This window comes from Phaenicophaeus curvirostris, chromosome 1 (assembly GCF_032191515.1).
Source record: "Phaenicophaeus curvirostris isolate KB17595 chromosome 1, BPBGC_Pcur_1.0, whole genome shotgun sequence".
Taxonomy (NCBI): domain Eukaryota; kingdom Metazoa; phylum Chordata; class Aves; order Cuculiformes; family Cuculidae; genus Phaenicophaeus; species Phaenicophaeus curvirostris.
Window position 1 is genome coordinate 10284866 of NC_091392.1, and position 528137 is coordinate 10813002.

Sequence of the window (528137 nt, forward strand, 5' to 3'; positions counted from 1 at the left end):
TTACAGCACATAAAGTAGAATATAAAATTGCAACAAAGAAAAGTTCCAAATATCCAGAGTTTGCATACATTAGAAAATAAAGCAAGAATAGGTCTGGAACAAAAATAGGAGTCTTTTTTAATATCAAAACCTCAAATTTATGTTGAAAGTATCAAATCAAACCCTGTAGTTACTGCCCCTTTCTGTACCAGTGCTGAAGTAGAATGTATGGATGGTTCCTCTCCCATAACTTAACATTGGCTCATTTTGATTCATTCATCATGCCATAACATGATTTATTGTCTCTTACTGTGTCTCTGATATACTGCTATTTCATCAAGCTTTTGATGCAGCCCATCATTCAAAATGTTCCAGGCAACAGAAGCTTCAGTATATACACATGCATTCTTTATAGTGGTTCTGTATCATATTTAATGCTGCAGGTATATTGCTTATCCAGGTAACTCTGTTATCTAAGAGCCATTCATCTCTTTCCTTTCCTTTTCTCTCTTCATCAATAAGTTAAAAATAGGGTTGGCTTTGATGTGCAACATTAATTTGCAGGAACTGATTTGAAGACCACAAACTAAACCTGTCATCTCCCACCTGCAGCTTTGTCAAATGTGAGGTGGTCTAATTTGCCAAGTTTTCTAGACATGTCAGGAACAGCTGCTACTCATTTATGACTTATAAATTGGCTTTAATCAAAGCAATATGGACTCTCAGGGATAGCACCAAAGGGAAGTAAAGGCTGAACTCACTATGGCCTTATTTATTAGTGTTAGGTTAATAGATTTTTGAAAAATAATATCTGGCTGCTGCAGTTGGAAAGGTTGGTAGGATTAGATCTAAGTACAGTAAGAGCTGTACAATAAATATTTGGTCTTGAAGGAAAGTCAGCAAAGATGTAGCTTCTGAAAGATAAATGCTGCAATGGTAAATGCCAAACATTGGGACAATGCTAACAAAGAGATTTAATATCCGATATCTGTAGGAGAGGAGCTAGACAATGAAAGCATTGAGATTATGCACAGATTTTTCGTCACATAGTAATTTAAGAGAGATAGAAAGGATCAAGAATGTTGATACAAAGAAGATTAAGAATTTGTAAGAACTGCAAGTTTGTTTAGCAATACAATGTTTCTAATAAGCTTTAATAACAAACAATGTCTCCAAGGTGGACCTAAAGACAGAATAACAGGCAATAGCTCTCATGAAAAATATTATCTTCATTTTCCTTGGAAAATTTCAACACAAATCTCTATTTGTATTTTAATGTCTTTATTTCTGTTAATACTTCTGTTTTCAGTGGAAAATATCAGCTGGCAAGCTAAATGACTGATCAAACCAGAAAGAAAAGGCTTTGCTTCTCTGGCAAAAACAATGAAAAATTTTAAGAAGATCAGTTTCCATGAAGGTACAGCTCTTGCTATTGAAAGCAACTGCCAAAACTTATGTATGAAGGGCATATGGAATGACACATGTCAGCATCTCACAACTCAGCAACTGGCTGTAGGCAAAAATGGTGATAAGAGGATAAGGGCAAACTGTGCTATGATGGCAAAAGTTTCTATCTAAAGTCTTACATGAGCAGGTTTAAAAAAAATTGAGAAACCTGGCTGATGGTTGGACTCGATGATCCTGGGGGTCTTTTCCCACCTAGTGATTCTGTGACTCTGTGATCTAATTACGATTGAATTAACAGTTAGATAGAGGTCAATTTCATTATCAAAAAAAGAGCCATAGTGCATCTAGCTGGCTGCTTGTACGTAGGTAATGGTTTATTTACATGAATGACCACAGTGTTCAGGGAATCACAGGCTAATCACAACAGGATTGCTTTGTGCCCACGAAACGGTAATAAGCAGCTATTCTCATAGTCAGTAGTCCAACTTGCAGCAGTCATGGAGAGGGCACAGCACAACAGCACATGTTGATGGGTCATCTCCAACGCTAGCATGGTAGGTTCTTTGCCCGAATAGATGAATTGAGGATACGACATTGACAAAACTGAACCAGAAGTGTGCACTAGATGTTATACATGGATAGAATCATCAACCAATTTAAAGACACCTCGTATTGGTTTTGTGTATTCTACCAGTGATGGAAGTTAGCTAGCCAATAGGCATCAGGTTAAATGCACATGGAAAAAGGGACCTGACCCAACAACTTTGATCTTGAGCTGCTGCTGTATACTTTTGGAACAACTTTACACTGTTTGATCACTATTACTTTGTTACTTGCAAATAATAAAAGAATGTAAGTGATGAATCCAGGATTAAAATACATCAGGAAATGTTGATTATGGGGCTAAACACACTTTTGAATTAAGCATGGAAACACTAGCATTTGATTGAGGTGCTAGGAGACGCAAGAATGCAGAAAAGAAAGACCACAGAAAGCTAGAAAAGGACCAGTAGAAGGATAAGAACTTTTCTATAGCCCCATGGTATTTGCAGACTGAGTACTTTTTCCAGGTCACCCTCAGAATTTAGATGGTTACAATTCTTTAAATAAAAGAAATATGAATAAAACATGAAAACAGATTTTTCAGCCATATCCTGTGTGGTTAAATGTTTTCCTTTCTGGTGGAAGTGTTCCCACTGTTAACTTGAGGAAGTCAAGTCCTTCCTGTACTGTATTTCAGTGATTTTACCATAACTGATGACATTACTCTGGCTCAACTCCAAGACTACTCTGTACACGTGCTACAGTATCTGTGCACAGTCTGGCCTTCTCCACTAGTTTTCAGGAGATTTTTCTTTAGTCTATCCTTAAAGACTATTACCTGCTTTTTTCTTTGTTCTCCTCACCATCCTTACAGATTTCTTCCCAAGCACCTTCACTATCCACTTTACTTATTGCTCTTTTGCTCTCAGTGCCAAACAGCCACAGACTTCTACCCAAAGACTCCATTCCTCAAAACAACACCACACTTTTATAAATATACCTCCAACTAGTGATCTATTTTCTGTCATACAAGCAGGAGAAGCTGGGAATAAAGTGCACTTTAGACCTAGAATCTGCACATGTCAAAGGTTCAGTTCACCCTGCAATGTTTTATACCAAAAATGGAAATACTTGCTAAATTTAACTTTGAGCTCTGGATGAGAATGCAGACTCATGGCTTCAAAATGCTGGAAGGAAAAGGTTTGTTTATTTTCTTGGAGTGTAAAATATTCTAGATAATTTGTTTTTTGAAAACTGCTGTTAAGGCAAGTTAGAAGTAACAAAGCTATCCTGTAGAGGAGTTTCTCAGCATGGCACAATTTTCAAACAAATTTTAACCTTCTGCATCTGATGTATCAACAATAATTCATTAGAGCAATAAACTTATACCTATCATTTTGAATATCACTTCTGGCAGGGTTCTGTTCTGGGAGGTGAGGTTATGGGATGTAAAGTAGACATGCTCACCTGCAAGTCTGGCAGGGATCAATCCTGTTTCCATAGACCCCAGACCTGGAGAAAAAATATCTCTTCCTTTTATTCTGTTCTCATTTCATGTATAGTAGAGAATTACACCTGCTCCTTTCAACACTAAATATTTTTATTTGAATGGTGCCAGTGTCTGTGGACTTTTCTAAGTACATCTGAGCTGATATGAGCCTGAGATTTATGCTTTGTTCACCACTGATCTTAGACAATCTGTTCTCTCAAAGTCGGATAGCATTATTATTTACCTTTTAGAGCCTCTGTTCAGTGCTAAATATATCCTACCAGACAGGCCACCATAAAGACTGAATATGGAAAAAAAATGTTACAGCTGCCCAGGTAGTGAAAGCTTTGTGCAGATATGTCCTGATAAATGGACTAAATGAAAGGGCACGTTTTTTCTTAAACTTTTTCTCACAGTAAGCAGGAATTTAGAACAGGCCCAGTACCAACTATTTTCTTTGTCTATACAGTGATCACTTATTTCATGTGTGGTCAATGCAGTAATTTTATGAATCACTTAGACTTGTTTTGATAAAGTATAGTTGAAAGAATTAACTTCTCTGAATTATCCACTGCTTCTAATCTCACATGATGGCACTTGAATTGTCGTATCGTATAAAGAGTAAAAACTGTCAGGAAGCACTTCACTATTTATTTTAATATTTTTCATGGCACAAAGACATTCTGCACATACTTTAAACTCTGGAAGTATCAACAGGGCACTACTGGACAAAGAATATATAAGTAACATTTTGCTCTTCATTTGAGCTGGATTAGGAAGTTGTATGCCCTTTTGCTGTCTAGAGAGCAGATCTGAGGCTTTGTGCACTAGCCCCATCTTGCCATAATATCTTCACATATCTGTGTCACACGTATATACTGTATCTGTATTCTCCCATCTCTAAAGCAGATATGGCAATAGTTTTCAGGAACACTGTAAGACAGGACTAACGGATATTATGAAAGTGCCTTTAAAGTCACAGAACAAATATTCTCTTTCAAAACATTATTCTTCTCTAAAATCCTTTTATTTGTCAGCAAAGAAGGTGTCTTCTTATCTTTCACAAAAACTGCCTCTCTGCAGGCAGTTCATCCCCTGAGCAATGTGGAGAATCCATGGTAGTCAGTGAGAATGTTGCAGCCAGAGCCTGTCTCAGACCAGTGAGCTGCTCTGAGCTGAGGTTCTTACCTTTGGCCGCTGCCTGAATTACAGTCCTTGCTGCCTTGCTATGGTGTCTATGATTCAATTTGGGCCATGGATCTGTGCCTTTGGCAGTGAGCTGACATCTCAGCTCAACTCAGGTCATTCCATCCCTAAGGAGATGCCCAAGGTCCAGGGCTAGTGCTGCCCTGCCTGCTTCTTTGCCTGCCCTGCTCCTGCCTGCCAGGGATGACCCTGGCTTCTAGGTCCTGCTTGTGCCCTGGAAAGCTCCAGCCAGCCTTAGCTCCTCCCAGATGGGCCAACTATGTGATCAGAACAGGTTTCTCAGGGTTATATCTACTGAGGCCTCATAAACCCCCAAGGGTGGAGACTTCACAGCCTCTCTAGACAGCTTGAGCCACTGTCTTCACATGGAAGAAGTTTCTTAACACCTCTTCTTTAACGTATGCCTCTTGTGAAGAGTAGCTCCATCTTCACGCTAAGCTCCTTGTACGTATGGGAGGGTTGCATCTGTCTGTTCTCCAGAATGAATATGCTTCAACCCTCAGTATTTCCTCATAGGGCAGATATTCCAACCATTTCAGTGTCCCCTTGATAAATTCACTCCAGTTTGTTTAACATCTGTCCTGATTTGGGGTCCGAAACTGGATGCAGTATATAGATGAGGTCTAACAAGTGGAGAATAAAAACCTTCCTTGATCTACTTGTTCACACAGCTCAAGGCACTCTTGCCCTTCTCGGCTGCCGGGATGCACTAATGTCTTATGTGCAGGTTGCTGTCTACCAAGACCCCCAAGCTCTTCTCCACAAAGCTGTATCTAGTCAAGCAGCCTCCAGCCCGCATTGCTGCAGGCGCCTGTCCAGGTACCTCTGAATGGCAGCCCTGTTTTCAAGCATGCTTACTAGTGTCCCCCCAACCCCTGAAATTAGACATCCTCTTCAGACTTGCTCAAAGCACACTTCATCACTCCAAGTCACTGATAAAGATATTAAACAGCTTTTATCTCAGGGTAGATGTTTGTACACCACCCAGAACGCGCATGAACACCACACAGACTGTCTCAACCCTCAAACCTTGTAGCTGCTATAATCTACTGAGTTAAAGACTGTAGCTTCCTGTTGAAAAATTTCTGGAACTGAAGCTCTCAATTATTTCACACATCTTCTAGGCATTATTTGTCAACCCCCCCCCAACACAAAAAATAGCAGACCTCAGAACACAGTCCTGGTCTTTCATTCCATGACACTCCAATATCTTAATTAGAAATGTGAAAGCAGAAATTCCTCTAATTCAGGAGGCTTTAAGTCAAGCTTTTTTGAGATCTATTTTCCTCCTGTTCAGAATGTCAAAATTCATCATTAGATGATTAAAGCAGAAGTCTTGTAAAACTCATAATTTCTGCACAGGCATCTAGAAATAAATGCCTGAAGTGAGAAGTGATTTTAGTGCTGAAGGATCATGCAAAAACCTTGTGAAAACTGCCAGCACTTCACGTAGTAGGATGGAAATCTGGAAAACAAACAAACAAACAAAAAAAAAGCAACAAAAACCAACCAGAAAACAACCTCCTCCAATTTCATTATCTTTTTCTATTTACTGGGAAAAGAAAAGTTTTATCAAGCCTAATGAATTGACTCTACCTCTATATTACTGGTAGAAAAACACCACCCAGCACAAAAAGGAGTCAGTGGTGCTGTTTAACAGAAGAACATCTAGACATTCATTGCCTAATGCAACTCTCATTGAAGTCCGTGAGGAAATTCTTTTAGTGAGCAGGATCATTCATATGTCTTTTTTTTTTTTAGCAGATTAGTGGGTGTTTATGTGAAGGCCCTGTAGGCATTAATTAATCTGTATTCATATAGCAAATTCTGAGCTCAAAAATCCCTCGCACTCTCTTCCACTGGCTATTCAGAAATTTCCCTTGGCAAGCACAGGACTGATAGCATCCATATTTTTTCAGACATTAAAATTCCAGTGTTTATTTGAAAAATATTGCCTTTTATCTATGTGATTCAATTTATTAACTAACTATAAACCAAATATAATGTAGTTTTAAGGTGATAGACAGAAATCTCAGAGCTTCTGGTCCTGAAAACAGTTTTGCTGAGAAATCCCAGGAAGGAATTTAGCAAGACTGTTCAACTTCACAGTTACAGTTGCAGATCATGTGGGCAGAAGAGAAACAGTCAAAAATTATATGACTAATATGCTACTGCTACTTCTCAGGAAATGTTGAGCAGGAAGTGACGCAGATAAAGAAGAAATTTACAAAATAAAAGTAATCAAAACTCAGTTGCTGCACCCTCATGTCCTCCAAAGAGAAGCCTCTGGACTTTTCTTTACTAGCACCTTGCTCATTGTCTATTCATACAGTAGCACTTCTGCAGACTGCCTGCTTTATGTAAACAATATGTCAGCATGTTCAGGGCTATGTGTTTTGTACACACCAGAGGATGTGTCCTGGTTTCTCACAAAGCTCTATTTGCAAGATCATTGTTTGCATGATACGTGGTTTGAGTCTTGAGATAAGCCTATAGACTGTCTTTAGGACAGGGCAGAAGAACATGCTACCTGGAGACTGAGGGGAATATAGACTGTTGGAGATCATTCCTCTTACTTCACTCAAGGACCACAATAAGAGAAAAGAGGTAGAAATCTTCCTTTCACCCAGCACGTAAAACAGATGGGCAGAGAATTTTATATATATATACACATATAAAGTGTATCAAGGTGCTTTCTTCCCAGAAGCTGAGAATCTAAATTGTTATTTACATGGGAGGCAGGAAGGGTGGTATGGGAAGGAGAAGGAGAGAAAACCTTATCAGTACTCCCTTTTACTTCCTTTTATCTGTGCTTAGTAAATCTAATCCTGCTGGCTGATCCTCTTGTTCAGATTATTGAACTGAGAACTTTCTTGTCTATAGGATGTCTGTACACGGTTCCTTTCTGTTCAATACAGATTTTCAAAGCAAATGCAAATGTTACAGCAAGTGAGATTATTATTGCTAACTACTAACCTTAGCCTGCCTTTGCAGGCCCACCTTGTAGGAGGCAGAATGGGATGGTTCATTGCTAGAGCCTTAATAATCCAAGTAAGTGGTGAATGAAAAATGAGATGGGGATAGAGAAAGCCTAATCAAATTAGAGTAGAAAAGAGCTACAAGTAGCAGTATAATGATGGAAGAGCTGCTACATGAGAGGACAGTAAGATCTTGGCTTATTTAACATAGTAAAGAAAAAGCTGAGAGTAGTTTTGATTGTTTCCTAAAAATACACAGGCATGGTGAGGTAAGTGAGAAAAGGAGAATAAATATCATCAAGGGAGAAGAGTTTTACATTCTAACCAATTCCAATACAGGAATAAACGTATACACTGTCAAAGAATAAATTCAGGGTGACATATCTTAAAATTATAATGGCAAAGTCCTGAAATCACAGAACAATCTAAAAAAATCTTCAGCGATAATAAGACAGGGATGTGGATGGCCTGACTGACAGGAACAAATGTTCCTTTAGTCCTTCTGGGTATGACCCATAGAGCTTCGGGGCTCTTGACATGATAGGTCCCAGTAAAACTTAAATGGAACTTAAGGGAAATTTTATCACACATTTATCCTAAATTTCCACCAGAACAGTTCCTCAGGAAACAAAAGCTGTTTGTAGGCATACCTGGAACAAACATAACCCGAATTGCCAAAAAAGCAAGGAGTGAGATTAAAAAGTCCATTGAAGCATTGATATTTCCTTCTTTAGTACCCTGGAACTGTGTTGCAGTTAATGAAGCAAGAGCCAGGGTTCCTGGGCATCCATTTTGAGTACGTCATAGAAGACATTTTCAAACAAAAAGCAAAACTGTAGGCTACCTGAAGAATTTAGAAGATCAAAGCATGTTGGAAGATTTGTTGTGAGTCACCTGTTCACTTCCAAGTGATCCAAAAACGTCTTAAAATGGCTTCAGCCCTCTGATCATTTTTTTAGCCCTTCTCTGGGCCCATTCCAACAGTTTCCTACCCTTCTTATGCCGGGGATTCCAGAACTGAACACACTACTCCAGGTGAGACCTCATGAGAGCAGAACAGAGAATCAACTCCTGTGACCTGACGGCCACACTTCTTTTGATGCAGCCCAGGATATGGTTGGCTTTCTGGGCTGTGAGTGTACATTGCCAGCTCATGTCGAGCTTCTCATCAATCAGCACTCCCAAGTCCTTCTCCACACATGAATCAATGCCCTCAATCACATCATCCCCCATCCTGTACTGAAATCGTGGATTGCCCTGGCCCAAGTGTAGGACCTTACTCTTGGCGTTGTTGAACCTCATGAGGTTCACACAGGCCCACTTCTCCAGCCTGTCCAGGTCCCTCTGGATGACATCCCATCTTTCTGGTGTGACAGCTGTACCACTCAGCTTGGTGTCATTTGCAAACCTGCTGAGGGTGCATTAGATCTCACTGTTGATATCATTCACAAAACTATTAAGCAACACTGGTCCCAGTATGGACCTCTGAGGGACACCACTTGTCACAGATCTCCATCTGGACATCAAGTGGTTGACCTATACTCTCTGGCCAGACAGACTGCGTACAACCATAATGTAATGTTTAGAATATCACTATGTCAAGGGAATATTTATTTTCAAACCAGTGCTACAGCCTAAGACCATGATTGTCAATAAATAGAAATTCCCACAACCATTCTTCTTCTTACATCCTTAGAAGAAAGTACAGTGACACACACACATTGGCACATCTTTTCTAACCATACCTGTGCATGCTCTTAGCCTTGAAAAAATATGTGGTGATTAGAATTAATTAAAGAAGGCTTACATTTTCCATTAACTCATATCTGAAAATACCTCATTTCTACAGCACAGTAGAAGTAAAAGAGAAGGAGAAGCAGAGCATCAGGGAAGTGTATATCATGAGACAGAAGACACGATGTTATTTGTTCAAGTATTTACACTGTAAGTCACTTGTATTATGACAGTAACTGACCCTTGTTAACAGAAAAGTGTGGGGTAACTCTGGAGCTGATAGAGCTTTTGTAAAAAATATAACTCATTTAGATTTCAGTTGTTATGAATTACATGTGTCTCTGAAGAAATATAATGATCCTTTAAAAACTTAAAGTAGTTACTCATGTATTTTATCCATATTAAAATGTATGTAATCTAAAATACTTAATCATTGATATAAAAAGGTGGCAGGTAGTTCTGTTTTCAAGCTACAGTCTTTGATTGAAGTTGTAAGGCCTTCTCATGGGCACAAATCTTTTTGACCTGTACGTGATAATTATTTTGGTTTCTCATATATTGAATAAAAACTGGACTTAGTTCAAGTTTTGGAAGCCTCGGGCACTGTTTTTCATTTGCCAGCTTCTGTCTATTATATATTAGAAACAAATGAAGGGCTCTGGGATATAGGTGTACTTGGTTGTGCGATATATGCGTACTTGAGTCTACTGCGTCTTTGCAGAGGGCACTGTACTTGGAAGAGGTCAAAAAATTTGGAGTGATAATGTATTTTATACCAGACCACTGATACTAACAACCCTATTTCCCATTGTGCTATTAATTTTATGTTAAGATAAGAAGGTCTCTTCTCAACTCGATATGGTTTCAAGTATGGTTTCAAGTCTAATAAAGAATAAAATATATTACAGTCTACATGATACACATGAACCCTATGGCTTAATATTGCTCACATATGCAATCAAGTAAATCCCTAGGAATTCATCGTGTATCTCCTTTTTCCAAGAAAGAGTTTCTAATCCCAGTTGATTACATTTGGGAAGAATCTACTTTCCACACCAGGTTTCCTCAACACGTCATTTTCACAACCTTTAAAAGAAAGTTCTCTGGACAAGCGGTTATGACAAGGGGTTGCAACAAGGGGTTGCAACAAGGGGTTGCAACAAGGAAGAGAGATCCTAAATATGCCTTTCCACTACAGTTTAAATTACATGAGCGGAGAAATGTTTGTACGGACATCAATGTCACATGTGCCAGTTGTCTGATTTATTCCCCCTCAGAGGAATGTACTGGCGCCTGTGTGCATAGTAACACCTTGCCAGCTGGCCAGGAGGTGACATCAGCTGTCCTTTCAGACAGATGAATTTCACAGTGTGCATAGCTGTCTGCCAAAGGACAGACTTTCCAGGAGAAGCAGAGGGAAAAAGCACTTTGTGTATTTCTGAAGTGGTTTTTACTTATATGATTGTGGAATTAACTTCATTGGACCAGCTTGTCACCAAAGCCATATTCTGACACTGCAGTAAGTTACTTGGATTGCACACTATAAAACATAGCAGTTCACATAGGAATTTACATTCTTTCTGGTGTTGCTGAGTGGAGTCTATTTTTCTCAGTGTCGATGTAACACTGTATGGGCAATATGATCTTACTTAATCTCCTTTTTTATAACCCTAGATCGCTCAGCCAAAATAAATATCCCTACCTTTAGGCAACTAAATTAAATAGCTAGGTTTTAAAGCCTATGTAAATGGACTGAGCACTCATAATTCTAATTGATAGTCATCCACTTGTGAAAATAAGCAACAAGGCCTCAGCTGGCTTTAGGGGACAGAGATCTGTTAAAACCATGACAGTTCACACATCAGTACCAGCCAAGACCCTGGCAATGCTGAGATGCTGGTTCTTAATGCTTTCTGTAATAGAATCCAAAATGGGGTTTGGAACTTCAGTCTATGACAGTTTGAGGATCTTATGCAATTTAATTATAAAATGAGAGAATTCACATTCCTAATCTGTTTGCAGAGTGAAAATGCACACTCCAGCATGTAAGTAAAAGAATGGCAAGAATGATATTTAGCTGAGGGTGAAACAAGCTGAATCACTAGGTAAAGAAAACTATTGGGTGAAACGCTTGCACAAGGTTGTAAGGCTGCCAAGCTAGAAATATAACAATAGCATTCTGATATAGTGAGTGGTGGTAGCGTTTTAAAAGAGCCTGGGAAGTGTTAATATAATTGCATCAATTCATCCCTTGATTGTTTTTCAGAAATGAATTAGCAGTGATTTTTTTTAAATTTTATTTTATTTATAGTCTTATTAATTATCTCCACAGATTTTCAGTTTGTTCTGTCCATAAAACCTGTGTAGTTTCGCATGGAGCCTTTTACAAGGCTGGCCAAATTGTTTGAATATAAGAAAAACCTGTCTGTGTTTTTTAAACGATAGATACGTCTGTAAGTGTGCATTCTCATTGTTCATTCTCTTTACTCCTCATGCCCTTTAACTTACATATTTAATATACTTGTATTTCAGCTAAGTGAATTAAAAGCAGGATTAAAGCTAGTGAATAGTTTTCTCTAGCTCATGTGAGAATATCTGGCACTTCTTAAGAAATATACCTGCATTCTCCAGGGAAAGAGGAGCTTGTTTTCACGGGCATAAAAGTAGCACAACAGCTGGACAGTGGTCCAAGCTGTAGTGTGTCCAGTCCTAGCAAATTTGAATCTTCTCTTTTTATGGTAGAGTAGCAAAGGAGCTGCTGGATTTTTTTCTCTGATATCTATGTCATAGGTAAAAGACGAAATGCAGTGGGCTGCTGTTAGATCTCCATCATTGAAGAGGAAGTAGTTCAGACATACACAGGGTGTGACTTCAAATGTATAAATGATGTCATACTTCTGCAGTTATATCGAATTAAGCTTTTGTTCAAGATTCATCCTTATTGTCTCTCTCCGGAGAAGATCAGTTCTATGTCTGAGATATGCCAGTGGTTTGAGCTGGTGCACCTTCAATTCAAAGTCATCTGGCTTAGTCTGAGTCACCACCAGAGGATTTTTAAAAATATGTGAGTGGGCTTGTCATTGGGAATGAGCAAAATTCACAGTAGAGAGCAAACGTGGTTTGCTTTGAAAATTCAGGTGAACAGCTGGGACAGTACAGTCTTAAATCACCACAACTACATATGCAAGAACACATTATTCATGCCCAGACCTCAAGTTCCCATAATACGACCATCTATTGCTTACCCCTATTAGAATCAGACTGTGTTCATTCTGGTTGAAGTTGTAAGGGCTACTCACAAAAGCAATCTTTTCTATACACTTTAGTGTTTGTGAGTGTTGAATTTTGAATTTTCAAAACTGTTTTCTAGCTTTAATTAGAAATATAAATTTGTGTTACGCTTCACAGATGGATGCTAGCAACATGAGTTTCTGTCATTTTCCCCTTCATGTAAAATATTGATGTCAGGCTCTGGGATGCAAAGTAGCAAAACACTGATTGCAGAAGCCATACAGATCTCATTTGGATTCCCAAAGGGATCTGACCCATCCTAGCAAGTACACTTCAGACTGATTATGTAGCTGTCAATTACATTGCTGTTCTGTGCACTGAGATTACTTGAACTGTATTCTTTATTGCAATGAAAATAAATCCACTGCAGTGGATTGTTTTTCCCCTCCGCTAAACAAATGCATATTGAACATGCACAAGTAATCTTAAACAGTGAATCTTTTTGTTCAGTTTTGTCAGTGGCATATCCAGTAAATGTCCAAAGTTCCAAGCTGGAAACAAAGGTACAGCTCTAATTCTTCTTTGTGAGGTGGTGACTGTGACATTATATAAACTTGGCTTTATGAGTTATGAGATGCAATAGTCATTCTGTATATATTATAGAATTGCATGACATTAACAGCCTTGGTCTCCATGACAATACCAACAGAAGATGCTGGATTAACAGCATCTATGAAGAATAGGATTTAAATAAATATCACAATACTTTTGAGCCTTATTTACTGAGCGAAAGATTTTAATAAGTAAGAAGCAACCAAATTATTCTTTTCCTTCTTTATCTAACCAGCCAGACAATTTTCTCAAAGATTGACTTTTTGCTACCTGCATGTAGAAGTCAAGGCTAACTACATACTCGTGGGTGATGGGTCACATCTGACCAAATGGATTTAGTGAACCCTGGATTCTCTTTACGAAAAATTGATAGTCCAAAATGTATGCCTGTAGCCATAAGCACCCGACTATATCACACTCTCCAAATTTCTGTTTTTCGTTTTTGATTGCAAAGACAGCCTCGGGTGACCAGGTCAAACATCAACAAGTACTATAAAGGTAGGAAACAGGACTGTTAGCCACACAGGTAGGCACAAGCTTTGTTGGGCAGCCCCTCTCTGGATGCCGTATGCTCATATTGGCGTGGTGCTTGTTTCACCACTAACAAGGTGCATCCTGAATGGGTTTATATTTATGTCATCAAATGGACATGTGTGTATTTGTACACTGGGACTTGTATGGAGTTCATTAGCACCATTACTATACAAACAAGAAATAGCAATCATTTCACAGCCGGATCATTTCTCAGACGCTTTCTTTGTCCTGGAATTTCAGTTCTTCTTTCTGGATCAACTCTTCCCTTTCCCTTTCAGGACCACAGGTTCTCTGAAAAACAAAATGTAACCTCTGTAACAAAAAAATAATCTAAAGTCAAATAGAGCCATACAGGATGATCAGTGAAGAGAGGATGATATAGTTTAACATAAAGAAGTTTGAAAGGAGCCATTCAGATTATTTTAGGCTAATTGTTGATGTTTACACTTTAATAAATAAAATGCCTAATTCTAGCCTTTATTTTTATCTAAATGGACTGGTCACTGGGAGCACGATCTGGTACTGCCACTCCCTCAGTTACCTCACCTATTCATATTTGCCAAATGAGGCAACTGTAATTTGGGGGTAGTTTTAAACTCCTATTATTAACTAGTATCTGAGCTTTTTTTAATCTTTAACATTTATACTGTCTCAGTTCTCTCATTATCCTCTGTAAGACAAAAGTGCTGCTATTCTGCCCATTTTGCCATGCCAACTTGAGCAGAAATTACAGGGTTTGCACCATGTAACTCCTACGTGGGATTTGTCTTATTACTTCTTAGCCCTCTTGCCTCATCTTTCACAAGATATGATACCAAAAAGACCTCAGACTATAAGACCCAGATTTTAAGACTTCGTCTTTCCATAAGCATGCTATTAATCAGAAAATTTTATATTCTGTTTTGCTCTCATCCCCCTTGGACATCCAAATACTGCCTGATTGCAAACAAATATATTCTATATGAACCTTTTTTTCTAAAGATCCATAATATGAGAGTTACTTGAATGCTCTAGCTCCACATATTTTTATCAGCCAAGATGACTAGATTTGTCAGTGTCTGTGCTGTGTATCTTGAGTAGCTAAATGCTAAATTCATTCCTACTAGACACAGAATAAGTGGTCGTTCTTCTGCGTGCCTCCTAGTTTATGCTCCTAGAGGAATTTAATCTGCTACAAGATGACAGTGGTGTGGTCACCAAAGGAATCCTTTGTCTAATAGTTCACTAGTTCAAAAATCAATTTTGGTTAATACCACACTGGAGTTTCTGATGACCCTTTTTGTTTCACTTTGGATAACGTTTTAAAAATTGGTTACTTAATTGGAGTTCTGATTCTAGCACAGAATTATTGAAATGTAGAATATCTCCCATTTTGAATATGTGTGTTTTATGATTTTTTCAGTCTCTGTTTATTAGATATCAGCTATTTTGATGAAAGGAATTCTAATAATTTTAGAAAAATAGTAGGTGTAATTTACTCAGTAGTTGTTTCATTTACACCAAACATAAAACAAATACGTGGAGATAGTTTTTGTTCAGGAATAATGCATTTGAGGCACAACTATCATTTCAAAGCAGTCCTAGAGCATTTTTAGGAAATCTTATTCCTGTATTTCATTAAACAAATAAAGCCTTTTCAGAAAGTATAATTGCAACCATTTTGTATTAATAATGGCATTAATAAAGATGAAGGCTGAACTTATTCTCAAATGATCATCCTCAGTACATACCCTCAATGTAGTGTCTATAACAATCCTTTTGCCTTTAGAAAAAATGCAAAGCGCAAAGCCCTTTCCCATCTCTCAGCTGATAACAAACTCTTAAACGTGTCTTGGAGGTCTCTCTGATCTCAAAACAAAGATAAGGGCTTGCTTATAGCAAACAATGCTGAAATATGTGGTAGTATCCCGTAAACCAAAGAGACAAGGAAGAGTTTTCTCAGATGTGGGATAAGTGGAATAATTCCAACAAAAAGTGAACTCAATATAATTTTCAAATCAAAATCACCGTTTTCATGTTTCATCAGCTGTGTGTTCTAGGAAGCCAATCAAAAGAGTCAACTTGACAATAGAATGCCAGGCAGTTGCAGAAAAAGATAAAAATCCATTACAAAAGGAAGTAAAATCAGGTTTGGAGTTTTGTTTGCTGTGTTTTGTTTTGTTTTTTTAACAAAGGCATAGAATATGTAAAACATTTTGATCAGCCCACTTTTTAATGAAGAACTGAGATATTTCCATTTTATTGCCATAGCTCTGTAAAACATCTTTCACAAATGATTGTGATTTTTATTTCAACAATGAATACCTGACATATTGCATCAAAATATTACCATTTCCAGAAGAACATTTTTCAGTGCTTCTTTTTTTTTTTTTTTTGAGAAAACTAACATTTTCCAGAGGCTTCTTTTCTATTCACAGTTTTTAAACTACCACAGGACAATTACAGTTACATTTCTCAAATTTTTGCTTATGAGCTGAAGGATATCCTGTAGCGGCTGTTCATTCAACTTCATCTAAAGTACAACACATGCTACATAACACAGAGCAAAAATTAAGGCTACGCTACCAACATCCAAACAATTTACCAACTCTCCAGTGCATCAACTAAGGAATTTAGGTGTTCTTAAATCTTTAGGAAATAATCCCATTCCCCAGTTACTACAACATCAAAGCTTTCTTGGGCTCAGTTATTGCAGAAACACTAAGATGTGGAACTAGCTCTCCAGCTGCCTTGAATATGTATTATGCCAGTCTCCCCCAGCTTCTCAAATACAAACAAACCAATGACCCTCTCACAGCTCTCCCCTGTGCAAGAGTAGGTAGGGTCATAGGCTGCTTAGCAAAGTAAGGAGCCTTCTACATTAAACTCCTGTCTCCAAGCAGACTTAAAAGTGAGTCACCTACTTCAGGAACTACATAAAATATGCTGAAAGACATAAATAATTCACACAGCTCCCAGAATTAGATTCTTTACTGGTCTCTCTTACAGAGAAAAGAATTCATCCTGCTGAGCAGCATCCCCAACCTGGGCTTAGAATTTGGAGTTTTTACTTTTTCTGATGGTCATTGATGAGCAAGCAGATACTTGTCACTTATCTAATATAAACATAAGCTGAAAAATTAGACCTTTCCAATTTTATTCTGAAGCAGAAATGGAAAAATGAAATAAAAATATAGGAGTCTGTATCTGCAGTGAATGTGTTCAAGATTATACTCAAAATGAAAAATCCATTGTCTGTATTCAAATGTGTGAAAATCAACCAATATTTCAAAATCTGAATGAAAAAAAATACTCTTAAATGCACAGGTAAGCCACTGGAGACAAGAGAGGTTCTGAGCTGACACCCCTACCCCTGCAGCTTTACATTTGCTCTCTCTCTTCTTATCCCCTTTTCCTTATCCCAAAATCTTTTTGTCAGTCCCTTATCCAACACTCCCTTGTGATCACTGGATCTTTTCATTGCTTTTAGGAGCATCAGATTGAGTGCTTTATGTTTTCCTGACCTCATCCCTCCTTCTTACTGCTGCAGTGCTTTTGCACTGTTGAAGTGCAGCTTTTACTGTATCAGTTTCAATTCCAACAACTGATGTCAGCAACCTGAGTTTCAGCAGGAAATATGAATGTATCATGCAGTGTTTATATATAACTATTCCCTAAAGCTGCAATAAAGTAAAAATCTCCATTACCTACAGCAAACTTATGTACATTTATATTTTTAGAACTAGCAGGATTAAATTAGTGGAGAACCTCACACTTCTTTATGTTAATATCTCAGAATTGTACAGGAATAAGAATTTGATGTGAAGATATTATTATTTGCGTCTAGCTTTTCTGGGGACTCTTACCTATTTTCTCCCAAATGTCAGACTCAAATCCAAAGCAACACAGCAGAATACTGCAACAATCACTCACATCAAGGAGTTTAAATATTAGAAGAAGCAGGATCTACTCTTAGGCTTCTCCATGGTTAGTAGAATCTGTCAAAATTGTGGGTGCCTATTTTTCAGTAAAGACTGCATTTTATAGTGGAAATGCAACAGATATCAGGATGATAATGAAACACGTTACTCAAGAATATGAAAAAAAACTTGATAAATGCATAATGATATTTTCAATGTTTTCAGAAATTAACTACTATATTTTCAAATTGTCACAGGCCTAAATACTCCATAATCTAATAGCCTGACTGTGCAAGTAGTTCTGTGCATGTGATTTATTACAGTACTTTCATGAATACAGTTATGCAGCTTTGAATGCTAAAGTTGAAATAGATATTTAAATAATATTTGAACTTACACTTGTAGGAAGTATTTTCAAGGAAATCACAACTTCAGTGTCCAGTAGAAATGCAAAGTCTTTGATGCCTACAAGGTTTATCCTCTAAATAAAATTTTAATTAAAAAAATTCTTCATCATAAAATACACTTACTTTCTTCAGTTAAACTAGAAAAAAAAATGTGTTGTTTCTACAATACAAGTTGCTGTGACTTAATTATTCTACTAGATGAGAGAAACGTGTTTGACACATGTGCTAGGCAAAGCTTTGGATAATGCATTCATGCATAAAAACTGGATGTATCCCTTGAGAACAAATGCATCATTCTGTCCCATTCTTGTTAAAAAAAAAAAAAGCCATAGATTTTACTGTGGTCTAATTAACAGAAACAACAGCAGCACTTACAGAAATTGAACATTTCAGCACCTGCTTATCTGGGGGAAACCAGTGAGAATGGGTGCATTGCTTCTTAAAATTTAAGGAGTAGACAAAGATGACAAAAAGAACCTAATCCAACGTCAGAGTGAGGATTGAATTCATCAGTCTATAGATCAGGCTCAAGGAGAATGAATCACAGAATAGAACCATAGAAATGGTTAGGTTCATCAAGTTTTATCTGTTTATGTCATCAAGTTCAACCCCTAACCTAACACTGCCAAGTTCACCAATAAACCAGGTTCCTAAGCATCACATCTACCCGTCTTTTAAGTACCTTCGGGGACGGTGACTCCACCACTTCCCTGGGCAGCCTGTCCCAATTCTTGACAACCCTTTCAGTGAAGCAATTTATCCTAATATCCAGTTTAAACTTCCCTGGTACAACTTGAGGCCATTTCTTCTTCTCTTATCACTTGCTATTTGGGAGAAGGGACCAACACCCACCTCTCTACAGTCTCCTTTAGGTAGTTGTAAAGGGCAATAAGATCTCTCTTCAGCATCCTTTTCTCCAAACTAAACAACTCCAGTTCCCTCAACTGCTCCTCATAAGGCTTATGGTCCAGACCCTTCACCAGATTTATTACTTGTCTTTGGACATGCGAATCAAGGAAGCACAAATGCATACAATGCTTCAGCACCATTCAAGTCTATAAGTGATATGTGCAGCACTTCATGCAGAAAGTAACACTCTGTTCCAAATATTCAGGAAAACTTATTTTGGTGTCATATTACAATCTACTTTTCGTCTCCCAACAATAATGAACAAGTTATTCAACTAGCTAAGGATGAGTTAGGATGAACTGGAAATGTTATAAGAATAAATTATCATCACATGACATTGTCAGTTTATAGTTTCAAAAACATCTTTTAAGGTACTTCAGAGATTCTGCTCACAAATATGGTTGAAGTTAGGTAGCACACAGGGGTGTGCATGTTAATTTCAGCACCTTTCTGGGCCTCAGGGGTTCCTGCAGTAAGGCTGCAACAGAATGTTTTTTTTCAGCCACTCAAATTTCAAAGTTCTCCCCAGATCAGAACAAGTGCTTTAAAGAACCTTTTGAAAGAATTAGTGATCTTCTAAATTGGAGTTGCAGAAATCTGCAGTGATTCCCATGTCATGTAAAACAGCAGAAGAGCTAGAACACATTCAGGTGAAGAAGACTGAGCTCCTTTCTTCCAGGATAATTTACATTATTTTGCATGAAGAGCTAGGCTTTGGGGGACTGTTTGTTTGTTTTAAAAAGTAGGTAATCCCAGGAACACACCAGCACCTTTACTTACCAGACTGACTCAGGGAACACTACAATCACTTCTCTAGTATTTTTTTATCCTGCTTCTGGAGCTAATCATACCATACTGGAGGAGTTCTGTTAATGGGGCCTAGTTGGATGCTCACTTTTGTTCACATCCTGCAAGATTCTATGGGTCACCATGTGAGTATGCCATTTACCAAGGAAGAAAACCCAATGGAGAGTGATGTTATTCAGGACTTTGAGTCAAGGTTTTTAATTTGCACGTTTATGCAGCAGAAACCATCGGGACTGGCTTATGTCCATACAAACAGAAATTCCCTACAGCTGAGAACAGTGATTCTCGATCTTCCTGGGCTGTTTGTTGTTTTCTCTCTCCGTGGATTTGTGTTGCACTCTGAGAACATCCTAAAGTCTTCCTAGTGGCCTCTTGTGAGGAATGAAGAGGTTGGGAGTGCCATGGGAGTACAAGCATCTGCATCACATCACTAGACATCTCTGGAGAAATAAATCCACAGATAGGTCGACCACACAGGTACACCTGCCCCCCAGCCCTGGTCTGACTGCTTAATTAACAGCCAGCTCCAGCACAAGGAGACTCAGACGTGTGTCACTCCCAGTGATCAATTATGTCTTCGTTAAACAATCCACCCACCAGATGCTTCCATTTAGTATTTCAATGAGCTGGAAACATGCAGCTCCAGAGCAGTGTTTACCTTGGTTGATTCAGTGGAAGCTATCTCAGAGCAAAATATGGACTGATTTCTCTTTCAAGTTGCAGGACTAGAAAGAGAACTTTCAAAGGTCTCTCTCCCCATCATGAATGCACCTTAGCAAAGCATGCAGCATTCACACAACAGATATAAATAATAATATAGTTTACTCTTCAGGATTATTTTGCATTGACAGAGTTCAACTGCAGTATTTTTCTTTGTTTGCTTGAGAGATTGATGTATAGACACATTCAGGTGAAAAAGACAAAGAGAATTTCTAAGAAAACTGCAACAAGAGTTTACTTGTTCTTTTTTCCATTGCCCACTAATGAATGCCTTCTGCTCATTGTAGGTATGACTACACTGGTATATTCTTTTCATATATTTCCAATTTCCCTGAATCCATTCTAAGCAAAAGGCACTGGAACTAGGTTTGTCAGAGCAAAACTGCCCCTTGGAGCTAGCAAAGCTTTGACATTATTCTAGGATGTGCCAAGTGCACTCATTTACTCAGAGCTTATTCTTGGATACTTCTTTCTCTTGGGAGCAACTATACATCAAACACATGCTTTACAAAAATCTCTACTCATGGTTCTATGACAGATTCATTTTTGATATCTGTAAGGTACAACTTCTAAAGTAGGATTTCATGTACTGACAGATTTTACTAATTTCCTGGAGCATATCTATGGTTGTGAACAATTACTTAACTAGGACTGGGTGCAGTAAAAAAAAGCATACAGTTACACATACATTAGACCCTCTTCCCCTCTGAGAGGATTTTATTGGTGTGGTCTAACCTGGCAGACCAAGTTGAAGAGCCTCAGTGAAGACACTTAGGTGGACTAGAAACAGAGTAAGAACAGTTCAAGAACTATATTTATGTCAGAGGTTGCCTCTTTTTACTTGAATCAAGATACAGCCCCACATTTTCTTGTGATACCGGAGTGAGATCAGACTATTCAGCAAAAATCTGTATAAATTTATGCTTTTAAAGGTAAAAATAGAGAAGGGATGGAAATAGCATATCCATTTTCCAGGAAGTCATTTATTGATTTTGCTGAAGAAAATTTGAATGTGTACACAAGGTTCTGCTCATATCATCTTTAATAAAGAAAATCTGAACTAGCTGTGTCTGCATATGCGCTTCTCCTCCAAAAGCAAGTACTCGCCACATCTTTAACCTGAACTGAGCATTGTGTTTGCCTGTTCATTAAAGTAATATATAATAAAACAACTATGAAATAGTGGCAAAAATGAGCAACAACCAGAATCTCCTCACTAAACTCTCCAAAATGTTTGGATGCACATATAATGTATATTAGTAGTAAGCAAGTAGCTGCAAGAGTTCCCAATTAGTTCAGGCCCCCTCATTGTGCTGATTATTGTATGAACATCAACAGGAAACATTCCTTGTCTTGAAACGACTACAAGCAACGCACACTGGGGCTTGCAGAAAGCAGTATGGAAGAAGGATGCTGAACCTGAGGGCAACTAATTGGAATGCAAGATTGCAAAAACTATTGGCTGAACATTCAGCTGGAAGCTTTAAAGTTTTGTTTTTATTCCATAAAACAAGTGGACAAGGGATACAAATGAATCACTTACAGCCTGTCTATTTAAGCACTCTCATTAAGCATGGGTATCATGGTGAAGATGGATCGTAAGACAGACACAAAAGGAGACTAGGATAATGGTTGTGTTTAATGACTTGATTGTAAAGGCACAGACTCTAATAAAGCACAAGCTAATAAGCTCTCTCTATTAGAGAGCTTAACGTGACAGAAAGGCATGGTGTTGACAGAATTTTTTAACCAGATTATATAAATTACATGAGTTGGTAGAGAGAGCCATGGCCAGTACTCTGCATTAAATATTATATGAAGTACTTGTATTACCTGAGCTGGAAAATCCATCATAGTAATCATAAAAGCATTGCATACGCTTTATTTCTGTGGTTAAGCTATTAGAAAGGGAAAGAAACAGCGATAAACAAGAGTTCTGTTAAAAAATACATACAGTGTCTGTGCTCTGTGACCACTCCTGTGCTGCTACTGTTCTGATTATCTTTCTCAGTACATCAGGAGCTCTGAGCAGAGCCTACCACTCCTGAATCATCCTTTCTGACAGGCAGGAGTTGTGTGAGAGGAGATAGACTTATCATTACAAAGTCAATGACCCGAATTTTCCCAAGACTTCTAGTGAAAACAAAACATGGTAATGAAAATCTTTGGCTAGTTAGTCACAGCTCACCATTTTTTCTATAACTCCGCTAATGAGTAACCAGCAATTGATCTGGGAGAACACTTGCATCCTTTCTCCAATGCAAATTTTGCCTGGGAGAAGGAGAGCTTTTGCAGTCGGGGGGGAAAAAAAAAAAAAAGAAAAGGAAATAAAAGAATAGTTGCTGGCAAAAGCAGAGCTTTATAGTGCATCTGCAAGCAAGAGACTGGCCTGACATCTGCTGTCTTTTTAGCACAGTAATTAATAAAAGAACTTGCTGTATTATTTCAGCTTCTGCATCCTATGAGACACTTGCTATTTCTGAGATTCAAAATATTGTATGAGTCACCTTCATAAATACACAGTATAATGCCTAATGACTTTCATCACATTTCAAAGGCTACTTTTTTTTTATTTTCCAAAGGCAAGCTTCAATAAGGCACAAGAGGTTATGAGTCACTCAGGTTCAAGTTAGGACACTGATCTAAGCCTAGCCTAGAAAATACCTTGAGTGCAAATACTAGCCCCAGTAAGGTAAGTTAAAAAAAAAGAAACACACACACACAAAGACAAGGAGGAGAAGAAAAGAGAAGTAGAAGCAGAAAAAAAGAGATTAAGAAGAAATACAGTTTTAGAAAATTCCCATTTCAAAACTGTTCTTAATTAAACTACTATGGCTTGGAAAAAATAAATAAATAAATCTTTATATAATTGCCACTACTAGAGAATTAGAAAAAAAATAGAAAACAGTACTTGTTAAAAGCAAGCTGATTTCCATGGCAGGAAAAAACTTCCCCCACCTCCATCTTGCCACTGCTGGGAGATCTTCATCACTGTCCCCCTCCCACAAAACTTCATCCTCTCCCCCTCATTGTCTCCTCTTCCTCACTCCTCACCTGCTAGTGATGGCAGATGGTAATGAAGGTCTGGGGCAGGCTGTGAGGAGTAGGTGTATTATGGAGGGAATGTCCTCCAGGATAAGCTGCTGGAGGCAGGGAAATTATCCAAGGTTTCTGTCATCACAGGGCAGCAGTACAGCTACCACTGTTACCCTCACTCCTCCCAGGATTCTTGATGGGAAGTGTTCTGCAAAGTGTCTTACTGCAAACAGGCCTGCTGAAGACAGAAAACAGAATAAATGTAGCAGCGAGAAGTGATCACTCCATCTTTCCTCATTGTGCATCTGACAGATTCGTATATACCTGACATGACAGTTGACTGCAACTTGCAGAGACCCACAGCCGAGGGGAGGGGGGAGGGAGGACAAAGTGGGATAAATAATGGTACATGCACAATAACAAGGCAGTGTTGTGGAAATCTGTCTAGAAATACATACTCCTGATAATAGCAGCAAAGCAAGACCTTATCTTATTTTGTACAACACTGGAGTTAACATATTCTGCTAGATGAGAAATAGACCAGTTCCTTTCTGCACGAGCAGAGGTGCCCCTCCATCTGCATAATAGCTGTGCGCAGCTTGGGATCACTTGATCTTCCGGACCCCCCTCTTCTACTCAGCTGGGCTGTTATCATCCTCTGTTATTACCTTCATATTTCCCCTGGTTATTATCAGCATGTTACCTTTGTCTTCATGTCGACTATCTACCTGGTAATTTTCTCCTTTCCAGCTGGCTTCCCTGTTTCCTAGGTAAGAAAACTAATGTTCTTTGCTCCAAAGTGAATGTCCTGTTCATTATTCTTAATGTACTGTGACACAGCAACACTGAATATCAAAAAACTCCAGTAAATTCTCATCTATTTCTCAGTTGTATAGAACAATTAAGCAAAGAGTACAAATAGCAACCTGTCTTTTATAGTCCCTAATGAATTTAGGTTTGACTATGCTTATATTTCACAATTGCTCAGACCTGCAATATGAACAAACATGTGAGTAAACTGTTTAATATTGTGCGTTATGATGTGCCAGAGACCACTTCCATTGTACCATGTTCTTGATGGTGACCCACATAAATCACTTCTCATAGCCAAACAGGTTGAAGTAGAACATGGTTAGTGAAAAGAAGCTGAAGTGAAAGCTGTAGTGAAAAGATTGCTGAAAAGAAGCTCCTTACTAAATTGCTATCATCTGTCTATATCTATGAGGACAATGGACTGGCAGGGTAGTGGGCTCTTGCCATGTGCTTGTCACTGACCTATCCTGTGCTCTCAGTCAAGTCACTGCCTTGATGTTACAATCTGAATATCCTGCTTTCCCCAGAGTGCTACTGAAAACTGCAGTCAGCAGCATCTCAAAAAAAACCCAAAACATACACTAAAAACAAACCACAAAAAACACTAGCCTGGTCTAGAAGTTACTGAGTGTTTCATCATGCTTGACCACCACACTGAGATACGCTCTAATAAGCCAGTCTTCTGGTCTTTCAGTTAAGTAAATATTAAATCTCCTCTTGTCCTTTCAAATTTACCATCACCACAGTCTTTCACCTTTTTTATAATAGCATCAAAATCTGTAGACTTCAGCAAAGACAAAGAAACAGTAGCCAGCATTTCTTGTGATTAGAAACTTAAAGTTCTGCAGACCTTAGCAAAGTGGAAGTCAATCCACCGCAAAAGTCAGAACATGCGAAAATCAAGTTACGAAAAACTCAGATGGAAATCCAAACGTGGAATATGCACCTAAAACCAGTAGGTAAAACTAATAACTAAAGCAGTAATTAAACCAACATTACTTACCTTGCTTCTTCATTTAAAAACTACAAAATTCTAAGTATTTAGATGAAAATGTTGTTGTCAATTTCCATTTAAAAAGAATATATAAGGAGAGCTTAATGGCTTGTTTGTTAAAGTCATTTTGCACTCATGGTTAATTAATTACACAAGGACTTCCACTGAGAATCAGGAGGTTCTAAATAATATAATAATAACTTGCATAACCGATTACTGTAAAATAAAACTGGATTATCCAACATGACCTGTCTGGCTTTGTTATTCATAATTTTAAATCCCCTTTAATTAAATCCTCAGGGTACTACATTCGACTTAACAATATCCATGACCTTCTTTGTAACACAAATGTAGTAGCCATAGTGGGTCAGGAACAGATTTTGGTTCCACAACTGGGTGACTCATTCATCACAAAGAGGTTTGGACTCTCATCATACTTATATATAAGCCCTTTCCTCAGCTGGTGTAAATAGGCTATTGTAAATTGACTGTAATTGCACTATAGCTTTGCAACACTGCTCTTTATTTCTAAGCAACAGAGAACAGAAGAAAGTGTACATGCATTTCTTGGCTCACTAATGAAGATGAGGTTTATTCTAAGAAAGATATATCACCTTTTTCCCCCATACCTTTTCTTATAGGGATTCTGGGGAGAGTTTGTTTCATTGTGGGTTTGGGGTTTGGCTTTGCTTTTTTTGCTAATTAATGTAGTGTTTTCCAGAACAGCATCAAGACCATATGAAAATTTGTCATCTAAAGGGCATGACAATAAACATATCAAAGCACGAAGTGATTTTTCTACAGTGTTAGCAATCTACCCACACATGCTATAATAGTCTTTCCCTTTTTCTCATTTTTTTTCTGTTTATTTTTAAACCAGCTTAACTGTCTTTTCTACACAATTAAGACCTGAAACTATGTTGTCTTCTTATTGTTTGACTCTGTGTATAATGTATGTAGTTGTTGCATTAAACACAGATTTTCTCCAACTATAAGTACCCAGAACTTAAGTGAAGACATACACACACATATGCTTAAGAGCCATCACAGAAAGGTTTCATCTTAAACACTTGGGGCTCAATATTGCATTACAGGTAGTTTGCAATTTCAGTAGATAGATAGATGTGTCTTCCATACAATCCATAGGTCAGATTCTCAGCAGGGTGAATTCATCAGAGTCTTCCAGGTGACACTGCTGAACTTTGGAAGACATCTAAAATGTACTTCAGTTAGTACAGGGGAAAGGTATCGCCCACCAGAGGAACAGATTGAACTCTATCTATTCTACACTAACCTGAAATATTAAAAAAAAACTAGGCAGAACCAAGTAACGATGAGAGCATGTAAGAAGTCTGATTATGGAGATCTTATTACTCATTTTTCTTTGTCATTGCCATTCAAAGGATGCCTACAGAAGTTTAAATAATAACTTAAGGCCCCAACACTAAAAGAACTATCAGAATTATATAAAAAGGTACTGAGATTTTTTATTTATCTGCTGTTTTCATGTGAGTTGAGAGTGTGGAAGAGAATCACTGACAAAGGCATATCAGGAAATCTTGACCTCTGCACTGGGCAGGGACACAAAACATTTATTACCACACAGCTGACATTCCATTCAGAGTTTCTACCTATTTGTGGACTGTCTCTTCAAATAAAATTTTTTGTAATCAAAAATTAGCAATTAGTGAACTCAATTTAAAGCATTTCCACTCACAAGGCTGCTTGTTTCTCTTTCTGTACCTCTAAGCAATCTACTTTATTAAACAATCTTAGTCTTTACTATTCTCTTAGCAAATTCCATTGTCTAAAGAATATAGACTCAGAATATGTTCTGCCATATATTGCTTCTGTCATAATAGAAAAAGGTAATCCTTTTGCCTCTTCCTTTAAAAACCAAGCCATAAAAGATCTCATTCTTTAGTGAACTTAGCTCGTTTGAGACTGAAGATACAGAACTAGGCAAAACTGCAGTTAACTGTTATCTACTGCTGTGGACTGTGTGGGAATTCATGCTGCAACTATGAAATATCAAATACAAGACAGAAATCCACAAGGAGAAAAAAAACTATACTAAAAAAAGGTCAGGTTCCATAGCAGATGTGGTTTTATTGTTTTCAGATTCAGTCCTTTATGTTAATGTAAGTACTGTGAGCACATCTTGTAATCAGCTCATAGGGTGAGCAGTTTGTTTCATTATATTAGATCCTATTTTCATGCTCAGCACATTGATGAGGAAATGAACAAAGCACAGAGCACTGATTTCTAATTCTTGATTTCCAGTGGGATGTTGTTCAGAAATTTTAAATCAGGAGCCACTGAACCACCCTATTTCTAGTTGTTACAAATATCTGTTTGATCATCAAGTAGAAAATACTACATATCTTAACGAAGATGAGATTTCTCACTTTTTTCTGTGTCTGCATCATTAATCTTTCTCTGGGTAATACTTACCTTTGTTGGGCTGGTGAACCACAAGCAAAACACAAGAACATCCCAGAACAGAAAAAAAAACCAAACCCACAAACATAACACAAAAAAATTGCAATCGAATGACAGGCACCCTACTTTATTATCTGAAGTTCATAAAATATCATAGATACTTAGACCCACTCACCATCCAAGTTCTATATACAGATAATTTAAGTGGAATCTTCTTTCTTTACATTAGTGTTTGATTCATTGGATATTTTAACAAATAAATTAGAACAGAAAGTACTTCAATTGTCCTGGTGTGTTACAGCTATTATAAGCATCAGCTGAATAACTCTTCAACCACAGACAATCTCTGAGTCTTCTTTAAAGAAAGTCTCAGGTAGGTACTCAGACACAGCTTTCACAAACCATTTTCATGATAAGTCAGTGGCCCCTCCTATTTCACAGAGTCTTTTTTTCCAGTTGTGCCTCCTTGCATCACTAGATGTAAAATATTGCTCCTTCTAAGTACTTAGAGCAACCCCAGGGTCATTGGGCACTGGCACAGGCTGCCCAGGGAGGTGGTTGAGTCACCTTGCCTGGAGGTGTTTAAGGCACAGGTGGACGAGGTGCTGAGGGGCATGGTTTAGTGTTTGATAGGAATGGTTGGACTCGATGATCTGGTGGGTGTCTTCCAACCTGGTTATTCTATGATTCTATGATTCTAATAGTGAGCTCTGTCCCCAGATAGTTTACTAGCAGGAACTAGTTTCATACACAAAAATACTACAGTGATATCTCCAAAATTTAGCTGCAAATTATAATCTCTGCTGCCCTCTATATATTTAGTCTTTTGGCTGAAAATACATGAATGAATTATGATAGAAAAAAATATACATAATTCATCAAGAATATCATTAAAAATGTGTCCTTCCACTGGAGATTTTCCAATTACTTTACAAAGATATTAGTGACTACAATTAAAAAAATTTCATTGCTGTTATTGTACATATATGAAATGAAGAGAATAAATTTCATAGCTACAATGTCAGTTGCAGAACCAGCAGTAGACCCCCTACTACCTGTGTCTTAGACCTTGCTCTTTAGCATCAAGATTATTTTTGGAGTCTTAAATAATTAATGTTGCAATAATTCCCTTGTTTAAGGTCACATTGCAGATTTTACCACAAGCTACTATATATGTGTAAGGGACAAAGACAATATGACAATATTCTATGAAGGATAGTAGAAAAATAGCAGATATATCAATAACTAATAATAATAATCTCTGAGAAATAAATATCAAATATTAGTAACAGTATGAATCAGGTATGTTTTCCAGAATAGCATTTAGGTTAGATAATGTAACTTAGTTTAAGCTGATGATGGATATATGCTAGTACATACCAGCTAACAAAGGCAAAACAAGAAAAAGAAAGAGAATACCATATTAATTTTATGCTTTAATATATTTATAAATTTATTAAGATGTTTTAAGCCAGGCATATTCAGGGCCTTTTAGTTTTATTTGTTGGGTTGCAATGGTGACACAAGGAGTCTAAATACAGAAAAGCCCATAGATGCAATGAAGTTTCAAATTCTTGCTCTCTAAAGTACTTATGTAGTTGTCATCATCACGGCTCATAATAATTGCCTATATACAATCACAAGTGCTTGGGGTTTACCAGGAGCCAAACAAGCAGATGGATAATTCTTTGTATATATGTCTACATAGTTTTACTCTTCCTGCATACCACTGATCATCCTCCCTCCATCTGCAGACTGTCTCTTCAGCTGTACGTTTGTCCTTTTTTAAGCCCATAGCAAGCTTTTACAAATAGGAGAACAGAAGTGGAGGATGAAATACAAAGATGTTCTACATCTCTGTATGCACTTTACCCAGCTTTAATGGGCATGACACTGGATATATATACACATATTATCATATTAGTCTATTCTTTAATTAATGCTTAAGTCCCAGCTCAAACATCCACCCCAATGACTGCATTTTGGCATGCATTGAAATTCAGCTTTGGAATGTGACAATTGGCATCCTGATAAGGATACATGGTTGAAAGGGAATACATGCATGTAAGAATGCTCATATCAGGTCAGACCAACTGGGGTGTACTCTAGTAACCTGATTCTAACAACAAGCACAAGTCTGGAGGAAACAACACAAACTAGAAGGGTAACAATTTTTATTTCTCCTTATCATTGCCCTGTTCTGCAGATATTTCTGTTTCAGAGATTTGCTAAGCCAGACGAGGGGCTTATGTGTTTGGTAAGCCTCAACAGATTTCTTCTACATAAACTTAACTAGTGTCCCCTTGAGTCCATAGACATTTTTAGTAAGCAAAACAGACTTCAACAAGAACTTGCTCATGTCTCCTGTCTTGTATAAGCAACTACCGCCTCTCTCTTGTCTTGAAGTAAAAAGAGGTGGGTTCTGTGAGTTTCATTTCACTCTTTGTTGTTCTTCAACTGGAAGAGACTGTGAACAATTTGATCTCCACCCACTGTCTTGATGTCACTCATAATTTTTAAAATTTCTAGCACATCCTTCCCCCATGTCATCTCTTTTCCAGGCAGAAGTCTCTGAGCATACGCAAGGGATCCCTATATGAAAGCTGTTACAGAGCTTTAATTCTTGCCACCTTTCTCTGCACTTTTACCATATCTGCTTCATGCATTTGAGATGAAATGCTCAGGACTACATAGAATATTCTAGGATATGGGTAAACCTATGACTTTATATAGTGGAACAGTGATCTCTTTTTTGCTCTCTATTACTTTCTTAATAATTCCTAGCATTTGCTTTATGATGGCTACTGAGCACCATCTGACATTTCAGCGAAAATCTCTTTCTCAGCAACAAAAACTTATTCCTGAGTGGCAACAGTTATCTCAGCGCACTTTGTTTGTATAGGAAAGTAGGATTGTCTTTTCTTCTTCTCATCATATTACATTTAACAATGCTGAATTTCATCTGCCTTTCTTTTATTTTTTGCTCCTTCACTTATCTCATACAACTCTTCTGCAATTTTTCATGGTCAGATCTCACACTAGCCTGAATAATTTAATATTATTATCCAACTTTCTGACATCACTCCTCACACGACTGTGCAGGTCAGTAATAACCATATTAAGTGAAAAATCCACTGCACATATCCCTCTGGAATTTAACTGCTAACCTCTGTTCACTGGGAGAATGGACAATTTACTCTTACTCCTTTCTGTTGCTTACCTCATAACCAATTATTTATCTATGTTACAAACTTTTTATTTCTTATGAATGGCTGCTTTACACGTAAATCAAAATAGATTGTACCAACCAGATCAGCTTTATCCATATGCCTGCTGACCCTTTCAAAGATCACCAATAAATTTTCAAGATAGTAGTACCCTTTGCAAAAGCCTTGCTGATTTTTCCAAGGTAAAGTGCAGCTATTCACAGGTTGACTAATTCTACTTTTAGTAAGAGCTTCTCTGAATTTACCCACTATAGAGAACATATTTATAGGCCAGTAACTCTGAAAACATGTTCCAGTTTTATTTTTTTCAACTAGTGTTATATTGCCACACCCTAGCCTTCCATAAAACAGTTTTAAATTAAAGGTTAGGTATCAGTGTTAGTAATTCAGCTACTTCATCTCTGGGTTTCTTTGGAAACTAAATAAATATTCCCTGCTCCTAGCAGCCTGATACTCTTGATTTTCACAGTTAATTCCATAACCTCTGCTACAGTCATTTGTGTCTTCAATAGATACTCTGGCAGGTCTTGTGCAAAGAAGAAAAAGAATGATGAACTTTACATGCAGATGTAAGAGTCAGATAAGAAAAGAGAGGAATTACAATTCAGTAGTTTTCTAAAAGGCAGAAAGCTCAAATGGGCTTAATTTCTCTTTTCAGCTAGAAAGCTAAGAAGTTTGGCTTTTCTATTCAGTTCAGATACTTACTGGTGATATAACCACAATTTTTCCATCCAATTAAGATATCTGTATCTGATGTAGCATGATGTAAGCCAACATGTTTTTCATCAAGGATCTTTTTGGCATTTCAAGCTTAAGATCTTTTTGCTTTAATTCCCCTTCTGTAGTTACCAGGTATATAAGCAGATATATCTAGTTAAGAAACATATTTTGTGTTCCATACAATAACTAGAACTTGCTTTTAACATTGCCTCACCCTTTAAAATATATTATCTTATTATAAAATGCTGCTGCTAAATTCTACTTGTGCCCCTTATGCAAGAGAACATATCACATTCTTACATAAATAATAAATCTAGAAAATGAGAACTTACTAGGAAAATAATAAAGACGTTAAAACTTTATGTTATATGGCAACATTAAAAATATGGAAAGATAATAGCACGCACATGCAGCCTACAGAAGTACCTTTTTAACCTTCTTGCAGTAATCATTTGTATGCTCTCCTGTCACAGAGTTGTTTAAAAGACAGGTGGATGAGGTGCTGAAGGGCATGGTTTGGTGGCTGATGGGAATGATTGGACTCGATGATCCAGTGGGTCTTTTCAAGCCTGGTGATTCTATGATTCTATGAAAGTGGCTTAAGGCAGTGTGCAACGTCACACTTTTAGTAGGCTAAGTGCTCAGCCGGTCAGTTTTACAGCTCAACTGAGATATCTTAATTCACTCAGTTGCAGTAACCCAATCATATTTATATGCTTTGAAAGAGGAAAACTGTTTCTCCGATGACAAGAATATAGTTTGTAATTGTTTCTACTCCAGACTCTAATATATTAGAAAACAAGCAAAGGCTTTTCTCTTAAGGCCAGACTGCTTTGTCATCCGATGTTCTGCAAAGTGGAAGATGGACAACACATGGTGTAAGCCCATGTGTTGTTATAGCAGTCTATGTTACTTGTTAGTGCATAGCTTTCCACACTCTGAGTTCACCTCTCATAATTTTTATCCTATCAAACTATAAACTGATTAGGCTCCATCACTACGACAAGCTGTACATTTCGCATCTCTCAGCTATTCGCTAATAATCATCTATTCTTACTTCGCATCCATAAGTCAGTATGAGTAATACATGACTTCAGCTGTCTTGCACATCACAGTGATTTGGCCATTGCCAACATGTGACAGTCTGCATTTTGATCATGTGGCTGAACCAATATATCTTTTTTTTTTCTAAGCACTGATATTATAAATTTTCAGTTAAACCACATGTAATAAAAATTTTGATTTTGAAGACCATATTCAGACTCATAGCCTCTTGTTCTTTATGGTTTCATAAGCTTCACAAAAACAAATTGAAAACTGAAGAATTGTTCTCATGAGTTAATGTAGTTTTACCTCCTCTATTATAATAACTAGATTTAAAAAGAAGTTATGTGAGTATGCTTTTTCTTATAAGATAATTTAAAAGAATTTATTTGGCTTATCATAGTGTATACACAATTTACAAGCACATATATGAATTTATAAAGGCAATCCCTACAACATGTTACTTATAAACAGGAAAAAATAAGGCTATGATTCCAAATCGGGAACCCTTTCACTCTGCATTGGCCACCTGATTCCTCACTGACAAAGCAAGACTAAGAAAAATGACTTTTCTATTTATATCAACAGGGATAACAATGGAACTGGAATGTTACTTTTGTTTATACAAAAAAGACTTCAGAAAAAGCCAAATTGGCTTGCTTTCCAGATTGCATTTGTTTTACTTTTCAAACAGAAAATAATCTGGAGAAGTTTTTCAGTAAGTTAAATCTATTTTTAATTTTTTTAATGAGTAAACGCAGAATAGTGGGTTGTCACGAAGTTCCACCACTCTCCCACCCCACAACTAGCTATGTTTAGTTAATTCTGCTTTTTCATAGACAAGTAAGACAATTTAACCTTAAGACCTTGTACATGCTTTGAAACATATTGAGCACCCTTAAAAAACCACCTCATGCAACCTGGTATTTTAAATATTGTTTGCATCTTGCAGTTTTAAATAGAACTTTTCAAAATGTTGCTCACTAATGCTGACTCAATCAATAAACACAACACTAATTTTCATTTGGAGGGCCTTATGCTTTGAAGAAAGGCATCATAAGAAAGAGAAAATATTGGCCCTCCTTGGAAGTGTTCAAGGATAGGTTGGATAGGGCCTTGAGAAGCCTGACCTAGTGGGAGGCAGCAGGGAGTTTGGAACTAGATGATCTTTAAGGTCCCTTCCAAGCCCAAAAATTATATGATTCTATGATTCTAGAAAGTGATTAAATAAACCAAGAATAACCCCCTCATTAGGTAAGCCAACAATCTGTATCCTAGGACGTAAAGTCTCCAAAAAAGACAAGGAAAAAACAAAAAGACAGTCATTATTTTCATTCTGGAATTTCACCAGTCTCTTCCAGCCCCTGAAGGAGACCTGGGAAGAACAAATGCTGTTTTCTGTTTGCTCTACAACTTTTAGTTGATTTCCAGAGAAACCGCAAAAACTGAAAACATTTTAAAACCTCATAAATACATAATATATTATTTTCCTTTTTTTCTCATTTTTCTTGCTAAGTGAGAGACACATTAGCCTTTATATTTTAAGGTGTTAAAATATGGTTGTATACATTCACCTGCAATTGCATCTTTAAGAGCCCCTGCAGGGAAAATTATGACAGAAATGTTCACTAATTCCAACAGTTTCATTAAAGTACAAACCAAAACACATTCTGTAGAAGATATTCAAAATTGTCACTTATAACTTTTGATACAAAACAAGTAAAGTTGGATATTTATTGAGAATTGTCTCCTATAAACCCTACAATTCGGTTCACAGAAGCAGGCAAAAAACTCCTGGGTGAAAAAGATGCCTGAAAAAGAAGGCTCATAATGCTTTCTAAGCTGTGATTCAGTCATTAAGTGATAGTATGGTTTCCATAATAGAATTTAAAATATTTGGGTAAGATGTCTAATTAACTCAGGAAAAATCATTATATTTGGTTTATGTTCAAAAGAAAATCATTCTTCTCAGCACTCATAAAGATTATGTTTTGTATACATTATTTTTGTTTAAGCACCCTTTTAATTACAGAGAATAAATTGTTAATTAGCTAATTTGATCTTGATTACATTGCTGTATTGTTTATTTTTACTTAAATATTAACAATGTCTTCTCAGTGGTAATAGTTACAATTGATTTAATATTGGTAGTGTTCAAGTGAATCCAAAAAGGGGAGATAATTTTATGCATGTCAGTAAATTTCAAGTAAGCTATGTGGACCAAGATGGTTTAATAATCTGTAGAGGTGAATTGGTCCTCTACCAAACCCAAGATTTTAAAGTTTAGAGTTTTAGGCAATAATTTGCTTCTTTTTATTATAGTGTCTCAAGAAGATAGTATTGAAGCAGCCACAGTGTCTACATAATATAAAACTAGGAAGAGAGTGATGTTTTGTTAGAAATTAATGATGTCCAAGTTAACCCTAGTCAGAATGTCAGAATGTTGCATTTCCAGAGCCTGATTCTGCACTGTAATCCGAATACAACACTTGGTGCTTTTCAGAACCCATAGAAGCATACAGCAACCTGGGTGCATCACAGACAATTTCAGGATCTGCAGTCAGATTTTTATCTAAACTTATCCTTTATATGCTACTCAACCACATACAGCAAAAGATAGGGGTAGGGTTATTGCAGCCAGGAAAAAAGGGATATTTTTTTTTTCACCAGTGATAAATAAGAAAACATTGTCCAACCTTATTACTTCAGTACATGGAACCTCATGAGCCAGTCAGTAGTCACAGAATCACAGAATCACTAGGTTGGAAAAGACCCACAAGATCATCGAGTCCAACCGTTCCTATCAACCACTAAAGCATGACCCTCAGCACCTCATCCACCTGTCTTTTAAATAACTCCAATTCCCATGCTACGTGTTTTCTTTTACATCCCGTGTGTGCTAATGAGAGATTAACAAGCCACCTAGGTAGAAGTGGGAGTTTGAAAGCAAATTACACACTATGAATTTTCCCAAATTGTCAAAATAAGAAAAGTGACTGTGCTAAATAACTCAGCGCAGATATGCTGTAGAAAATAAATGATTAATACACTTCAGTGCTTTTATTTGCCTCCTTGTGGCATGGTGATGTGGCTGCTCCACACTGTGAAGCAAAGAAGTATGGGTACAACACAGGCAAGCCTACACAAATGTTCCAAATCAGTATTTTATTTTAAGGTAAACTTCCATTCCTCTGCTTAACAATTATTCTTGGTTCATAGATCATGCTGGTAAGAGTGCCAGAGGTTTTTTTTCTCATTATTTTCTATCAGAGTAATATATTGAAGGAAAATGGATGGATGGCTTTGTCTGTAGAAAATTATAGAAATTTGAGAATAAGTAAGCAAGTAGTATATTTCTAAGTATGCATCGCAAGTCCCTGGTTCTTTAATACCAAGTTCTGGAGAGAGATTTTATGAATCAAATACTTTGGCTTTATGTTTGACCTACAGCCTTCCTGGCTCACCAACAGTCACCCTGGGGAAGCAGAAAAAGAAACATGGGGAGGGAAATACATTTCTAAGATAATGTAGCCCATTTCTAAGCTAATGTCAATTTTAGTTATGATCTGAAAAGCCGAGGTGAAACTGTCAAGAGTCTTTGGGGGAAGTAAGAAAAGATTTTAGGAAGCAAATATTTATTATTGATTTTGTAAAATTATAATTTTCTAGGTCTGCCCTTTTATAAAAAAAAACCCTCAAAACAACAAACAAACAAATAAAAAAAGCCCTAAAAACCCCACACCCCTTCCCCCCCAAAAAACCCAACCTAAGTGTTTCAAGCTTTCAACCCCCCCAAATAATTTTGTAGATGCATTTTACTGATCTCTATTCATATATCTGTGCAGTACAAGTGAATGTCTTTGTCAGTGGAAAATTTTCTATGACCTGGATGGAGAGTGACTTCAGTTCAGTGACAATACTGCTGTAGAAATCCTAACTGTTATGATTCACTTCTCTAAAACTAACACATAAGTCAACATTTGCTATTGATCTTTGTAGCACTAGAAGTTCCCATGACACTGCCCTTTTGAAAGACAGAAAAAAGAGACTTGAAAGGCAGAAAAGTCAGACCACTCACTTTCCATATAGAGGTGATAGTCTAACCCATTACCCAGATAATGCAAATATGTATTCTATTTAGGCATGGTTCATGCTTTAAAGTAGCTCACTTGCATGTAGGTTCAGGAAGCATTTAGTAAATTTGGGGGAACTAAGTAAACAGCAATAAGGATTTCTCTTCAATCTTAACACATCAAGGGGTGGAAATGTTCCAAATGTAGCCTTGAACCTCAGTGGGATGTATTGGAGGAAGAGTGATGAGCTTCCACACTGCAATTTTAATTAGTAGGAAATCAAAGTTGTATATCAGATGTGGGATTTTTTTCTCTAAATCAAAAGGATGTAGCAAAGCGATCAGCTTTGTTTTAGATGAGGAAAGGACCTTCCCTGAGGAATTAATGATCTAAGAATGCATTTGAAAATAACCATGACAGCAGCAGAAAAAAAAATATCTTTGAGCTTACAGCTTTCTCCTGTGCTGACTTGCTGAAAGGTGAAAAGGAGGCATAAAGAATATTTCCATACAGTTTGCAGGCTGATAGCAATGTTGTATGTTTGATGATCTTCTCTAAGGAGAAAAAAAAGAGGACATCTTTTATAATGACTTTCAAATTTTTTACCAGACAAATATCATAAGTGACCACTTATGATCCCACTTAACTGAAACACTGCATTAAAAGAAAGTTCTTAGATTAGAAGCTTGGTTTTTTCATTATTTATAAACTTCAAAAACATAGATCTGCCTTGATGGGGTCAACTTATAATCAAGCAAGAAACATATGATTTATGCCTAATATGTAATCAAGTTAGAAAGAATACAGAGAAATATAAAGATCTTCAAAACCAACAGTAAATATGAGATTAAAAGTAGTAAAGTGAAATATAATCATTCATTTTCTTTACTCAATAAATAAAAATTAGTATTTTCCATTGTTAGTTGTCTCTGTGACTAAGAAATGTCAAATATTGACATAGATCATAATTTCATTCAAATGGACCCCTCCCTGACATTTCTGAGGGAAATTCAGTGATGCCTGTTGCTGGTTTTGCCATTGGGAAAACGGTACCATATCTCATGAGAAACATTAAAATAGTTAAAGATTGGAAAAAAAATTGCAATGTTTTCAGTTTGAAAGAGATTATGTAGGTACCTTCTGTAGACTGGAAATTTCTTTAGACAGAATGTCCAGCTTAGAATGATATCACATACCCCTGAGCTCACCTGCCTTTGCCCCAGTGAAGTAAGGAAGTGGTTCCAGTAATGCCAGAAGCATTATTAGAATAGGTAGAACAGTTATGCCATTAGCATGCTTTTATGGACACCTGTCTTTACATAGACATCTGACAAGATGATTAAAATATGGTTGCCCAGAATGAAGCATCACATCTCCTACTCACTCAGGAGTGTACAAAGCAATTAGCATTCACTAATGACTATAAAATCAAGAAAATATGTTCCTTTTTTGAGCCTCAGGCTAAATTTACTTATTCATTGTCTGAGACACAATCTGAAGAAGTCTCCAACATTGACACAGACATTTAAAATACTTTGCTAGAGGCTAATTTTTAAATAACTGATTGACTAATTAGTATCATCAAAGTGTGGAACTGTACATCACCTTTGGTATTTACCTAGCTCCATGAATAAAACTCCTTATATGTTGTGACAGAACCTTCAGTGTTTGTGCTTGAGGTGCTCTTGACTTTTTTTGGGTGAATGCAGAGGCCATTTTTCAAAACTGGTCAAAATTCTGTGTAAAAGGACCATAACAGATGTAGTCTGCAGACTGCTTAGGTCTCATTGGTTAAATGGTTGCGTTCCTTCACTCTACTGAGCACAATAAGAGTTGTTCCACTCCGACCTAAACCCTTGTCAACATGTGGAAATTATCCTTTAGAAAAGAGAGGTGTACATACAATTTTTACCACCGTTCTCTCTACACCAAACACCTCTTTTCTTCTGTCATCACCTTATCTCACTTCCTTCCTATTTTTTTTATTCTCCCTGCCTCTGTTTATTTTTGTCTTAAGCTGTTTTCTCTTGGAAAGCTGTATTTGACTTCTCTGCTCTGCCAACTGTTTCTAGTAAGGCAAAAATAAACCAATAAGAAGTTAGGGTCAAACAAGACAAAACAAATAATCCATAGTCAGTGCTTCAGCATGTCTGAGAAATAGGAATGACTCCACAGCTTTAATTCCTAGCAGGCTGTTAGATCTGTAGTGCTTCTGTGCTACACAAACAGTGTAACAGGGAATTTCCCTTCCCGTTCTCAGACTTTCAAATCTTTTTACCCTTTCTACCTGGGGAGAGGAAAGCACAGCCTAGAGGAGGCAGACCATATTCTGCCTTCTTTTTTTTGTTTCCCCTTCTGGCAGTTCAAAAGTCTGTCTGCTAAATTTTGCCTCTAGGCCTTCAGTCAACTAAATTCTGCCTTGCATTATTGGGATGCAATGAAAAGACTTACTCTGTTGACTCCTGTCTCACATTGGCATAGAATTTTCTAGTTGCAAGAAAATAGTACTGCTTTTGTAAGATTAAAAAAACACCAAAAAAACCAAAAAAAACCCCAACCCTTGTGCCCAAGTCTGGATTGTAAAAGCTAGAGTAGCCTGGCAAAAAAAAAATAAATTTGGCAGATGCTTTAAGTTTAAGTCCTGAAAACAACACTTCTAAGACTCATTTATTCATCAGCAAATTTCAAGAGAAGAATGCAGTTAAATGTCTTCATACAGGAAGACTAAACACCACAAGGGAAAAGGTTTCAAACTTTCTATATTTTATGCTGAATTAAAGTGATACATCAAATTAATATAATCAATTAGTATAACTAAATAGTCCAAGGATTTTCAACACCTTTATTAGCTTGGTATATGAGTATCTCACAGTCTTAAATGCACCATCTTTCCAGTGCTGCTGTGCGAGAGCAAAGTATTATTAATTCCATTTCACAGATGGGAAAGTGAAGCTTTCAGTGCTGAGATTATGCTTGCCTGTGTGTTGACATTCAAGCATGGCATAGTCCATGGGTAATTGATCATATAACAAAAAACAGATGCTTTGGAGCTGATCTTTGGTCTCACCTCTACTAAAGAGTAACAGAAATGAAACAGCAGGAGTAAGTAGCAGAAATGATGTCTCCTTTCTAAGACTAGCATAGAAATACCATAAAACTTTAAATAGAATTTCTCAGTTAACCCTTGCTCTGCACATCCACAAGTAATTTATACTAGTCAGAATAGAAAATAACCTGAACCAGAATAATACCTTATTATGCCCACTTTACACTAGTGTAACTGAAGACAGAAGTCAGAAGGTGAAAGCAAATTCATCCCCCTGTATATGTTATATTATTTTCCATACTTGTATTCTAATGGCTTTCACATTTTGTAAGTTCACAGTGATCAGGCTCACAAAAAACCCTGACATGTAGTTTGCCCTACAAAGTCATATTCCAAATAAATTGGGCTGAAGGGTTTTTTTTAGTGAAATTTGGGTCACAGTATTTTATTGATTTTCCAACAGACAGCCTAGGGAAATCAATGGGCAACTCTGCTCCATAATCAATGGTACTATCTGGCCATTAGCTGTTATTACAAGAGAGATCCAAACATCTGATAGACATAGATAATAGTGCACACATCTCATTACAGCTGTGCAGCTCAAACCACAAAAGTGATGGCAACCTTACCTCTGCACAGAAACACTACTAACAGAAAAAATAATGGCAGAATAAAATGTTGCTATCACACTATCTTTTAAAGATGTCACATAATTAGAAAGCAGATCAACAGTGCTTTCTGTAAAGATTAAGCATCAATAAAGAGTCACACCAAAATCTGCATCATTTAGAACTAGTCATTGCTGTGGAAAACCTTACCCATCTGGGTCCATTAAACTACAATTCTAAAAACTTAATTTTTGCACTTTCTTCTTTCAGTTAATACTAAGATATAGAGATAATAGAGTTCAGTCACCTTACGAACAATGTTGATTCACTGGATAGACTTTGAAGTCATAATTTCCAGAGTCAAATGTGTGTTTTCAGGACTAGTAATATTTTCAGCTTTGCTGCTTCCCTTTATCTGTGCTGAGTTTTGAATTGTCCAGACACCTTTTGATCAAGATTTTAAAAAAAAAAATAATAAGGTAAAAAAAAAAGGAGCGCATGTGTGTGCCACAGTGACTTCAAGTAGAAACACAGGTAATTCAGCTTGTGTGGAAGATAGAGACTTCCTGCACAAAATTTTGGTTTTAATGGTCTATAGGCCAAGACTTTATGAGTAGCTCTCTAAAGCATTTAGACACCTGCTGGAATTGAAGTAAGATGTTTAAATCTATCCGTATCTCAGCTGTCTTTATTCTATATTGCATGAACTTCTGCATGGCTATGGCTGGGTGTCACTGTGTCACTTATAAAAATAGCTGTGGTTATTGTCAGAATTTTACTTAGTCAATGCTTTCAGGTTTTGCTGATTTGTTAATGCTTTTCACTACAGTTCTAACAGCTTTAGGTGTCCACAAACCCACCAGATCACTAAAATTGTGGGCCTGGCTGAACAGATATATGACGAGCTGATTCTAGGATTGTATGAGATGGGAGAGATTTAAGTCCTACCCATTGCCTACATTCAAACATTCAGATGGTACATTTAAGAAAACTAAACACTTTGTTGGTATCTACATTTCTTCCCTTGACCATACACCAATCCATTAAAGTACTGAGAGACCCATGAGCTATTTTAAAACTCCTAATAGAATTCACAAGTAAAGGCTATCACAGTTGGCACACAGCAAGAAAGAAACATCAGTGACTCACATCCGATCTTGTACAATAGACTGTAAAGCGATAGCAACATGCCATTTGTACTCAAAAGAGCAGCAGTTTGAGCAAACAAGATCTACCAAGGAGCATAGGAGAAAATTCATGGATTATTTGATTTCTGCTTTCTCGAAGACTGCCAGGAGCAGTGGTCCTAGGTGTGCTACACTAAATCCTGGGTTTTAGTCAGAATTATGTACTCTCAAGAAGAAGGATTGCAATTTTGGCCTTGGAGGTAATTGCCCTAACATTCTCATTCTCTGTTCCAGTAGATAATTATTTTCCTAATAATAATTAGATTATGAAAATTGGAAGAGCTCCTCTAAACTGAAGAATTAGATCCCTGTTTGGTCAAAAGTGCAAAACATAAAAAAAGGTAAAAGAAAAAAAATCCTATAGATATGCCAATCTCATTTTCAACAGTTTAATTTTCCAGGTACATAGGTACCATCTTTCAAGTCCCCACATATACCTAAGAACAGACTGTTCACTTCTAAGCTGTGTGATCGGAGGCTGGTCACCACATATCCAGAGGCCTGATGCAGCTTAGAGGAACAATGGCAGGGCAAACAAGGCACACCAAATAGGTTACTCTGAGGGCTATTCAAGGAGGAAATTTAGACCATCATCCTTGGTGTGGAACCCAACAAAGTGGTTCAAACAAAAGGAACTCCCTCACAAGAATAACTATCAGAATGAAGAAAGTTGTTGTCTATTGGGAAATAGAACTCCTTATGGGTAGTAGGGGAAGAACATTTGGAGGATGTGTGAAATTTCTATTGTAAGGTATTTTAAGGGGATTATGGGAATATGCAAGACTTGTTATGGGATGTTAAGGGGAAGTATCAAAGGTAAAGAAAGGTAAAGGTCAGGGTGGATTGACGGGGAACAAGAATGAGGAAGTAGAGCAGAAATGAGATAAAGGACCTGGCTGAGGGCAAATATGTTGCTGGTCTGTAGGTTCGTGTGGCCTATCCCTGTGTGTGATCACCACATAGGATTATTAAATCCTATTCCAATTTTCAGTATGATCTCACATGTAGCTCTGTGTGCGAGTGTGTTTGCCAGCAAGTGAAGACAGGACTGCAGATTACAGTAGCCAGTAGATCTGGATGTTAGCAACTGGAGTGACCTGAGTGTATGTTCACCTAAGGAATTACAACACTGACTGTGTGAGTGTAATTTGCTATCAAAATTCAAGCCGGAGTATCCATAGCTCTGGATCAGCTGCTGGATAGACCTATTTTTGTTTGTGTCCCAGTGGCTGGAGGGGGGCTGCAGACATTTGAGGGCCAGGTGTCGGGGCCAGCTATTGGGTTAGAGTTGAGTTTCTAAGGCCAGTTACAGAAGGATCCATATCATCTTCATATATATGGATTTCATGCTTCATGTGCAACATGTGAGCATGGCCCTTGGAAATAAAAGCTCAGTCTCTCTACTAGTTGGACCAAGAGAAAAGGAGACACACCAAACCTCTGTCCATCAGGGTACCAGATTCACATGTCTCAGACAAACTAATTTCCTGTTTGCTATTCATTTTGCCTTGAAAGCCTTAACAGTTTCCTCTAACCTCTCCTCTTTTTTCCAGGGCACGGCTCTATGAAGCTTCACACTTCCTTTAGTCTCTTCTCTTCTGCTTTGCAGAACAACTTTGTCTCCAGAAGTGAGGACCAAAAAGATCCTCTTCATAGATATACTATGAACGCTGGTGCTGTAGTACTGTTGGGATATCCTTTATTGAGATCATTGTTCCACCGAATGAGTCCCTTAGAAGCCCTTTTTGGAAGTGACGCAACTGTAAATAAGCTACTTTAAAGACACAAAATTAGATAACATATCCTTTAAACCAAAATATATTTCCAGGCTTGTCACCGTGAGCACAAAATATGATGCAAGTGTTAACTGCTAGTCATAAATCTGTATAATACATCTGATTTATTTGCACCTGTGATGAAAAATAATCACAGCACCAACCTCAGACAGCATCTTAGCTCATGAAAGTCAGTTATTTCTATTTATGCAGGTGTGATAATTTAGATTATCTAATGTTTGACCCACCAAGACAGCTTTGGACTTACAATTGAATTTCTCACAATACTACTCAAGATCTGTTAGTTGTACAGCATCACTTATAAGGCTATTTATCAATTGTTTGAAAAAGTTGAGGGCTGGAAGCAATATTATGCTCATGCAGTTTGTCATTCTGCATGGCAAAAGGAAGCAGTATGATTTTTCCCCCAAAATGTGGTTTATTGAACTGGAACTTAAGTGCATAATTTAAAGATGTATTTAGTCTTTATTTTGAAAAGAAAGTCAAGTGATAAAGAATTTATGAATTTATGGTGAATTTATGAAAAAAATGACAATTTCTTCCAAAGTTTGACTTTCAACTCCATGAAAAATGTATAATGTTTTCAGTTTATATAACTATATTTAACATGTAGCCTTCTTCCCAAATAAGTAAATACTACTTGATATAGCTGAATAAATGTCATGTATGTTTTGCTCATTAACTGTATTGTGCATGTTAGAGACCAGGTAATGAATCTATCTGAGAATGTGTCTCCTTAGGAAGAAAATCTCATCAGTTCTCTGAATAAAAGACCAAAGTAGGACTTTCATTAATGTCTTTTTAACTATTTTCTAATTAGCAGTTATGGTGCTTTCCTATGATTTTTCAAAAGCTAATACACAGATGTAACAAAATGTTTTTAAAAAGGGATGACAGTTCTCTAGAAATAAAATCCTCTTGTGTTATAAATAACATCCTGAGAAAAAATTGCCAGCTGACTTTTTTAATGCTTATTTTCTACAGGAGAGATGATGACAGCTATATTCACTCCAAGGAGACCAAATCAGTATAGAACTCACACTCCTTTTTCATGCTGGTCCTTTTCCTTATATCTTTGAGTTCGTCAGACTACCGCAGATAATTATTAGTGTATATTATGTGCTAGGTTGACTGAGGAAGATTAAAATGCCTGTTACAGGATTGCTAAGCCAATACGCTGTATATGAAGGGTGAGGGAATAACTTTTACAATTGACTCAGTTAGCCCTTCTTTGAATTAGTGTGCTCTTGAGAGCTGAAAATTAACGCAAACACATGTGCAGAGCCTCCTTTGAACATGCGAGCAAGCTTGGCAACTGATAATTGTGGCCTCTGAAACAGAGGGTAGATGCCCTTTACATAATTGGCCCCACGAGAGAAACAGCAAAATGTAGCTTGAGGGTTTACCTCTGGGAATAAAAAAACTATCCGCATTGAGGGGTTGACTCTTAGGAATAGATAAATGAATAAATAAATAAATAAACAAATGTATATCCCAGGCCAGTCTAAATCTTTCCTAATTCAGTTTTATAAAAGGTTAGACAATTTTGGAAATAAATAATGTAAAGAAGAAAATAGCCACAGTACTGAATTTCAGGGATATTTTGCCTTATTTCAGCTAGAGTTTTGAACAATCTGTTCCTTTGTTTCCCCCCTACTCAACAACCATTTGTGGGTTCTTAGCAAATACTGTATTAAACATTTTCTAACAAGAGCAGAAAATTTATCTACTGCTAAGCCAGATTTACCATGAGAATACAGTTCTAGGAATGTGTATATCCATAGGCCAGGCATGAAGAAGACCTTGGGTATATGAATAGAATTTGCATCTCATTAACCATCTAAATCCAAAATTCTTATCCAGAAAAACAAAACAGGTAGTGCTTATTATCTTCCTGGTATACAATGAAATTAAACTGGCTGCTTTATTTTGTCTCAATGATTTCATTAGTATCTTCAATACGTAACCAGAGCTGTGCTGTGAACAGCCAGGGAAATAGGTCCTATCCAAATCAATCTAACTAAAATCTAAGTGAAATAAACTTTCAGTTCTCTAAAGGGTCAGACCTAGTAAATATGTTTGGATGACCACCACAGACACTAAATGAAACATTTTTACTATTAAAGTAATAGTAGGTGGCCATGGTACGCAACGAGCCATAGTATTTTATTGCTAAAAATGCACAACGTTGAGGAGCTGTGCCCACGATGGTGTAACCCTTGTAGTGTCCCTAACATGAACCATGGATGAAACTGTCAGGATCTAGGAGGGTAAGAGAATTTTGCCTTATGGACACAAGTCACTTTGCATCACTTTCCAGCAGGTTGACAGGACAGAATCTGTCCTATTTGGTTTGTCACAACTGTTGTAATGACAATATCAAAGGAAATACAAGTCATAGCAACCAGAGACACCTTCATTCAAATTGGAGCAAGATGAATCAGTGGTGCAAACAATCTGTATTAGGTATTTATTGGACATCAGTGTCTCAGACTCCTGTCTGTCTTCAGCTGATGAGATTCAAATGCTTGTAATTTACATCTCCCAAAGTCTTAAGCACCATATGGCTTCACTGTGTCACCTTCCACCCCTCCTGCTGAAATTTGATCTATTGACTATCAAAGAAAGAAAGAGTCATAGAAGCAGAATGGAAATAGAAAGTAAAAAAAAAAAAAAAGACAGAAGGGAAAAGAAACAACTCCACCCTCTGCAGATAGCCTAATGTAGTCTTTAGGTCAGCAGAACAGTCCTGAACTCTAGTAACTGTTCCCATCACTGTTTGTACATTTTATATTAGACAGTCTTTGGGTAAAAGTAAAAATAATTCTGAGGGCAGGAATCTGGAATTCAGGCTTCCCATCACCTCCCTGATAAATATCTTAGCAACCAGGCTGATTTATTTTTAAAATTACTCCACTCCATAACTGGAGTAGAATACTTTGTATACTATGTACTCCTACAATATTCTCTTGGTCAAACAGCATGAACTATTAATTATGTCAATTCACTTCTCACATTTTTTCCTTCCCCAGGCAAGTAACCACAATTGAGGCTCCTCGTGTGGTCCTCAATAAACAAAGAACCATAGAATCATGACAAAATAGAATGGTTAGGGTTGGAAGGGACCTTCAAGATCATCTAGGTCTAACCCCCCCACCCTGGGCAGGGACACTTTCCACTGGATGAGTTTGCTCAATGCCTCATCCAAATTGGCCTTGAACACATCCAGGGATAGGGCACCCACAGCTTCTCTGGGCAAACTGCTCCAGTGCCTCACCACCCTCACAGGAAAAAAAGTCTTCCTAATACCTAATCTAAATCTACCTTTTTTCAGTTTAAAACCATTATCCCTCATCCTATCACTGCATTCCCTGAAACACATCCCCTTCCCAGCAATCCTGGAGGTCCCATTTAAGTACTGGAAGGCTGCTATAAGGTCTCCCCCGAGCCTTCTCTTCTTTAGATTAAACAAACCCAACTTTCTTAGCCTGTCTTCATAAGGGAGGTGCTCCAGCCCTCTGATCATCCTTGTGGCACTCCTTTGGACTCTAACAGATCTAAATCCTTCCTGTCCTGAGGAGTCCAGAATTGAATGCAGTACTCCAGGTGAGGCTCATGAGAGCAGAATAGGGGAAGAATCACCTCCGTCAACCTGCTGGTCACACTTCTTTTGATGCAGCTCAGGATACAGCTGGCTTTCTGGGCTGCAAGTGCACATTGCTGGTTGAAGTTGAGCTTCTCATCCATCAACATTCCTTAGAATATCATGCGCACTATAGTGTGTAGAACTAGCAAACTGTTTTAACGATGGGGTCTGTTACAACAATTTACTGAAGTGAAAAGCAGTTTAATTAAAGAAGGAGAAGAATACCATTAGGGGAAAAAAATATTAAAAACATCGACAATGTTTTACTGAAGGAAACCTTGCATATTCATTGTGCGTCCATGAAGATGAAGACATCAGGCTACATGCTTTTTTGAGTATGCTTTTCATCCTGTTTAAATATGCTTCTCAATTAGTCCTTGCATTCAGGCTAAAATGAAAAAAATTTACAAGCAAACTTACTCCACCTGCCAAACAGACCACTGCAAAGATGTTCTGATACACAGTGGCCTGTTCACCTACTTCTTCTCTCTAGTTCACTTAAGAAATTATTTTCCCTCTTTTCCTCCCCATAATGCTCTTCTTCTAATATCTTTTTATTTTATGTAATGTCCCTCCCTTGTTCATCTGTGGTGGTTCTGAATGCTGATGAGTTCACTTCTGATTTAGCATTTTGTGAGGTCAATTTGTGAGAAGACTAGAGCAGACATTATATTTTGAATCCCAGATTAATTAAAGAAGTCTTAAACAAGGACTCAAGGTCAGTTACTGGGTTAGAGAAAAAAGAAAATATCGGTTCAAAAACTTCCAATAAGCAAATGGCATTAGGATGAAGGTGCTGACAAAAAGGCTGCAGACAGTTCAGACACCCTGTAATTTAAGGAGAATAATTTTAGTGCTCATTAATGTTTGCAAGGTGCATACAGATTGAGGTGACAGGGGTGTCACATTAGTACCTATGAGCAGACACTTCACAGATATTGCCTAAATGCAGGCTTGGTGAGAATCACAACCAATGAAATGAAATTATTTAATGAAATCATTTATTTATTCTCTATTTAAAACAACACACAGTAGTGATTTTCAACTGCTGGTCATATTCATTAGTCATATAACTTCTTTTTTTTCAGTTTGGATTTTAACAGTGTGCTACTCTGCTTTACAAATATTCTGCTTCTTTCAATTTTGTCTCAGACTCTTTCAATCTCAGTACATGAAATACGTCTCCAACCATATGTACTTACCATGAAAAAATAAACTGAAATTATTTTGAGGACTCCTTTCACAGTATGTACATCTTACATATACTGAAACTATCCCAGCAAAAACCATTCCTCTTGATGTCAAAGAGGCTTATTTTCTTGTATTCATGGTCATATTGTTATGCTAATGAATTACTTTTCAACACAATCAATTATTGATAGCTTGGGAGCACATCATCTGTCAAGAATAGGGGTTATCTCAGTATGATAATGTCTAAAGAAGCCTGCACTTCAGCAAAGAAATAGCATTCCTGTAAAAGCCATGTATGTGCAAAACTGGACCTTTCTGCATGCGCAAGGGAAGTCTAGTGTGGTGTGGTACTTAGAAAGGTACAAGCACAATACCCCGTATATGCTTACCTAATACACAAATGGTCCTGATTTAATATTCCTTCATGTAGAAGACTGAAACATCTTCCCTAAAAATACTTTGCACCATCACCCCATCACCCCATTGAGCATACTTCTGTCTCTGACTTCTCCTTTTGAGGCTGTTCTGTTTTACTTGAAGTACTTATTTCCTGCATCCTGCTGAAAATGACCACACAGTACAATCATCATGGGAGATAGATGCCCGTGTTCTTGCCTCTCTATCCATCTTTCCATGCACTTCCTAGTAAGCATCCTTCTTCCAGAGACAGCCTGATCCAGACTCAAATTTAGAGTCTAAATCAGGCTTGTACAAAGCTCCATATGTCTTTTACAATTTGAGGCGATGTAAGATAACAGAGTAAAATCCAGCCTAGAATGCCCCATAGAAATTCAAATAATCTCCAGAAAGATGTGATTTAGTTATATCTTCTTAGGTAGTGGGGAACAAGAAAATGTCTTTTATATCCTGATTAAGTCATCTGTTGACTTTATAACTGGATAAAAAAAGTCTCATGAATAGGAATCAGTGATTTCTACATGTAGTGGCCAGCATCTAAGTCACAACAACAATCACTTCAGATATGCCCCTGTCAAACTGAAATTGCTCAGACTAATGGAGACTGCTGCAGTCATTTACTTAATTTTATTGATTCTTATTGTCATTGCCAATTTGAAGCAGTCTCCACCACATTCTCACAAAGTACAAGATCTGAGACCTGTCCTGGGAAACAAATAATGGACACCTCACTTTGCTCCAAACCTCATTTGACTGAAAGAAATCAGAAGAACTTGAGTTAACTTGGACTTGAAATTTGGAAGAGAATGGAGAAGAATAAAGAAAAATCCTCTCAATATTAAAAAATAAATTTAAAATCATGGTTTGGTAGAGTTACACATTTCCTTTGATTGAATTTAAAAAGTTTTGTTGTGAGTACTTTTAACAGAAATAAAAGAGACAGTGAGGAAGTATCCTATTTTATTGAAAAAGGACAGCATTTAAGATATTCATAGCAGAACTTCAGATCAGTTCCTTTGTGTGAATGAGGAGCTTGAAATTCACAACCTCTGTGTACTTGTGCAAGCATTCAGAGCAGAGTGGGCAGCTCCAGCTGTAGCAACTTCAGCTGGCAAAGGGAATGGAACTCCCAAAAACCTTTTTTCATGTTCTCAGTCAAAGATAAAATCATGGGGTCATTCTCTCTCTTGCTCTTTGTCAGTGAATATTTTTGTATTTTACACTTAGGAGTACTTCAGAGAGACCTGTTTTGCTCTGCTGCACAGCCTGACAAAGGGAGGATAGGGAACTTGTCTCAGAATTTCATGATGATTGCCTATCTACTTTGCTCAAACCAAGGCTTCCCAGTGCAGGAACAGTGTTCTAACTATCAGGCAAGAGTCAAAGCTGTCATATCTCCTCTTTAATGAGTATCTAAAATACCATGTTCAGTGCTTCCAGACAAACAAACTGTCACGGAATGTCATTATAATAATGTCATGAATGCATTTACATGCCAATGTATATATTCAGATGGTGCCTATCCTACGGGAAAAAAGCACTAATCCACAGTTGCTGCCACTTGAGCTGTAAGGACATTTGCATTAACTGTTACCTTTTTTTCTCACTGACATGCTAATAATTCATTTCATGAGGTTGATCATTGTGCTGAGCAGTAAAAGTGATATGGTCTGGCCAGTTGGTATGTTTTTAGCCTCACCTATGAGCTTAATAAAGCCATTGTTTATTTATAGCTATGATGGATGAAAAATATTAAAAGTCTTTGTCTGGATCCTGGAATGTCATTCTTCTGATTGCTATGGGGAGTTGAGGGAGACAGCTTACACAAAGCGGCTACTAAGATGTGCATAAAATACTTCTTCACAACTACAGAATGTTCCCATGCAAAACCTTGCTGTTGAATCAGCAGCTGTTCATATACCGTGTTAGCTGAATACACAACAGAATAACAATTCACATTTCAGCTCAGTTTCCCACATCGCTGTTTTCCAATGCAGACTACACATCAACTATCCAGAAGAATAAGAGCCTTTTCTGGCATGTCGGCATGTCACGCTTTTGGGAGTTCCCAGCAACCCAGAGACTACAGTTGCTGGTTTTGCCTTTTTCAGTTTTCATTTTTATTCATTTCAAGGGCATTGCAAGACTCATGCATTTTCCTTCAGCAGCTGAACTACTGTAAATGTTATGAAGAATTTAATAACAGAGTCTGCTAGGAAAACACAAAGCATTCACTCAAAAACCACCAACCAAGTATTGTATTACAGACTGCCAGTGCTATCATCTACATCATAGATCAAATGTTAAGAATGATCAAAGTTGGACTCATCAAATCTCCCTGCGTATGCTACACCATGACTGAACAATGGATTATCCTCTGACATTAAATAGCAAGAAAGAAATAAAAAAATAAATCTCACATGAGGTCATGTCCTGAGGTGGTTTTATTTTTTTTGGGGGGGGGAGGGGCAGGGTTGTTTTGGTTTGGGGTTTTGTTGTGTGTGTGTGTGATTTTGCTCCAGCAAAGAAACATTGTTTCAAACATAGTTTGAAAGAAGTAGGGATAGCAATAAAAATTAGGAAAGTAAACCTCAACAGTGAACTCCAAAGTTTTATTTTTATGGAATCCACTTGTGGCAAAGATCAAAATGAGAATCTTGAGTTATTTCTCCCTTTCTAGCTGCACTACTGTATGCAGACTTTTGACACTGAGGGCACATCAACAGGTTATAGCATTGAATTATTGAGGAATCTGGACACAAACCTTTGATTCCTGGATGACTTCCACTTCTGTTTACACCTACTTTTATGTTTCACTCTTGAAAACTTTGATTCCCCCTTGCATGATTATAAAGAGGTTGTTTTAGTGCTGTTTACTGGAGTTCTTCTGAGATCTAGTTAACCTGAGATGCATGTAAACTGTACTAAAATCAACGGACCTATCCACTATCTTTGAATCGGAATCTTTTATTCTGAACTTGTGGACAGTGAACGTAAGCATTATCTAATAGCCCATAGGTATGTTTTGCACTTATCAGCTCTTTGAGATTGTCATTAACAGAGTTTGTTTCTCTTAGCAAACAGACCCAATGGAGGACTTTTAATCCTCTTTCCCTAAGCAGAAACAATCAGTTGTCTCATTGCGCCTCCTATCCCATATGCATACCTAGCTTCATACGAATGAAAATGGTTATGCCACTACTAGACTGAGTTCATTGAACACTCACCATAAAAGCATTCTCCAGGGAATCCAAAAAAGAGTTATCCAGTATTGCTGCTAGGTTATGTTTTTGTTGAACTGAAAAAGAAATGAGGGCTTTGATCAGAACATTCCAAGAACTCCAGATTTTTGGTAGAGAAGGCTATGCATTCATCTTTTAAATCTTAGTTGCTTTACACAATACTATATCTGCTTCATCTTAAGAATCACTGTCTGAAGTGAAGAAGAGTGTTGGAAATTACAGCTGAAAGTGTGAAGAAAGAGGCATTCAATAGTTTTAAATGTCTGTATTAATCATGTTGAAAAAGAGCCTGAGAATGGGTCCCTGCTCAAGAAAGATGATGAGACATGGAGTAAAGTATCTGTTTTCTAAATATCTGCTTTGCCAAAGTTTAGAAGAACTACTCAAAGTGCAAAAGCAGAGCTATTATGTGGAGAAAAGAAGAGAAATGGGTATTTTTCTACACTAACACTCTGAATAAGCCCACTCATTCTTTGGAAGCAGTGGGAGAGTGGGAGACACTCAAAAGCAGGGTGGTCATGTAAATGTGAACTTGTATTAAAATAGCAGTTATCATGAAGATTTTCTTATGTTTCTTAATAAACACAATTTTTAAAAACGTTAAAAGCAATCTCACAGCTGGGTGCAATTCTGAGCAGTTTAGTCACATGAACAGACTTGAGCACACTGAAAGTCACAACTGGTTCTTGGTCTTTTCTTAATGTACACATCTCATTAGCCAAAGAGGACTATTCAGAATCAATTAAGCTGTGGCATTTACCTTACACACACTGCTAATGCGCTGATGTATTATAATGTATAGATGCTATAATTCAAAAAACAAAGGAATGGTTCCAGGCCAAGGAACATATGTAGCATAATGGAGAGCAAGTGAAAACACAAGGAAAGATTGACTTAGGGAAGAAAAATGCCATAGAGAGGGATAATTTTTATTTACTTGAATTTAAAAATTATTTCTGAGAGAATAAATTAGATGGATTCAAATTATTTACAAGAATTGAGAACCCTGCACAGAGCTGGGGAAAAAAATAATCCTTTGTAATTCTAGGAGCAAAAAGTTTGTTTCTGGTGGTTTGTCTATAGATTTCAATTACTTTTTCCTTAGGATTGTTTTCCATCCTTTCTTGTTGAAGGATTTTCCCAGGCAGTCAACATGAGGCCAGGGAATTAAAAGCTGGGGCTTATACTTCGCTTTGCTGACTGCCCCTGAGCACATCCCTTCACCCTTCTAGCCTGCTTCCCATCACGCTTTTCTTGAGGAGGCTGTAAGCTGTCCTGGAGAACAATGAACTCACAGCATCCAGACAGTGCCTAGCACATTCATGTTGGAGCACACAGATACAATTAAAATACAAATAATAATACACCTTTCTTCCCAGCCAGGAGGGTTTTATCATGAGGTGCTATGTTACAAACCACTAAAAGCCTCTTTCACATTTATTTTTTTCTTATTCCTGAATTAAACTGATTGTTAGGAATTGATTTCATTTTAACATACTAAAAAGAAATGATATTTGTGTAACATTTCATAAGCATGTATTATCAATAAATGAAACAGTGCGGCTAAATACTTTTTTGGGGGTAGTTGTTTAAAAATTAAATTAAACCATACTGGTTGTCCAGCTGCTGTAGGAAATGAAACTGCATCTATCATCTGCACAAAAGGAGGCAAAACCTACCTACCACTGTATTCCCCCGAAAGCAAGACTCACAGACTGATTGAGAACAAAATATGGATGTCAGATGGTTAGCCCCTCAGGCTGTCTGGCAACCTGCTTGCTGCTCAGAAAGAGGTAACAGCTGCTTCATGCAAGACTAATAAGGATGACAGAAAAGCCTATGCTGGATGCACAGCTCCACACCTGAAGAAAATAGGCAAGGTAGTCTGTATTTGAACATCAGGAAACAAGTGAGTCCTAGTAGTGAGTTTGGAAGCAAGTACTGGGTGGCCCTCATTTAAGGAGAAGCAAGAAAGATCCAGTTCCCTCAGTTAGGGGAAGGATGCTTTCTTGGGCAGATAATTTCAGTTACTGGATCAGTCAGAAACAGCATCTATGAAAGACAGATGAGTGGACCAGGAGTAAATGCAACCTATGGCAAATATGTTGGATTATTTTGTAAGAAAAACACAATTATGACAATATTACAAAAAAACTGCATTTTTTTCACAGAATTCTTAACTGCACTAAAGCATAACTGAAAAAAAATCCTTGTAGGTCTGAGACTGGAAATAAACAAAAGCAAGCTTTGGCTTTTTTTTTCAATACAAAATGCTTTTCATTATGACACTTTTTAAAAGGAGAAGGCTTGATAACAAAATGTTTCAGTTCTTGTCAAATGTAATGCTTTGTTTAAGCTAGAGTGGTTTTAAAAAAACAAAACTCTTTTGATTCACCAAGAAGCTAAAGTAAATCTTGGCTTCAATTCAAAAGGTGCTTTGTTTTTCTCATTTTCAGAACTTTCAAGAAAAAAAAGAATCCCTTATTCACACAGCTGTAGCAAGGCAGAGGGAGAGAAGTGGGTAGCTGATGAAACAAGCTGAAGCCTTTCTCAAGAGATGCTGTAGCTGATGAACTTCAAGGTCTATTATGCTATAGCTGTTTCCTTTGTCCTTCCTTATAAAACAAAGGATTGTCCTAGTTTCACTTCTTTTTGCTCCCCCTGCACAAAACCCAGCCGATCCTAAACATGGGGAAATGGTAACAGACCCATATAAACCAAGTACTGTCTTGGGCCAACCCTGACAGAAGCCCTAAGATGTATTTAGACACAGCTTTAAGTAGATGCTCATGCTCGTAGGAAGTTAATAATTTACAAGCTGAGATAAAATTATGGAATATCAAATCATCATTAAAAAAAAATCATTATAGATCAGGTCTGAAATATAAGACTTAATCCAGATGCGAAGATATAACTTTTCATTTTCTTTTCCATGACTTTTACTTGCTTTCTATTATTGGTGTCCATTTTCTCAGTAAAATTTAAATCAGCATAAAGAGTCGTTTCACACCTGGGACGAGACATCTAGAAATAGAAGTTTTAACATACAGACATTCTACTGCAGGCTTCTTCCCCAACCTCTGGGGAGCTGAAACACTCCCTTCAGCTTCCAGCCTTTAAGGCAGACATGGTATTGCACTTTTTTCCCATCCTTTTTCTGCCTTGCGTACTCAGGTTTGGAAGTTGCTTGCAGTAGGCACTATTACAGAAAGTTTCACACCATCAGCTCCAGAGGGTTCCTCAACTGCCTCTAAGAAATGCAATAACAAATGCCTAGATCAGACCGAAACCAGGGCTTAAGCTCCTTGTAAATGTTTACGCTCAGGCGTTTAAATAAAAGCAAGCCTCTAAATCCTTGACAGTTCACCCACAGCTGATAGGATGTGTAGAAATGGTTAAAATAATTTTCTAAATTCAGGTTATAAAAAGATATTCAATGAAACTCTGTCAAAATCTCATAAAAATAGGGGAGTGTCTTAAATGTCAAAAAGTGTTTAAATGCAAATGAATGTCTGATTCACATATAAATGAACAAGATAATTTAGGAAATCAAAATGACCTCCCTCCTCCATTGCCCTATTGATTATGTGCCTGTAACACTTCAGTGAATAGGATACCACCCAGTTCTTTGATGAGGCTTTTCGCTCATTATGGATATTCTGAGATATCTTCCAACTGCCAACATGTGTGTTTCAAATATGCAAGGTCTGTGATGCCTAAAGGGCAAGTTTGTTATCTATGCAGGTAATGAATGTAGCTGTGACTGCAGTTATATTAGATTCTGGAAAAAATCAGCATTATTATCCAAGTGGTATGACACATACTTCTTTTATTGAAAGCTTTCAACACCTTTTTAAATTATTTAATGAAGAGAGAAAAGAAAATCTGACAAATGTTAGCAAGAGCGCAAAAGTAAAAATATACCATCCTTGATTTAAAATAGCTGTAAATTATTATAGAATCATAGAAGAGTTACGGTTGGAAGGGACCTTAAAGATCATCTAGTTCCAATCCACCTGACATGGGCAGGGACATCCCACTAGATCAGGTTACCCAAGGCCCCATCCAACCTGGCCTTGAACACCTCCAGGGATGGGGCAGCTACAACTTCCCTGGGCAACCTGTTCCTGTATCCTGCTATTCACATCGATACTTTTTTAAGGAAATTTCATGTTTATGAGTATCCTTGTTATTATACCTGAGCAAAGGGTCTTCTACTACTAACTCCCTGTCTGGGAGAACAGGGAAACTGGGGAACTCTCCTGTAGGCTTTATGGAAGAAAAGATTCACCCGGAAAATTGTTCCAAAAGCATTATTGCAAACAACTCCACAAGTACTACAATTTCCAGCCACCAAGCCCGTAGGTATTTATGAAAATCGCTTTCTTTTGCATCTTGCAAAAGTTTTGGATATACATATTTTTCAATGATAAAGTCATTCTCTCAAGGCCAATTTAGTGTGCGTCTGTCTTTCCAGTCCAAGCTTATTTAGCTCTCTGGCTACACCACGTGTCAGTTGCTTTAGAGGGAAAAACACAGGTCTGTAAAGCCCTCAACTCTGCCGAAGATTCCTTCTATCGATGAAGATGGAAGCTCTGAGGTTCAGCTCCGCAATGGAGCACTACGATCTTGCACGCTGTCATGCTTTTTTTCTGTGTTGTAAAACATGCAGCACACACATATTGCATTGTCACAGATGCTGTTGAGAAATGCTAGTCTGGCAAGAGCTGTGTGGGGACCACTGTCAATGATATCAATAACATAGGCATTGACGGTTCTTCCCTTCTCTTTCAGAGACACGTTATCTGGCCTTCCTAGTTGCATTCTATCATCTTACAGAAAAGCCAACTTTTCCCACTCATGCAAGTAGATAAACTAAAAACGATAAAATCAGAAAGGTTAAACATCTGGATAACCACTTACATAGATGTAGTCATATTATACTCAGAAGTTTCCAGAGTCATGACTATAATCAGCTGTAACAATAATACAAGTTCAAAAATCACAGGATCACAGGCCATGACTGAAAGAATGGGGAACTTAAGAAAAATTATGCTAGTTATCATCACATTTTAGGGGCACTGAAGCTTCAAGTCCATATAAAATTTATCCTATAGATTCAATGAATATACAATTCTCAAAAATCACAGCTTCAGATAGGCCACCTATGGATAGATACTTGCACTGAACTTACAAACGTTTTCAGCCCTGATATGCAAATTTGAATTACTAATTTTTAAAACATTTTCCTTTTAAACTTGTGAAAAATTAAACCATTTGAAATAAAGTTCTTTTTCCTAGCTTAATTTTATACTTTGAAATAAAACTAAAGCTCAAGCTTTTAATATTTCATTGTTGGCATTTGAAATGTTTTATTTACAGTCCCATGCTGGTTCGGATTGGGATAGAGTTAATTTTCTTCACAGTAGTTAGTATGGGGTAATGTTTTTTGATTTGTGCTGGGAACAGCCTTGAAAATAGAGAGATAGTTTTCATTATTGCTGAGCAGTGCTTACACAGTTTCAAGGCCTTTTCTGCTTCTCGCACCACCCTGCCAGCAAGTAGGCTACGAGCACACAAGAAGTTGGGAGGGAACATGGCAGGCACAACTGATCCCAACTGAGTCAAGGGATATTCTAGACCATATGATGTGCAGCTCATTATATAAACTTGGGGAAGAAGAAAGAAGGGGGGAGATGTCTGGAGTATGTAGTTTGTCTTCCCAAGTAACCGTTACATATGATGGTGACCTGCTTTCCTAGAGGTGGCTGAAAATCTTCCTGCTGATAGGAAACTAATGAATAAATTCCCTAGTTTGCTTTGGTTACATACATGACTTTAGCTCTACCTATTAAACTAATTTTTATCTCAACTCACAAGTTTTCTTATTTCTAGCTTTGTGATGCTCTCCCCCATTCAACTGGGGAGGAATAAGCAAGTGGTGCTTAGTTGTTGGCTCAAATTAAACTATGACAAGTCTTTTTTGTAAAGAAAATATTTTTATTTCAGTTAGGTGAAATAAAAATATTTCCCAATACTTTTGACTGTAGATGGTGAATCAAAAATAAACTATCGTCTAAACCACTTTCTGACTAACTATGGGATTTGACTGATAGACTTTTTCTTCTCTAAACTTCCTCTGTAGATGAAACCGCCGCAGATGTTTCATTTGCTCAGCAAACCCTTGCAACTTTGATTCCTTTCTGTTCTGAGGGTACAGTTTTCAACATCAAGATATTTTTATATATATTCTAATGCATCCAGCAGTCTGGCACAAAAAAGACAGCATGTTTATGCTAGGTCAGTGAAGGAGAGAATCATCAAGGATACTGCAGTTCTGATAACTGCTGCAGAGCAATTCAAAATTCCCAGGTAACACCATAAGGAGACAAACCTATCAATACAAATCAAATTCTTCAGAAATGTGTGACCAGCCAAAACATCATGCCCTCACTCTTTCCACAGGAAAGTCAGGAAAGAAGTGGTTTTCTACTGTTTTCATCTCTGATACATTGTTGTGCTAAAGCATAGGATTTATGGGATTATAAAAACAAACACTGACAAAAACTTTTGCCATGTCCCCTTAAAGTGAACGAATAAGATAAGAGCAATCTTTTCTCTAGAGCCCAAATCTTCATTTTTGGCACTCCATCCTAAGAAAGAAGTGAATACAGAATACAAATATTGCAGAGAAGATCATCAGTTATGAATTTTCATCCTAGAGAAAAACACTTTGGCCATTGTATCAGACAGGTACCTGGCTTACCATTCCTAAAATATTAGCATAATGTAGTACATCATATACAAGAATTATAACAGCAGGTATCAGAGAGAAGTGAAGTTACTTTTCAGTGTTAAGTACACACAGATCTGCCTGGATGCTTTCTTCTGGTCATAGGTTCTGCAGTCGATCTATTTGAATATCCCCTGAAATTATACAACAGTCACACTTAGCAGTCAGAACTACAAAAGTGAAGTTTTAGAAATGGAGAATATTTGACAGCGTTAGTTTTTTTTACCTTCCTTATTTCTTCTGTAGTTCTATGCTATTTTAAAGATTAATCCTTTAAACAAAAACTTCGGTTTTTCCTCCTTTTGCAAAATGATTAAAATGTGTTATTAAAAATTACAAAGAAATCACCTTTCTATTTCTGAAAATCAAAAACCTGAACCTCAGCAATAATTACTCATTGAACTGCATGTGCCACAAAATTCTAAAGTGAGTGAACATATGGTTGTAGGATAAATCAACACAGAAGTAGTATAAATAACACCACCAAGTCATTAGGTAAATAGGGAGGAAGGGAAGATAACATTGCATGAAATAATTGGTGACAGGATAGCATTTGTGAAAAGAGTTTATATTTAATGATGTTTCTATGGGGTAACTGAGGGTAACATATGATGCTAGTGATGTGTATATATTTGGGTGCATTTTTTCTAATTAAGTAAAATGGCCTTCGAAGTAACAGTGAGAGATGATGAGAGTTAATGCTGCTCCTTAGGTTCAAACTAGAGTTGTGGCTCTCCTCATAGAGTTTAGGACTACCCAAGGCATGGAGAAGGTTAATGCGTTGTCCTCCTCATGCCCCTTACATCATCCTTTCCCTCTGCATCCAAGCAAAAGGCCCACAGGACTGTAAAGAAAGAGGCAGCTTGTTAATACATTGCTGTAGTCACTCAGGACATCTAAGACCATAAAATCATAGAACTATGCAGCAGACTGATATTATAATTGACATAGTTGCCCTTACACAAGTGCATTGCTTCAGGATTCTGGATGCACTGAATTTGGGGGAATTCAGGAGCTGGGCAATGTATTGCTTAAGTATTGGATGATATTACAGTGAAAGGATCCTGAAGCATTAGAATATATCAAGCAATTTTGATAGTAACCCTCTTGAATTTTAATTTGGTACATGGTCAACTATGACTGCCAGCTCTGAGAGGGAGTAGGGGAAAGGACTGATATCAGTAGAAAGGGTGTTGCTTAGAACTGCTTCTTTGGAGATACAAACAGCATGAAACGGATGGAAGCATCTCCAGGGAAAAATAACATTCCCTAGTGAAATCTAACAGAAATAGCTTGTACCATGTCACAAAGTGATCTGCGACAGTGCACAAAGAGTATTTCTATGCAGAAAATTACTGAGAAGCAGTATGAGCAGGAGACATGTTACAAGATCAACATGACAAAGTGAGCAATTAGGCTTTCATGAAACAGAAGACAGAATTTTTCTTCACCCTGTCATCAGCAATCAGGGCCAAGGGTGATGTGTATGACCTTACACAGGCTGATCACAACAGGCTATGCTGGGTCAGGACCTATTGAGTTGCTTCCTCAGTGCAGGTGATGGAGTTCATTCCAAATGTAGCTACTCTGAGGCATTAAACAAATAAAACATAGTATGCATTAAATTGGAATTATTAATGTTACAAAGGTCACAGTGTCAAGCATTCAAAAAGCTGCCTCTGCAGCCTTAATCCAGTCCCCATTGTGTGTTTTTTCTATCTTCTCATGACCCTCCCCCATCTCTTTATGCCTTATGGTAAATTTTGTTCACATCATCACAACAGTGAGACAAGAGTTTGTAGACAGTGCTATGTATAGATTATGGCATTTCTCATATAGGTACTGTGCTCAACATTTATTTTATCATCATGGTTTAAAACATGGCCACAGGGTATATTTACTGGAAAACATGAACTTCTTAGACATAAACCCTGTCTCTTTGACTCAGACTGATGCAATATAACTTCAAATGTCTTGACGAGGCACTCACATTAGGAGTATATGTTGTTTATGGTAACGGAGAAATTAACTCTTGCAACATGGAGATGGTAAGTAGTGACTTGCCATCTGCCTCTGAAGCCAGAGAGTCCCTTCCCTAATGAGATAAATAAACAGGAAAAAATTATGCCTAAACTCCAATTAAAACAATCTGAAATCCACTGAGAAGGTCAGTCTCTTTAATAGAAAGACCTAACTAAAATGAGCACAGGTATCATACCTTCCCTGTCAAACTTTAGTTTTGCTGTGACTAGCACTGATATAAAAGTTGACAGATATTTGCTGCTATCAGGAAACTCAACTAAAACAACCTAGAAATAACCCTAGTGATAATTTAATTACATTCTCTGGGAAGGGCACTGTCCTCAGATCAGATTTTCTCAAATTGCAGTGCTAACAAATTTCTATTGTTAAGCCTTTCCTAACACAATCAGTGTTTAAACAGGAAAAATGTTAGCAAAAACTAAAGGCACTGACAGAGGTAGCAACTAAAATTCACTAAATCACCACTGTTTCAACACTTGACTAGGTTCCTGACTGGGTTTTGCACTTCTCTGGGCATTATGTATATAAGATACCAGTTGCATTTCTCTGACATTCTTAGGCCAAATGCCTTATCTGTAAAATTTTCCCAGGGTTGAACTGCGGCCATCTGTACACCGCTGAACTCTTACATCAGGCCATGTTTTGTGCGTGGGAATAAGTTTAGTCCGTCTGGTAACTGAAACAACCTTTAACTATGTGTAGCCCCTGAATGCCCATAAATGTTGGCTGAGAATAACCTATAGGTAGGAATATTTCATTACAATAATTATGTAACAAAACAAAACCCAAAACCACAGCGAACTGAAAAGCCAAGAGAGGGGAACATGTTTATGGTTATATATCAAAACTTCTTTGTCAAGAGATTTTACTGAGTATCTAATTAAACCACCTTTTCTTCTATTTTTTTCCAGTATTTAATTATCAGGCTGGCAGAGTAGAGCTTAGAAACCTCAGGACCTTATCTTCCATTCAGGGGAGATTTCTACTTCCTCCAGCGTAACCAAAGGCTCTAGGAGTTTGGCACCTAACCTCGAGAAGTTCATCAATGCCAAATGTAAGGTCCTGCACCAGATTGAGGAAGTCCTCAATAGCAATACACGCTGGGGGATGAAAAGATTAAGAACAGCCCTGCTGAGAAAGACCTGGGAGATACTGATGAAAAAATGAATATGAATGGGTAATGGGCACTTGGAGCCCAAAAGTACAACCATATCCTGGGCTGCATGAAAAGAAGTGTAGACAGCAGGTCGAGGGAAGTGATTCTGCCCCTCTACTCTGCTCCAGTTAGACCCCACCTGGAGTATTGCATCCAGCTCTGGAGCTGTCAGCGCAGGAAAGGCATGAACCTGTTGGAGCTGGTTCAGAGGAGGATCACTTCATAAAAGTGATCAGAGGGATGAAACGCCTCTCCTACGAAGAAAGGCTGAGAGAGTTGGAGTTGCTCAGCCTGGAGTATGGAAGGCTTCAAGAAGACCTTCTTGCAGCCTTACAATATGTAAAGGGAGTTTCTAAGAAAGATGGAGAAAGTCTTTTTACCAGGACCTGTAGTGAGGTTTTAAACTGAAAGAGGGCAGATTTAGATTGGACATAAGGAAGAAAGTCAATACTATGAGGGTGGTGAAACAGTGGAACATGTTGCCCAAAGAAGTTGTAGGTGCCTCATCCCTGGAAGAGTTCAAGGTCAGGTTGGATGGGGCTTTGAGCAACCTCATCTAGTGAAAGATGTCCCTGCCCATGGCAGAGGGGTTGGACTAGATGACCTATACATTTCCCTTCCAACCAAAGAATTCTATGGTAATTAAAAATAAATAAATTGTTCAATATATACAAATTCTAGCTCTGTAAATACAGCTCTCTGTGGCGTTCTTAATGAGTTTTCCCTTACAGCTATCAACCTTTGTCTATTCTACCATACTTGGAAACATCTGTTATTTATTTCAGGTTTTATAAGTACTCACTTGGTGACCATTAGGGTGGATGTTGTACAAACAAAACCAAAAAAAGAATATTGTATCTAAATAGAAGAAACTGATAACAGTTTCAAGACATTTTTAATGAAACAAATCGAATTTTAAAACTGTATTTTTTCAATGTCCCTGTGAAATAATATGTTATAATATTTGCTATCATAGCATTGCACTATCCTATGATTGCTAGGCATCACGATAAAACTTCAAGTACAATAAAGACATGAAATTTCAACTACAATAGCTTTTTTTTCTATTTTAAATTTTACATAGAAAATAAGCTCTGAAACCGATAAATGTTGCATGGAATTTCCACAAAATAAAATTCTTTTGCTTGTGGGAATATACATACCCATGATTATTTCTTTCCAAATTTTACCCTGTATTATTCCTTTTTCCCTTGGGCAAGTGAGTCAAGCAGTCAAAGACAGAAAAAAAAAATCCAGTGTAGCAGCAAATAAGAGAAATAAAATAGAAAAAAAGATAAAACAATAAGGAAAAGCAAATTATCAGCCACCCACCTGCCTTTGTGGTTCTGCAACTGTGTAAATTACAGATTATATTTCAGTGCTTCCTGGTCTACTTTTTTCCTTTGCCCTTGGGTTTGGAAAAAGACACACTTCCCTCTCCTAATTTTCTCCTTGGTTCCTCCAAAATGAGCAAATGACTAATAAAGCCATGTGCCCATGATGTGACATACAAGGCAGGAGCAGCGCGCTGATGAACAGTGCAGCTCTTGGAGTCATCTCGCATCCACCCAGAGATGGGCTCACCTATCATATTCAGCCCTGCCAGGAGCTACAGCAAGGCCAATGCACAGATGTCATCCAATTTTTTTTATAGGTACTGTGCCCTGAAGACTTATCATCATAAAAAATGTTACAACCTGAACAATAACATACTTCTTATTGGAGTGAAAACCTGTAGTAAAAGGTTTTTGATAGCATAATAGTAACTTAACATCCTTCTGTATTTTATTTGGGGTTTTGCTTTTTATTTTCTTTTTTTCTCTGTTCATTTTTTTCCTCCTTTTTAATTGTTCTACTTAAATAGAAATATTGTTGTTAATTTGGTAGTTATGTAAGTCTTCAGTTAAATCAGTTGAATTTTATTTCAGCTGTTGTAAAAATAGAGCACGGAGTGGGGTATTGAAATCAAATGTTGCACATGTTCTAAAATCTAATGCTCCATTTTTTTCCAGCAAAAATTACAGAACACTCAACAAATTCAATCCAATTGTGATAACTACTTCAGTATTTCATTTGCATTTCTCAGCAGTGTTAGAATTTTACATGGAAAATCAAAACACTGTTTAGCTGGCTCTAACTTACTGCTTTATTTATGTGGAACATTTTGAAGTACTCCATTCTTCTTTGGAACAGATAAGAAAACTCTTTCTGAAGGGAAATGTCTAAGTCCTCATTGCTCTCCTGATAGGAAACTTTTCTCTGACAGCGGCTGAGTTACTAATAGTTTATAACTCATGGTGTCCTCAGAGTAAGCGTGCAATTCTTCTCTGATCATCTGATCGCGGCAAAGCAAAGGCAACTGCTCATCCTTATCTGGTCTTATATAAATTCACATATTATTTTTAAAACAAGATAGAAAATGTGTCTGATATTACTGAATGTAACATTCTGACTTCCAATTGAATGAATGTCAGTTTATAACTGAATCTTAGCAACTTTTGCTTGTATAGCCCAGGAGCTGACTTAGCATGTGAGTGCACCAAGCAACTAGCTTGCCCAAAACCAGTATTACATGTAATTTCTCTATTTTAAAGTCAAATTGTTTAAATTTTTTACTAGAAGAAAACAGGGTAGAAGGGCTAACCAACTAATGTTAGAGAACATTTTGTCCTATTGACTCAGTAAAAAAAAAAAGAAGTAGGCGTCCATATTTCCTTGGCTTTTCTGAGCTCCTGAAAAATGTATCTGTTTGAGAAGGTGATGGACAAAAGCTTTATCTGTCTGTTTTTAATAAAGTATCAGAAAATATTAAGAAAAAATGAGGATTTGATATCTCTGTGTTTGATGTAAGAGGGCAGAGGACTTCTGGGTTCTGTTGGCTTCATATGACCTGGCATACTTAAACACAGAGCAGAAAGATCTCAACATTTTCAATGGGCAATTAAATTGAATAGTGAATTACTGATACAATTATATAATAATGATACCAGAGAAAAAATTATGCTTGCATCAATCCAAGAAGTAATATTAATATGCATTCTGCCTGCCTATTCCAATGCTCTGCTTGTAAATATTTTTAATCTGTTACATGTTGATGACAGAGAATCCTGCAACAGAGTTGCTTTTTACAGCATTGAGAAAGAAATTGTATTTCATCTGCTTTGGTGCAAGGCTTTGCTAAAAAAAGAGAAAAAAAAAAAAAAGAAATTAATGAAATTAATGAGATCAAGAATCCAAACAATATAATACAGAAGAAGGAGAAAGGCAATGAGGAAGCAGAAGAAAACACCAAGAGGGTGAACTAGCACAATAGAAAAGAATATAAACACAAAAAATGGAGGGTAGTCAGTTAACAGCAAATGTGAGCTCTCTGATAAAACAGAAATTATATTTAATTTCTACTGTCTGGAGAAGCTTAGTAAAGTAATCTATTAGAGAAGAATGCTTTTATTCATGTTAAAGGAAATGGGTACTCACTGTGGAAATAAAAATGAAGTGAGAAACCGGTCTGGGCAAAGGGGCAATTGTAGTACTGTTTCTGTTTCATGAGCTAGAAACACAACTTCTTTTTTTGCCCCTCACTGTTCAGTTAGTCCTGATCTCCCTCTTCAAATGTATCAATCTATCTATGACTAATTAGTGCCTATTTGTCCTCGTGCCAGCGCTATTCATTAGCTAACATGTTTTCTGCCATTTCTGTTCACTCTTACATTTTCAGAGAGTGGTCAGACTCCTTAATTGCCCCTAGCTCATTAAAGCAAAGTACATTTAATCCTAGGAACCCTTCTTAGCCCCTGCTTCAGTTGGAATTTACTTGTTTAATATGGTTGACCAGAAGTGTATTCCACAGTTAGGATGGAGTCCCACTGGCTGTATCTCCATAGGAATGGAAGCAACAAGGTTCAAACTCCCAGTTTTTTACATTCAGCCCAAATGCAAGTGCTTTATAAAACACCGTTGAACAGAAACAGATTACTAAATTATTTTTCGTTACTTTGCATCTACATAACACTAATGGATCATAGTCATCCTTTAATTAACTAAAATGTCCAGCAATTTTTCTTCGTATTAGTCCCTAAAGTCATGACAGTCCTACTCTGTTTCATCCTATATGATGTTTAATCCTTCCATATAAAGGTAATACCTTTGTGCATCATTAAACTTTAACAGAACATATCATAGGACAAGATTGCTAATGAAAATATTAGATGGAATAAGTCTCTAATATTTAAGATAATTGTCTAACCAACACTTCACTTTTTTTTCTTTTAAGTCTACTCTATCCATTTTAAAATTCTTGTACTAATCCCTGACTTCTCTATTTAGCTAATAATTTTCCTTGTGGAATTGTATCAGATGGTTTGTAGAAGTACAAATAGATTAAATAAATTTCATTTCCCTTGTCCAGAAAATCAAAGGAAAATATCAGCTTAATCCAGCACAAGTCTTTGGTAAACCCATGTTGTATTCTATCACATTTTTTCTATGTCTTTAATTACCTTCAAAATCTCTTCTGAAGCATTTTATAAAGCTGAGGTCAGAAACATGAAAGAAAGTGGAGGTTTTTTGTTTGTTTGAAAGGCTACATCATAGCTATGTCACCTTTTTCCTTAAACCTCATTGTGTAATGCCCCTGCTCCTTTCTTAAAGAAAGCGGTTAAACTTCTGGTTCTTGTTTTGATTTCAGACTGATTTTTGGCAATTTTTATTTTATTCTAAAATTTATTGACCTCAGGAACACAGCCTTTTCTGAGCATGTTTTTGTAACTCCTAGCATCCTCTTTTCATAATGCAGAATCTGACAGAAATTCATTCTATTGTCTGCAGTTGGCAGGAGGTTCGTGGCCTTGATTATTTGCATCTTCATTCTCTTAGCTGAATACAAACAGAAGGAAACTTTATTGCTTGGGAATGTGGACCATTGAGTACTTAGCGTACATAAGGCTGCAACTGCCTTTCTAGATCTGCTCTCATCTCTACACTGTAATTTCCACAGAACATTTAATAAATTTAAAGGCTTCATTCTTGATGCCCAGAACATTCTATGCATGGTATAGTTCAAGGGTATCTAAAGAACACTTAAATATCTGGAATGAAGTCCAAGGGCAGCAAATCCATTTCTTAAACATATATATAAAATATTCTTACTAGGAGCACCAGGGCAAGATACAACCTCCTATCTCCCCCCAGCAAATTCTTCAGCTCATTTTCATTTCTCCTCCCCAAACCTCAACAGAAGTCCACTTTCTTCCTATCAGCCCTATCTCCCAAAATTCCCCTCTCTTGAATTATCCCACTCTTCTTGCCGTGTTAAAACTGCACTGCTACTCTGTGTTTATTTCTCCTTATTTAAAAATTCACATTCTTGTTCACCTGCTAAAAAGCCACTTTACTTCCACACCAAAATTTCATGTGACCTGTATGACTGAAAAGCCTGAGGCTCGGCCTGTATCTTCATTTTCTGGCTGCAGAGTAAGGTATGCTTGGCTTTATTATATATTGGCAAAATTAAATGGATAAAACGACATATAAAAAAAGAAAAGAAGAAAGTATATATAATAAGAACACATATTCTTCACATCATTAAATCCTCCATTGAAAAATCAGCCAAGTGCCATGATGAGGAATAAAACATTTGAGTTTGTATAAAAAGTAATAGACTTGACCTCTCTCTCCTACACACAGGCAGTTACACTTGCAGCAAAAGGCATTACTAAAGCAGTGTTTCCATAGACAGTGACTCTGCAACAAATCCTGAGATGATGCTGAACAAAGAATTGTGCCGGCACAGGATCCTATTGAAATGACAACATATCCCACAGTGCTCCCTTAAAAGTTCAATAAAGCAAAATCTTTATACCTACAGGTTTCAGACAGTAGGTTCAATATCAGAACTAATAAACTATCACTTGTGTTTTAAATATATTAAATATTTTGCTATCAACAATTTACTACTGCTGGTTGTTTCCTCAGTATTGTGGCCAATGTGTGCCAGGTTTCACTCTGCAAAGTCAGAGCCTCACCCAACTTCTAGTACTCTGCTTCTCAGTACTAATAATATCTCCTAGCTGGTTTTGATGTGTAAGCTGAAATGATCTATAACTACAGGCTATCAGTCTGTAATGTTGCTGTACTGGAGGCAGCCTTTAATAGAATAAAATTACAATAACATTAACACGCAAACTCTCTGCAACTCCATTAACACTATGGAGTTATTAAAAAAGTGTTTCTAAAAATCTTCCTTGTTAAATATCTTTCACCAAATGAAATAATATTGGAAAACTAGATGAAACATGAAATGGATAGATGATATTATAGTAACACAGGGTAGAACAATAATGGGCTTGAATTTTTCACGGTTTCCATTACAGCCTTGGTATTTAGGGGTCACAGTTGAGCCACTGTAGATTGTATTGGAATGAAACTATAATTCAAAAATTTCTGGGTTACCAAGAGTTTTGCAAAGCAATTTTTGAAGTACTAGGGGAAGAAAATTGAATTTTTTTCCCTCCTGGCTGTATATATTCTTCTTCCATTCCTTTTGGCTGCTTTGGAAAAAATAGGATTTTTTAAAAATACATAATGTTCTTTGTGAAAACTTCTACATTTCTGGGTATTTTGTTTGAAACATTGGAGATTTTTCCAGTTTGAGAAAAAAATAGCTACAAGCAGATGCACTAGCTATTTCAAAATACTCCCTCCCGCTCCACCAGCAGAAAACTGTACTGTTGATTGCCACTGCTTAATATTGTCCCCCACACATTTAGAAAGCCGCGATTTCTAGAGTGAAATATCCAGGACAGTTCACTGACATGAGGCTTGGCAACCAGATTGCTAGCCTGACTGTAATCACCTTTTGAGTTATAGAGCTTGTAAATCACATATCAGAACATAGGAACACATCAATTAATGTTCTGCTGGAAACAAATCAAGGACAAGCCTACAGTGTGACATTCTGCCAGTTTTATTTTGAAAAGACGTGGGGGAAAAGTTGGAATGTTTGGTCACAGCCTTATTTACCCAATCTGTCTTATATACTATTGCATAATCCTACCACAATATTAATATGTAAATTGACACTCAAATAAAAGCCATGCTTTCCTCACTGATTTTCAGCAGAGCTTCTGTTACAAAGAAAACTACTTAGCACTTATATTCCTTTTTCATCCTCAAAGCTGTTTTAGTATGTTTTAATTAATCCTTTTCCTTTTGTTTTTTTTTTGACCCTGTATTAGGTTTTCAGCCTCCTTTACCCATGTACTCTCATCTCAAGGTTATGTCCTCCTTTCAATGTTTCCCTGAGACTTTTTGTCTTTCTGAAATCATCTCCTTCTCATCATTTTATGCCTAGAAAGCAGACCTCAGGAGACTGGCCAGAAGAAAAGGCTAAACAAGGGCAGAAGTAATTTCTAAGGTCAAAAAGAAACAAATGAACTCTATTTCCAGGGAACAGAGAACAGTGGTACCATCTACTGCTGTTGCTGCTTTTTCTTAGTAGGCACCACAGTCTGGTCTCAGGCAGTCACTGGGGCGGTGGCAAGGTGACTTCTTTTCAAGACATTATGCAAGATGTGGTTCAGCCAGCCTCAAGGGTAGTGCATGTGGAGCAGTAGCCTCTCATGGAGATGAGCTTTCTCTCCTCAAAGAGGATTTCTGTTGCAGTGTTGTGTGGGAGGCAAACATGCTTAGGTCCGACAGGAATTTCCCAGCTCACTGGGAAAGCACAGATCTGTGTTATAAAAGGAAAATTCTCAATCCAGATTTATCCTCTTAAACATTGAGACTGCCTTGTTTTTTGTAACAGGTTCTATTTTTATATGTTCAATTATTTTCTCATGCCCTGGATTATTGTTATGTACCATTTGCTTTAGGTACATGTTTTGATGACCATTTTAAATACTGGACTACGAATACATACAGGAAGCAGAGCTACCACCTACCTTTCTGAAGAAGATTGGTCACAAACTGGGTACCACTTCTGACCTACTTGAACTCTAAATCCAGAATTTTAGCAATGCACAGGACAAATGCTTGCCTGCTTCAAAAGGTTATATTCCACCCCCAGAGCACAGACAACCATGTGTGGGGTTTGACAATGGGCTTCGCTCTGTAAAAGAAAGAAGAGACTTCTTGTGGTACTAATGGAGTCGGTCATCTTTATTTCAAAGGGGTGAAAGACTTCCTGTACTCAAGGGAGGGAGGACTGGACATTTAAAGGCAGATTTTCTGTCATGGCTATTGATGGAAATACAGATTAGATTGCTATAACTTTCATATGGAATTCTAAGAGTTATAATATCAGAAATGATCCCCACATCTGCTTACATGGAAAGAGTGTCAGTACTTTCCCAAAGCGAAAGGGATTTTTTTTTTAAGATAATATGGGTATTGCCAATAATCTTATTTTTTCTGTTTTCATTTTTTAAGTTTAATTATTTTTAAGAATCTGTGTTTTAAAACGTAAACAAATACCTGAGAAGTCCTTTGAAAAGGAAGTATTTGTTATTTCAGTGTATGATTTTGGAATATCAAAACAATTCTCACCTTTTTTCTCATAATAGCTTCAAGTTGCAAATAATTAGTAATTTATTATATCAGTATTGACCATTTTTCATTTTATTTTCAAATATGAGAGTAAATATTAAATGATTCATATCTACCTAGACAATTTCAGAATACTTCTTAACCAGCAGCAAATGTTGTCTGAAGACAGAATTTAGAGATGACTCAAAGATAATAACAGGTACTTAATGTGTTAGCTGATAACACTTTGCTCTTGTAAATGTGCTGGGTAGTGGATACAAAATGCTGCATTTAAATCTTTGGAGACACAGTGACGTGGTTAATTTAAAATTCACATAACATATCAAATCTATTATAAGTTTTATTTTTTTCAAGTAACAGAGATCTGTGGTTTCAAACCTTGCAGTTTTAAACCAGTGCTGCTGAAAGTGTGTATAACGCTAGTAAATCTGTGATGCTGGAAACAGACATAGCTCCACATTTACTTGCACTGCATAGACTCTGACTTTATGGGACTTACTAGACTATACCAAAAAGTATAATCTAAGCTTGAATTTAAAGGGATCAAGTGAGAGTGGATTATTAACTTAAATAACTGGTTAATTAAGTCCCTTGGTATCTTCTGAAAACATCCACATTCATCTGTGTCATTACATTTTGTTTATCTTGCTTTGCCTAGGGTTTGGGGATTATATTATTATGATGATGATGATGATGATGATGATGATGGGTGTTGTTATTTTTGTTATTTTACTTTTGGTTAGATTGCTTTTGTAGTTCTTTAAAAAGCAAAACAAAACAAAACAACTGCTCAGCTTACTTCTCTTCACACCTTCTTTAAATTCTTATAGTTACTATGGAAACAGATATTAAACTGGGAGTGGCAGTAATTAATAACATCTGCAAGTGCAGTCTGAAGTCTACAGCTTAATTAATCCCAGCATTTGGAGTGGATTGTACAGAGCTGTCCTTATTGCTTTGCATGGAACTGCAGACTGTGTAGAGGCGACTACAACAAGGGGCCTTAACACTATTGTACTGATTTGTGAAATAGTTTGGACAATAGAGGGGGTATTAACTCGTATGAATAAATGACATCATTATTATATAGTTAATGAGGTATGATTCTGGAAAGGATTAGACCCTGTGGGAAATAAGGCTGTATGCAGGAATAAAAGCTAAGTACAGGAATGGGGCTGAATGCAGGGATAAATAGGACTGGGTGCTTTCCTGCATCTCCCCAACAGACACACCCCTTGCCATGGGCTGGCTATAAGGCCTTCAACAGAATGGAATGCATCAAGGGAACATCAGCATCTGAAGTGGGGGATGAGGTGTCTGGGAACAGGCACATCAAACTCTTACTACCAGCAAGGCCCTACCAAGGACAGGAGCCTAATTATTTTCTAAGAAAATGGATTGCAGCTGCTGCTCTGACTACTCAGCCTACAGACGACCTGTTCTCATTATTATAATATCATTATAATACTAAAACACACCTCCACAGCCTCCTCCCTGCCTCTGAGGCAAACTGCTCCCATGGCCACACCTACTGCGCTTGCACAGCTGAGTTTTGGCACGCAAAGCAAGAATTCCTTCTCCACCAATCAGTAATTAAGATAGTGACCACATTCACTCAAACTTCATTCTAAACTCCACCCCTAGGTGCAGGCTACTATAAACAGTTTAAACAAAGGAAAAGTTTTGGGGCAAGTGGGCGTGGAGAAAATAAAAATGTCACCAAAACGTTAGGGACCAGCCGACAGGCTGAACCCTATCTCTTCCCTTCCCCCCGCCCCTCATTGGATTCCATTGGGGTAAGCACTTTGCATCTTAACATCAAGCTAATTAACATCAAGCTAATTATTAGTATCTCTCTCTGGACTTTTAACCCTATCTATGCTTTATCTTTACTTGCGTCTGATAGTTATTGTTATGCATATATCATTGCTTGTCATATGCCTGTATGTGTTTGGGTGTTGGGCCATAAATAGGGTTGTTCAATGTATTTTCGCAGACAGTACCCTCTCCGCAGCTACTACCAAACCTTCTTAAGTCATGACCTGTTATTTTTAATAAAATTGACTTGTTTGTACAAGTCTCTGCAGTCTCTCATAACTGTTTAGAGGGATGTAAAGGGGAGCCTTTGATTCAGAACAGAGCAAGCTGGATATTATTATTATTTTTCCTTGCTTTATTGCTCTTGTTAATTACTGCATATGTAGCAAGCTAGATAATATTATATTAATTATCATTGTGTGATTATTATATTATCATTGGGCACTGGAACAGGCTGCCCAGGGAGGTGGTTGAGTCACCTTCCCTGGAGGTGTTTAAGACACGGGTGGACGAGGTGCTAAGGGGCATGGTTTAGTGTTTGATAGGAATGGTTGGACTCGATGATCCGGTGGGTCTCTTTCAACCTGGTGATTCTATGATTAGTTATTCTCACAGGCTGAGCATCTTACCATTGCGACATTGTCAGGTTGGAGAACTCTGGGTAGCAGGCTGGGTAATACGTATTTTTGATCCGGTGACACTGTTAGGCAAAGAGTTAAACAGATTGGTAAGCTCTGCTTTGAAGTCTTTAACATATTTTCAAATTTACCTGCTCATGACATTCATCACGTTGTCCCTCAACATGTCACAGACCCACATAGAAATTGTGGGCATATGTAAAAAAATTACTTTACACTTTCAGACAACACACAACCACTTGCCAAAATGATAGCAGAAGCTTGGAATGAAATGTTTAAATGTAGTTCTTCACTTTAATTAGAAACTTGGGTTGATCTAATGTGCAACTTTACCTACAGCTGCTTCGATCCTTTGACTTTTCGCTTTAAAACTTAATAGGAATTTTTTTAAGAACTGCCAATTAAAGTTTTTTAATAAATCATGAAAGAGATGAGAGAACCTACCTGCCCTAAGGCTTTATCAGAGAAGAACTATTATAAATATTTATTTATTATTTTATTATTTCTTAAGGGTACTTGGCATAAAATCTACTACCTATCCCACTAGCTTCTTGCATTATAATCGATGAATATACAAAAGATTTGAATTTATCTTAAATTATTTTTACAATTGCCGTAAAATGTGTAGCAGATACCATATTATCAGACTGAGGTATATTGAATTATATGGGAGAGAGTTCTGCCTTTAACCTCCATACAAGTAGTGGATCTTGTCCTCCTATACTAGAAGATATGTGGGCTCCATTATATGATCTATTCTAATAATCTCTCCTTAGGGGTAAAGTATACTAGATGAGGGTCTGATCACACGTAATTGGTCCACTTGGCTTCTGATCCAGCAGAGCAAAGTCTTGGCAAAGTTATGCCAGTCTATAGTGTTCTTCCCTGACATATTCAAAGACTTTCTGAATATGCATCTTTTTTATCATTACGATTCCTGATTTGCCATCTTGAAACTAAAATAAGCAAACATGAGCAGATCAGTATGTGTGGATCAAACCACTTTCTGTGTTCTGCTTCATACTCCTTCTCTTCATGGTCTTTCCCACTTACCTGTATTTCATTTTCAGCACTGTTATCCTTCTCCTTATTATCTACCTTTCCTATATCATTTTTTTCCTCATCATTTTCCTGTTTTCTTCTTTCACTTTACTTTTCTCAACCTCACTCTTTCCTTTCCTATGCAAAACTTTTATCTTCCTTTTATAGTATAGAAATTTACTAGTTTGTCTCCATTTCCACATGCGTACCCTTCCTTCTTGATTTGCACTTTCCTGTTCTTAACTCTTACTTTCCCTCTTTTATCTTTCATTCTGACTTTTTTTTTTTTCACCTCTTATCTGCCTCATGTTCTTTCTGAGTTATTTTGGTATTCACTAATAGCTTGTATGGCAGATGAAATAGGAGACTGATATTGAGCTGCTGGAGCACATCCAGAGGAGGGCAAGAAGTTTGGTGAACGGTCTGGAGCACAAGTTTTATGAAGAGCAGCTGAGGGAATTGAGATTGTTTAGCCTGGAGAAGAGGATTCTTAGGGCCAACCTTATTGCTCTCTACAACTACTAAAAAAGGAGGTTTTAGGGAGGTGGATGCTGGTCTCTTCAACCAAGTTACAAGTGATAAGATCATAGAATTATAGAATCACCAGGTTAGAAAAGGCCTCTTGGATCATCGAGTCCAAACATTCCTATCTGCCACTAAAGCGTGTCCCTGAGCACCTCGTCTACCGGTCTTTTAAATACCTCCAATGATGGTGACTCAACCACCTCCCTGGGCAGCTTGTTCCAGTGCCTGATGACCCTTTCTGTGAAAAATTTCTTTCTGATATCTAGCCTGAACCTCCCCTGGCGTGGCTTGAGGCCATTCCCTCTTGTCAAATGATGAGAGGAAGTGGCCTGAAGTTGCACCAGGGGAGGCTTGGACTGGATTGGATAATAGAAAAAAAAATTCTTTACTGAAATAGTGGTGAAGCATTGGAATAGGATGCCCAGGGAAGTGGTGGAGTCACCATCCCTGGAGGTGTTCAAAACATATGCAGATGTGGTGCATGGTGCCACAAAGCCTTGCATAGATGTACCAGGATCAATGACAATTGAATAAACTGCATTGTGCATCCTCCTTACACAGGTGAAGTTTTATATTCCTGGAACTTTGTTTTAAGACAGTTTTATTTGGTATTCACAGAGAGATTATTTATTATGCTTGTCTCCAAGTTTTGATATTAAACAATCCTAAATATATTGAGCAGGTTAAAAAAGAAGCAGCTAAAAAAGCCCTTTCAGTGTGAAAATGCACCCACCCCTGGTCTCATCACTAGAACTAGGGTTAATGTTTTCCTCATTATATGACAAGATATGACAATAATAAGAAAAAAAAACCACCTTAATTTAATTTAATGATATAGGAAATTTTTTGCTACTAGATTCAGCATGCTTACTCAAATGTGAATAAAAGCAAGGCTGAGAATAAAACACTATTGACTACCTTGCTGCTGGGTGTAGCTCTCAAAGGTTTTAGAGTATAAAATCATATCAAATTCAAATATGTAAAACAATTCAGCTCACTTGCAATGGGCTGGATCTTGCATTTCCATCTGGTGCAGACTTCAATAAGAGGGCTTTTTGCCCCTGAAATTAGAAATTGAGATCAGGCTGCCTGTATTCTCTAATCAGTCCCCTGCAAGAAAACAGAATAAGAATTATTCAGTAACATTACCCACTCTTGCCCTGTGTAACACACAGATATAAAGAAGATACCACACACCAGAAACAAAATGATATTTTGGTATTGCTGTGGCATTGATTAAGACCTTGTCAGACTTTTTACAGTATTTCAGCAAGCATATTTTGGATGAACTGAATGACATCTGGGGTTCTATCTAGCAAAGCAGTTGTCATCCCAGCCACAGGAGTGAAGTGTACTCATCACTCTATAGATTAGGGTTGGCAAGAATAACAGCCACTACTGATTTATTGAATATAACAAAAAAAAAAAAAGAAGACACTTAAGACTTGGTCATTGCATGTTATATATTCACAGAAGTGCTACAATCATTGTAGACATAAGTCTTACACTGCCACTGTTTTCCAAATGTTTTATGACAATGCTGATTACTGAAGAATGAATTTATATAAAAGCATATTAATAAAATTTTTAATCTGGTTCTAAATGTAATATCTGTGTTTTTAAGAGAAGTGGTTTAGAGACAGAAGACTCAGCTCTTTGTCTCTTCTATTGGATTTTCAGCAATGTAAAACATTTAAGAAAATGTAAATAACATCTAGAAACTGAAATTAAGAAGAAAGGCTTGATCATGAATTGTCACTGATATACTGAACTGAGAAAAAACCTTTGATGCAAAATAAACTTAGTATTTTTGCAATAGTTTTTATTTCTGATGTACAAACACCACAGTCAACTGAAAGGTTCCTAGCAGTTTCAGTAAAATCGTAAAATAGAATAGAATCATAAAATAATTCAAGTTGGAAAAGACCTTTAGGATCATCAAGTCCAACTGCAAAACCAACACGGCCAAGTGCATCAAGAGGTGCAAAGCAACAATCCCTCTCATTATATCCATCCTTGTTACACCTGTGCTCCTTCACAGAAAAGTCTTGGTCAGATATGACAGGCAATAAATTCAGAATGAAGTGAAATAAGAATGAAGAAAGATTTACTTTTGTGCTTTATCATTCAAGTGAGGTCTTGAAAAAGAAGTCTTGTCACCTGTAACAGTTCTTTAGGAACCTCAACACAGATAAATTATAAGAATATCTGGAGTACAACATTACTGTGAAATAAAACCACCTATTTAAAATATTGTTTGAAATGTGACTGCATAGGGAAATAGTACAAGTATCAATGTAGAGAACTTGATTGCTCAGGAGATTTTAATGGCCTTTTAAAATTTCATGATGAAACTACATTTGTGCTTCTTTTTTTCTGGATTATGGAATGATGAAGAAATATCTGGAAACTTAATTCTGCTAGCATTATGTTTTAAGTCAACCACACTTTCCCATCAAATTTAACGGGAACTCAGTTGAGCAAAAGTACTCATATACACACATCTTCACAGGATGAGGTCAGCATGTCTAGACATTTTGCATCTTTATTAGATACCTGGCATATAACTGCATTTTAAAGTCGTAAATAATTAGGTGAAACAAAAGGGTGAGTAATTATTAAATAACATATTACTCCTGGAGTAAATCCTGCATTCTTTTCTTCCCTGTGCTTCAGGGTGGCATTGGCTTCCTAAGTTTTAGATTCAAAAAAAGGCAAAAATTCAAACCCCATCTTCAAGCCTCACTTAATTTTGAAGGAAAACTGTGATTTGAGTCCAGCTTTTCTCAAAATTGGGCTCTGCTCCAAGCTTGCTTGTAAATCCTGTAAAGCTTGCAGGCTGAATTTGACTTCTGTATGACAAATCTGAGTCTTCCATGAATGCCACACAGGCAGCTTTTGCTAAGCTCCATTTTCCAGCCTTGCCTGCTCCTCAGCACCTCAAGCAGTTTGCTTGGAGCTAACCTGTGTAGTTCCTCTCCATGCTGCAGATGCCTGTAGACAATTTTTCTCTTCTCCTTCATCCCTGAGTTTCAGTAGACTCCACAGGCACTCACTTGCACCTAAGTGGCGTTCATTGCTGGATTGATTTGCAGAGAGTCTTATTAAACAGTTGTAAATGGCACCATAGATTTGATGCTTCAAATATTGCTCTATTGAAAAATAGCAGTATTTTTTCTATAATTTTATTCAAATTTCAGCTATCGTTACAACGTATTAGTACTGCTGAAACATGCACAATCTAGATCTTACTGTACTAGGTGGGATGTCAACCCATGCATGCATTGCACTGTTGTATTACCCCATGTGTTATTGTTGTTAGAATTATCAGTCACAATATTTATTGCCCTAAGGAGCTCTATAAATAATGGATGCAGCATCAGAAATGCAGCCTTACAGAAAATTGTACTAATCATGAAAAAACATTCCTGTATAAGCCACCACTATTTATTTATTATTTTATGCTACTACCCTTCCATCTTTCTTTTCCTCCTGTATGTTATACTGAAACAATATGTCTGAGAGTGGTGGTGTTTATTTTCACCTACTGAAGCCATTTCTCATGCGGGTTTGCACAGTGATTTGCATCATCTCTTGCCCTCACCAGTGTGCATGTCCTTCTCTGCTTTTCTGCTTCACTGGGAGCAGAGAGCACCTCCTTGCTTGCCCATGCCTTAGTAAGCAGCTGTGTGAGGCTTGGAGGAAGCACAACTGAGAATCAAACACAGTCACTTTCCTGTTAAGCAGAGATTATGTGGTTGGATGCTGCATCCTTCAGTTAGGGAAGGACCCAGGTGGGTCATTTCCAACTTTTATTCCCAGCAGGAAGGAAGGAAGGAGCTGGGAGGGATCTGCCTGTCTCCAACTCTCTCCTTTCCTTCTCTCCCTTCAAGAGACCCCACCCCTCCTGCCTCCTCCTCTTCTTTCTGCTCTGCGATCAGGGGTGTTGCTGGAGTGTTAATCAATCACTGTGTTGCCCATTGCAAGGCTGTAGGTGTTTTGGGACACAACTAACAGAAGAACACCTAGTTTGTGGACCTCAGCAGAGTTTAGGCATGAACTTGTGCTGATCTTCAGAGTCCTATCAAGGAGCAGATCCAGTGTTTTTTAGAAATGTTCATGTTCACAATTGAACTGACATCCTCTTAATACTGGCTAATACTACTAATAAACTGTGTGGGGCCTCAAGAGTGAGGGTATGTCTTATACTACACTCTAAGAAGTGCATGTGCCACAGCCTTGTGCAACCTAAGCTACTCCACATTGCCAGCCTCTTTCCTCTGCGTATTTCTCAAAATTTTTACTACACTCCCCAACGTTTTCTCTGCACCCCGGGATCTCGTCTCAGTGCATCCTGTGTGAACTTTGTCACTCTAGTTACCCTTCGCACCTTGCAGCAGAAGCCAGCAGTGCCTCCACATCCCTGTAAAAACCAAAGTCGCTCAGAGTAGCAGCTGTAACTGGGTATCCAAACGGTGACCACTTGATGTGACAAAATCGTAAAGCCTATGGAGACATAAAAAAGCTGAGCTATAGATACTCTTCAGATTGCTTGAGTCTAGAGGCTGCAGTTTCATTGCAGAAACTGCTATTTTGGACTTGCATCCAAGCCCTGAATCCTACATACCCACATGTAGGTGGATAGGTGAAGACAACTGGGAGTTCTTCCCACTCGCTCCAGAGTGCCAGCTCCAATCCAGAAACAATGTAGATGAGTGACTGCCTGCTTTACAGATTGTAACCGAAATATTGTGCTGGCTTGGAGCCCAGACAACGTGAGCACTCAATTCTTCATCGGCAGATCTCAACTTTGGTCCTTTTGTCATCTTTAAAATAGAGATGAGTTAGTAGAAATCACTGTGAGTTAATACGTTCAAGATGATGTGACCCTTAAAAGCAAAGGATGTGAAAACAATGCAAATACTGGGTCTACTCTTTCATTTTCACCTGTTGGACTAACTAAACATATAAAGATATAATTAGATAATTACATTTAAATAAAATATAAATACATATACAAAGAAAAAAGCAAACAAACACAAATAACAGCCCAGAGATAATAAAGAAAATAAAAATTGTCGCTGAACTTTTAACAGCTTTAGTAAATAAGCTAAGAAACATTTCCCTGGATTGTTTTCTCCGTTCGTTCAGAGAACATAAGAGTCGCCACAGAGACAGATCTACGCGGACACGGGTAAAATAAAGGACGGGAGAGGAAATTCGTCCTGGGAATTTTCGAAGCGATCTGATATCTGGGTTACGGACGCGGCTGGGAAGGGAGCCCGAGGAGCCCCCGGCAGCCCCCCGGGACGCGCTGCGGGGAGCGGCTCCAGCCCCGCATCCCCGGGGCGGGTTCGGCCGCGCGGAGCGTCCTCCCTCGCTCGGCAGCAGCAGGAGCCTCGTTTACACACGCGTATATAAATATATCGCTATGAATGCAGCCCAGGCTGGTGGCACACGGGCTCTGCGAGGCTGCTGCTTCAAAGGGAGGATGGCGGGGGGGAGGGGGGAGAGAAGGAGGAATTAAAATAAGGCACGAAGCCCGTTTTAAAAATAGCGAGCGGCGCGGGGCGGTGCCGGCCCGGGGAGTTCCTCGCTGCCTTGTAAGGAGCGCGGCAGCCCCGGCGCCCGCCCCGAGCGTCCCCGCCGCCCGCAGCGAGGGATCTGCCCGTCTCCAACTCTCTCCTTTCCTTCTCTCCCTTCAAGAGTCCCCACCCCGCCTGCCGCCGCCTCCTCCTCCTCTTTCTGCTCTGCAATCAGGGGAATAAATCAGGGAAGGGCACACGCGGAGATCTGTTACAAAAGTAGCCCTGATGGCGGCGGATCAGATGAAGCCGGAGCTGATGCCGGAGTAGCGAGAGAGTAGAGTCTTTCTCTCTCCGCTATTTCTCCTCTTCCCCCTCTCCACCCACCGATCTCCATCGTTTCTCCTCCTCCTCCCCACCCTCGGCCGCGCTCCCTCTCTCCGCGCATCTCCGGGCAGCGCCTCCTGCGAGGGGGCGGGCGAGGGGGAGCCGAGGAGCCTTTAAAAACCAGCATCTCCCCCCCCCCCCCCCGCCCAACCCCGCGCACCATCGCCGAATTTATTATTATTGCCGTCTCGCCGACTTCGGGAAAAGGGGCGAATCGATCTTCGATCAGGAAGATGGCTGCTGGCTGGCTGCTGCTCTTCAGCCTGACACTTTTCCACTCGTTGGTGATGAACCGCTCCTCGGAGGGACCTTTCCCTTCGGCCACGACGTGAGTCCCCGCGGGGCCCGGGGTGGGGGGCGCGACCGGGGCCGGGGCGGAGATTATCATACAAAGGGGAATAAAGTGCGTCCAGTGGCGGCGATGGGAAAGAAACCAGCGGGATTTCGGCTGCTTTGGCTCGGGAAAGAGCCGGGGGAGCAGAAGGTCCCCGCTGGGCGGCTGGCAGGAGCGGGGCAGGGGGCCCGGCGGGTGCAGCTCGGAGGCGAAGGTTTCGCCTTCCAGCCCCGCTCCGGAGCGGATCCAGCTCCCAATCCACCCCCGGCGGTGCAGCCGTGCCGAGAGGAAAGTTTCGAGTTACGCAGAGCCCGCCCCCTCCTCCCACGAAGGTTATTCCAGCCTGGCTGGAGTTTTAACACGATGTTTTGTTTTGGTTTTTTTTCTTACATACATCAAACTCGCAATTCTATTCAAAACGCCTCAGAAGGCAGATTTTGTTGCCTTTCTGCAAACAGGCTTTGAGTTCTGAGCGCTGGAGCTTGCTCCTGCCTTGTTGCGGTGCTCCCCGTGAATGTTTTGACAGGCGCAGGGGCTGTTCCGAGGCCGGTACTTCTCAAAAATCCCTTTCCCAGGAGCTGGTGGAGCTCTCGGTGCAAGCGGCTTTATGTTTCGTGCGGCCCGAAGATGGTAACATCTAAATCGCGGCAGACTTCTGAGTGTTTCCCCGAGCAGGGCGAACATCCCATAATAAAAGCGTGCAATAAAGGTGAAAATAAGCCAATACATAATATTTGAGATTCGCCCACAGACTGGGGCAAAGAACCGCAACAAAACGCTGTGGTCATTGCCGTGTTTTCTTCCCTTTTCTTCTTTCTTACCTATTTATTTATATATTCTTCAGCGTCTGTTTTGTTTTGGTTTTTTGTTTGTTTATTTTTTTTTCGGATACACTTATTTTAGTCCCTGAATCTGGGTTAAAGCTACCAGGAGGTAACTTTTAAGTGGATGACTCACTTTAATGCATTTTACATAAGAAAAAAACAGTGCTAATGGTACTCTTCTCTTTTGTTTAACGCTGGAAAGAATTTATTGCCCTCCATCCTGTGCAGAAGAATGAGTTTACAGCAATTACCAGCAATGCGTTTTCACCAATTAGTACTGCTGGTAGGTTGTTATAATTGGATTCAGTACTGAGTATCGCTTCAATTATGAAAGACTCAAAGGGATGCTCGCGCTGTTAAATTAAAGAAAGGAATACAAAGATAAGTGTAAAATATACACTTAATTTCTTCTAAGTTGAATAAATACAGCCTTTCCTTGAAGTGAAGATTATCTTTTAAAATATTCTTGTATGCTAGTTTATAAGGACCTGCTACGTAGAAGCGAGAGTGACAAAATACAAAGCCAGGACTTTTAAATCCCTGCTTTTTTTTGTGTATGAGCTCCTGTATTTACTGCTTCTAATTGAGCTGATAAGTTTCTCGTACACAACTAATTACAGTCCATCTTCTACATAGATTTTCCTAGTTTTAAAAGACAAATATGGAACCTAGTGAAATTAAGAGAATATTGTTTAAAGAGAATGCTGTATCATTTCAAACAGAGGTCCAGGTTGCTTTTTAGCATAGCATTATCTGATAGTTCCTTAAAACTGTCTTTGTCCCTCTGTCCATGTTAGCTAATTCCCTTCTGAATTTACCTTTACTGTCAGTCATGATACTAGCAATTGTCATCAGAAAAACGTACTATATATTATAACTTTTACTATAACTATGCTTACAATTAAGTTATTCAGAATATGATGTTAGTCAATAGTATTGCCAGGTTCTACACAATCTACTTACAGTTTGCTTTCCTTTTTCTCATTACTATTCCATTGAAGTATTATAGAATCATTCTATAGCACTTGTCCAGCCTTCATAGTGTTGTTTCCCCTGTGAAATTAAATCAAAGTGCAAATAAGGCTTAGTTCATGTAGCAGACAGCACAATAGATTGATGCAGGGAGAGTTGCTTTGCAAAGTAACAATGTAACAGGTGAAAGAGAAAACAATATTTGGATTCTTTTTTAAGACTTGACAGCTGTATTTTATTTCCTACTATATGTTACAAATGGGGAAGAACAAAGAGAAGTGACGCAAATGCCCTTAATGTGGAAGATTTTATATTTTAAGAATACTAAAAATAGGAAAAACACACATGTGAAGAGACTAAAAGAAAGAAAGGATATTAATAATTGAGAACTGAAAGTTTGCTCATATTATGTCATTAGCTACCTGCTCTCTCTCCATTATTTTCGCTCTCTCTCTTAGCTTGTAAGTTGGTCTGAGGAAGCAGTATTTCGCAGCTGTTGTATGAAAAATGTGCATAGTCAGGGCTATATAGTTCATGATTTCATCAACAACTCATTATTGGAAGATCACTTCTTCAGTCATCTGTTCCTTCTGCATCAGTAAATATTTTAACATCTGCTTTTATTAAAACATTGAGAAGTCCTCATCAGCACTACGGTAGTATACAAATACGAAATACTTTTAGCAAAAAATGCTGAAGGTTTCAGCATTGCCTTTTTCATAGAACCTCAGTCATTTGATTAGTTTTGCTTCTCTGACAAGGCAAAAAGGCTCTGATATATTTATCCAGCAATGTATGGAGAATTTCAAGTGGAAGATTGTACTGTATGAAAAAGGAGCCTTAAATTTTCATTGTAAAACTGAGCAGGTGGTCTAACAGCATTCGTTGCTTCCTGCGTTGGAATATTTCACCGCAAATATTGGAAGACTTCTCTTTAATGAACTATTTAAGTATGGTGGTAATTATGTTTTGATCTTAAGCTCTAAGGCTTAGCTACTGATCAAAACCTACTAATTCTCATTAAAACGTATCATTTACATTGAGTCATGTATTAGCAGTCTATTATATGTTGGTATGGGATATCATGCTCTTATATTTGGAGTTGTTATATTAATAGCTTCAATTATACATGCAGCACAGCAGATATGTTGGGCTTATGTGATGATATTGTTACATGTAGTACTCCTGCCACTATAACCACACTACTGCTAACACAGTACGCAAAGCACTTCTTTCTTTGTTACCATAAATGTTTATTTATCATCTGTATCTATACAGATTTGAGAGAAATCCCCAATTTTAAGTAAATGTGATTTGTTTTTTTCCTGGTAAAGGTAGCATAATACTCCCTTTATTTCTCTTCTTTTATCTATATTGCATCAAACCAGGTAGTCTTGAGTTTAAATCTATGTTTTAATTCTGAAGTATACTTTTGACACAGAAGTGTTGGTATTTTTACTGATAGTGAGTAATGTACGCTGTAAAGAGGTATCTACTGATTTCTGTTAATAAACCTGTATTATTAAAAAAAGAAAAAACAACAAAATAAACCAGATATTTTAATATTAATAAATCTGCAGATGGAGCCTTTCAGTATAAACGGGACTGTTTCTGTAATTACATCACTCTGGATATAGCTTAATGGCTGTTTTTATTTAATTTTCTCTAATTTTCCACCTCCACTGATTTTTTTTCCTTTATCTTTTATCCTTTTTTCCACATCAGTCACCTGTTATGTGTGCAGAGATTAAATTATACATTACATTTAATACGGCTCTGCTGCTTAGATAAACTGGTGTAAAACATCTGAGGATGAAAATAATATACAGAGGAGAAAAACAATATGCATATGAACACATATGTATAAATGTATGTTGACAGGGAATTTTTAGGAAAGAAGTTGTGTGTTCTCATTTTTTATTTGCATGAATCATCCTTACTGTTTCCGTGTCATTAGGACAAGTCAGGGAAGTCTATGTGAGTCATATCAATTAGGGCTTACACAACTAGGACATTCGTGTTTTGGTTTCTGCACATGGACCTAACAAGTATAGGTCTTGCTGAGTATGTAGCTGGGCTTGGTACACAGCATTGTTTTCTATATAAAATCTGTGACCAAATGTGAATAGAAGATATTTATAATGCATTCTTTTCATGTTTCCACTGTCAGATTTAGGGATTTTGTCACCTCTCATGTACATATAATCTCATTTTTAGCATAAAATCTGTGATAGGAGAATGCCAATTATGTTGCTGATGTTAATTAGAAAAGACAGATGTGTTCACGGATTGTGAAACATCAGGCCTCTCTTTTGAAAATGATATTTAAAAATCTCTTTTAAAAATTTCATTATTAGGAAAAAGAAAATCTGGTGAAGTGTAACTTCATGTCAGTGAATTGGAAGGAAAGCCAAAAGATATAATCTACTCAGAATCAGGGAAGTGCAATATCACCTCTTAGTATTTTCTTAGGAACTTGTCTGAATACTGAGCATTACGCAAGTTGTGCAAACCCACCAGTGTTTTAAAAATTATTTCTCCAATTCACTCTTCTGGTAGAAACATACTTAAAGTTAAGTGTGAAACAGCTTGTTGATTGGTGTTGGTTTCTTTTTCTGAGTGTCTCAGTACATGTCACGGTGATAAATGCAGATTATTTGGATCCACAAAGCATTTTCCTTTTTTCATATTTTATGATGTAAATTGTGAATGGGTATTTTTTTTATTCTGTTTATTGTCTTTTGTTTCGTATTAGATGATTATGCTGGGATGTCAAAATTAAGAAATTCTATAGATGTACATTTTATTAGAGTATGAAAATGTAGCTGAAAAAGTCAAAATAGATACTGATAATAAGAGATGAAATTTCATTGAAATAAATCAGCATTGTAGAGGTTCTTGCCATCTTTCTTTTTGCAGTGATGCTATTTTCAGAACTGCATTGCTCATACCCTGCAAAATGATATTATCCAAGAATTCAGCTGCTAGAAAGAGAGCTGGAGCTTGGCAGCACATTAGTCTGAAATGTATTCATTGTTAAATAGAAGGCCTGTTGTTCAGATCTTAAAAATATTTATCTAGCAGAGCATTTTAAACTAATGGAAGCAGGATCAAATTATTATTACTTTAATCTTTTGTAACAAAGAAACAAAATACACTACAGCTGCCCGCTGATAACTGTGATCTTACATACTTGTGCCTTTATTCTTCCCTTCTGCAAGAATCCTTTACAGACAGTATTATCTTCTAGACCAATGCTTGACTTAAACCTCTGCAAGAAAGGGGTAGCAGTTTAGAAGCATTGTATTAGTTTAAGAGAAAAATGACTCACTCTGTTGTTGAACATAGTAGGAGCAGAATTGGGCCCCAGACTGTTTTGTACTTCTTTGTAGCGATATGTGAGCCTTTGATTCCTGTGTACTTTGGATGTATGTGCTGCTTATGAAGACCTTAGTGAGAAAAGCTGATATTATGGACTACAGAAAATGTTGTTATCTAATGCCTTGATAAAATATCTACTTTAACAGAAGAAAAGATTTACCACATCGTAACAATGGAATAAAATTGTTGTACCATAGCTATAATTTGGTAAGGCCAGGTGCCATCCTCTATTTATGTCTTTTATGAATGCTGAATCAGACTTCTTGAAACAAAAAAGCTTGGTGTCCTTGGTGACCAGGTAAAACATATCTAGCGCTTTGAAAATACGCAGAACCTAGATATGAAATAACTGTATCTCTGCTCCCACTCCTGGGCAGTGCCTGTGCATTAAGTCTTAGATCATTCTTGGCTCTTTCTTGCATCAGCTTTTTCATTCCATCTGCAGCTGCTGAAAGATAGGTATCAATGAATACTTAAATGATTTGCATTTGAGATTGCAGCTCTGAATTATTTCTCTTGTTGCATCTATTAAATAGTCTGATCCAACTCAGCTTTTTTCAAACGTATTTTGGTTAACTATCTGTTCAAAGTATCAGACCAAGAACTGTGTTTTGCATCGGTTGTTCCATTGCTAACTATAGCAAATTGGTCATTGCCAATTAAGAGTGTTGTGATTCATGTTTCTCTCATTTTCAGTTGTAAAGGAGAACTACAATCAATATTGTTTGTAGCATATGATTTTTATGTCAAGCAAGTGATGCAGGAGTGGCTTATGTTTAAGGTGTAAATATCTGACACTCATAGTGAAGTCACTCTCAGCTGAATTTATACTTCAGTGATGTTCATGGGCTGGATATTCTTAATTTAGGGCTAGATTATGCTGCTGGAAGTAAAAAGTCTCATTGTTACTCTCAGAAAAAAATTCTATGTAAGAGTGAAGTTTTTCAAATGATGCCTTTTGCACTCTTTAATAGCTAAAAAATAATGGCGAATGCCTGCAGCCTTCCAGCTCAAGAGGGATTTGTCTTTTTGTTTTCTGGTGTTTTTGAAAATATTTTTTTGCTTACCCAGCTTCTAAGCAAACTCAGTGTTTCCTGCCTTCCTTTTTTCCCAGACTTAATAAATTTCCAGAATGAAATGTAAAATATTGTCCCTCTTTCACAAGCACACTGCAACAAGAATATGGCTCACCCTTTAGTAATGTTACACTAATGATGTTAGGAAAAGTACCTGTTTTTTTGCTAATGTCTTTCCTTTTAACACCTTTGTCTACACACCAACCGCAAACCAGTGACAAAGTGCTGAATTTCTGTTCCTTGTATAATTATTGCTATTTATTTACAAAGATTCAAACAGTTTATAAAAAAGATTGACATTATTTTGCATCAACAAATCAGCAAGCTTTTGCAGTTAATTACAGTAATTCAAAATCAGATTTTTTTAAGTCTGAGGCAAGCCTAAAATACCCATAAAATATGCATGTGATGTTATAATATTGCTGACTGTTATAAAAAATGTTTTATCGGATTTTTCCCACTATTTTTAGGTTACATTCTCACTCCTTCCCATTTGAGAGTTGGTCAGGACAAGAACTGTAGTCTAACTTTGTAAGAGAATTTCTGCATAGAGATTAAAACATTTTTCATTTTTGAGATTTCCTCTGTTTCTCCAGAGCCATGAATGTGGACCCAGGGTTGCAGGAAGAAAAGACATTTTTTTAAGAATATGTCTCGTGATCATACAGGAAAAAGTTTTTGCATAGCAGTGATTTATATGGAGGTGTATATTGGATCAGTAGTTCTTTTCTCAGCCCTCATGCTTCTAAAGCTTCATTTGAAGCCGATGAGCAAAGACTCTCAAATGTATCCACTGTATTAAATTCTGATTCACTTTTGACCTGATTTGTGAAGTAAATAAGAACACAAAGGAATTGCTGAGTCCACACTCTATAATTTTGTTGTAATAAGATGGTAAAGTACATTAGTTTTCTTTTAAAGGACAAAAGCTAAACTTTTGTTCATCTAAACAACTTTCTAACTCAAGTGCTCCTGTTTCCTCTGTGCAGTTCCCCACTAGACAGGCCTGAAAGCTTAAAATGATCTTCTGCAATACAATCTCTCCCTCCTTACCTTTAGTGGATTTTTATTATATTTTGCTTTGCATGGACTAAATCTTCTTTCAAGTAGGCATAAAAATAAAGTTTTAAAATTTCCCAGGGTAAGGGTGGCAGGACTAACATCTACATCAAGGCATGCCGTTTTTCTGAATTGTCACTTTTAATATTGTGCTGCATTTTTCTTTCTTCACTAAGGTAGTCTTAAACAAACCACTAAAAGGGAAGGTTTCTTCATTGTTGGAATGAGTAGAAATTTGCTATGCCTGGCCTGTATTAACTCTTGCTTAGAAATTCAAACCTTTTCCATATGAGGAAACTGAGTCACAGGAGCTGTTCTGTTGAAGGTTATGAAGTGAAACATTTTGCACTCTGAGCGAGAAGAATCATGTTTGTCGATACCTCAGGAAGGAGGAGAGTAATGAAAGAGAGATGACAAAAAGTATGAATTATAATATTATGGTTCCTTCCTCCACTCTTACCAGTGAGTAACTTACTCCAGCCCAAGCAGATACAGTATCTCGTCAGACTAGTCAAAATGGAGAGGGGTAAATTCAACAGTCCATTAAAAGGCAAGTTTTGATTTATCATATTACAATAAAATATAATACACAGTATACCATTCTTCAGTAAGTATTTAGAATAGTTTGCGAAGAAATTATTGAATGTCTATATTTTCTGTTAGTGTCACACGTGATTTTATTCTTTTAACATAGGGATTTAACAAGTCCATTAGATTTTTTTTTCAAAGATAGGTTAAAGTGAAGAGAGATACATGTAGGGATGCATGGCAAAGGAAGATGGAACTCAAGTAAGAAAGCAAGAAGCTTGCTTTCTTGCACCATCATCTTCTGTGGAAAGTTATTCTTCGTTAGGATGCATGCAGCTGTGTGTGTATTTTCCAACGCAACCAGTATTTCTTGGTCTGAAATTTCTCTCATAAATTAATTCAGTATCACTGATTTTGTAAGAAAAGAAAAAGGGTAGAAATAGAAAAGGTGATAGGCTTTTAAAATTTACTTTTATTTAATCAGAAATATTCTGATTTTGTTTTCTATTATGTGTGTCTGAATTGTATCTTGGCCGACTCTGTCATTGCATGTCTGTATTATCTGCTGCCCTTTATCTGCCTCACATTATTTAAGTTCTGTACCTTAGTTTTCTACACTGATTTCTCTCAGTAGAGTAGGAAACTGAACTATCTTACCATTTAGTCAGGCAGGGGCTTATTGTTAAGATTAATTTGTTAGCTAATGTCTCTGAAGCCCTCTGCAGTTGCAAGGTGTTGCTAGGCTGTTAAACCTTGTTTATTAAGATGTGTATTTGCTATATTACCACCTTACCTCAGAAACTTGCATGACCAAACCTTTCCTCAATGGTTAATACTTCTGGTTTACCTGGTTCTCGACGTGGGGGGTTTTTTTTAGAATCCTTATAGAAAAGTACTGTCAGATGTACTTCTGCTAACTTGAGCTCGGGGGAGTTAGAAGAAGTTAATCCTCATGATCTGTACTTCTTGGATGTACACAGATCGTAAAACATAAGCCTAACATCATTTTTAGAAACTAACAGGAGTCAGCAAATTCTACAGACAGTATCGTGAAAAGAAGCCAGCATGGCTGACTCATGCCAATGCTGCACGCTAGTTGCACTGCTTTGCCACATTGCAAATCATTGTTCTCACTGCTGAAATCACTTGGAGCCCGGCATATCTGGAATTTGTACTGTGAATATTTTGTACTTTGTAAAAACAGAGGTAATAGGTGGGTGCAATACCAGCCAAGGGCTTATGACACTTGAGTTCATTAACCTGATCTGCTGCCTGCTTCTTTTGCAGCACGGGCTACTGCTGGTTTTATTCCTGCTGTTCCATTTCAGTAATGGGAACGACACCCCAGTTGTCATCTTGCTTGAATAAATCTATTGCATATGGCAAGGTGTCCTTCTGTAAGAAAGATGGTCATGAAAGTACATAATTAGTGTTATTTAGGTGGTCTGGAATCAATGTATTTCTATTTATGGACTAGTAACATTCCTAAAATGATCATTAGTAATCACTAATTACCTGATAATCACCAAGACTGTTAGATTTCAAGCAGAAGCATAGTAACATAATTTACGTTGCAATTGCTTTGACTTGCCACAAATAATAGGAGTACAATTGTAGTCCTTACCTTTTTTAAAAAAAAAATTATTATTTACCAGGCCACTTTTCTTGCCTTAGCATGTTCTTGGATTAGACTTTTATCTTCTCTTAATATATTTTAGATTATGTGGGCAGATACATAAGGTAGGAGAGGCTCGCTAATAGGTTCAGGAACACGTCTTAAGAAGATTTCACTATACTGTATACATGGCAAAAAGCTTTGTGGTAGCTGAAAGCAGAATCTGGTCCTTAGAGTCACTTTTAACTAATTAGAAACACATGAAGGATTAATTAGTTTGTTACATGACTAAGAGTATGTCTCAGGATATACTCTAAGTGTCTTTGGAAATGATTAGGTACCCAATTTCATCCTTCTTTACACCAGTGTAATTTCAGCGAAATGATTACCAGTCCTGTATCATTTAAATTCGGAGTGCAAGGAGGAATCCACATAAAATAATTTCTGATTAAACATGTACAGGTTTCATCACAATGGAATGAGTCATCACTGTCAAGGCCTGATTGTAAAAATTACATAAAATAAAATGTAATACATGATCATATTAGGCTATACAGTGGGGAATAGTAAGATATCACAAAGAAACCATGCGTGTTATCAGATGTGGTCATTTGTCTTCCTTTTAAATGATAAGCTCTGACACCACTTCATTGTCCGTGCCCCACTGAGCAAGTGTCCGTATAAAAAAATAATTTCTTAATGTGCCAGAAGGCATTGAAAAATGTTCTCCAGATTAAAGAGAAAAATAATTTTATCTAAGTATAGAATTGTAAGGAAGAAATACTTTCCTTTTAAAAATACTGCAGTGTAGTAGTATACAGGTTAACTGTAAGTGGCTTTCACAAATTTAGTTTTTTGTTCTTAAGCAATTCTAGAGCTCAGCACTGAAATTCGGAATGATGGGAATGATTGAAGTAATTTATTTTAACCTGTCATTATGCACAGTCACATAATTTGTTCACCTTCTGGTATGAAATCTTGATTTTTCAGGTAATTAGGTTTAAAATCAGCAAGAAATTTACAGTCAAACTTTATAATTTTTTTTTTCAGCAAAGCTGAGTTTCTTCTGAAAGATTATGTTGGTAGTTTATGGGTAAATGAAGTGCAATTCTGCTGTAATAGCTTCTTTGCTATTAGAAGCACTTGGCCTGTATCTTTACTCATCTGCTACGTAAATGTTCCCAGCATAGATACATTCAAAATTAGGATTAAAAGCGGCTATCACTTCCTTGCATGGATAGTGAGAGAGAAAATTAAGAAATGGCCATAAAGAATATTATAGTGGATGTACAGAACAACACTTTGCTTGCGGATGTTTTACTGATAGTTGTTTTTCCTTTCATAACTCTGTTTATTTATAGAATAAAATACTTTTATGGACTACAAGGTAGTTTTGCACAAACATTCTCAGTTATTCTAGTTGATATCAATGTTTCTGTGAACACTTTTTGTTCACTAGTGATACTTTCAGCTTTGCAAGCACAGGTTAAACATCAGTGATTAAGTATTTTGTTCTGTGTGCCTAATTACCCAGGGTTCTATTGCTTTTTAGTGGCTAGTATTCTTCTCTACAGTTGTCCCATTACTCTTTGTAAGAATAATCTGTTTATAGAGTAAAGTCCTGATCAGTCTTTAAATGTCTAAGTTAAAGGTAAGTTATCCATTTGTAAAGCTAAACACTTGAAAACTAGGAAATGCAAGATATTGAAATTGCATTATGTCCTTAAATTATTTTCCTTATACACCTTCATTGTAATCACATCTTCAGTTACAAAATCTACCATTACTTTTTCTGCTAGGAACACACTGAGGATTTAAATAGATACACAAGGGTAGAATTATGTTTACATGGGCTCATATATTAAAATGCAGATGAGTTCTTATTTTGGCTATTTGACTTTGCAGCTTTTATGATTTTGACTTAACAGTTTTTTCTACAGCTAATTATTTAAAATGCAATTCCAATACAAGACCAACATGACAGGTGGATTTTGTAGATAATGTCTGTAAAGCTGCAAAGGACATATCTTGTGTCAGGCAATGAAAATCTATTGATGACTTCAACTACATTGAGAAATTGCTGAAGCATCTACCTCTAAGAACTGAAAGTAGGGTCTGAGCCAAAAGGTATTTTTTGAACCCAAAAGCTGTATGATTATAATCTGTGGAAAGAGGTGGTTTTGAGGTATGTTTGGATGTTTCCTATTGCTAGGACATTGTTTCACTGCAGAAGGAGAAATCGCTGGCTGATCCTGTGGTTTTAATGCTATGCAACTTCAAAAATTGGTACAGCACTTCACTGGGCAGGAATTTCCTAGCTGGGATTTTTGCTGAATATTAACAAATAGGGAATGTCAGCGGAAATACCACAGAAATACTAACTATTCTACTTACCTTCATGGGTAAGAAAGTTAAGCTTCTTGTGTGTCTAACTCTGTATTTAATCTTGTGGGGATTTTAGGAGTAGCCATTTCCAAATTTAGGAGATCTCATCAAAACATGAAATTTTAGATTCCTGATGGACCAGATCCGAATTTCATATACTGACGTTTGATGATGTGTATTTGGATAGAACTTACTCAAGCCTTTCTTAATGGCCAAATCAATAACCTGCAAACCAGGAAACATCTACAAAATGACTCCTTCAAAGACTGCTTAAAATAAACTAGGTCTTCATTGCTTGCAATGAAACATCTCTACAATATCTGTAAAGTAATAAAATAAACCTGGTTGGTTTTTTTTTTCAAACTTGCAGTATTGTATGTGTTTTAGTCCAGTGTCCTTAAACAAATCTATGCCATTCAAATATAGACTGTATAAAGTACAGAGTTTTGTTTGTTATTGTGAAACGGAGCATCTAATTCAACAATAACTTAGATTGATTACAGTTAGTGATTTTATTCCTATGTGATTTTACATGGACACATACCCTCCATGTGACATTACTTTCACCTGGGAAAATTGGATAATGAACTAATGAAGGCTTTCTTGGCTGATAATGCTGTCTATTTTCAGAATGGAGCAATTACACAATTTTTTAGCACTCAATGTCTATCTAAACAAAATCAATGCAAAAAATAAGAGCTCTGAGAGTGAAATGATGCTGAAATGATACAGTAAAAAATTCTCAGGAGCTTTTAAAACCGGGAGTTTAACGGCCACCAGATTTTTCTCTCAACTGAAGTAATTCACCACTATTTGTCTGCCTCTGTACAAAGTAATTCCTTAACATTGTTATGCTTAGGTTTTTTAGAAGAAAAAAAAAAAAAGCTCATTCTGTGCATCTCAAAACTAGACATGGTTTGAATTCACGTGGTCTCAAAGTTGTAAGCTCAGCCTGGATTAAGGCCTCCAAGCTATTTATTTACAAAAATAAAACAGGAGTTGCAGTTTTTCTTTCATCTGTGGATTCTTCAAAAAGGCATAGAGGACTGTTTGGACAGAGCTTTCAATGTAATATGCTGTGTAAGTGCTGTTTTTTGCTGTTGCATACTGGACCAAATTAAGTCTGAATTCAAATAGCTATTAGAATTATGGTAAAGATGAATGCCTGTTCAGGCTATAAGCTGCTTTGCAGACTTTAACCTGCAAATTATGGTAAGGAAAATTCAGATTAAATACACACAATGCCTTGATAGTACAATTAGGTAGCTTGTGGATTCTTTATACGTTTTCGTGGTGCTTCTGAACTGTTAAGCTTCCAAATTACTATCAAAGAGAAACTCAAAAGAGCAAAAGTTCTCTCCTGTATTACTTGGGAGCTGGACAGTACTTTTTGCATTGTTCTGCTGTTTTCTTTCCGACTGTTATATTACTAAAAACAACAAACAAACTTTTAATATTTAAGTTCACTTGAAGGTAGAAATATGAAGTGTTGCCGTATGATTCTCAATAAAACATTTCTACCGTAGACTTTAACTTCTAGATTTTTGGATCAAGTATTGCTTTAGCTAATTAGTCTGAAGGAATTATCACAAAATTACTCTGATAAAACATGCAAGGTCAGGTTGGATGAGGCTCTGAGCAACCTGATCTAGTTGAAGATGTCCCTGCTCACTGCAAGCGGGGTTGGACCAGATGAACTTTAAAAGTCCCTTTCACCCTAAACAATTCTATGGTTCTATGGTTCTGTGGTTCTATGGTTCTGTGTTTTCTTACTTGATTTTCGAAGACTTCCTTCAGTAGAAGATTTGTGCATAGTTTTAAAGGCTTCTGTATATGACATCTTGTTTGCCCACTCAGTCCAAAGAAGTACTGTGATGATGACTAATGCCAACTTTTGTCTTAGGTCACATCTTTTAATGAAATTAAGCTTCACCTTTTTTGTTACCATACTGTGGGGCAAAATAATGCTAAAGCTGCATGGAAACAGTTTATCATCTCTGACTTTTGTGTCTATAATTTCTAATAGCTCTAAATTTATTTTATAGAATTCAGTTTAACGTATGTGAATGATGCAGTGTCTCAGATCGGGTGACTGAGGGTTCCTCTATACAGACCTCAAACAGCAGCAGTGCATCCATCATATATGTATGTCTCTGTTCTTATTAGCATAGTACTTGGAAGCTCCAATCAAGAAACAAAATCATATTATTATAGATTCTGTACGACAGCAGCTTACGAGATAGAGATCCTTAAACAGAAAGTTTGGCATGGAATCAACATCTTTAGTAATGATAAACCAATATAGTTTGTATCTCCTGAGGCTTTTCTCTGATAATATCTGTTGAGGAACAAATAATGGCAGGGGTAATATTATGTATACTAATGTGTGTTCACCTGTAGCACGATACAGGACAGCCAAATCACTTTTTATGACTTTTATTCCCCTATATGTTCATTTTTGTTACCAGTGTAGAACAGACATACTTATAATGCAGGCAGATATTAGATGTTTATACCATTTAGTCCCCAAGAGAGAGGTACAACCTCTGCCATAGGTGACACTACACATAGAAAAGAACAGTAGTTTGCCAAATACTCAGTACAAAGCTCTTAGTCTTTTGCAAATACGCGTTGTCACCTTTTAGGACTTCATATGACTTCCTTACCATTCTTATCCTGCAGATGTTTTCACGTGTGAATATTTCTGTACTGTCCACTTGTGCTACAAGTAATAAAAAATATTTATAGGGTTGGGCACAGCTAGTTTGTTATAGGAATTAGATTAATTAATTTATTACAGTACATCTAGGATGGTCCTGTTCTGTCTTCAGACTATGGTGAGTTGAAGAGAGTTATATTGCTGTATCTCAACTTCAATGAATTTTTGGCAGATGTTCAGTTTGGAAACACTGGGGTTGCATTAGTTTTGATGGCAGTAGTGTGTGATACATTTTAACTGTTGTTACACACTTTGCCCTATTTCTATGTGCTAACATTGTTATTGGTTCTGTATGGCAGTATTATACTTACCCGTTACAATGTATGGTAATAACTAATAGGATATTCTGAAACTGCACAATTAAAAATGATTGAATATTAATTGACATGACATCCAAAGAAAAAAACGCTATAAGCTTTTCAAAAATCTAAACTATACTTCAAACCTAAATGTATGAAGTCCTTCTATAAACTGCTAGTAACTGTGTGACCTTAGGCACATCACCTGCTTGTCATTGCCTTGGCTAATCAGTACCACTCTGCACATCACTACCATTCTGCACGGAGCCGAGCACGACCACTTGCTCTGGATATGATTTCCAGTGAGTATTTAATCATCTAATCCTCTGTCTTTTAAACTATGGAGGAAATGGATGGATGTAGATTGCAAAATTCATGTTGGCGTCAGTGCAGCTGTAATTTTGCCCTGTACAGTGTGATGTAATTTCTGGGAAATTAAGATGCATGGAACTACTGCAGGCGCTTTTTGATCATTTACAAATTTTCTCCACGTGCCTTTAGCTGTTATTAATTTGCCTCTTGCCTCGGTATAATTAAAGCTAATACCTGCATAAACATTACTTACGTACACTCAGCAGATGAGTGTAAATAGCGACTAGTTAAAACTAGCAGGTAGGCAAATAATTAGGGTAACTTTTGATAAAATTTAGAAGTATTTGTACAGTTGCTGTCTGTGCTGCATGTCCAAGTTGAAACATACACAGTTACGAGTATTTAGATCTTTAATGAGCATTTTCTCTCACCCAAATGTGCACACCATTATTTTCTTAACAAGTGAATAAACATTTCATTTGCTGTTGATGGGGAAAAAAAGGCATTTTTGTTTGTTTTTGGAGGAGGTAATACTCACTGAAACTTAAATTAAGCTTGGCCAATAATAGGATCATAGAATCACCAGGTTGGAAAAGACCTCCAGGATCATCGAGTCCAACTGTTCCTGTCTGCCTCTAAACCATGTCCCTGAGCACCTCGTCTGTCTGTGATTCAACCACCTCCCTGGGCAGCTTGTTCCAGTGCCTGATGACCCTTTCTGTGAAAAATTTCTTTCTGATATCCAGTCTGAACCTCCCCTGGTGCAGCTTGAGTCCATTCCCTCTTGTCCTGTCCCCTGTCACTTGGGAGATGAGGCCAGCATCCACCTCTCTACAACCTCCTTTCAGGTAGTTGTAGAGAGCAGTAAGGTCTCCCTTCAGCCTCCTCAAGGCTAAACAACCGAAGCTCTCTCAGCTGCTCCTCGTAAGACTTGTTCTCCAGCCCCTTCACTAGCTTTATTGCTCTTCTCTGGACTTGCACCAGAGCCTCAACATCCTTCTTGTGGTGAAGGGCCCGGAACTAAACACAGTATTCAGGGTGCACCCTCACCAGTACAGTGGCAGAATAACCTCCCTGGACCTGCTGGGCATGCTGCTTCTGATAGAAGCCAAGACGCCATTGGCCTTCTTGGCCACCTGGGCACACTGCTGGCTCTTGTTCAGTTGACTGTCAATCAACGCTCCCAGGTCCTTCTCTTCCAGGCAGCTCTCTAGCCTCTCTTCCCCTAGTCTGCAGCGCTGTGCAGGGTTGTTGAGCTCCAAGTGCAGGACCTGGCATTTGGCCTTGTTGAACCTCATGCCACCGGTCTTGAACACTGAGGTGTACTTAAAAGGCCATTTGGTTTCCTTTTCTGAAAAAGAATGCAGGGAATCAGGTGGTGAATTAGATTGTGTTTAAAATATTACTTTGAATGTTGTGATATGAGTCAGGGAAGGTGAAATTCAGTTTCTTTGTTTAGGAATTGCCATGTAGCATTTAGAAAGTTGTATGTGTGTAAATTTGAATCGCATGATTTTCCTTACTTCCTTAGCAGTGTTGTTTCTTTATCTGTAGCCTGTAGCTACCCAAATATTTCTGCTTACTGGGAGATCAAAAATTTGAAAGGAGTGGTTGCCCTAAATGGGAGCAAGGCAGCATCCATGTGTTGAAAACAAACTTCTGTTACAGCTGGATGCCCCTCCATTTGAAATGCAGTACTCTGTCTGTTGCTCTAATTAAAACAAAGAAAGGGATCTGAAGCCTTTACAATAGGATTGTTTTATTAATTGGTCATATAGTGTTGTTTAAATAAACCTTTGTGATTTTACTTTTGTTACTATCTACGCATCATAAGTATAGAAAGAAGTGCTGTCAGAATAGCAAAAGGAGAGCAGCCTGGGTGCAGACAGGTGCCAATCAAAGCCAGAAAGCCCATTTCCAGTGACATTAGTAAGCACAGGGATTAATTTTGCTGGAGTTCACTTTGGAATGGAAATGCTGAGGCAAAGGCCTTGTGCTTTTAATGAAGGAGCTTGTCAGGGAAAGGGATTCACCTGGGGAGCACAGGTTTGGCACAGTTGGATTGCATCCAGCTTTGAGTATTGCTGTGGCTTCCTGTGGGAAGCCAGAGTTGCTGATAACTAATGAGGTCTGTACCCTGTTCGCAGCGCTCAATGACAGCATGTCACAGAGCAGTGGGGTAATATAAATAATAAGATTTTCCTCTGTTTTCTTTATTGCTCTTTATTGCTTTTATTTTTAGCTGCTTGCTACAAGAGATGAGTCTCTGGATTTGCTTGCTCTGGCGCGCACACTTTCTTTCTTGCTGGCTGTCTCTCTCTGTCTCTTGACAGGTGTAAGGAGGATCCCAAATATAGAAGCCACCCATCAGTTGGCTTCAGCAATCAGCAAGCACTGATTTAGCATTTCTCTTATCCAACTAAGGTTCAGAAGGATGTTTCTTTTAAAAGTGTATAATTTATTCAATTGAAGGTTTTCTTTAAGGTTATTTGCAAGCAATATAGTGTGAAGAATACCATAAGCAAACATGTCTCAGAAATGGTAGTTGTCAGGAATTTTTCTTGTGATGGAAAGAAAAGAAAAATGCATTTTAAAGAACTCTCATGTTTTAGCAGTTTTGCTAATGGTGCAGTATATTGTGGGAGAAAACACTGACACCAGGTATAAGTGCTATCTCTAGTTTTTAGATGAAGGAACACACTTTCTGACATAAATAACTGTACACCTTCCTATGAATTTTCCCTCAGGAGAAAAGACAACTGCAAGCGTGCAGATTAGCTGGGGGTTACTTTGCTATACTCAGAAATCAGGTGCGTGGTAAGAAATACAGTTGTCCTGGTACTGGATGTTTATAGTGCTCAATGAAAGTATTTTTAAGGCTGAATAGTATTTTTCATGATGTACATTCGTTTATGCTTCTATTGAGGTCAGCACAATACTGATTCTTAAAAATGAATTGGCCAAATTTAATATATTACCATTGCAAACATTTCTAATTAGGATATTTGAAAAAAAGAAAAAAAGAGCTGCATCACTACATTAAAGACAAACCACACTTTTTGTGTTAGTCTATTGGCAGATATCTCAAATTCTTTCTCTTCTTTGTCACCAGTTGCCATTACTATTTGTTGAAATTTTTCAGTCTGCAGACAAGAGAAGGAGATCCTAAACTTCAGTATTTGTGGAAAGTGAGTTGCACGTGATGAAGGACCTTTTTGATACTAATTTGCTTTTGTGTTTTGTGATTGTAATACATTTCTAAGATACTAAATTTTGTCTTAAACAGAGAAATGCAAATGAACTCGGTGCCCTTATGTGGCTCACAAAGGCAGTAGTACTTTTTTCATGATAGTTGTAGTGATTACATATGGCCTGTCTGGTTGTGGAAAATTCTATAGCAAAATATAGCATGGGTTTGTTATTCTTATGTAAGATTTAATTTTGGTAACATGTTCTCCTTCTTCCCAGCCATGAGAAAAAAAAAAAAAATGTTCCTACATTTCTTTTTTTTACTGTTTTTTTAAATTGTTATGATTTATTGCAAGTTTCTGCCAGGTCTGAGATGTCGGCTTAGGTGGTTGATGGAGTGATTCAAACCCGCAGAAAGAACTAAGAGGGCTGCTAGGTAAAAATAACAGGACCGGCCCTGAGAAAAGGAAAAAGCAGTTTAAGCTAGAAGTAGTTTCCAAGAAAAGGTAGCATTCTCGGGTGTGGAACAGGAGATACAGGGATAGGTCTAACTTTCCTAAGCCAAATAGTCTCAAGCTTTATACCTCAAAATCCAAACGGCATCTAATGCACCTTCTGGGCAGAAGCTCTTCTGTACTTCACAGATTAAAACTTGAACCTGCTGAAGCCTACTAATTTTGGTTATGAGCTTGAGGTTTTGGGTTCAAGGGAAACTGAATATTCTTCAGTGTGAACTCTTGTGATCTGGGTGCAACTTACCAAAGGAGCAAACCAGAACTGCCATAAGCTGATAATGCTGAATACAGTGGGAAGAACATTTCTGTTTAATTTATTTTACTAACATGGTGTTTATTAGATAGAAGAGGTGGTAATCTCCTCTCACAAGCATTGTCCTTTAGTCACAGTATACAGGAGTGGTGTTGTGGCTTTGTGATTACAGTTCTTCTTTGCCTTGTATCCATGACAGAATACATGTACTCTGCTTTCACTTTTGTGTTTTCATAGTCTAGATACATTTCTAAATAGAACAAAAAGTTGAGTAAGGTGATTTTCCCATTAGTGTCCACAGGCATCAAATCAGGTCCATATTTGGAGTATGTGAAAATATTTCCTTTTTTTTGTATCTTAAGTCATAAAGCTATATGAATCAAAACATAGAATTTATTCAGCACAACTCATACTAAAACAAGTCCTAGCAAAAGATAAGAAAAAAATGCATTTAGATTGTGAGAGCTTGGAAACTATCTTCCTAATAAAAACCTTTGTTTGTCTACCTGCCTATCGATTGATCTTTTGGTCTCTCTATGCATCTGATCTGTCTGTGTAGTTTGGGATAGGAAATAGCACCTGTAAGTGGATTAAGGATGTAAGAAGGTTACTGAGAGGATGAAAGAGTACTTTGTGAGAAGAATTACTGAGATTGTTAATGAAAATAGAATGTCATGTTATATGCTTGGTAATTTTGTGCTTGAAGTAGAAATACATGGAACAAAAAGAATCTTTGTGAATCTGTAGCACTAAGTAGGTGTGGTTTGCAATGTTGATATATATATTTTTATATATATATATGTGTGTGTTTGTCCAACTAAAGAGAGAAGGAACTCCAGAAGTAGAGTTCATAATCACTTATGCTGAAATAGTTTCTGAAATGATACTCATTTTTTATACACACATTTTAGGTACAAGGTAGGTTTTGCCTGCCCTCTCCATGCTAGTAGTTAGAGCCTGCAAGAGTGGGCAGGTTGGATGGTGCACAAATCTCAGGCATTTTTTAGAGAGCAGAGTACAGATAGGAAGTATAAAACTTGGAAAAAGCACTGTTAGTTCTGATTTTCCCACAGAGAGAAGGAGCCCTTCACTGTTTTCAAAACAGAGTTGTGACTAACAGCTAGTTGTATAAATAGTGGAGAACATGTATCTTATGTGATATATAAGAATTATCCTCTCAAAGTGTACAGTAGTCCCTTAAGCAAACAAAGTATTTACTTTTCAAAGGGCTAGATTTTAAAAGCTTTTATTTACTCTCACTCAATAGTACTTATATTACTAGAATTTGGATTTAAGTAGTTTCAGACCTTGTGGGGGACATGAAGTGTTTTATTTGTTGGAGTGAAAGTAATATATGTCCTCATTTTTGAATTCTAGTCACTGCTTTTAAAGGTAAAAATGGATAAAATCTTCTTATGAGGTGTTATTCCCATACTCTTAGTGCAGCAATGTTTTGGGTTTGTATTCTCTGACATAGGATTCTTCATGGTAAGAGTTACATAGAAGAGATCAAATTCAGTGCTGTCAAAGTAAAGGTTCAGAAAACAGATGGGCAGGATGGCGGTTTTGGGAAGCAAGGAAGAACTGTGATCCTTATGTCTGAGTGCAAACCTACGCTGTGGCAATTACATAGTATCATCTTTTCTGTTATTTCTGGCTTAGGATTTACTGGATCTCAGAACCTTTAGGTCAGACATATGCCTCATGTTTTCCTTTCCTTCAGGAATAAAAAGTTGATTCTTAAAGATGCATATTTCTAAATGTTTCTCTTTGTGTTGAAGATTGAGACTACTTTAGATGTTATGAAAATTATTATTTAATTAAAAAGAAACCTACCCCATGTCTCATCTGATACCTCTTTTAGTTTTTTTTCTAAAGCTGTTGCTATTACATGATAGCAGTTTCCATGAAACTGTATCTATTCCAAGCTAAAACTGGATTAACTCTATAACAAAACAAAGATCCAGTATGTCAGGAAAACTGGTCCTGCAAATTAAAACTCTCGTCCCTCTCAAGAGAAAATGACAAACAACTGTATGGATGTAGACTATTTGTGTATGATTTTTGCAAGTGGCCTGAGCTTTGAGAACTTTTCTCCAAGTTTATATAGAACATGTAGCCTGATCCTGTGATAGAGTTGTGTGTTTGCACTTTTTCATACTTTTCACCAAACAGTGGTCAGAGTGCAGGATCTGCCCAAATACCCCTTATTGTGGCAAAGAGTGGCTACAGCTATGACATCCTGCTCCCAGGGCTTTGAAGAACCAGTACTGCCAGGATAGAAGGAGCCAGCGGTCTGGAAGACATATGATGCAAAAGGCCAGGCAGGTCTGTTATAGGTTCATAACTTTATCCCATGAGTCTTCATTCATGTAGGCCATGTAATCTCAAATGTAGCATAAATTCTGGCCTCCCCAGGCAAAACCTTCCAAGAAAGACTACCTTGACTGTTTTTCAGGGAAGACTTTACTAGAAATGCAGGCATCATTTGTAACTGACACCTGCTTGCTCCTGTTCTGGGGAAACTAATGTGTGTAACATACGATGTTAAACTGAAGTGTGAACAATGGGGCAGCTGTAAACCCATCAGCTATAGATAGAAATGCAGGACAAACTGAAATATATGTGTAGTAGCTTTATGGGTTCTGCTTGCATGACTGAAAGGCAGCTGAGAACCCCAGAGGAAAGTGCTTCTAAGTCCTGAGTAGCCATGCACCTTAAACCATTTATAGCCTTTATAGTGATTGCCCTGCTTGCAAACTTCTCTAACCACAGTCATCCTATTTGTAGTTCAAGAATTAATCCTGCGGCTGAAGAACAGGAGCAGCAAATCCTCAAGCAGCGTGATCCTCTTAAAGGAAAAGTATCTGTGCCAGAGTTGAGCTCTGCAAAGTGCCTAGTGGGGCTCTTACTGAGAGATTCCCACCTCGGCTTCTCCAAACATGTCTTGTTTACATACCTTGTAGTAGGGACTAAGTAACCACAGGAATGGGATGGGGGGAATAAAAAGGACGTTTGCTAAGAGAGTGTTGCCACTTGGCAGCCTAAAAGCTTGATGGGTCCTGGTTTTGCTAGTAGGCTTTTTAAACAGAGATTTGTAAGATCTTATGAATCACGTGCTCAAACTAATCTTGTGTTGTTTAATTAAGGAATGTAATCTAGATTTCTGAAATTGCTAGGAATGTAATAATAAAAATAAAAGTAACTTCTGTATTTTCACTATTTATATGCTTTTTTTTTCATATTAGGTAGTCAGTTCTTAACACTAGTCACGCAGCAACATAAAATAACGCTTCTTGGCTATGTTTTTTTTGTTGGATGTGTTCCCCCCGTGTGATTATGTTGCAGCAGGCAACAGACAGTTAAGGTGTTTTTCCCAGCTTTACAGCTAGTCTAAGGACTGCAGCCCTTACAATCCAGAACTGTGTAACTCCCAAAGGACAGCTGAAAAAGGGTGAAAGACAGCACAGCTTTGTGTTCACTGCACTTTATGTGCTAGCTTTTGGTGCTGCATATCCAACTTTTTAAAGAGATGTCAGACATTTTTCTATTCCTAGTTCCAGGAAAAGCCCCAAAGAGGATCTCTTCTTGTGTTGGTGCAGTGTGGTTTAAGGTGACATGCCAAAACATACCACTTTATGAACAGTCAAAAAAACATTTTCAATGGTTTTCATCAGGAAACTTTTTCTGCTTGTCAAAGTGTCAACCTGATGACTAGAAGGACTGAAATATGTACTGGAGCCTGTAGTATGGGCAGGGCTTGGGCTTACTTCCTCAGTCAGCCATTTCCATCCATACTTTCTAGTGCTGATAAAAATATTAATTTTAGGGGCCCCCATCCCCACTGTAATTCTTGATTCTTTCAAGAGCAGAGTGTCAGTCTTGGATGACGTGAAATTGATGTTAGTGTTGCTGGAGAGCAATCCCAGCTCAACTTTGCGAAGCAGCTGCAGTCTCTGACATATACGTGGCAACTTTTGAAGGATGGCTAGAGGCACTCTATAGTACTCACTGGAGGATGTCAATAGCGGTCTCTCCTTTTCTTTTTCCTTCTTTTTAATGTGCTCTGTCACCTCTAGTAGATGCAATCTAACGCTGTCCAGCCAGACTGGGATTCTGCTACTGCAGTAGTCACTCTGTTCCTCCCCATGCTGCTCCCTTCTCCTGCACAAGGGATGTAAACTAATGAAGGTGTGAAATGGGGGAACCTTGACTGTGTCCTCAGTGCATTTGCAGTACAGCTTAACCAGTAAAGGAAGCCGGCAGATATGATTCATTACTGAACTAGCATGTAACGTAAAGTTGAATTTCTGAGCTACTGCTCTCACCCAGCTCTGACATTAGGGATCATGACAAAAAGCCAGTGCACTTCTTTGCACTGTCAGGACATATTTCTCCTCCCTGTCTGTGAGGAAGAGGTAATGGCAACAGCCTAAATCTGCAGAGATGCAAGACCTAAGTGCTTCCTCTGAAGCCTTAGAGTGGCACTTAATTTCCTTGAGTCTCTCTTCTGAACTGCAGGGAGTTGTCATCTTTTATGACACAGGGATGATGAATTAATTTCACATCATAATGCACTGAGATTTTAAAGTAGTAGGCTCTATGTAAATGTTTTGTAGACTAGTATCTGAATATATAAAAATATTTACCTTCGCCAACTCCATTAAAATTAACTTTAAAAAAAGTTCATGACAAAGTATATTTATATGATGCAAACTTTCCTTTGTATCGAGGAAAATTAGTTGCCTTTGCAGGAACAGTGTGATTCAGGTGTTACTAAACATAGGCATTCCCATACCAGCTGCCACATTTACTCTGAAACCTCTCTTTGTCTTCCACCAACTGGAAAGATTAAGCACCTTTTCTCTGCAGATAAATAAAAGTGAGAGGAAGCACTCTGCTCCATTTACACTGGAAGACAGTTCATCATAAAACTAGTGTTCTGGTACCTAGTTCTGGATTTATTCACTCACAGCTTGTCATCTTCCTCAGATGTGCAGTGGTCTTGGCCATTCTTCTCAGATTGTGCTGCTGCTCCTGAACTCATGACAGTCTCATGGATCAAGACTGTGTGGCTATGAAGTCTAGTTGATAGAATATGGAGACTGATTTTAAAAAAAATATGTTGTAAATAAAATGAAATTAGTGGCAAACTATTAAGATGGCAACTCATCTGATCTACTTGCAGTTTGAGCCTGGATTTACATACGATAACATTTATCTTAAAAGTAAAATCCCATGCCAAAAATCTGGCAGGAGCTTTATCAGAGTAAAATCCTGCCTCAGCCTGAGCAGCACAGTAGACTATTTGAAGACGTAATGGTTACACAGTAGCATTCAGATTTTTTGTAACTAAAGAGATTTCTTTAATATTAATAATTTTTTTTATGTACATTCATTTTCTTTTTCTGGATTTATAAAGTTATCCTGAGGGGCATCTTTATTACACAGATTTTAATAGTCAAAAAGACTTTACAAATTGTAGAGATTACTGTTGCACATGTCTGAAAGATGAATGTCCTAAAAGGCTGTTCAGAAACAAATTCTAAGAAATGGGAAAAAGAGAGGAAGTAAGGAAAGGGGATAGCATCGCATTGTCACAGTTGTGGATGCATACAAGTGAATTCTGATTGTGTACTTGGAGAATGTCAAAGTAATGATAAAACAGGATAAAAAACAACAAACAGGAGAGTACAGGGCCTGCAGTATCCAAACTTAAAACAAATGACATCCTACAAAACTAAATGCAAATTCCAGCTTGGTTGATTTTAGTGTTGTGAGGTGTATCTTTAAGACTGTGGGTTAATGGAAAAGATGACTACTTTTTTTTTATCAGCCAAGATCCGTGTCCCCAACCTCAGAACATTTGAACTTTATTATCCCTAAGCAGTTGTCAAACTGTCACCTTTGCATATCCCCAAGGAAGCATAACCAAGCATTAGTTAGTTAGACTTCCGCAGTCTGTAAATGTGCAGGTCCAGACAGCATATATTTTAGAGCTCTAAAGGGACAACCTCTGAATCTGTGAAATTATCTACTGTAAGTCGTATGTGTCAGAAGAAATATTTGATACTTGGAAGGGAAAAAAAGAAAAAAACAACTAAAAAGTAGAACAGAGACAGACCCAGGGAAATGCCAACCGATTGCTTTGTTCTAGCCAAAATATATAAACAGTGTCAGGAGTTATTACAGAACATATCAGATCACATTATGGAATTAACTAGAAATACTGTTAAACAAATATTTTTTTCATTAAATCTTGTAATTTTTAGCAAAAGAAAGTTTAAGAGGGAACTGATATAAAAATGCGTAATAAAAGCCTAAAATTATCTATTTAAGCAGCATCAGGGTACTGTGAGCATTCAGGCTGTAGCAAGTGAACAAACTTGGAAAAAGATCTTTACAATGTTTGTATTGTTAATTCATTAAGAAGACATTCCTTGGATGGGAGAAGGTAAAAGAATTTATAAAAATGTTTTGAGAGAAGAGCTGTTTAGAAACTGTTGAGAGGCAAAAAAAGGGCAGCTGATACGAGGCAGAAGAGTAGCCTCAGTATAGGGAACACCACTCTCTCTGAGAAAGAAAGAGAAGAAAGTCTCTCAAATGAAAAGAAATATTTATATCCGCATCTCTGCATTTTTCCAAAGCAATTCCGTGCTTCTATATTTCTGGTTAGGTTTTTGTAAAAGTAGCTATTCAACAAGTTGGGAAAATCAGTCTGCTTTGCCACATCTTGTGTATCTGTGCAAAATAATTAGACACTTTATAAAAGTCTTGTTCATCTAACCTACAAATTTAAGGAATTGAATGTAGACTTGTAGATACCTTCCAATGTAGTGCATGTGATTTCTGTCTGCAGCATCTTAGGAAGGTCATGAGTATGAAAGAACCAGAGAAAATATGAGGATTTATTTTTAAATAACTAAAAATTGGAGTGTAAGCCATCGGAAGAGTTTAAAAAGGTTAAGTGTACATAGTTAAGAGGAGAGAATATGATCATGGAGACGTCATATGCACCTTTGAGGTAATGATGTAGATAAGGGAAGATGTTTATGGAATTCCAGAACTGGTAAAAATGAGTGATGTAAACTAAGGAATGGTGGGAAGGGAGAAAAAGTGTAAGTATTTACAAAGAGCCTTTAGATCACAAGAGGGAATCGAGAATGAAATAGATAGCCACTGGCAAGACTAATTTGTAAAGGCTTGCATATTATGTAAAATAAATCCAGCAACCATCATCACCTTTATTATTGCATCAGTATTTTACTTATCCCAGATCTGCCAAATACAAAGTAGTTTCTGGTCATCTCTCATAATGCATCTGGAGAACTCCGAACAGGTGCCTTGTTAAAAGGTCTGCTTCACCAACAGAGCCAGTGAAGGCAATTCTCTTCTTCTGCTATTCTTGAACAGTGTTGGCCTTGAACCCAGGTCACTAAGACTCCTCTGTGCACAGAGGGGTGATGGGGACTGTTTTGTTGTCCTTTATAGCCCACAGGAGAGGGTTGGGAAAGAGAAAGATTATCACAAGGTTTCTGAAGTATTTCACAGAATGTAACAAACAAACAAACCCTCTTTTCCTCTTTTTAGGTCTATTTCAAATATGCAAGGAATTGGGCAATCGGAATGGACTGAATGAATAGATAGTATGGATCCAAAGCATGAGCTTTTGAACTAGCTCGTGATCATACATGCTGTTTAAATGATGCCAGTCATAGCCCTGGTGCAAGCTAACTCCCAGACAATGCCCAAGCTTACTTCTGAGCACAGGAAAATAAATGTTCTGCTCTAAATGAACATGCTGGAATTGGTCCCTCCTTTGGGAAGAGCAAGAGAACTGAGGTACATGGATGCAGCCTGTGTTGACACTTGCTGTCAGAGCCAGATAATGGTCCTTTGCCTGTATGCTTTAGGAGTACATCTGTTCCTCTACCCTGTGTTCTCAGGAGAGAGTTTAGATCCTGACGGTGTTAGGAAGCATCTACGTTTCATAGCTGTAAGAGTGTTATTGCAGTTTAATAACAAAAGCCCTCAAAGGTGAATAGATAGCTTTTTGCTCTTCTCTGGCCATGGCAGTCTGCTGAGGGCCAAATGCTGGGGTTTTGACTCTGCTTTTATTTGGAATATGCTCAGGGAAAACTTCAGTTCAAAGGAGTAGTTGCAGAAGGGACCGAAAAAAAAAAAGTAAAACTCTATTACTTTATCTGTATTCAAGCAAAGCTTTACAGCTGGCCCTTCCACCTTTGCCAGCTTGTTCTACTGTAAAAGTACTTTCTATTCTGTTTAGTCCGTGATGATAATTATCGCCAGCACCTTTTAAAATTTCTGAGTGTCTTCTCTGTTGTCTATTTTCCTGAGAGAGGCTCTCTCTGTAAACATCTTAAATGGCCAGTGTTTCTTATTCCTCTTCCTGTTTAAATATAACCTTCTCATTTGCTCTGATTCATCAGCAAACTTGACAGCTGTTAGCCTGACAATGTGCTGAGAGGTTTGCTTGGTACTTGGGGAAATATTGCCTTGAGGTTTTCTTGAACTCCCTTAATCCACCTGTACTGTCTTTGGGTTTGTATCTTGTAAGCTGTTTGTGAAATGGGACACTGGCCACAACACAAAGCTGTCATAACTACATGCAGAGGACAGCAATATGACTCAGGTCCACAAATGTAACTTCGTCACAAGACAAAAATGGTAACAACAGTAGCATACGTGTACAGGTGACAATTTTGTGCTTGTGCCATGTCTTCCGCGTGAGCTCAACAGCGTAAGAGCCAGTTGTAGGTGAAGATTTGTGCATGTATTTCATAACAGAGACTATACTATCATCACAATGACCCTATAATAACTTTCTTGGAGAATGAGATGAAATTTGTTTATGGTGTATTTATGGTGAGATGATGAAATGTGGCAAAGTATATTCTATGTGCAGCAGATACATGTCCTAGAGTTTGTAATCCAATGACCTTGCTTTTTTCCTTTCCTGGAAAAATGATATAGAACTTAAAATAGGAGTACCAGCAGGCTATTAAGACTTGCAACAGGTAGTATAGTGACCTAAACCATAGATAAGCGTGATCACCTATTTCGATGTTCTGGTTAATGTCACACATCACATACTAATTTCTACAGTCACCACCGACCTCTTCTCCTGCTCTGGGACTACATATCATTAGAGAATTTCCTGACCCATTGAAGGAGAGAATAAAGCAAAGGACTCAAACTCAAAGGATGAAGAGAGCAGTGATTAGCCACATGAAGTAGGCATTTTATTTCCATTCATCCTCTTTAAGGAACAGTTTTTCAAGCCAGTCTTGTGTTGAAGAGGCTGAAAGATAATGTGCCAATAATCTTACCCGATTGTTCTTCAGGCTGTTGGAGCCTGAACACCACAATGTCCCTATTTATCCCCTCTTTTATTTCTGTCTGTATTTTATTAGCAGGTTTTCATTTTTCTGTTGCTCAGATTAACAGAAGGTTCTTGCATATGTCCTTTTCAGAAAGATGATACAGTATCGTTTGCAGTGTTTTAGGATTCAGAAACATCTAGCTTGTGAATGTGTCCTGATTTTGACCACAGAGTCCTATAGAAGAGATGCATTGAATATATAAGACACAATGCTTTATGTGTTAGACTCCCCCAGAAAAGAACTGTTTATTCTGGGAATTAGAAATCATGGTAACAACTGAAACTTCTCCAGCCAGAAAGGAATAATTTCCATTTCATGATGTGGAATTACAGAGTATAAATAACCAGAAGCAATATATTTTTTATTTTCTAATAATGTAATGCAATCTGTATATTTTGTAGTAACTGTACAGTAGTTAAACTGTTAACAGTAAATTGAAAAAAATAAGTTGTTATCCAAAGAATTTGATACTTGCTTTGTCCAGATCCCTCCCAATTCAGTTTTCAGGTTTCTTTCCATAGCTAAAAAAAAAAGGAAAAAGTAAAAATAACAAGGACTGTCAGCCCAAGATGATATTTGAAGGTGAGCAGTTACCTAATTAAAAAAGCTAAATGGGAAAAGGACATTTTGTCAAACTTCTCAAAAATATTAAACTACTTTTAAAAGTGATGCATGTTACTTTACATTGCATATAGTAGATAATAACTGGAGAGGACAAATAAGAAAACAATGAGACTGTAAAGGAATTAATAGAAACTTTTAAAAGAAAGTATAAAAGTTTGAAACAACATTTTTTTTCAATGTTATTCGAAGCTACAACATTCTATTTTTCATACTTCCTCATGGTCTTTACTGAATAAGTATTATTTGTATACTAAAAGCTTGGAGCAAATTTTTAAATCAAACCTGCAGTTAAAAATTTCTCTCTGCAAAGGCTTTTGAGAAATTAGTCTCTCAATATTGCATTTTTTTTACAATGTGCTAATCAATTTTTTTTGTGGCATTTTCCCAAACAAACTGATTTGTCGCTTGTAGAAAAATTCCTGTGTGACACTGGTTAAAAGCAGAAAATTTCAGAGCTGTTCCCTGTGTGTAGTGGAGAAGCACATTATTCTTCTGAATGTGATCAGGATGGAACATTTGGCTGTATCATATGGCATGGAGGTATATTATCCCTGGGAAACACAACCCCGTTAGTCCTTGTGCTAAATCCCTGCTTGATTCCACCCAGCACTAGTGATAAGTGGGAGACCTGCATTAACTCCATCAGTCCTGTACCAGTGTGGATGCCACTAGAAATAGGGTTTCTCTCAACAGATGGGCTAAGGAGTGAGCAGCATTGCAATTCGAATGTCCTTTTGCCTTTAGAAATGATTTCTCAGGCTACAGGATGTGGGATGTTGGCAGGTCACATTGTTAGAGAGTTGTGGTGTCACTCTTTGCCAATAAAGAGGCTGTATGTTTCTGAGCAGGTTGAACAACAAGCCCTTTGCAATTGATGCCTGAAAGACAAAACTAACTGAATAGAGGTTGATGTTCACACTTATTCTCCTGTGCTAGGTAAAACATTGGCAGAAATTCTGGAAAGAAGGAAACAAATCATAATATTCTTAAAGTTTTATCATTCCTCCATCAGTAATATTTCAGTCTCAGGGCTCTGGCTTATTGAGAGAGTTGAATACTACTCTGCTTGAAGGTGAGCGTCTGTGCCAGGCGATGTGCTTGAAGATCAGATTCTTAAATATGATCTTTAAAAAAAGATTTACACCTCTTTTGCAGCATTGAAAATCTCTAAATCTCCTCTCTCTGCTGCTGCCTGAAGCCTAAATATCAACAAGTACAGCGCAAATGACATATGGTGAAATTCCAATAGAGTAATTTGTTAGCAGAGTGGTTATCTTGCTTTGAGATGCAGGTTTCTGGCAGGATACTTTATTTTTTCTTTTTTTCATTTTTTTTTTCTTCTCCCTTTGTACTCTAGCGTACTAACCAGAAAAACTGCTGAGTTTCTACCTAACACCAAGAATAGATAAAATATCCTTACTAAAAAAAGGCATCACTTCCCAAGATTGATAACACTTGTAAGAATTAAAAAAACCTATAAGCCTGAAAGCCAAACTCTGCTTTCAGCTAAGCTTTTGCAAGCATCAGCACTTCGGTTTGGATGTTGTTTGTTTGGTTTTTTTTCCTAGCTGCTTCACATCTACCTCACTGCTGGTATCTGTTAGCTTGATTCTTTTTGTCTTGTTAGATGTCCAAATTCCTCTGCTGAGAGGGTGAAATGATGCAAGACAATTGTATTGCAAGAGCCACTCCGGTATTCACCTGTAAGGATACAGTCTGTCAGTAGGGATTGCATGTCCATGCTTGACACACAGCAACGTTGTTTTGCACCCAAAGTGTAAAAAACTGATGGAAACATGAGAGTTTTGCATTTCACTGAGGTTTTCCTTAGGCTATGAATCTGAACATGGGCAAATACAAGCTCACTTTGCTGGAACGCTGAGCTATCTGGCAGCCAGAGCCTACATAGTTGTTTATGCCACAGTGTTATGCAGGCTAATAGGCCATGGAGGAAAAGGGCAGGCTGTAGGAGCCCTGCTAACAGAGGGTTTTGGGTGGAAATGGCTCTCCTCCAGCCAGGTGGAAGCAGGCGCAGAAAACAGAAGGTACATACTTTTACTGATGATTCGTTGCTGCAGAGACAAACTTTCTACTCCTTGTTTTTATAGCCAGAGGGTATGGTCCACAGGTTCTTATATATTACTGCGAAGGAAACAATTAATTACAATAAAATTTAGTACTTGGTGCTGTAGCACATTGTACAACTCCAGAGCCCCCATGCATCTAAGTAGGCAACCTTCCTGTACCACACCTTTTCTGCTTCATTTTCTGAATCTGATAATTTTACAAGGTGTCAGTCTTTTTCTCATTACTTTCCTGACACAGAGATTAAGCAAGTTCTTCATGTTCTTACGTTCTTCACATAAAAATCAGGTATGGCTTCTTCTCACTATTAGTTGTGGGAGAAGCTGATAATGCTTAGAGTCCCTGCCATGATTTAAAGGACTTTCCTGGCCATGGAATGTCCTTTTTTGTTTTCAGGAGGCAAATTAAGAATAATAGTAATAAATTATAGTTTTGAGTTTTTCCCTGCCTGCCAAAACTTTATTAGCTGTAATAGAATTTAAATCTATTCTAGCTCTTGGAAGCACCACTCTTAATTTCTTTTATAGATATCAATTTTGTAATAGCATGTTAGAGATTGCTGTCATGATTTTTTTTTATAGCACAAATAATTTTGTGTGCTTCAGCACCTTTGCACAGGTAGTCCTTTTAAGTATATTGGAGATCCTTCCTTTTCTTCATTAAGCTGGTGTATCACAGCTCAAAATATGCTCCAGGGTGACACTGTTGTTAATCAGAATAATCTGTATCCACATAAGGAAATGCAGATTGAAACAGTAGCAAAAATCTGTGCTCCAGTTTGCATTGCAGTGCTCCCACGCCTACTGTGTATTTAATCATTGCATTGGATTCCTAATGCCTTGAGTGGAAATTGGGGATGGGATCCGTGAGAAATATGCAGTGGTTAGGTGATGGGTAGATATGGGCACTGCACATAAGAGGAGTAGAAATTTGGCCATTTTTATTAGCTTATGCAGGGAAGCTGATGCTGCCATACTTGCTCTTCTTTGCTCTATTAATTGTAGATAAAATCAGCAGTTCTGCGATCAGTTCCACATGGGAAGGTGCAAGTTAATTTTTCTTGTTACCTTTTGTGGTTTTCATGCAGGCTTTCACACGAGGCTTATTATATAGAAGACTTTGTAGGATTAAGGACTAAGTTAAGTACAGAGAAATATTAAAATGGATTTTTAATACTGCAATATACTTCCCCCCCCCAGATTCATATCCTCTGACAGGGTGATACCTTAAAAGGTACATCTGTGTAAATCCCCCTCCACACATGTTCAAGTGGGTTTGTTTACAGCAGTGGTTCTACACACATTACAAAGAAGTAAAGACGTTAATTCACTAAATACCCTTTAATGCAATAGCCGAGAAAAACTCTTATATTAAAAGTAGTTAGAGAGTTAGGAATAGTGGAACTATATCCATTAAATACAAATATTTCTAAACTATTTCCAAGATAACTATTAATTTCAGCTGTGTAAATGTTACATTTTTCTGTTAATGCTAAAACATATTTGGAATAATCATTTGATGTACATGAATCATTGCAAAAGACTTCTGTGTAAAGTTATGGTTTTGTGTATATACAGATATTTACATATATGCACATAGGCTCCTATTTAAAGAACTAGGTGATCTGGTTAAAACTGCTGTGAAAATAATAACATTTCTTGTCTGTGTTTTTTGTTACTGTAAGTTAAAATTTTTCAAGTAATTCATTATTTTTTTTCTACATATAATTGCATTACATTTAAGACACCTTCAAAAAAAAAGCAACTAAGAAGTGTTTTTATAATCTTCTAGTTAGTCAGTGGTCTACTGAATTCCTGTGGCCAGTGGCCAGTGTGCTACATGATCACTCAAGTACAGATGTGATCCATCACTATAAATTATCATAAAGTGCATACAAGCCATCACCTAACTGTCTTACTTATGTACAAGAGACTGTCCTACATGACACATTTTCACCTGCAGGACCAGTTTTTGCTGAATGTAGTAATATAACTTATCAACGTACAATTTGGCTAATTCTGCAGCAGAAAACACGTAGGAGAACATCTAGCTAGATTTCACCCCTAGGGATGTTGATTAGTGCAGTGAAAGGTCCAAAACAGTCCAGGTACAGCAGGAGCTTCCTAAGGGAATCTTCGGGATTAGCCAAAATTCCCAGTTGGAAAGCTCATGCAGCAGTTAGTGACTTTGCTGTGGATGTGGCTGGGATTCAGTCATTCACCCTGGCTGAAGTAAGACCTTTGACTCAGATCAGTCCACGGTCTGGGCTGGCCCATTTGTGGTATTAATGGCCCAAGTACAGTGGATCTGCAGAAAGGTACAGCCCTGATGCCCAGTTACACCACAGCTGTAACTCTTGGAACTGATTTGGAACTTACTCTGTATCCCACTCATACTGTGAGCACCATCACTCTTGCACACGCTGTCGGTAGTGGTGAAGCTGCAGTTGGATTACAGCACACATTTCAAGCCTCTCAGTTCAAGGAGGATATTGAGGAAAAAAAAGGAGTCAAAAGATAACATATTTTCCATGCATACGGGCTGATTAAAAGAACAAATCGGCCACGTATATAAATACCTACATAAATAAACTTTTCATAGTGCTTATTTTCATAGTGCTTGATGCCTTGACAAAGTAGGCAATACACCCTCATCCCCAGTTATTGCGTGAGTACTCAGATCTACATGGCAATTCTGGCTCTAGAGACAAACCTTTTTGATATTCTTGCCAATAGTTGAATGCATTTTGATTTACTTATTATTTGATGGAATGATTGCAGTGAAAGGTTCCATTATGAAAATGAGTGATAAAGGGATAAAATAAGCATAACAATCAAAACTTTATGTTGCGAAGTATTTTCCAGTGGTCTCAGTTTAAAAAAATCGAAGTCCTTCATAAATGAAGAAGGGATAGCGTTGGTCTTGTGACAGTGAGAGGGGGAATACAAATACTGCAAAATCTACTAAGTTTAGATGTAGATTCTGGTGTGTTTAGTATTTTTAGTTCAGATTAAGAGTGTACACATTAGATTAATGTTGCAGAGTGGTCTCAGTGCACACAAATTTCATTCCAGGTGAAAATCAAGTGGAAGTTGTGTTTCAAGAGCACAACTATCATTCTTTAACTGCACACAGGCTTTCAGTCCTCAGAACCAAGCTACACTCAGTCCAAAGTAAAATGCCCCAAGTGCACTTGGTTTGGGCATTTTGTTCACAGCAAAACTACTTTACTCCCCAGATTTGCTCCTGATGTGCCTCAATGCTTGCTAATATGAACATAGCTTCTGTTTCAGTGATGTTATTCAGAACATTTTTTAACACCAGTGTTTCCCTTGGGAAAATTCTAAAATTACTGACATCAGTAAACATTTTGAAAGTGGGGAAAAAGCCCAGTAAGGTTTTATATCCTTTCCTCCTGTTACCCATTTACTTTGTATTTCTTTGAAATTTTTATGATTTGAAGAGATTTATCGTTTCATAGCAGACACATGCTTTTTGTAGAGGTGCAGGTCCACAGTAAAGGAGGAAAAAAGCAGGTCCTGTGAAGTCTTTTCTTTCATTACTTCATTATTCCATTCCCCTGTCCATTCCTAAAGTATCAATTTCTCATTGTGGTACTGAAACTGCAGCTCATCCAATTCCCCCAAAGAATTTCCAGTATAAGCTGCAATTACTGTTGTTCAGATCCTTCCGGCATGTCATGCTTCATATTTACAGATACCATTACTCTGTGCTGTAAAGTATTCATTCTGATGCAAGGAATTCTGGCTGTTTAGTGGTAACATCCAAAGGCCATGATGAACGTTTTTGGTATGTGCTGTGATTTTCCTCTGCTGCTTCCTATTAAATGGTACAATTTTAATGTGTTTTTGTCACTGGTTAAAGTGGCTTTTTACTTAAAGTAATTGATTATGGAAGTAATTGTGGTCATGAAGATGGTAGATAACCAATACAAGTGGACAGTCACTGAAAATATTTTATAGCTGTTCAGCATCTTTTGGAAACAGAGTTGTGTGAAAAAAGATACACTACAGACAACACAGAAGTGATATGCTTCCTTTCAGCAACTTTCCTTTCAGCGGCTGTGTTGTGTTTCTCCATTACTTTTCTTTTTGTTATTCTTCCTCCTTTCACTTTGTTTAAAGTAGTTTTTTTTTAGGGAGGATGAAAATGGTCAGGTTTTGCCTGGAGCACATGTGTAAATTTGCTTTAACCTTTTCAAAATGATTTTTTAAAAAATAAAAATAACACCTTGTAATACCTACTGGTTACTCCTTTTTTTTTTTTTCTGTTTAGATAGGCTTCACTGAGTTCAGTGAAAAGAAAAGTATCATTTAAGTCCTTAAACTGTGAAATTATTTGCAGTAAGAGTTTTACTGGATTAATAGAATTTGGCTGAAAAGAACATGTCATAGCATCCATTTTTTCTTTGCTTAAGGCTAAAGCAGTGTTACATTAGTCTGAAAAATACTAAATCTACTATATGCATGTCTCTTAAGTAATGGGAGCTTGACTGTATGGATGATTAAGCAGTTAAACACTTTAATGTTGAGTAGGCTGTGCGTAGTCATAGAAGTTACTATCAAAGGACTAATATGAGTCTGCACAAACTACCTGTAACAGAAGCTGTGCAGACCAAGAGGCATCTAAATAGGCAGTTGAGAATCCATAGCATAAATAAAAGGTGCTGTTTGCTATTATCTGGAGCTTGAGAGTATGCTTATCATATGACTAAAACAATGAAGTAAATGGTATGTATGTGATATAAGATGAGAACTACTGTAAGAATACATGAGCTAATGCACAAGGAACTCAATAAATGGATATAAACTGCAGCCATAGTTTGTATTCTTTGGATTCAAACAACAAGACAGCTGACCTCAGCACTTTGCCAATCATCAGGCTTGCTAGCATCACACCATGAATAAAAGCAGCCCTGTATGAGAAATCCAGTATTCAATCTTCTCACTGTGCAAGGTGAGTAATTATTAGGAGGAGCTCGAGCTCTGGAGGAATCTGTTGTGACCAGTCAATGAGACCCTCTGGCCTGGGGTGCCTAAAGATGACATGGCACCTGAGGAAGTTAGAGAGCTGGTTGTCTCTGAGTGAATATTGTTGCTTGTTGGGAGTGGCAAGCTTGGAAAGGAAAGACTAGAGTCTTGCTTCATCCTTTATGAGATAGCTTTAGAAATAAGTAATGGCTTGCTGTTTGACTATAGCCACGTACAGAGCTGTTTGTTGGCTTTTCCTTGGAAATCTAAATGCCTTGTGGGTTAATATCAATTCTTCACAATGGAAAACTAGTAGGATTTGGTTTCAATATTGCCATGACACTTTTACTCTGGAAGCTGCTAGAACCAATCAACTTAGACCTGCACAATTGTACTACAAAGTAATGTAGAATGAGATACCCATTTTACTGCATCAAGTAAGTACTGAGGGCTTGAGTGGATGTGGGGAGGTACAACTGGTCTGGGTGGTTTTGCTTTCTATTGCTCTCTGAATTTTCGGGGGTCAGAGAGGTCAGAGGTTTGCAGGGCAAAGCTGTTTCTGCTCACACTTCCTTGTTTAAAAGTCTAGTAAACCAGTGACAAAGATGATGATTCTTTTCATGGTTCTGCCATGATTTCCTTTATGATTTGGCAGGTCACTTGTAATTCATTTAGCCTTTCAGGAAATGCTGATTTTGAGCTTGTAGTGTTGACAAAAGCCCAATAAACATAACAAAGAGGGTGGTCCCTTTTACTTGTCCAGATGACTGATAACAAATAAAAGGTCAGCTTCACATTTTATAGGTCACTTCCTTTTTTCTTGTGGAAACAAAATCAATCTGCTCACTTTCCCTCCCCAAGACCGGGACCAATGGACTGTGTGAATGATGACTCCTCATGTGTTGACATACTATTTGGATTGGCATTTGAAAGGAAATGGTAAAAGTCGAAAGTCGATGTGGTAAATATGCACTTGCTAAGGGATACAAGATTTTAAGTAGAGCAAGAAAGAGATAATTTCAAAGTATCCCATCAGAATTGGAGAAGAGAGAATTCAGCAATCTTACCATGACAGAAAATAATAACAGGTTTTGCAGCTTACTTGTCCAGAACATGCTACTTGATTGTGTATTTAGCAGTTGTCAAGAATATGGTAACTGAGCTGCCAATACCTTGCTTGTATAGGAAAGCTGATAGCCATCAGATACATTTTCAGTATCTCATTATGTTATATACTATGAAAGAGAGTGTGTATGGAGGCAATCCCTATGTTTTGCCATTGTTTATGTATGTAGACCTTTTATCTCAACTGACATTATATACTTAGGGTGTAGATATCCAAATCTGACACCATCATTAAGAATTTCATTACTTTTGTGCATAAATCTCTTGCTGTCTTCTTTGACCTTTTCATGGTACATCATTATTTTGCCTCCATTTTATTTCATTTGACCAAGAACTGCGTTTAGCTGTCTCAATAAAGGATTTCTACAGAGCTGAAGAACATGGCAATAGATCTGTATTGAGTGTGCATTAATTCTTCTCCCATTGTCTGATACGAGTGCTGTTTCTGTACTGGAAATGAAGAGAAGCTAGTGTTTTATGATAAGTGCTTGTCACAAACCACAGTTTAGATATGTCTGATTTTGTGTTTGCAGTGTGAAAGTAACTTATTCAGAGAAACAGAGAAACTGTAAAACATTTATGCAAAATTAGAAATTTAACTTGAGTAGAAATGTCAACATTTTTCTCCCCAAATAGTCTTTGGTGAAAGTACTTTCCTCTCAGTAGCCTATATAAATCAAAATATTAAGTTGATTAAATATTGAACACAGATTCTAAACTTTCATTAAAGTGGTCTGTTACCTTTGTAAGACAGAAAGCTATCTCATCCCTCTTATCTGAAGTATCATCAGTTGTACTTCGGGCAGCAGATCTCACATACCACTGCAGTCTCATATTTTAAATGCAGAGATTACGTTTCAGTGACATGCTTAGAAGGGGTATGAATGGATCAAATTGTGATTGTGCTACTTTGTTGTGCACTAAGGGCCTTTTAAACATCAGTTGATCTCAGAATGCTTTCCAGATAGCCTTCAGCAATCAAGAGTGCTAGTAGAAATTGCTGATTCTGTAAGGGTGAGTGTTCAGATGTCTCTGTCTTTGTTTACCTTCTTCTTTAATTGAACTGATCCAGTGGTTGTATATGTGGTAGACTGGCCCATTCTCAAACTGCCTCTTGAGTATGGGAGGGGGGTTTTGCCGAGAGAAGCAGTTTGACAGTTTAGCAGAGGATTGATGGCTTTTTTTTTTTTTTCAAAACAGCCATGGGGATTTAGACAACTGTGAATGCTCCTGTACCCCTGATGTAGTTCTTACATGCAGGTCAGGCACTTTATTTCCCCATGCATTCAATGGTAAAAGGTAAAAACGTCCAGTGAGGCCATTTAGAAAACCTACAGTGAAAACCTAAAGCAGTTCACAAATAACCCTCAGATTGTCATTAATGTAACAGAAGTTGAGTACACGGATCCTTTAGGCACTAAAAAATATGTCTCAGCCTTGTACAAGGAAGACATTCAGAGACTTTGTACTCCCAGGCACAAAGCACTGCATAATGTTGCAGAAAGGATACAGGCTCTGTCTGTGGAGTTAATCTGGTAACAAAACAGTAAAGGTGTATGAGTCAAAAAAGCCAGTCACGATTATTGCCAGACGAACATATTCTGGCTCTTTGTGCCTAAAGCACATGCCTGCAACTGCTGCTTAACTTTTGGACAGCAAAACCAGTGAAGGGGATTGTTGTGATCACTACCTGCCAAAACAGGGCTAATGTTTAAAGGACCATTGTAAGCTCTCTCAGATAACCCAGATAAATTCTAGGTAGATTAAAATGATTCAGAATACTACGTTTAAACACATTTCAAATCACACTCTTCAATTTGAGGCCTGATTCGTGATTTCTGAATAAAATCCTTCAACAGCCTCTTACATAAATAAGAAATTATTGAATATCATTGAGGGCAGGAAATGCAAATATTTGTGTCCAATAAAGACTCAATGAAACTTCTTGGCACATGAAGATGGCTCGAAGGGTGCCGATCAGGTTGTGACCATTCAAATCACACTTAAAAATCTTGTCCTGTTTGGATCCCATCTGTTATGATCATCTAATACAATGCCTGTAATCCACAGAGAAAGAAAATCTAGGACCTTCCAGTGCACTTCTGAAGCATTAATCAATAACTAGGATGAAAAGGATGAACAATGAGACAGGCATTACATTTAAAGCTGGCTTCATGGTCACAGTATAATGAATCAGTTTTTGTCCAAAGAAGACTCTGACCTTTATTTTGTGCAATCCAACTAGAATCTTTGACAAAATTTAGATGATAGAGTAGTGCTTGTTGCAGGCAATTTTATTTGATTTACACATGTTGTGTAAAGTGTTTCAGGTGTTACCAATTTATTAGAACTACTGTGTGAAAGAGTACTGTGTGAAATAAGGAAATGGCATGCACCTTATGCTGCGGAGTTTGTTTTAACAGGCATGCAATGGAACACGTAAGAAAGAACTTTGATATAGAATCTACTAGCCTCTTCCATTTTCTACTTGATCTGATTTTTTTTCTATTTATTTAGGGTTTGGGGATTTTTTGGGGGGATTTGGTTTATTTTTGAAAGACTTAAATAGCCTTTAAATAGACACTAGATGTTTCTCTTACAGGGCAGAAGAGCAAGGTGGTGTCTGATGAGCGTTGAGTTCAAAGCGCAGGTAGCATGTCAGCTGAGCACAGAGCTTTTTCTGTAGTGTTTTAACATGCCAGATGTGGACAAAACTTAGAACAAAAGTATGAAAAATATGTTTATGAAGAAGAAAATTGCACAGACTGTGTCACTTACTGAATGAGTGCCTGGCAAAGGTATGACATAACTGTTTCAGAACTATCTTTATTGTGAACATGAGAGCACAAGTGCACTAAAGTTTTTGCCTTCCCTTCCATCTGGGGAGTGTTACATATTCAGAGCTGTTGAAGCATTCAATGTATCCTTGGAATCTGGTATGTTGTCACAGCAAAATTGTATTACAGTCATGACAGTGAGGAGAAATGCAGAAACTGCACCTAGTTTAAAAGGCACCTTCATCTTTCTCTAATGATATCGACAACCTTTTCACTGAGCAATTTGGAAACGGCCTAAGGTAGCATTCTATACATAAAATAAATTTTTAAAGAAGTTGAAATGCTCTTGTTCACAGAGATTTATCTAAATTAAACAATTAAATCTTTAGGTTGTGTTTTTGCAGTGTAAGAGCTACCCCTTTATTCCCACATTCTGTCTCTGCCAGCTCTTTCTGTTTTCTACTTACTGACACTCACCCAGGCCTAAATAAAAGCAGTGTGACCTTCCAGAGTTAACATTTTCCCTGCTTCCCTGACTCTTTTTTAATTTTCCTCTTTTCTGTTGCCTGAATACTTCATATTTGTGCCTTTTAAATACACTTTAGTTGCCTCTGATAGCAGAGCTTGGAACAAAGGCATCTCTTTACATGTCACAGTGCAGATCACAGTACTGGGAGAGAAATCCTGAGGTGGAGTGTGGTTGTGCTCTTTGCATCATCAGATTCAAATTGCTGGGGTTTTTTTTGCATTTGAATATTCTTCTTTTTCTTTTCTTTACTTTTTTTTTTTTTTAATCAACCCTTTTCCAGATCAGTATCGGTGAACATGCAGTTGTTTATTAAATTGCTGGTAGCACACTCTCTTCAGAACAGCTGTCACCACTGCCCTGGATTAACACTTTTCTTAATTAAATACTGTTTATGCCTCTGTAGTTTAAAAATCTAGTTCTTTATACTGGGAAATGGAAACGGAGGAGGAGGAGCTGGAGAAGGAAATGGAATGTACTCTTGTGATTTATCTATTTTGCATAACACAGAGGGGTATTACTTTAGCGATTGACTTTTTTCCTTTGCTTACTGTAATGACTGCTAGAGATACTGATTTAATCAACCAGCCATGCAAGTGCAATGATTGTGAATCAGATCGTTGTGAAGCAAACAAATGTTTCACAGTAAATTGCCAAGGGATACCAGCCACCCTGCACTGTTTTTACTCAAACAGATTGTCTTTTAAGCAGCTGCGTCATAAAAAGCCTTCACTATGTATGGAACTTTAATCAAAATGTCACTAAAGCCCACATTCTGATATGCTTCATTTGAAACACATCCAATGTTCTTATTTATTAAATTGTCCGGCATCGACTCCAGCCACCATTAACCCTAGTAAGCAAAGATGGATGAGGGAGTGACAAAAAGCTTGTGTCACAGCTGAGATCAGTTGTGTGTGTGTGATGTCTTGATCTATTTGTACCTCCCTCTTGGGGACCATTGCACAATTAAGTTCACCCATTTCAAACACAGCCCTTTCTGTACACTCTGATTTGATAGGAGAATGGGTAATTCCTGGTAATGACTACTACATCTGTTCAATTATATTGCATTGTATTGATGCTTAATGAGAGAATGTATTGAAATTGGGAAGGGGACAAGTGCAAGAGGGGAAGTTTGGCTCTCCAGTAAATGTCAGAGACTCTTCCTTAATAGCCTGTCTTTTTAATGTGCATTGAATGCACTGACAAGCATTGTGTCCTCCTGACCTTAGCGCGTTTATGCCAGCCTGAGAAAGGAGAGCGAAGCCTCTTTGAGAAGGTTTTGTCTTAAAGCTGAATTACATTTAATGCTATCCTTGGTCAGCTTTACTGTGAAATGACCCATACAGCCTTTTGGCCCTACGTGCACAGTTGGAAATCATTTCTGTGCCTGAGCTTTCTGAATCAAACACTTGTAGTCTCATCAAGCAGCCTTTCAAAAGTGAAGCCCAAACGTCGCGAGCATGTACTCTTTATTTTTCTAAGGTTTATGTAAGTAATTTGTGAGCTATTGGTAAGAGTTCTTTTTGTTTTAAAGAATGAGACTTTTATGTCACTCCAATAATGACATTCAGCACTATCCTTCAATCTCCCATTTCTGAAGATTTAAGAAAAATACTGTATATCACTATTGGAGAGTTACAGAAATATAAGACCTGCACATCTGATCATGACTGACCTGGCCTGTGAAGCCTTACAGTAGCCATTTCAAAAGGTTAATTTTGTTAAGTGGAAGATTGAAGTATGATTTTGCTTGCTGCTGTTTTTTTATAAGGTAATTGCATTGATTTTTTTTTCTTTTTCCTGGTAGTTTACAGGATGCTAGCACTTCCGATATACAGGTGGTCTGTCTGACACCCTTGAGAAACTTAGATGTGATTTTAATATAGCTAAAGTCCATCAAAATGTGCTTGTACAGACGCTGTCCTACTCCTGTGATAAGGAGTCCTGACCTCCCCTAGGCTTACTAATGTACAAGATGTTCATAGAGTTTGATCTCATATTGCATTGGACAGTTTTCAAAACTCTTTTCAAGACAGAAAACTACACTGTATATGGGAACAGACTGATAACCTCCTGAAGAGGAGGAAAAGAATGCACTGATTATTTCCTCATATACTGTTATCCTTTTCAAATAGTCATTAATATGCATTTGCATCCCAGGAATCACAACATGCCAGCTGCGCCTTTAGCAAAAACTCAGTGTAATTCAGCGTGACTTTATGAAATGGAAAGAATTTAAAGACAGCATGGCTGTGCTAATTTTGATGCTAATTTCTGTAGAAACTTAATATTCTGTGTCAGTCTTTTGCCTGTACAATAATCTTTGCTTTGCATCTTTTACGTCTTTTGTCGAGGTATTTTACTTTTGGTTTTAAATGACAGCACAGAATGCAGATAGTGCCTGTCTTTCAGAAGATGGAGTCTATTTGGGTCTTTCAAAAAAATGTCTCTTCATTATTATAAATGCCACAGCAGTGGCATGTTAGGGAGGTGACAGCTTTATGCTGTGGAAGTCAGGCTTTGAAAGGAAGAATGTATTTGCAAATGAAACAGCTGATTAATTTGGATGTGCAGCTTTCAATTAATATTCTTTGGAGTACATTGTACAACAAAAATTTCTTAAAGTATATAATAATTTGAAAAAATCATAAATTAGAAGAACAGCATTACATTGATCTAGTACAGTTGGAGGCAGGGATTTTTCTGTCTTAGCCTGTGTGGGTTTATCAGAATGTGGTATTCTGCTATCTGATAAAATAGATGTTTTATTTATGAATCCTTGTCATTATTAAACAAGAGGGATCAACATCACATAAAACTGCATTTTAAAGGAGGCTACAACATTTAAAGCTTGGTAGTAAACAGCTCATAGTTCTTTAAAAAAAACCTACACTTTTTTCATCAACCTCTGTTGTTTTTTTCAGTGCTTAAATGACTACAGAATATTTTAAAAATTAGTTTAATATTAAATGACCATTGTAAATAATATTTTTAATAATTTATTATTATTATTATTATTATTGCGTGGCATTATAAGGAAGACTCATCTTCTACAATCAAGCACTGTATTCCAGAGCACATAAACAGTTGCTTATTTTTAGCATCCCTCTATTTTTACACTTAACTTTTATGTTTACGCAAGTGGCAAACCCAGAAAAAGCAGACTTGTTGTACAGGATCTGCATGCAGACGCCCAGTTCAGCTGTGTACTAAAATTATATGACTAGTACCACTTGCATAGGTAGGATTATTCACCTGCTCATGTATTTTGCTGTAGTAAAGCCTCTGGTGCAGCACAATGAAGTGCTGGTGCTAGTGTCAGCCCTGTGTGTTGGACTTCCTGCTGCTACAACCAAAACCCACATCAGACACTCAGATAAATATAGAGAAGTGAGCAACTGAGCTCCCTGCTGATGCAATGTCATTGCCTTAGCTCATCTTACCTAATACATTCTGAGAGTAAAGTATTTAATACCCGTTTTTCACATGAGAAAAGTCCAAACCACACCGACCCCTATGATGTTTTTATATTGTTGCTGATTTATATATTGGTTCCCTAAAAGACAGTGAGATGCACTGATTTAAGATCAGACCCATGTGTTGCTAAACTGAAGGGGAGTTTTGCTGTTCATTTTCTCAGAAGTGTAGGTGGGGACAAAATGAGACAGACACCTGATCAGTTCTCCGAAAGATTATATTTGCGTTCCTGTTAAATATATACATTCGATGCTGGATAACCAAAGCAGGTTGCTCTGTATACAGTCAATGATAGATTATCTAAAAGAGAAGAAGCTAAAGAAAGAAAGCCTAAAGTTTTAATTTTTATCTGAAGCACTATGTAAGTTACATTACTTAAATAAGGTTTTTTTTCAGTCTGAGGTCTGACCCTGTATTTCTTTGTCAGGCTGAGGCAGGCTTTGAATTCAGTGTGATCTTACCATCTCATGGTACAGTAATATTATGCTACTGCGTTAGTTAACATTATGTAGTCTCTGTTTTCACACAGTTATACTTAGATGTGATGGTTTCTTCAGGCATGCTATGAAAATAGGCAAATGTCTTACCACAAACAAGAGATCAAACTAATTGCGTGCTTCAAGGATATAAATGTATGTGTGTTGTGATCGTGTCCTGTATAGTTTATTCAGTATGGAAAGCACACATATTGAGTCCATATGTGTAGATTCTGCATTCTAGATGCAAGAAAAGATGATAATGCAATGTTGATGGCACAAATTGGGTGGCTCAGATGAGATTCTCACTGAGTTGAAGTGGTGCACATACGTGTGGATGCACATGCATAAGTAAGTTTCTGAATATGTTCTTGGTTTGTACAAAACACTGCCTTCTATCATTTAATCTCTTCTTTACTGGTATCCAATATGCCATATTTTAATTTTCTTATACTTTTTTTCTAAGGCTAAAATGTAATGCTTTTTAGTTTGATGAAAAAGTAATTTTGATATAAATTATGGTTAAAATATGAGTGTGATATGTTAAATACAACTGATAAAGTATTTTTTTGCCTGAAACGCCTTAGCAAAATTGTGCAGTTAAGCACTTTGTAAAGTTCCATTACATTGAGATTTACTTTTCAATCATTTTTTAAGACATGGTTTTTATCCTCCAAAGGCATTATACCATTAACAGACTTACTGTATTATATAAAACCATCAAAAATTAGAAGCATTTACATGTTACTTTGCATAGGGACCAGCTTTTAATCCAGGTTCTGGAATACAGTACTGGAATAACTGTAGTGATGTATGTGAGATTCAGTTTTGATCTCCTTTTTACCAGTTTTAATGTATAATTGTAATGGAACTGTGTGTGTACTAGACTAATGGACTTAGTCCAGACTAAATTGTACACATTTTATATCCCAGTTATCAGAGCTGAAGCACAGAGGATGAGAGGCACCTTACTTATTCTGGGGGAACTCCCTTGAAGGCAAATACAATATCTAGTATGGATTAGAAACAAATTAGAGATTCTTCATTTCAAATTTATATTCCTTAGCTACAGGAATGATCACTAGATTTTGAGTGTTTGATTGTTTTTAAACGCTAAGCATTAAATGGTATTAGATGTATATCTGATTGTAAAAGCCTTTAGTGAAACACATCTGAGGACTACTGACAGTTGTTTAAGCTAAATTTGTTATGTCTTCTTTGTTAAACTGTTTTAGCTCTATAATCTTTGATAATTAACACATAATAATTTTCAAGGAGTTCACTTTACAGCTTATAGTGATTTTGCAGCTGAATTTATTAGTCAGACTTACATTAAAGATTGAGCTTAAATTATTGAATGATATTTTGTGCAACAGTAATTTCCATTAGAGGATATTTGTCATGTTATTTGCTAGGAAGCTTTAGACTCCAAAAGAACACTTCTGGCAGAGTGAGAGGAAATATTTGTGGAGCAGAAGCTTTAATTATGAAGATGCATGGCTAAACACCTGTCAGCCACTTGGTTTATGTGGAATAAGCTTATAAGATAATACGACAATGCTCTGATCCTGAGTCTTTAAATTGAACACCATATTTAAGGAATTACTTGGCCATTCCTGGTTAATGTCTGGATATTTTTGAATCTCTACCGTATGCTTATTGAATTGGGAAGTGCAGTTACAGATAAAGAACCGAAGTATGAGGAGTGGATATTTCAATGAGAGTGACAGTAGTGGATGGGTCCAGCTGTTGGGTCAGAGGGTGCTCGTCTGTCCTTGAAACCTTCTGATGGAGATATTTAGGCAAGGATTTGTTAGAAGGTGAAATGCAAAAGGTTGTGGAATGGTGAAAGCAAAACAGCCATTCAAATAGTCCTGTGCTCCAGAGCTAAAAAAGGGATATCAGGACGAAGGAGATAGTTGGGGCTAGCAGTACTGAGTGAGGAGGGTTTCTGCTTTTCTTCGCCCTGGGGCAAACATTGAACAGCTTGTGATTGACTGTTTCTATCCCGGAAATGTCAGGGGAACTCAAGAAAGAAAGAAGAAAGCCATGTATTAGGACATAAACAGTCACTGAAGTGTGACAGATCTGCCCTTCATGTGCTATGTGCCATTGGCTTGACCTGACTTCATCCTGGAAGTCAGTGGTGGAACTGACCGGCTCAGGAGGCTGTTCTCTCTCCTTCTGTCTGTATCACTGTAGCATCACTGGCTTCCTAGTGCCCCATTTATCTGTGGTACAGAGGGATTCCTTGAAAGAGCAGTTGGTAGAGTAGTCATTAATGAATGCTCCTGCATGGTTGTTCTGTGAAGGCTATGATAGAGAGAAAATGTTTGTATGGAGAAAAGGAGCATTTGAAAAAAAAAATTGGAAATTCATAATAGCTTGTGTGAATGCATTGCTTAAACAGGTGAAATAAGAACTTAAAAATCCTGTCTAAATATTAAAATACCTGCTACTAAAAATCAGAGTATCCTGAAGAGTTTTTGTGTACATTAACCCTTTGTACAGAATGACAGATATGACACAGAAATTATGTCTTACTCCCCAAATGTTTCAATTTGATAAATGTAAAATAATTATTCCAAGCAAGGATTTCATGTTTCGAAAATGGGAAAGAACAGAGTCCCTCTGGCCTTGGGGATTGAGTCTGTATGGAAAGTCCTTGCAGACTGCATGGCCAGCACCTTGCCACTTTTGGGCAGGTGAGACATTGAAAGAGGACAAGAGTCAAAGTACTGTTTTTCCTTCTTGCCAACAGAAGAAATATCTTTGCCTGTGGAGTAGATGATGCATTTTATGCATCCATTTTCATGTGCACAGATAGCATAGCTTCCTTATTTTCCTCACTCAGTGCAGTAATTAAATGCCATGAATTAATCTGTGCTTTGCTTTTATTACACAAAAGATCTTCCAAACATTTATACAGAATTGTGTGATATATTTTTCAACAGATAGCTGGCAATGGATATACACGCCTGTATCATTATCACATTGGAATAAAGTGGGATCTCCCAACACTTGCAGCACACTCCCTTTTTCACTTAAATTTCTGATTCCTTAAACTTCCTTGCAAATTGCTTTTTCCTATATGTAGCTTTATGCTATACTTGTAAGCTGTCATACCTTCACATAGTCCATTAGCAAATTTCCAAAAAAACAGAAGGAGGAGCCCTGGGCTGTACATCACCCCGGGGCATTTATAACTGTAGACGTTATAGAGTGAGGTGAATATTTGTCTAGATGATGAATTTAAAACTTGTCCACTCTGTAGCAGCTAACTGTATGGTTGCATATCCTATAGTAAGAGACAGACAACTCACAAATGCTTATACAGATTACTTTTCCTTAATTTGTTTTTACATCACATCTAAATTATATAACCCTCTTTTATTCCTTTTCTGGTTATGCAATGGAAATTCAAGAGCTTTGTCTGAGAACCATGAGATTTTAGTGATCTTTGCATCAGTCGCTTCATATCTAACCCTTCTCTTTCCCTAATTTAGATTCAGTGGGATTTTAGCATACTAAGACAATTTGTTCAGTGTTTAAAAAGAAACCTTCCTTTATTACTCCTTCTGGTCTGGTTCTCTTTAAATCTATGCATCTACCCACATACATGAAATGCAAGTACTGTGAGCTTGATAGGTCATCAGAATATACAGTGATATTGACACTCAGTAGTTTTGCAGTAGGAGGTATAAATGTAGCAACACTGGTAATTTCTGTGTAGAAGGTTAGTAGTTCTAGTGTAACATATGTTCTTTCACATGCCTTCTCTAAATTAGAATAACAGTTTCTGTTTCTCCTTTAGTGTTGCCTAAAAGGGACAAAGAATGGTTGCTTTTGTGATAATTCTGTAGACTTTCACCCCTCCCTCACTCTCAGCAAATCTTCTAAAAAGCATCGGATCCTGAAAGTGAAGATTTTTCTGAGCATGGAAATAGAATGTGATTAGCTTGAAAAAATATAGCAAGGCTTTCTCTCTCACTGTTTCTGAGTCTAATCTCATTTATCTTCATTTTTCAAACACCACTTTTCTATTGAATTAGAAGCAATGTCTTATGTATTTTTTTCTTTTTTTATAATCTAAGAAATACTGACTTTGAAAACACTTCTTCCTCTTGCTCCTTATAACATTCATTACTTAGACTGTTGTTAATTTGTATGCAAGAACTATTCAAAACTTGAGTAAAATTTAATCTTAACTGAGGCGAGCTGGATGTGGGTCTCCAACATACCAAGTGACTTCAGTTGGCAGAGTTAAATTCAACACTTGCGCCTTTAGATTATAAGACATTATTAAAGCAGAAGTTAGCTAATGGACCTTAAATTAGCCTGAGTGGTCTACAAAGCTATGGCATGTGATTAAATGAATCTGTTTTCCTTAAAAATTAGAATAAAAGTGTGTCAGTTTCTGCAGGAAAAAGGGTATAGCCAGGGTGCCCTACATCTAGATCTTCTGAGTTCTTTCACCCTTGTAATTGAGCCATACTTTCGTATGCAGGGATAGCTTGATATACAGGTTTAATGTAGAAATAGCATTTAATGAAATTAGAAAGATTTCTTAGGCTGGCACATGCTATAATAAGTTCGACTTGGAGTGTGACTAGAGGTGTACCTGTGAAAATTCTCTGATTTTAGGAAATACAATGGTCTTACTTTAAAAATAGCACCAAAAAAAGGTAAAAGAAAAAGAAGGGAAAAGGGGAAAAAAAGCTTTCTGTGCTGACAAAATAGCTGTTATAGCATAACATATTGGCTGATAGTGTAATGTGGATGGATGGATAGCTCTGTAGTGTTCCGGCTGTTTCTTCATCAATCTGATCACAGCCCAGGCGACAACAGCAGGGTTGTACCTTCTAATTCCGCAGTAAATGACCCGTGTCTGTGTGTCTTTAATCAGATAGTCCCCTTCATCATTCAAATCACTTAGAAGTTGCTATGGAAAGGCATGTGCGCAGTCCTTTCGTGTAGTCGTTGCTTGGTATGGGGAAACCTGTGTGTGCAAGAAGGGATTTAAAATCAATTGTACTGCAAAATGTAATCACCTTTCAGCGGAACATCCATTGCGATGTTCATGCCGAACTATGATGATAGGAACAAACTAACCTTTTGTACAGGCTTTCTTTTGGTGCCCTTTGCAGAAAAAAAAAAAAAAAAAAAAGACTACTGCTTCTTTAAGTCATGGGAGCTCACGTTTGCTGTGACAGCTTTCCAATTGTTAAATATACTCTGACCATGAACAGCTGTCAGACAGATATTGCACTACAGGCTTCAGTTAAAAGGAGCACCAGACAAGGGTTTCAGTGCCTAAAGGCTCTTGTTTCATTTTTTAAAGATACACTTAAAGAAAAAAAAATACAAGAAAATATGGTTCTTTAACTGAAAAAAAAGTTGCATTTTAAACATTCTTCCAGTTTTTCCTATGAATGTTATAGAATGTGATTGTGTCCATTTCTGAAAAGCAGTCTACAAGGAGTGTGAAATGTCTGAAATGTACACTTCTGTCTGGTGGCAAGAAGCAAGAATTGACATGCAGAAATACTGATGTTAGACCGTATAAAAATGCTAATGATGTTATTTGAATTCTTGTGGGAGGGCAAGAATAATTATACTGAGCTTCCTTAGAGTTGTAGAATGCCATTTTAGCATTTGTACTTTTGGTAGTAATCTAGAAAAGCCCTTCCAAAGTTGTTACTTTTTATTGTGTTGGACCTTTCTGTATTAGCTGTTTGTTGTACAGCCAGGTAAGAAAGGGGCAGTTTCCACTACAGAAGGTCTAGTAGGCTAAGATGCATATGCAATAAAATAATCTTTTAAGGTAAATATACAGTCAATATTGGAAGAAGCATCAATATTTACAATTACGTTATAGCTGGAGGCGGATATTGCCATTAAATTAGGATGAAGGTGGACTTCTTCCTATTTTAGTTTAGAAACTGATATTGTCTACCCTGACGTGGCTGAAAGTCAAGCATGTAGCCTGGCTACACTGGAGAACCTGGATTAGAAATCAAAGTTGTTTAGGGCTCTACTAAAGGCAATGTGGGACATAGGTAGTTCAGTTGGCCAGGCTGAGGATAGAACGGGTCTGTCTTTTTTCCATTGACTGAAGCAGAAACCTAGTTCCATTACAAATTAAAATAAAAAAGAGAAAACAAAAGCTAGTCTGGGTGACTAACTTCAAAAGGCAAGTTGTGGGCTCATTGTCTAAAGGCAGAAATTGTAGACAATATATAAGAAGAATTTATTAAAAAATCAAGAATATTTTTGCTAGTTAAAGAGGGAAAAGATCCATCTTTCATTTGCAAGTAGAGCTGTAATAAGTAATTAATATTTTTAAGTTTAACTTCTTCTAAAATTTCAAGTTTAATTTTTTTCTTACCTTTCCAGTTTCCTTTTAGGACAGAGAGGCATGTATCCGGTAAAAATACAAAGCAGTGAGAAATGAACAAAGTCAATTTAAAAATCAATCCTCCCTGATTTTTTATATCTACTCCACTGAGAAATAACACCCAGAGTTTTTATAACTGAAATGGATCATTAAAAAATCTTAGTATGTTCGATTATTTATGTTTTTAAAAACACTTTTGGGTAAAGAGTTTTACTTTTTCACCTTTCATATACTTCATTCTTTCACACAGAAAAATAGAAACTGTTCAAAAATGGAAGGATAATATTTTTTTTTGTTTTGTTCTTACTTGTGCTTATGAGTTAACACTTTTTCTCACAGATACACGTAATGGGTTTAGCGCCATGTTGAACATAAAATACTGTTACAAGTGATTTTTAACAAACTGATTTCCACAGAGAATTGAATGTTTATGTAAGAGCTTTGTGGAGATTTAAACCAGGAGGTTAATTTATTTTACATTAGATTTTCAAAAGCAAAGTATAGAAGGGGAGGTTTGGGAACATTAAAGCAGCACTGGAATCAGTTGTAATAGTCATTGAAAATGTAGCTGGTCCCTAAATCCCAACATAAATCACTTTCATGTGGCCATGTTAGAGATATAGGATGTGAGTGAGCAAAGAAATAAAGCAGTAAGAATACTCTTGGTGATACAGTGGAAAAGGAGAAAGCAAATATAGGTCTTGACTCTGTTGACCTGTTGCACCTATTAGCCTCTCTTCAGCCTCCATGGAAAAGCATCAACACTAACCTCAGAGTTCTAATTGTTATTTGGCTTGGAGATAAGTAACAAAGTGACTCAAATGGTGCAGCAAACACTGATGAAGGAATGACAAAATAGCCTGAACATTGGTCAAATTACACTAAGGGTAAGAATCATCAAGAAAAACCTAGGGAAAAGGCTGCTCAGTTACAGTGGATAAAAGAAGCCTTCGGACACCTGTTAAAATATGTCCTTCTGGAGGTCTCTCCATGAGTGTGCTTTGTTTTGTAAGCATGTAATGAGGTGTTAAGCCCTGCAGCAGAGGGTTCTGTCAGGGCCCTGACAAACTTATGGAGTCTCCAGTCTTCTTACTCATTCTGCTACCCCTCTCTGACTTTTCCCTGGACTTGTGAAGAGAGTGAGGGATATACCAAGTTAAGAGGTAGGACTATTTTGAGGTAAATCCTCTTTTCATGTCACAGTATAGAGTAGATACCTCTGGAAATGATATATCAGTAAGATTTCCATTGAAGATGCTTGCTCAAGCCCTTCTTCCAATATGCACTCCTGTAGTTTCCCTTCTCTCTTGCTACAAGAAAAGATTTACTCAAACTAATTTATCAGCAATTTATTACTAATTAGCTATGAGATGACTGAATTCTTAACAACCGTTCTAGTATTTCTTGGACCTTTCTAAGTGTCAATGGCTTTGTCCCTGTTAGCATTTTTTACATTCCATTTTGCACTTTTTTTTTACAACTTTCACGATTCTCTGTGCATCTTTTTTTCCTCATGGAGAATCTGGAACCCTCCTATCAAGAGTTTTTACAAAGATGCACTGATTTTACAGTCTTCTGAAAGTTTCTTAAAACTTGGCCCAATTTAGAAAAAAATCCTTCAAGCTAGAAGTATTGTTCTTGGAAATCTAGATAATCATAACCTGTGTGATAAGGCTTCTTCTTACCTTATTGATTTAGCATACGTAGTCATTCAATCAATACAGGCTTCTCCCAAAGTTTTGTAAATGTAACTCAGCATTCTGCCATCTCGAGGTCATTCATTGTTTAGTGCACCAAGAAGATTTTAAAGGGTGGACAGTCTTCTGAAACCGTCTAGCCCCTGGGAAGCAGATCAATTAAAATTGCTCAGTGATGAATGATAGTACTGGAATAATTTCAGTCTAAAACTTGTGCATTGCTTTTTATTTTTATCCTGGGTGTTTTCAGATATCATTCTTATAGGTCTGAAACACCTGGAATACAGTGAGGAAATAATGGAAGTGCTATACAGACAGTGAAATCACTGTTCTTTATTCTAAGATTTGGAAGGGGAAAAGAAAGATATGAAACAATAGAAAGTAAAGGACATGACAGAACAGAGGAGAGTGTCAAACAAGCCAGGCCAGGGGCTGGAGGGACTATGAAAACAGTAGTATTATAGGCAGAAGCTATGATTAGTAAGAGACCATAGTTGCAACTTGCTAGTTCAATTTCTGTTACAGAACTTTTGTAAAGTCCTCTAAGATGCTTTAAGCTAAACCTTCAAGAAATTCTTGTTTACTGTGTCAGAGTATTCTGCTTGTGGAAAATGGGATTCAAATAGAATTCATGAGAGATGGTGTACTGATTGAGGAGCAACCCATTATTGATTGAGAAAAAGGATTTTTCTTAAATCTGGCACTTTTGTACAACTCGGTACATTCCTGTCTAAATAGTGACCATTGCTGTTTATGCATGTAATATTTTGTGCTGGCAGAAGGTCCTTCATGTTAGATGTAAATTTTTTGTGTTTGGATGACTAATCACTTTCTTCTAATGCATGGGGAAGGGTTCTTTAATGGAAATAGTCAGGTTATAACTCCATAATAGAGATTGTGCCTTTTTAAGATATTGATTGTGGTTTAACAAAAGATGTGTTAAGGGCCATGGAAAGAGGAAGTAAAATCGGTCCTCTATGTTCTTCTGTCTTTCAAATTTTCCATGTTATAGTAAAAATGAAGTCTTTCATTTTGCTGTCTTTTCTGCTTTGATGAATAATCTAAGCAGTCATTCCTTGGGTGTCAGATTAAAGCTCAGAATTGGCTAGGACAAATACGTGTATCTGTTCCAGGTTTCAGAACAGAGAGCTGTGATAGTGACAGAAATGATACTATAGATGAGTTGGAGATCAAACTTCTTGGCTAGGCAAGTGACACAGGCTTCTTCTGAACTTGGACCTCACTGGAATAAAGTTTTGTCATGACTTCTTCCTTGCCACAAAATGTGACATGGCACAGAAACATAAAACTTGCATTGGATCCAAGGCTTTTTCAAAGATTCAAGTTTACTGGGAACAGGGAGCTGAGCATGCACAGGGGCAAATCACTCTCTGTTTTACCTTGGCATGTCTGGACAGGGGCTACAGGCCAGAAGATTTATTCTGTTCCCAGTTGCTGTTTTTCTGTGCTTGTACTATCTGCTGGGAGAGGGACCTCAAAGTCCTCAGGAAAGACATTACTGGGAGTTGTACAGTACAGGCAGGTTGTCCTGGCAGGCAGTGTACCAACTCTGTTGTGTTGATCTTTGCTGCAGCTAGTAATAAATAGAATGGCATGCTTGGTTTACAGCTGGCTTAGTGTGGTGGTCACCACAGAAAACTGTATGAGAAGAGGCAGCCAATAAGAAGCAGCCACTGTGATATATTTGAAGGTGAAGACTGTGTATATCCTAGAGAGCACCAGGAAACTCTGGCTGATGAAAAGGAGAAGAAAGAAAAAAGCTAATGGCTTAGATTTGAGTCAGCAAAAGAGGACACCATCAGGGTGTAGCTTGAATGTTTTGGTCCATTCCAAACGTATTATATTTTTAGCAAAAACAAGTCTTGTACATTCTTTATTCAATTATATTAACATATTCTGTTTTTTTACCCTTTTCTTGTGCTATATAATTGTATGCAAGTTCATTTTGCCAATAATCTGATTGCATGTCCCTCTTTTCTCGTTGGTTTCTGTAGGATAAAATCATGGGTAGATAAGATGCAAGAAGATCTCGTAACGTTAGCAAGAACTGCAAGCGGGGTGGACCAGCTTGCTGCGGTGAGTAAGAAGACATGTTTTAGACTGCAGTAACTAGAAAGTGAAATGAATGGTGTGCATCATCTAGGCACTACGATAATTTTATCTGAATATAGTAAGAAGATGTTGGGAAGTTAAACTCTGCAGTACTTACTGAGAGAGAAATGAATCACACAGACATCCATTAATTCACCCTTTTAGTGTAGCAGCATCTGCTCGTTGCTAATATTTAATCAGCTTTGCAGCAGCAGACACAAGGCTTACCATTGTTGCAACACTTCCACCTGAAGTACATGCTTTTATGTTATGTTTGTCAGGTACGGTATCCAGGAAGCAACCATTCAGTTAAATATTCTGTGGAATATTCTGCTCTCTATTAATAAGAGAGACTATTTCTCTTAGGCATTATTTTCTGAAATGAGGCAGCTTTTGATTACAAAAAAAGTGCATGAGAAAACTACTTGTATTCAGCTGTTCCAATTTAACCCAACTTGTGTTTTAGGTAAGAATTTACAGTTCTTCTATCATTGAAAAGAAACTTTTGTGCCATATTCCATACATAGTAGGTAAAAACACACCTGAGACTGCAGAAAAAATCACAATTCAGAAAATGTCAGGATTATGCTGCCTGTACAACTTTGTGTGTATTCATCATGATGTAGTATGTAACCACATGGTCATGTATTTCCCTCTCCCTATATCTGCACAAGACCCATGACTCCTTCTGTGAACCGATGGATCTCTGGGTTATTGTAAATCTGTATAATGAAGGGAAATATTGCTGTTACATCAGGAAAAGAAGTGACTCTGTCAGCCAATAAAAGCCCTGAGTGCTGGGGAACTGAATATGAAACCATGAGATTTGGTTTTCAGAAGTCATGATCTCTCCAAATGATCAATGAAATGAACAGTAGCTGTGTGTCAAAGCCACTAAGGGTAACTTAAGAAACACAGAGAAAAATCAGGTGTGAAGTTTCTCAAATTTAACACTGGATATGACTATATTCCTTTGACCTTAATGATTTTCTACACTGACATCCACATGGCTCATGTGAATCCTGTCCTGGACAGACATTTCTCTTTAATTACTGTGAGTGGAAGCTAGATAACAAGCGCAGATGTCTGTGTTTATATTGTGGAAACTTCAGTTTAGATGACATCACCACTGTCTTGTAGGAGACACTGCATGTGCACAAGGAAAATAAATAAAGGTTGCAGAGATTATTTTAGTTCTGGTCTTCCCTAATATTTGAGTGCTTAATATCGTAAAACAATTTAAGATTCACTTTTCATCCTTGGAAACTCCAAACAAGCTGAAAATGATATCTTGAAATCCTAACACAAAGCATCAGATTGATACTCACGTGGGTTTCCAACACAGGATCTCGACAACACGGAAATGTCTGTCACTTGAGCTTTCTGAGGAACCATAAGGATTTTCCAGGTTGGAGCACTGATGGGAGTTTTTGTAGGTGGATTTCACACCTATCTGCTGACAGAGAACAAAGAGGCTTGTGAACCATGTTTCTCTCCAAGTTTTGGTGAAGAAATTCCACTAAGAAGGGGCAGGGTCATTTTTGCTTGTTTGTTCTAGGTGTAATCAGTTTACTTTCACATGTTGTATGTCTTTTTCTCCACCATCTCCTCATTCATCATCATACCTTTGATCCATCATCATGCCTTTGATTCATCACTGGACTTTCCATTCCCTTCCTGCTCTGCTGCGTGGGCTACCTTTTGTCTCTCCCCAACGTATTCTACTTTTCTGTCTCAGTTTCTACCTTTGTTGCTTGACCAGTCTGCCTTTTCCCCACACGTTGGCTTCTTATCTGTATTTTAGGATCTTTCTCCTCAGCTTTTTCCAGTTCAACGTCTCTCTTTGGACTCTTTATTTTCCCTTAGCATTTCCAAAACATTCTGTCCAGGTGTGTGTGGCCAGCTTGTCCCAGTACTCCTGTTATATCTCTTATCTTCCACAGGTTTTCTTCTTCCCCCTTCTGACCTTTCCCTCCATCACTAGTTCTCAGCCCCAGACCTCTAGTTTCCTCCTGTGTGCTTTTTCTATTTCTCCTCCCCTTGCCATCTCTTCTCTCTTAATTCTTTGCCTGCCATTTTCCAGTCTATTATCTCCTACTTCCATATCCCACTCTCTTGCCCTTTGTTCTTCGTTCATTTTTCATCTCCTCCTTCTCCCACTGCTTAGACCACAAGGGTATAGAGATCACTTGAGAGAACACAGCAAGTCTAAGCTTTAGCTGCAGAGGAAATATGACATTCGCTAGGAGTGATATTCTGTGGGTTGGAATACACCTGTGTGTACGTAATCAGAGATTTAGCTTATAAAATCTCTGCAGTGACCTGCAAGTGCTTTTCAGGCTAAAGTTCATTAAACACCAAGGAGTAAAAAGAGTATCTTTGAGTAATTGTGTTGAGTTTTTAACCTACCGTGCAGGGCAATAGGGTATTTCAAAGGGAAATGAGTTACAGAGAATTTCTCACTTGAGTAAAACAATGAGTTAATGTCTCAACCGTTTTGCCCATCATTTCCATACAAAGACCACAGAGTAAAACAGATAATGAAAAGCCGAGAGACTGACACTGCCGCTTCTTTTTCCCTGAGGAAAATGTGAGTTTATATAGTTAATATTCAGCAAACTTACAAGCTGCTTAAAACATTCTTATGTAATGAAAACTGCTGGGCAAACATAACAATATGTAGTGTAACCACCTATACTTAAAGTATACTCCAGTGACATTCAAGCTGAAAAAAAAAAAAAATTAGTCTGTGAACACTGTAGGTAACTTTTCTTTAAGACTAAAATTTGTAGCACGCTACAAGCAAATCAGATATCTCAGAGGGTTTCCACAAGGTGGTCAATATGCACTTGTAATCCTAGGATTAAAAGCATGAAAGGGGGGTGTTTCCATCTGAAATATCTGCCTGTATCAAAGTAATTTGTTTGACCTAAATTACATGATGTCTTTCGCGAGCCACAAGGTTTTAATTAGCTCTCTTGCCTGCAAGGCAGAATGCAAAGCACTGTGAGGTGTGAGCTGTGCAGTTTCTCTTTGTTTACAGGCTATTGTCACTTGCCTGTTTTTGAATGATACAATTTTATTCTGCTCACTGCCTATTAATGTTTAGTCAGATCTCTTCTGAAACGAACCACAATCTTAGGAAAATGGAGACTACAAGACATTAAAAACAACATGCTTGCATGCCTGTCACTTGTATTCACAGAACTTGACTTCAGTTGCTCAAGGTTTAAAAATGCTTAATGGTCAGACTGAATTTTCAGCTTTGTTTCTGACATTACTTCTTCTAACTCCAGAAGTGTTTAGACCAAATCTGTATTCTTCATGTTTTTGGAGAAGTTAAAAAAAAAGCAGTACATTTGTCTGTTTCTTCTGTGCCCCATCCCTCCAAAAGCAGTGTGATTAATACAAAAAGAAGCAGCATAGCGCTCCCATTATGAAACAGTAGACATGACGTTCTGTGAACAGCTGTACTACCAGAGTGTAAAGGGTTGGTAAGTTGTACTTTGGTAAGACAGAGTTTTTGTAAAAGAAATGTCTTTCCTTGTTCTAGGGAAAATCAATTTTAATTTTGCCAAGTGATGAGATTTGAGCTCATAGCAAGGATGTGTAACAGATCATAACCCTTCTGCCCCCTGATCAACCTCCCCCTGGACTCAGGGAAAGAAGTTCCACTGATTCAGCTGAAGTCATAATCTATGTCTGCTTCATAGAATTGCATCTTCTATAGATATCTCTGCAGTGACAAAGAAAGCTCTCAAAGTAGCACAATTACTATATTCTTAAGCTGGAGTGAATTATTTCTTCAAACCCCTGGGATTTTTCAGTTAGCTACTGAGCCATGCAGGTTTATGGTGTTTCCATAACATGCTGAAGATTTCTGAGGGTTCATTAGTGCTATACGTGCTTGTACGTGCATTGGATGTCTACGGGTCTTTGTGCTGCAGGGAAATTGTACTATATAATGGTCTCTGCTGGAGAACTGTGAAACATTTTCTTCTGGACATCATGGAAAGGCGTAGGATCACTGCCTGAACTCTCAATTAATTTTCTTTTAGACTGGGAGAGGTTTTGACCAGGGGGAATGTAAAAATTGAAGTGTAATATGTACTTCCAAAGGAAAAAAAATATTCAAATATAAACTGCCATTAAACTCAAGTAAAGGACTTGTTAGTTGAATAGCAGACCTGTTGAGTTCAGTACCTATGTAAAAGCCCTATTTATCCTGCAATGTAGACATAGCTATCCATGAGAGCAGTTTTTGTATTTTAGTTGTTTACATTGAACATGTACTCAATTTAATGGAACCATGTTTAAGGAGAGAAATGTCAGAGAAGAATTCTCTTTTCTTTCCTCATTGACAGATTTCTTACAGTGTCTTGGAATCACATTCGTGTTCTAGTGACTAACCACTCTTCCTATTGTTTTTGCACATTTAATAGAGCCATTGTAAATCAATGCAAATTTCTTTAATCACAGCTTTTGAAAATATCTGTATTGTGAGTACACATGATATTGTGATCATGAATATTCTATATAGTGTTAAAAAAGAGAAAATAGGAATTGATTTAGTACGTTACTTCAGTAGTGACTTTATTTCTGAAAATATGTATATGTTTATGCCAGTGGACACACACACCTTTGCTCTTATTAGTGATGGTAACAGCAGCGTAATGCCTGTAGGAAGAAAAATTGCCAAAGAAAGCTTGGATGTCATTAAATTAGGAGTTCTACATTGAGGCTACAGTTATCCATAGCCTTAACCAAGCAAACCAGGATAACTGGAGTAGAAAGAACAGACAAAATGGATATATAAGTAGGAGATGGAAAGGCGGGCAAAAAAATGGATTTTATTATGGTGCACAAAGGAAACATGATCTTTAATTTAAAGATGTGCTTTAACTCACTAATTGATATCTACCATATAGAGAGAATTCTGATCCAGACAGGAATTGAGCTCAGATTTTATTTTTTCTATGTACAGCATTAACTCCAGATAATTCTTCCTGCGAATTTGTTGGGGTAAATTACAACTATGAGGGTATGAATCAACACACGTACTGGTAAAATCTAAGTGTAACTTCTGTTATCAGTAAGATTGATTGTGTTTGAAATATTGTTCCTTCTTATGTCCTTCAAGCCTTCCTTAAATTATCAGGGAACGGCCTCAATATGGTCTTCCAAAAATAGTTTTCTAGTACATTTTTAAGTACTGCTTTTCTGGACATTATTATGAGTTTAGGCAAGGTCTGGGAGAACTCCAACTTGGCTTTAATACCAGTGTAGCATCCTCAATACAGTAATCTAAAGATTGCTTCAGCAACGCGGGAAGTCAGGATTCAAGATGCCAAAATACTCAGCTGGTTGAAAACTGGCAGAGCTCCACTGACTTTGGTGGATTACACTGATTTACAATTGGTAGGAACAACATTTAATTTACAATTTAAGCAGGTAAAAAGTGCTTTTAAAAACCAAACATTTTTATACAAGAAAGAGTGGCTGTAGCTTGATCTTACTGCTGCTGTAGTTGCCCAGCTGAAAAGGGAATTGGGTCATTTCTATGATTTAACAGATTTTTTTTTTTTTCCATAGAAGAGCAAAGGGAATGTTTATAAGAAGGTATTGTATATACAACAATTTGAGACTTGTAAGCAGAAGGAGAGGATACACAGGAAAATCTTTGCTAAGGAGGTACAAGATGTCCAATGCACTTAAATCTCTCATCAAAGACAGCTTAGTATATGCCCTTTAACATTAATAGTATTGTGTTTTTAAATTAAAAAAACCCCTATCATGTAATTGTCCTTTCAAATTAAAAAATTCATGTAATTTTGTCTTACTCGTGAACTCTCTGTGCTGTCAGGCATTATGAAGCTGCTCTGATGTGAATGATACACATTTTCTACAGAGCAAATAGATTTTAGAACAAAATAAGAAGGGATAGACAGCACCCTAACAGAAATTTAAAGCGCATGTAGCAAAATAAATATTGAGGATGTATCTGATCCCACTAGCTTCTTTATCAGTAGGCATCTTGTCTTAGTAAAAACAAAAAACTGCACTCAAAGTTCTAAGTCAAATTCTATACCTGTAAATAGTTACCTCAGCATGCAGAAAAAAGTAGGTGAAAAGCCTAGTGAACTACAGAAGAAGTAAATAGGTAGTCCCATTTTGATGGAAGTATGCTCAACTTCTGTTTTTACATAGACCTTTCACAGAAAAGGCCCATGACTAAGCTAATTGACAGCTCTTTTAATCTAATAAACTATAACAAGTATAGTTCTGATTTCCAGCTCTAAAATACCTCTAGGGACAGAAGATGGGAGGGAGGGATCCCTGCAGTACTCAGTAAGGAAGACCTCAGAGCAGAGAACATGCCTTATAGCAATGGATGAGCTTGTCTGTTCCAAACTGTTTGAAAAGAATCCTCTTTCACATAAACACTATATTAAAAATGTGGGTCTGTGTTAAGAGCTTTGACGTGACAAACACTCTAGAGCTTCACTATGACTGCTACGGCAAAAAAGTGCCATCTTGTACTGTGTAACCTTTTCAAGCAATGGCATAATTGAATGAAACAGCAGAATGAGAGGCTGTTCCAAGGAAATCTAGTCTCTGAATCTGTTTCTTTTTTGATACATCACTGCAAAAACAATTCACGCATGATGTTCATAAGGCATGCTGTTATCACAGTCCCAGGAGCTGTATAGTGAACCCATATAGAGTGGCTTGGCCTTTAAATGAGATTCATACTGAGATACAAATACCATTTCTTCCAGCAAAATGAGAGAGAGCTACACATGGATATTTGATATGTGGTGAGGAGTTCCATTTGCAGAATGAGTCCACCAGAAACCATTAGAAGTGTTTTTTATTTATTTTATCGCTTGAATGATGTTTTATAATAATTAACTCTTCCTTGCTGAACACCCAGCCATGGTTCTGCATGAGCACATTTCATCCACTGCTCAGTGTGAGGTCTGTGTGCCTAATGTACAGATGGTGTGAATCTGCTGAAGCACTCGGATTGGCAGCAGATTCCCAGTCCATGCTTTTAGCTTTTCATGTCTTGGATATGCCTCTAGAGTTTAACTGAGATGAGTGACGTGTAAGAGAGACTGGTCTGTGATTTCAACTGCCCTAGAACAGGGATGTTCAGAAAAGCTTTCTTCTGCCAGAAGGAATTATAACCTAGGGGTAGTTTTCTGTTGGGCTCATTAAAGAATTTAGAAAAGGCAGTGCTATGTTCTAGAGGCTCTTTAGATACAGGCATGCCACTAACATTACCTATAGAAGCTGTCATATAATTTGCCTTGTTCTCTTTTTAACTTATATAGAGGTATGTGCAATAGTAGGATTTAAAAGCTTACTTGAACTTAATGTAAAAATTGTATCTCTATAAGTCTTCCCTACTGTCATACGTTGTTTGAAATTGCTGCTTCAGAACGAGGCTTGACAGACGAGTTAGCAGTAAATGTTTCCATTCTTGCCATTTTTCTCTATAATCAGCATATTTATGTGGCTCCTTCTTAAAAATCATAAAGTTAAGGAGATGAATTAAAAAAAGTTTTATATATTAAAAAAATTAAGCTGATCCATAGAACTGAAATTTCTATTTATTTTTACCAGCTTTATTCCCCTCCTCCTTCTGCCCTTTTTAATACTGTATTCATCAGGTTGTATTCAGTTTGAATATGTTTTAGCCAAAGGCAGAGAGTTTTGTACCACATGCTACTCTCTGATGAGCTACCAGATGGACTGAGGGGATATGTGGCTATGTTCCAGAATATACTACGTTTACCCTTGTTAAGGTTGGTGAAATAGTGGAAAGTTTTATGATTGAGAAAATTATGAAGAAGGATAGCAAGATCTTGAATTATTTTATTTTTAAGATGGTTTGATTTTAAAAGTGAGAACCCAAATGCAAGTGGTTTCTGTTTCTCTGGAGGTCTTTGCCATGGACTTTGCAAGTCTGAAATTAATTTAAATGTTCTGGTTCTGATGAATTTGTCACTATTTTGACCCTGAATTTGAAGGCATTTATGACCTACAAAACATTAATATATTGATGAGAATATGTGCAGTCTCAGTTTTTAACTATATAAAATAAGTTCATGTAAATTTTGAAGAGTCATTTTGAAATGCAAATAAAAAATAACCAAAACCACAAATGTTTTGGAGTTTTTGAAGCAGTTCTTGTAGCCTTATTGGGTTGCTGGTTTTATATATGCTGAAACTTCCCTCGCTTCAGGGCATTTTTATGAGTGCTGCTGCTAAGTCTTATACTGCAGTATAACTGCAGTTTTCTCTGAAAGTGCTTTGTTGCATTTTTTTTCTAAGGAGGAGAAGGAGAAGATGCTGAAAGCAAGGAAGCCTTCAGTAATGTGTAATAAAATAGATCATTTATCAGTAATTGAGGTTTGTCAGCTGGGCTGTGTGCGAGGCCAGTGCTCCTGAAAAGCCTGAATCTTTCTAAACTTGAATTTGCTATTGTAGACGTGTTACATTTAAATCTTTTGTCTCATCCCTAAGGTGAAGACACCAGTTTGCTATCTGAGTTCGGTGTGGCAATATGAAGTGAGGTCAGGATTACTTTTAGAATGGAATTATGGAGGGGTTGATACAGTGAAACATGGGCACATCAGGTATTCATTGAGTAGCTGGTGTCCATTTACCAGGATTAAAATAATGAATGAGATGAGTTAGAGGGATTACAAATTACCAAAATACAGTAATTTTTTCCTTTATAATACAATGTTTATAAAGGTATGTCCCATTTGGGGTATACCCCTACTACTGCTATATTTCTGTGTGCAACTAAATGCTAAAGCTGCAGACATTAAAAACAGAATCCTCCAAACTAAAGTCTGTTGAGTTTACACATTGCTATCCAATGTTGAGATGTCAGGAAAATTAAAACACTTTTAAAAATGCAGGCTAGGAAATTTGAAGACACATCTGCAAGTTCTCTTTGTAATCCAAATAGAAATTAAGGGATTGTCAAAACAGAGGGAGCCTCTGTTATTTGCAAATGCTACTCTCCCTCTGCTGCCTTAGCAATAAACTGCCATTTTGAAGGGTTCCCTTGTCCAGCAAGCATAATCAGCTGTAAGTCACTAAGAATAGGTGGCTGTATTAACAAAGCTTGCTCAGGCTCAAGGGAAGGAGTGGCCTAATATTACCATAGTTTTAATTACTATTTAATGATCTGGATCATCTTTGAGCAAAGCACTGTTTTTGGCTCATTTATAACTTTTCCTCAGCTTTAATACTCCTAAAATCGGTTCTATTGATGCTTGTGTTCAGATGGCTTTTATAGAAGCTGAGAACAAATTAAAGCTTTTTCCTTAGGAAAAAAAACCAAACAACAAAACAACACCAAAACCAACAAAAACTTGAACATTATAGCTAATCAATTTCCAAGTCCTGTGGTTAGTAAAACACCAAAAAGACTCTGCTAGTTCCCTGCAACTTAGAATTACCTTCAGGGAGAGAGTCACTAGGTGTCAAATTGCATTAAAAGCCACTCAGGCAGGACACAATTTCCTACAAATAAATTAGTTTGAAAAATTATGTAAGTGCCCACCTCAAAATATGCCAGAAATACAGAAGAAACATGGAATACTTTATTCTTATTGCTCTTCTGTTATGAGAAAGATTCACTTTTACATCTTGTACTCATTGTGAGTTGGGATTTTTAGGTTCTCATCCAGTCTCAGGTAAAAACCCGAGCTAAAACCAATAAACAATGTAGACTTGTTATTTAATACAGAGTTGCTATTATTATGAAACAAAACTGAATGCCTTGAAATAATTTTTTCTTAACGAAGGAGGATTTTTAGATCCATTTTTGATGTTTGTACAATAGCAGAAGTGCAAAGCTGAACTCATGTTTTATGAAGGTTTGAATACAAAGTGACAATTACAGAAATTACTTCATAATTTTGAAGTCCTCTAGACTACTTTGTTAATTATCAGCAATTAAAAGTGTCTGATTATTCCATCTTACAAAGTACCCCTGATTATTTGCTTCCCTTTGAGTAGGCACCTGGGTGAGCCAATTGACTTTGGCACTACTTATACTCTCCCTGATGTTAATTGAGGTGTAAGTGTTCCCAACATCCTGCAGAATTCAGCTTGAATGTATTACTTAAGAATGAACTTGGCTCTGATTTTTTTTTTCCTAATGTGCCCATCACTACCATGATATGTCATAGTTTTCAACACATCAGCTACCCTGTCGCTTGTTGTCCTAGGCCTTCACAGCAGTCTGTGGTCAGGCAAGTGATCCTGAAATGCAACAGCTACAGTAAACTGTTAGGGTGGTTTTATTCCTTTGTGCTGTTGCCATGAATTTCAAGAATGAAGGCATCTGTGAGTTGCTAGGTAGCACCTGTAATCTTATTTATACATTGTATGTAGCAGAGAGTAAGACATATTTAGACCAGTTCCTTTGAACGTACAGAATGCTCCTTGGGAGGAAGTATTTTTCAGTGTGTTCCATAATGGATCGCTTGTGATTCAAAGAAAAGAAATCTCTGGTGTGAAGAAAAATCTCTTTGGCATCCATTAGAAACAGAAAGTATTAGTACAGCTTTGGAAAAAGGATATGGTAGTAAGAAGATTTTGCTGCCTCTGGGCAGATTATATAGTTGTTTGCGACAACTAAAATCTCAAGTTAAAGGAAAATAGCACAGTAATCAAAAGTTAACAATAATAGTCACTCACATGGCTTGGAGTGGATATTTGTTTTCTGACTTCTACTGCTCTAAAGATCTCTTTATACGTTTAGATGTCTGTCAAACCTCTCCCCTTCTACATTTTTTCTTACGTAAATAAGAAAGTGACATGTAACTTCATGGCACTCATAAAGCTAAAACAAAAAATTACTCAATATATGGGTGTTATTAGTTGATATTTTGTTAGCTAAACAAAGTTACGAAAACTGAAAACATTTGTGATTCTGTAAAACACATGGAGTATTGTTTATAAAACAATATAATTGTGTCAAAACATTTGTATTGGGAATTTTACCATTACTCAAAATTTTAATAAGAAATGTCTTTTTTTTTGCCAAGCCAGATGATTCTTTTCTTCCCAGGATGAAATACATTTTTTTTTTTTGTGGGTCAATCTTTCTGATTTTTTTTTTTGGAAAGGAAGAGGGAGAGCGTAGATCAATGAATGGACTCAGAGGTGACCAACATGCCGAGCCGAGTTGAAGTAGATGTATAAAATAGAAAATCTCTTATATTATTTCATTTTTTTATTTACTATTCTGATATGTTTTATTAGACAAGTATTTTACTTCAATCAAGAATTTTAAGGCAATTCACTTTTGTCTAGAAAAGGAGCTGATAAAATACCAGAATGGATAAACCTCTGGAAGTGCCTGTTCTTCCAGTAACTATAAAAGTGACTCGGATGCTTGTTCAGCCTTAGGTTTAGAAATCTCAAAGCTACGTATATCCCCTACTCTTCACAAAGAACAAACATCATTCTTCACTTCTTATTGGTTTTAGCAAGCAAATGCACAGCGCACAGAACCTGCTTTGGTCTTGAGTAGCACCCATAGCAGTATGCCCTCGATGGGATGTTCAAGAAGTCCCAAACAAGAAGCTAGCTTGAATGTGTCGTACTATTTCTGCACCTTGCTCCCCAGCAAACAAACCTCTTGATACTCGTTTACTTTGAGAGAAGCTCTGTGCCTAAGGTACTTCTCTGCATTGGTGACTAACTGTGCTGCAGTTAATAACTAATCTGGGGTTGCTGGTGCGTGAAGTGTCTGTCATAGAAATGCTGGCTCTGAACATGAACATGGTGTCGGATTAGCTCTTTCACAACCAGAAGCACTAAATCTAGGGTGGCCTCATGAAGAAATAAGCAAGCACCTGTAGAAAGCATTCTGGAGTTCTTCTAGTTCCATCTTCTCATGCTGAGATAATGTGGTTTTGTTTGTGTAGCTTTAACTTGAGTCAGGGAGGAAGGGGAGTTTTTAGCTTTGCACAGTTTTAAGGGAGATGAGTGCTGGTAATGGGGTCTGTTAGCAGTCTCAGACATGACAAGCAGTGGACCAAGTCCAGGATTCAACTGGGGTCTCCAGCCAGAACTGAAAGGAGGTAGGGCCAGGAAGAGGTTGGGGGCAAGGCTACAGTGTGGGTCAAACATCCATTCAAGAGACAGACCTAGAGAAAAGTTTTAATATACATCTGAGAGGTCCATCTAATAGATGGGATAACTGTGACATAGGGCTAAGACCCAGGGCTGGAGATGGGCATGCACACTGTATAGGCCAGGACTGGACTGAACTGAAATGGAGCTGGTGGACAGGGGTTCAGCTGGAGGTTCCCAGTGAGGCAGATCATGGTTATTGAGACCCACTAGTGCCTATGATGGTAGAAAACAGAAGACTTTTTGGACCAACCAGGGGGAACAGGCCATGGGATACGCTCTCCAAAAGCACACAGTGGGTAGGAAGAGAATGTTTTACCAAACTTGTGTTTAAGTTTTGCTCTGGTTTGAGGATTTTACTTATTTATTTAATAAGTTAATTGGTATATAAGCTTGTAAAACCTAACTCAATATCTCCCATGCATTCTCAGCATTTTGGTGTAGTTGTTTGTAGGAAAGATGGAGGAAGACCTACCACAAAGTTCTGATTGATTTGGGGTCTCAAGCTTGGTAGTATCTTTGAGCATTATCTCTGATACTGTCCAACTAGCTGTCTAGAATGATTATAAAGCTTTGATTGTTGACAGAGGTGTACCGTTTGTCTAGCTGAGCCAAGCAATCTTGAAAGTAATATTGAAGTAATAAAAACATTAATATATTTACCTAGTATAGATAGCCATTACTGGAATTGTTATTTTGTTCCAAAGCTTATTTAAAAGTGTGAAAAGATAGAGTGGTTTTGGTTAACTTTTGAAATTTTGTGTTTGAACTTCTGAAGATGTTATCTTCTGTGTCTTCTATATTCATGTAAGTATTCAGTGCTGGAACTGAGAATGCCATGTTCATGTTCTATGTTTGGGCCCTCAGCCAGGTTACCGCTGCCTGATGAAGAGGCTTTGTTGTTTTGTAAAATGGGAGACTGACGGTTTCAAACCAAGCAAACAAACAAATTAAAAGAAAAAAAGCGGCAAAGGAATTGTATTGTAGTTTAGAATAATTCAACATGAGTTATTGCTCCTTGTTATTTGGATAGTATGTATAAACAGTGCCAAGACCCCAGATCCAAAGCACAGATACTTTATTACTCTCAGGAACATTTTTTGAGTGTAATAAAGCATGAAGGCCATTTAAATAAAATTTCAACATTACAGTGGGCCTCAACGCCTGCCACAATGTAGCAAGAGCCATGCAATGAAACTGCATCTTTCATTCTCAATTTATACTGAAATATTTGACTTTGTCTCACAAATCTTGTAGAAAGCAAGGAGAATGTTGCTTTGTGAGAGATTTAAAAACATGTCCTTGAAGACTGACTGGAGAGGGGCATGTTCTGCTGAGGAGCTGGCATTTTTTCTCATCTTGGCCACATTCAGCTATTTTCTTTCATGTGTTTTTTCATTCTAATGTGACGCTACATATCATATTTTTCTCTCCTAAAACCTTGCAGTACATTATGCCAGAATAAATATTTACCATTTAAGAAACAATTTTAATACATTCTTGCCTGAATAAAGAAGTGCATGGCTATTGACTTTAGAGAGAAGTAAAAGTAGTTTTTGTGCTATGACCATACAAGTTTTACTTAGTCGTGCAATGGGGCTTTATTCTGTGAGAAGTGGTAGGTTTTTACTGGTGATTTGGAGATCTTCTAGCAAAACATTAGCAATTAAAGTACTAAAACTGATTTTAGGTGTAAAAGCTAACAGAAATTTGCATTCACTGGGTCAAATCAGTTTAATAAAATGTATTCAAATTAAGGGTTCTTAACAAGGTATGAAGCCTGCCAAATTGCATTTTGAAAGACGAATAAGCACACCTTTGCTGGTCAGACCCTTTATGGCTATTTGAGATGAGCTTTCACTAACTGTGTTTGACTGCTAGGTGGGAGGCTTGGATAAGGAAAAGCTTTCCACAGAGTGCCAAATTCTGAAGCGTATGTCATTTCCCTGCATGGTGTTGTGCTGAACTGCTGCAGTGCTACAGCTGAACTCAAGAAGAGGGGAGCAGGCAACAAATAAATTATGTACACACCTCTTAAATAATTAGTGAATTCTTCTTAACACTGTTTCTTGAGACAGGTCTCACACTTCAGGGAAATAAAGAAGTGTGTGAGTTAATTCTGATGCTTTTTGTCTAGGAGCTTGTGGGATTTATCTTCTTCTGGTAGTTGAAGAAGAGGAGATAGGTGCCTCAAGCCCTGACGTGGGCTAAAGTGAAGAGGAGGAGAAAGAGTCACTGACAGCTCTATGTGGAATGTTGTGCTAATCTCAAAGGGGGATTGGCCTAATTTTTTTTTTTTTTAATGTTGTTTCTAACCACTGACAGATAACAGCTTGTGAGGCCAGCCTTGGAGTTGGGCTTTCTCAGTGGTAGGACCCAAAATGCCTGCTATAAAGGTTTTGTTTTGAAGAATGAGTAGGACTCCTGCCAAATATAGTGATGATCTTGTTAAATGATACAGGCTTTTGAAATATTCTGATAGCTGGTGCTGGAGAAGTAAATGAAAATGTTTGGGTTTTTTTTCACAAATGTACCTACTAGATCACGATTTGATAGTCTGCAGCTTTCAAACCATTGGAGTTTATAGGATCATATGTTTGCTGTGAGAACGGGTTAGATTCAGGGATGAAAGCGCAAATGTTCCATCCAGATTCTTGAACCCTTACCAGTATGGCTTATTGTATCTTTGCTCTATATTGAAAAATTAAGTCTACTGAATTATCGGCATTGCTTTTCTGGTCAGTGGGGTGCAGAACCTTGATGGTGTGGATGCAGCGTGTCATCACCTTAACTTCTGCGGAGGCTGTTAGGTCAAAACCTGTTAGAAACCATATTTCACTAAGTGCTTAAATATGTCAAAGAATTAACACTTGTTGAATTAGTGCTTGTTTTTATATAGCTGAGCAGTGTCATCTCAGAGTCATCCCTATCATCCATATGCCCCAAATTTGCATTACTTAAGCACATAGTTCCCTCTGCCCCTACTCTGTATTTTCTTTGTGATCTTATTAATGTTTGTTTATAACATTGACTGAAAACATTAATTACAATGAAATGGTGTTTTTGCGATGAACTACTGTTTTCTTCAAATTTTAAGGTCTTTGCCCTATTGAAAATCCAAAATGAAAAAAGATCGTATTTAAATTTTCTTATTCCTTTCACCATTGAATAGCAAATGAAAAGTGCATGAGCAAATTTGAATAAAACAGAAACCAGAAAAAATCTGGTTAAAACAAAAAAATCACAAATAAAATAAATGAAAGCTTTATAATTATTTGGTTTTATTATTTAAAAACTTTGGTGGAAGTTATTTTAAAGTTTCCTATCCTACTTGCAAAATCTACTGACCATTCTTCATAAGTTCAGTATCATTTGATGCAGGTGTACTGCACATAGTCACAAGTGATGTTTTAAGACTTTGCCACTGCATTTCAAAGAATAAGACATGAATCATAGAATCATAGAATAACCAGGTTGGAAGAGACCCACTGGATCACCGAGTCCAATCATTCCTATCAAACACTAAACCATGCCCCTTAGCACCTTGTCCACCCGTGCCTTAAACACCTCCAGGGAAGGTGACTCAACCACCTCCCTGGGTAGCCTCTTCCAGTGCCCAATGACCCTTTCCGTGAAAAATTTTTTCCTAATGTCTAGCCTAAACCTCCCCTGGCGGAGCTTGAGGCCATTCCCTCTTGTCCTGTCCCCTGTGACTTGGGAGAAGAGGCCAGCACCCTCCTCTCTACAACGTCCTTTCAGGTAGTTGTAGAGAGCAATGAGGTCACCCCTCAGCCTCCTCTTCTCCAGGCTAAACAACCCCAGCTCTGTCAGCCGTTCCTCGTAAGACCTGCTCTCCAGCCCCTTCACCAGCTTTATTGCTCTTTTCTGGACTCACTCCAGAGCCTCAACATCCTTCTTGTGGTGAGGGGCCCAGAAATGAACACAGGATTCAAGGAGCGGTCTCACCAGTGCCGAGTACAGAGGGAGAATAACCTCCCTGGACCTGCTGGTCACACCGTTTCTGATACAAGCCAAGATGCCATTGGCCTTCTTGGCCACCTGGGCACACTGCTGGCTCATGTTCAGTCGCTGTCAACCAACACCCCCAGGTCCCTCTCCTCCAGGCAGCTTTCTAGACAGACTTCTCCTAGTCTGTAGCACTGCACAGGGTTGTTGTGCCCCAAGTGCAGGACCCAGCATTTGGCCTTGTTAAACCTCATGCCATTGGACTCTGCCCAGCGGTCCAGCCCGTTCAGATCCCTTTGCAGAGCCTCCCGACCCTCCAGCAGATCGACACTTCCACCCAGCTTAGTGTCGTCCGCAAACTTGCTAAGGGTGCACTCGATGCCTTCATCCAAGTCATTGATAAAGACATTGAACAGAGCTGGACCCAGCACTGAGCCCTGGGGAACCCCACTTGTCACTGGCCTCCAGCTGGATTTCACACCATTTCCCACCACTCTCTGGGCCCGGCCAGCCAACCAGTTTTCCACCCAGGAGAGTGTGCGCCTGTCCAGGCCAGAGGCTGACAGTTTCTCAAGCAGAATGCTGTGAGAAACTGTGTCAAAGGCTTTACTGAAGTCCAGGAAGATACATCCACAGCCTTTCCCTCATCCAGCAGCAGAATCACTTTGTCATAGAAGGCAATCAGGTTAGTTTGGCAAGACCTGCCTTTTGTGAACCCGTGTTGACTGGGCCTGATGAATGCCTGCTAACAGCCATATTCTAGTGCCTGCTTCTTGTGCGATCAGGATAAATATTTGCTGTTGATTGGAAATCTGGTAGTTTGCCCATATTTGATGGTCACTCAATTTAGATGCTTTTCTGAAATTTTCATTCCTGATTCAAATAATTTGAATCTATAAAAAAGTTTTAAACTCTTACTTTGCTTTGTAAAACTGTAAGGCTCTTCTGGTCACTACAGTCAAGCTAACTCTGAATCCTGCTACTGACTGTGCAAATCTTATGTGTTTCAGAGAAAAATGTGAGAAATTTTGTTACTATAAGTTGATAAGTTGTAGGATTTTTTAAAATTAATAATTGGTCTATAGACCATTTCCTAGGAAAAAAAAAAAAAAGAGAGAGATCTTGGGTTATACCTGGCAAAAACTTTGTGTGGCAATTTTAAAAATCAAGCACCTCAAAAACACCCAAACTATCATCAGAAGTTGATTAGAAATGATCTTCTTTTGCAGTTAATTTTTAAAGTAATTTCTCCTGTATGAAGAATTAAAGCTTATTCCAATTACTCAGTTGGTGGTGGGAAGAAAAGACTGTATTTCTGAAGGAAAATACCAAAACCTAACATAAATGTTGTGAAATTCAAAAATTATGAACACCTGTGACAGCTTATGAGACCTGCCCAATAAAAAATTACAGCTATGTGTAGATGTCAGAAATATATTTGTGATAAATAACCATCAGCTGTAAGCATCAGACATATATTTTTGGTGAGTTTCTTTAAGGTCTCCATAGCATTAACGCAAGAAACTTAGCTGGGCTGGTAGACTCAGTCTGGTTTGCAGTTTCTCGGTTCTTGTGCTGGATGGCAGCCAGTGCACTAGCCCTGGACCCGTTCCTGCCTGTGCCTGGAATTACTCCCCAGGAGAAAGCACAGCCCCCACCAGGCAGTGCTGCTGGGAGGCAGAGGACTTGAGTAAACTCAGGCCATCTGTTAGTTGAATAAATTAGTTTTCCTCATTTGCCTGTCTAGTCATAAGATATCCACCCCCCACTCCCCACCCCCTTTGTTCTCTTCAGGCAGGGCAGAGGCAGGCAAATGGATTTCTTGCTACTTTTTATTTCTTTATTTCTTGTTGTTGCGTACGTTTTATTGTAGTGTCTTTGTTCAACAAACCAAATTACTTCCCTTATATACATGTTCTGCTTTGGAAACAGTTAATGTCTCCTCACCAGAGGTAATCTTTATCATGACAGAAAAGAAACAGAATTATAGCTACTTTCCCCTCTTCTCCCCAGCTTCTTTCCTCCTTTCATTTTTTCCCTGTTTCCTCTGTTATTATACTTTTTTTTGGGGGGGGTGGGGGGTGGTGTTTGGGTTTTTTTGTCTTCTTCCTCTTCTTTCCTCATGAATACTAATGCTATAATATGAATAAATAGATAAGGGACTAAGTTGATTACATTAGCGTAACTTAAATGATTTACATCAAATGATATGTTTGTTGTTCAGCATTCAAGGAAGAATTAAATTCAGCAGTAACTATATAAGTTCAACTTAAGTGATTTAAAGGATCTCCATTTTACTTTTCTCCCAGCACTCTATGGGAATCAGATTTCTTTAGCATTTGTTAGTCAGATAGTCTGTCCTAGAAACAGCCAGGTTTGAAGATATTTGAAATGATTTTTAGTGGCACTTTCTATTTCTCAAACAAAAAGATGTATTTCTTTCACAAAGGCAAGTCTGGATTTTCCTAGCAATAGTCTTTCTGAAGCTCTGTAGTAAGAACAGAGGACATCTTGATGCCTGTTCCATCAAGTCACATAGCTTATTTTGAATGTCTGTTGCCATTTTGATTTATTTCAATTTTTTCCTCTTGCAGATTTATTTGCGGAACAGACATTTGTATACTGTAGAAGCTAACAACCCTCGTCAGCTAGTGGAAATTGCAGCCAGAGACATTGAAAAACTTCTGAGTAACAGGTCTAAAGCCTTGGTGGTGAGTACTAATGGGTTAGGTTTTCTATCTAGAATAATAAAAAGAAATCTTTATTTATCATTGACACATGCTTTTATTATTATTTTTACTCCCTATATGCTTACAGGCAATGTCAGCCTGATGTGTACAGGACATGACATGTAGAAAGACAGCTTATGACTTTATTGTAGAAAATGAACTCATTAGTTCGTTGGCATAGGGCAGATGCTTATAATATTGATAGACAGATTAGAAGCCATGGCCAAATGAAAAATCAAGTTATAAATAGATTGGGAAATATTACTCTAAGTGACACACGTGACTGTTTATGACTTGAATATCACTGTACTCTGCAGTCTAGTGATTTTGAGGAAACAAGAAGTAGAGTTCTTTTTAAAATGTGATTTAAAAATAATCGTATCTTTCAGGTCATGATGTTCATTTTGGTGTTATTGCTAACTACATCTGTTAATATTTCATCTTTTTGCCTTTTTAGTTTCTCAGTCTTTCTTGAGGGTAGCAACTAATTCTTATCTTTCAACAAATGTAGCCATGTATGAATCAGATTAATTTCCGTACCTATTCTATGTCTGACTTGCTAATTCATTCTGTATTTCAATCATGTTTTGTATCAGCGAAGTTAATCCTGAACTATTAGTGTGAAGACCATTCTGCTTTGTAACATCATGATGCTTTATGCTTTGGAAGTAGCTATTTCTTTAAAGTGCTTTTACTAGCAGTCCTTTCTCTTCTATCATGTAAGACACCAAACCTGGATAATTGCTTCTTAGGTTTCCTACTCACATCACTCTGACTCGTATAAGAGTTTAGAGTGCTTTTCAGATGATACTGACCAAACATGCATGGGGGTATCTGGATGAATTCATAAACATGCTTTTAACAGAGCAGAACTATTAGAAACAGGCTTGAAGGATGGAACAAGAGAACAGGATTCTCTGAGCAATTGCATATCCGCATAGACTTGCAGATGAGTTTGGAGGTATCATTTAAAGTGAGAGAAGAAAGAGGGATTAATTCACCTAACTGTAGACATCTACTCAGCTGGTTATACTAAGCTTCCTTTTTGTTCAGTGGAACAAAACAGACATTTCGCAGTCAGGATTGACCTGACATGTTTCGAGTAAGACTTTAAAATGGAATGAACTACAACCCAGAAGTACTGACTTCTCGCTTTCTCTGTCAGAGAAGCCTTGATGTAAATGTCTGTACTGTAGGTGTGTTAAATTGGGGGAGATGAGTCCCATCCTGGCAGTCCTTTTATCAGTAGTTTCACATAGCTGAAGAGTCAGTCTGAGAGTGAAGCTTCTGCTGCATGCTATTCTGAAGACTATCCTTCTTGTAGGTGATGAGATTTTGCTTAGTCAGTTGTCTACATGTAGGTACCACAGGAGGTATCCGTTTTTCTGCCTTTTGGTCTTAGCAGGAGTTCACTCTTCCAGTTCCCATAGCTTTCCTAACATGCATTGTACATCAGTGTTATCTGGGCAAGGTTTCTCTACTTCAGTCAGATAAGTGTAAAATAGATACAAATTTTTTGTTTGCTTTCCTGTTTTAACTTAAGGGGTGTGTGTTTATATAGTACCCTGTGGAATTTCTATTATTATTGCAAAATAAGTAATTTGTAGACCTTTTTGAACACACTATTTCCCCGACTCTTTTCCCGTCAACCCATATAAATCTGGTATCTCTAAGTTATTGTAGCCAGATCTTGTGGTTGTTTTTTTTTATGAGATTGAAGGTTAATGTAGGGGTTCATGTGTGTTGTGGTGATTTGATCATAAAACCTTAAAGCAAATTAAATAAGTATCTCATGCTTATTTTAGAAAAGATTCCAAAACAATTTTTCTGTGAATGTGAAAGAAGGAGGATTCCTACCTGATTTTAGGCAAACCCATGGCCACTTTTTGAAAAGGGTAATATGATTCAGTTCCCTGACATAAAAGAAGATTAAATTAGGGAAAGGTCTAGTTTCTCTCTCTCTCTCTTTTTTTTCTTTTTTTAAAGAAGTTTTGTAGACTTCAGAACTTCTCAGGTAATTTTAAATGATCAAGTCAATGCATCTTGGAGGCAGCTAAAAAGTCTTCCAGGTGTATTAGTGGCTAATGACTTATGACTTTTAAACCAATTTTATTACTTTGGAGGATGTGACTCATGATTTCATTAATGCTTGGGGTTGCCATTACTGTCAAAGCTGCAGTGAATGTACAATGTTTATTATTTTTAGCTGCATGCCATCACTTTAGGATGTGTTTTAGCAAGGCTTCTGCACAGTATTTTTATCAGTCTTGATGCTTCATTTGGAATGAAATTCATTCCAATAAAGGTGAAAGTAACTTAGCTCCCCCTACACATTTCATACAACTAAATTTGATTAGCCACCACTTAAGTACTGGTCAATGGCACTTCTCTTTAGTCTTATACCATCTCTAATTTTTTTTTAAAAAAATTCATTTTTTTTCATTGCCTTGGAACCACCAGAATTTAGAAACATTAATTACATGATTATGAGATGTAGGTAAGATCCCTTTTGCGGCAAAGTAATTGAAATGGCCTGTTGAAAGAGTGCTCTACTCCAGTTCAAGAAGGACAGAGCTGACTTACAGAGGTTTAAAGGCTTCAGATGTTTGCCTTACTGAAACAGTCTGTGAATTTTGTGTGCTTTTAATGTTCTAATTATATATATACACACACACATAAATCATAATTATGTATATGGTAATTTACTGTGCTTTTTTATGCAAGAGATCTTTATAATAAAATTTCAAAACTGCTTTCTTCAGTACTGCTTTCTGGGGGTGGTTGGCCCCTGAGAAAACTTAATTTTCCCTTTGTATCAAATGCAAGATACAGTCAAAGCCAATGCATTAAAAAATGAGTACGACTGCTCAAATTAGTCTGAATGACTCAGTGTTGATTAAGGTTTCTAAATATTATTTTCATTGTTTGATTTAGCTTCTAACTTTTGATTCAGATACTTTTCTCAACCATTATCAAGGTTAACTGTTCTGGGGAGTTCTGTTGTTGTTTCAGTAACAAAAAATATATTTCTGATGTGTATTCATGTACCCAGGGGCTTAGTCTGACTAGAAAAAAAGGAAAATAGGAAAAGACCTAAAAAGCATTACTTAAGGGGAAAAATACCCTTTCATTAAACTCAGTTCTAGTCAGATCTCTTTGCTGACTCATATTCTAAATGATTATTAATTTTGGAGCACTTCATGCTGGGTTATCACCTGACCTTAAGAACTCCTCACGGCTCAGATATTTACACTGGCTTTGCTATTTGTAGTTATTCTACATTTATGCCAGAGCTTTCAATGACTTCAGATTTTAAACCTTTCTCTAGATTATTTTTATACACAGGACATACTTGCTTATTGTCCCCTGCATCTAAACTATTACTTTTTACTAATAGAATTTCTTCACCTTCCATATGTATTTATATTTCTTCTGTTTTAAAGTATTATCATTATGCTGGCATTTTGTAAACTTTTATGTAGTGAAGCCAAATTATTTATCTGAAATTTAAGTCTTCTTAAATCTGCTGGGTCACATTTTCTGTGAGATCAGGAGTGGAGTTGAATGGAACTGTTACTAATGACTGCACAAAGGGTTTTACCGTTGGGGCTAATATGACTCACAGTGTTAATTAAGACCTGAGTCCTGAAAAGTGTATGATGCAAGAGGATCTTACATCCTACAGTGATGCCACAAGGAAGGTGGCAGCGAATGACATCAACAGTGTTATTGTTCAGAGACTAGCATACCCCAGGGATGCCGTGATTTTCTCTAGGCATGCTACACAAACAATCTTTGGGCAATGTTATAATAAGCCAATATTACTGATGACTTTTCTAATAAGTTAAGTTCCCTTGAGCTGCAAGAGCACCTTTAAATGAGAAAAAACCTTGTGCATTCCGAATTATTTGTGTTTTGGTGCAACATTTTGGTAGAAAAGACTCTAGCAATGACTTAAAGGTAAAATTGCTTAGTGGTTCTGTGCATTACCCACAAAAAGTTTGAGTAAACTTTCTGATTTCATTTCTGAATTATGGGAGAAAAGATTATAATGTAAATTTTGATAAATATGACTTGTCCCACTCTAAGGAAAGAAGTGTTTCATTTTTTCGTGTGTGTGAATTTATGCTAGGGAGAAGCTTAAAAATGATAGGTACTTAGCTAGGGAAGGAGAATTGGGAAAGTCCTGATCTGAACTCATAGGGCTTTCCTAGATAGCTATTACTAGAAGATGTCAGACATAGAAGAAACAGATAGGATGAAAATAAAATAGAGAATTTCCTGTCAGGGTATAGTGGAGGAATAGAGTGGTATGAGTAGAAAGAAGAGAGACAGGCAACAGCCTTATAGTTAAGGATATCAAAGATTGTCTTGTGGTAGAGCCTGTTGTTCAAATAGTGAACTTTTCTTTTTTTTTCCTTACTGTTGCTTACTACTGCTTGTTTGCCTGGCCCAGCTCTCTGGAACAAACGCTATTTCAGTGTTACGGAATTTCCATGTGCATGTGGTATCGATATGGTCCTTTGAGGAGCAGGAAGTTGAACTCAGTGGTCCTTATGGGTCCCTTCCAACTTGAGATATTCCATGATTCTGTGGTATTATGGGCACATTAGTATTCTGTCTCTATGTATGTTGTTTAAAGGTGGCGTAGAGAATAGCCGTAATACCACTGCAACTTGCACTTTCAGGTGTGTAATGGGAGATGGATGTAAGTTTCATTGAAAATGTAACTGGCAGTAACTATGGGCAAAATTCACAAAGATTCTCAGACATTTTTCAGGTACACAATTTTTCAAGGATACCAACAATTAGTGTTCCTAGCCCATTGAGCAATCTGGCACCTAAATTGTTCATTTTCACTGGAGTTATCCTCTGTTTTAAAACAAAGTTCCTACCCCAGTTATACTTTCTAGAGCTTTGTAGATTATGCTCATAGATCATAATATTTCAGTTCAGATGGAAACTAAATAATTTAAGCAAAACCTTTTCTATATACAAGAAAATGAGCATAGTTGTATTTGAAGACACTAGTATTTCTGTGGTGAGTCTCATTAGAAATACTGGATAGAGTACCTGACATTCTAACATATTTATAAAATGTGGTTTGAGAAGATACACATATTTTCTCATTGACTATGTAATTATAAACCCTTTAAAAATCACTAATATATGAGATAACCTCATTATATATATATTATCGCTTGTGTAAAATATTGTAGCAGGCATAAGATTTGCAAAGATATACTTCCTGGCACACTTTAAAATTTAAAATAATAAATTTTGTTTTTTAGAAAGGTCTGTTTTAAAAAGTCAGTGCTTTGCAAAGGCTGTTCTGGGGGTTTATTTTCTGTTTATGTATTGTGTCGTGAAGGAAATGAAATATGACTTACCTTAAAGTAATATTTAATCCAGTGCTACACACTAGGATCTAAGGTGCAGCACTCTTATATATTGTGATTTTTTCAGTTATGCAGTCCTTGGCCTTCCCCTGGCCATCTGAGCAGCTCATTACTCACAAAGAATCATGAAACATTCTTAATCTTTTATGGCAGGAAAATATGTAGTTGTACCCTCTTGCTTATTTTTACTGTTATATTTTAATTGATACTGTTATATTCCAATTGAAGAGAGTAAGCAAGTTTGAATCTCTAAGGTAACAGTTAAGAGAGCAAATGATGAATAAAGAACACTTCCTAACAGACTTTGCACACACAGCCTACAGAAAACTTTGGAAACAGGATCAAAATGTCCTCCCATTTCTTGCTTAGATAAGATCCCTTTCTGCATTCCAAATTTGTTTAACTGTTGGCTATGTGTTATACTTTGAGATGAATCCTACTTGTCTCCCTATCCAAAATGAAAATGTATGCATATGCCCTTGCAAATGCTCTTTCCTTCAGGGAAATACCTCTTTCTGGCAATCATCCAATCATAGAATAGTTTGGGTTGAAAGGGACCTTAAAGATCATCTAGTTCACCCCCCCGCCATAAGCAGGGTCACATCCCGCTAGATGAGGCTGCCCAAGGCCCCATCCAACCTGTCCTTGAACACCTCCAGGGATGGGGCAGCCACAGCTTCCCTGGGCAACCTGTTCCAGTGCCTCACCCCTCTCATGGTGAAGAAATTCTTCCTTATATCAAGCCTAAATGTAAGGATAAATCCTCAGTGTCTGTACCTTATCGACACTACTATCTACAATCAGAGTGCATTATTAATAAACTTATTTTTCGTTACTGCCCATATTCTAAGGCAACAATACAACCATTGGTATAAAGCAAACACTCAAGTTCCACTAAAATACATGTCACTGGAAAATAAGAGACATTTGTATTTTCACTGCCAAATTGCTGTTTAATGTTTCTTTCTTTTGCTCTGAGGTTATTTGTTCTTACATTTAAATCAAACTCTTACATTAAGGCCATTCAAGGGAAGGTACCCTTGGCTTCTTGGGCTCTGTGTAGACTTGCAGGTTTGCTTCTTATTTTCTAGATATCTTCAGACATCTCAACCAGAGACATCATATCTTCATTCTAGCCTTTATGCCTTGGTTTCTTCTGAAAACTGAGGAAACTGAGTTTCCATGGAAACCGAGGCACAGATTGTGTGCTAGGAGACAGGTTCCCTCTACGTGCAGTTGGGAAATGTCCAAGGTGCACAACTGTGTCTGTGAATGAGGAGCTCAGAATGTTTATCTTCTAGTTTAGATGCAGTTTCAACACAGCTGTGCAAGTGTGTCCAGATCCCTTAGTACTTCCCTGCTCGCCTGAAATAAGGCTTCAGTGTCTCACAATAAAACTGGGAAGATTAAATAAACATGTGTTATAACATATAATATATATTGAGATTTCTGGGCAGAGATGCTGTGCACTTTAAATAGGGTTAGTAATTTTTCTGTAGCATGAAAGACCTATAAAACTAAAATAAATTTTGTAGGTGTGCTTAATATGTCTGGGTATGGGACGGGATCCAAAACTCTGTAGCCTGAGTTTTGATGAACATGGTTGAAAACATTCCAAGACACCTACTTTTTGGTCTGCTAATTTTAAATTGCCTGTACTGACAAGATATCTTTCCAGTCTTTATGTTACTCTACAGATAAATTGAAGTTGTCCGCTCATTTAGCAAAACCTGCACTGGGCAGCATCTCTTGCGTTGGGCTCTGTTGCAGCTCAGCCACTGGTCTCCTAAGCTCCTAAACAGTCATGCCTAATAGTAGCGTCCACTTCTGCATGGTAATCTAAAGAATACCCATTTAAGTCACAGAATCATAGAAGGGTTTGATTTGGAAGGGACCTTAGACATCATCTAGTACCAACCCCTGCCATGGACAGGGACACCTCCCAGTAGATAAGGTTGCCCAAGGCCCCATCCAACCTGGCCTTGGACACCTCCAGGGATGGGGCATCTACAGCTTCCCTGGGCAACCTATGCCAGTGCCTCACCACTCTCATAGTGAAGAAATTCTTCCTAATGTTTAGTCTAAACCTTGCCACTCGTAATTTAAAGCCATTCCCCCTTGTTCTATCATTTCATGCCCTTGACAAATGTCCCTCACCATCATTCTGATCAAAAGGCTAAAGTCCTCTGATCTATAGTATAATCTGTGCAAAAATAATTTTTTGATTCTAACAATTACACTCTACCTTCATTATAATCCCTTCAAATATGTTAACTCTACTTATTCCTAGTATCTGAGTTTGAGGGACAGAGTCCTTGCCCTTTAACCTGAAAACCAGATCATTCTCCAGAGGTGTAGTTTAGATCCTCCAAAAGTTGAGAGCAATTTGTTTTTCTGATTTTCCTTGTTATTTTGCAAATTATGGTAGAGTAAACATTGTGATTTTGCATTAGAAGACTCCCCAGCTGTGTCTTGAGTTGATAGAGGAAACTGGTGTTTCCTATTAGTTGGTTAAGCATGGTTGTGATAATCCATGAAAAAAACAGAGGAAAGGAGAGGTCTCAGTTTTACCACTGAGTTATGGCACCGCAAGAAGTTTCATGAAATAAATGTGTTTCCCTTCATTAGTTTTCAATAACTGATTTTAAGAATGTAAACCTCATTAAGAACTGTTTTCAGAACAGCTTTCAGTACAAAAAGAAGCATCATTTGCATCTTGATAAATATGCTTCTATTTTCTTTTAACTTGTATTTTTTATTTTCAGGTACTTCTACCCTTTTGACTCGCTTGCCATTTACGGGCAGTATTAGAGATTTGTATTGAAAAGGGCTCAAGTTCTAGAAATTCAGAGAAGGAAAACAGCTTGAATCATGGGTTAGTATGGCAGCAAGCAAGACTTTCCCACATTTTATTAGGGTTTTTTTTGTTAGTTGTTATATGAGAAGTTGGTGATCAAAAGGAAGCTGGCAGTGGACTTTGTGGGCTGGGTTGTTGACCAAAGTAATTTCAAGTCTGACTTTTAAGAAGAGATAGCCTACATGGTTGAGCAGATAAATGATGCTTTGCCTGTGCATGTTTTTGTGCACTGTATGCAGGTTTTGTGTGATTTTTCACTCCAACATGTCCCTTTTCCCCTGAAATTGCTAGGCTATGGCTGTTACTTCTATTCCAAAATATTTTATTGTTTTATTTTAACTTTTCCTTTCAAGCTAGAGGTGACTCTTGGGCTTTAGGAAAAGACATTTAATGAAAAGATTGCACAAAGTGTGTTGTAGTAAGGCAAACCAAAAGCCTTTAATTGTGCCAAAATCCTATCAGAAAAATACTTATGTTTTGGAAAAATACAAATAAAATAAACTTTCCTCTGTATAAGGATTGTAAGGTCATGCATACCGTATGTTTTTACATGGCAATATGTCTTGGTTCTTTATGTCTTTTCAGTTATGTATTTGGTAGAATTTTACAGATTTAGGATTCTATGTCTATTTATATGTTTACTTTTTATGTCTCCATCAATTCTCTACATTCCAAGTGAATCCACTAAGGTGGAAAATTTCTAAATTTTATTTTTTGATGCTTCCAGCTAGTGTTCAGAATAGACATTGTCATCTCCTTTTTGCAGCATTAGATTTAGATTCCAGTCTATGCCTAAAGCTGGTCCGAATAGCAGAAATTGCTACTTTAGACATTGCAGGAACTTTGCAGGTAAGTTTAAGACTCATAATGCACTTTTAAAAGTGCCTTCACTCAAAAATTTGCACACTAGGAAATAGGTATTGCACATGCTTTTTTTTTAGGGTTTTACTAAAGAGTCCACTAGCCTCTATGAAATTAGTTTAAATCTTCAGATGTAAATGTAGCCCAGTTTGAAAGATTCATAGTTGCTGAAGCAAATGTGTTTTGGAATGACAGCTAGTGAGACATGACACTTTTGAAGTCAAACATTTGTCAACTTGTCCACGTCGGATGTTTTAATTTGTTTTTACTTGTCTTGCCTTGAGTATTATTTTATTAACCAAAACCCAGGTTGTATAGATACAATGTTATGCCTCAGAGGATAGATTCACATAAATCACATACCTTGCAAGGCATCATAAAAGTCTGAAAAATAAATCGGAGAGGTTGCAATGAAAGGGCTTACAAATATTGCCTGTTTCTGTGGTTTTTCTTTCCACAGTTTACTTCTGTAAATCTTGTATTCTTGTTGACAGATAAAAAGGGGGTCGTCCCTCCCACTTCTCATATCCTCATAGATAGTTATGAATCATCATTTTGATTTTTGTGGACCTGAACTGTATATAGTGCTGAAATGGCATCTAGTACACTAGCTTAGGGAGACACCTGCTGAATCTCTGTCCTGCTAGCACAGTGTATTGCACTTGGAACTTACAAGTATGACTGAGATGATGAAAGCTAAAAAGAGCTTGTGGCAAATAATATTTTTGAATGAATTTAACTTTTCTTTCTGCTTACACAGTAGGTTGCCACTGATAGCATAGCTTCTTTGTTGCTTTGACATTTGGTATGGAAAAAAATAAGGAACATTGATAGCTGTAGCACTTCTTTCTCATTCACTCCCCTTTATTTATTCACTTGAGCAAATTCTCTTACAGAATAAACTAATTTTTACAACCTGCTAATTTTCTGCAGGTTGTGTTTTTGTTGGTTTTTTTTTTTAAACTCCCTCTGGGGGATTCTCTGCATGTTTGTTACAAACAGGTTTCTTTGCACAGGTTTATGAATACTGAAATTAATTTGTAGAAGATGTTCTGCAGGTGTGTAGGCTCATTAAAGTGAACGTTGCCCTAAGTTGGGGGGTTGGTAGATCAGCTGTGAAGGGTGAAATCTTACTCCAAAGAACTCTTTCAGTTTCCTTTGTTTATAAAGTTACTTTTCCAGCTTCAGAAGCTCAGATTTAAAACAAAATAATGCAATCCAAACTTTTGTTGTTGCTTTTCTTGGATTTGTCCCAGTTTTTGTCTCCAGGGCTTTGCTACTCTTCTTAGCTGAGGCTTACCCTCAGGCAGCTTCTTCTCCTCCAGATATTTTTGTTTTTCTTGTATGTACTTCTGCCTGACAGGTGAAGAGAACTATTTTTGTGCTTATTTCTTGGTCTGATGGCTTCCATTCAGATCATCTGCCCAAGAAACAAGAAACACAGTGATGCATTTATTGGTGTAAGACTGATTTCCACTATGGCTAGTTGGAAATCTTAAGGAAGAATGACTTTCCATGGTAAAACATGTATTTTTCAAAATCACAATGTTTAATTTAATTTAATTTTCTAAAATTTGTCTGGCTTAATGGAAGGTTACCTATCTAAACCAACTGAATAAGAATGTACTAGTTCTTGCACTGCAACTGCACTGCTGTTTAGCTAGCCCTTCTTACCCTCCTTTCCCTCAGTCACAGAGTTTACTTTTTACTTTACAAAACCAATTTTTTACATTTTAAAACCTGTGCAATAAAAACTCCATTTATTTGCTGAAAGCTCTATTAAACGTTACTGAGAAGAACCAAATGTAACTTTATCAGTGGTCCATTTGCATACACAAATTATACATAAACTGTTGTACAGCAGTTGTGCACTCTACACGACTCTCTGAGCCTAGCTTCTGCCTTTGTGAGGTTTTTTTTCTTCCCAAGTCTTGGATAATTTTGGGACTCTTTCAGACATCTTCTCTTGTCTTTCAATATCCTTTTTTTAAAAGCACTGATACCTGACTGTATGCAACATTCCAGTAATTGTCTCAGTGGAATGCTTTGTACCCTTTGCTTCTCCTTTTCTGCATTCCCCATATTAAAAGTTAAAATTACCTGTGTTGCTACAGTGTCACACTAGTTCATCTTGAATTGTTCAACCCCTCCACCTTATAAATACTTTTCAGTGTACTTGTGTCCAAGGTACGGTCAATATTTTCTAAATATGTTATGAAATCTGAAAATTCCTGATTCTATTTCTAATGCTGCATTCAACTGCATAAAAAACCCCATTGTCTTAGACCATTTAGCCTGTGTGTTCTAATATATGTTGTACAATAGTTGTATAGTTAATATTGAGAGTTTCTACAAAGTGTGTTTTCAAACTGTAGTCCAGCTGATGTGGTCACAGAATCATAGAATCACTAGGTTGGAAAATACCTTTGAGATCATCAGGTCCAACTGCAGCTGTCCACTCCTAAACTATATCCCTAAGCACTTCATATATCCGTCTTTTAAATACCTTCAGAGATGGTGACTCAGCCACCTCCCTGGGTAGCCTGTTTCAGTGCCTGATAACACTTTAGGTGAAGAAATTTTTCCTGATGTCCAATCTGAACCTCCCCTGGTGCAACTTGAGGTCATTCCCTCTTGTCCTGTCACCTGTCACTTGGGAGAAGTGACCAACACACACCTTGCTACAATCTCCTTTCAGGTAGTTATAGAGAGCAATGAGGTCTCCCCTCAGCCTCCTTTTCTCTAGTATGAACAACCCCAGCTCCCTCAGCCCCTCCTCGTAAGACTTGTTCTCCAGCCCCTTCACCAGATTCATTGCCCTTCTCTGGACAGGTTTCCTTAACCAATGTTTGCTTCTAGGAAATGTTGCATCCCATACTTGTAACAGCCTTAAAAGTCATTGTTGTAAAAAAGACAACTATTTTTTTAGTAGACAGAATACATCAGTGATAGAAACAATTCTTAAAAATGACAAGAGGAGATTTTTTTAATTTTCGTCTGAATTAAAAAGTGGTAAATGACAACTCTTTTCCATTTTAACATTTTCCATAAGAATTTTAAAGAGTTTTTATAAGTTCTCCAAACATTTGAATTGTAATTCAATTTTCCTTTTAGAGGGCAGAATTAAAGCACAAATGCAGGTGGAAGCTAAATTATTTAAAATGGAACCCATCCTGATGGTTATGGAATTGTCAAAGACTTTTGTGTCTCCAGGCTTACCATTTCACTGCTCTGTGCTTATTACAATGTTTACTTTGATAATCCATGTGTAACATTGGAAAAAGATTTTTTGGGAGCAAAGCAGAGATTTCATCAGGGAGAAGCAGAAAGAAGCATCTGACATGCCCTCTGTTTTTTTTTTAACCTTTTCCATATGTTCTTGTTCCTTATTGCTCCTTTTCCTTCCTTTCCTGCTAATAGGTAGATGGAAGGGAGAAATTACAGTTTTATCAAGGCTCTATTCTGCATTCAGTGGAGTTGGTGGTGCTTCGTGCTTCATACTGTTTAAGTATATGAGAGAACTAACAAAATTCCTTCATTGAAGTAGAACCATTGGGATTTCCTGTTAGATGAAGCTGCAAGTTACATTTATCACTGGCTGCAATGTCCACAAAGGTTGTTTTTCACTCCAGCAAAATTCTAACACCTAATTTTTTTTTGAAGGAGCAATATCTGAAGCCAGATGGTAATCTATGGGTGAAGTGCATGGGAGATGCCCTCTTCACTTGAGGTATCCTTTGTGTCAGTATTCTGTCCTGATGGGCAATGATGGGTAAGGAAAACCTACAAGCCTTGCCAGTATCCATGGTCCATTAGCATGTAAACCCTCAATGTTCACACTTTTTGGATTAGAAATTTCAGAGAGAACATCTCTGTTTGTTCCCTTCAGTATCAACAGTAAATCACTACCAGCCAGACAAAATGTTTTAAATAAAAAAAAAAATAAAAAAATCAGATGTTTTAATTATTTTTGGTGGGTTTCTTTTCTTTGGAAGATAAGCGTAGATATTTTTTTTTTCCCTAACAAGATACTGAAGTACTTTGCTACAGTGAAGCTATTTCTTTTCTTTAATGTTTTTTTCCACCTTTTTCTTGGTCAAATTTTAGTAAGACTGAGCTGAATGCAATAATTGTTACTTTGGAGTCAAAGTAAGATTAAATTTAAAAATGCCGGTTTTGACTGATGAAATATGTACACACAACAGACCAATTTTCAACTTCAGTAGAACTCTTGCTGCAATAAGGACCCACTGAATTGCAAAGTAAGCATCAGAATCTGACTTTAAACCCATTTCAAAGTCTTGTTCTTTGCAAAAATAACACACAAACCCCTACATTTGCCTTGGTTTCTAGGCATGTATTTTGATAAATTTAATGTTCAGTAATGACTAGTGGAATGCTCTTCTTTCAAACGAGGCTTGCTAACTTATTTTTTCTCTTTCTGTAAAGGATTTTTTTCCTGATTGTTATGGTAGTCATCTACAGCATGACCATAATGCATATTACATAGCTGCAGTATCCTTATATGCACTTTAGGACTGAATAACAGTATGGGTTCAGCAGTGTAATAGATTGTTTCCTGGAGTATTTGAGTTTTTCCTCAAGCATTTTGGTAGCATACTTTGTGCCAGTATTTCAGGCATGCAGCTAATTGGGACCCTTGGGAATCAGTGCAGGTAAATCTGGATCTCTTCCAAGTAAGCTTTAAAGGAAACCGATCAGCAGAGCTTGAATCCTTGGAAACAGTTTGCTGCTGAGCTAGTTAAGAAGAAGTACTGAGTTTCTGTCTTCATCAAAGTATGAGGTAGATTCAGGTAAAGTTCACTCATTTAAGGTGTCCACTTGCCACCTTTATCACACCTTTCAAGCTTTCTACTGGGATTTTCATGTTAAAACTTTACTTAAGATAGCTCCTAACAGCTTTCTCTGCAAAATAGACTTTTGATGTACTTGTAAGTACAAGTGGCGAAAATTCCCAGTAACCCAGCAATTTCTTTGCACCATAAGTCTCTGTGGGAAAGCTCAGAAAGCAGGAGATGCTGAAGGAAAGCAATGTAATAAACTGCTTTGTGATATTTCCTGAAGGTCTAAATTGCAGTTTCTTACTTTCTGTGATCCAGCTGTAAATTTGCTGATAAATAAATGCATGCTTCACCTACAAAAAGCTTTATTAGCCATTAAAGACTGAGGTACTTAGCATGTTTTTTATGTTAATCCTTTTGTTGGATTAAAAGATTCCCTTTGATGGGGAAGCTTCAAGAAACAAGGTAATGACACATTTTATGATGCATCAATATGATGAAGATATGTTTTCTTCAAAGTACAAGGGCTGTCCAAGAATGTTTTTAACTCTCTTTTGTGCAGCTGCTTAGGAGATACAAATTGGTGCTCTTCAACCAGATTCCTACAGGGGCTCAGATTTACTATATATTTGGATTTGATTTATGAACTCATGGGGAGGTGGAGGTGGTCCCCAGTGGCATCTCTGCAAGTGTCTTTATGTATCTGTTCCTAGTGTTCAGAAGGAAAGAGACTCTCACTACACTAGCTCCTAAAACTGAACAGGCTTCACAGTATGCCTGATTTTAACACACCTGACTGTCCTGGTGAAACCAGAAACACTGAGTCCATCACCTAGGTCCAAATCCCATCTTTGGCACATGGACATGAGAGAAGCGCAGCTGTAGTACAGATATGTACATGCTAAGCACAAGACGTCTTACGTGGATACAGCTGAAATGCTCTGTCTGGAGCATTGCCATTTGGATCAATGTTGCAAGATGACACCTTAATTTCCTTGAAATCGTCTATTTAGGATTGGTAGTTAGATATTTTGTGGATTTGTTTGTAGTCGTCGTTGTTTTGTTTAGGATTTTTCATAAGTTTTCCTCTTTTAATATGTTTGGAAGAGGATTCCATAACTGAAATTGCTGTCTAGGAAATTGGAGGTCTGAGGTCAAATTTATCTTCAATCTAAGAAGGTTTATGTTTTTCTCCCACCCTCCAAAAGAGAACTCTGATCACTTAGTTACTAGCTAGACTGAACAGAATTACATTATCCTTCCTTAGTTATTCCTCCATCCTACCAGTGCTGAGACACTGTGTGAGGAGTGGAGGATTCATGGAACTAGGAGGGAGGATAACACAGTAGGGCTTGCATCTTCTTTTTTATATCTGCTGGTGCCCAAAAGTCAGACATGTGATTACCTAGGGAAGCCTCTGGTCATATTCTCTGAACCTTTGATGACAGTGAATTTAGTAAATAAAGTTTTTCCTAATTAGTGGGGTTTTTTTTTTGGCTACGTTTTCCTTAGTCTTGTTTTAGGCACTTAATTTCTATGTTTTTAAAATAGTATTTTATTTTTGCGCTTTATAAATTATGTTGTTGGTACCTCCCACACTGTATTACCAACATTTTGCTAATATTTTGCAAACACAAAACTAGTCAGTTTGCTTTTCCAGACTGGTGGACGTGATCTTTGTTAAACAAAATCACCATCTGTAGAAGATGAAGAGCAGCAGTTCACAAGGGAGGTTCACAAGTTCTCAGCAGTTTGCATTGGGTTGTGACTGCCAGAGAAATTAACTTTTATTCAATATTGATTTTCAAAGTAGTTAAACATCGATATTGATTTGGAAGCAGTCTCACAAACAGAAAGCATTTACAAGCCTCAGTTATAGGTGAACACAGAATATAATACATTCAAAGCATGGTGATGTCTAGTTTAGCTATGAGTAAATACAGTTTTTGTATAACAATTCTTTCAAGGGCTGTGCCTTCCATAAAGAAAGCAGTTTGAATTCCTAGTGAAGTTTGGGATGTTTTGATTGGTTTATTTTGGGGTATTTCATAGAATCTTAGAATAGTTTGAGTTGCAAGGGACCTTAAAGATCATATGATTTCAACCTCCCTTGAACACTTCCTGATTATTTGTTTTCTTTTCTTTTTTTTCTTATTTTTTTTCCTTTTCAGGCCAGCTTCAAATTCATTCCTTACAAGCTAAAAAAATGTATTGTGTGAGCTTTTAACACCTTGCCTATGTTTGGTTAACAGTGACATCATTAACCTATTTCAAGTTTTTCATTTTTTAATAACAAGAGAAGTTCTGCCACTCCTAAGGTTCCATACACCCTGAGACAAAGATTGCTTTTTTTTTTTTTTTGATAGAATTGTTTGGGGATTTAATGTATTTTCAATTCACTATTTCTTATTAAAACTTCAATCACCCACCACTTGATTATAATTAAAACTGCCCCTAGGCAATAAATTTTGTTCTGTTCAAATGTGACAGGTATAATTGTGGAAAATCTAGTTGTTCATATATTGCTGCTTTTCATCTGGTGTTAAAATATATAATCAAGTAATCAGATTTTTTTCCCCTTTAAATACCAGAACAGAACAGAACAACAGTTTATCCAGTTTCCTTGAACCTGGGTCTGTAATGCTACCTCCTGACTCCATGAATTCTGAAATTTTCTCCAGATCAAATATAAGAAGTAGTTGATTTGCACCCTATTGAACTAGTACAGGGAAAACTGTTACTGTGCGGTGATGGACTTAGTGCAGTCAGCATGAGGAAGAGTGAAGGGAGCTGGATTCTCATCCTGGAGTAACGTAGTCAGTATAGTACTCAGTGGTTCATGTGAGGATGGGACAATGGTATTTCTCTCTAGATTCCTTCATTCATATCTTCATTACATTGAGCTCTGACATTGCTAAGTAAAAGTATATATTTCTTTATATGCAGTTAACCAACCTGAAATTTATCAGTGCTTATGTTTCAAAAGTATGTCCTCAAATATTTCTGTGGTGAGACCTGTTAACGATCTCAGCAGGTTACACCTTCATTGTGAAGGAGATTTCCCTTTCCCTCCCTCGCCCCCACCCTACTCCCCTTCCAAGGTGCTAGCAGGGAACACTTGCCAAAACCGAAAAGATCATGAAGAAGATTTAGGTCTTGCCTTCTTGTGCAGAAAAACCTTACTTAACCCTTCAGCTTCAGTTTTTCCTTGCACGCTGGTTATGGCTGGGTTTCTCGTTTGCTCTTTATACTGTCTCCAAGTTGATTTGTGTTACAGCAGCAGTGACTCACTAATGCTCAGTCCAGTGTAAAGTACTAAACAGGCAGCCTCTGTTGCTAAATTCAGTGGCTATTCCCCAAGTTCCTTGTCTGAGTCAGAGCACCACAGAGCAATAAATTTGGTTTTGCTGGATGTGTTTGGGCGGATGGTGCAGGAGTGGGTGGCTGTAACGCTCTTGTTGCTGAGCAGGCAGTGAGCAATCTCCCTTGATGTTTGTTCTGGCTTTTTTTTTTTTTATATTTCTCTCTCTCTCTGTCTCTTTCCTTAATGGTTTGCATGTATTCTGGAGCTGTCAGGATGTATTTATGTTTAACCAGGTCTTTAAAAAAATTAATGTGCATGAACAGAAAATGCTAGAGCAGCATGTTTACCTGTTCCCAAGGTGATAAAAGCAGGTTGAGTTGAAGTCCTAGGGGTGAATATTTTCAGGTAGATTTCACACAGGATCAGCCTTTAGCTACGTAGAAGATACTGACGTGTGTAAACCATGCAGTCCCACCAGGCACTTCCTCAGCATTTCCGAGACATGTTCTCTTCCACAGCATTAATGATGTGCCTGACTTCACACTGGCTCAGCAGAGGAGTCCTTCCCTCCTGACCCCCTAGCTATCTTCTTTTTTTATTTTTTCCCTCTAATCCTATGTACATTGTAAAGGCTGTATACCAGGAGAAGTAATAACTGAAAAGTATCTTAAGGATATTTCTTTCATGAACAGCGGAGGGGAATTGAAATCAAAGGACTAGTCCATGGCTTTTTGCAGTTCTCGGAAGAGTATTTAATATCATGACATATTTCTTTTTAGTCCTTGTAAAGAAGATGGTTACATCTAAATGTGGTCCTGTCTTCTTATGCGTACTAAACACATAAGAACTAAACATTGAAAATATTATGTATAAATGTATGAATGTAATAAAAGTACAGTGTAGTAACTTCAAATTTAAGGGTATAATCTGAAAAAGTTTCCATTGAGAATGTATTTTTTCTCCACAAGCAGAAGTCCAGATGGTGTAATTTTACCCTCGATTATCCCTTTCTATGCCTTCTGATTTTTCTGTATATTTTCTCTGTACCATGTCTATATTTTGTCTTTACTATGTATTACAACCTCAAATCTAATTTTTGGTATGCATCTGATTTTTAGGTTATCATTTTCTAAAGCAAATGCTTGCTCAAGTCAATCTTTGCATTTACTAAGAATATGCTGAAAAGGTCACTACTGAGGATGAAAATGAGGAAAAATTATGCTACAAACTATCATGTAGGATAACTGTAATCATGTGCCATTGTAGTGGGAAGAGAGAAGCATAGTTACTATTTTAAGGTGCTTTAACTTTTTGATTTCATGGTTTTAACCTTTTAATGAAGCATGTGATGCTGTTAATTGTTGTAATATTTCATAAGCAGCCTCTCTGTATATGCAATAAATTCACATAAGATACATATTTGCATAGATAATCATTGCTTTATTGTAGCAAAGCTTATGGCTGCAGGCTATGTTCCTGATTTTGTGCAGAATCATGTATAGATTTAATATTAAACATGTAATAGTATTACTGACAATTTTTTTCTTGAATCAATATCTATAGTATAACTTGGAATTAAAACAATATAAAAATATTGCAGTAGTGAATATAATAACAAACATCATGGAAGCATTGAATAGGATTATATCCATGTGATTCAAAGAAATGATGTCACCTGCTCTAACCTAGACTTACAGCTTTCACTACTTTCTCACTTAAATATTATGTTAAAGGGACACAGTATTTCTAACCATGTATGTCTGTCTGCAATATGAGTATTTCCTGCTTAGAAATACTTTGTGCATTTTCGTCTGTTTTAGCCACAGTTATGACAGTTGCGTTAAGCTGCTGCAAAGGCTTTTCACGTAGGAGACCCCATTGGCCTTAAGGATCTGGTATTCTTCAACTCAGTGATCTTGAAAGCAGATGTGGGTGTTTTGTATGTAAGTATTAGTGCTATTCAAAGTTGCCTTTCCTAGTATTCCACTCTCAGGATAAAGGAAGGATGGAGGTATGACACATGTCCTTGCTGCAGTCATGCTTTCTGCAGTAATATTGAAGGAATTCATATGGGATGGAATTAGTGTTACTTTAGTCTTGTGCGATTCTCTGAACTAAACTGAACTAGTGGTTCAGAATTGCATTTGTGTGTGTATATATATACAAACAAAACACATTCTTTAGAAGAGATTTGAGCTTTGCAGGGTTGCCTAAGCTGCTATAAAAGGCTCATCAGCTTTGCGCTTCTCTACTCTTAGCCACATCATAACACAATACTGTCTGTTTTTCCTTCTTTTTCTTCCAGTGCATAGTTATACTCTAGATTGTCTTGTGAAAATTATTAGTAAAATTCTTGGTTGTGCTGTTTTAATGAAGTCTTTCTGTTAAGACATCATTATGGTTGCAGCTGCAACTACAGCTGCACCAACCATTGGCCATGGATTAGAACAGGAAGGACATGAAGCTGCAGAGATGTGAGAAAGAGATGTGCTTTTGCAGGATGCTTGACTACATGCTCTGATTTATTATTTAGCTCTGAGCTGTGTTCAGTTCAGCAGGGTACCTTTTCTTCCTGCAGTTCCATTGAGATCTCTGTGTGTCATTACTCTTGTGCAGAGACTTGGACATTGTTCCTACTCTCAGGCTACTACTGCATGCTTTCATCAGAATGTATTTTCACTGTGGCTTCAATGCCTAGAAAAGACAATTTCATACTTGTTTTTGTGCTCTCTAATACTCAGCATGTGCACAGAAGCATTATACTGCTAATTGCTTCTTTACTGGCAACCATTTGTCAGCATGGAAACTACAGAATTCCATTGCATCATGTAAAATTAAATTAATGATAGTAAATAGCTGCATAATTACAAGCTCTTTTACCATGTCACAGTAAATCCCATCTTTTCAAATTGTATTGAAACTCAGCAAAAGTTTCTGGTATCTTTTTGATAAGTTTGAATGAAGAACAGCCAAGTGAGTGGGGAAGGTGATATATACTGATGGAATCCAGTTTCCATTTGGTTCCTGTAAGCAAGCTGTTTGGATGGAGCACTGCTTGTAGCAATATGTGTTACAGTGATTTCTGCATCTGCCAAAGTCTCCTATGTTTTTAAAAACTTTAACACTGTTCTATCTAACTTTGTAAGTAATTTAATAGAAGGGAAGATGCTGCTATCTAAATTGAAATAATAGACATAGAAATATAAAGTTTAAAAACTATTAAAGTTAAACTTTTTCAATACACAACAAGAATACTTGCATTATTTACTCTATAAGAATGCAATAAAAGACTAGGTTCTGATATTTTTCCAGGCAATTTTTTGTCTGCTGTTGTATTGGACATGATAAAAATGAGGCACTACCATAAAAGCCACCAGGAAACATTTGTGATCAGAAAATATATTCCATTACTTAGAAACTGTCTGTAGGAGCTTTCTTAGCCCCATGAGCAGTTTTGTAGGTAAGCATTTCAGAGCAGCCCACAGCATATTAAAGGTAGAGGACTCAGATAACCTGACGAAGACAGGAAAATTACAGATACTTTTCAATTTTTCACAGGTTTTCAAAATGAAGACTGATATGCCAGCTGTGGCAGTACTTGTGCTCCTGCTGAACCATTGCTATGTCATTGAGTCCAAGTGAACTGCATATCATATATATATTGCCTCTGCAGTACATGTTATAACTGCATGCAAGAAAGTATAAATCTCTGACATGCCAGTAAAAGGTTCATTTTTATAACATTCCTCATTATCCTTGAGGTCCCTTTGTTTATACTGTCTATTAAATGCTGAATACAAAATGTAAAAAAACCCATGATATATGGTCGATTTCGCTTAAATTAAATGTTACAGAAGAAAGTTGTCTAGTCTAAGCTAGGAATGCAGGCTTTTTCTGTGCCTGCTGGAAATTAGGCACTTCCAGAGTGGAGGATTCATTCCATACTCTTTCAGTCCCTTCACTTTCCTCTTCTGTAGCAGAAAAAAATGTATTTCTTTACAATTTAGCTCCTTCTTGCTCATCTACCTTGTAGATAATTTTTTTTTAATGCAGCAGTGACCTGAAACTTTTTTGCACCACCTACAAGCCTTTATTATCCTTGAAAAACTCAAGCTGCCATATGTTAAAGTATTGAGGTTTTTTGGTGTGTATTTGAAAGGTTTTACAGCTTGACAAACATTTAAAAGTGCAACAGACAGATAGAAATAGCAGGCTTCTCTCTGACCTGCAAAACACAGTATTAATTTTCATTAGTATCTTGATAGATAGTGGGCATCATTTATATCTATGTAACCTCCCTAGGTTCAATTGGTTTTCCAGAATTATATTTTCTACTATCAGTTGAGAATGAAAGCTATAAAATCCTTTCGACTAGATATCAATTTTGTCACTGGCAGTACAAAAGGAAGCATTCTTTCATGTCTTACCTTGTTGACTAATAAAGATGGTGCCAATTACAATGGATCAGGTTTTCACCTGTTGTTGACCCAACCTGATTGTATTACTTCTGTTTAGGTCTGGCTCAAGACACTTCTTTGTACTTTTTGGGAGGTTTTTTTGCATTTATTCATACAGAACCAACTATTTGAGATGAATTTAGGAAACTGAAGAACATAGCTCAAATCTGGTCATCTTCCCTGTTAGCTGCCAGTGTGTTGAATAATGATGAGGAATAGGGAGGCTGATTTCACAGAATTAGATTTTATTCTGAAATCCTCTACACATAGTTTTCAGGGAAACTTCATGTAAGAGGATTCACTTGCAAAGGCTGAATAAAGGGGCCAAAAGCCATTGACCAAGGTGGAACAGTTAAATATGCAAGAAGTTACAGAATGGGATATTTAAAGCACAGAAGCAAAATAGATCCCTAATACCCTCATTTTCGGTTGGAGGATTACACCCAGGCTCTTGTTCATGTATCACCAGATGTTTATTTTTGTAATAACAAATCTTGGAAATCTGACCCAAACCTCCTCCCAGTAAGCAGTTCTAGTTCCAAAGCGTGGGAAGTTCATTCCCAAGTCAAAAATAGTAAAAATTTGCAATTGAATGCTAATCAATGGAGCCATTGGAGGTATCGTAGACCACTGGTACTGCCAGCAGCACATGCTACTGTTTGAGAGGCAGGGTTGACTCCTGCTGAGAATTTTGATTTTCAGTCCCTCTCTGACATTGGCTTGTTTCACCATGCAACCAGTGCAGGGAAACATATCGAACAGATGTTTTGGTCTGAAAAGGCAACAGACAACAAAAATGCACACACAAACATAAGCAAGGACTGTTCAGGAGGAATTCAGCTATTTGTAATGGAAGGGCTGAAAACATCCATGGGGCAACCACAACAACAACTACGTCACATTTAAAAAGAAAGAAAAAAAGTAAATCCTGTCTGGATCTGTCTGCATGATAGGGGCTTAGCTAATAGCAAATCAAGTTCTTTAAATGTGCTGGGGGCCATCTAGCTATGTTGGAGAGGAAGGAAATTAGGGAAGTCTGCACTACCATACATAAATTGACTTGCACATCAGACCCTAGGGAGTTGCTCTTGAGGCCATGTTCTGGAAGCTGAAAAAAATGTATCCATCCTAATTGTGAGTGCCCCCAGATGAAGGTGGTATTTTAGTGAAGAAGAAAAAAAACCCAGAGTGTAAAGGACAAGCTTAATAAGTAGCAAATGAGTTGTAAATTAGCTGACATTTTGATGTTTCTGTCTTGCTCCCTGTTAGCCAGGCTGTGATTGCTATCTCCCTGTGCTTACTTGTGAGCTGGACGCGCTCTTCTGTGTGGTGACGCCTGTAGAGTGGTGAGACTGCCACAAATTAGCCTAAGGGACATCATGCCATCCATCTTATTTGGAGGGAGAGGGGGTAGAATTGATCTCCATGTTCAAAACAAGAGCAAAGCAAGTATTTCTAGGCATTATTTTTCTCTGTTGTTTTTCTCTTATTTTCTTTATTTTCCTCCTCTGCAGGGGGATATTTTTTTTCTTCTCTGGTGGCTCTGATAACACACCGATGGATATTCTGCAGCCTGAGAACAGTATTTCTTTCCCACGCTATTTGAATTTTTCAGATTGTTCAAAATAATTTTACAGAGTGGATATAGGGGAAAAAAGAATCATTTTGATGTTTCTTTTTATTTTAGGGAAAACAGAGGAGAAATGTCGTGTCCCCCTAAATACAGACAAGGAATATTTTTTTTATGTGTCTAGTATAACCTTATTAAATTATATATTGTGGAGGAGAAACAATAGTTTTCACTTCTGTGAAAATGACATTGAACGATTTTTGTGGTTTCTGAAAGCCCTGAATACCACATGCTGCTAATTGAGTAAAAAAATCAAAGTTGTTATCACTGCAGCAATTCGTGTTTACTTTTCACAGTCTTATATAAAAGAAAAAAAACCTTGAATGTTGCTTAATTAGAACAAAGATTGGGGGTGGGGAGGGTGTGTGTGTGGGGAATGCTTTTACAACAACACCAGGGACCTTCAGGTAATTTGTTTACTTTCTGTTCATGGGAGTCAAGGAGCAGCATTGTCATTAAAAAGATGAAGTGCATTCAGACAATTGAAACAACAGTAAGATGCTAATTAAAGAAATTACAGAAAAATATCATGCTGTGTCCTTTTGTTCTATAGAGGAATTTAACCTAAGTAAAAGTCACAGAAGAAATTGGTTTTGTTAACATTGGGGCTTAGTAAACAGAGAATCTGTTGGCAAAATGACAGAACACCTGATCCTTATGCTACAGTGGTTTTATATATTACTGTCATTTTAAGTATAATTAAAATTTGTCTCAGGGTTCTGCAAACTGCTGTAAAGGGAGAGAAGATACGCAGAAAGGAAACTAAGAGTGTGGACCTAAAACAAAGAAGAAACTACACAAGATGATAAATAACAGAAGTGGATTCAGGTAGAAGCAGCAGTTAATTGGTGTGCAAGGAGAGCAGGATGAAACTTGAAACAGGCAAGATCAATCCAAAATGATGAAAGAAAAAGTGTTAGAAATTGATTATTTTGTTTATGTTCATAGTTCTCTTGATCCTTGTGTTCTTTCTTTTATAATTGATCAGTAAATATTTCTTTATTAACTTTTCATTACAGATATGAAGTTTATATGATTAAGTTTGGGATCTTAAGGTTGGAAAGAAAGCAGACTTAGGGCTGTGTCCACAAACCTCAGTGAGACGGGCTTGAGATGAGTGAGAACAGACTACAAAGTGATTTCTGTTGTGGTGTAGGAGAGAGGACTCAGTGTTGATCTACCTGCAGATTAACAACCAAGGGATTTCGGAAGGCTGCAGAACAGAAAGTGTGAATGACAACAGTGAACAATTGAAAATATAGTATCGACAGGTTGTAATCTATGCTTTACACATCAGAAAGGCCAGGGGATGGGAACACATAATATGCTGATTGACTTGACTGATGTAGTCTTCATGGAGGAGAATGAAGAGATCACAAAATTATGTGCTTTCTGTTGGCTTAGAGGAGATATTTTCTGTATTGGTATTTCTTGGTTAGAAATTGAGGAAGAAAGTGCGTTTTATTCTCTGTAGGTTATGGATTTTTTATTTAGTTCATCATAACTTTATAAGACTAAACACCAAATCTAACTGAATATATTCTGAATACGGACCAAAACCTAACTGGGAAAAGAGACAAAGGAAGTGGCATGGCAGTACTTAATTGACATAATAGTAGATCTCATGAACTTTAACAGTGAGGGAGCCTTTAGCACATTAATCAGTTTTTGACCCCTTTAACAACAGACCTCAGACATCCAGCAAGCTCACTCTTTCAGTAAACATGTTTTGAAGAGGGAGCATACTAAGTCTGACAGAAAACCCCCAAGGTTGTGCCTGTAACGCTTTTTATTTAACAAATTAAGAAAATCAACTACAATCACCTTTAAAATAGTTCCCTCCTGAGTTGACACACAGCTGCAGACGATGCTGCCAACGTTCAAGGCAATTCTGCAGATAGTTTTCTGAAAGGCTGTGAGGATCTCCACTGTTTTAGCTTTGACATCTTCTACCAAGAAACAACGGGTTCTTTTGAGGGCCAACTTGGTCTTTAGGAAGAGGTGGGAATCACAGGGAGCCAGGTCTGGCAGATAGGGTAGGTGCTCAAGCACAGTGATGTTATTATTAGCTAAAACTTGCCTCAAAAACAAAGCATTGTGGGCTGGCCCACCCGGACACTGGGGTGGGAGAGTAGCAACGTGATCCTAGTTGCCAGTTAGGGTTAAACTGCAACAGCCCTTCTGGATGCCTAAAGTGGGGCTTGAACTGTTGAGATGACAACAGATCTGACTGGGTTGTGTTAGAGCAATTTTTTTTTCTGAATTCAGGAAAACAAAAGGTTTTGCTCTGTTCGGAGCTGAAGTAAAAATCTGTTGGAAAATTTAAAATATAGATACACAGATAGATAGATAGATATACAATATTTTGGGAGACCCAAACAAGCAAAAGTTTTCAGTTAAAACTCCAGTGAGGCTTATATCCAGTTTAAATTTAGCATTTACAAAATTGGTTTGAGAAGTTTTGGGTTTCTGGAATTCTGTGAAAGAAGATGTTGCATCACATGTCAGGCTGAAATACTTGTACTCACAAATGCATGGGACTTCCATAACTAGATACAATTTTTTACACTGAACAGTAATTAGTAGTGAATATGAATGTGAGTGTGTTCTGTATATCCTGTTTTAATGCCTGTTTAGTATGCACATAGTGGGATTTGTGCTTGAATCTTTTTCTTAGGGTTAGCTGAACAGCTCTTCTTGCTGGGGTTCAGGATTTTGAGCATATATGCCAATGCACAGCCTCATTTGCTAAGGAAATTAGGACGCCCTGATCACAATTTTTTGTAAACAAACTCTTGTTCCTGTCATACAGGTGTCTGCATATGAGCTACTTGTTAATACAGTGCAATGGAGAGAGACAGCCTTTTGTAGAGCAGGATTAATTTGGTCCAGTTTAGGTCCCTGCCTCTAGATGACAGGGAGGAATTCAGGGCTGCCTTAAGTGCAGATCCCTGGGCAGATGAATCTCACCATTCCTGTGCCTCCATCTCCCTTTATCCACTCTTTCCTGTACTAACAATCTGTAGAAGAGGGGAAAAATGTTGGTGGGGTGCTCCTACAGCCAAAAAGTCTAGGAACTGACTCTAGTTTCTGCTGCTTTTCTTCCATGATTGTTTTCTTATAGTCATTAGAGATCCCATGGCGCATTTTATGAGAGTTATTTATATGATTATAAGAGTTAAACTTCAGTAACTCAATGTAGTCAACTAAGACAATTTGCACTTTAGGAAACTGGACTGTGTTTACTATTCAAATAATTCCTGCAGTTCTGAATAAAACATTCATCTCTTACCTTTTCTTATTCTTCCCTAAATAATATCATCATAATGTGTCGTGGTATGGCTGTAGGGTTCAAAAAGTTTTCTGCTGCAGGAAGTAACTATATTTCAGTATTCTGCAAGATATCATTTTTGTTGTTTTCAAAGGGAAGAACCTGTAAACTTGCTGTAATTTATTTTCCCATCGTAAGACAGAGAATGTACCGTTGTATGCTCCTGGAATTGTTGCAATTGTCTATTAATAAAGATGATAATGATAAATATTAATCGCCGTCTATAGATTTCACCTCTCATCTACAGTTTCCACTGCTGATTGCAAGCGCAGACCAGTGGGTCCAGAGCAGTAAAGATTCCTACAGTGTTATGAGAAAATAATAAGACTTGCCTTGAACATTTAGCTGTATATTAAAGAGTGAATAAAGTATAACTGATTAAATAAGTGAAATACTTGTACAGAACCTGAGTCATGGAAGGCCATTAAACTGCAGTACTGTGCAGTCGTCATTAAATGCAGTGTCTTTATGGGAATCAATGCTGATGAGATATTCCCCTAGCTGTCTGTGATCTGTCACTCTGTGCCATTGAGAGTCTTTGGCCTTTCATCAGTTAAACAGACTGAAATGTCCCCTTTGGAAGATAATTACAGGTTCTCAGTGAAAATGGCAGAGTTAAACCCTGCTAGATGGTACTTGTCTCACTGGAGGGAGCACAAAAAGTACACACAGGCCATGGGTTCTCTGCAGAAGGGCCCCTTCCTGGGATAATGATACAGCCCTGTGTAGGAATGATGGATCTGGAAAATAACCTGGTGGGGAAAATGTGATTTTACATTATGTGACCAGCTGTGCTAGCCTGAAGAGCAGCAGAGTCCAGAAGGAAATGCAGGCAGCCTGTGCCGACTCCTACTTTTGAGGGGGGCCTTTGCATTCCAAGTAAGTCTGATGAAAAGTGTATTTGTTGACTTGGAGACATTCTGGGAAGTATCCAAAGGTATTAAATTCTCCAAAACACTTTCAGAAGGCCATTCTGAGAGATTCAGTTGTCTTGCTGCAAGTCCTTTGTAAATTCTTATGTTTAATTAACATAGTAAGATTTACATTTCTGTTTAATTGACATTGCCGTTGAGAGATGTCTGCTTGGTGGCTAGATCAGTCTGTAGGGCTTGCATCTGAGTATATACCTTTATTAAACCTTCATTTATTATTGTTTGCATGATCACACTCTACAGGGATATGGCTACTAAGCCAAGTCTTCAGCTGATGAATATAAGGATAACTTCAAATTAAATTCATGAATGTTTCCCTACCTATCCCTTAAATTACAGGAGTATTAGAGGGCGTATACAGAGATCTTACTGCTTTCAAAGTTGCATGAAGGTCTTTTTGTATTTATTATTATCTCATTGAGAATTGGATCCTCAAATCAAAAAAGTTGCAGACTTTTTAATTTAAGAGGAAAGTTTCTTTTGTGTTTTTGCATTTCTTACAATTTGTGTGTTGAGTATGCAGAGTAGTGTTGAAAACCTGTTGATGCCACAAGTGCAGAAAGTTAGAAAAATGTCAAGGTGCAAGTATGTACATAGCTTTCATTCTACAGAATTCTCTTTGGAACTGAGCATTTGTCTACAGATTAATATATATCAATCATTCCAGCTCTGTTTGCTTTCAGAAATCCTATATGAATATAATATGAAAGAAGAGTGAATCAGTACAAAAATTACAAGTACACAAATAGAGAATTTGAGAGCCGATGATTAGCATTTTTTCAGACTCTTGAAATACTGGAGGGACAAGGAATAAAAAAAAAAAGCTGAGAAAAGGAATCAAAAGAATCATTGCCAAGATGAGTTGGTTGCACATTTCTGGTACAAATGCCGGTGAAAGACTTTTTGCTTCTGGAGAGACAGACGAGAAGTTCCCTTTGTGAGAATACATCAGATGGCAGCAAAATCACAATCAGTCTGATTAGTTCGACAAATTGTCAATTTTCACAGATTTTCTCTTCAGGCAGGGAACACTGATGGGTTTTGTGTGTAGAAGACAGATGTTCTCTTTACAGTCTATAAGCGAGATAATAAAAGATCCCTTTCTTGCCAACCTGCACTGGAGCAAACCCAAAAAGAGATAATAATGTGCTGCTGGTGCCACTACTTCTGGTTCTTTTGTACCAGATATAGGTAAGCATGAGAAAGTGGCCTCTAAAAATAATAACAGATGCAAGGCCTTTGTGCTTTGTAGCTATGTTTGTGCTACAGAAACCTTTGCTTCTCTTTTTATATTGCAGTGTTACATGTCTCACTTATGATTATTTTGAAGGAGTCGTGAGAAAAAAAAGTTCATTCTGGATAAATATACAATAAGGCAAATCAGAAGAAGACAGGGCAGTAAAAACAATCTGTATACTACTCTTGTGCTAAATGGATTAGCAAGGTTTTTCAACTGACAAGCTATTAAATCAACCTGAAAAAACAAAAGTGCGTATGATGAAGGGAGAGGAGATGAGAGGAGAGAAAGGGCAGCATTTAGAACCAGACAGTGCTAATTGGTTTCAACTGGTAATGAGACATTTGTATTCAGAAAGGAGTAAGTGCCATAGTCAAGCCTGCAATCTAATTACCTTAGAATATTTATGGTTGAATTCATATCTGATCCTCCAGCATTAGGATATGTTTCTATAGATTTACGTTTGGATTGAAGCCAAAATGACAGGGAATGTGTGGTCCAGAGTCTCATTTGGATGCAGGCTGCAGCTCAGAAGAGCAGCTGTTTTGCAAGTTATATGCCTCAGGATTCAAAACTTTAGTGTAAAGACGCGATTGTATCCAGTTGTTGTTTGGGGCTGAAATTTTAAGAGAAATTCTTTCCTAAAGTTAGCAAAAGTTTATCATTTCTTAATTAGGAGTAATTGAAGAAATCTCAAATTGAAAATCTGGTACTAGCTTAAACTTCTTGTTGAACAAGAGGAATGGACACCAAATTGCTGCTACAGGCATTGTGGGGACATTGAAAATTGAAAAACCTTTCAGAATTGAAGAATTAAAACAAGTTGAAAATCACTGAACTTGAGAGGTTATTAACATCTAATGTTATTTCAGGCCTTTGCGTCTCTTGTGTCTTCTGTAGTTCAAGGTCACAGGAGATAAAAAAGATGATGAAGGCAAAGTTGCAGACATGATGCTCTGCTTCTGGAATTCCTATGAGGCTGGAGGAATGCAGAAAAGCAAACCTCAAGTTCATAGGTTTTATTTCAACACAGCAGGAGAATGAAAAATATGAAAGGAATGAGGGGTCCCCAGGACCATATTGTCAATGACCTTTACAGTACATGAGCACGTGGCACTGTTCCTCGACAACGGCAGAGGCACTTTTGGGGACATCGTGTGGTAAGTTTCTCAACTGTACTTAGATCTTGTTTGTCAAAAGCAGTTTGAGAAGCTTAAGTTTGTCGATTCGCTATGTGATTTCGAGCTTGGTAAAACAAAGAAGGGATGCAGAGTTTCTGCAAACCTTATTCTGTCTTGAAGTGTACACTCTAAAATTTGGATTTAGTAAAAATCTACTTTTAGTAAAAAGCTACTGTTTTGCCATATTGATCAAGATAACCTCCTTTTAGAATTAAAAAAATTCAATCCCATGCATAGATTTAGGTAGACTATGCACCCCAAAAATCTTTATTGCTGAGTTAAATTGGGCTGTCTCGTATGGAAAGCATTCAGTAGGGAAGATTAGAACCTGTGGCCTTTCCTACAGGCATGATTTGAGTAGCCGAAATAAATTCTTTCTCTTTGATTAACTTAATTAGAAATTCTGACTGATCAATTAGGACTTCAGGAAAAAGTAATTTAGAAGTCAGCAGTAGTTCTTAATTCTGCAGCAGATCAGTAAATCTGTTGATTTGCATTACTGACAAAACGTAAAAATTCTTTTTCAGTATCTATTTTTGACATGTTAATTATGGTTTTGTTTCTTCTGGGTTTTGTTTGTTTGTTTCTTTGTTCTGATCTTTTTTGAAAGCTATTGAATCATTGATCATGACCACAGTAATATTTAAGGTGAACAAACAAATCCTGCCTTTAAGCATCAGCTGCCATATGTGTCTTGCCATAGAGAGTTTATCTTTCTGCCAAGCAATCTCTTAAACCAGTCAGTCCTCTGGAAATCACTTAGAGGTTGTCACTCTCCAACTTAGCTACTTCACTTCACACAAACACTTGCTCACAGCAGATTAGTGAAACGTGGGAATCCTGAACTCTCCTTAGGGCTCTGTAGGGAAATGTGTTCTTTTAGGTAGAAGTCTTTTGCTTAGTTACCACCAAATATAATTGCCACTTACCCTTCTGTTTGACTTGTTCTTATTTTTTTTTTTCCCTCTCTCCCTTAACCTGCCTCATTATATTCCTGTTTCCCAGCACAGAAAGTTCTGCCTTCCTCTTTTATGCTTCTTATCGTAGCCTGAGTCCACATGATCAGGAGGAACCTCCAGAGGTTTCACTCCATCTGCCTCCATCAGCAGTTCCAAATCTTCTGTCTGGCTTCTCTTCTTATCTTTTACCTTTTTTTCCTTGGCTTCTGTTCCCCTATTTCTTGTCCTAGAGATTTCCATCCTTTCTGTGCACACAGTCTGAATCTGTTCTCCCTTGGTACCCTTGCCCTAGAGATTTCCATCCTTTCTATGCACACAGTCTGATTCTGTTCTCCCTTGGTACCCTTGCCCCTTCAATCCTGCTTTTTTTCTCTATGCCACTCCCATGCGGCAGCTAAATAGTGAGAAGTCTGCATGTTTCTCTAAGTCCTGCTTCAAAATATAAACCTTATTTATTGGCTTTTCTTCCTGGTCCTGAATAATTTATAGATTACATATTTCTGTCTATGCCAAGCATATCTATGTCACAGTGACTATCAAATCAACAGAAATGTTAGAAGGAAGGGTCCTCTGGAGATCATCTAATCCAGCTCAAAGTGGGACTGTTGCCAGCACTACAACCAGGTCGGCCATGGCACTGGCCAGCCAAGTCTTGAAAACCTCCAACCATGTAGATTCAGTAGCTTCTTTGAGTGACCTAATTCTGCGCTGCACTACTCTCTTGGTGAGCTTGTTGCACCTAGTGTGCAATTTGAACTTCTCAAGCTACAATTTATGTTAATTAGCCTCTGTTGTTTTCTCTGCCAGTACTGCAAACAGTTGTGGGTTTCTACCAGATCACTCCTTATCCTCTCTTTTGGTCGACTGAAAAAATATCAGCCTCCCCTTCTAGACTATACGCTTTGGGCCTTTAAACAGGCTGGTGGCCCTCTTCTGCATCTTTTTTAATTTCTCAGCTTCCCTGTTGAACTGGGAAGAATGCAGGTGGGCACAGCATTTCAGATGCAGCCTAACTATTGCTGAGCAGAGAAGAACAAAACCTTCCACTCATTCTACTGGCCACATTGCTCCTGGGCAGTTTGCAGTCTGTCTGCCTTCCTTGCAATGAGAGTCCATTGTTCATAGAATCACTAGGCTGGAAAAGGCCTTTTGAGATTATCAAGCCCAGCTGCACCTGTCCACTACTAAATTATATCCCTAAGCACTTTGTCTACCCGTTTTTTAAATACCTCCAGGGATGATGACTCAACTGCCTCCATGGGCAGCCTGCTCCAATGCTCGATAGCCCTTTCAGTGAAGAAATGCTTTCTAATATTCAATCTGAACCTCCCCTGCCACAACTTGAGGCCATTGCCCTCTTGTCCTATTACCCATCACTTGGGCAAAGAGACCAACACCCACCTCTCTACAACCTCCTCCTCCTCTCAGGTAGCTTTCAGACAGTGAAATGGTCTCCCCTCAGCCTTCTCTTCTCCAGGCTAAACAACCCCAGTTTCCTCAGCTGCTCCTCGTAAGATGTGCTCCAGCCCCTTCACCAGCTTTGCTGCCCTTCCCTGTACACACTCCAGGACCTCAATGTCTTTCTTGTAGTGAGGGGCCTGAAACTGAACACAGGATTTGAGGTTCAGCTTCACCAGTGCTGAGTACAGGGGCACAATAACCTCCCTGGACCTGCTGGTCACACTGTTTCTGATACAAGCCAAGATGCTATTGGTCTTCTTGGCTACCTGGGCACACTGCTGGCTCATGTTCAGTCAACTGTCAACCAACATCCCCAGGTTCTTCTCTGCCGGGCAGCTCTCCAGCCACTCTTCCCCAAGCCTGTAGCGCGGCACAGGGTTGTTGCATCCCAAGTGCAGGACTCTGCACTTAGCTTGTTAAGCTTCATACCTTTGGGCTCAACCCATTGATCTAGCCTGTTCAGATCCTTCTGAAGAGACTCCCTACCCTCAAGCAGGTTGACACTTTGTCTCAGCTTAGTGTCATCTGCAAATTTACTGAGGGTATGTTCAGTGCCCTCATCCAGGTCATTGATAAAGAGATTGAACAGGACTGGACCCAGCACTGAGCCCTGAGGAACACCACTTGTAATCGGCCTCCAACTGAATTTAACTCTATTTACCACCACTCTTTGAGCCCGGCCATCTACCCAGGTTTTACCCAGCAGAATGTGCACCTGTCCAGGCCAGTGGTAGCCAGTTTCTTAAGCAAAATACTGTGAGAAACAGTGTCAAAGGCTTTACTGAAGTCCAAGTACACTGCACCCACAGCCTTTCCCTCATCCATTGTTGGCTCATTTTTGGTGTGTCCCCTGCCCCAAGTCCGTCTCTACAGGGTACTTGTGGTCAGTTGGTTACCATGTGGTGCTGCTGCAATGGGTTTATCCAGTTCTAGGTGCAGAACTTTGACCTTCTCCTTTGTGATCCAGGGGATGTTTCTTCTGATTTGATTCTCAAGTGTCTCAATATCTCTTTGGGCTAAACTTCTGACATTCAGCATGTCAACTTCTCTGCTGAATTTATAATCACCTTTAAATTTGCTGAGAATGTACTCTGTCTCATCATTCAGGTTGTCAATGAAGATATTGAGCAACAGTGGACTCACTATTGACCTCTCATGTGCTATGCTTGTTACCAGCCACTAATTAGATGGCAAGCCATTGATTATTTGCTTTCAGCCTGATGGTCCCTCTCTTTCTGGCTCAGCAATATGATACAGCCCTGCCTTTGCTACAATGTTTTGATTTTTAGGAAGCAAAACGTTCAAGTTCCCATAGAGAAGGAAAGTAAAGTCCGAAGATGTTTTGAAGAGAAGTCATGAGAGAAATGAATCATAGAATCATAGAATAACCAGGTTGGAAGAGACCCACCGGATAATCGAGTCCAACCATTCCTATCAAACACTAAACCATGCCCCTAAGCACCTTGTCCACCCGTGCCTTAAACACCTCCAGGGAAGGGGACTCAACCACCTCCCTGGGCAGCCTGTTCCAGTGCCCAAGGACCCTTTCTGTGAAAAATTTTTTCCTAATGTCCACCCTAAATCTCCCCTGGTGGAGCTTGAGGCTCTTTCCTCTTGTCCTGTCCCCTGTCACCTGGGAGAAGAGGCCATCACCCTCCTCTCCACAACCTCCTTTCAGGTAGTTATAGAGAGCAATGAGGTCTCCCCTCAGCCTCCTCTTCTCCAGGCTAATCAACCCCAGCTCTCTCAGCCATTCTTGATATGGCCAAATGAAGCAAAGTCCTAAATCTTGTCTTTCAACTGCTAATAACAAGAGCAAGGAATGGATATTCTTTTTTCCACAGTGCTTGTAACCTCAAGTTTTATTATTTTTTAATTGGTACTAGAGACATTTTTCAAGGTAGCATCTGCTTTATTTCTGCAGCTGATCAAGATGTTATTATCATAAAGCATTGCAAAAATCTTGCTCGGTATTTTTGATAGAATATGTAAGTAAAATATTACCTTGAAGGGGCATGCCTTAGGTTTCATTTCAGTAGATATGTGGGAGTTCATAGACAGGAAAAATATAAGTTATTTGGCCTTCTTCATTCAGTTCTTGCTTATATCAAAGAGCAACCTTGGCAGAATAAGACCTTCCTTCTTTCCCTCTCCTGGGGAAAGCAGTCTAGGTTAGTGCTGAATTTCTTATCCCTGCATCCAAATGATTCTCTGCTTATGGTTCCAGTACTTACGCTTTAGATTCCAAAAACTCTCTTCTTTCATAAAGAATGTATTTTTCTTGTTCACAGTCCCCCATTTTTTCTTTAAACTAAGAAAACTTTCAGTCCTTGACTCTGTTTCTGAGATATCTGTGTTGTGGATTGTGTAATGCTTTTTAATTCCTCTAATAAAGTTGAGTCATTCAGTATGCCACGTTCCTCCAGCATTAAGGGATTTTGCTGCTATGCAAGGCTGCTCATGCTGGAGAGCACATTAGGACAAAATCCGTGATTTTTTTGTTCCTGTCACAAAGGGTTGGATGGGAACAGTTATTCTTGTTTCAGTACTGGTTTATGATCACACATAGCTGTAATCTGACAGCCTTTCACAGAGAAGATGAGCTGTATGCTTTGAAACCAGTATATTTCTAGGACCTCATCACAGACGATAATGGTATCTCACGCTTACAATAAAGCCACAGTAATACGGTAGGATAGGATCATCTTACTAATGCAGCATCAATCAATTTTGCTAAGCTTCAGTGCTTGTTTACTCTATCAGTTGTAAGTTAATGCCCAGCAGACTTTGTTATTTGAATTATTGATAAAGCATTTTGTTCCATGCAAGAATGCAAAACCAGTTTTGAATCACAAAGGTAAGAGAATGCCGTATGCTCATTCCCAAGGTGTCACTGTGAATATGTAACTTGGAACTTAATTACAAAATGCAGTTGTTTTTACTTCAGCTTTACAAAAAATTATTAATGAATGAGATAACTAAATATTAAGTTAACAGGGAAGCTTGTATTTTACATCTAACTCAAAAGTCTTTCTGTTCATGGTATATGAGAGCTAGCCTCACTGCAATGGGAGCAAATACAGCTTTCAAAACAAAGAGTATTGTCTCTCCCAAACTCTAATTTGTAAACTCACGCTGACAGTCCTTTTCTCTTTGTGTACAGAATTGAAATTGTCATCTCTTCCAAACAGTAAATAAGAATAAATTTTACATTTAATTTCACCTTTAAGGGACAAAACTCACAGGTTTTGAGTCTAAATGGGACCCTTATAATTGTGTCATCCCAGCTCAGATCATAGCAGAAGCTTTAGGGTCTCCCTTAATATTTCTCAAATGAAGTTCACAGCTGGACTTCAAGTGTATCCTGTGGAATACGTCCAAGCTGCAGTCAATGCTACAGAATTATGTGGAAAGAATAAACATTCGATCCAAGCTGAACTTCTAGAGCTGAATTGAAGTGAATTAGGAAATTGAATTTGTTGTTAAATTTAATTCAAATGCAATTACGTTAGATATTTTACAGGAAATAGATCTAGCAAAATCCTTTTCAAATTTGGCACAGTTTTGAATTATTTTCGTATTTTCTCAGGAATATGTATATTTATCATTGCCAATCTTAGTGTGGACTATATGAGCTCGTGGAAACACAGTCTTGTGAAGTGTTTGTTTATGGCAGTAGTAGATTGAGAAGAGGAAAAGCGTAGTAACTCTTACTGAAATCCCTAAAAAATGTGGTTTTATTTTCCTAAAATACACTGAGATTCTTAATTCTGCAGATGAACTCAGGAATACGAGTTTGTACCAGATCTTTCAAGTATGTTCTCTTCCAGGGAATAACCTGGCGTGAGTAATGCTTTATGTGTCAGAACTGTGTCCGGTGTAGTGCTGCAGCTAGTGGCTGAGATGCGCCTGATACAGGAGACAGCAAAAAAAGGATTTGTTTGCTCGGTATTAATGTTACTAGGTTATTGTTGTGAGGGAAGTGACTGTGCTGCCCTGTGAAAATGAGTGAGAGCAGAAAGCAGGAGACAGCTTAATAGGCTTCTGGTCACTGTGTGAGATCTGAAGTGTCAGAAAATGTGAAGGCCATCCTAGAGACAAAGGCAAGCAGCCATGCGCTGAGCCTTCTTCCTAGCAGCCTGTAGTCTGAGCTGTTTAGACACCAATTAGATAACCGAGAAAAAAGAAACTTATTTTTCTTCTGGGCACTGATGCCTGGTGAACTTGCCAGAAGGGCTCTGAATTTGATGTCATAGGATTTACCAGATGAGGCATATGGTTGTGGATTTCAGACGGGTTCATTAATTTATTTCATTGTTTTAGAAGATTGTTTATGCTTCTAAAATAATTTTTTGACTTAGGCATGTGCAAAGTTGTAGGAATTATTTCCTTTCCAATGAAACTATAATATCTTCATAGGGAGTAAACAGCTTTGTGCATTTTGTTTTTCTCAATGTGTGTGTTCACTTAAAACCTGGATTTACTTAGCTAGGATTTCTCAGACATCCATGTGTCAACATAGACTACTCTGATGACCTGCGCTGGAATTTTCCAGAATGCACAGGCAGAAACCTGTAAACAGTCTTCACAGAGGCAAAAATCCCTCTGAAATATGAGTCCTGTAGGAGCATGCTGTGGATATGAACCCTCTCTTTCTGCGGCTTGTAGCTCAGAAACAACTCTGCTTCTATTACAGGACTCCCTTCTTATGCATTAATCTAACTAATTCTTATACATTTTATGTGTTGGCCACAATCATCTTGCCACTTTAGATCATAGAATTATAGAATGGTTTGGGTTGGAAGGGACCTTAAACATCATGCAGTTTCAACCCCTCTGCCATGGGCAGGGACATCCCAGTAGATCAGGCTGCCCAAGGCCCCATCCAACTTGGCCTTGAACACCTCCAGGGATGGGGCAGCCACAGCTTCCCTGGGCAACCTGTGCCTCACCACCCTCATTGTGAAGAATTTCTTCCTAATGTGTACTCTGAATCTTCCCCCTTCTGATTTAAAGCCATTCCCCCCTCATCCTATCAGTACATGCCCTTGTGGAAAGTTCCTCTCCAACTTTCTTGTAGGTCTCTTTCAGGTACTGGTTCCATATCCTTCTTATATTGGGGATTCCAGAACTGGACACAGTACTTCTTATAAGAAGAGCCAAGAAACTGAAATAGCCACTTACAGAGGCTTTTAAAAATGTTTTTATTTTATGGTTTATTTGACATTACAAAGTCATTAAAACAATTTTAAATATAGCTGCTTAGTTCTGCTTTCTTTCTCTTGGTTTGATATATTTTAGCTTTCTTTCATTTTCAGTATATTTATTGGCAAAATGCTCAATTCTTTTTTTAAGGCAAACCTTCTAGGTAAATATTTACAACTTTTTAAAAGTTTGTAGAAATTGAACTATTCACAAGATGGGATCATGGTTGTGTTTTTACAGCTTAGTTCTTTTGACGCCAGGAAGTCGCAGTGCTGGGCTGTCACAGTAGCCAAGTTGTTTTACTGCAGGTGATTTCTCGGCTTGCTGTAGTTCTCAGTGTGACTCTGTAGTGGATACACACTCACTGCTGGGAGGCTGAGGAGATTATCACCAGGAAGCCATGTATTCTCACCAGTAGGAGGGATATACTTTTTGGTAAGCTACATTTTATAGGGTTTATTGCATTAACAGACTCCCAAAATAAATAACAAAATCAAATAAAAGCCATATTAACATACCTACTTTGATTTTCTCTACATGGAAGCTAAGCGTAATGTAACTTACCCACTTCAAAATTTACCTAGAGTCAAGTTTGCTTACTATGTCTGTGTAAACAAGCTGTAGATCTGTTGTTATGATTTTGGTTTCTCTTTAGCTCCAAAAGTCAATTGGATGTTTTTGGGTGAGAGAGCAGACCTGATTTAGATACATGCCTAGAGGGTACTGCACTCTCCCTCACCATCTGAAAAGTTAAAAAAAAGTAAAGCTTTTGCCATTTCAAGCTGGTATTTTCTGAACAGATTGTGAGATTTTGGCCCTGGGTAACCTAGACCCATTTGGAAAATCAAATTCAAATGCCAGATCTGAAGCCTTCTTTGAAAAAAAGAAAAACATATAAAACCAGAATACACACACAGTTCACTGTATTCTCTTTATGTAACTTTAATCTATACAGCAGTCTTTAGCATTCTAAGAACTTGTTCAGGAGTGATTATCTTCCAGCCATCCAGTATTTATGTTCTGGTTTAGCCATTGACCTTTGTATTAAGGGCTTCTGAAGTACAAAGTTTATATTTACCTGTACAGCAATAAAGGATTGTTCTTTGTAATGAACTTCCAGAACTGACACACTTAACCAGCTCACAAGATCCCGGAGTTTATCTGATGGACATTTCTTGTAAATAATTTTATTGTCAGATCATATGTACACATTCATAGCAACATAAATCTGTTCTTCTGCAAGGTTTGGGTTTTTTGAGTGGAGTTTTTTTGATGGGTTTTGGTTTGGTTTTTGGAGGGTTTTGTTGTTTTTGTTTGTTTTGGTATTATTATTATTATTATTATTATCACTACTACTACTACTATTAATCCAGAAAAAATAAGGGACTGAATATTTGAAGTTTATATGGAACATAACAGTTCCCTTGCTATTCAAAGTAGATCCCTATGTTTCTGATAAAATTAGTCTTGCACAGAAGATCACATGGGTTGAAAGAACAATAACAGAAAAAATGAACTGCTTCCACTGTCATTTAGTTCTACCTGAAATTCAGAATTAAGAAGGTGTGTGTTTTGGTAAGGCGTGGGGTTTTGCCAGTTCTTTTAAGATGGCATGAAATTTATATAGACTCTGAGTCACACATATTCATTGGCTTGGGGCATCATCAGTGAACAAAACATCCAAAACACCAATTGAGGATTGGGGGGATGCATTCATTTTGTTAATTTTCAAGAATGCTGCCAGTGAATGCTTTGGAGTGTTTAGTATGTGTCTCTGTGAAGATCCTAGCCTAGGAGAAACCAACTGGTACACATGATATTTATAATCACGATACACATCGATGTAGTCTAAGGAATTATAAAATACATATTTATAATTTTAAACCTTTTTTGTTTTCTGTTGGCTTTCACTTGAGTCCTGGACTTGGAAAGAACCAAGTGCGCTTTATGCTAATTTTGTGCTTATTAACAGTCCTACTGAATTCTATTTGAAAATGGAATAATGTAAAAAAAATGAAGCATGTGTTTAGACACGGGCTTTTACTGGATGAAGATGTGTGTGTGCAAATGGAACAATCTTCCAATGTTTAGTGCTTTGGCCTCAGTCACTGGTAATAGCATTTTAGGTTAAAGATTTTGCTTTGCTACAGATTCCTTGCAGTTTTAATCTAATCACTTGCAGAGTGAGGTTCATTTGACTTGAAGCTGTCTAAGTGGATGTTTCTCTAAATTAGTCACATCTTCCTTGGTCTTCAGAAATTTAAGAAAGATAGGTATCTCCAGGGGATATCTGGAAGTGCCCTTTCTTTCTTTAGATGGAACACAGATAACTAGTTCAGACAAGGCACCTAATATTTAAATAGCTGAAGCTAGATATCTCATCCATGGCATCGCCTCCCTTATTCATTATAACTGTCCTGGAACGGTAGACAAATGATGTCTTAGAACATATCTTCTCCATCATGTTCCTTATTTTCTAAAGTTTTCATAGGTGTGGTGGTGATATGACCTGTATGGTTCACATGTGACTTCAGTGCAGCCTTGTCTGACAGCCTTCTCGCTAATATTATGGGATGCATCGCTAATTTTACTTACATAGAAATCCCAGAGAGATGTGATTTGAAGCTGACCTCATCTCAGACTGAGTTTCTAGTCTTCAAGATGTTTTTGAGACAAGCCGTGTCAAGTAGATATAAACATTTTAGTTCTGCATAAGGTGATGTCTGAAGAGGAAATACTCTTCTGTGTTACTTGGCAAGGATTTGATGAAGAGCAGTGCATTCAAAGGTCAGTCATGCTGCCCAACACCTAGCCTTGGCACAGACATATGATGCAATTCTCTTTTAGTCTGTGTCTCCCATTCCCTTCCCACAGACGCCTGGGAATCTGCAGGTGATGAAACAGCAACATGCATGTAGGTCTGGCCCCAAAGCAGGCTGGGACATGCGCCTGCATCAAAGCATTTTGAATTGATCCTTCTCAACAACTTAGATACAGCTTCAGTTACAGGGCCATTTATATCACAAGATTCAGCAAAACTAAAGATGACCAACCTGTATATTTTTCTGGTTCTTATTAACTACTGCAGCATTTGGATATAAAACAAATATAGTAGCCAAAATATGTAGTCTCAGATTAACCGTGTTTCTTAAATTAAATGCACTGCATTCTGTAATGCAGGCAATTCCATACCTTTCTGATTACTAGCTAATTAATGAAATGGTAGCAATTTATCATTATCTTCCTTAAAATACCATTTCAGCAGCTTTGACAGAATTAACTATGGCCTATGTAACACTGTGGTCTTAATTCTGTAGCCTGAATTCTAGAATTAGGAATGTCAAAGTCCACAAGCTCTGTATGCAGTATCAATATATAATACTGTTTCAGGAAAGAGTCAAAACAAACCAGATTGCTGCTATTCAAAATAAATCTCAGGGATTTTGGACAAAAGCCACAGCGAGTTTGCATTGCTCATTGTTTTTTTAAGGAACTTTTAGAAAGAAATGCATTAATATGCACAATATAAATCCAACCCCACAGGTCACAGAGAGTTTGCAGTTTGCAAGTGCTTTAGGAATTGTTGTTAAAGATTGGAGAGGAGGAGGAAGTGTCAGTAGGAGAAACAGTGCTGTAGTTCTAATGAGCAGATTCTTTGCTGTGTATTGAGAGACCTCCTTGCAATTAATACATGGCTGTAGGTAGAAGAAGATCATTCAGCTGTCTGTGTGCCGTCAGTTGTACGCTGACCAGGTTTTTGTATGTCAGATGCATTTTGATTAAAGCAAAAGGGAAAATATGGCATTTTTTTTGCTGGTAGCTGGCAATACCCCCTGGTAGCTGGTAGTTGATTTGGCAGCAATGTTTTCTGCAGTAGAAAAGGGAGATCTGGGTACAAAGGGAGCTCAGAATTTCTGTGCTGATAGACGGTGGGTCTTATTCGTGTGATGATAGCTAATGGTTTCCTCCTGAAGTCATGGCTCATCTGTGTGTAGGAGGAACATGAATGTTCCCTGGAGAAAGGCAGAGAGGTAGTTCCTATCTTGCCTCTTCAGGCAATGAGTTGCTGGAGAAAATGGAGTAGCCAATATTGGACTTCCTAGCCCTTATCAAGGAGTTCAAAGAGGAGAAACAAGGAGGAAGAATCAAAAGTAGAGATTCTTCTGTGGCTGGTTACCCTTTTCCATTTCAGTCAGGGCAATATGCAGGGGCATGGAGCTTGTCCTAACAGCAGAGGAGGGGTCAGCATTGTCAATTCACCAGAGCAGGATACATCTTGCTCATGTGTGTACCTGCTGGAATGGGGAAAGTGGGTGGAAAAGAAGTAGATACCAGAATTATTGTCTTCAACTCCAACTTCTTATGTAATCCTGTCATGCTTATTAGAAAAACACTGCAAGGTTTAGGAAGGTGGTGCATCTTGCATGGGCAGAAGAGGTTAGTAAGAGCAGCTCAGTTGCTGTAGGCATTGTTTAATCCAACATATACGCTTTTACTCACACTTCCCTCTGCCTTTCTACCTTTCTTTATTCTTCTCCTGGTTAGGAGGCTTATAGCATAATTAGAAATTGAATTTTTTATGAGGAGTCATTAAAATGGGTGACTTGTGGATTAATCAAAGTCAGGAGACATATGATAGGAAACTTTCTTTTCTCTGCTGCTTTTGCTTTTAGTGACAGCAGAGAAGCCTAAATAAACCATTCTGAGCTCTGGAAGAAAATATTGGATGCTCTGCAATATTACCTCTGTGTGTGCAAATATCCATATGAGTGTTGTGGGAAAATCAGAAACAGGGGAGGTTAGCCATAAGAAAGGTATTCTGAGAAGATAAAGGGAAGAGATAAGTCATGACTCATTATGCAGCTTTTGAAAACAGAAAATCATAGAATCATAGAATAACCAGGTTGGAAGAGACCCACCGGATCATCGAGTCCAACCATTCCTATCAAACGCTAAACCATGCCCCTCAGCACCTTGTCCACCTGTGCCTTAAACACCTCCAGGGAAGGTGACTCAACCACCTCCCTGGGCAGCCTGTTACAGTGCCCAATGACCCTTTCTGTGAAGAATTTTTTCCTAATGTCCACCCTAAATCTCCCCTGGTGGAGCTTGAGGCCATTCCCTCTTGTCCTGTCCCCCATCACTTGGGAGAAGAGGCCATCACCCTCCTCTCTACAACCTCCTTTCAGGTAGTTATAGAGAGCAATGAGGTCTCCCCTCAGCCTCCTCTTCTCCAGGCTAATCAACCCCAGCTCCCTCAGCCGTTCCTCATAAGGCCTGTTCTCCAGCCCCTTAACCAGCTTTGTTGCATTTCTCTGGACTCACTCCAGAGCCTCAACATCCTTCTTGTGGTGAGGGGCCCAGAACTGAACACAGGATTCAAGGAGCGGTCTCACCAGTGCCGAGTACAGAGGAAGAAGAACCTCCCTGGACCTGCTGGTCACGCCGTTTCTGATACAAGCCAAGATGCCATTGGCCTTCTTGGCCACCTGGGCACACCGCTGGCTCATGTTCAGTCGCTGTCAACCAACACCCCCAGGTCCCTCTCCTCCAGTCAGCTTTCTTGACAGACTTCTCCTAGTCTGTAGCACTGCATAGGGTTGTTGTGCCCCAAGTGCGGGACCCGGCATTTGGCCTTGTTAAACCTCATGCCATTGGACTCTGCCCAGCGGTCCAGCCTGTTCAGATCCCTTTGCAGAGCCTCCCTACCCTCCAGCAGATCGACACTTCCACCCAGCTTAGTGTCGTCCGCAAACTTGCTAAGGGTGCACTCGATGCCTTCATCCAGGTCATTGATAAAGACATTGAACAGGGCTGGACCCAGCACTGAGCCCTGGGGAACCCCACTTGTCACTGGCCTCCAGCTGGATTTCACACCATTTCCCACCACTCTCTGGGCCCGGCCAGCCAACCAGTTTTCCACCCAGGAGAGTGTGCGCCTGCCTAGGCCAGAGGTGACAGTTTCCGAAGCAGAACGCTGTGAGAGACTGTGTCAAAGGCTTTACTGAAGTCCAGGAAGATACATCCACAGCCTTTCCCTCATCCAGTAGCCGAGCCGCTTTGTCATAGAAGGCGATCAGGTTAGTTTGGCAAGACCTGCCTTTTGTGAACCCATGTTGACTGGGCCTGATCACCCGGTTCTCTTGCATGTGCTTCATGATAGCACTCAAGATCACCTGCTCCATGACTTTCCCTGGCACTGAGGTCAGACTGACAGGCCTGTAGTTCCCTGGATCCTCCCTGCGACCCTTGTAGATGTAATTGCTCTTCCGGCTGAAGGAGTTTATGAGCCTAATGAAATTTAAAATCAGTGGGAGCTCATTTAATTGCAGTAAGACATATAGTATTCTACTAATATTATGAGGATTCTGTCTAAAAATACCATAGGAGGCCTTTATTTATATCCCGCTGTGATATTTAGGACATATCTCGAAGTAGATAAGATCTGTCCTGCTAATAAATGAGGGTCAAGACAAACCAACTTAAGCCTTTTAACTGCTCTGCTATTTTTGTCTTCATAAAACTTACTAATCCAAATGTATTCTGAGAAATAAACATTCATTTCATTGAAATAATCTCTTTAACACTGGCTTCTTGTTTTTTTTCTGGTGCAGTTTGTGTGCTGATGTTAGTACTTTCAAAGCTTGGACTTTAGAGTGTGTTTTTTGGCCATGATCACCGGTAAATTGAGGTCATCTGAATTGGTGAAGCTAGCAGTCCCTACATATTGTTAGAGAAACTTTTGATATTCATCATAGATTTACTGGATTTGGGTGTGTAATGAAGGGATGGTAAAGAATCACAGAATCACAGAATGATTTGAGTTGGAAGGGACCTTAAAGATCATCCAGTTCCAAGCCCCTTGCCATGGGCAGGAACACCTCCCACTAGATCAGGCTGCTGAAAAGGAACAAATGTGAACATTTTTCTCTTAATTTCTGGAGTAAATAGCTTTTCATCTAAATTTTTTGAAGTGCGTTTTTATGCTCTGAGCCTATTGAAGGAGGGATCATTAATATAATAATCATTGCAAATATACTTATAAAAAAGCATAGAGAGGAGCACTAGTCCCTTACACAAGACACTTTCTCTTACTGGAACATCACAAGTTTGGTTTGGTCATCCTGGCAAATAAGAGCAGTCTGTCCCCTATGGAAAGAAGTGAGCAGTACACCCGCTAGCTCAGTGTTTGGAGTCAGCATGAAAAGGGAGTGTGGAGAAATCATCTTGAAGATACATTAATTCAATATATGCATTGCTTCAGTGCTTGTAATCCAGCTTTCCTTTATGTCTTTTTAAATGTGTATGGATGCATATGCATGTGCGTGCTGCTGAGAAGGTACAGAACCCCACTGTTATTATTTTAATCAGTTTTTAAATTCCTCATTGAGCCATGATGGATGCAACCTAAACCCTGTATTATCCATTTCAGATGCGCTTTTGTTGCTATACTGGCAGAAGTGCATGAACGTACAAGAATAAACTCCAACACATTTTAAGCCTGTGCTAGCTGAGAGGGAGTATTATTTTTTACAATAAAAGTACAGATACATCACATTAATAGAAATTGTTTCAATTCAAGCTTAGTGTGCACAAGTAAAATAATTTCCAATTGTCTTCGCTTGTGTGCTCATGGTTTACAGTGAATGCTTCCATAGTAATTAATGTTTTAGTCTATATTAATGAATAATTGCCACAGTGAACTCCTGAAAGGTCAGTTCCTGCTCACGTGATGTAGTAGTCTATTATCACCAGTGAGTATGTTACTATATAGTATGTTACTATATAGTATGTTACTATTTCTAGCCAATCAACATTTTTGGCAAAAGCTTGTGCTTTGGAGTGTTTATGATTTTTGGTTGTCACATGTACAACAGAATTAAATCAACTTTATTTTTAGAGAGGGATGAGTGGCCTCAGTGACAACCGCATACCCGCAGAAGGTCTGTTTCTTTGAGTATCCCTAAAACCAGGCCAGGTTGGATGGGGCCTTGAGCAGCCTGGTCTACTGGGAGGTATCCTGCCCATGGCAGGGGGCTTGGAACTAGATCATCTTTAAGGTCCCTTTCAATTCAAATCATTCTATGATTCTGTGGTAAAACAGTCTTTGTGAATAATCACTTTAAAAAGCAACACTAAAAATACTAACTAGGGCCTCTTCTTTTTATGTTATTTAGTGTTAACCCAAGCTCAGTACCACAGTCATTTTTGGGGTCACTAATATCCATTCAAACTACTTAATATGTCAGCGTTTAATATCTCGACATCTTCACAGTATTTAGTATCTCCATAGTTCCCATGTGTAAGTCCAATGCTTAAATTTTTCTACTTTTCTATAAATTGCCTCGTTGGGGTCAATTCTTCCATATTACTTGGATTTTTTTCCAACCATATGTCTTTGATATAGCTTAATATAGTTTTGATATATATATTTTTGCTTCTTTTAATTGTAATTTCTGCAGGCAATTTTCATACTGATGTACTAATTTTTTTTAACATGGTATGAATGTAATAGAATTATTTCTATCTGTAAAGTTATCGAGCCATGTTACAAGTAGGCAGGATGTTTGTTTTGTGCTTTTCTTGATAGTTGTTTTTCCAAGATTTTACATTTATATTCTTGAAATGGCATACTGCACAGTACTTTTTCAAGAAAAAGCTACTTGAACATAGAATAAATACGGTTAATGTAAAGGAACACAAAGCATGTTCATTCATCTGTGCTTTAGCTGGGCACACCATAGGTGACACAGGGCTTGAAAACAGTATTTACTGTAAAGTTTCTAGCGTTTGATTTTTTAAAATGATTTTTACAAGTTTCTTCCTCTTTATATATATTTTTTTCCCTTAAACTTTTTTTTCCTACATGATTTTTCTTAACTACTGATATTCTGTTTTCCTTAGTCATCAGAGGAGACAATCTCAATATACAGAATGCAATAAGTAATTCAAGGGCAGGACAGACTTTTGAAATGGTGGATTTTACTGTTTGAGGTTTTGATTATTTCTTTTTCAAATAACACCATCAAGCTGCACTTCCATACTTTTACAATGCTCTATATAAACACAGTGCAGAAGGTTGGTTACTCTTTCTACTGTAATAGTGATAAAAGACAGAAATAAGTTGTTGCAGAAGGAAAAGTTAGAAGGAAAAAGAAGAAGGAAAAAAAGTACAAGGAAAATGGTAGGATATTCTAAGAATTGATTGGTAACTTGGGGAGTTTTAAAGGTGTTTTGTTTTTTTGAAAAAAAATCCACATCTATGTAGAACATTTGCTATTACTTCTAGTAACCTGGTTTTGTTACTGAACTGTGTAAATAATCTTGTACAGACTAGTATCCCTTTAAATATGGCACACTTGTTAGTAAGCAAAGTGATAAAATTATAGATACCAAAAAAGACATTTTAGTTTTTATCTGTTCATAAGATAAGTTTTCTCTTTCCAGACGTTGACTTTTTGGATTTATTTATTTACAGGGCTGTGCTGATAACAAGAGGATGACTACTAGTGCATATTAGGAAGGATCCTTAGTGCTACTCAGTAGAAAGCCATGCTAGAAGTCCTCAGGGAGAACCCCAGTGATGTGAATTGCATTGGTCTTTCAATGTGGAGTAGTGCCTATAATGTTTTCTGCCATGTCTTCTCCTACTTACGTGCTAGTTTTCCATGTGAGAAGAATCAAGCTACTTCGTTGTTTTGTGCCTTATGCTCAGAATCATGTTTTTCTGTAGAGAGCTTAGGGCTTTACAAATGAAAAAGTACAAAATGAATAGTAAGCATGAGGATTTTATTATTTTATTGCTGTGTAAATTGAAGGACTTGAGCATCTATGGCACGTTCTGCTGTTTTTCTGGTCTAGAAAATAGCTTATAATTTATGAATTCTTGTCCTCATTTTGGATAATGCCAACATTTCTGTGTTGTACTCTTAGATTTTTAAATTATTCCTACAATCTGTCAAATCCATTTAGGCACGTCCCACATTTGCTTTTATTTATCTGCAGAGTGGAGCCTCCTTATTCACTACATTTTGGCTGCCAGCATGGATGGAAACCATCCCAAGATGTATATGAATTTACATGGCAACAGAGAGACTGGCACTAGATATGTGTTTTTAGTGTCAAGGCTATGGTAATGTATATCATTAGTTGTTAAACAGTCTGCTGTCAGCTCGGTGCCAGTGTGCTGTCGTATGTGCAGTGCCAAACCTTGCTGGGAACTAAGCATGTTCTGTTGCTCAGCTGCATATTTTCTCAGTTGTAGCTGCAGAAATAAGACACCAAATATAGTCACACGAAATAACTTCTGAGCCATGTGAATGCTGTATTCCAGCGTGACATGGAAACCAGTCTCATTCTGGGACGGGTAAGTTGTTGCTTTGTTTTCATCTTCCTTTAGACCTCATTTGTCCTTACTTAACCATCCTAAGTGAGTACATGGGAGTAAAATCATCCCTGAGTATGCTTCTCAGGTCCTTGCTGATTGTGAACATCCATGGTGACTTCTTGCTAGTTACTTCCCACAATCACAGCAGAAACATGATTATTGGAGTACAAGGCAATGGGGAAAGTTATGCCTTAGATTAGTATCTCTTTATGTGAGGCATTTCCTATTGGGTGGTAGGATAGCAATGTCTCTATCACCTTCTTCTGTGTTGCTTGACCACCTTACTGCTTCGTCCAGCTCTGCCAAGAGTGCAAGAGGATGAAGGTCATTGAATGCTCTTCCCACTAGTGTCACACACCTAAGGAAATGTCTTGATTCACTTGATATAGTAAAGCTGAAGACACAGGACTGAAACAAATAAGATAAGATTAAGAAAAGATAATATTAGGGATTAATATTGATTGAAAAAAAAGATAATTCTAAGGTTATTCTGCCACAGAATATTTTTGTAAGGAAAGTTATTAAAATCATAAAATAATCTAACTTAACGCAGAGATTCAGAAAGTGCTGGAGACAGTAGCGTAGGTGATAGAAAAATACCATAAGGGAAATAAAAGAAATTACCTAAAGTTTTAGCTTAATGATTTGAATCTTATAATGAAAATACTAGAAAATCAAGAAAATTTAAGTGATCTGGTATAAGCCACAAAAAGGGAAAAGGCAATTAGTGGCAAATTACTGTTTGAATTGTGCTGCAGTTGTGTGTTGATAGTTATAGGACTGCGGGAAAAGGGGTGAGTTCATTGGAATAATGTGTAATAATCCAGTAATAAAAAAATCCAATATTATTTATCGGATTAGAGGTTTAGATTTAGTATACTGTATAGACAGATGGTCATCCTTATCTCCTTCTGTCTATGCAAAATTCTTTTTAGTTATCAGACCCTAAGCTTAAAACTAGCAGAACAGAAAAATAATAATTACAAGTTGTCATAGATGAAATTTGTTACCGTATTAGTAATTTCTTGACCAATTATAAGTTGGCTTTACTATCCAGTTAGCTTAGAGAACCCCAATTCACCCTGTAGTTTTCATGCTGCTGTGAATTTTAATGATTGATTTTCATATGTAATTTGCACTATATTGTGGTTTTTTTGCTTCTCCCCTCCCCCTTTTTTTCTGTCTCTACAAATACAGATGTTTTTTCTGAGGGTGTATGTTGCACATTTATTCTAGAAAATTGAAAAGGAATGTAGAGTCTATAGTAAGTTTCATAACACTCACAGCTGAAATATGAAAGGCTCAAGAGTGTCAACTGTCTGATGGCATTAAGACTTGCGTTAGTTATTGGCAACAGATCATTCTGTGACTAGGGAGAACTTTGAATAAAAATAAGCACCGAAACAGTTACAAAGCTAAACAGAATGCATAGGTCAGTTTCGACTTCCAAATGCTTGGAATTGAAAGTTTTCCATTAAAAATAATAAAAAATTCTGATGTTATGAATAGAAATTTTTTTTTTAGTACATAATTATTTATGCCGTGGTAACCTCAGCTTTAGGCTCCAGACTGAAGTTTCAAACAGTTCCAAGGTGATAGCATAGATATCTTTTGGGGGACATGTCGTTGCTTGGTGATGTAGACTTTAGTGGGCTGAGCCATGGCAGCTCTCTGCTCCAGACTCAGCAAAGCAGTGCTGCTTCTATTAATCCTCAATTTAATTTGTCGATCACCATAAAAAACATTTTATTTTTAAGTGGAAAAGTTGAGACCATCATAAGCTATTACACTGTGCCACTGCAGCTTAAGTACTGGGATGATGCAGTCCTTCAGGGAAAGCCCTCTCATTGTGGTCCCTGAGTTTGTGTGTAGGAAGGAGATTGGTGCTGTGTAGAGCTGAAAGTGGGTTGGAATTTCAGTTGTCCCACTTGATAGAGGAACCAAGGGCAAAACAGATTTTCATGAAAGTGGCCTTCCTCAGGCTGATGAGGACTGCAGGGTCCTGATGGGAGAAGAGGGGCAATGGCCATGAATGTTATGAAGTCCAGCTGCAGACACCTCCCTATCTGCTTTTGCACATCCAGATGCTTAGCACTTCCCATACTGCAGTGTTCAGTAGGTTATTGTAATGAGTGTCCCTGCACTGGCAGAGGCAGTGGTTTCAAAGGATGTGGTTAAAAAAAGGATGGCCATGCATGGTGACAGAAGACTTTGTGTTTATTTGTTGCCCACAGTAGATTTGAGAAGTCCTCACTCTTCCAGATGTTTCCTCCTTGACTTTGGGCAAGCCATTTAGTTTGCTCTGCATTTGGATTTTCATCAGCTGGAAGAATAACCATATTTTCCTTTCTCCCAGGATTCGTTAGTGGGGTGTTCTTGCTGAACATGGCCCTGTCAATACATGCATAGGAATGCCTTATATCTTTTGGAATGATGCCAAGGTCTTAGTTCAGTGCTCACTTGGTGCAATGAGTTCCAACAGCTAATTATGTGTTCAGTGAAAATGTATTATGCATCAGATTTATTTTACTGGGAGTGGTTGTGAAGTGACACATTTAAACTTAGGTTTGCATTTTAGGATGTTTGAGTATTTGCCTGTGGAACCTTAATTTTGCAGTGACATCTGTTTTGTTGTGTCTTGTTTTCAGATTTTCTTCTTCCATAGTTTTTAAAGCCTTTGTGATTCTTTCAGAATGAAAACAATAAAGTAACATGCTATTGTCTTTCACTAAGCATTTCATTTTTATAAAGTTTTTTTTTACCTAGGAGATAAACTTCTTATTTCCCAAAGTTTTCCTGCATTACCTGAAGGTATTTGGGGCTTCTAGATAGGGAACTCATCAAGACTTGCTAAGGATTTTGTCATTTATGAACTAAATTTTTCCTCTCTCAATGTCATCAAGTGATCCATTAGTACACATGGACATGTGTATCCAGGGGCATATCACAGAAGCACAGAATGATTGAGCTTGGTAAGGATCTTTGGAGATCACCTTGTCCAACCTTCCTAATCAACAGGGCCACTGAGAGCCAGTTGCTCTAGTGCTGTCTGGGACTGTGTCCAGATGGCTTTTGAATATCTTCAGCAATGAAGAGTCCACAGCTATTGCTGGCACAGATAAATGTTGGGGGGGGAAAAAAAAAAAAGTTATGAAAGACTTTTGGACTTTTGAGGAAATTCAATATCTCTTGTTAGGCTGGATGGTAAACCAGAAAAACATGGAATGCTTTCTGGTCCAGGGCTTTCTATTTCCACCTGGATATTTAACACATTTCTTAGGTTAAAAATGGGTTCTACTATAGCCAGCAAGTTGGAGCAGTTATGGGACATGTGTGTTTTCTTCCTTGGTGTCCTATTTCCTTCTAAGGATTACTGAGCAAGCAAACTGTATCCCAAATGAGCAAGGAGGCAAACTATCAGTGCAGGCAAGCACAGTTCGTGCACAGTATTCAGCTCTCTGGCAATGACATTTCAGCCAGTGTATCTAGGAAATTATATTACATAGAGTGTGTTTCCTTTCAAAGGTCTTTGGCTACCCATCTATTTCGTTTGGGTGTAGAATGACCTCTGGCGGAAATGTTAGGTAAACCAGATCTCCTGTTGCATCCTAATAGACCAGATTTACACAGTTACAGTGAAGCAGAGCATAAATCATGGTTGAGATGGGTTTCATCCAGGAGTTTTGTACGGATGTATAGATATGTGTATATATTCCAAGGTATTAAATATTAAAAAAACAACAAATAAACAAACCAGAAAGACACCTCTCTCTTCTTCTCTTTACTGTTACTGCTGAGTAGAGACTGAATCAGCTACGCAGATTAAAACACATAAAAATTTAACCATGAATCAGGAAAGATTTTTTTTTTAAAAAAAGAATGAAAAGGAAAAGAAAATCTATGTTCTTTTTATTTTCATTTGTAGTGGAAAGGATGAATGATATGACATAAAAAAAGCTTAGAATAAATTAAATCTAAACATAGGTTACATTTTTAGCAGTCAACAACGGTTTTGTTGCACTTCATATCCCCTGTGATGCATGTACATCAGTTTATGTTGTAAATTCTGGAGGGTGTGTGACTCCATCGTCTCTGTTGACACATGATCTTAAACAAACCACATTACATTGTCAGTTTAGTGTATGTACCAAAGGAACAGCAAAATACAGATTCATTTTTTTCTGGAGGAGGAGAGATAGAAAACTGTAAAGTCTACTGTCACCTAACTCTATGGAATGTATGTTTTGTTGTGTCTATGGCCTATATCCTCCTAGGAGATGAAAAAAATCAAGATCTTTCTATGTATGTTTCATTCACAAATTTTCTGGACCTTGAAAGCTTTCTGGGGATGAAAATTAAATAAAGTTTCAGAACATGCAATATATTTTATTTATTTGATATTGAAAGTAAAAGTAGAAGACAATGAAACTTCTATACGCCGGTGAAAGAATGCGAGATGAATGAAAATAATCACTTTCAGATTTCCCTGTTTACACTAGAACAAAATCACCACTTAAAACCCCACAGTTTTTATCAACTTTATAATTTCTATTTCCACTGGGAAACATCTAGGTCAAAGTTCTGCACCATTCTGGTCATGATGGTGTCACTCATAACTCTGAAGTGGGAAAATGGTATTTGTTCCCTGGAGAGGAAACCAAGGGCTTAGACATTTCATTATCCTCTACCAAATAAAAATAAAATACAAAAAAAAAAAGCAGAATGGGAATAGATTGCCACAGTTCAAAATAATTCTCAATTATTATATTGAATTGGGATTTCACAGACCTGCTCTTTGACTTACAAGCATGAGATTTTATTATTTTATTCTAGAAATATTTAAGTATCATGTTAGTTGTCAGACTTCTAATATTTAGGATATTTGCTTTCAGAAGGAAGTGACTTTACTTATTAGAGTACCTGAAAAGAAAAAAGTATGGCCTCCAATAAATTATCAAATAGAGATAATAACTTCTTAAATTACATTTTATTGCAGTTATTGCAATAAACTTCTGTGGTTGCTTATAGTGTCACTTCTGCTTTCTGAAAGTAAATTCATAATTGCAGTGTATAAAACCTTTTTGGACACAATGTATATTTTCCAGGTTGCAAAATACTAGGGCAATAAACAGCAATCAATGAAAACCATTGTACAGAATTAGATATTTATAAAATGTATTATTTAACTTAATTTATGTTTTGTTTTGGTTTACTTTTTACTAGGATTCTTCCATGGTCTTTACTGATAGCCTCTATAAAATGGTGGAAATTAATTTAAATTACAACACCAAGAAAGTCCAAAAGACTGGTTCAACTCTGCTGTCCTAAGAAAGACTTTAATGTTCACTGAAAGAAAAAAAAAATAGAGCAAGAATTGAAAGGCCTCCTGATTTAGAATTTAACTAGCAAGAGGGAGAATTTCACATTAGAGAAACACATCTAAAAATATACTAACAGCAAGAGCTTCACAGAACTAGAGGTGCCTCCTCTTGAAACAGCTTTTGAAATTTCTCAGTGAAAGATGACTGACTACATTCTAAAGTATTTAAAAATATTGTGGGGTCTCTGAGGTCTGGCGTATTCATTCTTTCTCTTCTATTATGCACAAGTCAGTAACTGTTAAGGAGGCTTTAATTTTAGGTTTGTGTTTAGCCTTTCAAAGCCCAGAACTAGGAGATATAGTGATATTGAACATATCAATCTAACAACTAAAGCCTTTTCCTTTCTCACGACATCTTTTGATTTAAGCATTGCCCTAAAGTCTTTGCCATTGGATGTTGCAGCAGCTGGCAGAGGAACTGAGAAATGAAAGGAACTGCAAACAGACCAGGACAGTTTCAACCCTAAGCAGTAACTTGCGAGCAGATGAACAAAAAGTTTTCCACCTGGCAACTGGACCCATCTGCATTTTCTGACATAGAAACATCAATATTTGTTCAGATTTAACTACAGCAGTTTTAACTGTACTGTCCAGTTTTACGTTTGAGACTGAATAGCTTCTGACCAATTTAATTTGAAGTAAGAATTATGTGGATGCAGCTTGAGTTTAAAGACAAACTGACAGTCAGAAGCAGCCTTCTGAAATTAATTAGTGCTCTCGTTCTGTCTTACGGTATGTGTGTGTCCATCAACGGAAATGTTGCCAGGTCCAGTTATCGCTAATTGGCATTAATTTGACTAGAAAAGGCAAGGATAAGTATTTTGGGAACAATCCTGCACTCATTAACATAGAGGACAAAAAAAAAATCTTAAAAATACTAGAAATGAAAACAGAAAAGTAATGCAAAAAGGAATCTGTATCTCTGTATTTAAGCAATCAGTTGTGGATCTGACGGAGTGAAAAAAGAGTGCTGTGCTACTAACAGATCAGTCCAGCCATTGACATGCAAGAACTTAAGTGTGAAACTCTTTGGGAAATGGGTTGACAAGAGGAATTTACTTTACTTGGCACTTAAAACTTTCTCTCGTGATACATACTGGAAACTGTTAAAAAGGAGACACAGTTCCCATGGTGTATACAGGAAGCCTAGAGACTTTGTGAAAGGGAATAAGAAATACTTTTTTTTTTACACCCTTCCCCCCAAGATTTCTATTCCTTTTTGTATTTAGCAAAAGAAATCAAAAAAATAATTACAAATGAGCTGGACAGTGGCTTTGTACTGAGACAGATATCATTTCCTCGTGCGAGAAATGAATGTCTGTAACAAAGGGCACGGACAATGTTTTATGTTTCATTCCTCATTTTCCTTTTCCCTCTGGCAAAACTGTTTAATTGGTGGTTAGTGAGACTCTCTGCACTTTAGAACTTCACCTCATTTAATTGAAATTGCGGTACTGTAGCTGCTCAGAATTGCAGCTGGTTCTTCTACCTGCAAATCTATTTTGTATTTCATTTCATATTGAGTGACCGTTTTCCCTTGTTATCAACAACATGAAAAAATTATCCTTTGTTTCTGTGAAAGCTCCACTTACTGCCCCAGGACTTGTGCATTACCATGTTGACAATGGATGAAATGTTTTTCTTGAAGGAAGAAAAACTAAAAACCAAGACATTTTTATTGTCTTTTATTCTCTGGACACTACTAATCTTTGGCATTTGGCCAAGGAATATCTTTTGAGAGGCACAGGGCATGAAAAGATAGAGCTGAGGAGAAAGATTATAAAGTGCAGAAATACTTTTTAAGATCAACAGTTTAAAGCTATTTCCGAGCTCATCAGATATTTGGTGACTCTACAGAGTTAATAATTTTCATATCACACTGACAATTGCATAGCATCACAGTTCTTTGTTTTTCAACGCTTTCAATATGTTGGCATCTTCTTCCATTCTATACCTCACTTGGTCTTTGCAATACATGGTAATTCCAAGGCAGTTGATCCCCTGCAACTGCTTTCTCAAGGAATCCCATCCTGTTATCATCCATGTAAATTGTGTTGATGTGACGAGACGAGCCTGTAAGAAGATGTAGGCACCATGTGAAGACATCAGCTCATGTCTGAAGGTCTTTGCAAATGCCTTCAGGTTAAAGCCAAAGGTGCTGAATGAGTTTACAAAGCAAAACCCATAAAGGATCTTAAATATCAAAGCACCATGTGGGGCTCAGGTTATGCTTGAATGGCAGATTATTGAAGGTTGGAAAGATAATTGTTGGCTTGTCTCATTTGATATTCTTCCCTGGATATCCTCTTTTGGTTGCTGTTGGAAAGAAGTTATTAAAGCACCTACACTTTTTCCAACGGGGTGTCTGTTCAATTTTGTATGAGGCATTGCTTTATTGTACAGTAAGTGGATATTTGAACAATATATACAAAACAAGTTCTTCTGCCCCTCAGCTGAGCTCCCCATTTATTAGGTTTCAGGTTCATGTTCACTCTTCACTCCTTTCCTGGCCTCAATGTAGATTAAATTTGTTTACTGCAAACTGGAAAAAAAAAAAAAAAGAAAAGGATGGTGTATACCTTTATTCTTATCCCTTTCTAACAGTGGTCAGCTTTTAGCTAATTGTCTAGGGCACTCTCCTGGCAGGGAGGTGAGTCTGGGTCTCTTTAGGTGGGCCTGGGATTGGGGTTTATACACTTGCATGAGTAGGTACTCAGTAATCCACTGCTAGTGGCAGTGACATCAGGACTAGCTGATCTTGGAAAGTAAAAAATTAATCCTGTGATCCCATGGCAACTTTCCATGTAGAGCATAGACCCATTATGAAATGCTTAAGTGTCTCTCATGTAGGGAGCTTATCTGTTTGATATTTGGGCCGGACTTCTCCCTTTGGATTATAAAATCTCCAGGATGCTTCTGTCTGTTCTCTATGTCTTTGCTCCCCTGTCATCAGTACTGGCATTAATAGCACTTCCCAATTTCAGTGGTGGCTGGCAAACGCATAGAAGACTGGGGAAGTCAATCAAGTTTCTTTTCTTTTCTTTTCTTTTCTTTTCTTTTCTTTTCTTTTCTTTTCTTTTCTTTTCTTTTCTTTTCTTTTCTTTTCTTTTCTTTTCTTTTCTTTTCTTTTCTTTTCTTTTCTTTTCTTTTCTTTTCTTTTCTTTTCTTTTCTTTTCTTTTCTTTTCTTTTCTTTTCTTTTCTTTTCTTTTCGTTTTTGTAGCAGTGTAGAATGTCACGTCACCTAAAATCAACATAAATGCTGTGTAGTTACACAGCCATAGTCAATCTGACTATACAATACAGATAGCAGCAACAATAGTGCACTCAGTTTAGTGATATGTTGGGTACTATTGCATGAAGTCTTACTTGCATAATTAATTACAACTTGTTTTTCACATTTTCACGCTATTATAAAATTAGTACATGCCTACAACCAAAGGCTAATGATGGAAGTTAACACACTACATTCATTGCTTGCATACATTGTTGCAAGTTTTTAAAATTAATTAAAATTATCCTTTGCTTAAAACAAGAGTAGATTTGGTCAGGTATGATAAATAGTGGAAAGGTGTCTAATAAAGAACCACAGGGGAGATTTTTAGTTTGGCCTGGATTAACATCATCATTAATGAAGTGGAAGAAGGAGGCAGTCAGCATGTTCATTAAATTTGCATGTGATACAAAGCTTGGTTTCAAAGACCAGTGAAGATACAAAACCACAGAGGAGCAGAAAGGAGCTTGACAGAACAGAACCAAAATAATAGAAAGGAAAATGGAAAAAGAGAAAAGAAAAAAGAGATTCAGCTCAGCAAAATGTTGGTTGATAAATGTCATTATTAATGTTTTGAATTACAGTGTAGAAAGAGGTCCAGATAATGCTAACAGAGATAGTAGTAGTAGTAGCAGTAGTAGTAGTAGTAATAACACGGGTAAAAAAATAGTGTTTACACTCTATTAGTGGGATCACTATAATGATACTCTTTAAACAAGGACACACTTCATGTAGACTTCTGGGCATACTAAAACATCAAGAAATTGGAAAGAAATCAAAGGGTGAGCTACAAATAGACCAATAATGTTAAGTGAGAGGGGGTTGATTTCAGAACAGAGGTTTAAAAATGCCTATGCAAAACAGTGGAACTAAAATGTATTTTCAGGGAGGGGTTAAGGTGTGGAGGAAAATTGCAGTGCATGTGTGAATGTCGCGGACGTGTTCAAGATAACACTGTGGGGTGTGACTGGAACAATGGGAGTGAAATCACAACAGCAAAGATTCAACTAAGTGTAAGCAAGGCATCTTGGAAGTTAAATCCCATTTAGTTGGTGGGGTATTAAGGATGGTGATGCTTGACACTGCTTCTGAGCACTGAGGGGCTATTCTCTCACTTCCATACAAAAGAAGACAACAAAAGTACCATGCGCTGTAAAGGGCTATGAGCAAAGGATCCAGATCATTATTGATGATTTTATTTATTTATTTATTTATTTATTTATTTATTTATTTATTTATTTTTGCAATGGGAAGACTCAAAGTAAGGCTATTTGTATTCATTGTATCAGCTCCAACTTGTAAGTGCTGTATTGCTTTGTCTTCTTTTCTAGCACTGAGGATCTTGTGACTTTGCTACATTTTACCCCAAATCAGGCAGTTATCTCAAACTACTACATGTCTTGAAAGACTGCTTTGCCTGAAGTATGCCCTTGCAGTGTCCCATTTTGCTTTTCCTTTTAAGTAATAACTTCTATTGGAAAGGAGCAGGAAAATACTTTTTTCCCCCCCTTTAGTCATGTTGAATTAGTAATAAATGCTTCAGAAGAAAACCATCAGTATTTCTTTCTTTCACAGAGCAATTTCAGGATAATAGATGTTTTTGCGAGAAATATTTCTTCATTAGTATCTTTGGTTTGGTGATGGCCTCATGAACTGTTGTAGTGAATTTAGGGAATCTTTTTAATTTGCTTGCTTGTTTCAGTTTAATTAATTTTCTTGTCAAGTTTTCAGTGGTGAATGTGTCTAGGAAGGATTGATGTAAGTTAAAGATAAAATTCCAACTTCAGATAGCTCGAATAAATTGGCAGATCAAAACAGCAGTTATTACTCACTATCCTCCAGGTTTTTAAGATGAAATTACTCTCTTTTTTTGCTAATAAGGTCCTTGAAGTCTATGAAATTGTTTTCCAGCCTCTCTAAGCTGTGATTACTGCATCAGGAATGAGAACTCTGCAGACCTTTATTTGTAAAGGCACTTGATCGTGGAGCCTCAGAAATGTGCTGTACCAGCAGAATGAAGGATCATTTCTGAGACATTATAATTGATTCATTCTTCTCATTCAGAAAAGTTAACTTCAACACAATTCTGGAAATAACAGAACTCTAAATATCACTGTCTGAAGAATCTGTGTGGAGGAACACCAGTCTTTTGGTGAAAACCTCTGGTTAGCAGCTGTAAATTGTTTTGTGCCAGACATCTTGCGTTTCATGATTGAGCCAACTGACTTAGTCACTTTGTGCTACTGAAAGCTGGTGTCATTATATTTCTTTTTCCATCCTTTTTGAGACAGTAAGCTTTTCACAGTAGGTAGTATCATTTGGCATGTTTTTGGATTAAAAGTGCTTGGAGATCTCCAGATGATACTTTAATATGGATAAATGACAAAAAAATCTTAGTGTCAGGATCCTTCCATACAAAACTATACAATATAAGACACAGAAAGGCTGTGTTTGAGTTTTTTCATTTCTTTATAGCCTAGGAGAAAAATAACTACTGCAAGGTACAAACAAAACTTCTTGCAATTAAAAGGACAATATTGATCCAGAAGACCTTAAAAATCCTGCACTACAGGTGTTGGTGAGAGCAAGGTGCACAGCAAAATGTCCATGCTGCAAGGGTTGCCAGACAGTATTTCAGAGCTGTATTTTGGGAGAGCAGCCCAGGAGACTCCTACCTGCTCATTATAAGAATCCCTTCACACTGCGTGCTGCAAAATGGGAAGAGAAAAACAACCTGTATGCAGTCTTAGTTACTGCACATTTTGTGCCTGTTCTGCCCTCCCTGCTGTAGCTTAGCTGACTCTGTAAGTTTGTGTTTCTGCTGCCAGGTGTCTTAGACTGTGGATTCAGTTTCTTTCTTTCTTTCAGATTTTCCCCTAGACTCATGATTCTTGATTTTTTTTTTTGCCACTTACTGACTAAGCTTAAGGAGCTTCATAGGTTGAATCCATATCTTCAGAACATTGGCAAAAGAAATTAATCAACATGAATCAATCAAAATAGCTGCTGTAGGATTAAAGAAAGAACCAACATACTCTTCTGACAGGAAAGCAATAAAGCAGTAATGAATAAACTGAAGAGATGAACAACAACATAAAGCATAAATATCTTGAACATAACATGCGTCTATATTTTAAGAACTGCTAAGAATAAGCTGAGAAAACATCAAGTCCAGTGGTAGTAATTTTTAATACATATTTAAATAATGGAGAGCAGTAATGTATTTTCATGATTAATAAAAGTGAACAAAAAACCCTTATGGCAGTTCAGTAATCATCCAGAAATGGAGACCATGATCCCATGTTCAGTTGTTGGAGGTGCACTCAAAGCAGACCATTAGATCAAAGGGGTTGACTGATGCACTACATTTACAATATCTGAAATTTAAAGATTTTGCTTCAGACTAGATTTAGTGTGGTCCTTAGGAGTCCATATGCCCAAATATAAATGTGTTCCTACAGGAAAAAATGGAGGTAAAATTGGAGAGGAGGAGCTGTCTTCAGAAAAGCAGTGTCTCCACAAAGGATATATAATTCAAGATGGTTCAAAAGCACTTACCAGCTTGCTACAATAAACAATACTGGTGTATATAGACCACATATTTGTGAAATTCAGGCAACATACAGATACAGGACTAAGGTATGTTAAAATGGTGTTTTATGAACTGTAAGTGCCTGCAATTTTTTTTTTTTAATTAAAGAAAGAAGTTGTGGAAGGTAATTCAAAGGTTGCAGAAAGTTGTGAATAAATTGACAAAACCTTCTTTATCTAGGATGATAAGGAGGACTCTACACATACCCCTGCTTTATAGCTTCTGATATGTTTTCTCCTCCTTACTGAGCTTAACGTATGGGGAGGCTTTCCTTTATCTCTCACTTTATGTGTGCTGACAAGCTGCCATTCCTAAGCATTAAAAATGTACATCTGTGTATCAGGCTGTGAAGAAGGAACACTGCAGCACTGCCTTTCCTGCTAAGAAGGGTGTGTGCCACTGTGCCATAGATCTCTCCCTGCACCATAGGTCTATCCCGGCCTTTCCTCAGCCTCTTGCATTAAGTTTCTAGGTGTGCCAGCTCTGAGACAGTGTTGACCATTCATCTCTGCATCCGCATATATGTGCTCCTCTCCTCGCTTGTTCCTGTTTACCTATTTTCAATCCTTTAGCTTCCCTTCAGGTGGTCTGTTCTGGCTTCAGACTCTGCAGGAAACATTTTGTACAGACTATGTATACTACTAGTCCATACAAAATGTTTTGCCTTTTGTTTATACACGGAATCCGTTTAACAGCATTTCTAAACACAAGTGCCTGTCTGTAAGGGCAGACACACAAAGCATTTCAGCACAGAAACTGCTTGAGGTCAACTCTGAAGTGAAATCTAACATGACAATGAACTCTTTAAAATAGTCAGACCGTCAGTTACTCCATATGCCTCCTGTGAAGTGATATGTCTATGAAATGTTTATTCAGTCTATCAGAAAATAAAGTCTATGCATCAATAATAAATTAGCAGAAAAAATATTCTAAACAAATTATATTTTAACATGTTCATAATATAATTAGCCTGTGCTTCAGAATCAATGCATTAATTTTATACTGAAATAGCAGATTTTTTTTTTAAAGTTAGAACATTTGGAAATACCCTCTCTGCCTTTTCAATTTTTATTAATGTCTATATTTTTTCTTTTAAAACAAATACTTTGAGGTGTGGGAAGATAATATTCTTGGAAGTAGATGATATACTTGTGAAAATTTATCACACCTATCCTAGCAAGTAAGACTTAATGGTTGAATAATAGGTCTTCCGTAGATTTGTAATAAGTGCTATCAGAAATAGTATTCATTTAGTACTGAACATTAGAAAACATGGCTTCTCTGTAATGGAAATTTCTGTTTACTCGAATTTTAAGTGTAAACCCCGGGTATTAATTACATTAAAGTGAATCCCATGAGATTATCATTTTGCCAAGGTAATGCTGTATTGTATTTCAACAAAACTGTTACTTAAAATAGGAAATATCTGTTGTCTCCTAACTCTGTGGTGTTTGGTTATATAGTTATGGTTTTCATGGTGATTAATGCTATTATATATTTGAAAATTACAGCTGTTGCAGGCGATCTGAGCTCTATCAGAGACTAAATGGGTTATGCATTGCAGGCATAATTCTTTCATGAAAATAAAAGTTTTTAATCTGCAAATACAGTGTAATAGCTTTTCCTGGGTCAATTTTTGCTTTGCTCACTAAGGCAAATGGTGCAAATTGCTTTAAAAGGGTGGTGGAATTGAAGTGACAAGAGTAATTTATACTACCTGAGGTTCCATTTGCTACTTTAAAAGATGAGGCACTCCGTTAAAGTCCTTGCAGACTGGTCTGCTTGGGCAGGCTTGAAGGATGCTCAGTGCTCTGTAAGTTCCCCTGGGCCGAGCAGCTAATTTTGTGGAGTTTGCCAGGAGAGTCCTGCAGAGAGCTCAGTTTTCATCTGCTTTCCACTATGGTCTCCATAGCTGTTTCCATTCTAATCCTCACACAGACTGGTTTTGTTTCTATCACTGTATTTTTAAATATTGAATGTGCTCTTTGCACTCACAAATATCTTTAGAAATATGTGAACAATATGGATTTGGTATGTATCAGTATCTACCTCAAATCCATTATTTAGATAACATTCATTGGTCCTGGATCATGCACAGTTTGGGCAGACTGCTGCTATCAGCATTTGATATGTGGGCTATGCTTGTAGCAATCTATACCTTAGTCTCAAGTACATGATGCCAGAATGACAGAAGAACTCAAGTTTATGTTGTTTTGTAAAGAACTCATTATTAAAGCACATATTGTAAAGCAATACAAATTCTTCAATCACAGAACTCTTAGCTGGGGAAAGAAGCGTGGGCAAGGAAATGAAAAAAACCCTAACTGGTTATTCTTTTTATTCTTGAAATAGAAGCAGAATGCATCACTTGAGCATTATTTTCTCAAGTGTTTTTCCCAGTAAATTGTGCAGTTTCTTTTGCATGCCACATGCGTCATTGAACACTCCATGTATCTCCCAGTGCTTCTCCATCCTAACACTGAGGAAGCCAGTAAGCAGATTAATCTTTGTCACTAATGATCAATGGTCACTTGTATAGCTATAAGGCAAGGTACATTAAATGTGTAAGTGCGCAACAGAAATCAAAGGTTTAGATGTGGGCTGCTAAATTAATGGCTTCTATCAGTTTACTCAGTTTTCTCATACCTCTTCATGTATTCCTGTAGTGCTGTTATATCCAGGCACTTAAATGCTAATCCAGCGATCCAAATGACCTGCACTTCATATAAACAGTAATAGCAAAGAGAAAGCCAGATCTGGAACTGTGATTGTATACTCACTACAGGGCTCTTAGTTGACTCCTGTACACAGCCTTAAAAACATTGTTAAGGAATCAATGCTTTCTCTTCTGTCCAGGCATCCGAGCTATCCCTAACTCTTAACCAGGAAATAGCAGGCTAGGCTTGCCTGAGAACATCCTATAAGTATTTATGTCCTTGCTGTATATTTGTGTCTAAGGAGGAGGATTCCTATTTTGTGGAAACACATGCTGGAGTAGTCTCCTGCAGTTCTCATGGAGAACTTCCCCTTGCAGTTCTGTTCTTCTGTTATGCACAATCCTTATGGTGTTGTGACCTCAATGAGGTCTATGTTGGTGACAGCCCATACTACTTGCAAAGTGCAAGAGGGTGTAAAGAGGCAAGTGCTGTCAGGATGAGGACAGTGTATTCTGAATTAATTTTGCTTATATTGCATGTACTTCTTTGTAAGTAAAACTGCAGAATTATATGGGTACAACCTGAACAACACATGCCTCTCATATTAAAAATTAACTGTTTTGCTTCACTGTGTGTTTTCAGGCATTAGAGAAGAATTAGATCTTTGGCAGACAAAGTAGAAAGTACTTTATAGTGACCTAGATAAGCAAGATATGGCTGGGAAATTCTAATAAGCATTTTACCTCTCAGCTGTCTTTCTGCATGACTGATTCGTCTTTTAATACAGCACATTGCTATGCAGGTATCCTTCCTTTTTGTGATCCACTTGATAAGTCCTGTCTTTCAGCTGGGCTTGTTAACACAAGTACCATGTGGCATTAAGAGCTGATACTGTTTTCAGTTCTTCCCTTAGCTTGGGCATGGATGTTACCAGACAAACTGTATTCCGTATTCAAGCCATGTCCTCCACGTGAAAGTCCCTCAGCCCAGAAAAACAGATATGAAAACAAAACCAGCTTCCTGACCCTGACAAGCCAGTGTCAAGGCTCTAGGTGCCAGAGATGCAATTTTCAGTCCTCCTGATAAGCCAAGGTGCTAAAGTGGTGAGAGGTGTTGTTCTCAGCTGTTAGGGCTGAGCAGAGCACGCTTCTCCAGTTCTGGAGTTTATGCTGCATTTTAGGAATCCTTCAGGGTGAAAAATGTGACAAAACATTGTATGTAAAATGAGAACGTGTAGTTTATTCTTCCTTCCGTGCAAGCCCCAAAGATAGCCAGGTGATAATGAAATTTGGACAAAACAGGTGAGATTTCACAGTCTGTCAAGTATATTAAATTAATTTACCTGACAAAATTTTTTACAGTATTAGTATGTCTAACCCTTTTTCCTTTTTACTCTTTAAGTAGCTAATTAGACATCTACAGCCTCCTGAAGGGAGATTTCTAGGTTTATTTCAGAAAAAAAATAGCAAATAATTCTGTATATTTTCTGCTAAAAATTATCTTGATAGGGAAAGGTGTCTTTCATATAAAACAAAGCTCTACAGAGCTGCAAGGTGTGAATTTTCTTTCATACTGATAAAAAAATGGAGCTTGGTCTCATGTTCTGTGTAAGTGTTTAACTCCTAGTACCAAGAGATGCTGTGTGCTTAGAAAGAGCTGGAAGGATACCACTGCACCTTGCCCCAGGCTGGGCTTTTAGGTATGTGTTAGGCATCCTCTGGGAATGAAATGGATACAGGTCTAAGTACTTGAGAGGACAACAAGGGATTATATTATGTCTAGATTTTATTTGGGTTTATGTGTAAGGTAGAAGTTAAAATACTTAGCATTGTTAAGAGCAAGGTATTTCCTTGTGTGTCCAGAAACTGAACTTGAAGAGCATCTTGATTTCATATGTATCCAAGGCAAGATTGCAATAAAAAGTAGATTTTGGGAGACTGAGGCTTAATTTCAGTTCTTTTCTGGGTACTCCCCTCTTCTGTGACTCCGTTGCCTTCTGTATTAAATGTGACTAATAGTATCTACGTCATGAAAGATTTCCAAGTCCAAAGTAATTAAGTCTGAAAAGCATGTTGAGACATTCAGATGGAAAGTGCTGTATAACTGCAGTGGTATAATTATACACTGCAAAACTGATCCAAGTACCAAAGAAAAGTGGAACACGAAAGAACAGCTAAATTTATCCTAGAAAATGGGTTCAGCAGTTCAGCATTCAGATTTAGATCAGTAGAGCAGCCTCACTGCTGGTGAAAGCCACGTAATCAGCTAATTTTGGCTGATGTACTATTAGCTGTTGTGAAGTGCATTTTTATATGTATTGGCTAGTTATTAATTAAGAGAAGTTTTAGCATACAATTAACACATGGTTTGGTTTTAAAAATGTTCTCTGGATAAATTATTCATTGCTTCGTTTCAATTCTTAAATATTTTCCTTCTATTAAACTTACTGCACTTTTATGTTTTACAATACATAACAGATCATAGCACTGATAAAGTAGTTTTAGGATTTTGGGATGAACAGTTTTGCATAAATTTTGCATACTGTAAATGAAAACTCAGAGAATGTTGAAAATCTTCCTGCTGGTATGCAAAGATGCTGAGTGGGCTACAAGTACAATATCTAATTCCTTTGCATTTTTTCACCAGCAAGGTGTAAAACAAATGCCAATGTAATCTGCTAGTAATGTAATCTGGTTTGTAAGACACCTTATGTGTCATATTATTTCCCAAATTCTGATAACGGTGCTTGTGCAAATTGAGATTTTTTTTTAAGCTCACTCTCACACATTTGAAATGAATTGTGTTAGCTGATAGAGATGTTGCTTGTGTTTTCCCTGATGCCACCAGCTTAAGAGGTCCAGTAGCTTTTACTACTGATTTTTTTTTAAAGTACAGTAACCTCTTCAGTAAAATTAATATAGGTATGTATCTGGGATATATCTTAATGTAGCAGCTGTGCTACAACACTGTGCATATCAAAGTAGTGCTGCACAGAATCTTTGACTTTAAAAGAGATTTATAAAAGCAACCACACAAACCCATTCCCATTAACATATTTTGGGCCAAATTTTTACTTAGTATTAATTGAGCTAACACAATTTCATGCAGTGTAGAGATGGCAGTTTATACTGGTTGTGCACCTGGCCCAGTGAGTTAAAGCACGAGTATCGTGTCCTTCCAACTCTTTTTCATAGCATAAGCAAGCAGAAGTGGCTGTCCTCAGCTGATAGCCTTGTGTCTTGGTGAGTGCTGAGAGCCTTGCCAGATTGCACTGAGGAGCAATACTTCAGCCAAGTACAAGTGTTCAGGCTGGGAAAGAAATAAAGTAATGTACACAAACAGTGCTGTCCAGGATGTTGTCCTGTTCTAGGCTTCTGCACTGGGGTAAAAATCATTCCTATGTACAACAATAAACTTGTAATATTCTCAGTGCTGCTTCTTAAAAAGCACATACTCTATCGCTTGCAGTGATTATTAAAAATACTATGTACATAAGAACAGTAAGAGTGTAATTCATATTAGCATACATTAATGGTATTCAGAGTTTTTATTATGCTCTTAAACCCCAGTGGGATTTGTGCTTTTGGGTGATATAGCAGTTGTTGAGTTTTAACTGCTAAAATAAATGCTGCAGTTGCCTCTGGGTGATGACAGGGGTGATGGGTTACGTTTTATTCTATCACTGGTATGTTCTTGTTGTATGAGAGAGAAACAGAAGAGTGCTACAGCTGCTCATTCACACTACAGCAATCAGACCCCTTTTTTCCCCTACCAGATGCAGAGAAATAAAGTATAGAAGTTGGAGTACTTACCTGAAAATTGATTTCAAATAAATTATGCAGTGACACTCTGGTAGTAATAAAACCTCATAGAATCATAGAATAGTTAGGGTTGGAAGGGACCTTAAAGCCTATCCATTTCCAACCCCCTTGCCATTAACAGGCACACGTCCTACTAGATCAGGCTGCCCAAGGCCCCATCCAACCTGGACTTGAACACCTCCAGGGATGGGGCAGCCACGACTTCCCTGGGCAACCTATGCCAGTGCCTCACCAGTCTCATGGTGAAGAAATTTTTCTAGTCTAAATCTGCCCCTCTCCAGTTTTTACCGTTTGCCCCAAGTCCTATCACTGCAAGCCTTTGTAAACAGGCCCTCCCCAGCTTTCTTGTAGCCTCCTTCAGGTACTGGAAGGTTGCTATATGGTCTCTTTGGAGCCTTCTCTTCTCCAGGCAGAACAATCCCAACTCTCTCAGCCTGTCAGCCTCCTATAGAAGAGAAAAATTTACAAAATATAAGAATAATAGAATGAAAAAGAAAGTTGTCTTCAGATTTTTAAGTTGCTGATGTTGCTTCTTAATGGAATGGACACTGAAGGATTTTGAGGGTTTTTTTGGGGGGACGGGGGGGATGTTCAATCTTTCCTATCACTCTAAATTATAACTGAATGTATAAAATTGAAAATATGTTTTATTTTTCAAGATAAAGACATTGCAGCTAAATTATTTGGTTTGAGTGGAAAGTTCTAACTGGCACTATTTATTTCAGCACATAGTAATAGTCCTATTTCAGTCAGCTCAGTGATAAGCATAATTAATATGCATTTTTAAAAATCACATACATAGCAGCTGTTGGGCTGGATTTGACTGCTCACTGGGTGTCTGTGCATATATATATATAAGATACTTTACTGATGTTACTACACACATTTGCCTGTTTGTTGTTAGAAATTTTCTTAACAAACTGGATCACAGCCTATTTTGATTTTATGCCTCTCCCTCTCCAGCTGAAGGGTCATGTCTTCTTGTCTGTCCCCTCTGCTGTGGGATTCATAAAACCATAGAATGATTTGGGTTGGAAGGGACCTTAGAGATCATCCGATTCCGGCGCCTCTTGGTATGGGGGGTGGAAGGAAGGAAGAAGGCAGGGGCAATGCCCCCCACATGGCCTGCCCAGCAGTGCTGTGTGAGGCGAGTGCCAGCACCAGGGGCCTTGCCTTCACTTTTAATATTGCTGGAGGAAGAAGCGTTGGGTTGGGATCACTAAAATACTTTGTGATTCACTTTAGTTGTCTCAGGGAGAGAAAAGGCGTTGGCTCTACTCCTGGGCTGGCAGAGGACCTGGTCAAGGTGCAAGTGGAGCAGATGACTGCAGATATTCAGTTGAGAGTGTTCTTATCTGTTTCAGAGGTTTTTGTGTATTATTGTTATTGTTGTTGTTGTTATAATACAAGAAAAACATCTCGTTACAAGAATACATTGAGGTCTTGGAGTGTGCCCAGAGAAGAGCAGTGAAGCTGGTGAGGGGGCTGGAGCACAAGTCTTACGAGGAGCGGCTGAGGGAACTGGGGTTGTTTAGCCTGGAGAAGAGGAGTCTGAGGGGAGGCCTTATCACTCTCTACAAGTACCTGAAAGGAGGTTGTAGAGAGGAGGGAGCTGGCCTCTTCTCCCAACTGACATGGGACAGGACAAGAGGGAATGGCCTCAAGCTCCACCAGAGGAAGTTCAGGCTGAACATCAGAAAAAAAAAAATCACGGAAAGGGTCATTGGGCACTGGAACAGGCTGCCCAAGGAGGTGGTTGAGTCACCTTCCCTGGAGGAGTTTAAAGGATGGGTAGATCAGGTTTTTTGGGATATGGTTTAGTGGTTGGGCTCGAGGATTCCAAAGGTCGGGGATGCCCGAGCTCCTCGCCCCGTGCCCGGCAGGTGGCGCTGCAGGAGCGCGGGCGGCGCTCGGAGGGGGCTTTGCCCAAGCGGCTGCGGGGCCTGGCTCGCCGAGTGCCCGGAGGGGCCTCGCTGCCGCGAGCGAGTCCGTTCTGCGGACACGTTTCATTCCCGTGAAGATGAAGAGAGCTGGAGAGAAAATCGCGGTGCGTGCCCGGTGCCCAGGAGAGCTGGGAGCCGAATAAACCCTGGCTGTCGGTTGATCTCTGTGTTCCCGCGCTGCTGTCGCAGAGCTTGGCGGTGCTGGAGCTGCACTAACAGAAAGCTGAACCGAGGATGTTTGCCCCAATTGCTAGGGATAAATGATAGCAGATGATAGATAGGGGATGAATAAGACAGTGGTGTTTAGGACAATGGAATGTTATCTCAGGATACTGGGTTTTATAAGGGTTTGGGCAAGTTTCCTTTGTTTTACTGGGAAGAAGGAGGTTTTCCTCCCAGCATAGTCACCAGGAACACAAAAGCTTCAGCTGCTGCCTTTCTTCTGTTTCTACAGAATCATAGAATAGTTTGGATTGGAAGGAACCGTAAAGATCATCCAGTTCCATCCCCCTGTCGTGGGCAGGGACATCCCACTAGACCAGGCTGCCCAAGGCTCCATCCAGCCTGGCCTTGGAACACCTCCAGGGATGGGGCAGCCACAGCTTCCCTGGGCAGCCTGTGCCAGAGCCTCACTACTCTCATCATGAAGAAATTCCTCCTTATGTCCAGTCTAAATCTATCTTTCTCAATTTATATTCATTCCTCCTAGTCCTGTCACTACATGCCTCTGTAAATAGTCCCTCCCCAGCTTTCTTGTATGCCCCTTTGAGGTACTGGGGACCTGCAAATGCTTGGGTGCTTTTTGCACCACATGCATTAATTCCCCACCAAGCCTCACAATTCCCTGTTTTTGCTTCCCTCGACACAGATCTTTAAGCAAAGACAGGAATGCATGTATGTGGCACTGAGAGACATGGTTTAGTGGTGGAGTTGGCGTTGTTAGGTTTACAGTTGGACTCTATGATCTTAAAGGTCTTTTCCAATCAGAACTATTCTGTGATTCAGTGATTTTAGCCACTGGAATTAAGCCAGTTGTAAATTGACCACAGAACGATTTTAGATTGGACAAGCTATGATCTTGTAAAAATTACATGAGGCCGTGCAGCTGAGGATGATGTAACTGGAGGCAAAATGTAGAGGGAATAAAAAAACCCACATCATTTTCAAAGCCCTAGAAAATTCCTATTACAATTGTGCGGGAAAGTGACAAGGTTCTGCTAAACTTGATATAGGAGAGATCAAAGCAATGGGAGAACTAGAAAATGATGATATCAGAGAAGCTAAGGAAAAAAGATAGTCCCAGGAGAACCTTTGAGCTGTAAGTGATGCTCTTGAAAAATGAAGTCTAAAACTGGATTCTTGAGAGTGGCTAATAAATTATTATAAGAACTGATGATTTTATTGTGAGCATATTGCAAGGAGCAAATCCGATTACAGCTAGCCAGTCATATCATTAATGAACTATACTTAGCTCATGTGGGATGTTTTCATTTTGTGTTTAGACCTGAGACTTCAGAGCCTCTAATACATTCTCCTGCAACCCACATATTTAATAAACCTGGCAAGGTTAGACAAGGAGATATTTATTCATAAGTGTCAGAGACAGTTAGGAAGCTAGAGAAGTCTTAGGATGTTATTGCCAGCCACTGACCCTGTAAAGATTGACATATGATAACGCTTTGAGACAGCCAGGTTGGGAGTTACTCTGGTTTGAGGTCATGCCTCTCTGCTGGTGAGAGATGACTCTTACTCTAACTTTTGTCTTCCAAAGTGAGAGTAATTTCTTCCTCTGTGCTTTGATTTTTTTTTTTAGGTGCAGATATGTGTTTCAAGGTATAAGCCTGTCTGGGAAAAAAGTTTCTGAAAACAGTATTTTGATCCAAAAGTATATTATGGAAAAAAAAGCTAGGAAGAAGAAACTCTCCAGAAAGTGTATTTTTATTGTTTTATTTGCTTCCAACTTGAAAAGAAAGATAGAATAATACTAAGCATATTAAGTCCTTGCACTTGATGAAAAGGGGTGTTAGCCACGTGCCAGACATGTATCCCAAACCAGTAGTTACTTTTAAATAAATTGGCATGATATTCTAAATTTTGGATTTCATCTACATATTTATGATACACATGGTTTTCGGTATGTGTAAGCTATGGCCATGGAATGCTTGCTCAGCTCTGGAAAGAATTTGTCTTTCATGTAATAGGAGGTATTTGGCCTTCATTATAAATTCTCTCTCGAGTAAATCTAAATTATCAGTCAAGTTGCAAAACAAGGTCTCAGTGTGTCTAAAAATAAGCCTTTTCCTGGGAAATTGGTGAAAATCTAGGAGTGAAAGGTTTTATATTTTAATGACATGAGTCAGAAATATTGCATTTATAATGTCTTCTAAATCATGTTTTGGATAGGAAATTGTCCAAATAATATAAACAGATTTTACTTTGCATTTGAGATCATAGAATCACTAGGTTGGAAAAGACATCAAGTCAAACCATTCCTATCGTATTTTTATTGTAGGCATCACGTAAATTTAATGTTAAAAAGTGGCCTCAGTCTTCTATTGATAAATCATTTATTAGTCTTATAAAAAAATGGGATTATTTTTATCTGTTTTCTTGGTGAGTGGAGGTTTGTGCATGGGGAAGGTTTTGATGCCATGAAGACACATGCAAAAGCACACTTCATTTTTTTGTCAGAATGAGTTTACTACATTCTACTCCACTGAAGGACAGATATCCAGAATATGCCTGTTTGCTTCTCTCAGTACAAGAAAGGCACCCTGGAGCAGCCCCACAGCCTGTCCTTCAGCAGCCTCTCTCCAACATGGTCAAAAGCAGATATCTAAGAGAGGGGATAAAACCAGGGCAGACATGTTGGTACTTCCTCAAAATGCTGTCCTCACTTCCTGCAGTTTGCAATCCAGGAATTTCCCCAGTCACAGATGGTTTTAATTGCATTAAACTGCATAAATTAAATTGCATTGTTATTAACTGTTGGTGGATTTTTTTTCCCCATGAATATGTCTAATCTGTTCTACAGTGATATAAACTTTTAGTGCTCTCAGTAATCTGTGACAAGTTCTGTTTTTGGACTTCCCCTCCCGCCCCCCAGTAATCACACACTCCTTGTCCCTGATATCTTCATAATCACTGCATGAACATTACTGAGACTCAAGCTTGCCTTTTAGTGGGCAAACTGAAGAACCAGGAGCTTGCATGATGTGGTAAAGGCAGAAGTTGGTGTTAGTTTTCATTCCTCTGATAATGTATTTTTGTTGTTAAAGAGATGCCTTAGGAAAATTAAGTATGGCATTCCTATAAATTTATTAAAGCCATTGTTGTTAATATAGTAACATGAAGTATCTCATAACACAAATGTCAATATTAGAACATTTTCTCAATGTCTTTATGCAGGAGTACTGAAAATCAGTTTTCTGATTCCTAAATGGAAGAACCTTTATTAAAAGAAGGATTCTCAATTCATAAAATATATTGCTAACCACAGACTTAAATCTGAAATTTCTGACTACCAGTCAAAATACTTGTTTTGTACGAGGTTATATTTGATCTTACTCAAGTTCTTCTTGGAGTTGCCTTGCAGTTTCAATGATAATCAGTGCCGACTGGTCACCAAGTTTTACATCTCCAGGAAGAGTAGTTGTTCAGAGAGAAGTGTTTCATGATATTCTTGTCTTGTACTAATGGAAATAGAAAAATAAACTAGACAGTAAAGTTGCGAAAGCAGAGGTGCTCTACGTTAGAGTGGCTATGCAGGTACTGATGCTTATTCTGTCTTCTTACTCAATCATGTATCCTGAAGAATGAAAAATGTAGCCCTTGGTAGTATCTTATCAAGGGGAGGGTTTGAAACAATGGATTGTGCTCTTTTGTTGTCACCTGATCCTGTAGATGGATTGTTCATGATGATTTTTTTTTTAAGGCATAAAAATAAAATACAGGAAGGAAAGCTTAGTTTGCTAATTTCTTAACTAATTCCTCCAGCATAAGATTTCCTACGTACATATTTGTGAAATTAAAAGAATACATGGAACTCTCCTATAGAAAAAGTGTCTTCCTTCCTTACAGAATATTGCCATTTTCTCTGCTGTCTGATGTTACTGGGAAATGGTTATCCAAAGGAATAATTTTAAGTTAAAACTTGCTGTTAGTGTGACTATTCTATTTACTTTTTTTTCCGAAGCTGGTACACTGCCAGTTAAATTATTAATCTATATATAAAAATGAAAATATGCATGGGAAAGCTATATGGTGGATAAAACCGTTCTTATGCTGAAATACGTTTAATCTCCATACTTCTTGAGTTCTGGAACAATGCCATTAATTATGTTGGCTAATTTCCCCCTCTAGTTTCTGAATTTGGTCTTTTGTGCATCATAAACCATGCCCCACATTCCTGTAGTACTTAAACACTGTCTTTATTTCACATTCATAATTATTCTCCTCTGCATTGCTGAGGTCTAGATTTCAGTAGCTGACTAATTACAACATTTGTGTGTCAAGCCATCTGCATGCGTATCGTCTTTTCTGCTCCGGTGTTCCCTATCCTGGTGTAACTTTGTGAAAAAAAATGGAACTGTGGAAGTTGACAGAGTACTGAACACAGAAGATTTTGGTGTCAGTTGTTGCACTTGAAAATAGTGTAGGAGATACTAATAGGCATATCAGAAGCTATTGCTGTCAGGGCTTGATGCAGTATGCTGTAGAATTTGCTGTGTAACATCACTGTAACAGAAAGGTTCATAGAACTAAAGAAGAAAAAATACTGCTGCTCTCTATAGGATTTAACCTGGAGTACTGGAGGATAATGGTATTACCCTTATTTGAAATAAATGATGTTGAATAAATTGCCATAAGTTATGTTGGGTTTTTTTTTACCTTAAGCTCTATTATTTTCATTTAGCCATCAGATGAACTGTTGTTGTAAGAATCCAAATAATTTTTGCTCTACCAAGTAAATGTGTAGAAATTCTTATTGATTTTATATAAAGGAAGTATAGATTTGAAAGTGGTTTGTAAAATTTATTCTATCTTTCTTTACATGTTTTCTTCCTCTGTTTTTATTTTTTTTTACCTTAACATCACTCTTTGTGGAAAGAGGAATGTTCAGAAGAAAGAAGCATGACAATCTGAGAACAGGTTGCCCTGTGTTTTCCATTGCATGGTCTTACTTCTGTGGAAGGTTTCATGCACCAATATTGATTAGGACTAGTGACCTACTTGCAAGCTCACTGAAGGAAGGATTTCTTGGCCTTGAGGTTACACAGGCTTTAATGTTTATGTAAATTTGACAAATGTTACTATTTTATATATCCCAGAGAGAATATGTTATTGTTTTTGTACGACACACATTTAAGACAAATCCAGTGTCTGACAGATGGAAAGAAAACAATAAATTTACATATTAAATATTTTTCAGCTTTGAGCATAGTCAAAAGCTTTAGATATTTAGAATTGTATTAAAATATTAGTACAGTATGTTAAATATATGTTATTCACATACATCTTTGCCTTTGTTAGAAACATAGAATAATTTAAAGTAGAAGGGAACTTGGGCAGATATCTGTTCTAGTCTTCCTTAAACCCAGAAATTAAGATTGTGATATAAAGATATGGATAAATAAAGTATTTAACTTTTTTTTTTTTTTAAGTGATAACCCTTTTGAGCATTGTTCTGTCAGTGAGGTCCCTAGTCCATCATCAGGTGATAATGGATTAAGGAAGGTGTTAATCTTTTAGCACTTAGATAAATTCATTTAATTCCCAATGAGCCACATCAATGTTGAGATCTAGTTTGATAGGAGACATAAATTAAGCAGTGCCTTGCTGAAATATTTCCTCTTCTGCATATATTTCTGCGTGTTGCTTTGTCCCTTATTATTGTATCAAATCAGAAAATTGTGCCTGCAATATTCTGATCCAAGTATAATTACAGTGCTCAGCCAAAGTATTTCAGGGGTTTTTTTTAAATTTTGTGCAGACTTTTTTGTTTTAAAAAAAAATTACTCTTCCCTATTATTGGGAGAACAGCTGCACAGACATCTCAAATTATGAGCAATTAAGAAAATCAACGAAGCTTTGAACTCAAATTTGATTTTCCCTTTTTTTTATTATCATTTACTCTTCTGATTGTGATATAATGAGACATATTATGGCTGATTGTATTTTGAAAAATGATTAAATAATGAGATAATATATTAATGACTTTTAGAGTTAAGGAAAATTTCATTGCTTAAATAATTCATCAGAATATGAAGTCCAAGGGCAATGTTGTGAAGCTGAACATTTTGAAGTTAATATAGTAAGAAAAAAAGTTACTTTATAATGTTTTATAATTTATTTGTTACTCCATCCCAATCCATATGTGGGAGTATATATTTTAAAATAACTGCATTACTAACTTTTTTAAGTATTAGTGTACCTGTACTACGTTTGCTTCATTAACAACTAGTTGTTTTCTTCTTCAGCATCCATATCTCCATGTCCAAGAACAAATAAAAATTCATGTGAAAGAAATTAAGATTATATTAAAGATGTGATAGAATCTTGGCAGGTTGAAGTCAAAGTTTACACCTGGCACTGATTCAGCGAGAGAGAAGAAAGCTTCCAGAAATTAATAACTAGATAATGCCTACTGCTTGCTCTCCTTTATTAGTTCATCCTCATTAGTCTGCAATAGAAGTATGCGGCTTATTTTTGTCATGACACTTGTGATTTTCTATGCCTATCCCAGCATGTACTATGGAAGAAAATTCAGTAGAACAAAAAATGCGCTATCTATAATAAAGATATAAGTAATATTTTATATATTAAAATAGTGTAATATATGTAGCATATAAATAAAAATAATAATATAGCTATATTTTCCCCAAGAATTCAATCCAATATAACTGAAGAATAGGGGAAATGTTGTAATTTTGCTGTATCAGATATTATATCAGATGTATTAAATCCGTAAACCAGCACAAAAGAATTCTACGGGAATACAATATCTAAATAGTTTGTTGTCAGTATGGTACAAACCCATATGTTAGATACTGAAACTGAAATAAATAATTATTTCTACCTGTTCTATCTTATTGGTTTGATAAGAGACTTTTGAAACTATAAGCATTTAAATAATAGACTGAATTGTCCCAGGAAGACTGAAATGACATTAACTGGGCAGCCTCAGTTCTGCTCTTTCCCAATATTTGTGTGCTTATCTTTGCAAAATTTTTAAATGTATATATGGAGAAAGGCATAGGCAAATACACGTTCACATCTGGTTACCTTTGTGAGTGACTGGCCACCAGGTGCAGAGTCTGTGTTGTTTAGTACCTGACTATCATTGTGCTTGGTTATGTTTACGTGATGAATCTGCTTCTCATATTAAATTTTCTAACTTGGGTTGCTCTTCAGCTTGGCATAATTTCTTGAAATGCATTTTAACAAGATTTAGATTTCTGTCTTTGGCCTTTAGTTAGTTGAGAATTGTGATTCATAGAAGTTAAGCAAACCCAATTTGTTTGTTGAGTGTGGTTACTGAATTATTCATTTCACGTATGTAAATAACTATTTCTATTCATAAGTATGTTGAAGAACAAATACCCCTGAGAAAGTATTTACTAAATATATGCATAAAACCATGTATTATTGTATGTGAGTAGTTTGGAAACTGGCAGGCAGGAGAACTTGCTTTGTGTTTAATAACTTAAGTCACATAATGCTCTTTGTTGCTCTTACTTGGCTAAGTGACATTGTATGGGGAAGAATATTGTATAACTGGTGATTATTTACAATATGAGGATTAAAGTCATGGAATTAGATTGAATTTGCAAACACCTATTAGCTAAGAAATGTGCTTCAAATGAAAAAATATAAGTAGAAAATAAATGGACATGAATTAAAAAATATAAATGGAAGATAAAGAAATTTGTATGTGAGCACGTGACTCTGCTTAGTATTTTGTATTAGTTGAGATGTAACTTCTGGGCTTAGTACTGTTTTGGATGTTCAATGCTGGTCCAGCAAACTGAGGTTGTTTAAGCATACAAGTAATGCTAATCATATCAGTAGAACTAGTCATTTTAGAAAATGAAATAGGACAAGAAAGTTATTTTTTTCCAGCAGGAGCCAAAGAACTGAGTTTTGGGTGAGTGGTGCTTGTTGACGCTGGTATGGTAGAGATGTCTGTCTGCCAGGTTACCCTCATGGGATACCTGCATTTTGTAAACACCTTCAATTGAACACAATGTTGATGGAACCAGAAAACTTTTAATATCTGCTGTGTCCACTAGGAAATCTGAATTTCAAGTTGACTATTTCTGGTGTAGAATTTGGTCTCATTTGTCATTGTAAATCTTAGTTAGTTTTGTCATGCTGAGGTAACAGAGCAGTGAGCGGAGCAGATGGCCTTGTGGATAACTAAATAGTAACAACATGATGGATGACAAATTGATCTGATATGGAGACAGTTTCAGATCGATGTGTAATATTGTGTGGAGGTCTGGGATCAAGTAGGCTCAGTTTTATGTTTCTATTGAAAATTAATTGAAAATTATAAATAAAAAATTGAATTATAGCTTCCTCTGTGTTGCAAAAAAAGCAAAAGCAGTCTTAAAACCTGCTAGTCACTACAAATGTTTCCTTGCTGCCATATCTGTTGCCTGACAAGGATACAGGTTTTAGATAGGGATTTTCAGACTAAAGCGTGTTGAAACAAATGTTCTTTCAAAAGTTCCATTAATGCAAAGGTCCTTCTCTAAAGCTTTTCTGAAGGAAAAAGTCAGAAAGTATAGAAACAGTACCAGTTTACTGTTTTGTTGTCTGTTTGTTTGGTTTTTTCCACCTATTCAATATTCAGTTTTCTACTTGTGCCATTTAGCGGCACTCACTTTGAGCATCTCTCCCCTTGAGCCCGGTCAGCTGACCCAAAGGAGGAGTCTCCTTCTCTGGAGGCTGCACCTCACTGCATCTTGTCAAAGGAGGTTAAGGCATGAAAATGAGGATGTCCCAAACCATGGAAGGGGTTATGTTGGAAGGATTCTGGAGTTTGTTTTTACAGCCAGCTGGAAAGGAGATTTAATGAGATATTTCACTTGGGGATACCAAGACTTGCTCTAGGGATTATAAAAGGTTAAGAGATTCAACCTTTCTCCAGTTTTTTTTTCAAGTTTTCTTTCTAATACTTTCCTGAAAAGACTTGCTTTTTGAGCAACCGTATTTACTACAAGGCAACATTAATCTGATTGTGATTTTAGGTCCACCAGTGTAAATCAATGGAGTCTGAAGAAGTTAATAGTTTCAGCAGTACAGAACCAGAGGCAAAGTCTAATCCTTATTTGTAGGCATACAGGACAAGATCTGCAGACGATACCTAATGGTTCGGCTCTGTTGACTACAGTGAATGTCAAACTCTATAAACTCCTAAGTGAAATCACTGGAGCCATAGTAGGATATACACAAGGAATTTCACTAAGTTTAAATGTACTCAACAGCCTTTTTACTACTGAATGTTTAAACTTCCTGTGTGAATTTGTTATCAGGACTCTGCCTCATGCACTTTTCCAAAATGCCTGCTGATACAAATGAAGATGCAGCATGTATGTTAAGAGATGGATTTTATTTTCTGTTGCATTCTAATTGTTATGTGACTTGGATCTGCAGTATTAGATTTCTGTAGAGAGCTGCAGTCATTTTATTGACTGAAATCAGATTTAGAATAATTAAATTTTATTTGTTTACTTTCTGTATTTTGGATGGTATTGATTGAGAAATAAATCACTGACTTTTGCCCCAGAGAGATATATACTGAATGTTGCAAACCTTCCTTCTCCCCTACTTCACCTTGGTCACTCAGTTTTTTAAACCTTTCCAACTTTTTAGTCTGCAGTGCTGAATTATATCTATCGACTTATCTAGCCTTCCTGAGCTTTCTCTTATTACCTCAGTACTTCAATGTTTACTGCTGAAATTTTATTCTTACCTTTTGTCCTAATGAGTTTCTCAGTGTTACAATTCTATGATCTTAAAGGTCTTTCCTAGATTAAATGATTCTATGATTCACTTTGCTTCTCTCTAACAGAAGTGCTTTTGTCAGGTTGAGGTCCAAGGAAGTGTAAAAATCCTCTCATCAGTTTCTCAAGGTTTTGATGACATTTTCTTACCATACACGAATATGAGGAGGAAAGGACTGTCGTGACCCCTTAATCCCTTTTGGATGTGACTGTCTGCAGAGCTTGGCTCATGCAACAGCAAAGCAATATAGTACTGTGAAAGAGTTTCAGAAAATTAGTTTATTGGTGGAGCAAGAAAGGACTCAAGCCTCAGGGTCACAGTTTCTACCTGAGTTTTTCTGAGTTGGTTAGGCATAGAAGTAACAGGGGTTGTTGGCCATAACCTTGAGTGTCAAGTCCTTCAGTGAGACTATTTGCAGAATAATGAACCAAAGCAGTTTAAGTAAGTCACAGAATTGTGGAATCATTAAGGTTGGAAAAGACTTCTAAGATCATCAAGTAGAACATACTCTTATCTGGTCAAAGACCGTTACATTTCTCTTAAAAATGTCTTTAGCTTAGAGGAAAAAAAAAAGAAGGTATGGTTTACAAAGTATTTCCAAGCAGAATATTTCTTTACAGGCTTATGTTTTACATTCTTAAACCTTCAAACCTCTTTAAGAGCATTTTGTGCCAACACTTACTGAGAGGAAATTGGGAAAATTTGTATGACAGTTCAAAATGGGACATTTGGGGCTAAATGAATCAGAGTGTTTCAATAAATCTGTCTGACACTTCTGGCATTGAGGTTCATAGTAACTGGTAATTACATGATCCTTTTCTGCTTTTAAGATACTAAAAAATCTTTCCATGTTTCTATAAAAATATCAGATAATGCATTTGTAAATTGAAACTCACTTTATGCGAGATATGTTTTTCTTTTACATTTTACTCTATTATGTCTGTGTTCAAGTAGGGAAATGTGTGACTTTTCTAGAGTAAGAAAACACTCTAGCAGTGTCCCCAAAACACTTGACTAAATTCAGAACAGTGCGTGGTGCCTGTTGAGAGTTTTTACAATTTAGTATAAAGAATAAACATGAGAATATTACAAGTCTGTTATTCTGTTGATTCCAAAACCTGGGAAACAATGGAGACTAAATGTGAACTGTGGATTACTCTGTTTCAAATAAGACTTTTGTTTGAAAATACTAGGTTACTTTCACTGACAGTGAGATAAAGCATGTCATCATCTAAATTTTAATTGCAAAAGTTGCATTTAAATTTTTCATTCCTATGGAGTAAAATTTTGTAATATATAATCTAAAGTATTTATTTCCAGATGAGGGGGATGTGGTAAAATATAAAGCTGCTTTCATAGTACAAGCATGAGCAACTTCACAGACATCTGTCACCCTCCTCTGTTTCACTGAAGCTCTGTTTGATATGTTGAAGCATTTTACCAGGGAGAAAGCATGAATATATTTGAGGATAAAATGCTGACAAAGTTTGAGGGAAGTCAGCTTTTGATTGTTCCATGTGCCATAAGATTTTACTGATAAGGCAGATACTAAAACAGATGAAACTACTATTCATTGGGATGAAATCTGTACATCTCAGATTTTTTTGAAACTTTTATCTGGTAGTCAGGTTACAGGCAAAAGTTGCGACTTTTTGTCTAAAAGCCGAAGGCTGACTTGTTCAGAGAAGTAAATAAATTAAAGACTAATTACTTACATTAATGACAAGAATAGTGAGATTAAATTAGATGAAATGAAATTAATTCATAAATTAAAGACTAACCCCTATATCAAGAGACATTGTCAGGAAAATAATGCTGCCTTTCATACCTTGATATTTTGTGTGGAAAATGAATGACCAAAATACTGAGCTGTTAGAGTCACCTACACATTAGGTTGTTGTCAGTTACAGAATAAAAAGAGAAGGCATGAATATTTCATATCTCTTTGGCATTTGACCTATTTTGCATAGATGGCAGCTGGAGGTTCAAAACAGAGGATCATTGCACCACTGCTGTCACGATAGCTTAGCAGGTAAATAATGCATGAACTAAGAAGAACTGACAAGGCAGATGCTAATGATATATTGATTCAAAAGTCTGTTTCCTCAAAAAGCACCTAGGAATGGTTTATGTCAGACTTAATATTTCTTTCATATGACTGTTTACCGAGCATTTGTAGATACAGTCTGCAATTAACCTGAAGAATTAACAGCTTAAGGATGTGGAGGGCAAATAGCCTAGCAAAGTTTTGAAGAAACCCTAGTATTAACATATACGCAGAAACACTTGCAAACTTTCCAGCTAAAAAAATTGACAAGCATTAATCCATATTCTTTTGTATGCTAGATCCTGGATTTATTTGTAGGAAAACAAAAGTTCCTTCATATCCTACCCTAAGTTACCTTGTTCATTCTTGCTACAGTATTAAAGATCAGTCCAATTTTCTATGAGTCATTCATCCAAGATAGAAGGTTGGCTGCCTGTCCAGATGTAGTAATAGTATTGTATTTTATTTTATTTTATTTTATTTTATTTTATTTTATTTTATTTTATTTTATTTTATTTTATTTTATATCCAGAAGGCATGCTAGGAGCACTGCTGATGTCCAGAGAATGTCCTGGTGGGTGTGTTGTGCAAAGACAGAGCTGATAGTCTACGTTTTCAGAACTTTTCTCATAACGTGCCGTGTAATTAAAATATTGACAGATACAAGGTAGTAACAGTGTCTTTGTACAGCAGCAAGCACAATAAACAGTTTTACAGTGAGAGTGTACAGTCCTCAAATACAGAAATGGGGATAATGGCTGGTATACAGTGGCCATGGAACAACTCGGGGTGAGAAACCCTAGTGGAATTTTCATGTTTTATCTGTTTGTTGAAACTATTAAGATCATTGTATGACTTAATTTAAAAACCAAAACCAAAACCAACGCACAAACATCCTTCCCCTGCTCATCGTTCACATTCTACTTAACCTATAAAGGTTAATTTGTTGAGCTAGGGCTTTGTTTCCTGTTTTGTTTACGAGAGCACTCTCTGTAGTGACATCTGCATACATTAACTAGCCCAACACATTTTGTGTAATCTGGCAGCTTCTTTAATTACTGGTCAGGCATCACTTTTTTAATATTGCAGCCAAGGAAAAATGTATTTGTTCCAGCAGCATTTTTAACACAAGCCTGTAATATCTGAACTTCCCTAGAGAACACTTCCAGCCAGGGCTCGCCAATAAACTGCATCTGCTTCGTTGCAGCCTGAGGTATTGACAGATGCTTCGAACTGGATGCATAATGCGTAGTACCTGCTGTGAACAGAAAACCACCAGGGACTGACGGGACATCATTTAGACACAAATAAGTGGTGCTGGTTTTCTTCTTGTCTTGTAATAGGAGAATGTGATGTGATTTTTCCCTATCTATTTCAGTTGTGGTATTAAAACTTGGTTGTTTTTTTTTTTTCCGTTGAAATGTGCAAGATACAGAAATGACTTACCAGAATTACAGTATTAAGCATGTGTGCTGCAGGTAATGCGTTATACTGACATCAATTTCCAGCTAAAGAAGAAAATCCCGTCCTTTACTCAAAGAAAGAGAAGGTGACAATAGTGCCAATAGGAACGTGCAGGACAAAACAAGATATTAGCCACACTGCAAAGTGGATTAAACCATTTATGGTTTTAATAAATACTGTATGTTGTAATCACATAGAATAAACTAAGGCAGTATACCATATTACATGGTCAATGGACAAGCAAAATTGTTCTTTGTGGTTATAAAGCTTCACTGTTCAATGTCCAAGGGGTGGGAGGTCCAGCACATGCTGTAGACTCTGCAAATGCAGTGCAAACATACCTCGCCTTCTCAAGAAAACTGACAACATAGGAGTAAGTGTTGTATCTCATCCTGATTTCAAGACCTATTTCCTAGGAAGCATGGGATTATGTTTTAACGTGTGCTTAAATCCAGTTGACTCCAACTGAAAGATCAGAAACACATACTTCTGCTGAATAAGGAAGGGTTAAAAACAAAACAAAAACCCCAAACCCTTTCACTGATGGAGAACTTGGCAAGGGAGCTTCAGACTGCAGAACAAAATTCAGAGTTTATCAGGCTGTGTCAGTGTCCCACACCATCATCGCATGCAAGTGCTGAGGAGCTGGTACTGCTCAGACTGTTCTGTATTGGAATTCAGAACATTGCTAAGGCAAATTACTTTTCTTCTCTTCTCTCCTCCTCCAATCTATTTTTCCATCTTTTTTAAAATTTATTGCCTGAGTTAGAAAGAGACTTAGTTCTGTTATGTTCCTTATTATTGAGAAAAGCATTCTAACAGTGTAAGTTGAGGTCCTCATGCTGGCGTGGGAGAGGTTGGTCCACCCTTAGTTGTAGGAGTTAGGATCGCTGCCTGTTTCAAGTGACTTGTGGCCATGTTGGAAGATTCTGAAATTCATCTACACCTACATTTTACTCTGATGAGTACTTGATGCCATTGTCAAGACATTAATTTACTATCTAGACTAATGGCTATTTCTAGTGGAATTCACAGTTTAGAATTATAGAATCATAGAATAACCAGGTTGGAAGAGACCCCCTGGATCATCGAGTCCAACCATTCCTATCAAACACTAAACCATGCCCCTCAGCACCTCGTCCACCCGTGCCTTAAACACCTCCAGGGAAAGTGACTCAACCACCTCCCTGGGCAGCCTGTTCCAGTGCCCAATGACCCTTTCTGTGAAAAATTTTTTCCTAATGTCCAGCCTAAATCTACCCTGGCGGAGCTTGAGGCCATTCCCTCTTGTCCTGTCCCCTGTCACTTGGGAGAAGAGGCCATCACCCTCCTCTCTACAACGTCCTTTCAGGTAGTTGTAGAGAGCAATGAGGTCTCCCCTCAGCCTCCTCTTCTCCAGGCTAATCAACCCCAGCTCTCTCAGCCGCTCCTCGTAAGACCTGCTCTCCAGCCCCCTCACCAGCTTTGTTGCTCTTCTCTGGACTCGTCAGAAGTTTTGGAATCAATATGTTCCAACACAATAAACAAGTTAAAATTAGGCTCAGTTAAAAACTGAGCATGATTCTTCTGAGAATTGGGAAGTATATAATAAATAGAACTGGATTAGTTTCTGTAGTATATATTGATTCTGGTTTGTATGTAGAAGCTTGTAGAAACTGCTATGTTAGAGACACCATGATGATGATTAATTTCCTGAAATATTTGTAGTATGTATTTACATTCTAAATAAGATTCAGAAAAATAGGATACATTCAGTGTCCACATACACTTAATCTTTCATAAAATACTTTTCTATTTTGAATAAGTTAACTACTAACTTGTGCTATAATCTTGAAACAATCTTTTCTGATATCCAAGTCAGATCCTTATAAATACTGTCAGATGAATAAACAATGACAGAATAAGAATAGACCATGATAAAATTCCCAACTCTATTAAAGCAAAGTTTAGTACAAAAAGGGCATCTAAAGGCACTATTGTTACATTTGAGTACTGTCTTATGTACACAACACTCTGCTCTACTAGAGGGACTTGAAAATTAAATTCTTTGGTGAAATAACTTGAGTAAGAGAAAGAGTAAAAAATGCTGTGAAATATTGTAATTATAGTACTCATAAACATAGCAGCATATATAGTTACAGTAGTTACTAATCTTTGCTTCCAAATGAAGATGAACTCAGTTTCTCTCAACTGTAATTTGTTGCTCACGTGTAACAGGTAACTCAGTTCTTTTTTTCTCGTCTTTCTAAGGAAGATTCTTCTGAGGTTTGTTTTTTTACTGGATTTTTGTGTGGGGTGGTGGTGGTGTTTGTTTCTTTGTTTTGGTCTTTTTTTTTGATTGGATAGCCATGCTATTGAGCTAGTGCATTTTTGACTACAGTTATATTTAGAATGGAAGTATTTTTTTTAGTGGTCAAATCCGATTTTATGAATTGTCTTCTGCTTTGATGCCTAATAGAAAGAACTTTAACACAATGAGTACTTCGCAGGAGTCAAATTGACTTGGTACCTTTCTCAGAGGTTCGAATGAGTAACAGCTTCCATTATCCAAAGAATTAATAGTGCAATTGATCAACAAGATTACTAGTGCAAATAGTGATCTTTGTGCAGAACTGAGGTGTTTCTCCTGTGGAGCACTTGTGAAGATTTAGAAAGGGGAAATTTATATTCTAAATACATTTCATCATCGGCTGATTTGCATCACTTGAGAGTGCCATGAATGGTAAGGTTTTTGACTACAGCAGTAACACATAGGGGTTAAGAGTCTTCTCCTGGTCTACTTTGAATCAACACCTTTCTGTCTTTGAAGATTGTTGTTGGATGGATGGCAGCTAGATGTGCCACCAAGGCTCATGTAGGGGATTTAGAAATTGGAAGGTTGAATGGGAACAGCACATTTCTGCATCTGACAGACTTGTGATCGTATTAGAAGACCTCTGGCTGATACAGCGGTATTTCCATTTTGCATGTTATTACTGTGAATCAAGTAAGGGGTAGAGAAACACAATTAATTAAGGCTCTGACTACAGCTTCAGTAGCAGTGCTGCTGAAAACAAAACAAAGCAGCAAAAGAAAATGCAAAGCTTTTGGGGATAAGTGTGCACTCAATGCCTTCATCCAGGTCATTGATAAAGACATTGAACAGGGCTGGACCCAGCACTGAGCCCTGGGGAGCCCCACTTGTCACTGGCCTCCAGCTGGATTTCACACCATTTCCCACCACTCTCTGAGCCCGGCCATCCAACCAGTTTTCCACCCAGGAGAGTGTGCGCCTGTCCAGGCCAGAGGCTGACAGTTTCTCAAGCAGAATGCTGTGAGAAACTGTGTCAAAGGCTTTACTGAAGTCCAGGAAGATACATCCACAGCCTTTCCCTCATCCAGCAGCCGAGTCACTTTGTCATAGAAGGCGATCAGGTTAGTCTGGCAAGACCTGCCTTTTGTGAACCTGTGTTGACTGGGCCTGATCACCTTGTTCTCTTGCATGTGCTTCATGATAGCACTCAGGATCACCTGTTCCATGACTTTTCCCAGCACTGAGGTCAGACTGACAGGCCTGTAGTTTCCTTGGTACTCCCTGTGACCCTTCTTGTAGATGGGCACATCATCAGCCAGCCTCCAGTCCAGTGGACTTCAGTCTTCCAGGACTGCTGGAAGATGATGGAAAGGGGTTTGGCCAGCACATCCGCCAACTGCCTCAGTACTTTTGGATGGATCCCATCTGGCCCCATGCACTAATGGGTGTCTGGCTGGGCAAGCAAGTCTCTGACCACCTTCCCTTGGATCATGGGAGCTTTGTTCTGCTTGTCTAACTCCTGGGGATGTACACTGAGGGAACAACTTTCTTTACAACTAAAGACTGAGGCAAAGAAGGCATTAAGTACCTCAGCCTTGTCCTCATCCATTGTCACAGTTCTTCCATTTGCGTCCAGTAGGGACTGAATATTCTCTCTGGTCCTCCTTTTATTGTTAATGTATTTATAGAAAGATTTTTTTGTTAACTTTCACTGACTTGGCCAATCCGAGCTCTAGTTGGGCCTTAGCCCTCCTGATTTTTTCTCTGCACAATCTCACTCCCTGTAGTCCACCCAAGACGCCTGTCCCTTCTTCTAAAGCTCATAGACATTCCTCTTCTTTTTGATGTCCCTCAAGATCTCCCTGCTCAACCAAGCTGGTTTTTTTCCCTGCCGGTTCTTTTTCTGGAACATGGGGACGGCTTTCTCCTGAGCTGCTAGAATTTCCTTTTTGAAGAGCAGCCAGCGTTCATGGGCTCCCTTGCCCTTAAGGACTGTCTCCCATGGGACTTTGCCAACCAGCCTTCTGAATAGTCGAAAGTCTGCTCTCTGAAAGTTTAATGTGACTGTTCTGCTAATCCTCCTCGTCACCTCACCTAGAACTGAAAAACCTACCGTCTCATGATTGTTTTGTCCTAGGCGTCCTCCAACTGCCACCATATCCCCCACAAGTCCTTCTCTGTTCACAAACAGCAGGTCCAGGAGGGCAACTTCCCTTGTCAGCTCACTCACCAGTTGTGTGAGGAAGTTGTCTTCACGCACTCCAGGAACCTCCTGTACTGCTTCCTTTCTGCTGTATTGTACTTCCATCAGACATCTGGAAGACTGAAGTCTCCCACAAGGACAAGAGATAGCGATCTTGAGACTACTCCCAGTTGTTTACAGAAGAGCTCATCAGCTGCTTCTTCTTGGCTGGGTGGTCTATTACAGACTCCCATCACAATATCTGCCTTCTTGTGGGCTCCTCTGATTTTGACTCACAATTTAATTTGTGCACAATTTAATTTGTGCACAATTTAATTTGTGCAACTCTTAAGGGAAATAAGAATGGGGTTTCCACAATGTACAGCATTTAGTTGTTCACCAAATTAAAGAATATTCCTTTGCTATGATGAAGTGGGCCTTTTGTCTGAACATAGGAACTGTAGTGGAGACCTCTGAGCACCAGGCTAAGACGTACCTGAACTGTAATGTAGCAGTTGCCAATCTTGACTGAGGTCAGTGGTTATTCATTGTAGAATTCTGTCTGTGACAGTTCCTGGTACCAGGTTTTTCAGAGAAAAGCTCATAGCAATCTATGGCATATTCAGATGGTAAAGGATTTTTTTCTAATTAGCAATTTATAGCTGACTTGTAGCATGTGTGGGAGAGCATTTAAAAAGCTGAATTCTTAGAAGACTCCCAAGTGTTCCTGAAATCCATGGTAAAATGGACAAAGCTCCATAAAAGCAGGTCTTTTTTCCAATATAGTATCTTTCTTTGGAATTTATTTCTTATCATGGCTGATGTTTCAAAAGGAAGAGGATTACAATTCCACAGAGAGAGTAGATTTGCAGAAATACCTCTCTTTGTGCATTCAGGTGGCATGACGTGGCCTTGAGAGGCTACCATATCAGTTCAACATGGGAGCAGCATCCAGAAATGAGGATTTGGCTCCTTAGAGTGATGCACTTGCCTCTCCACATGCAGGCAGTCGCTGCTCACTAGTTGAAGTACCACAGAGGAGAAGTGCCCTGTGTGGCTGTGAGAGCTGCCACATTAAAAACAGCAATTTCTTCAATCACTTTCCTTTAAAAGTGTCAAATCCTTTAACATATTAATAGTTAACCACCGATTAGAGGCAATAATTGAATGTGCTGGGCAGCTAGCAGTCCCAAGGCAAAGTCAAAAAAATGTTTAACCATACCCTTGAGGTCAATTATTAGGTAAAACTTACTTACGAGTAGTTTACTGTCATTAAATGTTTCAAATAACTCCACAGAGTCTGCTGGAAACACTACTGCTGCCAGTCAGTAGTTGCATACATAAAGCTGAGAATAGACTGGAAGGGTGAAATAGCCTAATATAGTCAGATGAAGAGGAAAAAAGGCTGGATTGTCCAGATAAGGGTGGATGAACAGACTGTCAAGTAAAGAAAAGCCTTTACTTTTCTCCCTTTATACGATGTTACACAATGTGATAGGGAAAATTTACATTTTCCTGAAGATGAATATGATGAATATTTTCAGCAACACATTTCATGAATATGGAAAACTGGCTGTACTTTTATTGCTGTATTCATAAAATATGCATCTGTTGAGTTCCTGTTTTCACAGTATGAAATATGGATTTGAATTTGTAATTTCTTCATTTATTTTGTAGAGGGTGTTTTCTTTTAAGAAGGTATTTTAATATAATGATTTAGAATGTGAATCCTGTCGTGGTTAGTTATAGAATAAGTTTCCTTTAGAGGATGCATTTGCTTCTTTTACTGCCCTGCTGCCAGTTCTTTTATGGCGTGAGAGTAAAATGATTGCAACTCTCATGCAGGCTAGGGAATTGAACTATTGAATCCCTCTTTCTTGACATCATGATATTATCCAATTTCCCAGAAGGCATTTTGCAGACTAATTAATTTTCAAAATCCTAGGTAGATGTAAACCATGGGACATGGAAGAGAGGCTCCTTTGAGGGAACAATAAGGAAAGTGGTTGCCTTTTGAAACATCAATAGGTTTGAGTGCATCAAGAGAGCAGTTCCCCCCCCAAATCTATTCCAGACCAGCATTTCCTCATGCATTACAAGAAAACTACCTGTAAGATAGGGAAAAAAATTCTATTCATTTTCATTAAAAAAAAAGGAATTTCAGGGAATTCTAACAGAATCTTAAATATTATTATTAAAAAATATATATTCTTTTCAAAAAACACAAAATAAATTACAAATGCAAATTCTAAATTCAAAAATGTGGTCATATTCAAGCAAACAAAAAGCATCTTTAGAAGTTTTTTGGTTTTTTTTTAATTCCTGAAAGGGAATCATTATCCATCATAAGGGAAAAGATGTCAAAACACAAAGACTGGAGTAAGAAAATAAATAAATGTCATTGTTATCAGAACAGCCGCTTGTCTTCTGAACATTAGATAGAGTGTCTCTTTGTAACTTGCATTGAAGGAAATATAATAAAAGAATGAGGAAGAATAAAGTCTATAGATTCCATTAACAGAGAATATATGATGTGTTGACAATAAATCAATAGTTACATTAGACCTTAAAAACAACAAAGGAAATGATGACTCATTTTAGTGCAAGAAAGTGACAAATAGTCTCAGCTTAATGGCAAGGATCAAATGGCGTTATGGAAAGTTAAATTTGAAGGCACGGTTCAATATTACCTCTTAGACTTACAAAGCAGAAAATCTAGAATCAAAGTTAAACTGTCAGAATACCCATGTCTCTCAAAATACAGAAATTTCACAAAAGAAGAGAAAAATATTGTAATTCTGCTCTACTGCTATAACTTTAAAAAATCAAATCCAAACTAAGACAAAATTTGACCATCAGAATTCATGTTATTTTCATTCTACTTCCTTAACAGCAATCTCTATCGTCTCACTTTCTTTCCTTTCAAGAACAAAACCAGGGATCTACTTAGGGAATATAAATAGGGTTTAAGTAATCCCTATACATTCTTGAAGAGTTCTGAAGGCTTATGTCTTTACGTTAATATCTACGATTATTTTTGACACCATGAGAGATTCAGGTTCAGTTATAGTATCAATATTCACTCTAGTGAGTCATTCTGCTTACATTGAAGTGGATAACTTTATTCACTTGAAGTGCTATCTAGACACAAATGACTGCACTGACTGTATCTCTGCTAACATTAGGGGAGGATAAATACCTAAACCAAAGTATCATAACCTGAAGCTACATCATAGAACCATAGAATGACTGAGGTTGGGAGGGACCTTTGGAGGACATTTGTCCAACTCTCTTACTCAAGCAGGGACACTGAGAGCCAGACACCATTTTTAAAGTAAAATACTGTCCTTCTAGTTGAATAGTATATTCTGAAAATAATGTTATTTCAAAGCAGTGTAGGACATGAAGCAGGGCATATCATATATAAAGTTGGCAGTCTAGGATTGGCAAAGCTTCCCAATTATTTTTTTATGGCAATTAACAATATGTTAAGAAGGTGGACTTGTAATGACTTGTTGCAAACACTTTCCTCTAAAACTTCCACAAAGAGTTTACTCAGGAGGTGAGATAGGCTTGGACTTTTCAGCTTGCAAGAAGTAGGACAGAGGTGGTTATGGAGGTAGTGGTGGAAGGCTGACTGAAATATATAATTTCAGAAATTACATGGAGAATGTGAATTTGAAGTGTAATTTTTGTAAAGTGTTAAGACGAGGAAGCACCAAATGAAATTATTGTGTTGGCTTTGTTTAAGACAAAGAAAAGATACTTCAGTATTTCTTTGCAGAACCCAATTAGATTGTAGATTATTGTGAATGTCAGAATACAGCTGGATTAAAAAATCTGTCAAAATCTGCTAAGTACTGTGGTGCAGGTGCAAATCCTAGATCAAGAGGTTCACTCCTCTCAGAGATGGGCTTCTAGGCTATGCCAGCTTTTGCTTTAACAAGTACAGACCTGCAGAATTTCCATTAAGTGATAATTCTTCGTTATTTAATTAGGAATGAAGCTAATTTGTGTTAAAAAACACTCTTAGCATCTTATTACAAGGATACTTACAGGAGAAATGTAAAGATGACTGTGGACATAGTAAATCTACTCAGGATTTATCTGGGTAAATACAGGAGAAAAAGAGACCACTTTTTCTAATTGAGGGCAGGAGGTGGCAGAATGGCTATGAAAAGAGAATAAGAAATGTAATTCTTTGTGAGTGGGAATTTTTTCAAATGTAAGGTATTTTAACATGCCACAGGTGGTAGAATTGAGGTATTTGTATTAAAATGTCACAAATGTGTTACTTAGGAAGTAAAAAGAGCTATAAAGATTTTGAACATAAACATGAGGAAAACAGATGTATGTATTTGTTGCATATTCCTCCTTTTCAGTTTCAATTATCTATATTCAAGCAGCAGTTCAGGATAAGACTATGGTTGTTGTTCTAGAGAGATGCATGTCTGGTTTTAAGTACATTAGCTTCATAATCTAAATCTATTTTTGGTGACTTCTATTAGAAATTTCCACCATTTTTTTCTGAATTTTTCCCCTACAGTTGGTTCGGTTCCCTTTGTTTTAAACATATAGACAAAAGTAGTTTATTCATTTCTAGGAAGGAAACTGGAAAACAGGACAAGCCATTTCCGTGTACATGTTGGAAACAGTTGAGATTTTGTCTTTGAAGCCTTTTTCTCTCCTGCTTTTGTTAAAGAAAGTAGTACTGTAAGGAAGGATGGCATTTGAATGTGCCTGTTGTTATCCTACTGTAAATAGGTGACAAAGGGCCAGAAAAGATTACTTCTTTTCGATCAGTTCTACACGCATGTTTTAACTCTTACAGCTGACTAGGTAGTTGTTTCAGGCTGCCATAAACCAGAAATGGCATCAGTCTGAAGTCTTCTTCCCCTGCTTTGGGCTTAGTTTATACAAAGTACCAGTACTCTAAACCAGGTTTCTTCCGAATTCCTTTGTCCCCCTTGCTAACATGAATGCACATGAAAAAGAGTGTCCTGGAAAGGTAAATTTAATTCAGGCATTGCTTGATTTTGAGTGAACCTTTAACATCACTTATGTTATGTGTGATGGTATATGTGATGACAGAAAAAATTGAAGTTTGTTAATATCTCATTTGAGTGGATTAATATTTTTGTTATAGTGCTTGTTGTATTCTTGTTCCTTATAAGTCCATGTGGTCTCAGCATTAAAAAACATATTCATATGTTTTTCACATATGAATACAAATTATTAGGCTCTATGATGGTACAGCATTTTTCACTTACCTCGTGCTTATGCAACCATTGCTATTATAAACATTCCTTTTTATAAAAAAATCTTTTTAAGTCTATATTCATTAAAATTTCCTTTCTTCTTTTTCTTGCAGGAAGATTGTGCCATATGTCAAGCATATACATCTTTCTTTTGCCATTTCCTAACTTACGTTCCAACCCACAACTGCTTATAGATATATATGCTTGAAAATAACCTCACCACTCATCAACTGAAATTCAGTTGGAAGTGGCCGCTCCACTTACTTTTAAAAAATATAAATAATTAATAACTCAGATTTGTAGAACTACAAATTTGAACTACTCAGATTTGTAGAGCTGCAAAAACAGGATAAAACTATGCTAGCTTTTATATTTCATACACAACATTTTTTAACATTTATCACTCTTGCATTACTAAAACCAAATGATACATAGAAATATCATCTTCAGAATAATAGAAAGGTTTCCTTTATAGAAATAATAAATAATGAAAAATATACTAAATGTTCTGTTTGTATAGAAAATAATACACTGTCCTATTTTAAGCATTCTGTTGCACAGTTTGATGGTCAAACCTTTGCTTGTTAGCTTGAGTTTGCTTAGGTACTTGCTTATGTGAAACTAAATAGCATTTAATTAACATTTCCAAAAATTTTGAAATATTATTTCATTCTTTTGAGAATTAGATTACTGAAAAGAGAGAATGAAAGTAATCAGAGACATTTGAAACTACTGTGATCAAATAATTTTTCAGCTTAGAGAGTGAATTTCAAAGTGACTCATTTTCAGGTATTTTTTTCTACCTGAATACATGTAGTGAGTACTTGTACACCAGGTAGTGTTATGTTTTTCATAAAAATCTGATTTTCTCAGCGTCAAGGGAAAAATACGCTTTTATGTTTTTTTCCCTGATTTTTTTAGTATTTGAGTTGTCTACCTAAATTTTAATGTTATTGTAGCACTGTTAATCATGAGTAATGAATATTCTGAGCCAGAGCTTTGTAACTGTGATATGTCTTTACAATAACATTGGCTCGATTATCAAACAGTAGAGAAGGGAAAGTGATGTCTAGGAGTGCATCTAATATTTTCCAACCTCGGACAGGCATTAGTTTCACAGGTCTGTAGCTAATTGTACAGATTCACTGTACAGATGGATTATCTTTCCCTGCTCTACTGTAAAGTGCTATTTGCTAGTATGGATATAATAATGAAGAGGTAGAGAAATAGAAATGTTTTGGGGGAGAGATGTTATCCACGAAATAATAACCATATAAACCAAGCAAAAAATTATGTTCCTTGGTCCTTGTAGTAAAAACAGCTCAGCATTCAATGATTCATTATATTCATTAATATTTGAGTTTTATAACTGCACTGTAATTATAAACAATAAGAATTCAATAAGAAAAATGAGAAGACCCAGTTAACAATTTACTTTTCTCCTTACAGTAAGGCAAAACTTTATTTAATTGTTTATGATCTCTGAGAACTAGGGTTTTGTTAGTGTTCACTCAGAGGGGAAACTTGGAATCTTGTCAAGATATGATTTATGTAACTGACTTTCTGAACACTTGATATTATGCTTAATTACTCCTGAATTGTCAGGATGGGTTAGAGTTTTTAGGCCTTAGGTTAGGAATTGTGAGTGATTGAAAAGTTGAAAGAAATGCATGCTACCTCTGGAAAACTATGCTGGTTCTTCAGCATTGGGGCTGTGCAACAGGCAGAAGGCGGAGGGACTGGAAGCTGTGGATGCTACTGAAAGGGATCTTCCAGCACAATGCAAATTGAAGAGGCAGTCTCTGATGTAGGACTGATAAATAGGAATATTTGAAGGGAAAGTAGTTAAAGAAGCCACAGCAGAGATCTGTTTTTCCAGCTTTGATTGATAGTGAATTATGTTTAATTTGCATTATGTTGGAAGAGAAGTGTTACACACAGATGCACCTAGCTGGTCTGTTGTTCTACTGAACTACAAAAGAGTGGGAAAATGAGGTATTTTGAGAATGCCCTCACAGAGAGCTTCTTATACTCTGCTATACCATGCCATACCCTACTGTACCCTATCCTATCACAGGGTTATTTTTGTGTGCACTTGCTCTATCTGTAGATGTTTTATAAATACTAAAGAATGACTCAGAGAAATATGTAAGTAGATGAACTGGGATTACAGACACAGAACAATGGATGGATTCTGCAAACCTTTGTACATAGTATTTGCAGTATTTTCTTTATTCTTGTCTTTGGTAGTAGAAAAGAGTGATCAAGACAATGAACTTCTTTGTTATTGGACAAAAGCACCTGGAAGGGTGGAGTGCACTGAATGGAAACAGTTGTGTATTACTGTTAGGAGTGGAATAACATGCATTGTCTTACTGTGTAAAATGACCTCTTTTATGAAAGTTCATTTTCATTGGAACACCAGTAGTTTTGTTGTCTTGATTGAACTCACGCAAAATTTTAATTTAACTTCAGGTTTTTTTGACAGGTGATCGATGTTAGTGAAACATAGTTCTTATAAGTATATTGGGAGTGGCAAAAGGCAAAATTAAGCCACATTATCAGTAGCAAAAGAAATGTCCCCACTCTTTGCCTTATTATTCCATAACTGGAACATATACAGGATATTCCTTTTTGACTCAGAGCTGTAACAACCACTGTAGAAGTGCACTGGCACACATTGTAGATGTGTTCATTGGCTCCAGCATCTATTTTCTTAGAACTCTTAGGAATAAGGAGACAGAAGTCAATCTGTTTATTTGCTATTTCATATTCATGTCGTTTCTCCTTTTTAGTGGTTTGACTGGCAGCCTGGGTATACATTGTCCAATGTCTTCACATCAAGCCTGTGACCTCAATTCACCGATTATTCACTTCCATCATGTCAACCAACCCTTTTGTGCGTGTCCGTTATTCCCACACTATATTGTGTTACGATGAATTATCCTTTTTGGAATTTCAGGACATCTTAATCCCAGTCTGACAGAAGTCTCTGCGATAAATAATTGACAAGCCCCCTGTGCTAAATGCAAGTACATCAGAGGATGTAGATTTTTGACAGCTTTTACTGAATAAAAAGAAACAAGAGAGCATGCCTTCACTATTGCTGAGCAGCTTCCATCTCTCATTTTCATTTTCCTTGGAAGCTTTTCAACCAAGAAATTGTATGTAGCAGGGGCTGGAGTTTCATTATGATTTTTATCCTTAGTTGCTTTCCTGATAAACAAAATATTTCATTAAAAAAACAATTACGGTGAATTTTTTATAATTTAATCTCACATTAAATCTGGCCTCTTTCTCCATCCATGCATGTTAAGAAAAGAGAACTCTGTTGTGAGAAAACCAAGTAGCATATAAATGTTTACTTCCAGTGACAGTCATGTGGGTCTGTGTGCTGTCTAATTCCTAGTGCTTATCAAGCTATGCAGGGGTGGAGAATAAGGAAGATGGACTGTTTACTTTCTTGTACTGACAGTTTAGGACTGGGCAGAATTGCAGTGCATACTGAGCTGACAACTTGCTACCAATTATATTCTTATGGATGGGACTGGAATAAATAGAGTCGAGGCCTCACTCTATGTCTGTGCTATGCCAGGTGGTATTAGTGGTGTGGTTAAATGTGATCCTGGCGATATTTCCACCTTTCACACTTCACTAGAGTTTGGCAGGTGTTTTAGCACTTGCTGTGCCCCTGAGATTGACTCTTGAGACTTGACAGAGAGTGCACGTCCCTGCCCGTGGGCCCTCGATCCATGGAGGTGGGGGATACCTCAGCAGATTTGCCTGCAACATTATTTCCATTTGTTGTTTCTGGAAAACAGAACTGGGCTTTATGCTTGCCGGAGCAGCAGGAGTTAGTTCTGAACTGCTGACAAGCTCGAAGTGAGCACAAGCTTTGTTTAGAAAACCACAGGATTTGGAAAAAAAAAATTATTTAATAAAAATATTAAAAATATTAATTAATAACATATTAAAACTACTTCGAGAACAGATATAACAGAAAAACTCTTGGGTGTTTTTTTTGTTTTTTTCCTTTTTTTCATATTCTGGAGGAGAAGAGAAAGAAAAAGAATAAAATTAATTATGTATTCTGTAGAACAGCTCCTTCATATCATCCCTTTTAGTTAATTGGAAGTAAATGATACTATTTCTGCCTGAGTGTATCCTTGAGGTATGCTTAGTCACACCTGAAAGGACTAAAATTTTAGACACGCATGTTCTTTGTATGGAAAACTGGTGAAGAATGTCTCTTCTCATTTCATAAAAACTAGGGTGAATGGAAGTTCATATTTATTTCTGTAGTACATGCCAGAGGGAAGAAACTGCTGCTGTTAACTGCATTAGACTGAAGGGTGTGATCCAAGAATCCATTTAAAATGCATTATATTGCTTGGCCTGACTAAGACACAGAACAACCTTCAGATGTAGGTGAATGTTTCTGTTGAGTGCATAGTTACCACTTTTTCTCTATTCTGAATCTAGCAGAAATTTTATTTTTCACAGCTGGCTGTTTAACTGAGGTTTTAAGGTCTGCAGTTTGAGGTCTTATTTTCTTTCATCTAGAGGATAAATTTTACCCACAGAGAACTTAATCCTAGATATGTACTTATTTTCCCTTTTTTCTGTCTCCCCCTTTTAAAAACTTTCTTACTTCTCCTTTACTTTTTTTTTTTCCCTCCCTCCTCCCCTTTCCCCCCTTTTCCTCCTTTTCCTTTCCCTTGCTGTGATGCCCATCTGGACCAATAATTCTACTCTGGATGTGATAAGCTATTTTTTAAGAGATTTTTGCCCTTTCAATGGAAATTTTTTATTTAGAAAAATGGCTGGGTTTAAGTTAAAACAAACAAACAAAACCAGCAAAAAGACCCCCCAAACCAAGCAAACAAAAAAAACTGTGAACTCCCCACAAAAAAAATGTTGAAAAATTACTAAACCATTGGATTATAACTTAATTACTATTGTGGTGCTATTTAGCTGCAAATGTGTACCAACTCCCTAAAGTAGGTCTAAAGTACAGTAGGTTACTGTATGAAAATACTTCTCTTTGTGTTTGCTAAAATTATAAAGCTTATTACAGGCATTCTTTTAAAATATGTTAAAATTTCAGTTAAAAGATGCTAGATACATATACTTACTAAGTTGGCAGTCATTTATTTCTATGAAATAAAGTAATAGAAATAAAAGATAAAATCTGAATTCTGTAGAGCTAGGGGCTAAGGTTTAATGTCACATTTCACTGTTTCTTGCATAACTTGCATTATCACATTTTAGCTGAGGATGCTGTCAAATGATGCAGGAGAAGCAAATTCTCATCTTCTGAACTGTCAGACAGTGCTTTAATTAAGCTACAAAGCAACTCTTCTCTAAATAAAAAATGGTAGGTGTCTCTTCTCACATTTGAGATCTAAGGTGCAAATTGACAACATAAAGTCAGAGTGTTGCCAGGTTTGATGCAGTTTGACTTTACAGGTTAGACAATTGCAGACACCAATTAATGTATATATGTGTGAGAGAAAGAGTCAGAGAACAATTTAGGTAATAGATGATAATGGGTCAAGAAGAGTTTTGTCTCCAGGATGCTCTTATTAATGAAGATAAGAATAGTGATATTAGGGATAATGTTACTTACACAGCTTTTCATTTCTTGGAAATCATAAATATAGTTTTATTTTATCAGAAACTGTACCTCCTTTTTCATATTTAAAAAAAATAGTTCAAAGAATAGATTTTATGATTGAACATTTAAAGAGGCCTGAAAAGTTTTGGAACCGTGTATGGACTATTTGCAGATCTCTGCATATGGCACTGAGCAAGATTATCAAGACAGGTGTGAATGTGCATTTGAAAACAGGTTTCCTGAGCAACAAAAACTCTACTTTAAAAATTACAAGAAAATGTAACCAAAAAAAAAAAAAAAAAGTGTTATGCTTTCAGTCAGAGCAACATAAGATCACAGTTTTGAGGGGATAATTCCTTAATTTTAAAACAAGATAGTAGGGTTGAATGGAAAATGTTAATTAAATGTTACTTACATTTATTATGTTCTCAAGAATATCTTTATCTGAAAACTGTTGAAGACTAAAAAGAGCTTCAGCTCTTAATTTAAGCATATCTATTGTAAAATCTATTTGGCACAAAAATAAAGAATACAGTAGTGCAACTCAGGAATTACAGGAAGTGGGTTTTTTATTTGTAATTATTGCCTTCTATGTGTCTGAGGCAAATATATCTGCTCATGGAAAGTGCTACTGCATTAGTGTACACTCTTTCTGCTGCTCTCTCCATCCTTCCCAATGACATCTGCCAGCAAAGGCCGACCTTGGGAGTATCTTGTAAGGTGGCATTTAGGTGCTAAAGTTATAATTATAGAGTGATTAATAATCATGATGACATTTAATTTAATTTGTAGTTATGGAAAATCACATTGCATGGTCAAGAATACAGCATTTAGGGTTTCTTCATCTAATTACATTTTCAAAAGCATTAGAAAGACCCCATAAGTTGTTATTGGTAGCATAAAATCAAAGCAACTGAACCTAAGGGCTTCTTTGTAAAAACTTTTTTACCGGGGGAAAAAAAAAAAACCCTACAAAGTCCCATTGTCTTTCCAAAGCAAAACAGAAGAAAGCTTCAAAACAGAAAAAAAAAAATTCTTAAAAAAGATGTGTTTATAATGTGTTTGGGTTTCTAGTTTTAGCTTTTAATTAGCTTGTATATTTTTTCACACTAAATTATTTAAGAGTTGTTTTGTATTTCATATCAATTTAAGTGGAGAGGGAATTAAATAGGGCATATATAATGAGATTTAAATAGCTGAAGAAATCAGTTTAGATCAGTCTGTGCTATTAGCTAAGCCACACTTCAAGATGTGCTCTCATATTGTGTCTGAATACTTACTCTTTAGGGATTCCTGTTCTGTTCTGGTATGCAATGGCATCAACTGCATGAAAAGTTTGCTTTGTATTGCTGCATTCCAATTCTGCAGTGATTTCTGTGGTGCTTGGATAGAAATGGGTCCCCTGACTGATAATGAGACTGAGCACATGTACTGTAGTAACAAATAATAAGTTTCATTACAGTACAAAACAGGTTGGTTAAGATAGATTAGTAGGGAGTATTTTTAATATGTATAAAAGTACTTACTTGTTTGTAAGGCATAATAATAGATTTCATAAAGCTGTTTACGAAATCTGGGTACTTTGGAAAGCTGTTAAGCTCTCGAACCTAAATATGTTAGCATACATATATTGTTTGAGAAATGGCATAGTATACACATGAACACATTTGTTTTATTGAATCTTTGTGACAAACATTAAATCCTTATATACCTAAGGATGATAGAGTTCTAAGTGCAGAACATGAAATTACAATTACAAAGGAGTAAAACTGAATGTAGATGAGATTTCACCGACATCTACATGGACCTTGTCTTTTACATTATGTTTCTGGATGATGTGGGCTTACTCCTAAAAGACCAGTTCAGTATTTCGCATTGAAGATCAGTAGAATTATTTGTTTTAAGAATCTAATCTTTATTTTCTGGCCATGAGTTGGGCTGCTTTGTCTCAGAAGACAGTGTTGCAAGCCTATCATAGAATCATAGAATGCTTTGTGTTGGAAGGAACCTTAAAGATGATCTAGTTCCAACCCACTTGACATCAGAGGATTAACCCCTCGCACCCGCCAGTGAATAAACACATACCTACTTTATAACCCTCAACGGAGTTATAGAGTTTGATTCTGCAAAACACACCTTCCACCAGATCAAGTTGCTCAAAGTCTATAATGCATTAATTGTGATCATAATTATATAGATAGAAGAACAGATCTCTAGGAATAACTTTCTGGCTTCTGTTCTGCTACAGGCTTCCACAGATCAGGCTCTTAAATAAAAAGATCCAGATTTTAGTGGTCAGTGGATCTGGGGTCTCCTCATCTATTTTAAGGTAGTAGGATACGTTTACATCCCTGACTAAAACCATGGAATTTCTACTTAGGCTGAATTTTTGGGAAAGAATATGTTTGTATCAGAATTAAATTGTCTATAACTGCAATATAGTTCTAGTAAATCCCACTGATATTTGGAAGTTGCCTGGATCTCTGAGGGTAAATATGGCATGGCTCCTTTCTGCTGCATCTTCTCATATTTACCTCCCATCCTTCTCCAGACCTCTACCTAGGTTTTGCACCAGTACATAATTTGCTTAGGATTCATGGTATTATTTGATCAGTGCTATTACCATGTATTAAGAAACAAACAAAAGCAAATCAACCACCACCAAAAAAACCCAACAACTAAACCTCAAACAGACCTGAATCTGTTTAATAAGCTACTTCTGACTGAGCAGATTGTTGTACAATGTTGTGGATTCCATTTAAAATGAATCTGACAACTTCATTGTTTAAAAATAATAAAAAACAGTATTTCTATGACGTTGTCAAATGTGCTGTACCTAGAAACAACATCTTTGAAAAATAAACATTTCAAATACTATTAGCAAACATAACCTCCTATTCAAAAATGGAGCATGTTTTCTTTCTGGGAGTTTTTACTAGGCTTAGGCTAAGATGACGACATTAATACTAAAATATATATTGAAGATTGGAGTATGTGTTGAAGATTCAAGTGTATATTTAAGATTCAGCTCTTAAACCACTGCAAATGTTACCACTCAAGAGAAACATAAATAGTTATTTGTGTGTAAAACTAAGTGCATAAATATATGTCTAATGTAAATTCCTTTCTGGCTGCACATGAAATACATGGGATGATTAGTCAGAAGATATATACATTCACTGAAATAAGCTTAATAATTGTGAAATTGTTATATTATCCAAAGTTAACAAGTTTAACAAGACTTTCATTTTATTTTACTTAGTTGCTATGAAGTAAAATTGTCACTATTCTAGATTGACTGGAAGTGATAGGAAGCCTTCTGCTAACATTGGAAGGTGTTCTCCAAGGTGGGAGGAAAGTATTTCTCTCCTTTACCGTCTACTTTAAAACATAACTGAAATAGTTTTGTTCATATTTGACAAAAATATTCAGACCTAGGGACAACTGTATGTGAAAAAGCATTAATCCAAATCATAAAAAAAAAGAAAGAAGAGCCTTAAGAAATTTGTATGCAACAGTAAGTCCCTGTTTTCTTAGCTTTCTCATACACTGTCTCATATTTGATGTTGCTCAAAGTATAAAGGAGTTTCCAAGTCTGGATGTCAGAAGGTGTATTTTTTTTTCCTCTCAGTGTAACTAGTCAAGAAATTTGATGCAACTGCAAAAAGGCAGCATTCCATTTTGACAACCTTAGCTGTAATGACTGCAGTCAGCTACTGTAGAATGCTCCAGCCATCGCTCTATATGTAGATAGATAGATGGATGGATAGATAGATAGATAGATAGATACATACATACATACATACATACATACATACATACATACATAGACAAGATAGATAAGATAGACAGATAGATAGACAGATCTGTATATGGTAACAACAGGCTACGGACTATGCACAAAATTAACTATGCAAGAAAATCACAAAAGAGGATGACTAGTGATTCAGGAAATAAAAAAAGACATCACTTTCAGAATATCATGATCTTTTGAAGGTAGGAAGGACTCTGAAATTAGAAGCATCAATTTAAGCAGTCTACAAATTTCCTTGGTTTAGGTACGGTGGAGGGAGTCATTTTGGTTTGGGTTGGGGTTTTTTTGTTGTTGTTTTTAAATTTGTCAATTTTACTCCTGAAATTTTTTTTGCTCTTCTCTTTCCATCATGTTTCCTTAAGTCTAAAGGCACAGAAATTAAAAATGCTTCAAACTAATAAACTAATTAATCAGCTGAACAATTCAGCAGCAAAAAAAATCCCAAACACAAAACCCCGATGCTACTGTAAAGAAGGCATCTGTCTGCATTGTCCTTTGACCTCAAATCTTGATATGTCAAAACTATATATTATGAATGTCGGATTTTTTTTACTGTGTATTTTTTACTTGAGGAAACAATCAGAGCAAGAGATTCGTCCTGTAGATATAAGTTTCAGAAAATGATCATATGTTTTAAGATATGGTTCATACTTTATTATGCAAATAAAATATTAGGATGTTTTCTGCAAACTCAGTGGGACATATGTAGTATAACATAGTGCTGCACTCAGCAATTTACTGAGCATGCAGTAACTGTAAAACTGAAACACAGAGTATGTAAGTCAGTCTCCCTTCTGCAGCATTTTCATGAAGATACTGCAGTGACATTTTTTTCCTTTGTTTCCAATTAAATGAATAATCAAAGCTGTGGTCTTTCTAGGAAGGGAATGCTTATGTGAGCAACCTCTTTGGGTTTTGTTGGATAGAAACATTGTACTTGATGGATTGAGATGCACAGTAGCTTTGCATGTAAGTAGCTTCTCTTTGAACTGTAGTCATAAAAAAATTATGAGCTAGAAGTTGCAACTTTCTTCTTTTTCTTTTTTTTTTTTTTTCATATTTCTGGGCAGTTGGGAAATTGGCTGCCAGCTATCCCATGGAAAGCTAGTGTCAGAGACCTGGTGGCTTTGCTGGCATAGCCTCAAGCTGAGTTACAGTAAGGGATGGCTGTGTATCCACAAGCCAGGTGGAGAGATTGTTGCATTATCACACAGTTTCTTATTTCTTATGCTGATTTAAGTCGGTGCCTGATAATGTTTCCAGTTCCAAAGCTATTTTTTTTCCTAAAGAAGAAAACCAAATGCCTCAAAATTATAGTATGATCTTGATAAGCTTGAGATTTTAATAAATCTTAAGTTTTCTGGGTTTTTTTGTTGTTGTAGTTTGTGGTTTTGTTCCCCACTCCGTCTTATCTAGGTTATATATCTGAGGGCTTTTTTCTTTTTTTTTCCTATTATTATTATTTCCTGTGGAGGATGACAATGAGATATACATGAAATTGAACAGATAAGAATAACACACCTGTGGCCAAGATCTAAGGTTTGGGGAAAGTTATTGTGAGACATGTGATAAAAGTCTGACTTGCGAGTGAGTAAGCAATAATACAGAAAACCTTGAAAATGCAGTTCAGAGTTTTAATTTATTAAATAAAGTTAATTTTACATACTTCTCATCTCCTCTTTAACCTAACACAGCTGAACCATGTAACTGGTCAGCTGTCAAGGAATGTCATGCTGTCTTGTTTTGTAAACCAGACCTCGAAGTAGGATATCATCATAAAGTAGCATGGTAGGAGGGATCCCTGTTGTTACTTCTTGCCTGGCTCATCATGTTGCTGTGCTGTAAATGATTTTCTCAATTCACAGTTCCTTATACCCTATGTTCAAGTTTGCTAAAAACACATGATCACTGGACATAGATGAGGTGTTCTGTATATGATTGAACAATATATATTATATGAACAATATATGAACAATATATACAACAATATATATGATTGAACTGTGAATAAAAAAGCCTTAAAGGTTGAGGTTTATTTACTAGAAGCTTCTGTTCTCTATGGAAAGGAATGTGTTTTATTGTTATTTATGGGAATACTAACCTATGGTGGACTGTGTGACGCAACATGAACATGAAGCTGCATTTTCAATCCACACTAATGCAGTATACTCATATAAATCTGGAGGTTGGATTCACACAGGAGAATAAGATGCTTTTGTCCTTAGTATTAAGAATAATTTTGCAGCTCCAGTAGTAGAGGTTCAACATTTCAATGCCACCACTGACCTAAATGAGAGCACACACTATGACTTGTCAAAACTTAATGTTTCATATGACAGGGAGAAGTCCAGGAGAATCTGCCTTTCCACATAAATAAATTCTTTCCCAGCATTAGTCAACAATATAGCCCAAACACAATTCCGTTAAATCCTACAGGAACATTCTATACAGTTTAAAAACATTCTAAATCTTTAATAATCTGCCAAAGCCCTACAAGTTTTACCTCAAGTCTCTTAATTTAAGATTCAGATTGATTTCTGAAAATCATCTCTGCCATCTAAAGTGCTAGTTTAACAGGACTGTGGAAGAAGTTTGTTCCCTGTGGATAGGATCTATGAGGTTTTGAGTGCAACTCAGGTCAACTGCACCGTACTGAGTTAGCTGCATGACCCAGACTGGCAAGGTTCTGCTACATTTTCCTTTAAAATATACTTGTATTGTGGCATTGTTGACACATCTGTCTGGTTTCTCTTTCTTATAATTATAATTTAGCTTTATTTGTATTTCTCTGTGCTATTCATAACTAGATTCTGATGATTTTCAGTGTGTAGCTCTAGCAGGAATAAAAGCAAACACATTTTTGGAAGTTGCTAAATTTGTTGGTGTGATTCAATATATTTCCTTTGTAGAAAAAAATCATACACGACTGATGAAATTAAGTAACAGCAGATGTGAAAGTGACATGAGGAAGATGCTTAGGCAATTTTGAGATTGGATAGTGCTTCTTGATTGTGTTCTTTGAACTAGAAGGTGGCAATTAGATTTTCGTACACAGAGAAGTGTGAGACATGCTAATTAAACACCTTTTGGTGGAAGTCATCATGGATAAATCCAAACCACTTGTAGTAGTTCTCAAATGTGTCACCTGTAAGGGTAACACTGGAAAAATAACTTTTTTTTAATTTTAAATTGAAAGGAAATTATAACTTGAATGGTGGTACAAATATGTACATTACTTACTAGGGTGGTAACTCAAATGCATTTAAGCATAGCTATAGGTCTTGTATTGAATCATAGTGAGGCCAATAACTTTAAAGAAAATACAGTGGTTTCGCCCAGAGAATAAATCTTAAGGACTTTGCTGTTACTAGTTTTGTGTGACTTTGGTCAGATAATTTCATCTTTCTGCTTTACTTTCCTTTATGTGTTAAATACCCTTAACTATATTGACTTCATAGTGGTTGTGAAAGGATATTAAATATTACTGTTGCCATGACAATATGAAGCATTAGTTTTTAAATTATAGGTTTTAAAATTAAAATTATTTTTTTTGACATATAAGACCATTTTAAGTCCTTTTACTGCAGAAATATGAATCAGTGCCCTTAGTGAAGATGTTAATGATATATCTGAACCAGATTAATTTTTTTTAAGAATCAGAAGAATTCCCAGAAATGTACTGTACTGCCTAGAGGAAAAAGGCGATGCATTATCCAGTGTATGATGTGTACATAACACGAGATTCTGAAGGCAAATAATGGCCAAAACAATGCATGGCTATTGCTGGTCATTGAATGTAGAAAAAGAGTGTCTCTGGTTATGAATCCCCATCCCTACAGGGCTCGGGGCAGCAGGAATGAGATCTCAGTGAAGACAGAGGAAGTCCTCACGTGACCTTTAGTAGAGCTGGGATTTCATACTAATAGAACAGTTCTTATGGAACATGGTGACCTTGAGAGACATTTCAGCATTTGATATAGTCATATGGATCTTTTAATAGCTATCCCCATGTGTGTGCACTTAATACTTCTATACCTTTGATGGATCCATGCCTGGATGAGAAATGATCACATTGACTGCAATTGTTTTATGACATAGGTTCAGCGACTGTTGCTCTCCAACTGTGAGGCTGTATGAAGGTAAAACTTATATTTGAAAAACAGGCAAATGAAAGTACATCTGAGTATATACTGATAGGAAACATACAAGACCTGAGCTGCTTCTGTGTTCAGAGACATGAGAGGATACTAGGGAGGTCAAATGAACTTGGGAAAGGTAGAAAATACCATTTTCAGCATTCACCTCGACATTTTTATCTACTTTTTAATTTTAAAAGGTTTTTACCTTACAGTCTGAGTTTTCTGTCGGAGGATAGGAAAATAAGAAATCCCATGTAGTTCTTTATAGAAGAGGAATTACTGATGAAGCATGTGAAAAGTTTTTAATAACATCACATGGCTATGCTTACAAGATAAAGTTTTAACCTTCTCAGTAGAGAGAGAAAGTTGGTAGTGCACCGCCTCTTTTAAAAGAGATTTGGGAAAGTTTAGAAGAAACATTTTATTATGCTCTATTTAATAAGAATGAAATGAAGCAAATTTGGGTTTCGTGTTACCCCAGTGCAAAGCCACATGTGGGACAAATTGAGGTTTTGGTGTGTTTCCAGCATGACTATCTCTGTGAGGATAAAAAGTATTTTTCACAATTTTCTAGAAGAAGGTAATTTTCCTTTGCACTCAGTTTTCTGCAGGACTCTCAGTTAAGCACTTTTTTATTTCTTTTGTCTAGAATTACTTCCATTAGGGAAATGTTGCCTGAAAACAGCATGCAGTATTAATGTACCATTTTTTTCTGCTATAGCCAACAGTAACATCTTTCCTTGGCTCTCATCCACTGACTGTTGATGAGATCAGGTTGATTATTCAGCAGCTATAGCCTACCACCTGTTCCATTTTTTTTTCCCTTACATGTAAAGCTGTTAATACACTATCCTGCTTTGTTAAAACCACATTTGTTATTCAGCTGATTTTTTTTATTATTTTTTAAATATATTTTAATTACAGGATTCATTTTTAATAGACTTCTAATCAGTTAAATTCATATTGATTCAATTTTTTACATCTGAGAACATAGAAGATGCTGATTTTTTTTTAAGTTAACGTTATGGTTCTACCATTCAAGCAGTGAATTTTATTATGAATAAAATTGCATATTTCCTAGGCCCATTTCTATAAATGCTACTGAAGAATTTAGTTTTCTCAGTTTTATTTTAAATCATTAAGTACTTTGGACTTTATCAGGCTGGTTAGGTTATGAATATGTCCTAATGAAACAAAACAGCCTAGTCCTATTCTACAGAGGAAGAGGTGGTAATGCGCTCTGTTCACTCTTGATATTTGAGTTTCTGGATTTTGTTCTTCTTTATGTAAGTAGCTATGCAATTCTGAGAGAGCTTAAATCTGTTTTTGGTGATTTAGCCAAAAAGAGGCATTTGACTCTCTCTTCAGCAGAGATTTTAGATTGCTGGCTCTTTGATCTTCTTTAGGGGTAACAACAGCATTATGTCTGAATATCTTTTCGTAGCACACCAAGTCTAAGTAAATCCAGCATTAACTACACTTCTTTAAGTGTAGTGTTTTGTACCTAGTTATAGTCCATTTCTGTGAATTGCATTAACTAGCAGAATTCTACAATTTTAAACAAAAAATATTTCAAACAGTAATTTGAATACTGTTCTCATGTTGTATCAAATGCATATTGATATAATTTGATGTATTGTTATTGAACTCTTATAAAACTATAGCATTCTGCTAAATGTGTAGTTCAGTTTGATTATACAATGAGGCAAAATGCATCCTCTGTTTAAATATAACCGATTTCTTTGTGTGTTTCTTGCATAAATGATGCAAGCCTGTATCAAGGTTTCTTCTCTCTGACCTTACTAAGGAGGTGTTTACTTGATTTGTTCTTTTTCCTACTTTTGCCTTTGAAATTAGGCAGCTACATGTGTATTTTAGTTATGTCTCTGTTTGGATCCTAGTCAGATTCTAATGGAACTGCTAGCATGCATAAATTTGGAGCCATTAAGGGTGCTTTGTTTGTTTGTTTATACTGAATACTTAGTGCAGAGATATTAAAGGAGCTGGGAAACAAGCTGAACTGCATCTGAATTATTTTTAAGTTAAAGGAAAATTATGTTGTTGACACTTTGGAACACTTGTTTTAGAGTGAGTTAATTTTGATATTTCTAATAAATTAATTTAGTTGCTAAAAACTACATGTACAGTACAGTTAAAAAAGGATTACAAGGCATGTCTACTCAATATATGTGTCATCCTCTAATCATGCCTGTGAAGTTCCTAGCTCATCTGTGAAGCTTAAAAGTTTTCCAAGGCAAGCAGTGAACTGGAGCTGGTGCTTTTATGCAATCTGTGATTTGTCAGAGCAGTTGGCAATTTCAATCTAATGGTTTCAGCTCCTTCACTTTGAGCTTGTTTAAAAATATAATGCTAATGTGACTTGCATTTAAGGCATATGAATTATTATGGTGAAAATTCAGTACGCTGTAAGGGTTTGAAACATCTGCAAGTGAGAAGGATCAATTATATGTTAAAAGAAGTGGTCTTTTGCTGATACTATGCACCACTACAGCAAAATTTCACTGCTAGATGTCAAGATGCATTTGACAGGCTATTTCTTACTCTTATTTTGTGATCAATTTCTTCATGTCTTTACCTGGGGTTCTCTCTATCTTACTTTCTTGTCTGCTGAAACATATTAGGCAGTGTCAAGCTGTCATAATACTGCCCAGCTTCTAAAATGTCCTGATTACATGCATCCTAGAAATATACTCAGACTTGGCAACCAAACCTCCTTCCTCTCTCTCTCTCTCCCCATAAATGTGAAAAATGAAGAATTTAACAAAGTGCTGCTTCTCTACTTTCTCATGAGAATTTCCTGCATTCCTTGTTGCTGTTTAATAATAGTTGAACAGAATTATTTTGTACACTCTTTTTGCAGCATACTAAGTTTGGAAGATAGTTCATATAAACCACATTTCATACCTCATGGACTGGACTCAATCATGGTATTCAATTTTGTGCTTCCTCTCTTCTCCATTCTGGCTTCATTTGGTTTGTCCTATTCTCTGGTTCTCAGAAATGTGCCCCCCAGCAATGTGTTTGCACCTGCAGTTCATTTATCCTGTTGACTGCTCAGGTACAGTTTATTGTCATCTAGGCCAAGCTGAGATGGCAGGAAGTTTCTGAACATCTATTGACTAGTACATGACAGCATCTCCCATTGCAACTTCCACAGGTTGTGCAGTCACCTAGGTGCAATACAGTTTTCCCAGAAATTTAAAGGAGTGTTCATTAGCGTATTAAATTTATTTGTTTGTTTGTTTATCCTTCAGTGATGATTTTTAGTGATGAATAGTTCCAGCTGCTCTGAGATTTGTTTTTAGGACAGAATACAAAATTGTTTTACCATTACTACACATTTTGCTACTTTTAGATTCTTACTGAATTTTAACTAAGAATTTTACTTTAGTACAGTATATTTAAAAAAAGTTTCAGGCCTCTTGTAGGAGTAGTAGTTCTAGTACAGTGTCACTTTTGCCTTCTCTGTTTGATAATTTGCTACTATCTCAAATCCACACAGTCAGAGAAAAGAAAAAATATGAGACAAGAGCTCTTTCCAGTTCATGTTTTAAAGAAGGGCAGCTTTTAGGTAGTGGTGAAGTGTTACTGTGCCGAATGAACTTTTGGTTTAATCTTTTTTGACTTTTATTGCATGACAGTTTGTCAGAGAGGTGATTGCACAGAGTATTTGAGGTATTAAAAGCCACATATGCTATGTATTAATTTAGAATTATGTGTGTGATTATTCATGTTAGAAAGCATTAACTTTGCCTGTAAACATTGCAATCTCAAGTACTTTAGGCCAGATCTTGCTTCTCATTGATTTCTGATCTTATTTAGACCAGTGGTTTCATTTATTTTAAGATTTCTGTTTTTGAAATCCCCAACAAGGGTAAAATTTCTCTGTGGAGAATCATCTTGATTCTTCCTTTACTTATTTAATTAAACAATAAAAATAAAGTTTGTCTTGAATCAGAATGATTTTCATTACAGTCGTTAACAGATACAAAAATCCTTTAAAGCCCTGCTTCCTAAATGTACAGAAGGTGTTAATAATTTTTTCCATTAGATTTCTTTCTAGTCAGCATGAGAGCTGGCTCAGTTTTTGTCATTTACTGCTGGATTAGGAAAAAAACAAACAACAAGCAATTTGAGTTGTTGATAATGGTTAATAGTGGAAGACAACGTTTGAGGTGTTATTTTGAATTGTGGTCCAAAGTATAATGACATCAGCATTTAAAAAAAAATGTATTAACTGCTGATTATATTACATACAAATTGAGGCCAGTAAGACCTAAAATCTCACAATATCAACAGAACTCTAACATTCCCTTTTGCTTATGAATATGACTTATCTGCTGTCTCAGATGAAAAAAGTGAAACTGGTTCCAGAGAATAGCTGGTGGATAAACCATGCAAGGTCTGTGTTGAATATAGAAGACCATTAGAAACATTGTCTTTGTCTGTAGACTTACACACTTAAGATATCCTCATGAACAGACCACAGATCAGGTTGCCGTCACGTGGCACAGCAGATGCTGGAGTAGGTGAGAGGCTATGGCTCTGCTGTGTAAAAACATGCAGTAAAATCATGCTGCAGATCAGCACAGAACAAAATGCTACTGTTGTTTAAAAAAACCAACAACTTAAAAATTCGGTGTAAGTATTGAAATACTGATATTTATGTAGTGAAATACAGCAATGCATAGGATAACAGTTCTTATTTGAGGCAGGGAAATATGAGTTATCATGGAAGCTTACGTGCTACAGTGTTAGCATTCAAAGTATTTTTAGAAGCAAAAAAGAACATTTGAAAGAGGACAACTTAAACCTAAAAATTAGATATATGTTTGGATCGGTCTAAGACATTGTTTCATGATTGGAACTATCTTAACCAAAACTATTGTGCCATGGCTTCATCAAAACTACGTTGGCTTTTGTTCTGATAATTATTATGAATCCCCACTTGTGAGAAAGGTCATATAGCAAAGATCTTCAGAAAACTTACATAGAAAAAGGTAATTAGGGCTGATTAACCCCTCTCATGCCACACTGGGAGTTTGGAAATAATGGCAAAGAAAAGTAAATCTGCATGTGTTTGTAAGGGGATTATGGCCTTTCTACCATAGCACTCCCAGACTTGCTTTCTGACTACTGACCTTCCAGTTTGCAAGTGTTGCTTGTTGAAATCACAGCCCCTTGGGCCAAACTGGATGAACTTTTATACAATAGTGTAATAGGGCAATTCATGGGTATTTTTCTGATTTGTCACTAAGAATTATTACAAAAGGAATATCAGCCATGAAAGTAAAGACTGTAGAATTCCAAGCAAAAGAAAATAGTTCTAATTTGGTTTAGTACAGAATGTAACAGCTTGCTGAGGTGAAAATGCAATTCTTTAAAATTCTGTCTGTCTGTTAAAAATACAGTGAAGTAACGGTATTAGTCTTCCATCGATTTTTCACACATCTTATCCCAGTCCTACACAATTTTCCCTCGTATTTGTCTCTTGTAAGTGATAACAATTCATAGTCATGTACAGAAGAACAATATTTGTATTTCAGGTATGTATATGAAAGCCATTTTAGAAACTGCTGTAACACATACTTGTGGCTTTTACACTGTTCATGTAAGAATAAGATTGAATATTTGGATCATATTTTAAAATCAGGATTTGAAGTTCATTGCATGTTTCTACACTGTTATATTTAAGCTTGATATTGATACAGTCTCCCTGGGTATTTATCTTCTTAAAATAACCCAAAAATTCCATGGATCTGATAATTTAGAAAGCTTTGTGAGGCTATTGATGTCTAATAACTCTAAGCTTACACATTTTATAATAGCTTAATATATCAAGGAGTAGTCAAATATTATACTCAATATAAAATACTTAAAGGAGAGTGCGAAGCACAATAAGAAGACTGATTTCATTGTACAAAATGTAATTGGGCCATTAGCTGACAGAATTCTGTGCTGGCTAGGAGGAGATAAAGATATGACATAAGCGCATGAAAATGAAGTCTGGAAAATGAATAGGCCTTCTATGGAGTTGATCTTTACAGATCAGATAAAGATTCTTCATGTCTCTTTCTTGCAGTCTGTGCTACATCAAAGGATCTCTCTCAGCGACTGTAACATGCCCTTGAAATCTGGGGAGAAAATCTTAAAAAATTGACAGTTTCGAGACTGACAGGCAGGACTGTGGGAGGAGGGGTGTGTAGTGGTTTTCTTGTTTTGTTTTGGTTTGGGAGGTTTGTTTAATCTTTTATAATACCTCTAAAAGTTAAATAAAAGTTCATTGACAGATGGAGTAAATAACACTTGCATCATTTTGTTATCTATCTTTCAGAAAAGGCTGTTTGGCTTTAAATGCAACAATTCTCTGAAAAAAATAAGGAAATGCTAGTGGCGGGTTACTCTTGATTTCTGTTACAGTTTAATTAAAAACTACTAGTTTGTGGACAGTGGCTGTCTTTTCAGGGTTAATTATTTTTTTTTATTGTTGATTAAGTATTCTGACAATTCCTGAAGATAATGCATCCATAGCCACATATTTAGGAAACAGCAAGGCAGAAAGCAGTTCTCATTAATTAAGAATGAATAAACAAATTGTTTCACCTAGGGACATTTATTAAACAAATACTTGTTTAATCACAGTGTTTTCAAGCACCTCAAATTTGACCTCAGCTACTGTGTGAATTGCACTGGCTAAATCTAGCATCAGCCCTTTTTATCTCTTTTCACCCTTGCACAGCTCTGTTGAGAATCCTCTGAAAGCACAGGAGCTGCAGCATTTTGTTAACTTTTGCAACACTCTCTTCCTGGTCTTGGCTTCTCAATTTATGTTACTTCAGAGTAATTTGAGTATCACTGCCACAATTGGAGAGTCCTTGCTGTCCAGCTGTCTTTATGTAGTAGAGGTCTTTCTAATACCTTGAAATAAGCTAGAATGTTTCTGTTACATTTTAGTTTTGTTCCTTCTCTACTTTTTAGGGGCATTTAGTTTTTCATGCTCTGTCTAAAAAGATGTTGTTAAATAGAGCTTCATTCAAGACCTGAAAGCATCTCACAGCTTTTGTCTTCACAGCATGCGTACATGAAGTAAGAAATTATTAAAGTCTAATATGGAGAAGTGTATGTTTTGCCTGTTTATTTTGGAACCATTTCTGCTTAGTTTTTTACATATAAAAATATAATTCTCAATCCTTTTCTAAAGAAACCTGTAGGGGCCTGCAGTAGGTCATGGTGTTAAAGAAGGTATCACCTTATTAAACCCTTGCTGTAATGAGAGGGAAAATTGGATCTGTCAAGTGTCTGCCTGATGTTGTGCTGCTCCTCTGCTGGTGTTCTCCAGAGACTTTTCCATCAAAACAGGAAAGGCAAGACCTGACATTTGCATACTTCAAAAGGAAGCAGGCATGATTTCTTTGAGAGACATGAAATTTAGTCTCTTCTTGTGTCACAATAAAGGGCATAGGTAACTTGAGTTTGCTTCACAGTCTAGTTATTTTTGACCCAGGAGTCTTGACTTCTTACAGTGGCTCTTAACAAAGCTCTCTCTGTGGAATGGTGAATATCTCAGTTATTAGACTCCATTTTGCTGTAGCAGCAAGGTTCCTCTTGAATCAAAATGAAAAATTTCTGAGAACACCTTAGCTTCATTATATATATATATATAAATTTAATCCATGTTCTTCCCTTATCTTTCTTAAAAATATAAGGTATTACACAGGAGAGAACAATACTGAACTTTGCATGCACAGACTTCCTGTCAGCCAACCCACATGTTTTAAAATATTCACTTCTTGAAAATGAAGCCCTTGCAAGATCTGTGTCCTAGTGATAGTCTGCACATAAACTTTAATAAAGAATCTTCTGCTGGAGAGAAGCTGGGTAATGAGAGTCTACTGTAGTAGACTGGTCTTTGGGAAACAATGCTATATGTTTTTTGCATATGCAATGTACATAGCTGTAGAATCACAGGATTGTGTTGCAGTAATAGAAGGTGAAAATACAATATTTATCCCCATTTTGAGAAATCAAAATACTTATTCTTGTGACCACTCAACTTATAGATTAATTCTAGTCCTGGCTAACAGCCACTCTACTGACTACTATATTTTCTGCAGCATCAATAGGAATTGTTAATGGAAGAAATTATCTGTTTCAGGGAAAACAATACTGGGCTGATAGCAAGTTGGAAGCAAGGCTTTCGTTCTATCTCTGACATAGAATACTAGGAAATACATTCTAAATATATGTTACAGCTAAACTTTTGGAGATACTCCAGCTAAACTTTTAGTTATAATTTTTAAAAGTGATTTAGCAGCTGGTGCAAAATTTAAATACATTATGTAGTAGAACAAATAAGAATACAATATCTCTTTAGTGGGGGTTATTCTTTTTTTTTGTCTTTTTTAGACCAAAACCTCCCAAAACAACAAAACAAAAAAAACCACCCTTTTTTTTTTTATTTGATGTGTTTACTTTATAGTGCAGACTAACTACCAACTTTTAATGGAGCTGAGGAGTTTCAAGTGTGGCTTCAGTTCTACCCCTTCAAAATTCCTAGTAATGTTAATGCTTATTATAGATTTCTTTTCATAATCCATCTACCAGTTTATGCATTTGGAAAACAGTTACTCTGTTTTGTGGAATGAAGCAGACTGTGAGGGCAGTGTTAACTGCAGCTGTTTACATGTGTAGTAAGTGTCATGTCTTGCTTTGCTGTAGTCTGCTGAGACATTGCTTAATCACCTTGAATTCGTTGGAGGATATGCAAATTTAGATGCAGAACTGGTAATATTGATGGACAGAATTGTTCAAGTATGTTAGCAGAAAGCTGAAAATACTGCAGGTGTTTGAGGTTTTTGGCCTCTGCAGTCAAAGGAGAGTTGTACTGTGCTTTTTTTCTAGTGTAATGCATTAAATTATACCATGTCTTTCTTTTTTAAATGTGGTACTTGGCTATTTTAGAAGATACCTCCAGTTGGCAGTGCCTGTAAGATGCTAGTAGCTTTCTAGTAGCTAAGAGTCATTTGAATTAACAGTAAAACAAATGAGTGGGGACACTTATTTTCTGGCAGTAGAGCACAGAGGTTTGTAGGGGTTTTTTTTGGTTGGTTGGTTGTTTTTTTAATATAGAATACAGATATAGTTTTGCTTTCTGGAATTGTATCATCCTGATAGTTGATAGAGGAGGGAGAGGGACTCACAGGGTCAGATAACATAGTATTTGCTACCCTGTATGGTGCTGAGGTGAGGTTCTGACAGCACCACCTCTGCTATTACAGCTTATATGAACTTTCTGGTCATACTTCTTTTGATTGTTAGCAAGAACTGACAGTTTACTCAACAGAAAATGTGACTTAAACCACCAGTTCATTTTGTGTATGAATTGGTCTGAATATTAAAAGGATCATCAGGCTTACTGTGCACATACCATTACACAGAAAAGATTTTTCATCACTAGTTATCTAGCTATCTGGATATAGCCAGGCTCTTTCTGTTAGAAAGGGATCATGACTCTCCAGAAACAGTTGCTAGAATTTTTATTGGGCTATAAAATAATTTAGTTCTCAGAGTAAGTCACTCGGCAGTTAGGATATGGCTGAGTCCACATGAACTGCATTCATATCAGGTAGCTGTTTCTTCAGAGTGATCTTGCTTGTTTTCAGGATGGGTGCTTGCCTCCAGGGCTGCCAGCACTTGGGATGCTGTGCATAGCTCAGCTGGAGCATATGCATTACACTTGGCAACTTTTATATGCAAAATTGTAGTAAACTTCTTCTAAGTGTGTACAAACAACTTTTTTCAAAGACTTATAAATTTTTATGAGGAAGGATATGCCACCAACCCAATAGATGTGTCTGTACAAGAATCTGATTTGAAGGAGTGTAATCTGATGATTCCTTTCTGCTGTGCTTTTCATCCTGTGGATCTAAGTGGGCATACTGTATTTCTTTCAAATCAAGTTAAACAGGAAAAATGTCCTTTAGGAGCATACAATACTCTCCTGCTGCTGAAGTGTATTCAGTCCAAGGAACCAGGCTACAGCTAGTCCAAATTACTGTTTTATTGCTCCCTAATAATCACAGGAGATGTCAGTGCTTCCTATAATTGAAGTTAAATATTTAATGGAGAAATAAATGTCCGTAATACTGTATTTTAAGATTCTCATAAATGCTTGTCATTGGATGTTAGATTAAATTAGTGCATATAAGGCAAGGTGGTATGTGTGAGGCGAAGGAATTTTCAGAAGGTTATTGTTGGATTTTGAACTTAACTGGAACTCCTTAAATAACATTGGAATGAGAGTTAAGGTTTCTAATGCATGATTACGTTACTTAAACAAGCAAATAATACAGAAAACAGCATTTTCTAAATGAGATGGTGCATCTTTAGTGTAATGTACATAATCTTCAGCTAAATGCCAAAAAGCACATATATATATATAAAATTATATAGAGAAAACATGTATATAAATAAATGAATAAAACCTTTGCTAGGTGAAGAGTCAGACTAAAATGTATGTCCTCTTTCTCTTTGGTCTTCAGCGCCTTGCTAAAGAAGCAGAGAAGTACCAAGCATCACATCAGTGGAGGGATGAGTTTGGGGTAAGTTTCAGTTTTTCTTATTTTAACCTTCTTGGATTTTTCCTCTTTGAAATGCTAATTATATTCTTACAAACAACATTCTTATATGTTGTTTATATAATCACCACAGAAGGAGTCATTGACTATGAATGGCCTTTTATTTTATTCAGTAAACAGTCTCAGTCTGGGTGTCTAGAGAATAAATTGGACTTTTCATTTCAGAAGCTAATAGAGAGATTTGCAGACCCGGGGATGTAGCTCTGATGGGTACACAAGACATCTGTTTGGTTTGACATACAAAGAATGATTAGAGAGAAGACATCTGAGTGATGGTTACTGTCAGTTAAAAGCTGCTGCAACCACTGAAACACAGAATCACAGAAAAGATTTTTACAAGTTGTTCTTTACTTATGTGGTGAGGAAAAGAAAAACAGAAAAAACAAACAAACAACCAGGTAAAAGCTTAATACAGGATTGGACATCTACCTGATTGTCTATATTGGAAGCCATAGACTGTTTTTTTAGAATGCTTTTCCATATTTTAATAACTGCATCTCTTTAATATTCTAGTACTACTGAAAGAGACCCTAACATTCTCGAAGATTAAACTATCTTCTTCAATCATTTCAGACTTTACTAAGAAACAAGTGAAGTGATTGTAAAATGTACATCATTAATTCTTTGTTACCAGTCAAGCCAAATTAATATTGTGCTGCATGATTATCAGCCTATTAATTTTAGGCTACAGTTCCCTGGTACGTGTCAAAGTCATTTATTATGCCTTCATTACCTGTTCCTTCAGAAATAAAAGCAGATGGTGCCTTTATGTGATACTGCTTCAAACGCAGACAGTGTTTGCACATCCACTAGGGTCATAGTGACACACAGTTAAATGCACAATAGTTTTCTATAATGTCCTTTCTGATCCAGTGTCCCTCAGATATTTGGAGATCTGAAAACAAACAGACAAAAAACCTCTAAGGTCAGACCAAATAATTCAGATAAGGTTTGCAAAAAGGGTCTGGAATAAGGACACAATAAGGAGTGCAAAAAGGGTCTGGAAGCAGCCTGAATGCTTTTAAGTGTGCTCTCTGCACAGACACAGCTTCTAATACATGATAAAACACAGAATGCATATTCCATAGGGATGCAATAATGAGAATGCTACACTGACCTTTTCTGCTAATCTGTCTCTGTTTTGAATAGAAAGCAGAAGCTGCAGGTTTAATGGACTCAATGCAGAACAGTGTGAATACTTTCAGATGCTCTTACTAATAATTTCGCTTCTTGCTGTATGCGCTGGCATTGCATCCACATCAACAATACCGTCTCAGCTTTTGGTTTTCTTTTTGCTTTTTACTTGTAGTAGAAGTCAGTCCTACCAGACAGGCTTCTGGTCTTATCAGAGGGCAATGCCAAGGAGAGATCTCAAAGTAATTTTTAAATGTGACAAAGACTATGGACAGAATAAATAAAAAAAAAAAAAAAAAAAAAAGCACAGTTGGATTTGTAATGAAGTAACTGAAAACTGAAAACTGAGCTTGTGCTTTATTGTTTTGAATTTGGATGAGAACATTGTACACCATGTAATAACCTTGACATTAGGTTATGCAATTAAATTTAAAATAAATGTATTAAGTCTCCTATAATTTAATTTGTTCCATTTTTGCCAGAAGTAATCTTTCTTCTCTTCTGACCTGCTTTTTAGAAAATGCCTGTTCGAATTAGTTTGCACACATATCTTTCTGATAAACTTAATTTTCACTGGAAGATTCATTCTCCTAATGGATGTGATGAAAAACAGAAGATATACTTTAAAACTTCCTGCGGATGAGGGTTCTTAAAATACTTCTGATAGCATTATGTATGGCCTACATCATGCTGTATTTGGTTTGTTTCTTGTCCAGGATTTGGTTTTGGGTGATGAAAGCCCTTCCAACAGTGTTGTACATGAATCACTGTAGAAAGAACCTCTTTGGGATGATCTATTTCTGTTCCTAATGAGCTCACGATCAACAATGCCCTTGACAGACAGATTGCAGCCAAATAATAACCTCTGGAGTTTTAAGGAGAAAATATCACAAACATTACTTCTGGGGAAGTTTATATGGTCTGACTTCAGTGGAACAAATTCAGAAGAGGAAAGGCAAAGAGTGTTGGCCATAATTCCAAGGTGAATACAGAGCTACAAGGGATGTAGCTACAATCAAAGACTGTCAGAATCCCTGTTTTAACATTTTATTCAACATATGAATATTTATTGCACAGTTTGCAGCAAAAAAAAGCATGTAAGCATTTAAAAATTTAACTTTTTTTTTTTTTTGCAAGCTAATCATAGAATAGTTTGGGTTGGAAGGGACCTTAAAGATCATCTACCAACCCCATTGCCATGGGCAGGGACACACCCCACTAGATCAGGCTGCCCAAGGCCTGAATAAAATCTCTTTTTATTCAGCTTGAGGCCATTCCCTCTTGTCCTGTCCCCCGTCACTTGGGAGAAGAGGCCAGCACCCTCCTCTCTACAACGTCCTTTTAGGTAGTTGTAGAGAGCAATAAGGTCTCCCCTCAGCCTCCTCTTCTCCAGGCTAAACAACCCCAGTTCTCTCAGCCGTTCCTCATAAGACCTGCTCTCCAGCCCCTTCACCAGCTTTGTTGCTCTTCTCTGGACTCGTTCCAGAGCCTCAACATCCTTCTTGTGGTGAGGGGCCCAGAAATGAACACAGGATTCAAGGAGCGGTCTCACCGGTGCCGAGTACAGAGGGAGAATAACCTCCCTGGACCTGCTGGTCACACTGTTTCTGATACAAGCCAAGATGCCATTGGCCTTCTTGGCCACCTGGGCACACTGCTGGCTCATGTTCAGTCGCTGTCAACCAACACCCCCAGGTCCCTCTCCTCCAGGCAGCTTTCTAGACAGACTTCTAGTCTGTAGCACTGCATAAAGAAATGCTTTTCTTTGCTTGCTACTCCATCAGTATTGCCCATCCCCTAGCTGCATATCTAGTTGGAGAAATAAACCCTACTTAAATGTTTTCTGATTAATGCAGTTACAAATCAGAGGTACAAAACAATATTTCTAAATGAGACAGCCTTGACAGACTGAATTTTCTTGTATGCTGCAGAATGAAAGAGGGATGGTTTTGACAGTTGTGATGGTCCAATTATTTTTCTGGCAGAGAGATGCACGAAAAGAATTGTACGTGAATTGGAAGAAGGAGGAGATAATTCTGTATGAAATAATTGTTGTTATTCCCCAAATGGATCTTCTACAATTACATTTGATACCACATTTGATTGCCTTGCAATGGTTGGTTAACTAAAGCAATTTCGTTTCCAGTTGGATTGCAATATTAATTGTACTTACACATGTATAAACATAAGGGATATCTCATTTGTATTTTAACAAGGGGAGTCTTTATGGATGGCCTATTAGCATCCACTTATTTATATGAAGATTGAGACTCAGACTTTTAGGAATTAATTACCATTTTAAAATGCCATATGAAAAAGCCTTTCAATGTGCCTTCTCTTTAACCAATAACATCATTTTATATTCTTCCATCTAAATGATGGTTTTCTGAGTCCTGGTGTTCTAAGAAAGCTTTTACTGTGATCATGTGTTGTATCAGATATAATAAATAATGGTCTATTGTTTGACTTGGCATGACATAGACAAATAATATACATATAAGGTGTTAAAGTATTGTACACTTGAATTTTGTGTTACATAAGTTTAGAGTAGTTGAATATTGTTGTGTCCCAACAATGGCCCACACGATGGCATATATCAGAGATAAATAATGGTCCATTGTTAGATATGATATATACGTAGACAAATGATATATCTGTATAGTTAAAGTATTTTGCACTTGAATCTTAAAGTAGTGAATTAGCTTTAGCAACAATTCTTAGTCAGCTGGTGGTGAGAAAGTATGTGACTGTTTTTACTTAACTGGACAGATAACAGGCAGGGAATTGGATTAAAAAAGTAGAAAAGGGGTTGGAACTGCCTAGTATTTATTTACAACACCTTGAAGCAGAGCCCAAGGAGCATATGTAGCCAGCGAAGATGTTATGAGAACATGGCCTGGTGTCGAAATCGCTTTTAGTGTGGGACAAATAACAAGTTGGCACTCAGCCTGCTCATGTGCTGGACATACGAGGGGCAGGTGATGCTGCTAATCCTTTTTGCAGTCCCCAAGAGGAGGATAAAAGGGGCTGGGCTGGACAGGTTGGGTCAGGAAGGGAATATGTGCATACCTTGTTATCAAGAGGATGCCCTGGCAGGTGCAGTACCTATGGACTCTGACCATCCAAGCACCATGCTCCATCTCCTTTTCCTGCTCGGTGAACCAGCACCATCTGGCAGGTCAGTAAGTTTAGAGGCTTTATTGTAGGTGCAATAGGTTAAGGTATAACATTATGTTTGAACAATAAAAATAAATATTTAATTTAACTGTGATTTAGTGGTCCTGTCTTTGCACCCTAGCATATATAAATGAACCTAACACGTGTAGGTTGGTGTTTATGTACCAAATGGGGTTAAAAGTAAAGGCAAAAGGTCATAGAAATATTACTTTAGAATTATGATTTTTTTTCCTAGTACAAATATTGGATGCATAAAGTTGTAGTGAAAAGTTCCTCAGCAAAGAAGCGGGATGTGAAAAGGGTAACTGAGATAAAACAGGTCTTACATCAGAAGAGTTGATTCAAGAGGTGACCTGCGGGAGCAAAGCAGTAGTAGGCATCTCTCTGTGCTTGATGTGTCTTGCAGACTGGAGATTTTCAGGACTGTCTGTAATTTATTGTGGATATTGCAGCAACCCAAAAACATTGCATCTTAGAAGCCTCAACTAGAAAACAAACAAAGGAGACATCTGACTTTCAGCTTTGATATGGCTTCATTCTAAAGAGGCAGTTTAGTAAACATATTTCCCCTCTTTTGAAAGAGGGGAAAAAATCTGTGAAGAAAATAAACTGAAATACTGCTCTTTTATGGTTTGTTATCTCTTACAGTGCTTTTGGGTGCAAAGAGCACCTGTGGAAGATAGTACTGTTTAGATTTGTCTCCAGACCTGTGATACAGAGAACCAGTGCCACAGGTGCAAAGAAGGTGTGGAATCCTTCCCCAATAAAGTCATATATTCTTTATAACCTGGAAGCAGCTGTGGGAGATTTAAATGTGGCAAAGCCAGCAACAGCACTCAATTGGCAAGAATTGGCCGCAGGGACAGTAAGTTCTGCAGCCAGGTGCTAGATTAGGGCAAAAAGGCAGTTGCCCAAGCAGGGGAACCCAAAGAAATCCAGGAGGGAGTGAGGAGCGGGCAGCTCCTGACTCCCAGAAGTGGCAGCTGCCACGTGGTGGCTGATGAGGAGGAGCCCATCCCAGAAGTGGCTGTGGGATAAATGGCTCCTAGGGAGAGCCAGCACCCGGCAGTGGGAAACAGGTGTGGGCATGTCAGAAAAAAAAAGACATTGGGGTCCTGGAGTGTGTGCAGAGAAAAGCAACAAAATTGGTGAAGGGGCTGCGGCATAGGTCTTACAAGGAGCAACAGAGAGAACTGGGGTTGTTTGTCCTGGAGAAGATGAGGCTGAGGGGAGACCTTATCACTGTCTGCAGCTACCTGAAATGAGGTTGTAGAGAGGTGGGTGTTGATCTCTTTGCCCAAGTGATAGGATGAGAGGGGTGGCCTCAAGCTGCACCAGGGGAGGTTCAGATTGGACATTAGGAAAAATTTCATCACGCACTGGAACAGACTTGATTGAGTCACTGTCCCTGTAGGTATTTAAATAGACGGGTAGATGAAGTGCTTAGGGATATGATTTAGGAGTGGACAGGTACAGTTGGACTTGATGATCTCAAAGGTCTTTTCCAGGCTAAGGATTCTGTGATTTTGTGATTCTATGATTCCATGATTCTATAGTTCTGTGGAAGTTTTAATAACACAAAACTTGATGATCCAGTGGGTCCTTTCCAACCTAGTTATTCTATGATTCTATGGGTGAGGTGTCAAAGCTATTTCTTCACTCCATGCTTTGATCCAAAAAACAGTGAAATAAATCTTCCATTGATTTTTATTCATTTTGCCTAAGACCTCACATTTCTAAAGCCTATGTGATTTTGAAAAAAAAAATACTGTGATTGATTAAACTTGACAGACAGATGGTGAAGGTTTTAGGAAGGATTAAATGTTATTCTCTAAAGGGTTGTGTGCCACCTTCACTTCTGTGACATATAGCTTTCATTTGTGTATAATTTAAATTAAATGAAACATATCTCACTGAAAGGGGTGAAATGGCCTTTTTTCTGTCAGTGAGTTTTTGTCCTTTGACATCTTTCTGCTCGAGGGACAGCTCTGTGTGTGCCCTGGGAGTGATAGGAAGGTGACGTGCAGAACAAAAAAGAATGAATAATGTTTACTAAAATTGGCTGGTTTCAGGGATGGTTCTGATGCTTTTTTGATACTTATCAAATCACTCATGCCTTTTTGCTTTGAAAAAATGCACTATAACTATGGCAGGAACAGGCATCTCTGCATTTTTTTCAACAGTGTTTTCTCAAAACAGGACGGAAGGTACAACAGAGCATTTGAAGCACTCTCACTTTCCTAAGATCTCTGTAATTAGTAAGAAGAGCTTCATCTTGATGTAGAAGTTCATTTTGCACATGCCACTGCTCACTCAGCACCCTGTCCCTAATAATCAGATTGTTATTGTCACAAAGTTTCAGTGATGCCTTCTGGTTTACACATTTCTATGAGGCACTAGTTATGTATAATAAATAAGTCTTGAAGGCAAAAGACTTTGTTGGTCATTACAAAACTTTTTAAGGGTAATGCCTCTTTCTCCCTTGCCTAGAGTTCTTTTATATCTGCCCACCTCTCAGGTAACTTTTTGAGTCTAGAAATCATAGATTTCCTCTAAAATCTGGACTGCCACAGGAGAGTTCTTCCATGCTTTTGTTTGCCTATTTAAGACCTAATGGGATCCTATATAAGCCCTGTGTAAGGGTTAGTGTGATCATTCATTTGAACACTTTATTAAGGATTATAACTGATAAACTTTTCCACGCTACAGGAAAATGGCAAACAGTAGCTTTACAGTTGGAATCAAGATTATACATAAGCAGAGATCTTAAAAGTGTAACTATAATTGAGCTAGCTTTTCTGGTCTATCTTTTGGTCTTTAGATTTTGGTTATTTGTCATCTCTTAATATGTTTACATTAAACATAAACCATTGCAAGAATCTCATCTGGGCAGCAAAGTACTTGCTTGGTAGGGAACTTGCCAAAAAAGCTTTTAAAATAAAGTGAAGAAATAACTTCAATCATTATTGAATCTTTCAAGCATTCCATCTTATCTGAAAAGTCAAATCTGTTAAATGACATCTAATACTCCTTTTACTTATTGACCAGGTAACTAATCTAAAAAATGTGCAGCTTCTGAAAAAGAGGTGTAGGGAATAAGCTGGGAAAGGAAAAAAAAAGAAAGGTGTGATTTCTCATTATTAAGACACCATGCATACGCATTATCACCTTCATTTTGAATGAGTCTTTAATGTGCTTTCTGAACAAACATCTTACTAAAAGCAAGATGTAGTATTGTACTCAATTTATTAACACCCTGCAGGTTCTTTAATTTACAATAAGGAGGTATGATATGTTAAGAAAAGCTTTTTGCAGGCTGCTGTTGTGCTTATTTTCTAGAGTTCATTGGATTTCTAACACAGATGAAGCTTATAGGTTTTAGATTTTACATTTCACCTTCAAATTCAGTTACTAATTTAAATCTGCTACAACTAAGTCTTAGCATTGCTTTACTGCCTTTGGTGAATCAATAAAATCAAGGATGCTACTTATTTTGAATGTAGGCTTCTTTACTAAGTATTTTCAGTTCAAAAATAACAGTATTTTTCTCCTTAATTCATTCTTGCTAGTATACCTAGGATCTAGCTAGTTTCCTCTGTTTGCATCACCTCCTAGGCAAACTCATTTTCCCTGTTGCCCATCACATTTATGTATTCTGATCCTTTTTAACACTGAATTTAGGAAATGCGCCAATGTTTTGGGAAAAGGAATATTAACCTTCTTAGCTCTGTTGCTTTTAAATTACTGATAGAAGGAGAGAAGTTTTGTTTTGTTTTAATTAAAGGAAAAAAAATAACTGATACAACTGAATGTGCACAAAATGATTGTCAATGGAGTAGGACAGCAACATTCTAAGAAAACTATTCATAATGAAGGCAGACTTCTAAAGTCTTCTGAGAAGTTCAGAAGTTATGATAAAGTTTTGATTCTTCCTTCAGAGAAGGAATGCCATTAATAACAGCAAACCTTGGAGATCTTTTTTTTTAAATGCTAATTAGACTCAAAATATTTTTAAAATGTATCCTACCAAAAGGGGAAAATACTGCAAATATATACATAAGGGCTTATGACTATGCATACTATTTCTTATAAAAAACAGAGCTTTTCTGAAATTCTGAGTTGGGTAGGTTGGATATTTGTGTTTTTCTTCACTCCATTTCCTTTTATTTTTTTCAAATGATAAATGCACAGGAGTCATGCAGGCCTTGGCAGTTTACCTTGTACTTTTGCCCCAGGATTCCTGTAAGATACTAGGTGAAAAATCATCTTTTCTTTGTCACAACTGATCATCTTTAGACAAAGAAAAAGGAGTTAATATGGAAGTTGGAAGGTTTATGTGTTTAAAAGTTTGCACGGTTCAGAGATGTCATGAAATATCATGCTAAAAGAAAAAGGAAATAAAGCGTAATGGCTTATGAAAATAAAAATAAAGTATGGCCATTTCAAAAGATTACTTACTTAAAGTGTACTACCAAAAGTGATGTTTCAAGAGCAGTGGCTTTTGCAGTAGTTGAAAATAGAAAATATTTGATGTATGTACTGTTTTACAGTTGAAATACATTAGAAATTTTAACAGAAATTTGATTCTGCATAGACTTTAAAATTTGCCGAGAGTATTAGACAGTCCTATTTTTAATAGTTGCATTTTGCTCAGGGGATTTGGGAATTTTTATCCTTCCATCCCCTGAGTATAGCGTAGTTCTCATCAGAATTTAAACAAAAGGTGAAATTGTGTCTCTTTTATGACTTGAAAATGATGATTTGTGATTCATGTAGTGGTAGATATTTCTGTAGGCTTGCCACAAGGGAAAAGATGTACATAACACAAAGCAGAGAGACTCTTCAATGTTAGCAATATGTTGGAGTTCTTCTACATCATTCAAAGAAACAATAAAAAAATTCTACCTCATTTGACCAGAAATGTGTGCTGTTGAGCACTTGTTTACTCTTCTCCAGTTCATTTTTACTATCCGCTGTGAGCAACTAAGAACTGCGTAAATAAATACGCTGATTCTATGTCTCATTGGAGGAAAATTAGTATTTAGCAAGTCTTGAGAGCTCTAGGCCAACTCTATGACTGCCTGTAATTTATGTATCTGTGGGAAACACTGTCATTCTATTTTCATTTTCCTGTTTGGTATTCCCACATTATGCTGCACTAAAGCACTGTGTATTGTAACTGTCTTGAAAATATGAAGAATAAATATAAATATGACTATACTAATCTAGAATAGATCTTTACTTTTAAAAATGGATGAATAATCCATGATAAATAATTAATTCAAATAGGAGTCTCTTCTTAGTCCTTGGGGCATTACCGCTTCTCAAGAGAGGAACTTCAGTTTTGCATTTCTTAAGAGTTACACATGGGAATAGTAAACCTAAGGAAGTTGTCTGTATTGATTTTTTTTTTTTCCTGTGATTGCAAAAAATTCTGGTATTTTCTCCTGATAAAACTCTTCATGTGTGTTATTTTTTCCACCTAAAAAGTGAGAGAACTTCCAGGAAAAGTTTTCTACCAGAATGAAAGTTTTCCATATAGGCAAGTTTAATTTCATCTAATTTGCTGTGGGTACAGTAGTTTAAATCACTTCTAGACCTAAAGTATTCTAAAATAGCCATCTGTCAACGTCCTTAAGGTTGTGGGCATGCACAACCAGTGACCTGGGGTGACACCTTTTATACGGCATGTCCCATGCCCTCATAAGCATTGAATGTGAAAGAAGACATGATGGGGACATGGTTTCTCTCTGCCCATGTCAGGCAAGTCCTTCTGAAAGCCCATGAGGGGCTTTTGTATTGATTGCCTCCAAAAAATGTGAGGAAAAGCATTCACTGATCTGTCAAGCGCAGCTTCCACTCTGCTCTGATTGCTTGATTTTTGGGAACCCAGTTCCTGGAACCAAATCCAACTTTTTGTTGCACTCTGTTCCTTGGTGCATTTCCCATTGTCACAGCAGACAAACCAAGGAGCATCCTACCTGGAGAATATTTAGGACATTCAAACTAATCCAAGCTGAAAAGCTTTGAGGTCTTGTAAGTGAAACAGTGTGTCAGACCAATATGTGCTTTTTAGCATAATGCTGATGAAGTGTTGTAGAACATGGCCCAGGTCTTTAGGGGTATTTGCAGTACAAGGCTTGCTTAAATAATTCTGGAGGACTTTGCAAAGAGTTGCTTATGCCATTTTCTGGAGCTGTAAGAGTTATGAGCTCATCACATTCAGTAAACTTTCTAAAGCAAAAAATATTGAGCAAGTTGGATATCAAAGTTTGTACCCTGAACTGTGTGAAAAGGTGAAAAGGCACAGGAAAGCAAGAAGAGGCTCAGGCTGTTTTAGCTGTTGCCAAAGAGGTTTGGGAAAGGTTTGGGAATGACTGCTTTGCTGCAATTGCCTCTGTCCTTTCTCCACAGTTTTCACCTCTTTTTTTTTTTTTTTAATGGATGTGTACATGATATTATCCTTGACAAGACACTGCACCTTTTTTTTTTTTGCAGTATTCTGTCTTCTTTTCTCTTCACCCTAAGTTTCCCACTTTCCATTACGCCTTCTTAAATACTTGTAGTTCCTTTCTCTTTCGCTTTCTGAAATCCCACTTTGTGCTTCTGTAATACTGTGCAATGGTGCTGTTGAGAACTGAGATGAAATAGTCCTCAAGGATAAATTTTGAGAAAAAATGATGCATTTCTTCAAACTTGTATCCTGGATGTTCTGTTTAGTACAGAACTAGTGGAGCATCTTCCAGAGAAACATTAAAGTATGTAGCTAGTGTCTGGATTTCTTTAGTTCTGTTTGTTCCCTGTTTTCAGAAAGCACTTGTTTTGGTAGTTTTTACCTGTGATTCATAGTACTCGGGGGAAAAAGCAAAAACCACAAAAGACCCCTATACTTTCTCTAGCAAATGACAGAACTATATGGTGAGAGGATGTCCTTCTGTTAATGGAAGAATATGAAGCCTTTTGAAATTGTACAGTTTGCTGTCAGGAGACGTGATTCCCTGAAATAAAGCAGCTTGTGGTTGTGACAGTGCAAATGCTCATCTAAGCACCCTACCCTGCTGACTTAAATGAACCAGCTTATTCAGAATTTTTAATTTAGTGCAGTTGTTAAAATAGAGAGTGAGAAATGTAATAGCAAGATGTTTGATACAGTCTTTAAAACGTACTGCTCTCCTGCATAAATGCCAGCATTCAAGTGTAATATATCCAATAATTAAGAAAAAAAGTAATTATGTTTTAATTATTTTTTATATGATCCTTTTGCTTGCAGTGATTATCTGGAAAAGTCTTCATCATTTTGTGTTAAATAGTAAAATGAATGACATTTTCCAGCTGCTGGCTTGGCTCATGCTACTGAACTGCCTCAAAATAAGGTAAACGCATGGAGCCTTGCTTTATTGCAGTGACTAGGGGCAAGAGATGCACAAAATGGATGTCAAAGCTGAATAATTTAATTACGTTTCCTTCTGTTCTTTATTAATTAGGTGAACATGAGATATTTCTTAAAGCTTGGTAACTGCTGTCCACAGCTTCTTTCCTTCTAAGACATCAGAGATCTAGCAAAATCGTTCAAAGAAAAATGTTAATGAAGTGGTTGAGATCTATCTTTGAAAGAAGCCCATTAAAATATTTAAAAGTCAATATGCCAGACACATTTCTTACATACGTGAACCAAAGACATCTGAAAAGAAGTCGTGGCCTGAGATACTTTGAACTTTATTTCCTTTTGAAAAAGTAGTTTTCACATTTAAGAGGAAATTGAGAGATTTTGTTGTTTTTTACTAATTTTCATGCAAATTTTATAAGATAAGATACAGGAATTGCTTTTTAGTGTGTTATAACTCTGGGGTTTAAGGGACACACTTTAAGTGATAGAATAAACCAAATGAAGAATTGATGCAGGAAAATAAATCAAATGTTCTTAAAAAAAATTACTTGAGATCATTAACTTCACAGATCAGTGTGAACTATGTAAGATGTCCAAACTTTGGATAAGACTTTTATAACGTATATACATGAAAATTCATTTTTCCTGTGTTACATGGTATTGTAATACTAAGGAAAAAATAGTATATTTAATTTCCCTGAAGAAATACAAGTTATAATCTCTTCGTATTTTAGTTTTTACACATGGAAAAAGGAGGAACGATAGAGATCCACAAAACTCTCTGCTGCTGCAGCTTAAAGAAAATTATGCAAAATATAGGTGTTTTTTATATTCCAGTGAAATTCTTAAAAGACGTTAATGATATCTGGGTACTTTTTTCTTAGTACAGAATTATAGTGACTTTCTTTAATATATTCCTTGCCATATAATTTTTTATCATGGGAGACACTGGAACAGGTTGCCAAGGGAAGTTGTGGCTGCCCCATCCCTAGACAGGGATGATCTTTCAGGTCCCTTCCAACCCAAACTACTCTATGATTCTGTGATTCATGATTCTATGAAACAGGGAAGAAAAGTAGGTAGAGGAGGAAATTCCTGTTTCTGTGGAACTGTTTAACCATTGCATATAACAAAGTATATGTATATAAATACAAAAATCAGTTTCTGTTAAAAGTTAAAGCTTTGACAAGAGGGTGAAAGAAACATTTTGATAATGATGATTTGGGGGTTTTGGTATAATTTCTGTAAGGAAAATATTCTTAAATTTATGAATTTATATATTATGTACAGTTTGCTATATATTATATTCAGTAATTTAATCATATAATCTGAATGGGCCAAACCATAAATTTAAGTGAATTTGTTTGGAGCCAAAAACATACTAAAATAATGTCATTACTTTTTTTTTGATTTCTTGCTGAAATAGACGTAGTCATAAGCAATTTTTTTTCTGTGTATTTAATTCTTTTGCCTTCCTAGTGTTTAAGATCACATGACAGTTTCTAGACTTCTGAAAATTAATCCAGCTATTGAACCACTCATTATATGGTTAAGTTTAAGAATAATTACCAGCACTGATAATTCAAAATTCCTGAAACATTTTGCAAATACTGATGAGTTATTTATTTTCCTACTCTTAGTTGTTTTAATATCTTTAACTGCTGTACAGTTTCCAGGGAAGTAGGAGTTTAAATTCTGATTTTAAAACTCTGTGTTCATCCTTTGAATTGAAGTCCAAATAAAATTATTCTGGTCTAAAACAATACAGGGTTTTTATCTGATTTGTTGTGTCAATGGATTTCCACTAGCTGAAGTGAAAGCATTATGCCATTGCTTGTGAATAAGTGTTAGACATGCCCTGCATGTATTTAGCTTATTTTCTTGGTAAGAGTGTGGAACTGAAATGGGGGATAACCTCACTTGTAGAATAATAGTGTCCATTTTACTGCCAGAAGCAAAAAATCCCTCATCAAGAATATATTCTGCATTTTATATAGTCAAACATAATTACTTAAATAAAAAAGTTATGATTCAGTCCAGTAGTTGTTCAATACATTACAAAGCTAGAAGGGTTTAGGTGGTATGAATTTACCTGTGTAATACTGGCTGTTGTGGCTTGTGGAGTTCACTTTCATGTAGTTCGTTCTTTATGTGTTATATCTCACCTGGCTATCATTTGATAAAAGCACAAGCAGTAAGTAAATCAAAGTTTCCCCACTGAGAGTCTTTGTCTTCTGTTGTCATCTATCAGCATTGGTCATTAGCTATGTTTCTACTCAGCCCTGATTAGTTTTATCAGCTTCTGATAGACTCCAAGTGTGGGCTAAATAAATATTTTTATATATGCAAAAAGGAATAGAAATATAATTTAAAAATAGATACAGTTTTTATTCCTCAGGTTCTAGGTTCTGGAGCTTGAAATGATGAAACTCCAGAGAGATACCCTAGGGACTGCTGAGCCTGGTTCCTACCTCAGTGCACAGCTGGGTTTGGATAAACCTTGGAAAATACCTGATATCTCACCTGTATGGATAGCCAAGAAACTACCCTTTTGAGTTTTCCCTCTAGTGTAGTGCCAAATGCTAAAGCCTTGATTACTTTCAAATATTCTGTAACCGTTGATTGCAACATTCTTAAATATGATCTTATTTTTTGGCTATAATGAATGGAATGCAGTAGCGTTAACAAGTGTAAACTGGTTTTCTTTAGGAAAAGTTGTATTACATTTTTGCCCATTACGTGGTTAGCAAATAATTTCTTTGAAGATTTTGCAGCTTTGTTGGAGTTGGAGAACTGGCATATTTCTGTATTCCGTTATGATAGTATAAGAGATGTAACTAAATGTAGCCCAGTTCATCGCGCTCTAGTACCTATGTAAGTATGAATTCAGAATGCCAGAGCCAGTACCCTACAAATCTGCTTTAAATTCATGTCCAAATTGTTTAACTGGCTTCTGATGCTATATTGGTTTCAGTATTTGCAAACTAGATAAACTTCAACCATTTTAGACAATTTATTTTTATTATTATTTTATTTATTTTTATGTTCTTTCATCAAATCAAGAAAGTAATACTGAACAAATTATAGTGAACATGCTTTGCTGCTTTAATTAAACAGATAGGACAGTTTGATATAAAGGTTAATTAGCTGCTAACAAATTAATTTCATTTTCCCACCTGGAAATCTTCTATGTAATTGATTGCATTTTGCCTTATAAAAAAAAAAGCCATTTGCAGTTGCTTATGCTTTGAGGTAGTTACTGTGATGAGAAGGTTCACAGTTCCCTGAACTTTTGGATGACTGTATTTACCAAAATTAAGAAGGATTTAAAAGATTTTTTTTCTCTCTCAGGATTTCTCTGCTTTCCTTGGTTTTGACTTAAAAAGCGGAAGAAGGAATATAGAATATTTTTTCATACCCCTTTGTATATGCAAAAAGTTTTGTTATTAACTCCAGAAGAGTCTACTAATTGTATTCTGTTATAAAATAGCGCAGTTTTCTCCTGAACTTTGAATGTTTTACATATATATATAACCTTCTTACTCAGCTTTACTAATTATAACTTACACAAGATAAATTAAATAAAGTGTAGTCAAAATCAGCATGTAATTGGATATGTCATGGTGAGAATAAGAACACAAGACAACGTGTTACTATGAAGGTCATATCATTAAATGAACCAAGGGATGGATGGGCTGTGGCAGTGCAGTCTCTGGACACACCCCCCTCAGTTGTGGAGACGGCTGAGACCAGCATCAGTCATGGTGAGCCCAGCCTGGGGTACATCTCCCTTCAGGGCTCTGGTTTGGCACTGATGCAGGCTGGGTCCAGATTTCTGAGTTTTAGCTGGACCTTTTCAAATTAAATATATTTCAAAAAATATGTCATCCATCAATGTGAAGAAGCAAATGTTGGTTTTGCTAGATGATATGCTCTATTCAGTAAAATTCGGAGTTAACAATAGTGTTCATTGTAGTTGTTCTAAATATATGTATAGCTGTAGTATTCACGTGCCCAGAAAGGAAGGAGAGGAGAAGAGGAGGTGAGAGCAGAGAAATGTTCATTCCATTTGCTAATTGTGACTTAACTGGTGTAGTGTGGCTGACATTGATTATTACATATTGAAAAGAATGCTGTGTTCAGTGATAGGCAGTACCTAAAATTAAAGGGTTGAGAGGCTTCAGTTTATGCGTCCTGATGCTGTGAAGATGTGAATTAGGGTCCAAACTTCTCAGAGATGTGAAGCATGAGGTTCTTCAAAGGTCCTTATAAAAACAGGATATTAAGTTTCCTAGAGAATATTAATTCCGGAAACTCAAATACTTCCAGGTTTTAGTTTCTTCCAAATGGAGACTTCAGGGAACTTTTTCGTGATCTCAGTTTTTAACTCAGATACTTAAACTCTCTTCACCATCAGCACTGCAATCTTTGAATCCAGCCTCAGATTGAAATCCCTCAGAACTCATGTCAAGGGCTAGAAAGCGCATTTTTTGCATGGTGGTTTTTTTTTTTAATCTGGAATCTACATCTGTGTGTTATTTCTCTGATAGATTGTCTGTTTATATGAAGTGTTCATGTTTTAGTGCCTCTGTCTAGCACACAGTTGATTAATAAATGATTCATTTTATTTATCTCTCTGATGCATCTGTGAAGGGATGAATGATCATCTCATGAAACCTATCTATAAATTCGAAGGTTTCCAGATTCATAATTTCAGTGAAGAAATAACCTGTAAATGAATGTTGAATAAGTTCTTTCTCGCCTTTTAAAAGAAAGTGTATTCTATGACAGAGTATGCAGCATCTTTAATCCTCCTTTATGTTATTTCTTGTAATCTTCACCTTCATCTTTTCATTACAATTATTAGTCTCAGTAGAATCTTGAGAAAAGCCCTTTACACAAATCCGATGAAGAAGGCTTATCATAAATTATAGTGCCAACCTGGAAGTTTTTAATTAGGGTATGAAATCTAGTATTCTGAGAAAGCAGTTCTTTAATCAAATTAGTTTTTTTGGGAAAATGTCTAACCCTGGTGACTCATATGTCCGTAATATGGGGAAATACATCTAGACTGGGATGTTATTGCAGTACTTGATATTTGTCAATTTTTTATTGAAAATAGTTCGATTTTCAAAAGATCTTGTTTCTAAATCCTGTTTCAAGATTCTGGTTGAAATCAGTTTCTAACCCCATTTTGTACAGCCCACATTCAGAAACAGTAATTACAACTAATTTACTATATTGTCTGACTTCGTGTTCACTTCAAAGACAGGAAGTACACCAGTATTTCTGCGCATGGTTACTGAAGAGGAAAGAGGTTATTACAGAATCACAGAATCACAAGTTGGAAAAGACCCACTGGATCATCGAGTCCAACCATTCCTATCAATCACTAAACCATGCCCCTCAGCACCTCATCCACCCGTCTTTTAAACACCTTCAGGGAATGTGATTCAACCACCCCCCTGGGTTATCCCTTTATTTTATCTCTGCCTTTTCACTTATCTAAAATTACAATATGCATATACACTGAAATATAATAAAAGCAGTTGTAGTAGTTGACATTCTTTCTTCTTTTTTTCCTGTTTGCAGGTTTTTATTCCCTAAAGTTATTGTCTTTAGAAATAGATGCCATCTTTAATTTGTGGTAGGCTGTATTTGGCTTTTTTCCGAAGAGTCTAATTATGCATCTAATTGCACATCAGAGTATATAAGGCATGAAACTAAAACTACCTGGCTTATTTGTCATAGGGTGTATTACGTTGGGTTTAAATCTTAATTACCATATAGGTATTAGAGCAAACCTTTTTTCATGCGTATCTTTATCCAGCGGGATACAAGAAAATGTTTTGCCTTTTTTTTTTTTTTTAATTAAAACAAATGAGGTTTACCAAAACTCAATGAAATGGGGCTTTTTTAGCATTTATAGGCATTTACACTAATTTCTTTTAGTATGTCTTTGAAAGATTAAATAAATCAGTATTACTGATTAAATAAATCAATATCAGTATTTTTATTGATGTATGCTGGACAGTAACAGGACTCCCAGTTCTTTCACTAGTGTCTTTTCAAAGGGCATGGGACTGATACGAATTGAAACTGTTCTTCAAATTTGTATTTCTAATTCTAAGAACTTGTTCTTAATCTGTACAGCCAAAATCAGACATATATTTGTAATTTTTTCTTGAGTTTTGTGTTCTTACTCTACCTTGTTAGTTTCAGAACAAAAGAATCCTCATAGGTATCAATACAAGAAGATTAACTGCAATATAAAAGAACTTTTATATGTTGCCTTTTCTTGGTTGCTTTCGCATATTTTGTATAAAATACTTAGTAGTTATGACAAGTATGCTGCTTCAAAGTATTATTTCCAGTGATGACAAGCTGACTTCAGTTCCACATAATCCCGAGTTGAGATTAAGCATTTAACTAATTGAAACAATAGACTGCGGCTGTAAACTTGCTCTGTCTAGAGTCAAAAAGCGAGTGTAAGTTAGTGTTGATGTGAATTCAAATTTCATCTGCAGGTGTTCTGAATGACTATATTTTCCCCTGTTTTTCTTCTGTTTGGTAAATACGTGTGTTTCTTTGAATAGACCAGAAACTTTGGATTCTGTGTGGTGAAATTTAGGACGTCATTAATACTACCTTGTATGTAACATTTCACACTGGAACTGTTTTACACCCATAGGTGGGAAGCAAAGAACTATTGAAATAAAAGCAATATAAAGACAATGGAACCATCTAACTTCAGCAGATAATATCAAAGAAAGTGTGAAAGAAAAAAGATTATTGGGATAGAATAGAAGATAAGAGTCACAAATAAAACATATACAACATGGTCTTTAATGTAATTGTTATGCGCCTTGCATATCATTATCAAATACTGAAAGTGTTTGCTTTGAGAGGGGAATTAATGACAGTGAAAACTGCCCTTCACCTTTACAGCTGCATGGATTTTGTAAATTTGTATACTATGCTAAATTTTCTTATTTTTGCACATAGTCTCCGAAAGTCATTCTTCTGTAAATTCAGCTTCAAGACTGTGTTGCTGAATCCCTTAATTCATGAACAGAAGTAACTAAGTATTTACACCTTTCTCTTGTAGCACTACTGGATAAAGAACAAAATCAATATCTAGGATATCTTAGGCTTGCTGTGAGTGTGAAGTATTACCTGGCAGCATGAGTGTAGAACAGTGGCAAGATCCAAATTCGTTGTGTCAAGAAGTTAATAAATAACTAAACTACTTGCTTGAAAACCAGCAACAAAGCAATCTGTTCTTGTCAGCTAGAAGTGGTTAAATTATGAAAAATTTTCCTCTAAAGGTATAACTGATCCATTTATCTAATTTGTGAACTGTACAGCATTCAGTATGTTGTAGCACTGTGTATCTCATATTTTCTGTATTAAAAGTAGTGAGATATGACCAATGTCATTGTTAGTTTATGCATTATATATGTAATGTCTCCAGACAGAATAATGATCTGCAGGATACTAATAGCCTAACAAATACGTGGGGGAGCAGAGGATGGGGGTATTTTAATTAAATCATAAATGTATCATTTTCATGAAATGGAACACAGAGAATTTTATGAAAATGTTCCTTTTTAAAATGAAACCACTAAACAAAAAGAATATATATATATATATAAAATCCAGAGGAGTATGTCTGTAAGGCTTTTTCTGGTCTAATTTTTACCTAACAAAAGCTTCCAGGAAAGAGATTGCAGGGGAGATTCTTTCAGGTAATGTAATGTAACACAGCATAACATTAACTTAAGGAAAGGAGGTGTGATGGAAGGAGTATTGTTTTCCACTGTGTTCTGAAATGAAACAACGTACATATATATGTGATGAAAACACTTCTGCTAAAAGTTCCAGCTAGTGTCAGTCAGAGTTGGATCCTTTGCAGTTTTAAATGTTCTGCTAAAGATTCATATGGCTTTCTGAACAGATCAATTTATTTTCAGAAGGGTAATTTGAATACGTCTATGTACAAAGGAAAAAGCAACTGAAGAAAAAAGATTTTACTTCTTCTAACTTATTTGAAGGATTCCCCAGTGATCCAAGGCCTTTACAACTTTTAAATAGTTCAAAAATATTTCAAGAGTAAACAAAACTGTATTCCATAGGAAATACCCCAAGTTTTCAAACTACTGTAGATGTTACCCTGCATGAAGCTTCTGACAGATTTTGTAATGGAAACTAGTAGTATTCTCCCTCTGCGCTTTGCTTGAATTACATGGTACAGTGGTGTTTCCACAAAGCCGCTTGGATGCACTCTACACTACAACAGCCAGACATGCCTGTGGTGTGTTTTCCCAGATTTTATTTTCACTGTGATAGGTGAATAACACAATTAACGTATGTGCAACAAATATTTAACCCACTTAGCAATGCCCACATGTTGTTGTATCTATTGCCTGCTGGATGTCATAGTGCATAAATACCCTAATTGCGCAGTGAAATGGTTGTATGTTTGTGAGAGAAAAAAGCTTACGGAAGTGTTTTATGATGTCTGGATTTTGTCCAGCATTGTCTGTATTTTTCTAACTGGCTTTTTGGGTGACATGCATAGCTTACCAAGGAAGAAGCATTAAATGAATTAAGTAAAATATGAGCATTATATGAATACTGCATGCAGCAGAAAGCAAACAAGAGTCTGATTTTGTTATATTTCGAAGAGAATGCATAAAGAAATAGAAATTTAAAAGAATTTTTAAAATGTGTTTTAGTACAAATGATTGCTGGTGAACTTGATTTATGACTTTCAAACTAACAATTACTTTTTCTTTATTTCTTTTACAGAATAATGATATAATCTATTACAATGCAAAAGATGATCAGAATGATGTAAGTAATATGCTGCTTTTTGTGTCATTGCAATTTCAGATATTGAAGGGGCTAAAAAGATTAATCAGACTCTGAGATTAACATTTAAATTCCGTGTAGAAGTATGAAACCAGGAAGCTTAGAAATGTCTTTAGGAGTTTTCTCCAGAACTAGATAATATAATATGTTCTAATTCTCAAGGTCTGACTTTCCTCATTCAGTCTTCTGAGTTTCTGATCAGGCAGGGAATGTGCAGGGAGAAAAAAAAAAATCCCAACAGCAATACCATTCACTTCTTAAAATATAATAGACTTGTAACTATAAGACTTGAGAATCAAAATAATAAATGCAAATAATTCTAAAGGAACCATTTCTGGACCTATTTTTTAAGCTTATACTGTATGTTCTGTATTTTTTGTAAGAAATCTTCCATATGAATGGAAAGCAGACATAAAATGTTACTGAATAACTGTTTCCATGCACTTTGTGATCACTTATATGACTTTAAAAAGCTTTGGGGAAACTGAATATTCAGTCCCAATTTTTAGAGAAAATGTACGCTATTTCAGTTCCTGGTTCTAGTAAAATTCTTACTTTAAGTGGTTTGAAGTTTCCTGTTGGTCTTTATGCGTAAAAAATCTTGATGCCTTCTGGGGAAAAGACAAGTTATCTTCACCTTCACTTGAGATAATACAACTGCTTGTCTTCATTACAGGTTTAATTTATAAAACCATAGAAAAATTTTGTAAATGTATTAATCAGAATTGCCAGCATGCTTTATTTGCACTTTTTAATCAAGTATTCTTCAGAGATTGATGGCATCACTATTGTAATTGATGCTTCTGCTGTAAGGCAATTAAAGAAGGCACATAGATCATGTCTAGCAGAACTATTTGATATGCTTATATAGAGTTTGCAAGTACTAGAACTCAGATACAACAAACAAGTCTACTGTCCTGAGTTGTAAAATTTGAATGCTTTAATATATATATGTTGAAATACATATTTTTCTTTCCTTCATAACAAATCTCAAATCAAAAAGAGGTAGAAGGAAAAAAAAAGATTTTTTTTGTTTTGTTTTGCTTTTAGTCTCTTTATTTAATTCTAAGTTTAGAAAACAGTGTGAAGGGAAAGATACCAAGAAAGTTCAGCATTTACAAGCTTTGGTTACTTGAGAGCTGTGCCTTCTGTCAGTCATTTAAGCTTTATTGGTAAGCTGATAAAAGACCCAGTATTTCAGGAACCACGAACATGCCCTTCCTAAAAAGTCTCTTCCATATGTCTTGAAATTTCACTATTAAAGTATTTATGTAAATATATCTAAAAAAATTTAGATGTAGAGATTCTTTCCCTTCATCAGTAAAGATGAAGCTGATTAAAGAACTGCAGATTATGAATCCAAGGGAAAGTTGTATTCTACTTCAAGCCCTTTTTTCTCAATAGAAAGTTGTGGGAATGCTTACTGATGATCTGTAACTCATTAGGATGATAAGAATCAGTTAAATACTTTTTGGTAAAACACTTTGGAAGTGTGAAAATACATGTATTTGTACTAGCACTGCCATGGGTTATCAGGAATGCAACTTAAAAGAAGAAGCAGTAAAGATGAGATGGTTGGTGATCCCTACTTTATTTTTGATGAGAAAATGTGTATCCAAGTCACAAACGTCACAGACTCTTCTCTCCTCTTCCTACCTGAACAACCGGTGGAGTTCTGCTTCCAGGTCTTTTGTCACTATTTGTGAAATGACAGCTTAGGTGGTGACTTCTGTTTTAGAGGTAGATTTTATTAGAATAGTCTTGGAAGCACTGGCTAGTAAAACTGCTTTTACCATGCCTTCTTCGCCTTTCTAGCAAGTTCTTACTTTTTGTTCTTGTATGCTGTGGGTCTTCATTTAATCACAGGACATGATACTATGTTTTTCTTTCAGTACAAGTTCAAAAAAATAGTGTCAATAATTTCTGTAATAAAATTAGATATCTAATTTAGTCATTGGGGATGCCTCTGGAGAACTGTTCAATTTATTCTGAAATAGATGTCTGAGGTCAGCTGAATCGCTTCTCTCTGTTAACCAGGTTCCTATAATGGACCCTTTTAGATACTAACTCCCAGATGTTGAAGAATTAGAAAAAATTAATCTCACACATCCTGCCTGCCAGTCTTTATTTTTCTGCAATTATCCTTTTAAAATTATAGCTTTATCAGAATTCTGTGTATTTTTTCTGGTGTATTTTAATATACTGAGTACAATTTGCTTGCTTTCTTCCTGTTTATGTACCATATTCAGGAGATCCTTCTCTTTCATTTTTCCTGTGCAGTCTCGATGGGCCTTTTTGAATCTAATGACTGTGTTTGCTTGCTTGAACTTTTTTTTTTAAAAAAAAGGCATGAGAAGACCAATAATTCTTTGGCCTTTAGATTTCTCAGTCTCTCAGATAAAACAATCAGTTTGAAACCTTCTAGTCCATCAATCAGCAATATATCTTTTGTACTCTTTATCTTACAACAGCAATTAGATTCTACTTGCTTATTACCCCCACAGCACTGTAAAGTCTCAGTAGTTAATGATAATTAATGAGTTTTATCCTTACAACAAGGTAGGAGGTATTATATTCCCATTTTTCATATCTCATAGGAAGATAATAGCCAAAATTGTAATTTAATACAGGTCTTTCAGGTTTTCATTCTCTGTCCTATTCCCTAGAGCCCTTTCAGCTTGATCTATTACAAGCTTTTTTGTGCACTGTAACATGCAGGTGTCAACTGCTTGTGTTGTATGACTCTTTGGACAAATGCTGCAGTGGTTTTATTGGACAGCTGCTAGGTACCACATTAAGATGTCCTTTCCCGTAAGTTTTAATATTGCTTTGCCTGTTTTCTCTTCTTGTCCTTTGTAGCCTGACCTCTTAATAGTCATCTTTGCTTCACTGGTCAGTTTTTTTTCTTCTTTTTTGTACTGGGCTCCACTTTATTTTTACTGATTCCACATTTTCTTTATAGATCCTTTCTAAATCTAATTTTTATGTTTCCATATGTTCAGGTAATCCACCTCTCTGCTATGCACCGAGTTGCTCAATTGCTTAATTTTTATTATTCTTTGATTACTTCCTTAATGTTTCTCTCATCTCCTCTTCACATCTTGCTCCTTTTCTAACTTTTCTTTTAGTGTAATTTCTTGTAATAATTTTATAAACTCCTTGCTGCCCAAGCTACAACAGTGTAAGGAAAAGAAGATTTGAAAATTTTCAGTGATGTAACTGAAAGGACTAAGTGTTACAAATAAGCAAACAAATGTTTCTTTAACTTGAAACCAGCCATGCCTCACTGGAACATTGCAGCTCTTCTGTAGCTCCTACTCACTTGGCTTTAATTGGCAACAGCCACTTGCATCTTCTGGCAAGAGCGGTGTCCCCAGTGAGCACAAGAGACTTATTAGAAATTTCCTTCATGAAGTCCTGTGTTGGATTGCAGTCATGACAAACAGAGCAGTTGTGCAGTTAGTAGTCATGGATTAAGTGATAGTAGCACATTTTATTTTAATTTACTGAATCAATGTGAAGGCTCTAGAACTATGGATCTCTTTGAGGAGTAAGTAACTGCCCAAAATGTAAATTCTATCTGTGACTAGTTTCAGTGTGTGGGTTCCGCTACGTGTAAGCATCTTTAAGGATGCTGATAGCTGTTTTAAGTATGAAAAATAATTTTTTATTACTTTGTAAAACTCTTTTAAAAATGATGAGTTGTCTTTGCCACATGGTTTAGATAGTACTCCTAATTCAGTGATGCCTTGGGTTTGTTTTGAATCACATGTGAAACTTTAGCTCTCTCTAATTTTAAAACTAATTTTTTAAAAAAATAGCATAAATGCAGCTATCAGGTTTTTTTAAAAAATAATAATGATGAAGAAAATACATATCTATATCAAGTTGAAAACTGTTGAAAAACTAAGGATCATAACTTGAAAAATTTCCTGATGAGTTTTAACATATCATGGTTCCAGGGGTATAAGGTAAAATGCATCAGGTGAAGAACGTGTGAATCGATTGTAATAATCTTTTACCTTCTGTCTTGTAAGTGTATTACTAAAACTCCTTGATCTTCATGTGGAAATATGTGCAAGTTATATATAATTTGAAATGAAGAACTGCAAGATGCGAAAATCCCCTTACACAAGTATTTTCTTTTCTACTAACTGATGGTACTATGTATTGCAAGACTTGCTCTGATTTGCAGCTACGATTATAGTAGTAAAATGAAGTCTGGTAATGAATTAGCCCAGGTCTACTTGAAACCAAGCCTGAATCTACTCTATATGTGATTAAAGAAATGATGTTGTTTTTTTTTTCCCTGCCAACACAACTCAGGAATTTTCTGGCTTTTCTCCTCGTAAAATACATTGAAAAATGGCAGAATAACTTGATTTATTGAACAGACAAGAGTAGTATTTTTTTTGCATTTTGTACCTGGGCAGGAGAAAAGAAGATTTTTCTTTGTAAGCCAGTGTCCCAGGAGCTGCATGTTGGGTCAGGTAGAGCCCTTGAGAGGGACATGGCACCGGCATATGGTCGGTTGAAAGGAGTTTCTGGAGCTGGGGCAGGGCAGATGGGGCCTCCATCTGGGAGGGAAGAAGTCTCAAAGGTCACAGCTATAACGAGACTTTTCTACAGACTGGAAGGGTGATACCAGGTTTCTGCAAGTCCAACAGTTGCCAGTTTCTGGATGGAAAAGTGAGACTGAATTTAAAGACCTGCCCTGACAGTATAGAGAAATCTAGGGCAGGAATTGTGTTACCTATTACATGTCATCCAGCAGATACAAATTTCCTCTAGTTTTGGAAGGCATTTTTAAATTTATCTGCTAATACACATCTTTAGAAATCTCCCATGTATCTGCATAGATAAGAAGAGATATATCTCAGTGCTTTCAGGCTCTGGATGCTAGCATACAAATAACAAAATCAATATCCTACCATCTGGTTTTAGCTACAGGTGGATTTTATAGCACCTTTTTTTCCCTCAGCTAAAGCTACTTATTTTTTTTTCTATATTTCATAGACAGTGGAGAACAGGCACTTCCAGTGGGAAATTAATCTGAAATAATTTAGGATGAAATTAGGTGCTAAGTTTTAGAAAACCTAATCTCCTTTACAATGGAGCAGCCTAGCAACTGTAGCCAGCTAACTTCCTTATGTAAGGTTGTGTGGAACTCTTATTCTGCTTTCAATGTATGCCATCTAATATTTTTTGACATTATAACATCACAGGTATCTATATGAAACAGCTACAGTCACAAGTATGATATATCATGTTTCTTCTTATCTTTTCTGTGTCCTTTACTTCTTTGATGTTAAAAAAAATTGTTAAAATTAGCCATAAAGAGTTTGTGCCAGTTGTTCTCATTTCTGATGAGTAAGTGGGCAAAGTATATTTCACATACATCTTGCTGTAGTGAAGATGTGGAAAAATACACATTATAATAAATAATTATAAGTTATTACAAAATATCCTATGGTATATGGGGAGGAGTGACAAGCAGAAAAAACCAGATTTTTGTGTTCTTTGTTCCTGTATCTGGTGTTTATCCTTTTTATACAGAGGACTTACTGTTCTTATTTCTGGTGATTCCATGGTACTTTGAAGACTTCCATATATTTTAGGAAAAAGAATACTTTACTTTTTTGCAGTGCATTATCCCCTTTCACATGTGGAATCCAGTATTATAATTTCTAATTGTGTGATTTGGATGCCATTCTTTGTAAAATGAACATGAGGATGTGATTGACACTGGCTGCTTTAGTACCACAACTTTTTGCATCATTCACTGAGAAATGCATGCGTTTTTCCAAGTATCACTGGGAAATATGTCAGGTCTTTCCATTTCAAGGCATTATAGTAAGCTTGCATCCAACCCATAGGGAGAAAAGGTATTCCTTTGAGCTTCCTGTTGAAAATATAATGTTCTATTGCCACAGGGAGGAGAGGTTCTTGTGGTTTTATTATTTTTTTTTGTTGTTTGGGTTTTTTTTAAGTATTCTGGTTAAAAAAACTAGGTGTCAGGTTTATGTTCTTTTATTCAAATTTGTGCAAGTCTTCTCTTCTCCCAAATGAATATATACATTCAAGGCTGCAATGAAAAATACATGATTATGAAATATATGACTGCCCCAAAGCTATCTCCTACCTGTGAAACAGAGTTATGAAATAATAATGACAAGAGTGATAACTGTAGTTGTCAGTGGCCTAAAAAAGATGAGGATGTTCTTAATATAGAGAGTCCTACCTTGAAGGTAAATTTGCATGAAAGAGCAGTGCAAGAGCAGTCTCCCAATGGAGGCAAAGTTTATGCCACACAAAAGATCAGAATTCATCCCTAAAGCTAGTGATTCATCAATTTAATGGAAAAATTCTTCCTTCAGAATATTTCCTACTGATATCAAATGCATAAGTGATAACAATTGCAGCGAATGCAGTCTAATTATTTATTGGTAAACAAAAACAAAAGCCAAACTTGTTACAGAATATTTATAGCATGTGAAGTAGTGATTTTCAGTGAACACTTTGTTGCCTGAGTATAGATAATGATGTTATACAAGGGTTTTGACATGTAACATTAAAATGTACAGGTCACATTGAGATTTTTAAGTGGGTACAGAACAAAACAACTGACTGAATCTGATGTTTTCATATGACTGATTGAAGGCAGAAGTAGGCTTTAAAAATTGCGAGTCAGATCAAGAAAACTAGAATGGACCACTTACAGTATTTTAATAAGACTTGCTATTAAGACTCACCAAAACCTTTCAGTTGTGTTTCAAGTTTAAGAAGTTAAAAAAAAAAAAATAACGACCACTTTTATCTACATAGATACAGCTGGCATTTAATTAGTGAAAAACTGTATTGTATTTACATAAGCATGAATTAGTGAGTGATGTTTGTATAGTGCTAACCATTAGATAGTATTAACTAACACTAACCATTAGTGTTAACACCCAGAATCACAGAAAAAATTAGATTAGAAGGGCTTCTGGAGGTCATGGAGTCTAACTCCCTTCTCAAAGCAAGACTTCACTATTATTAACGTTGTTATTGACACAGAAGATGGTACAAATTAGGAAGAAAGAGCAATGATCAGTTAGGATGCTGCAAGATGTACTGAATCTAGACTTAACCAGCGTGACTGAAGATAAGAATATGCTGTGAAACTGAATCAGTTGGTGGCTTAGCAAAGCGTGGTGAAGGCAACGGCATCAGATGAAAAAAATCAAATTAATTACATGTTCACATTCAGCAGGTATTATAACTAATTCCCAATGAAGCATTAAGATGATTTAACACTTATTATTCTCCAGGGATATGATCTTTAATTAGATGTGGGGGTGGTAAAAGGTAGGCAGTGTCATTTATTCTAATAAGAGTAGAACAGTGTCTATTTTGAATTTTAATTGGATGATATATTGAAAATCTAAATTATCTAGAGTGCATGGTAGTCTTGAAATTATAGATGACCAAGTATTCAGTATTTTATGTTACTTTATGTTATGTTACTTTATGTTATGTTACTTTATGTTATGTTATTTTATTTGTTTGAGTACTCTAGCGGGATGTGCCTACAGAAATTTGAGGGAGGGTATGAATTTTAAAGGTTGTGTTTTTTTTTTTTTTGTTTTTAAACAATTCACTGGGCTTTTCTGAAATGCTCATGACATTTTAATCAGTTATAGTAAAATGTGGTTTTATTCTAATACGTCCATATATTCCTAGTGTTGGCCAATAACATCATCATATACTGTCAAGCCACTATCAAAGTCCATGCTGAATTAGGCAGTTCTGTTCAATATATAGTAAGTTAAAGGCAGGCGGGAAAACCTTTCACAGTGAACATCCTGATCCTAAACTCCTGAGTTTTCCCAGGCTACCACCCCATATAGAAGAGAGTCGAGAGGTTTAGATGTGGTTGTACATTGGGACTCCTGGACTCCTTGACAAGGATGCATGACCCAGGAGATATATGGAGATGTTGCCTAAACCTCCAAAGGCAGAAGGGATAGAAATAGCAAACTCAAGTTGCAGCTGGAGTTTGTATTGCTGAGGGATGTAAAGAACACCAAGAAGTGCATCTTTAAGTACATTGATATCAAAAGGAAAGGTAAAGAAACTTCTCAGTGTTGTGAAGACCTTGTGGCTAAGGATGTAGCGAAAATGAGGTATTAGATTTAGGAACCACAAAAGCACGTCAGACATACACTAGTCAATGGGATGAGATGGGATGGATCCAAGGGTACTGATGTCATTATGAAGGAGCTCTCCATCATTCTTGAAACACCGTAGGGATTGGGAAAGGCTCCTTATGACTTAGAAGGTGGGGAGGAAGTGTCACACATATTTAGGAACATAAACATGTCTTATATTTCTTATGTGCTTATATATTTAAAATACGCAGCTTCTTTTACTTGATATTGTAGTTAAAGAGAAAATAGGAAAACACAAATGATTTTTTTGCAAACTACAGAAGACTTTATTCAGCTTTTCTGTAAAGGTTAGCTGTAATCTGTTATGAGGAAAGAATATAACTTTCAATTATTTTCTGATTATTAAGTAAGAAATCAAGATTTCAACACATACTATGTCCGACTAACTAAAATGTAGTGTTGATTTTAGTAAAGACAAGCTATTTGTATAGGTCTTTAAAATAAATTACATTAATTGCTAATCTCCTTAGGTAACTTCAGATTTTAGAAAGTGATGCACTCATGACTGATCTAAAATGCTATGAAGGTGAAATGGCTTTTAGAAACACATTCTAGCTACCTTTTCAAAATTAACTTCACTGTCTTGTGCTTAGAAGAGCTGTTCCCATCCTTCATTTGCTGCAGGCATATTGCTGAGCTGAGTGCTTCAAGCGACATTTCATTTTACTCTTCCTGTCAGGTCCAGCTGTAAATTTTTAATGGGGCCACAAGCAGTGTTGAAGGGGCTGCATATGTAGTTCTACTGGATTGCTTTCCAGTAGAGAAAGGGGAGAAAAGAAACCCAACAAAATAGAAAAAAACTGATTTAGAGTAAGGAACTGAATGTAGGAAAAATTCTGTGCTTAGTTTGTATATAGAATCATAGAATAGTTTGGGTTGGAAGGGACCTTAAAGATCATCCATCTCCAACTCCCCTGCCATGGGCAGGGACACCGTCCACTAGATCAGGCTGCACAAGGCCCCATCCAGCCTGGCCTTGAACACCTCCAGGGATGGGTCATCCACAACTTCCTTGGGCAACCTGTGCCAGTGTCTCACCACTCTCATGGTGAAGAAATTCTTCTTTATGTCTAGCATTTTTCTGTATATCATGGCATTCTTTTGTAGCGAGTAGGTCTGAGAGTGGACTAAAAAAAAGCATAGACAGGAAGACTCAATTATTTAAAACTTTGCGTTTAGGAATTTCAGCAGATACTCAGAAATCAAAAAAGGGAAGAAACTAGAGATGGAATTATAAAACTTCTGGAAACCTGCAAGGAAAGACAGAAAGGAGTGATAGAGCAAGAACTTTAATGTCTCTAAAACTCTAACAATACTAACTCCATCTCCACATTCATTCTCTAAGAGATATTGATAGGAACAGAGTTTTTATGCAAAATACCATCCTTAGATTGTAAGGCAATGGAAAATACTAGCAAACAATTCCTTTTTACTTTATGTAACTATGCAAGCAGGCAGGCAGCATTGTTTCTTGCTGCATATCAGTTCAGAAATTAAAATAAAAAAAAACTGTGCATTTCATTACTGGTTTGTTTGTTTGTTTGTTTGACTTACACATTTCCAACAGCTGCAAGAAGCAAAAGACAGTTTTATACTCCTGGAAAAAAATTATTTCTCATTTATACTATGACTAGTGCTTTTCAACTAAATGAAAATTTGCAAGCAGAGATACAAAATCCACTCGTCTTCCTACAGCTATGATGATGAAAAGTAACTGAATGACGTGGAAAGGAACTGGGATATGTTTGGCAGCAGTGAAAGGAACAGCTAAAGTGTGTCGGACTTTCTTGAAATGCCCTTGCTTCATTTTGTTTTAATGGTTATTTGCTGTTCTGTACAAAGCGTTCAGTGATACATCTTGTTATAAAGCTTCCAGTTAACTCGTGTACATACATTAATTTATGTTCACAAAACCCTTGAGAAAGAAGTTGCATCTTTCTGCTATGTATTTGGCTTGTGAGAAAAAAGAAAAAAATACCGGAAAATAACCTCCACTTTATTTTACATCATGCCAAAAGTGATTTAGCCAAGATCACAAAGAAAAGCTACAGAAGAACCCACTTTACCTTAATTTTAGCTGCTGTATCAGTTTCCTTTTATTCTTCTGGTGAACAGTAACCACATGAAAAAATACTTCACTGATTTTCTTTAAAAAAGCCTTAAAATGGCACAAATGTGAACTGAAAAGAGAAATGGATTTTATCTGTCTCGCAAGGGAGGGTGGAATTGGTCTGGAGATTCATTGCAGAGAAATGAGTGAGTTATTTTGCTGACTGTCAGTGGTAGGTAACAATGTAATTCAATAAGTGAAGGCCAGGTTTGAATGGATAGAAAATTAATCTTCAGCTGCTATCTCCTGTGGGATTTTCCAGTGCCAATATTGATTGCATTTCAGCTCCTGACTTGAGAGAGAAATTGGTTCGAGTTGGATTTTAATTATATTCACATGCTGGATCACTTTCATTCGAAATAACGTGTTTTGCTACTTTCCTGAAAACAAAGTTTAACTAGGTATTAAAAGTGTACCAACCAATGCCACAAGCTGTCACACTTTTGACAGAAATACCTGACTAAAATAATCAATAACACTGAGGTTTTCCTTTTTAATCTTTCCCTGTATTTATTTATGTTTTCTTTTTCTGATTTAGGTGTATGTAACTTGAAATTCATAAGTTTGGCAAATGAAAACGAAATTATTTTAATTTATATAGAAGGATCTACTGTAAACATCGAATGTGTAAAGCCTGGGACAACATTAGTCTTGTTGGACTGCTGGTAGATCATGGAGAGGGATTTGGTGAGCATCTCCAGCAGCTCCCTTAATACCCTCGAGTGGACCCCATCTGGCCCCATAGACTGGTGAATGTCTGAGCAGGTCTCTCACCATTTCCTCTTGAATGGTTGGATCTTTGTTCTGATCTCCCTCCCTGCCTTCTGGCTCAGGAGGCTGAGTACTCAGAACACATTTTATCTTACTATTAAAGACTGAGCCAAAGAAGGCATTAAGTTCCCCAGCCTTATCCTCATCCTTTGTCACTATGTAAAAAATGTCTAATTAAGATGAGATATATTTTATTCTAAAAACACACATTTCTCTTCATTGACTGTGAAGTGAGGCTGGGTGATGAGGTCAAAACTAACGTGTTGTTGAAATGAGTGGATGTCACTGGTTAGATGAGTTCTGCCCTTTGTGTTTCCACTGGAAACCACCTTCTTGAAACCCATCTGAGACTGTTGCTTACTTCAGGCAAATTTGAACCTATACTTAGTGTAACATTTAGCCATAAACCTGTGATGAAACAGCTGAGGTCTATATGCAGTTTAATTAAACTACTTTATGGGTAAGTTAAGATCTATCTGTCTATACTTTGATAGGGGATAATGGCCACAGTGGCAGTGTATAATCTCAGCACACACGTGCCTGATTGACCAGGCAGGTGCTTCTTTGTCAGCTCTTTTTTTCGTGCACAGCACATTTTTAAAACTTGATGACTCCATAGTCTTAAAAATATCCTTATAATTGACTACAATTTCTGGCCTCAGTAATCATTTGGTATTACAGCTGATTCATTATTGATTTAAGGGTCAGTCTACTCGTGCCATGAGGATTCTTCTAACAGCTGCAGCTGAACTAAGTGAAGAGATTGCAACCTCCCCTTTGGCCTTCACTGCCTCTTTGGTTTCCCTCGCTTTGTGCAATTTCTGTAGCTGAGTCAAAATTTTTAAAAAAACTAATCCAGATGATGGAGGGAACTGGAAAGAATCAAGAAGAAAGGGTGCAGGCAGGTGAGAGACTATGGGAACCCAAACCATGCAGCTGGTGGTGAGCACTTGAGTGTTTGGAAACCTTTCTATCCAGGCAGTTTTAGCCAGGAAAGTACATGAGATTTCACTGAGACTTATTATTAAAATAAACCAATAACCAAAATGTGTCAATCAGAAGTTCTAAAAAGGTTTAATTTCCTTTCCTTCTTTGAATGTACAGCACTGTTTCTCAAGAATCTATCTATGCAATTGTATATTAGTGGTATAATTTTAAAATTTGTGATTTACTATTTAAACCACAGGAGCAAAAAGTGAGATACACAGTATTTATATTTAAAATTTGATACAAATTATTACTTATAATAACGGATATAGCTGTAAAAACTCCACACACTTACGGAATTAGGTTTGTAAGGTGTTAGGCTCTCATTTTTCTTTTGCAGCTCTTCATTTCTCTGAGTTGCATTGACTAACTCAAAATTCAAAATGATGCATATACAAATATTTCTGGACTCTGAGCAAATAAGTGTGTTGATACACAGATGCAAAATGTTGCCTGTGAATGAAAGGCTATGAGCCTGCCTGGTAAAAAGAGCAAAATGTGAATGGGAACGTTTTTAGCATACTTTGTAATATTTTACCCTTTACATGTCTTTCTTTAAAAAGCCTGAAAAGAATGACACTGAATCTGGCAGCCAGAGAATCAGACCTGTATTTGAAGAAGATCCTGTTTTCCGACGACAAACATCTTACCAACATGCAGCAGTCCACATACCAACAGATATTTATGAAGGCTGTAAGTAGCATGTGAACAAAGTGATTTTATTTTAATATTAAGCTTACTATTTGCATCCCATTCTTAAAACCAAATAACCTACAAAAGCAATTTTCATCTCCATTTTTAGTACAGATTTGATCATGTTGTCTTTTTTTTTCTTTTCTCATTGCTGTTTGATATGCAGTATTATGATTCATCATATGAATTAGTAGGAGCCACAGTCAAAGAGACCCGTTTGGATTGGATCTGAGTTTCAGAAATGGAACTGGACATGAAACAAATCTCATACATTCTAATTTTCTTATCCATCCTTTCTCTATGCTGTGTTATCACTTAATAGAAACAATTATTGACAGATCTTCTTTACATTGTTTTGGCCTCAGGCAGAAATGAGTACTGAAAACATCTTTGAGTATCTCAAAGGCATATACAATTTGAGCAAATACCCTGTTGTGTGAGATGGTAGTACTTATATAGCATGTAGTGCATTTCCAGAATTGCATTAACAGACCTACTAAACTATGTCAAAAATAATAAATATACATACAGTAAAAAGATGTTTCAGCATTCAAAATGGCTGTGTATTTGTAAAAAAAAGAGAAGTGAAATACAGTCCATAAATTTTATGTGTGGTTTTTTATTATTTTTTTTTTATTTGGGTTCCTAATTTCAAGTACACAGTCTTTCTCCTCTTTCAAAATCTCATCAAGAGGGAAGAGACCCTGATGTGACCTGAGCTCTTTAAAATTCATGGCCACGGTTGCATGCAGCTTATATAAATGAAACAGGGATGAAAATGGAAATGTCAGTATGATGGGGGAAAGAATCATAGTAGCTCATATCCTTATATGGTGTTCTTGACTGACAGACCTAGAGGATTATTTGGGAATTCTGGCTTTAATAAGTGGTAAAGTGCACCTTAATTGCAGGATTACAGGAAATAGACACGGCGTTTCCTTTGCTTTTGTTGGAAGAGTATTGCTACTTGACTGTTAAAATGTTATAAAAACTTGCCTTCAATCATTAGGATATTTGTATAGACCAAGTGAACTTTGATATAGGATTGTCATCATAACAATATTTAAAATGTCTTGTTATGTAGAATTAACATTTTATTTCTAAGGACACATCTCCCTTAAAAATATGTGCTAAGCAATATTACTATATGGCCTGTTAACCTAAAAATGAAAACTTTTATTATATACTAAAATAATAATAGAAAAAATGTACATTTTTTGAGAGGAGTAATGGCATGTTCAACATATATTGTTCATGAGGTATTCATGATTCTTTGGGTTTGGCTATCATGTTGATTGACAGAGATAGGGAAGCCTAGAAAATTACAGATAAGCCTAATTCTGTGTCAGCAAAAATTTTCTTGTTGGGTAGGTGGGTAACTTCTGCTTACAGATTGTGGTTCTAGACATAACAGCTTGAGAATAACAACAAATCACAGGTTTCCTATCAATAAACACGAAGTCATCACAAGGTTTGTTTTATAGTAACAAAGTTCATGTTTTGTCTGAAATACGGTGAGCAATCTGGATGTTGAATGTAGTTGTCCACCAACAGGTATTCCAAAACTGGAGCTTAATTTTCTTTTCACAAGCAGTATTATTCACAAGCAAAGTTTCTAACCCTAAAAAGAGTGATAACATATTTTGAACTCTGTTTTCATTATTCTTCCTGTTCTCATGAGTTAAACTGTCAATTCTTAACTGAGGTTTCAGTGGCCACTATAGTAGAGAATTATACACTTAGAAAATAATTTCCAATAAATCTGCAATTTGTCTACATCACAGTCTGCTAGTGGACATTTACAAAACAGATATTACTACGAATCCTTCTGAGAAACAATGGATGAGACACAGTTTACAACTTTTTTATTGCCTTGAAGCCACTTTTTATTGGACTGAATTACACCCTAGAAATTTCGGTTTTTCACCCTTATCTTATATGCTTTGTAGGATGCCAAGGGAACTGCTCTTTGGATCTCATGGAACACATTTCAGTGACTAGATATTTGGTTTGTTGACTCTTCCTTGAGATTTACCTTACCTTCTATTGCCTCTAACAGTAGCATGTAGTTGTGTCTAGAGAAGAGGGGTGATTACATTGGAGTCATGTCCATTCCTGAATCTGAATTTTCACTTGAATCTGTCAAACATACTTCACCATATTACATATTTTTTTTGTTGTGTGAAACTAGGAATTTTAGAATCACTGACTCTTAAGCAATATGTTATCCATGGAAGTCTTTCTTCTCTGCTCCATCTTCTTCTTTTTAGTTAGATTTTGTCATTATTAACTTTGAAATATAAGTATGGAATATCTGTTAGATGAAATTCTGAATGGTGGATCCACCCTCCATTTAGCTCTTTGAGAATCTGGTTTAGCCAGTACAACTGGCTATAAAATTTTCTTTGGCTTCCTACAAATAAAGTTATTTGCTTATTTTGAAATGCGGTGAAGAACTACTTGTGAAATAGTCCATTTTATTTTGCCATAGAAATAATCAACAAGTCATTACAAAATATCCACTCCCTACATGCAGGTTATATACTTTCTGGTGTATTTCACTGTAGAAGGAAATATTATGAAAGTTGGTTATGTTTTCTGTCCTCTGTATTTGTGCCAAAAACTCAGTAGAGGCAAGGAAGAGTCTGGGGAGTTAATTTATTTGCCTGTTTCTCAGGTTTAGAGTCCCACTGCAGGAAAGTGCAATCCCAATGAAATAGACCCAAATCAGGTTTTTAATTCAGTATTTTTCAGGAGTCCCATATAGGTTTTGAAATAAAATCAATCTCATGCTGAAAACAGGACAGGTCTTCAGGTTGTCTTTCTACCACATGCACTGGGAGTTAGTTATGAATCTTCTGTTAGTAATAACAGAAGCCTTGTTTCTTAATCCCCATTAAAACTGTGCTCTGCTTAACCCTAAGCAGAATATGGAAACTGCAGGCCAGATGTAAGAGGAAATCCTCAGCACAAGGCAACTGAGGTTAATCTGCCTAGTTGTTACCACCACACGTTGCCCTCACTGTCTGAGATGGTCTGTGATGCATAATGCACCATCTGCTGCTATGGTTGCGCTAGTTGTAGGTTTGTAGTCATGTTACAGTTTTAGTAAAGGTGTTAGGCAAAGCACACAAACAAGGACTGCGTTTTTTTGTGTGGAGTTAACTCCTTCTTTACTCTCACTAAAGCAGAAATTGAAATATAGCTTCACAGGTCACAACTTGATTAGCAGTGAAGAAGGGATTAAAGTGTCAGGTTGATAATAATGTGTCTTGAACATGATGACATCACATTGAATATGCATGGACAACTACCAGCAAGTCAACAAGGCTTCCCCTGCTCAGAACCTATTAAAATAGTCATAAATAGAATTACAATTCATTGATGGTTCTTACAGTGTAGTAGTTATAAAATATGCATGTTGTTAGTTAATATCCTCCTTTTATAAGGATGACAGACAAAATGTTGCTTTTACTTAAAATTTTCTAGGATGTATAGTATTTTTGATAGCCAGTTTTATGGTGGGCATCAATTTCACCTTTGTTCTAGTGTATCCTATATGTGAATATTCAGTTCTTGATAAAGTATTTTGACATAATAGTTTTTAATAGTGGGCAGAATAAAACTTGAAAAATTCTGTTTGGGTGATACAGTGATTTTTATCTTTACTGGAATATTATCTCCAACTGGAATTTTTGTACTATTGAACAATTTCTGCATACCATGGAAGGTATTATGTGTGAATGATAGTTAAGGTTGATTCAGTAATCAAGATACTGATGAAGTGTGGTGTAAATATTTTGGCTTGCCACATCATTGTTCCTTAAATGACTAAAGGAGTGATAAAACCTTTTTATGTTTTTTTGTGTGTAGTTTGAACAGCCGTAACAGACAAGTAAGACAGTTTTATTTACTAAATTACTTGGTTTGAAATATGTTAAGATTAGTGCTATTGATATATTTTGGCTATTCAGAACTGTTTTTCTGATGGTTTCCTCTAAGGGATAAGTGTATAGCGTTATTTTAGTACAGCTGGGATTGAAAAATGATTGTTTGTGTCTGTTCACACCTTTAAATTTGAAAGTAAATGTAGTATTGGATCATTATGTATGTGTGGTTTAGTTGGCATGTGAAATTACTGCTTGTTCTAATTTTTATATATATATTTTCAATTATTTTTATCACTGAGTTATTGGTGAAAACATGTAATGAGGGAAGTGGACCTTTAAATGAATTTTCAGTGTCAGCCTGTTTTAAATACCAAACACTGTGGCTTGGGGTAAGTATAAAGCAAATGTTAGTTGCAGCTAAGTCCCTAAGTACTGCCTGGTTGGCTCAATATTAAACCTGGAAGGAAAATACTGGTGCAGAAGCTTAAGCAAAGAACTCTAGGGTCAGTATTGCTTTTCATGTTCTGATGATTACGATTTTTTTGCCCCCCCAAGTAGCTTACTAAGCTCCCTGAATGAAAATCTTTTTAAATAAGCAGCAAAAAGAAAAAAAAGCTTATTTCTGTCAGCATTCATAAGGCAAAAAAACTTGAACAGAATCTTCCGTTGTGAGGAGGTACTTGCATTTTGCTACTTGAATTACATTAGTTTTATTGGATGGTCTTAGCATATTTACCTGGCATCAAGTTTATATTGAGTTCTGTTTTAACGTATGAAAATTTAAGATAATAAGGTATGATAAAGAATGATGGTCTGGTAACCAAGCTTAATCTATTCCTTCTTGAGAAACTAAATTTTGTCAAGAGGAATAATCCTGTATACCAGTTTTAAATAGCAAAAGCCAATACAAAATACCAAGCACAGAGTATTTTTCCATAGCTATAGGTTATTTTGGAAGATTCCTGAGTTCTTGAAAGTTAAAACCAAGAGATTGTGCCACTGCTTTCATTTTATTTTTCTGAAACAAAAAATTTGATGGCAGTATATTTTTAAAACAGCTCTGGGTAGATAGGGGGTGCAACATCATGATATCTCTGATAGCATATGTGTCTACTCACTTTTCTGCCGAAGCTGACACCTGAGGGGTGTGAGAACTCTTAATTTATTTTAACACATATCTTTAATTTACTGGTTTATGTGAGAGGCTTTGATACTCATTTCTGTCCTGTAAACAATTGTGATGATATTATATCAGTTGATTACTGACAAACATAGAAATCATCTCCTTCCTGGAGAATATCCTGACTATTCTAGATGCCCTCTGACACTGATTTTTCACGCATTGCTTCTTTTTTTTTTTTCCCCTGGAAATCTGGCTTATTTGAAACTGTCGTATGAGGGCTTATTCACTTGAGTTGTAAATCTTTCTGAGTTGCTTTATGCCATTGTGCCTGAAGAGAATCTGTGTCTGAAGACTCTTAGATTGCACAGGATCTTCAGCACTGAATCTACAGATTTTGACAGTCTCAACTGTATGGACAGAGATAATAGTCTGCCTACTATACTTGCTTTTTTAAGATTCGGGCTGCATGGATAGAATTGGTTAGGTACATATTATTTTGAAGGTTAAAGATATAGTAAGGAATTATCAATGTAGATTTAAAGCAATGTGTCTGATAGTGGTGTATCACAAAACCATCATAATACCAGAATACCAGGTCGGAAAATTTATGAATATGTTTTAGTCTGGAAAGTTTATCCAGGGCTGATTATTAAATGTAATGTAAGGTTCTTTATGGAAAAATAAAACCAAATTAAAATAAAACTTACTTTTGTTAAAATTCTAGATGTTCTTCCAGATCTTGAGTGTCTTGCCTCAAACATTTCAAAGGAAATTTTCCAATGTTTCTATAAAATAAGAAAAAAAAACCAAACAAAAAACCCCAAAAACATTTCAGAAGTAAACTCAGACTCTCAAATGCCACAAAGTTTTATCAAGATGTAGTTTTCTAAACACTGATTTCTACTGCAAGTGGATCTTTTGAAATATTCTGCTTCTGAGCTTAAGTAAGTTTATTTGAAATTAATATGGAGTTAGCCAATTAAAACCAACTTATGACTGATGTAGTTCGTATTTGGTATGTATTATTATGGGAAGTGACTGAAAGATGGCTGAATCTTAACACTCAACATGTTTTCTGTAATGTTAATTTGTATTAAAAAAAAAATTGAAGAGACCTTTGGAGCCTTTTCTCTCCAAAATTCTTTGGTTTTGAAAACTCAGGATTTTAGACAGAAATGTGCTATAAAATCTTTGTGTTCTTATTTCATTTTTTTCACTTTGTGACATTATTTTTCACAGTTTGTAATAAAATGTGTGAGAGAAAATGGACTTATGTTACACAAGGGGAGGTTTAGATTTGATATTAGGAAAAGTTGCTTTACTGAAAGAGTGGTCAAGCATTGGAGCAGGCTGCCCAGGGAGGTGGTGGATTCATTTTCTCTGGAACTGTTCAAAAAAAGGTGTAGACATTGCAGTTTAAGACATGGTTTAGTGGGCATGGTGGTGTTGGGCTGACAATTGACTTCATGATCTTAGAGGTCCTTTCCCACCTTAGAGATCCTCTGGTCCTATGAATGCTAATTGTTATTATCATTTAGTGTGGCTGCCTTTCACTGCATATTTCTTAACCATCAGATTAAGATAGAATTATTTTGGACATTATATCAGGCCCTGAAATTCCAGTATCTGTTAGGCTGCTTGACTGAGTAATGAATGTTTAAGCTGTGCATACTGCCAAAATCTATTTTGGAGGCCAGATGATGACTGCTGCTCCTCAGATCTCTTTCCGTTCCTTCTCCAATATTTTCTATCTTATGCACAGCTTGAAATTACAATTAATATTGAATCCTCTTGTACCAAGGGAGGAAAGTTGGCTCTGCTTCAAGGTTGATCCTTTTCTTATGGTAGTAATAGCTAAGGATGGCATTTGTATTTTACAAGACAGTCTGCAAAGGAGAATGCTGAATATAAGTAATCTTTATTATTAGAGATATTAAAAAAGCCAACAATTTTAGAAAAGATCTTGAGAGATCGATTCTGGTGTGTGGAAATCTCCCTATGCAGAAACTGGTGGAAGGTTTCTTTATGTTATAAATCTGGCTTAGCTTTGCAAAACAGTTTGATATGGGATGTATACAATGTACAAGCTTTGTCTTGATCCTCAAAGAAGGGAAAACATAATCTCAATCCTTTATTCAGCTGTATCACCTAAAAGCCTCTGTCAATGAGAGGAATGGCAATTGTGTTCTCAGACCTGCTCTGCAGTAGGGGATGACCATCGGGTGGTTACTTAGGCTTTCTGTAAGTGTAAATTCGAAACACATATACGTTTTCTAGGATTCACAGGAATTTTTATGTATTTACTTCTTCAAAACTTTTTCGAGGTAACTGTAAGGGAATGTGAGAAGAATTATTTGTTATATTTGCAAGCTCAGAATGAAAAGAAGATATATTTAGGTGTGTTTCAGTATGTTAAATAAGTAGATATTTTGAGTTAATTTGACTGCTAGGAAAAATGTGCTAAACTGCTTGAGGTAATTAATACCTAAGAAGAAAATATCAATTTTTGTGAAGTGCTTCATGGGAAAACAGTGAAAGGTGTTCTGTCTAAACGACCTTAAAACCTACTTTAAATGGAAGCATAAGAGGTTTTGGAATATTCCTTTGTTACCCTGAGAGCCTGTCAATTCTTTTTTCCCCTATGCTCAAAGAAATTTCCCTTCTTACTTCATACTCATTTGGTTTTTTCAGTTTCAGTATGTTGAGATGAAAAAAGAAAGAGGAAGGAGAGGAGAAGGGAAGGAGAACTGTAGCCTACCCCCTTTTTATTTTAACTCTTTCTCTGTTCTCACACAAGCTGCCAACTGTGTTCTGAGCTGTTAAATTCACTCCCCCAATGACCCTAACCAGAACTGTAGAAGCACCAATGCGCAGGCAAATTCTACCCTGAATTTCTGTGGCATCCAGTGCTATTGGATGCACATAGTACAGAGCTATATAAGTGCTCAAAGATGAAGACAAGATGTTTTAAACTTAGTAATATATTGTAAATTGCATAAAATAACGAACATATTGTGAAACGCAAGTGCCTTGATGCACACATAGATAGCTTCTGTACAGACATTCTAATAATATATTAGAATAAGAAGAGTCTGTGTTTATTCTCTGCTTAACCCACACAAAGTACGAGGAAGAAAATAAAAATAGTATCTTCAGACTGTAAATTTTTTCACTCTGAAAATGTGAAATATTTCCTATAGAAACATCTTTCTGCTTATTAAGATTTTTAGAAAGATATTCATGGTTTGTCTTTGTTTTAATCCTTAAAAGGTTTAATATACTTATTATCAACAGCTAACTTTCCCCTGTAAAGAAATCTAGTTTTCTGTTTTGCAGTATAAAAAAAAAGTTTGAAATTTGTAAACTCCATTGCTAAACAATTTGTCTTCTCATTTCAGAAGTCTTGTGTTTCCAGTATGTGATACTACAGCTGCAAATTTTGCTCTGTTGTTGGCAGCCTAGCTATGAGTTATGATTTTTTTATCCTGTACTGGTTAAAAATTATATCCCAGGTCTGTTGGACTTTACAAGATTTATATGATGAATCCTAGTGACACTATATTCTAACTATATTTCATTCAATCAACTTTTTCACAACAAAGTAAAATAATGTAAAATTATAGATGTACAGGAGATAAAAACTAAGATTCAGAGTATTTTATTCTGAAAAAGGCTAACCATGGTAGCTGATTTATTAAAAAAAAGACAATAAATATGGATACTGAATGAAATATTCCTATTTATAAATTTAGCTGAGTTGTTTACAAAGAAACTGCTTGTAAAATTAGCAGTGGATGAATGATCGTCTACACTATAATTTTAACATCTGCATTAGCATATTATCCAGTATTGTAGTTGTTATTATTTTAAAGGGGGTATCACATTCATAAGTCATAGAATCATTTAGGTTAGAAAAAAACCTTTAAGATCATCATGTCCAAGTTAACCTGTCACTGCCAAGCCCAACAGTAAACCATGTCCCTACACATCTACACATTTTTAAATACCTCCAGGGATGGTGGCTACACCACTTGTTACTTGGCAGGAGAATCAATGTTCGCCTTTATACAACCTTCTTTCAGGCAGTTGTAGACGGTGATAAGGTCTCTCCTCAACCTCCTTTTCTCGAGTTTAAACAACCCCAGTTTCCTCAGTTGCTCCTCGTAAGACTTGTTCCCCAGCCCATTCACCAGCTTCCTGGTGCTCCAGCGCCTCAAAGGCCTTCTTGTAGTGAGGGGCCCAAAACTGAACACAGTATTCGAGGTACACCTCACCAGCACTGAGTACAGGGGGACGGTGATGTCACTGTTCCTAACGGCCACAGTATTTCTGATACAAGCCAGGATGATACTGGCCTTCTTGGTGACATGAGCAAGAATTCAGCCAGCAGACAACCAACACCCACAGGACATTTTCTGCCAGGCATCTTTCCAGTCATTCTTTTCCAAGCCTGTAACATCGTATAGGATTGTTGTGACCAAAGTGCAGGACCCAACAGTTTTACTTGTTCAACTCTATAAAACAGTCCTTGGCCACTGAGCCAGCCCAGATCCATCTGCAGACCCTTACATCCCTCAACCAGGAAGGCTGAGAAAGGGAGTTTCTTAAGTTTCTGACTCACTGCATTTTTATAAGAAGTAAAGACACAATAGGAATTCTTTTCCCCAACATGCCTGTTTTACATGAATTGGCAAGTGGACTAAGGTGGGGTCAAACCTGTAAATGTGGATATTTTATAACTGGAACATGACACAAGCTTCAGTTCTTTGGATTATCTCTCACATTCTGTTATACAAAGAAGCCTGCACACATAATCTATTTGGGTTTTTTATTTTTTTCTTTTATTCTTCTTACAAATCTGAAATTATCCCTGCCTTTCAATTTCCCTCTCTGCTTTTTCCTCACAGTAATTTTTTAACTTTTAGGCATCTTATTTACATATCTTTATTTTCTGATCCTCTGGTTCAGCAAACATCTGCATATCTTCAGTTGTCTGTCCTCTGTCTTGCTAGCTTTAGACGTTTTCCTGTTTCCTCTAAGTGCATCTCTAGTCATTATTTTGTATCACCATTGGGTAGTATTTTGTAAATAAGTAGCTTTTGTCACAGTTTTGCTTAAGATAGTTGACATCTTACAGTCTAGGCATCTTGTCATCTTCAGTGTGCCCTTTCCCCCTCGAATCCCCTCTCTTTGGCTTCTCTTTTGCATTTCTTTAATTGTTGGTCATTTCACAGGATATAAACCTTTGAAAAGAAATATCAGCAATTTTAAACAATGTTACTTTTGGTCTTTTTCTATAGAAACATTCATCACTTTTGTCTGCTTAGGATAATTTTCAATGAAAAAATATACTGTCGAAACCCCTTGAATATTGCACATATCCAATGCATAAGTTTACATTGATTTACACTGAATTCCATGTAAGTTGAATGAAATCAAATAAGCAACATATGTCTTGAAGTAGCCTGTAGTATCTGTTTCTTAGCAGGACTTCTAAGCTCAGACAGGGCAATTCATTGAGACCATTGCCTGTCCTTTTTATTGGAGTCAACCCCTACTTGGCAGACAGCCTTCAAGTAAATGCACAATTTCTCAATCCATACCAAAAAAAAAATCAACCCAAGCAGCTGTTTTAAAATGAAACTGGGACTTTTCCATTAATCTATGTGATAATGTTAGTTATCCCTAATAAACAAGGTCACACACCCCATTGCAAGTCAACTTTCAGTTCACAAGTTGTTTATTAATATGATTTTGTTTTATGCAGTTAGAAAACCCACTCTTCAAAACAATCATCTATATTACTGTTCGTTCTATAGGAGTATTTCATGTTATGTTATTTGTACTTTTTAACCTTTTGGCCTATTCCTGTGAAAGGCTGATTGTCCTTGGTATCCATTTATTTCCAGTAGCATCTAAAAGCACTCAGACTCATTCAGGTCACCACCTTACTTTATGATGTAGAAAAAGAATAGTTGCTGACCACAGGAAAAAGAGTGAGAAAGGGGGGGGGTGCATGGTAGAATTGAGACCTTGGCCTTCTCAGTTGGCAGCTGAAAATCAAAAGCGCACTTGTGTAGCTCAGCATGATGGGTATAGCAAGTGACAGACCATTCAGAGCTGAAGGAAAGAAGATAATGAAAACTTAAATTAGAAAATTTTCCAAAGCAGGCTGACAGAACAGCTCAAAACAAATTAAAAAAAAAAGTCAAATAGAGTTTGGCAAAGAGGAAGAAGAAATAAAGATTTGGAATTCAAAAGCAAGTGCATTTTTATGGCTTTGCAAATTAAACGTTGATATCTTACCATGTGAATGTCTTTCCAGAAGTGCATGAATTTGTGATGGTTGGCTACATGAAGGTCCAAAGAGATTTTAGTGTCAGTTGGTATCTTCTGTTTTGCATATATCCAGAAGGATGAAAACAGATTTTCATAGCAACACTATGCCAGTGGCAGATGTTTGCAAGTTATTTATATTCCTGTGGTTCTGTATGGAAGAATATTGCTTATTAGAAATTACCAAATAGGATTATATGAACCTTGTTCACAGCTAAAACTGTTTTTTGGGGTAACAGAAAATAAATGATGTAAGAAAGAAGTAGCATAGGGGGTACTGATCTGGGGAGGTGCCAGATGTTGATACACTATTTCCTAGTTGTTCTGTCTTCTAGAGATGGGAGGGCACTTGGTTGTTTGGGCTGTTGTTATGCTTTGTTTAAAATACAAATTTCAGGAATGAACATTATACTATGTATCTGAGTGAAGTTTCTACACAGTCAGCCTAGACATATCAGGTGTGTATTTGATACATTGGTTCAGTGTCATTTTGCTGAATGCAAATAGGAGTGCTCAGTTCCTTGGAAAAAAAAATGAATGTCAAATACTGTCAGTTTTGTTGCTGACTTACCAGGACTCCACATAAGAACGTGTCTACATTTGATTCTGAGTTCAGAAGAGCTAGGTTTTTACCTTCTGCTTCTCTACATGAATGTACTCCAAAATTACCATGTCTGAATGAGACACATGTAATCTAGAAAGGATTTAATGATGATTCAAACACTGGAAATACAGTGCAGCGGTTCCTATAAAACTGTGATACAGTCTAAAAGAGGGTTATGTTGCACTGTTATTTCTCAGAAAAAGAGCCAATTGCTTCTTCAGGTGTAAACAGTGTAATATTCTGGCATTAGTGGTCTTGATACCAATGATGGTCGACAGAATTTCCTTGTGACAAAGGGTTTTTTATGTTTAAGGGGTTTTTATGTTTAATAATTATGCAGAGAGATATTGTCTGTGGTACTGTCTATGGCAGTTCTTCACATAACTATGTGATGCCTGAGTTGTGAAATAACATCATCAAGACATTAGAAGGCTATATCTGTCATTGATAGTTATAAAGTACCCATAGATTTCTACAAAAATTATAGAAAATCTATTTTATTATTTAATAATCACAATTGATCTTAGTATTTAAACAATACATTTTATTATAATTTGGATGTATAGATTACCTATACGTTTTAGAATACTACATACACAGACACAAAGACAGTAGTTAAAATAAGCGACATAAAACTTCAGTCTTGCAACAGCCTCACACGCAGTGTCCTCACATCTTACTTTGTCACTATGTCACACTATATCTCTCAGATTTTTGCATATCTTGCAAGATGTTTAGCGTATCTTTAATGATTTTTCAGCTTTCTAATCAGGTGACGTGCTTTTTTGCCTTCTTATACAGTATTTGTGGCTTGATCTAAATTTACATTTTGACAGTTTTTTGCTCTGCAGTAAGTGAACAGTTGATCTTAACATATTCTGAACTTGGATATAACACAGTCTGAAGGAAACCTAAAAATGCAGTTACAGTGAGATTATTAATTAGCTCATACTCTCTTTATATTGTTGAAGTCTGTGTACTGCTTTTAGTTGGACTAGGATTTCTCCTGAAGCATCCAAATAATACTAAAAAAGTGCTAATATTTTCATACTAACGTATTATCTACTTATGAATATTTGATATAGTGAAAAATGTAAGATTTGTAGTTAAAAAGGAAAAAAAAATCCTAAAATGGTGGTAAAAATAAAACATTGTAGTTAAACTGTTGGATGCTTTTTGGTAGTAAAATAATAGAGAAATAAAATTATTTCCTGTGGACAACTTATAAATGAAAAGGAATTGTGTCCTGAAAACTCCATTAGATCTAGCTTGAATGTAATAGCATGGACAGTGAGTAAATGAGATTTCGTTGAAAGATGCCTGCTCTATATTTAGAAGAGATCAGGTGAGAGATACCGAGTCTCACTTTAAATTATTTCTTCATTAACTTTAAATTTCATTTCCTGCACTTCTCACCAGCATAAGAAATTTACATTACCTAACGAGGACAATCTTCCTTCTTTGAAAACCTTAATGCAATGTGAAACCCATGTTTTGACATAAAGGCTAGATAGATGCAACATTTCTTGTTAGGCCAACAAATGTAAATGGTTGTTAACTTGATTTTAATCATTTATTTTTTGTTCTGAAATCTTGAATATATTATTTTTATACAGACAGAGAACAAATGCTATAGTGCTTGGTGATGAAATAGTGTTACCCCACTTACTTGAACAGAAGTGTTTGCCCGTGAACAAAGATACGGTAAACATCACATTATCTGTGTGATGTTGTCAGCTTTGACGAATTGGAACTCTTGTTTTGTTGTGGATTTTTGGTTTTTTTGTGTTTAGATAATAACTTAAAAAAAAAAATCTTGTAACTTTTAACTTAAGATGAGTTATTTGATAAAGTTAAACATGGAAATGTATTTTCTTATTTATTATTTAATCAACTATCATTATTTTTCCATCTTACCCACTCTCTGTATATACCTCAGAGTTAGTGCTGATTGCCATATGTGAAGAATCTGCAGCATTCAATTACCTTATGGATCCTATTTTAAGAAAGGGGGAAAAAAAGACAATGCTATTTAAAAAAGTCTATTGTTAGGATCTTATACTCTGTTATATAGTAATTATTGCATAAATCAATGTGTAGGATATAAGTAGAAACAAGTCTACATGTTAACTATTCTCTGAGAGCGAAAGGATTTTGGATAGTGTCTAGCCTTTTTCTGTCTGGTAGGAAGATTACATTGTACAGATTATACTTTCATAAAAAAAAAGATTCAATTCTATATTGAATAGTTATTTGAAATCAATGGAATGTTTTGATTTCAAAAGTTCATTTCCAGCATGCTTTTCTGCAAAAGCTATTATTGCAATTTGTTATTACTTATTATTGTAGAAGACTGAGATTCAAGAATATAGAAAAGGCAAATGTTGCAAGCATCTGTGTAGGTCCCAGAATTTTATTTCCCTTTGGCCTATTCATCGTCCTTATCTCTTTAAATCATTAAAAAAGCATTTGTGTGAAGAGTTACAGTGTACTGGTCTTCCCTGGACAATCAGGGAAGAGTGCCCCAGGAGTAATTCTCAGGTGGGAGGTGGCGATTACTTGTTGACTGTTACTACACAGAACAGAACTGAATTAGCAATGCTGTGAACAGGTTGCTTTCTCCCAAAGTAAGGATTTTACTGGGAAGAGAGGGCAATGTTTTGTGCCAACATTCGGAAGAACCTCAGCAGACTGGCAAAATGGCTTGACTGAAACCTCCTGAAGTTAAATAGGGGGAAATGCAAAATTCTGCATCTGGGGAGGGATAACCAAAGCACCATTACAGGCTGAGGGCTGACTGGTTAATTAGCAGCTTTGCTAAGAAGGATCTGGGTTCTTCTACACTGATGAGACCAAACCTTGAGTACTTTGTCCAGTTCTGGGTTCCTCAGTACAAGAAAGTTATGAACTTATTCGAGTGAGTCGAGAGCAGCAGGTCCTAAAAGATTATTAAAAATCTTCAGAGTGTTCCAGATAAGGAGAGTTTGAGAGAACTGGGGTAGTATAGCCTGGAGACGAGAAGACTCAAGGGGATCTTTTCTGAATGTAGAAATACCAGGTAGGAGGGACTGAAGAAGTCAGTAGGGCCCAGCAACAGGACAAGAGGCAATGAAAATGCATTAAAACTCATTAAATTCTATCTCCACACAAGAAAAAAACTTCTTCATTGTGAGCATGGTCAAATGCTGGCATAGGTTGTCCAGAGAGCTTGTGGAGTCTCCATCCTTTGAGATATTCAAAATCCAACTAGAAACAATCCTGGACAAGCAGCTGTAGCTGACCCTTCTTTACCAGAGGCTTGGACTAGGTGATCTCAGAGGTCACTTCCAGTCTTGACTGTTCTATGGCATTGTGAAGTTTAATATAGCAGCAGACCAAGGCCTGGCTAATCCACTGCCAATTAAGTACCATGCTCAAGCATGGACAGGGGGAATGTTTAATCACTTCAACTGATAATAGCTACGTGCAGCTCAGGGGCTACAGGTTTAGCTACATGTCATGGCTTTATAATTCCCTGACCAATGTTACCTAAACAAAGAAACAAAAGCTTTATATATAACCATAACAGATCACACAACAGCTTTCATTATTCCTGTACTATAAAATAAATATGATGACTGGTTGCAGTTAGTTGGACATACAAAATATGGTATCAATATGTTCTGTTTACTGTGTATCGTAATTTCTCTGCGTTCCTTAGAGTATGGTACAAGTTATGAATGCTTGTATATAAATACTTTTAACATCTTGATAAAGTGTTTCTCAGAGACACTTTGTGAGTGACAATTATTTCTATGAGACTTTTCTTTTTACAATCTTCTTTGAACACCTTTCATATTAGTATTACTTGATTATAAAAGGAGCTCCATACTGATATTTGACATAAGCTTAAAATCAGGGAGTTCAGAAACCTCTGATAACGTACATCAAACTTGGTATCTTGATTTTTTTTTTTCTTGTAGAGCCCAGAGCTCAGCTATATGGGTCTTCCTACCCTGTAGCTCTGTTGTGGAAACTTGAAAACTCAAATTCCAGGTGTTTTGGGACTCATTCTTAGAAGAAGGTGTTCATGAAAAATTATTCATTAAATTTTTCTTGAATTCTGGCTCACATGAAAAAATGAACAGTATTTTGAGTTGAATTAATTGTGTTATAGAACAATTAAATTACTCCAATTCTGTACTCTGTTATGTATTTGCTTTAGCTTATTCTGTGTTCTGATTTTGAAGAAGGGAAAAACTTGAAAAACTTGGTTGATCTTAAATGTGTGAAAGTTTTCTGAGATAATGGGGTTTTTCACTAAGTTTTTTTTTTTAAATTAACCCTCCCCAACAGTTCTTGAGGAATGTGAATCTCAATTACATGTCCACTCTCAACAAGCTGCATGAAGTTGAGGAGTCGCTGCCCATCTCTAAAATATATTTAAAATAATAGTGGTTGTTCCCTACTTTGTGAAAACCTGCTGTTATCTTGCAATTAGGTAGTGTCTGTTCTTAGATTAAGTATTTGTAATACAGGAATTAATTACTTGGTTAAGAATTCGGGGACTACAGAAGGTGTCTAGATTTTCTCAGACAAATTGGATATTGAGTTATCAATGGATTAGCAGGCTGACAGGTTACTAGTACAAAACACCTCTACGTCTCTTTGCTCTGGTTTCGATTTTTTGTTTTGTTTTGTTTTGTTTTTTTCTTTTTTGAGGATGAGCCTAGAAAAAATGTTTAGTCTTCTAGGAAGTGTTTGTTGTACATGGATGACTGAGACTGTGCTGGTCTAATAGAAAGTCACAGGATAATAGTCTCTTGCCACTAGCTTAAGTGCAAGGTGAAATGGAAACATTTGTTTTCCAGATGAGACATTGATTTAGTAACAGCTTTCTATTACTACAAATTACTGATATAGACGTTAGCATTTCCCTGTATTTGAACCAGCCTGATGTGTTCAGAATTAATTACATGCTCCAGCAGCTACACATAGCCAAAAGCTGTTTGGCTCCAACAACAGGCTTGTTATCCAGAATATGGGCCACGCTTAGAGGAAATATAAAATCACAACTATTATTGTTGAGGGGTGTGCTTGTTTCCTTTGTATTTTCCTCTTTTTTCCCCCCTTCTTTTTAATGCTTCTTCTCTTCTTTTCTTTGACAAATGGGGGACAGACACTCTAGAAATGGTGAGAAAACAGATATGTTTCCTTATGATTTTCCTGTAGACTTCATCTCATCCACAGTTATTATTGGTGGCTTTAACAGTTTTGTTATATGCTATAACAAAACTGTTGCTTCCTTCTAGAAATTATGAAATTATTTTATAATATTTATTTTAAGGTATTTTCTGGTATTCTTTCCCTATGTAGTGATCCTACTCTGTAGAAGCTGAAAAGGGGGGAGAGCAGTGTCAAGCTTGAGAACTCTTCCTCAGAGATTTCTAACTTCCTGGAGTGTCTTGGATTGTTTGAAACAACTTTACTGAAGTGTGGTAAAATATGCAGTGCATAAATATATATAAATAAGTACTAAATGGATCAAAAAATGTAAGGAATATAAAAAAAATAGCATATATTGTTTATATATAATATAGTAATATAAAACATATTGCTTGCATAGAATCCAACAAGTAACTTCTTTAGCTCATCTTGTTTTTCTTTCTGTGACCTCTGACAGATTCTTTGCCCATTTTGTTCAATATCAGAATATTGCAATTTAATATCACCACCAGGCAAACAGGAAGCCAAAAGATCTGGTAATGGGATTATGATCATAAGAGAAGCAGAAAGAAAATAAATAAAGGGATGTTGTACATTGTATAAACCTTAACTTCCATGTGCTAGTAATGACCCATTATCAGATTCAGCTCAAGGAGATAGCAAATTTCTTACATAAATTAAGAAAAACAAAATTGTTCATTAAAAAAAAAATCCCAAACCAGCATTGCTTCTTGATATAGACAATAACATGTTTTCATTAACTTGTTACTCTATCTGATCTTGAAAAACAAGGAACACACTTTTTACCTACTTCAAGTACATGTAGATCCCTTTAGACTGTCTTGAAACAGAGCTCTGAAAGGTTTAAGGTTCACTTAGTCTTTATAAAAATGGCAGAGAGATTGTTTGTGGAGCAAAATGTTTTATGAGGAATTGTCTAATGAAAGATCTGTCTTTTCCTAAATATATACATATACACATATATATATATTCTATGGGAAGAATATTTTCTAAACAAAAACTTTTGAGTTATTTACATTCTATGCTGGATTATGGAATTTTATTTCATGTCTACTCATCTTAGAAGCATTTCACTTTTAGAATTTTCTATTCTAATCATTCCCTGATACCATTTCTTGAATATGTTTTCATAATGCATTTTGATGAAATGCCATAAACTTCTGTGGAAATACATATATTAATGATAATCATTGAATTTAAATTCTACACAAAACACAAGTCAAACTTTTTGGTGCTCTTTTTAAAAAACTACTTATTGAGCTTTATAGAAAATGCTGTTGTATGCATTTTTATATATTAATTAATCTAAAAATATGTATGTTTTTGTAGCCTTTCAATGAATGAGACCATTATAAGTTTTTTGCTTTTTTTTATTCCACTTCAGGGTTTTTTTTATTTTTAAAACAAAGCAAACCTTTTATATTTTTAAAGGAGCAGTTGTGGCTAACTAACAGAAACTTTGTGCAGCCACAAAATAAGTGGCGAAATTACGTCCTTCAAAGTAACACATACACAATCAATCTCCCAGTCACTTAGCAATGCATCAGGAAACATTCTTCAAATGCACTTCAGCTTATGGATTTGTCTCTGCTTTGTAAATTAGTAATGGGATTTGAAGTATCAGAAGTCTGTTTGTTTTCATCGTGGCAGATTCTGAAGGATTTCTCTTATAGTGAGTTTTTTTGAGACTTGGTCTGACAAAAGCTCTTTTGATCTCAGATAGTTATCTGTCTGGGGTGTTAGTGTCTCATAGAGCTTCCCAAGACAGGGCAAGAGCCCAAATGTGACCAGTCTTATATTTTGTATCTAAGAAGATGCTTTTTTTTTTTTGTTTTACTTAGGTGTCATATAATATTGTTTAAATTGTATAAAAATAAATAGACAGAAACAGGAGGACTCCTAATAGAAAGAGAAAAGGATCAAGTACTGGCTTTTCTTTTCACCATATAAGGGTTCTCAACAAATATCACAAACCTTTTGCTTTGATGAATGAAATAATGGACTAAAAGCCTATTTTAAAAGAGGAAAAAAAAACCCCAAACCTCCTTGATTTGCAAGAACATGTTTGTAAAGTTAATGATAAATGCATTAGTCAAATTCTCTCAGAAGCCCTGATTAACTGTTAATTTAGCTATCTATATCCCTTTCATGTCATCCATAAAAGAGAGAGTACTTCTATAATGGTCTCTTTCTAGTTGTTCTTTTGATATCATAGAGAACTCATTAAATATTGAAATAAAACTCTACCAATCTTTCTAAGGCAACATAGAATTAGAAGTTCCCTCCAGCAATATTTGTGGTTTTGCGAAAGTTACACCCTGATCCAGGGCAGCTTGAGATCTGACATCATGCAGCAGCGATTTAAAAAGACTGTCACTTCACCTGTATCTTTCCTAGTATGGTAATACTCTATGTATACTTTTTTATACCAATTAAGCGATATTGTTCATCATGAAGAAAACATTCAGGCTTATGCTGATATATCTTTCCCTAAATGCCTCTAATTAATTATAGTGGTATTTTGGAGTGAGTAGGAACACTACATTTAAAAAATATCTATGTTTATGTATTCAGGAGAAAATTCAGTTTTCCAGTGCTGTTGAATAAGTGTTTCCTGTCTGAAGATTACAGGGTGCATGTTAATTCCATTTAGGTCTATTATCAATGATTGGTCATTATTTTCATGTTTTTAAAGAGCCAGTTTATAAGTGATCCTTAGGAATTGAGGGTTTCTCAAAAGAAAGGAAGAGATTGCTTTTATATTATATCATTTCAGTAGATTAAAAACAAGCAAACAAACAAACAAACAAAAAGCCTAATTTTGATCAAAGCAGATCCTAGTCCCTTTGCCAGAAACTGAATGAGAATGTGAATGTCATTGAGAGGATGATTGGTCTCAATGACTTCATTTTTAGGTCTCTGGAGATGATGCTCAGGGTGATTATGCTAAAAGCCCAGCAACAACAAACAAATATCTAAAATGTGTTCATAATACAACTAATATAAGGAGAAGGCTATACCACAACTGAGAAGAGCCCTAAAATCCCTTGTGAATTATAGTGTTATGTATTTTCACAACAATCCTTTCAAAAATCAAAACAATAATTTAAAAAACTGAAAAATCACAATTCAAAGTACCATTTTAGTATTTGAGTGTTTATTAATTCCAGAAAAGCCAACAAGTCCCTTTTCCCTTAGTAACTTTATTTATACGTCTTCTGAAGTTGAGGGTGTTGGAATGGGTTTCAGTATATTTGGAGTAAAGCTGCTACTGCTGTTGTGTTCTTTTCCTTGTCAGAGTTTAAAACAACATAATATTTTCTTGCAAATAAAGTCTGTTTCACAACTGCGACAGCTTCATACATTTGTAACAAGTTTTGTTAAGATTAAGATATAATTTAAAATGTAAATGATTCCTTTGGGTCATACCTAGACTGTGTGGTTACTATGCAATAATAATTTTAGAAATACATATTATGGTTGTTCTTCTAACTCGCAAGGATGTATTGGCTTTTGTGTTGAAAACTGCTCTTTTCTGCTTTGAAGGGAAGCATGAAGGATTTGCATATTGGACTGCTACAACTACAGTGTCAACACAGCTGGTAAACCGCACAATGTGACAGCATCTGTTGCAGAAAAGCTTTAATAAATAGTCTAGTTAAACTATAATTAACATGCAGAGTTAAATGAAGTACATTTAATTTTTGCTACAAATATTTCAAAGGACAGTAAGTCCAGAATATAAGTTGGTGCCATGCAATAAGCAGCTTCTCTTACCCTGATATATATATGACCAGAAGTCCCCTCCCGCCTCCTATGCACCTTAGTATATTAAAAGAAAGTGAAATTGCTTTAAACCTCCTCTCTCTTTGGTAGATTTTATATCCCTCTAGATGTATCTACTGATTCTTCTTCTGGTATAAGCATAATTTCTCAACATCAGTGGCCATGTTAGCTCATGTCTCGTGTGCTGTGGCACTAATATAGAAGTAAATCTGGAAATTTCTGCTTCTGATTTTTTTTCTGACTGTTGTAAGGTAAACTTCTAAGGGAATTTACATAGATATAATCCCATTTCTGTTACCCACGTCCTTGAGGTTATCAGTTTCTTTCCACAGGTCTTTCAGATCATGTTCTTCCATGACAGGTACTTTTGATTTTACATCATTGGTATAAACCACTAAAAATACTGAAATGGTACTTAAAAGTGATCTTTTACAAGCTTCAGTAGTAGTGGCTTCTTAGTTTCAAGTTTATTTTACCAGTGCAGCTTCCTGATCTGTCATTACCCAGCCTACATTTATCATATCCATCTCTGCATTCTTCATTCAAACTAATGGTTGTTCTATGTACAAACTTTAAATGTTTTATTGTCATCCATATAGATTATTTGAATGTCATTCTTCCTCCACATCCCCCAGTTGTCAAAGACATAAATATTTAGAGGTAATGTATTACCCTGATAATCATATTTTGAGATTGTAATGTTTTTATCAGCTTTTGGTTTTACTTCAACTTGATAGCCTTTGATACAATGGTCATACACAAGTCTTCTCTGTGCCAAGCAACAGCATTGTTTGTTCTCCCTTTTGAGAGGGCTGCATCTGTACTTGTACACCACGCAAACACGTTAAAAAACACATTAAAAACCAAGCAAACTATGGTCAGAATATCAAATGCATCTATTAAATTCGTGGTTTCCGCTGTTTAATGTTTAGTTAGGATTGTATTGAAACTTAGTTTCTGATAGCAGGTCTTTGCCAATGTGCTAACTAAGCGTCATCTTAAAGCCTGAATTTATCCACAGAAAGGCAATTTATCACTCTACGTTTCTCAAACAGCTTGTTACTTAATATCCTATAAAACCTATATATGTACTTCACTGATCAATGGCTGTGTTCTTTCTGCTCTCTATGCCTTAATAACCAGTAGGGCACTACATATTTGCCAACACTGTTTTTTTTGGGTTTGTTTTTTTTTATTATTTCCCTTCATTTGTTTGTTTGCTTGGTTGGTTGGGTGTTTGTTTTTTTTAATAACAAAGAACCAGAAAGCCAACTGTATATTAGGTGGCACTGATGGAGAACATGTTTGGTAGTAAACTTCACAGAAGAAAATAACACCCTATCCTGAGCTTTGAATTCCATTCTGGAAGCTATTAATCAAAAGATTGATGACCATTAATGGAAACCTGTGGTTCTCTTTAGGATGTAGAATACATTTCTCATTCTCAGTAAACAGGAGGAGTCTTTCATGAGTTGAGTTAGTATGTATGTCTGGGGCCACTGTGAAATCATCTAATTCTTGCTCTGGGATATAGTTTTGCTCAGGCAAAGTATCATTGTATTGAAGTCTGCAGTGTATAAATATTGTAACTGAGAGGAGGACTTCTTTAGCAAGAATGTCTGTAATGTTTTGTATAATCCATTTGGATAAGATACATTTTTCTACAATTTAAAAATGAGAAAACCTGCTTGAAATTTCCTGATGGCAGTGTAATTCAGTGCCTACTTAAAATAATTGGTACTGGGATGGTTCATAAACCACTTAACTACTTTGCAGAAGAACCTCTTCTCAAGCTGCAGTTTAAATAGCTTTGCATGTCTACTGCTTTATGCTGATAAATTACTTCCTACTATTTCTACATCAGGGTCAATCTAATATTTTTATTGCTATTAGATCAATAATTATTGACTTAGTCATTCATCATAGTTGTTTAGTTCTTCTATGAAGGAAGGTACAAATTGATAATAGTTATTCCTTTTCATTTTGATAATTTTTCTAGGACAGTAGAAGCAAGTACACAATAAATTCTGAAGATTAAGGGATTTTGATATTTAAAATGTGATATGTTATTATAGCTGTTACTCAGCTAATAGCTTAATAGCTTAGTTTGCTTGTTGCAAAAACCCAAATACTCAAATACCTAATTGATGTGCCCAGTGGTGGAAGGGACAATATGCACAATCATGTTCGGTTTCCTGCAGCCATAGCTCTGTGTCACTTATACTAATCTCACTAAGAGGAGTAGATGTCCAGATCAAAGTCCACATCCTACAAACCCTCTGCACTTTGACACTGCAATACATGAGTCACAAAGTTCTTTCCAGATCCTTCCACCTGTAGTAAACTTGAGGCCTAAGTAGAGTTTCAATGCCATCATTCAAGCGTGTCAGAGGAAAAGACACAGGTGAAACTCAGTGCACTTTACTCCTATACTAGCAGTACCTCTGCTAACTCAAAATGGAAAATTTTGACATTTTTTTAAAAAAAATCTATTTAGTATCAGTAGCTACTGGAGGACTTCCAGGAAAGAGTTTAAAGTAGGACAGGCATTTATTCTTAATAAAATTCCATTCTGCTGAAATTTGTGGCTTAAGGGCTTCTTGAACATGGTTAATGTCTTTGTATTTCTTATTCCTCAGCAGATCTGAGTGTTAGAAGCTATGTTAACTCGGTCTCTTCTGCACAGTATGGCAAAAGATATTGTGCAAAGAAGTATAACTTTCTTTTTTCACTTCTTATTTACAAGTTTCCAGTAATTCTTGTTTTAAAAGAAACACTAGACAGTAGGTGCTTGTTCCATTTTTACATTTTACGGAACACCAGTCATTTTATAGCCTTCTTCAATGTACTGCCCAGGGGTTTTAACACTTCCTCCCCCCAGGCTGCATAAATCCATACTGAAACATCTTGAGATTTTAGCATAAGATTAATTATTTTGTGATCATTCTCCCCAAAGTCATTCTCTCTGTACAGCTTCCTGAAGAGGAGAGGTGGAGGGTGAGGTGCTGATCTCTTCTACCTGGTATTCAGGGGCAGGGCATGTGGGAACAGTTCAGAGGAGGTTCAAATTCGACACCAGGAAGTGTTTCTTTGCCCAGAGGGTGGTGAAACACTGGAACGGGCTTCCTTGAGAGGTGGTTGATGTTCCAAGACTGTCAGTGTTTAATAGGCATTTGGAAAATACCCTTATCCATATGCTTTTACATTTGGTCAGCCCTGAGTTAGTCAAGCAGTTGAACTAGATGATCACTGTTGGTCCCTTCTAACTGAAACAGTCTAGTCTAGTCTAGTTTGTTCTAGTCTCTTCCAATATTGCAAAATGGAAAAGAACAATCTTTACTTTCTTCCAGAAAATTTGTCCAGAGCTCAAGTGCAGCAGTTAGGGGACACCTTGCTCTCTACTTTCCAGCTGTGCCATGTTTAGCAGATAATATGGTACTTAGAAACTGTGACCAAATAATTTGTCACATAAGCCTAAAATCAAATCTCTTTTTTTTAACGAGAATTTTGCAAAGGAAACTTTCTTCTAATTGAGAACATCTAAATATTTTCAATAATTATGGATCTGACAATATTTTTACCCAGCAGATTGCAAAAATAAAATATCACGATAAAAATAAAAAATTCTCATTTTTTTTCACCAAAGATACAACACTACCACATTACAGTTTTACGTTCTTCTTTTCCAGTCATAACTTTGACTGTGGTCCTCTCTGTATTCAGTTCCGTATCCTCTACTGCAAGCTCTACTTCTTCTTGATTTGTTCAAAATACTGTAATTAGGATGCACACTTGAACATTTTCTTCCCTTGTAGCCAAATTAAAGTTCCTGTACATGAGGCATAACTGTGTTGACTATACTGTACTGTTTGGTACTCTGAGGTGTCTTTTTATCATTGCTGCATCTATCTCATTTCCTTCTCTGTGTTTTTTTGCATGAAGCGTGGAGGTCATATTAGTGTCTCAGATATGCACTCTTCACTGAAAAAATTTGTCAGCTTGCCAACCTTGACCCTACTTTCCTTGCTAATTCTTGGGAAACTCTTCAGAACTTTACTCACACACTTACTTTTTTGTGCTTATTGTGGTCATAAAGCAACAGACTGTGATGAAACTGATTTCTGAGCCATTGTTTTTTCCCCTCTGTGGACAATAAGATTCCGTTCTGAGTATTACTCAGATCTCCTCTTCTTTGAACATTTTGTCACCTGACATGCTTGCTTCTGATCTGCGTGAAGGAGATTCAAGCTGAATTATTTATTCCATCATGAAAAACACTCAGTAACCTCTGTCTTGCTGTCATTGGGATCTTCTCTGACTTTTTATATTTTATTTCCCAAGAGACAGAATACCTGTCTGATTTCTGCATATTTACTTTTAAGCAGCCTATTTTCCTTAGTCCTTTTTTCTTAAAGGCTTTTAGTAGAGCTAGTGTGATTTTTCCAGTCTTCTGTCTCCCATTCTTTCAACTAAATTTATTTATCATCCTGACATCTCTCTCTCAAATATTTAAAGAAATATTTTCTTAGAGAGTCTCTGAGGAATTATGGTATCATCCGTTCCTTTTGAATTAGCTGCCCGTTTGTCTCCAGTTTCCACCATTTACCACTGCTTGTTTTTCCCTGGTATCTTCAAAGACAGCAAAATGATACTGTAGCTTTTTCACTAGCTGATTTTTTTGTGCCTTATTTTTGCAGTTGCCTTCTTCCACTGATTACCCTTGTACTATTCAGTGCTTTGCTTTAGCTGCTTTGGCACAAACAGTTTTATATCCAGTTTTAGTCTTCCTTCCTTCCTTCCACCAAACCCTCCGATGCTGCCTGATGTTAATTGATGTTCTCACTGATGTTTCCAAACTTCATTTTTTTTCAGCCAGGTTTTTTACCTTCTGCACACATGGGTACTTATAGATTACCCATATATAACTTCTGTCAGATACAGATTTCAGAAGAAAACTGGCAAGTTTTTTGAGTTTTAGTGATTGAAATTCTTATAATTTATGTTACGCTCTCTTATGCTGCCCACTGTGAACGTATACAGATGCTTCAAGAGGTGATGTCTTGTTTTATTTTCTTTACAGTGGTGTACACAGATTATTTATGAAGAATGAAAATTCCACTTACAGTGACTGCAAATGCAGTGACTTAGAAACCACAGCAATTTACCTTTATAAAAGAACAGAAACTATTTTGTATTCTTTAATGCATATGTAACAGCAATGACAGCCACGTTATAATAAATAACATACTTCGTTCACTGCTAGCAACTGGAAGATTGTTCCAAATAGCCTTTTGGTGCTACCTTCAATATAGGAATTAATTTGTTTTCAGGTTCTACTATAGGTGGATCAGATGAACTGTATAGAGTGCTTGCTAATATGTCACATCAGTGAAATGCACCTTCAAAAAGGATTGCAGTGTTCCGTTTGGAATAAAAACAATGGAATATTCTTACAACAGTCAATTTATCACCTTTAAAAAAAATACATAAAGCCATTATCTTCTTTAGGTCCCATTAGGCCAGGTCTTCATAATTTGAATATGTTGTTGTCAGGTCCTATCTTTTTTCCAGTCTTTTGTTTCTTTTATTGATAAATTTCTGATTTTATTCTGAAGGAGTGGCAATTGAAGTTGGTTCATTATTATTTTACTTTGGAAAAGTTCTGCTCCTGATATTTATGTGCAGGTAAAGGATTTAGAATCTGCATACTTGCACTTAATTTAAGGTTTCTTGTGTAGCCTGAGAGCTGCAAAAAGATGGACAACTTTGCTGTGAAATGAAGACATTTCCTTTAGAATATAACTTTGTAGCAGCTAAATATGGAATAAAAATATTTGGAAATATGTCTATATATCTGTCACCAACAATGATGACTGGATTTATAGAGAATGCTTTTAAAGGTAGCCATATAGCCATTGTGGGTTCACCATAAAAAACATATTTTCCTGACTCTTGAATCAAGGTTGCACTCTCTGTGCATTTTTTTTTTTCTGGTAAATACATTTCTAATGTTGCTCAGTAAGCCATTATTGAAATTGTTTCACTGTGAATAATTATTTCCTGTGTTTTTTTAATACATTAGCTAAGGGAAATATTGATTACAGTAATTGCTAAGATTAATTGTGGGATTGATTTAATTTGTATAGATAACTTCTAGAAGGTGTTTTTGACCATCAGCAAGAAATGACTGCCTTGCAGGACAGACTCTGAAATGTATTCCGTTCTTGAAAATGATTCCTCCCTAATGCTCTGCTGTTGTGAGATTTCATGTGACCTGAAAGTTGTCAGATTGTTCCTTTAATATTCCAATATATTTTTTCGAAGTCTTTCCTTTCCTTTAATTCACTTCTAATAATCTTCTTTTAATGATCTATCACTTAAAAGATCTGAATAATTAGTCATAGCCTGAAGAGGATGACACCTGCTCCGTCTTTCTTGCACTATGTTGCTTGCAAATTGAAAGTTGTGAGCTTCTACTAAGGACACACTTCTGTCTGTTTTAGCCTGGAGCAGAGCTGAGATAATGTGTGAGAGCAAACAGCCCGTTTTAAGGGTCAATTACATGAGCTAACAGTAATCAGCATTTTCAGGACATATGGGCAAGTTTTACAGACCCTAATAGAAGTGAAGTCACATGGAGATGAAATCATAGACAAGAAGTATCGGTTCTGTAGTCATTTTCGAAGAAATAATGCCTGGCTGTGGTGGAAAGTTTTGCTTTTCAGAAAATTTTCATGGGTTTCATAAATAAGTAAAAAAAGTCAATTGACCTACTTGTACTGAAAGACAGGTGCATGGCTTTGTGTGTGTAACAAGATTACACAACAATGAAGATTTATTTTATTTTATTTATTTATTTACTCTCATAAAAATCAGTGGGATAGTTTGAAGAATGGACAATGTGTGGTGTCAAGATGGAAAGATGAGATCCAAGAGTGCTGCGGATTTAGAACTGTAAAAGGGACTGATCAAAGTCATCACTGGGTTTTAGGATTGTCCTTCTGAGCAGTTAATAAAAATATTGAAATCAACTTTTAAAATGCATTTAGCAGTAGAAATGCTATAATGGGGAGAAAGGCAATGGAGTACGAAAATGATGAGTTTAATATAAAATGTACATGATACATATGAAAATAATGAGGAAGTGGAACGCTGTTACTCTGAGAAGATCAATACAAAAAAATTCAATAGAAGCTGACAAGAGAAGTCAAAGCTCTTCTCTTGAATAAGATGAATATAAAATAGGGAGGATAGAATCTAACAAGTAAGTGAAAGATCACCACTTGCATTCAATCAATATAAAAACAAATGCCATGAAAGGTGACAAAAAACCCAGAGGATTCTTGCAAGAATAAGATTTATATGAAAATATGTACAATAGGAAAATACAGATCATTGCATCTGAAAGTTCAGGGGGTGTGATAAAGTATATAAAGAATAATGTTATTCTTTTATATTTGCTTCTTTTATCATTATGCTTTCAGTTTAAGTTACTTATTGAGATATGTTGTTATTTTGTCACCATATGGCAGGAATGTTTAGCTCTTTTTTCTTTTTCCTATCTATAATAGCTTTGCAAATTGTTGCAATTCACAGAATGATACTAGGGAACTGAAGAAAGTATTTTGGTACAGATCTGTAAAGAATATTGTCTGTGTCTTTGGAAGGAGTAGATCCAACTTTATATCCTCTATATCATCTCTATTCAGTGGCTTGTACTTCCTTTTTATGTGGTTACTGCAGGTCCCAGTCACCAAGTTCAGGAAGTTCTGCACTAAACTAGAAATCTGACCTCAATGATTTTGGGTGATAGATTCCATTTTCCATTTATAGCAATCTTTCCGCAAACATTTTTGCAAGGAGAGGTGAATATATATGTCTTTCTGATGGTTTAATTCACCATTCTAATTTACCAGCTCTGGGAGAGCCTTTAAAAAAAAAAAAAAAGAGGTCATCTGTACATGTGTGTAATGATAGTATTGCAGAATTGCTGTATGGATGGCACTGTCAGGGACCTGTGGAGGCAGATCTCCCTCTCGACACAGTCAACTACAGCAGATTGCTCAGAGCCAACTGGCTTCTGAGTATTTCCAAGGATGGTGGCACAGCTTTGTAGTTAAAATCTCTCCTTGATGGTTGTTTAGTTGTTTTCTTTTTATAAACAATTCAATCCCTTGTCTTGCAAGAATATGCTGTTTATTAGTTCTGAAAAGACTGTAAGGAACACACAAGAATGCTTTTTAGGATCTGGTTACAAAATGGTGTAAGAAAATGAAGGTGTTCCACGTTATTAAAGTCACAAGGCAATATTGACTAAAATGAAAATTTGTCTTTATTCCACCTCCCTATCCCCCCCCTCCATAGCTTTATGTAAGAATGCTCTAGAGATTTTCTATTAGCAGGTACAGGATGGCTCTGTGTGGAGAGGAATGTGTGCCTTGCTTTTCTGGAGTAACAGCAGTAATAACACAGCTTTTTTTTCAGGAAATATGTATCAATTTTACTTTATGGCACTGATATGTAATTTGTTTGCTACAGATATCTCCAGCACATTTCTCTGAAGGCTGGCTTAACTTCTTAATACTAGCATTGACTAAAGAAAAATGCTTTAAATGTCATTAAGATATGCAGATAGAGATACGGGAATGGGGGATAAGGGGCGATACAGTAAGTAGTGTTGAACTTTCACTGAGGGGCTGATTGAGCTAAGTTCACCTTTTATCTCTTATAGTTGTAACAGAGCTGAGATTTCTTTGTTCCTTACCCCGATAAGTTGTTTAATTTATGATCTTTCATGAACAATCCATTAGCATTTTTGGGGTTTTCTGATAGGTAAAGCTTCCAAAGACAGAAATAGTACTTGAATGTTTAATTTCAGTGTTTGACGTCATTTCAAAGTCACTGAACTAAATGATGAGGGAGATGACCGTTGCCATTGTGTAGTGCCCTAAAGAAGAGCATGTCAGACTTCCTGCATTGCAGTTCTGCTCTGTGTTTCCCTCAGATATACTCAGCAGTCCTAAAAAATAATAATTAAAAATCTGATAATGTAATATGTGCTGTCATAGTGGCTGACAGTGGTGGTGTTCTTCAATTTTACTAGTTATGTTGAACGGAATAAACTTCCAGTCTACCACACAAATATGCATTAATATCAGTGAGACCACTCTCAGCAGTAAATTTGGATGCCTGTGTTGCCGATGCATCTACTGATTCAGGTTTTACTTGGAAATCTGACTAAAGAGTGCATAATTTGCAATATTGAGGATAATGTAATGCTAATTAAATCAGTGAATACAGTCACTGCATGAAATCGTGAATTATGTCCTGTATTCAGACAGAGGGAATTCTAAAAAATGTAATGGTAAGCCCTGTTGTTTTTTTTTTCTCTCAGTGAAAACAAACGAATATTCCAGCTGTTTTATGTTATTTTATTTATTTTTTTTTTAACCTAACAGCCTCTTGCTGAATACAAACAGTGACAGCTCAGAAGCAAGATCATGAGCAAAATATAAATTGCTGGAATGGCTAGTGGAAGCCTAGAGTAGGACTGAAGCAATACGTGACCCAAGGGAAAATTTAATAACTGTTTATCTCAGCATCTTCCTACTCCAGTGTGAGAACTGTTCTTTTTTTTGTCTTAACCATAGATTGAACTATACTCACAGTTTTTACATATATATGTTATATGTATATATATGTCTGTATGCACATCTATAATTGCATATTTACATAATTATGTATAGAATCTAAATAATTACAGTGAGGAAATCAGGTAGTTTGTATTTGCTGAATTTTTTTGTCTGCTCTGTGAATCCTAGGCTGATACTAGAAGAGATGAGTTTTCTTTTGCAGATCAACATTTTTTTTCTGGGTATAGTTTTTAAAATTCAAGCATTTTTTTAAATTACTGAAATATATTTTACACACATAAGATGTCATAATGATATTAAACTTCTTTTTCTGTCTGAAACCACACCTTCTAGAACTAAACTATAAATCTTTGTTCTAAAATTAATCTTCATCAAGCAGTTAAAGCTTCCCAGGCTCATTGGAGTAAAAGACTACTTCTGCGAGTTCAATTCTGAATTAAAAATTAGTAAATTTTATGCAAAGTATTAGTAATGCATGTTTTATTTATCTATAGTGGTTGGATCTTTACTTTTAGTCTGATTTTTAGCTCAGAATGCAATGCTGATTTCAGTGATGTGTGTGCTACTTGTATTTAATCTTTAACATCACTTGATGTAAGTAAAAAAAAAATTTAGGAATGATAGTCACATTACAAAAGTAAGCTGGAACAAGAATAAAATATAGAAAATACAGAAGAAAGAGGATATTCTTTCTGAATATAGATTAAATATTAAAAATGAGCTTACATTAATTATTTTGATATAAAGTCTTCTTGTCTGTATGTTAGGTAGTAAGTTGTTTGGGAATGGTGTTTTGTATTATGCGAGTGCTAAAAGTCTCATAAAGCGATCTAATCGACGTGTTATTCTGAAAGTCTGCTGCAAGCTTGAATTTGTCTCTCTAAATTGATAACTGCTGATTTTCTTTTTTTCCTAAGCAGTATATGCACATGGAATAGTGAAATTTGAATGCCAATTTGAGTTTTTGTTGTTGCTTTTGTTGTTGTTGTTTTAATCTTAATGTACCTTTATTTCTTTTTAATGCAGAAGACACTGAATATTGAAAATTTATTTAGCTACACCAGATGTACATGTGCCTTTTGTATAAATTTTGTATGTGTTTACTGATGGTTGAGGATAGAAAGTGGTACAAAATTTGTCAAAAACCTTTCTTCACATGTCTCTGCAAGTAGTTTTGTTGTGGTTGGTCATATGAGTGTACTATTGTTCTTTCCTTTATGAATCATCAGTAGTAATTTTTGAGCTCATGTTATGAAGTACTTTCTGTGTATCTCTTGGTTTACTGTCTTGAAATGTCTCACTCATTGCTTCATGTTCAGTTTGGGGGAAAGAGGCTGAGGGGAGACCTAATTGCACTCTACAACTATCCAAAAGGAGGTTGTAGCGAGGTGGGTGTCAGTCGCTTCTCCCAAGTAACAGGTAATAGGACAAGAGGAAATAGCCTCAAGTTGCACTATGGGGGGTTTAAACTAGGAATTAGGAAACATTACTTCACTGAAAGGGTTTTCAAGCACTAGAAGTGGTCGAGTCGCCATCTGTGGAGGTATTTAAAAGATCTATAGATGTGGCACTTAAGGACATGCCTAAGTGGTGGAGTTGACAGTGTTAGGTTTATGGTTGGACTCCATGATCTTAAATGACCTTTTCAACCTAATGACTCTATGATTCTGTGATCATTGATCCTGTCCTCGAAAATGTGTTTCTTTTTTATGAATCTCACCACATGCCTGCATGGAACACATTTCTACAGCTAATTTGTCAAGAGTCTTTCTATATTTCTGTACCAGGTGGGTTTTTGCACCACTTTTCCTTCAGCTCTTCCATTTATAGTAAATAAGATTTCCTTCCATTTTCAAATTATTCCTTGATTTGATCTTTCTTAGGTAACAGGGAATAAGAGGTCAGTGGGACATTAAACAGTTTTTGTTTTTCAGAAGACATGGAGGACAGTAGCTAACCGAAAAGTGTGGCAGAGCTCTGCAGCAGCTTCTGATAATGTTTCTTCCCTTGATTCCCTTCTCATGTTTGTCTCAATATGTCAGGTCTTAATTCTCATTTTAAAATTTTCAATACATGAAAGATTCCTGCCTATGTGATTAGATTGTACTTAGCAGAATGAAATTGTAATGCATTAATAAATAACTAATTAATCATGACAAATTACATAGCTGCAGCATTTCTCTTTTCCTTTCCCTTGCCTTAGGGGTTATGGTCTTCCAAGCAGATGATGGATAGCTTGTCTGCTTTTTTGCTTTGTTGTATGCTGTCGTGGAGTGTGAACTGGATGTCTTTGACAGTGTTTTATACTTTGCTGTGCTGTAAGCTGTCAAGAATGGGGGCAGGAGAGAGATACCTGATGATTATTCAATAGGTCATACACTTGAAATCTCATTTTGTGCGGAAAAAAATGGTTTTGGCGAGTCCTACAATGTTTCTTTAAATGTTGACCCTGAAAAAAGTTTGTAGGAATCTGTCATCCAGAACAAATGTTCCTTGTCAGTTTTTTGATGCTATCTTGTAGATAACTGAAGGAATAAATATTTTCCCTTCTTTCTGAAAAGTTAGATATATCTTACTTGAAATAAGAATTTTTTGAAACTTAGTATTTTTTCTTTCTTGACTCTAAAAATGACTTTTTTGAAATTCTGCCAGGGATTGAAAGCCTGATGATCTGAAGTAAAAAAAAATACTGTAAAAAAAAATTATGAAGTAATTTGTTTACATATGACTCTTCTGACATGATTTTACAACTGAAAAATGGCAGCCAGATGTTGACTCATAAACAATACAGAAACTACATACATTACACAGCTGCTTTTGTGCTGAAGTGCCATATTATACTCAGAAGACCTTCAAAGCATTAAAGACTCCTAAGGTTTGTTAATAAGATCTGATGATGATGTTACAAATAAAAAAATTGTTCCTGTTATATACCCGAGGAATACGCTTAGTAAGATTGTGATATACCAAAGATTTTCCAGAAAGTCAAGATTAGATCAAAAGTTAAAGCATGTACATCAAATTAACACAAACATCTTCAATGTTGTTACATCAGTTTATGTAAGCCAAGGTCACAGCTCCAGTTTCTTTACTATTGGTCAGGTCTCATTTCTTAAACCAGTTACATGCGTAAAGTATTTAGAGGACTGACTAAAATAAAATACAACTCTTGAATAGTGTTGTTGGATCCTTTGAGTGCCAAAATTTAACAACTTTGCTTTTGACACACATGCTGCAATGGTGAAACAAATATTTCTAAAATCACCATCAGATTTTCAGCAGGTATACATAGGAATACCATTACTAGTGGGTTTAGTGAAAATATATCTGCATCCAACAGATGGGAGTCTACAGAATATTTGTATTAAGAAAGCAATTCCTTTTTAGATGAGGAACTGCACTGTTATATATGTACGGTTTGTTGGTATGTGTATATGTAGTTTTTTGTTTTAATCATGCTCAGGCCCATCTTGTCAGATGAAATTGAATGTCTTTTCCTTTCAGTTACAGAAAAGAATATAACTATAGTTGAATCCAAACACATCTGCTGCTAAAGATGAATAGGGTTATGAAAATTTGTGAGGTGATGTTATGCTTGAGACAGAATGATGCTCTAGTATTGCCTGTTGGCTGTGAACTTCTTTGTCACTGAAAGGCAAGTTCTTGGGTTCCTCTGTCTAATTGATTTTATCCTTCATTGTTGTTCCATGAGAGCTGAACCTGTCTACATTAGTATCTTAGTTCAAATGCCATTAGAAATGCCATTTGGAAGAAAACCTTGTTTGGCTCATGCTACTGTGCTATTGCTCAGCCATCCTGTGGTAGCAGGATTCCCTTCCTTCCCTTCCTTCTACCTAAACCAGAAGGTACACATTTACAATGCACCTGGCCTGCATTAACTGTTAACGAGGATTCAGACTAAAGTGCAGGTTAGATGTAGTAGAAAATAAAATCTCTAAATCCTGTATAATGTGAATGTCACATCTCCAGCACCAGCTCTTTTAATATACAGACCTGCTTCCATTACACTGCACTGTTGACTGATATAGGTGAAGACACTGAAACCACTATGCTGCTAGAAAAACCAAGTAATGAGACAAAGAAAAAAGAACAACCAAAAAACACCACTAGGTCTTACCTTTCACTGCTTTTGAAACAGTCTCTGAAATGGGTTTTTATCAGATGTGGACCATTATTTTCCTGAAATATATCCTGAATTAATTCAAATTGACAGAGCACAATGTGATTTAGCTGGTGCTAAGCTCCTGGCATTCAGTTTTCCTTCCATTATTTATCAAATATGAAAGTTAAATATGTGTAGAAATGCCTGTAAGACTGGGGCAGAAGTTTGTTGTATTTCACTATGTGATATGACTCCTTCCTAAAGTCTTATCTTCAATCCAGATTCATGTTTTTATCCTCCTACTTGTCCAATGAAATGTGGTACATTGTATCCTCACTCCATGACTTTAGTTGAAACTAGCTGTCAAAATACTGCATAACTTCAGAGGCCTTTATAGTGTATTCTTAGCCATTTTAGCTCCCAATTCATTTTTTCACTTCATAGCAGTTGTCCCATCTATGTCTGTATTTCCTTAATATATTGATCTCTTCATATCATTGAGAATGATCTATACAGTAGCCCTTAAAAACCTTAAGCTCAGCAGCTTCTCTGATTTTAAAAGCTGTCTTTATGCAGTACTTACTCATTCAGGAATGTTTATGATGTTTATGATGTTTATGTTAGAGATAGGAAAGGAAAGTAGCTATAATTTAATACAGTTTAAACCGTTTGTGAGGTAGGTAAACGTAAGGCAATAATATTTCTTCTTAAACCATAGGATATGTATATACAAGGCAATGATATTTCTTCGATCATCATATTCCAGTTGTTTTCTGCAATTTTTCTGCTTCTTCCCATGGTTTATTATAATCTCAAACTAAATTAAAAACAAGGAGACCTTTAGAAAGCACATGATTATAAAAATGTATTTGTGTTTGGACATTGTTCATAGAACAAGGAACTGTTATATCAAGTGAATAAAGCAATGAATACAAAAAATTGAAATGAATCCTAAGAGGGTATTCATGGTATGGAAGCAGATAAAAAAAAACAACCAAAAAAACCACACACAAAGAAGCTTAATTTTACTGTGTTCCTGAAAACATTTTGAGTCTTTCATTATGTCAAAAATATTTTGAGTCTTATGAAATTATTTGTAAGAGTGGTGGGGTTTTTTTTCCCCTTGCTTAAGAAATCTAAAGTAGTAAGTCCTGGCTCCTACTTCTGTGAACTGCTTATTGCATTAGACTGACAGGATACTATGTACAGACAGAGCAGCTGAACACTGCAGCGTTACAGTGTTCTCGAGATGAAGGATGAAATCAATTCCCTGTGCTATAAAGGATTTCTGTCATTAACTTAATGGAGGCAAAGATTCAGCCCAGGACTGGAATTCAGCTTGGCATCTTGGAAGCACAGGATTGGAAGACTGTTTTTTTCATCATAGATTTAATGCTCTAGATTAAATACAAATAATATCTTTTTCGTCTGGTAAAGATACAGGCAAAGTGTTTGTTTCTAGCAAAAAACAGTGATGTCTTCAGAGGGAGCAGAACTTCTGTTTGTAGAGGGAGCAAGCTTTGAACTTCCACCTTTCTAGTACCCTGTAACCCCTTTATCTTTAAGAAAGAAGAGTTTTATTAATATTGTGTCTATGCAGCCTGGAAAACAACACCAAATCAAGCTTAATTAACTGTCAAGGTACAATGCCTGTAATGGTGCCAGGATATAAAATGACAATTTCTATTTTATTTTTGTGTTCTGCTTCCGAAAGGGCTCAATACAGTTACATATAGGAGAGATGTTTCATTTGTTGGAGAGAGGGGTTTTTTTTTTCCCTTGGGTAACTGAGTTTTAGAAAATATACACCCTTTTGGACAAAACCTTTGGCCAAAATGAACAACAACAACAACAAAAACAATGAAAAGAATGGTTGTGGAAATTTCAGTATTTTTAGTGTGCAAGATTCATCCGTGAGGTGTGTCGAATATTAACAAGGAGCAAGGGCTGTCACATTTGTACCAGCTCAAGTGATGAAACAAACCTTGTCTCATCATAATTTTTCTCACGTTTCCTACTTGTGCGTTGTATTCCCTTCACACTCAGTGTGCCTTGGATTTCTGTTACTAGAGTTACATTTAGGTAGATTAATTCATTAATATTTAATTTATATGGGGATTAGATTAGAATCCATTAGACAAATCCATTGTATTTTAATATTTATGAAAATTCCCTAAACCTCAGGAAAAAAGTTATGTACTCTCTCTCTATACGTTATCCATATATGATCCATATAATTTATATAGACAATAATTTTATAATATATGATGTATAATATGTATTTTAAATATAGATTTTATAATATATCTAGAACATACATATGTATGTATTGTATATAGACATATATGTTAATGTCTTAAAATTATGCATAGTATGTTTGCAAACATTTAATATTAATTATGTAAACATTAGTAAGGAAAATGGGTTTATTTCTGACTCATGCTGCCGTTAACTATATAACTACATTGTTTGTGAATGCTAAAATTTAGCCACTAAAAGAACTTTTTTTTTATTTGTAACAAATGATACGAATAGGGCAAAAGAACAGGGCGACAGAATAAGGCAAAAATATTTTTGCTTCACAAATCCAACTCTTTAGCTAGCCCTTGTTATTCCTTTAATAAACTGATCAAGCTCTGTCTTAAAAGACCTGGGCTACTTGCTCACCTCTATTATCAGAAGGCCATTCTAAGACCTTCTACTCTAAAAGAGACATTCTAATTATCTAATGTAATTTATTCTTAAGTAGTTTGTACTCGTTTGCTACTGAGCCACTGCCATCCTTATGCCTACCTACCCTTTCCAGGGTTGACCTTGCTTTCTGCCTCTGCCGTATTTTTCTGGACTCTATTACTCAGACTCTTTGTCTCCTTTCAGAAGGCAGGTTTTCTGCTCTTTACCAGGTATCTTACTGGCCGTTTGCAGCACTTTTTTCCACTTCTAATTTGTCACTTTGGCATTACAGACAAAAAAACTTGGTATCCTAGACAATATGTAACTTGTATCCTGTTGTTAACCTGTTTGTATTTTTACTAGAGATACTTGTACTTTCCAGTTTCCCATGGCTAGGTAGAGGACAGAAGGAATTGCTGTTGACAGACAATATACATGTTGTAAGAAGAGTTTTAAGAACTTTGTAACAAGTGATCTACACAAAACTAATGCTATAGAATTCATTTCCAAACTAGTTTTTCAGATAGTTTAGCTGATATATATTATGAAAGGAACTGGCAAAATAGTTAAAACATTTCTAAAAGCATGACATAGGAGAATGTTTTTGCATGAGTTGGCCTGTTTCTCTCTCTTTTCTTTCTCACTTAACCCAGCCCCTGTTTAGAACTTGCTTATCTTGTAACTCTAGTGACTGGAAAGTTATTGAAGTGGGGATACCCTGGCAGACTGAAGACAAAGTTTAGTAATTTTTTCCAGGACAGCATTTCTAGACAGTCTTTTTTTTTTTTTGGTTCTTTTGTTAACACCTAATTATTATTTTTTTAATATAGATTTAAGTACTCATTAAAGATCAAGCATATCTCCATAGCTAGATTAATGAGTGTCACTGTGTTACATTTTGAAATGGTAACAAAAAAAATAGAACAAAGTGAAGAAGACTAGAGTTAATATGTGTGATATAATCATCATTACTTTCCAAATGAGTGTTTTGTCGATATGTAACCCCTGGTATTTTCATACAAATATAGCATACTCATTTAAAAATATCACTTCATCTTTTTTTAAAAATAAAGAATTGTTTTCTGATTAGAAGACCTATTTTGAAATCACGTGTAAGAAACAATAATAAATAGTAAAAAATCAGGAGGTGCTATCAATACGTTATTAAATTCATTCTTTTTTTTCATTTTACTTAGGTTCTTACAGTGTGCACTCTAATCGACAGTATCTTTCACGTATTTCACCTTCTTGCCATTTTCCCAGATGAAAAATCTATAGGACTGTATAATTGTTTAGACTGTCGTTCTGTTCTAGAATACATACTGCTGTACTTTCATATAAGCGGGAGCAGTCAAACAAACCACATTCATCCTTCCCAACTTGTAAGATGCACATATACTGCTATTAGCAATGGGTTGTAGTACATAATATGGGTATTTTCATATACATAAATAACTTGTTGAAAAATTATGTGTGTGTGGTGAAGAGTCTGTGACTCTGCATTAACTCTTTTTTGTTGACCTATAATAGAGCTAATTCTGTCTTGTCTTCTTGACATTTTTATTCTAATTTCCTTCTCCTGGACATTTCCTTTTTTAATGAGCTTGTACCTTGGTTTTCTAGCTTCCAACATGTGGTAACTAAGCCAGTCAGTGGACTGTGTATGGCATAGACAAATAATTGACTTGGTTTGACATGGACACAAGAGTATGCTAGACTTCAGTGACTCTTGAGAGAATTATGTCTGGAACATATTATCAGATATCTAATGGAGAGTAGAGAAGTACATAACATTTCATAATTTATATTTTTAATTAAGAGAGTAAAATATCTACTGCATATTTTTTCAGCAATCTTATTTCATTATTTTATTTCATTATTGTTCCATATGCTAAAGATTGTATTTTAATACTTCACATTTTATGCACCATTGAATGCTTTTACCCCAACACTTTCCATTACATAGTAATTTAAAATTCTTTTATAATAGGTAATACAAATGTACTTTCAGAGCAAGATTTGGAATTGATTTAGATATAAAAGTTCCAGCATCACTTAAAACAATGACCTATCTAATTGGAAATGTCACTATATAATAGTTGTTATATGTTAAATTATAAAACTTCTTTTTTCTGTATCTCCCGTGCTTTAAATGAAAAGAATACATTTCCCTTGCATTTGTAAATCGTTGTTTTAATAGAAATGAACAAAGTCTATTCAGTTTGTAATATTTTTCATGGTTAAATAAGCAAACAAACCACTTTTGAGTAAACAGGTGGAGGTTTTCAAACCGAGTACAATTGATTATGATGTTTCTAACTATTCTGATAAGTTTGGAACTCTGGAGCATGTGTGCAAATTATATTTAAATTATGCAGTCTGTAGATATGCACTTCTATAATCCACATATCTGTCTTATAGCATGCTGTGGTTTATTTGCTTAACCTCTGTGGAGACGATGGATAAAAACCTCCCCAATTCCCCTAGCTCTCAAGATTTTTCTGTTACATTGTATTAATGGTTTCTAATCGGCTGTAAAGGTTTTTTTTGGATGATAGTTTTGAGTGTGACACTTTGCTGTGGTGTTCTGTGGAAAGCCCTAACTATCTAAAGTCAGATTTCTGATTCTGTACCAAGGGCCAGTTACCTTGGAGACAGTGTTCAGCTTGGAGCCCCCATAATCTTTCCTTTGCTCTGGACTTTGCAAGAGAGAAGTAGGTGGCTTAAAACATGCATCTAAATTGGAAGGGTTCAATTTACTACCAGAATAGTTCTTCAAATTACTGTATTTGGGAATAATGCAAAAATGTGTGTGTGTGTGTGTATGCACATAAAAGTATACATAAGCCAGTGCAAAAATCTCTAATTAAAAAAGACCATTCCTTCTTAGTTGAATGTAAAATGAGATGGGAGTACAACTTTGCAATGACAGTTGAGAGTGTGTAACATTCTGTGTAATTTAACACAGGCTGAAAGGAATGCAATCTTGAAAAAATTAGTAAATCCATAAATCATAAAGAAGACTTGTTTATACCTTCAGTAGAGTTTCTGTAGTGTCTGATTAGCATGGGCGCAGATGGAAGCCTCTGTGTCTGCACACATATCTATAAAATATGCATTTGCAAATGTAGTGTCCCTCTGTGCCCCCTTTTAAATACTGTAATATTTGATAGCAAATTTAAATTTCATTTGTAACAATAACTAGTTGGTGTTATCTTTAAAGAAATCAATGAATCAACTACATTAAAGAGGATATGGAATTGTAATACCATTCACACACTAAAAGAAGATTAATGAACTGCTGAGGAGCACCCTTATGTTGTCCCTAGCATATGTGTAGCTGCCACATCAGGGAATAGCAGCTGACAAATTTTCCGATATAGTAAATAGCTCTCAGACTCTTCAAATAAAATTATACTCTGCCTTGTATGCAGGCCAGGGCCTATACATTGAATAAATCATCACAAGTGTATTCCATTTCTTCTAAAGAGAGTATGGTCGTGTTCTCTATTTTTTATTGATTGCATTTGCAGAGGAAAATTGAATCCATTCCTTGTCAAGGCTTCTAAACCTTATGTCATAAAGAACAGGGGAAAAAGGAGAAGATGGATGGAGTTCAGTGGAATTAGCCAGAAAGAGTGGTGTTTCCTATTGTATGATGATAAATTTTATTTTTTCATCTTCCCCACTTCAAGTGAAAGGTAGCAGCTGAAGTACTTTGAAGTAGTAATCTTCAAAGGCTTCTTTTAACAGAATTGGAAATAAGCTTATAGGAGAGTTGTCTCCAACTAGATTTTCTGCCAATTATAAGTCAAAACCTCTTTCCTGTATGGAAGTTAACTCAAGAAGAAAAGTAAGTGTTTCTAGGATATAGAGTATCTTGGTAGTTTGGCTATAATATCTCTAAATGTTTTATTCTAGTGAAGTGAACTTTTTTAATAACAGAAAAATAAATGAAATTCTAAATATTCCTGAAGTTAATATAAATCCATGTCTCTCAAATTAGCACTTTCTGACAGGTGCTACTATGAGCTAGTGAAAGTAGCGCTGCATTGTTTTTTATGTACAAATTGAGATATTTATGTACAAATTGAGATATTTTAGTAGAAACCATTTGAAGAATAGTTTTGTTGCTGTTTACAGGAAGTTTTGCTTGTTTTTTTCTGTTGACAAGTTTCAAATACGTTGCTGTAGGCTTTAAAACAGAATTTAGAGGTATTGGCTTGAAATTGTCTTTTACTAGAGGTATTGCTTTAAAAAAAAAAAAAGAAAAAAAGTAGGCAACTTGATTTACAGCTTGCCTTTTGAAGTCCACAGTGTATTCTTAAACAGAAATAAAAGAATATCTAAGTTGTTTAAAATACACTTAGAGAAATAAATGTTTAAAGATTAAATACCCATCACCCTGTTCCTTATATACTGATTACTAGATCAGTTAACACAAATATAGTTGCATTCTGTATCAAGTAAACTAACCTTGAATAAAGGGACCAAATTTGAATTACAAATAGGAAACAACTCCAGAAATTATTGTTGTGATGATTGTGCAATCAACTAGCTACATATCAGTCCCACCAAATAAACTCTGTTCCAAGCGCGAATTGTTGTTGTCATAATGAGAAAGTTACTTAAGAGGAAGGTGATACATGTGACACGTATGCTGTTCAGATTTATTTCTGAAGCGAGACTTGAGTATTTAATGATGAATTTCTGTAGTGCAGGAAGTTATGGTTTTCACCAATTGAGAAGAGGTATGTTACATATCCACAGTTTCAATATGGGATGGAGGATGATGCGATTGAGAGCAGCCCTACAGGGACTTGTAGTTGCTGATTGACGAGAAGCTTGACATGAACTGGCAATGTGCACTCACAGCCTGGAAGGCCAACTGGATCCTGGGCTGCATCAAAAGAAGCATGGCCAGCAGGTCGAGGGAGATGATTCCGCCCTTCTGTTCCTTTCTTGTGAGACTCAACCTGGAGTGCTATGTCCAAGTCTGGAATCCTCAGCATAAGAAGGATATTGGTTAGACTGGGTCCGGAGGAGGGTTACAAAGATGATCATAGGACTGGAGCACCTCCCATACAATGACAGGCTGAGAGAGTTGGGCTTGTTCAGCCTGGAGAAGAGAAGGATCCGAGGAGACCTTCCAGTACATGAAGGAGGCCTACAAGAAAGATGGGGAGGTACTATTTACAAAGGCACGTAGCGATAGGATAAGAGGGAATGGCTATAAATTGAAGGGGGAAAGATTTAGACTAGACATAAGGACAAAATTCTTCACTATGAGGGGTGGTGAGGCACTGGAACAGGTTGCCAAGGGAAGCTAAGGATGTCCCATCCCTGGAGGTGTTCGAGTCCAGGTTGGATGGGGCCTTGGGCAGCCTGATCTAGTGGGATTTCCCTGCCCATCACAGGGAGATTGGAATTAGATGATCTTTAAGGTCCCTTCCAACTCGAACCATTCCATGATTCTATGATTCTATGATATTATTAGTAGTCTCTTCCCACATTTATTTCATTTTACATGTGTTTGGGTGCTCTGCTTTTATTGCTCATCTTGAATTCTCCATTATTTTTCTTTTTTTCTTTTAATCCCAAATTCCTGTGGGTTTTTTTTCCCCCCTGCAAGTTCTTGGAATTTTTTTAGGGTTTTGTGTTTGTCTCTGGAAGAAAGTTGTAGAAGAGAAGGAGGAAGGGGAAAGTGGGACATAAATAAGACCATAAAACCCTTTTCTCTGACTCTAAAGCATCATTTCTCCACAAATGTTACAAATAAGATCTAGTAAGTGATAATTTCTGTTATACAGCCTAATCTCAACATATCTAATAAAATTTTTAAATTTTTAGCTCCGATACATCAATTCAACACTTCAGTACTTAATTACTTTACTTTGTCTTCTTTGTTTCTTTTTTTTATTATGTGCATGTATATTTAATAAATCATTGTGTGTGTGTGTATATATATATGAGTGTGTATGTGCAGGTGTGTGTGTAAATATACAAATTCAAATATATATATAAATCTTTAACATTTTTTGCATGATACTAAACACTGCAGTTGTATTTATAAATGTATAGAAATGTGTTTAATGTATCTTTGCTGAATATAATTTGTTAGGAAGTTTAATATTTTAAGGAAATCCTGTCTTTAGAATTGTATCACATTTCATATATGAAGAGTTCTTTTTCATAAGGTGCATAATCGCAGATGTAGAAAAGAAATTATGAGCACGACTACCTTAAAACTATTTTTTTCCTGATTAAATGTTTTGCTGAATAGGGATGTCAGTGGTCTGCCCAAGGAGGTAAATTCACTGACAGATTTGGGGGTAGAGATTGTAGCAATTTTAAGTCAGGTCACAAACCCAAGGAAATGCATTAATTTATATTGTTATGGGGCTTGGGAATTCACTGAGGACCCTGAAACCTAAATGCTTTGTCAGCTGGCAAGGGGGTAAGAATTATTGTCTCCCCTGTGCCTTAAGTAAGTGTCCTAAGCTCCAGGGCCCTAAATGCCACCAGGAACCACTAGCATAGGCTGCCACTGGAGCAAGTACTCTCTCTGTACATCAGATGAGGAAACAGTAACATGAAAAAAATAAAAATATATATAATTATAAAAAATAAAAAAATCAAGCATGAAAGGAAATTCTTGTCTGAGTAATGAAAGAGCTTGTAATGACTTCATGGAGCCACTTCTGGAAGTAAGATCTGAAACAAAAACAACTTTAGAAAGTCTGTACTTAATGTTCAATTACACAGAAGATCAAACTGGATCTGAAAGAGACAATTGAACAGTAACCATTTTAAAATGATACTTAACTTCTCATGGTGATGTGGGGAATTATTCCTCTTTTTTAAGTAAGCATATATATATTTAAAATTAGCTACATGTCAAAGGGGCAGGTACGTGGTACAAGTTTATTGCTTACAGAGAATCTGAATGTAATTTGATATTTCTGTAGCAAGCTATATCTTGAGACAGTAATATTATCTTAAAATTACTTTGAAAAAAATAGATAAACCTTTCTGCAAAACACATGCTGTAGCAATTTTCTCCTTAACCTTTTAAAACAAGCCTATAAAATTTGATGTTGTGATCTCATTTCTCTAGTACCTGTATACATTTCTTTGGAAATAGGCTGTCAAATCTTAACTTTCATCCTGTTTTTAATTTTAATGTTTCTTTTATTTCACAGTAGTATTTCTGTGTGTGTATTTCACAGTAGTATAGGTCTAGAATGTATATCTCCGTACCAATTTTTGTACTGTAGTGCCACTCATGTACCTTATGCGTGAACTGTTTTTATTTCAGTTTGATTTGTCCATGTGCATTTTTTTTTTGTGTGCAATTCTATAATGTAAGCAGGATTCATATTACAGTGTTAACTTCCATTGAATTTATACTTACATCTTTAACTGTTTTCAATTTTTTTTCCCCCTCTAGTTCCCTTCCCACTCTGAACTTGATGTTTCCGTTTTAGAAACATTACTTATAATGCCATTAGGCAACGTACAAGTTAAAATTAGCAATTAAACTCATAAAAAGCTTTAAAATACCTACTATTGCTTACCATTAGTAAGATTTTTGTTTTGAAATTTACACCTGGTCAAATGAGGTGAAAAGCATGACTTATCACAAGTAATATCATGAAGTACTGTCACAGTAAAATTTCATTGACTAGTGACTGTAGACAATTCACTGTTCCTGTAGCAGTGTTCAGCAATTAGAGTAAGTCTCCCTTTTAAAAAAAGGCATAGAGCATACCATTATATTATAAATTTAATCCATTTCATATATTTGATCGATTAAAAGAAGCATTGGTACAGGGCAATTGTGTGAATATGAGTTTCTGTATAACTGGCACATAGTGGTTAGTTGAAACGTGAATTTCTTTGTATTTTAAGTGCATCATGGAACTGACCCAACTCATAAACATTAATATTCACATTGTTGATCTTTCTGTAAGTGATCATAAGATATCATAAGATCATAACATTAAGATCTATAGCATGCAATAATGGGTACTACTGTGCATACATTAATGTTACCATTCAAATAATATTATCTTTTTCCCATATAACCCTCATATAGCAACCATTTGGAAGGGCCCATCTTTGTTACCTTTATAAAAGACTCAAGTACTTTTGTTAACAGAATTCTAGTTGTTATTATTGCAGTGTATTGTAATTAGTAGAAACTTCAAATTTATATGCTTGCATTTATTTTTCTATTACTGGGAACTGCACTTATAATGAAGTATCAGAAACAACATATTTGTAGAAGATACTGATTATCCAAATAAACCAATGGTCATTGCATACAAATAATGCAATAGGCAGAAGAGAGCATGAGGAACTTAAACAAAATTCCAAGGAAGAGGAGTGTGTTTTTAAATTTACTTTGCTGGTTATTTAAAAGAAATGTTATTACTTTCTGCAATAGTTGTTTGCTTTTTATAGGCATTATTGTTTGCATCAGAGTGTAACTTTGTACTACCAAATATGTTTTGTCTTTGACAGCAACAATAGTGTTAAATGAACTTAACTGGACTGCAGCGCTGGATGATGTATTCAAGCGGAACAGAGAAGAAGACCCCACTTTATTATGGCAAGTTTTCGGTAGTGCAACTGGCCTCGCTAGGTATTACCCAGGTAACTGAAGTTTCCTTAAAAAACTATCCTGTGCCACATATTGCCTTAAAAATACTCTGAATTATTTACTAGCAATAAAAGATAACTAACAATTACTGCCTGGCATAGGTGTAGTTTCTGTGTATCAGAAGTAACTCAAGGACTTTGAAATTATTCTGACATATGGTATGAGGGAGAAGAAACTGGGGGTGAAATACATAACTAGTATTTCCTGTGGTAAAAGGGACAGAAAAGCAGAAGTGTTCAATTTTATTTTTGTGTTTGTTTTCTACATGTTGTGTAAATAATATTTTGAATTCTTGCCAGTGAGATTTTTGTATCCTTCTAGTTTTGAAAATAGTGACTTGCTGACTAGACAGATAATCTTATGACTGAAGTCAGTGAAGGTACAATTGTACCATTTTATGTTTGTGTCCCGCAGAACCCACAATCTGAGAATTATGTCTTTCCTATTAGAACTAAGGTCAATGAATAAAATTTGGTTATTTCATCAGCATCTGTGCCACCTGTCAAAGAATCCCACTACTAGATCACACTAATTAATTCAAATAAATGTATGTTTTACTGAATTTAGATCATCAGTAGCTTGATTTGATTTTTTTGATGTGTACTTGCTCATTGAAAGGCTTTTTTATGGCAATGTATACTGCCTGTGCTGCTACTGTTCTTGTAAAGTGATGCTGTTATCAATGATAGAATAATGTGTCCACTACACACAAGACAGTTGCGTGCAGTGCCTTGTCTCTTGCCTGCAACTGGCTGAGGAAGAACTGTGACATCCTTTCTGGTCTGTTTATACAAGATTGATTGTGTTTCTGAGGGTGAAGGGTATTATTCTAAAGTTGTTACTGTATTATTAGTACAATTGCTAGCACAGGCAGAGAAACTGCCTTAGGCTAGTTTATAGGAAGAATATTTCATTGCACTTGAATCTGTTTGTTTTGTCATGCTAGATGTACATAAAATAAACACAGTGATATGTTGCAGAAAACATAATAGTGAAAAGGCTAATTTCATGTTTCTGTTATTGCTAAGTGCGCTGTTTCAATCTTTTTAGGGTATGTTAGTACGGTGTTTGGGGTCAACGTTTGTCGTCACTATATAGTGATGTATTCAAAGTGCTGAAAAAGAAGTGCTTCTTAAATACGTCTCTGTGCTATTTTCTAGGAAAACCATTTTTAAGAATACACTGAAAAATTAATTCTTATGTCTAGCTAACTGTCTATTCCAGTTGTCTACCAGCACAACACAGTAGACTCAGAGTCTCTCTGTATCCTTCCCTAGAGCACCTCTATAAAATAAGAGAAACTTGTTTTCCCAGTTTTACAGGTGGATATGTTGCTTATATATAGAATCATAGAATTGTAGAATCACCAGGTTGGAAAAGACCTCTTGGATCGTTGAGTCCAACCATTCCTATCTGCCCCTAAACCATGTCCCTGAGTTTTACCTGTCTTTTAACACCTCCAGGGATGGTGAATCAACCACCTCCATCTAAATACAAATTCAAATTTAGTATAAAACTCAGATCCTCACACCTCTTGCTTATTCCGTAGCTAGGTGCCTAAGTACTTATTAGCTGCTTAATTCTGTCAGAATGTAACTTCATAAATACCTGGGTAACTCTCCAGTTCTTTAATTTTGCATGCACACAGTATCCTGGAGCAGTCTGATAGTGATTAAATGGTATGTGCATTGTTCTGTGTGTTGTCTCCTTCCCATTTCTTTCCATTTATAGCTAAAATCAGTAAACCCTTTGGGTTTCAGGTTTTTAGAAAGGTCTTTGTGCCAGGTTTTCCATCTTTCTCTTTTTGTAAACTCTTTGTCTCAGTTTGCTGACACTCAAATATTCTGAAAATGAAATTGACTCATATACTAGAAGGGATGTTTTTCATATTTGGCTTTTGAAAATAATATTATAAATTGTAAAACATCTCTTCATCATATTTGCCTTTGGTACGTCTGCTTTGAAGTGATGAATTTCTCTATAGTGATGATATTTTTGAAAGAATTTGGAAGTATCAAAATTGAAAATTAAAATGCATAAATGAGTCTGCTCTGTAGTATCTGAAATATATCCACTCACTTTTCCCTCCTTTGCAAAGAACAATCTTTGGCACCTCTAAGCAATAGAGGAGGTCTTCAATCAAAGGTTTCTTGGTCTAATGTTTTTGTCTGATAGTATCTCACTGCCTTGAGTAATGGGCTAGACGATACATCACTTCTGTCATAATTAGGCTTTTGGGCTATCCTTGTCACCATAGTAACCAGCAGCTTGAAGGGATCTTTCTATGGGTCACCCTATGGATGGAAAGTATGTGTGAAATCTAAGATTATTTTTCTACTACATATATCCCATTTTCCTACATATATTCTTTATTTTTAGTACTGTTGTACACTCCTCTAGCATCACATGCACGATTTCATTTAATTAGTAATTAAATGCAGTAGAATATGAATGGGTAACTCTATTTTACAAAAATAACTAACAGCATCAGGTATAGGAAGTAATGGTACCTAAGTATTCACTTTCATTTTTACTGAGGAGAAAACTGGATTCTATGTGGTGTTGCTTTTGATTTTGTTTTGAAGAAGGAAAAAATATTTAATCCAGAGCAGCCAGATTTAGGAAGATATTTCTGTAGATGGATAGATACAGATGTTCAAGAAAGCTGAGTATTAGAAATATATAAATAAATACACATATATGTTGAAATTTACAGTAGTGACAGAACCAGCACCAGACATAAAAGGGAACTGTACAGCAACTTCCTGTGTTTACGAGCTGCATCTATAGAAACATTAGAGATTGCTTTGAGGTCAGTTTCTCTCTTTATAGATTAATATAATGCTTCATTTTCTTTATTAATAATTTTTCCCTAGAAGATGCTCAGTTCAGCTCTCATTCTCAAACATCAAGACAGAAGTGGCAGAGAAGAACCAAAGATGCATTATACCTTCATGAGCCTAAAACCTGCTTTTTCACTTCTTTCAGTTAGAATTTTAATCAGCTTGATTTAAAGAGTTAATATCAGTTTCCTGATACTGAACTTTTTCTTCTTTAATTATTTAGGAAAATGTGTCTTGCCTAAAATAATTTGAAAGATTAGTGAGGATACTTTTATCAATATTTTCATTAGTTTCAATGGCAGCATATTTGTGAAGATAAATGTTAAGCTCTATTACAGTGCTGGTGACTATCCGTTTTGATATGAAGGTGCCAAGAACAATTCTGAGATTTTTATTAGTGATTCTATGAGCTCTGAACAACTCAAGAATAAGTAAATAGTAATTTAATAAAAGAGCTCAGAAGAATAGACAAGTAAAATGAGTGGAAGTTTTAGGAAGGATGCAATGTATGCTAATTCTTACATTTAAAGTTATATACCACAAATTAGTCTTTCTTTCTTTGAAGAGATGATATCAGCATTGTAAAAATGCATTGTCCTTTTTACATAGATTTGTGGAGTTGTATCAGAATCAATACAGGGGACTTGTTTACAAAAGGCATGGAAAAGGCCATGGTTCTTATTACCTTCTTTGCCTCAGTCCTTACTCCTAAGACCAGCCCTCAGTAATTGCAGACCTCTGGGATCACAGGAAAATTATGAAGCAAGGCTGACCTGCCCTCAGAGAGGAAGAATCAAGCTAGGGAACATTTAAACAAGCTGGACGTGTACAAGGGCTTGTCATGTGATGGGATGCATCCACAAGTATTGAGGGGACTGATGGATGTCGTTACAAGGCCATCCTTGATTATCAAAGAATCATAGAATCATAGAATAAACATGTTGGAAGAGACCCACTGGATCATCGAGTCCAACCATTCCTATCAAACACTAAACCATGCCCCTCAGCACCTCATCCACCCGTGCCTTAAACACCTCCAGGGAAGGTGACTCAACCATCTCCCTGGGCAGCCTGTTCCTGTGCCCAATGACCCTTTCTGTGAAAATTTTTTCCTAATGTCCAGACTAAATGTCCCCTGGTGGAGCTTGAGGCCATTCCCTCTTGTCCTGTCCCCTGTCACTTGGGAAAGAGGCCAGCACCCTCCTCTCTACAACCTCCTTTCAGGTAGTTATAGAGAGCAATGAGGTCTCCCCTCAGCCTCCTCTTCTCCAGGCGAAACAACCCCAGCTCTCTCAGCCGTTCCTCATAACGCCTGTTCTCCAGCCCCCTCACCAGCTTGGTTGCTCTTCTCTGGACTCGCTCCAGAGCCTCAACATCCTTCTTGTGGTGAGGGGCCCAGAAATGAACACAGGATTCGAGGAGCGGTCTCACCAGTGCCGAGTACAGAGGAAGAAGAACCTCCCTGGACCTGCTGGTCACACCGTTTCTGATCCAAGCCAAGATACCACTGGCCTTCTTGGCCACCTGGGCACACTGCTGGCTCATATTCAGTCGGCTGTCAACCAACACCCCCAGGTCCCTCTCCTCCAGGCAGCTTTCTTGACAGACTTCTCCTAGTTTGTAGCACTGCACAGGGTTGTTGTGCCCCAAGTGCAGGACCCGGCATTTGGCCTTGTTAAACCTCATGCCATTGGACTCAGCCCAGCGGTCCAGCCTGTTCAGATCCCTTTGCAGAGCCTCCCTACCCTCCAGCAGATCGACACTTCCACCCAGCTTAGTGTCATCCGCAAACTTGCTAAGGGTGCACTCGATGCCTTCATCCAGGTCATTGATAGACATTGAACAGGGCTGGACCCAGCACTGAGCCCTGGGGAACCCCACTTGTCACTGGCCTCCAGCTGGATTTCACACCATTTCCCACCACTCTCTGGGCCCGGCCAGCCAACCAGTTTTCCACCCAGGAGAGTGTGCGCCTGTCCAGGCCAGAGGCTGACAGTTTCCGAAGCAGAATGCTGTGAGAAACTGTGTCAAAGGCTTTACTGAAGTCCAGGAAGATACATCCACAGCCTTTCCCTCATCCAGCAGCCGAGTCACTTTGTCATAGAAGGCGATGAGGTTAGTTTGGCAAGACCTGCCTTTTGTGAATCCATGTTGACTGGGCCTGATCACCTGGTTCTCTTGCATGTGCTTCATGATAGCACTCAAGATCACCTGCTCCATGACTTTCCCTGGCACTGAGGTCAGACTGACAGGCCTGTAGTTTCCTGGGTCCTCCCTGTGACCCTTCTTGTAGATGGGCACAACATCAGCCAGCCTCCTGTCCAGTGGGACTTCCCCAGTCTTCCAGGACTGTTGGAAGATGATGGAAAGTTTTCAAAGATTATCATTGAAAGGTCATGGAAACTGGCAGAGCTTCCCGAGTTTCCTTTTTTTTTCCTGAGGAAACAAGTGTCACTTCTGTCTTCAAGAAGGAGTAAGAAGGAGAATCTGGGGGGCTACAAAATGTCAGGCTAACCTTAGTCTCTGGGAAAGTGATGGAGCAAAGCTTCTTGGAAACTGTTTAGAAGCATAGTAAGGACAAATAGGTTATTGGGAGTGGTCAGCATCAATTAAAAGGGAAATCATGCCTAATCAGCCTGATAATTGTCTGTGATGACATGACAGAATCATAGAATCATAGAATCATAGAATAACCAGGTTGGAAGAGACCCACTGGATCATCGAGTCCAACCATTCCTATCAAACACCAAACCATGCCCCTTAGCACCTCATCCACCCATGCCTTAAACACCTCCAGGGAAGGTGAATCAACCACCTCCCTGGGTAGCCTGTTCCAGTAACCAATGACCCTTTCTGTGAAGAATTTTTTCCTAATATCCAGCCTAAACCTCCCCTGGCGGAGCTTGAGGCCATTCTCTCTTGTCCTGTCCCCTGTCACTTGGGAGAAGAGGCCATCACCCTCCTCTCTACAACGTCCTTTCAGGTAGTTGTAGAGAGCAATGAGGTCTCCCCTCAGCCTCCTCTTCTCCAGGCTAAACAACCCCAGCTTGATGGAGGTAGAAGAGGGATATGTAGTGATGTTATTTGTCTTGATTTTAAGAGTAAGTATTTTAACATTGCTTCCCTTAACATCCTCATGGACAAACTGATGAAGTAGTTTAGACAAATAGACAGTGATGTGGACTAAAATCTATCTGAATTGCTGGTCTTGAAGGGTTATGAGAAGTGGCATGAAGTCCAGCAAGAGACCAGTGAAAAGTGGTGTACCCTAGGATTTAATACTGTGGCCAATGCAATTCAATGCCTTTATTAGTGACCTGGATGATGGGACAGGGTTCACCCTTAGCAAGTCTATAGGTAATACAAAATTGGGAGTGGCTGATTCAGAAGATGGTTGTACTGCCATTCAAGGGGATCTTAACAGGCTGAAAAGTTGTACTGACAGGAATCTCATGGAGTTCCACAAAGGGAAGTGCAAAGTTCTGTATCTTGTACAATTGTAGACACCGATATCTGCAGGGGGATGAATTGCTGGGAAGCAGCTTTACAAGAAAAAAAAACAACTGAGGGCCATGGACAAATTGGACATTGTCAACAGCAGCCTGGGATGCATTAGGCAGAGCAGGTTGAAGGAGGTGATCATTCCCATTGACTTAGCACTGGTGAGACACATCTGAAGTGAAAGATCCAATTCTGCACCCCCAGTACATGAGTGACAGGGACTAACTGACTTGGCACATCTTTCATAGGAGGAGAGACTGAGACACCTGTCTTGCAGCCTGGAGAAAGCAAGACTCAGAGGGATCTTACAAGTATGTGTAAATAGCTGATGGATAGTGGAGAGGGACAACTCTTCATGGTACCAATTCTCTGTTGTTTGGGTTGGAAGGGACCTTAAAGATCATCCAGTTCCAACCCCCCTGCCATGGGCAGGGACATCTCAGATCACGCTGCCCAAGACCCCATCCAACCTGGCCTTGAGCACCTCCAGGGATGGGGCAGCCACAACTTCCCTGGGCAACCTGTTCCAGTGCCTCAGCACCTTCATAGTGAAGAATTTTCTCCTAATGTCTAGTCTGAATCTTTCCCTTTCCAATTTATAGCCATTCCCCTCGTACATAAAGATACATAGTGAATTCTGTTATTGCATTCTGTTAGACACTAAATTCTTCTGTCTATAGTCCTGTCTGACTTGCAGCCTGAGGAATCTTGAGGTCATTATCCTGTACTGCTGTCCAATACATGCTCAGAGGATATCTTGAGTCGTCTCAGAAAACAAAAAATCTTGATTTACATGGTGGCATTTGAGGAAATTACTTACAACTTCTGTTCTTCTTTCCAATAGGAAAACACAACTAGCTTTTCTGAACATCTCCCACATGTGACTTGTATAAGAAAACCCTTCCTGTTTCTTAATGTTCAGTTTGGAAAAAAAAAATTAGGCAAGACAGGACTGGGCATATGAATAACTTCTTTCCTTTTTGTTTTTGTCTAGTCACTCTTGTCTTGAATGCGTATTTTCAATTGTAGTTTCTTTACAAAATCCACCAGGTTGAAAAATATTTGTGGAAGTTTCTAGTCTTTGTCCTGCAAGAGAATAGCTTCCCATTATTTATATATAACTCAAGAGTGAGATTCAGTTTTCACTGCTACCATGAAAGAAAGCTGAAATATATTTGGGTGGATGGAGTTCAGCAAACTGTCCTGAAATTGTATATTATGGAATTCAGAAAGGCAATTTTTTTGAAACAGTAAATAAAATCAGAAGACTTTCATTTGGAAAATTGTGATCCACCAAGTTTTAAATCTGGATTTTCTGTGAGATGGCAAGAGAGCACGATTATTATAAATGTTGAAGCACCTTTTCAGTAGAACTAATCCTTGCATCTTACATCATCCTGCCTAATTTTTGAGTTTATACTTCTTGAGGAACTGATACTAGATTTTAAGATGTCATTTTAAGATGATATCTTACCTAATTCTAGGCCAGATATAGAGTTTTTGTTTCAAAATAAAAGCTGTAATCTGGCCACATTCTAGCAAGCTTATTGAAATTAATTTATTTCATTCCAATTTATACTTGCAAAGACATAAAATTCCAAATGTAACAACCTAGTATTTTAACATCCAAAGCTTTTATTTCTGGAACACTTTGAAAGAAAAAGGAAATATGGTCATCATGAGAGGATAAGGTACTTCAGACAAACACCTGAAATGGATGAAGGATCTGTCTTATTCACCAGATGTGGATTATCTAACACAGAATAACTGATGCCTTTTTAAAAGGTAAGAATAAGTGACAATAAACAGAATCACAGAATTATTCAGGTTGGAAGGAACTTCTGTTTCTTGGACCAACCCTCCTGCTCAATCAAGGCCACTTAGAATCTGTAATATAATTTATTTATTTATTTATTTATTTATTTATTTATTTATTTATTTATTTATTTATTGTGATGTTTCCAAATATATATTGCTTTGGTAGCAGGAGTTTTTTTGAGCTTTGTTGACTCCGTGTAGACAGAAAGGTACTTTAATATAGATCAGACTTCAGATTTAATTTATAATTAACCACAGAGCAGTGGACAAATCTGTTACACAAAACTAAATTAATTTAATTAAAATAGTTTAGTATGTTTTGACAGATATTAAGGTACTTACATTTCGTGAGGCATCTATCCAGCTAATTTTACTTCTGGGTTTTAGAAAGCACGTATTTAATATCAAATTTTTGGCAGCCTACTTGGAACTGTAGGTATAAACAAGCCAGTTCCTCTTTTAAACTTGAAATCCTTCTTAATTATAGAGATAATGAGGATTATAATTGTTAATCAATATTTCATTAAAATTCTGCAATAGGAAGCATATTATTTTCACTGCAGCAATTACTAAAGTAACAAGTTTTAAAAACACTTTGTATTTATGTGCCTTTTGCCAGGTACTGTCTCTTTCTTTTCATTTTTTTCTTTCTTGGTAAGGCTACGCTCCCTAGTAAGCGATGCATTTTGTTTTGGACTGCAGGCAGCAGACTTGTATTTGCAGTTAAATATGATGTAGAAGTCTCTTTAGTTGTAGCAATAAATATATTTAAGAAAGTTTGGCTGGAAAGGATTGCTCTAATGAAAACACATTCTTGATCAAGATGAATATTTAATAAAAAACCTGTTTGATCAGCAACACCAACTCAGCTCTCTTGGGAAAGTAAAATAAATATTTGCCAATGGTAATACAAGAAAGGGGAGCACTGATACAGATAGTATCTGACTCCAATTAGTGGGTTTTATTTAACAGTAACAGTAGCATGATAATGCATGAATAGATTCAACATCTTCTATGAAGAAATGTTGAACCTAGACTTAGTTTGACAGTATTTAGTCTGTACTGTGCCAAAGGCGGGAATGTGCCACACTTGGTAAAGGTCCAAAGAATTCAGACAATTCCTTGCAAAAATAAAACTGGGAAAGAAATACTGTCCTGTCCGTAGATGTTCCAAATCTTCCCACTTCCATCTGGAGACTTAATGAGGGCCTATGGGAAATTAAATTCAAGTCACAAAGTATGTGTGAAGTTGAAGTCCTTACCTGACTGAGTAGATATTGAACAAGATTACAGTGTTGGAATTGAGTGCTTACATAATTTTAATCCTTACTTTAAGCACATGTAAGCATGTTTTAATCATGCATAAAGGTGTTTCTTAAATTCATCTGTTCCTTCAGTTTTATCGTTGTGCCTGTACTAATAAACAGAACAAGTCAGAGTTTTCTGAAAATCCTTTAGACAAGTGTGACTGAAGGGACAGAACATGTTGGCAGCCTTTGCAGATGGACAGCACTGGACCTTGGTTTGTTTTTTCTTTACTAAAAGGTTCTTCAGTCGTGTTCTAGGAGGCTTCATGTTCTCAAACACCCATAGATTATTTTATGCTATACTGCAAGGTGTACATATGCTTCATGGCATATAACACACAGCTTAATTTTCATCCCCCAAACACCCTCTAGTTTAAAAGTAATAAATGTATCACTGTCCTCTTTTTGCAGATAAAAGAAACAGGTAGAGAAAGATAAAATTACTTTTTTTGGTGATCCCCTGAAGCTTAGGGATTCAAGCTGGGAATATGTCTAATGCCAAGGCTTTTTTCAAGATTCCATTTGGCATTATATTCTTTTAACTCTTACTTATATTCATAGCATTGTTTAAACATCAGCAAGTGTGTTAATCTTCTTGGGATCTTTGTAATACCAGTGCTGAAGAGTGATAAGATGATGATAAGAACAATGATAAGAACTGCTGAATTCTTTCCCTTTTTTTACTGTAAGTTTGCCTTGTATTTAGCCTTACTTTGTTTATCGATATAAAAAATAGATACATTATTATGGGAACTTTAATTAATTAGAGAAAAGCCTCTTTACATCACTTACGCGAGTATTTTACCAGAATATTTCTATGTAATTAGAGCTTACAAGGTGATAAATTGATAAATGCACAGACAGAGAAAAGATACTGCTGTAGTACTGATTAGCTTGAAAAAAAATATTGTCCCTGAAGTCTTAAAATTCTTAGGTTAAACGTATGGATAGAGAAGTACTAGTATTATCTCTTCACCTTGATAAAAAAAATAGTAATAAAAATCTTCAAACCTATTTCCAGATGTCAGTGAAGCAGATCTCACTCAGCAACTGGAGCATTCTTTGCTTAGACAAATTAATAATGGAAGAGCTTTAAAAATCAATTTTTAATAAAATAACATGGTATCTCTCCAAATGAGGGACTTGCTGTGCACAGCTGCTCTTGTGTTACCATTAATGGCAAGCAATAGTGTTGTGGCTGTGATATTGAACTCACCAAAGAAAGCCATTACTGGAGCAGGTACTAAGAGGCTGGAAAGCCTTAAAAATCCATACAAAATGGATCAAAAGCCTTGAAAAAGTGAGAACTTCACTTTTTTTTTTTCCAAAATATTTTATATTTTATAGCTGTCAGTTCCTGTTAACAACTCAACATTTAAAGGAGCTTTCAATTTAAAAAAAAAAAAAAAGAGTTACTGAAATTAGTATGGAAGTTGTATAGTTCTACTTTTTACACTGAAATAAGCCTCTTTAAGGGTTGTTTTTCTTCTTTTTTTCATTGAAATCTGTGAGGGAAGGACATGTGCTGATATGATTAGGATCTAACCATACTCATGATATGGAAATTATTACAATATATTTAATTATAGCTCATTTTTCAAAATTCATGTGCTGAATGTTGTAATTGTGCAAGAAAATCCCCCTATTTATGGGGTATTGTGCTACTTCTGCTGAGTTAATGGAATAGCAACCAGAAGGCCACCAGACTTATACACTGAAGTTCATGCCATCTCTGTGTTTTTATGATACAAATTGAAATCTCCAGAATTCACTGTTATAGGAAAAAAAAACCCAACAACAATCACAACATCAAACTTTTTGTTGCTTCTTTACCACTTTTCCTAAAACTCTGATGTTCCAGCCCTCTTTGGTGGGATGGTAGCTAGTCGAGGCGAAACCAATGTAAGCAACACGTTTCTTGAGGATGAAATTCAGTTTATATGTGCAAAAGCAGAAATATTTGCCTCTGAACTGAGATAACACAGCCATTTGAGAGGTTAATTTTAAGTTGAAGACTGCAGTATGTGTTATATGTTCAAATTACTTTCATTTCTTTTGGCATATTGGGACCAATAAAGCAATGGATTTATTTGCGTATGAACTGTTCCCACATAAAAATGAGCTGATTTGAGCTGAAACAGAGCCCAATATTGCCCATAACCACATAGGTAATGCATTCTGAAAAGACCTCTGAGAGATGATTATCCTCTCCTTTCTGCGTGGTGATGGTGCTAAAGTTACAGAGGACATTGCACAGAGCTGTATGGTTAGTTAGATTTTACCTGAAGATAATTTAAGCTCTTGTAAATTTTAAATTATTATCTGAGTAAAATAGTTAAGAAATGGCTGTGTTCAGTCTTCGCTGAACATCATCTGTGGTAGCATGGATCTGATCAGAAACAGTGTTTCTCCTGGGGGGACGTTAGGCATCATTATGATACAAATATCCTGAGTCCAGAGTATAGTAGTGCAAAACAATTCATGCCAATTAACGTTAGGGGCTTTTAAAGTTACGGCTGTTTGTTATTTTTAGCTACTGCTTTTCACCTTTTACCTTTTAGTGAAAAATAACAAAGTAATTTTGAAAATGTGCTGCTGCTACACCAAAATTCACATGACTTCTTTCTGAATAATAAGCTGAGGAATATAACTTTTCCCAACTAGTTCTGGCTATTGCGTATCTGAATGCATGTTTGTTTACACAAGTTCACAAGTAGATTAGAGAAAATCTGAAATGAATCTGAGGACCAAGTATAAACTGGATGTTGCAGCTCAGATTGGGCTCCAGACTTCGTTGAATCTGGCACAGGGAACTGAGTATTCTTTATCTATGGATGTTTTGAATATGCACATGAATGTTGTCCTGAGAGATGGCAAGGTAAAAATCAACTTTGACAAGTATTTGTTTTCCTAACCTAATGTATGCTGTGCTGAGGCTGGCTACCTAGTAACCCTCTGGGATGGGAAGGCAATGAGCTTTGAGTCAGAAAAAGTTGATGCTGTCTGGGATATGATAATTGGCATTTGTTACCTGTCTTACTATCAGTTTTAGTCTCTTTCACCAAATGTGCTACAAGGATGTACATCTGTTAATAATTCATCTGCGGCTCTCTATTCCTTGCATAATCATACCGAACCAGTGGAGCAGGGCCGGTGTAACTGAGGTCTCATTCAGCAGGACTTTCAGGAAGGCTTCCTCCACGACACTCACTTATGCCCCTGAAAACATCTTATGGACTAAAAGTGAGCAGATGTAGCCAAGGTCTCCCATTCCTGAGGAACACTTCATTTAGGCTTTATCCTGTGACAAGCTCTGTGTGGCATGAAATGATTTTGCATGTAATCAACAAAACTGAGGATTTCTACCCTGTGTGTGCAGAAATAGCAGAAGAACATCCCTTACTCATGCTTGCAATACAGCCAGGCCTATATCTCCATAATGCAAATAGCAGAAGTAGGATCAAAATCAAGTCAATTAATAATTTATAAAATATCAAATCTAACCATATGCCAAACATGAAAATCAGCAAAGGACAACATGACTAAGTCTAATGTATGCAACAGAGAACGCTATAGTGTTGACATAGTTCAAATATATTAGTATGCAACAATGAAACACAGTGAGACTGATGTCTTCAAGACATTCAATGAACCATGTTTTAAACAAAAGGTTATATAAATAAATGGTAAATCTGAAAATCCTTTATCTTAATTTTTAGTTTTATGGGAGAATATGTAGTCATGTGTTTCTCCATTTCATTTTTACTTTAATCTTAGACTATATAATGGCTTTTTTTAGTAAGGCATAAGCGAGTTTCACCAAATGGCTTTATGACATGCTTTATATATGGACCATATAGTCTTTTTTGGTTTTCTTCATCCCTTCTAATTACTTCCTTTATAATTAGAAGTGCATTATTACTTATTTTTGCAGTTTTTTAAAACATGAAATCATGGTAAATTAAAGTTACATTGGAGATCAAGTGCCTTAAGGGAATTTCAGTTTCCTAGTAATAGCGATTCTAATAAGATCCTTAAATATTCAGAACATTACCAAAATCAGGGAACAGATTTGAAACTATCAAAACCATCTCAAAATTAAAAGTGTTAATCTAGAAAGAGCTTAGAGAGAATAAGTAATGTAGTCATGGTAATTCTTGTGGTTGAAGAGGGAATTCAGCACTTCTTTGGTATGAATGAAATTTCAGATACTAAGTGCCAAGTCCTTATTTATGTTTACCTATGCACACACTTACTATCAGATTATGTTTACTGTTGTAGAAAACATCATAGAAATCAATAGAACTATTTTTTCCCCAGTAAACATTATGTTTCTTAGTGTTTGTGTGATATTACATCTATTGATATTGGATGAAAAAATTTGCACTCACAGTGTAAATCTGTAAAATGAAAAGCTGTAGGTGTTATTATTCACAGTAATCTACAAAAGGAATAGATAGGCACTAAGTAGTGTGCTGAGTGGCTTATTGACAGTTTCTTTTGTGGGCTAGGAGCATAGCTGGACCTGTACTTAGCACTGGCGAGGCTGCACTTTGAATACTGTGTTCAGTTTTGTGATTTTGTGACTATTGTAATAGTTCATATTCTAGTTCTGGTGAATGTCTTCCCTTCCATTGTCCTTACTAATTTACTATTATGGATTTGGCCATAAAAGGACAGTGTGAACTTTGTTGCAATCCAGAAAATTACAGAAAAGCTATGGTAGACCTGAGTGCAAGGCTCAGTTGCTCAAGTCTTAACAGAAAAACATCCTCTGAAGAGTGATTTGGAAAGATTTGTCTTCAGATCCTTTCTCTTACTCTGTTTCAACCAGAAGTTTTGAGTAGTCTTTCCATAAAAAGAAAGAAAGGAAAAAAATATTAAAAGTGTTGTTCTGGTTTATATTTCAGTTTAAAAAACCTCAACTTTTATCATAAAGAGCCTTTTGGTGTTTCTGGAAATATTAGGGAAAGTTTGAAACATCAGTATTCTGTGTTTAAGTTAGTAATATTTTTTCCACTTCATGTTCCTGAAAGATTTGCCACACTGTATTTGTTCTAAGGGACATGATTCTGAAGTGTGTTCTTCTAGGCAGCTGATGTTGACCTTAAGGAAATAATGTGCTTGCTTGTCAGGTGGTGTGAAAGTTAATACACATTTGTAGCTCTCAGATTTTGCAGAAAAATACAGCTGGATTATTTCTCAAACTGTCTTCTGTTACACAGACAAAATGAAATCTCCACCTATATTTCTGTACATTTTAGTTCAGAATTTAAAAAAGTTAGATTATAACTTAAAATATAAGTAAGTCACACTGTCATCTTCTTGAAGGTAATGATACCAGATGAATTGTAGCTGAATGTTTGTGTGATGGTTTTCAGTCAGTCATTTATGTTAGCTAACGAGCTAGTCTTATTTTCTAAGCCTTTAGAAAATTGATCTAATTTTAAATGAATACCTTTGTCAGTATCTGCTGTTTTAGGAGAATATGCTGGTGTTAGAAACGCTATTCTTCAGCCTGAATTCTCTCTGAATCACCATCTGTATGCTTTGGAGAATATAGTTAAGGTGTTGAATTTATCTTTATATGAAAAAATATAACAAAAAAAATATTCACTTCTCAGTGGAGATTGCCAAGAGTTCTTGTCACACTAGCAGTGTAAATTACATTTTATCTGATGTTTTCAAATGAATCCAGATGCATACATTCAGATAACTCTCTGTTTATGAAGACTGTCCAAGGTATGGGTTGATAAGGGGGGATGGCTTTGGTAGGGTGTAGCCTTTTATTGGATGTTAGTGGAAAGACTGAAAGTTACATGAAGATATAGCAGTGTTGGTCAGTATTTTAATATATATTTACTATTTTACTTAACTACTCATAATGCAGACTAAAGTGAGTACATTGTATGCAGATTTTACAAGTCTCAGGGAATGTATTTCAAGGATGGATTTTCAGATGGAATTCTAATAGATGGGTTAATCTTGATGGACACTAAAAGTCCACAATTGAACATGTACTAACCATGACTTCAGGCTCATAAAATACTGGTGAATTTAACCTGTGCATTCCTAAGCAGTGATACTTAAGGTGCAAGTGTGACATACACTGGTCTCAAAAAATCTGTTTTCTCATTTCTGGAAAGTTTTAAGAGCCTTATCCCATCAGATCACAAAGGGCCTTTCAGATATTTTAGTCTAAGGTCATAGACAATACTGGTTGTGCAACAATATGCAGTGTTTTCTGTGCCTGCTAACTGTATACTGATAAATGTCCTGGGGGTTATGCTCTATTTAAATGTTCTGGTGAATGATGTGCCAACTCAGTTTAAGTCATTAGGAAAAAGTTCATTTAGTAAAATCAAAACTAGACAGCTGCTCTGAGCTGATGGCTTGTATTATATTAATGGATAAAGACATCATAATTCTTCCCCTTTGTCTTAGATTAATGCTTTTTCAGGAAGAATCCTGGGGCAGCCTATATCTTTATTTCCTAGACAGAAAAATGATAAGCATCAGGAAATAGCTCCCCCAGTGCTGTTTTCAGCAAGAGAGCAAATTGCAGAACATTATTCCATTTCATGTAACTTTTTGCTTTTTTATTTGAGTTCGTTAAGCTGTCAAAAGGTTTTGAAAGGTTCATTTTGTTTTTCAGTAAGGAAAAGATGGCCGGTCTTCCTTAAAAATGTGATAAAGCTTAGACTAAATTCATAGAAAAAGTTGCTAATCTTAGCATTTTCTTTACGGAGACATGAATATTTCCATCTCATTTTATTTTCAGAAAATATGATTCTTCTCTGTTATTATTATAATTTGCATTTTTAGGTAAAGCACTCTTGAGTCTCTGAATATCTTTTAGTTGCATAAGTGAGCTTTAGATCAGCACTGTACTACTGAATACAACATTAGTTAAGTTATAATTGGTTTTAAAATTAAGTACTTTCTTGTGAAAAAAAGCATGTTATTTCATATTCTATATCACTTTTTGAAATTCTGGCTCCACTGAAGTCAGTGGTCAATTATAGTCAGTAACCTCATCAACACAATATGGCTCTTTAAGGTCTTCATCTGTATATAGTTTTATTGCATTATTTAGTACGCTCATATATACAGGAGTATATAGATATTTCAAAAATAGATAACACAAATAGAGACTTTTTTATCCATACAAAACACTGATATTTATATCATGCAAATACTGTGATATAAGTCATTATATCACTATATTTAAATTAAGATAAAAGTTTTTGGTTTATATTGTACATTTTTTTCTTTTTAGCCTCTCCATGGGTAGATAACAGTCGAACTCCAAACAAAATAGATCTGTATGATGTTCGCAGAAGACCATGGTAAGCTGTCTTTAAACACTTAACGTCACTTTCTTTCTAGATATGACTGTAAAGACATTTTTTCTGATTATTTCTCATAGTCCCTACTTTTAGATATTGCTGTTTTCTTTTTATTAAATCAGTTAATGCTTCTGAATGAACAATATTCAAATCACACTGTTTGTTATGCAGTAGTTATTACAGTGTGTTGTATGGCTGCATTACATGGACAATGTGATAACAATTAAATAGGTATAAGGCAATTGAAAACTTTGATTTTGTGGAAAATCAAATGTAATTCAGATTATTAGATTGATCCATTCTTCCAGACTTTTACAAGTGCTTTCAAATATTTCTTATTGGTGTAGACTACCAAAAAAATCACTAGACAATTAGAAGATGGAGAATAGTGAGATTATTTCTCATGATTCTTTTTTGGTAAGCCTCTCAAGGCATAATACATGCTGATGCTTTGTTTTATACTAGCTGAATATTCTCTTTCAAAGGACAAAGTATGTTTTACTGAACCGGGCTGTTGTAATAGTTCATCTGTTATCACAATCTCCAGCTATGACCAGTATTTATGTTTTTCCATTATCGACAGTGATTTTTGATCTGTATATCTGACTTCCAGGCTTTTCTGAAGACATTTGGACTTTGGTTTACTTAGAAGACACAGCAAGAGAGAAAATGATGCCATATGGTTTTCTGCTAGCTACAACAGATTTTTGTTGGTTTAGCTAGATTTAGTCTAGGGATTGTACAGCGTCTTTCATCACACACAATAAATATATTTTCAAGTTTGTGTCATTCATAGCTATTATCTGTTTCAGGTACATCCAAGGAGCTGCATCTCCAAAAGACATGCTTATTTTAGTTGATGCGTAAGTATGTAATGTCTGGATGTTGACATTAGAGGAATAAAAGTACTTACGTAAACTGAAGAAATCACTGTATGCTGAGAAATAGAAGATTAGGAAGTCCTTATACGCAATGATCAAAAATCTTGGTATGAGCAAAATAAATACAGAGAAAACAATAGTTTCAAAATGCCCAAAGTAAACCTGAGAATTATTTAAACTGGGCACAAGTGGATTTTAATCACTTCTGTATTGTTCTGCTTTTGGCTTCTTAATTACTGTAGTGATCAATTGAAAATTTTCACATGCAGGCCAAGATTTGTTGTTATACAAAAAACCCAAGTCAAATGACTAGAAGCATGAACGTAGATTTCATCATGATGACATGCGCAGGAAAGATGAGAATTTATGCTGATTTAGTATGGTTTACCATACATATTTTTAAATTGCCGAGTTCAGTTACTATAAAACACTAATAGAAATTAAGCAAAGAAATTATCTTTTTGTTGTGGCAAGGCTTCCTTTGATTAGCTGATGTTGAGGGACCAAAGGAAGCATTGAACCTGATGTGTCAAACAGATTGCTTTAAGGTGAAAAAATTCTCAGTAAGAGAATTTGCATTTAGTGTTTTTAAATGTGGCAAAATGCTTTCCTATGAGCAGTGAGTTTTATCAATATTTGTTATTTCTGCACTTCAGCTTAGGTTTTCCCTTAAATCAAACAAGCTGTCATTTGGATATCTGAAATTCTAAAGTTGTAAATCTATGTGTAAGAGTACAAAATGTTTAGATGATTCATTGCTTCAAGGTGATAAACTCTTTTGGGTTTCTTGAAATCAAAATGAGCAAATGATGGATAATTATGACTTCATATGAGCGAAAAGACTAGGACTTTGAATGCCAGTCTTGGACTTCATAATGTAATAACATGACGGTGAGTTGAGAATTCAGGAGAATTATTGAAAATTATTGAAAATTCAAGTGTGAAAGTCGATGAGAGTGCTGGTGGCTGCTCTGTATTTTCTTTGTATATTTTAAATACAGTGTGTTAAATTCAACCTTTCTCTTATCCTGTGGATTTCTCCTAGGAGCGGGAGTGTCAGCGGATTGACATTGAAGCTGATTCGCACCTCGGTCATTGAGATGCTAGAGACTTTGTCTGATGATGACTTTGTGAATGTAGTTTCAGTGAGTATCTGTTCTTTCCACAAAACATGCATTGTCAACAAAGGCATAAGGTCAGATATGAAATATTTGAATGTTAAGCTGTTAAAAGGCTTAAAATATATTGCAAAATGCCACATCTGGCTCACTGGTTTCTTGTAGGTCTCATGAAAGCCCTAAGTTTGTTGCTATTTCTTCATGATTCTATGATTCTATGATTTGAGTGAAAGGCTAATTAGCTGCAGTAAACAACAAAGGAGGTAATGCAAAGATCATTTAAACAAATTCTCTTTTCCAATATATTATTCTGGTCTATGTAACGCATCTTCTATTTGATTGGCATATGCAAAGTCTCTGAAATAATTGATGGTTCCCAAGTTTTATGCTGTGATATGATATAAAGTGATGCAGAGAAGGTGGAGGAAAGTTCTTTCTTCCAACTGCAGACATTTGAGTTGCTCGTGTTAATTAATCCATGGTGACATAAAGAATAAAACTATATATCTGATCTGACAAAGAGGTGCTCCTGTGAAGTTCTACAAGTAGCAATTTTGTAGACAGCAAAGCAATATTTCCCATAATAAGTTACGCCATTGAGGAAAGAATCCATGAAGGAATTTAAAAGTGCACATAATTTATGCATACTGAAACAGTATATGTGATGTGCTGATCAGATGGTTTTTAGGACAGTAGGATTGTAAGGACTGCCAAATGAAGGTGATGTTTGATTTTTCAAGCGTGGCTTTTCAGTAGCTGAGATCTTTCAGAATATGACCTTAAACTTTAGTACTACATGTAATTGCTGCACTTCAAACTCAACTACTAGACTTAAAAGAAAATCTTAGAGTTTTTAAATAGTTCTCTAAAACAGTTTGGGGGGCTTTTGTGAGTGGCATTGTGGTCTCTCTAATACCTGCCTGGGATTTAAGTGCAAATTCCTGATTTTCAAGAAAGCTGCAGCCAAAATAAAATGAATTTGGGGAGCAGAAGGATTATATGGGCAGCCTTTACTTTTCAGGCTGATACCTTGCCTGTCATGCTCTAGCCTTGGGCAAGGCTTTTTTAGTATTTTATTCAGCTGTTGAATTGTAGAGCTTTGATTCTAAGGATTTAGGATGGCGGCATAGACATACCCTTAATGACAAGAGACAGCTTGTGTGGTGAATAACTCTGGAATGATTTTGGAGGCAATTTTCAACTTCTACAGATGTGTTGTAGCCAGCCTGCAGGGAGAAAGACCTGAAATATCACTATTGGAAATCTCTTTGAACACTGCTTATTGCTTCATCGTTTGCTGTCAGTCTAGCTAGGCCTTTCTGCAAGTAGCAAAGAGAAGCTTTTATTTGTAATGACATTTTCTTTGTTAAAGTTTTTAATTGTGTATTAGTCTGTTTTCTTTAGTATAAATTGCAGTGGGGAAAAAGGGAACTAGTTTATTATCGTTAGTAGTAAAGGAAATAAGCTTTTCTGTAATGTCATTAGAGAGCTGAAATCTTGTTCCTAGGTTCACTGCTTTTGAAAAAGAAGATCTTAGACTGCTGGAAATGGATTACTGAGTTCCTTGGAGCCGTGCCAGATTTTGGTGTTTGAAGATCTGAACCCCACTACCTCCTGATTTATGTAGCTTTCCAAACTCTTCCCTTGTTGTACTTGCAGCCGGCCAGAAATAGAGTATCTTGAAGCTAATACTAGGCCTAAGAGGCTCTGGGTATTTTATTAGCTAAGGTTCTGTGTTATTCTAGCAAGGCCCCAAGGTTGGGATTTGAGTCAAGAAAGGACTAAAAATATTTGAACCTTTTCTGCACTACATTTTTCTCAGTAGCTTGCAACTGACGATACGTAAAACCCTTTCTTCTTTGAATGAACTTTAGAGGCACATATCAGCTATTTGATTGCAGCACAGAAGAGGACTTTTTGGTCATGTTGTGTTCATCCTCAGAGGAAGGCAACGCTCACAGAAGTACATGTAATAGGATGTAGCATCTCTAAATCTTTTATAAAGTACTATTTACTGTTGATTTAAATTTCTATATTATATCCTTCAATTTCCTATTACTTTTGTGTAACCTATGTTTTCATGTGCTTAGGTGACTGTGAATGTGTGGAGGACATTGTGTTCTGACATTTTCTTTCTCTAATAGAAAGGAAATCATATGCTATAGGTAGGAAACAAATGGCTGTACTACTACAGGTTCTTCAACTGAGAGAAGTGAACACTTTAGTCTTTTTTTTAGGATTTTCCCCTTTTTTTAATTTGTTCAGGTTTTCCATACTGCAATCAAAGCCTCAAACCGAATTAAGCACAAGGTGTGACATTGCTTAAGAAGGTGATATTTTAGCACACTCGATGTTTTTTGTTCTTAAGATTATTCACAAAATCATATATATGGACCTAACTTTTATAAAGCATACACCCCCTGCGGAGTTGGTGGTAGTTGCTCAGCTGTCTTCCTGTATGCTGATTTATTTTTATGTTTTATTAAAATATCATGACACTTGAAGTGAAATAGTGCATTGGAACACTCATTATTCTGATCAATCAGATCATTGAGAATCACATATGATTTTTATTTAAGAGGATTTCTTAGAGGGTCTAAGACCTCATCTTTAAACAAATATCAAATTCTTCACTCTACTGCTTGTTTTTTTTCCCACTTACTCTTCCTTGCGTGCCTGTGGTGAAGAGCCCAATCCTGATGATTTGTTAGGTTTTTGTACTATGTTAAAAGGCAAATGGTTCATAAAACTGTGTCTAATTCTAAAGTAATCTTTTTTTTTTTTTTTTCATGTTCTTTTAAATGATCTGAGGATCATATAGAGATCTTTGTATGGAGGCTGAGGGAGGTGATTCTCCCCCTCTACTCCACCCTGATGAGACCCCACCTGGATTACTGCATCCTTCTCTGGAGTCCGCAGCACAGGAAAGACATGCACCTGTTGGAGCAGGTCCAGAGGAGGATCACAAAAATGGTCAGAGGAATGGAACACCTCTTCTATGAGGAAAGGCTGAGTTCGTCCTGGAGAAGATAAGGCTGGGAGGAGACATTATTGTGGCCTTTCAATGCTTAGAGGAGGTTTATAAGAAAGATGGGGACAAACATGATAGCAGGGCCTGTTGTGATAGGACAAGGAGTGATGGTTTTAAATGAAAAGAGGGTAGATCCAGACTGGACATAAGGAAGACATTTTTATAATGAGAGTGGTGAAAGTCTGGAACAGGTTGCCAAGAGAGGTGGTAGACGGTCCATCCCTAGAAACATTCAAGGCCAGGTTGGACGCTGCTCTGAGCAACCTGATCTAGTTGAAGATGTTCCTTCTCATTGCAGGGGGTTGGACTAGATGGTCAACCCAAACTGTTCCATAGTTCTGTGGTTCTGTGGCAAAAAAGAACATCCCTCTTGTTCACAGAGTGCCCACAAGTAAGGCATCTAACTCAAGTTCATTTTTCATAAATCCAAACTCCAAAATACCAACTTAAACATTTTTTTTCTAGGTGAAAGAAATGTAGATTTATTCAATTTGTTTCATATTATTGCTGGACAATTTTTCTTGGAGCATCACGGTATTAGACATCATTGGCTCATTAAAAAGTCCAAAAAGTGAGGTGATAATTTTCAGTTAATGCAATATTAGTGGGTGGATATATGAACACTAGCAATAACTGGAAGTTATCTACAATATTTCTTTCCCTGTTGGATTTTTTGGCCAAGAAAGCAATGGTTGTTTTATGGCTTGTTAACTTCATTAACCGTAGAATGTTTAGTAATGAGGTTTTGAGTTAACTAGAGAGCTGTTTTACACCTAACCTATGCCAAGATGTTGTCCCACAAACCCATATGTATGATGATTCATGCCCACAACTGAGAGACGCGGATTTAAGCTCATGCCAATCACTTCCAGAAAGTGACAGGATGATTTAATCAGCCATGCCTGGTGTATGGAGACATCCTGGGGAACAAAAAGCTTTAAACTAGATATGTTAAAATACATTAGTTCTACTGATGTAATATAGTTCTTGCATTTGTTTCCAGCAAAAATGTTAAATGAACTACTAAGTCATGTAAAGATTGCCAGGGGTTAATATGTCATGATTTCCTCTGGGATTTGTATTTTTCTTATCTGAAGTGCTGTTCTTTGTTGCAGAAAGAAAACCTGCTGTTTGAAAGAGCTTAAATATATGAGTAATACAGCTGTTTTCCCACTAATCCAGTTATATGCTTTGATAGCAGTAAGTGGTAGATGATAGGGGCAGCAATTCCATCCCAGCACGCTATGATTTAGTGACTTGGTTTCAAATGTTGACACAGAGAATGTAATTTGTTTATCATTGTGGGTAGGCTGCAGTTTGCGGGAGAAATATATTTCAACATCAAATCTGTAGAGCGGGGAAAACCACACAAAGGAAAATCCTACCTTATTGCAGCAGCTGTGTTAAAGGTCAGGAGCTATAGGACTGTTTAAAATGACTTAGTCTTTGTACAAACCCAAACTAGTATTTAATGTTTAGGAACTGCAAATTAAAAGTTATGAGCATACGAGGGATACCAGAATCATGCTCTGGGAAAATTTAAATCTCATCTCCTGCTCTTGTGCAGTTCTGTACATCAGCTAAAATCAGAGTGAAAGAGATTTCTAGATGAATTGATTTCAAAGTAAAAACTACTCACCCAACCTATGAAATTATTGTTGGAGATAAAAGCAGTCTGTGGAAGATATAGCCCTTTACCCACTGATTTTTATAATAGCAGTTTATCATGTAATTCCCACAGCTCAATGGTTGCAAACCTGTTTATGTTGCCCTCCCCCCCATGTTGATACAATATTTATGCCTTTCTAACTAAAATATTTAGGCATGATACTATGATATAAAATGATATTATCATGTAAATATGATAAATATGATGATACAGGAAAAAAAGATTTTGTAAATAGATTCTCAGTTTATCAAAGGGCTCCTTGCTCTTCCTGCATTCTGTACCTCAGCCTGCAACTCTTTTCTCTTAGATATTGGGAAACACTCCTTCCTTCAGGGAAATACTTTATTAAGCTTGTTTAAAACCTTAAAAAACATGCCATGGGTGGAGCCTTAGCTTAAGTCCTATTGAAGGGAGGAGGATGCTAGATTTTGTAACTAGGTAACCTGTGGTGCTTATGTTTTCTTAGCTAGACATTTTAGATGGGTGTCACTGTACTTCTGTTCAGTTGGCAAAAATATCCAGCGCTTTCTTTAAAAATAACTTTAATCTAATTTCCTTTCTTATTTCCATTTGAAGTATTTTTAGTGAACCTTAAATTAAATTACATAGTCAAATAATCTAAGACTTATTTTCTTCCTGTGTTTTTGAATTTTGATCCAGAAGAATCCACTTCTGGTTAGCTTTTCTAGACAGCATCACTATTCAAGAAAGAAATAAAACACGGTAACAGTGTGAGACACTGGCACTGAAGGAGTTGTATGGGTGAATCTAGAGGAGGAGATGAAAAGGACCTCTGTATGAAGGGGCTCGCCAGCAGACGTCTTAGTGTACTTCAGTCCTTACTTTTCTGTTCTCCGTAATGGACGATATTAAGGAGAAAATATAAAGATGCCTGCCATCTTTTTTTATTATTTGGAAAACCAAACAAAGACAGAGAATCACATTCCCAGTGTAGGTCTGCATAAGTATAGAATCATAGAATCTCACTTACTGATTTAATCCTGTTAAGTATACAGTCTCCTCTGCCTTATAATTGTATGAGGCAGTAAAGAAATACATATTATTCCTTTTTCTTTCTTTTTCTTTCTCTTTTTCTTTTTCTTTTTCTTTCTCTTTTTCTTTTTCTTTCTCTTTTTCTTTTTCTTTTTCTTTTTCTTTTTCTTTTTCTTTTTCTTTTTCTTTTTCTTTTTCTTTTTCTTTTTCTTTTTCTTTTTCTTTTTCTTTTTCTTTTTCTTTTTCTTTTTCTTTTTCTTTTTCTTTCTCTTTCTCTTTGTCAATTCCGAGCAATATAAAGGCGGGTTTAGAGCTGAGTGTTGAGCATTATGATTCTCTTAACCACAATCCATCTAATTGTATCATGCCCTTCCTAAATTGAGTGGCTCATTTTCAAGACAAGGGGGAACAATGATAGCTGCAGGGAAAAACATCTTTATAGGAGTGTTCCTTAATGGAAAATCATTAATATTCCTTAATGGAAGGCCATTATCTTGCATCTTCCCTATTTAGGGACCAAGTGAATTGTTGTATGTGTTTTCATACAGAACTGTTTGCTTAGCACTCTAGGTGATGTGGTGAAACAAAGCTTGAACAAGTTAAAATATAGTACTCAAATTCTGCACTGCTAATAATTACAGGTAGTCCTAGGCTATATATCCACAGAAATAAATCTGTGGAAATATATCTATGGGAAGTACGTTTGGAGGACCAGTTTAGTAAACGTAAGGAAAACCACATCATCCTAACTATTTTGAAGACAAATTACAGCAAGGAGGTTCTTGTGTCCAGTGGCAGCAGGGAGAGGCTGTCCCACTGTCGTGGCCTGGACTCCCAATTAAGCGTTCACTGAAATGAGATTAACTCAATTATATTATAATATCTTTACTCAGATGAGAATGGAAAAGGGAGTCAGTGGGAGTAAAAACGACAAGCACTTCTGGGTTTTTTACACTTTTTCTTCTTGTGTGTGACTGCTTTAACGTATCCGCTAGTTTTTGCTGTTGTGTTATTAACTAACTTTAGAACTGGAAGGACAAAGTTCAAAAGGTATGTAAGAAAGAAAAAAGAAACTGAAAGAGTTAGAAAAGGGTTAGGGCAAATCTTAAGACAAGATCTGTTTCATTTTATATATGAACACAAAATGTTTATCCTAGGGAATAGAGAAGTTGAGTGAATGAAGCGCCAAAGGGAATGGAAATTAGAAGCTGAAATTCTACATTAGAATGTCAGGAGCAGGGGTGTTGCTGGAAACTGTACATTTATTACTGTACAGTATGGCTGACAATTCCAGATGACTAGAAGAGTCACCTCCATTCCCATTTTGAGTGATTGCTTTGGGCATCAACACAGATTTTTATTGTCTCTGCTTGTAGTTGTCAAACGTCAGGAAGTCAGACTTCTAACAGCACATGGCACGGGCTTCCATGATTTCCAGAATAAATCCTAGCTCTCTTATATATTAGTAGCATTTTAAATGAGTAGTTTAGCAGTATATAAAATGAGGGGTTAAGTCCACCTCATGGTTCCACTGGTTTATAAATCTGTTAGTGCTTTCCAGTTTCTTTCTTTTTAATAAAGCACAAGTCTTAATAAGGAGAGCCTTGCTATATGTCAGAAGTATCATCAGTTCTGTGAGTTTTTATGATACTGGACAAAAGTGCACTTCTGAGTCAGCTTTCCAGCCAGGAGGTAATTATTAGAGGGAGTCGTGATAGTATAATTAAAAATGTGCAGTGAGTGAACAGTCTCTCAAACAATGAATTAATTCCTTACCTGTTCTGAAGAGGCTGGGCTGGGTTGCCTTTGATAATTCTGGTGGGGAAGGGGGACTTACCATGTTAATGAAAAAAAGAAAATGTCCGGGCTGTCGTTCAAGTTTGGGATAGGCTGGCATATATTTGTCATATGATCCCTCTTTTTTAATATATTTTCTATGAAAGTCATCTATTCGTTAGGTGAAAATTTTAAGACCTATGGCAAGATGTTAGTTTGGTGTGAATCTAAAGAAACTACTATCTTAGGCAAAGCATGAATGAAACACTCATAGACTTCTAAAGTCACCTGCTTTTAAAGACACACTATTCCCTTCTGTCTCAGGCTTTCCTGCCTTAGTGGCAGCATCTCACACATCAGCATTGTCTTCTGTGGCCTTTTTACTGTTCATGAAACCCAGGCAACATGCGTAACCAGGCACATTACTCTGACCTGCGTGAAACACATAGATTTAAGTCAAGCCCTGGGAATATGGAGGTGACATTATTGCCTTCTCCCCCCACCCCCACCTCCCCCCCGAGTTATGTAGCCTGGCTCTGAAGTTTAATGTCTATCTCTGACTTAACATTCATCTTGCTTTTGATGTGCTGATTAGCAGCCTCACATATCCATTGAATTAATAGTTAGTGATTTAATACTTAAGCCTTTATCTCTGGTGACCAGTGATGGAACACAAGGAAATGGAATGAAGCTGCTTCAGGGGAAGTTCAGGAAACAAACATCAGGAAAAGGTTCTTCACTGATGCGGTGGTCAATCTCTGGAACAGGCTCCCCAGGGAAGTGGTCAAAGCACCAAGTCTGTCAGAGTTCATCTGGATGATGCTTTTTGACATGTAGTTTAGTTTTAGGTAGCTCTGCAAGGAGTTGGAGTTTATGAGTCCCTTCGAATTGGAGATATTCTATGATTCACCTTTTTGGCCAAGAGTGTTTCGTGTTCTGAACAACTTGAATTTGGCTGAATGAAAGTTTCCCTGGTCAAGTGATTAAAAAAAAAAAATTCTAGAAAATAATTTTCTAGAAAGGCTCTTCTTGTTCCAGCACTGTACTAGAGTGTATTTGGGTAGCAGTGCCATGCAGAGCAGGCTACAGGACTTCAGCACTACAGTAGTGTAGTAGTTGCCATCAGCAGGCTTTCTCTGGGAGATGCTGAACTTCACAGTACTGAAATTTTCAGTAGAAGTCAGAAACGTGATTTTAAGTAAATAATGCATGCTAAGATCTCCATAGCATCATGAAATGAGCATAAATGAGTTCATCTCATTGAGCTAATTCATCTTTCAGGTTATGCTGACGTTCCCTGTTGTAACTCTGAGATTGGAAGTGCAGCATCGTACTTAATGGTCCGAGCATCAGTTCTTGTGTACTCGGGAGCTTTGCATTGATTTAGGTGCAGATAATTATATTGGTTAGAAAAGTTAACAAAGCTAACTGAGAGCAGATTTTGACCCAATGTTTGGTCTTTTCCAAACATTTAGCTGATATTATGCTAACAATATATTTTTTTTAGCAGAAATTTTGGGATCAAACAGTTTTGGGTTTTTTTTTTGAATGCTGGTACCTCATATATACATATCACAATGAAAAGAAATGTGATATATTTTAAATTTCAGGAAATGACAGTAGTGTAAATTGACATATAATAATTATTTTAATTCATCCTATACTTGCCATACAATTTAAGAAACATAGGTGTGCTCCTTCTGAGTACTAGAAGAAGGTTTTTATGTTTTCTCTGTGGTGTATATCTAGGGTTGTATTGTGTGTCTTACGACAATCTATGCAAGTCACAGGATAGGAGAAAACAGCTATTCTATAGCAAGATATAAATGCTGAACTTTAACATAAGGTATTATTTTTTGGCATGTCAAATCACAAACCTTTATTCTTTAAACTGCCTAAAATTTTCTATGTACTGAGGTCTTCATGGGAATAAAACTTTGCGACTTACGTTCTTGCCATTCTTTAAGTGAGTTCTGATAAATATTTATAGTATCTTCTGCTGAAATACGGATTGTAACCAGCCTTATTCAAGATTCAGTTCTTCTTGGGATTAACCCTAAAATCCTATTACCAAGCCTAAAGCAGCAGGAGAAATATAAAAAGGAAAAGAAAACAGCAAAGCTGGATTTAGCAACAGGATGAAAGCCTGATGAAATCAGATCTATTGCACTATTGCTCATTTAATACATATAGATACAACTGGGTCACCAAGCTGATTTAGCCATGAGGTAGAAGTAGCATAGCAACAAACCTCAGCAGATTGAAAATAAGCAGCAGTAGTATCTGGGTAGGTCTTCAGGAAGATTACTGTATTTTTCTCAATTTTCAGTATTTCTAGAATCACATTTCTGATTTATTCAGCTGTCGTGATCTCGGTATTTTAAATATACAAGTTTTGTCCCTGTAGGCTGATTAGTATAGAAATTACTGCTTTATTCAAGTTTATAAGATTTTCTATAAGAGGTAAATATTTTTTGGATGTCTAACAGTACACAATTTACATAAAGTTCTAGGCAGGTCTCATTTAATGTGAGGAGTTTTGGAAGGATTTTTTTAGGGTTTTTTTGTTTGTTTGTTTTTTGTCTTAGAAGTGTAATTTCAAGAGATACTGTTTAAACATTCTATGTTGAATGATTTGATGTTAGTAAATTAACTGGGGTGAGTGAGAATAGGGAGGCAGCAGGTAAGGATGGCTGGAAAAATCTGAATTTTTGCATGGATTTGCTATTATATTCAATTAGGGTATTATCACTTCTACAGATTTCAGAGATTCAGAAAGACATTTAGATAGCACGTTGGTTTACAGCATTGCCATCATGGTTACTATAAACATGGCTTGTAATGCTGTTGGAAACTGAGGTACTTATTTTGGTAAATGGAATCTTAGTATGGAATTTTTTTTTTATTTTTTTTTAAATTTTTTTTTTATTCTCCTGGAGCTGCAAACTGTTATGGTCAACATGTGGAAATTTTTCTTAAAGGAGGAAGCCTGGATTTTATTATTCCTCTTTCTTCACTCATTTGCCACAGAAATATTTTATTGCTTTAGTTGAAATGACAAATTTATGCCAGGCACAGAAAGTGCTAACAGCCTCCCCCAGAACTGGTAAATTTCCTATTTCAAGATAAAATGTGTAAGACCAGCTCAACTTCTTTTGTTTTAGTGCCACCTAGTGACTAAATCTAGAAAGTTTTTAAAAGTTTTGATTTGTTTATGTTGTTGCATTTTCCAGTGATGAGATGATTTACAAAAGATTTGTTTCTCAAATTGAATCGCAGAGCTAGCACTACTTTCCTCAATTTCTTTTCCTGAGGATTTATATAAATTAATGCTACCTTTTTTGAGAATTCTGGCTTTTATTAGTGGATTAATGCTTCACATCTAATCACATCTAACAAATGTTAACTGAAGCTTGCTTTTTTAATCATAAAAAAACCTATTAAAACAATTAAGCATCCACTTATGCATAAACTTATTTTTGTAAATATATACACTTGTATATATGAAGACATCAGTTACAGCAGAAAAAATGTTGTTGCCAGAAATAGTAATAAGCACTCTCTGATCAAGATAAATTAATATCTCAAGATTTTGCTTATTAATTGTTTGTAACATTTCTTCTGTTGTTTTCAATGCCTGCTTGTTTTGGTAGCATTGCACATAATGTGAATTCTAAGACGGTGCAATGGAGGAGATGTTTTAGGTATTCTTTCATAAAAGAACCAGAATCAATTGAAATGTTTTATTTGTATTTAAATAACCTCCTACATTTGCTGAAAGATAGGTTGGCATTGTATTTCGGATTTATATCTCCTATACATCTCAGGAGATGGAGATATGTTTAGCTATATAGAGAAGGATAGACAGATATACAGAAGAGAATTTGAAACATTCAATAATTGATACATCGCTGGTGAAATCAGAGATTTTTCTCTTTCAGTGATGTATTCTTCAAAATGAAGTGCATCATCTGTGTGTATTTTGAAGAAGCTTAAGATGTTTGTAAGAATTCATGCTTTAAGAATTCGTGCCCTATTTGACTTTGTGGTTTAAATGGCATATAGCAAAATAACTAATATCAAGTGAAAAGGCAAACTTGAGGACTTGGTGTTGGTTGCACAAAGGAGAAGGAAAAAGCATATTCCGTGTTCTGGTGCTCTAGTAGTGGGGAACTGACATTAAAGTTTCTGGTCATGTCTTTCCCTTGAATTTACTTTTCTTCCCTGTTGCTTCTCTTTTCTCACCAATAAAATGAGAATATTTCTGAGCTATTTCACAAAGACTCTGAGACACTCAGTAATGTTTGAAAATGTGTGTGAAGCTAACGTGTGGATGTCCCTGGGAGTTATATGCTATGTGTTACTTGCTAAAGCTTGTCAACCGGGGAGAGGTCGGTTGGTATCTGCAAAAGGCAGATATATGAAAAAATTTCCCAATAGACAAGCCAGTTTGTTCAGCAGGTAATATATTGAACCAAATGCTGTTTTTTTACAAAATAATATATATACATACATGTTTTCCTGATGTTTTCCAGACATCTGTTTTGTTTGCTGTTTTTTTTCCCCAGACTACTTGATAACTTTAGTCTTTCTGCTTAAATGTCTCAAATATTTTTCGCTCCCTGTATACCTTGAATATGAATACTGATCCCTTCTTTCTTCATTTTGCATCCTTTTCCCATAAGGATTCTTCCCCCACCTCTTCTTTTTTCTTATACTGTCCTTGTAAGGAAAATATCTGTCTGTAGGGTTTCTTATTGATTTTTTTGGTCTGCCATCATACCCAGAGAGTGCTCAGAGTGGGAACAGACACAGGAGATAAATCATCATCTCTGTTTCACTTCCCTTGCATCCTCTAGTATTGTGATGTTAGGGTAGGAGTTTTAATAGCTTTAAAAAAGGAATTCCAGGTTGAGACTCTGGAAAAGAGAAGACTTTTAGCAGTGTGGAAGCAACTATTCTGGAATCTTAAGAGGGTTTCAGCTGACAGGCTCTTCTCTTGTCCATCAGATTAAGCATTATGGAGGTCTATTTGGTTTCTTAATATGTGAAAAATTATAACGCCAACATTGCTATTATATTTCAAATTAGTGTAACTGAAAGCTAGCTCAGTTTGCTAATTTGGTTACTTCACTATTTTACTGGAGTTCAAGTGAATTAAATGTAGCCTTGAATTTTATTCCTCCCCTTTGCACATTTTTGTCAGTCAGTTTCAACCTTCAGACTTGCTTTCACCTCCAAGCAATCAGGTAAATGTTCATTTTAGAGGATTGTTGTTCTGTTTACTGATTCCTTTATCTAATCAAATACTCTTCTCATCAGTTTTGTTAACTGATGTTAACATTCACATTGACTGATTCATTTGAAAACAGCTGATTCTTAATTAAATTTCAGCACTTGCAGACTTTGGTTAATATACTTTCCGTTCTACAAATGTTTTATTTCACTCTATTTTAAATCAAATTTGTCAGTCTATAGGTGGAGATGTTTTGACCTTCACCCTTTGTTCAGTTTTTATCATGTGTTAGTATATTACATTCCAGTTTACTTGTTAACTGCTTAAACAGTTTGAGCCAGAATTCCTGACAAATTTTAAAATGTCATTTTTTGTTCCAAAATTACCAATCCGTATGTTATATACCTACCCACAGAAATAATTGCCCTAAACTACTTTTTGCTATAGCCCAAGACAGGGCATACACTGATCATAAGAGCGAACTTGTGTTTACTTTAACATTAGCTTATTAAATAATTTGCATATAATAAAACTGATGAAGCACAGCAGTGTTTTCAGTCTACTTTTTCAGATGGAATTGGCTTTTGTAGAGCAGAGATACCTACCAGATAGTATTTTTCTTCTACTCTCCAAGAACAAGATCTGTACTTTTCATCACATCTCATAATTAGAATTAATTTTCAGACCTTGTCTTTTAAAAATTTATTTACATCAGTAATTTTCCCATTATGCCTACAAAATCAGATCAAAGTAAGCTGAAATAATTCCATAGCACAATCCAGTTTTCACTCTCACATGGTTAATGTACTTAGTAATCATTGGGTGATTTATTTGGTTACTTCAGTGAGAAACTTCTGTAAGAAACACCACAGTGCGTCAATGTTTTGCGTCAAAGTGAATTGATTACAGTTGTGTGACCATATTGGAGTTTTGCTTGCGCAGAAGAACATGTTCCTTAAGTATATCAAATGAATGACCATAATTTGTTTGAGTCTGGGGAAAGATCTTTTATAAAAAAATAATAGCTTTAAAATCACACAATGGAAATTTTAGGCTTCAGTTGGAAGTCTTACATTTTAATCACAGCAGAGGATTCATTGTACCAAAATATTATACACTGGGAAATATGCCTTGTATTAAAGAAATATTCCAGCTGAAATTTTGGTGTTATATATACAATCTATATATAATACTAGTTCATCCTTTCGCATGTTTTCGGAAACAGTTATCCCTGGTGACACGCTGGAAACTGCATATTGATGAAAGGGAGACAGAAAACATTGCATAAAGTCATTTGAGAATAACTTGCTCTTACAGATTTTAATCACTTGGGAAACAGAGCTATAAAATGGAGACATATTAATAACTGTTCTTATTAATTAGAAAGATAAATGAAGATTCTTATATGGGTATTCTCATAGCATATTCTGCCTAGCAAGAATTAATACAATCAATACAATTAATATTGTATAATCCCCTACCCAGGGAGGTGGTTGATTCACCTTCCCTGGAGGTGTTTAAGGCACGGGTGGACGAGGTGCTGAGGGATATGGTTTAGTGTTTGGTAGGAACGGTTGGACTCGGTGATCCGGTGGGTCTCTTCCAACCTGGTTATTCTGTGATTCTGTGATTCTATGAGGGGCTGGAAGAACAATACAGGGAACTACAGGCCTTTCAGCCTGACCTCAGTGCCCCAGAAAGATGCAGAGCACGTCATCTTAAATGCCATCACACAGCACGTGCAGGGCACATGCAGGATATCCAGGTGATAAAGTCCTGTCAGCATGGCTGGAAGAAGGGCAGATCCTGCTTAACTAACTTGATCTTATTCTATGACAAGGTGACCCTCTTAGTAGATGAGCGAAAGTCTATAGGTGTTGTCTACCTAGACTTTAGTAAGCTTTTGGCACCATTTCCCACAACATTCTCTTGGAAAAAAAACTGTCTGCTTATGGCTTGGGCAGGTCTACTCCTCACCGAGTGAAAAAAAAAGGTTGGATAGCCAAGCCCAGAGAGTAGTGGTGAATGGAGTTAAATCCAACTGGCAGTTGGTTGCAAGTATTTTTCACCAGGGCTCAATGCTGGGGCTGATTCTGTTTAATACCTTTATCAATGATCTGGACAAAGGGATAGAGTGCACCTTCAATTAGTTTGCAGATGACAGCAAGTTGTGTGGGAGCATTGATCTGGTTTGAGAGAAGGAAGAATGTACAGAGGGATCTGGACAGGCTAGATCAGTGGGCTGAGGCCAACTTTATGGGGTTCAACAAAGCTAAGCATTAGGTCCTGCACTTGGGTGACAACAACCCCATGCAGTTTTGAGCCACTCACTACAAGAAAGACATTGAGGTGCTGAAGCATGTCCAGAGAAGAGCAACAAAGCTGATGCAGGGTCTAAGAACACATGTTATGAGAAACAGGTGATGGAACAGGGATTGTTGAGGCTGAGGGGGGATCTTATTGCTCATTTCAACTACCTGAAAGGAAGTTTTGAAGAGGTAGAGTGTTGATCTCTTCTCCCAAGTAACCAGTGATAGGACAATAGGAAAAAAGTTGTGCCCGAAGAGGTTTAAACTAGATCTTAGGAAATATTACTTCACTGAAAGGGTTGTCAAGTGCTAGAACAGGCTGCCTAGGGGCGGTGGTTGAGTCACTGTCCCTGGAGGTTTTTAAAAGATGAGTAGATGTGGACATGGTTTAGTGGTGGACTTGGCAGTGTTAGGCTTATGGTTTGACTTGATGATCATAAAGGTCTTTTCTAACCTAAATGATTCTGTGATTCTGTAATTCTCTAACTGATACAGTCCTCAGGAAAACAGCAACCATAAAAATATCAGTAACTCACCAATAGACAACATTAACTCATGAGGAATGAGCAAAAATAAGATCCCTAGAAAAATAAATACAATATGAAGATGACAAGGTATTAGATTAGTTGTGAACTACTTAATGCTCAAAATCACAATAGTGGGGTTTCTTGTTTAGGTTCTACTTATATGCTGTAGTGGCTTGTGATACAATAATGATTATTAGAAGATAAGGCAGAAAAATACTCACTTTATAGGCTTTAGTTCATGAGGCACTTTGACACATCCTTTTCACAGGAATAAGAAATTGCACATGGAATCATGAGAATTCAGCATAGCAAATGCTCTCATAATAATGCCTGGATTTGCTCACTTACAGCCCAAAACATCACAGTTGCAGCTCTGTAGCTATTTTCAAGAAGGATCTGGAATGAATTAGGCTAAGCCTTGTGATGGGGATGATGTCAGTAATCTCTGCCATAAGCTGTATTGTATTTGCTGTTATACATGTGCTCCTACTAATTCAATAGAAGCATCATTGACTAAAGTGCATGTTTGAAAAAAAATTACTGTTCAGATCTTGGTTGGTCGTAGGAACAAGGAGCATGCATCTGTGCACATCTGATTCCAGAACATAAAAAAGTCAGCATACCTCCTAAACATCCACTTAACTTGAACTGAATTATTACGCTTTATTCAAAGTGGTCTGATATTATCATTCCCTTCATCCTTTCAAGTTCTGTTCATTCTAAGTGTCCTACAATTACAGTGTAATAGCAGTTCTCTCTCAGTCCTTTGTGCTTGGTACTTAGTGTTTTATTTTAGACATATAAGTAGTCTGAGTGCTTATTGAAATCTGTGACCTTATTTACCTTCTAAACAGCAGTTCTTCTGTGTAGTACTATTAAACTAATTTGTAGTATTGAGACAACCCTACAAGGCCTGATTTTTAAGTTATTTTAAGGCTTTGCCCCAGGTTGACAGCATAAAATTTCATTTATATTTAATTTCACTGATGACCCTTAATCAGGAAGAAGCATAATAATCTGTTTTCAGATGAGATGTAAATTAGGAGGTCTGGATTTTAATGCCTTTACTGTGATGGAGTTTTGCAGAGTTTTTTAGACATGTTATTTGCCAGTGAAAAAAAGAGCTCACACATGAAAGCTGGATAGATAAAACAGTTTAAAAATTGGCCAAGACAAGAGTTTTAGTAATACTAGTCAAGCGTGTCTTCAATAAAAATCATGGTGTTTTAGTTAAAAGGAGATTTTCCTTCAAATAGAGTTAAACACAGATTATGTGCAGTAGTGTGCACTTTCATTCAAGGCTGCATTTAGAATCGTACATGCTGTGGTATTTTTTAAAGGAATTTTCATCTTCACTTTAGAAAGATACAGAGGTAGCTAAAAATCAAGACCACATCCCTCTCTCTGTACTGGGATAAATATATTTGTACTTAGGTATGTGTGTATTTTTATACAGAGACAAATCATAAAGAGATCATAAATTGATCTCTAGTTGTGCAGACATTTTGCACACAGAAGATTTTCTATGTGTGCTTTTAAATAATATCAGAATATAATAGAAATTATTTTTTCAGATATAAATCTTTATGGGTATGTGGGTAAGACAGCACAAATATGTGTGTTGTCAATAAACAAATTTCATAGAATCATAGAATCATAGAATAACCAGGTTGGAAGAGACCCACCGGATCATCGAGTCCAACCATTCCTATCAAATACTAAACCATGCCCCTTAGCACCTCATCCACCCGTGCCTTAAACACCTCCAGGGAAGGTGAATCAACCACCTCCCTGGGCAGCCTGTTACAGTGCCCAATGACCCTTTCTGTGAAGAATTTTTTCCTAATGTCCAGCCTAAACCTCCCCTGGCAGAGCTTGAGGCCATTCCCTCTTGTCCTGTCCCCTGTCACTTGGGAGAAGAGGCCAGCACCCTCCTCTCTACAACCTCCTTTCAGGTAGTTATAGAGAGCAATGTCGTCACCCCTCAGCCTCCTGTTCTCCAGGCTAAACAACCCCAGCTCTCTCAGCCGTTCCTCATAAGGCCTGTTCTCCAGCCCCCTCACCAGCTTTGTTGCTCTTCTCTGGACTCGTTCCAGAGCCTCAACATCCTTCTTGTGGTGAGGGGCCCAGAAATGAACACAGTATTCAAGGAGTGGACTCACCAGTGCCGAGTACAGAGGGAGAATAACCGCCCTGGACCTGCTGGTCACACCGTTTCTGATACAAGCCAAGATGCCATTGGCCTTCTTGGCCACCTGGGCACACTGCTGGCTCATGTTCAGTCGGCTGTCAACCAACACCCCCAGGTCCCTCTCCTCCAGGCAGCTTTCTAGACAGACTTCTCCTAGTCTGTAGCACTGCACAGGGTTGTTGTGCCCCAAGTGCAGGACTTGGCATTTGGCCTTGTTAAACCTCATGCCATTTGACTCAGCCCAGCGGTCCAGCCTGTTCAGATCCCTTTGCAGAGCCTCCCTACCCTCCAGCAGATCGACACTTCCACCCAGCTTAGTGTCGTCCGCAAACTTGCTAAGGGTGCACTCGATGCCTTCATCCAGGTCATTGATAAAGACATTGAACAGGGCTGGACCCAGCACTGAGCCCTGGGGAACCCCACTTGTCACTGGCCTCCAGCTGGATTTCACACCATTTCCCACCACTCTCTGAGCCCAGCCAGCCAACCAGTTTTCCACCCAGGAGAGTGTGCGCCTGTCCAGGCCAGAGGCTGACAGTTTCCGAAGCAGAATGCTGTGAGAAACTGTGTCAAAGGCTTTACTGAAGTCCAGGAAGATACATCCACAGCCTTTCCCTCATCCAGCAGCCGAGTCACTTTGTCATAGAAGGCGATCAGGTTAGTTTGGCAAGACCTGCCTTTTGTGAACCCGTGTTGACTGGGCCTGATCACCCGGTTCTCTTGCACGTGCTTTGTGATAGCACTCAAGATCACCTGCTCCATGACTTTCCCTGGCACTGAGGTCAGACTGACAGGCCCGTAGTTTCCTGGATCCTCCCTGCGAACCTTCTTGTAGATGGGCACAACATCAGCCTCCAGTCCAGTGGAACTTCCCCAGTCTTCCAGGACTGTTGGAAGATGATGGAAAGGGGTTTGGCCAGCAGATCTGCCAGCTCCTTCAATACCCTTGGATGAATCCCATCCGGCCCCATAGATTTGTGGGTGTCTAGTGGGGCTAGCAAGGCTCTGACCACCTCCTCTTGCATCATGGTAGCCTCATTTTGCTCCTCTAGCTCCTCGGTTTGTACACAGACGGAACAACTTTCTTTACAATTAAAGACTGAGGCAAAGAAGGCATTAAGTACCTCAGCCTTTTCCTCATCGCCTGTCACTGTTGTTCCTTCTGCGTCCAATAGGGACTGTATGGTCTCCTTAGTCCTCCTTTTATTATTTATCTATTTATAGAAAGATTTTTTGTTATCTTTCACAGACTTTGCCAATCTGATTTCTAGCTGAGCCTTAGCCCTTCTGATTTTTTCTCTACACAATCTCACTTCCCTCCTGTAGTCCTCCCAAGAGGCCTGTCCCCTCTTCCAGAGCCCATAAACGTTTCTCTTCTTCTTGATATCACTCAAGATCTCTCTGTTCAACCAAGCTGGTTTTCTCCATGCCGGCTTTTTTTCCAGAACATGGGGATGGCTTTCTCCTGAGCTGCTAGGATTTCCTTTTTGAAGAGCTCCCAGCCCTCATGGGCTCCCTTGCCCTTGAGTACTGTCTGAAGCGTTCAAAGTCTGCCCTCTGGAAATTTAATGCTACTGTCCTACTAACCACCCTCTTCACTTCACCTAGAACAGAAAACCCTATCATCTCATGATCACTTTGTCCTAGGCGTCCACCTACTGCCACATCCCCCACAAGGCCTTCTCTGTTCACAAACAGCAGGTCCAGGAGGGCACCCTCTGTTGTTGGTTCATTCACCAGCTGTGCAAGGAAGTTGTCTTCCACGCACTCCAGGAACCTCCTAGACTGCTTCCTTTCTGCTCTATTGTACTTCCAGCAGAAGTATTCCAGCATTTGTATTATATGATCAATATTGTCCTATTTATGGCTATATTCTAATGTACTTCCTTTCTCCCAAGACTGTATTTTGTTTTCTCTGAATTATATGTACTAATTGATTATGATCTGCAAGTTTCTCTGCAAAACAGCAGAATAATAAGTGCAATATGGAGGTCACCTGATAATCCAACCAATATTCTTCAGTGTTTAAAAATTAAAATAAACATTAATCCTGCATTTTTCAGTTTTATTTCATTATATGAGCTTGAAAAAAAATTTGTGGAATTTTTTCCACCATAATAGCAGGGTTTTTATTGCAACAGAGTGAAGCACCAAGTACCATTTTTTCTAATATATTTATTTCCCAGTTATGAAATCTCCAGATGGTGCTGGACATTGTCAATACAGTGGAAATAAAAATTCAGGTGTTATATGCTCTATCTCAGGGATCAAGAAAATTTTAGCATTTACTTCTGAGTGGATAGAAAAGAGAATTAACTGAAGAGAATTGACTGTCTTTAATACTATTTCTACTTATTTTACAGTTTAACAATAATGCTCAGAACGTCAGTTGCTTTAATCATCTTGTCCAAGCTAATGTGAGGAACAAGAAGAAGCTGAAAGAAGCTGTATATAAAATATCTGCTAAAGGAATTACAGACTACAAAAAAGGCTTTAGCTATGCTTTTGAACAGCTGCTAAATGTAAGTATGAAAGTCATCTCTCTCTGCTGTACAGTGAAGAAGGAGAACTTGAATGATCAAATGGCCAGTGCGTGCTTCTAAGTGTAATTAAGTGGTAGAAGTGCAAACCTTTATTTGACAAGCAAATTTATCCCAACGATATGGTTTTTATTTTGAAGATCCCCCAGCAAGTTACTCACATTTGGGAATAGATTTGGTTTTCAATGTCCTATACTGTTTTTACTTCATTTACTTCATTCCTTCAGGTCGTTTTTTATTTAATGTGTGATGCTCGGTTAGCACACAGCTATTGTAGTGGTCACTTTGCAGATAATTTTAAAATGGAAGGCTCTATATGATCATGTTATTATTTCAGTTTTACCACAGTGTCTCCAACAATGTTTACTTAACATACAATTTCATACTGATTACAAGTCATAAATAGTTGACCATAATTTGAGCAGAACAGAGGGCAGCAAATGGCTTACATAAACAGGAATATTAGCCATCTAAGAGTATTCTCATTCCTTTCTTTTTCTTATGTTTGAAACAAATAATTTCCTGAAAAATTAAATTAATTGTTTCCATATTTTAATTGCATTATAATTTCTAATTTGCAACCAAGCGCTAGCTGTCTGAGTAATAAAGTTTCCCATTAGCCAATTCCGGGCCCATTGCTTTATATTTTTTTCCAGCTGTATGCTGGACATTTTTAAACTTTTGTAGCTTAGCGATAGAGCTGGCTGAAAATTTCTAACCTTGTTAAATTTTGATGGAAGAAAAGAAAATACAATGTTTTTAACAGTATTTTCTCAGTAGATCACTTAGATTAGCAGAGAGGTTGGTGGGGAAATGATTGACTGCCCTCTGCTGATAGTTATATAAAACTGCAAACAGTATTTTAAAGATTATGGGCCTTTTTTTAACCAGGCTGCAAGGCGTTTCCCCTTTTTCTGCATCTGCTGCCATCTCATCACCAGGAATACACAAGAATTTCTGCCATATATGCTCCTCATAGCATTTAAATTTGATTGACATTATGTAATACACCTTGTGCAGCACCAGGTGTGTACTTTGTGTACAGGCAGTATTAAGAAGACATGAACACAGGATAAATCTCAAAGTGAACTTGTTTATGGGAACTGAAAAAAAACTGTTTAAGCAAACAATTAGAGATAAGCCTCATAGGGGGACCATCTCTCTCATAACTGGAGCCAGAGATGTGATTAGCTTCACATAAACTGTGGAAGCCTACAAATTACGGCTGGACATTGTGGCTGTGTATATCAAGGGAAATTAAGAGATTGCACTAGGTTATAGAAATATAGTAATCATCTCCAGAAATTGGCAAGACCATTTGACAGGAAGAGTAAAGGGCTGCTGACCGAGTTAGTGCTGGACTGGTGACAAGACAATATAACAGGATGATATAATACAGGCTTAAACACATAATAATAAATATTCTTTGGGATAGTTTCCAATTGTATATTTATGGATTCAAGCAATCCAATTTCTTTAAGGTCAATTGAATGGAATATTTTTTAACCGCTCAAAATTTTGTGTGAATTTGGTGGGTGCTGTTTCTGGATGACTATTATTTCAGACAATTTTTCAGAATACCAAAGTAATATCTCACTTGTGCCATGAAAAACTGTCTGTTGTGTTGCTAGGTGGAAGTAGACACTTCAGGTTTTTTTTTAAGATACTAATTGAAGTGATTATCAGTAATCTGGATTCCAATATTTTATACAATACTTTTCAGTTATTTATTGTTATATTTACTTGCTATTTCTTTGAAAGTAATTGTACTTCAGCTTCAGCAATTCAGGAGTTCCTTCCCCCCCCCCAGTAACTACGATTTGCCAAAAAACAAAAAACAAAAACCCAACAAAACAACCTTTAAATCATTGCTTCTCGAGGAACTGATTTTTTGGTTTGGTTGTTTAATTTATCTTCTCCTTCCTTGATGGCATGAAACTCATAATGAAAAATGCATTGCTGAAGTATAAAGTCACAAGATGTAATCCCAACCGGCCATTTAATGAGTCAATTTTAGGGATATGGGACTTGTATAAAGCAAAAGCAATTTTAAGCACAGTATAAAACAGGCCATGTCTTGCTTGCTTGTTTGACTGGAAAAAAAATACGCCTTTATCAAGTGCAAGACAGTAATGAAAGTGAATACGTAGATCCAGTTCCAATTTGTAGTCTTCTGTGGTTTAAGCTAAGAAGTCAGTTTTCATACTGAGGAAGCTGCTGCATAGGCAACACATTTCTCTTCAGCTGTGATGGGAAAGCAGAGCCACCCATTGCCTTGCTAAGACCAACTATTCAGAAAAATGATGAAATTACTGCATCAGCTTTGCAAAATCACTTATATTCACTCCCTGAGTCAGTATCTCTCTATATTTGTGCAAATGGGAGGAAAAAAACATGTACTGTAAAGGCAGTTCTGCCTTCTTCTTATTCCCCTTTGAGAGACTGATTTGTTAAGTTCATTCATCAGAATGCGAAGTTTTTATGGTGGGAAAATATCATATGGTTTGACCTTATTCACGTAGAGATTTCCAATATTGTTTGGAGGCTAAAAACTTGGGACTTCTCTCCATGACTTCACTTCTGTGTCTAAACAGCATAGTGTAAGTCAATGCCCTTCTGCTAGTTTTAGGAGATGAAGAGAAAACATTCTGTTTTTCAGATATTGTATAAGCGTATGCTAAGGAAGCCACTAGAAAAATCCTGATTCAGTCAGTTAAAAAAAAGACTAGCTCAAGTTCACGTTTCTTGTAATAGCGCTAGTTTTAAAATCAATAGGAAAGCTTTATAATATGAGCAGGCTATGGTCCCCTTCCCTGTCATCACTTTGGTTTCCCTCTGATTTATTTTCACCAATATATTAAATCACTGTAAATGTAGGTGAGTTTCTTTATTTATGAAGTATCCAACTCCACTTTTATTACTTTTTTAATATCAAAAAGATTGCAGCCCAAAGCAGTATCTTGTAGCTTATATTTCACAAAAAAAAAAAAAAAAAAATCATAAATAATTGAATTCGAAATGAAACACAGTGAGCTGATCAGATTGGAGGGAATGCATTGATTTCAAGATATTTTATTTGTTGTTACATGTAAAAAAAAAATATTTGGACTTGTTTTTTTTTCAAATTATTAAGTAAGTATTTATTCACTGAATACTGAACTACCAAGACATATATCTCTGAGGAATAATTAATTATTCATCTGTTAATATAGAGATTGCAAATAACGGTTTTATATGTCAGTTTTCTGGAGCACTGTAGAACCATTGTGCTGCAATATTGAGGATTATTGGCTGATGTTTGAGGGCTGGCTTTTGTGTTTTAGTCTCTTTATCATAAAAAAACCAAGAAATCAAATCAGAGTGTAAGTTGAAAAGTAATGAAAGGGAGTGGGGTCATCTCACCTGAGCAGCCAGACGAAAGTGAGTCACTGTGTAGGCAGAAAAGCTAGAGAAAGAAAAATATAGGTAAGGAATTGTAACGATGGCCCTCTTTTTTCTTTTCCTGAGTGTATAGTAAATTCATAAAGCAAAATTCAGGCTTGTGGAAGGGGAAGTTGAATTTATTTCACTGAATTTCTAAGGGTTTTACTTTGTCACACCCAGATACTCAGAAATACCAAGATGTGTCTGACTAGGATCATTTGTATGCAACACAGAGGAGGACCATTGGCTGTAAAATTTATGAACAATTTGCTTAGACGAGATTATTGACTTTTACACAATAAGGAAAGAAGATCATAGAATCATAGAATAACCAGGTTGGAAGAGACCCACCGGGTCATCGAGTCCAACCATTCCTATCAAACACTAAACCATGCCCCTTAGCACCTTGTCTACCCGTGCCTTAAACACCTCCAGGGAAAGTGACTCAACCACCTCCCTGGGCAGCCTGTTCCAGTGCCCAGTGATCCTTTCTGTGAAAATTTTTTCCTCCACCCCTGGTGGAGCTTGAGGCCATTCACTCTTGTCCTGTCCCCTGTCACTTGGGAGAAGAGGCCAGCACCCTCTTCTCTACAACGTCCTTTCAGGTAGTTATAGAGAGCAATGAGGTCTCCCCTCAGCCTCCTCTTCTCCACGCTAAACAACCCCAGCTCTCTCAGCCATTCCTCATAAGGCCTGTAATGAATGCCGAAGGAGGAGGCTGTGGCTCCTTTCATCAGTAGCTAAATTTCATATTCATCTTGCTGTTGTTCTGGCTATGGAACAATATTTTTATTCCTTTGCAAAACACACTGCATTTTTCTCAGTTATTTTGACTGCTGAAATAGGAGTCAGAGGAACTTCTTCTCAGTTCTGTCTCTTACAGGCTTGCTTTCCAGAAATAATGGAATATGCTCAGTTCTTCACCTCTGAGTTGCCATGTAATTAGTAATGTAGAGATATTAACAATCTACTTAATGACGTCATGGCTGCAACATATTATTTAAAAATTATTCTAAAATAGTTTTATAAAGGATAGCTATTCATTTTAGTGTATTAGATAAAAAACAGGGAAGAAGTAATAAAGTGGAAGATGGAGCTTATTTTAAGGAAATGTGACAAAAATAGCAAATGTTTCTACTTTTAAGATGCCTGCATCGTCAGTTTTCGTTCAAGTCATCAGTGATAGTTTCTGTGAGTAGGAGTCCAGCAGGAAAAAAAAAATAATAAAAAGAATATTCAGCAATTCATTAGAGGGTAATTATTCCCAAATTTCTACCAGGACAGTAAGGACAGGAAAAAAATAAGGATGAGAAGGGAGAAGAGTAAAAAATATTTAGAGGCCCTCATTGTATAAGTCTCATGCCAAACATTGGCAGTGGAACCTGTGGGCTTGATGTGGTGGGTATGAGCTAAAGCGCTTTCATCGTGTTGGTGGAGGTAAGAGGAACCACCAGATCACCATTCCTCTGTGTTGAGCCAGGTCTGAAATCACTCATATTTAGCTGTCATGGAACAGAAAAAATATTTTATTTTATTTTATTTTATTTTATTTTATTTTATTTTATTTTATTTTATTTTATTTTATTTTATTTTATTTTATTTTATTTTTAATTCAGAAAGGGATATTGAATAAAATCCTGAAAGACTTTGAAGGTTTTGCCATTATTGTGTTGAAGAAGAAAGCTGTTGATACAAAATCCACCAAATATAACAGTTATTATTCCTTATAGGCTGAAATTTCAAGAAAGCTTCTGTTTGTATCTCCTACAGCACAGTGTCTCTAGAGCTAATTGCAATAAGATTATTATGTTGTTTACGGATGGTGGTGAAGAAAGAGCACAAGAAATTTTCCATAAATATAATGAAGACAAAAAAGTAAGTGATATATTAAAAGATTTACTGTATAAACTAAAACAGCATAAAGAGGAACTTTTAAGTATGTAAGTGAAAGCAGTTTTGGTATGTGTATAAAGTACTTTTTTAGAAACATAGTAGTATTAAAAATTAGGATATTTAAAGTTTTATCAACCTTTAACATTTCTTTTGACCATAAGGTATATTTAATATTTTACACCTTGTGACTCATTGTGTCAGGTGGTACAGAAGTATACCATAAGCCATAAAGAATTAAGCTTTTTATCGATATTTTTCTTTTATTAGCGTAATCCTTGCATTATCAAGCAGAAAGATAGCTAAATGATACAAGAAATATGTATATCTCAAGTTTATATGTACATCTCAAGTTTAGAATCTGAATCTTGGTAGATTTGGAGTGCAACAAACCCACATTTTCCTGAGTGAGACTGATTATATGTTTGAATGTCTCAGCTAGACTTGGGATGGCTTACTGTTGAAGAAATTTGATGCCAGAATTATAGGCTTGGTGTTAGAATCACTGGATGAGCTGTGTTGTTTGAATTAAATTAGATTATTACTTGTGCTGGTTTTGATTTAAATTTTTGAATCTAATCAAATATCTGGTCTGGCTTTTACATACCTATAGATGTAGGAATGCATGAGAATGTGTGTGAGTGTGTGTGATATAAATCAACTTTGTAAATTTTCTCCTACTACATTTCTGTGTAAATGTTTATATTTAGAAGATGAATCATTTTCTCCATAAAAATTAAGTATAAGCTGGATTCACACTACAACTAATAATTTACTTTTTCTGGCTTTTAAAGATGTACCTATATGTGGATTTTGTTTATTGTTTTGTTCTAGTTTTTTCTTTTTAAAATTGGCTATAAGTTAGATCTTACTTCATTAAGCCAGTTTAACAGTTGACGTAGATAGTTATGTATGAAGCAGGGAAGTATTTAATTGGAACTCCTCATATATTTGAATTAACCCCTTCAAAAGGAGAACTAAAAATGCAAGACGCAATGCCCATCTTGATTAGTGATTCATTTAGTAATCTTGAATAATCATTTTATATGCTTTTTAGTAGTGTTTCACATAAAATGTTGTAGCTAATCTTTGTGTCTAATCTGAAAGTACTCTTAAAACTGACAGTTAGAAGGAAGAACTGAAATCATAGCAACTCACTGTGTAGCACACATGGCTGTATTCTGAAAATATATGCAGAGATTCTGTTTTCAATTTGTACTTGGTACCTTTTATTGTGTCACAACAAAAGACAGCAGCTAAAGGAAATATTTGCATAAGGGGTAAACTGTGTGATTCTTTTCTTATTATTTTCCATGTTAGGAGGAAAGTATAATAAAATATTCAGTCCAAAGAACAAAACAAATATGCATTGCTCAGATTTGTGGTCTTACTCATATCATGCCTGACAATCGATTATTCTGTGAACTATAATAATGAAATGTAACATTTACTAATTTAAAATGGCTATTTTAATGCCAAGGACTGGGTTGCTTTCATTTATACTACTATATATATAATACAATATACATACACTTCTCTATAGCAAAACAGGGTTTGGGGTTTTATTATATACAAAAAAGGCATAATACTGGTAATGGCCACTGTATGGATTTCTAATTAATTATATATACTTTCTTATATAATTAAATGCAGTGCAGATGCAATGCAAGGCAAATTTCCTGCACTTGATTAGGTTCTATGTATCTGCAGTAAGCACTTAGATTTTGTTACTTGCCTAATGAAATAGTGGATTGGTTGATGCCATCCCTTACTGGTTTTCTCCAAGGTGGCACTGGAAATAAAAGAAATGCTAGGAATGTTTTTGCAGAAATAAGTTAAGGAACAGTTTGTTCTCCCATTGTGGTTTCCGATCAGTACAAATTTTGATTGTGTTGGAGGGAAATTTATGGTTAAAAAAAAATTCTCATGAGATTGAACCAATACATTCATCTTTAGGAATAATAATGAAATCCTCCTGATAATCTTTCAGAACATTCTAATATTTTTAAAAATAAGACTTAAGAGCAGTGCAGCAGAGAAGAACTTGGAGGTGCTGATTGATGAGAAGCTTGTCACGAGCTGGCAACGTGTGCTTTCATCTGAAAAGCCAAACATTTCCTGGGCTTCAAAAGAAGCATGACCAGTAGGTTGAGGGAGGTGATTTTGCCCCTCTGTTCTGCACAATACTCCATTTGGACTACTGTGTCCATTTCTGGAGTCCTGAATATAAGAAAGTTATGGAACTGTTGGAACAGGTCCAGAGGAGGACTGCAAAGGTGATCAGAGAGCTGTAGCACTTCCCATAAGAGGACCAGGCATACATGCCCAGGGCAGTTGTAGATGCCCCATCTCTGGAAGTTTTCAAGGCCAGGTTGGATGGGGCCTCGAGCAGCCTTGTCTAGTGGGATGTGTCCCTTCCCATGGCAGAAGGGTTGGGCTAGTTGATCTTTAAGGTCTCCTCCAACGCAAAACATTCTGTGATTCAATGATAAGACTAATACAAAATATACTTATAGCCATGCTCTTCTTAGTAAGACTACACTTGATTCCAGAATGATGACATGGGCAATCTCGTTCCCTCTCTGTGTAATTTAATGTCAATCTTAATCCATTACAGCATAACAACATAATTGACAGACACATTATAACATGAAAAATGCATTTGTACTTTTAATTTTGTGAAGTGATACTACAAATATGGTGTTAATCTATCTAGATTGCATAGTAGTCTGCTTCCATTTCTCAAATGAGAGCATAATGTCTACCTAGATTCTTTGTCTTTATTTCAGTAATTTGTAATTTATTTCAGAAATAACCCATATAATATGAGACCAAATTTATAATTATTGTTTGTGGAGAGTCTATTTGCTGTAAGGTGTTAAAAAGGTTTTCCACGTTTTACTGTAGTAACACTCCACAGTATAAATATGTATCAGATGATGTCTTCATGCCTGCTCTGTATTTGTTTGAACATTTTTCTTTGTGTTTTGCATGCACTATGTAAAATCTGAATCTTTATTTTCTTATATCACAGCCAGTCACCTCCTCTCTCAGACAGACTGTGTTGTAAACCTACTTTTTTTTTTCTCGTGCAAATAAAACATCATTCATTCAAATTCATTAATCCTTGTTTTCATCTTCCCAATGTAAAATTGCTTCAGCTCTAAAAGTATTTTCTTCTTCATATCAGTTACTTTGTAATTCTTCGGCATGAAAGAAGCTTCAATAAGTTTTGGTCAATCTGATGACTTGACTTAGTACACTTGTTTGCAGTGCCCTTAATGCAACCTTGAGGTTAAGAAGTGAAAGAATGCAGTAAACAACTGGAAAATACTAAAAGAGCAGCCTAGAATCTAGAGACTGGAAAACTGCCCTGTTGAAATAGAGTGTTTAATCTGTTTGAAATAGCATGCAGATATATTTAAAACAATTTTCTGTCCTTGCATGTCATTTGCAGTATGAATATGAGCATTATAAAACTTACGTAACACAATTGTGAGGAGGAACGGTCTTAGATTTCATCTGTTTGAAGAGTAAAATCACTATTGTCTTTCACCTTTGCATGCTTGTTTTTTTCCTTTATAAAGCCAAATTTTATTGTCACAGATTGCAACCACAGAGTGTGCCTGATATTTCAAAACTAGCACATTTGCGGTGACATTTGGGGTACTCCTATTAAATGTGTGAAATACCACATACTTAATACATTTAAGGAATGGGGCTGGTAAATTTTCATTTTATTTACACTCATACTACAGATGGCTTTACTGAAGATAGCAATATAAATATAATTGAAATGGAGGCCCAGTAGGCGTTCTCCATCCTGAGAATTTTTAATTCAGGTTGAAAATAGAAAACTAACTAGAGCTCTTTGGGGTGGATTGTGCACCCTGAATCTGTGTTTGGAAAGATTGCTCAATTTACGTGAGCAGGAAAAGACCTTAAACATACCTCATGCATTTTGAGTTTCAGAATTTATGGAGGAGAACCTCAAGGTGGGTCTCATGCACCATTCCCACAGAATTATCTGTCACAATTAATACAACCTCATTTTGTGTATATTTTTCTGACAATATAATTTGAGAAGAAATTATATACAGAGAAGTTTTCCAATAGTTCCATTAAAAAAATACCTGTATGTAGTGGACACAGAACTGCTACAGTGATTGAGGTGCCATGGGAGAAGACTTCATCTTACTGTAACTCCTCTGGGAAACTTATGACTCACAGTGACTTCTTCCAAATGGGACACATTCAGTGTGTCAATAGAATGATAAAGACAAATATTTATGATGATACAAAGATACCTTCTGTTGTCATTACCAAAGGACGGAACCATTTACTTCATTGGTTTGAATCCATTACTGCACACCTGCAAGTCAGTAAAAATAAAAAGAAAACTATATTCATCTAGGCAATGGTGCATGAATCATTCTAAACAAGGGTGGAAGTATTAGTCCTGACTACAAAAGACCATTGAAAAAGCTCACGACATTTCCACTTGGGGCAGCCATGGCATTCTTATCAGGTGTCAGAATGAAAAAATGTAACTTTCTAGAGTTACTCATAGAGCCAAAACTAGAATCAGCATCTTTCTGAACACTAATATCGACTTTGGATAGAGCTTAACAGCTGTCAAAGTGTACCCTTACAGTTCTTGCATTCTGAGAGCGTGACTTGTGACATAGCACATAGCATAAAGTAATGAAATTAAGAGTTCAGCTGAGCAGAGTTCTGGTTTATATCTTAATGGCACGTAGCATAATTTGATAGATAAATTTTAAGCCAGTTTTTAAGCTTTTTGGATTTTAGGTTGTTCTCTGGCCTTCTCTACATTAGGTTTCTGTGATCTTTAGACAAGCAGATGCCAAAATGTTTCTCATTCCTCCTGATACTCCCCATGTGCTGTGAAGTTTTAGAGTGATGGTCCAGGAAATCTGATTTAGAAGAAATACCCAGCTAGCTGGTTAAACTGGCTCCCTGGCTCCTTCCCTAATCAATTCTGTTTTAAGAGTGTGTAATCTTTCAGCTGTTAATTTCAAGTAATTGTAGATACCGTGACATGCACAACTGGTAAAGCCAAAATAATCTGGGTGAAACTCAGGTCAGTATTCATGAGTTCTATTCCTTTTTCTTTCAAAGTAAGAGTGGTAACTATGTTACTAGAGTGCTCACTGAGGAAATATCTTATTCTTAAGGAAAGTTATCTGTTTATTATTGCTTTCTTATCTCCCCTTATTAATGAAAGGCTTGCAACCTACCCCCTGCCCCGGCTTCTAATATAGATTAATTTAATTAAATTGATGAATTTAAGTATTCCACGTCAGCAGTCTTCCTCCTGTGAGGCTCATTATACAAATATCCTTCAGTAATAGTCAATCTTCACAATACTAAGGTATTTCAGTGTTTCCAGTATGATAGGCTCACATTTTTCCCCATAAATCTAAATTTTAACCCACAGTTACTTGATAGTGTGTGAGGCTTTCCTTCCAACTAGGAATCAGAGTATATTGGTTTTAAGAATACTTTTTTCCAAAAATGTCTATATGTTGTCCTTTTAGCAATCTTCTCCTACGCTGACAATCTGCCATCATGTGTCCACACCTTGACAATCCGGTTGGATTACAGCGGCCTGCTACAGCCTTTCCCATGCTGTTGTTCATTGACCCCTTTACCTTTAGACTGTATATCAGCTTTAAGGTTTTCCTTGAAGGCTTTAATAAGGAAGTAATTTCTTCTTCCTTTTTCAGCTACTTTCCCCTTCAACTTGACTCATACCCTATGTTTTTCTATAAATGTACACAAGTTTGCTGGGCAAGATTGCTGCAGAATTAGGAAGTGCAAGAGAAAGTGCAGCAGGGCAGCAGAGAGGTTTTTTTTTAGGAAGATCTGCTAACAGAAGAGCCTTTTCACACACGTGTCCACACACACATATGTCTGTTGATACTGAGTTTCTCTTTAGGCTGATGTTTAATTATCAGTGTGAGTCCATCTGGGTTACCATGTGGCATTTTTATCTACTGTGGAAAAACTGCAGAAGGCTGGTGAAAGTTTTAATATAGATTTGTTGAAAACTAATCTTATCAGTTACATTAGAATCATACATATGTGTTACATAAAAACCATGTGGCAGCTTTCCTCCTTCACTTTTGGAATGGAGGGGGCTATTTGATACTTCTATTTTTGTTGATGTTCAATTCCAAACCACTACATCAACAGTGACTGATTTATGATATCTTCTAAAGGTTAATGCTGCATATGATATAAAATGGCTATTCAAGGGAGCAAGGATAGAATATCACTTAATATAGAAAGCACATTATGTTTGTTTTGGGATGAAAGCAAGAGAGTCAGACTGCATTTTACTTATTTATGCAAACAAAATGCTACATGTCGTATAACTGGTTAAAGTTAGACATCAGAAGGTTTGTCCTGTCTGAGTCTCCCCATGTGTTATTTGTGCATCTGTTATTATGAATTTGGCATTGGAGTGAAATATTGTGTGAGTTGATTGTACTCCTCTGTAATTCAAGAATTGGAAGACTGGGACTCTCCACAATAATCTATTTAATACCTAAGTCATACCTGATGAGGTTAATGTAACCTTTTCTTTAGGAATCTACATTATTCTTTCTCAACACCTACCTGTTTAGAAAGCTTTTCCTAAATTTCCTTAAGGCAGAATAAGCTTACAAGGTTTTTTCTTTTCATTTAATATTTCATTACAGAGAAATACATATTCTCATCATAATTTCCTCTTACATTTTTGGAAACCATTTTTTTGTTATTGGACTCATCCAACTTTTCTTTCCAACTTAAAAAACCACTTGTTTCTTTCAATATTTTCTAATTTTATTCTTTATTATTAACCCTATTGTGCATAACGGCATGTTATCTTTACCTTTCTTAAAACATGCTCTTGTTCAGTTGGAGAAACTTTAGTAACATCAGGAGAATAGCTTATTTTTTATGACTCTTTTTTTCATACAGCACTTAGGTAAATATGCATTAGAATATAACTTGCCTTTTTGAACTGCATTAGTATTAGTATTAGTATTAGTATTAGTATTAGTATTAGTATTAGTATTATCACTAAGCTGGGAGGTAGTGTTGATATACTGGAGGGTAGGGAAGCTCTTCAAAGGGATCTGAACAGGCTGGACCGCTGGGCGGAGTCCAATGGCATGAGGTTTAACAAGGCCAAATGCCGGGTCCTGCACTTGGGGCACAACAACCCTGTGCAGTGCTACAGACTAGGAGAAGTCTGGCTGGAAAGCTGCCCGGAGAAGGACCTGGGAGTGTTGGCTGAACATGAGCCAGCAGTGTGCCCAGGTGGCCAAGAAGGCCAATGGTATCTTGGCTTGGATCAGAAAGGTGTGGCCAGCAGGTCCAGGAAGGTTATTCTCCCTCGGTACTCATCACTGGTGAGACCGCTCCTCGAATACTGTGTTCATTTCTGGGCCCCTCACCACAAGAAGGATGTTGAGGCTCTGGAGTGAGTCCAGAGAAGGGTGACGAAGCTGGTTGAAGGGATTGGAGAACATATCTTATGAGGAACGGCTGAGAGAGCTGGGGTTGAGAGAGTCATTGGGCACTGTAACAAGCTGCCCAGGGGGTGGTTGAGTCATCATCCCTGGAGGTATTTAAAAGATGGGTAGACAAGGTGCTGAGGGACATGGTTTAGTGGCAGATAAGAATGGTTGGACTCGATGATCCTGGAGGTCTTTTCCAACCTGGTAATTCTACGATTATGGTATTGAACCATATTTGCTCTGATTATTTTTTCCCTAATTGCTGCTTTTTACAGGTAACCTTCAATTTCAATCTCTGCATTTCATTTTCTAATTATTTTTAATCTTGCATTGCACTAGGCAGTTTCTGCTTGTAGGGTTAATGTATTCTTCATGAATTGCTAGATTTGGTTTCTGTAGATAGAGAAGAAAAATTGGATACAGAAAAAATAAAAAGAAGTATTATTGTGAAGATTAAGAAATTATTTTCTATAAAAAATACTTATTATATAGTCACTATTCTGACATTTACCTATTCACTAAATCAAGAGTTTTCCAAAGGTCAACATTACAACATTGATATAAAAGTGTACTTACTGGGAAGAAACTTCAGAATTTGTTGTTAGAATATCTAATGCAACTAAGGTAGCACCACTGAATATATTTTTTAAAATATTTAACTGTTATTAAGGGACTTTAAACTTAATAGAAATCTTAGTTTCTAAATGCTGCTTAGATCAGCTGGTAGACAGGTGTTGAGCATTAGCTGAGCATTAGTCTATTAGATACAATTGCTTTAGATTGGATGGACATCTCTAAATGGAAGTATTTGCCAATTCTCTGGTGGAAAAAAGCACATAGAAATATGTAAAGGGAATTTATACTGGAGCTCAAAGGGAGGAGTTACAGAATGGGAATCTCTGTAGTAGGCAAGAGAATAAGGGAACAGCTGAAACAAGCAGATGGTAGAACAAGATGTATGTGTGCAGCAGCCTAAACAGATGCCAGGTTAAGAAGGAAATAAAAATTTCAAGAAACAAAGTTACAGTCCATTCAAATAGCAGGAAATATGTCTTTATATATTCAAGAAGCATAAGAGAGGAAAGGGATATGAAATGGAAAATGAGAAAGCGTTAAGTTAAAGAGCGCTCTAAACTACACTTAAGGAAGTAGAAACCCTGTGAAACTTCAGTGTAAAGTATTACAGATTGCTGCAGACATTGTAAAGAAGAGTTGCTTTTTAATAAAGAACATCAATACCTGACATGGATGGGCACTGTTTGAGAAATCTTCTATGAGTAAAAATTACTATATGTAGTTAAGAAAGCCTTTTTGTATAGCATTTTGCAAATGATATTTTGACAAAAAAAAAAACAAAAAAACCAAACAAATAAGAAAGAAATCATCTTTCAAGTAGGGTATGAGTGTCTTGGTGAGAAACGAGCAGAAAATACCTCAATCTCTTCTTAGAAAATGCCTTGTATTTAAAATTCTGATTAGTCTCAAAAAAATGCTGAAACCTGCTCTGTTGAATCTCCAGGAAATCACAGTCACATTGTTTAATATTTTGAATTAAATAGGATAGGATTTAATATACAAAACTGAATGTGCTGTACAGAAGAGATTGTCTTTAATAGAACAATGATAAGCTGACTTTGCAATTGTGTACTTGCATGGTTATGGAAAATGACATTCAAGCATGAGCTTTTATTTATTTTCCTTTCAGAATTTTCCAAATATTTTTCCAGATTTTATCTCTAAAACATAGAGAAAAACCAAATTTTTTAAAAATTTTATTTTAAAAAAAAAAATCAGCCCCTATATGCCGTCTTTGAATTCTTAGGCTATTATGTGTGTCCATTCCTCTGTTTCTATTTTCAGCTTCTGTTTGAAGTCAGTAATTTTAGTTGAAGTCATGTTCACGTTAGCCTCATATCAAATTCACAATGATTTATTCAGTGTTTGCTGAGGCTTAGATAGGAATTCTACGTTTCGTTGTGTTATTATCAATCATCTGCAAAAGAAGACCTTTAATCCATACTGGCCAAAGAAACTGGATTGCAAGATGGAAATGTATTTTTTAATAATTCAGACTTTCTTTAAATATATTTTTAACAATAAAGAATTTTATTTACAAATAATTTTATGAAGCTACCTCTTTGCAGGTGGTGAATTGTATAATGCAGACTGGCCATACTGTGGTCTTGATCCTATGTGTAGACAGGAAGAACACCAATAACCTCAATGCTTTCTGTTGCAGATTTAGTCATTGATGCTATTTTATTTCGAAACAAAATTAAAGATGAAACCCAAACCCTCTAACGTGATATTTTGTCTATAACAAATTTCAATGTAAGAAGCATATTTATATATGAGGCCAAAGGCTGGGGTTTTTTTTTTAATTAAAAGACAAACTTTGTGAGACATGATTAAAATTCACTTATCTCACATCATGTACTAAAAAATGGTTTAGTGATTAAACTGCAATACATTTTCTCTGCTTTTCTTTTTCAGCCATTTTGCATGCAAAATTTACATCTGTATTTACAAAGAACTCTCTGTTACATGCTAGGGCTATAGACAATCCCCAAGATTGTTTTATCTGTGGATTGCTTGTAGGATCAATTCTATTTAATGTTTTTCCTGAAGATTTAGTTTACTTAGCTGATCACAAAAGAAATGAAAAAGCCTATCATTCAGTATAGAAGTGAACTGTGTAATGAATGACTTTATTATTATTAAACCATTGATAGGATAGATGGTATCTATAAATCTGTATATATGCAATGTTTCTCATAGACAATCCTAAAGGTACAGTTTGGCAAGAAGTACAATGAGCGAGTATGCCCAGTGATGGCATTAATTGCTAACTGTGAAGGACATTCTCTATTACATGACTGCACATAAAACTCAGTCTTTTAGCCACACTAGGACATTTGCCAGTTGCTGACAGCCGGCATTATCAATGCCTGCTTGTGCCAATAATGACTTACCTGCAGGAATGACTTACCTGCAAGCAGAGGCAAGGTCAGGTTGCCCTGAGCACAGTTCGATATGGTAGTGTTGAGTTTCCATTGTTATAGAGTAGTTATTAATTCCTTTTTTTTATTTCCCCTTACAAAAGGAAAAGGAACTAAAGTCAAAGCATTTTCATCCCTAAATCTCTTTCTAATAAGATGATTTGAAGATAGTATTCTGTTCCCAGGTCAGTCTCCAGGAAACAGCACATGAACATGGGAAAAGTCCCTTCACCTGTTTAGCTGGCATACTCTTTTTCAAACTCACTAAATCATTTTCATTTGAAATTTTCATGTTCCTGTGAAGATCAGGCCATTACAAAATTAGACATGAACTTTATATAACTGATAATTCCAGAGAGAAAGATATCCTGTAAAAGTTTTTTGCTGGGAATGAGAATTTCCGATGGTCCTTCCCTTTCCCTCGTCATTTTTCCTTTCCTAATACAACTATTTGACATTTGCAACAGTTTAATTTCAGTCACTGTACTCCATGCTGTAATGGGAATAAAAAATGGAGACAGTAACTGTACAAAAGGAATAGTTAGTTTTCAAATAAATACTATTTTCACTAACAACGAAAAGCCAGAGTGCCTGCCTAAAATTAGTGTTTCAAATATACAATGGAATTTTAGATAATCCTTTAAACCCTCAGTTGATATTTGTAAGGCGAGAAAAGAAAAAAAGAAAAAGAAACAAAAAAGAAGGCTTAGTGTCACAATATGAACAGGAAATATCTGCCTAAATAATCTGGTTCTTTCCAGCTGCTCAGATGCTTCCAAATGTTGTTTTGACTATCAAAGAAATGCTTAAAATGCTTTTAATCCAGAGTACAGAGGGAATTACTTTGTCAACTCCTTTGTCTGGTTCCTGATATGGGCCACCAAATTTACAAAGAACTTTCAGAAAAAAAATGACTTGTTCTTCAGGGAACACTAAATACTGAGTGTCAGGGACAAACAGCATAGGGAAAAGGAGGAATTTAAATGTTTTTTGTTTCAACAAAGAAACATTGTTATGGATATAATGAGGAAGGGAAACAGATCAACTGAGTAAATAGAACCCAGGTAGTCAAAGTAAAATATTCTACAGCTGAATTGTTAAAAAGATGATCAAGTCATTTTTAAATCTGAATACTGGAAAACAGGATGAGTGTCTAGAAAATCCCCTGATCGAGATTATGTGGTTTACATTTATTTCTCGGGTGATATGTGGTGGCCTGGTGAGGACAGTACTTCTAGTGCAACTTCTAGTACTTCTGGCATCCTTTGGGCCAGAGATACAGGCAAAAATCTGCACCACAGAAGGTTATTTGAGGACTATTTTGGGATTTTCTAAATAAAATCCATCTCTGCCTTTCAGCAGGATGATTTAAGCATATAGCAGTTGAATTACACTCTGTTAGAGACTTAGCAAACTAAATATCTTAAGGAGCCATTCATATTAGTGAATTACATGGGGCCAGAACATGGGCTTGGATACTATCTTGCAGTCATTTATTGGTTTTAACTGTTAGTTAAACCCGGGAGGCTTTCAGCCTCTGCCAACTAGTGCACTCCCTGACAAGGTTCTGGGACTACTCCTGTGGCAACAAGGAGAGGGGAAGAGAGAAGGGACAATGATAGCTTCTGTGCTTGTATGTAGGCTTTGCTGCAACAGTTGCTCTCAAGGCCAGAGAGTGTGTTGAGGCTCAGTTTCTGGTAGGGTAAACTCAGCCAGATTGACTCTCAAGTTTAAGTTCAGGCACATCATTGTGAAGTCCTACTGGTATTTTTGAAAGCATGGCTCTTCTCTTTCCGACTGCCATTCTTGAGAGTAATATAAAACGCAAATAAAACATGGCTTATTTATAGCTATACCTAGAAAATATTGAGATTAAAAATTTCACCTTATTTCTGGAGACAGTATAGTACAGGGGCCATAGCTTCATCCGTGTTATGTAGCATTCCTACACTAAATTATACAGAATTGAATAATTTCACTCATATTTCTGTGCTTATTAAAGATTATGTCTAAACCGGGTAAAGACTTAAAGAATCACGTGACCTGTGGTCCATCTATCTAATTATAATCCATTGAGTAGAGGTATCAGCGTGATATTTATACCTTCATACTTTTAGCAGTGCAGCAGAAGAGGAAGAAAGGGCCCATGTTCTGGCCCTTTAGTGAGTAATGAATGAATTGCTGTAGTTCCACAAGGTGGCACTAAAAAGTTGTAGAACAGTGTAATTGATTAGCATTTTTCTTAGTTTTGTAGGAATGTTAATTCTAAAATTTTTCAGTACATTAACCATAAACTCTGCACTAAAAAAATGTGCCCATTTTCGTGAAGATATAGGAAGACCCCCTTTTTTTCATTTTTGAAACACTTTGCAATTCTCAAAACACATTCCAGATATCTATGTCATTTACTCTACAGACTTCTTCAGTAAACATGCAGCTTTCATTATACGCATATGTTATGAAGACTTAAGGTATAATTCTCAGCTTTTAGTTCCTTTGGTAGAGCAGTTGCATGTAACTACACCACATATCAGTGTTCTTGGATCTATTTTCCTGATATATTAAGATCTTTAAATGGTTTTCGGCCATTTTATCAGTATAGGACAATATCCAAAGCACATAACATTCTCCACTAATCTCTAAAAATGTAACAAATTTAATTTTCATTTTTCTTTTAAGAAAGAGGAATTAATGTTAATTTGTAATGTGAGCTAATTTTTAGAGTGTCATTTTTTGCTTTGTTAGACTATAATTACATAGACTATGATTAGACTTTGCATTTATAAGCTAGCATTGCAGCTTGAAGTTTGAGGTTGAATTGTAGTGAATTAAAGATATTAGTGACAGAGAAGACTGCATGCATACATGTACAGTCTAGGAGAAACAATTCACTGTGGATGAATATCTAAAAAATTAGTTCCAAGGACCTGCTCTATTATTCTTTGAAGATGTGCCTCAATTAAAGTGGTTTTTTCCATTGATGTCAAGGGGACTACTTGTATGGTTAAATGCCTTGCTGAATCAGGCCATAGAGAGTCAATTATTGAAAGACTTTTTTATCAAATGCATTCATGCTTTCTTCATATCTATAAATTTAAAGCTCTCCAGCCTGCAATTATCTTTGCATCTAATTATTTGAGAGCTAAATTCTTATTGTTTCCTATGTGGATTTTTCTCCCCAGTTTCCTCAAGCCTACATGTATTTTCTAAGAGCAACCAGAGCAAGAGATAGATCCTAATGTAGTCATAACTATAAAAAATACAACTTGATACATTTCTGTTAATTATCATGCCGTTGTTGATATTTCCTAACTTGACTTAAAATCGTGGCTACTATATTTTGAGTTCTAGGCCTTTAAAACTTCACAATATTTGCAGCTGACTAGGTTTCATACCCCACTGCTTAAGTCATCTCTGTGTTTTTCCCAGTTGCTGTTAAGAGCAAAATGTGTAGGCAGCCTGAGAGGCATGTACAAAAGCCTAAACCTCCAACTTTTGAACTTTCTTAAGCCTGGTATTCAGAGCAGGGGAAATTACAAATTTGCTCAAAGGAAGAGACATGAACTCAGACCTCATTTGTCTGAGACCTCATTTAAAAGAATAGAGGCACCACTGTCATAGCCATTTTGAAAAGAGTGAGCCTTGCTCAGTCCATCATAAGAAAACCAGCTTTATTCATATGAGCGAATTCCAGAGTTATGTACATCCTAATGAATGATCCAAGGCCTCCATATGAGGACAGTCTGAGAGAGATGGGCTTGTTCAGTCTGGATAAGAGAAGGCTATGAGGTGATCTTATAGTGACCTTCCAGTACCTGAAAGGAGCCTACAAGAAAGCTGGAGAGGGACTATTCACAAAGGCTTGTGGTGATAGGACAAGGGGGAATGGGTATAAACTGGAGAGGGGCAGATTTAGACTAGACATTAGGAAGAATTTCTTCACCATGATAGTAGTGAGACACTGGAACAGGTTACCAAGGGAGGTTGTGGATGCCCCATCCCTGGAGGTTTTTAAGGCCAGGTTGGATGTAACCTTGGGTAACCTGATATAGTGGGGTGTTCCTGACCAAGGCAGGGGGGTTGGAACTAGATGACCTTTAAGATCCCTTCCAACCCTAACTATTCTAAGGCCAGGGAGTAGGCTGAAGAAATGTCCACATTTATCCTTACTGTTTACTGACCCAATGGCGTGGTTCTTGGCCTGTGGCAATCAACTGTTTTGAACAATGTCTGGGTTCAGTTCAAGGTGTAGTAGGAGTCAGGGCCTGTTCCCAAAAGACTATATAATGAGACAGCCTTTTATAGGGGGTGGGAATGGGAGGGAGGAAGGCACCATAATTCAGCTGTAGAGATGTGAGCTTGTCACAGTTTAGCCCCGGCTTGGCCAATTTTGTCACCTAAAACCAAGCAGTTGGTTCCTGATTGCCTTCCCTTTGGAAAGGGGAAAGGAAAATGAGAGCAAAAAAGACTGAACTTGCAGGTTGGAAACTAAAATTACAGCTGTAATTAAATAATAGTAAGAATAATAAGAAGTAGAGGAAGAAGCAGAAGAAAGTAGTAAAATATATACAAATATATGAGATTGTGCCCCCACCCCTTGATCACCGCAAATGCTGTAGAGCAGACATGAGGGAATGGGTCTGCGGCTAGGAGGGAGCTGAGCTCAGGGGCTGGATTCAGGAATGCATGGATCTGGGAGGAGGGGCAAACAGACAGAAAAGGTCGTCACTGGACATCAGACATCGAAGAAGAGAGAGAAACAGACCCTCCTGATCTCTCTTTTTTATGCTAAGTATGGTGTATATGGAATGGAATACTCTGTTGGTCACTTTGGGGTCACCTGTCCTGTCCACCTCTCCCTGCAGGTGTGGCCTTTTTTCACTAACTCAAGGATGGGCCTGGTTACTATAGGAATAAGTATAAGCAATGGCCTTGCTGCATACCAGTGCCCTGTGTTATCACCGTCTAGAGAGGAACACTCTCTGAAAAAGATGCAGTTAACTTTCAGAAAATGAAATTATTTAGATGAGGCTTAGCTAAAGTCAGAAACTGACCCTACTTTAACTCAAACAACAACAGTGCCATGCTGGGCTACTAGCCCTAATGACCTGAGAAAGTAAATAGGTTATGAACCATTTTATTGTTACATAAACATAGACTAAGGGACCCTAAAAGTTCGCCCTAGTACGTCACTGTGAGTCTTACCCCTGCTGTTAAACACAGAACTTTTATTTCTTTTCTCCCTGTGCTTCCTAGGAAAACAAAGCTACTTTACTTTTATAGATATCACCCAAATGATTCAGGACTGCATCACTGCAAGTCCTGAATTGAGCAGTTCAGCATAACAGATGTGGACCAGAATTTAGATGAAACTCTCTATTTGGTGCTTCCTATTGGCTAGTCCTGAGTGGTTTCCTAATTTGTATATAGGATTTTCTGATCGTCCTCTGAAGTTCTGTTCTTGGAACTAGATGATCTTTAAGGTACCTTCCAATCCAAACCATTCTATGATTCTATGGTAAATGCCTTCTGGCCTCAGTTCATGACAGAATCCAAAATCATATTCAGCTTTCTGCTTACAGATGTAAAGGCAGTAAGGAATAAAAATCCATTTGCAGTTTTAACTGTGGTAGGTTGCAAGCACATAATGTTGCCCTGACCTATGGAAGAAGAGTACCAATATGATTAAGAGGTTTCAAGGCTATAATTAACAGGGGATTTAGAAGGTGCAGTTCATCATAGAATTTAGAAAAGCAGTTTTAGGATTTTATTCAGAAAAATAACCTTGTTATATTGTCCTCTTATTTCAGATGTGTACCTGTTAAATATAAGCTGCAAAAAAAAAAAAATCATTAGATCTAATAAACTGTAAAAACATTAGGGGGAAAAATAATTTCTTCAGTGGTGCTGGCATTACTGAATTATTCCTTGATATCACAGCCTGCCTTGGTCTGTAGTAAAAGAGATTGTCTGTGAATCTTTACCTGCAGTTATAAAGGCCAGATTAAAATATTATGAAATCATACTGTCATCATGAAAACTAAAGTTGCATGTTTTGACATGATCAATTTTTGTCTCAGCAAGCTTGTTTATATAATGATGGAAAAAGCTGCACTCTTGCTGTTTTTGCATGACAGACTTAAAATCATGGGATTCATTTTTCCTATATCTAGTTGAGTAAATTAATCATGTAGCAATCCTGATACCTGATAAAGAGACATATGTATCTCCAAAAGGTCAGATAATTTCCTCCTAAACAGAGTGATGAAGAGATGTACATAAATAGCTGTGGAGAGCTCTCACTTGCAGCAGCACAGAATTCAAGACAAATACTATATCTGTCAAAATATATGCACGTTCATCCACTTTGAATTGCTTGCAGAGTGGCTGCGGTTTCTCAGACTCTTGTAGGCCTACATATATTGCCTACACATATATGCAGCAAGGAGTATCATTATCCCCTAATATCTGTAGCAGTCAGTAAATATTCCCTATTAAAAGTAATTAATCTCTTTTATGTTCTTAGAGGAATGTCTATAAGGAAAAAGTATAGACAGATGCATCTCAGTCCTTTGGCTTTGGGTCTTGTCACAGAAAATGTTAGCACAGAGCATGTTTTTTTGTTAAAATTGGCTTGTTTAATTTGACTTGCTGACTCATTTTTCCAGCACATCTGTCATTCTACTCAATTCCAGATGAGGCAATAGGAAAAAGAAAACTCTTGAACGTTCCACCCTCTTGCCAAACCAAGTAACAATTAAAAGCTCCAATTTTCATTGCAGTTCTTTATCTCTGTTAATTATCCAAGGAACAGTAAATCAGATGTATTGTCCTCTGCTTGTTGTGAATAATTTAAATTCTAAATTCTTTATAGATTAGTTGCAGATTTAACATTCTGCTTCTTTTCCCTAAATTACATACCATTTCACAACTTGAATCCAATGCAGTGTTTTATTTTTGCATTTCAGGTCAAATGCTAGACAGTCCAGCCTAATTGAGTAGTTTTATACATACAAAAGCAAACCCACGTGACTCTGTCTTAGCTTACTTAAGTAGTCACTTTTAATCCAAAAGAGATCCAGCTATCTAATTGGTGATCTTTAGTGGTCCTGTTTCTTATTTCACCATAGTTTTTGTGAAGAATGCCATCTTAATCAAGTATTTAGTGGACCCAGGGATCGTGTGAGCTGAGAGATACTGATAGAAAGTAACACTGTGAAAATCAGCTTGGAAAAAAAAAGATGGTAATTATATAGAAACAGAAAGATCCATTAGGAAAGCTATATCTGACCTTTGGTAAAAGAGGTCAAGAACAAATGAGGGATAGCAAATATAACTTGAATTTACAGAGTGATACAATATTAATAAAATAAATGAGATGCAGACATATCATGTTTGCACTATCAATACTGATATTTTCAAGGTAATTGAAACAATTTTTTCATCTGTCTTTATCTGTATGAACTATCAGTACAAAATCTTGCCATCACACACATACAGTCATTCTTATACCTGCCTGGGTAACTAGAACTATGATTGGCTTTACTCACCACTGAGAAATGACCTCGTATGGGATAGTTGTCGTTTTATGGAAAAAAAAGCACCTGAATTAGCATGCAGTGCAGAAGAGTAATTGTTTTAAGTCTGCTTTTTAACTGCAGAAACAAAGGGTTTGTACATATAAGGCAACCCAAAATGTATTGTTAACTAAAAATGAAACATAGCACAAAGTTTTGTTCACCCTCCTTGCATATAGAGGTCAACATTAATAAAGTTTCATCAGCTGCTAGCTGCTAACTGATGATTTGGAGCTATTCCTACAGCTTTTGATTAATACATGAGCCCTGATTATGTCACACAAGTTTTGTTGCTTATTTGATAAATGAAGGTCTAGATAGTAATTACAGATGTGATGAAAATTTATATAAATAATTTTAAAGCTTAACAATAATCAGTAGTTTACAAAGAGTCTCTGTAATTTTATATTGTGAATATTATTTAAAGAAAATATTACAAAGAATCTCCACTTTTGAGCAAAATATTCTGCCAGATGCTGAAACATAATATTTGTATTTTTTCTGTGCGTCCTGTAGTATTTTTATTTTGTACACAGCAATACGAATCTTTGGGTTTAATTTTTCTTATTCAAATGAGATAATGTGCATGGAAAATAATTTCAGCTGCGAAGCCTGATAGAACTTGGTGAATTCTTCTGTAGTCACAACTCCCCTCAGTTGCTGAGATAGATTTGAGTTACATTGGCTGAACAGAATAGAATTATGCTGATAAAACATATAGCTTTGATGAATATCAAGGGCTTTAAGTGAGACAGCAGGAGCTTAAAACTTTCATAGAACTTTGTTGAACTGATTTAGTGGGTTTACATGAAAAAATCTTAAAGTCCAATAAAAAGGAGAATTTGTTTTCTGTAGTAAATGAAAATTTCATATACCATTTTTATGTAATTATCTAATATCCTAAAAAATCCTTGTTTGCATAGTTGTTGGGTGTTTTTTTTTAATTCTACTGCTCTGTATATGTTAATATTAATTTATTTGTGAGCATCTGATATTGATAGGAGATCATGTCAACTCACTTAACAAAACCTGAAGAGTTATAATTACCACTCTAGGAAAAAAAATAAATAAAAGACAACAAAATGGTTCATGAACTGTAACCAATATAAGAGCTTTAAAGTATGAAAGATGCACGAGATAACATTTTTCTTGGGTTCTACTCCAAGGACCAAACCAAACAGTGTCTATAGTATGGGGATTAAAAATGGAAAATTGATAGGTCCCTTTTTCTGTTCAGATGCATGAAAAATCCAGGTATGATTAACTTGAGAGTCACAGCTAATTGATGATATATAAGTAAATTATAAGCATTGTTTTTTAACTTTCATAGGTACGTGTGTTCACATTTTCTGTCGGTCAACACAATTATGACAAAGGACCCATACAGTGGATGGCCTGTGAAAATAAAGGTACTGGGGTGGGGTGCGGGCATTGAGACTGTTGGCTAAAGCTTTGAAAGGGCAATATTTATTCTATAAAAAATACAGATTTTTTTTCAGATTTTTAGCTTTATCGTAGTTTTTAAGAAAGGTTCCAAAAAAAGCTTGATTAAATAATATGTAGATGCATATATACATAAGCAATAAGATTTCAAATTTATTTCTGATTATTTTATTTAAAACTTCATATTGTAAGAAAAATATCACAGTATTTTTTATTATAGTTCTATGATATGGTTCAGTTTTGAGAATTTTTATTATAAAAGCCATCTATGAAATGATTGAACTGATGGCAGAGAAGACATTGAGCAAGGCTGCTTTATATTAAGGGGTCTGGGCAAAGGGATTTTTTGTTTGTTTGGTTGGCTGATTCAATTTCTTTCTGCGTTTCTCCAGAACTTACAAGGGACCAGATGACTTGCATTATTTTTCCTGGTTTTGATGAAAGTATCTAATTTTTTCTTGCTGTGATTTTTTAGCTTCTAAGAGCATCTTACATTTTCTATTTTTATCCTGATTTCTTTATGTAGGAAAAAAAAATTAAGAAGGTGAAAGTAAGGAAGTCAAATACTCCTAAAATTTGTACATGAAAAACAGGGTCAGAAAAAAAAAAGAGTGTGAAAAAGAGGTTTCTCAAGTACCTTACAGTATAATTACGGAAAAAGAGAGAAGAGATAAATACAGATAAATAGAAGACAAAGAATTTATCCAACAATATTGTTCAATATTTTAAATAATAAGCATATGATTCTCCAACATGAGAATACATTAAAGCAAAGATAAGAGACAGAGAAAGATGTAGATTCACAAAAAAAATTATTGATTTCATAGCCTGTATGAATAGCATACATATCACAAACTTACGAATCCCTCAGTATGCTGGCAAGTTATGCAGAGAATACTAAAGCTTCATAAAGAGCAGATTATTTTGCCAGACGATTACAGGAATTTTTACGTTAATTTTTTTGAACAGCACATTTTTAACATCTTTATATATCAAATACCACATGCTGAGGAAGACGTATCCCTACACAGAGGTCATCATAAATGAAGTCTTGACTGTATATGCCTGAGTTGCACATATGACATAATGAGGACCAGCTGGCTTACAGCATAACTACCTGTGTCATCTTGTTATTGAGGCAAAATTATCATAAACTTTATCTAAAACTGATTGGATTATTTATTTGCATAGCCAAAGAAGCAATGTTGTATTTAATTTTTCTGTAATTGAAAGTGTTCATTTTCTATCAAGTCACACAATGTTTATGGCAAAGTAAATGACTACCTTCTATACCCTTACCTCTCTAGTCATCCCCACTTCCTTCCAATCTGACTTAGAACATACTTGGTATGAAACTGGATCTCAATGCCTAATGTTTTGGTCTTATTGGTGCATATGGGCAATATTTTTAATTCAAATAAATGCATGATATAATCAATGATCAATAAAGACATTTCTGATGTTTAATTAGAAGAAATAAGTTTGATTTTTTTCATCCTTTCCACAGAGTACCTTGTATTTTTCTTCTGTGAACTTCACTGTTGTGACAGACTGTAGCTGTACTCACATTCCTATAAGCATTCAGCATATAATTACATTGCTCTCACAGTGTATTCAAATGACCATTACATATACTTGCACATCAGAGTAACTGGGAATTCAGGGGTACAAATTCAGTACATTATCTCAGCTTTAAAACCCACAGACAAAAGAAACACATCATATATTTCCAGTGCTTACAAGGTAACTAGCTTGGCCTATGATATGGTGACCCATCATGTGGCCACAAAAATTTAATTTTTATAGACGTTATCACATATGAATGGAATCCAGTATTCCATTCATGTGATAATGTCTATAAAAAGTAAATGAAAAATACAAACTACATTAAATTCCTCAACATTAAAAGATTAGCAATGTATTAAAGTAAGATGGCTTTATTTCTTTTCCTAACTTTAGGTTATTATTATGAAATTCCTTCCATTGGAGCCATAAGAATAAACACACAGGTAAGTATGTTGGCCAAATGCAGATACAGTTGTAATACAAACAAGCAGAGTAATTTCTGTTTTCAAATATGTTGCATTTCACCTCTGTTTGAATCAACTAAATTTTAAGATGCACTGCATTAAGAACAAAGAAAACCAAAAAGGCTTTCTTTTACATATGTGGCATTTTTCTGTTACAATATTTTTATTTATTTATTTATTGTAGTTTCGGTGAGTCAATTTACAGTTTGATCCCTGTCTCCCTAGCCAGCTGGCCCACAGCAGCTTGCATGCATAACAGACATGCTAGTATCCTCTAAAGCAGGCTGACCCTGTGCCCACAACATAGCATTTGAAGTGAGCTGTATCCTGCAGACCTCCACACAAGCATTATGTTTTGGGCTTGATTTTCTTCCTGGCTTTATATGTTCCCTCTTTGATCCTGAGACGTGGCAACAATTTTTTTATAAAGTTCTATAAACTCAGTAATTTTTAATAACATGTCTAGACATCCATAGTCTGGCTCCTGCTGTGCTTACAGCCTGATCTTAAGAGTTTGTATTATGTGGAGAAGGCTGTGGATATGTGTAAGGGCAGAGCACTGCTAGAGTATCTGAGCTCAGCTGGGGAGATACAGTGACCTGGTACAATCCTGCTTATAGAGGAGGTTCCTGGATTGATCCAATAAGCCTGGGAGAGACATATTTTTTCTTCAAAAAGGATGCAGGACAATTTTAGCAGCCATGTATGTAGATAATTAAGGGCACAGGACTCTGGAATTATATGGTGTGATCAAAATTGACGATGTAGAAGAAAAGATATTCTTTTCAGTTATCTGAAAGCCCATGTATTTACACCTCCAGAAAAGCAGAGAAGTATCATAACAGTACTTTGTCCTTCCAAGGCCAGGCATGACATTTTTTGGCAGTATTCCTTTCTTTGGCCTGAATAAGAGTGCTTTGATGCAGTTAAAGTCTTCCAGATAGTGTCTGGCAGGAATTATCCCTAATATAAACAAACAAATAGAAAAAGTTGAAGACTGAAACAAGTTTGTTGGCATCCACACCCAAACCAGACCAGAAGTCTGATATCTCATGAGATCACCAGCTTTAGCCATAGTCCATAGCTGAAGGAAGGGACTATTTGGTTTTAAATCTCTCATTTTTTTGTTTCAATAGAAGTTAATGAAAGGTCTTGCAGTAGGAGCTTAAGATGCCCAGCTGCTACACCACTCACTGTCCATCACCCACTGGATTAGACTTCTGGATTAGAGGATCTGCAATCTGCTTGTAATTTCATTGTGTCATTAGCAATTAATTTTGGAATGGAAATACTTGTAATTCTCACTTCATGGAAAGATAGCAGTGGTTATGCATGTGTAAGGTCCATGTGACTGAGGCTGAAATACAGAAATTGCCTTGGCACTAAGTACTGCAAGCTGATGACTAAATTGTTGGGTAGTATAATTTTAATGAAATAATTAAGTGCTATTCCTGTATTAGTGGTGAGTTTTGATTTTTTTTTTTTTACTAGTCTTTTCATTGTTTTTATTTCATTATTGTTTATCTTTTATGCTGTTTCTGGACTCGGTCTAATAGCTGCCTTCTGATGAGTTTATTACACTTTTTGGCAGGAATATCTGGATGTTTTGGGAAGACCAATGGTTTTAGCTGGAGAGAAAGCCAAACAAGTCCAATGGACTAATGTCTATCTGGATGCTCTGGTAAGATCTGTATTTATCTCTTGTAAAGTAAGAATATTATCGAGTCAGTAACTATAGGGGTCACTTCTCCACAATCCCGTGCACTCAATTTTCTTCCATTCCAAACATAATATTCTTGCATTTCCAGTATCTTTACACTTCAATAGGGCAATTTTCTGAACAGCTGTTTCTAACACGTTGGTCATTACTTGAGTATAATGTCCTTCTGAGTGTCCTGAACTTTAACAGAGAAAAGTAATTTATCCTATGGACAGATCTGGAAGTGTGAGTCATTGTTTTTTCTTGAATTAATAGAAGGAAAAAGAAACAAATAGTTGTCCAGTGCTGTACCTGTGCTGCAGTAGAGGTCATGTGTTAATGTTACTGGTGTGGAGTTCTTTTTTTTTTTTTTTAAGCATGCTAGACAGAATGAAACTTGTCAAAGTTTCTCAGTATTTGCACAGTTTTTTAACTTGGATCTTGAAACTATCATGGTTATTGTAATTACTTGCTTACTCAAGGTAATTGTTTCTTTAATTAGACAGTGTATACAGAGGGGAAATAAACAAAAAGATAGATTAAATACTTTCCTTACTGCTGAATTTATCACTGCTGTCTTGTAAAACAAACATGTTCAGGAAACTGAATAAAAAGCATTATTAGCAGCAATCCAATCTGTTTCTCTAGATAACATTTTTCTGAGTAACTCTAACTACGCAGAAATTACTACAAAATGGAAATGTGGAAATATGTATTTATGCAAGTTCACATGGTCATCTAATGTCATGTCAAAATCCGCTTCTTCCTATCACTCAGCATTACTGTAAAATTTTTATCAGCTCATCATAGAACTAAGCATAATTCAAAAGAACCAGTTTTTCTTTAGAATTTCAATGGCCAGAAGTTCATTAACCATGTTTTCTTAGTTATGTTGAGGTACTTACTGGAAACATAAAGGATGTTGTGACGGAAGTTCTCATCTCATGTTCTGTACATATCCTGTTGTAAAGCCAAAGCTTGCATTTGTAACTGGGGATAGAAAGAGATCTACTCCATGAAGTAAAATGAGTGATACCTGCAGACTTCTGCTGTGTCGCTTTGTGTTTTCAGTGGGTTCATTCTGTCTTTCCTTCAAACTTTTACTAGACTGGGCACAGGGAGAGCTGATTTTATCAAAGTGGATTAATGCAATATTTAGCTTATTTTTTTCTAATGAAACAAAGGCAGAGAAATGATATGGTTCCTCAATAAAAAACATGGAAAAAGTAAGCATCAGTGAGGGAAGAAAAACTGAAATTAAAACCAAACGTTAGGACAAAGAGTGGTAGAAATCTGCCCGTGGACATTTAAGGGTGGATAACAAGTGTTTTCAGGCTATCAAAATGTGTGGCTTTCTGGATCCTGTTTCCAGTAGTAGTTATGACTATTCATAAAGGAAAAAAAAAAAATTCTTTTATCTTTATAAATAAATACTAATCTCTTGCCTCTGTACCAGAAGAGACTGTGTGATTTTGCAGAACTGATGACAAACATTATTGCAAGCCATTGAAAAATAACCTGTTGGATTTTTCTGTTAATTTTGCACACATGTATTTGTTGCCTATCTATTTACTATTTTAAAGTTTGATTTGCTTTATCCTTTTTGTCTTTTCTTTCCCTCCCCTACTCCTTCTATGTGGAGTATTTAGTATAGTGGGAATGGTGGCTATAAACATGTTAGCTAATGTTTAGTGTTTATTAAACTATTGTATCCTAATTATTTTGCACATTATCTATTTTTATAAAGATATTTGTTATTCTGACTAACATATTGATACAAAAAATCCAATTTTAATTTTCCATGCATAAAATTAATGAAGTAGTTTTTTATTTTTTACAAATGGAAAGTCAGTACTCTAACCTAGTGTTTGGACTCAGTAATCCCTGGATTCTTCTAGTGTATTACAGTTAAATAATTATTATTCAACTGAAAACCCTTTTTCTCCTCTCTGTATTTGATTATCTCCTAGGAGCTGGGCCTTGTGATTACAGGAACTCTACCTGTCTTCAATCTAACAAAGGAACAAAATGGGAAAATAGTAAGCTGTTACTTAAAGAAAGATAAAAAAAAATTAAAAAAGAGTTCTTTGAATTAAATGTAATGCTAAATTCCTTCAAAAAATTATTTCTGTAGAGCTTTTGACAGTTTAATTTTCTTGTTATCAGAAGCAAAGTGGTCATCTCTCGTTGCCTGATAACCTCCTGGGAACAAGAAAATGCAGATCACCCTTTTTGTAGTTCTGATTTTCAGGATATGACATTCCTTGATCTATTGCTGTGACCTAGTGGAAGTGGGAATGCATTAAAGTGCTCAGTAGATGGGAAGTATATGATGATATTTTTCAGCACTTGCCAAGAAAGCAAGCTCAGCTTTATTTATCACAAGTCGTTGAAGCTGTGACATTTCTGGGTAATAGCAATGATGTGGAAACTTTAAATGAATTGTAATCATACTAGAAAGTAGCTCTGTGTACTGAGTTTAAAATCTAAGAATTAAATAAATGCAATTACCCATCCCTATTACAGTCTGATAAGGAATTAATTTATGTCTTCTTCACAAAAACAAATGCTGTTTTTTTTTAATATCAGACTTAGAACATGCTTTACAGTATGTGCCAAAATACTGTACATTTGATGTGATACTTATGTTCATCCAAGTCAAAAAGTACAGAAGTCTAGATATTCAGTTGTTCAGTTTCCCACATATTATGCAAACTCCAAATTAATTTGATCAGTACTATTTCTTTTATTTACTTTCAGAATAGTTCCCCTTAAAACCAAACCAAACCAAACCAAACCAAACCAAAACAAAACAAATCAAAACAAAACAAGGTTTCAGAGCCTTATCAACAAAAGAATGCCTGGAATTTACTTAGTCTGGTTGCAGAGTGAGAAACTATTTATTGTCAAAGTATGTCTTTCTGAGAAGTAAAATAGCCGTGGTCTCATACAGAGCACCTGGATGGAACAAGAGGAAAACTTGAATCTTATCCACTTAGGTCCTACCTGAATTTTAGGTTACAGGATGAATGATTCATCTTCCAATACATTTTCCAAATGTATTTAATCTGGAGAAGGGATTCAGGTGATAACTATGTAAATAACAGTCTCCCTTTTCTTAGTAGGAAAATAAGTTCCAAGTCAAGTAAATTTATTGCCCAAGTCCCTGATTTTAAATGCTGATGATTGTTATAGTCACTGTTTTTTTGTCTTCTTTTTGGTTTCTTAATTCATCATTATACCATAGCCAAAAGATGTTAATTATGTTGGGGTCTCACTCACCAATTACCCAATCTAAGTGTGCAATAGTAGTTCTATATCATTGCTAGTCATTTGGTCCAGTTTGGCAAACAATATTGACCTCAGTTACCATTCATTCTTATAGGAAAACATCTATATTCATATTAATAAACAGTTTTCATATTTTATAATAAATTCAGAATATATTTAATGTTATTTTGAATCACTCGGATATCGTTTAAAATATTTAGAACAGACATCTAAGTAGGCAAGGTACTAGTTTTCAAGCAGTACCTGTCAAACAAGAGATGAAGGCAAAATCAAAATTCACTGACTGTTGCAGTTATTCTACATAGTAAATGTGTCAAATGTATTATAACGTTTTGCAATTTTACCAGAATCAGCTGATTCTTGGAGTAATGGGTGTTGATGTGTCTTTGGAGGACATAAAAAAACTAACGCCTCGATTTACGGTAAGTTGCTTACATTGATGGTTTCTCTTCATGTATGATTTCTTTGCATGCTCTTTATAAGTCATAAAGCAATGACTGGATGCAAGTCAAAATACCAGCAGGCTTCTTTTCATATATTCTTTTCCATTGTTGTAAATTTTCTGATGGTTTTCTCTCCAGCCATACATGTGCTTCTCTGAATTGTCCATCAGGATGCATCCACAAAGCCAGCTTTTACATTGGGGGATATATTTCAAGTAGTTATTTTCCTGGAGCTTAAGGCACCACTCTCTAGTTGAGTGTTTGGTTCTTCTCACGGTGTAGAGCAAACAATTATTTCAGCTAATAATACTACTTAGAATTTATATAGGACAGTACTTTATAGAAGAGTTTTTTAATATACATGCCTGTCTGTACCCTGCATAGTATAATTCCTTTATATCTTTAGACATCTAGCTGGGAAAATTCTAAGAAAATGAGTAGTACTGTGGAAAGCAACAGCTGAAGAATCAAAGGAACATCACGAATTTGACCGGTGGCAAATGCAGAGTCCCGCATCTAAAATGGAATAATCTCGTGCTACAGTACAGGCTTCAACAGAATCCCTCAGAAGGCAGGAAAAGGCCTGGAGGTCATGGTGGAGCTGAAGATGAACATAAATTAGTAGTGTGCCCTTGCAATAAAGAAGGCCAGCTGGGCAGTGAACATCTTCATCAGGAGTATTGTCCAAGTTTGATCTCCTTAGTATAAGAAACACACTGAGATGCTGGACAAAGTCCAGTGCAGAACCACTAAGTTGGCCAGGGGGCTGGAGTACATGGCACACAAGGAAAAGCTGAGAGAGATGAATTTGTTCAGACTGAAGAAACCTAATAGGTTACCTAATGGGAGTTATGCAGAAGATGAGCATTGATATTTTTTTAAGGTTTATAGCAAAAGACAAGAAGCAATTGACATAGTCATGGCAATTGAAACTCCAGCTGGAGATAAGGGAAAAAAATCACAGTGATGGTGGTTAAATGCTGAAGCGAGTTGCCCGGAGTGGTTGTAGAATTGCCATTGGAGGTATTGAAAGATCCTTTGAAACCTAGTCCAACTTTGAACTTGGATCTTATTTTGAAGTTAGCTCATCTTTCTTTGAAGGGTTGTACTAGGTGACCTCCAGTGGTCCCATCAGCCTAAATTATTCTCGAAGTCTATTATTCTTATTCTAAATAAGAAATAGTAAGAAATTTTTATCTGTACATGAATATTTCACATATTTCATGATGCCTGAGGCAATGTATTTTCCTTAATGTGACCATTGCTTCAAAATCATTAATTCATCTTTCTTTATTACTTAAAACCTTACACTACTAAACTTCATTTCTTTCTTTCAGCTTTGTCCAAATGGATACTATTTTGCAATTGATCCTAATGGGTATGTGCTACTTCATCCAAACCTCCAACCAAAGGTATGATAAAGCTTCTAATTTTTTCTCTGTGATAAGGGGACATTGTCAGAAATAACAAAAACATCTAAGGTGTGCTGAAAGTGCTAGAGAGCAAGAGAGTGATGGTAAAGTTTTCTCGATTGTTGGGGTGTCAGGAAAATCCGTGGTGCATGTATGGCTTCATCTAAATTTGCTTTAGGTGGCACAAAGACCAGCATTGCTTTGTAGTGCATTTGGTTATCAATAACATAAAGGTGCTGTATATTTTACACACACATTTTTGTACGTGAAGTAAGTGTTTTAGTATACCTGTTAAGACTAAAGTGGCTAGCAGTAGCTGCAATATCATTGTGAAAGACCTGTAGCGTATTACAAGATGTTCTCAAAGCAAACTTTTTTATTGTATTTTTATATTTGTTTATATGCTTATTTTCCATTTATCAGAGCTGAAACCTGAGCTGCATAGTTGGGATGAATCTAGCTGAGCACTCATTCCTAATTTTTTTAGTAGTTCAAGCTGAGGAAGTTTTTTCATCTTTAAAAATGAAATCTTTATCTAAATTTGATTAGAACACCACTTTCTTCAAATACCAGGAAAATTTAAACCAAATAAGTCAATCTGACTTTATATCCCTCAACTATAGTCTGACTGTGGGGGGACTCCTACATTACATGTATCTTCTTAAATATGTTGCCTCCCTGTCTTTTTTGACATATTTCAAAGCTTAAGGACAGGGTTGTTAGTTTATTTTTTAAATCAAAACTTTAATCCTTGTTTTAGTAAAGGGTTTCTCAATGTCAAACAAACTTCTGTTCAATAGAATATTTGAAAATTTTGGTATTATAATTATATTAGAAACGTATTTTCTCATGAGTTCATTGTGCAAAAATGCAGCATTAAATAAAAGAAAAAGTTAAAATTTAATTAGCTAAAAGCAAATAAAAAAATGACTCTAGATTGAGAGAAATGTTTGGATTATTTAGAGTAAGAAAGTTAGAAATAATAATGAATCACTGTAAGTATTGAAGACCAAACAATATATTCATGTAAATACTAGAATTTCTCATTAAGATCATTTGAGCAATATATGGCCAAGATGAATGCAAGTTGTTAATACACAGGCAATAAGGTTAGTAAGACTATTAAACTTCAGTGATGCACTACTCCTAAGTTATTTTTTACACTTAGGATACTTCACAGGAATATCTTAACTAATGGAAGCCTGTATTTGCTGCCTTTAGGTGTGGAAATATTCAGATTTTTTTTGTAATTTTGCTACATATCCATCACTTTATTTTTCCCAGCCCTGTTCCTATGACAGAAGGACTTGACCTCTTGGCTATACAACTCTCCTCACTTGTTGCTTAGCCATAAAGTCCTATTGTAGCTTAAAAGGGATAGCAGATCCCCTTTTCAGTACATCACCATCTTTAACTGTCAAAGGCAGAGAAAGAAATAAAGAATTTGTCTACATGTTTTAGTGATTCATTCAGTTCTTAATGTGAATACGTGAATTTATTTCCTGACAAAGTAATATGTTTGAAATATTATGCCAAGTGTGGTTAACAAAAGAAGAAAGAAAAAAAAACGCTTCTGAAGAAAAGAAAGAAAAACTTGATCTTAACTGATGAAGAAATAGCCCTTTTGCTTTATTTTGTAAAGCCCCTTTTAATAAGAAAAGGGAGAAAAAAGGAAAGAAAGATTTTACATAGTCTTCAAAATTCGAATGGACTCTTTTTCTCATATATTTTGTTTGATGTATTAATCTGAGGCAAGTATATGTGTTACTACTGACCAATTTTTTTCTTCTTATTAGAAACTTAGATGACAGCAACTGGTCTAATTACCTTTTCTTTATACACAATCAAAACTATCCTTTTATTAACAGAAGGAATATAAAATGAAGCAATGTACTATTCTTGTTTTAGACACAATCTTGTGAGAAACTGTTTGGATATGGATTCTGTTCATCTCATATGTGCTATTATATTGCAGTGTAAACTCAGAACACTGGAGAATAAAGAACCTTTGCTAGAGAGTGAAAAACTCAGCTCATCCCAACTAAATCTAGGGAAACTGAGGTGGATTATTAGGAAACTAGTTGTCATGGTTTCTCTGTGTATTTTTCTATTTAAAGGATATGGAAGTTCAGAAATGCTATCACGTGCTGTTCAAATGTTTGATTTAGAGTATGTTTAAAAAAGAGTATTTTATAAGTGATAAGTTTTATGTTGCAGAATAATATCTAAATGTGATATTAAGCATATGAATTATTATTGTTATTGTTATTAACAGTTACACAGACTAGACTTTTTCACTCCCTGTTTGTTTGGGGTGGTGCATGCTATTCAGACTGATACAAGAACTACGTTTTAAAACTAAGGTACACTACAAAGACAGCTGCATTTAGAACTCATAGACTCTCTTTATCATGTCATATTAATTTTAGTTGAACCTCCTGGTAGCCATTAACTCATTAACAAACAACATCTTAACCCTCTTTGCCAGCAATTTTTCAATAGATGCAAACTAAAACATAACTACGTCTTTACTTTTGAAGAGGTGAGGGTGTGTTAAACTTCCAGTGTTCCCTTCTTCTGAATGTCTTCTGCTTTCCTTCTGAAAATCTGTTTCTGCAAATCAAAACTGGTTCAACACAATATTTTCAAAAATAGTCTTGCAGTATTGTCTCATAAAAAAGCCCCTAGAAATTCAGATCTTATAAAGTCATTTGTACAACTGAGAAAATTTAACAAAAGGCAGATTCAGAAGCAGATTAAAATCATTAAGAACCAACCAATCATAACCTTACTTGCACGTGACAACTTCATCACAGCATAACATGAGAAAGCTTTTTCTGAACTTTCAGTTTAATTTTAAACTTCTTAAAATATCACTTTTCTAGTTGAAGGTATTAGTTATATTACATTTTTAAACAAAACGTTAGTTTTATGTTTTTCTGCCAAGTTTCTTTGTGTGTCTGTACACATGAGCATGTATTTCTCTGATCGGCCTGGGAGAGAACAGAATACTCTACCAAATAAACATAGTCACTGAAGTGAATGCATTAAGCATGTGTTAAAAAGATAAATCTTAATTAGATAAGATTTGAAAACAGTAAATAATTCAATTTCTGGATCTATTCTAAAGATTAGCATCCTTTTCTTTGTTTTCATTATGCTTCTGATCAAAATCTGTTTAATAGTAGTTCTAAAACTCCAGATGCCTTTAGTGGTGTCCAGAATTTCATTTAATGATTTATGTTTTTGGAAGGAGTGTAAGAGGAGATTATTTTTAGAGCAGATATAACGGTAAACATGGAGTGAAACTCTTCTCATTATGTATTTTATTTCTGGCAGAGTATGTGGGAGGGAGAGTTCTCTGTTATCTTAATTCACATTGTTTAACTTATATCTGATTTTTGTTTCCCTAGACAAAACCTGTGTGTAATTCTGAAAGAAAACTCACAACTCTCAGTCAGAGTGAGGGCTAGTCTCCGAGTCCAGTAAATGTGCACTGGAAAGTGTAGATGTTAAGGGAAGACTTCCATTCTATTAAGTAGCCTTTTTACTTATAGTGGAAAAATATAAATCACTGCTTTTTTGTTACTTCAGCAAATTGGTGTGGGCATACCAAAAGTTAAGTTGAGAAAAAGGAGACCAAATGTACAGGTAACTTTGGATGGAGGTGATTAGTGCTTTAAAGTGCATAGACCTGGAAATACAATTAGACAGCTTCTGCCCTGCTTACTAGGAAAAATCTAACTAGAGAACTGTTTACTTTGACAAACAGCTTCCAAAGCATGAAGCTTGCATCCTTCCTTGTTTAAATAATAGAAAACATATTACTGGCTGTAGTGAAGGGCATTCCATTAAATTATGGTGCTTTACTAATAGGTGCTAATTAGAGCCATGCTGTAAAATTTATTCTTCAGATTTTGAAATGAATTTGAAGACTGGAAAAAAAAAGAGACTGCTTGTGCTGGCTTTGCTTGCATAAACCCAATGTCAAGAGATCATTCTTGAGACTTTACTGCCAAGTTTTATTGTACAATGTATGCTGTACAACTTCACCGAATTGAAATTAATTGTTCATGTTCTTTTCTGGGGAAGCCAAAGCAGGGCATATGTCTTATCTGCTATTTACATCAGATCTCTTGGTTTAGCAAATGCAACACTATGGGATAAAGTGCCATAACTGAGCAGGGAAGAAGAACTTAGTAACACTTATGTAGTGAAGTCCCTGATTAGGAAACACTTAATGAAAACTTAAAAATCATGTAATGAATAAATAACTATGCAACTACCAAAATAACAAAAATAGGTATAGTATAAAATGTTAATTTCTTACACGTATGGGAACATATAATGAAAAAACAGTGGCTTGCATAACATCACCAGTAAAATATGGTGTAAAATTCTGATCTAATTCAATGCAGTGAGTTCACTGAGCCTCAAGTGACTCAGTGTACGCCACATGTAGTAGACACTCTCTGGGCTAGACTTTTTATCTATGCACTTGAGAAAACAGCACTGGAACATAAAAAAAAAATCTCAATTTTCTGAGTGTATTTGGCTCCTCAGTGTGCTGTGATATGATTTGGCTGTTTCTAGGTTTTCCTGTCTGTGTTGGCTGCCCAGAGAGATGCAGACCTGGAAAAGCTCTAGTGTCCCCCTGGGGCTCAGGATTTTGCTACCTTCATACCATCGCTTACATTAAAAGCCTAACAGCCTGCATCATCATTAGAACTGCTGGAACTAGGCTCCTGCAACTGTGGCCAAAGACTAGTTCCACTGAATTTGTGAGAATACTGACCTCCCAAAACACATGACAAAAACATTTTAATGAATGGGTTTTTTTACGTTGCTGCACCAGTTCTTTCTTTCTTTTTTTCCTTCTTGATTCGTCATTGAAGTAATAGATCTTTGCCTTAATTTTTCATGCTGAAAATGGATTGTACTCCCTTTATTTGCATGCTTCATTGCTAGTGATTTACTTCTGTTTTGTTTTATTAAGTTGTGCTGGTGAATGTGGTGGTGGTGTGCTTATTCTAGTCATGTCATGTGCATGACTGGATAAAGAGAAGAGCAAACTGAAGAGTAAGTTTGTTTCTTCATGTCTTAGAATAAACCCCACTAAATAACAACCTTGGAATAAAAAAATTATGGAGCCCAAATACTGGTAAAAACACATTCTTGGGGGAAAAAGACATAATGGGGAAAATAGTCTTCCGTTTAAAGTGTGGGGCTAGGAATTTTCTATCCTAATATATAATTGATTTCTTTGTGCCTCAGGCACATCAAATAATGTATCTAATCATGTTTAGTTTCTTCCTCTATTAAAAGCCATTAATAAATACCCTACAGAGAATATGTGTTGATATAAGTCTTAAAAAAATATAAGAACAAGTACTTCATATATACTTGAATTTTGACTGGCTGTTGACTATTTTTGTTTTTGGACTCCTTAACTATGGCTTGCCCAGCTTAGCATTTGAAATGAGTATTGACGTTGATTTGATATGATGGGTTTGTTTTTCTTTTTTTTTTACCATTTATTTTCTTCTCTGTTCCTTTGTGTGTTGGAATGGAATGTGAACTTCACAAATGCCTTCTCTGCCATGCCAATGCCTTCATGCATGCTGTTTGGGTTTGACCATGCTATTCATTATCCATTGCATGTAAGAAAATGTATTTTTTTGTTTATTGTTACATTTTAGCCTTTTGATATTTATTTCAAAAGTGGATTTGTTGGGGGGCAAACAACTGCGTAACAATAATTAGTATATGTTAATACCGTTATATTAAAACTACTAGTTTTATCTATTCTATATAAATGGGAACATAAACATTTATTTGAAATTATCAGTAGATATTTAAAAGGAATATCCAGAATCTTTATCTGAAATCCTCCCAGTGCATATTCGCTTTCTAAGAACAAATTTATTGGATTTTCTCTTAGCAGACAGTAAGTCTCACTTGCTAGAAAAAGGCATGATTCTATACACCCAGAAACGTGCATTTATTTCTCAAGATTATGGAAGAAAAATCTTTTGTCTTCTAGCATTATTCTATATTATGGTTTTGAAAATAAAGACTACTGTTAAGTTTGTAATGAAGACAAGTTTTACGAGCTATTCAGGACATTACTTTCTTCTAGTACAAACTGGAATTATTTACATAAATTTTGATGAAACGTGCTTATGTTCTTTGGTAGAAAAGTCACATGTGCATTTACCATGTGCTTTTGCAAGAGAATGTTAGATAGAAGGAATATAATAATAACTTTGAAAGTAAGGACTTCAATATACCCTGCAAATAAGTTAGTATAGCCTAATTACTGAAAACGTCTAAAAATGTAATTCTCAGAATTTGCACTATCTTGAGTTAGTAGTATCAGCTACCAAGGATTTTTGTGTTGCTAATCATGTGAGAAACTGCTTAGTTATTCATAAAACAAGGCCTTAAGATCCTTTCATACATGAACTAATTAAACAAGGCAAATTATTACAAATCAAAGTAAATTACTAAATCTGGACTTTTATTTTTTCATCTTCCATTCTAAGCTATCAGATTTAAATGATCAAATAATATATCCCTATACTCTTTTTCTAAAGACCCTTCATTATGTGAGTGCATTAAATAACTATGTAGTGATGAAGATGGAGGATTTTTACACTACATTTAATATAAAGTCAGTGGGGCCTAGTCAGAATTACCAAAATATATAGTCAGATGCCCTACAATTCGTACAGAAGATGGTTCTATCTAAGTAAACGCAGACTGTAGGTGAGAAAGGAGTAGAGGCTGGAGGGTGGTCTGAGCTGGCTCAGCAGGCCTACACTGGTCTTCCTGTACTCCTATGGGATTAGGGTTACTACAGATACACACCACCAAACTCCTCTGTGTTCCATGGTCAAGGGTCAACATTATGCACATTCATTCAATTTTGAAGCTACTGGGTCGCAGTATTTCTGTGCTACAGGTTTCCATCTCTTAAACTGACATAGCAGTACTGATGGCAAAAGAAATTAATTCAAAACTAGAAGGTGCTCAGGGAAGTCTTGTAATGCTAACAATAAAAGTAGTATTTATTTTCTTATAATAAATAAATCCTTTGTTATAACTGCTGCTTCTTTGAATCTTGAGCCACACTCCTTTCACACCTCATAATAGCAAGTCTGTTGTCTGCTTTTGGCAAAATTGCAAAAGAGTACAATTATCCCATCTTTCCAGTCAGCTGAAAAGCTCTCCCAATTTTCCCTCTCCCTTCTTGAAGACAGAACACCTAATGAAAGAGTCATATCTGATTCTTCCTCTGATGCATCTTCTCCCATCCTTACAGTCTGTGACATACTAGCAGTAGGGGAATCAGCTTCCCAGCGTGAGCCCTATGTACAACATATTGTGGATGGACATTAGCCATTAGTGTTAATTTGTTTTTCACTTGTCCAATTAACCTCTCAATACAATGAAATAAAAGAAATGAGAAAGGGCCACTAGTGACTCATTGTGCTATAAGAGATTAAAATGGATTGGTAGGTCAGCTCAGTTAAACAGCTCACTTAGGAATGATTAGAATAATTTGTTACATTAGAGTGCTCTGTCTTTATTATTTGATTATTGAATATGTTCTGCTTCAGAATCCTAAATCGCAGGAGCCTGTTACGCTGGATTTTCTAGATGCTGAATTGGAAAATGATATTAAAGTTGAGGTAAGAGTACTTGATTTCCTAGTACCTGTTGTTGCATGTATTTCACTGCATATTAAATGAAAAGCAATACATTTTCCAGATTTTGAATGGGTATCTTTCATTGGGAATTTCAGTTTTAAATTTGTCAGGATGATGACTCTATAGGCAGATGAATTTTTAATGAAACAAACTGAGAAATGGTATTCATAAGCAAGGGCAATGCATTATGTTCCTCTCATTTTGAATGACACCATGATGGCTATTTAAATAATTCTTCTTCATTAAATGGCAATTCCTGGGGATAGGACTTGTAAATTTTTCAGAAAAGAATAGTTTTTAATAGGATATTGATATATTGCCTGAAATATTTTAAAAGTATTTCTGTATGTCTAATTAACAAAAGCATATTGCTGTGATGAGAAAGAAAACAGAGAAATAAAGTGAAGTGGTGAGGACAAATTAATTCCTCTAATTTTGTAATACATTCAGAAATCAGAATTTTTAAAAGTAGTTTCCAATATTTTCTGACATAAAATGGAGGGCATTTTACTTTTTTTAAAAAGTATTTTCTTCACTTAGTTTGAAATTGTTCTGTCATAATGACACTACTGATACCTGTCAAAATCCACTTTAAGTTTTGAGAGAAATTACTCTTGGACTAGTAAAAAATGTTTTTGTGAATCACTGCATCTACCAGAATCATATATACTGATGCAGTGCATATACTGGAAAGTATATGAAATTCTAGCCAAAACATCACCCACACAGAATTCATACTCTTTCTAGTGCCCAACAAGAAGAGGTTTTATGGCTTGGTCTTGCTGTGCAAAGTATACCAGAATTGTATAACTCTACTGATTCAGTATATATTTGCATAAAGCACCTTCTAATCAGAAAAATCTGAAAATTGTACACTTAAGGGTTGGATGGCAGGATTGAACTGTGACTTTCATGTACACTACCATTTTATCTGGTTTTATGAAATGTTGTGTTTTATATATCATACATATTATGTACTAAATAAATTATAATAAATAGTATATGAAATATTTTATATATATTATACATGGAACATCTAATTCGTCTTCCTTTTTTTCTTCCTTGACAATAGATTCGGAAAAAAATGATAGATGGAGAAAGTGGAGAAAAAACATTTGAAACACTGGTCAAGTCCCAGGATGAGGTAAGATAGGAATACAGGCAATTACATTTACAGGAACAAACAAAACCAGAAAATTACTGGTCTCCCCAGTCTCCCCAGAACCTTTTCTTCTCTGAGCTGAGCAACCCCAACTCTCTCTGCCTTCTCTCACAGGAGAGCTGCTCCATCCCTCTGATCATTTTTATGGCCCTCCTCTGTATTCATTCCATGTCTTTCTTGCACTGAGGACTCCAGAACTGGACATCTCATGACCATTCCTCAGCCTCTTAGTATCTGCACCAGATTTGGCAAAGCATGGTTCTTCTGATAGTGTAATTTATAACAAAAGGAGGGCAAATAAGGACAGAGTGCCATGCTTGAGATCTTCACGACTGCAAATCCATCAGAGGTGTATTTTGTTCCTGATCTATGGGTGTCATTAAGGAGATCAGAAGCTTTACTTGCATGTGCCCACCAGTGAGGAAACAGATTAAAATCAGTATATTCATTCAGTCCCCTGCTAAGAAGATTGTGGTTTTGTGGCAGAAATGTTGTCATGGTAGTTTGTTATACTGCAGAGTCTAGGGAATTTGACTCAATGTTGGGTGTTGTCTTCCTTCCGATACCCTGAATATCAGGGTGCAGAACCCTCTTCTTGAGTACAGAACCTCAGCTTCAGTAAGGGCAGACAAACGTAACTGATGATGATCTTAGTTGAAAGACAATGATAATGATGATCTTTTAATCATATAGACAGCAGTCATTCTTCCCTACTTTAGTCTTTATGGGGAAAGTCAACTTAAGTCAAGCTGTGTACACTTGCGTTGTCCAGGTGCAAAATGTGGCCTTAAGTTATGGTCCTTGAACATGTGGATTTCCATAATCTAACTAAACGTGCCCATGCTCCTTCTCTCTATCTGACTTCATGATCCACTGTTGGAGTGTCTGAAGTCCTGCTGGCATCTGCTTTGGGGGCTAAGATGCTCCTGAAGGGAGGGGCTCACTAAGACTTGTGGCACTGTTTTTGGACTTGTGGTGTTATATTGTTTAAGGAGTGCCTTTTCAAGCCTATGAGTGAAAATGCCTCTGTGTACGTGATTAAAAAAGGGAGGATTTGAAGGACACAAAAATAAAATAACGCCATTGGCGTTATATGAGCATCTGCATTCATGGCAAAGTTGTTGAAGAGATCTCAGGCTGTGGATGCATTTCTCAGGTGATGTGGTAAAAAAATACCTGAAACTGTTGGTCCAGCAACTGCTTGCCCAAAGAGGAAGGGAGGGGAGGTATTTACACTTGCAGATGCTGGAGTCCACGTTGGGCAGGAGTAGGCAGGGAATGTGATGTCCCTGAATGCATGAAAATGTGTCAGTTATGCGCAGCCCAGACCATAATCTGTATTTGAATAGAATATCCCAAGCTTTCTGAACCCTGATGCTTCAAGTGCCCGATGAAATTAATTTCCCTCACCTTTCCTCATCATGGCCCAAGATTTCTTTCTTGGTTTGGGCCTCTCTGACAGAAGAAGGAAGCAGTGACTGCTCAAGCCATTGCACTCTCCCAGCTCCAGGCTACTAGGAGCCAGATTAAAGCTGCTTCAGACCACAAGTCGTGCATGAGCCATGCATCACTTAGGACTTGATAGCTTCATATATTTTCTTATAAAAAGGGCTGATGTGGTCGGTCGCTCTGAACTGACAGTTGCAGTCTTGAGGCTTAAAAATTGATGTCCTTTTTGGTTTGCTTTTTGGTTTAAGTTTGCACTGCTTTCCTTTTGTACTGCAGCTGGCCACAGCAGTGTCTTGGGAGATGAGCTCATACTACAGCATAGAGACTGGACTCATAGCAAGCGTGGGTGGGGTGCATTGGAGTCTCCCAAGGCCTCAGGGGCTTTCCAACTAATGGAGAAGATGCCATAGGAACAAAAGCATTGCCACATTCAGGCAGTTGGGGTGGGCGGTAGAAAAAACAAAGGGTCACAGAAACTGCAATAGCATGTAGGGTTTTTGGCAGTGACCATCTAGGGGTAAGTTGGTCTCAGACTGTGCAGTAATGAAGTAGGCAAGGAAAATGGGACCAGACATATGAGGACTTATGATCTGTTGTCTTTGAAAGGAGGTTTCAGCAAATTTGAATTCATGCATGTTCACATTGCTAATGCAAAAGTATTTCGTAGGAGTCCAGTTCTCCTCCTCCTTCCCTCTCCTCCCACCTTGGCCATTGCTTTTCTCTTGCCTACATACATGGTGTGCAACGCATGGAACTGTTCGGAGTGGCTGCAAGAGCTAGGTTTAAGTGTCTGCTTAATCTTGATCTGAAGTAATAGTTAAGGCACATTATGTAATACAAATACGCTTGGATTGCAAGCTCTTCAGCCATCTTTTAAACTTAAATGTAAAATCTATCAAGGCATTAGACAAGGATCTTTTTTTCCTTTTTTTTCCTTTTTTCCCCCTTTTTTCCTCCTTTTCTTTTTTCTTTTGCTAATTCCTTTTCTCCTTTTCTTTCCTCTCCTTTTTTCTCTCCTTTTTTTCCTCTCTTTTTGTCTTCTTTTTTCTCTCCTTCTTCCTCTCCATTTTTCTTTTTCTTTTTCCTTTTTTCTTTCTCCTTTGTTTTGCTCTCCTTTTTTTCTTTCTTCTTTTCTTTCTTCTTTTTTTCTTTTCTTCTTCTTTTTATTCTTTTTTTTCCCTTTGTTTTCTTTTGAAAATAACTATTAAACTACTTACAGTAAGGCAGTGCTGAAAAGCAGCCAGATAATGAGAAGATTTCAAATAATAAATGTAAAAAATGATACTTCTTTTTGCATAACCACAATAATTTTCACACTTTTAGTTTACTGTAGGGAAAAAAAGTAAAAGCATACCTGTGGTACCTTTCATCAATGTTTGTAATGTTACCATGCAACACCTGCACAGACTTCATTCCTGGCATATTTACAAATATCTCATTGTAAAATAATAAAATGTTGCAGCTTGCATAAACTGTAGTTTTCAATGTGGAAAATTGAGTTAAACCATATCAGTCAGATGCATTAATAATTAAATCTATAGGGAACTGTGAGTCTGTGTCTATCACATGATTTTCCACAGCAAAAGAAAATTACTGGTAAAAATTATCCTAATGTAGTAAGATTGTTTAAAAATAGCCATTTACTTTTATGTTAAATCTTTAACAAATTCAAGAGTCTCCTAATGAAGTTAGAAAAACATAGAAGTTCAGTCTGGAGTCATATACAATCAGGACTACTTGGCTATGCCCCTAGATTTGGTTGTGACCTGAAAGGACAGGCACTTGGTGCTGTTAGAGTTTGCCTACAGAGTCTTTTTAGTTTTCATAGTTAAACTGTGAAATTGTCTACAAAGGGAATAACATATTTTATCAAATTTAAATCACATAGAAAAAGGTTTGCGTAGGCCTGGCTAATGAATTTCAAAGGGAAAATGATAGGTCACATTTGTCTGGTTTTATTTAGATTTATATTTTGTTAATGTTCAATAAAAATATAATTCTTTTGAATAATATACATTGGGACAATCTTTAGGAAAAGGATTTACAGGTCAACTCATACTTTTAGCAAAATAAAAAATAGTATTCCAACAGATTCATGCTTGATTCTACGCTATATTTCTCAATAGAAGGCCACACTTATTAAAGTTTCAGTTAATTTTTTTTCACTGTTATGTCTTTGTAGAGATACATTGATAAAGGAAACAGAACATATACATGGACTGCTGTGAATGGCACGGATTACAGGTAACTAATTTCTGTTCTCTTACTTTGTCTAGTTAAATGTCCTTTTTTATTTACTTTGGCTAACATTTTTAGCATTACATTTTCTATGCTAGCTAAATCAGAATCAGATCATCTTGTGACCAGGCCTATAAGGATTTTCTGGATCCCTTTTCAGCCTTGCAGCTCCGAATTGTTGCTCTGTCTAAGGACCAAAATTTCAGTCTTTCATCTAACTGTTGAGATTCATCACTAGGGTATTTCATTATGTGAGAAAGGTCACTATGAATGATGTTAGGAATCTTACTTTTTCTACTGCTTTCTGTATCGCACCATAGTTAGATTCTTAATTGCATACTTTCTCTTAAATTCCTCCTGTTGGATGGCAGCAGAAACAAATGACTTAATGGGTAAAAGCACATCCCCCCCTTAGTGCAACAATGGTGTGTAGATTGCTTCAAACTCATTTAAGCGCACCATTCTGTAATATTAGGAGGAATGTAGAAGCTTTACATTAGATTGTCCAAAATAAGTTAAGGTTTGCCAACTCCGAGAATAGTTACATTACTCTAGTTCAAGACTAGATGGTAGAAATATTAAGCCAAATTTTTACCAAAGCACTGTTTTTATTGTGGTGAATTAGAGTAGTCCTCAGCGAAGCTGGTTCCCATTTTCTATTGTGTTCTGCACAGGTGTACAGCCAAGGAGAATGCAAATTTTAATTTCTTTGTAAAATCAAATTAATCAATTTTAATAAAAGAATGCAAATCTAGGACTTCTGTTCAGCTCCCCATTTTACTGTTGAACTGCCTCTATCTTTATACTCTGTAAGAAAATAAAGCTTTTGATCGAACTATGCCATCTGGCAATCAGTAAAGGAATACATTTGATTTATATTACTTAATTCTTAGTGAGCTCCCTGATATGAGATATAGCAATGAATACATGAATACATGGAGTCACATTGCAGCAAACCTGTTAAACATAAAATTATAGATTTTAAGTAGCAATTTCTCCAATCAGTAACTGTTAATGTCAGGTAAACTGTTACTGATATCTTCAGAGGAGAATTGGTAGAAGAGTATCACTAAATATTTAGCAATCTCACTTACATTCTGTTTAAATGGCAAATACATCATTAAAGATCATTTCATTTATGGCTCAATTGTGTGGTTTTTTATAGTGTTAATTTCTGCAGCTATCCATTAGAAACCATTGCTGTTCTACAGTCATGCAATCCAAGTGCAAACATTAAGGTTGTGATGTTGTGATGCTACTTCTTTAATGATTACTTGTATCTCTTGTCCTTTATGGACTTTTTTAGAACTGAACTCTTCTAAAAATTTATTTAATTAGCTAAATAAAGAAGTTAAAAATTTGAAGTATTGCCAGATGCATTTCCTAATCAATACTGGTAGTTGTTTCTTTAGTAAAAGGATAGTTTGTCATTATATGATGCATGCAAATCAGTGCAGTACTACGTGGAGCTTTTTTTTTACAGTCACTGGTCACTTTGATGTGTTACATTGGGATGCTAAATGTGTTAGAAGAAGACAGAAGAAATAATGTATTTTATTATTTGCAATTATTTGGAAGTTTCTTGCTTATACAATAAAAAAGTGGATTTATGCTTAAATGCATAAATAAGAATGAAAACAAACACAGTGAACTCAAAGAATGACATGAACCTCCTTGTGTCTTCCACAAAGTGAGAGTCTGGTACGTCACTATATAACTACACTATCTTGTCTCATGAAGATCCAACCTCCAAACTTGTTACTTGGTTTTGAAATATATAGCAGCTGAAAAACTGTGGCAAATAACATAATTGCTTGTCTCATTTCTATTGCAGTTTGGCATTGGTATTACCATCATACAGTTTTTATTATATTAAAGCCAAAATAGAAGAACCAATAACTCAAGCCAGATGTAAGTACTATGAAGGTTCCTTGGTTACAAGGTTACAATGTCTCAGGTTCACTTAAAAACCCAGTGTCTAAAATTCATAAATTTTGTGGGATTCACTGATGTTTTCATGATGTACCCAAAATCTGCAGCAATGATTCTAACCCTTTGTAACATCCAATGTACAAGAAATATTCTATAAAGATAGAATATGTACAGGTACCCTAGTTCCACTGACAATCCCTTCCCCCTTTCTCTGTGCCTATAGAATCATTGCTTTGTGTATCCTCTGTTGCTGTCATTTTAAAGGTCTGGATACTTCTTTTTCTCATTCTATTAGCTAGATATTGTGATGTAGACTGTAATAGTAAAACTTTTTTTTTTTTTACAGTAGTTACAGTATAATATTTATCAGATTACTTCTGCTGCCCACAGGAACAGCTTAACGTGAAAGCTCTGGTGTGGTTTGCAGCGAGGATTTTATTTTGAGTTTTACTAAGAGTTTTAGTGGATGTTTGTAACGTATTATTGGATTAGACTAATTTCTAACCATTTACAGATTCTGGAGGGGTAGCTGGATATGATACCTGTGAGTATTCAAAAGCGTATTGTTTATTAGGTGTAACTTAGCTGTAAACTAGATAGTAGATAAAATAGAACCCATCACATCCTTTTAACTGTATCTAAGTGTTGTGATGAAGTTGAACAAGTGTGCAATTAAGTAGAAAGTTAGAAAAGCACTATGAGTCTCTGACAGGCATAGATACTGTTAGTTTTGAGAAAACTTGATTAGTGCTAAGTCTCTGTCCTCTCCCATCACCTCCACGAAGCAGAGTATGGCAAGTTTTTAATAATCAATAAACTGTTTTGTAACTTAAAATAGTATTTTAAAGTTTTAGTGCATGAATATGGTTCCCTTGATATATTAGATCACCTGATTTTGCACTTATATCAATATAGTCTGCAAAATAGACCCTTGAAATACCCACAGAATATAGAAGGTACTTGAGAAATACTTTAGAGGGACATATTCTTCAGTCTTCAAAGATGTTTGTCTTTTTTCCAGACTACAGCTGTATGTAAATTGAACCCTTGATCTATCTATGAACAATATTTTTATTCAAGGGGCTGTTTGAATAAAATATTGGTTTGTGACCCCTTTTGCTTTACCCTGTTTTTTTTTCTGTTTCCTTGCTTTCTCTTTCTGATGGATAGTGGCAATCAAAAAGGGCAAGTATATTCTCGTTGCTCAATTTCCTTCTGTTTACTGCAGTTGATATTTTTCACTTAAATTTCTATTCCTAATGGACATTCTCCTCTGTTTTCCTTGTGTCAGGATTTTTCCCATGATCATTGGGTACCATAGCAATAGAAAAGGGGAAAAAAAATAGTTGTTTTCTGTTTTCATGCACATTTCAATATGTTGCTAATCTCTAATCCTTCTTTGTCTGATCCTATCACTGTTCAGTGACACCGGATTTAAAGCCACTATTTTAAGTAGCATTTAAAGTGACGCTTATATGGATGAGGTTTTTAAACTTTATTGCAGGAAATATTAGAAGCATTTTCCTTCACATTCTACATTCTAATAATTTGGTGTCACAAATATTTCTTCATATCGGATTGTAATTCTAACAAAAGCATCTCAAATGTTTTCATGTTGTCATGCTAATGAAATGTCTTCTCTAAGTTGTTAGGTACATTATTTTGCCAGGTATATGTTGTATATAATAACCAATAATTTCTTCTTATGCTGTGAGATACCAAGAAGTTGACAGTTTATTAGTATGAAAGTGTCTCAAAATAAACATTTCTTTCTAGATTTATGGATGCATGCAAAAACTTTTGAGGAGAAAAATGGTGGTAAAACCCCACTTTACTTACTTGGTGTTTATTCTTCATCTTTGTAGATTCAGAAACGCTGAAGCTTGATAATTTTGATGAAGCTGGTTATACATTCATTGCACCGAGGTGTGTTAATTCCCCAGTAATGAGTGTTATTTCAGCAGTAAATAGGCATTTGATCAGATTGATGACATTACATAATACAGACTTTAACAATGATGTTTCATTTTGGTAAAAATTATTAGGTAAAAGAGAAGTTCAATAGTATTGTCAGGCTATGATTCCTTTCTGTATTAATCAGATAGATCTGTAAGAATCTGAAATATTCTCATTTATTTACATTTTAATGGAAATCTCATCTGTTAATTTCTTGTGGCTGTAATATTTTACAACATTGTGCCTTAGCTTCTCATTGGTAAAATAGGTACTATAATACTACCATAATACTCACCCTAAGATGTTTTCCAACTTCAAGATAAAGTGTTTCAAAGCTCTTTGTCACTTAAGGATGAATTAAATTTTGATTCATTGAACATAAAAAGTAATTGTCATTGAAAATTGATCAAGTTCAATAGTTCCATTTTTTTTCTTGAGAAATTGTGTGCAGCCCTTGTCGCCCTTGTAAATGTGTGCTTGCAAAGGAAACATGGTATGGTAAATAGTTTTTAAAACTTACTTTCCTTTAAAAGATAGTTATGATAAATAAAGGAAATGATGTACCGTCAAAGTCAGTTAAGAATTGTCACCTTTCATATTTATCTTATAAATGTCTATATCCTTTTAAATTTAGACTATTTTAGATTGAGTCAAATGTAAAACATAATCTTCTGTCTTCAAATGTATTCTCAGCTTAACGGTTTAATTTGATTTTTTCTGAAGGACTGAAGTTTTTTATACTCGGTTGTAGTAATTAACAGCTTCCAACAAGTCCCTAGTTGTTAGGCTGATCTATATGAACAAAGCCTGTTTGATATGGGGTTCTGTTTAGATATGAATGTTGATACAGAAAGGCAAATTCTGCCTGTAGTATTCAGGATTATGGCAAAGTAAGTAAAGGGCAATAAGATAGTTTATTAATATGAAATACTGGGACAGGCTTATTTTGTTCAAAATATTGATTTACAAAAACCTCACTTAAAAAAGAGAGCTTCCTGCTTTACTGCTCAATACTCTCTACATTTTAATTAATGTCAGTCATCATCTAAAATTTGCCTTCAAAATATCCAGTGAATTCTATTGTGCTTGCTTGTGTTCAGTAAATTGACCACTGGTATATTGCTTTATTTTATTACATTATGTAAAGGACAGCAGTTTAGTGTTTAACTGGTTTGCATATGTCAAAACAAACAGTGTTGTATGCCTACCTGCTGTGTATTCTATTGTAATTGCTTTCAAGACTTCTCAGAGGCAGGAACTCACCCCATAAATCCGCTTTAGTTGAACATGGCGTGAATATGCTTTAAAGAGCTGTTCTTGTACTTTTCAGTACAGTTTAACCCAGCAGCAGTATAAATTCACTGGGCATTTTCTTGTTTTGCTTACAGATGCTATGATCTCCTAATTTAATGGCCTACTATTTCACAATCCTGAGTGCTTTTCTGGGAATTTATGCCCCATATCATACATGGAGTTTTCTTATAATTCATATTTAGGCAGGCACTTGAACACTTTATTTCCTGTAGAAGCATGAAATATTCAATATGTTCAACATTTGGTATTGACCATGGTAGTCAATTGATATAATAGTCACCTCATTGTAGTTTCACAATCCTGCTTTAAAATTGCTGAGCTATATTTGTCTGCTTTAGTAGCAAAGGAAACAAATCTGAGAAGACTGATGTTTTGTGGTTTTTTTCAGAGAATATTGCAGTGATGTAAAAAAAACAGAAAACAACACTGAATTTCTATTAAATTTCAATGAATTTATTGACAGAAATACTCCAAGCAGTGCTTCATGTAAGTATTCTTAATTCACTGAGATTTTTCCTTAGGGAAAATGTTTACCCATAAAAGAGAATGTCAGAGTGACAGCTTTCATGCTCAAGTCGTGTGGTTTTGGTTTTTTTATCTTCACTGAGTTTTTTTTCTTTTTAGTAGGAATACATCTAGTGTTTGAATTACCTCAACAAGGTAGACAGTATAAAATTAGTTTGCTGTTTTCTGGGTTTATTTAAGAATGTTTGCAGAGTATTATGTATCCCATTTTATCTACAGTTCTTCTGAGTATTCAGTTCTAGCAGCAAATAACTACCAGTTCATTTCAATAAACACTCCAAACATTTTGAATTTATAGCTTTTTCTCTTGAGCATTTCAGCCAAAGTAAGTCCCAAATTGGCTTCAAAATTTTGTAACAAAATCTTCACTCTGCTTTCTCATCAGCTTATAGAACCAAAATAAATAAAGACAAAGACCTGAGCACTAAAATAACCAATAGCTAGAATAAAAGATACAGAAGTTCTATTGCTGGTTAACAAAACAGTTAGGGATCTCACTTCGGCTTGAGTTGTTTAAGATCACAGATTCATCTAACTGCTGCAGTAGTAAGCACCGGGCTTTGGGAAGCTATTCACATTTTGAAGTTAGAACTCAAACTCCAGTTAGAATACTTGAGGAGTTATGCTTTTGAAAAAAAAAATCAGTAAGGAATTAAAGTCTTGTCATGAAAAATTCAGTGTTTGGATTTATTTGTTTATGCATGCAGGTATGTTTAGCATTATTAATGATTTATAAACAGTTGGAATAAGCTTTTTTGTCTTGCATTCCTTGAGTCTTTTTAACATGTTGTTGCCAGGGATCACTAATAGGTTCAATAAGAATCTCTCTGTTATACCATGTAAATGAAGGAATTTACACTTACATATGAAATTGTCTCACAAAAAACTATTTTTGTGTGCATGTTTGGGTCTTCGTTGTTTTTAATAGAATGATCTGACACATTGCAAACTGACGAAAATTCTACTTGAATCCCTTGACTCAGTCTTGGAAGTGAAAGCATTCACCTCAAATGGTTAAACCAGTTAATAAATGAAAATTCTAGTTTAATATTTACTAGTTATGTAAGCAAATATTGAGGACACATTTAGTGATACTGGATTATACAAAAGGGCTTAGTAAGTAATTATCCCAAAATATTATCAAGTTATTGCTATATTTCATTTTGGAATCCACAACAAATTTCTTTTTTTTCTGACTTTTTTTTCCTGATAACTAAGTTACAATAAAAATAGTCTCCTGAATAAGAAACTGTGTTCACTGAAGGAGACAGCGGCTATGGAAATTATCTCAGCTAAAAATGCTTTTCAAAAAGAATAGCAAATAAAGTCTCCAAATTGTAATAATCTAAATACAATAAATTTAATGTCTGTTATATTTTGATCCACCCAATCCAACTTGAACCATTTAGAAGTTTGCCAGGAAGTTAGAAAACTACCTTTGCTGTTGTTAAGGGGGACAGTAAGAGCAAGTCACCCTACTTAGACATCTGCTTTATGTAGGTAAGCAAGTCTCACTTTGCAGAGATGCATGCAGTACAAGGGGACCCTAATCAAAGCATGCATCCAATAAAGTATTGGGAGTCTGTATTAGCAGAGATAAATATCACTCTAGGAGACATATCTTGACATTTATAGTCAGGCAGAATTTCAATTTAATTTCCAGGAAAATATGGATGCAGTATAGCTTTCCAAATTTCAACTTTACATTAATTACTGGGGTTTCATCATTACTTCCAGCTAAAGAAATATTTTTAAAACAATACCCTTATATTGCATACTATAATGCAACATTGTACATGTAAATAGGGAAGGTGAGTCTGTAGCATTCAGTGCAGTTTTAACAGGCATAACTAGCTAAGCTGTGTAAATATAGCTAACGAGAATTAAAGTAGTTTATTAAGATGATGAGACAGTGCTTCCTAATAATAAATCAGAGCTGCTGGCTTTTTGCATAGCGTGCTCATGCATACAGGCCTCACTGAATTTTATGAAAATTACTTTTTTGATAAAACTTATAAAGCTTTTCGACACCAAAATAGTAGTCCCTATTATCTGTTTTGTGAAATTAGAGCTTCTTTAAAAAAAAAAACCAAAAAACCAAAACCAGTCAATATCATTTTTCTGGGATATGAGACTTAGGCTGAAGCACAGAGCATGTCATGGCTTTCTGTGGAGTAAAACTGAAAAAAATGTTTGTGGTTTTTATTTTTCCATGGAAGGAGTTCTGTGTCTCCACTGCAAGACCAGAAAGCAGGGGGTTAGCAGAATTCAGAACTGTAGATTCCAGTTGTGGTTCTAACACTGGTTGACCGTACAGTGTTGAAGACCAAGAGACAGATTTTTCCCTTTGTATTATTCAGCTCTAGAGTATCCGTGTTTTATTTTTGATACTGATAAAATCTGTATTAAAGTGTGCACTTACTTCTGTTGATGATTCCTGGAACTATCTTTTGCAAAGTGGTACTGAAAAAGATGCTGGAGAAGCACTGACTTCAAACCATCTTTTCAAAGATGTTTAAATCTCTTCCAACCTGGTTATTCTATGATTCTATGATTCTATGAAAAATGGCATATCCATCTAAGCTACTAATTCAAAATTAGTTTTTTCCCCTGTATCCATTTTCAGATGGCAAGTGGGTTTTTTGAGGTTCTGGAATGGATATTTACATTGTGTCTGAATGGTTTGCATTTTTGTAGCATGTAGCTAAGAATTAATTATTTCATTGCATCACCCAAGTTAAAAAGTGTCCAAATGAAAATATGCTTTAAAAATAGGTTAACTTCTAAATTTAAAATAGAGTCTTTGCAAAGATGGGACTTACACCCTTATCCTTATGCTTATTCCTATGACACAAAGTTCTTTCTTAAGATACAATGAAGAGTTTAAGTCAAGTCACCAATGTTTGAGCAATATATTTAACAGTAATTAGAATCATAGAATCACTTGATGTAATTTGAAGTTGGGCAGTATGTCTAGTAGAAATAGCTCAATTTTTGTGGCTGCAGCATCTTAACAACTGAGCCATTTAATGAAACTCTACGTCATATAGTTTCAGATGAGTGTCTTAACTCTTTTAACAGGTAATACTGATATGGTCATTAGAGTTTTGCTGGATGCAGGATTTACAAATGAACTTGCCCAAAATTATTGGAATAAACTGTCTCTGTAAGTATTCTTTTTATTGACTGTGATTTTTTAATATATTTCAAATTTGATAATAAAATAATATATGCTTGTGTACATACAAACCTGTTAATGTTTACACGGGATAGATATTTAATTCACAGTTATGCACTTAAATGACAACCTTTTATATAGGAGACCTTTTATATTTGTGAGAATTGCAGTTTTCATTTTAAATCTTGTTTTTGTTTACAGTGGTGGAGTTGTTGCACAATTTGTTGTTACAGATGGTGGAATTACCAGAGTGTTCCCCAAAAGGTAACAATTATTATAAAATAGCATGATATGGCAATTCTGAAACCTGAAGGTGTAGAATATTAAGTAATGGATTAATCGAATGAATACCAACTTCTCTTGCAGTCTAGTCTACACTTATAACTATAAAATGAGTGGAATTTCTTGGTTTTCTTCGCTTTTTACTATGTCACTGCTTGAAACTGATCTGTGACGTTATTTCCATAGCAGGTCCTTGCAATCCAAGTTTCTAATCGCTTTAGAGTAGCCCTTGTAGTAGTAGTAGTGGGGCCATGCCAGTCCCTAATTACTTCTAAGCACTCATTTGGCTGGCAGGCTGCACATACTGTAGGTGTTTTTTTTCTTATAGGAGCAGAAAAAAAAATGGTCCAGTGACTTTAATATATATATATATATAATTACCAGAGAGCAAAAAGGGAATGTGAAGTGGTCGTATAACAAACTAGACACCCACATCAGCAACTGGGAATACTGAGGGCACGAGTACAGGGTAAATGGAAGTTCATCTATTTTCTTAGGTTATTATGTGTTTTCCCAAAATGGGAAAATATCAATGAATTTTAGTCCCCAAAGCAGTTTCTTTTCTCTTTGGTATTGTGAATGTTATAAAAGCTCTTGAAATTATTCCTTGAGAGGTAGCATGTGCTATAAAATTTGTTTATATTTTGTTGTACATATTTGTCTCATTATATCTAAAAATTCTGAGATATTATCTCTGTTCCTAGAATGCTATTTTTTTTACAAAGTTGTTTTTATATCATTACACCTGGCAGTTAACCAGTGAAAACCAACAAATTCTGATTACTATATGAATAAATCTCACAATATTTCCAACTGTGGAACATTAAAAAATAAGAACAAACTCCTTCAGCATAACTTCAATGAGACTCTAACTATCTTTTTTTCATCGCTATTTTTTTTTCTGATTAGGGCAGGAGAAGATTGGTTGGAAAATGCTGAAACTTATGAAGTCAGCTTCTATAAACGGAGTTTAGATAATGACAACTATATTTTCACAGCTCCATACTACAACAGTAAGTCATCATGGCTTTGAAAAGTCAGAGCTAGCTAGTCCAATATAAGTACACTTGTGGAAGTTTCGTATACTGATTGGCATCACCAACAAAGTGCAACATTTCATAAGGGAAAAAAATCTTGGGATGCCACCCATTATTAAGGAAAAGGTAGCTAATGCTCAGAATTAACAAAGCTGAAAACATGCAGAGTACTGATATTCATTTATTATATTGAAACAGTGTTTTATTGAGATGCTCTGGCAGAATTATTTTAAAAGGAAGTGAAAGCAAATGACACGCAAGGAAAATAGCAATAGCTAAAAAAGCTTTATTTGAGCCAAGTTCTGTACACTTTCTCAGCACCAGGCTTAACTCTGGGGAGCAGGTATAAAAGTCCAAAGTCCACAACTCTGTGTGATGCACCCCTGCTTAGTTAACTTTGCTTTCAAATTCTATTTCAAATTTCTGCTATTCAACAAAATTCAGTTTGTCTGAAATACAGTGATATTTAAAACCTGTACATGCACAATAGTAAGTGCTTGTTACTGATGTAAGCATTAACCTTGCCAAGATCGTCTAAATGCAGATGCTACCACAAATGACATATTCCTCTCTTAAACATATGGGATCTTTTATTGCTGTTATTTCATACTTATTTATTGCATTTTTTCTCAATAAAATATTAACAAGGTAATTGAATAAATCCACGGAAGCCTTTGTTGTTCCTGAAAGAGATCCAGGGAATATTCTTTAACTTGCTTTTCCATATTAAGCAGTGTTGAAAAGAGGCTGAAGTCCATCAGAAAAGTAATTGTTGGCTAGTGAGTGGTGTCACTATACCCTGCACTGAAAAATACACAGACGACAGCAGGATAAAATCTTTGGCTTTCATCCTGGTTTTAACAATGCTACTCACATGTGTGAAGCTATTCATGACTCTGTCTGCAGAAAAAAAAAAAAAAGGCCACAATAACTTTATGAAGCAGTGAAACCATGTACAAAAAGTGAATGAAGAAAAGTAAACAGAACTATTTCTCTTAGTTATCCAGATGTTGGTGATCTGTGCTATGGTTGGACTAGATGATCCGGTGGGTCTCTTCCAACCTGGTTATTCTATGATTCTATGATTCTATAAAAGCACGGTACAGCTGGGCCAGTGCTTTTGAATAAGGATGTTTTTAAATCATTCTGGGTATTTAAATAATCATTAATTTTGGTTTCAGAGGAAGAGACTTTTCCATCACCCTAATCTTTTTCTTTCCCTCCCTTCTGCACTCTCAGAAAGTGGTGCCAATAGCTATGAAACAGGCATTATGGTAAGCAAGGCTGTGGAAATAACAATTGATGGGAAGCTTCTGAAACCAGCAGGTAAGAAAGAGCAGTGCTGAAACTCTAAATATGTTAGTTATATTGTTGTTGCTCAAGAGTGAATTAGAAATTTAATTGAAATTTCAAAGTAACTTCACTTTACATAATGTTCTTTTCTCTGACACTGTTTTAATCTTGCTAAGGAAATCAAGCCAAAGATCTGGCTGTGTTTGAGTAATACTGATTAATTTGTTAGTCTCATGAAGGATTTTGGTGGTCAGACAACTGAGCAAAAGTCATATTTTATCCTTTTCCAGTTAAATAATTTTGATCTTAATTATATTTTATCCCTATTTTTAAGGATTCTACAGTTACCTTTTATTTTCATTTTACTAAAAAAGACTTTCATGTATTTCTTGTTAGTTGTTGGAATAAAAATTGATGCAAACAGCTGGATGGAAAATTTCACAAAAACCACAATCAAGAGCCTGGTAAGCAATTGACCAAGTCTTTTTTGAACTTTATTTGCATTTCTCAAAGCTTTAGATGCAAATAGGTCTAATAGCTTTTTGTGTCAGAGTCACACTGATGAGTAGTTACCAATTAGTCATGGTGTTTAAATCATCCAAATGTACAAAATAAATCTATGTTGAAACAGGCTGTATTTTGTATGTGTCTTGCTTTCATAATTATAGAACATGGATAAAGACAAAGAAAAATGACATATTCCAGCCAGTAGGCTCCCTACAAGGATTATGCTGAATAATATCTGAAGATTTAAAAAACAAAACCAAAACAAAACAAAACAAAATAAACTACCACAGAAAAAAGGTGAATCTATTTTTTTTTTAATATGGAGGATGAGTAAGCAAACCAACATCACAGGATTTTAGCAAAATTTAATGAAATAGGTGCTTAGCCCTTCCATCCTTCCATTCCTTACATCTAATCTTCAGGTATAAATAGAAGACGGCTAAACTGAAGTTAAAACTGAGGAATTGACAGTACCCTGGGAAAGGAGAGGCACAAGATGAAGACATTTGTGGAACAATTGGATAAGACAATGTTATTTAGTTGTTTATATATTAAGAGAATCAATAACAGTGTCTGGCCCTTATTTGTATTGAAGTTTGATGGGTAGGCAAATGCATTGCCTAAATGTCAGAACAGTTAAGGACAAAAATGCATAACTGAAAAAACGAAGAAAGTGGAACATTTCAGAATTAATTTGAATTGATGGCAACATTATTTCCTACTTGTTTTGTTCAGGACATAATGCAAGGGGACAGTTACGTGTGTGTGTATACACATATTGCAAGAAAAAGAGAAAAGCGTGTTAGTAATCAAAGCCATAAAAACTAACTGAAGATTATGAGCTTCCTTTATCACATGAGTTTCTCATGCTCTGAGACTGGTGAAGCTTTTCATTGTCAAAAGTTACTTGGCGGCATATTTTCTAGGATTTCTTTCTGTATGAAAAACATAAAAATATACACATTCTTTCCCTTTTACTTTACATACACAACAACACGGACATCCCGACCAATCCTCCAAAGTATTTATCTTTAAAATATCCAGCATTCCTAAAAAGGGGGATCTATCAGAGATTTTTTGAAAGACAGTAGAGATTGTGCTGTACGTGATTGGTACCAAGTACGGGTTGTTCGCAGAGGTATTTGGGATAGACAACACACACTCAAAATTAATTTAAATTAACATACAGATATTAAAAACCTGATCACTTGTTCTTTCTTGATTGATTAATATTGCTGAAAAATACAATTTATTTTGAAACATTTTTGTGACTATTATTGTACTTCTGTTTTTTAGTGCAACAGTGAAATCTGTGGTTGTGAGAGAAACAGTATGGTAAGAATATATTCAGTTTATGAATATCTGGCAGATTGTGAAAATTCACTCATTCTTTTTAGATGTATCTAAGACAAGGATTCTATCATTATTATTTGAGAGTGAATTTTACAAAAAACAGGACTTAGTTATTTGTGTCATGAGAAAGATGAATATCCGAAGAGGAGGCAGTGAAAGAAGATATAAAAGTCATGAAAAGCGGTCATTGCAAGAATCATTACAATGAGTTATGAGTACTAGAGGTAAAAAATAGAGTAAGAGCAATATAGAATGATCTGAAGAACAATGTGAGAAAAATATAATGGCAATTTTCAAAGCAAGAGGTGACTACTGAGGAAAGGGAGCAATTAAAAAAAAAATCTGAAAAAAAAGAGCACTAGAAGTAACTTAGAGAAGGGTAAATGCAAACTGAAAATCACTAGAGTACATGATGTGCCCTCCAACATCATTAGTCATCCTCCTCTCCTCTGTTCCCAGCCCATTCAGGATCTGGGGATCCTATAGCTCTGGGAGCTGCACTGAGGAGAGCAAGGCTTCAGGGGCTATCACAGTATCAAATTCCATCATGTGCTTAAAAGCTTTCTCTGCTTAGGTTTTCTCCGTGTTCTTTTGTGGAGTGTGAAGATCATTAAATGCAGGAGTTACAGCAAAAAGTGTACTCTGGGAGGCTATCTATTTCACCTCACTGCTATCTCTCCTATCTTTGAATGCAAGGATCTTTTACAAATTGCAAAGCATAGGGAACCAGTGGGCTTCCCATTCCTGCACCTGACACCTGGAAAAACCTATTACAGTTCTTGCCAAATTAAAATAAGCATGACTAGCAAGCTACAAGTCTGCCCTTAAGACTTCTACAATTAAAAGCTGCAAATGGAACAGGACTTGAAGAATGGCTGAAGCACACAAGAAGTCGTAGTCCCTTATTAAGAGTTGAGATTCAATTATAATCAGATTTAATAAAGATATAGCACTCTTAGAGCTAACAAAGTCTTGAGCAAATAAGAATTTGCAAAACAACTTTTATGAAATTAAGCCACAAATGAGCCTTTGATCTGTACAAACTTTTATAATACTGATAATGCTACTTATTATAGCTTGATATTTGCCCTTGGCTATGGGGTAAGGATTAAGCCTGGGCCACATAGATTTGAAGATATTTCTGAAGTGTTGAATAAAAAATAGTTTCTTACAGAGTGTTTTCTTGATAAACCCTTTCTACAAAGCATTTTACTTTTTTATATAGCATGTAGACTGTGTTATCCTTGATGACGGTGGATTTCTTTTGATGTCAAATCGGGATGAATATACACAACAGGTAGGTGTATTTTAAAGGACAGATAGTGAAGCACAATAGGAAGACATTTTAAGGGAAAGAAATATCATTTCACTCTCAACTTACTCTAAGAATTACATTTTCAATTCACCAACGTTTTGCTCTACCAGAAATTCCAGTTAATTTGTTAGTATTTTTCAGTCCTAGTTATGTTTCAAGGTGCCATAGTTCTAGTAAGTTGCATTCTTTGTGCACTGCCCTTAGGCTAGTAAGCTGCTGATAGACCTGTGAATATGAGGACAAGTAGCATGGCACACACGTGCCTTCCTTCTTATATTTCTGTTGCTTTTTCCCAAGCAGGGTGGTCTCATTGATAGTGCACTTAACAATTGTTGTCTAGCTGAAGTTCTCTAACCAAGCTTCTGTGAGAGAAATACTCAAATAAAGACATATATATATAAGTGACACAACCAGATGAGTTCTATAGAGGAAAAAATGGAGGGGAGAGCAGGGTGGAACTCAGAACTGTTCATATTTTTATAAGAAAAATTCTCGATAATTCTTTAACTTATCTCTGCATATTCTCCTTCATCAGATTGGAAGATTCTTTGGTGAAATTGATCCTGGCCTGATGCGAAACCTGATTAACATGTCCCTGTATGCCTTTAACAAGTCGTATGACTATCAGTCGGTCTGCGACCCTGAAGAAGAACCGAAGCAAGGAGCTGGACTTCGTTCTGCTTATGTGGTCAGTAGTCCCTTGTGAGGTGACTGACATTCCCTTAAATGTGTGCAGGTGTTTATGCAAATACCATAACTTCTCTTCTTTTTTTTTTTCCCAGCCTACGATAACAGATATTTTGCATCTAGGATGGTGGGCTTCAGCAGCTGCCTGGTAGGTGCAATTGTGTCAGAAATCTCTATGTCCAAATAGAATTATGCAGTAGGTTGAGACTTTATTAATATCTCTCCACATCTGAAAACTGCTCTGAACCCTTGTTTCTGCAGTTTCTCATGGTGAAAATTCTTAGCTATGTCTCCAAACTCCTTGGGAAATTCAGTTTTCTGTCAACGGTTGAATTCAAAGCTATCTTGCCAGGTTTTGTGATTGTATATTCCAACTTTACAAAATCAGCTTCCTGAAGTGGAGTTTGGGTTAATGTTCTAAATCTGATGCAGCTGTGAATGTTGAAACAAGATTATTACATTTAGAATTATTGATCATTTGGTTCCTTATTCAGAATATCATCTGTCCCTTTTTCTAGCAACAAGTTTTAAGGAAACTGATGTTAGTTTTTCAGTAAATCGTTTCACAAAAACACACGAATCGTCTCTATTACAAAATGTAATGAAGTCTTGCTTCAGTGTGATCTGATGGCACAGTTCAGTTAAAGATTGCCATGATAATTATTAGTTGATTCTTTGAAATGAAATGTAAAAAGCACTGCTGAACTATTTCTAGAAAGCAAATACGTTAAAATTATTTTGGCTAATTCTATAGTCATGTGTCCAATTTTCTATAGCTGAGGGGAAAAGCTGGTATATTTGAGCTGTTGGGAGGTTTTAGAATTGACATTGACAAGGCAGGATTGCACCAGTAATTAGGTTTATCTTTCACAATGAAAATACTGGATAAATTTTAAAAATAAAGATCCATTCAGAAGCTTTCTTTACTTTTGACTTTGTGTGTTATTAATAATAGCCACGGAAATAATTTCACATATTTCAGAGCGATGTAGATAGACATCCCTATTAGATACTTACCCCAATGTCAAATGAGAATAAGTAATTTGGACCAATGTGATACTGTGCATTGGTGTGAATTGCATTCTCAGAGATTGCCTGTTCACTTTCCTAAAGTTTCATGATGATTATTATTTTTTATAATAATTATCAAGCTGGAATGAATTACCTGATTATGAAGCTAAGAGTTAAGATACATAGCAGCTGAACAAATGTAACAATTTTCTCATGGGTAACACTATGAAGATTGTATGTTGGTTTTTATTGTTGGTTACATTTTGTTAACAGCAACAGCAAAAATCTCAGTTTTCTTGGACAACAGCAAAACTCAAAAACTGGAGATGGGCAATAATCTGGAAGAGAAACTTGAGCTTTTCTCAAACAGAGAAACTTCAGTTTATCAGTGTTCAAATCAGACTCAGTGGTCTGGACTCAATTTAGAACTAAGGTTTATTTTGTGTGATGTTTAACTTGAAAGCACCACATGAAAGTACTTTCTATGGATGTGTTTTTAATGGAATCGAGGTCAGAAGCAGGCAGAAAAGGCCATTAAGCAAGCAGAGTGAAAAAAGCTGACCAAAAATGGATTCAGTGAGGCACCTGGCAATAGCAAAAGCAGAGAAATAAGAGAATCTACGTTAAATAAAACTATAGTGTTTCAGGCAACAATGTAGGATAAAGGCGTGAGTGATCATTTTCAAAATGTATATGGGATGCATCAACATTTAGCTAAAAGAGTACATATTGTTTCTCCTTCATGGTCTTTTGACTCAGAAGATTTCAGACTTTTCCTTGGCTTCTTTTTTTCACTCAGTTCCCTCTAAATTCTGCTGAATCCTCTTGCAGGATTACTATTTTGTGTCAACAAATTGCATCACTGTTGAATGGCATTAGGTCTTTTCTCATCCATGACAGTTGATGGACTGTCCATCTGATGATTCAAGGAAAAAAGCTGTGGAGAAAAAGAGCTCCTCAGGCAATGTATCCACTGAAGAGATGTCAGGCAGATTTAATTTCTTTGCACATGTATCATGCTGGATAAGGAGAAAAACAAAGTCTTGGAGGTTGAATAATGTTATACAGGCATTAGTGCAGAAAGAGATGAGGAGAGATCAGGTCATATTTATAGGTCGAAGCGAAAAAACCCTATGATGTTAGGGGACTGCAATTTAAGAAGGTTTTAGCAGAAGCAAGGAGTCAAGCAATCTAACTATTGTGATTCCTGTTTTGACAGGTTGGTAGAGGAGAAGGGAGATGTGTATGTGGCAAGCCAGTACTTGCTTCAAGTAAATAAAATAGGAAAAATATGATCATGAATGAAGAAAAATAATCTGAAATAAATGGAGCTCTTTAAGCCTAAGTGTTTTGACAGCATCTAGGAGGAAAAATGATTCCATGCCTCAAGAGCAGGAATAGAGATTATTTTAAAAGTCAACAACTGCAGTAATAATTTTTAGAATATAATATACCAGTGTTTGCCTTCTTGTGAGCATTTTAATGAGCCTTAATCAGTGTAAAGTATCTAATTCAGGACCATTTTCACTGAGTTTTAAGGGAGTTCTGGCTGGTTCAAGTGTTAGATGAATGCCAACATGCCTCTTCCACCTCCTGCAAAGGTATAAAAGGAATGCACAATAACATTTCCATTATGTGACTTATAGGCACAAATGACAGCAAATCTCAACAGTAGAATAAAAGCATAATGTGTAATAAGACCTGGGAGAAGGTGTGGGAAGAAAACCAGAGTCAAACTGAAATGCAGAAAGATACACAGCTTTCATAACTGTCAAAAGCATTTTTAGCCCTGATGATTCTGCTGTTACTTACTCTTCTTTAAATACGTTTTAAGGACCAAGTGAAATATAAAGAAGACAAAAAGCCTTTAACAAATGTATATTGTCTTTTTGTGTTCAGGTCTATCTTACAGCAGCTGTTTTTGAGCTTGACTTTTCCGCGTTTCCTTGAGGCAGGTAAGTCAAGAGAATATTAAAGAGTCAACTTTGAGTGAAGTAGAAGGTAAGAATCTAGGCTGGGGGCCATATTTGGATCTCCCCATTGCATGTGTGACTTTAAAATGTAGTTTTTTATTTATTTATTTTCTTCTTTCTGTCAGCTGATATGGAAGATGATGATTTTGGTGCTGCCTTGCCTAAAACAAGTTGTATCACTGAACAAACTCAGTATTTCTTTGAAAATGATGACAAATCTTTTGGTGGGATTGTAGACTGTATAAACTGTTCCAGGTAAATTTTCTTCAATATAAATAATAACTTCTGGATATTAATTTATTTTGTAAAAGATAATGGCAGTTATAAGAAGAGAAAGTACATTTTAGATTAATTACACCTAACCTACATAATCAGACAGAAGTATATAGGCAGTAAATGATAAACTGTGTTTTCTTTCTATTTGTTTAGAATGAATTATAGAAATATTTTGGTCAAATTTATGTTTTATAGTCTGTGTGTGCTCCATAGAAATCATATTTTCATTTTTTTTACAATTGATTTTCTTCTAATTTATTACATGACCTTAAAGGTGTTTTGCAATATTCAGTAGAGGATTTTCCTTAGTCTCACAATGTATTGGAACTTTTGATGAGCAAGAATATTATACAACTTATCCACAAATTTACCTTCTAGTCAATAGGTCTGATGATTTAATAGCTGCAGATCTTAGTAAGCCAACTGTAGTGGTTTGTTTTGTGTTTACAGAGTTACCCTTCAGGCTCCAGGTCCATATCCAAGATGATGTTTAAAGTTATGTCAAATTATTTGAACACTTCAGAAACATAGCAACTTGGACCTAATTCTATGTTTCATTAAAAAAGAGCCTACTAATTTGGAAGTTTACATACATTAGGAATTTCAGAAATTGTCTTAGAAATTAAAATTTACCATCAGATTTCAACCTCCTTGGAGACAATATTTCAAGCCAGGAAAGAAAAACAGAAGATATTTGAGAACAATGAATATAGTCAAAACACCCAGCCATTTTTTCCCACTTCCATAGTTCCTCCTTCATGTTGCTAGTATGTGTTTGTGTGGTACCTGGCTCAGAGAACTCTTTAAGCTGAATTTGGGGTTTTTATGTTTATTTTGTAGAGTGTTTTCTTTGGTATTTGGTTGTGAGTTTTTTTAGATAGTTTTCATAAGACTTCTTCAGTTCAGTTTGCTGAAAGACTATAGAAATGATTATGCTAATACTGCAAAAGTAGTGCCATGGTGTGGGAATGAATATGAAAAGGCAATTCAAGTCGATTAAAACAACCAGATATGTAATCACAACATCAGTTATTTAATTAACAAGTCTTCTTATTGTCCCCAGTCAGTGTTGCAAACTCAGTATCTGTGAAATTTCAGAAATAATCCAATGAATTCAGACCTAAGTAATAAAAGGTCAGCTTCTATAGAGTGGTAACAACCTGTATGAAAAGACTTGCTTGTTATTTTATATGTCAATAGAACCCACTAATAGCAATTAACCTGTTAGATTGACCTGAATTTGCCTCTCTTTGACAGGTAGAATACATTTTATTAATGCCTAAGAAATAATAAGTTTTTTTTCCTCTGCTTATTCAACATCTGTCTGCCTGTCTGGTAAATTTAAATTGTACATGAATATTATCTAGAAATAATTTTACCTTTAGTGTCTAAGTCATGAAATGTAGTACCTATAGCTTAAACTTATAATGCTGCCTTTTCAATTATTTATTTAAAGGTCTTTTGTGAAATAATATGTACCTAAAAACATAAATACACATCCAATGCACAGTATGCATAACTTAAATATCTTTCTTTCCCTTATTATTGACAGGTTTATGTGTTGGGGTATTTTTTTACTCTTTGGTTTTATGGTTGGGGGTTTTCTCAGTGTTTCTGGGGAAATGGTGCTAAACTGATTTTATTTCTCAGTAAAACTTCTGCTGCAGCAGTAAAGATCTAGCTGTTAACTCAATTAAAGTAATTCTATGCTATTTTCCTTTTTTTTCCACTAATAAGTCGAGTTGAAAAGGAGAACCTATGAAATGTCAAAAGATTACAAAATTTACTATGAATGTTTCTTGCTGTTCATTAACGGAAAAGATAAACAGTGACATGCAGACTGAAACTGTGAAGTTGGATTACCTTCTATTGCATTACTGTTTTTCCTTCTCAAATATGGATTTCCTTGCTTCATTTAAACATAGGTTTTTGTTGGCTTTTATTCCAGGCTTTATCATGCAGAGAAGATTTCAAACACCAATCTAGTATTCATTATTAGTGACAGCCAACTGCTTTGCCGTTCCTGTGACCCAAAGCCACTGATGCAAGCAGAGAAGCCGGGTATCCTTTAAAATCACATTATTTAGTGGTGTGGATTGATTTTTGGCTATGATATACTGCAATATATTTCAAAAAACACGGCCTGTTTATATACATATTAGTAGCATGCTGGCCTTGAAGTACTTGAAGCAGCAGATGTTTGTGCATGATATCGCAAATCATCTGAAGCATCGGTCATTGAGGCAGAGAGTAAAGCTGTTATTTGTGAGGACCTGAACAGAAATGGGCTTACAAGAACTTAATGAAGCTTCCAAAAGGCAGATGCAAAGTCTTGGATCCAGGACAGAGTAATGACATGTAGCTGGATAGGCTGGGGGCCGAATGATTAGAAACAGTTTTGCAGAAAAGGCCTTGAGGATCATGATGGAGAGGTTGAACATCAGTTTGCACTGTACCTTGCAATAAAGAGCCGGTCATGTCCTGGGCTGTGTTAGCAAGAGCTAGGTTGGGAGAATTGGTGACATCACATCTGGAGGGCTGTGTAGAGGTCAGGGTTCCACATTACCACACTGAAACAGAAGCAGTAGAACAGAGCTGGCAAATATTTAAGGAGTCTTCCCATAAAGTGCAAGAACACTCAGTCCCCAGATGCAGGGGATCAGACAAGGAAGGGAAAAGACCAGTGTGGCTGAGTCAAGACCCGCTGGTCAAACTGAAGACCAAGAGGGAACTATACAGGCAATGCAAGCAGGGACAGGTAGCCTGGGAATTGTGTAGGGACACTGCCTGCTGGGAGGTGAAGACTAACAAGAAGGGCTTCTACAGGTGTTCTGAGAGAGTTAGGTTGTTCAGCCTGGATAACAGAAGGCTTTGAGGAGACCTTATAGCTGCCTCCCAGTACCTGAAGGGGTCATACAAGAAAGCTGGGAAGAGACTTTTTACAAAAGCATGAAGTGATAGGACAAGGGGGGATGGCTATAAATTGGAGGGGGAAGATTTAGACTAGACACCAGGAAGAAATTCTTCATGATGAAGATGGTCAAACACTGGAATAGGTTGCCCAGGGAAGTTAAGTTGTGGATGCCCTATCCCTGGAAGTGTTCAAGGCCTGGTTGGATGGGGCCTTGAAAGGCCTTCTGCAGTGGAAGGTGACCCTGGCCATGGCAGAGGGTTTGGAACTGGATGGGCTTTAAGGTCCCTTCCAACCCAAACTATTCTATGATTACTTCTATGAAATATTGGAGGAAGTCCAATGAAGGGTCACCAGGGTGGTTGACATCTGGAGCACAGGATGTGCAAGAGAAGCCTGGTAGTCTTGGGTTTGGTCAGCCTTTAGAAAAGGCAAGAAATATCTCTAAAGTGATTAAAAAAAAGGGCAATGCCAAGATAAGTGGTTGGTTATGAAAAGTTAGGATGCGTTGTCCAAGGGGTGGAGGTACTTTAGTGTGTGCTCAATGCCAATGAGAACTGTTTAATTTTTATGGAAACGTCAGCCATCAAAGGCTAGAATTTATCCAGTTGCTGTCATAGAATTTTTTTAGAGCTGGCTGAAGTCATGGGTTGCATACACACTAAGCAGAGTCCTTGGAACACATACATCAAAATGAAAAGCATGTGAAAGGTTGTTCTAATTTACAACCACCTTCATGCCACTCTTGATCCCCCTAGCCTGTTTACTCCAGTAGATACATGTAGGTGATGATGATGGCAATACAATAAAATGAACAGATGTACATTCTAGGCCAGGAGAAATTCACCTATACTCTCCTTTGCCATGTGTGCTTGAGTGTTGCATGCTAGAGATAGTAAATCAAATCATAATTTGGATTATTACAACACAATATGGAAAACAATTAGTAATACCTTTGTCCATGTCAGGAAGTTAGTTGAGACAGTCTCTCCCTGTCCTGAAGGAAAAGCAGATGTTGGTAGAGATGACTGTGCTTCTTTGGCACAAACAATGCATTCATTGCCACATTAATAAAACTGTAATTGCATCTACACTTTGGTTGAAAAGGAAGAAAGGAAATTACATCAGGGTGGAAGCAATACCCATATCATGACAGAAGTATGTAAACATAGCTTATTATTCTAATTGGCTACAGGCCATGATAGTTTGATTAATTGTTGCCACTGACTGAATTTATAGACAGTACTTGCTACAGAATATAAGGCACATTTGATGAGAAATGGGTACATGACTTGCATTTCCCTGTGGGCCCCAAACCTTCTAGAAAGCAGTAAACAACCTCAAATGGCAGTCAGAGCACCTGGGAGGACTTAATAGTGACTAAATTAACTATTTTATTTTTATTCTCTCTTTTCTATAACTAGGAACAATGTGAAATGTAGGTGTAGCATAACATCACACAAGCAGGCAGAATGACCTTTGGGTGCTGTTCAGATGGTTATTGTTAGACACTGCTTGTTTCTGGATGGTACAGCTTTGCTTGTGCACGTGGTCTTTTAGAATATTTCTACATTTCAACTTCCCAGCTGAAAACTGGGCCATGGCAGTGGAAAAGGGAAGTTTGATAACGTGAGTGAAGACAGATGTAGACCTGTAGAACTAAATTCCCCATCCTCTTGCCTTCACTGTCACTGTGCATCTCTAGTTAGTGCCACGAAGCTGCTGTAGTACTCCACAGTAGTACATGAATAGGATTGCTTCAAGTGTAAATTTGAGCTACTAAGTAAAGTTTTGATGCTTAGTGTTTTTTAAACACTGGCTCAAGTTTAATGTAGCAGAATAACATACTGAGTGGTAATGTCAGGTTTCAACAGAAGATGGTTTTGCAGTTTAACATGTGTGTGCATTTCAAGTATGCCACAATGACTTGTGCCTCATGTTTGCCTGCGGCAAATGTGAAATACAGTACACCTAAATATCAGCAACCACATATTTCAAGGACATACGCTAAAGCATTACCTGTCATTTACAGTTAGCTAATTAATAGCATGTCACTGCTCCCACTTCTATCCTGCTGCTCTGCTGTTAGTTTGGACAGCATTTTCTCTGTCTCCCATGATCACTGAAATGCTACAGAGTGTTGATCTTTTCTATGGTGTTTGGGGTAAAAAAGGCATACCAGAATAAAACCAGCAATTCTTACAGGCCTTCACTGCAATTCTCAGCCTATATATTGCGTTACTTTTCCAAACAGACTTCGTTGCTTTTACTGTGTATCTTCATTTTAGCAGAATAACTCAATGGTAACATATTCTATGAAGAATCAGCACCACTGGACGCTTAGTTTTTTACCAAATATTTTCTGTACTATTCATACAATAGTAATAAAAGCAATCCAGAAAATATTACAAAACCTCAGCTTTAATTTTTATTTAATGTATGGTACTGGAAGTACTGGTTCTAAAAGTTGTTCCAGGATATTTATTTTCTTTATTAAAGTGGTGTATAAAGAAAAAAGGGAGGTATTTGATTTCAGTTTATCTGGAAGGTCTGGTTTGGTTTGGTTGGTGTTTTTTTAATTTAAATGCATAACTGTGACTATTGATGTACTATCTGAAATAGTATAAAACTTATCTTCTCCAAGTGTAAAAAGAGAATGTTAATCGTGCTAATGCTTGATGCACTAAATACAATTGTGATCCTTAACCAGAGAAACAGATGAAGGGCCAAATCCTTGTGAAATGGTCAAACAACCTAGATACCGAAAGGGTCCTGATGTCTGTTTTGATGAAGCCAAACAGGTAAAATTGAACTTGTAAGACTTTAGCACTATCTTTAAGAACAACTGTAGAGTTGCTGCAGAAGAGCAGCGAAAATTATGTTTTAATGTCCCTTGGTGCCTGGCAATCCTTCTATCTCTAAACATACTCTTCACTCTAGACCATAGCCACTCTATTTCAAGTATCCCATGATTAACATAAAATGAATGGCTGCTTTCTTATCTGCCTTTCCTATAACCATACTACTTTCACACATGATTCCCACTAAAAAAACCCTCATCAGATAGCATAAAAATGGTAGTCCCTGGATGGTGCTGTGAAATTCAGTTGTTCCTTGACTTTCACAAATATATGATAATCCTGACTTAGATGTAGTATTTTAATTTAATACATCCAAATACTATTTAAGTTATTGTTAAATTATTATAAAAAATACCATTATATCTGGTTTAGGATGTTGTTCCTCTTGGAAATTCTGCAAATGTGTATCAACTTTAGGTCACATTCTTAAAAGGTATAAAAGTGCACTACATTACTGAAATAACAAAATTGTGCTGGCTACCACTCCCTGTATTGTGTATATCACAGTTTTAAAGTAGAAAACCTATAAATGTGCCACATCTATAAATTATTTTGAATATACTCTCTTTCTTACCTTTCAAAATACTGTATGAAAGACAATATGTTGAATTGAAATTGTTCAGAATAAAGACATAAAGTACTGAACGGGAAAGTACTTGCCAATGAAATGAAATGAAAAAAGAAAAAAGGAAAAATCCTTCAAAACTAGTACAGTTAGTTGGTTGCGACTGCTGTATACCAAGTTGTCTCGTAGTATGTTCTCTGTGTTTCTTTAGTGAGGCACAATTACTGAAATATCAGTAGTGTTTAAAAATTCCAGGAAGCTGGTATTCAATGCATTTTCCAAGTAACCAAATTTTATTTTTAAAAAAAAATCTTCTTACTGGGCAACAAAGGTTAAACAATTAAAAAAATATCCAAAAGCTATTTGGCAATTGTAAATATTTCGAATCTTCCTGATAAGATCCTGTGTGAAAGTACAACTCTTGCTCACTAGCTTGATGTGCTAATCAGTGTGTAAGTCATGTGTTTTGTAACAGTGGATTGTTTTGGTTAAGTTTATTTGCAAAATTTGCTGTGAATCTCTTGCTCTTGGGTGGATGCTTTCACATTAACTCTGCTAACTGCCAGCAATCTGCATGATATCTCATCTTGTATGTCTTTTTTTCTGTGTTTTCTTTCCTTTCCTCTTCTTGCTACTTTGCCCGTTATTAATAGGATCAGCCTATATGCACAACGAGTCGTGCCTCTGCCATGACGTCCGCTCCTATCTTCATTTTTCTGCAAGTTTTCATGTGGTGTGGATGGTCAGTTACTTTCTCTAATTTTTTGTTTTGTTCTTGGCTTAAAGAATTAGCAGACTTTTTTACTTACTAAGCGTACAACAGAAAAGAGAATGAAGTGAGTCCCAAAAGCAACAATCTGGAGCAAATTACTATTTCAATATAGAAGGAAATTAAATATGAAAAAACCCTGTCTGGAACTTTGTAAATCACAATTACAGAACACAAGCGCCTCTCCCATAGCAAATACAAAGACACAGGAACCTGTTGGGTTTATATAGTTGGCTTTTTGAGATTGCACATGTATCAACTGAGTCAATGTCATTCCCTTAGAACCGTTTTTCCCTTTTCCCTCTTAAAATTAAACAGAAGAAGAAAGTTTTCTGAACAGAGGCAAAGGTGCAAAGTACTTAGAAAAGACAATAATACCTGTGAAAATAAAGCTGTCCTTAGGAATAGCAAAAAGATGAGTGCTCTGTGTAAGAATAATGGGGGTGTTGCTATTGGTAAGAATAAGGAGTTTTCACTGCATTCAAATTAATTAAAATGTTAATGAAGGAAGGCAATAGTGTGCATTGATATGGTTAAACTATGGATTCAGTAAAATAATATTTTCACTTTTTAATTTTTTGCAACCTAGACATAGTTATTGCCTTCATACAGCAAAAGGTTGTTCTTTTCTTCTAATTAAATACATGGATCCAGGAAGCCCTGCATTTTGACTTAGTGTAGACTCTGGGATTCATAACAAAAGCCTTGGTATTTTAGACTGTTGCATTTAATGTTGTGAGAGTGTGCATTTCTGTGCCAGGGACATGTACACAAGAGAACTGCTGATCTAAACCATGACCTTGTACACTGAAGGAATTTCTGATCAATACTATTATTCAGAAAACCAGTAGAGGGAGATACTAACATATCTAGCAAAGAAAATCCAATCGAAAGGCAGAATTGGAACTTTGCAGTTATTTTTTCAGACTTAATGTACTGAAATATTAAAAATTGTAACCATTTAGAACACTCATTTTCTCAATAGTTTATTTTTTCTTTATATTTGTGGAAGATTCAATTAATATCACTCAAACATAATTGAAAAAAAAGCTTAAGGTTCTGTTTAACAGGTGTATTTGAGTAATTGAGAAGTTTCCTATACTGTCTTTAAATAATCTAATTTCTAGAAAAAAACTAGGAACTTGTACATGGCTGAATGTTGTAAGGCAGGTTGGAAGTCCCTTCCCTCAAACCAGTGGTATTTCACAATAAAGTCTAGAAGAATGACATCTCATGTTCTTACGCATGCAATTTGCTCTGCAAGTAACCTTATTTTAATTAAAAAGCTTCTGTCCAATGTATGTAAAGCAGCAGAGACTCACCTTGAGCTGAATTCTTTATATCAAAAATGATCTTTCTGATCAAGAAGCCAAAGGGAAATATTGGGAAACACTGAAATGTAATTTAGCTGATAGACTTCTGGCAGCAGAAATTTATGAAGGTAATTTTGTTCATCTGTGCTGTTGTGATTTTGGAAATGGATTCTCACTGGACATTAATCTGTGTAGTTTTATCAAAAGTAAAACAGAAGCCAAGTCACATACAAGCCAGCTGATCTGTTTCAATTATGGCAGATTTTTTTTTTTTTTTAATAATCAGCGATAGTAAAGTATTCTTTTATCAGACCCTGAATACCTTGCTTTTACTTCATACCTGCACACTGGTTTTGTTTATTGTGGTTGAGAATAAAGAGAAGAACTGTACAAGTTTTCTACCTCTTCTAGAAATGTCTATTGCAGGAATGTCAGTGGGAGCTTTGGAGGTAATTAGCAGCCCATACAACTGTTCATCTTGATGGGATTGGCTGTATCCCTGATTTATTAATGGTTAGTTGTACAGCTTTTACAGTTTTGTGTGGTAGTCAAGACAGTGAAAGATAGCACAGAATTTATAAAAGAACATGGACTGGAACTTGAAATCACTCGAGTAAAAGCAAAGATGTTCTCCATGCAATATGAAGCATTTAAAATATGGGCTTATAAAAGGTGCAACTTTGAGGCAAACAGTTAATATTGAAGGCCAGATCAGAAGCTCTTTGGCAATTATTGTTTTATCCTTTTTATAGCCAGTGTAGCACAGTCAGTTCTGATAAATGATTAAGGTTTCAAGGCAAATTTTTAGTACATTTAATAGTTATAGTGTGCTTCTAAAGGAGTAACAAGTACGTTTATAAACTGAGATGTGTGTGTGTATATATATATATAGATATGTATTTATTTCTTCATGTCTATCTTTAAAAATTTGGACTAGCACTACCTTCAAGGAAATGTTTATATATAGCAATGAGTATGTGGGTTTGATACTTAACAGTGAATAAGCAGTTTTAGAAAACTATTCATTTCCATTCTACAAGTGCTGAATAATTTTCACAGTGTATGATGCTGCAAAATAACTCTCTCTAGAGTTATTATAGTAAGGCATGATATGAAGGAGGTGACATTTGTATCTGATGCTTCTCTGCCTCAGGCGTGCAAGGAAATTTGACCTGATGTTAGTGCAAGAAATTTCTGATACACTTCTGATGCAATGAAACTGGCCAAAGAGGACTTTTCCATTTTTTTCTCTCTCCAAAGACAAACAATGTACAGAATATTATTTTGAAGGCAACAAAGAGAGCACATCCCCAGCTGATCTTTTGGTTATTCAGCTTTTCTATGTGACTAATGTAATACTTACTAATGTAATATGCTAGAAACTGCTTAAAAATAATTCAGTGTCAGAGGTAAAGATAAGATTAGGTAAATACGAGCTAAATGATGCTACAAAATTTTTTATAAGAAATTTTATAAATAAACTCAAAAATAACATCTAGAAGAATCAGTTGAGAATTTTTCCTAAAGCCCAGGAATAGGGAGAGTGTTTTCAAAAAGACATTTTGAAGATCATTCAAAACTGACGTTTTGCTCAATCTGCTGCCAAACTAATTATGATACCCACTCATTTCCATAAAACTGTTGATGTTTTGAATTTATGTAAATCAGCATGTAATCAGACTTTCTCCTCCTTTTTTTTTTTTCAAATTTCTTGTAATTTTCACAACAGTTAAAGCGCACAAGAAAATTACAATTTGCAATGCTGGGGAGGAAAAAGGTAATTTAGATAGGATTTACTGTACCTTCTTTGCCACTACTGTTTTTGCCTGGACTTAGAACACAAAGGAATAGCTGATTCCGGAGAGACTATTTAGAAAATGTTTTTGGCATTTTTTACTGCTGTAAATTGGTCTACAGACGTCAGAAATTCAGTGTGATCAGTACAAGGTTAAAATCTCACCAACCTTGAAATACATGTGTAAAACCTTGTATGCTTTTGTCTGTTATGATTTAACTCTGTCATTCAAATAAGAAGATGCCTCTCTTGTGTGAGGCTTCCAAGACATTCTCCACTATTAGGAAGTTGTGAATCCTTTAAAAACTTTTCTGTGTAGCATTACTGAGAGACAAAAGATATTAGAATATTTCTTTTCAATCCAATAAAAATATTACATAGTATAACTGCCAAAAGTAAAAGCAGTATAACTGCCCATAAATTATGTTGCAGTTTAAAAACAAACAAACAAATCTCAAAAATCAAACAAATAAAAGATAGTGGTTTTTTTCAGGTACATATAGTGGCTTGATTATCTCATAAACATAATTTAACCATTATTTGGTCTAAAGCAGAAGCAACATGAAAGCTGTGTAATCCTATATGTGGTGGTCCATCTACTCTGTATCTGTACTGGATGTCATTTTCACTGTAATGATATTTTCCTCATCCGATTATGCACAATTTATTTAAGACATTCAGTTTACTACTTACTTTCTCTCCCAACATCTTCCCTGTGTTGAAAATTTTAAGCCTTATGCTTTACTTTACACTATTTCTTCAAAGATGACTCAAATAATCTCAGCAACAAGAATGTTAAACACCAAGAGCTAACACTGAGTGATGTTAATTGAATTCATGAGAGAAGAAACTTTTATTGATATTTCTATTTCTGATGGCATTTACTGTGCTAAAGAAGTGAAAGGGTTATTTTAGGTGCTTTGAATAGAAATAAATAAAGCTACCTGACAAGACACAATGCAGATGCAAAATATGACAGAGGCAAGCTAAATAAACCAAAAAGTTCAGTTCATCTTCAGATCTGGTGCAGTAGAGTTCACTTATGACTTACTTGTTGACCGTAAAAAAAATCACCTAAAAAACCTAAACACCTGAGTCAACATTATAGAACTAAATTATAGAACTAGCAGATAGCAGAGGCATGTCTGGAAATAGCTACCATTGATGAAGAATGGTAGCTAATACGAGTTGTTTGCTTTGCGACAGAATTAATTTTTTTCTTTTTTTTTTTTTTTCTTGTTCTGAAGAACTTGAATGCTGTTTTGGGTCTGTTGTTTTTTTGTTTACATTCAGGTTTCTAAAGGAGATTGTCAGTGAATTCTGTTCTTCCTGATGTCTTACTGGGTTTAATTTGTCTCCTTTATCTGATTTCTATATACTTATTCCTAACTGATCTAGTTCATCCCACTCTGCTTTAAAGAATGCATTGTGTGTACTGGGAATCTCATTAAAGTCTTTATCCCTTAAAACTGACACAAAGAACACACTGAAGTCCTTTGCTATGCCCTGTAATCCCCAGCTTCCCTCTTTATAACTCTGTCATCAAGCAGTTACCCTAACTCTGTATTTGACTTCATGCTTTTAATTTACTATAAAATCTCTGCTATCACTTTTGCATATATTGCAGAAAGGTCATAACAAATTCTTTATTGTTATCATTCTTCTAATTTCCTGTTTATATCTAATATACCATTTATTATGTGCTTTCCTGTTTTTGCCTATTTGGATAAACTTGATTTCTTACATACTGACCTTTGCCCTATGACAGTATGGCTAATTTCCCTGCTGATTAACGCAGAGCATTTCTTTGTTGTTTTTTTGGGGTTTTTTTTTGTCGTTGTGTTCTCTTAGTATTTTTTTGGTTTGCATTTTCTTTGTGTTTTGTCATTTGGGTTGGGGCTGAGGTTTTTTGGGAGGAGGTTGAGGAAGATAGTTTTTGGTTGTTCTGACTGTGGCATTCATTGTACCTGGATGTAAAATGCAATATTTCTAAACATTTTTCTGGATCCTAGAAAACAGATCCTACTAGAAGCTATGCTAAAGCACATGGAGGACGGGGAGGTGGTTAGTGGCAGCCTGCATGGCTTCACCAAAAGCAAGTACTGTATGACCAACCTAGTGGCTTTCTATGATGGTGTAACCACAGCAGTGGCCATGGGAAAACCAAGGGGTGTGATCTGTCTGGACTTCTGTAAAGCCTTTGACATGGATCCCCACAACATCCTTCTCTCCAGACTGGAGACATACGTATTTGATGGGTGGATTGTTCCATGGATAAGAAATTGGTTGGATGGTCGTATTCAGAGAGTAGTGGTCAACGGTTCAATGTCCAGATGGAGCTCTGTGACAAGTGATGTCCCTCAAGGATCCGTACTGGGACCAGTGCAGTTTACTATTTTCATTATGATATAGGCAGTGAGATTGGGTGCACTCTCAGCAAGTTTGCAGATGAGACCAAGCTGAGTGGTGCAGCTGTCACACCAGAAGGACGGAATATCATCCAGAGGGACCTGGACAAGTTGGAGAAATGGCCGTATGTGAACCTCATGAGGTTCAACAAGGCCAAGTGCAAGGGCCCACACTTGGGTCAGGGAAATCCTCGATTTCAACACAGCATGGGGGATGATGTGATTGAGAGCAGCCCTCCGGAGAAGGACTTGGGGGTGCTGGTTGATGACAAGCTCAACATGACCCAGCAATGCGCACTCACAGCCCAGAAGGCCAACTGTATCCTGGGCATCATCAAAAGCATGGCCAACAGGTTGAGGGAGGGGATCCTGCCCCTTTACTCCACTCTTGTGACACCCCACCTGGAGTATTGTGTCTAGTTTTGGAATCCACAGCATAAGAAGAATATGGAACTGCTGGAAAGGGTCCAGGGGATGGCTATGAAGATGATCAGAAGGCTAGATTATCTCTGCTATGAGGACAAGCTGAGAGAGTTGGGGTTGTTCAGCCTTGAAAAGAGAAGGCTTCAGGAAGACTTTATAATGGCCTTCCAGTAACTTAAGGGGGCATACAAGAAAGCTGGGGAGGGACTTCTTACAAAAGCATGTAGTGATTGGATGAGGGGCCATGGCTATAAATTGGAGAGGGTTGCCCAGGAAGGTTGCCCAGGAAGGTTACCTCATCCCTGGAAGCCTTCAAGGTCAGGTTGGATGGGGCCTTCAACAGCCTGATCTAGTGGGAGGTGTTCCTGCTCATTGCAAGGGATTCAAATTAGAGATCTTTAAGGCCCCTTCCAACTCAAACCATTCTATGACTCTGATTCTAGTGAGGGACTTGCTTTTTGAGTTGCTGCTTCTAGGTTTTTTCCTGCATTCTATTTTGATTTGTTCAAGTGGGTTTTTCTGTTTTTAGGGCGGGGGGAGGTTAAAATATTTTTGGGTAATTTTCACATAGTTCCCTTTCTTGAAATTGTGTTTTTTTGTTTTGGGTTTGTTTGGCCTGGTCTCTCATATAATGAAACTGTCCTGTTGCATTGTAGTCTATGGAGCTACTAAGCAATACTAGAGCTATACAGAACAGCTCTCACTAATAATTTTGAAGTAGGCCCCAATCAGTACTGAAGGTTCAAAGACTTTGTTCTGAGAGACAGTCATTTATCATAACCAAAAATGTGATCTCTACATCTCTTTTTGATGAAGCACTGGTCCAGTCTATATGTCGCACATCTAATCTTATGTGACATTTTTCACTGATATTGTCACTTTGATCAGGTGATCAGCAGTGCTATCCTAGTATTAAATTTTATTATTAGACTCTAAGGTTTTGTACCCACAGTGATTCCGTCACTTTTTTATTTTCCTGTCATACTTTTATGTTATTACACATTGTTTTATCCTTTACATACTACCCTTCTGCTGCATGTCCTATACGGACATTCTTATGAAACTGGTTGCCTGACAAAGCTCTGTCTTACTGGTTATTTTCCGTCCACTGTGTTTCTCATACCTGCATTATTTTGGTGTGGTTCATTGATGACTTATATTTAACTTAATTTTTAGCTTAATTTTATTTAACTTATTTTAACTTAATTTTATTTCCCTAACATTAGTGTAAAAGCACTTGAAAGTTTTGCTTAAGGATGTGCCAATAAATTAAAGGTGTTCTAATGACCTTTCCTTATTTATTTATCCTGATTGCTGTTTTTATCTCTCTTCCCCTGCCTTTTCTGAGGCACATTGAATGTGAGTTATGTCTGCTTCAGCACCACATCAATCTGAAGCAGGACCTGTTTCATGCTTGTTGACTTTCCTCAACTTTCCGTTCTAAAAAATTTTTAATTTCTGTGCCAGCAGCTGGTCTTTATTGCAGTTAAGGTGCAGTCTGTCCTTCCCTCCTCATACTCCTCCTGTTCGAAGTGTTTCCCCAGTTCCTGATATACCTAAGTCCCTTCCCACCTGCACTGTTGTCTTCTTGAAGGCTTGGTGTCTCTTGGAAAATGTGAAGTGTCTTTTTATACTATGGGTGCAGAATTCAGTCAAAACACAGGAAGACCAAATATTTTCAGCCTTCAGAGCTACTCAAGGATCTCAGACGCAGTGAACAGAGCGGTGCAGGAGATGGCTGTAACATTATCCTGGTATTTTAGGCAGGTAAACATAGATTGTATCAGTCCCGAGAAACAAAAAGGTGTAAAGATGTTATAGGTTCCAGGATAGGTATCAAATATATTGTAGCCAGACCAGTCCATGGTGTGAAAAATTTTACGTGTTAAAGGCAAAGTGGGACCAAATAACAGCAATTAATGATAAACACAAATGGGGAAAAGAGGTGCGATTGCTCTGTGGCATAATGTATAGTTAGTTCCACTAATGTATGACAGAATGGTGCAGCTCAGAGTGAGTCTCCAAGCTGGAGGGTCTTCTCTATGTACTGCATCAAACATACAAAAGTCCAACAGAGAATTCAATTCTTATACTGTAATATAGCATCAGAGACAGAATTTTCATTCTGTTTGATAATTTCTTCACCTGCAGAGCATATTGATTTTAAGGTGGGATCATACAGATGAAATAGACATGAACATATTCTGGTATTTGTTTTCTTATCTTGAAAAGTTACCTGTTCTGTCAATTTTCCTTGTAATAAAATGTTACTCAACGTTCCCAAATTGATATAATTTTAAGGACTATAGGTGTGGTTTACTGGGGCCCCCACATATATCCTATAGCATTTCTGGTGTGATTGTGTGTGTATCCCATCTAGTATACAAGTGGCTGCAGTAAGCATTCTAAGTTTTTAATCCTCCCATGCTTCTAGTTAATGTAGTGATTCTACTCTTTGTACCAAAAATCAGACAAATTTCCAGGAATTATACTGCTTTTATTTTAGGCAAAATAAAGGATAAAAGGGATGCCTCAAGGATAGTTAAAAATGTTGAAGTTTAAAATGCAGATTACTTCTCAGGAAACTTAATTGTAATTGATTTTAAAAGATTTCTTCTTTTCTTGTCAACAGGAAGATTCGGCTGACTGCGGTGGTGTCTCTGGTCTGAGTCCATCACTGTGGTCTGTGGTAGGAATTCAATTGGTCCTGCTTTGGCTGTTATCTGGCAACAGACACTGCCAGTTATGACCTTGCTAAACCAAAACCTGCATAACTTAATCAAGACCCGGCCAAAACGATAGCCTCACTTTCATTTTAAGAGGGTCAGCTATTCAGACAGCAGCAAAACAACAGTGCTCGTGTCTGGTTATCACTCGTTGTGAGACTCATAAAGGCACCCATGGTGGCTGCATGTTGGAGTGTCAGGTTGTTAAAAAATGTGTGAATGCTGCATTGTGTGTGCCATCCAAACAGAATTCTGTACATGCGTCATTGGGGAATCTAAGATTATTTTTTTTTCATTTCTTTGTTGTTGTAAATCTTGATGACTTCATGTAAAAGGGCTCCCCTGACAATAGCTTATGTATATGATTTTCATTTCTTTAAGCTTTGGATATCTTCAAGATTTATATTCTTTTACATGAACAGTTATTTAAAAAAGAAAAAAAAGAGAGAAAAAAGAAAACATGCCCCCCCAGTATACATTACTAGCACCATGAATGGCTGCTTTGAACGTTGGTTTTGTCCAAATTAGTTGAGTAAAATGAAAGTATTGTCTAGTCTTCATCAGAAGTTCAGCATGATTGAAATGTTTTATGATGAGCAGTTTATTCTTACAAAATGAATCATGTAGGTAGCTGAGATTCGGTAAGTTGATAAATTGTCAGTTTAAAGGAAGGAAGGAAGGGAGTTAGGAAAGATACTTCTGTTTTTAAAAAACATAAAGGTGTTTGAGAGTTTAAATAAAAAAATTATTCTCATCTTAAGCTTGGTGTCATCTGTCAGAAAAATGTTAATTTCAACGCAATATTCACCTCCTTTTTACAGTGCAGTTATATATTAAGCTAGTTGAATCCTTCAAAGGCTCAAACAAAAATGCTTGTGAATAAAAAAAAGTCTTTGTGATATTTGAACGTTGGTTTCCAAGGGTATTTTGCATGATGATATGTTATTCTTTTTTCAGTTTGTTTTCTTTGATGGTAGAGTATAGTCCATTGAAAAGGTAATTGAGTGATTCTTTTATTGTGTGAGAAACTGAACATTGCAATGTGTTGCAATCAAATCATATTAAATTATATTATGAAACAGAGCTCTGAATATACTGTGCAATGAAAAAGCTGAGAAAATAGGGTAAATTCAGCTATTATAACAAAAGGGTTGAGTTGGATTTTTTACAGATTAGTGGTCTCACATGAAAACTTATGTACAGATATTTTAAGTGTATAAAAAACCAGATTTAACACATTTATTTTTGGAAGTGTATGTCCTCTAAAGTTCGTATCAGGTTCCCCCTTTGTTTCCTACATATAAAACCACCCATAATATTAAAACTTCTGCTGTTGCTGTTTAATATTTAAAATAGCATATTTAACAGCAAAATATCCTGATTGCTGAGATTAGAAAAAATCTAAACAAATGGGGAGCCTTGAATCTACATGTATGCACATTGATACTTGATTGTGAATAATAATTTTTGAAGTTGTTTTTATACAACCTCATTGGTGATACAGAGTGGTGCAGTAAAGTACAATATGGCAGTGTAGCATAGTGTTGATACAAAATATGATTTGCACTTTTTTTCTAGTTTTCAGAACTAAACAGTATTGCGAGACAGCTAAACCAATGAATGTGTAACTCTGCTGGTATTGTATAATTCTGCTAACGACTGCAATATGCAACTATGAACATGGCACAATACACTAGCTGTTTAAAAAAATAAGAAAATGCAAAGCATTGGTATGCATATTCTGGCAATCAATTAATATGATTTTGATCAGGCCAGAAGCTTAAAGAATTAATTGGGCATGCATTAGTATCCTGTGAAAACTGAAGAAGCTACTTAAAGCCATGGCATGGCTAAAAAGATCAGATGTCTACTGTAGCTCTGCCCATGGCTGGTTCATTGTTTTTCTCATTTACCTTGGCTCCAGCTGTGTATTTTTCTTATTTTGGGAATAGAGTGAGTGAAAAAATAAAACCTGACCTTTTGTTCAGTGATCAGATTTAGCTTTTAAAAAAAATATCTCTAGTAAAGTCATGGGGTTAAAAGTACAATTAACTGTGTTGGATGACTTCAGGTCCTCCTCAGGGAAAGTGAGCTAATTTTGATAATATGGATGAAGATAATCTTGGAGCTTGTCCTTCCAGTCATATTACTGCACTTCTCTTCACCCTACCATCAGTTATCATCTGATTAAAAATTGGTTGGAGTCTTTCTAATGTTGAGATTTCATCCTCTATTTTTCTTTAACACGGTCAATTGAAATTTTATGGGAGAACAAGTTTTGTAGGATTAGGCCAATACTACTTACACCACTTATAGCTTCTACTCTTAAAATTGCTTAAAATACATATTAGTTTGCATTTTCTTCTTTTAATTTCTAGAAAGATTGTCAGTGTATTATGTTCTCTGTAGTTTTCACATAGCTTCCTGAAAGAAACCCTTCATGGAAAAGTTACATTACTTAACATTTCAGAATGATTTGCTTAGAATGATAAGACTGTATTTTGAGTAACTTAATAAACAGTTATTTAGAGTCTGTAGGCAGAAAGGAAGATGACAGAAAGCCATGCTGTCACAGAAAACAACTGTGGCTTTTGCTCTCATTCCACTTCCCTTAGAGTGCTCAAATACAAAGCTAGGAAGAAACCCATGCCATGCAAATGCCTTTGCCTTCTTGGGTTATCCAGAGGGAAATATTCTTTGTTCCTTTCCTTTGCCCCTCTGTATGGTCTGAAGAAACATGTCTCTGTATAAACACTTGGCCTTCCAGTCATTATACCCATCTGATAGAAAGCTCAGGACCTAACCCTTCCAGAAGGGCTTAGTCCCCATAGAACTCAATACTTTAAACAGAAGGAAATATAATTTTGGCTTATTTTTGCAAAAAGCAGTGTATGTTTTGATTGTATCCAAATCATGGTCAAAATATTTTTTAAAAGACACTACCTAGATAGCTGCAAATTATAAAACAGAGATAGAAAATGCAATGTGAACTTTTTAGTATCTCAAAATGTGCAGACCGGTCTGTTAGAAATAACTTCTGTGACTCAATACATATTCTCATGCAAAAGAGTATTCTTACTCTTACATAACGCGTGACAGTCATCTCTCATCTGTGAGAGAAGAAACCTGATCCTAGGCTTTAAACTGAGACATTTTTCAAATTACAATATGTTGTAATTTGTTTTTTTTTAAAGTCAGATAAAAAGCTATGTTAATATTTGCTCAGATCCTTTAAATAGCACTAAGGGAACTGTTGGGACTGTTTCAGTTTACACAAAAGTCATGCAGCCTGTTGTAAGTCTGAAAAATAATCACCATTAAAGCTGATACAGCATGGTACTGTGCAAAACAGGATCTGAGGACTTAACATGAAAGGTTTCTTTCTAGTTTTTCATTTAAACAACCAGCATTACTGCCAAAATACTGACCGTGGTCCATATTTATAACAGGTTTTTAACATGACATAGCAGATTTGACTGACAAGATTTTTAGGTCATTTACCTTTAAGATTTTAGTATGATCTTTTTCATGTTTCTAATGCTTGAGGCTTTAGTGCTTAACTTGACAAAATCCAGTGTTGCTGCCATTTGTAAGTTTTCCTATAATATTCCTTTTACTAACTTAAAAACTGGCCTTACTGGGTTCAAATAGGCAGTATCCCTTTTAAGTGCCCTTTGCAACCCAAGTGTTACTTGCTGTGGTTGAGAGTTTTTCAGTATCACTGAAAAGTCATTAAGATCTTTTGTTTCCATTAACACTTAAGCTCAGAGAACATGCTTAGTATGTCTTAATTTCAAAACACAACATCAGGCCCACTGATCCTAAAAATTCAGATACTAGCACACTAGTTATTAAGAGGTGTATTAATATGTACAAAGCACTGCAACATACACGGCTGTTTTTGGAATGTCAGCTGAAGGTGAAATCTGAATAACTCCTATTTTGCCCTAGCTTCATCAGACATCCAAGCCTTTAACAAAGGCCAGATTTATTATTTTTTTTCAAACCACAATGTTAATATTGTTAATACTCATTGTACAAAGATTGTAAAAAGATTAAAACAAAGTGTCTGAAAACAATTCAAGAGTTTTGAAAAGTTAGCCTCACCCTCTTCCCAGCTACTTGCATCTGTCCTGTTTATGGTTTAAAAGAAAAACATCATCTTGAAGAAATAATTTCACTGAGGCTAAAGGGATACTGTCTTGTTCAGATGCCATGAAATTGCGATTGTGATCTGACAAAGCTGTCTTCTCTTCTTGTGTTGTATGGAATGTCTGGATCATGCTTTCTGGGATATTTTTATTGAAATGCTCAGTGTGCATTTCTGCAAAAAAGGCTTGAATGCTCTCAGAAGGCAATCAGGTCTTTCTCCCTTTTCTTGTGTTCTCTTGACACTTTTGTGGAACTTGGCAAGCCTGGAAAAATAATTTTTTGTAAAAATTTGTACAATAATGTTATAAAAAGTTTATAATCCTAGAACTGTTGTGTTAATTCTTGTGCAAAAACAGTATATTCAGAATAAAAGTTTATCATTTGAAATCAACTACTACTTTGATTGTTCACTCTGTATAATAAAAATCTGTAAATAAGAGTATACATGAATTTCTATATAATACTTCTGAGTTTGCTGTATAATTGCACTCAAGTATCTGAAAGGGAGAGTTTCTTCCAATGTGGAGACAGTGACTTAACACAGTTCTTACTATGGTTGAAAGGAGGATATGCAGTAAACCCTAGTTTCTGCCTCATTTGTGACTATGAAAATTTAAAAAAATAGCTAGAAAAAATTTGTTGGAATGAAAACTGAGAGTCTGTCAAGCACTCGGTAAAATAATAGTCTGCAAAGCATCTGAAGTAGCCCTGTTGTTCTGAACAATTGCTTTTTGAAGGACTGTAATTTACTAACTTGTAAACATTGAAGTCCAAGCATTCATTCACATGAAGAAGCAGAACAAAATCAGATGGCTCAGATGGGTGCTGCCCAAGCTCTTGCCTGAGCTCTGGCAAAGTTTGCTGCATGATTTATGAATCTGCCCCTCTCAGTTAAGCACTGAATTCAAAGTGTATCTATATACTTTAATAAACAGGCTTGAGAGGTTCAGGAGTTGCTTCGCTGAGTTTTCGGGCTTGCTGTGGTGACACTGGCAGTCTCTGTCATAAAGGCAGGGCAGATGGCTGCAAGTGGCAACTGCTTTAGAAGCCTGATTTTAATCCTTGACTGCATATGTGTCACAGCCCAAAGAGAATGGGAGTTGTAAATTACTGCTGGATTTACCAAATCCCTGAGGAGTCAGATAAGAGAGTGAGAAGTCAGATGCAGATTCTAATGTTGCAAAGTAACAGATCACCCATGTGGAGATGCTAAAATACAGCACATGACACTGAATAACAACATCTAGAGATTACTTTTCTCAGCTGTAATAAACATTGCTGCCTGACTACATGATGACCCCCATGTACTGAACTCATTGTACCATGTTTTCTGTATGCTGACTGACATTGAGATGTAGAAATGAATAAAACCCAAAAATATCTTCCTGGTACACATTTAATTTAAATTCTTTATTAAACTACATTATTCATTATGTACCGGGAGCTGACACTCTCAGAAAACAGAGTTTCTTCTCCACTTCTGGAACTTAGAAGTATCTTTGACTTCATAAGTTCAGTTTGGGAATGTCTACACTGCAGTGAGATATTCTGCACTAGTCATTGCTGCAAATCAAGTCAGAATACACTTGACCTGTCACATAGCATTATTTTGAGAGATGAATTCACATTGTCCAATGCAGTTCTACTGCTGCTAACTGCCTATGAAAATCAAAAAGTTACATAACACTGATGTTATAAAAAACCTTCACTGTCACATCTATTAGCCCAATGATCCTTGTTATGCATGACTGGACAAAAAGCATACCATAAATGGCACATCTTCTCTTCCTGTTGCAAAAGACATTGAAAACAATATTTCTCTTTCCAATAGGCTGTTAGGGGTTATTATTCCCAGAGTGTATACAGGGGAGGATGGAAGGAAAATGTGCCATTCCTCTCAGCTCTAACTGTATTTTTATATATTCGTAATTTTTCCTTATGGAGATTGTCACATTCCTAGAAGCTGACTGTTCCTTTTGAAACCTTCTTCTGAAACCTAGAAGCCTCTTAGTAAATGGTTTCCTTTTCAATAGGACACCTACACCTCTGGTTCCACTTGTGGTTTGAACCCCTTTTTTTTTGGATCTCACAAGTTTTTTCTTGACTACATCTCCAGTGTAAATCCCACACTTCGTAGAACTGATATTTGAAAATGGTAGTATATGTTTCTCTTTGGAAAATGGTAAAAAAGTCTGTGATTTGTCTCTCCTAACTGTAGTTGTCTAAAATTAGTCATGAAATCAGTCTGCAGTGAAGAGTCTAAGAGCTTGCTATGCAAGCTGCTGGTCCTGCTCAGGCTTTGACCATCTGCCTTTAGTGATGGGAAGATGGATTCTTAAAAAAGAATTTGCTACTGCTATTTTAGTAGTATGTTTTTCCAAAGAGAGAAATTATCACATAAAATAAAAGCTGCCTCTGCTACTTTATTAATTACTTTCATGTTTGTTGGGTTTTTATGGGCTCTTAGTGCTTTTAGTTTCTGACAGCTGTTTTGTGAAAAGAAATGTGAAATATGAAATATAGGACTTCAGTGGTATTCGTTCTCCCTTTTCAAGATTTTTTTTCAGTCACTGAATTAGTTACTTCATAAACAAAATAAAAATGTGTGGAATTGAGGATGGGAGCTATCTCAGAATTTCCATTTTAACTTTTGTTGATTTAACCCAGACTTTTCTTGTAACCCAAACTCTTGTGATTGCCATTCTGTGGCTTGGTTGTTTAAAAAAATAACTTTTTGGAGACTGTAATACGCACTCATATACTGTGGAAAGGGTAATTAACATGCTTGGAATATTGACTAATAGTACTATGTTTTGCTATGTGTGGTTAGCATGTCTTGTAAGATATTTTGAGAGAAATTACCACTTACTATGGTAAGGGTTAGTCAGTTTGCTGTATAAGCTCTTATATCTTCAGGAATCAATTAGCACTAAGATAAAATTACAGTCAAGAGAGGTTCAGCTCTGCCTGGAAAGGTACTGTAATGCTTAATTTCAATGGCCTGGAACTTGGGAACATTCTCCTGTCCTGGTTACCTGTAATCTGCACAGAGGGTAAAAGACTCCATATAATGGCAGGATTTGCCTTTAACATCTTTTGGAATTCTAATATGGGAAATATTATAACATCCGTGAAAACTTTGACAACCCGGGGCTAAGTCGTATGCAATGTGATTCACTAGATGAGCATGAGGCTGTCCACTAAGCATCTGTTCCTAGGCTGATCACTGGAGATCCACTCAATATAGTCAGTGGAGGAGGGAGAACTATTCAGATGACCAGCCACTGGAGGTTTGATTTCAGTTGCCATTCCACATGCAACCTATCTATTGAAATTGAGGCACGAGGATGCTAGATCCAGAGAAAGAGAGACCAAGCAGTGGCGATGTATGAATTCAAAGCTTGATTCTTCTGGTTTTATGGATCAAGTTAGTTCCTGGGATCAAGGTCTGGGCTCAGTAGATTTCACCTAAGGAAAGACAGATGTGAGATTTAGGCTTTTGGCTACCAGAGAGTTATACAGACTTATGTCTGCTTTTAACAGCCAGTGCTATGTAGACATAGTGGAAGAGATGCTAAAGTCCGGGTCCTCAAAAAATCTTGTTTTGATAGCCGTGGCTGGAGCACAATCTGGGATTTCCTTCCAAAGTGGAGGGGAGGTAGTGCTGATAGTGAAAGGGATCTTTTACATTGTGTGCTTCCACTTTTAAGTACTTGTCTCAAAAGTGTAAAAGCTGTTTCTAATCTGTCTTTGGTCTGAAGATATTTGTGGGAGAAGGAATCTGAACACCTGGAAATAGAGACAGCAAAAAATCTAGCCCGGAATCTAGATGGCTACCTTGAATAGTGTTGCCATCAGGGTGTTGAAGAAGTTTTCTGTGATAAGTAGAAAATCAAACAGCTTTAAAAACTTTATCTTTTAAGAAATTGTTATTACTTCTTTGTGACATGAGAAGAAATGGAAAGAAGTACAACATGAAGACCTAGAAAGTTCTGCCTGTATATAGGGCAGTCGGATGCAGGACTTTCAGCATCATAGTTTCGTGTGTGTTTGGGATCCCAAATTTTAACTGAGTCACACTTTAGTTCTTAAGTGCTATGATTTGGCATTCTGAAGTTAAACAATGTTTCTGGGACATTTCTGAGTCAGTTATTTATGTCATTAATCACTTGAGTTTTTCTTTGATTGATTTTGCATATTTATGTCCAAGTCCAATCTAGCAAGTCACAGAATATCGATGTTTAAATCACATCTGTAATTTTTAGTGAATAAAACCATTTCTCATTCACAAGGAAAGCAGTTGTGTTCAAACCAAAGCACTTAGTACCATGAGGTATGAATGAACCCCAGATTTGGGTTTAGTAGACTATTTTATTGTTTGGAAAATGTGTTTCTAATAGATTCAACCAAAAATTCTATATCCACTTGTGATTGTATCCAATTTTACATAATCCTGTAGCTGGAGCAGTAGCATGGACAAACAGTTGTGATGGATTCCTTATTCTGAGGATTACCCAGACACTGCTTTAACTGTCAGCTCATGGTACAGTTGAGAAAGTTTTCTTTTCTTGAAGCTGAGTTGGTGTGCAGTTAGAAATGTGAGGGTAACATGGCTGAAAGGAAATCAGATAGGAAAGTATTTTGTAGTTGCAATAGCCTGCAGTGAGGGTACATCTGGTACCACATTAGTGCCTGCTGCTTTCCATGAGGTGTATCCATTAGGCTAAGGCAATTGCCAGGCAATGCCAGCACTACCTAGAGATTCCCTGGGGGTGATGGAAAAAGCTATACACCTAAACAAAGTAAACTGGTGTGTCTGTGTCTCTATTTTCCTCTACTAACAACAGGACAATCAATGTACTACATCATATCTCAGTTCTCAGATGTGTAAAATCTCACAGAGAAAAATCATTAAGTATGCCAGAATATCTTTCAATAGTTTCCACACTTGTTGAGGAATATAGTTGTTAACTAAGATTTTGAGGTACTAAGATTTTAAAGGGAAGTACCCATCTGGACATAAATATTTTATGCCTTTAGGTACTGCTAAAGTTGTGTGTTTTGCTTTCACAAGGTCAAATAGCCCTGCTGGGCATTACTGTGGCAGAGAACATGAATAAAACCATACTTTATAGCAGTCAGCATGTGAGGCCCCTTAGCAGAGTGTGAAGGAGAACCTACAGAGAGATACTTGAAGTTTTAGAATCTATAGTTGAGTGAAATGTCTTAAATAGAAACTGGTCTTGTTCTGAATGAAAACCTATCCTGGGTACTTCACAGATGAGCACCTTTACTGTTTCCAGAAGAAGCTGTCTCATGTAAATGGATATTCTGTCACTAGAGGGCTTTTTTTTGCTTTTTTTTCTTCGTAGCTTAAATAGCCATTTAAAAATTTCAGAACAGTGTGGAACACTACATTTTGTAGCTCAGCTGTATTCACTCTGCTGTAGATAAGACCCTGGACTGCCTTCTCCATAGCTGAGGTTTTTACCTGCCATTTATAATTCGGCTGATTTACACAGTCCAGTGTCCAGGTTCCAAACAGTGCAGATCGTGATGACAATGTTTACACTGGAATGATTTGGAGTTTTTTTTCCACCAAGCCCAGCTAACCAAGCAACCAACCAACTGACTAACCAACAGCCCCTGATTATAAAGCCTTATAAAAGTAACAAAAAATATGTGTGATTTAGTTGATTGTCATTAGGTAATATAATTTTTTTCACTGTTTCATAATGTTAATATCTTTCTGCACTGTGTTGCATGGAGGTTCCCAAGTTTATAATATGCATGTTGTGAACCTGTATGAAAAAGAAAGCCAAGCTATTTCATTTTTAAGTACAACAGGAGATGAGTACTATACTGTGACATAGCCTTTCTCCAATAGATACAGAATCTGTTACTGAAACTACAGGAAATTTAAAGCTATAGCTTTATGGGATATTGGCCCCATTTAATAATTTCAATACTTGGTAAAATTAAATGCACAGTTGCTGAACCAAACGGCCAGGCTCTGTATGGATGATGCACAGAGTGTGATGCTCAAATAGAGATTTTTGAATTTTGTGCTGATATGCAATGAGGCTGATATTCACCCAATTGACATGTCATCATTTAGGATAGTGATAATTGTTCTAGGCCACCCACATATTGACTCATTTCTCCTCCTTCCTAGCCCATGCAGGATGCTAGTAGGCTTCAACTCGTGCTCAGCAGCACAGCTATGCAGAGTTGCTTGCAGGAACTGCAGGCATCTTGCAAACACTTTTACACACAAACACACAACAGAACTAGCCTCAGTCTCTGTATTTGATGGCATTACTCACTAGTGGTCAGGGGAAAACCTAACAGATTAAATTAATAATTAAAGCCACAAATAATAAAATGTGAAAAAATATGTCTACAGTGTCTGGATATAATTTTGCATGCAGTAATATAATATTTGGCAGTGCCAGGCAATTGCCTTTTGGAAACATTGGGTGGCCTGAAATTAATTTGTTTAGCTTTTTCATATGTAAAATGTTCAACTTCATGACAGCATCTGTTAAGAACCCGGAGGTTATAGATGTCCAGCTTGCATTTGTATGAAATAGAAACAGATGCAGCTGTTGGGAAACAGACTATAAAATCATATGAATATTTTTTAAGTGACTTCGCTGATATTTTGTCTCATGTTTGATATTTTGCCTCATGTTTTCTTATAATTCATGATTAATATTTTTAAAGGTGATTTATCTTTCATCTTGGGTTCCACTGTTGTTGACCTAACTATAAGAAAACATTGCAGAGTTTGAGAAGAAAGAATGTTAGCTGAATATTATACTTTTTATATATTTTAATTAGTAAAACATGAATTAAAGTATGTACAGTTATAAATTATTGATATTAGAAGAAATATTTTTCTTTCCTTCCAGTAGAGCAATGCTGAAGAATTCTTGTCTTTTTATTATACTGCTGTAGATGATAATCCACTTTGATGCTGCCAAGTGGATTAACAACTGATCAGCAAATGTTAGATATAGAATATATGTAGTGCGCTCTCACTTCACCTCTTTTGTTTTACTAATAGTAGGTTATAACAATGAAAGGACAGAAGCCTCATCTTCATTTCTGGCTGTGGAAATTCAAGAAGCATTTGTTCTGAAATTAGAAATGGTATTTATGGAAAAGCTTTCTAGTAGTACCATCTGGTTGCTCCACCAAACAATCATTGCAGTCAATTGTCTGAAAACCATAGAACTGAAGTACTTACTTTAAATTTAGCACTTGTTTCAGTGTAATGCTGGGGGGAACACTGCACATGCATAAAGCCAAGTATGTGTTTAAATACTCTCAGTGAATAAAAGTATTTAACAGCTAATATATTGATGTCTACAGTGGAAGATCAGTTATGCTCCTTTTCAAAGCTACGTTATGATATCACTGCTAACTTACTCTTTAGCTATTTTGGGGCTGCATATATTCATGCTTTTTAAAACAAACATAAAAATACTGTTTTTAAGAATGACATCATAAACTCTTAAAATGAGCTATTGTATTTTTTCTTGATACCAAAAAAGCAAGAAAAAGAAACAGTGGGAATTTTGCAGTTATTTCAATAAATGGAAAAATTATCTGTAAACTATTTGAATAACTGTGTCATCTCAGGCCTTATGTAACACCTAGTGACACATCATACATTCATGGGGAAATGAAATAACTAATAAAGGTGTGATGAAATAATTAATACAGGTGTGATGAAATGTTGTGAGCTTACTTCTTTGTAAAAATTTCATGTCCCTGTTGCAAAGACTGCAAAGCCGTGTTCCTGCTTTTTCCCAAAACAAATCATTTGTCTCTAACACATCTGAGGAAATAAATGTATTTCAGTGTGTATGAAGGTCAGAGGTTTGATGTAATCCACAAATAAAGGCTGATAAGTAATTTGTGAAATTAGTGTGTAGTGTAAGAAAAGCTGATGATGTATCTACAACTCCACCAGTTTCTTTTCAAAGAGATCAGCTGTGTTTCTGAATTGCTAGGTAAACTATGAAATAACTCCTCCGGTTTGCTTGTTTGTGTGATTGGGTTTGGAAAACAGACTCTCATAACCACACTACTTAATATTTCTGATACAATAAAGCGTGTGAGGTTAATCCACAGAAAAAGGTCTATCCTGCTCTGCGTGAGCCCATTGATGGCTTCTCAATGTGCATACTTGGAGCCTGCTCGCCCAACTCAGTGTGCTGCCAGGAGGGGCCTTTGGTGAGGCTGCTCCTTGGCCTTTGCACCTCAGCTGTGGCCATGGGTGTTGAACAAGCAGCAGATAGGACACCTGGGCTTTATAGCATATTGCATCTACACAGACAACTCATAATTGGTTTCCAGTTCTTACAAAAGTGGTTGAAGTCTTTTCTTAAGGGTATTTCCCTGTTGCATGATGATCTCTAGTTTATTTATATTTTGGGGTAGGGGAAATAAGTAAGTATTTCCATTAGATAACATCTTGTTCAGTGTTAAGAGTTCACTTCCCCAAAAAGAATAAGCAGTACTCGCTAGAAAAAGAAAAACTTTGAACTCTCAGGCCCTCTAGGTTTTTATTTAATTGCCAAACATCCCAAATTAATGGCTTAGATTTTGTCTTTACACAACTGCAAAGATTATGCCCTATATCCAATTGTCTGTAGAGCTTAGGACATGTGAGGGTGGTGTGAAAGAATAACCAGAATGAGCTCTAGTCTCTCAGCTCTCTTGGGAGCTGGAGGAGCAGCCTGAAAGGATGTGTGGAGTACATTGTTTAAGAGCTTCACTGCTGGATATTCTTGGAGTTACTAACTGATCATAGTATCAGAGAGTTATTCCATGTTATGCTCTAAAACATGGCTCTGACTCCCACCTCCATCCCGGAGAGGTCTAATTCTGAAAACTTTCACATTCAGAAATAAAAAATTTATGGTGTTAAACCACTGTGGAACAGAATCACTGTAGACTAATATAAAGTACAATAGTTTTAATGATGGTTAATGAGCTGAAAAAATCCCCATACATTGAACTTGAAAACACTTATTGTTTATTGTCTATGCAAATTGGTAGGTCCAGTTATCTAGACTACATTCATTCTCCCACGGAGTCATAGTTGCAGTTCTTTAAGCCAATAAAAGCAAAACAGTTTTTATATAATTATTAACAGGTGAGTTGAAGATTCTCTTATGTTCAGTAACTTGGTTTCATAGCTTTTGAAGTCTAGTTTCTTCAATTTTTAATAAAAAACATCCAGAAAGCTAAGCTTCTCATACCCCAAGTGCAGGATTTTAAAATCAAGGAATACAAGAGACTCCTATAAGAAAAAGACAAAAATCAATAGAGTTGTTCCAGGCACAGGACAGGAGAGGAAACTTCTTTTAGTTTTCCTTTTTCTTTTTGTCCTTCATACACCTGCACATTTTACACTGTTTTTCAAACAATTGTGTTTGGTAATGTCAGTGTTGCCTGTCACAAAAACATATGCCCCAGCAATCACAAGAAGCTGTAAGCTATTTGGTGACCCATGAAGTTTCTCAGAACACTTTTCTAGCAAATAAATTAATGTATTTCATAACCACAGAGCAGCATATACAATCAGTGCTAGAAAGATGAATGTGGAGTAATGTAAGACATATGTGACTTTCTACTAGTGATTGTATGCTGAGACCTATGAAAATAGATTAAAGATAGATTTTTCTTCTTTCTAGTCCACACTGAAACTTAATATCCATTTTGCTCTCTAAGCAAAATCACAGACATAAAGTGGATGGAGACTTTATTTAAAATGCAAGGAAGGTGGAAGCAAGAATGTCATAACAATACATAAATAAATAATGAATATATGAGATCAGTATCCTGCACGCTCAAGGCACATGAGCATCTCATGTGAGCTGTCTTGCTGACTACAGTGGAAAGCCCATGTGACTTGTTGAATTATCTAAACAAGACTTCTTTCATTAGACATGGGAGTAGCTTTAGAGTACATCATTTACTTCTTTCTCTTTGAGGAATGCATATTCTTGCAAAAGAGAAATTGAGGTTGCATTTAAGGTCAGAGCATTTCCCCTTCTTAAAAGTTCATGGACTGCGATAATAATTATAGTAATAACAACAACAACAATAATAATAATAATAAACAAAACTATTATTTCTTTTCTACACCAAAGTTCAGGATGAGCTTTGCTTCTCACCATCTCTACCACACACTAGAGAAGGGCTGTTCTCTGTTAAAAACAAAAAACAAATGAAAACTCAAGCCCCCTAAAAGCAAACTGAAAAACTCAACATAATATGTAATTTAAACCAGAAATGACTGTGGTAAGAGAGTTATGAGTTGATGATAACTTTCCTGGGCACATTGTCAGGACAATTACAGCTAATATTTTAGATGGTGGTCCTGACAGAAGCAACCTGCCTCCTGTGGGATTTGTTGATATTTTCACCTCTCTTGTTGTCTTCCCAGGCCAGACTATACTGCCCGCATTCTTGTTAGATGTTATTCCTATTAAACTGCTTAGGAAAGTGTTATGTAGAGTGGACCTTCACTTTCCTTTCCAGTCCTGTCCTGAGTGTTTCTCCTGTTGACAGGGTAAAAAAAAAAGACACCTTTGTATGTAACAAAAATGCTTACTACCTTTGCACTAGCTTAGTGCTTTTGAGTGCTTTTTTAATGCAATACTAATTGTTTGATCCAAAGTATGCAAAATTGAAATATTATGTTTTCAGTTTTAGCTGAAGTCTTTATCTCCTTCCTGCTTTATATCTATGCTGACAGGTTTATGACGCTGCTACTATGTTTTTTCAATTATAACTGTATAGTCAACTGCTCCTAGCAGTGGAAAAGTACTGGTGTAGAAAGAAATTAGAGTTGTGAGATTTGTGAATAGCTGAGTTCTCATGAGCAACTACCAACAACAGCAAGTTGATATTTGTTAGATGCTGCTTATAAAGATGATATTTGTTAGATGCTGCTTCAGTCATGATAGCCTTTGTAATTACAGTTTTGACTGCAGTGGTTGCTGTAGAGTATATCAGAAGATGACTGCTTCATGCAGATAATAAAACTTCTCCTACCTGATAGTCACATCACACCTGTAACCAAAGTGCCATCTGTGTCAAGCAGCAGTGAAGGTCTCAGTTACTTCAGCATTCTCCTAATATAACCCAAATTGCCACAGGGTTGTAGTAGGTCAGAAGTAGTTAGTCAGGGGCTCACAACCACAAACATTTTTCTCTTTTAATTGTGGTTAATGGGTCAATGGCGATGCTAGCTCAAGCAAAAAGCTTACGCAGTAAGATAAAAAATTAAAAAAAACCCAACATTATCCTAGATTAGTGACAGATTTCCCCAAGACATTAGCTATGGCCCACCCCAGGCTATGGCTTTGGGTAAAGATACACCTCCACACTGGGACTGCATATAAAAAGCTACTCCACCAGTCTTGTAGCACTGGCCAAATTCTTAATGTGGAACAATTCTCAATTTACTTTGTGAAGTTAGAATGAATCCAAAAATAAGGCTGGTGGATGGATCCAGCTGTAAATGCTAATTTCAAAGCCCTTCGGATATGGGATATGTTAGATGCAACTCTGTTCTTTGCAGCCTTGATTCCCTCTCTAATTACAGTCAGCCTAAGGGAAGTAAACAGAGAAACCTTCTGAAAAAAAGGCCAAACCCCCATCATATGAATAGACATGACCCTCTTGCACAAGTGCAACCTATGAAATACAGGTTACTGGCCCAAAAGATCATAATACACTTGGAATTTGAAATGTATGGGACACACTCTTAGTTCATATTCACAACTCATGTGGGATAAAATGCATCTGCCTGAGAATATGTTGGCACTTCCAAATGGTTAATTATTCCTTTTTTATTTTCTTACATTTTGCTTAGGAGTATATCTTCACTCCACTTTGACAGTGAATGCTGAGACAATGAGGTCCCTGCCCACAGGAGTTGCCCATTTCCATCTAACCAACGAGATGCATAGTGTCTCCTTTATCCATGTGCTGACAATACGTACAGCAATTGCGAACTACACTCACAGAAATCTTCGTAACTGTACTGTTTGGGCCTGGGGCTGAACTGAAACTCTGCCTAAAAGACTTAACAACAAGAGCTGGGAGATGATATTAAAATGTTGTGGCACAGACTGAGTCCATTCACCTCCCCTAGGTATTATTGCATGGAAAAGGTTAAGCAAGCAGCTTGGCTAAGTTACTTCAGATGTGGATGGCAGGAATAAATACTTGTGGTGTGACATGCATACTGATGTGTTGTTGACTTCAAGCAAACTGTAGCGTGAGTTTATGAGAGCTGTGTATGTAGGACTATACTAAATATTTTCTTTAATATAAATGGACAAGTCCATGCACCTGACCTACAAAATAACACATTTATAAGTCTTGAGCTGTGAGTGTTATTTTCATCTGCTAAGAATCCTAATTAGAAGCTATACATCCTTCACACTTCCAGCCAAAGCTGTTTGCCCTGGGAAGTACTGGAGCAGATAAAATGGGTAAGTGTTGACACTCATTCTGTAGTTCAGAGATGAGACAACTATCTTGCTTGCAGACTGCAGATGTACAAATGTGGCTTCTTCTGCCTACAGGGGCTTAATAAGATAAAAGAGTCCAGGAAACACATTTGTGTGAGTGGTGAAAGCAGGAGTACACCAAGAACAAGGCTGCTGTGAACCTGGTGTAGGCTGGGACACTGCAAGAGCAGACCAGCCACATCCCAGAGAGAAAATGTGTGTAGCCTCGCAAGCAGCTTTGTGTTGTTGCATGTCACTGACATGGGTTGCCACTATGCAGGATTTGGAAACTAGTGTCTTGGCAACTTAGCTGTTAGTGGCAGTACTCCTGGAAGTGAATGCAAGCCACAAACTTGCAAGTGGGATCTCATTTGTTGTTACTATTTTGCTGTTGATGAGAAAGCCAAAAAGCTGTTAATAAATTAAATCCACCGTGACAGGTTCTGCTTTAATCATCCAGCAGTGTCAGCGTGGTACCTGTATCAACAGAGGTAGTCAGTCATTGAAAGCAGAAAATATCCCTCATAGCAAAACTGTGCCCCAACAACTCTGAGGACTGGGAGTTTAGGTCAGATAGTATAAAAGGAAAGAAGCGGGCATGGGTAGGGAGAGAAAAAAAAAAGCTTATCGAATAATCATAGAATCATAGAATCATAGAATGACCAGGTTGGAAGACACCCACCGGATCATCGAGTCCAACCATTCCTATCAAACACTAAACCATGCCCCTTAGCACCTCTTCCACCCGTGCCTTGAACACCTCCAGGGAAGGTGAATCAACCACCTCCCTGGGCAGCCTGTTACAGTGCCCAATGATCCTTTCTGTGAAAAATTTTTTCCTAATGTCCAGCCTAAACCTCCCCTGGCAGAGCTTGAGGCCATTCCCTCTTGTCCTGTCCCCTGTTACTTGGGAGAAGAGGCCAGCTCCCTCCTCTCTACAACCTCCTTTCAGGTAGTTATAGAGCACCATGAGGTCTCCCCTCAGCCTCCTCTTCTCCAGGCTAAACAACCCCAGCTCTCTCAGCCGCTCCTCTGGAATAATGATCCAGGAAGAAAGCCTCTCTTGATATAAACCTTTGTAGCTTTGTTAGGTCCATGGTTAGCTGCATCAGGACTTAATACACTTACATACCAATTTGATTTTGAAGTAAAAGCTAAGCACTCTTTTGGCTTTCTCATGTCAGATTACCAGGTTGTAAAGCCACTGAAATTTCCTATAAGTTCCAGAAAAAAAATAAATCAATTTTTAGTGTTAGGCTCTTAGTTTTTGTATGCACGTAGGTTTCTGACTGAGAAAAAGAAAGCTAAAAAGATAATTTGAAATCTCTATTGAATATTTTGAATTCAAATTGATTATGGGCTTTTAAAATACTAATTCAATAGAACAGTGCTTAAATACACACAGTCCAGTTTACAGTTACTTCTAATATTAACTGTTTATCCTGTAAATAGTGTGAAGCTGAGAAAGGCAAGTTGAGTGATGTTCAGCTGTGATATATGGAAAAATTTTGGCTTCTGTTACTATGGAAAAATATTTTTATTCAAATATATTTAGGTATCTAAATCTTTGGCAAAATTGAGGCACATAACAGGAACCTAGCCAAAGATTTCTGAAAGTTAGAAAATCTGATTTGATTTGAGCTGTGAATAAAGCTTAGCTTTGAATCTTACTGCTCTGCCAGGAACCATGCAAGTTCATATCGAACTTTAATTCTCTTTTTTTCCCCTAATGAAAAAAATTGCCCTAAAATCTCTTCCAAAATTGAATACGCATCAGAAAAGGTGCTGTGTCACATTTATTCTTCAAATGATTTACTTAATTAAAACCGAAGTGAAGGAAAACTTTGAGAATCCTGAATATTGAGTCGTTAGTACTCCATGTGTATCTACACTGCTCGCACAGCTGGAAGTTGCCTACAGTTTCCTTTTCACTCAAAGGCCCATATTCCACAGTGACATGCAAAGTCCAAAACTAATCTAATTACAGAACTGCAGGTTTTCTGACATGCCTGTAAAAGAGGATAACATAAAGCATGGAGAATCTTGCTGCATTAGGAGATTCATACTTTTCAAATAATATATATCATAAAACCAAGAGTTTGTTTTAGAAAAAAAATCACAGATACTAAATTAAATATGAAAAAAAACAAAAGGCCACCATTACCTTTTACTCTATGATTTCTGTTCCCCTAAATACACGGAGAAAATAACAGCTTTTAAGAATATATGTACCAATCCCACTGATCATTTTCTTGGTGATAATCTTCCTTTGAAATAGCAAAACTATGGGAATCCTGTAGCAGTTTCTTAAAGCAAGAGACTGGGAAGGACGAGTGTCCGTGGCAGGGAACAAGATAAGAGATCGCTCAGGATCAGAGTAACTCATGTCCAGGAGGCTTGATCGCTCTCTCATAGAGCCAATTTCCGTTCCCTTTTCTCGAGATGAATTCGTATCCTTTACTAATATGAGCATCTCATTACTCAGGCTCCCAGATTACGCGTCCTGTGAGATGTTTTGCAGAGCCTTCTCGCCAACAAACTGACAATGTGTTGGAAGAATCCTACGCAGCAAGGGGCACCAGTTGTGTGTATTCAACTGTGATGGGGATTTACCATCTTTTCTCTTGCTGTCAGCTGCTATCATAACCCACATGTTTGAAAAAAAGAAAATGAAGATGTTACAGGTAATAACACTTCTGCACTGTGAAAACAGTCATGAAGGGTTATTCTGGAATGTCACAGCTTGTGTATTGTAATGCCTTAATAAAATACCATTTCCTAAACAGACTGCAGCCCAAAGATGTGAACTTTACCTAAAGCTTCCAATGCACAAGAACAAAAACAGAAGAAAAGAGCTAGAAAATAACAAAAATAAATAGCAGCTTTATGTTGCAGAAGGAAATTGTGTTGTTAGCAAGGAATTGTGGTGCAAGGGAGGATTTAGGGTAATAGAGATAACAGGTGTTGTGTAGGATCTGAGTCTTTTATTTTCCCTGAAGGGACTTCTTGTGAAAAGGCAGACATTATACTGCTGAGGAATTTTTATAGAATCAAAGAATCAAGAATCATAGAATAGTTTGGGTTGGAAGGGGCCTTAAAGATCACCTGCTTCAAGCCCTCCTGCCATGAGCAGGGACACATCCCAGTAGATCAGGCTGCCCAAGTCCCCATCCAACCTGGCCTTGAACACCTCGAGGGATGGGGCATCCACAACTTCCCTTGGCATTATGTTCCAGTGCCTCACCACTCTCATGATGAAGAAATTCTTCCTTATGTCTAGTCTAAATCTGCCCCTCTCCAGTTTATACCCATTGCCCATAGTCCTATCACTACAAGCCTTTGTAAACAGACCCTCCTCAGCTTTCTTGTAGGCCCCCTTCAGGTTTTGGAAGATTGCTATAAGATGTCCTCAGAGCCTTCTCTTCTACAGGCTGAACAAGCCCAACTGTCTCAGCATGTCTTCATATGGAAGGTGCTCCAGCCCTTGGATCATCTTTTGTAGCCCTCCTCTGGACCCGTTCCAACAATTCCATATCCTTCTTATGTTGAGGATTCCAGAACTGGCCACAATACTCCAGGTGAGGTCTCACAAGAGAGGACGAGGTCTCTGTTATACAAGAGATCTCTGAATGCCTGCAAAATATTTGGAGCATGGGTGAAGACTGACACTATTACAGATATGACACTTACTTTTCAAGGGAAATTCAAGGAAATATCATCCGAGAGAGCCTGAACTTTGTGTAGAGGACTGAGGCACTGAGAATGCAAGTGTCTCTTCCTAACCTTCAAGATATTCCAAGAACAGAGTGGTTCTTTCGAAGTTTATACAAAAGTTGTCTACATTCTGGAAAGGTCGCAATGTCATATAGCTGTTTTGAATCCTTCCTGAGGTGTCTAATTCTGCCTTTTCACTGCTCAATCGTGGTTCTGGATCTCATTCAAATCTCTTGCAGTGTACAAAGATGTTACTGTAGTATACATATGTTTTTCTCTTCTTGGCTTTTTTTTCCCCTTTTCCTTGCCTTTCCAGCTTCTCATCTAGGAATAATTATTTTTCATACAAAGCAGCACAAAAGAAATCTGAGCAGTCTTGTAACACAAAAATATGAGGTAGGATCCATCTCACCTACCTTTGTGTGTTTATATTCTAGATGTCTGCAACTGAGCCCAATACTTGCCTTTCTGCCCATGCTGAATCCAAGAGGTGGGTTTAGATACTTTCTATCTTATGTTTACATGTCCCCTTTCAGGATGAGATGACATTCACCCTACCCATACCCACTTCTGTCTACTGACTATAAGAGACAGGTACACACTTTCACATTGTAGGCTTCACTGTGTGGTGAGACCTATGTAGTATGCCTGGTTCAGCCACATAGATCCTGTGGGATATTTGGCAAAACTCCTCATCATTTCACATCTATTCCCCACATGTAAACCATTTATTCATCTCACAATTGTAGTGCTACCCTCTGCCTGATCTCTCGATTAGACTGGATGTTGGCCAGGACAGATGATTATCTTCTATTAAGTGGAATCACAAACCTGTTTGAAGCTATGAAGTGCTGCACTGATCACAGTAATTTGTAATGCCACACTATTGGTTCATTTATATTTTTGAAAATACTTTGAAGAAATGAAGTGCTGAGAACATTCAGAGTTAAAATAATGAGAAAAAGCAAAGGCATGCATTGTACAACAGGGTTTGGGGAAGTGTAGGTCAGTGATTGTTGTGCAGTTTTGTAGCAAAGAAGTGCAATCTTATGGTAAATAGCTTTAGGTCTACTTTGTATCTGTCTCCTAAGGATCTTTGTCCTTTCTTAGTAGAGATGAGTGGGTCCCTAAAAATATGAATTACTGAATATTGTAAAAGTAGTCCAGGCAGGAAAGCTAAAATAAAAAAAAAAAATATGCACATCCCTGTGTTGACCGACATTTCCAAAGGTTTGGAATTTATTAAGATAGCAAGGTAAATCCTTCTGTTTTCCAGAAAAGTACAAATCTTCTCCAAACCAACAATAAATTAATTTTCCTAATTTTTGTGGATGGACATACAATTTCTCTTTTCCTTCTGCAAAAAAAGATTGCTTTGTCAAAGATTTATTTATTTTTGGTTGTACACGAAACACTGTCTTGCCAGGATCTGAATAATTTAGAACAAGACAAAAACACATGTGGGATTTCTGTTTTAATCAATGTCAGTTCCATAAACTCCACAAAGGAATTTTCCAAGGGTTAATATATATTATGTATTGTCATTATTAATTTCTTCTCTGTATAAATGAGATTACATTTCTACTGAAGTAAGGTCCAGATGGCACTCCAACCTTATAGCTCTCTAAAACCTTCTTCCCCTTAAGTTTTCCTAGCACTTCTTTTAATAAGAAACTATGTTGACTAGGCTTTAAAATTTCCAAAAGCAGCCAAAAACTTAAAAAAAAAAAACAAAAAAAATAAAAAACAAACCAAAAGAACATGGAACATTCCATTTATCATTTTCTATCAATTCAGTCGTAGAGAGTACCGCTAACGGAGCTGCTGAGAAATGTCTCATAGTTTATAAATCTTTCTGCTCTATGTGAGGGGGATGTCATGGGTTAAGCATATACAGGGTGGAGGGAAGTTCACACTGTGTGATGGATCATGATATAGAGACACCAAAACCTCAGCAAGCTAAAACTGTGTAACACTTGTTCAGGCAACAAAACCCTACACTCTGTTTCTTTAGAATCTTTCGCAAGCAGTTTTATACTAAGGTGGCTTCTCTTATGTATAGAGCCTGAATTTGCTGTGTATTTTAAACTGGTTTCTGCCTATGCATGGGATGGTTTAAGCATAGCCCATATGCCTCCATCATGTGCTAGTCTGTCACTGAGCGGTTCAGGCAGTGAACAGAACAAGGATGTAGTTAAAGGTGATCAGGATATTTTGGAATTAAACTGGGTCTTCAAGTACTTAAAGAGTTTAAGCTCCTTGAGGATTATTAATACTAAATAGTAATCACTGTATGGTGGTTTTGGATTTAGAGTTTGGAATGAGATATCCAGTACAATGAATTGATACTCTTAGCAAATCATAGTGTTATGTAGGCCTGTTGCAATTCTCTATCAGTACTTACAGTACTACTTGAGTTTTGGAATATCTACATCTCCACTTTTTTTCCAGAAGTGGAATCAAAGCAAAGAGAAACTAATTGTCTTCAGAACAAGGAAGAGACAGAAAAGCTCTCAAATCCTGTGCCAACACAGATTTGCTGAGCCAGCTTTCACTTTTCTGAACGGCCACCACTGCAGCCTTGGCTTGAATCCACAATACAAAAATATTTGGGAAAAGGTCTTCAAAAGCATTTTGGAAGGGGGAGGGGAAGCAATGCTGAAAATGCATTTTTTTTCCTAAAAACCAGTTTGCATTTAACTGAAAAATTCCAACTCCACATTTTAGGCAGATGCACAATGATTTTCCTGTTCTTAAGGAGTATTATTCATGTTGTGATTTATCTGCTTTCAGTTTTCTAGTAAAAAGCAAAGCAAACCAAAACAATACTGAAGAATAAGTCAATGGACCAATCTTGAAACAGCTATTTTCAAACAAAACAATTTTTTAGTGAAATATTTGTAGTAGTTCTGCTAGGTATATTTAGAGCATCTCCTCTAAATAGTTAGTTGTTTTAAGAATGTCTTCTTTTCTCAACAGACATTTAATTAATTTCTCTGATAGGCCCTTGTGAATTCACTGAATAATGAAAAAGGGAGAACATCAAAGCATTCAAAGACAACGGATTCCCCATCTTCTGGAATAACTGTTTTCTAAAGCCAAGCCTACTGTAGAGAAGCAATACCTTAGCAGGAGGGTGTGAATTCACTCGTGTTTTGATTCCATCCATAGAAATATTCATAACTGGCGTAGTCTATGTAAGGAAAATTAACTAAGGAGACAGTTTTGTCATCAGCCTCATCAAATCTAAGAGCAGATAATCTACCGGGTAAGATTACAAGACAGAAATAGAAGAAAGGACTAAACAGGTCAATTTTGAAAGACTATCACTTGATAGTGACTAATTAGTGTCACTTATAAAATCTCTTTATGGAAATAGTTTTTCACTATCTTGGCTTTGAGATGGCAGATGAGGAGTTAGACCCGTTTTGATCTCATTCAGGTTTGGGCAATAAGTTGTAGCTTTTATTTAAAGCCATTTTGGACTTGTCCCTCACTTTAATCTAAATTTTGCATTGCAAGACATTTCAGTGAGACTTTGTGGACTTGATCCTGAGTCCTTGACTTAAATGATCACAGCTCCTTCTGTTGTGGTAACTGCAACTTTCTATGCCAACTAAATATTCCCTTAAAATTTCTGAAAAAGAAGTCCCCTGAAATAGTGACAGCAAAGCAGCATTGCCTCAGCTCTCAAGACAAAGAGGGAGTTTTGTTGAAGGACAGTATATCTGGGTTGCATGACTTCATATCAGGCTTGAAGTTTTGGAGCTTTTTTATTTTGATTTGTTTTTTTTATTATTATTATTTTTCTTAGCCAACTGATCAGACTCCAAAGAACTACAAAATGTAAATTAAAATGAAAAAAATCATTAAGATTTCATTCATCATGTCTCAGCATGTCTTCAGTCATACGTTAAAGTGATTAAAATGGATTATTCAAAACTTTTTTTATTGGGTGAAGGTATTGGTCATATGTTTCCGTAATTCAGCATGTCTCAGAGCTGGAAATTTGCAGTTGTTTAGCCATAAGTAATTATATTTACAGACAAGTACAGATATCTCATTACTTAGGTCAAAAGCCAATTTATTTATAATACAAAACATTTGAAAACTGACATCTGTTCTTGAGATACACAGAACTTCTGAATTGACGTCAACGATGTAACCACACACAAAAATGCTTCCAGTGAAATTCCTTAGTGTTTTTATCTAAGTGATAACTCAGCTCAATATTGAGCAGTTTGCATGGCAGTAGTAGCTATTTGATTTTCATTATAGTATGAGATATATCTTGAAAGAATAGCGTAGCAGCTACTGCTACTGCCATTAAAGTGCAGATTTGCTTTTGTTATATTTTGTATTTGCAAAATATGCCTCCAGGATTTCCTATTTGAAAAGGAATCATTAGGAAATAGGGTTATTTTTCCTTAGCTGTTTACAGGATGTTGGCCTCTAAGAAGACCATAAGGAAACAAGTGTTCTGGGACCATCAATGGTAGTTCAATGCCTATATATGATGGATCTTTCACCTAGCTATATAAAATGACTGTGAAAATACTTGAAAGAGGATATTTGAGCTTAATTTCTAAATGCCTATGTGTCACAAATTCTGGAAGCAATTTAGGTTCCTCCGCTGCACTAATAACCTGAAGAATCCATCTATGATACTGAGTAATTCCAAGTCAGGAATGCCCTGAATCTTGAGACTTTTGTTTTGTCATCTCTAGTTAAAAACATTAACAGTGACTAATCCAGGCTGGGACAGTTGTTTTGTCATAATTCTGTTGTTACCATTAGATCATCTAGTCCATCTAGTCAAGTCTTGCTCTTTGGGGGGATAGATTAATGTATTTTATATGTGATAGCAAGATTATTTTGTTGCTCCTTACATGGTAGAAGCTAATTCCCTATGCATTTTCCTCCTGCCTTGAGATAATGATGAAACCATTTAGTCTTGACCTACAAACATTCAAGATCATGCTCTGCACGACTGATCGTACATCTGCTTCCAAAGGGCTTGGGTAACAGCTAACTTCCCTCTAGCTTTCCAGTTTCTCCTTCTGTCTTCTAATGTGCTCCAAATTTTCACAAAACTTCCAAATATGTGATTATTTCTGAATATTCTGCCTTTATTCAAGACTGAAATTAGGCAATGTAGTTGGAATTGGATGGTGTTCAGTACTTACAAGACAGACAATTTAGAAGATTACATGGCTGCAAAAGCTTTATATCTTAAGGCAATCAGAACTACTAAATTAGCTATCTCACAGCAATCATGATGCTAAGTGTCATAAAACCGTAACTTCAACTGTTTTTCAAAAAGCATACAAAATGTGCCATATAATTCTAAAGTTCTCCAATTCCCCTTATCTCTCTTGCATATGCACACAGACTATCAAGTGTTTCATTGTGGATGGTCATAAGTGTGACTGAATGATCATGACTCAAGTGAAATGAGCATTTTTAAGAATGAAGTTTTTGTGTTGTCTTTAGGAATGCAAAATTAGACCTCATAATGACTGCGAACAATGACAGTAAGGTTGTCTAATGTGCAGAATCACTAATAGTATGAGTAATGGCTGAAGAAGGACTTTGGTTTTTATTACCTGAGGACACTGTACTGCTAGAGAGGAGAGCAAAACAGCTTTTGATTAAAACAGTGGAAATAGTTATTTATACACTTTTTTCCTGGAAAATGTTTGAAGCTTTAAGCTGTTAAATTCACAGTGTTTCCAACCAAGGATTTAACCCCCTAAGACTGGTCTTTTGAATACAGTTTTTCAGAATTTGTCTAAAATTTGTTTAAAGATGTCTAAATAGATGTTCTTACCTAAGCACATCAGAAGAGCAGAAACATGCTGTAAAAAGTTGGAAAGGACACAAAATAAGTGAATATGAAATGGTTAGGCCATTATATCAAAGGAAAGGTTCCAACTGCTAGCACAGTGAGATTTTACAATAACTTTAATAACATTGTGGTGGCATGAAACGTGCCTATTTTTAATACGTTGATGGAAAGAACTGTATGATATTGTTTGTGACAAAAAAGCTCGAGGCTTGATGATCAAGGAAGTAAATATCTTGCAGCTCTGTTTCCGATGGTTTGGACTCGCCACTCCTATTCACTTTAATGGGAATTACATGCCCAATTACAAAGATAATTTTGAAAACATGTTTTGCTCTTTGAAGATGGTACAGGAAGTTCAGAGAATGTGTGTTGTGTTGACAAATAAATCTCCCTCTGAGTTAGACACCAATCAATAAGTGTGAAACTTTTGAACTAAGATTTTCAAAACCAGATGGCTAGAACTAGATTCCTAGATTCATATTTGGGCACTTATTTGAGTTACTTTCCAGTAAAACAGTGCAAGCTTTTAAAATAATGGTGTTTGGTAACATGGGAGTAGTTGGTAGATAAATGTTAAAAAGAAGAACAGTCAGTGGTATCTAGATCTCTGAAATCTGAATAGCAAGGTGCTTAGTGTCATAGGCAGAATTCCTGAATTTTAGTATAAACTCTTCAGTTTTGTGTTACATGGTATTTCTCATTAGTTTTCACTCAAAATCCTCTTCTGGTTTCCATTGCATTGATGGTATTATTTATCTTTCTTACACTTCTTTCATAAGTGACAGAATCATTTGTGAATCTAGTTGCTCCTGGTACAGATAGACAAGGGACTAAGCCTCTTCCTCTTTCTCCCTCCTCCATTGCTAATTAGCCTTTATTAAAATAACACAGGTTTTTGGGCTTTTTCTTCATTCGTATTCACAATTAATTTACCTGTGTTGGGAGGAGGGTTCCATTCAAGTAATACCGATGAAACTGAGACAATCAAATGAAACATGAGTATATAGGAGATAGAGTGACAAATACTTCAGATTTACAGGAAATAGATTAAGAAATATGGAACAAAAGATCTTTTTAGAAGAAAATGGTTTCTCAACAAAGTCCAGACATCTTTATCTTTTTAATACAAACATCTGCTTGGGTGTGCCATAATGCACTATCATGTACTTAAAATTCACATATCTTTTTCTCCTCTTCTTTCTGCAGATGGATAATGCTCAGTATCTTCCTTTAACCAGAGGAAGCAAATTAGGCTGCTTACTATTACAACTGAACCCCATTTTAAAAAAAAAAAATAGTTTATTTTTTTATTGGCTAGCTGGCATGGCCTGGTCGGTTTTTCTCCATCCATTTTCCACTTCAGGGAGACATCATTAACCCCACTACTCTAGTAAGCTGAATGAAATAAAACATGGCAAAGAAGCAGCTCCTTTGAAATTCCTTTAAAAATCCCCCATGTCTGTGGAACAGACATGCTTTACTGACCAAGATTCAGAGCAGCACTGTGATTTACTGCATTTTCAACTCAAACTAAGTTTACATTAAATCACCAATATATGTGATGTCAAGGTGAATGTAGGGATGGAAGGACAATGAGAACATATAGATATTTTAAGGATTTAAAGATAAGGGATTTAAGCATGCGCAGTTGCAAAGACCTTTATGTCTTTATTAAGCATGTGCAGGTTGGAAAAGACCTTTAAGATCATCAAGTAGAAAAATAAGTGGATGCAGATAAAACAATGCCACTTTAAACATTCTGCATAGAAGAAATATTTTATTTTATGAGGCCTGTTAAGACACAGAAAACAAAAATGCATAACAATTATTTATCCAGAAGAAAAAGAACAGGAACTAAACTCCTCAGAGAACGATAGTTGTAGTTTCTGAAGGTGATGTTGACTCATCGACAGCATACTGCCGCTGGAAGAATGTTTAGGAAGTGAAAGTGCAGTCTTGGGTATTGCAGCCATCCAGAATAACAACCAGACAAGATCAAGTGATGTGATCTGACTCTGCCTGTGTCTTCTTAAAAGAGAGTGGGTTTTTTTCCTCTTTTTCTTTTTTTTCTCCTTCTCTTTTTTCTCTCTTCTCCCTATAGTAATTGTTCTTGCGAATTTATGACTGTTTAATATGAACCTGTGAAAGGATCCCCACTGCATAGCCGTGGTGCAGCCTCACTAAAAGATTCTACCAATTAGTTCTGAGTTTTCATTTGAGTATCTAGAAAGAAGTTTGTCTTCTTATGTTAAAAACACAAAAAACTGCCTTTATTGTATCTGTTGTGTCACCAGGAATTTGCTATAATTCCTACAAAAATTAGTCAAATAATATGTCATTCACACACAATGTGTCATAAGTCAGAAACCCACAAGGGAAGAGAAAAGCATGACAATGAGATCATAAAAATACCCAGCAGAAAAACTTACTAAAATAGTCCTAGATTTTACTCATTTTTTTCTTCACAATTTCTTGCCTTCTTTTTCTTTTGTTATTTCTAGGTTTGGGGTTTGTTTTTTTTTTTTGTTAATTTTATTTTTTTCTTTGTAGATGAGAATTTTAGATGTGATTGCATGCAACCAGGCAGTTAGTCTGGTTTGCCAACAATATGTCTATGAAGTCAAGGAACAAGCATGGGGTAGTGGATAAGAATTTAAAAACAGAGAGTAATTAGAAATTACAAGGAATATACACATTGGAAGAGTGGTTGGCAATGACTGTGATGTATGGACTGGAAAGTCTGAAGAGATGCTGGAATAATATGATGGATGCATCAGCAGAGGAAATGGTTACTACAGAAACCTCAAGGGGCTTATTAAACCTAAAAGATGTGTATTAAAAAGCATATAGTTTATCGGAAGAGAATGAGTTAAAATGCTGTGGAGAAAGAAAGGCCTGAATTTGCTCCAGCATGGATAACGGTGGATTTAGGAAAAGGTGTTAAAAGACTTAAAGCTACAGTTATATGGGAGTCAAATAATACAAGAGTATTGTTAGCTGTGATTATTAAAAGAAACACTGCAGGATAAATATGCCTCGATCTTGTTGGGCTTAACAGACAAGTTAGATGGGATATTCTAGATGAACATAGTATGTAGTAAGGTCATAACTAAAAGTTCTAGGGTATAAAAGTGTAAACTCTAAGTAGTTAGTCTAGGCATGGCATTGAAAAGTACATATAAATAAATAAGGAAGTAAATATGGAAAATGGGGAGTCCTGATGTAATGGCTAGTAATGAGGAAACAGGGCTGTCGGTGGGGCTGCTGACAATGCAGACAGAGAAATGAGCAGTGAAGAACAATCATGGGGGCCAGTGAGAAACCGGCTGCCAAGAAGAGGGGAAATGACTAAATGCATTAAGGACAACAGGAAGATCAAATAGGCTTTGAGCCAGGCCAGAAAAAGAAAGTCAGAGAGAAGCTACCATGGCTCATGTGCTGAACTCAATGGTTATCCCACAGTAAAAGTGGCAACTGAGATGTTACAAGCACTCTAAGATTTAGAAGAAAAGATAGAAATAAAGCAGATCCCATAAAACTTCTCATACAGGATAACAGACCTTCATCAAATTTCAGTGGCTTTTCATCATTACCTTGATTTTTTTTTTGCAAATTTTGTTCTCCTGACCTGTGCACTACTGATTTTGTGTGCAGGGATTCTCTGTTCCAGCAGTTTCTCATCACAATGTGAAAGGTTCATCTCATTCCGTGATGGTAGCTTTTCATGCTTGGATCAATTCCCTTAGGTTGCTAATGGATCATTTACACATCTGAGAATGTTGTTATGAAGCTCCTGAGGTGAAGTGGGATTCCAGCTGCAGCAGCTACCTACTCCTCTTATTTCTTATGGCAGGCTCCTGAGAGTTGTACAAATACCTATTAGCAAGTTGATGATGGATGGGACAGCTGTAAATTTACAAGCAATGATAAGCTTGAGACTCCTAAATTAGTTAGAGAAGAGCAATTTGCAAATTTTCAAACAGACCTTGATCCAGGATCTTTTTACCGAATGCCACCAGCAAGGCAACAGGTCAGTGTTTGAAAGCTACAAGAATCCCTCTGTCTTTTCTTTTGATTCTCCATTTTTGAAGGTAGACATATAATCCAAATCTCAGGCCAATTTACCACACTGATTCGAATATGGGCTTTACATTTTCTATTTATCAGTTGAATGGTCTTCAGAAAGTTGTACATTCCTCTCCAATTGAATATGTAACCATTTCCTTCTACTAAATCACTTAAATTCATTTGTTCTAGAAAACAAGTGAAAATGAAAGAGAATGAATACAGTAAGGACACAAAACAAGGATAGTCACTCAGGGACAGTGACAAAGAAGCAAGAGAATGGGGAGGAAGAAAGAATAAGGCAGCTGTTTCAGTACATGGAAAAGAGAGAGCATGACACCTACGGCAATTCTGTGAAGATCCTAAAAACACAGTAAAGTGAAGACAACACTCTTGGAAAGGAAAAATTAAAAAAAATGAAAAGATGTAAGCTTGATGCACAGAAAGTGAAGCCTTGTTTTCTTTGTAGTCTTTGACAGAAAGCAAGGACCATACCTGAAAGGCTGGAGAGATGGCTACTGAAGGAAGAAATAATCTACTTTCCTGTTAGAGAAAACTGTTGTTCAGTCATCCTTAACAGAGTGAAGAAACAGAATGAAAAGTGACCTTTTTTTCTGTTCTTTCATCTGCTGGTCTTAGAAGTCAAAGACTACTAGGTAGGCTTGAACTCACTTAACTTTAGAAGTCTTTCTCTGAGTAAATTTTTAGCAAATGTAGAGTTAGGTGCTCTTCATTACCTTCACTTTTCAATCCTGATTATTCACATTATTCAAAGAAGTACCTGAGTAAATTTTGATGGAACTGCTCACATGCTTAAACATTAGGTAAATATTTTAATATTTTCTGAGTTAGGCCTCTATTTTACTGTTTTTTCTTTTATTCACCAATTCTGTATAAGACGTTTAATACAACTCAATTACAAGAATAGGAATCACGTGTTCAATTGAAAAATGAGAGAAAAAAGCTGCAAAGGGAAATTAGTACTCTGAGGCACTCCTTTTCCTTTGATACTTTTTTCCTATGATGCCTGTGGATTGACAGCTTGTTGTACCCCCTTATTGCTTTGCTTGGATCAACTTTACAAGACTCCCCAAATTTAAAATTAAATGTATGGCCCTTTTTTGTTGCTCCCATTAAAAAAAAGTGGCTTAACTTTTTCATCATAAGCATATAAGCAGTGTCCCTTATAGAGATGATTCTTGAGATAGGTCACGGGGATAATTAAATGGTAAAAGTGCACCCTGAATCCTATTACATTTATTTCTCTATTGATTTTTTTTTGTTCTTTAAATGGGTGGCCTCTTACTAGTTCAATATATGTTTTTATGATTTCTGCTAGTATTTGTGTTCTCACAGTAAAGTAGTGGCACAATGACTGCAAAGGGAAAAATAATCAGAAGACCTAAAATACTGCTTTTTTCACTCAGAAATATTTTTTTCAAGGAAAAGTGAAAAATGATGCCAAACTCAAGCAGTATTCACGTATGAACAAAACAGAAACTGTTAATGTGCCATGTTGTCACAGCTGTTGTAAGACATTGCTGTGGTTACTTTTAGATTAAAGAATAGAATATACAAATGTGTTTAAGCAAATGTCTTACCTAAGAAGAAAATTTGAGCTGTGAAACAAAGTCTACCTAGACTGAATATTTATGGAATGGCTAGTATACAACATTTAATTAGAACAGTTAGCTTTCAAAGCAAATATAAATTCCTATGCTGTTCAGAATATCTGTCAAATAACTCCGTTAATTAATATTTAATTGTAGACAGTTTTTTGACCCCGCTGCACACACACACACAAAAAAAAGACCTGTTTTCTTATATGTAGTGAAATCATGTCCTTACAAGTTGTGGGGCACCACTGTTTCTATGTAACTAATTGAGAATATAGTCCTAGTAATTTGATTTTTTTTTAAACAGACATAAACAGTTTTGCCTAGCATGCCAGCAGTAAGAACATCTCGTCTTAGTGCCATTTTAATCTTGGTTTAAGCACTGTTTGTTTTACTGCTCAATTGTTTTTGTTAGTGTTGTTTGTCTGATGGTTTGAGAACAGGAATTGAAACCTTAACATTGAAAAGCAAGATAAGAGAAAAAAATGGTATCTTCACATTCAATGACTCTCGACGTGGTGAATTATTTTATTTCAGTTTACATTAGTTTATTAATAATTCAATTAAAAATGTGATTGATGACATATGTAGCAGCCTCAGGAGAAAATATGCCTACATAAGTTTCTATAAATATAAGACTAAGATCAGTGAAACACTGTCCACAGTCCAACTTTAACTATGGAAAAAAACTTCTACTTTGATTTCCTCCACACTTGCACAACATTCAAACAGATATTAGTACCACTTTGCTTATCCATTTGGGAATGTTATTATTCCTCAAAATCATCGTACTTGTCCTTAAGATTCAACAGGTGAGTATATATTAATTAGTAAAGCAGAGATGTTTGTATGGGCTATGGTCTGCTTGAGAATTCCTTACTGAATGAACTGTTTTCCTTGATTAAATATTCCATGGTTTGATGGATACCATAATTTAATCCAGTTGTTCAGATTTTGAGACAAAGCTGTTAAAAAAGTTCAGCCCTAATAACACCTCTCTTTTGGGACACGAACTGCTGACATTTTTTTGTTTGGCAAGTCACTGTGACAACTGAGTTGGAAAAACACTTTCTGGTAATTTGAAAGCAGTCACAAATATGTCATCTTCTCATACCTTTATGGAAACCCAGTACAACTTAGCATTCCTGTCTGTCTTCGACAAGACTAATTAGGAGGCTAATGAGGGTAGCAGTCTGCATATTTTCCTTTGGAGTTTCAAATGAGTAGAAGGGAAAGTCAGTGTGATTGCAATACTACTTATTTTCATTTTGCTCTTTTGAAAATTCCATAACAAAATGTAGAGATATGAATGTACACATATAACAATTGGAATATAAGTCATAAGTAATGAATAAAAGAATTTCTTTGGCAAATGCCTTGCAAGCTTATGCTTTTATTTAAAAATATTAAAAATTCCTCTACAGTAACAGAATATTTCTGCCTTTAATGCTTCTGTTACATGTGCATAGTATTTTGTTGCTTGCTTATTTTTGTATTCTTACTCTAATTTCTTTTACATCATGGGGTTGCAGTAAAATGGAGGAGCATTTATTGCAGAAATTTTGGTCTTTCTGACATCAATATATCAGATTATGTAATGTGGTTAGGTCTAATTTGATTGAGTTTCCATTTCATACATTGTTAATGATTCTACATAACATTTCTCCTAAGAACAAGATCACATACTATCTGCATGTATTTTACTGTATAGATTATGGTATTTACAGATTTTCAGATTATATACAAGATCTGCATCTTCATGTATTACACACTGGAAAATATTTATTATTATTAGTTCTTGCTGGAATGTTCTTATCCTGAAATAATATTATTTTTCAAAAAAAAAGATATATTTTTGGGGGAAATAGGTCAGGATTTACTTTTAGAAACTGCAGTTGTACACAACCTATATGAAAGATTTTTAAGACGGAAATTTCAAACTGTTTTTTCCATATTTTATTGTATAAAAATGGGCTTTCCCACTAAATGGTTTTAATAAGAAGAATGTTTATAGCTTGTATATTACTGAAAAATAAGTCTTAGTAATGAATTAATTTTGACTTACTATTTGGTTCCTTTGCTTACAAAGTTTGTTGAAAACAGACTGGGAAACCAGACTCCCAACTTAATTTCATTCTACAGAAATGTATCAAAAACTGTGTAAAACAAACTAGAAACAGAATAAAGTCCTAAACAAGTTAATAAAATAAGAGAATCTCACTCCTAAGAGTGTTCACTAAGCAACTTTCAAATCATGTAACTGGTTTTGTCTGGGACAAGACTGTACATTGCAGTACAGTGTCAACTATTCCCATGTCATGTTGAAACTTTTAAACCTCAGCTATTTCTTGGGCTGACCTTTTTAAAAAAAGCACAAGATGTGGAACTTTTTTAATACAGGGAAACAAAACTTATATGTATATGCATTTTCATTCTAATCCAGACCTCACTTTCACTGACCATAGCATATTGCATTTTGGAGCTCAGAAACATGATAGTGTAAAAGGCAGAAAATTATATCCAAGAGGAATATGTTCAGCTAAGCTAAGACAATCTGAACAGGAAACATCATAACTGACTGAATTATGAAATTAATTACTTGTTACAGTGTATTTAAGAAAAGAAAGGATACATCAGCTTGGATGAATTTGATTTCTTTTTCCCAGAAAAATACTTCGTTAATACATAAGAAGAAGAAGCACCCATCAAGTCAGGCTGCTCCCAACATGCTCCAACATTTTGATAGGAATGGTTGGACTCGATGATCCGGTGGGTCTCTTCCAACCTGGTTATTCTATGATTCTATGTATAGTTTTGCCTCCTAGAAGTATTCAGTCTCTGACCTGCCCTCAACTCACCTCCTTTCGTTTGCCAGAAACACATTTTCTTTGCATTTGAGGTGTAGAATAGTCAGTGGGATAAAGACCTGGTGGCAGAGTTAGCAGTTCCATCTGTTAAGTGACTGAAAATTTGAGTTTAAGCTTTGATCTGGACTTGCACTTACACCTCAGCTGTACAAAGTTATTGGGAAGGAGTCAAAGGTGATGCTACCACATCAATCTTTGCTTTACCATGGATGCAGGAGCCGGTGCCCTATAACTATTCTGGCATGGTAGGTAACATATCCTAGTATGGCCTTTGCCTTGTTTTTGATGTAGCAAAAAGGAAGTAGTTGAACTTCAGATAAAATGTGTCCCTATGGATGTTTCAGATTTCTTTGTAGGTATTTGATACAATGCAATATAATGAGGAGCCACATTGACTACTTTTTGCTTTCCAAAATATTCCATATTTCCAGAGGAAGAAAAGCATACTTGAACAGGCCTGAACATCTTCTGCTTCAAGTAGTATGGAGAAATGTTAAATTTCTTGATTTAAACCAATCCCTCAAGAAGTGATTTGGACTGTGTACTTTCTTTCTCTTTTGTTCCCTCTTAAAAGGAGGAGCTCTTGTGTTCTGCTGTTTTATACCCTGCTGTGCTGTGGTTGCAACAAAGGAGGAAGGATGAGAAAAAAACTCATAACACCTGCTGGAGACAGTAAAGCAGAGATAATTTTGTACCTTTCTTGCAACACCTTCAAGAATCCAACACAAACTGTCTAAGGTTTTTTTATTTCCAATTGCATGTAGATGTTATAAATTTTCATTGCTAGTGTTTGATAGCAACATAGTAAGAACATGAGTTCAGGAATAAATAACTAGAGTTTGTGATGAGTATATTGTTTAAATAATATGAAACTGCCAATCTAAATTTAAATGTACCCTTTAAACAGATCCATTCTCTCTACCTTTCCTCTGCAATGCTGTAAATGTGTTACTTCTGTTTTCTGTAGTTTCAGGCTCCTCTTGTATCTTAGTAGAGTCTGATGGAACTATCTCACTAGCTCTTTTCCCCTTTTTCAACATGTCCAATGAAGTAAGTTTACAGAAAACAGGGCAACACTGAAAATCTGCTGTTTTCATGATCAGATCTCTTGCCAGTTTTCACTTCTGCTATTACTTTACTCCACACAGTTTATTTTATTAACAACAAGATATTTTTGATATGCATGGTAACTTTTTGGGGGGTTTTAAACTCTTTTTTAAAGAAGTAGGCTAAAAATTTTGAAAGGCAGCTTTTAATTCCTGGTGCAGTGATGACTGAAGCATCCAAATTAAGACAAGTGAGAGCCTATTTTAGAGGTGCTGAGCATCAGCAACTCTAAGTTCTAGAGCTTTAAAGCTCAGCACAGCCAAGCAGGCACATACAAGTAACTGCAAATCAGAGACTGCTTTTGGAAAATTTAGCTGTGTTTCTTAAGGGTGAAATCTTGGTCCTTCAAAGTAAATTACAAATCTCCCAATGACTTCAATAGGCTAGGATTTCACCCTCTATATTTTATAGGAAAAAACAAGCAACATCATACAGAAGTTTCTCTTTTATGATTTTCTTGATGTTTGCTCAATCCTGGCTTCCCTTTAGGTAGGAAAAATCATGGTTTTAATTTAAACTCCATAAAAACAAATAAACAGTAGCTTAATTACAAGGGTGGATGGGATGTTTCACAATGCTTAAGCTAATGTAGTAAAACAAGTGTTTGAAAAAACATTTTTAAAGCTCAGAAAACTTCAAACTGTAGTGTGTTTTCTCTTCCCTGTTCCCAACAATGCTGGTGTTGCTAATTTTACAGCACAAATGAGAAACTGATGACAATTTCTTAAAGTAGTTTCAATTTATTTTGGCAGATGCCAACAGCAGCACTATAGGATAGCATTTCTAACTGTTTTATCTGTAGCACTTTTTAGGTGTTGCAGTGTGTACCTGTAAGATCCACTCTGCTCCAACTGTATGATATTGATCTTTTCGCAGTCACATAGGTATGATCATTTTATCATCATAAGTGTGTTATGTTTGGATAAAACACACTTCTGTCTCTATAACTGACCACACTATGACAATAATTTATAAAATATTTCTACTGGTTGACATCCTTTATGTTTACATCCTTACTGATGATTCAGCTATGGAAAATATTACAATATAAAAACTGAAACATAAACACTGTAGAATTTCTTCATTCATAGACAGTCTGTAGCCACTCTGGTCAGTTAAAAATGGATCATAGAATCATAGAATAGTTTGGAAGGAAGGGACCTTAAAGTTCATCTATTTCCAACCCCCTTGCCATGGGCAGGGACACGTCCCACTAGATCAGGCTGCCCAAGGCCCCATCCAACCTGGCCTTGAACATGGACAGGTATGGGTCATCCACTACTTCCCCAGGCAACATGTTGCAGTGCCTCACCACTCTCATAGTGAAGAAATTCCTCCTTATGCCTAGTCTAAATCTTCCCCTCTCCAGTTTATAGCCAATCCCCCTTGTGCTATCACTATATGACTGTGTAAAAAGTCCCTCTCCAGCTTTCTTGTAGGCCCCCTTCAGGTACTGGATAATGTGCTATATAAATTTTAGATCCTGTGAAATCCCCAGTAAGATTTAAATATTCTTCAGTTCTGCAGTTATAACATGTTCACAACTTTTACAGGACTCTCAGTTCAAAAATTTAATGCATGGTTTAGCTGTTCTAAGTCTTTCTACTAGCCCATTTCTTCATGTGTTTGCAAAATAAGAATTGGCCATGACAGGGTTTATTAACATACAAAATATGGCTCTTCATTTTGCACACATACAGGTCCCATCTATGTTGATTTTTTTTCATAAGATTAGATACGGAAAGTATTTATCTGATGACTCCCTGACTCCCCCCTTTAGGAACTACAGCAGGATCAAGAACATTGTTCGTCCACATATGGAAGGTCCTTGTATGGAAGAAGGCTTTGAGAAAAATTACAGTTCAAAGCTGTTGTTGGGAGGAATAGGATAAGAATCACTCTTTTCTTTGGAAATTATGCTACTCATCTTCTGTCTAAAGGTCAGAGATCTAACGACACACTTCCTTTTCTTCCCTGCAGGAGACGGTGTCTGCAGTGCTTACATTACATTTTTTTAATTTCACTTGGTACATCAATACCAGCAGCAGGACAGTCAGAGGTCTTATTTCCTACTCAGATGACTTGTTCTCTGAGCAAAGCTGCCTAAAATAAAGGACAATATTGGCCTAGTGTATTTTAGCTGGATCTGCTTTTGAATAATATAAGTTTGTTTGCAGGATTTCTAAAGTCTCTCAGTAGACACAGTGTTTCCTTACCTATCCACCTATTAATTCTGTGTACATGGTTTGATTAGAAAATATGCTGCACTAGTCCACTTCACATTTTGCCTGGAAATACTCCTGAGGCATCTTTTCTTAGATCAAGGGAACACTGAAAGGCCTTAAATCTGATCTCTCAGATAACTGCGCTAATTTAACTAAGGGGGCTACAAGACGGGATGAGGAGAAACCTATAAAATATTTGGCTGACATTTGAAAAAAGAGATAGGATGTTTTCTTGTTAACCTTTAGAGCAGCCCATTACATAAATTGTGACAATGTTCTCAGATTAAATTAGACTGTATTCTGGTTTAGCTCTAGATTTATCACTCCAGCAAATGAATTCTACTGTAAAGTCTAGCAATATATCTTTTAAAGAATGCTGTTTATCTCACCGGGGAAACAGAGTGCTGATAAATAAGGAGCATAGCCTTTTGGATGGAAAATGGTAAAAATGTGTTGGAAAGAAGTTTCAATAGCACAGCAGCACTGCTTTCCCTCTTTTGTGTAGGAATGCTCCATAGTGTATATCTGACTAAAATTAGAGATTTCTCATAGCAGTTCTGTAAGTTTTAATATGAAAAACAAAAGTAGCTAGGAAATGTTGCCTTCTCACAACATTTGATTATATTTATCCTATTACATATGAAAAGCATTTGCACAGAAATCAACAATGAATTGTTGTTCAGTAGCTGCTTTAGTTTCTAGTTATGTTTACATACACTCTGAATAAATAAATTTCACCAATTTATGTCTACAGTAGAGGATTGAGTACTGACATTTTAAATCATTTTATTTTAAAATATCTTAAAATTAAAAAAATTTCAATGGAATATTTTGATTTCTCAGATACTAAACCAAAATCCTGCACTAGTTTCTAAGCATTGAAAATTTCTTCATATTTATTCAAACTATGAATAGTGTCAGAAACTGAAACATAGAGCTCTTACAGAAATCTAAAAGGTATATGTGCATCTTTAGGAAAAGAGTAGAAAATTGTTTTATATTAATATATGAAAATAATTTGTAACAATATGAAAAATTATCAGAGATAGTTTATAAAACCGGCTTTCTGGAAATGAATTATTCAATTTTTGTAAAAAACTATTTTAAAAGATAAAAAACCTAACTATTAATAAGCCAAGGGAAATGAATATGAACCTTGATTAAAATCGGATGAGTTTTTGAAACTTGAAAAAAATCACTTTCAATGTTAATTCTTAAAATGTACTGAGGAAGCTGTTGTGAGTTGCTTAAACTTTCAGAGACAAGTTGCTTAAACTTTCAGAGGCAAGAGCTTATACATACTGTAGCATCCAAAAAGAAAGACCCTGATTTTTCAATGTGTAAAGTATCAGAATTTTTATAAAGACTCTACATTTGAAATTGTAATTGTGTTACTCACGAAAGTAAAGTTTACTTGCCTGAACAAAGCACAAGATGGCTCTTCCTTATAGGGTAAAATTTATTTTCAGTAAGATTTTGTGTTTGGGGGCAATTGAACATAGCTGAACAGAAAGCAGAAGTATACAATCCTACCAGTCCCACATGCTAATTTTGTTGAAGTTTGCAGTGTTTCTTTATTTTATCTTTATTTACTGTAGAAAGTTTGTTGGGTGATGGTGACTAATAGCTGAACATCTGGATGCAGTGACCTTTAAAAGCCTTTAGTCATTACTGTGCCCAATTAAGCTCAGTATCAACAGAAGTGCTTGCATTTTGACTGGACTAGCATAAATCACTGCAAATACATTGTGCAAACAGGGGAAAGTATTACCATCCTGGGCTCGTTCCCCTCTAAATGACTTCGTCAGGATGGTTCATGTGCTAAAGATTTGGTTTGGATTTTGTTTCGGTTTTTGTTTCCACTGTACAAATTTTGACAATTAAGAAAATTAATTAATGAAGTTAACTGGATTAAATAGCTCAAAAACTTCAATAGGGGACAAGACTGGAATTAGATTATCTAAGTCATATGTACAAAAATTATCTGGGACTCGCATCTCATCCAGATAGAAAAAAACTTTTAAGAACTCTTTTAAAGGCCAAACTGGATAAACAGTCATCTCATAAAAAGGATATTAGACGTAAACAGGGAGCCTAGGAGCCTATCTGGAATGGGAAAAGAACTGATCGTTAAAGGAAGTTGTAATTTAAAGGTCAAAACGTGCAAGGACAAAGTGACAATTTCAAAAACTCAGTCTGGGTTTGCCCTTACAAAGGAAAACAAAACAAGGTAGCAAAAACCTCTTCTAATAATATCTAGAACTTGGAAGCCTGGCTCCTGTTCAGTGAAGGGTGGAGATAAAGGACAATCTAATGTGACACCAAACCCATGATACTCAACAGAGTTATTGTTGGAACGAGGAGGTATATAGGAAAAAACCCTGCCACATCTACAAAGGAAGTAAAGCCCAGATCCAAAGTCAACCGTGGGACAGGGGTGATGGTTACCTGGGCTGGGCTGGGGGTGTCAGGGGATCAGGGCCTGGCAGGCGGAGCCTATTCCTCCCATCCAGGGCAGGGAGCCCATGGAGCAGCCCAGCATTTGGGAACCTTCTTGGGGATGGTAACAGGCTAAGGCTGGAGCAGGGCTTTGTCCTGCAGGTGAGGCTCAGGATCCAGGCCAATGAAGAGAACCAGGGTCAGACCTAGTCTGGGACATCAGCCAGTGGTGTGGGCCCAGCTCAGACAGGCAGGACATGGCTGTGGCAAGGCTGGAGATGGTGTCCTACAGAATCACAGAATCACAGAATAACCGGGTTGGAAGAGACCCACCGGATCATCGAGTCCAACCGTTCCCATCAAACACTAAACCATATCCCTCAGCACCTCATCCACCCGTGCCTTAAACACCTCCAGGAAAGGTGACTCAACCACCTCCCTGGGCAGCCTGTTCCAGTGCCCAATGACCCTTTCTGTAAAGAATTTTTTCCTAACGTCTAGCCTAAACCTCCCCTGGCGTAGCTTGAGGCTACAGCCTTGATGGGGCAGGCACTGATGGTCGGAGGGGCTGGAATGAGTCTCCAGGCCACAGGCAGGGTGGTGTGAGCATGAATGAATGCACTCAGGGCCTTGGTAGACTTTTCTCAGTGTTAAGCACTTAAGCAAAGCAATCAGAAGCCTGTTTTTCCCATGCTTCTTTATATTCAATGGAAAAGAAAAAGAAAAAAAGCTTCTATGAAGAGCAATTCAGACACTTTGAGACCTAAATTTGCACCTGAAAATCCCTGTTTCTCCAGTGACAAGTGGCAGGTCTTTGGGCAGTGACTGCATTCAAGTGTGGTGAAGTTATATGCTGAATTTGTGGGGGGGGCTGGTAAGCATCATTTCAGACCTTTGAGAAAACTGACTAAGGAAATATAGCAAGAAATACTGAAAAATTTGTCAAGCTGAATATTGTTTTTTATACCTAGAAGCTATAGAATGAAGAATTTGTATCTAAAAGAAGAAAAAATGAGAGTATTGGTGGCTGAAGAACAATTGCTTTAAATACTGTAATGTGTAACACCTGGAGGAAAGAGTAATTGAAGATTTCAAAATAAACAGAAAATGACATAATACACAATGGGTTTATCAAAGTTAATCATGCCATGCGAACAGGAACTTTCTAATATCACTGATTTCTAGACCAAGATTCCATCCCAAATGCATTTTATATAATGACACATAGGAAACTAATTAAATTATGTATTTGAGAAGGCAAGACAATAATAGATATTGATGAAGGTTATTATCAGGGTAGAGACAATGCAGTTCTTTAGAGGTAACATATATAAATATACATTAAATAGTACTGAATATGGTATTTCTAATCAGTGGCTACAGAACAAAAAGTAGACTGTTTTCCATAGAGCTTATTAATGGTAGCATGTCAGGAGATGTTTGGTATATCTAGACTGGGTCTCACATTATGCTACATAGCTACCAAAAGCCCCTCTTCTTGAACTGTTTGCACTGATGACCTACTTATAACGTATCACAGTACCCCATCTGGTCCAGTTATCTCAGTATCTTTCTTCTGGAAATTGAAGCTTGGCAGAGAGGAGGCTACTCTGTGTCTAGATCTTGCCCTGACGTAGGGCTATGAGAGCTCCTGGTAATGCATCTCAATTAGTATCAGGAAGGCATAAAAGTGTTTTAAGATAGGTTGCATTTCCAGCACAAAAAGTTGGCCATGAACACCCTTACCATGAAAATAAAAAACTAGAGCTAATAAAGATTTCGAGGCATCAGAGCAATATAATTCTGGAGTCCTTCCAATAGGACAATTATAAGGTGACAATAGATCAATCGATCTATCTATCGATCTATCTATCTATCGATCTATCTATCTATCTATTTCTTTCTTTATTTTTAATATTTTTATTTTCTCATCATTCTTGTATTGAAAGATATTCAGATGTGATTTCCTAAGAACTTTTAGAACACAGACTTTCTGTAAGTTCCTATAGTGATGAAGTTTATAGAGTGATATTGTTCCTTCATCTGCTTTTTCTCTAAATCGACATGGGTTCTCCCAAAATATGTCAAAGGAACCTTCTTATTTCTTTGTTGTGCGAGTCACTTCTCTATGAGAATGATGTCCTTTGCATTGTCATTCCTTATTATGCTTTTGCTGTGAAAAATTAATGTAAAGGTAGATTAAATAAAGATGAAGAGAAGATCATTTCACTTATTAGGAAGAATAAGAAACTCATAGCAGTTATATATATAGGTAGATAGATTAGTATCTATGCATGATACATCTAGGAGAAACTCATGATTCTTTTAGTGTGCCTGCAGTATTAAGTAGTATTAATGGAAATGAAAATATTAATGCATCCAATCTGCTATCTTTGGCAGCAGTAAAATGATAACAGGGTGAAAGAATTCAAATGCAAAATGCCTAAAAAATATGCAAAGGCTTTGTAATAACAAGTCCTATTAGACAAAACTAAAGCCTGACTTTCTTACAGGCCCAACTGTGAAGCAATCTGTAGCTGAATAGCTTGACATTTGATTAGCCCTAATACAGATGATGTAAATTTTAGAGCCATATTCTGCATTTCAGCTTTACTTTCTCCTTTCTCTTTTTCTGATAATGATGCATTAGACCTACCCATAGTAGGTGCTAAGTCTTGTCACGAGCTAGCACCCTATTCTGTCCCATACATTGATGAGGCAGCATTTATATCTCATTTCTTCTCTTGTTCCCTACTACTTCTATTTACAGTATTGAAAGTTACAGTGGATGGTTATAGCAGTCTCACAGGTTGTGTGGGCTTGAATACAATATGAATCAAAATATTGATCCCTGGTAATTCAGATTAGGGAGCAGGTCTGGACAGTTGCTCTGATCTGATCCATTTTCTTGAGTGTTATTTTCTGCAAACAAGGAGCTGAGGGAAGAATGGAATATGATTTATGCCTGTTAGAGAATGAATGTTAATTGAACTAAAGGAAGTAAGTGTTTTGTTGTTTAGGCAGCACCAAATGTTATGAATTGTCTATGAGTCGTATTTTCCCTGTGAGTTTTCCCCTCCGTTTCATTTAATTATGCACAAAGAACACTACTTTATTTATTTCTAATTACTTCATTTATTTCTAATTTCTAAAATATTTGCATGGTATATATTTGAAAAGTAAGAAAACTTTTTTTAAGACCAACTTTTAATGTCTTTTAAAAATATTGTAATGTTTTTATTATGTAACATGTAATAAGCAAAACTTTTGCTAGCATTTTTTATAATGAAAGTTTGGTGTTTACAAAAAACCTGAACTTAAGATTCAGATACCTAAATTTAGTTGTCTGTAATACAGATGTCTGTGTATCAGCTAGATGTGTAAGATCCCATCACCATCACATTGTTATATGGACTCATATTGTATGTATGCTGTATAATTAAAAGTAATGCTTTTGTTGGTATTTTTTTTTCAATATTCTTGGAAATATGTGCTTCAGAACTCCTTAATGCAGCTAACTAATCTTACTTTTTATTTAAGAGAACTAATTGAGACTTTTAAAAATAAATACCTTCCAGAATTTACATTTAAACGACTGTAAGACAATCAAACCCTACTCCTCCATACAAGAATGCCAAACTCCACCTTAAACATTTTCAAGCCATATGGCTTCCATTCACAGTCAAGTACTACTTAAATAATAAATATTTCATAATTTTAACTGATGTATTTCCTTTCTGAAGAAAAAAAAATGTTAGGGAAATCTCTGAGGCAGAGTATAAGAAGATAGAGATTACTCTCCTGAAAATAAGACATGTCCTGAAGTTCAAAATTAGGCTTTCTAGATTTCAAGAGGTACAATTCCACCTTGAGCAGCCAAATTTAGGGACTTTGGGAGGAGAAAAAATTATGTAGCACCACAAATTAAGTTACCATAAGGAACATATAAATACAACATAATCCCTTCTTTATTACTGTGTGGTTCTAATTAAGGAGAAAGAAGCTGAGAGAAACAAAAATGTTATTAGGGAGGTAGTAATAGGGAAAGACATGGAATAATATCCTCTCACAACAGACAAAAATTACAAGCACTATTAGTCTTCAGATTTAAATCTGGTTGAAGAGTGAAAAATAAAGGACTATATTCAGGCATTTAATTCATGAAGTTTGACCTGTAAGCAAAAAATAAGTAGGCATCTAACTTGACTTTAAATTATTCTTGACAAACGTGTACATCAAAATCAAATATAATGAAATTTATCCACTTACCTTGCTTTTCTTATAAAAGGTACCAGAAAGAAAACGAGCTGAAATGATTACTGACCTATGTAAGTATCCACATAGCAACCATTTTCTCAGACTTTGCCTTGCTCAAACTAGAATCAGCAAGCTGCCTTCTCCACTACCTTCCAAAAAACCATCTGCCCTGTTCTTCTTCATTTTTTTCTCCCTCCTTTATTTTTTATGGTCTTACTCCAGAGAAAATTTGGTAGTAAACATCTCATTTCTCTTTCATCCAGTTTGTGACTTCCTCACTTCAGATATTCCCGGCACGCCTGCGAAAACAGAAGAATGCACCATTACTGAATTTTGCAATAGAAGAGGTGAACTCTGTAAGTAAACTTAAGTTGGTGAGAAAAATTGTGCATCAAACTAGTATCATTACAAGAAAAAATATGAGGAAGACATGTAAATCAGACCAGTTCTTGTTTCCAAATTATGTTGTTTCATATGGAGGAGAGGAGAGGAGAGGAGAGGAGAGGAGAGGAGAGGAGAGGAGAGGAGAGGAGAGGAGAGGAGAGGAGAGGAGAGGAGAGGAGAGGAGAGGAGAGGAGAGGAGAGGAGAGGAGAGGAGAGGAGAGGAGAGGAGAGGAGAGGAGAGGAGAGGAGAGGAGAGGAGAGGAGAGGAGAGGAGAGGAGAGGAGAGGAGAGGAGAGGAGAGGAGAGGAGAGGAGAGGAGAGGAGAGGAGAGGAGAGGAGAGGAGAGGAGAGGAGAGGAGAGGAGAGGAGAGGAGAGGAGAGGAGAGGAGAGGAGAGGAGAGGAGAGGAGAGGAGAGGAGAGGAGAGGAGAGGAGAGGAGAGGAGAGGAGAGGAGAGGAGAGGAGAGGAGAGGAGAGGAGAGGAGAGGAGAGGAGAGGAGAGGAGAGGAGAGGAGAGGAGAGGAGAGGAGAGGAGAGGAGAGGAGAGGAGAGGAGAGGAGAGGAGAGGAGAGGAGAGGAGAGGAGAGGAGAGGAGAGGAGAGGAGAGGAGAGGAGAGGAGAGGAGAGGAGAGGAGATGCTCTTTAAGAATGAACATCTTTAAGAAAAAACATCGGTATCGACTGAGAAAGAAATTTAGCATTTCAAATGAAAGCAAAAGCTGTAGGCAGTGAAACCTCATGGACATCACCACATGTATATCCTCTAAGTTGTTAAAGGTGAGATCTTTAATAGACCTTGCAACTGTTCATAACAAAATTAATTGGCAGGTGTTACCATAGATAGACTGAGGCAGAAACAGGTTAGTACAGAGTGACAGTGATAACATCATAAAACTAAAAAGAATTCTTTCTGGAATGGCCCTCTGTGCAAGCCCTGGATTATCACACATTCCTGAAAATATCTATGGCAATTTGCTATGACTATGAGGAAGTGTGGTTCCATTTACTACATGTTTCAGCAATGGTGACCACTCAGATTCTGTGGTTTGTGTATTTGTTATCGCTTGCCTTGCAGATTATTCTTAAAGAAAGGAACAGCATGCAATAAGAGAATATGCATTATCAGTATTGATGATGGCAAATAAAAGCTGCAAGGCTCCATGATGTATTTACCTTTGACTGTAAGACCCTCTGTTTGGATTTAACAAATTACCTTCTCAGAAATTTGCTCATCTGAACAGCAGCTGTTTGCCATATGGATCAAAACTGCATTTGGTGAATGGAATAATTTCCTTGTACCCATCTGATTTTCATGTACAGTCATATATCTTAATGTTAAGGGAGGAGTTTACTGGTCTGCTGAGGGTGGTTCAGCTGAGAAGTGTTTATTTTGTATCTCAGTTTTCTTTTGCTTCCCCCATCCCCCAAACGTTCTCCCACAGAAAACTTAAAATGAAGCAAAAAAAAAAGCCTTAAACCTAAAACTTAATAAAGTAATCTGAGGAAAATAAAGGCAGTGGAAAGGTGAGGGAGAAATATTTTGTATTCTTAACAAAATAAGCCATCTATAATATTCTGGATGAAATTCTGTCTCCAAGGAAGTACAAAATGCTGTATTTCCTGTATCTGCTAAATATTTGATTACTATCAATAAAATCAAAAATCTATTTAAAGAGTAAATCAAGATGATGGCTACTAGTTACAATATTAATGCAAGAAACATTAATAGTAGTAATACTTCAAAATGTAACAAGGAAGGTCGCAATTCACCGAATCATGGCTTAAGTCCATTAAGCAGGATTATGCAAATACAAATAAGAAACACTCTTTCTTTGTATGAATTATAATACTGTTAGCATATAACTTTTTTTTTTAGTTAGACTTCTAGCACTGCTCATATAAAGCTGCCACAGCAGATTTCATGCTTTTAATGAATGAACAGAGTCTCACAATACCTTCTGAATATTATGGGTAAGAATTGTTGCTAACAGTAACTAAAGTGAGTAAGAAGAAGAAATTCATGCGTGCACATAATGCATAATCAGATTTACATATTATGTTCAATGTTCCCATATGGATTTCTTTCCTAACAACACAAGTCACAGAACATCAGAGACATAACAAATACATAAAAATTAGGTAACATACGATTGTGTTTTCATTTGTAACTTTGGTGTGCTGTCCTCATGACCAGAACACTGGTTTCATTGACCTCTTGAGCTGTTGACTCATGCTTTGTTTAATCAGAACCATAACTACACAGGAAATTACTTTTTATTACCATAAGACTTTTGTTTCTACTTTTCTAGATTTTTCCTGTCTTTGATGAAATATAAAATTCTGATATTTTGAGGAACAAATATTAGAAATCTGAATGCTGAATTGCAGCAATTGATATGGTTCATTCTATTCTAATTACATTCTATTTTATGATTCTTTCTTTGCACATTAATTCTGATTTTTATTTAAAATATCTAGAAATATATTTGAAGTGGAAAATGTCATTTTAAATTCCGATATCTGTCAAAGAGCTCAGATTCTTTTGTAATTTCAGAACTCCTTAAAAATGGAATAAAGAGACTTGTAGAATGTAACTTTTCTTCAGTTTTTGTTTTGATTGCATTCTTATTTTAAAATATTTGACCTGCAATTTCCCAGTCAGTTTTAATCAATGCTCAGGATCCTGTAAGCAGTTTAATGTAACTTCTATATACACTATGTATATTAGCAATAAAGTTAATATCTTTATTTATCATGTTCTGGAAGTTAAATGCATTCAAAATATCATTCTCAATCATATAAATCTTTCAAATCTTCTAATAGATTTTATCTTTCTGTCTTTGGAGTTCCATTCACCTCTGTTGTCATTAGTGGTGATAAATTCAACAGGAATGTAAAAGACAAGGATTATAGTTTATTTTTCAAAACTACAGAAAGGAGCCTATAACCTAGAATTGGATGCCTGAAATACTTAGACAAATTTTGGAAGTTACATCATATTCCAAATTTCAAATCTTCCTTTAGTTACCTTTGATCATATTGTTACATTCACATAACAGTACTGGACAATTCAGAGTACTGCCTTTCCTCATGAAGGAATACATACATGCTATCATGGTGCTATGCCAAACAGCCTTAACTCAATCTCAGGAACTGTAATTAGCTCAAATCCAACATAGGGATGTTGCACTTCTATTTCTAGTTCTAGAAACAGGTGCAATCTTGGAAATACCTTTGCATCCATTAGTAAAGATATACTGAACCTGGATATTAAACCAAGAAGCAAACTGGAAAAAGCTTAATTGTAGAGATTAATCCATGTTTTATTTCTCTAGAGTTATAAGACTGATTCATGACTTCTTTTTGGTGTCAGGGAACTAGAACTCTTAGGTAAAACAACAGACATTTAAAAAAAAAAAATCGAAATACTGAAACTAAGGTCCTTCTTTTATTTTCTTGTGCTGTGTGTAGAAGAACATGCAGAAAACTTGAGTTAGCAGTTTGCTGTCCCTCAAAGTTGTTATTGAAAATTTAATACTTAAAAACTCTTGGTTTGAGCTTGCTGAGTTCCAGCCTAAGTGCTGTATTGAGCCCTGTTGTTATCTGTCTTTCAGCCCAAAATCTGAAGTCTGTGGTAAATTTTTCACAAATTCCTGAGGATTTTTGTATTACATCATAAACATATGGACATGGCAGTTTCATGTGAGCCTACTGATTGCAGGATAGTTTTCTAATTCATTAGAACTCTTCTGGTGCACTAGAACAACATGATTTATCCCTTGACCTACTTTTTGCCTCATGAGATGTTTTTCTTTAATTCATAGCATTTTTTCCTGTTCTCCTCTGTTAATATCATAATCTTGCAACAAAAATCAATGAGCAAATTTCAGCCAGAAGTTATGCTGAAGACACTCAGATGGTAGGTATATCACTGAGAGGAAGTAAATACTTCAAGGATCCTTTGAGGGCAACCTGAAAGATGCTTAGCAAATGTATTCTATCTGATCAGGTTAATTGTGCAATAAAATGTCTATTTGTTTGTAACAATGCTAGAATGAAAGCTAAGTGATGACCTCACATGTAATTGTCAAAACCGTAGACAAGTAGCATTAGATTAAATGAGTCCCACCCAAAACTAATAAGTAGTTAGAAGTGAGATCCCCATGTAAGTATTTCCTTTGGGAAAAGATTCTTTAGGATGGAGTCGCACGTTTTATGAAGTCTGTTTGTGACCAGTCAACATGCGTATGCCATGTTACATGGCAAAATGGTATGTGTCCTTTTCAGAGCTCACTACTGAGCCCACTGCCTCCAGCCCAGCTGGTTGCTATAGGATATGGCAGGTTGCTGTAGCATAGGGTTGGTAGCTGAAAACAGCGCTAGGACAAACAAGTGTATTCTTGGAAGGAGATGCACACCCAGGAAGCTGGACTTCCTTCAGTAAGGTTGAGGTCTACAAGACAAAAATATGTAGGATATATGGGATATAACATGGCAACAATACAGTGTATGTCTAGCAGAAATGTATATTTTCCCATCTAGTTATGATAGGATCACAGGTGTCAATGATTTTCCTCCCTTCCTGTAGTATTTTTACAGACTTCCTAGACTCTAGAATATATGTGAAAGTTTTCTTGTGTTCCTTATTTTCACTTTTGGTTCCCTAGTGTGTACATAAAAAGCATTTTAAAATGGATTTGCGGGTAGGCAACCTTCCATTTCAAACACAGATGGTACATCTGCATTTATTATTTAGACATGCTAAGTGGAACATTTTATACAAGCTATTGTAACCATACTTTGTTCGCTCTGACTTATTAAATTTGGCTATGTTACAGTGACTCATATTTAAAATAGAATATTTGTGATATATTTCCTAGTTAAAAAAAATGAGTAAACAAACTGCTTTATCCCTCCACTGTAGTTGCTGTTCCACAACCTTCTTGTCTGCAGAGATTTTACCTACAAAGAAACTTGGGCCATTGCCTTGTGTTTCATCGAGCATGCAATCAGTCTTCGCTAAAACAGTGTGATGCACTACTGAAAAATTCTCTTCCTTCCTGTTGCAGTTATGGTAGATTTAATTGAATACTATTTCTTCATAATTGCTACTTGACTGGAATTTTTGCTCACCAGATGACCTATGACTCTCTGTTTGAATGTATTTTTCTATCCTGATATTCTCTACTTTAATTGCATCACAAAAGCTAGCTGTTCATTCAGATTTGATATTACGAGGCTGATATCTGTATTTAATCTATTTTGATGTGTTTTGGCTCTGGATAAAATTAAATGGGTTTCCCATTCCACTCTATGAGTTTTTGATCAATAGTTTGTTACTTATTTGGCGTCAAAGTTGTGTGAAGTACCTACTCTGTTTTCATAAAAGTAATCCCATTTGACTAGACCCAAGAAAGTTATTTTGAATATATGTCTAAAAATACAAGTAGTCCTGTAGATATAAATGGGAGACAACCAAGGATTTAAATTTCTGAGCATGTTTTATTGCCTCTTTAAATACATCACCCAGAACTACAACTAGTTTATATTTTTGATGAGGAGAAAGAGGAAGAGAAAGAAAGAAAAGGAAAGAAAAGATTAAATTCTATGCACACTGTCAGCTACAGGCAATGAGGCATTTAAGTTGTTTACTAGGGTAATTAGTGCTCAGAGTTGTTTTGGCTTTATTTTTTTATGAATGTGATGTATAGTATTCAAAAACTTTTTTCATTATGCCTCCTGTTAAAACTTTCAATATTATTTCCAGATACAGAATCAGCTTTCTGCACCAGTCCTTTCAATGGGACTGTATCAGACATCCTTGTCAGAAAATACAGATTAATGGTAGATAGCATGCTTGCTATTTTGAGCTTGGGAAGTAAATACCAGAATTTTCTTATTATTTTTTATTACTCTTTTCCTGGAGAAACTATAAGAAAAGTAGTTTCAATGTTGTTCATCTCAAGCTGAGCAACATAGCCCTCTGTTTCCTGTGGGTGCTCAATGTGCATACTCAGTGGTTTATTTGAAGTGCTTCCATAACTGAAGGGCATGTGCATAAAATAATCTCAGGCAAAAATAAAGACAATTTGTTGCTATTGCTCTTTAATATGTGAATTGAAACCACATTGTTTCATCTACTGGGAATAACTGAAGAAATACGTTGGAATGTTAGAAATTAGATAATCAGACATATGGCATGTAAATCTATGTATTTTCAGAAGTGATGGTTTTATTTTCTTATTAAAAATTGATCAAGTGTTTACACAAAAATCAAGGAAAGGACAGAGGATTTCATTGGGTTTTATTCTTCTTAAGGACATGTAAACAAATTGTATCACTGAATATTTATTGTTCCATAGTATATGAAAAAGTTATTATTTTCCAGGGTTTTACACATGAAACACTCCATAATCGAAGTAAAAAGCAACTCCCAAAATTCTATATTTGTAAATTCTTTGTTCAGCTGATTTATATCATATTTTTGTTTGGCTGTTTACGTCGGAATCTTGGTAAGCTGCAAAAAGAGAGAAAAAGTCATAAATCACCATGATGATACTTAATTTCATAGCACCAAAAACTGGATGACCATAAAATGTTGGCAGGCTGGAAAACATTCTAAGGAATTATCACTATAAACTTGTTCTGGTTTTATACTTTTCCCTTGACAATCTTCATTGTTTACTGTCAGATAAAATTTCTAGTCCATGTGGACTTGTTTTTCAACCCAACCTGTATATTCTTAACTTAACAATCCAGTGTTACTAATCTGAGGAGTTAGATATACAATAAATACTAAACTATATATTGCTGTTTTAAGAAAGACTTTGAGAAACCTTGCAGCAATACTGGAAAGCCAGCAATAATGTGTTTCAGTTTAAGATACACCACAACTGCTATTCAGCAGAAAAGAACCCACCGCTTTTCCATAAAGATCATCTGTGCCAGTATTGTAAACGCATTCTTTTTTTTAATATGTTTATTTGTACCCACCTGAATTTACTGAGAAGATAATTTGATAAAAATACTGACTGAAAATACTGAAACAGACCATGATACTAACTTGCTTATCAGTAGTGTCCCCAATTCAAAATCGTATTTGTTGAATGATACGTTTCATTTTGGATGTGAAGAATAGGATCAAAACTTTGGGAAAGGTGAGCAAAGCTGGTGTATGTGAACAAGCAGACAGTTTTAAAATTGTAACTTCAAATCACAGACAGTTAAATTCTGCTTCATTGTTATTTTGGCTATAGAATTTGGTAGCAAACTCCTCAGCAGAAGAATAGGCTCAGGCAAGAATATACTCTGTCACTGGTTAATGTTCTGTGAAGCCTAATCACTCATGCTCAAATTTCATCTAGAAGAAAAAAGCTTGACAACAATTAATCTCTAAGAAAAGTGGAGATTGGGTACTTCATAGAAATAGACATCATAGCGTTGAGGTATGGAATACTAAAAATAGCATAGAGAAAAAGTCTATGTGTTTTATTGGCATAACAAATGTAGAGCAATCACAGTTATCAGTGTTATGTTGGTACCAACACTGCAAGACCTTCGATAAGATATTTAAGGAACAAAAATGTACTGAAAAAAGTTTCTCTTCAGTATATAAAGAAAAGGAAACAAGAGAGAAATTTAACAGTTTGCACTAGTCTTCCTTTGAGAGTTCCTGTTCTGATTCTGCAGCCACATCCCTTTTCCCTACTTGACTATTTTCCAGTAGCTGCATTACAAAGCTTATACCCCAAACAAGGAGACTTTGATTGAAATAACATACCCAAAGCTTGTTCTTGAAAAGAATTCAAGCTGAGATTCTTCCTCTGATAACATCCTTTCTGATGTCTTGGCAAGCTCTCTGTCTCTGGAGTTACAAACCTTAAATCAGGAAAGATCAATGCTTATGGCCATGAATTGTGAGTTCATTATTGTTGTTTGTGTTTTCTCTGAGCTGCTATTAATACAACCTCACGTCAGAGAGATTGTTAGGAAGCTGATAAATCTGTATTTAGGTTCCTTTCTAAAATATTTAACAGTACCTTAGGCAGAAATTCTCCTTTTTGATATGAAATCCTAGAGAATTTACTCTTGACAAGCAAGTTCTGGAAGTCTTCATTCTCTGGAATTCAAAGGGCTACTGCTTTTGTCTATGGATTTTCAAACTGCAGACATTGTTCCTTAACATATAATTCACAATCAAAGTCCACCTTAATTTTATTCTTTGTTACTTTAAATACATTGAAAATATAGTCTGAGAGACATTAACAGTATTTTTACTGCAATATCTCATTTTTTTACATCTCTGTACTTTAATTTTTTGTAGCTGGTCTTTGAGCATCAATTTTGGTAAGGTCTTTTCAGCATGTCTCTCACGTATGTTTCTTTCACAGAACAATCATACTGGAATATAAGGACCCTTTGCTGTCTGCCAAGCATATACTACAGAAAACCTGTTTAAAACTTTTCTCAGCTTAAAAGTGCATGTTAAATATGAACAAAACAATACATGGTCTTGCATTAACATCTCTAATTGTTTTTGTCAAGATTTTCCTGGAAATCCTTTTCCTTTGTTCAGACCTTTTTTGCAAACTAAATATTTCATAATGTATAAATAAAAATTATGTCCTGACTTGAAATACTTCAAAAGTTTATTTTATTTTCAAAATAAGAGAAAATACTGATGATAATAATAAAAATACTCTAGAAAGTAAAAACTACACTCCACTTTGGGTTTTGACACATAAGAAGTTCTTAGAAAAAACTACCCACAGTTTTATGATTTTGCCAGTTAAATAAAAAATATTCCACTAAGTATGTTGTGTGGCTTTATTTAATTACATACTTGATTTTCACTGACATAAAAAATGCAGAGGGAGGGGTGTATAATCTGAATATATAAAAGCGATTATTTTCTGAATGTATACATAAAACATAAAAATAGAGTAAGCATTACTGTATTGTCAAAATCACAGATGTAAATGCCTTAGATCAGGCACTAACGTCATTAAACTGCTTTAAAAAGCAGGTGATTCCATAATCAACATGATTTGAAGATTTCCTTAATGGTAGAGTATTTCGGCCTGATATTTTCAAGATTTTCAACAATAAAAAAGCCTAGAAATGTATGTCAAATGTAGATTTCCTTGATCACGATTGAGCTTTGTAATTTGTATAAGTATGCAATGGAATGAAGACTTTTTTAATCAAAAAAGAAAAATAGGAGAAAGGGAGATCTGAAGACTGGGTAATAATCACAGATGAATTTGGCCAAACCATTGATTTGACTACTTTGTCTTTAGAGATTGTATCTGTTAATAAGCATGAAAAAAACCAGATCTTTATTTGCTAAAATCAAAAGACTTGTAGAGGAGCACAAATGCATGAGTTATTTGAATGGTTAAAAATTATAGAGAGTAACCATCCTCTGAGAAGTAACTCAATTACTATGGCATGTAAACTAAGGGCTTTTAGGGCTGCTGCTTCATATCAGATGTATTCAGCTTCTGTTTGTTTTTCCAATGGCCAGTACCACAACTTGATTTTAAGAGAGTAAGGGCAAAAAGAGGTTCATTTTTTCTTGTGTTCTTGCACACACACACAAAAAAAAAAGTAAAAAGAAATACACTGTAAAGGTTTTCCAGATCAAATTAGGCCCTGAGTGATACTGGCAAAGTACCTTAGAATCTATTTAACAGAACTGTCAATGTTGTTTATCCTTTCTAGATATTCTTGGTACTGCAGACTGTAATTGAAGAGGAAACAATCAAATCTAAACAACAAAAAACTGAGCATCTTCTGTCAATATACCTAAACTACGACTACAAGGAACAATTCTTCTGAGTAGAGTGAGGAATTGTATTCCTAAAAGCGTATAGCCATGATACAGTGCATTCCCAAAAACTTTAAATGGATTTTTCCTGGAATTTTTATGAAAATAATAATTTTTATGCACATTTGTTAACAAAACTTATCTCCTTGTAGATATAGCATTTATGTGTGGAAATATCTAATTTGTGATATTTCTCACTAATAGGAATGTGCTCTACATAGATGCTTGCTTTTGTCTTTTATTGTTGGTTTGGTTTTTTTTTGAAATGGTAATTTCCACACTAATCTTTAAAGGATGTGTTATCGTTAGCTGTTGTTGGGTACCACGGCACAAATGGCTTAAATGGCTTGCATACTAGAACTTAAAAACTGTTTTGTTATTCATCTTAACTAATCGTAGCTGGCATATAACATACATGTAAAAAGCAGCTGCAATATGTCTTACACAGGAAAACCATAGAGGGTTTATTTTTAATAACTTGCTGCAGCAATGAACATTGGATCATCTGAGTAGAGTTTAGGACCGAGACCTGAGCACCTGGGAGATATGGGGAGAGTTATGCATGATATTTGTTTGAATATTATGAATACGTGTGAATTGTAATGGGTTGAACCAAGCACAACCATGTAACTTTGGACCTCCTGTTTCTTTTTAACCTCAGCTACTTCAAAACCATACTTTTTATTCCCCAGGAGCATGTATCTGTGTATAAAATTATAATCTAGACTATTTCATATTTTACATGTGCCCTGCATTATTTTGCATGTTTGTGCCATGAAAGTGCTCAGTGGAAGTGTGAAGTTGCTTGATTAGGTGTGTTCTGGGGCAGTGGAAAGTACAAGAGTATAGTTTGAAGCCAAATCATACCATATCTTATGCCTACAAAGCCTGGTAATAACACCTGACTAATATTTATTTGTAAGTTCTGACATGGGTTGAAGGAAAAAGAAGCTTTTTAAAAGTAGATAGTTTATGTTATTATATATACATGAAATTTTGCCTGTGAATGCCATGTTTGCAGTTGACTACCTCAAGACATTGCAGAGGGAGGTGTAGCTCTTGCCTTCATGCTTGGGTTTCCTTAGTAGCTGATCAACAAGAAGCCTCATCTGAGGTGCTACACTCTCCTATGGGGCTCTAAACACTTGACTGAGGCTGTGAATTTGCCCTCTGGGACTAACAGTTTGAACCTGCAGCATTTAGTATGATGACATGCAAACCCCTTTTGGATTAATCTCAAATGGTGGGCTCAGGGGAATTTATGAGCTTCTGCTTTCAAGTAGACATTAATCTCTGTGCTTGGATCTTGTTTTTCTCTTCTTCCACCTCTTTCTTTCAGCCATCCCACCCCATTTCCCTTTTTCTTTCTGCATGAAGAAGGCTTGGGGATTGAGTTGGAAGGTGCCATGTGTCCAGCTGGAGCTCTGACTGAGATGCCTCAGCAGGTACTGACACCTGACGCATACTGTACTTCTACTTAAACTATGCCTTTCCCAGCAGTGTTGAATCTCTCAGTCCATATCTCAGTCTTTTTTATTCTTAGTCTCAAACTCAGTTTATAAAGAAAACTATAAGAAAAAATTATCCTGCTTAAATGTGAAGCACACTTTCTTGTTTTAAACTTCTCAGACAGCCTGAGACTTTATCAGTCAAGTCAATGTTGAATAATAATTACTACAAGCACTTGCTTATTTTATTTGGCTGATTATCCAGTAGGACCTTAACAGAGTGATAACTATACTGGATAAACCAAGAAGTAAAAAGCATTATTTTGAACACAAATGGGGATTCATATGACTGGTGCTTGCTCATTTAGAAAACCTTTCCTTTAAAGCTAATTGTTACTTGGTATTACTCTGTGTGCATGTGAAGTTTCCTGTCAAATCTGTGAATATCTACCATTTCTGAATAGCAAGTTACATCTGAAAAACTGATCCAGCTGTGGTTATGGTCATGGAAGGGAATATAAAAATAGGAATTTCTATGTATTTGGTCATGTCTGCTTACTTTTCCAACCAAAATAAAGTTTTTCAAACCTTTTTTTACTCGTTTAGGCAGTCCAGAGCCAATACAACTTTTGTAAACTGTGCAGTAACTCTTCTTTTTTGATCTCGACATAAATGCTATGCTGCTTTCCTGATACGGAGCTACACTGATTTGAAAGTCAGGCTATAGGAGTACATTTGCAAAGATGCCAATAAAATAGAAGAATAAAAATAAAAGAAAACCAAATCCTCCCACTCTAAGCTAAACCACAAAAACAGAAAAGGAGAAAGAGATTTAAAGGTCAGAAAACAAGCCCTTAAAATATCAGAAAACACAACAGAATATTCTTGCATAAAACCTACAACTTATGCTTATCATATTTAGATCTTCAGTTTCTCTTTGTACAGGCTAAAACTTAACATGGAATTCTTTTTGAAAACTTAAGCATGAAAAGCAATTCTTGCAACCTTTCCTCATATTGAACTTCATTTCAAATTAAAATACGATTGAACTGAAGTAAAATAATACGCTTCAGTTGTAAAATATGTGGGGCAAGAAGACACAGAAGGATCATTCTCCCTGTGTACTAAGCACTGGTGAGACTGCACCTTGAATACTGTGTTCAGTCCTGGGCCCCTCACCACAAGAAGGATGTTGAGGCTCTGGAGTGAGTCCAGAGAAGAGCAACAAAGCTGGTGAGGGGGCTGGAGAACAGACCTTATGAGGAACAGCTGAGAGAGCTGGGGTTGTTTAGCCTGGAGAAGAGGAGGCCGAAGGGAGACCTCATTGCTCTCTACAACTACCTGAAAGGTGGTTGTGGAGAGGAGCAAACTGGGCTCTTCTCCCAAGTGACAGGGCACAAGATGAGAGGGAATGGCCTCAAGCTCCGCCAGGGGAGGTTTATTCTGGACATCAGAAAGAAATTTTTCACAGAAAGGGTCATTGGGCACTGGAACAGGCTGCCCACAGAGGTGGTTGAGTCCCCATACCTGGAGGTATTTAAAAGATGGGTGGATGAGGTGCTGAGGGGCATGGCTTAGTGGTTGACAGGAATGGTTGGACTTGATGATTCTGTGGGTTTTTTCTAACCGTGTGATTCTGTGATTCTGTGATACTACATTTTTCAGTACATGATGCAGGCCAAAAGAGCGTTTTCATTTCCCATATCCAGATGCAAACTTTGGTCTTTCCTGCCTACACACAAAGCATCTGAATATGGCATCTATAGGATCTTCCCCTTTCTAATCTCCCTTCTCTCCCTGGCCCTCCACTCCATATGCCCTAGTTTCCAGTGAGGGGAAATA

At 36.5% G+C, this 528137-nt stretch overlaps 1 protein-coding gene across 10 annotated transcripts; it reads left to right on the plus strand.

Moving 5' to 3' along the window:
- The first annotated feature begins 80158 nt into the window (after positions 1 to 80158).
- Positions 80159 to 470262, plus strand: CACNA2D1 (calcium voltage-gated channel auxiliary subunit alpha2delta 1). 10 transcript variants are annotated; one of them, XM_069876321.1, is made up of 42 exons: positions 80159 to 80735; positions 135469 to 135550; positions 154297 to 154413; positions 270487 to 270546; positions 291092 to 291136; positions 303796 to 303925; positions 349866 to 349997; positions 366753 to 366822; positions 367635 to 367685; positions 368749 to 368848; positions 388917 to 389075; positions 394287 to 394391; positions 413845 to 413923; positions 415917 to 415966; positions 417579 to 417668; positions 419657 to 419725; positions 421325 to 421399; positions 422758 to 422832; positions 426427 to 426483; positions 430455 to 430526; positions 431617 to 431688; positions 435338 to 435399; positions 437228 to 437304; positions 437840 to 437869; positions 438496 to 438510; positions 439191 to 439251; positions 440984 to 441081; positions 444202 to 444286; positions 444500 to 444562; positions 445490 to 445593; positions 446857 to 446943; positions 447307 to 447374; positions 448714 to 448752; positions 449996 to 450067; positions 450621 to 450773; positions 450868 to 450920; positions 453683 to 453738; positions 453882 to 454011; positions 455981 to 456093; positions 459662 to 459744; positions 461023 to 461111; positions 469710 to 470262. In XM_069876321.1, exons 1-42 carry the CDS (start codon positions 80641 to 80643, stop codon positions 469744 to 469746), a joined length of 3360 nt encoding a protein of 1119 aa, XP_069732422.1. In that variant the 5' UTR covers positions 80159 to 80640; the 3' UTR covers positions 469747 to 470262. The 10 variants fall into 10 exon arrangements, with proteins under 10 accessions (XP_069732422.1, XP_069731768.1, XP_069731938.1 ...); XM_069875667.1 differs by lacking the exons at positions 437840 to 437869; positions 438496 to 438510 and having other exon boundaries at positions 437228 to 437319; XM_069875837.1 differs by lacking the exons at positions 437840 to 437869; positions 438496 to 438510.
- Positions 470263 to 528137: the final 57875 nt, after the last annotated feature.

Coding starts and splice junctions, on each gene's coding strand:
- CACNA2D1 (XM_069876321.1), top strand. CDS start 80,641: ATGGCTGCTGGCTGGCTGCTGCTCTTCAGCCTGACACTTTTCCACTCG. Junction 444,563..445,489: donor ACCAGAGTGTTCCCCAAAAG/GTAACAATTATT, acceptor TTTTCTGATTAG/GGCAGGAGAAGATTGGTTGG. Junction 450,774..450,867: donor GACTTCGTTCTGCTTATGTG/GTCAGTAGTCCC, acceptor TTTTTTTCCCAG/CCTACGATAACAGATATTTT.